This window comes from Tachypleus tridentatus, chromosome 2 (assembly GCF_004210375.1).
Source record: "Tachypleus tridentatus isolate NWPU-2018 chromosome 2, ASM421037v1, whole genome shotgun sequence".
In the NCBI taxonomy this organism is placed as follows: domain Eukaryota; kingdom Metazoa; phylum Arthropoda; class Merostomata; order Xiphosura; family Limulidae; genus Tachypleus; species Tachypleus tridentatus.
Window position 1 is genome coordinate 17,862,090 of NC_134826.1, and position 432,331 is coordinate 18,294,420.

General features: G+C 33.1%; 2 protein-coding genes and 7 long non-coding RNA genes across 30 annotated transcripts; 3 read left to right on the plus strand and 6 right to left on the minus strand.

Moving 5' to 3' along the window:
* Positions 1-48,793: 48,793 nt before the first annotated feature.
* Positions 48,794-98,214, minus strand: LOC143238988 (uncharacterized). 2 transcript variants are annotated; one of them, XR_013020899.1, is made up of 4 exons: positions 97,765-98,214; positions 54,464-54,625; positions 52,178-52,553; positions 48,794-49,385 (listed from the first exon to the last, which is right to left on the minus strand). It is a non-coding gene; the product is annotated as an uncharacterized LOC143238988 (long non-coding RNA). The 2 variants fall into 2 exon arrangements; XR_013020897.1 differs by having other exon boundaries at positions 52,178-54,625.
* Positions 98,215-100,912: 2,698 nt separating this feature from the next.
* LOC143238982 (uncharacterized) lies at positions 100,913-123,571 on the minus strand. 3 transcript variants are annotated; one of them, XR_013020879.1, is made up of 3 exons: positions 123,241-123,571; positions 104,181-104,263; positions 100,913-101,092 (listed from the first exon to the last, which is right to left on the minus strand). It is a non-coding gene; the product is annotated as an uncharacterized LOC143238982 (long non-coding RNA). The 3 variants fall into 3 exon arrangements; XR_013020878.1 differs by lacking the exon at positions 123,241-123,571 and adding an exon at positions 104,911-104,991; XR_013020877.1 differs by lacking the exon at positions 123,241-123,571 and adding an exon at positions 104,477-104,671.
* Positions 123,572-126,624: 3,053 nt separating this feature from the next.
* Positions 126,625-159,307, minus strand: LOC143238997 (uncharacterized). 2 transcript variants are annotated; one of them, XR_013020900.1, is made up of 3 exons: positions 159,193-159,307; positions 127,834-127,932; positions 126,625-126,775 (listed from the first exon to the last, which is right to left on the minus strand). It is a non-coding gene; the product is annotated as an uncharacterized LOC143238997 (long non-coding RNA). The 2 variants fall into 2 exon arrangements; XR_013020902.1 differs by lacking the exon at positions 159,193-159,307 and adding an exon at positions 136,253-136,373.
* A 7,080-nt stretch (positions 159,308-166,387) lies between these two features.
* LOC143238957 (uncharacterized) lies at positions 166,388-212,014 on the minus strand. Of its 3 annotated transcripts, none has more exons than XR_013020865.1 (3): positions 211,814-212,014; positions 180,627-180,779; positions 166,388-166,885 (listed from the first exon to the last, which is right to left on the minus strand). It is a non-coding gene; the product is annotated as an uncharacterized LOC143238957 (long non-coding RNA). The 3 variants fall into 3 exon arrangements; XR_013020861.1 differs by lacking the exon at positions 211,814-212,014 and adding an exon at positions 188,511-189,357; XR_013020859.1 differs by lacking the exons at positions 180,627-180,779; positions 211,814-212,014 and adding an exon at positions 188,511-189,376.
* On the plus strand, positions 197,041-217,689 carry LOC143238876 (uncharacterized). Of its 2 annotated transcripts, XM_076479486.1 has the most exons (3): positions 197,041-198,226; positions 211,958-212,023; positions 215,279-217,689. In XM_076479486.1, exons 1-3 carry the CDS (start codon positions 197,767-197,769, stop codon positions 215,716-215,718), a joined length of 966 nt encoding a protein of 321 aa, XP_076335601.1. In that variant the 5' UTR covers positions 197,041-197,766; the 3' UTR covers positions 215,719-217,689. The 2 variants fall into 2 exon arrangements, with proteins under 2 accessions (XP_076335601.1, XP_076335612.1); XM_076479497.1 differs by lacking the exon at positions 211,958-212,023 and having other exon boundaries at positions 197,535-198,226.
* A 353-nt stretch (positions 217,690-218,042) lies between these two features.
* Positions 218,043-385,352, minus strand: LOC143238941 (uncharacterized). Of its 5 annotated transcripts, XR_013020856.1 has the most exons (12): positions 385,184-385,352; positions 308,746-308,884; positions 306,061-306,201; positions 296,175-296,310; positions 294,756-294,869; positions 294,258-294,392; positions 293,107-293,721; positions 237,097-237,179; positions 235,900-236,007; positions 233,358-233,484; positions 225,324-225,428; positions 218,043-218,413 (listed from the first exon to the last, which is right to left on the minus strand). It is a non-coding gene; the product is annotated as an uncharacterized LOC143238941 (long non-coding RNA). The 5 variants fall into 5 exon arrangements; XR_013020858.1 differs by lacking the exon at positions 225,324-225,428 and having other exon boundaries at positions 385,184-385,351; XR_013020855.1 differs by lacking the exons at positions 225,324-225,428; positions 233,358-233,484 and having other exon boundaries at positions 294,258-294,317; positions 385,184-385,349.
* On the plus strand, positions 293,613-352,634 carry LOC143238908 (uncharacterized). 9 transcript variants are annotated; one of them, XR_013020835.1, is made up of 6 exons: positions 293,613-293,752; positions 308,754-308,897; positions 318,718-318,799; positions 335,407-335,454; positions 341,950-342,079; positions 352,374-352,634. It is a non-coding gene; the product is annotated as an uncharacterized LOC143238908 (long non-coding RNA). The 9 variants fall into 9 exon arrangements; XR_013020841.1 differs by lacking the exon at positions 341,950-342,079; XR_013020834.1 differs by lacking the exon at positions 352,374-352,634 and having other exon boundaries at positions 341,950-342,359.
* LOC143238896 (homeotic protein ultrabithorax-like) lies at positions 368,314-393,060 on the plus strand. Of its 2 annotated transcripts, XM_076479529.1 has the most exons (3): positions 368,314-369,230; positions 389,669-389,728; positions 391,373-393,060. In XM_076479529.1, the coding sequence occupies exons 1-3, from the start codon at positions 368,771-368,773 to the stop codon at positions 391,699-391,701; spliced, it is 849 nt and encodes a 282-aa protein (XP_076335644.1). In that variant the 5' UTR covers positions 368,314-368,770; the 3' UTR covers positions 391,702-393,060. The 2 variants fall into 2 exon arrangements, with proteins under 2 accessions (XP_076335644.1, XP_076335651.1); XM_076479536.1 differs by lacking the exon at positions 389,669-389,728.
* Positions 386,160-432,029, minus strand: LOC143239002 (uncharacterized). 2 transcript variants are annotated; one of them, XR_013020904.1, is made up of 4 exons: positions 430,886-432,029; positions 403,801-403,939; positions 389,982-390,095; positions 386,160-386,257 (listed from the first exon to the last, which is right to left on the minus strand). It is a non-coding gene; the product is annotated as an uncharacterized LOC143239002 (long non-coding RNA). The 2 variants fall into 2 exon arrangements; XR_013020903.1 differs by having other exon boundaries at positions 430,604-432,029.
* Positions 432,030-432,331: the final 302 nt, after the last annotated feature.

Sequence of the window (432,331 nt, forward strand, 5' to 3'; positions counted from 1 at the left end):
GAGATTCGTATAAAGTAGAGACGTTACATTCCATATTCTAAACAGACACTTCTTTTCCAAAGGAAAAAATATCTTGAGAAATTATGAGATGTTCTTTAAAAATAATAAACGCGTTTACATTAAAAGGCTTAATCCTTAATATATTGTTGTTAAATTAACTGAACTGTTAAATAATAAATACACAAAATTTTCTAGGGAAATGAAAAGATTAACAAAACAAACATTTCTTCGTACTGAAGCACAAAGATATGCACGGGTATCGAAACTCGGTTTTTAGCATTGTAAATCCACAGAAATACCGCATTTATAACCGAAATAATTTTTTTATAGTTTTTATAATTTATATCACATACATTTTCTATTATTTATCAATTTAGGGATGATATGTTAATCTACTTATTATTTCGCGAAATGAGATATAATTATTTAAAGTAAATTCTTCGAATAACTTAAAGTTATCGATTTGTATACATTTAACATCCACGCTACAGCCATTCATACATATAATAACAAGGATTTGGTTGTTTTGAATACTTGTGCAATGGTTGTTTTGAATATTTGTGCAATGGTTGCTTTGAACACTTGTGCAATGGTTGTTTTGGATACTTGTGCAATGGTTGTTTTGAATACTTGTGTAAAACTACACAAGAGTTATTACGCTAACCGTCCTTTTTTTTAACTGACTATAGCAATATCCACCACTAATACTTAGAATATTCCAATCGAATAGTGTGATATCACACCTGCTCTTATAATGCAACCTTAAAAGCTGGATAATATAAAAAGCAACCTACGGAGCCTTGAATCCACAACGAACTTGCTAAACTCTTGTCCAAGCCAACCAGCCTAGTAACAAACAATCTATTTCTTATAGTAGATTGCGGAAACATAAGTATATTTGCACACAAACATATATATGCAATAAGTGCAAATTCGGTGCTAAAACAAAATTACAGACATTATTCATTACCGGTTGCACATCTGTACCATATTTAACAACACTACACACATCATTCATCATCAGTTGCACATCTGTACCATATTTAACAATAACATTACACACATCATTCACCATCAATAACACATCTGTACCATATTTAACAATAAAACTAAACACATCATTCACCATCAAATACATATCTGTAACATATTTAACAATAAAACTAAACACATCATTCACCATCAAATACATATCTGTAACATATTTAACAATAAAACTAAACACATCATTCACCATCAAATACATATCTGTACCATATTTAACAATAAAACTAAACACATCATTCACCATCAAATACATATCTGTAACATATTTAACAATAAAACTAAACACATCATTCACCATCAAATACATATCTGTACCATATTTAACAATAAAACTAAACACATCATTCACCATCAAATACATATCTGTAACATATTTAACAATAAAACTAAACACATCATTCACCATCAAATACATATCTGTAAACATATTTAACAATAAAACTAAACACATCATTCACCATCAAATACATATCTGTAACATATTTAACAATAAAACTAAACACATCATTCACCATCAAATACATATCTGTACCATATTTAACAATAAAACTAAACACATCATTCACCATCAAATACATATCTGTACCATATTTAACAATAAAACTAAACACATCATTCACCATCAAATACATATCTGTAACATATTTAACAATAAAACTAAACACATCATTCACCATCAAATACATATCTGTACCATATTTAACAATAAAACTAAACACATCATTCACCATCAAATACATATCTGTAACATATTTAACAATAAAACTAAACACATCATTCACCATCAAATACATATCTGTACCATATTTAACAATAAAACTAAACACATCATTCACCATCAAATACATATCTGTACCATATTTAACAATAAAACTAAACACATCATTCACCATCAAATACATATCTGTAAACATATTTAACAATAAAACTAAACACATCATTCACCATCAAATACATATATCTGTAACATATTTAACAATAAAACTAAACACATCATTCACCATCAAATACATATCTGTAACATATTTAACAATAAAACTAAACACATCATTCACCATCAAATACATATCTGTAACATATTTAACAATAAAACTAAACACATCATTCACCATCAAATACATATCTGTACCATATTTAACAATAAAACTAAACACATCATTCACCATCAAATACATATCTGTAACATATTTAACAATAAAACTAAACACATCATTCACCATCAAATACATATCTGTACCATATTTAACAATAAAACTAAACACATCATTCACCATCAAATACATATCTGTACCATATTTAACAATAAAACTAAACACATCATTCACCATCAAATACATATCTGTAACATATTTAACAATAAAACTAAACACATCATTCACCATCAATAACACATCTGTACCATATTTAACAATAAAACTAAACACATCATTCACCATCAAATACATATCTGTAACATATTTAACAATAAAACTGCATACATCATTCTTCATCAATTGCAAAGCCGTATCATATTTAACAATAAAACTACATGCATACATTCACCAAGAAAGTAGCTTGCAAGTCGAAAGTATCCACCAATAATTCCTGGGCCACTTTGCTAGAATACCCCCCTGTGTGGCAGCGCTAAAATCAGGGGTTCGATTCCCCTTGGTGGTCACATCAAACAGTCCAACGTGGTTTTGCTATAAATCACACAGCGCCACACTACTATAATAACAGGATTCGACCGTCTCTCTTATAACGCTTCCACAGCCTTACAGTCTATTTTAGCGGAAACAGGACTCAAATCACGAACTCTTAGATTCATAGCCTGGCACACTTACAACTATTATACACCCGGTTACTTTTAACCACATAAGAACACAAATAGTAAGACATTATAATAAATAAATTACACTAAGCCTTTTTAAAAATGGTCGTTAACACTAAAACAATTATACTTAAAAACATAATGTTATATTCACATCTTCAGATATATTTAGACCAATTACGAAATTTCAGGAAAGGAAGTTCGAAATAATATTAGTTTTATAGCATAGAGTCCTTTGAGTTTCGCATTTTGTACGGCGGTAAAACTATAAAAACAAAATAATAGTTGTGGACTATGAGTTTTTTTCTCCCAGCTTTCGAAGGACACCAGTTAATAAACTATTGTATTTCCTGGGTTCCTTCATCTTATTAGTTGTTGTGTGCAATTAATAACAAATACAAGTTGTGGCATTATACAACATTTGATTTTATATCACAGTTAGAATACAGTATTGTAATATCTCCTCTTTGCTTGGATTGCCCATCATTATATCTTATTCAACATAATGCTTATAGGACACTACTTAGGCCCCGCATGGCCAGGTGGTTAAGGCACTCGACCCGTAATCTGAGGGTCGCGGGTTCGAATCTCCGTCAAACCAAACATGCACACCCTTTCAAGCGTAGGGACATTATAAAGTGACGGTCAATCCTACTATTCGTTGGTAAAAGAGTAGCTCAAGAGTTGGCGGTGGGTGGTGATGACTAGCTGAGTTCCCTCTAGTTTTACACTGCTAAATTAAGAACGGCTAGCGCACACAGTCCTCGTGTAGCTTTGCGCGAAATTCAAAACAAAGAGAACACTACTTAGTGATTTCGATTTTGTTTCTTTTGTTTGTTTACAACAACAGGCTACCTGCTGTGTTGAACCACTAATTTTAGGGTTGTAGATGTACTACTGACCCACCAAGGTTTTGAAACTCGAGTGAATTAACAGACAAATTTCACTCTCATAAAAAACATTTCAAGTCAAATCCAATGTGATATTCATATACGTATGAGTAGAGAGGTGCTACTTTACCCTTTGAAAGTCAATGTTTGTATACATATAAAGAACCCGTAACGAACCGTACACGAGTTTTAAAAATCAACTAACTGTCTCTCTGTCCTTCCACCCATCTATCATTGAATATATCTGGGTTTTGTGAGCCTCTAAAGATGATATCAGTTTGGAAAGAACACATTTGTGCAGAAAATATTTTTGTGTAATTGAGTTCATAAGGTTATTTAAGTATCAGATGATGTCACATTATCAGATGATATCACATTATCAGATGATGTGTTTTGTGCGGGAATAAAACTTATATTCCTGTTTTAATTTCCCTAAAGAATCGCCCGACATAAATAATAACAGAATATTCTGTAAGTTAAAAAGACTTTATACGCGTTAACCTGTTGCAAGGATTTGCTGTACAAATCCTTATAATTTTAGAATCTCTGCTTCAAGGATTATCCGCTGTTACGTCGCAGATCTGACAACTTTACTGAATACATTGTTTTATGAACGAACGTAGATTCATATAAACATATATATAAAGTTATTTTATATTTTTCAATATGGAACAGTTCTACTCTAGGTGCAGCGTACAACATTGAACAACGTACAATAGTAATTAATTCTACAAAAGCAACTGTGCGTGACCTAATGACCCGCTTGCTAGAGAGACGATAAAGACAGCTGGCAGATTAAAACGAAAAGCAGAAATCAAAATTATTTCATAAAAAGACTTCCTGGGCAAATTATATATTAAAATATAGTTTAATAATTCTATGAATTACAAGAATTGAAGCTGGTGGAGATAATAAAGCATAATTGAACGAAATAATTTTGTGGCAATTGAAAAGATTTTCGAAAAATGTTGGAAGTGGTCTGATAGACTTGTTCTTTGTTTGTTTATTTGTTTGTTTGTTTAATTCTATAATCATAATTTATCCAATATTTGTGTTCACTTGTGTGAGAAGGAAACATGGGACTTCAAAAGCTTCGACATCGTAAATCTAACAAAACGTTAATGTTACTCATTTTGTTGCAAATTAAATGGATTTGTTTTTAATTTCGTGCTAAACTACACGAGGACCGTCAGCACGAGCCATCCCTAAGTTAACAGTGTTAAATTAGAGAGAAAGTCAGCTAGTCAACACCATTCACTCCCGTATTTTGAACTAACTCTTTTACCAACGATAAGTTACGATGTCTCAAAGCGAAAGGGACTCAAACCCGCGACCCTACGATTAAGAGTGGAGCGTCTCAACCACCAGGCAGCGCCAGGCTTTGAATGATATATATCTAAACGTATAAGATGATGTATATACACATTTTAACAAGAATATACCATGAAAAATATTCTGTGAGAAAAGCACAAAATAAGGTACCGTAAATTATAAAGTCACCATGTTTATTTGTTTAGATTTGTCTCTAAGACTAATGAAAATTCTATTGCAACTCTTTCAAAACATGAAAACTGTATTTAACAAAACTGATTAAAGTTTGTAGAGTTATCATTCTTTAGAGGTGAGTCGGATGTAAGCTGAACATTTATATATAATTGTATGATAATATATGGAACATTTATATGTAACTCTATGGTGATCGATTGAACATTTATACAGGGTGTTCGGAAAATCACTGTGCACTTATATATTTATTAACAGACATGTTTCAATATAGAATACAGGAGGTAAATATGAATGACAATTATAAACAATGTTGAAAGTAACCCCCGTCGGCATCAATACAGGCCTGGATTCTTCTTATTTTGTTTCTAAATTATATTGGGATCAAAATCTGAAATATAATAACATATGATTACAAAACTACACAGTGACTTTCCGAACACCCTGTGTATAACTGTGTGATGATGAATGGAACTTTTATACATAACTATATGATGATATATGGAACATTTATATACAACTATATGATAATATATGGAACATTTATATATACGTGTTTGATGATATATAGAACATTTATATCTGTGTGATGATACATGGAACATTTATATATAACTGTATGATGATATTAAGATCATTTATATATAACTGTATGATGATATTAAGATCATTTATATATAATTATAGGATGCTATATGAAAGTAGAGAACAAGGAAGTGTATTTTAGCAGAAAGTGTGCAATATATCGCTATTTTGTATTAAGTTTTATTGAGTTAGTTTTTATTGTTACTTCTAATTTTCTCTTTATTTCGGTCTTGCAATCGAATTTCACGAGACACCGTTTCTCGACACTCGAATGTGTGCACGTGCTTGAGCCCATACCATTGTGATATAAAACAGATATGAAACATATGCTAAGAAATAACTCGTTATTGAAATTGGTTCACTGAGAGAGTGAGTGACATTACGCCGTTCTAAAGCATTGTTAACTGTTGATATATGCTCTTGTATATGGGTCGGATATATCGTAACTATGGTAACATATTTGTATACTCTGTTTTCAAAAAGAAACCAAAAAAACTGCTACATTGTATATCACACATCATCCATTTTCCCGCTTTTTCATTACATCCGGAGAAGTTTGCCGCGGAAAAAGCCCAAGCGACTAAGTAGGGTTTGAATCCGGTTTAAACAACATTTAGACGTCAGAGAGAGTATCTGGGCCACGATGGAGTAATGGAATTCTGCTTGATGTTCACCCACGATGATGAAGCAAGGTCGACCATTACTTCTAATCTTTCAAGAAGAACGCGGCCGTGCGTGAGGTTTGTGACTCGAGTACTTTTCTTTCAAAGTCGCATTATATGTACTTGTCATCGGTTGAACCCGCTTTGTTATGGGCACGTCACAAATCCTTATATGCTGCTATTACACCGATTCACACAGACATGTATAGTATTTGATAAATATTACACGGGAGCGCATATAGCAGTGAGTGAACTTGAAGTTCACCATAAAAATAGACAGTTGTTACCATTAAAAATTGTGTACTGTACGCGCTATATGTGTTATTATTTGTGTTTAAACATTGTAGTAAACACTGCATGCATGTATCGGTATGATTTCAAATATTACGTAACAAACGTGTGAGAGGCTTTAAAGATAACGGAAAAACACATTTAAAAGACACGTTGTTTCATAGTACAACAGCAGACAAATAAGATTCTTTCCAAATGTCTCCAAAGTCAGTCAAAGATTATATTTTTATTATATTAAAAATTGATAAATGTTTGTTATTTTATAAGGTTATAATAACCATGTAAGTTAATTTTCTCATGAATTGAAAAGCTATTAAGTCTGGGACAAAGAAACATCTGCCTTAATAAATTAAGAATGGTAAATAGAAAACAGTAATTACACTATGTAACACAACTGCTGTTACTGGATAGTATGTGTTATAACACTATGTAACACAACTGTTGTTACTGGATAGTATGTGTTATAACACTATGTAACACAACTGTTGTTAAGGGATAGTATGTGTTATTTCTTAATTGCTTATGTTGTAAAAGTACAGAAAATGGCCATTATTCCCTTCAAACTTTGCTTTTGTAACCTGGATAATGAAATTTAGAAATTAATATATTTTCTTTGTAAAAACGGGCAAATTTGCACATTTTCATTTACATAAGGTCTGAATGAAACAACATATGAATCAAGATTTACATGTATTTTTACTAAAGTTATACAAAATTGTTTAGAAGTGAGTAGTTTTTCGAGATTTGCGACTGTAATGTAAATCACTTTCACGTATCAGCCCCCAAATATAGTCTCCCATCATGTTTTCGTTATACTCTCCCAGGTCACAAAAGCAAAGTTTGAAGAGAAAAATAGATCTTTTTCCATTTACTTTAGGCGTAAGCAATTGGGAAACAACACTTTCTGTCCAGGAACAAGTGAAAGTAGAAAGTTACATAGTGTTATACTTTCCCAGAACGTCGTTTTCACTCTACAACTACTAGTTGGATTTTTACGCATCTTCATAATGTTTAAAATGTGGAAATATATTTTTTTATATCTGCAACAATTAAACTTCATTCATAAAACCTTTTCTGTTTCTGTGTCAAGAAATAGATAAATAGAAAATATTGAATATATTTGTATGTTGTTAATCGCAAAACTACACAATGAACTATGTGTGTAGCCCCCACGACACACTTCTAAACCCGATTTTTAGCTTCGAATTTGAGGTTCAAAATAACACCAATAAACCACTGCATTTTTACTATTTTAAATAGTAGCTTAAATATTAAACTACGAGTCCAGCCACAGATATATTTAAAGTTTTGTCACGTGGGGAGGGTTTTCTCTCGACAGATTTGTTTGTTTGAATTTTCTCGCAAAGCTACACAAAGGTTATCTGCGCTAGCCGTTACTAATTAGAAGTATAAGACTAGAGGGAAGACAACTAGTCATCACTACCCACCGTCAACTCTTGGGCTACTCTTTTACCAATGAATAATGAGATTGAACGTAACATTATAACGCCTTCACTGGCAAGCATGTTTGATAGGACAAGAATTCGAACCCGGGCCCCTCAGGTTACAAGTCGAGCGTCTCTAACCATTTGGCCATGTCGAACCTCCCTCTACAAATGCTAGGTAGACAAATTTAAGATTGTTTGTAGTGCTTATGTGTAATAATATGTCAAGAAAATATCATAAAAAGACATTAAATAAGCATGTTGCATACGTTCTACTTGTTGTTTTTAATGTCAGCCATGTTACTGTTTGGCATTGGTGGAATTTGTCATCTGCCTTGACGTATATAATAATGTCCATTCCTCCAATGATGTTATTCGATTTATACGTTAGTTTCTGTACAGATCTTATCACATTCACGCAAGAGTTACCCGTATGCTACATCAAAGACATGTCTTTAAACGTCGACTAAAATGACCCCTGGCGACTTCGCAGTAAGTTAAGTTTGAATGCTTATAATGGTAGAATTTATGGCTAGATTCTGCACGCTAGATAGTTATTGTACTGTGTGTAGTTTTGGTGCTAAAACAAACTAAAACATTGATGATAATTTCACATTTTTTTGTTTCATAATTTTATCGACCTTTCCTTTACAAATTAATGAAATGTTACCTGATGTGTCCGCTATAATAACACAGAGTGCTAAAAGAGAAAAAAAAAACTGTTCGAAAGTACAAAAGGATGTTAACAAACTAAGACATTGTGTAAGTTTGGGACGAAAGTACAAAAGGATGTTAACAAACTAAAACGTTGTGTAAGTTTTGGGACGAAAGTACAAAAAGATATTAACAAACTAAGACATTGTGTAAATTTTGGAACGAAAGTACAAAATGATATTAACAAACTAAGACGTTGTGTAAGTTTTGGGACGAAAGTACAAAAGGATATTAACAAACTAAGACGTTGTGTAAGTTTTGGGATTCCACAGCTTAAAATAAGTAAGAGAAGAAATCGTAAAATAGACCTAAGGAAGTTTTGATCAATATGTACTGTTTTATTTTATCTGAAAGGAATGTTTTTCATAATACACATAAACGAAAATGAACTCACAAAATAGCATTAGTTAACGTTATTGTATGTATAACACAAATAGCTTTGATTTCGTTTCTCATGTTAATGATATACGTAGCATTGGTTGGTTTTCTTGTGTATATGACACAAATAACACTGGCTGTTTTCATTTTTTATATTATACATATATATATTTATATATACTGTAATTATAACACACCTAGTTTTACTAAACGGTAATAAAGTCACTTAACTTCAATTACAACACAAACCTTACTACTTTCTAAATTACATTATTGTTTCAACTTCACACGTTATGAAGCTATCAGATAAATCTGGACTTTAGTGGAACTGCTATCCAAATTTTGTACTGTTATCTATGATAGACTATCTCACTGTTTACAAAATAATAGTTCTATATCTTTCTAGAACCCTCAAAGACAATATGGAAATAATTGGATAAAAGTTGAGGAATAAGGTCGTATTATGCTGAGATTCAGAGTAAACAAACATAGGTAACAATTCAAAACAATGTTCTGCTTAAACATAATTCACAGACGTTCCTGACTAATAAAACATGAGAAGTGAAGCATGGTATTCTTGCAGTAAAATTTGAAGAATGATAAGTTACAAAATGTTTTGTTATTATCAAATTAAGAACAAATATTCATTAAAATGGCATACAAAAGTTTTGGTTAGCCATAACTATGAATAAAATTGAGGTTTAAAATTATGAGATACATCAGAAATGGTAATTTATTTTCACACACTCTCTAAAAGAACTGGTTTTTCGTGAAAAATAAAACTTTATCAACACGAAATTCTGATGAGTTAACTTGATGTGATATTTTGTTTCCTTCAGTGTAGTTTAATTTCTGGAAATCATTTCTTTCTACAACTCCCGACCTGACATTTAACACTTCATTTTCCAAACCTCTTCTTAGGTCCACATTATATAATTATATACAATTAATTTAAAATTTACATTGTTGGTATATTCATTTTGAATGTTATAATCTTGAAATACGGATTGTTAAAGCTATAATTGCAGATACATTTCTATTTCATTCAGTATTATTAGAAACAACAACTATTGAAGACACTTTCTTATTCTTGGTATTGCTAATAGGCTATCACTGGAGATATAGTTTTATTTCACTATTATTAAAAAACAACCATTGAAGACACTTTCATATTCTTGGTATTGCTAACAAACTTCTATTGAAGACATATTTTTATTTCACTCAGTATTATTAAAAAACAACACTAAAGACACTTTCTTATTTTTCGTATTGCTGACAAACTATCATTCGAGATACATTGTTATTTCACTCAGTATTATTTTTAAAAAATGAGGACATTTATTCTCAGTATTGCTAACAAACTATCATTGGAGATACATTGTTATTTTATTCAGTATTATCAAAGAAAAAACCATTGAAGACACTTTCTTACTTTCCGTATTGCTAACAAACTATCATTCGAGATACATTGTTATAATCCGTGTTGTTAATAATACACCAATATATTCTTAATTTACTTACTATTATTAATAAGCCATCATTGAAAATGCGTTCTTATATCACAATGTATTATTAACAAACTAACATTAAAGTTACATTGTCATACTCCATATTGTTAATAACCCAAAAACATAACAGCGTAAACAAAGGGAGATCAACCATGGAAACACTAAGCATTCAACCGGAACAAAAATATCAATAAAACTCAAGAACAGTCAACCTCGTATAGAAATACATCATTCTAGGACAAAATTCGCGAACTGTTTTTTTGTTTGTTGTTAAACACAAAACTACAACATAAGCTAACTGTGCCCACCTTGGGTATAGAAACCCGGTTTTTAGCGTTATAAAACCTTCAGACGTTTCTCCAAGCCACTGGGAGACTCTTACGATTTATCTTCATTTTACCAATTTTAAGAACATTGTTGAAAATTCTCGTCATAAGATCTAAAATATGACGTGTAATTTTCACGTTGTAAAGGAAAACAAATTACACTTCCCTGAGCAGGTCAGGTAAAGACGCGTGTGTTTGTTGTCTTGTTTTTTTTTCACATAAAGACGAGTTATTTAGTTGATTGTTAAAGGATATTATGACAAAGAACTTAGAACCAGTTTGTTTTAGTATAATCATTAAATTGCTCGCTACCTGTTCCAATAAAATACAGTTTAAAAAATAAATCGGTTGTTATGAAGGTTTGGGTATAGGATGTGGTTTCTGTAAAAACCACATTATGATGTTAGATCGAGACAGGAATGTAACGTTATCAAAACATTAATATTGTCTGTAAATCTCCAGAACAATGAACAATGTTTACATCTCCTCGTTTAGAAATAAAACGTTTATATGTGATACGATACGTATATCTTTCATATCTGAATCCGCATTTGCCATGAAAAAAAAAGGTTTTTCAGCTTCTGATTAGGCCCGGCATGGCAAGGTGGGTTAAAGCGTTCGATTCGTAATCCGGAGGTCGCGGGTTCGAATCCCCGTCGCACCAAACATGCTCGTCCTTTCAACTGTGGGGGCGATATAATGTGACGATCAATCCCACTATTCGTAGATAAAAGAGTAGCCCAAGAGTTGGCTGGTGATGACTAGCTGCCCTCCCTCTAGTCTTACACTGCTAAATTAGGGACAGCTAGCACAGATAGCCCTCGTGTAACTTTGCGCAAAATTAAAAAACAAACAAGTTTCTGATAATTCAACCCCAGAGATTACGGCTGACTAATGTTCAACGTTTATCAAGCGGAATTTTGGTAAATCTTAACAACCATTTACTAGGCAACATTATTAAAATAAATATACCCCTATTATCAGCATAACGTATTTATTTTGATAAAGTATAATAAGTTTTTATAAATTGAAATTCCATGCAAAATTTGAGCTCTGTTCGATATTAATCCAAATTTGATGGCTTTCAAGCGAGACCCAGGACCCTAGCGTTTTCAAATAGTTCACAATTCTTTTTCAGGAGAGCAAAGCGCTCGAATTTCGGGTCTCGATTGAAAACCATTACAACTTTTGAATGTGATCCTGCGTACTAACTTTTTCATCAAAATCGAAACTTAAATAATTGCTTAATTTGTTTGTCTGTTAAGAATTTCGCGCAAGACTACGTCAGGGCTATCTGTGCTAACTGTCCCTAATTTAGTAATGTAAGACTAGAAGGAAGACAGCTAGTCATCACCACCCATCTCCAACTTTTGGGCTACTCTTTTATCAACAAATAGTGGGATTGATCTAACTTTATAACGCCCTTACGGCTGAAAAAGCGAGAATGTTTGGTGTGACGGAGATTCGAACCCGCGACCATCAGATTAAGAGGGGAGCGTCCTAATCACCTGGCCATGTCGGGCCACTTGCTTATTAATAATAATATGATAACCTTAAGCCTTCTTACTGCTTTATCTTTACTAACTAGTTAAATATTTCTAGGTATTTTACAATTATATACAAGTTGGTCATTTGTTTTTTTATAAATTGACCTAAACCACCAATATTTTACTGTTTGCTTTTTAAGAGGTACACACATAACTTATGAAAGATACGAAGTTCTGAGACAACTATTCGTGGGATAATAAACTTACTTCTGCATAACGTGAGCAGTGATACATGATCGTGCACAACATTTAAAGGTTAGACGTGATCATGTCTCCTCTAAGAGACGACACGTTGTACAGACATAAATCTATTATCTCACATCCATAATGTCAGATGAATACTCAAGTTCATAAAGTCTTGCCTCCCTCCATCCTGTCCTTCGCTGAGACAGTGGTAAGTCTACGGATGTACAACGCTAAAATCAGAGGTTCGACTCCCCTCGTTGAGCACACCCGAGAGCTCGATGTAGCTTTACTATAAGAAAAGATACACACAACTCTCCAGTGACACAGCGGATTGTCTCTAGACTTATAATGCTAAAAAGCGGGTTTCAATACACGTGGTTGGCAAATAGCCCATTGTGTTGCTTTGTACTTAACTTCAAATAAACAAACAATAAGTTGTAAAGCAAAACGATGAATATCCTGCAACACGAACGCTTTCGAAAAGTTCTTCTTCAGGGGTAAAGTGGAAAAGAAAGGTCCAAGGTTTACAGTCTCTGGGTTGTAGGTTATTTATCACAAATAGTTGTCTCAAAACTACATATTATTATTTTACATTCTGTCACGTTCATTTATTTATTACTTTCGATGGAATCTAAGAAATGCATACACGGAGAAAAGAAGTTCATATGAAATTTCTGTGTAAATAACATGTTATTCTAGCAATAAGATTTCATGCTGGCGCATTGTTCCTGAGTTATTCAGTACATTAACAGTGATGTACTAATAGTAACAGTACAAACCGAATTGCAATGTCCAACCCACATCATTTAGTCCTAGCTCCTATCAGTCGCCATGTTTAACTTTCTTCATACAATCACGTCTTCGCGTATAACACGGTCTTTAATTTTGTGCAACGTTTTATAAAAACAAATTATACGCAGTGGATGCTATACGACTAAATGATTGGCATCTAGCTGTCAGAAGCTTTGAACTAATGACGGGTATAGTTTTATAGAATAACTGAGTTGGTATTACTTATGGTATTATTATTGGCACATTATTATTCTCGTCTTTATTGTGCGTCTTATTAATTTCACGACGTTTCGACCAGTGCTCTCGTCAGGTGTTATATCAGACATTTCTTGTGTGTATCGTAACCAGAAATCTTTTTTTCTTGAAATTACGAGGATTCGAACCCACGAACTTATGATCTCGAATACGGACAATTCAACTATTTGGCTAACTAGAGAACACTTTTTATTTTTATCTGTTTTGGAAGTGTCTCTAAGAGATAAAAAATAGAGATGCTTCCAAAACCTCTCCAAAGTGTCTAAGAGAATAAAAAAATAGACGTATTTCCAAAACGTTTGAAAAATGTTCTTCTGATAGCCAAGTGGTTAGAGTATCCGTATCCGAAGTAATAAATTTGAAGGCTCGAATTTTAGTACTTACGTACACACACACACGAAAGAGTTCTGGTTCTGACACATAAATAATATCTGACAAGAAGCGTGGTCGAAACTTTGTAAAAATAATATTACACATCATCATCATGTGCCACTTGATTAATATTACACATCATCATCATGTGCCACTTGATTAATATTACACATCATCATCATGTGCCACTTGATTAATATTACACATCATCATCATGTGCCACTTGATTAATATTACACATCATCATCATGTGCCACTTGATTAATATTACACATCATCATCATATGCCACTTGATTAATATTACACATCATCATCATGTGCCACTTGATTAATATTACACATCATCATCATGTGCCACTTGATTAATATTACACATCATCATCATATGCCACTTGATTAATATTACACATCATCATCATGTGCCACTTGATTAATATTACACATCATCATCATGTGCCACTTGATTAATATTACACATCATCATCATATGCCACTTGATTAATATTACACATCATCATCATATGCCACTTGATTAATATTACACATCATCATCATGTGCCACTTGATTAATATTAGACATCATCAGCATGTGCCACTTGATTAATATTACACATCATCATCATGTGCCACTTGATTAATATTACACATCATCATCATATGCCACTTGATTAATATTACACATCATCATCATATGCCACTTGATTAATATTACACATCATCATCATGTGCCACTTGATTAATATTAGACATCATCAGCATGTGCCACTTGATTAATATTACACATTATCATCATGTGCCACTTGATTAATATTACACATCATCATCATGTGCCACTTGATTCCGTAAGAAACATGGGGCCGCAGTCACTGCGGTTTCTGTAACAAGCTGGTTTTTAAGTGAGTAGGTTGTTAGCCTACTGCACAACCCCCAACCTGGAAGACCTTTTCTCAGCCCACCGAGGGGAATCGAACCCCTGATTTTAGCGCTGTAAATCCGGAGACATACCGCTGTACTAGCGGGGGGCAATAATACACATAATAGATCATAATAACAGCCATAATAGTCAGTCATACTCGTCCGAAGAATTCTATTATTAGTAATAGGGACAAGTATGAGTTACCCTTGGGTTCTTGATGTGGTCGTTCAACTCTTGTATCTTATAAGATGAAAATTCCTAATAACAACTGGTGTGTAAACATCACTTAGCGTAGCAGTTGATGTAAAAGTACGGTATACATCTGTAATATTATAAACATCATGAAGCAGTTGATGTAAAAGTACGGTATACATCTGTAATATTATAGAAATCATGTTGATGTAAAAGTACGGTATACATCTGTAATATTATAGAAATCATGTTGATGTAAAAGTACGGTATACATCTGTAATATTATAGAAATCATGTTGATGTAAAAGTACGGTATACATCTGTAATATTATAGAAATCATGTTGATGTAAAAGTACGGTATACATCTGTAATATTATAGAAATCATGTTGATGTAAAAGTACGGTATACATCTGTAATATTATAGAAATCATGTTGATGTAAAAGTACGGTATACATCTGTAATATTATAGAAATCATGTTGATGTAAAAGTACGGTATACATCTGTAATATTATAGAAATCATGTTGATGTAAAAGTACGGTATACATCTGTAATATTATAGAAATCATGTTGATGTAAAAGTACGGTATACATCTGTAATATTATAGAAATCATGTTGATGTAAAAGTACGGTATACATCTGTAATATTATAGAAATCATGTTGATGTAAAAGTACGGTATACATCTGTAATATTATAGAAATCATGTTGATGTAAAAGTACGGTATACATCTGTAATATTATAGACATCATGTTGATGTAAAAGTACGGTATACATCTGTAATATTATAGACATCATGTTGATGTAAAAGTACGGTATACATCTGTAATATTATAGACATCATGTTGATGTAAAAGTACGGTATACATCTGTAATATTATAGAAATCATGTTGATGTAAAAGTACGGTATACATCTGTAATATTATAGAAATCATGTTGATGTAAAAGTACGGTATACATCTGTAATATTATAGAAATCATGTTGATGTAAAAGTACGGTATACATCTGTAATATTATAGACATCATGTTGATGTAAAAGTACGGTATACATCTGTAATATTATAGAAATCATGTTGATGTAAAAGTACGGTATACATCTGTAATATTATAGAAATCATGTTGATGTAAAAGTACGGTATACATCTGTAATATTATAGACATCATGTTGATGTAAAAGTACGGTATACATCTGTAATATTATAGAAATCATGTTGATGTAAAAGTACGGTATACATCCTGTAATATTATAGAAATCATGTTGATGTAAAAGTACGGTATACATCTGTAATATTATAGAAATCATGTTGATGTAAAAGTACGGTATACATCTGTAATATTATAGAAATCATGTTGATGTAAAAGTACGGTATACATCTGTAATATTATAGAAATCATGTTGATGTAAAAGTACGGTATACATCTGTAATAAAATACGGTATACATCTGTAATATTATAGACATCATGTTGATGTAAAAGTACGGTATACATCTGTAATATTATAGAAATCATGTTGATGTAAAAGTACGGTATACATCCTGTAATATTATAGAAATCATGTTGATGTAAAAGTACGGTATACATCTGTAATATTATAGACATCATGATTGATGTTTGACCATTCCTTATCTTTCCCTATTCATTCACGTGCATGTGCATTAGTCGAACCTTTCCAGATTTGTGGAAATATTAGTTGCTTCGCGTAAACTTTTGGAAAACATTGAAAAAACTTAAGAAGTTTTCTGGTAGAGGGATGTGAGGATTTCTAAAACCGTTCAGTTTGGTATCACAATCTTGTTTTTACACAAGGATGAATTTCATCTTTGAAGACGAGAAAAACCCACTTGTAGAGAAAAAATATATGTAAAAACAGCTGGTATGGGTGGAGAAAGAACTAGGTAGACCAGTGAACGTCTACAAACTGTAGAAAACATACACACACACCTAGACAGAAAGCAAAATCAACTAACAAAAGTAACTATATCCCACGAATTACAAAATCACGAAACCATATACTGCTGCATACCATGTGTTCCCGACATCAGCAGAAAAATAACCAACATTTGGCAAAAACTAGTAACAAAATATGGCATTCCAGTTAATACCAAATTTAATCAAAAACCAGGAACAAAACTAAGGTCTGTACTATGTAAAAACTACACTGACAAACACCACACCAACATTATTTATAATATACAATGTGATAACTGTCACGACTTCTATATTGGAGAAACATAAAAAGTCACCTTCACACGGTTTCGAACACTGCAAACCAAATAAACACAACATAACCATAAAAACACCCAATTATTAAATAAAGAAACAAACAAAAACAAACACAAAATTAAAAAAGCCTTACTTATACAACAACTCAAACCCAAAATAAACCAATACAAGGGAACACCTTTATACCTATATTAATAAATTTCATCCAACATCTAAGCACGCCCTCTACATTCCTACACTCAATTACACAAGTATCTTCAAACATGTGGTCAGCTATCGGTCAGCTACCTCTTTCTTTCTTTGTGAACCTGAAGATGACCGAAGAAGGTCAAAACGTTCACTCGTCTGCATAGTTCTTTCTCTACCCACACCAGTCGTTTTCACATATATGAATTTCATCTTTGGTTAGTTTGGTTGTGTAAACACTTCGGAGTTTTTTTTAAATATTTTGACACGTTTTTCTATCGCTTTTGGACATATAGTTTCTATTAATTTAGAACGATTCTTTCCACAATAAAAGTATTTATTCTAAGCTTTTATGTTTTCCAACACTTGAATCATTTTCAATAAAAAGCAAGCAGGCCTAACACTAGAATCATTTTCAATAAAAAGCAAGCAGGCCTAAAGCTCATGTTTATCGTTTACCTAAAAATAAAGTTTAACTGTTTACATTACACTGAGAAAAATCAATTTGAACTTCAATATAACCATCTAAGAAAATGGGGTCATTAATCAATCCCTATAGATTTTTATTATTGTAATTTTACAATCTGGTAAACTAAACTCCTTCTATAAGGTCCCAAACTTTTGTCTCCAACTTTGAGAGGTATTGGTGACGTCCATTATTCCCTTTTTGGTATTTTCTACCATTTGGAAGCATCGTTTTCACCATGAAAATAACAATGAAAAAGTCAAAAGGATTTATGATTCATTTGCTCTGCTTTCCTGTAAATTTTAAATAGGCTTTATGCCTGGTGTTCCAGTTTCTGACTTCCACCCTGTCAGTGGACGAGCGCTGGGCTTTTATGACTGGATGATCAAAACCACGATCATTAAACTGAAGCTCCGTCGTGACTCACCAAGTGCTTCTAGCCACAGGATTGGTTGGAAGTTTCTGGAAAGGCTTTAAAACATGGTTATAATTGGATTTTATTGGTTCCAATCGACGATCTAAGTGTATTTAATGCAAAGCATGGCTTTCAGCGTAGCTTCAACCAAACCCACTGTTTACTGCATAGAAAATTGAAGAACCTCTGTAATCTTGCGTGATGGCTTTTATGAAAGAATTTCATCGGGATTCAGAGCACATCAAATAGTCTGTGGGCGGTTCTTTTTCCCTTGCACTTCAAGAAGTCCAAATGAATTGGATTTGTGGTACCGGATCTGAACTCGAGTTAAGACAAAAGGGTTGTATTATGTATTTATAGCTGGTTTTATATCTAAAACGACTTGATGTGGTAAGAGATTGTACAAAGCGTCATTGTCCGATTTCAGCAAACAATTTCACGTTTAAAAATAATTGTATGTAAAAGAGTGTTCTATGATAAAAAAAATTATTAGTTATAATACGTTTTATTTTCATTTGAATGCAAAACAAAAAAATTAAATAAAAGATAATACAACGAAATAGTTACAAATGTTCAATATATAAATACAGTAGTATAACAAACGTGCGATGAAATTCCAATCCATGAATATGACGAAGAAAAGACGGAAACACATTTTTATTACATCTCTATCTTACTAAGCAGGTTTCTAAGTTCCAACCGCTTGAAGTATTCGTTGAACGTCAATATATCCAAACTTTACTGAAAACAATACGTAATTTTCAACCAGTCTAGGTGTAATATTGATTTCTTAGGACAAAGATACTTTAAGATATAATAATTTTAAAGATAAAGGTACCACTAGCCGCTATTTCATTTTTTATTACATTTCAAAACAATTAGCATGCTCAAATATAAAACTTAAACCATTTATATTTCTTCATATCTTACACTGAAACAAAAATAAATTGTGTTTTCATACATAAATCTAAAGATTAATCAGATAACCACAGTTTTCATTTTTATTCTCCTACTTGATAAAGCTAGTTAACAGATAAATGTGGTGTTAATTATCTCTGATACATTTCCAGTTCTTTGTGACAAGAGAAAAATAATGTGAAACACTTTACTTTTCAGCTGACATATATACACACAATACACCAAACTGGTTATAGAAATGTGTTAGTAGTGTTGATCAACTGGATAGTAAAATATATACACACAATACACCAAACTGGTCATAGAAATGTGTTAGAATGTTGATCAACTGGATAGTAAAATATATACACACAATACACCAAACTGGTTATAGAAATGTGTTACTAATGTGGATCAACTGGATAGTAAAATATATACACACAATACACCAAACTGGTTATAGAAATGTGTTAGTAATGTGGATCAACTGGATAATAAAATATATACACACAATACACCAAACTGGTCATAGAAATGTGTTAGTAATGTTGATCAACTGGATAGTAAAATATATACACACAATACACCAAACTGGTCATAGAAATGTGTTAGAATGTTGATCAACTGGATAGTAAAATATATACACACAATACACCAAACTGGTTATAGAAATGTGTTAGTAATGTTGATCAACTGGATAGTAAAATATATACACACAATACACCAAACTGGTTGTAGAAATGTGTTAGTAATGTTGATCAACTGGATAGTAAAATATATACACACAATACACCAAACTGGTTATAGAAATGTGTTAGTAATGTTGATCAACTGGATAGTAAAATATATACACAGCATACACCAAACTGGTCATAGAAATGTGTTAGTAATGTTGATCAACTGGATAGTAAAATATATACACACAATACACCAAACGGGTCATAGAAATGTGTTAGTAATGTTGATTAACTGGATAATAAAATATATACACACAATACACCAAACGGGTCATAGAAATGTGTTAGTAATGTTGATCAACTGGATAGTAAAATATATACACACAATACACCAAACTGGTCATAGAAATGTGTTAGTAATGTTGATCAACTGGATAGTAAAATATATACACACAATACACCAAACTGGTCATAGAAATGTGTTAGTAATGTTGATCAACTGGATAGTAAAATATATACACACAATACACCAAACTGGTCATAGAAATGTGTTAGTAATGTTGATCAACTGGATAGTAAAATATATACACACAATACACCAAACTGGTCATAGAAATGTGTTAGAATGTTGATCAACTGGATAGTAAAATATATACACACAATACACCAAACTGGTTATAGAAATGTGTTAGTAATGTTGATCAACTGGATAGTAAAATATATACACAGCATACACCAAACCGGTTATAGAAATGTGTTACTAATGTGGATCAACTGGATAGTAAAATATATACACACAATACACCAAACTGGTCATAGAAATGTGTTAGTAATGTTGATCAACTGGATAGTAAAATATATACACACAATACACCAAACTGGTTATAGAAATGTGTTAGTAATGTTGATCAACTGGATAGTAAAATATATGCACACAATACACCAAACTGGTCATAGAAATGTGTTAGTAATGTTGATCAACTGGATAGTAAAATATATACACACAATACACCAAACTGGTTATAGAAATGTGTTAGAATGTTGATCAACTGGATAGTAAAATATATACACACAATACACCAAACTGGTTATAGAAATGTGTTAGTAATGTTGATCAACTGGATAGTAAAATATATACACACAATACACCAAACTGGTTATAGAAATGTGTTAGTAATGTTGATCAACTGGATAGTAAAATATATACACACAATACACCAAACTGGCTATAGAAATGTGTTAGTAATGTGGATCAACTGGATAATAAAATATATACACACAATACACCAAACTGGTTATAGAAATGTGTTAGTAATGTTGATCAATTGGATAGTAAAATATATATACACAATACACCAAACTGGTTATAGAAATGTGTTAGTAATGTGGATCAACTGGATAATAAAATATATACACACAATACACCAAACTGGTTACAGAAATGTGTTAGTAATGTGGATCAACTGGATAATAAAATATATACACACAATACACCAAACTGGTTATAGAAATGTGTTAGTAATGCTGATCAACTTGATTGTAAAATATATACACAGCATATACCAAACTGGTTATAGAAATGTTCTAGTAATGCAGATCAACTAGATAGTAAAATATATACACACAATACACCAAACGGGTCATAGAAATGTGTCAGTAATGTAGATCAACTGGATAGTAAAATATATACACACAATACACCAAACGGGTCATAGAAATGTGTCAGTAATGTAGATCAACTGGATAGTAGAATATATACACACAATACACCAAACTGGTCATAGAAATGTGTCAGTAACGTAGATCAACTGGATAGTAAAATATATACACAGCATACACCAAACTGGTTATAGAAATGTGTCAGTAATGTTGATCAACTGGATAATAAAATATATACACACAATACACCAAACCGGATTCTTGAGGCTTGGTTTGAATTTCGCGCAAAGCTACAGAAAGGCTATCTGCTCTATCACCACCCACCGCCAACTTTTGGGCTACTTTTTTACCAATGAATAGTGGGATTGACCGTCACATTATAACGACCACACAGCTGAAACAACAAGCACGTTTGGTGCGACGTGGATTCGAACTCGCGACTCTCCGATTACGAGTCGAGCGCTCTTAACCACCTGGCGAGTGGAGGGCGAACTTATAACTTCCTCATCAAATAGTACTTTAATATGTTACCTTTAGTTCTAAGCTTTCAACTCAGGCATTTAGTACCTAAAAGTCAAAACTTTTTTACTCGTATTTTAACACCAAAAATTAAAAGTTAAAACATTTGGAAAAAAAATCACAAATTTCTCATAGGTTTCAGGCCCATGAAATTTAAATACAATTACTTACAGATTAGCTCTTTTTTATCGCTTGGTATAAATATAAGCCATAATAGAATCCTTCAACATTTTTTCTTATATTCAATACATTGAGGGTTTTTAAACAAAATAAAATGTTATTCTACAGTTGATATAATTCAACGGCTATAAGCCATATTAGAACCTTTCATTATTTCATGTTATAAACAAGACGTTAAAAGTTTTTAAATAAAGAGCATAGTTGTAGAACTTTATTGCTAATTTTAGTCCTAGAAAGCTTTGTGTGCGTGCATTTTAAAACAAGTGTTTTTGATTCTTTGTTCACTACAGAATTCTTAACAGCATGTGTGTTTGTGTGTTTTCTTGTAGCAAAGCCACATCGGGCTAGTTGCTGAGCCCACCGAGGGGAATCAAACCCCTGATTTTAGCGTTGTAAATCCGAAGACATACCGCTGTACTAGTGGGAAGCACTTAACAGCCTATAATAAGTACATGAGTCGAAAATCATAAGTACAATAGATTTTCTCAATACGTTCTATCACGACATATTTGTATGACAATGTATTTCATTCTCGAAATAAGTTATGGAGTTAATCTTCACTCTATCTTTTAACCCAATAAAGTACATTTTTCTCTCGTTTGACATCAAAAATAAATTGTCTTAACGTATGGCTTTTTCCTTTCTACTTAACTTTTATATACTTCGCTACGTACTTTATAATTCTAATTTTAGAAATATGATACCCTTCTGAAACTGTTTTCTTTCTAAGTATTTGTCTTATATAACTGATACTTAAAATTGTTGTTGCGAGGTGAAACTCCATAATTAGAAATTCGAAGTAAAAACACGAAGACAGTTGTAACGTTTCACGAACATTTCAGCTATGCATGGCCATGGTTTCGCCAGCACCCGATGATGTCTTTATGTTTCTTTGAAATCAGGCGCAAAGCTGTTCTCTGTCCACCACAGGTATCGAATCTCGGTTTCTAGGGATGTGAGTCCCCAGACTTACCGCTGTGCCACACGCAAGCGATGGTGATGTATTTATCGGCGAAACGATGGTCGTGAGTGAATGATTTTTTTGTGACGTTTCACAATTTTCTTCGTCTTTTCTTCAATTATGTATGTTTGCTTATGAAGCCTGTACTTACGTCTTGCGGCTACCTTCACAGTAAAACGTTTCTGTTAAATCGCTAATTATTTATTCAAAACGTTCGCCACGGTTCCCATTTAGCAAATAAATGTTTTATTACTCGTGTAATAATCTATTTCACTAAACATGCCACTATAATTCAGTTAAAGCGTACAAATAATTCTTCCTGAAGTTTATTTCAAGTTAAAAAGCCTTAATGGCCATTTTGAATATTAATGACTTTCTTCTCTGATGTCGTGAATTGAATTTCAAATTGTTCGAATTTATTTTCACAGTGACATTCCATAACATGCTGTAAAACATGTGACCTATTAAAGATTGATGTATGCTATTCTGTTACTATTTGCCAGAGACATATGGTAGCGGATCCAGTTTTGCCTTTCTACCAGAAAGGATGTTAATATTTGCAGACAATAAGGGATTGTTTTATTATATTAATTTTGTTCTTTAATAGGAGAGGAGTTGCCTAGTAGAAATAAATTCTTATATCCACATCTAAGGTGTATTTTGAGAATAGCTCTTGTTAAATTATTTCACAATTTTAGACTTGAATAACAAGGATTTAATACCTGTAAGAGACAATAATACTTGTCGAAATGTCCACCGGTGGGACAGCGATAAGTCTTCGGATCTATAATGCTGAAGTCAGGGATTCGATTCCCCTCGGTGGACACAAAAGAGAAATGGATGTGACTTTGTTATAACGAAACAAACGAACACTTGATGAAATTTTGTAGAGTGGACGGCAACTGCCTGTTGTGGAGACACGAGTGTAGAAGACGTTTCGAAACGTCGTCCTCTACACGTGTGTCTCCACAACAGACAGTTGCCGTCCATTCTGTAAAGTTTCATCATGATTACGCTGCCTAAACAATCTGTCAAAGAAAACGAACACTTAGTGATACCCTATCAATTGTATCATCTGTGAAGTATCGATGAAGTTATTTAGTTTTCTTTGTAATTATTTAATGTTTTCCACAATAACTGTAATAAGAAAAAAAAAACTTTATTTTCAAAAATACGAATAATGTTTGAAAACTCATGTTAAAAGTAAGTTATTACAAATGTTATACGTTTGAGTCACCAAACCCTGGATAAGGTTATGTTTCATATACCGATACAGATAGAACTTTCATAGTTATAACAAGGAATTATGTACGTCTGTTTGTGAAAGTGACTAGCACTAAAACTTCAAGCTTCAAAACGAATTACATCATATCTGATAAAAAGAGTTTGAAATTATTCTCAAATTCAACAGAAAACCTGATGTTCGGATGATATTGGTTTAAACATGTTAAAAATAAATAGCCTTATACATTGATGCTAGTTTAAACATGTTAAAAATAAATAGCATTATGCATTGATGCTAGTTTAAAGATGTTAAAAATAAATAGCCTTATACATTGATGCTAGTTTAAGCATGTTAAAAATAAATAACCTGATGCATTGATACTAGTTTAAACATGTTAAAATTAAATAGCCTTATACGTTGATTCTAGTTTAAACATGTTAAAAATAAATAGCCTTATGCATTGATACTAGTTTAAACATGTTAAAATTAAATAGCCTTATACGTTGATTCTAGTTTAAACATGTTAAATATAAATAGCCTTATACGTTGATTCTAGTTTAAACATGTTAAAAATAAATAGCCTTATCCTTTTTGTGACATGAAACAAAAGTGGTGTCAACATAGCTTGTTTACAAAGTTTCGATTAATTTGCTCAATTGACCAATCATTGTCTTTCACTGTGAGAAGGGGACAATCTAGTTGTGTTGAAGCAAGGCAGGAGTCCATGGCTATATTGTCATATGTTTATTTATTAAAATAATGTAAGAATCCTGTTTACCGAATTCTAGTAATTAAAAAAAAAACTCTTTTTAGGATACTATCGAAAAGACTGTGATTTATATATATATATAAAGTTTGTTGCTAGTTCAGTTCGTTCCTCTGGTGCAAGTGGAATATTAGTAGGTAAGAATTCAGCATCAAAGCTAGCCATGAAATTAGGGTTAATAAATCTGGTTTATTTAACTTGTTTAGAAAAGCTACAACTGACATGTTTGTTGTCTGACTTGTGAAGAGAAGAAATAGCTTGAAGAAGAGTTTATATAATAATTCAGTAGATGTTTAAAAGTACCAGTAATGGTTCTCATGGTATATATACAGTACCAGTAATGGTTCTCATGGTATATCTATAGTACCAGTAATGGTTCTCATGGTATATATACAGTACCAGTGATGGTTCTCATGATATATATACCAGTAATGGTTCTCATGGTATATATACAGTACCAGTAATGGTTCTCATGGTATATCTATAGTACCAGTAATGGTTCTCATGGTATATATACAGTACCAGTAATGGTTCTCATGGTATATCTATAGTACCAGTAATGGTTCTCATGGTATATATACAGTACCAGTGATGGTTCTCATGATATATATACAGCACCAGTAATGGTTCTCATGGTATATATACAGTACCAGTAATGGTTCTCATGGTATATCTATAGTACCAGTAATGGTTCTCATGGTATATATACAGTACCAGTGATGGTTCTCATGATATATATACAGCACCAGTAATGGTTCTCATGGTATATCTACAGTACCAGTAATGGTTCTCATGGTATATCTATAGTACCAGTAATAGTTCTCATGGTATATATACAGTACCAGTAATGGTTCTCATGATATATATACAGCACCAGTAATGGTTCTCATGGTATATCTACAGTACCAGTAATGGTTCTCATGGTATATCTACAGTACCAGTAATGGTTCTCATGGGTATATCTATAGTACCATAAACAATCCAAGATGAGAGCCCATAGGAAGTAAGTCTTTATTAATAGATCCAAGAATAATGTAATCAATCTTCAACTTTAACAACTTTCCAGCTTGCTTCTCCAGTGGAAGTGTAGTGTTTATTAAATTTCTGGTATTTAGAGGGATCATTAAGAATTTATCCCGTTATATAGTTACCCTACCACATAGTACAAATTAACAACTTTCCTATCAAGTGGAATTGTGGTCTTTATTAAATTTCTTGTATTTAAAAGGATCATTAATAATTTATCCTGTTATATAGTTAACCCTATGATATAGTACAAGTTAACAACTTTCCTATCAAGTGGAATTGTGGTCTTTATTAAGTTTCTGGTATTTAGAGGAATCATTAAAAATTTATCCTGTTATATAGTTAACCCTATGATATAGTACAAGTTAACAACTTTCCTATCAAGTGGAATTATGGTCTTTATTTTTTATCATTTTCTATCTTTATCTTTGTTTTCATTATTATTATTATAAAAATAACGTCGTAACATTAGCTTATTAAAAGTATTTAGAATTAACCTAAACTACGAAATTTAACTGACAGAAAGGGTATTGAAATGACAAAATAGTGAATTATATCTTTTATAAGAAATAACACAAGAGTGGTATATTAAATTAACTACACTCATTACTGGGTCGGCTTTTATTTAGTTTGGGCCTACAAAGGTAGCCTGCTTTTATCAGAGGTTAATACTGACAAAGTTAAAAGTGAATTTATATGCATAACTGTGTAGCAAAATACATAATTTATTTAATTTGGAACGATTAATCCAAATGTTATTCAAAGAGAACAAGGAAGAAGTAACTAAGATATATATGAAATTATCCATAAAATGTAAATTTTATTAATACTAAAGACGTATTAAAATGTCCTTATAGATTGCATACTACTTGAAAGTATTCCATCAGTCGGTTTATAACAGTAATAAAATAAACCAATCCTACGTTAACGTCTAATTTCCATTTTGGATATTTGATAAAGGTGAGCTGCATACGTAGGTTTGGACGAGGAATGAAATCGGCCATTTTGTACCAATTGTGTATGCACTTGAAATCTATTGGATGACACACACGAGACGATTGCCATCTTCCGCGTCTGGTTATGTTCCAATTGCGAATGACCAGGCACACATGTTAAGTACTCTTTACTACCGTTCTTGCCCTATTCAACCATGATTCGTAGCAAACAGAAAAGGGTATAATAATAGAAGCCCTTGTCAACTTTTATGGTTTTATGAGGGCTGAAGGCAGCCACTCACAAGAGTACCTAACTTTCATAGGCTACTGCTCTGATGGTCAAAGAACCATTGTTTTACCCTCATTTTTTTTATTATTGGCTTGGGGCACAATGTGTCTACACAATAAACTACTTTGGAATTCTGCATAATAGGGTCAATAAGTGCCTCAAGGTAAAGAACTCGTACTAATAGCTCTGCAAACTAAGGCTTCTTCAATCCTTTGTTTGGATAAAAATTTTGTACTACTCTCTACGTTTATAGCATAATCAGGAGATCATATATGAATTCCTAAATGATTACGTGGAGTGCACAGTTTCTAATTTACTGTAATAACATGTATTTCAATGTTATTTTTATTGGTACCGAAATTTCTTTATCATTGGCTCTTTTTGCGAATAAATTACAATCATATTTCAAAGTTTAAATATATCACACAAAACTAATTTGTTTTTTGGTTAGGTTTTGTGGAATTAATCACAAAGCTACACAATCTGTGCTCTGTCCACGACGGGTATCGAAACCCGATTTCTAGCGGTGTAAGTCGGCAGACGTACCGTTATGCCACTGTGGAACAAAATAGTTTTCCCCCCTCCCCTTTATATGGAGATGTTGACTGTTAAACTATATTTATATAATTTTTCGAAGTTTGATTTAGTTTGAATTTCGCGCATAGCTGCTCGAAAGCCATCTATGTTAGCTGTCCCTAATTTAACATTTAGCAGTACAGACAGCTAGTAAGAATCACCCACAACCAACTCTTGAGTTATTCTTTTACCAACGAACAGTGGGATTTACTGCGATTATTGTGAGTCGAGCACCCTTAATGCCATGTTTTCACATGAACTAATTATTTCCTACGTTTCGACCGCTGGTGTAAAATTTCGATGCTGTCAGTTCTGTACAAGATTCAGTTCTATTCTTCAGAGTAATCTATTGTAACGAATAATATAAACTGTAACAGTATTGTACATACACTTCACAAGGAAAATACGATTTTAGATGGATTTATGATAAAAGTTAATATTTTAGGGCTTAACAAAGGAAATGACATTTCTATAAATCTAAAGTTGGGAATTTTCATGTATATTTGGTTTGTTTTGAATTTCGCGGAAAACTACTCGAGGGCTATCTGCGCTAGCCGTCTTTAATTTAGCAGTGTAAGACAGCCAGTCATCACCACCCACCGCCAACTCTTAGGCTACTGTTTTACCAAAGAATAGTAGAATTGATTAGTGATGTCGAGAAACCCACTTGTTGAGAAATTTGTATGCAAAAACGGCTCGTTTGGGTTGAGAAAATATTTTACATAGAAGAGCGAACAACGTTTTGACCTTCTTCGGTCATCGTCAGGTTCACAAAGAAAGAGGTAACTGACCGGAAGCTGACCACATGTTTGAAAGGGGTTGTGTAACTGAGTGTCGGAATGTAGAGGGCGGTATTAGATGTTTGAATATATAATTTTATTTATTTTATTATATTAATATAGGTATAAAAAAATAGAATTGATTGTAATATTATAACGCCCCCACTGCTGAGAGTTTGCTGTGACGGAGATTCGAACCCGCGACCCTCATATTACGTACGAGTCGAGTGCCTTAACCACCTGATCACACTGGCCTTTCATTTATATATACATATTCCAATTAGTCAAAATGTGACATTTATTTTAAAATGTGTTATTTTTAGCATAGTTTAAGCTTAGATAAAATAAAAAATTCCCAGACATTTAAAGTAATTATTATAATTATGCAGATTGAAATCACACTCTAGATATTTTGACATATTTGATTCGTAAAAATTCTGATGTTGTTTAGTAAGAGAACTTCAAATTTCTACATTAATATTTTTAAATATGACTGATTCAGTAAATTTGTTTGTTTCAAATATTTGCGTAAAAGCTATATACAAGCTAACTGCTCTAGTCATAACTAATTAATAGGTTACGAGTAGAGTGCCCCTAATTTTATTTGTTTAGTTTTTTTGTATTTCGCGCAAAGCTATGCGAGGGCTATCTGTTCTATCCGTCCTTAATTTAGTAGTGTTAGTCTAGAGGGAAACGCAGATAGTCATCACCACCCACAGCCATCTTACGGGCTACTCTTTTAACAACGAATAAAGGAATTCATCGAATATCATAACATCCCAAGGCTGAAAGGGCAAGCATGTCAGGTGGAACGGAGATTCGAACCCGCGACCCGCAGATTGCGAGTCGAGCGCCTCTGTTCGCCTGTCCATGCCAGGCTCAGTTTGGTGTCATAATCTTTTGATTTCGTCATGTAAAGCTTGGAACGGAATATCGAGGAAAACTGAAACTTTAAATGTGGACCAAAACCAAACCGGAAAAATTCACAAACCGACTTGTTCCATTCGCGGTTTGTCCAGTAAATTCCTTTCAGCGATACGTTAAAGTGATTTCTGCTGGCTTTGAAGAAAGTTCATGACAACTTATCAATAATCCGGTAAAAGTGTACAACAAAATTAAACGTCTCTGGAGTTTTTCGCTTGAGTTTACACTTTAATTTTATTTAGTGTTTAAAAATGTAAGTGTGATAGGTAAGTGAAACACAAAGACATAACGAATTTTGTTTTTTTAAAAAATCATAATAGATTCCCTCGTAAAACATATATATTTTTTATATATAGTACTAAAATAGCTTATAGTACTAAAATCCTAGTTTCGATACCCGTGGTGAGCAGAGTACTGGTATCCTTTGTGTAGCTTTGCGCCTCATAATAAACTTCACTTTATCTGTTAACGTAGCACATGAGGTACTAGTAAGGTATTGTTTACTGTTAACTGTTAACGTAGCACATGAGGTACTAGTAAGGTATTGTTTACTGTTAACTGTTAACGTAGCACATGAGGTACTAGTAAAGTATTGTTTACTGTTAACTGTTAACGTAGCACATGAGGTACTAGCAAAGTATTGTTTACTGTTAACTGTTAACGTAGCACATGAGGTACTAGTAAGGTATTGTTGACTGTTAACGTACCACATGAGGTACTAATAAGGTATTGTTTACTGTTAACGTACCACATGAGGTACTAGTAAGGTATTGTTTACTTCTTGTCAATGATTACTACTCGCCATTATTCTTATGTCTCTTTCAGGGGTCGATCATGTATTGAATCATTGATCTCAATTGATTCTTAAATGGTTTTCATTTTGAGATAACCTAGGCTCTCTATATAAGGATATAACAATATTATCTGTTGTATATACAAATACAATAGTACTGTCTGTTGTCTATATAAATAGAATAGTACCGTTTGTTTTCTATATAAATAGAATAGTACTGTCTGTTGTCAATATAAATAGAATAGTACCGTTTGTTGTCTATATAAATAGAATAGTACTGTCTGTTGTCTATATAAATAGAATAGTACTGTCTGTTGTCTATATAAATAGAATAGTACTGTCTGTTGTCTATATAAATAGAATAATAGTACTGTCTGTTGTCTATATAAATAGAATAGTACTGTCTGATGTCTATATAAATAGAATAGTACTGTCTGTTGTCTATATAAATAGAATAGTACTGTCTGTTGTCTATATAAATATAATAGTACTGACTGTTGTCTATATAAATAGAATAGTACTGTCTGATGTCTATATAAATAGAATAGTACTGTCTGTTGTCTATATAAATAGAATAGTACCGTTTGTTTTCTATATAAATAGAATAGTACTGTCTGTTGTCTATATAAATAGAATAGTACTGTCTGTTCTCTATATAAATATAATAGTACCGTTTGTTTTCTATATAAATAGAATAGTACTGTCTGTTGTCTATATAAATAGAATAGTACCGTTTGTTTTCTATATAAATATAATAGTACTGTCTGTTGTCTATATAAATATAATAGTACTGTCTGTTGTCTATATAAATAGAATAGTACTGTCTGTTGTCTATATAAATATAATAGTACTGTCTGTTGTCAATATAAATAGAATAGTACTGTCTGATGTTTATATAAATAGAATAGTACTGTCTGTTGTCTATATAAATATAATAGTACTGTCTGTTGTCTATATAAATAGAATAGTACTGTCTGATGTCTATATAAATAGAATAGTACTGTCTGATGTCTATATAAATAGAATAGTACTGTCTGTTGTCTATATAAATAGAATAGTACTGTATGTTGTCTATATAAATAGAATAGTACTGTCTGATGTCTATATAAATAGAATAGTACTGTCTGTTGTCTATATAAATAGAATAGTACTGTCTGTTGTCTATATAAATATAATAGTACTGACTGTTGTCTATATAAATAGAATAGTACTGTCTGATGTCTATATAAATAGAATAGTACTGTCTGTTGTCTATATAAATAGAATAGTACCGTTTGTTTTCTATATAAATAGAATAGTACTGTCTGTTGTCTATAGAAATAGAATAGTACTGTCTGTTCTCTATATAAATATAATAGTACCGTTTGTTTTCTATATAAATAGAATAGTACTGTCTGTTGTCTATATAAATAGAATAGTACCGTTTGTTTTCTATATAAATATAATAGTACTGTCTGTTGTCTATATAAATATAATAGTACTGTCTGTTGTCTATATAAATAGAATAGTACTGTCTGTTGTCTATATAAATAGAATAGTACTGTCTGTTGTCTATATAAATATAATAGTACTGTCTGTTGTCAATATAAATAGAATAGTACTGTCTGATGTTTATATAAATAGAATAGTACTGTCTGTTGTCTATATAAATATAATAGTACTGTCTGTTGTCTATATAAATAGAATAGTACTGTCTGATGTCTATATAAATAGAATAGTACTGTCTGTTGTCTATATAAATAGAATAGTACTGTCTGTTGTCTATATAAATAGAATAGTACTGTCTGTTGTCAATATAAATAGAATAGTACTGTCTGATGTCTATATAAATAGAATAGTACTGTCTGTTGTCTATATAAATAGAATAGTACCGTTTGTTTTCTATATAAATATAATAGTACTATCTGTTGTCTATATAAATATAATAGTACTGTCTGTTGTCTATATAAATAGAATAGTACTGTCTGTTGTCTATATAAATATAATAGTACTGTCTGTTGTCTATATAAATATAATAGTACTGTCTGTTGTCTATATAAATAGAATGGTACTGTCTGTTGTCTATATAAATATAATAGTACTGTCTGTTGTCTACATAAATATAATAGTACTATATGTTGTATGTCCATGTAACTATTTCACAAGATGTGAATAGATCTTCACTAAAGTTAGGTTCATGAGGGGGTTTCATACAGATTTTCAGTTTTACGTTTTTATGGGCATTTTCGCATTTGTTTACCACTACCTCACCTTCTAAAGATGAATATTCACAAACTTATATGGAGGTTTATTTGATCCATGGGAAGATAAATACCACTTTTCAGTTTCGCATTTTGAGAGTTTAGGGGCCTTTTTTGAGTTTTTTACTATTACTTTATCAGCTTTTGACGGATGTCTACCAAATTTGGCATGGAAGTACATTAGATCGATGTAAAGATAAACTGAAACTTTAAATTTTGCATTTTACGTTTTGCGTTTTTTATAAACATTCTATTTTTTACAATTATACTTAAGGTAAGCAACTTCTCATGTTCTAAGATAATCTTTTTTAAATCATGAATTTAGATAATTTCCGTCCAGGTAACGGCTACTCCAGCCTACATATGTACGTATGTGTGTGATTCGACTTAAATCCAGTGAATTATGAACTCGTGAAAATAAAAAAAAAAATCTTTGTAAATTACGGATTTTGCGTCACTAGCATAATTATTGTCAAGAATTCTAGATTTGAAAGTAATCCTATGATGTACATTTATTAACAATATTTAGAGTCATCGCGAGAGCAACAAGTGTGGATATGCTCGGTTATCGTAAGGAATTATGATGAAAAGTCTCTTGACATACTGTTACGTGAGAGAATTTTTAACTGATTATTTCTATGATTACATACCTGGACAGGAATTTAAATTACCTTTTCGTATTGTCTTCCTTTGTAAGCATCTAATGTGTTTCACATGAGAAACTGGTTTGTAATTGTCAGTTCTCTCGCGCATTAGTATGTCGTAATTATTCTTTCGCTACGTCACCTAATTCTTTTCTTTCAAATTAAGCATTTAATTTTTTTAAATATTCCATATTAATAATATATTATTAATAATTTTAGATGAATTATTATTTAGCTTCATTATTTGTTGGTCATCAGCTCAAAGTTATCTTTGAAATGTTTAAATCAGTTATCTTTCACTGTACATTATTCAACTCGTTAAAATATAGATACAAGGGAGACATTCAGTAATTAAATAAACTCCATTTTATGAATGATAAATACAAGTTTGCTTTTTGTGTTACAGCTTGATAAATTATGAAAAAAAGAACATTTTTAGAGATGAAAATTTACAGTTTGTTAAGTATTGAAGAAACCGATGAAAATAGATGTAATGTACTGATGATGTTGTAAAACCATTCGATACATTTACTTGAATTGTGTTTGTTTATTCTGTGTAAGTTTCTGAAATAAGAACTTTCTACAGTTTTCTTCTCTTTTTATACATAATGAACGACAAAGGAATTCTAAAAATTACATTGTGAAGTTACCATTACTGTAAATACATTTGGCGTATTAGGAAAACATTTATATTTTTCTTTTTAAGTTTGATAAACTGTTAATACGACTATACAAAACAACTTACATATATGTATATATTTCTCTAGTGTAAGTTCGATTGCATCTTTTTTCCAGAAAGTTTTTAAATTCTTATAAGAAGTGGTACGTATTCATCAGAATGTTCTTATAAATGTTTCAAAACGGCATATTTATTTTATAAAATATATATATTATTTATTTATAACAGTCTCTATTCATTAAGGGATACAAAGTGTTATATATATGTATTATTTCACAACAGTCTTTATTCAATACGGAATAAGAAGTATTGTACATATGTATTATTTCATAACAGTCTTTATTCAATAAGAAATACGAAGTATTGTATATATGAATTATGTTGTAACAGTCTTTATTCAATAACAGATACAAAGTGTTGTGTATATGTATCATTTTGTAATATCCTTTATTAAACAACGGATATGAAGTGTTGCATATATTTATTATTTTATAACAATCATTATATATATATATAGTTTTCACATTCTTCCATGTAGGATAAACTGCGAAATATTAGACATTTTTGTAATAGTTTATCCATATTGTTGACGTAATTCCTGACCGATAAACTCATGTTACAGTTTGCGTCAGTTGTATTAATCAATCATACACAGTTAATCAAAAATATTTAATTTTTCCTGATGCATTTTAAAACGTATCCAAATTATGCTTGTGTAAATATGTTTCAATGAACTAAGGCTTACAAAGTTGACTTTACAAGTAGGTTAGGTTTGATCGCTAGGCTACTTTAATCAAAGCTATATTCCTCTATGTATCAGCACTCATTTAACAATATAACCCTTGTTGACGGTAAAAAATAAATTATTTGTTTCAAAAACTGTTTACGATGTTTGCAGTTGTTGTCCCTACGCGTTTGGTAAGTTTAGTATTATTTTTAAATGTATTTACAGTTGATATAATGTCTAAAAAAAATCCTATAAAGCCAAGTGAATTTAATATTTAAAAATAATATTTTTTATTATACTTAGATAATTTTAAACACTTTCAACCATCTTAAAAATTAACTCATAAACTACATTACTTCTAAATACTGCATTACTTCTAAATTTTGACTGAATAACTAAAAATCTCTGAGCAATTCTTAACCACATGTTGACTCTACTTACTACGACTCAATACATTACATTTAAACTATAATATTTATTTGTTTGTTTCATAACAAATCCACATCGGTCTATCAGGTGTGTTCGCCGCAGGGAGTCGAACTTCGGATTTTAGAAAGGAAAAATAAAAAAAAATAACAAGTAGTGATGGAGTTATTGTTGTTGTTTTGAATTAAGCACAAAGCTACACAATGGGCTATCTGTGCTCTGCCCACCACGGGTATCGAAAACCCGGTTTTTAGCTTTGTAAGTCCGCAGACATACCGCTAAGCCACTGGGGGACAATATAACAAAGCTACATTGGACTATTTAGCGATACAATGCGGGTAATTGAATCCTCTATTTTAGCGTTACGACTAAACTTAACGCTATTCAACCGAGTGGTGAACAATATTCTCTTATATTTTCAACTATTGGTGTTTGTACGTATTTTTCATAAAGTCAAAAGTGGGTGAAATAGGTAACTTGATATTATTATCTTGTCATTAGTTTTGTGTTGGTATATTTAAGTTAACATACGAACTGATTTGAAAAAAGAATGCGTCTTAGGCGAATAAATTAGGGTGCGTATTTTTTAAGATAAAAACTTTGAGATACATAAATGTTTCTCCGACAGGTGAATAGATTGTTACTAAAGTTGTCATTGAAACCATACTCTTGTTACTCCATATAAAACATAATAAGTTCACATAATTTAGTATATATATCTGATTGTTGTTAAGGCCTTAAAAACTTAAAACGTTTCCTTTTACCTATTACCACTTACTTTCAATCTTCGAGCGTCGGGTCGAGCGATAACAGCACTTAATGTATCAAACCTTGGAGATGAAATTACGTACTTGCGTCTCGATACCGTCATGAGAAAAAAACAGCACCCCGAACGTTGAGACCGAAACAACGAGTTCGCGAAAATAGTCCCACAATTGACGGTGGATGTTGTTGACTGGTTGCTTTCCTGCTGGTCTATATGGTCAAAATTAAGCATGACTAGCGCAGTTAACACTCGTACAGCTTTGTGTAATAATCAGTAAAAGAACCCACGATCGTCATTAGGTTTAACCAATTTATCTAAGTAAATCACGTGATGTCTCTGGGACTAAACTTGAAGATGTTTAATATTACATAATAATTCATCTCTGCAAGTCTATAAAACGGAACATGATACAATTGAAGTTAATTTCCGATCGTATCAAACTAAAAAAAAAAAAGTTCAACTTGAACATCAGTACTGCTATTTAAGTATGTTTCATCGTGTAAAGATCATAAGGCATTGTTTCGCTGAGTACCCTTGCCATAATCCCAATAATACCCCACGAGGTTGGGCCAGCTTAGGAAATTTAGGCTTAACCCTTGTCGATACTGTCTAAAAAATATTCTAAACTCATTTTCAAGAAATTATATATACTGTTGTACCTGGGTTTGTACCTTGGCTGTTCCTCAAGTTATTAACAACTACTTCAACTTTTGAGCTGGAGAACTGGAAATATTCATTCAAAAATCTTGACAGAACAAGAAATATTTATTAATTAATTTTGATTTAATATTATAAATCAATAGTAATTGCAGGTATTTCAGATTATTAATGATGTCTGATCAGAACTCAGATGATTTAATGATGTATTGGCATCAAAAATGGAATAAAGATATTTAATGTTACAGGCAAACACCCATCAACTGGTCGACTTTAGTGTTAGATTTGTTTTTGGAAAATAAAACTGAATTCAAGAGAGAAAGTGCTATTTCCTCAAACAAGGGTAACCTTTTCGCACATTATTTTGAAATACTAATATATCTAACATTAGAAGTTGTATACAGAAACGTGTAATATAATATATAGTAACGTTTTAATTTATTGTTATCGGTGAGTACTTCATTCAAGTAGACATGCAATATCTAAAGAGCAAAAGTGTTCATACGTTGTCATACAACATACCACTGATTTTTTAATATTTATTACTTACGCTTTTTGACTATTTTGTTTATAAAACTGTGACCGAATACACTGAGGACATAAATTAGTTGTTTGTTCTTTTATTTCGCGCAAGATACACGAGGGCTATCTGCGTTAGCCGTCCCTAATTTAGTAGTGCAAGACTAGAGGGAAGGCAGCTAGTCACCACCACCCACCGTCAACTCTTGGGCTACTCTTTTACCAACGAATAGTGGGAACGACTGTCATATTATAACGCTCCCACAGCTGAAAGGTAGAGAATGTTTGGTGTGACGGGGATTCGTACCCACGACCCTCGGACTACGAGTCGTTTGCCTTAACTACCTGGCCATGCCAGGCGAAATTGTCTAAACAAACAAAGGTTAATGTACTTCAGTGACGATAATAAATAACTGTTAGATCAGCACAGAATAACACAAAATTTGTATTTCATATAATATTAAATTATACACGTTTTTATTTTGAACGATCTTTCTATATACAGAACCATCGAACGTATAAACTCAAAATATTATTACATTTAATCATCAGAGATTTCTGAGAGTGTCTAGGATATGTTGACAATTGCTTATTGTTTAATGTTGCATAACCATAATAAATTAACAAATACTTTATTATAAGTATAATAAAAATGTTAGGTTTAGGGTTTAACATTTCTGCCGTAATATGAGGGTCGCGGGTTTGAATTCCCGTCACACCAAACGTGCTCGCTCTTTCAGGTGTGAGGGCGTTAAAAGTGGTAATGAATCCCATTATTCGTTGGTAAAAGAGTAGCCCAAGAGTTGGCGGCGGGTGGTGATAACTAGCTAGCTTCCCTCTAGTTTTACACTTCTATATTAGCGACGACTAGCGCAGATAACCCTCGCGTAGCTTTGCGCGAAATTCAAAAACAGTCACAAGTGCTTCGTCATTACGTGACTCGTGCAATGACAACGCTTCTTTTAGGAAAATTTATCCAATTATCTTCACCTATTAACATACTTTGTTACATTTTATATATTACAACTATTGTAACAAGCACCTCGTTATTATGTGGTACATAAGTGAAAGAATAAGGTGTTGAAACCACTTGGTAAAACAGCTGCTGCGAATGTAACATAATCTACAACTGATACGTTTTGCACACGGTCCTTCTTGCGAACAGAAGATACGTAGTGTTCACAAACGATTTCTTTTACGTTTATTTCAGATTTTAGCATATTCTGAATAGATAATTTCTATCACATGCCACATGAAAACATAACTGCTCTATACACACCGGGAGATAACTTCGTAACGTTTCGAAAGTAAGAGCTATCTATTCTGTTACTATAGAATCCATTTGCCGTGCTTCCTATAAATGTTATGTTTGATAAAAAAAAAAACAAGAAAGCGTGTTAGCCCATAAGATGTGCTTACACTAAACACATCTGCAGCAAAAAAATTGAAAAGTGAAATTTTTTTGAGATAAGTGAGAGAATGAACACAAGATGTTTTATAGCGCGAACGACTCTTTACCTGAGACGACATCTTTGTTCGTGTATACAAGAATAGTTATCAAGGACATATTTTCTCCATTTCATTAACTATTGTACTCGTAAAGAAGTTAAAATGTTAACGTTGCAATCATGCTAGTGACGTGTCTAACACGTGGAGAAGGTTAAATTACTCAAACTTTCCATATGTTCAGTTTTTATTACTAAGGCATGGTTAAGGTTGTTAAGGTAATATAAGGGTCGCGGGTTTGATTCCTCGTCACACCAGACATGATCGTCTTTCAGCCATGGGGCATTATAATGTTATGGCCAATAGCATTCTTCGTTGGTGATAGAGTAGTCCAAGAGTTGGCGGTGGGTGCTAGTAACTAGCCGCCTTCTCTCTAGCCTTACGCTGCAAAATTATGGACGGCTAGCGCAGATAGCCCTCGTGTAGCTTTGCGCCAAAGTCAAACCAAACAAACCAAACGAATTATTACGACTTGTGTATGTTAGAGTTTTGATCAAATCATGTTACTCATCATGATGTTTTAACTCTAACGTTTATATCAGTTCATGGAAAGGCCTATATATATGTGTGTGTGGGTGTGTTACAAAAATAAGCCGTCCTGGAAAGGCCCATATATATATGTGTTACAAAAGCAAGCCGTCCTGGTAAGGCCCATATATATATGTATTACAAAAACGAACCCTTTCAGAAAGGCACATATATATGTGTGTTACAAAAACAAGCCAAATTGGAAAGGCCCATGTATATATGTATTACAAAAATAAGTCGTCCTGAAAAATATATTTAGTGAGCTTATATATAACTAAATTACATTAATGCCACATAAAATGGTAACAAAGGCCTGAAAATAAATATTATGAGTGGATATATATTAATTTAATTTAATCTCAAAATTAAAGTAGAGGCTAAAAACTGTTACCAAACAAACGCTTATATCTATTACACTAAACTTAGATAAAGTCTCAGCTTCTTACCAAATATAATCTAATTTTTCATCGTTATGGTTACAGTTCAGCTGTGCTATTTGTTTTGGGGCGAGTTTCGTATATATACATCAACTGTTATATTAGAACGCTGGTTTAAAAAGGTTTGTTTCTTTGCAACTGGTGTCGAAACCCTGATTCTAGCATTTTAAGTCTGGGGGTGGGTGAATGAACTTAATAAATTTAGAAACATTATTCAATAGAACCAGTCCTTTACCAGTCCTAAAATCTAGGGATCTATTCTCCATGGTGGATAGAACTAAAAATAAACCGCTGTTTGGCTTTGCGATAAAACAGAAACAAAAAATCCACAACGTCACCAAGAAACAGAACCATCCTGCCATTTAGAAGCAGTTGGCTCTTTTCGTGTATGCTATACTAGAAACAATTGTGATACAAAGACATACTAGAAGCAGTGTGTGGCCGGCATGGCCAGGTGGTTAAGGCACTAGACTCGTAATCTGAGGGTCGTAGGTTCGAATCCCTGTCACACCAAACATACTCGTCCTTTCAGCCGTGTGGGCGTTATAATGTGACAGTAATTCCCATTATTCGTTGGTAAAAGAGTAGCCCAAGAGTTGGCGGTGGGTGATGATGACTAGCTACCTCCATGTAAAATTAGGGACGGCTAGCGCAGATAGCCCTCGTGTAGCTTTGTGCGAAATTCAAAACAAACCAAACCAAGAAGCAGTGGGCTCTTTTCCTGTGTGATATACTAGAAACGGTTGTGTTACAAGGACATGCCAGAAAGTAAATAAATAATAAAACAGAAAGTAATGCCACTAAGTCGAAAATAAGAAAATAGTAAACAGGATTTTAAAAGCAAAAAATATTAGTGCTAAGTCCCAAGCCTAACAGCACATTGTTCGCAATTATAGAATTTGACTCTATTCGTTTGAAGGCGTCATGTATGTGATCAAGAGGTTTGTTTGGTTTTGATTTTGTTATGAATTTCGCACAAAGCTACACGAGGGCTATCTTCGCTAGCCATCCCTAGATTAGCAGTGAAAGACTAGAGGAAAGACCGCTAGTCATCACCACTCACAGCTAACCCTTGGACCACTCTTTTACCAATGAATAGTATGACTAATCGTCATATAATAACCCCGCCACGAGATCAAGGATGTTTATTGAGACAGAGGCTCGAACTCGCGACCCTCAGGTTGCGAGTGAAATACCCCAACTACCTGGCTTTGCCGGACCAATCAATTGGTTCACAAGTTAACAGGCTCGTGCTTTTATATATACAAATACGGAAATGTTGTAAATAAATACCGAAATTGATAATACGTTCAGAGATAGTATGGAATTCTTTCCAGTGATACACAGATATAACAAAGGTCTGCTTCACCGCACAGCTTTACCCCTGTAAACATTTTCGCTACTATAGTATAAACAATATTTCTCTGACTATTTATAATTGGAACGTAATTCACAAGATGTAATTAGAACATTATAGATGTCGCTTTGGCTTGAAAACAAGCCTGTTGAAGGAACAAGTGTATGATATGACATATTTCTCCTTGTACGTATAATATATGAATTTTCAAATTAAGGCTCTTTTAACATTTACATGTCTTTGGTTCTATTACATGCTATTTCCTGTTGTTTTCGAAAGACAATAATAACTACTTGAGAATTGTAGGAAGTACCAAAAATAAACCGACGAGAAAAATAAGGAACATATAAGACTCGGTTGCTTAAATCAATCGATCAAAATTTCCAAAATATTAGAACTGATTTGCCCATAGCAAGAACTTAGTTAAAATATTCATTAAGTTTCTATCGCAAATGCTTGATGAAAATATGATCCGTTTTCACAGTAAGAGAGTATTGATGCAAATGTCACAAATATCTAAGACTTTTCTTTAAAGTGTGACCAATCGTTTGAGTAAAGCCGCGTTTGCGTAGTTGCTTCTTTGATTAAAACGTGATGAATATTTACAGTAACAATGTTGTTATTATTGTTATTTCAGTATTAACGCAGTACAAACAGCGCCATGACATTTCTGCTTGATAAACGACTAAAACGTGTTTCCTGATATATATGCTTACATGACTTAAAGTGTGATTATTGTGTTATGTTTAATCACTAGAAACACGAAACTAGACAAATAACGAGGTAGTGTCAACTGTCTGGAAGAAGCACTGTTTCCACATCGTACGTGAATTTTCCATGCTAATGGTGTTTGTGTTTTTTTCTTATAACAAAGTCACATCGGGCTATCTGCTGTGCCCACCGAGGGAAATCGAACCCCTAATTTTAGCGTTGTAAATCCATAGACTTACCGCTGTACTAGCGGGGGGCTGCTCATGCTAATGAAACATACACATTTTGCAGTCTTAATCGAAGAAGGATAAATCTCAGCTAACGAGATTAAAACATGTATACATTGTCTACAAGAAAAACTTAAGTTTCACGTAATTAGGAAGTGAATTATAATCAAATAAAATTCCAGTTTTCAACATAAAATTCGTTCCACCAGAATAACACTCACCTTAAAGAAATAGTCCCAGTGTTCCGAGAATGAAAACAAAACGAAAGAAGAATAAAATGGCGTCACTTGATAAATTAGGTCTGTTACCGATAGACATGACAACGGTCAGTGACAAAATGGTTGACACAGACAGAGGGAGGAGGAATCTCAGTATTAAATGGCATTATTCACGACATAAATAACATTAAAATATTGCATAATGTCACTCATTCTTTGAAATTCATTCTAGATGAAAGTGAACGCTCCCGCATATTAATGTCAGTTCTTATGTTCATGTATCGTTAATCTCAAAGTATTAGTTCATCTTCTGTCTTAAAGCGCTTAGAACTGACAGGCGTTCGTATAAGAATATGAAACTTCCTGTTTCGAGAGGCTTAGGGATAAATATATTCAGACATTTGCATGAGATTCAATTGGACTTGAATATATTTCGTCACAGAAGAAGAAACGAATGAGAGACAGGTTGTATTTTATTACTCTGTTTTTATGTCTCTACAACTGCAAGAAACACTGATACACGTGCATTGAACGCTCGAGTTATTGTTTAATTTGTAATGGGGTAGAAAACACGAGATGATAACAAGTAAACAATTTTTCGTAAAAGTGACATCACTGCATGCTCCAACGCACGTGTATTGTAGAATATTAATGAAGCGAATGCGCAGAATTTACTAAACGTTTATAATACTGGTAAAAATGTTTTTTTTTATATTATGTATGACGTTGTTCGAAATAAGATAAACAGACATAATAAGTCTTATGTGTATAGACGTAACGAGCGGATCAGCTACAAGCCGAAAGTTTTATTTCTTTAAACCATCAGAAATACAACAACCATTAACCAGTTCGAAATCTAAACCGACACGCATTTCAACGGGTGAAAATCAAGTATAACGTTTCATGTTATCTTTATGTAACTTTACGTTAAAATATTAAAATACTGACCTAAAATTATAAGATACTCATTGTGTTCCTTACTGACTTACATAGACACGTAATCCTTAGTGTGTTCTCTTTCACTGACTTACATAAACACATACCACTCAGTGTGTTCTCTTTCACTGACTTACACAGACACATACCACTCAGTGTGTTCTCTTTCACTGACTTACACAGACACATACCACTCAGTGTGTTCTCTTTCACTGACTTACACAGACACATACCACTCAGTGTGTTCTCTTTCACTGACTTACATAGACACATACCACTCAGTGTGTTCTCTTTCACTGACTTACATAGACACATACCACTCAGTGTGTTCTCTTTCACTGACTTACATAGACACATACCACTCAGTGTGTTCTCTTTCACTGACTTACATAGACACATACCACTCAGTGTGTTCTCTTTCACTGACTTACACAGACACATACCACTCAGTGTGTTCTCTTTCACTGACTTACACAGACACATACCACTCAGTGTGTTATCTTTCACTGACTTACATAGACACATACCACTCAGTGTGTTCTCTTTCACTGACTTACACAGACAAATACCACTCAGTGTGTTATCTTTCACTGACTTACACAGACACATACCACTCAGTGTGTTATCTTTCACTGACTTACATAGACACATACCACTCAGTGTGTTATCTTTCACTGACTTACATAGACACATACCACTCAGTGTGTTCTCTTTCACTGACTTACACAGACACATACCACTCAGTGTGTTCTCTTTCACTGACTTACACAGACACATACCACTCAGTGTGTTCTCTTTCACTGACTTACACAGACACATACCACTCAGTGTGTTATCTTTCACTGACTTACATAGACACATACCACTCAGTGTGTTATCTTTCACTGACTTACATAGACACATACCACTCAGTGTGTTCTCTTTCACTGACTTACACAGACACATACCACTCAGTGTGTTCTCTTTCACTGACTTACACAGACACATACCACTCAGTGTGTTATCTTTCACTGACTTACACAGACACATACCACTCAGTGTGTTATCTTTCACTGACTTACATAGACACATACCACTCAGTGTGTTATCTTTCACTGACTTACATAGACACATACCACTCAGTGTGTTCTCTTTCACTGACTTACACAGACACATACCACTCAGTGTGTTATCTTTCACTGACTTACACAGACACATACCACTCAGTGTGTTCTCTTTCACTGACTTACACAGACACATACCACTCAGTGTGTTCTCTTTCACTGACTTACACAGACACATACCACTCAGTGTGTTCTCTTTCACTGACTTACACAGACACATACCACTCAGTGTGTTCTCTTTCACTGACTTACACAGACACATACCACTCAGTGTGTTATCTTTCACTGACTTACATAGACACATACCACTCAGTGTGTTCTCTTTCACTGACTTACACAGACACATACCACTCAGTGTGTTCTCTTTCACTGACTTACACAGACACATACCACTCAGTGTGTTCTCTTTCACTGACTTACACAGACACATACCACTCAGTATGTTCTCTTTACTGATGGTGCTTACTGAAACCTGCGTGTATTGTTCTCAAAATCTCATTTCCACAATAAAACATTGATTGTCTAATTGTAATATAAATAAACTCTATATAACATCGAATATTTTTTTATTTTTCAGAACTGGACTATTTTAAAAACTTATAATATCATGAGTTTTTTGTATATCACTATTAGGTTACAAATATTTTGCTATGTTTTCAAATTCCTAACTGTTTACAGACTGCTATAAGTATTTTGTTTAGGTAACAACATGAGAAAGGTGATTATATGTTTTCAAATTCCTAACTGTTTACAGACTGCTATAAGTATTTTGTTTAGGTAACAACATGAGAAAGGTGATTATTAGGTAACAACATGAGAAAGGTGATTATATTCTATAAGTATTTTGTTTAGGTAACAACATGAGAAAGGTGATTATTAGGTAACAACATGAGAAAGGTGATTATTAGGTAACAACATGAGAAAGGTGATTATTAGGTAACAACATGAGAAAGGTGATTATATTCTATAAGTATTTTGTTTAGGTAACAACATGAGAAAGGTGATTATATTCTATAAGTATTTTGTTTAGGTAACAACATGAGAAAGGTGATTAATAGGTAACAACATGAGAAAGGTGATTATTAGGTAACAACATGAGAAAGGTGATTATTAGGTAACAACATGAGAAAGGTGATTATTAGGTAACAACATGAGAAAGGTGATTATTAGGTAACAACATGATTATATTTGAGTCAAATACAAACACATCTCGCCGTAACATTTCTCAAATTATCTATTTTTATTTACTTAGGCTTCATGAGGTACTAACATAACAATAACTGGAATGTTATTCTAACATAACAATAACTAGAATGTTATTCTAACGTAACAATAACTAGAATGTTATTCTAACATATCTTCCATAACAATAACTAGAATGTTATTCTAACATAACAATAACTAGAATGTTATTCTAACATATCTTCCATAACAATAACTAGAATGTTATTCTAGCATAACAATAACTAGAATGTTATTCTAACATAACAATAACTAGAATGTTATTCTAACATAACAATAACTAGAATGTTATTCTAACTCATTATTAAACATTTTCAGATAAATCAACAAACAAGAACGTATGTGACTGTAATTGCTAAATGCGAATCTGCCTCACTAGGCTTAACTCAGCGAGGTTTAGGTACCGTTGAAAATTTAAAAAAAACGACAGAAAGACTGCTTAAAGACTGCTTACGAATTAATCTTACTGAAGTAAATAATACGTTAAGTGTACCAAATCAATACGTTTACGTGGCTTATATTGATACACATAACCTACATACTATTATTAATTGTATTCATATTATAAGAAAGTAAAAGAAAAATGGCGCTATAATCTATTTTCTCTATGTCACTCGAAAAGCATTTCTGTTTAACACAGTTTCTGTTATTTACTTTTAAACTAGTCGGGTGTTTTTTCAATCTAAGAATTAGAAATTAAACACTGTTGTAAAAAAACCCATGAATAAGTGTTTGAGACCCGTAATTCTATATAAAAAATATAGTCTCGATGGACCCATTTAATATTAATGATGCTAAAATAGCAAAGGAATAAACTGATACATTATTAGTTTAATTAATTAGCAATGTGAAATAGAAGCAAGGTATTTTATAAACAGATACGTTTTAAGCAGCGTTTGTTTGCTAGTGGAATAGAAAACAATGTTTCAAAATAACATAGATGAAGAAATTCGAAACTAAAGTGAAAAATGATAACTTAAAAAAGCTTCTTTAGCCCTAATCACAAAACAGACAAATAATATTTATATACATTATTTATCAAGTCACATGAAATACGAGATTTTAAAGGATTTCTTTCTACACGTTACTTTGTAGAGATTTTGAGAAGTAAAACAATAGGTCTTCACGAGCATGTTTTCCTTTATAAGAAACAAAAGTTACTAGAGTTTTACTCTATAAACTTACAAAATATCGCTGTTTAATGTCTGAAAAAAATTCTGGAAGCCCAACGAGATTCCCATGAACAGATAGTTTTATCTTCAACAATATTCTTTAAATTAATCTTGGTTTAAAATATCTGTTTACAGTTTAAAAATTGTTTGTACCGCTAATATTTATAACAAACGGAGTAATTACTGTGTGTTCTAAGTTATTAAACATACGTGCTTAAAATCTAAGAATATACTGTATTCAGAGCAAAGCGTGCACATATCAAATGAAAAAATACTATTAAATTCTCAGCTATTTGTGGATTTATAAAATTACGCTTAGATCACAGAGAATTTATATTTAATTGGAAAAATGTCTATGTTATGAAATGGGGCTAAAAAAATAAAATGAGCGTATAATTACAATGTCTTTTGCCAGAGGTAATAATATTTTCCCAAAGTATACGTTATAATTTAATATTGTGAAGCTTAGTGAAATTTAGATATTGACCTTTAACCTCTCACTATCCTGAAGACGATGGGCGGAAGACTTTCGAAACGTCATCCTCTACACTTATGTCTCAACAACAGGCAGTTGTTGGCAATTCTACAAAGTTTCCTCAACTTTAATTCATTTGATATTTCTTTAGTACGAAACATAAGCTCAAATATTTTATGGCGAACACTGTTCATTAATCGTCATGCAAAGACGCTTATACAAAAGCGTTGTGATACAAAATTTCGTATTTTTATTTGACTTAATTGTATTATCACATCAAGTACAGGGTGTTCGGAAAGTCACTGTGCAATCATATATTTATTAACAAACAAAACTGCACAGTGACTTTCCGAACACCCTGTATATCATGCGTTTTAATTTGGTATGTCTATATCTGAGAATGTTCTCACCGAACGTAGGGAAATTCATCGTTCATTTTAGACAACCAAGTCAACTGACCACAAATAAAATTTGTGTAATCTTTGTTGTGTGAATTAATAAATATAAACTTAAATTAACGCACGTCGACGTATTCATATGCGTACATATATTTATGGTCATTGTAAACACATAATGTTCTACTAGCTAAATAAACATAGGACGTCCTCGACGAAGATTGTATTCGTTATACAATTACGTAAATATGGAGGATTCAATTGTCTAAAAAATTAAGCACTTCTGTTTATTTGATGATAAATAAGTTAAGTAATCCGTTATTATTCAAAGTTTCAGTTTGTTTGGTTAAAAAGTTAATAGAATTAATAGGTGGGTTATCTGGATTTAGAATGATTAGTATGTTCTAGAGCTCATTAAAACCCGAGCACGACATGTGAACTGGGTTTTTAAATTAATAACAGCAATAGTTATCTTATTCAGTTAGGAATAGCCGGATGGTTAAGGCATTCGACTCGTAATCTGAGGGTCGTGGGTTCGAATCCCCGTCATACCAAACATGCCCCCCTTTCAGCCGGTGGGTCGTTATAATGTGACGGTCAATCCTATAATTCGTTGATAAAAGAATAGCCCAAGAGTTGGCGGTAGGTGGTGAACACTAGTTACCTTTCTCTAGTTTTACACTGCTAGATAACGGACGGCTAGCGCATATAACCCTCGTGTAGCTTTGCGCGAAATTCAGAAATAAACAAACAAAATAAATTGTATCGAAGTTAGCTTAAGTTTCATTTAAACGAACACGAAGAATTAGAAACACGTTTTTCTTGAAATTCTTTCATCGTATCAATATTATACAGTATTTTTTATATACAGTATTTTTTATTAAACAACAAATTATTCACGTGCCAGTCCTATAGTTACTTTATGTTTTGTAACAACTTAACACTACACTAAGAACTACATTAATTCAGCGTCAACCTGCGCTGTGTTTACGTTTCTCACCTAAGCATTCATTATATTTATTATTCATGATAGTGGTGAAGTACTGGGATGCTTTGCTTCAAACTGTTTGTGGTTCTAGTCCGCCAGTTAGCACGAGCTTATTTCGCTGTATTTTCGCTATGTCGTGCGGTGTTATGGAGTGACAGAGCTTGATCCATTCAGTCACGTTAAAACCTACCAACAAGACCATAAGTCTGATTTTTAATTATAATCGTAAATTATCGACAACTTCTCTCAGTAGACATTATTTACTCTTGTTCCCCGAGAGAGATTTGTCACTTTGTTAGACGTCATCAGAAACAAAACAAAAGTCAAATACACCTTATAACATTCAGGAACCAGCCAGTACCACTCTAAGAAACCTTATGACAAACCTGTAGCAGAGAAACGACATGATCGTGTGCATGTTCTAATAAATCTGATTTCCTGGTTTTGGTTCCATATCTTCTCCTTTAAGAAACCTTTACCTTATTATGTGGCACGAAGAATGAGCGAAACCTGATAACAAATATATAAGAAAACTTTACCTAATTATAGGATACGAAAAATAATCGAAACCTAATAAAAACAATATAAGAAAAGTTTACTTTAAAATGTGGTACGAAAAATATGCAAAACATAGTAATGTTCTATATAAAAAAATTTAATTATATGACAATGAAAATATGCGAAACATAATAAAAATAATATAGAATGTTCTATATAAGAAAAGTTTACTTTAAAATGTGGTACGAAAAATATGCAAAACATAATAATGTTCTATATAAAAAAGTTTAATTATATGACACGGAAAATATGCGAAACATAATAAAAATAATATAGAATGTTCTATATAAGAAAAGTTTACTTAATTATTTGATACGAAGAACATGCAAAACTTAATAAAGAGACTCAGATAGCCCAGTTGCATTGCGCCATAAAACGCCAAACCAACCAACCAACCAATCTAATAAAGAAAAACAACGCAATAATGTTCTATATAAGAAAGTTTTAGTCGTACATATGACACGAAAAATAAGTGAAACTTAATTAAGAAATTCAGTTGTAATTCAAAGATTGTGCTTCAGTTTATAGACTCGAGCAAACTGTTAGTTCACAGACACGCACACATGGAATTATCACACTACTGTATTTTGGCTTAACTACTTATATTTGTCTCAATATTTGGAATTTCTGCGGATAAAGAAATCAGATAAATTTACTTTTGTTTTCTCAGATTCAATAATTTCAGTGGTGATATGATTTTTTTGTTGTAATGTTTTTTATGTATAATTATTGATGTTTATATTTGAAGGTATTACATTACGACTTCACGTCGCCAGATGTGCTATACATTTTGAAGTGCGCTAATAATATTATATTGTCAGAAATTCATAATTAGTCTCGTAGGTTCGTAATAATACGTTGTCATGTGCGCAAAATATCATATCAGGTTTCATAACATGATATCAGTGGTTCATAATACGTTGACCGGTGTTCGTAATGTGAGGAAGGTATTTCAGTACATTAAGACTTTAAAGAACTCCAAACACCTAAAACCTTGAATGCAATCAAATTCACTATTAACTTAAGTTGAATGTGAGGTTTAGGTGACGCTTCGGTCACCTGAAATAATACATGAAGGGACACACTGGTCAATCAATGAAGAAAATATAAAAATTAGGCGCGTTCGTCTTTCAGAAAATAAACCACATTTTCTCAGTGGAAAAAAAGACCAGTTATTAGAGAAAACATAAAGCAATAACATATCGTAACATCAAAATAAATAAATTCAACAAGTAACTCGTGAATATTACATCAACAAGTTGAAGTGAAACTGAACGTACCGAAACGTTAAGACATGTCAGATACAAGAAATAATTCGCTTTAACACTTTGATTATTTAAAGAAAAGGTATCGAATAATAATAATAATATAGAATGCGATATGACGAATAAAAAAAAGTAGTTGAACTTTGTAACGTTAATAAATTAAAGGAAAATACTGAGATAGAATACAACTAGAACGTGTTAGATAAATATGTGATTTTTAATCTGAGGCTCACACATACATATATTCAAGTAACCCAATACTTTTAAATACATTCGAAGTATGTCGTTAGTGTCTTATTTCTTCACTACTGTAATATATTCTTCATGTTTACCTTACTGTAATATGTTCTTCATGTTTACCTTACTGTAATATATTCTTCATGTTTACCTTTGGTTTCCTTCTTCCTTATTTTTTATATAATCATAATGTCTATCACCATTTTCCCCCTAATTCTTTAATATACTCTTAATGTTTGTAACTGGTATTCTTTTTTCCCTAATACTTTAATATACTCTTAATGTTTGTCACTGGTATTCTTTACCCCTATTATTTTAATATACTCTTAATGTCTATCACTAGTACTCTTAATGTCTATCACTAATATCCTTTTTCCCTAATACTTTAATATACTCTTAATGTTTGTCACTGGTATCCTTTACCCCTAATATTTTAATATACTCTTAATGTCTATCACTAGTATCCTTTTTCCCTATTATTTTAATATACTCTTAATGTCTATCACTGGTATCCTTTTTCCCTATTATTTTAATATACTCTTAATGTCTATCACTAGTATCCTTTTTCTCTATTATTTTAATATACTTTTAATGTCTATCACTAGTATCCTTTTTCCCTATTATTTTAATATACTCTTAATGTCTATCACTAGTATCTTTTTTCTCTATTATTTTAATATACTCTTAATTTCTATCACTAGTATCCTTTTTCTCTATTATTTTAATATACTCTTAATGTTTGTCACTGGTATCCTTTACCCCTATTATTTTAATATACTCTTAAAGTCTATCACTAGTATCCTTTTCCCTATTATTTTAATATACTTTTAATGTCTATCACTGGTATCCTTTTTCCCTATTATTTTAATATACTCTTAATGTCTATCACTAGTATCCTTTTTCCCTATTATTTTAATATACTTTTAATGTCTATCACAAGTATCCTTTTTCCCTATTATTTTAATATACTTTTAATGTCTATCACTAGTATCTTTTTTCCCTATTATTTTAATATACTCTTAATGTCTATCACTAGTATCCTTTTTCTCTATTATTTTAATATACTTTTAATGTCTATCACTAGTATCTTTTTTCTCTATTATTTTAATATACTCTTAATTTCTATCACTAGTATCCTTTTTCTCTATTATTTTAATATACTCTTAATGTCTATCACTAGTATCCTTTTTTTTTAATTCTAAAGTTAATGTACAAAACTGGAGAATGAACAGATGTTATTACTTCAATGATACGACAGAGGAACAAATTGAACACAAGTCACCCTTAAGGCTTAAGGGAACGTAATCTCACACGAACCACTGACAACAGTCACTTCTTCGCCAAACAGTTCGCCTTCGCATCGTGACGTTTTCTAATAGAACTGTGGCGAAGCCATCTTGGATGTGATGTTCGAAGAATGCTGATTGGCTGGTTCTCATTCTTCTACATCAAAGAACATGCCTTCCTTTAGGGGAGTTAAGAACTTATCTGTTTCTGCTTGCACATCTGTCCTTTCTGCACTGTGCAAACAAACTTCTGTTCTAAATCAGCACTGGTGCTCTTTGTCCTTCACTATCTCTTCACACTTACAAGTACAATATTAAGTATTATGATGAATCTGTTAAAAAAATTCAAATAATAGATTATGCGTGTTACTTGTTATAAGGATATTTCATAGAAATGGTAAAGTTCCGAACTTATTTAACGTATTAACATATTTTGAAATGTTAACTCAACGAACAATCAAAATTCCTGAACGAACAATAAGTTCTAATGAAATACAATCTTTATAAGCAACACGGGCTATTGTTACAATTTGAGCAAAATGTTGGCAGATTATTGTTCTAACTTGAACAAAACCAATAACAACAAAGAACTAGCAAACTTTTGACAGATAATTGTTAGAATTTGAGCAACAAACACGAAGTTTTGAATCTTAACTAATAATAATATTAAATGAACAGATTTTAAGCAAAAAGGTTCATTATACACTCGAAGTAAAGGAGAAACCAAGATGGCGGATGAAATCAATTTATTATGATCCACGATATGTTTGTAGACTTACAACTCTAAGAACTGGGTTTTGTTTTCTGTGGTAGGCATATTAGAGATAGCTCACTGAATAGCTTTGTGACGAATTAAGAACCAAGAAATAAACAATGATCCACGATATACAATAAAACATGTTTGCGTTAGTTTGTAAAAAATCAAATAAATACGTTAAAAACGTTCCTTGAAGTCTACAAATCATAATAAATATAACCAAGACAGTCTTGGTTATGGTTAGGGATTCTACTATGCTAGTAATAGTTATTATATTTAAATATCACAATATATATATGTATATAACTCAGAGTAAACTAGCAAAAAAACGAACGACATTTCCATAGTAAAGTCAAAGGATTAACAAACTAACCACATCTTTAAACTACGCCTACAAGACACTTCCAGCGTGGTAGTAAAGTCAAAGGACCAACAAACTAACCACATCTTTAAACTACGCCTAAAAGACACTTCCAGCGTGGTAGTAAAGTCAAAGGACCAACAAACTAACCACATCTTTAAACTACGCCTAAAAGACACTTCCAGCGTGGTAGTAAAGTCAAAGGACCAACAAACTAACCACATCTTTAAACTACGCCTACAAGACACTTCCAGCGTGGTAGTAAAGTCAAAGGACCAACAAACTAACCACATCTTCAAACTACGCCTACAAGACACTTCCAGCGTGGTAGTAAAGTCAAAGGACCAACAAACTAACCACATCTTTAAACTACGCCTACAAGACACTTCCAGCGTGGTAGTAAAGTCAAAGGACCAACAAACTAACCACATCTTCAAACTACGCCTACAAGACACTTCCAGCGTGGTAGTAAAGTCAGAGGACCAACAAACTAACCACATCTTTAAACTACGCCTACAAGACACATCCAGCGTGGTAGAAATGTTTAAACATATATATGTAAAAACAGCTGGTTTGGGTTGAGAAAATATTTTATGTAGAGGAGCGAACAACGTACGGACCTTCATCGTTGTTCATTCCTCTACATAAAAAATTTTCTCAACCCAAACCAGCCGATTTTACATATATATTTTTATCCACAAGTGGGTTTCTCGTCATCACGGATGTTTAAACATAATAACTTTGGAAAAATCCATCCATAGATAACTATACCAAAACCTCATATATCAATTTTTATTAATTACCTCTTGTAGTAGAACATTAGTGTCAGTCACGCTGTAGTAACGTATAGTTTTTTAGGGTTATCTTAACTTCATCTTTAGTTTGTTTTTTTCTGCACCGGTATCAAGGAAAATTAAGTTATATTAAAGTGTGATTATAATTAAACTGGATATACAGAGATATAGGCTAAAGTGAACTTGGTTCTAGTTTAAATTATGAGCAAGGTTACTAAAGGTGATGTGAAGTTAAAATCACAACTCAGAGAACTCTATTGTAATGACCTTCTTGTATGTGTTTATCATACAGGATTATTATTTAACACAACAAATATAAATCACTACAACCCGAGCGTTTACGAAAGGTGAACCTATCTCCATCAGAGGCAAACTGGAAATATTCGGATTTTATTTTGGTTTTGTTTTCCTTTGGAGTTCGGAGCGGCGAAGACGATGTAGGCCTGGGTTTTTCTTACGGGCAGCTCCTCTTTCCGTTCCTGATCTGGTTCTCTAGAAAAAAACGAAGTTAATTATCAGAAAATATAGATTGTTTCTATAAATCTTTCCTCTCGAAATTATATATATATACATTGGCGAATAGTTTACTTGCATATATATATCCATCAACAGCATATTTTCATATATATATATTTATGAGCAACATGTTTGCATATATATTGATACATGAACATATTATTTGAATATCTTTATATCCACCGACAACTTAGTTGAATATGTATACATACATATATTAATTGAAATATTATTTTCGTCACGTCAGACAAAGCTAAAAACTAGTGTTGTTACAATGAATGTTATTTTCTGTTTTTATTTAATCTAAGTTAATTATTGTTACCCGTCGTTCTAGACGCCTGACCATAATAACTATTTTAATCTACGTTCATTGGTTTCAAAGATACAAAAGTAATAACTGGCTGGTGATAGCATAAAAAACAATTTTATCATATTCGAAACTAAAGTTGCCCCAAAAATGAAACGTGGTTAAAAGTACATAAACAATAAATTAACTAGAAAACTTTTACTTAATACATATATGTACGTATTCTTAAGCGTGCGCTTCGCGTATGTGTTGTAGGCCTTTCCGTATGTATCTACAAATATACCCCAATTCTAGAACGGATGCATAGGTGACCCTTCATTTTGAGTAAGTCCAGAAATACATGCTAAAACTCCATTGCTATAGTGATATTCAGCTATGATTTCATCGTGTCGGGTAAACCCTAACACATTAACTGTGTGAAACACAGTATTTTTGTTTGCTTCATCCATGTTTATTTTTGCTTCGACTTTCCGTGTTAACTGTTTATTGATTGCAAATTCTTGATACATCACACAAACTTAACCTGTATTTCTACACTTTACTCGTGTATTCATCACACAAACTTAACCTGTATTTCTAGACTTTACTCGTGTATTCATCACACAAACTTAACCTGTATTTCTACACTTTACTCGTGTATTCATCACACAAACTTAACCTGTATTTCTACACTTTACTCGTGTATTTATCACACAAACTTAACCTGTATTTCTACACTTTACTCGTGTATTCATCACACAAACTTAACCTATATTTCTACACTTTACTCGTGTATTCATCACACAAACTTAACCTGTATTTCTACACTTTACTCGTGTATTCATCACACAAACTTAACCTGTATTTCTACACTTTACTCGTGTATTCATCACACAAACTTAACCTGTATTTCTACACTTTACTCGTGTATTTATCACACAAACTTAACCTGTATTTCTACACTTTACTCGTGTATTCATCACACAAACTTAACCTGTATTTCTACACTTTACTCGTGTATTCATCACACAAACTTAACCTTTATTTCTACACTTTACTCGTGTATTCATCACACAAAGTTAACTTGTATTTCTACACTTTACTCGTGTATTCATCACACAAACTTAACCTTTATTTCTACACTTTACTCGTGTATTCATCACACAAACTTAACCTGTATTTCTACACTTTACTCGTGTATTCATCACACAAACTTAACCTGCATTTCTACACTTTACTCGTGTATTCATCACACAAACTTAACCTGTATTTCTACACTTTACTCGTGTATTCATCACACAAACTTAACCTGTATTTCTACACTTTACTCGTGTATTCATCACACAAACCTAACCTGTATTTCTGCTCTTTACTCGAATATTCATCGCAAACTTCACGTTTTCTCTGGTAGAACGAAACCTGAATGTCAGTCAAAAACTTGCGTTTTGTCTGGTAGAGTGAAGCCTGTATGTCAGTCAGAAACTCACGTTTTGTCTGGTGGAGTGAAGCCTGTATGTCAGTCAGAAACTTACGTTTTGTCTGGTGGAGTGAAGCCTGTATGTCAGTCAGAAACTTACGTTTTGTCTGGTGGAGTGAAGCTTGCATATCCATAACAAACTTTACGTTATCTCTAGTAGAGTGAAACTCATATGTCAACCACAAACTTTATGTTCACTTTGTTAGAGTGAAACTCATATGTCAATCACTAGCTTTATGTTTACTCGATTGAAATGAAACTAGTGTGGTTAACATAAATTTATCACAGTTCTTAAAAGCTGGGTTCGTTTTATTTCATTGTGATTTGCCAGCTCGCGGACTTTAAATGGTTGATTACGTCTGATATACGTAATGAGGGAGCTAAAATATTAAGCCTTACTCACAAATGATCAGAGTTAATGATATATTGATACAAAATATAATTATTTTTCTTGTGAATTTGATTTTTGTAAAAGATGAAAGTTATATAGGAAAGGTCTTATAATTATAATTAGTGAGATTTCCTACTTATGTTTTGTACTACGTTTTAAATTATTTGTAATTTCGATTTATATAAATATTCAGAAACTAAGGTAAAAATAAAGATATTATATTATTATATTAAAAACTTATAGTTAACTATTATTTTGGACAAAAGCTAGAAAATGCACTGTACTTTTTGTCGCCTCTGCACTTGTATTCTAATGTGGTTCCTAACGTTCTGTGTTATTTTATATCAAATATAATACGTCTCATTATGGAATCTTTACTTATTTCCTAAGAAAAAAAACGTCTAATAATCGATGTTCTCTTTTTTTATGAGTTCATATAATGTTTTAAAACTTTAACCATGACATCTGTTTGTTTGTTTGTTTGTTTGTTTGAAGTTAAACACAAAGCTACACAATGGGCTATCTGTGCTCTGCCCAACACAGATACCTAAACCAGATTTACATCATTGTAAACCCGCAAACTTAACATCTGAAAGTTTTTTTTTACGAAACTGTTGTACTTATTGTTTTGTTTTCAATAGTTTCCAGGGGAAACAGCGATAGGTATAAATTTTGTATCTCTAAAATCCTGGGTTTTATCCCTCAAAGTGGACACAGCAAATAGTCCAGTAAAGCTGTGCTATAAAGAAAATAAACAGCTTTTTCAAAAACAAATTTACAATCCCCGAAGATCATCTAAGCTCCCATTTCTGTTAAAGTGAAACCTTATACCATAGAAAGTGAGGCCCGGCATGGCCAGGTGGGTTAAGGTGTTCGACTCGTAATCTGAGTGTCGCGGGTTTGAATCCCCCTCGCACCAAACATGCTCGCCCTTATAGCCGTGAGGGCGTTATAATATGATAGTCAATCCCACTATTCGTTGGTAAACGAGTAGCCCAAGAGTTGACGGTGGGTGATGATAAATAGCTGCCTTCCCTCTAGTCTTACACTACTAAATGAAGGACGGATATCGCAGATAGCCCTTGAGTAGCTTTGCGCGAAATTCAAAACAAACAAACAAACCATAAAAAACGAATATTAAAAATACTGGACTGAGATTATAAACAATAATTGTAATTTTGAAACTAATTCCATTAGTTAATTAGGCCAAGTACAAAACTAATAGATATAGTTTTCATCGTGGAAAACCTCTGCTCAATTAGACCAAATTTGAACTTCAGAGAAATTTCTCCTATGTTATTTGAATAATGGTTGTTATTTGCTGTTAAACACATAGCTACACATAGTGCTATCTGTGCTCTGCCCAAAATTGGTATAAAAACCCGGTTTCTAGAGGTATAAGTCCGCAATTCATACCACTATGCCACTGGGAAGAGCTTAGAGAAATTGACCATTTTTCCTTCTGGTATTTTTTACTTCGAGTTATTTTGGTTTTCCTGGCTAACTAACGTCTGTTATTTACACCTGACGCTTTCGTAAGCACGATATTCTGAAAGGAAAAATCTGAAACCATGTAATCTTTGCCAGATGTACAGACTTAAATACTGTATGTATTCAACCTGAAATGTCGAAGTATCGACCTAAAAACGTAAATTTTCTTCATCCTAGCAGTAAGTCATAAAGAATAAATCAGTAAAGCAAGTTTGTTTTTTTAACAGTTTTCCATTTTGACATCGTATGTCAAATTGATACTGGAGTTCGACTCTTTTTGTTGTTTAACAGATGATTACTGCATTATTTCTTCACTGTATATACACCACGTAACAAAAGTAAGACCATCCAACTCTTCCTTGTTGTTTAACATTTGATTACTGCATTATTTCTTCACTGTATATACACCACGTAACAAAAGTTAGATCGTCCAACTCTTCCTTGTTGTTTAACAGATGATTACTGCATTATTTCTTCACTGTATATACAACACGCAACAAAAGTTAGACCGTCCAACTCTTCCTTGTTGTTTAACAGATGAATACTGCATTATTTCTTCACTGTATATACACCACGTAACGAAAGTTAGACCGTCCGATTCTTCCTTGTTGTTTAACAGATGATCACTGCATTGTTTTTTCACTGTATATACAACACGCAACAAAAGTTAGACCGTCCAACTCTTCCTTGTTGTTTAACAGATGATGACTGCATTATTTCTTCACTGTATATACACCACGTAACAAAAGTTAGACCATCCGATTCTTCCTTGTTGTTTAACAGATGATTACTGCATTATTTCTTCACTGTATATACACCACGTAACAAAAGTTAAACCGTCCAACTCTTCCTTGTTGTTTAACAGATGATGACTGCATTATTTCTTCACTGTATATACACCACGTAACAAAAGTTAAACCGTCCAACTCTTCCTTGTTGTTTAACAGATAATTACTGCATTATTTCTTCACTGTATATACACCACGTAACAAAAGTTAGACCGTCCAACTTCTCCTTGTTGTTTAACAGATGATTACTGCATTATTTCTTCACTGTATATACACCACGTAACAAAGTTAGACCGTCCAACTTCTCCTTGTTGTTTAACAGATGATTACTGCATTATTTCTTCACTGTATATACACCACCTAACAAAAGTTAGACCGTCCAACTTCTCCTTGTTGTTTAACAGATGATTACTGCATTATTTCTTCACTGTATATACACCACGTAACAAAAGTTAGACCGTCCAACTTCTCCTTGTTGTTTAACAGATGATTACTGCATTATTTCTTCACTGTATATACACCACCTAACAAAAGTTAGACCGTCCAACTCTTCCTTGTTGTTTAACAGATGATTACTGCATTATTTCTTCACTGTATATACACCACCTAACAAAAGTTAGACCGTCCAACTCTTCCTTGTTGTTTAACAGATGATTACTGCATTATTTCTTCACTGTATATACACCACGTAACAAAAGTTAGACCGTCCAACTTCTCCTTGTTGTTTAACAGATGATTACTGCATTATTTCTTCACTGTATATACACCACCTAACAAAAGTTAGACCGTACAACTCTTCCCTGTTGTTTAACAGATGATTACTGCATTATTTCTTCACTGTATATACACCACCTAACAAAAGTTAGACCGTCCAACTCTTCCTTGTTGTTTAACAGATGATTACTGCATTATTTCTTCACTGTATATACACCACCTAACAAAAGTTAGACCGTCCAACTCTTCCTTGTTGTTTAACAGATGATCACTGCATTATTTCTTCACTGTATATACACGACGTAACAAAAGTTAGACCGTCCAACTCTTCCCTGTTGTTTAACAGATGATTACTGCATTATTTCTTCACTGTATATACACCACGTAACAAAAGTTAGACCGTCCAACTCTTCCTTGTTGTTTAACATTTGATTACTGCATTGTTTTTTCACTGTATATACAACACGTAACAAAAGTTAGACCGTCCAACTCTTCCCTGTTGTTTAACAGATGATCACTGCATTGTTTTTTCACTGTATATACAACACGTAACAAAAGTTAGACCGTCCAACTCTTCCCTGTTGTTTAACAGATGATTACTGCATTATTTCTTCACTGTATATACAACACGTAACAAAAGTTAGACCGTCCAACTTTACCTTGTTGTTTAACAGATGATCACTGCATTGTTTTTTTCACTGTATATACAACACGCAACAAAAATTAGACCGTCCAACTCTTCCTTGTTGTTTAACAGATGATCACTGCATTGTTTTTTCACTGTATATACACCACGTAACAAAAGTTAGACCATCCAACTGTTTTAAAATAGAATGACAAGACTATTACGGCTGTCGGACTTATTTATAACCGTTCGATAGGCCATTTCATAATAGAAAACCAAAATACAATTTGTCAAGTCTTGTCATCTGATATTACAACAACCAGGATTATAAACTTTATAACTTATATTTAACTTTGTAATCCACGTTTCTATTGTAACCATATCTGATAACTTTATTAATCGGATTTAAATTTGTAACCTACATTCCTATTGTAACCGTATCGGTAAACATTATGAATTATATTTAACATATCTATAAATTATTTTTCAAACGTTTGGAAGATTTTTTATGAAAGGTTATACAAGTTTAAACATCAGGTACTGTACACTGAATCGCAAAGTATCATAACATTAAGTAAGTTAGAATAAGCATATGGCGATGTCTAAGCAGAAGTGTACATACAACAAAAGTTATCGTATCAATTAGCCTGATTACAAATGGCACATATCTTTTGTTAGACATTCAACTGCATAAGAGTTAGGCTTACGTCTCTACAATTTCTACTTTAAAATATATCTAACACACAGATACCAGGAAATTACGAATATCGTCCGAATTTACAACCTAATAAATATAATAAACAAATATGGTGCTCTAGAACACAGCAGCCCACTCTTATTCCTCTTACGACAATTATTTAGTGCTGTGGGTATAAATTTAAAGCACAGTGCATAGTGTGTGGTAACCTTTAAAATATACATTTTATTCTTACTTCATATTAATACACTGACTTAATGTTATGTACATGTATTCAGAACAAAGAACATAGGAGCTTACTCTTACTTGTTATATGTATATATTCAAAGCACAGTGCACAGTGTGTTGTAACCTTTAAAATATACATTTCGTTCTTACTTCGTATTAACACACTGACTTAATGTTATGTATATGTATACAGAACATAGAACATAGCAGCTTACTCTTACTTGTTTTATTACACTGATTTAGTGTTATATGTATATATTCAAAGCATAGTGCACAGTGTGTTGTAACCTTTAAAATATACATTTCATTCCTGGTTATAGTATCGCACTAATTTAGTGTTATATGTATATCCAGAACATAGTGTGTTGTAACCTCTAGGACATAGCAGTTCACTTTTACTTACCTTATCAACTGATTTATTCTTATCCATATGGTGAACATAAACACACGTGCATTTTAAACACGGTCATGTGACTATTTGATTGTAAAAATAAATAAAAACCTTAACTATATAGAGATCTATAGCGTTAAAATATTAAAATAATCTCGATCTATCATTAACACATTTTTGATAACTTTATAGTTTCTTCAATTATCCGAAAGTATTTATTGAAATAAGCACAGCCAATGTATTTTTGTTTGCTTGTTGAATTTCGCCAAAACCTACTCGGGAATTATCTGTGCTAACCGTACCGTATGTCTAAAGTGACAGACGAGAGAGAAGGCAGCTAGTTAACATCACCCCCGCCAACTCTTAGGATGTTATTTTACCAACTAATAGTGAAATTGATCTTGATGTCATAATGACCTCAGGATTAAAATAACGGGCATGAATCGACGAAGAGATTCAAACCGGAGACCCACAGACTGTGACTCGAGGTCCCCAATTATCAAACCACGCTAGGTATAAAATGTTTTTAAACAGAGATCTAAATATACTGAAAGGCCGCACGTGACTTTAACGTAAGTTGTTCAGGCGATATAAATAACCAAACCAAATAATTCTTGTGTATAGACTTTATGAAAGGCAGCTGCTTGATATGTAATTTCTAAAACTCTGTTTTTGATAGTTTATAACTCACACAATAAAGCACGTGAAGCTATTTGGGCACAGCTTCAGTTCCTCCAATACGGAACGTGAGGATTATGTTACAGATATTAATAATTGTTATTTCTTTCAGATTATACAAATTGAACTTTACTGAAAATAAAAAGCACCACTTGAACACTGATACTTCGAAATACAGACAGTTCAGGAAATACAATATTTATGCGATGTCTTGTTTAGTTAAATCAATTTCCTTTTTCTTGTAGGTAATGAATATTTCGTTTCAAACAGACATATAATGAATGCTGAGTACTTTCAAAGAACGTAGATACGAAACAATTCTTTGCTTGTATCACGCGTTGAAGAATCTGACTCGATGTTTTGTATCTCAGCCGTTCTGAGATACATTTTTACTTCAAGTGGGTTTCTCGTCATAAAAAAGTAACTCGATATATTTTGTACTTGTTTGTGAATATTTGTGAACGTCCCAGGTAATATTAAGTATTAGTGCATAACAGATGAGTTTCCGGTATTATAAAGTAACATAATCTTAAAAAATATATACAGTCAGCAACAAGTTACTCTTCGAGTCTCTGGATCTAAGTTAGGTTAATAAATACCGTTATTTTCCTTCCTGTACCACAAACACTCATTGAACATACAGCACACATATTTTAAAAACAGCCAAAACGTGAGCTTCACATCGCTACTCGAAGTAATTTAGTTGAGTGAGTTTGAACATTAAAATAACCTGCTTTTAACCCGTAGAATGATTATTCAGTTGCTCCCATATCACGTAACATTTCACAGGCCCCATTGTTTCAATAAGTACTTAATTTTTAACCTCACGTAAAGTTTATGAAACTGAAAAACCACTGAAAAAAATTTTGGACTATTTTTTTTCTTCATCGGGCGTAACGTTTTTCGTAAAACTTAGTGTACCTTAGAAAATTTTAAATTTTACGTCACTTACTAATAAACAACTGTATACGAAGAGTATAGATGTATCGTGAATAAACAAAGTGACTTTTAAACAAAAGCATGACGTAGTGATAACATTAACAAATAATATGAACTAGGAATTTAAATTGTTCTAAAGGCACCGATATTACAATTATACAACGCCCGTGCAACTTAAAAGTGGTAATGTATAATATTTTCATGACAACCATAAAAACTTTAATCTGTAAAAAGATAGTCATATACCGTGTATCTTTGATAATTCCACTTGTAATTTAGCAATATGTCTCATGATTAACGTTTCCGTTTCTTATCTAAAGGTTTTTTTTTGCTATCCTTTCGAAGTTATCTCTGCTTTTGTGAGTAGCTTTACTTGTGATGCTGGTCATCGTTCCACAAATATCGTCTGAAGTCCGAACTGGACATCCAGATGATCGCCTTTTCCATTAAGCCTTATCTTTTGTCGCCATGTGCTTCGGCTGAAAATGTGGTATGTAACAAGACTATCGTATCTTTAAGCGTCAAATCATGTATCCGAGACTTTAATTTTCGACCTTGCTGTAACGCATACGTGTACGAAACGATTTAATCAGGCGCTGAATACTGGAACTCAACTCTGTCGTGTATGCGTTTGTGTGTTTCTTTATCTTCCCACGCCACCACTAAAGGCTGGCACACTTTATAATATTTTAACCAATAAGAAAATAGAACGACTAAGTTTTATTGTGACCGTAATTCTACATCCGACGGAATAGCTCCGCCTCTTCAAGGTCGTAAAACCAGAAACTCCGGCACAGCCTTTTATCGTCTGTACGGCAATTCATATTCATCATGGCTCACTTTATACAAGCCTAACGCCGACTTGCAGATAAAGTCAAAGGTTAAATGCCAAACATAGAATATTTTATGTCTTCGAACAGTAGCACGTATCTTAATCTTATAACACTGATGTTTGAAGTGATATAACTGTCTCAGTTTCTGACTACACTCATAACTTAAGAAATACTGTTATCTGTCACGCATTTTACTGGAAGTACTGCAAATTGTTTCAAAAATCTAATTTCACGAAAACTGTTGTTTCGGGGGAGGGAGGGAAAGCCTTCACGAAATTTCTAGATTTGTATCTGAGGTATACCATAATTTCGACTCTCTGATTTCAGAGTGAGGTGTTCATTTTCCTCTATTTCTAAAGAATGTTACTTATTGAGATTTTCGGTTTCGTAAGGGACAATAGCATTATACATTTGGAAAACAGTAAACATTAACTTAAGTAAAATATACAAATATTCATACAGTTTCCAATTTTAAAGAAACATTCGATGAAGTATTCTGGAAACAAATCATGTATCGAAAATAAGTTTTATGTTTGACTGACTCACGGTATATCTGGGGGTGAGGGGTGGAGGATGCCTTTTTGATTGGTCAAGCAATTAATTATAGTGTGAAAAGTTTGATTCTGTTTGTTTTTAATTTCGCGCAAAGCTACATGAGGGTTGGCTGCACAAGACGTCCCTAATTTTGTACTGTAAGACTAGAGGGAAGGCAGCTAGTCATCATCACTTACCGCCAACTCTTGGGCTACTCATTTACCAACGAATAGTGGGATTGACAGTCACATTATAACGCTCCCACGGCTGAAAGGGCGAGCATGTTTGACGTGACGGGGATTCGAACAGATTACGAGTCGAATGCCTTAATCATCTGGCCATGCCTGGCCAGTGTGAAAAGAACCCTTTGGAATGCAAATTACAACAGTGCTTGAGAGGTTCTTGAGAAATAGGTCCTATAATATTAAATTTTCAGCTAATTTTACTGTAATTTATTTAAAGTGTTAATTATTTGTAAGCACGTATTTATGATTCACGGTAAGAGGTGCTCACTGGCACTTATACTATAAACAAGCACGAGTTTGTACACGTGTGGATTACACGTGTGATTTATCATACGTCATTATAATGATTCATACATACTAATGTAAGTGTATGTATTTACCTGGAAACAAGTTGTGACGTGTACGTTACAGTTTAAAAACATGCAGTTACTGTAACAAAATGTTGATCCGGCTACTACCCAGTCCGCCGGACTTACTCCGGTGCACAATTATATTTAAGCCTAATAGTTGATCCGGCTACTACCCAGTTTGCCGGACTTACTCCGGTGCACAATTATATTTAAGCCTAATAGTTGATAATCATTGACAAAAACACAAAAATTCGTTAAGTGTGTTTATTAAATATATAACCAAGTTCATGACAGGTGTTTTATGAATTGTACAAAATCAAATCTGCTTTTAAGTAATATATGTATATATACATACTAGATTGTAATGCTTTTACTATTAAATGGACATCACCGTTTGAAATAAAATTCTACTGCTCTGATTACATGTTATTTTAATTATCAAATACCGCAAGTATAGATTCACGTGATCAGCGATTATTTAAGAAAAATAGACGTTATGAATTGAATTATTTATTTCTCATTGTAACTCTTTGTTATAGTATACAGATAAAGTAGACCTATAAATCTATACACTTGTTTAAGTATACATAAAGATAGATCTTGTTTAAATATAGAAGTAAGACAGACCTGAAAATATGTACTCTTGTTTAAGTATAGAAGTGAGACAGACCTGAAAATGTGTACCCTTGTTTCGGTATACAGATAAGGCAAACTAGAAATATGTATCATTGTTTAAGTATGTACAGAGCTGAAAATGTGTGTCCTTGTTTCGGTATACAGATAAGGCAAACTAGAAATATGTATCATTGTTTAAGTATGTACAGAGCTGAAAATGTGTGTCCTTGTTTAAATATAGAGGTAAGACAGACCTGAAAATATGTACTCTTGTTTAAGTATAGAAGTAAGACAGACCTGGAAATGTGTACCCTTGTTTCGGTATACAGATAAGGCAAACTAGAAATATGTATCAATGCTTCAGTATACATATAAGAAAGACCTGGAAATATATGCATTTACTAGCTTTTTTTTTCAGTATTATATTTAATAAGACGTGATTAATAGTGTTTTTAACAGTAAAATTAGTTATATCAAGTTATAAATGTTTAGAAAGATTGATCCAGGTATATGTAGAAAGGATAATCCAGGTATATGTCTATGGCCTGTTACATTTGCATAGTTTCTTTCCAGTTCTAATGGCCGAGGAACGAATACGAAGCACTACATTTTTATGACCTGAGTTTACAGGCAATTCGCAGAGAATTCTGTACCGTTGGGTCTGCATTAAACGAGGACTTCGATATAGCTAGCTACGTATAATGGAGGAGCTTCGATAACGCCGTCTATATGTAGGTAAGTTAGGCTCTGGTAGATAGATGCTCAGAACGTTCGCTACAAGTAATGTTAAACTTCAGGAAAAGTCGTGGAAAACAAAAGGTGAGTGATTTCTTCTTAATGAGGAACAAGGGGGATTAATTATTCCAATTACCTTTTTATGTGGACTGCAGATAATGTATTTAATAACTGTATTTAAGATGGAATTAATCATCTTGTTGGATAAATCAGAAATATGAGAATATCTTTTCCGCCATTGTACCAGATAATTCATATAATACAAACCTTTCCTCATGAATAGAAAAGTGAATAATGTTTGATCTATTTTATTTTTATATGAATACTAAACAGCTAGAAATATTATTACCAATAGCTGTTCATTAATCATAGAAATAACGAAGGTTTGTTGTTGTTGTGCGACAAAAGACCCTAGCTAGTATTAATGTTTTACCGCAATACAGCACTAAACATTCACTAATGTTACAGTTTCTTACTGTCCAGCACTAAACTGTCGCTAATGTTATTAGTTTCTTACAGTCCAGCACTACACATTCACTAATGTTATTAGTTTCTTACAGTTCAGCACTAAACATTCACTAATGTTATTAGTTTCTTACAGTTCAGCACTAAACATTCACTAATGTTATTAGTTTATTATAGTCCAGCACTAAACATTTACTAATGTTATTAGTTTCTTACAGTCCAGCACTAAACTGTCGCTAATGTTATTAGTTTCTTACAGTCCAGTACTAAACATTCACTAATGTTATTAGTTTCTTACAGTTCAGCACTAAACATTCACTAATGTTATTAGTTTCTTACAGTTCAGCACTAAACATTCACTAATGTTATTAGTTTCTTACAGTCCAGCACTAAACATTCACTAATGTTATTAGTTTCTTACAGTCCAGCACTAAACATTCACTAATGTTATTAGTTTCTTACAGTCCAGCACTGAACATTCACTAATGTTATTAGTTTCTTACAGTCCAGCACTGAACATTCACTAATGTTATTAGTTTCTTACAGTTCAGCACTAAACAGTTTTATCACAGATCAAACACTAATTACTCAGTTTTTTAACGTTTTCTTAGGGGTCAATTTATTTCACTTATTCTACTATTAATAAAAATGAAGAAGGCTTGAGTACTGTAGAAGAAACGTGGTCTTGTTTTAGTAACAGGCATACGAAATAAAGTCAAATTTTCTATACTCTGCCCATAATACCCTTAAAATAATCAATAAGGTTAAACTTAAAGTAAAACAACAGTAATATTACACATCCCTACATCCTGTATACTAAACAATTAATATTATTCCATTTCATTACAGCCCACACCAAACAACAGTAACATTACACATCCTGTATACTAAACAATTAATATTATTCCATTTCATTACAGCCCACACCAAACAACAGTAACATTACACATCCTGTATACTAAACAATTAACATTATTCATTTCATTACAGTCCACACCAAACAACAGTAACATTACACATCCTGTATACTAAACAATTAACATTATTACATTTTCTTACAACCCGTATATTACAATCACAAACAATACATTTCCTTACAGCCCATATACTACAATCAGTAACCTACATTTCCTTATAGCCCGTATACTACAATCAGTAACACTACATTTCCTTAAGACCTGTATGCTACAATCAGTAACACTACATTTCCTTACATTCCGTATACTACAATCAGTAACATTACATTTCCTTAAAACCCATATACTACAATCAGTAACACTACATTTCCTTACATCCCGTATACTACAATCAGTAACATTACATTTCCTTAAAACCCATATACTACAATCAGTAACACTACATTTCCTTACAACCCGTATACTACAATCAGTAACACTACATTTCCTTACAACCCGTATACTACAATCAGTAACACTACATTTCCTTACAACCCGTATACTACAATCAGTAACACTACATTTCCTTACAACCCGTATACTACAATCAGTAACACTACATTTCCTTACAACCCGTATACTACAATCAGTAACACTACATTTCCTTACAACCCGTATACTACAATCAGTAACACTACATTTCCTTACAACCCGTATACTACAATCAGTAACACTACATTTCCTTACAACCCGTATACTACAATTAGTAACACTACATTTCCTTACAACCCGTATACTACAATCACAAACACTACATTTCCTTACAACCCGTATACTACAATCACAAACAACACATTTCCTAACAACCCGTATACTACAATCAGTAACACTACATTTCCTTACAACCCGTATACTACAATCAGTAACATTATATTTCCTTACAACCCGTATACTACAATCACAAACAATACATTTCCTTACAACCCGTATACTACAATCACAAACACTACATTTCCTTACAACCCGTATACTACAATGAGTAACACTACATTTCCTTACAACCCGTATACTACAATCAGTAACACTACATTTCCTTACAACCTGTATACTACAATCAGTAACACTACATTTCCTTACAACCCGTATACTACAATTAGTAACACTACATTTTTTTACAACCCGTATACTACAATCACAAACACTACATTTCCTTACAACCCGTATACTACAATCACAAACAACACATTTCCTTACAACCCGTATACTACAATCACAAACACTACATTTTTTTACAACCCGTATACTACAATCACAAACACTACATTTCCTTACAACCCGTATACTACAATCACAAACAACACATTTCCTAACAACCCGTATACTACAATCAGTAACATTATATTTCCTTAAAACCCGTATGCTACAATCACAAACAATACATTTCCTTACAGCCCGTATACTACAATCAGTAACACTACATTTCCTTACAACCCGTATACTACAATTAGTAACACTACATTTTTTTACAACCCGTATACTACAATCACAAACACTACATTTCCTTACAACTCGTATACTACAATCACAAACAATACATTTCCTTACAACCCGTATACTACAATCAGTAACACTAAATTTCCTTTCATCCCGTATACTACAATCAGTAACATTACATTTCCTTAAAACCCATATACTACAATCAGTAACACTACATTTCCTTACAACCCGTATACTACAATCAGTAACACTACATTTCCTTACAACCCGTATACTACAATCACGAACAATACATTTCCTTACAACCCGTATACTACAATCACAAACAATACATTTCCTAACAACCCGTATACTACAATCAGTAACACCACATTTCCTTACAACCCGTATACTACAATCAGTAACACCACATTTCCTTACAACCCGTATACTACAATCAGTAACATTATATTTCCTTAAAACCCGTATGCTACAATCAGTAACACTACATTTCCTTACAACCCGTATACTACAATCAGTAACACTACATTTCCTTACAACCCGTATACTACAATCAGTAACACTACATTTCCTTACAACCCGTATGCTACAATCAGTAACACTACATTTCCTTAAAACCCGTATACTACAATCAGTAACACTACATTTCCTTACAACCCGTATGCTACAATCAGTAACACTACATTTCCTTACAACCCGTATGCTACAATCAGTAACACTACGTTTCCTTAAAACCCGTATGCTACAATCAGTAACACTACATTTCCTTACAGCCCGTATATTACGTTCAATAACATTACACTTCCTTACATCCTGTATCGTACATTCACTAACATTACATTTCCTTACATCCTGTATCGTACATTCACTAACATTACATTTCCTTACATCCTGTATTGTACATTCACTAACATTACACTTCCTTACATCCTGTATTGTACATTCACTAACATTACATTTCCTTACATCCCGTATACTACAATCAGTAACACTACATTTCCTTACAGCCCGTATATTACGTTCAATAACATTAAACTTCCTTACATCCTGTATCGTACATTCACTAACATTACACTTCCTTACATCCTGTATTGTACATTCACTACACTTCCTTACATCCTGTATCGTACATTCACTAACATTACCCTTCCTTACATCCTGTATTGTACATTCACTACCATTACACTTCCTTACATCCTGTATCGTACATTCACTAACATTACCCTTCCTTACATCCTGTATCGTACATTCACTAAGTTTTTTTGTGTCCTTTCATTCGTTAGTGAAATATTTACCACAGCTTTTAGATATGGAAGCCACGTGCGTTAATCACGCGCCTTGGGTTGTACAGAATTTTCAAGCAAATTAACGACAGCCCTGCTATTTAACAATCGGACAAACACAATACAATCTACGGTATTTATGTGATTAATGAGCATGGGTATGTTAACTAAAACTGACGATTTAAAGAGAAACAAAATGGTTGTGATAAACGTTTATCGTTTATTAAAAGTGACTGGATGAAAATATCACGTATCATATTCGTATAACTTAACGCAATAAACATTTTAAAATTAATTCGTTAGTGAGAAAAAATGAACGTGTAGAAACCGTGGTTGGTTTACTTAGTTCAGTACGCGAGACAGTTCGTGGTGTTGAAATTAATTACGTCGGTTCAGTATAACTTTCGTTATAAATTCATAAGTAATTAAAAAATAACCCAACTTCAAACAGAAAATGCCCGGCATGGCCAAGCGTGATAAGGCGTGCGACTCTTAATCTGAGGGTCGCGGGTTTGCATCCCCATCGCGCCAAACATGCTCGCCCTTTCATCCGTGGGGGCGTTATAATCTGACGGCCAAATTCACTATTCATTGGTAAAAGAATAGCCCAAGAGTTGGCGGTGGGTGGTGATGACTAGCTGCCTTCCCTTTAGTCTTACACTGCTAAATTAGGGACGGCTAGCACAGATAGCTCTCGAGTAGCTTTGTGCAAAATTCAAAAGCAAACAATCAAACAGAAAACATAATTTTTAGTAATTTCAATGTAAAAGATAAATAAACAATTTTTCAACTCTGTACCTGGAAAAAATGGAAACACAATTTGGAAGAAAATATGTCGTTAGAGATGAAAATAACAATTTTGATACGAATATTAATAGGAGATTTCAAATATTACATATTTAAGCAAAAGTCATCAACTGAGAAAAACAGATTTCATAATGTTTCGTTTATTTTTAAGCGCAACGTTAAACATCTGCTTGTAATTTCTTCAGAAGTTCCAAAGTCGTCATTGGACATTAGAAATGTTAACTTCGTTTTGGAAAGTACATTTTCATTGTTTTTTGTTTTTTTTCTCTTCTTGGAATGTTCAGTAATTTGGACGGCACAACGATCTCTCATATGTCGGTGTTATATAATTAGGTGGTAAAATTATGAAATACTTAATGTTAGAGTTAATGTGTTCACATCAACGGCTTATCATTAATTCATTAATTAATTATATAAACATTTATAGAAAAAGGATAATAAGTTATATGTATATATAGATACAACATTCTGCTAACGTAACTTTATACCATCCATATTGATTTGGGATTCATGTTGAAGAACAAATATTAACCATGAAAAGTAGTGCTGAAAGATAGACTTTAAGGTAAATGTATTGAAATATTCTAATGTATCCTTGCTAAAACAATCTGAGTGACGTCGGTGAACATGAAACAAAATGATATAAAAGACATTAGCACGTTCTCAAGGTCTTTAACATTTTATTTAACTGGGGTCAATTTTCTTTGGAAATAAATATACCACTATAGCTGAGTTATTTAATGCTGTTTTTAAGTGGTAACTATTGTCTTTGATACTTCATATATATATATATATACTGTTATCAGTGATTTATTTAATACTATCTTTAAGTAGAATCTATTTTCTTTGATATCTATGTATGTATATATATATACTGTTATGAGTGAGTTATTTATTACTGTCTTTAAGTGGTATCTATTGTTTTTGATATATATATATATATATATATCTACTGTTAACAGTGAGTTATTTAATACTGTCTTTAATTGGAATCTATTTTCTTGTACTAAGTCTTTGAGAATTTATCCTTATAGACTAAACCTATCCCCAAGTAAAAATTCATTATTCAAAGTTAAACCTGTATATACTAAAGCTATACCCAAGTAAAAGTCCATTATTTGAAGTTAAATCTATGTACATTATAAAGCTATCCCCAAGTAAAAGTCCATTATTTGAAGTTAAATCTATGTACATTATAAAGCTATCCCCAAGTAAAAATTTATTATTCGTAGTTAACGAAAATAAGTTTTACGAGACCGTATTTGAGAACGGTTGGTATGGGTATTAACACTTTTACTCTTAAAGCAGAGAACGTTGCGACCTTCTTAGGTTAACTTAAAGGTGACCTAGGAAGGTCGACAACCTTCCATTTCGACCATTGTGCGTGTGTGTGTGTATATATATATATATATATATATACACACTTTGTTTGTTTTGGAATTTCGCACAAAGCTACACGAGAGCTATCTGTGCTAGCTGTCCCTAATTTTGCAGTGTAAGACTAAAGGGAAGGCAACTAGTCATCACCAGCCACCGTCAGCTCTTGGGTTATTCTTTTACCAACGAATGGTGGGATTGACTGTAACATTGTAACGTCCATACGGCTGAAAGGACGAGCATTTTTGGTATGACGGGGATTCGAACCCGCGATCTTCAGATTATGAGTCGAGTGCCTTAGCCACTTGCCCATGCCGTGCTTCATAGTTAAGAAAAGATGAGAAAGCATGCAGATATAATCACAGCAAAGATAAACAAATAGAAGGCTTGAACAACAATTTATATAAGGTTGAATTTTATTCGAAGAAACTGAACTTACACGAAGGAAGAAAGGCTACAAACCGACTTAATGTTTTAGTTTTGTTTTCTTTCCTTAGCTGGATAAGATCAACTGTTTGTGCTTTTCTTGAAAACTGATAAACATGATACAAACAGAATGACTAAAAACAGACTTGTGAACAATACAGAACCAACTACCTTAGTAGAATAAATTACAACACGTATACCCAACAGAACCAACTATGTTAGTAGAATAAATTACAACACGTATACCCAACAAAACCAACTATGTTAGTAGAATAAATTACAACACGTATACCCTACAGAACCAACTACCTTAGTAGAATAAATTGCAACACGTATATCCTACAGAACCAACTATCTTAGTAGAATAAATTACAACACGTATATCCTACAGAACCAACTACCTTAGTAGAATAAATTACAACACGTATATTCTACAGAACCAACTATCTTAGTAGAATAAATTACAACACGTATACCCAACAGAACCAACTATGTTAGTAGAATAAATTACAACACGTATATCTTACAGAACCAACTACCTTAGTAGAATAAATTACAACACGTATATCCTACAGAACCAACTATCTTAGTAGAATAAATTACAACACGTATATCCTACAGAACCAACTACCTTAGTAGAATAAATTACAACACGTATATCCTACAGAACCAACTATCTTAGTAGAATAAATTACAACACGTATATCCTACAGAACCAACTACCTCAACAGAATAAATTACAACACGTATACCCAACAGAACCAACTATGTTAGTAGAATAAATTACAACACGTAGACCCTACAGAACCAACTACCTTAGCAAAATAAATTACAGCATGTAGACACTACAGAGCCAACTACCTTAACAGAACAACATAGAATACGTTAAACCTTGAGTATATATGTTGTGTGAAAACCTAAGAAAATGATAATTAGAACATTTGGAATCTTCTACAGACATAAAAACTCAACAAGACAGAATGGCCTCAGAATGATGATTTAACCGAATCCACTATTTTAAATAAATTCGAAGGAATTATAGCTATCAGTTCAAGCTTTCGTTGAAAACAATTAAAAACTTTGTGTCATATGATGTCAGTAACAAAGTAAAACGATTAAAATATTTACTGTTAAAACTGGCGTAAGAAATAACTCGTTTACACGGAGAGCGGGTCTTATGTTTCATCGAGTTTCCTGCTACTGTTGTAGCTGTCTTTTAACAATGTTAAAGTCGTTACAGATATGTCACTTAGGAGTTCAACGTGGAGACATATACAGGTTTCGTGGAAGATTGTTGTTGTCTTTTAACAATGTTAAAGTCGTTACAGATATGTCATTTAGGAGTTTAACGTAGAGACTTATACGGGTTTCGTGAAAGATTGTTCTTGTCTTTCAACAGTGTTAAAGTCGTAACAGATATGTCATTTAGGAGTTTAGAGACATATACGGGTTTCGTGCAAGATTACATTAAAGATACTTCATGTGATGCGGTTATGAAAGAGGCATGGATTAGAGTGTTCGAATCTTTCCTACAAACAAAGTAGGAACACCGACAGCTGCAGAGCGAAGCTCTGTCGTACAAAGCCATTCTCGCTCAGATTTCACTTTTCCATCTGGCCTATTGTACTCTTTATAAAGTAAAAGTCAAAATGAATTTCAAATGAGTAACTTAGGCCTAAAGTGTATTCACTTCTTATTGCACTGCTTTTGTTGTCTTCTGTTCAACATCCATGCAATCCTTACTGTGTACTATATTCCTTGAAATACGTTTCAAGTAATTAAGTCCATAGATTCTCACTGTTTATTGTACATTCGACCAATTATTATAAGTTTCAACTAATTTTATGTGTATATGTGAGTTTCGGGACTTGCAGTGTTAAGATCCGTCAATTAATTAATTATGACGAACTGATCACAGATAAACCTTTATGTAGTTTTGTTATAACAAATAAACAAAAATTATATTTAGTAGACTAGAATTCAAAATGTTTTACCTTCGAGTTGAACTGCTTAAAAGAGTCAAGTTTTAACACAGCCTAGCATTCTATTGTAGTATCTCTTATTTTAAATGCATGAATTCTGTAAGTCAGATACAAATTAGTAAACAAAAAAAAGAGTTTTTTATAGATTATAAACCGTCTCTGATAAATATAAAAATACTGATGTTATAATCATTGCTCAGCACATATACTAGTCTTGAGATGGAAAGAACAGAACGTTTTAGGGTACCAACTTAGATCGTGCTTTGAAACTCTTACCAGAACATGTTATGAAAACTGAAGTGAATTACTGTGTCTACATCTTACGCCTGCGTTTCAAGATAATGGTGTTGCATGTGTTTAAGCAGGAGTGATTTGCACTCCCAACACACATAACAGTAAATTGAAATGAATGCTCGCATGTAGCAAGAATGGCTAAGAAACGAGTGCATCATAGACTGTGTAATCTATGGAGTTACACAATGGTTAAAACAGACGTGTGTGGGGTTTGAAATGCGGCAAACGTTTCGGTCAAACAATCCAAACACTATATATATATATATATATATGTGTGTACATCTATAGTGAAAATTAATATTATGGTAGTTTACACGACACACACATACCGGACCAAGTGTTAAACACTCATGAAATGAAAACGAAAATTGGCTTTCATAAAACTTTAAGAGTTGTTTCAGTACAGACGTGTTATGCATGCTAATAGAATTATGTATTTCGGTTAGAATTAGTATAATAAAAAAATGTATTCATATTGTGACCGCCTTATATGACGTTATAATTGGTTTAAGATTTATTTGTTTATCACATAGCTCTTGAAACGTAATCATCACACAACAATAAGCACAGAGATATGAAAGATATTTCGATTGACAGTGGGTCACTGTCTTTAGCTTTTCGAAGATTGTAAACCTTTCTTCATTAGCAGAAAAGATATTCCAATAACAATTTATTGTCTCATAATTAAGTGTGAATTTGCTTTTTGAAATTTGTGCGAAAAATTTTATTTCAGAGCGAATTTAAGCCACGCAATGAGAATTGGAACTCAGACAACTAAGAAACGTTTCACGATTCTTGTATTTGTTACTATTTTTCAGTCGTTGTTTTTTAAAGAGTCTCTTATTTCAGTATGACTTCTCTATTTCTTTATTGTCACGAGAAACGAATAAAAACCCTACAACCCCAGCCCCTTCGAAAGATGGTGATGCTGACGTTTCTTCTTCAGGGTAAAAAATTGGCTCTGAAGAAGAAAGGTCCACCTTTTGAAGGGGCCAAGGTGGTTAAGGCGCTCGACTCGTAATCTGAGGGACGCGGGTTCGTATCCCCGTCGCACCTCTCAGCCGAGGGTTATTATAATGTGACGGTCAATCCCACTGTTCGTTGGTAAAAGAGTAGCCCAAGAGTTGACGGCAGCTGATGATGACTAGCTGCCTTCCTTCTAGTCTTACACTGCTAAATTAGTAACTGCTAGCGTAAATAGCCCTCGTGTAGCTTTGTGCGAAATTTAAAACAATCCAAAACATTTGAAGGCGCTCGGGTTATAGAGTTTTTACTCATTTCTGTCAAGACTTCTTGAATCTCAGTGTTTTTTTAACGTCATGAATATTTATTGTTTCTGTAACTGACATTCTTATTGTGCTAAGTGTTATGGTAAACGCAAATATTTTTACGCCTAATATAACTTGAACGCTTATAAGCGCATCATTGGACGAGTTATCGATGTTATCTGTGCTCTGCCCATCGCATGTATCGAATCTCGGTTTCTAGCGGTGTGAGTCCGTAGACATGCCGTGTGCCACTCGGGGACCAGTTACCGATATACTGCCGAGATATACTGTTTAGCACGCTCAGAACTTTTGGTTACCGGGCTTTGTAATGGCGACCGTTTAAGAGCAGCTGTAAATATGGCGAGTATTGTTGACTGATTAATTTTCCGGGGGTAAACTATTCAAAATAAGAATTTCGCTTAATTTTTGCGCTAGCCGTGCCTAATTTAGTAATAATAAACTAGAGAAAGGCAGCTAGTTAACAATACTCACCATCAGCTCTTGGGCTACTCTTTTACCAACAAATAGTGGGGTTGGTCCTCCCATTACAACACTACAACAGCTGAAAGGGTGAGCATGTTCAGTGTGACGGGGATTCGAATCTTCGACCCGCAGATTATGTGTCGAGCAACAAAATCACCAGGCCGTGTCCGGACCTTCAAAATAATGGTCGACTATACCCGAGTATTGAAGTTTCTGATATATTTGTTTTACCCAAATATCACATAAGGTTCTGGTTGAATACACCAAGTATCTTTCTGCAATTTCTCTCGGTATCTACGAAAGACAAAATACGTATGTTTATTGGTCAAACGTTTCAACAACTGTTTGTTTGTTTTTGGAATTTCGCGCAAAGCTACTCGAGGGCTATTTGTGCTAGCCGTCCCTAATTTAGCAGTGTAAGACTAGAGGGAAGGCAGCTAGTCATCACCACCCACCGCCAACTCTTGGGCTACTCTTGTACCAACGAATAGTGGAATTGACCGTAATATTATAACGCCCCCACGGCTGGGAGGGCGAGCATGTTTAGCGCGACGCGCGCGCGACCCTGGGATTACGAGTCGCACGCCTTACGCGCTCAGCCATGCCAGGCCGTTTCAACAACTGGAAAACCTAGCTGTTGTCAAGCCAATGATGCTTTCTTTGTCTAATGAAACGCTGGCTGATGGTTGCTTGAAAAATCTGGTTTCCATGCAAATAGGAGCGATTTATTTTTATGAATAGATTAAGATAGTCCATAACCGAATCTTCTTTTTTCTGATTAAGATAGTCCACAACCGAATCTTTTTTTTCTGATTAAGATAGTCCACAACCGAATCTTCTTTTTTCTAACTGCTGAATTTAAAGTTGAATTAAATTGTAGTCTCAGACTAATATACTTTAATCTGTCCTTCGTTGTACGTTTTTTAAGCTGTGGTATTACAAAACTTAACACATTTTCAACTCTGGAAGAGTTCCCCCTAGTGGCACAGCGGAGCATTTGCGTACTCACACCGCTAGAAATCGGGTTTCGAAACTCGTGTTGGGCAAAGCACAGATAGCTCATTGTGTAGCTTTGTGTTTAATTCTAAACAAACAAAAAACTATGGAAGACTGGAATTATTAGAGCTTAGAATATGCGTCAGTAACCAAATTATTCTGAGTGAGTTAGAACTGAGACTTTCAAATAATCGACATTGTTAACATAAAATGTTTTAAACATAAATCCTTGTTTTTATTGCTTTCTCAAACTGTAAATAAAAATTTCTATTTATTTTAGAATAGGTTTTCGAAACAAAACTATTCAGCGCCCTCTCTAATCAATCTTACAACATTAAACGGAAAACTACTGTAGCAAAGAGACAAAAAAGATTTATAAAGATAGAAATCACGTTAGAATGTGTAAACAGAAGTGTTTATTTGTTTTTAAGTTTCTGTTAATCAGGTCATTGAGAATTACAATAGAATATGTAAGAAAATAACACTTCAGATTTATTGATTGTAAGGAGATCCTACGAGCTGAACATAATACATCAAAAACTATACCTAAAATGTTCTTTTGTGTGTCTGTAGGCTTAACGAGTTGAACTTAATACATCAAAAACTGTGTCTAAAATGTTCTTTTGTGTACAATACTAACTACTCACTTCTCAATTAACGTCTTCATTTTTAGGTTTTTCAGTAATTACTATTTGTTCTCTGGATATTCATATAAGTACGTTTGACAGTCTTATTGTAACGTATGTCGTCCAGGTCACCAGTGATAACACTGCACAACAATTTTTTTAAAAGTTTTGCTTCCTGAAAAGTTTTTGCTGATTGTGACAGGTACCTGGTGGGTATGCACAAATATAGTTTTGGTTTTGTTTCATCACGTAAGAACTCTGAGAAATAGACAGTTAACTGTTTACCGGCAATAACGTATTTAATTGCGTTTATGTTTCTAATACGCTATTAAATTCAACATAATTAAAAGTGTTTTGCTCCTGATTTTCGATTGCATTCAATGTCCGGTGCATCACGTTGCAGTGTCCAACAGTAGTCAGCAAGCATTGACGGATTCCAGTTGCCCTGATATCGTTTTTCCATTATAGCAATGTCCTGGTGAAACCTTTTACTGTGTTTCTCACTGACAGCACCGAGATTTGCTGGGAAGAAGTCCAAGTGTGAGTGGAGGAAATGAGTCTTGAGTGACATGTTGCACTTCATTGTTTTGTATGCTTTGAGAAGATTGTCTACCAGCTTAATGCAATGTGGGGCTCTGTAATTGCCAAGGAAATTGTCAACAACGTCTTTGAAGGCTTTTCAGGCAATTTTTTCTGGCACAACTAACAGATCTTCGAACCGCTTGTCACTCATAACATGTCTGATCTGAGGGCCAACAAGAATGCTCTCTTTGATCTTGGCCTAAGTTATTATTGAAAAAATCTGTCTTAAATGACGAAAACCTTCGCCTTTTTTGTTCATTGCTTTCACGAAATTCTTCATAAGTCCCAATTTTATGTAAAGAGGAGGTAAAAAAATCTTTACCGAGCCGCAAGCGGTTCGTGCGCCACATTTTTCTGTTCTTGAGCTAACATTTTACGGAGTGGCCAGCTCTGTCTAGAATAATGTGACTCTTTGGTACGACTGTCCCCATTCACAGAGGAAACAATAGTACTTTGTATTGCCGAGCTGCTGTTCCAGTAACAGAGCAAGACTGTCAGATCTCAACAGATATTCCAGTTGTACTTGCTGTACTGGATGTGTTTCAGCAACATTTCCATGTTCTCGTAGGTTTCATTCATGTGTGCTGCATAGTCAACAGGTATTGAAGGGTGAACGTTGTCATTGTGTAATAGAACAGCTTTGAGGTTTAACATTGATGAATCAATAAAGAGAAGCCACTCTTGCGGGTCGTGGTCACAACCCAAAGCAGAGAACAATCCTTCGATGTCAACACAGAAACAGAGACTGTCAACTTGTACAAAGAATTTGGTTATATCATCTTTGCGGCTTCGAAAAATAGAAATTTTCGTACCTGGTGACAGCAAACACCATCCCTGCAGTCTCGAACCTAGAAATTTGGCTTTTGCTTTTGACAGACCTAAATCTCTGACCAAATCGTTGAATTCTGACTGTGTTATGAGATGTGGATCGCCTGAGGAGCACGGTTCAAAATCCAGATCAATGTCACTGCCAGTTTCCTGCATTGCAGTTTCTTCATCTGTAGAATTGGAAGACTGTAGTCATGTGGCACGGGTCTCATTGCATAGGGCAGATTAGGGTATTCATTTGAATACCCTTCTTGTTTTTGGCAGAGAAATCAGACATATTAGTCACGCAGAAGTAACAGTCCGTCACATGGTCTTTCTGTTCTCGCCATATTATCGGGAGAGCAAACGGCATTGTCTTTCGAGTGCCTCTGAACCAAGCTCTCAGACAGACAGCACATGTCGCACAACAAATGTAAGGCGCCCATTCTTGGTCTTGATCACAAATTTTACAGCCGAAGTACAGATGATATGCTTTCTTCAGAAGAGTAGTCATTGAGTGTCTCTGATGAACAAGCGTATACTCGCCACAAATATAGTAGAATGTATCGCGGCTGTTACGACAATGACGAGACATATTGACTGACACCAATCGTCCTGTAAAACGTCTATAACATCTAACTTACTTGTTACAGTGCTACTGAGGCAATGCTATATTCTGAAACAATACGTACACACTATAAGGTCTATATTAATCCAATGAGCAGCATCTGTATATGCAAGCCACTTTTATAGCCTGCTGAGACAGTGTCAAACTGGCTCCAGCCTGCCCGGGCTGCATACTTCCACAGAACAGCCTGGCTTGATTTCATGCCTGGACATGCCCAGACTGCACAAAGCATTGTTCAAAGGTCTCTTAGAGAAACGAAAATTTTTGGACACAAATATGAGAAAATAACATGGTAAACTGAAGATTTCGATGAAACGGTACGCGATAGGCAAATTTGGATGTGATTTTCGTGATCAGCAGCCAAAATCTATAAGTAACACCCAACAGTGTTCAAGAAGCAAACACTTTGTTGTGCAATGTTATCAGTCTTATTGTAATATAAACAAAACAGCAATCAATTAAACATTTTTTTCGTTTATGAAACTGGTAGATCAACAACTATAGATTGTCGTTTCGGTAGACATAGTTTCTTATTTCTTTCGTATAAACCACAACAAACTTTTTTTCAAGATGTATACTTATAGATATCTAGATTTATTTTTCATTTACGATACCAAATGAACAAAAGTTTTAAATTCAGTTTTTTCTAGTTCAAGCGATAAGTCTCTGAATAAGTGGAAGCTGTTTTCCATGCCCAGGACTTAGAGCTCTGTCGGGCCCGGCATGGCCAGGTGGGTTAAGGCGTGTGACTTGTAATCCAAGGAATGTGGGTTCGCATCCCCGTCGCGCCAAACATGTTAGCTCTTTTAGCCGTGGGGACGTTATAATGTGACAGCCTATCCCACTATTCGTTGGTAAAAGAGTAGTCCAAAAGTTGGCGGTGGGTGGTGATGACTAGCTGCCTTCCCTCTAGTCTTACACTGCTAAATTAGGGACGGCTAGTGCAGATAGCCCTCGAGTAGCTTTGCGCGAAATTCAAAACAAAGAAACAAACAATGAGTTGTATCGACATTACACGTTACTTTTTAATATTTTAATTTCTCGAAACATGTAGCCCTTTTGGTTCCGTTACTCGCAGTAACTTTGTAAATAATTGTAAGATATTTTCTGTAATAAAAGAATAAAATGTCAGTTTTATTCTCTTTTTCAGAAGTTTGTACTTCATAAATGTCTGATTTTTTGTTTCAAAGAAACCTGGATTTGAGAGTATAAAATACTGTTCGTTATGTTTACAGTGTATTTTATCAGTAAATAAATGTTGACTTTCTTGTCTAAGGTTTTAGTCTTTCCATTACAGTGGCTGTCTCTATACGCGCACAGTTTTTGTTTTGAACTCTGCCCAAATTTAGCAAAAAAAAAAATCAGAGTGGAGGCAGCTAGTTATCACCATTCACAGTTGAAATGGCAGATAAGTTTGCTAAAACGGGGATTTGAACCTGCGACCTGCATGATGCGAGTTGAGCTCCCTTACCACCTTGCATTGCCAGGCCTTGTGATTTTGGTTTTGAAAAGCAAAATAATTTCAGATACAAATTAAGGAGTTGAGGATAAACATAATTTGGCGTTTAATAATTATAGATTCTATTAAATTTCAGCTAAAATTTGTGTATTATAATTCAACCAGCTTGTTGAGTTATGGTGTTTTGGAAAGGCCTCGTCGGCAACGACGTATAGACAAATAAATGTATTATAAATGATCTCAGACATTTTTCTCAGTGGAAACCCACAAAGGGCTGTCTACTAAAATGACGTCATTAAAATTATTAGTAATGATACCACATATTATCTCAAGTATCATCAGCTTAAATAAAAGCATTAGAAATAATCGTTTTCTTGCATCACCAGGTGTCCGGTGTAGAGATTTGTTAGCAACTACGTTTTTTAATGATATATGTAGATTTTCTTCAACATAAATTGCGTTTCTTGTAATGGATTATGTAATTATTTGTTACCTATGTATTTTCTTACCTATGTAGAAAATAGGGTTACCATTCTACACCAGAAATTTCCTTATCATCACCTAGACCTGCCGTTTAGGAAATCCTGGTGTGATATAGAGCTAGGACTATTTGTAACTACACTCTGTTTTCTCTGGTTGATCTTGTCGATTCTATGGATTTGTGACGAAAACATAATACGGTATGATTCTCTTTAATGTTTAGGTCTGTTGGTGAATTCAGAAAGCATCTTGTATTCAACAGTATATTCGTGCTCCGCATACAGACTTATGATTGTTTATTAAACAGGTCTGTTAGCAAACAGGGAATGTTTATTGTAGTTAGAAAAACCCGTGTTTCAGTCATTTTAAGAATTTATTTTGTGGAGAAAACAACAACTTTTCTACTGCGATCTGTTTTATTTTTTCTTTTACATTTACTCTTGCAACGTGCTTTGTGTTACGAACAAGTTTGTTGTTATTTGTCAGTAACTAGAAGGAACTTCCTGTCTAACATACTGATATAACCATAGAACACTTTCATTGTCAGTAGTCACTGGAGCTAGTTCGTATTTCATTTACTACTTGATCTGTTGTATAGAAAGCATTTTCTGTGTAATATGCCAGTCTATATACAAATTTTCCAGTTCTCATAGACTGTTTCCTTTATGTAGACGCATAGACATTTTCGGCAATTTGGATGGCTATGTACGCTCTATATTTCAATACGAAATGAATCTAAGATGTATTATGAATAGAATGCACCGAAGCCAAATAATACCGTAACACAAGGTTTTAATGTTTCAGTACAATTATGACACTTGGTAAATATTCCAAGTTAACTTAAATAAAATAAATATATTTAAATAAACCGATACTAAGAATCATTTTAAATATAATAATACAAAAATATCGGTGACCTCATTTTTAAACATATGGAACTTATAGTTACTTATAAAAGATACAAAGATCTTAATGTCTTTAATAAACAGTGATGCAGGCCAGATATGGCCAGGTGGTTAAGGCACTCGACTCGAGGGTCGCGAGTTCGAATCCCCGTCGCACCAAACATACTCGCCCCTTCAGCCGTGGGGACGTTATAAAGTGACGGTTAATCCCACTATTCGTTGGTAAAAGAGTAGTCAAAGAGTTGATGATGGATGGTGGCGACTAGCTACTTCCCTCCAGTTTTACACTGCTAAATGAGGGACGGATGGCGCAGATAGCCCTCGTGTAACTTTGAGCGAAATTTAAACCAAACCAAACGAAATACTGATGGAATGTACGTGTGCTCTTCTGTTAAGTCCCAAGAGGTTAAATGAATACTAATTATGTGCACATATTTATATGTTTTTGTGTAATATATGTGTGTCTACGTGTGTTTTCACGCGCACACTTTATGATTTCATAGAAATATTAAATAATAAACACCCCGGATGTTTTACTTTCATTCCAATTTGTTCAATGTCTTGTTATATTGCCCCCAGTGGCTCAGCAGCATGTCTGCGGACTTACAACGCAAAAACCGGGTTTCGATACTCGTGGTGGGCAGAGCACAGATAGCCCATTGAGTAGCATTGTGCTTAATTTGAAACAACAACTTGTTATATTTGTTACAATAAATAATATTCTAAAAGTATTGTTTCTCAGTGTCAGGGAAAGTGAGAACTTCAGTTTAGAATTAACTGAGAATTATCTTCCAAGGAAAACAAGAACCCAGGTCATACCACACAGTGGCAAACAACAGTCATAATTCAGCTGAACTGGTACGACATCACTGAAAGCTTGGGGAGTTAAAGTGTTAATTATCGCTGTGCACGCAATAAACAAGCGGCAAGACTATTCGTTAATTACCAACAATAAATGTTTGAAACACGATACCTTATTCCAAATATCTCCATATAAATATATACGATGACTTGTAGTGCATATCTAAAAAGCTTCATTATGCTACACGGTCTTTCGGTGCGATTATCCGGACGTCGCATCGTTAAGTGTGATATTTCATAATAATACGAGAATAACTTTCAGATAAACGTTCACTCACACTAAGGCACTTTAACTGATGTTACCGACAAAGGTTCCCAAATTAACTTGCATAATGTTTTCGACTGAAAAGACATCATATTTATGTCTTTCATACGTACCTATATTTATAGATTATTAATATACAGTGTAGTTTAAAGATCATTTATTGGCTGTTTGTATTCTGGACTCCTTTGTTTAATTCGGATTCGAAACCATATGAAACACTAACTACTTCATACGAGAAGGAAAGTAACAACTCTTCACATAAGATTAATATATGACTAAAGATGACAATAATAACATTGTTTTATTCATAAACAATGATGTAAGATGTAACACTCGGTTGATTGCTACGTTTGAATGGTTGACGAAATCGTTGCAAATTGTAGCAACAGGTATTAAGTAGATTACAATGAGTTTTATTAAGATAAATTTTGATATTAAAATGGATAGGTAGTAGACATAAGCATCAGTGAAAAGTGACTAAAGATGGCGTCTCACGTGAAGAATAACGTCTACATCACATCTCTGTATATTTGGTGACAAATAGTTTAGTTATAAAACCATCTCCATTAACTCGTACTTTGAATATGTTGCTAATATTCCTATAGTTCTGTTTTCGGGTTTCTTAACTGTCATATGTTGTAATTTGTTGTAATATCAACCAAATAGCATAGGTAAAATAAGGCGAGATGGACGTTAAGTGGAACTATATTTCATGATTCCATTGTAGATTTAGAATGTAAATTTATACAACCCTACTTAAAGCGCTCAAAACTCTCTGCAACGTTTGGAAAATATATGGGCTTTTAGGCTTAGTAAAAATCATTTTAAAATATTCGATTCAAAGTTGCTTATGAAGAAGCAATACACACTTGAGCAGAAGTCCTCTGCTTATGTAATTTTTACTTTCTGTTAAGGAACACGCCTCTTCATGAAGATGCATTGGGTCTCCTTTAAAGTTGAAACCACACACATGAAACAGTGGGATATACAAACGGGTGTTCCCTGTGTTTAGCTATGAATTATTTTACCACGTGACGTTTCTTTAGCCTTTTCTTATGTCCTTTCTAATGTAGAGAGCAATAAAACCCAAATAACAGACACTAAGTTACAACACCCTTATCACTTGGAGAAGCCGTCTGAACATTGCAACACAACGTAACGTCAAAATGAAAGTAAAACGTGAGAAAATCTAGTTCGTAAATAGCTGTCTTTTATAATAACACACACTGATAATGACGATATATGTGTGTGTGCGCTCGCTTGCGCCCAATAATTCTCACTGTTCACTCTAAAACAAAAGTTTGGTCTCCGGTGAATTTGACCTCTCAACCTTTATAGGTATTTTTAATAGTATTAACAGTGCTAGATTTTTACAAGGAACATCTTAACTTCTTTGTATTATAGGTTATTTTGAGTGGTATTAACAGTGATAGATTCTCACAGGAACATTTTAACCTCTCTGTATTATTGGTTATTTTTTAATAATATTAACAGGACTAACTTCTCAAAAGGAACATTTTCTGGTTTTGCGCCGCACACAAATGTAAAGATGATACAAATTTTTAGGGATCTTTCAAACTCTTGCGATAAGTTAAAACCCGAATCAGTTTTTGCGATAAAGGTGCACCGCAGCTGAGTTATTATTCTGCTCTTCAACTGCAAATTACGAGCCAACAAAACAAATATTAGACTCATGGCCACGCACTTATTTCGTCAGAGACGTACACTTCCTTTACGGTTATCCACCACGGGTGTTATTAGAAATCATTAGCGTACTTTAAAGTACAAACGTGGTCAGAAGTTAGTTATTTATTATAGGCTACTGTCAGATGGGCTACAAAACCGAAGTGGACACACCTTTAAGGAAGGATAGTGATAAAAGAGGAAAATGAAAAGACAGTGATAGCGTAACACTGGACTACTCCAAACAGTGACGTCAGATTTATGGTCCTAAAATGGTGGCAGAGGGCGAAGGAAAAATAATCGACCCTGGTTTTAGGATTTTATGTTTTACCATCCAATAGAAAAAGTGCACAGCCTGAGATGGCCGACATTCTGACCCAAGTGAGAGGAGAATAATAAGAAGGCAGAGCCGTCCAACATCCCGACTGGTTAAAATCGCGGGTTATTAAAATTCGAAGGCGGGAATATCCAAATCCAACTTCTACTCTCGAAAATGATGTCATTTTTAGGGTTAGGGTTTCTACTTGTCTCCGTAAGAACATGTTTATTAAACTGAAAACAGACACTAGTATGGTATAAAGTACGTAAGCCTGTTATTAGCAGAGAGAAACATGCGTATAGCAAATGAATAAATAAACGTTGTTGGAAATCGGACACAATTAGGTTACTAATTTTGTTAGGCCCCGGCATGGCCAAGTGGTTAGGGCGCTCGACTAGTAAACTAAGAGTCACGGGTTCGAATCCCCGTCACACCAAACATGCTTGCTCTCTCAGCCGTGAGGGAGTTATTATGTGATGATCAATCCCACCATTCGTTGTTAAAGAGTTGCCCAAGAGTTGGCGGTGGGTGGTGATGACTAGCTGTTTTCCCTCTAGTCTTACACTGCTAAATTAGGGATGGCTAGCGAAGATAGCCCTGGTGTAGTTTTGCGCGATATTGAGACCAAATCAAAACAAACTAGTTTTGTTTTTTGTAAGCAAGAACCTTATCAGAACAAGTACAGGGTAGTTTAAACAGGGTATAATATACTGGAAAAGTTTGAGTTTTTTTTTCGTAAGAGTCAGTAAAAAAATAAATAAATTCGTTTTAGAGAAGGTAAAAATGAAACGATTATGAAACATTGAAAGGGGCATATCTTGATGAAATACATAATATGCTAGAACTGCTCTTCATTGACCTGGACAGTTATTAACTGTGCAACTTGATGTCCGTTATTGATTCAAATTATTAAGCTGAATTTCCACTAAGTCTGCGGATATATTTATAAGCTTGAAGTATGTTTCAACAAAAGTAACTTATAATTATCTGCTCATATACGTTCTTTACCTCCAACTGATATTTTAGGAAGAAGGCAGTTCGTCAGCATCAGCTTAGGTGAACTCTAGTCTGACCGAATAATGGGATTCGGTGGTCATACTTGAGAGTTTCCACGGCCAGAATATGTGGCCAGAGACAAAGAATACGAACCAACGGTTTCACTCTTCAAGCACGCTAATCAATAGTTCACGTTCGAATCTGAGCTTAAAGTGTAATTATAGTTGCTTGCTAGGATGCAACGAAAACATACAAGTAATTTTATCGTAAGTGCAAAATAACTAGGAAAGACTTATTGATGTTATTTTATAAGAAGAAACTAATCGATTGGTTAAGCTTATTGATTTATATTACTGTTAGATATATTACACAGTTGTATTATTATAATAAAGTTTACAACGTAAATGAAGAATTTAAACGAAATTAAGGATTAGCATGAGATTCGACAATATTCTAACAATGTTAAGAATGTGTACGTGTATCTGTGTGAAATTGTATACGTGTGCCTGTGTGAAATTGTACCAGTTCTTACAGAGCTTAACAACTGCAAAAACTAAACGAATTTTACAAGAAAATTTTCAGTAACTAATGTAAGTTTTTATATGATGTTGTTTGTTGCTGTGTTTTTCGAAAAGTAAAATTAGTTTACTTGTGTTTTAAGATCTGTCAAAATTATTTTAAACAAATTGTAAACGACTAAGATGATGTTATAATGATTTAATATTAACAGTGCTAGATTTTCACAAGGAATATTTTAACATCTCTGTATTATAGTTTATTTTAATAGTATTAATAGTTCTAGATTTTCACAAGAAACATTTTAACATCTGTATGTTATAGGTTATTTTTTAACAGTATAACAGTGTTATATTATCACAAAGAACATTTTAACTTTTGCATTCAGAGAAAATTTCAAAGATAAAAAACAGCTATTCTTAAAGAGAAATAACACGTTAAAATTTAGGGGATCAGATTTTCCGTGATAAAAGTATTACAGAAATTATCTGGAAAACAAATTATGCGAGAAATAAGATATACATTACAGGATAAAAATCGTGTTTATGGTTTTATTTCTATCTATAAACAAGTAAAAACCATTCTGAAAGTAATGCTGACAAAACCTAGAAACTTTTACTGAAAGTTTAATGAAGCATTAAGTGTAAACCTTTATAGTTTTTAGATTGGTTTGGCTTGTTTTTTTAATTTCGCGCAAAGCTACTCGAGAGCTATCTGCGCTAGCCGGCCCTAATTTAGTGGTATAAGGCTAGAGGGAAGGCAACTCTCGGACTACTCTTTTACCAACGAATAGTCGGATTGACCGTCACATTATAACGCCCCGACGGATGAGAGGGCGAGAATGTTTGGTGTGACGGGGATTCGAACCCGCGATCCTCAGATTACGAGTCGAGTGCCTTAACCACCTGGCCATGCCGGGCCGCCTTTATAGTTAATGTATCCGTTGTGACGTAAGTTAAATAGATCATGCCCATAAACAAACATCCATTTCTTTATTAGTATATACGTATTTAAATAAATATATTTATATAGCTTACGTTAACACTTACACGTCCTGTCGTGAGTTTATTTCTCTGCTGTTTTAAAAGATTTTTAAGTTTGATCATTTAATTTGTTTCACGGACCACATAGTGATAATAAACATATGAGGATAATACACGAACTATGTTTCCTGAAGATTACATAAATCGTCAGTTGAGCTGACGATAGAATCTGATAAAAGTCTCAAAGAACAGAAGAAAATATTTAATAATTCAAACTAAATCATAAGTATCCTATTTAATGTATTGTAATATATATTGTTGTGTTTACTAGGTTGGGGCTTTAACGTTAAAAATCAAGTCCAATACCAAATCAACATTTATGTTTTCAGCCTCCTAGCGGAATACTATTTATTAAACATCTGAATTGACAGTAATAAGTCTGAGCACTACGAATTATTATAATACAGTCCAAACAAAGCAGTATGACCTAGGGCAACCGTTTTTCACGCAAGTAGAAAGTACTGTTTGTAAATTGAGGAGCGTATTTATACTTGTGTATCACGAACGTTCTTATGCACCTTGGAACGTTCTGCACGTTTCATACCAGGTCATGATTTAGAATGCTCACTTAAGACAAGTTTCTACAAGTATTATATATCGTTTGTTATATCCTAATCGTTAAGTTATCTTCAATTACAGTAATAACTTATAAGTATAAAATGATCATATGAATGGTATTACATTATTTCTCGGATATTTTATTGGGCTTCTGAAGCTACATAACTTTTTCAACTGCACGTGTATATATATATATGCCTTCTCATCTCATCTTTAAATATATATTAATATCAGTACTAGATGATTGTAGTCCTTTTGCTGCATTAAAGACAAATATATTACCTTTAGAATATTAAGGAAATAAAAAACTACGTATGGTATAATTGAATCTCTTTTACATCAATTTTATTCTATGTTTATAGTTCGTTCAACGTAAACTATCGTCACAGCTCCAGTAAACGTTAGCACCGCACACATTTTTCAGTATTTTCTATGAAGCTCTATTTAACTATATGACCATTGCACAGTCACTAAGTTGTGTAAAAATATTTATTTAGTGCATTTTGCAGCTCCAGAATTCAGTTCTCTGCTGTTACCAACGGCACTAATTTCTAATGTGATACAGCCACACAGCCGGCGATGTTAGTCATGTATCATCTATTGTTTCGTACATATGGCTAGATATAATGTATTAACAGTGTACACGCCTGTTACTACAACAGATATCAGGCTTTTGTTGTTGGAATACCGTTATTTCTCCGCTTGTTAGTTCGAAATTGTTTATCAAAATATTCATCGTGTCTTTAAAAAAAGAAAGGTTTTGTTACTATGTATACAATGTCCGAAAAGTCTGGAACCAGAAGGATTAAAACGAGTGTTATAGAAGGCGTTCTACTGCTGTTCTTCTAATTCAGAACAAATTTGGATTAACAGCACGATTAACTCGATCTTCTCATGTTTTGACAGCACCGGAAACAGTTACGTATCTGAAATTAAATTCATGTTTTGACAGCACCGTAAACAGTCACGTATCTGAAATTAAATTCATGTTTTGACAACACCGTAAACTGTCACGTATCTGAAATTGAATAAAGCTACAAGTCACCTATGGTAACAGACCTTTTTGACACCCTGCATATATATATATAAAATAAAAACATTGGAATATTTTTAACATGTTTTCAAGAAAGACATCTTAACGTTTATGCCTTAAAAAAAAAACAACACCAAATAAACTTTCCATATAAAAATTTATGAGGCTCGGTGTTTAATATTATGAATGTACACAATCTTTTCTTCAGCCCAATATGGTTGTTGTCATGTTCAGTCGAAACTTAAAGTGGCCTTTAGGAATAGTAATTTGAGTATGTTAGTAACATAGGAGTTGGAAAAATTATTTGATTAAACTTTCCAAGGTCCACTAATATAGATTCCATTACCACTAGAACGATCTTGAAGGATGTAAGGTTGTCACGTGAACAAAAATGGGACAGAATGTTGACTCGAGGGTTCCGTATTGATCGCTGAGCTCTACGCATGAAGATGACTTCGTCTCTTATTTCTCTTAAGTGACAAAGACTTGGCGGCTGTGAATTATCCGAGATGGTTAATAAATACTCCACTGCACTTCAGAAGGTAAGTTTCTTTAGATCTGAAGATGTTTTATTCTCTAATTTCTACTCTGTGACAAAGACTTGAGGTCTCAAGTCATCAAATAGATGATTACAAAAATACTAAGGAAGGTAAGTGACAGTTTGTAACACTTATCAATGGAGACCAACTTGAGTTAGGTTAAGTATTTGTTAACAGTGTTATTTCCAGTCTTTACGAAAATTCATCCATGAACTACTTTTACAGGATTAACTTCCGATAAATTTGTAGTTTAAACTACATAGTATTCTTCCATTTTTCCTACAGGAAAGTATTCTGTTAACGGTTTTTAAAAAATTCTAGTTATTATTATCAGAAGAACATCCATAGAGTTTTATTTGCAAGATTAGAGATTCGATAACAAGCGTGGACATTAATTCATGAAAAGAACGTCTTGACATCCGGAAACACTCGTATTATCAGTTTTCTAATTTCGTACATGGTTTTATTAAAGCTCGTTCCATTTTCAAGTTGTATTTTTGGTTTTTTTTTAATTTCGCGCAAAGCTACACGAAGGCTATCACTACTACTTTAGTAGTGTAAGACCAGAGGGAAGGCAGCTAGTCATCACCACTTACTGCCAACTCTTGGGCTACTCTTTTACCAACGAATAGTGAGATTGACTATCACATTATGACGCCCCCACGGCTGAAAGGGCGAGCACGTTTGGTGCGACGGGAATTGGAACCCGCGACCCTCAGATTACGAGTCGAACGCCTTGGCCCACCTGGCTATGCCGGGCCCATTCTGGTAGAATACGATCGTGAAATTTTCTATACGCAAATGGTAGGTAGCGTTTGACAGAACTATGTATAAAACAACCAAAAACAAGAATTTATTTCTATTAAAAATCAAAAATAGTTGTTGTTTTTTATTCTAATACGCAGCATAGGTTTTAAAAATGGTCGAATTAATTAATGTATGTGCTACGCAGCATAGACTTTCAAAATGGTCGTATCGTTCGACGTGTTGAAACAACAAGAACGTCTAGACGGAGGTTTGTTTAACGATATATATTTATAATGTAAACACAGGTAGCTGTAACGCGTTAGAAAGTCAAGGTCTGTGACACATTTTGTTGATATAATTCGTACTTGTCAAGTCGACATTCATTTAACATACGCCATTGGAATACGACAGAACCAACAATTAGAAATCTGGTTGACTGTGCATAAGTAGGCACTTAGGAATGTGACACACATTTAAAGAAAAAATGGATTTCGAGTGCGTTAGGTTTTGAAGACATTGCTTTACCAACATCTAGAGAAGACGAGGCATGGCCAGGTGGTTAAGGCACTCGACTCTTAATTTCAGAGTCGCGGGTTCGAATCCGCGTCACACCAAACATGTTCGCCCTTTCAGCCGTGAGGACATTATAAAGTTACGGTCAATCTCACTATTCGTTGGTAAAAGAGTAGCCCAAGAGTTGGCGGTGGGTGATGATGACTAGCTGTCTTTCCTCTAGTCTTACACTGCTAAATTATGGACGTCTAACGCAGATAGCCCTCGTGTAGCTTTGCGCTAAGTTCAAAACACCTAGAAATATACTTATCACTCGTCAAAATTGATAGACCAACTCCGTGTACAGGAAGCAGCCGTTCTTCATAGGATATCTGTGTTACTGCTGCTCAGTTTTATTATAGTAAAGAGCACAGGTTGTAGTCGTGTAATTTTGAGCTTAACAGCAAAAAATAAACAAAGGAAAAAAACATTAAGCTGCTTATTTCCGTATTTCAATTCATTTCCTTCGTCACGGCTTCGGTTACAAAATATCTTCAGAATGGTTACGTTTTCGTAGGACCTTGACAACAAGCGTTTGTCAAGGTACGACTATTTGTCTATTCCCAAACTCCACGTGTTTTGTTTTTGCATGATACTAGAAATAAATCTAAAAATAGGTTTTCAAATCTGCATAATAACAGATCAAACCCTACTTTGTAGACCTTTCTTCCTATATCTATATACAAGCTAGAAACCGTCGGAAAAACACCTGTTTCATCCACTTAAGTCTGTAAGTAATAATTCGTAGTTAGTTTTCTAACGTACACGTGTCACTGTGATTAGTTAAGTGACTTCGATTATAATTTATAAATTATCCACGTGTGAAAATTTATATACAACCATCAATGTAATTTAACCTAAATTTTAGTGTTTCGGCAGTTTCTCATCAAGGTTACTAGCGTAGCATGTTAGTATTATAACTTTCTTAGCCCTAAGATAATTTTTTAATATAGATAGTTTGAGGGCTTATAAAAGTAGAGTTTCGATACCTGTATTGAACAGAGAATAGGTAGCCCATTGTGTAAGTTTTTAACTAACAACGAACGAACGGAGTGTAGTCTTGCACGATTTCACACAATTTTTAAGAAATATATAACAACAATATCTTGCTGGTTGAATACTGTCATTAATTAGAAATTGCAGCAAAAGTTATTTATTTCGTAATTCGTTTTATTTATCAAACTTCAATGAAATAATACATTCTACTGTGTTTTTACTTGTGTATTTAAAGAAGTGAAAAAACTTCGGCTGACAGAAAAATATCTTTTTTGCCGTTTGTTGCTAACTTAATAAAAGACATTTAATGAAGAAGAACAAATATATGAAAAGTTAAAAATAATTGTGTAAAGTTAGATACAAAAATAATAATATATGAAGCGTGAGAGTCATATAACTTTTAATAAAGTTCGTGAGAAACGAACAAGCGTCGCGTAAATTATTAATTATTTACCAACAGATTTCTTTACTGGGTAATAAACTTGCTTTTGAGATAACGATTTAAAACATGAGAAACAGATTATATACATAATGTAGAAACACCAGATTATTTCTATACATCTCTCAGATTATCAGAATCCAAAGGAAAGACCTACATTATGTCTTTGAATTGCTAATGTAACTTCTGCAAGCCCGCAACTCAAGTATAAGGAATTTTGCATAATACAGCTAGTTGACATGAAAATTATTAATATATTTCACAAAATATAACAAATTAGCGATCTCAGTTTGGGGTTTTGTTGCCAGGAAACATTTGGAAAGATAGTTAAGTGTGTTTTTCTTATGGAATCAAGAACCTTTCTAATGCATTTGTTGTAAAAAATGAAACATACGAAGTCCAGCTGTCGCCCTCAGAGGACTTCATAAAATTTAAGAAATTATGAATTGGTCTATGCAATGTGAAGAATCGGTAACTGATTGCTAAAGAATCGGTAACTGATTGCTAAAGAATCGGTAACTGATTGCTAACTGCTTGAGTGCTTAAAGTGAGAAGGATTTACACACAACTTTCAGTTATGTTCGTGACAAACAGTTAATTATGTCAGTAATATATAATATCAGATCTTTATTTACGGTACTATTAACTTATTCATCGTTACACTGTATTAAATTCCTAAACTAAAACTATGTATTGTCTTGTTTTCATAATACATGGTTCATACCGTTCAGAGTCTAAAATGTCTAATTTTATGACAAAGTTGTTTGTATAGAAATAGATTACCAATCTAATTTAAACGAAAACTTATATCATGTCGTTTTTCTTCCATATCATACTCTGTTTTTATTTAAGCATAGAAATATAATTATCTGCACTCTGCCTACTACAGGTATAAAACCCTGATTTTGGTTTTGTATAAACCCTCATGATTAAAATTAACTTACATCAACCGTGGGTGGGATAAGATATGAATCGACTATATTGTAAGTGTAACAGTAGTATGCGTAAACATTCCTAAGATCAGATAATCACTTGCAATTAGGGTTTTAATTTTGTTCAGATTAGTACGGCTATACTCCCAAGGGTCTTGTTTCAAAGCTGTCTCTTTACATAATACAAACATTTACAATGAAACGTTTGGACTCTATCTAAATTAGATTAGTTATAGCACTCGTACGCAGTTTTGATTTTGTTTAAATTAGGATAGTTATAGCACCAGTACACAGTTTTGACTTTGTTTAAATTAGGATAGTTATAGCACCAGTACACAGTTTTGACTTTGTTTAAATTAGGATAGTTATAGCACCAGTACACAGTTTTGAGTCTGTTTAAATTAGAATAGTTATAGCACCAGTACACAGTTTTGACTCTGTTTAAATTAGGATAGTTATAGCACCAGTACACAGTTTTGAGTCTGTTTAAATTAGAATAGTTATAGCACCAGTACACAGTTTTGAGTCTGTTTAAATTAGAATAGTTATAGCACCAGTACACAGTTTTAACTCTGTTTAAATTATAATAGTTATAGCACCAGTAAACAGTTTTGACTCTGTTTAAATTAGAATAGTTATAGCAACAACGCAAAGGCTGGATATTTTAAGGCTGTATTTTTTTGCGTGATAAAATAGAAGCGTTGTATAGGCCTATAACGTTAAGCCTGGAGTATGTATTAAAGTTGAAAACAAGTGCCTTACATTTGTTCCATTTTGTGGTAACTTGCGAACAAGTTGATTCCTTTATTTTTGTGTTACTTATTACAAATTTATATTGCGAATCGAAATGAAACTTTAAGTAATTATTAAACAATATCTGATGAAACCTGAGGAAAACCAAAATCACAACGCTTGTTGTTGACTGTCACAAACGTAACAACGTTTCTTGACGACTGACATTCACATGGGAACGTTTTTACTAGAAGTAATTTAAATACAAACAACACATCCTACCGAAAATGACGTATGGCAAAGTATCATACGATTATGAGATACCTAACAATACATCTTACTCAGTGGTTTTTAGAATTAAAACATATATTCAGCTCTTTTCTGAGGCAGAAAAACTATTAATTATTCTATAAAAGGTAAATTTATAACATTCGACAAACATAATTCTATCTAAGAAGCCACTTTTATAAATATTCAGGTTTTAACACATTAACAATAATCTATTTGATGATACATTATCTGTGTTTGAAAGCATTATTTAAAAAAAAACATTTTCTCGCATACCACATGCGAAATATAAATTTTATAATACAAATATACTAAAAGCATTGTTAAACTTATTACTATTCATTCATTTTCGTCACACCTGCGATACACCTCACGTGCAATGAGAATATAAAATCGCTTAATGATATTCTTTCAATAAACATTATTTACAACCTAAAATTTCGAAAATACTGCCTATATTAAATACGAATAAATTCAAAACTGACAAAATTTTCAGAATTTATCACTTAATCAACAAGGTTCACTGTATATATAATTTCGAACATTGGCGCTACGTAAAAATTAAATAGACTTCATTCTAAACAGAATATGCAAGAATACAACAAATACTGAGATAAAGTTTAGAAGTTAAGATATTTAAGTGATAATGATATTGTATTAAAAGACTAGCGTTTAGTGAACCAATAACATAAAGTTCCATCGGCGATTGCTGACCTAAAACAGATCAAACTATATCACACAAAATAATTAAGTACGCAATATTACGTAAAGTGATTTATGTCAAAGTTTAAATCCATGTGAACAAAGGAACGCCACACTTAAAAATGGAAACTTCTTTCGAAAACTTACACGTCATACTAGAGAGAACAAATAAAAAGAGTCGAAATTTTAATTTTCGACTTTAAATTTTCCATTGTTGGCTTAAACTAAATCGTACAATTGTTTGTCATTTTTACATTGACCAGCACTTGTTTATTACAGAGTAATTTCTACGTCGGTCTATTCTTACCATTGATTTTGCTTCAGACATTTTCAGCAGTGGACATACATATAAATATATTTAATCTTAATGAGAAAAAGAAGTGATTGTTTTTAAGCACTTCGTCCAGTCAAGAAAAGTCGCCTTATTTAACATCAGTTTTACAAACAACAAATCTTTGTGAGGTTTCCAACTGAAATACCCGAAATGTCGCTATTAAATGAAACTTTTTTTTTTCCTTCCTAAACGTGTGTTAAAGAAAACAGACTTCTTTCTTGTAGAAGTGAGGTCACATCCTGTAATATAGTATCTGTTTTATAAGTATTTTTAATCTTAGAAGTTAGTTTATCTCAACCTACCTGCTTCGATGTTCTTTTTGTAATGTGCTGTTTGATGTTTCACGTATTGGCCAGTTACCGGATTTCCACGTTTCCTTCGTCTAACTGAATTCCACAGTAGTTGTGGTTCACACTGTGATATTGTTTTACCAAACGACCGTTGTTACAAACATCCTATTCTATTATGTATCGTTGTGTGTTTGGTGCGATATGATTTGATCTGTTTGTTAATACTCCAGAACTTTAAGGTAACTTGGAAATGCTCGAGTGTTAAACAGATATCGTCTACACCGCGTCTAAATACGAATGACTTTTTAAAATGTCGAGGTTTGTTTATATTATTGTACTTATTACTAGATTACATTCTTATTGTATTAATGAGTTGAAAAACCGGTTGCCTGGACACCTATGTACGTTACCAGGTTACATAACCTGATACTGATTAAGCCATCAGTAGGAAGTGAAGTTATAGTTTCTCATGGGAGTGGCCATAAATGTTCCACGTTCTTTGTCCGAATTGATGACGTCACGTCACGCTTTTGACTAACTAGGTTTGATAAACAGAAATGTTTTCGTTAAGATGTCAAAGTTCAAAACACCAGATAATTTCCATGTAACTTAATTTTACAGAAACATTAATTATCAGGAAAAACATTTTTACGCTAAACCGTTAAAATATATTTTTTGGAACAACAAAAACACATAGTTATACTTAATGTTGTTTCTTGTATCACCTGTGTTACAAATTCAGTTAAAAAACCAAAGTTTTTTTTTTACTTGACTGACTAAGTGAATTGCTGTTATATTCTATATTTGATTATCATGTTAAATTACTTAAAAAGCAGAAAAAAGTCAGTGGCCGCCATCTTTGCCCTTCGACATGGACGACGAGAGGAAAAGACGGCAACTGTATCATATATATAAATACATAGATAGATAGATATAAATTTCAGAGTCAATCTAACACTTTTCAATCACGAATAGCTGATATAATTAATGCAAAAATCGCATTTTCAGTATTAATCTACAAGTTTTTTAAAGAACATATTGTATTCATAAAATATAAATAAACCTAAAGTTTTATTTGCTGCGTATTAAACTCACCGTTAAATATTTATTTTACGAACTGAAATACGCATTACTTTCCGCATAGCAGAAGTTTTGTCACATCTATGTTCAATAAACAGCACACTCGATGAATGTTACGATATACCAGTCTTATCTGCTTACTAAAAACAAAAGTTATATAGCTCTGAAGTTATTCGTATTACCATTGTTTTTATTTAAATGGAATAAATCAATAGTTATTTTAAATACTTAGAAAGTAAATGTGCTTTGAGACATCACTTTAACCTAAATTATTAATAGTCGTTGTTGTTTTTTTCGAAATATATCTAAATATGTACTCGTTTAAGCGACCACGATACTTTTACTTATATCTTAAGAGGTTAACTCAGGGGTATCCAAATGTAGTTGTAACTTTGCGAATAACACAGATAAGCATAGGAAGCGATAATCGATTTATCCTTTAATTAAAATAAAGTACAGAATAACGTGTTGATCTCTCTAGATCATCTTCAGGTTAAGAAAGAGAGAGTTGTTAGTTAACCTGAAGATGACCTAAGAAGGTCAACACGTTGTTCTGTACTTTATTCTAATTAAAGTTTTAATACCCATACCAGTCGTCTTGGGAATACACTTTTTCATTCAAGCGGATTTCTTGTCCTCACGATTTTCCCTTTATGCAAATTCATATCTTGTAACTTCATGTTGAAAGTGGCATTACGCTAAATAACTAGTTTACCTCTGTAACAAACACGCATAAAGTTTAGTAGAAAAATATTTTATTTACGACGATAAATGCAGTATAGTAAAAAACACATAATTTCTGTTTGTTTGATACCATATAACCAAGAAAGTGTCTTCACTCGGCCCTCTCTTCACAGCATACTTACAATAACAATACATATGTGTATAATAATTTTTTCTTCACAATGTTGATTTAAAATCTGTAATAATGCAACATTCCTTACGTAAATAAAGAGGTAAACAGAATTTGCAACATATTATATAATTTCTTTCATTTTGACCAGTTAGCTATAAAACGTTAGCCAGTTTAATTCTATTAGTAATATTATTGTATTTTTATTCGTTTAATTCCTTGTACTTTGTTGTACTGTTTACTTCGATTAACTCGCATTAAAAGTTTAGCTAGGTTATTTATGTTAACAATGTAGTTTTATTGTTTGTTTCAATCAATTCGTATTCAAACTTCAGCTAATTTAATTCATAAAAATAACTAATTTTTGTTCAAATCGTGATGAAACACAACTGTACTAGGTAAATAAATATAAGACATTATAGTGTTTAAAATTCGCGATGTTCCATGTTAATTTTTCTTTACGTATTTTAGCCTAAGAATTATAAATAAGTATTTGTCACTGTGTAAGGAAACAGGTTTAGACTTCACCTGCAACATGCTAGTTGAGTTTCCATACAACTTGCTTCACTTAAATAGTTGTCAAAAGTGAGCATCTATTTAAGTGTTTAGTTGAAAAACAAGGAGCTCACATTTTCAGTGAAGATAAGTAATTAATTAAATTAATTAAATCCGATAAAATGTTATTTCCCAATTTAAATAACCAAATGTAAATATTAACTTTGTTAAATAAGGCTAAATAAGGTACTTACCATATTTGTTGAATTGTTTTTTTTAAATTAGAATAATTCTACAATCATTATTACTAAGATAATGCGAGCCTGTACGGTTTTGCATAATATTTAATACAATACAAATTTTGTTCTCCATAAAGATAACAATAAATTGCTTCACTTCACGGTATTGTTAAGCTGTTAACGTCGTAAACGTGAAGCTAAGACGGTGAAATTAGAACAATGAAACCGTTGCACTAATGAAATGTGCCTTTTGCTTATCGAAATAATATTCTGTATTGTTGCTTTTCGTACGTCTGTTTAATCTGTTGTATCCTGTGCAGAAATGATGCCAGAGACAATCAACAAATAGCAAGGTTAAAATGAATTAAGTAAGGGAGACTAAAACATTTAATAGAAATAATTTTGCAAATTTGTGAACATGCTGAAATGTTTTCCAGTAGAACGTTTACGCTCTATATACATTAAATAATTTAACCGTAGTCATAGGTTTTTAAATATAATGTTTTATTATTCCGTTTAAATCAGTTCGCTTTTAATACATTTCGTACAGAAGCTTACATCGATCTGAAACCTTAAATTTGTTTTGTACAGACCAAAAAGAGTCTACGAATCACCTGGTTTTTCATGCCTCGTTGACGTGGATCTCTTTTCAACTTTGACATCAGATTCCAAACTGTAAATAAGAAATAGATACAGACTAGCAATCAGTCAAGTGGGAAAATAATAATTTTAATAACACAGTGAGAAAAGTATTTCTTCTGAATATAGTTCAATAATATACTGAGAAATGTCTTCCTATACTTAAAATAATTCAATAATATACTGAGAAATAGCTTCCTATACTTAAAATAATTTAACAATACACCAACAAATATCTTCGTGTACTGAAAACAGTTCAACAATATACCGACAAATATCTTCCTATACTTAAAACAGTTCAATAATACATTGAGAAATGTCTTTCTATATTTAAAATGGTTCAACAGTGTACGAACAAATATCTTCCTATACTGAATATAGTTCAATAATATACCGACAAATGACTTCCTATACTTAAAATAGTTCAATAATATACTGAGAAATGTCTTCCTATACTGAAAATAGTTCAACAATATCCCGACAAATATCTTCCTATACTTAAAATAGTCTAATAATATACTGAGAAATATTTTCCTATACTTAAAATAGTTCAACATTATATCAACAAATGTCTTCCTGTACTGAAAATAGTTCAAAAACATACTCGACAAATGACTTCCTCCTGAATAAAATATTTACTTTCAGATAGAAACTTATCATTGTTATAATCCTAATAAATTATTTTTTCCTCCAACATAATTGCATTAGTTAACTTTTTCTGTACACGGTAAAATTAGAACCGGTTACAGAAACTACAACAACTTAAAGACAGGCTAAACTTACAGAAAAATGTCGCTTGAGAAATTTGGAGAAAATATATATATATATATATTATCGTTACAATTAAAGTAAAGAAAATGAAGAATGAGATATAAACATTTATTTTATTGTAGGACAAAAATAAAGTCCTCAATAGCGTAAAACATACAGATGAACAAAACTAGGAAATAAGGTAATTTGATTTGGTTTCGGCCAGAGAATTACATTTGAAAAGATATTTAATGTGGAAAATAATAAACAATGTATAACTGGGCACTTTAGTCTGTTATCTTTATGTTTGACAAAACAGAAAAACAAAATTAAAATCATAATATAGTTAATCAGATATCACTAGCAGGGATAACAGATTTTGTAAGATAAAGAAGTCTGATTTATATCAAAGTGTATTTTAACTTTAGCAAACAATAATTATCCAAATATTATTACCACGGATAACATACTTTTAGGATAAAGAAGTCTGCTTACAAAAAAGGGTTCTTTACCTTTAGCAAACAATAGTTATCCAAATATTACTACCAGGGATAACACCTTTGTTGGATAAAGAAGTCTGCTTTGGAACAAGGTTTGTTGTTTTTCTTTAACTTTAGCAAACAATAATTATCCAATTATTACTATCAAATTAAATACATTATTCAAATTTTTTTCATCTTTTGATGTTCCTTTATTTACGTTTTAGTTTTAGTAAACATTTCACAATTTATTTTTGACAAACGATGGCGAATGAATAAATTTGTTCAATAAGCACCTGAAACGGATACGGTGAGTGTGTAGCAAGTGCCACGATATCAAATGATATATCATATCATGAATACACAAACTGGCCACGATATCAAATGATATATCATATCATGAATACAGAAACTGGCCACGAATATCAAGTGCCACGACATCAAATGATATATCATATTATGAATACAGAAACTGGCCACGAATATCAAGTGCCACGATATCAAATGATATATCATATTATTGATACACAAACTGGCCACGAATATCAAGTGGCACGAGACATCGGTATTTTACTGCATAAACACAATGCGCAGTTGATCTTCGTCTCAAACAGGAATTTCCTTGGTCGGTAAAATAAAGGAACATTTCCATCAAAAGCTCAAATCACAAGAGCATCATATTTTTTTGCGCCGGATTCGCAGAAACGCTAGTGTAATTTTCAGACTTAATGCATTCAGACATAAACGCTAAACGAGGAACAGGTGTATTGAAGATTGCGACATGAGAGAGAATACCTCCCTTGTAAATAATAATTATATTCTTTTAGTCATACATAATAAGGAAGTTTCGTTGTACTTAATAGACGTAATCATTAGTTTTAGACATACATCATGTACCTTCTCTTAAACATCGTGAACGAATTGAAATTATGCGCCTCGCAATCGCAAATAACATAAAACTTATTTCCAGTAAAAACTAGTTTACTTTTTTTTAAAATATTACATCGATTTAAGTGTTTGTTTAATAATATACCATTGTGCAGGTTTTTATTACTATACTGTTTAAGTGTTTGTTTAATAATATATCATTGTGCAGGTTTTTATTACTGTACTGTTTTTTTCTATTGGTTTTTTTCGAAAATAGCCTAAGGGCTTTATTATTAATATTCAAAGACTGCATTTTTTTCCGTATTTGCATAAACAGTTCAGGGCCAACTGAATTAATTATTGGTGTACGTAAGGAGTCACCCTCGATCTAACGTGTAAATAGAATGAAGAAACAACAGTTTACAAGATTCTGAAAATGTTAGGCTCTAGAACATGTTTAATGTTCTTTACATGCGAATAAGTTACATAAAATAGCATATAATAACTGTTTGTTTGTTTCTGAATGTCGCGCAAAGCTACTCGAGGGCTATCTGCGCTAGCTGTCCCTAATTTAGCAGTAGATGAAAGGCAGCTAGTCATCACCACCCACCGCCAACTCTTGGGCTACTCTTTTACCAACGAATAGTGAAATTTACCGTAACATTATAACGCCCCCACGGCTGAAAGGGCGAGCATGTTTGATGCGAAGGGGATTCGAACTCGCGACCGTCAGATTACGAGTCGAACGCCTTAATCCACCTGGCCATATAATAATTAGCCTCGTAATATAAACTTGCTTGCTTTTGAAACGGATAAAATTTAAAATAAAACTAAAATAAAAGCAAAAATTACCGTAACTTGATACATTACCCCCCGGAAAAAAACAAACCAACAAATGCTGTGCGTCTATCGAAACAAGTAACTAATCAAGTATTTGGTTTTAAAAAACTGGTAACTTTATTTCGTCAAATTAAATGTTCTTAATTAAAACACCACTGGTTGTATTTATTATTTGATTGAACTTACCCTCAAACAAGATATTCTGTCATTTGCGTTTCCAAACACCGCAGTTTATTCTGTTTGTCTTCTTACGTTTAGAGTAGCGACACCTGAAAATAATATTGAAATTTAAGAGTTACGTAATAATCGCTAATGTTAAATGTTTTAGATTTTATTAAACATTTAAGCGAAACTACTGAATGATATTCGTCCACAAACTTAATAAACATACGTTTAAAGCTGTGAATAAAATTTTTCACAATGTTTAACAGGCACTGAATTAAAACTGTTCAAGTGTGTCACAGAACTTATTGGCAGCTTACCTGGAAATTTTCATAACGTTTACATAAAAGCGTTATAAGCATTGAACTGAACTTAGCAAATATTTAACCGAGAGCTTTTCATAATATTCTGCAACAAAACATGATTCACATTTAGTTAAAACATTTCATAACACTCTGACGTAACACAATACACATTCAGTTAAAACATTTCATAACACTCTGACGTAACACAATACACATTCAGTTAAAACATTTCATAACACTCTGACGTAACACAATACACATTTAGTTAAAACATTTCATAACACTCTGACGTAACACAATACACATTCAGTTGAAACATTTCATAACACTCTGACGTAACACAATACACATTCAGGTAAAATGTTCCATATTATTCATACGTAACACAATACAGATTCGGATAAAACTGTTAATAATACTCCGACACTCATACTGTCACGAAGGCTTACAATAGAATAATGCTTCTAACCCTTGGACTTCGGTTACCCTCGGTGGGCTCAGCAGATAACCCGATGTGGCTTTGCTGTAAGAAAACACACACACACGCTATAATCCTTAATATTTACATATCGATGTTACGACATCATAAAGTAAGTTTTTAAAATTGGCAGGATTATTTTTATAAGCGTTAATTATTATTTTAAAAGGTTTGTTCGTTTGTTGCGAATTTCGCGCAAAGCTACTCGAGGGCTATCTGCGCTAGCCGTCCCTAATTTAGCAGTGTAAGATTAGAGGGAAGGCAGCTCGTTATCACCACCCACCGCCAACTCTTGGACTACTCTTTTACCAACGAACAGTGAGATTGACCGTAACATTATAACGCCGCCACGGCTGAAAGGGCGAGCATCTTTGGTGCAACCGGGATTCGAACCCGTGACCGTCGGATTACGAGTCGAACGCCTTAAATTTTATAAGGAAAACGTTTGTCTTACTAATTAGAAGTCATATAAATAAATCAAATTATAATTTTAGAATCAGGTTATTGAGATATTTCTAAAAACAAACAAACCAAAGCATAAGGAATAACTTAATTAGTTGTACACAATAAGCGACGCTAGTTCCTTGAAGGTTTGCGTAAATGTTTAAAATAAAGATCATAATGTATAGCTTAATCAGATGTTCATCATAATTTAACCATATGAAATGATCAGTCTGCGATCTGGAAAATAACGTAATAGCCTACCAAATTTAGACATGATACATATTAGTTTAAAAATTCAGCCTTATGAAGCAAACTAGTGATTTTTCTCAATGTTTAAGATAAAAACGTGACGTGATTTACCCTAAACGTGTTCAGTGTGTCACATGTGATTCCACAGGACGGAATCTTAAACCGTTTGAACATCACACGTGATACGTTGCTTCCTTTATTCGACGTGCAACTGATACTCGTAAACTTGGATATATAAACTAATTGTTTTGGTTTAACATGTATGATATTAAAAGAGAGCTTTACGTAAGCACCACTTGTCACGCTCAAAACACGTGAGAATGAGTGTAGGTTTACTTACTTTCACTCAAAAAGAAACCTAAACCTCGGATTTTTGGTTGTTAAAACTTTCCGCTGCACTGTCTTTCAATGACACTAGAAGAATACGCTTCACTCATACCTACTTGGGTAAGTAGTAAAATAGGCGTATTCGTAGAAACCATTAAGCCTAAAAAAGGTAAAGAAAAAAGCAGTATTTTTTTTTATTCCTGAAAAGACAAAACGTGACAAAGAAAAGAAATATGTTACTTTGGTTTTGAACGTTTAAACACTGAAATCACTTGGATTATAACCGTATAACCTGATGAAGTCAGACAATAAACTCCCCACTGTAGGATAACATATTTTATTCCAATCTTTGATAATATAACCTGAAGAAGAGAATTGCGCTATTTTCAATTGTAACCATATAAATTTATTATGTAACTTCACTGTTTCATCAGTTACATATGGCTCTGTGTGAATGATTGTGCTGTTACTAGCATCACACAGCTAGTCCTTAATAGGCTGTTTACTGGTTCTGTATAAATTGCGATTGCGTTCTTACAAGCACTATGTAGCTAATTCTTAATAAATTGTTTACTGGTTCTGTATAAACGATTGCGTTCTTATTAGCACTATGTAGCTAATTCTTAATAAATTGTTTACTGGTTCTGTATAAACGATTGCGTTCTTATTAGCACTATGTAGCTAATTCTTAATAAATTGTTTACTGGTTCTGTATAAACGATTGCGTTCTTACAAGCACTATGTAGCTAATTCTTAATAAATTGTTTACTGGTTCTGTATAAACGATTGCGTTCTTATTAGCACTACGTAGCTAATTCTTAATAAATTGTTTACTGGTTCTGTATAAACGATTGCGTTCTTACTAGCACTACGCAGCTAATTATTAATAAGTTGTTTCCACGTAGACCAAGGCCATTGTTAATAAGGCAACCTTATTTAAAAATAGTTGGACATGATGCACATGATATACGAGGCTCAAAAGGATTTTAAGTTTCAGCTATAACGCATGTGTGATATATTGCCTTTACCTTTGTATCACAATGTTTACCCTCTTCTGATGTATAGTTTCTATGTTTTGGTTTATACAAATACAGAATTATCTGAGATTTCAAAGAAGTTTTTTTTCAAAATTTGTTAGAGTTTTGCTTTTATTACAGCTGTGAGACAAATTGAAATACGTGAGTTTAATACTGCTATATTAACTTAATATGAAGGCATGAAACACGTAGAGAAAGAAACTAGGAACCCAATTTTAAATCAGTTTTATCATCACAATATTTATTAATAAGTTCATTTAAACTGGATCATAAAGTTTTTTTCTCTAAAAACTAAATAAGACAAGATTGCTAGTTTTAGGCTCCAGTTCAAATCTAAATAATAGTTCAATATGATAAAAATATTTTACGGTTATAATGTACAGTAAATAATATAAGAATTACTTTCCCTTCGCTTTAGAACAGTTTGTGATTTATTTTCTAGCGTTTATGTTTACCCCTAAGTATCAAAAGAAATTGTATATACGTTATGATATTATAACACTGAATAGAAGTTTATGTTTACTCCTAAGTATCAAAAAAAATTGTATATACGTTATGATATTATAACACTGAATAGAAGTTTATGTTTACCCCTAAGTATCAAAAGAAATTGTATATACGTTATGATATTATAACACTGAATAGAAGTTTATGTTTACCCCTAAGTATCAAAAGAAATTGTATATACGTTATGATATTATAACCCTGAATAGAAGTTTATGTTTACTCCTAAGTATCAAAAGAAATTGTATATACGTTATGATATTATAACACTGAATAAAAGTTCATGTTTACTCCTAAGTATCAAAAGAAATTGTATATACGTTATGATATTATAACCCTGAATAGAAGTTTATGTTTACTCCTAAGTATCAAAAGAAATTGTATATACGTTATGATATTATAACACTGAATAGAAGTTTATGTTTACCCCTAAGTATCAAAAGAAATTGTATATACGTTATGATATTATAACACTGAATAGAAGTTTATGTTTACCCCTAAGTATCAAAAGAAATTGTATATACGTTATGATATTATAACCCTGAATAGAAGTTTATGTTTACTCCTAAGTATCAAAAGAAATTGTATATACGTTATGATATTATAACACTGAATAAAAGTTTATGTTTACTCCTAAGTATCAAAAGAAATTGTATATACGTTATGATATTATAACCCTGAATAGAAGTTTATGTTTACTCCTAAGTATCAAAAGAAATTGTATATACGTTATGATATTATAACACTGAATAGAAGTTTATAAATAAAGTTAGAAAAAATATCTTACGTATGTAATTCATAAGTTCTGGATGTAACTGATAAGTTCTGGATGCAACTGACAAGTTCTTGATGTAACTGATAACTTCTAGATGTAACTGATAAGTTCTGAATGTAACTGATAAAATTCTGAATGTAACTGACAAGTTCTGGATGTAACTGATAAGTTCTGGATGTAACTGATAAGTTCTGGATGTAACTGATAAGTTTTGGATGTAACTGATAAGTTCTAGATGTAACTGATAAGTTCTGAATGTAACTGATAAAATTCTGAATGTAACTGATAAGTTCTGGAAGTAACTGATAAGTTCTGAATGTAACTGATAAGTTCTTGATGTAACTGATAAGTTTTGGATGTAACTGATAAGTTCTAGATGTAACTGATAAGTTCTGAATGTAACTGATAAGTTCTAGATGTAACTGATAAGTTCTAAATGTAACTGATAAGTTCTGAATGTAACTGATAAGTTTTGGATGTAACTGATAAGTTCTGGATGTAACTGATAAGTTCTAGATGTAACTGATAAGTTTTGGATGTAACTGATAAGTTATATATGTAACTGATAAGTTCTGGATGTAACTGATAAGTTCTAGATGTAACTGATAAGTTCTGGATGTAACTGATAAGTTCTAGATGTAACTGATAAGTTTTGGATGTAACTGATAAGTTCTAGATGTAACTGATAAGTTTTGGATGTAACTGATAAGTTCTGGATGTAACTCATAAGTTCTTGATGTAACTGATAAGTTTTGAATGTAACTGATAAGTTCTAGATGTAACTGATAAGTCCTGAATGTAACTGATAAGTTCTAGATGTAACTGATAAGTTCTAAATGTAACTGATAAGTTCTGAATGTAACTGATAAGTTTTGGATGTAACTGATAAGTTCTAGATGTAACTGATAAGTTCTATATCTAACTGATAAGTTCATTCATTTTCATCTTTTTCCAACACCAAAAACTAACACCAGCTTCATTGTAACATACAACCATAAATCAATCTGTTTCAAAACATATCTGGACCGTTTGTCACAATCAACTGGTAAGACATAGGTGTTGGAAGGAACCGACTATATTAAACAGAAGATAGAAAAGGAAAACAAAATAATTTCAAAGAAAATACTTTACTACTTTTTTTTATATAAATCCAACTTTAAGAAAGTAATAATAACTGGGAAGTCAGTGGTTGAGTTAAGAAATATTTTCGTTATTCTGTACTGGAAAAGTCTTGAAACTACAGAGCTATTCAGATCTTCTGAGAAGGTAATAAGAGAGAGTTTTTATCATATCTCAGACACATGACAAATATATATATGAATAATAATATAAATTGAGTGTCACGATTTCACTGTATAAACCATTTTAGAACAAACTTACGACGATTAGAGATTATATCCAAATTAAGTTTTGTGTTGTTTCAAAATTAAACCACTACCCTAACGTTGTTCAAAATTCAATTGGCTCAACAGTACTTCCGAGGGCTTATAACCCTAAACATATCTTGTTTCGATACAGCACAGACAACCAACCCATTGAAAATGGGATATTGGCATCATGCTAGTTTACTTGTATTTTTATTAAGTCCAACGAAACGTTATTTATTGTTTCTGTAACACTCGGTGTATGATTATGTGTACGTATTTTGAAGTACACAATTATCACTAGCCCTTAGATTGCATTTAAATGTAACGATAGTAGAATGATAGGAGAATGTTGTTTTTTTTTAATGTACGTTCAAATATATCGGCTTTGACAGAGCTTGTAATTCTACTGTGGACACAAATTTTAATATATGTCTCTCGAGGAATGGAGGGATTTTCGGATTTGCATTTTCACTATAAATCTTTTCAGTTAATCTCACGTGCAGAAAGGAATCGTCTTTCAGTGTTGACGTTATAATGTGCGAAAGGAAATCGAATGCTAGGCACGGTTGATGGTGAAAGGATACCAAACACTGCGCCTGCACTGATTAACGACGATTTCCAGAACTTTCGGAAGTTTTATCCTCTTGTTGTGCTAGGCCAAACAGAGCTTGCAACCCGTAGAAATGCAGCGTTAGAGCAGAACAAAAAAAAATAACGTCTGCTTCTGATTGGTTGAGAGACCATTTCGCTCGGAAGGCAATGCATACCAATCTAACTGGTTACTTCATCGTCTTATCTGACTTCAAACTCACTGGAAGTTAGTGTGATTTCTTCGACAGATTTATGCTTAACGCTGCGGCAACTCGTTCATTGGCTGAAAAGTGACGCGTGTAGGCGTGGTCTCAATTCGGTAGGCCGCACTGCGGGATTTTTTTTTACGTTGAAGTAATTCAGAAAAGCAAAAAAAAGAAAAGAAAAATGAACTAAGCCACGAACGACTGCATACTGCCTTAAACGTAGCTTTAACATTCAATAATTGTTTATTATATTTCTTAACAAATGCTAACATCCGTGAATTGTAAAGGCCGATCGTACCTTTTATCTACGCTTCACGATTTGGTGGCACCTTTACCAATATCTCTCAAGCTACCCCTTCGTTTATTGCCATTAGAACAGTTATAGTCTGAGTCATGCAATTTCATTGGTGTTCATCTTGCTTAGGTACAAATAAAGGAAAGTTTCTATATTGAAAACGTAGGGGAGAGCCATCATTTTGTTTTCGACCGTTGACCTGACAGTACCAATATTCTTAATGTTCGGTTTTGCACGCAAAGTTGCTAAATGCATGCTAACGTCTTCGAAATAAGAAACTAAGCTACCATTTTAAAGAACAAGTTCCTTCGCCTATGACAGGGTAATTTTCCAGGTAAGAAACGCGCCTACGGTTGTCAGTTAGTCTACGCTGCGCAAAAGTTACGCAGGGGGCGATAAATATTAAGCAAAATATTGGACGTAACGTTAATTAATTTTCGTAACTTCTATTGATCGAACTTTACAGATTCCGGAGAAACGGATCTCTATGTTTTACTTGATGTATTTCAGTTATTTACGAAATAATGCAGTTTGCATCAATCTAACCACGCCGTATTCAAAAGGTTTGAAGAGATATTGATAACATAATTTCTTTTAGATATGTTAAGACGAGGACTGGAGCAAACTTTGAACACATCAGCTCAATGCCATGTTGTAATTTACTCGGTCATTTTCCGTCGTATTTTATAAGATAACCTAAAGAAAGTGTGTTTATTACTGAAAAAGGAATGAATGTATTCGTTAATTATATTAGACTTATCAACAGCGACTCAAGAGAATAATACAATGTTTATTTTGTGAAGAACGCACTATATGTTTCAATGTGTCTGATTTCTTCAAGTATAATATACTGCCACGTATTCAGAATCTACGATATCACTTCTGAAAAAAATCATTCTGCTTTTTAATCTCAACTAGAACATAACATAAGTTGAGCGAGTACACATCATATTGTAAACAGACACGTTTTATTTTTCAGTTTCGGTTTTCTTTTCTTATTTGTTCAAAGCACAAATGTGCTCAGTTATTTTCTGAACTGTCACGTTAAAGAGGCTTAGCTCTAAAAAGGTATATTTTAAAACAACAATAACAATACAAAAAGTAACATTAGCAACAACTGTTTATGCATCTATAACAAAACAAATAATAGAATTAGCAACAAATGTTTATGTATCAAGAATAATACAGAGTAAAATTAACAACAAATGTTTATGCATCAATAGTACAAAGAGTAAAATTAACAACAAATGTTTATGCATCAATAGTACAAAGAGTAAAGTTAACAACAAATGTTTATGCATTTATAACAATACAGAGTAAAATTAACAACAAATGTTTATGCGTCAATAATACAAAGAGTAAAATTAACAACAAATGTTTGCGCATCTATAACAATACAAAGAGTAAAATTAACAACAAATGTATATACTTTTATAACAGTATTAAGAGTAGAATTAACAACAAATGTTTATGTATCTATAACAATACAAAGAGTAAAATTAACAACAAATGTTTGCGCATCTATAACAATACAAAGAGTAAAATTAACAACAAATGTATATACTTTTATAACAGTATTAAGAGTAGAATTAACAATAAATGTTTATGTATCTATAACAATACAAAGAGTAAAATTAACAACAAATGTATATACTTTTATAACAGTATTAAGAGTAGAATTAACAATAAATGTTTATTCATCTATAACAATACAGAGTAAAATTGACAACAAATGTTTATGTATCTATAGCAATACAGAGTAAAATTAACAACAAATGTTTATGTATCTATAGCAATACAGAGTAAAATTAACAACAAATGTTTATGTATCTATAACGATACAGAGTAAAATTAACAACAAATGTTTATGTATCTATAACAATACAGAGTAAAATTAACAACAAATGTTTATGTATCTATAACAATACAGAGTAAAATTAACAACAAATGTTTATGTATTTATAACGATACAACGAGTAGAATCAACAAAGAAACTCAACTACAGTAAAGGAACAAAAAGATTTAATCTCCAAGTAATAATAGGTGTTCAGATACCAAACATTGGTTTTGAATGTTTAAGCGGATTCCTAAACCACGTAAGTCAAAAAATGTACAAAATTATTTACTGAATTAGTTGCTCAGAAAATTATGTGAGGTTACCATAAACCATTGATTAGAAATAAATATACTTTAAACGAGTTTCGTCGTCAAATAATATTTTAACCACTTAGGACAGAATATATTTTTTTAATTTTATAACTTTAATTATATAAAATATATGGGAAAGTGATGCACTTATGAAAGGAAATTTAACAATTTCTATGTGAGTTAAAACGTTTATAAGTAGAACTTAAGTGTCTTAAAGTTACCTATGACTAGTTCCAACATTTAGTTTAATGTCGACCTACTGCAATTATGTTATTGCCATTATCATAAAATAAAACATAAGCATTCGTTTTATCACACGTAGCTTAGTTTGCAGTGTCTAAGTATTTTAACACTAGACGTAAATAACTCTATAGCTTTCATGTGTTACACAGACGCCCTTTAAAACAAACAGCACAGTTTATAGTAATTACTTCATATTCAGTAAAGCAGAGAACCTAGCGGTGAGAAAACACATTAAACCTACATGACAGAAACACTGTCGAAATCCAACAATAAGTGGTGAAGTGATTATCGCTGTTTAATGTTCTACATCTGTGTTTTCTGTGGTTAGCAGGTTATATGTATGTATTCAACGTTTCACACATGTACCTGTGTTTTCTATGTGTGTGTGTAATTATTTCTGTGGTTAGCAGGTTATATGTATGTACTCAACATTGCACACACATACCTCTGTTTTCTATATGTGTAATTATTTCAGTAATTTCCATGTTATATGTATAAATCCAACGTTTTACACATACACCTGTGTTTTTTATGTGTATGCAGTTCTTTCTGTTGTTAGCAGCAGTGTTTATACAATCGTTTTCTGACACTCTTTATTCTTATTCTGAAAGAATCTGTCGAGTAAATTCTGCGAGATACTCGGAAGGTGAACATTAAATTCTTTATTTTGTGTTAAGCCTCTCTTTCATTTTATTTCACATTCATATCAACAGGTGATTTTGCACATTTACACATGCTTCGACAGTTCACTGTTTTCATTGAAGACCAGATCTTTTTCTATAGTTTGTCCATGAAAAACATACCGATAATATCTTTCACAAATTTAGCGTCCAATGATCAAGAATCTTATATAGAAAACACTGTATGGAAAATAGAAAAAAACTTACCGCTGCCATATAAAAACCGTGTGAGCTTAAAAATATAGAATGTGTTAATAAGGAACTGATTCTATGGTAGAAAATAGAAACAAACTTACCGCTGCCTTATAAAATCCGTGTGAGCTTAAAAATATAGAATGTGTTAATAAGGAACTGATTCTATGGTGGAAAATAGAAACAAACTTACCGCTGCCTTATAAAAACCGTGTGAGCTTAAAAATATAGAATGTGTTAATAAGGAACTGATTCTATGGTGGAAAATAGAAACAAACTTACCGCTGCCTTATAAAAACCGTGTGAGCTTAAAATATAGAATGTGTTAATAAGAAACTGATTCTATGGTAGAAAATAGAAACAAACTTACCGCTGCCATATAAAACCGTGTGAGCTTAAAATATAGAATGTGTTAATAAGGAACTGATTCTATGGTGGAAAATAGAAACAAACTTACCGCTGCCTTATAAAACCGTGTGAGCTTAAAAATATAGAATGTGTTAATAAGGAACTGATTCTATGGTGGAAAATAGAAACAAACTTACCGCTGCCTTATAAAAACCGTGTGAGCTTAAAAATATAGAATGTGTTAATAAGGAACTGATTCTATGGTAGAAAATAGAAACAAACTTACCGCTGCCATATAAAAACCGTGTGAGCTTAAAAATATAGAATGTGTTAATAAGGAACTGATTCTATGGTGGAAAATAGAAACAAACTTACCGCTGCCTTATAAAAACCGTGTGAGCTTAAAAATATAGAATGTGTTAATAAGGAACTGATTCTATGGTGGAAAATAGAAACAAACTTACCGCTGCCTTATAAAACCGTGTGAGCTTAAAAATATAGAATGTGTTAATAAGAAACTGATTCTATGGTAGAAAATAGAAACAAACTTACCGCTGCCATATAAAAAACCGTGTGAGCTTAAAAATATAGAATGTGTTAATAAGGAACTGATTCTATGGTAGAAAATAGAAACAAACTTACCGCTGCCATATAAAAACCGTGTGAGCTTAAAAATATAGAATGTGTTAATAAGGAACTGATTCTATGGTGGAAAATAGAAACAAACTTACCGCTGCCTTATAAAAACCGTGTGAGCTTAAAAATATAGAATGTGTTAATAAGGAACTGATTCTATGGTGGAAAATAGAAACAAACTTACCGCTGCCTTATAAAAACCGTGTGAGCTTAAAAATATAGAATGTGTTAATAAGGAACTGATTCTATGGTAGAAAATAGAAACAAACTTACCGCTGCCATATAAAAACCGTGTGAGCTTAAAAATATAGAATGTGTTAATAAGGAACTGATTCTATGGTGGAAAATAGAAACAAACTTACCGCTGCCTTATAAAAACCGTGTGAGCTTAAAAATATAGAATGTGTTAATAAGGAACTGATTCTATGGTGGAAAATAGAAACAAACTTACCGCTGCCTTATAAAAACCGTGTGAGCTTAAAAATATAGAATGTGTTAATAAGGAACTGATTCTATGGTAGAAAATAGAAACAAACTTACCGCTGCCTTATAAAAACCGTGTGAGCTTAAAAATATAGAATGTGTTAATAAGGAACTGATTCTATGGTAGACCATGACGTTACGTATTTAACGCGTGTTTTGTTTTGTTTGATTTTGAATTTCGTGCAAAGCTACACTAGGACTATTCGCGCCTGCCGCCCTTAATTTAGCAATGTAAGACTAGAGGGAAAGCAGCTAGTCATCACCACCCTCCGCAAACTCTTGGGCTACTCCTTTTACTAACATATAACAACCCCACGGCTGAAAGGGTGAGCATGTTTGGTGTGACGGGGGTTCGAACCCGCGACCCTCAAATTGCGAGTCGAACGCCCCCTAACCGTCTGGCCATTCAGGCCCATTTGACGCGTGAAGTGAAGAAGTAACCACTAAGACGTTTACAGTTTCTGTAAAGGTGCATACAGAACCGTATTAAAAAAAATTGGATTTTATATTAATTTGATAAAATAACCTACAGTGCTTGAAGTCATAAAATGTTTTACGATTAACCTAACGACTCCATATCGTAACAATTTAACTGGTCATGTTATCATGAAGAATAGACTTTGGTACTTTAAAATACTTTGTTCTGTCATCTGTTTTTTGTTCAGTAAATAATCCATGAAGCACACTTCACAATTAAAACTAAATTAAAGGATACTGTGGTATCCCTGAATTTGAACTTCTTATAAAGGTCAAGTTCAAAACAAGTGCACACTTCATAAACAAGACAAGAAGTCATTATTTAAACATTGAATAACTCTGTTGGTTTCGTATTATACCGTTCAGTTAATACACTCGCTCAACAAGTTGGTTACATATATTGAACTTGTCAACTATATTTAATACATAGGCCTGACACGGCCAGATTGTTAGGGAACTCGACTCGCAATCTGAGGGTTGCGGGTTCGTATCCCCGTCACACCAAACATGCTCGCCCTTTCAGGCATGGGGATGCCCAAGAGTTGGCGGTAGATGGTATTGACTAGCTGCTAAATTAGGGACGGCTAGCGCAAATAGCCCTTGTGTAGCTTTGCGCAAAAATCCAGAACAAACACAAACAGTTTAATACGTAACTTTTGTAGTGCGAACGTATGAACACACCAGACAATATTTTTAAAGCACCAGAACTGCATTAGTGTATCTTACAAAAAAGAACATGAGTTTCATTCGAAGATTTATTTATTTATTTATTAATATATAACATGTGTAACACTGATTAATAAGGGTAATATATAACATGTGTAACACTGATTAATAAGGGTAATATATAACATGTGTAACACTGATTAATAAGGAAAGTGAGAAAAAATGGCATAATTTAAAAAAAACACATTTAAATAAAGAAAGATATAAATAAGTTTTAATCATTTTTAGGCTTACTGGTACTTATGGACCGGCGTTGGTTGGTTTGTCGGGTCTGCGCAGATTCGTCACCCATTGCTACAAAAATGCATTTTGTATTTTGTTTGAATCCATGGGTGCGTTAAATAGTAAGTGTAAAATGCAAGAACCAATTCTAGTTGCCGTTAACAAACGCATGAGTAAAATATATTAAGCACAAAACACAGCGTAGTTTTCATACTTCCAAAGTGTAGTTTAATCTAAATGACGTATACATCAAACAAGTCGACGCAACCCACTACTCAATTAAGAACTCTTATGATTATGAGACACAAATTCAGCCCCATGACGTGACTGGCTTACAACCGTAAATAAGTTTTAAACCACTATCTGTATATATTTTCACCATAAAGTATGTCTCAATGCAGCACTAAACTGTCCCTCATTATCTCCTCAAGAAACGAAAAACAAACGAAAGCGTCACCTACCGAAGGACGCTAAGCAGCTTAAATAACCCTACCTGTCAGTAAACGTCAAGGGTGAACCTCCCCAGAAGCCCCAGTAGGAAGCAGGTGTATCTGATAAAACACTTTATTTAAACTAAGGTTACTGTTCTCTGGAAGTTTCTCTGAGAATAAACATTTATCTTTAGAAACCCCCAGAGGGGTAACGAGATGCGAACCATAAGTCTTCGGATTCATAGACAGGTATATAAAAGTGTTAATCCACGCCGTGTGCGTGATCCAATGGTTGACATTGGTATTAAACAGTTTGTTATTTTCGGTTCATTTACACGACAAAGAAAGCATCAAAACAACCACATGTATCAGTACTTGCAGCGAGTGAAGCAAAAGTTAATGAAACTTCCAGATCCTTATACACATCTCATGACGTTTCGCATAGCCGGGTGTTGCCTGATGGTGTAGTTGCTCGAGTCGTGAATCCAAATGTTCATGGTAGGTACTCCGCACTTTGAGACCATGGATACGCTAATAGAATGACTGTCAATCCCTCTATTCTGCCTGATAAAGGTTGTCGGCTGGTGCTGTTGAATAGCTGCACATAACTGTTCCTAAGTTTCGGAATAGTTTTGTGCTCTTAGCTTTTCTGTAACATTGGGTAGAAGACAATAAAACAAGACATTTTTAACGCGTTGACCACATACAGCCAATAGAATAACGTTCGGTTCTACAAGCATTAAATTTCGCGTTTTATTTCTTATGATCGTATGGCAACCATCATCATAAAAACTCAGAAGCAAATTTTTAGTTTCCCAGACTTTCTCATTTGAAGATGTTATGAAAATATTACAGTTTTGTAAACCCCCCAAAAAAATTACATAAAGGCCGATCACTTGTTCAAAAACTGTATTTTGTTCAAAAACATTTTAGTTATAATTTTGAGGTAACCCAATTATGAGAACTATCGGTCAAAGCATATGTAATATTATTAATGTAATATACAGCAGAGGAATGTCAGATGTAAACATTTTCCCGTTGATGAAGGCTTAGAGGTAAATATTTGTTTGTTACACTAGATATTTCTCCCTAAACTTTACAAGGGTCACCTACTCACAGTTGGCGCGAATTTTGGATTCAGAGGTTAAGGAAAAGGCAGCTATGGTGACAGCACCAAACGTCCATTTGTTTGGCTGGTTCTGAATTTCGCGCTCGCTGTCCCTAATTTAGTAGTTTAAGACTAGATGGAAGGCACCAGTCATCACCACCCACCACCAACTCTTGGGCTACTCTTATACCAACGAAAAGTGGGATAGAGTTGCCCAAGAATTAACGGTGGGTGGTGATGACTAGCTGCCTTCCATCTAGTCTTACACTACTAAATTAGGGACGGTTAGCACAGATAGCCTTCGTGTAGCTTTGCGCAAAATTCAAAAACAAACAGACAACTCGTTCTAGTCGGCCTGACATGGCCAGGTGATTAAGGCACTTGACTCGTAAGCCGAGGGTCGCTGGTTCGAATCCCCGTCACACCAAACATGCTCGTCCTTTCATTCGGGGGGACATTTAATGTGACGGCCAATCCCCCTATCGTTGGTGAAAGAGCAGCCCAAGAGCTGGCGGTGGATGGTAATAACTTGCTACCTTCCCTCTAGTCTTACATTGCTAAATTAGGGACAGTTAGCATAGATATCACGCATGTAGCTTTGCGCTAAATTCAGAAACAAACCTTCCTCTCCAAAATATTTTTAAATTACCAATTGGCGTTAAGCTTAAAAAAGAAAAAATGATGAAAAACCTTAAATAAACCTTAAAATAAACCTTAAATAAACCTTAAAATAAACTTTAAAATAAACCTTAAAATAAACCTTAAATAAACCTTAAAATAAACCTTAAATAACCCTTAAAATAAGCCTTAAATAAACCTTAAAATAAGCCTTAAATAAACCTTAAAATAAACCTTAAATAAAACATCTGCAGTTAGATTGCGGTTGAACAAAAATCTTGAAATAATTAAATTTGAAGTGAAACAAGTGAAATTGTATTTGAATTGAAAATAACTGAGTTTTATGGTAAGGCTACTTGGTTTGATAATGTATTTCAACACAGGAGTAACGTATTATAGGTGGGGCAGCAGATGGACAAATGACACCACAGTTCATTATTCCTCCACGAAATTGCTATTAATCTTAAATAACTTGATAAAGAGCGAGTTATGGCAGACCAGCATTAGTGCTAAGCACCATTAGCGTTTGTGAGCTCTGTGTACATTCAAACAAGAAAAAAAGCCGGTCAATTTCAAGTCGACCATGTGGTTGCGATAAAATTTCACAAATTAAGTATTAAATGAAAGTATTTAATAGTATTAAGTAACACGCGCAGTCATAAACGTTTTACTCCAGAAACATCACTTGATAATAAAATTAACACCAATGAAACTGCAAATTTCACACACACACACACAATAAGGTAATTACACGGACTTCCACCAGGTGTAAACGAGTTTTGTTGTTTTTGGAATTTCACACAAAGCTACATGAGGGCTAACTATGCTAGCCGTCCCTAATTTAGCAGTGTAAGACTAGAGGGAAGGCAGCTAGTCATCACCACCCACCGCCAACTCTTGGGCTACTCTTTTACCAACGACTAGTGGGATTGACCGTCACATTATACGCCCCCACTGCTGGGAGGGCGAGCATGTTTAGCGCGACGCGGGCGCGAACCCTCGGATTACGAGTCGCACGCCTTACGCGCTTGGCCATGCCAGGCCACAGGTGTAAACGATTAAGTCAAATGTGTTTTACATTTCCTAATTTTTAATTAAAGTATTCACAAGAATACGTTAATCATGTATTAAAATTTTCACAAGAATGTAGGAGGCATACATCAAAATGTGAGGGTGAAGTGACACGTTTGAACATTTTAAAGGATAATAGAAGTGTCGTGTTTTTCTTTTAATTCTCAAACAAACAACAACAAACAGTTTTATACTAACCGAAATGTATTAATCCACTGAGATTTTTGTTTCTTTTTTACATTCATTATTGGCCCAGCATGGCCAGGTGGCTAAGGTACTCGACTCGTAATCCCGAGGGCCGAGGGTTTGAATCTCCATCACACCAAATATGCTCGCCCTTTCAGCTGTGGGGACGTTATAATTGACGATTCAGCCCAAGAGTTGGCGGTGGGTGGTGATGACTAGCTGTCTTTTAGTCTTACACTGCTAAATTAGGGACGGTTAGCGCAGATAGCCCTCGAGTAGCTTTGCGCGAAATTCAAAACAAATCCAATATTTATTATTCTATAGATTTTGTCGTTACGATATGTTAACGATTGAGGATGAGTTATTGATCTGTTTCAACGAGTAATATTCATATTTTACAGCAGTCTCATATCGAACATTTTAACCGTGTTTTTTTGTAACTGAAGTATAAATATTTTGAACATTCACAACGACAAGGAAAGAAAATCTCCAACTTCTATCTATTGCTAAAAAATTAATTTAATTTGAAACATGGTTTCAGCAAATTGCGTTTCTAAAAATTAAAAAAATATGAATGAAAATATTACTGTAAGAAACATTTGGTGAATTAATTATTTTTCAAAACGTTGTATAGTTGTTAATATTACACTCCATGTAATTTTGGGTTATTTCACACGAGTGAGTTAAGTTGCTGTTGTTTTTAAACGGCGTGTGCATTTTTTTAAATTTATCACAATAAACAAAACTATTTTGTTTGAGTTTATTTATTGGTGGTAATTGGTTTGCAACGTTTCGGATTCTACAATATTTTCAGTTGAATGTTGATTATTCACCAAGATAAGACATTTCAATTGTTGCTGCGATAATTCTCAAAAACATATGTTAAAAACGTTTTTAAATTTAAAGAAAACAATATGAAACTGAATAAACAGTAAATTGTAGTTAGCTATTCGATAGTGGTTGCTACGTATGGTAACGCTCTCTTTAATAAAACGGTGCTTATTTTTGTTCATGTGTTAAGGGACGAGGGAAGGTGATTTCTTGGTTTGTTTTCATTTGTTTTGCACGTTGTGAGTTGATAACGTCCTCAATACGATATTCAGGTATCGTATGTTAATATTTTTTTATTTGATAGCGATTACATTGTATGGTAACGTTCTCTTTACGAAAACTGTTTGTTTTACTTCATATGTTTAGGGACGAGGGAAGGTGATTTTTGGTATTAATTCCATAGCGATTACATTGTATGGTAACGTTCTCTTTACGAACACTGTTTGTTTTACTTCATATGTTTAGGGACGAGGGAAGGTGATTTTTGGTATTAATTCCATAGCGATTACATTGTATGGTAACGTTCTCTTTACAAACACTGTTTGTTTTACTTCATATGTTTAGGGACGAGGGAAGGTGATTTTTGGTATTAATTCCATAGCGATTACATTGTATGGTAACGTTCTCTTTACAAACACTGTTTGTTTTACTTCATATGTTTAGGGACGAGGGAAGGTGATTTTTGGTATTAATTCCATAGCGATTTCATTGTATGGTAACGTTCTCTTTACAAACACTGTTTGTTTTATTTCATATGTTTAGGGACGAGGGAAGGTGATTTTTGGTATTAATTCCATAGCGATTACATTGTATGGTAACGTTCTCTTTACAAACACTGTTTGTTTTACTTCATATGTTTAGGGACGAGGGAAGGTGATTTTTGGTATTAATTCCATAGCGATTACATTGTATGGTAACGTTCTCTTTACAAACACTGTTTGTTTTACTTCATATGTTTAGGGACGAGGGAAGGTGATTTTTGGTATTAATTCCATAACTATTACATTGTATGGTGACGTTCTCTTTACAAACATTGTTTGTTTTACTTCATATGTTTAGGGACGAGGGAAGGTGATTTTTGGTATTAATTCCATAACTATTACATTGTATGGTGACGTTCTCTTCACAAAAAGTGTTTGTTTTACTTTATATGTCTAGGGACGAGGGAATGTGATTTTTTGTGTGTTAATTTAACCTAGCGATCAAATTACGTCCAGTTACACCTATGTTAAAAGTTGGGCAGTTGATTCATTGTATTGTTTCTCATTAATAAGATGTTCTTGTTTTTCAATCAAGATAAAAAACTTGCAATCCACGCAAATTGATATACCCAAGTTATAACTATCGAATTTCTAATTGAAACATTGCTCGGTCAATGAATCAGAACAAACTGTTGAGTTGTAATAAATCAGTTGTGGAAGAAATGTTATAAAAACCACCTCGTACCATCTTCAACTTTAAGTTAAATGTTTACCATTTCAGCTTTGTGTCCTTTTATGAGTTTTTCTTTTTTAGAGTCTTGATTTCTTTAAATTCAAGCGGATTTTTCGAATAGAAAAAATTTCAAAATATTAAACTGTAAGCCCCCAATGTTTTCACTCACATGTCTTTATAACAATATTTTAAAATTTCCCTTGAATATTAATCACTGTACAATTATCATTCGTGAAATGTATTCACCAGTAAGCGCCTTGTTCTTAAATAATTAGGGTTAATATTTATTTTAATCACAACTGACGAAACGTTTTGATAGCCCTTTCTTTTTAACGCTCTGTTAATTAAACAATAATCGTTTAATCAATTGACATTTTTGTGAAACGTTTCAGACGTCGCTGTAATCATTTTTACGAACTGTATTGTGGGATTGAGTCATCGTATGTTTCTCTAACTATCAAGTAATTAATTCGAAAATAAACCACTTCGTACATAATTAATACAGTCTCAGTAAAATATGAATTATGTGAGGCAAGAACCAGCGTGGAGTAAGTGAACGTTTTACATATAGGAAGAAGTAACCTCAAGGCGTCTGTTTGTTTTAAGCCTCATTAGACAAACTTTACGTCGGTGGTAACCAAAACACATAAAGAAGTAGTAAAGTTCACTTACCTTAGGTTTAGGCTTAAGAAAGAACTTAATGTCAATCAGTTGTTTCATGTATTTCGCAATAATTTTCGTTGCCTTCCATTATTAGCACTTAAAGGTGACTTGAGTATTGAATATAAATGCTCTTGCATCAGAATGATGATTTATATACGTTCTATTAAACCCAATTTATAAAGTCAACTCAGCAGTCACAAGCAGTACTAGCGAAACTTAGTGACTTTAGGATCTGTTCGTTTCTTCAACAGAATCGGCCTGAAGCACTCTGCCTACATGTCTGTTGTGACTTTGATAGGTTAGTCCTAGCCGGAGCCCGAACAGCGCCAACTTGAGTCACTCGTTGGACGATTGTTTGAAGAAATGGTAAAAGCAAGGCCTAATGATTATACAACTAGAAATACTGAACAATCAAAGCAAGTTAAGATTCAGAGCCAGAACGTCTTTCTGCATGAGGATAACTGGATAATGATAAAGGTAATCCAGGTAAGATTACACTAGTGACAGGCAAGATTGGCAGTACAGTGAATTCACAGATATTTTATGTCTCGTTCATATTAAAGAATTATTTTTGTAGGTTACTACTGAACATTTTATTTCAGATATTCGACGTGTATCTTTTGCGTAAATTGACAACAATTCTGATCTCGTTAACGCTTTACATTAGCAATAATAAAATTTAACGCATTTTGTTATTAACATGTTAAAAGTCTACTTCAAACTTATTCATGTTTGTTAAACGAATCACGTAAAGAAACGAGAGCTTTCACCAGATAATGTAGTGTTTATCTTTGATGTGGATCTGAAATTCTGAAACGTGTTGAGAAAAGGCAATTGAAAGTGAAATAATTATTCATTTTTCACAGTTACGTTAACGTCGAATATTTAAACTTTTTTCTACGCGATTAATTTATCACAAGGAAATAAAAAAATAAATCACATTTTTTTGTCGTAACACCACATACACTTGGTTAACAATAAATCGAGCATAGTTCAAAATAAGTAAATTTTTGAATCTATATTTTTAGAAAACAACTAGATATGAGTTTGTTAAACGTTACAGTGACGAACAGTTTCTAACAAATATATAAACAATATCACAGTAAGGGACTGTAGTGGTCAGAGAAACATGAATAAACCTGTACGTTTCAGAAAACTTTATTCTGGACATAAATTTCTACAATGTTTTTTTTAATCTTCCTGCTATAAATCTCATTGTACTAAATCGCTGACTTTTCAGAGATTAGTTTTACAGAACTTTACATCATGTCCTTCGTGTCCTTCGTAAATCCCTTCGTGTCCCTCCGAGTATATTTAACTAATTTTGAAAACAACAAGCGGGAAAAATATTTGTATTCTTAACTTTCATAAACCAATTTTCACAGTATTTTATTTTTTGTGATTCACAATGCGACGTGTATTTGTGTATTAAAATAACCGTTTATGAGCAAACGTTAACCTTCTCCGACGCGAAATCTTGTTTATCTAAGCTTTAGCGTATTAGCGATAATTAGCGTTTTACACCTTGACCAAAATTTTTTCCGTTTCATAAGTAATAACGTAACCAATTCTGATGGACGTTTAATGTATCTTCTGCACAAATAACTCATTCAACCTTCCTAATAAGCTGTTAATTACAGAAATAATAGCTTGCTATGTTTGTAATTCTATGTGCTTTAGTACTAAATTATAAACGTTTTAGTCTATGTTGATTAAAAGTTGTTTTTACATTAAACAGGAACAGATTAAGAAAGATTTTGACTTTAACTAAGACCCCAAGTCCCGCTGAGCTGGTAACAAGCATAATCTCCACTACTTAATATATTTTGTATGTGTCTTTATTATATAAACTGTTAGGCATTTATACTTAAACATTTACAAAACACAAGATGAAAGACAAAACGTGTTTTTTAACTTCAAAAACATTCCTGAAACTTCAATATTTTTGTTCTAATTCAAAGTAAAAATTAATTGAGGTTTCAAAGTTATTGTCGTGACGTACATACGTCCTTAAACTGCCAAAACTGATACTTTTAATACAATGACGAAAATTTTCACTTGACAAGTTTCTTAGAAAATAAAACGTTGCTCAGTTGTCCAAACCTTATAAGACCTATCAAGCAACTAGTGAGACATGTATTCATAAGACTAATATTATACTTTAAGTTCATTGTCAGTAAATTTCTTGAAGTGTATTTAAGATGGAAAATAACGATGTGAAAATAAATATATATTTTTTAAAATAAAAGACTGAAGTTAAAAACATAATCCTTCTATTGAAGTTAAAAACATAATCCTTCTATTGAAGTTAAAAACATAATCCCTCTATTAGAGGTCAAAAACATAATCCCTCTATTAGAGGTTAAAACATAATCCTTCTATTGAAGTTAAAAACATAATCCCTCTGTATAATAATTTCTTTTCTCTCATTGCTAACTTTGATGTGGACTTGCGTACACAAAATAGTCGCTATCAATCACATTTATAGAATTAGCCACAATATATTAATAACACCATGTAACACAAATTTTGTTTCTGAATAATATATGTTATTTCTCAATTGCTTATGTTGTAAAAGTACAGAAAATGGTCATTATTTCCTTCAAACTTTGCTTTTGTGACCTGGATAATGAAATTTAGAAATTAACCTATTTTATATGTAGAAACGGGCAAACTTGCACATTTTCATTTACATAAGGTCTAAATAAAACAACGTATGAATCAAGATTTACATGTATTTATACTAAAGTTATACAAAAATGTTTCGTAGTGAGTAGTTTTTCCAGATTTACGACTTTAATGTAAATCACTTTTACGTATCAGCCTCCAAATATAGTCTCTCATCATGTTTTCGTTACACTTTCCCAGGTCACAAAAGCAAAGTTTGAAGAGATAAATAGGTCTTTTCCATTTACTTTAGGCATAAGACATTGGGAAATAACACTTTCTGTCCAGGAACAAGAAAAAGTAAAAATTTTGTTACACAATGTTGTTGTTACTCTGTTTTGTCTCACACTCGATTTATTCACGTACGCGTATATATATATATATATATATATGAACACTTAGTTCGTTTAACTCGATTGTATTCCTTAAATATAGTATAAAATAGTTTACCTAAACGTTTTAGGTTGATTTGGTTTATATGAACATTCTAAGTGTAGCATTGAATGAACCATTCTGATAGGTAGTGAAAATCCGTACATGGATGTTACATATTTCTACTGATGCACACGGTAATGAACGTTTCTTCGAAAGACGATATATACAGTACTGTGTTTATAATCTCAATTCGAATGTAGTATAAATTCGAACGTAATGCTACATTGTTAGTTACGTTGAGATATCAAGCATCCTACACACCAAATACACACATAGATATTGAACATCGCTTTCCAATATTTATTAACACAACTCACATAACAAATATATACAAGAAGGGTTAAACTGTACACTCAGTTTTGCCATCGAGACCAGCCATATGTATCGTTTCTTGTTGATCCAGAGAAATGTTCCAACTTGGTCACTTTGGTTTGACAATTCCCTAAAAATAGGTATAAATAGGTTAAATAGGTATATTTTCTGTAGGGAAACTTGACTATAAATTTATTTTCTATGTGTCGTATTCTATTATAAAGATATTCAACAACGTTTGCTTTTTCAGTTAAACTGTTTTACTAATACTTATATAAAGAATGACTAAAAGAAAACCTAGAAAGTGAAACAGTTCTGATAGGATATCGTAGACATAAGTTGATCAAAAAAGTAAACTTAATATTTAACACTTGTACCCTGCTCAAGGATCAACTTGTCCAATCTTTCCTTTATTACATACTTAAATTGATATTCCATTTTTCCAATAACTCTAATCTTGAATCAATTGTATCTTAACACCAATCAACCAGTTGCTTTTGGAAAACTTACAGTTAGCATGCTTAAGAATACGGACGTTTAGCAAATGTTTTATTTTAACAAAATGAATACGGACGTTTAGTAAATGTTTTATTTTAACAAAATGAATACGGACGTTTAGTAAATGTTTTATTTTAACAAAATGAATATGGACGTTTAGTAAATGTTGTATTTTAACAAAATGAATACGGACGTTTAGTAAATGTTTAATTTTAACAAAATGAATACGGACGTTTAGTAAATGTTTAATTTTAACAAAATGAATACGGACGTTTAGTAAATGTTTTATTTTAACAAAATGAATACGGACGTTTAGTAAATGTTTTATTTTAACAAAATGAATACGGACGTTTAGTAAATGTTTTATTTTAACAAAATGAATACGGACGTTTAGTAAATGTTTTATTTTAACAAAATGAATACAGATGTTTAGTAAATGTTTTATTTTAACAAACTGAATACAGATGTTTAGTAAATGTTTTATTTTAACAAAACGAATAGCCTGAATTTAAGTGTTGTTAAAGTTGACTTTTTTTGCCTTGTTTTCAAGTAACTGTGGAAACAGATTTTTCTCGAATAATAAAATAGCTAGACAACAGTGCTTTAATACTTTTTAACGGAAATAATTGTATGCCAAAGAAATCCGTTAAAATTTTCTAAAGGCTTTCTGTTCCTAACAACTTGACTTACGTAGTTGTATCGACGACTGTTCAGACTCCACAGTGTTGTTTTTGCATATTCTCCTGTTCTGGACTCAAGAACGTTCCTAAAACACTTCTTCACGTTTGACTGGAACATTCAAATGAAACCAGGTTTGAGGTTATGTTTATTAAAGTTTAGGTATATTACCATGAAATATAAAAAAATTAAAAAATAACCAAGTGCCAACATGATCTTATAAATAGAAGATTAGGAGATCTATACACTTGCTTGTCTATTTTTAACTGAACAGAAATCGTAAAAATAGAAATATGTTCTGTTTTATGTGGTTCCGTTACAATTAAGTTAACATTTTAGTTTATATAGAATTACACTGTCGTACAAGCACGAACAAATTAACAGAAGCTGAAACAAAGTAGTTAATGACAAATAGAAACAGAGCTATAATCTTTGTAGGATGCAGTTTGTTAAAGAAATATTTGTTTTAAAATGATTTTAAAAAGTACGATAATGCCAATACTTGATGTATTGAGCGTAAAGATACACAATGTAATGTAATTTATGACATTAATAAGGCATGATGAATACTGCGAAGCTGAATTTGTGTGTAATGTGAGACTGTAAAATGTAAGTCTAATGTCCTGCTTAAAGGTAAGTCTGTTAAATATAAGTCTAAAACTAATGTAAGAAACCATAGAGATATGTTAAGGCTGTTAAATATAAGTCTAAAACTAATGTAAGAAACCATACAGATATGTTAAGGCTGTTAAATATAAGTCTAAAACAATTGACAGAAATCATAAAGACATGCCAAGTCTGTTAAATATAAGTCTAAAACTAATGTAATAAACCATAGAGATATGTTAAGGCTGTTAAATATAAGTCAAAAACTAATGTAAGAAACCAAAAAGATATGTTAAGGCTGTTAAATATAAGTCTAAAACTAATGTAAGAAACCATAGAGATATGTTAAGGCTGTTAAATATAAGTCTAAAACTAATGTAAGAAACCATAGAGATATGTTAAGGCTGTTAAATATAAGTCTAAAACTAATGTAAGAAACCATAGAGATATGTTAAGGCTGTTAAATATAAGTCTAAAATAATTGTAAAAAACCACAACGATATGTTAACTCTGTTAAATATAAGTCTTTGACATATTAGCAACCATAGAGACGTGTCAAAGATGTTAAATATAAGTCTATGACAGAAGTAAGAAATCATGTAACTGTCGTAAGTGCTGAAGTTATGTGGTTTCTTATTGTCATCTTTACTTGGTTCTTTGAAGCTCTGTTTTTCCTAACATCATGAAACGTATATTTGATATTCCATACAGTAGTATGGCAAATCCGTTACGTATAAGTGTAGTTTACTACATCCAGAGTTTTCAAGTTATTTAGTTATAAATATGATATAATACACACACAAATGTAGTTCACTATACAACGGTATGTTGAACCTATTAATTACAAACATAATACCTGCACCATATTGTGTTAAGTACAATTGTAGTATACTTTGCCATATTGTGTTAAGTACAATTATAGTACACTTTGCCATATTGTGTTAAGTACAATTAATACAACTATAATACATCTTACAGCGTTAATTCTGTTACGTACAATTTTGTACATTCTAACATGTTGTGTTAAACCTGTAAAATACACTTACAGTACATTTCCCTAAGGTGTGTTAATTAGAAGTGCATTACATTTCGCTATGATGTGTTAAGCCTATTAGAAGGTCTGCGTATTATAAATACACAAGTAGCATGAATATTTGATAGATAATATACGACAACAATACCCAAACTTCCCTATCATGTTTATTATCTAACTAATACAATTAATACACAATTGTGCTGATTTCAAACTTCATTGCCTAATTGTGAAAATCTGAAACTTTGATTTATATATTATTTATTTAGCAGTTGTAAAAGAAGTTCGATTTTGTGAGTATGACGTCACGTTCTAGACGAATGATAAGTTTTTAAAGAGATTATTTTTTAAATCGAGGAATGTTTCTATTTTGTGGTTTGTTATAACCTTGCTTCAGTTTTCAGGTACATATGTATGGTTATGACAAAACCGTTGTCTGTTATTAAGCACAAGGCACATATGTATGGTTATGACAAAACCGTTGTCTGTTGTTAAACACAAGGTACATATGTATGATTATGACAAAACCGTTGTCTGTTATTAAGCACAAGGCACATATGTATGATTATGGCAAAACCGTTGTCTGTTATTAAGCTCAAGGCACATATGTATGGTTATGACAAAACCGTTGTCTGTTATTAACCACAAAGTATATATGTATGGTTATGACAAAACCGTTGTCTGTTATTAACCACAAGGTATATATGTATGGTTATGACAAAACCGTTGTCTGTTATTAAACGCAAGGCCACGCAACGGGCTATTCATGCGCTGCCCACCACGACTATTGAAATCCATTTCCTAGCGGTATAGCTAAACTGTATCTCACTTTCATATGCAGCACAATGTTGCACGGTATGTGTTAATAAAAGGAAGACAACAAACAAATAAAATCACCAGTTTCTATTGTTCAATTGTTACTTAGTATACACAATTATAAATACAGTTAATAACAGAAAGTAAGCTTTACACGTTTGATATGTGGTGTGTGCTTATTTAACACATTAAGTTGGACAATGGAACTCCTTGGTTTAATGTCTGAAACTGTTCTATTCGTATTGAATTACGTTAAGAATTTTTAATTATTTGAAATTTTATATTTTTCACCGGGAATAACAATTTCATTTTTAATTAACGATTCCAGCAACTTAACTAGGATCCGGCCCGACATGGCTAGGTGAATTAAGACGTTCGACTCGTAATCTGAGGTTCAAAGGTTCGAATACCGGTCGCAACAAACATGCTCGCCCTTTCAGCCGTGGGGCGTTATAATGTAACGGTCAATCCCACTATCCCTTGGTAAAAGAGTAGCCCAAGAGTTGGCGGTGGGTGGTGATGACTATCTGCCTTCCCTTTAGTCTTACACTGCGAAAGTAGGGACGGCTAGCACAGATAGCCCTCGAGTAGCTTTGTGCGAAATTCAAAAACAAACAAACAAACTAGGATTCTCACTAATCCTAAATATTATTAGCAATGCCAAATATTAAAACTGTATCGTAAGATGATGTCTCAGGGTCTTTATTTTCAAAAAAATATGTACGTGTACGTGTTTGTGTGCGTCTATACGCGTGTACTATATATATAGGAATTCATATCAGTTAAGCCTAAGCAAGTATAGAATATTATCATATGTTGATGCAGTTTATTTGGTTATTAACTATTCCTTTCAATAGAATACTAATACAATCTATTATAGGATACGCTCTTCCATTCATTATACATACATACATACAGTCGCGCATGTAATTTTTATTTTATTTAGATTCGTTCTTTAAAAAAAATGCGCCGATATTAATGGCCGAAGTTTACAATAGTTGCTGCATAAGATGTAGTTAGTAAGTGTCCATTAGGCTTTTCGGAGAACTGGCTGTTACTGGCATACGTTTCCCTGCCATAGTTGTTAATGTATGGTACATTTTGATGTTTTATAATCTTCGTATTACCAACACAAATACTGGTGCATTGTGTCTTGATCTGTCTACAAATTAAACTTGATTAATTAAGACGTACACGTCAGCCAAATACAACTTCTATAAGAAATGCCAATGCATTAAACTCCTGAGGGGCTATTTCTTAAATTAAACTTAATGACTATAAAAGGTGCTTCCCTATGACACAATCTATTGTTTTAAATTCAAGTTTAAACCTTCACCGTACTTTTATAAACTAGTTTTTTGTTGTTTTCTAATACTCAGGTTGAAAACACATGACTCATTATTTAGGTGTAAACGTTCACTTGAAGAAATAACGTGACACGTTACTCACGTTTAACCGTTCATTCAAAGAAACACATGACACCACAATTGTTTAAACCACTTTCGAAAATCTAAAGCCAACAATTAGTGACTGTGATCATTGTCTCTTGTGATTAATAATGGTGTATTTTGTAGCTCCAACGTAAAGCTAAGAAAAACAGCTATGTATATCTGTTTCTTGAGTAAAATTATGTAAGGTGTAAATTTGATTCGTAATTAGTAAGTGGGAAACGAAATAAATGTAAGACAAATAAAAAGGTATGACATGATGATGAGAATCTCCCTTGGAATAAGTTATGATATGATGACGAGAATCCCCCTTGGAATAAGGTATGACATGATGACGGGAATCCCCCTTGGAATAAGGTATGACATGATGACGAGAAACCCCCTTGGAATAATATATGATATGATGACGGGATACCCCCTTGAAATAAGGTATGACATGATGACGAGAATCCCCCTTGGAATAAGGTATGACATGATGACGGGAAACCCCCTTGGAATAAGGTATGACATGATGACGGGAAACTCCCTTGGAATAAGGTATGACATGATGACGAGAAACCCCCTTGAAATAAGGTATGACATGATGACGAGAATCCCCCTTGGAATAAGGTATGACATGATGACGGGAAACCCCCTTGGAATAAGGTATGACATGATGACGAGAATCCCCCTTGGAATAAGGTATGACATGATGACGGGAAACCCCCTTGGAATAAGGTATGACATGATGACGGGAAACCCCCTTGGAATAAGGTATGACATGATGACGGGAAACCCCCTTGGAATAAGGTATGACATGATGACGGGAAACCCCCTTGGAATAAGGTATGACATGATGATGAGAAACCCTCTGGGAATAAAAGTGTATTCTATAGACGGCTGATATGGGTACAAGCACTTTTATTAAAATAAAGTACAGAACAACGTTTTGACCTTCTTAGGTTAACTTGAAGATGACCTAAGAAGGTCGTAACATTTTACTGTACTTTATCTCAATAAAACTGCTAATACTCATACCAGCCGTCTTGAGAATACAAATAAAAGGTATTTCTATCTTTGAAAAACTTTCTTCTAACAAAAGGTTCAAAACGTTCAAAGTTAAATTACGTGTTATAGTGTACACACAGCGCTTATAGCTTTAAATCCCTCACAAGTGCTTATGTCGAGTCTAGATTTACAAACCAGAGATATAGGTGTTGTTACTTAATAAAAGTCTGGTGAATTTTTTTAAATATTTCACAAATCAAAGCGAGGTATATTTCCTGAAAGCTTCTGCAACGTATACAACAACACCTGAGGTGAGTTTCCTTTGCACACCAATGGTACGTGTTAACAACACATAATTGTCCTATTAAAATAATTTGCATTTATTTAACATTCAAAAAGACGATAATGGAAACCTATCGCACTTTTGTTTTTACTAAATGCATTTGATAATCGCTTTAAAACATTACTAACACTAGTGTGGTTTATGAACTTACAGTGCTGCAGTTATAACACCCACGGTGGTAAAGGCACCGATATTCCATTATATAACTTTGGATTAACAGAACTTACACTATTATTGAGCTTAGTTGAAACACGAGAGTTAATTTGAAGTCAAATGGATTTCAAGAGCCGTTTCTAAAAGTGAAGGAGAAATGTTGATTTGTGACTGTGTCAGCTGAAACGTTTCGATTTAGATTGAAATGATCTTGGAAAAGTAACACTAGCATGGTGTAATGTCCTATTTTGACATGTGCGTCACAAAGTTAAGCCTTCTTATTATGTGTTTCCTTTCTCGTTTCCATGATTAAGTGTCAAGGAATTTCACTACATGTAAACTGCTTTAAGTACATAACATGAACACATATGTGCTGGTTAATACATGTATTTTAGAATACGCGTCGAAGAGTGTTGCATTTTACTGATAATTCTACAATATACGACTCAAAATACGTAACTACAATCTCGACATTATGTGTTGTTGTTTTTCCTTTTAGAATTATGTGCAAAGCTACACAATGAACTATCTGCGCTTTGCCCACCACGGGTATCGAAACCGAGTTTTTAACGAAGCGAGTTCGCAGACATGCCGCTGTGCCACTGGTGTGCCAACTTTATGTGACGATTGCGTTATTTACCCGTTAATTGCTAAAATGGATATTCCAAAAAGAACTGTTTTACCTATTCTCTTACACCAAACTATTATGGAAAGAACAAATACGTAAAATTATGTCCACGTCGGATCATACCCAAGAGCTACAAGCTAATGAAGGTGTACCTCAAGTTTATATAAATTTCGTGGACAACGATCCATTGTGAATGAACTCTTTTATTCACAGGGCTTGATTCTATTTACTTATTTTGAATTTCGCGCCAAGCTACACGAGGGTTATCTCCGCTAACCTTCCCTAATTAGCAGTGTAAGACTAGAGGGAAGGCAGCTAGTCATCACCACCCACCGCCAACTCTTGGGCTGCTCTCTTACCAACGAATACGAAGATTGTTCTGACATTATAACGCCCCCACGGCTGATAGGGCGAACATGTTTGTTGTGACGGGGATTCAAATCCCCGACCCCAAATTGCGAATCAAGCTCCCAAACCACCTGGCAATGTCAGGCGTTATATACAGGGACATTTTTTTAAAGTTGTCGAACACCTAAGAAATTCACTAAAATATTAGCTGTTCACGTCTGTTAATAGGAATAGTTTCCTTAAGTTTAAAACAAAAGCTACTCAGTTTCTGGTAGTTTTGTCCATATAATTATCTATTTTTGTTTCGGAAACTTAAAGGAGTTTTTATATTACCCGTAGTGTTTCTTAAAACTAATCACGAAACGTCACATTTATTTGAGTGACGTTAGCACTGTTAAATCTTTACTGTTGTGTACGATTACAGTTGATTCTGTTTTATAATTAATATCAAGAAACAAAAAATTATGAATTCGTTTTTACACTCTTTATACTTTTAAATATTTATAACTTAGATCGTTTATACCTCAGAATGTCTTTCGTGATCAAACCTGAATTCACAAAAATAAAAACAACGACCATGCGCGATTTATCCAACTTCCAAAGATCAACTTGAAATCCGTATAACAGAAATGAAGTTTAACGTAGTCATAAAACAGAAATATGGTGCACTCGTCGTGAATATTTATGGAGGCGCTTTCTCTCGTTGACATGCACTTGTATTGTATTGAAGGTCGGATATGAACCGTTTGTTGTTCTAAACTAACTGATTGACAGGAGAAGCAACTCTAACTACCTGACGTCATCAGTCAAGGTAAGACAATGCTAGCTGCTTTATGCACAGAATCAAACAAAGTCATGTCTTTATAAAGATAATTATATGAAACATCTACTAAGTTTCCACCCCTGTTCAGTTACCATATGTTCAGCACAGTTAGGACAGCATGAAGGACATACTTTCGGGGAATTTCTATGAAGAAACAAAAGGGAAGTATTTAAACAATATAACTATGGTTCTAAGTCTCTCATTGAAAGAATTCATTTATCAGAATTGTTTTTAAAACATATAATTTGTATACATATTTCAAACAGTATAGAGTCAATAACGCAGCACTAACTCTTCTGGATATGTTGGATGGTATTAATTAAATTTTATGAATCAATTTTATGTTGTAATTATCAGTTATTTACTATAATACCTAGTCATATAATTGTTTAAAAGGAAATAGGTGCGCATATGCAGTACAGTGAGTAACAAGAACGATTCGAAAACACGAAAATGGAAATAAACGAACGACGTCAATGATGTCTTTTTCTATACCCTCACAGAGGTTATTGGTAAACATACACTTCTATATCTGTAACTCTTGTCCATACTTATTGTATTGCAAATGTTAGAACACGACCAATTGCGGTCCAATTTCGCCTAATATTAAAGTTTTAATTAATAAAAAAAAACTGCACTCTTTGTTAACATATTTTAAAATGTAAAAAAGAACATTCGATTTATTTATATAATTGTTTGTTTATCTTATTAGAGTTAGAATTAAATATCACGTCTTTATATTAAAACTTTAATCAATATTATTCTTGTTTTTAATTGTAATCCACTACAATAGTTTGTACAATGGAAGTAATAGGAAACATCTTTTCACGAAGTTCATTTTACTGGAACTTTGACTGCACTTCAGTTTTTATACTGAGTACTTCAAACGAACATACCCCCTCTATATTTTGTACGTTTTTTTTTTTTTTTTTACTTGCATTGATTGATTGTTGAGATTAAAGCACAAAGTTGCGTAATGGGCTTCTGCCAGACACGGGTATCGAAACCCGATTTCTAGTGGTCTTTGAGTCCACAGACATACCGCTGCACTGCCGAAGGGACTTTTATTTCTAACCTATAACTTTTAATTAGATAAACAAGGTATAATATTTAGTTCTGAAACCCATCATTTCGAAGATCTGTAACTAAGTTTTAGACCAATCTGCCGTATAAACAATTGAAAAACAAATTATACCTAAAACAAACTAGCACTAAATACATATACATATACTAGAATTATAGATACCTCCAGTGGCACAGCGCCATGTCTGCAGACTCACACTGCTAAAAACGGGGTTTCGATACCCGTAGTGGGCAGAGCACAGACAGCCCATCGTTTAGTCCATCGATTCTAATGACTACTAAAACTGATCAGAAACATAAACAGAATGTTGTTTGTAGAATAATACCTAGTCATGTGATGGTTTCAATAGCTGCGTACAGGCAATACAATACGTAAGGAGAACGTTTCGGAAGCACCGAAATGGAGACGAATAAACGATGTTTGAGATATGTTTTCTATACCCGCACAGAAACTGCAAGTAAACACACTTCTGTAAGAATGATACATACGCTTTAGTGTTGTTTGAATAATAATAAAAATTCAAATTAACGTTGTGATTTTTAGGGGTTAATGGCTTGGAAACACATTAAGGAATTTGTTTTGTTTTGAATTTCGCGCAAAGCTACTCGAGGGCTATATGCGCTAGCCGTCCCTAATTTAGCAGTGTAAGACTAGAGGGAAGGCAGCTAGTCATCACCACCCACCGCCAACTCTTGGGCTGCTCTTTTACTAACGAATAGTGGGATTGACCGCCACGGCTGAAAGGGCGAGCATGTTTGGTGCGACGGGGATTCGAACCCACGACCCTCGGATTACGAGTCGAACGCCTTAACACGCTTGGTCATGCCGGGCCAACACACTAAGGAAAAACGTTTGTAGAGACTCCTCGTTACATCAGCAGTGAGAACTAATCGTGAGTATTGTTGTTTCATACGACAAATTATCAACAAACTTTCACATTCTTTACCTTAAGTTGTGTGACGACAAATTATCAACAAACTTTCACATTCTTTGCCTTAAGTTGTGTGACCACTCAAGTATATGGTGTATTTTCTGTCTTAAAAATCTAGAACAGTGGATAAGTATATATAAAAATAAGCGCTCTTATTGTATCGTATTTACATAATTAAATGTTTTTTAACCACAGAAGTAAAAACGTGCTCCCAGTAGACGTCATTGCTGGATAAAAATTGACAAACTTTATTTTTGTTACTGCTAGAGTTATATGTATCAGAATTATTCGATTTGTTTCTAGATTTTCTGCTTACGTTATTTAAAGTAAGTTACTTTCCTTTAAGTGAGAGATTACTGTTGAAGTATTCCCACTATTCATAAAAGTGTATACTTTCTTTAATATATTTTTTATTAGTAATCTATAAATTTAATGTTCGTATAAGCGTGTGCAATGCAGAAAAAGGTTAACTTAAAACTATCTTAAGTGTTCAACAGTATTTGTTCTTAAGCAACAGGACGTTTCTCCTACTATATGTAACAAGCTGTATAACGAAAAGCCTCCTAAATCAAACGTTTTTGCAACTAGATACCACAGAGACTCGAAGCTCGGATCATTGCACTATAAGTCTGTAAAATTACCGTTGGCCCATAAGGAGGAGTCAGTATTCTTTTTAATGACTTTTGACCTGTGATCCATAATACCAACACGTGACAGTTTGATCATTCTTCTCTGAGAACCGATACGACAGTGATCATTTCGATGTTTCAGAGTGAAAGATCAAAACGTCTCCCCAACGAGAGTGGTTCAGGAAAAGCAGACATCTTGATGGATTATAATACACATTTTTAGTGAAAAACAAATGTGTGTATATTACGTATTCACATTAGTGTAGCTTCCTGAGAAGAGTGATAAATACGCTACTCTACCGAGGAATACGTGGTTTAGTCTATCAGGGAGTTCGATACAGAGAGTCCAAACCTCCACCTTGTTCGTGAAGCTTCAGTAACGATTCGAAAAATGTGCTAGCGAAGACGGTCAATATATTGTTGCAGAGAAAATGAGACCAACCGTGTTTCTCCGATAATAAGACCTACCCATAAAATAAGACCTAGTGTGATTTTTGGGGATAGTTTTAATATAAGCCCTAGTTAAGAGTGGCAGGAAGAGGAAAGAAATAAAAAAAATTAATTTATTAATTAGTTTAATAGTTAGTTAATTAGTTTGTTTAAGTATTAATCAGTTAGTTTAATAGTTTAATAATAGTTTATTTTAAATGGTTAGTTTAATAGTTTTACTTTGTAACTTCATTTTTTTAATATATCAAAATAAGACATCCCCCGAAAATAAGCCCTAGTGTCATATTTTGGAGTGAAAATTAATATAAGCCCTGTCTTATTTTCGAAGAAACACGGTATGAGACTTGATTATGGTTAAGAAAGACAGAGGACAATTCAGTGGTCGTTTCTAATATGCAAACTGGTAGATAGCTAAGATAAAAAATCAATAGGTGATATCTATGTATGTTTATGAATGTTGAAAAGTATTAATACGTTCCGTATAACAGAATGCCCGGTGAAAATTAGTAGAATATACTATAAACTTTTGCTAGATCCTTCTAGTAAGGCAGTTTCAGTAAACATTGTTGTTGAATTACAAGTTTGATGAGTTCTTCCTTCTGTTGAAGTTTTAATGGAAGTTACTACACCTGCCACATGTGATGAATTTAACAGAACTTAGTAACACTTCATTACTCAGGAAGTCTGAGAATTTAAAGTTCGTGAAAGTTATTTTGTTTTCAATAACGAATTTCCTGTTGTTCACTGATTTTGAAAATAATATTCTTTTTTTTTTTTACAAATTGGGAATAATAATAAGTAATAATAATAAAAGCTCTTACTTAGACCAAGTTATTATTTCATTTACCAAAGTGAACATATTTTATTATGTTTGGCCTATAGAACGATGGATAAAGCTCTCACGTCGCAATTAGTCCAGAGAAATCTATAGCAGACGGTTGTCAACATTTTACGCATCACGAATTGCGACCTGATTTTAATGAAGATTATTTATTTATGTAAAACTAGATATGACTTTTTGTGAAAAGTCTGTACGTGCTGGAGAAAAATGGATATCATTTTCGGATTCAGCGTACAGGACTTAGTGTAGAGCACGTAAACATTTTAAGACAATAAAACCAACAACGGCCTGGGTTATTAGTTGAATGCTTAGGAAATGTTTTGTCGAGACTTAAAATGAAGACATTTACTAGATTTATTCTATGTGATGTATTTAGTGGAACTCACGCCAGGAAGGCTAATTAGGTCTTTCTGCGTTAAAGCATTATTGAGGATCAATAGATGGTGCTAATGAAGAATCTTATTTTGTTTATCCTATTGGGAGGATTTAGTTTCATACATTTATAAAAATAATATACAACACAAACCTGATGCTCTTTAATATGTGATGCTGTGTATTCTTATTTCACTACGCTTCATATATTTATAAAAATAATATACAACACAAACATGGTACTCTTTAATACGTGATGTTGTGTATTCTTATTTCAGTACGTTTCATACATTTATAAAAATAATATACAACACAAACCTCATGCTCTTTTATACGTGATGCTGTGTATTCTTATTTCAGTACGTTTCATACATTTATAAAAATAATATACAACACAAACCTGATGCTCTTTAATACGTGATGCTGTGTATTCTTATTTCAGTACGTTTCATACATTTATAAAAATAATATACAACACAAACCTGATGCTCTTTAATACGTGATGTTGTGTATTCTTATTTCAGTACGCTTCATACATTTATAAAAATAATATACAACACAAACATGATGCTCTTTTATACGTGATGTTGTGTATTCTTATTTCAGTACGTTTCATACATTTATAAAAATAATATACAACACAAACCTGATGCTCTTTGATACGTGATGTTGTGTATTCTTATTTCAGTACGCTTCATATATTTATAAAAATAATATACAACACAAACATGATGCTCTTTAATACGTGATGTTGTGTATTCTTATTTCAGTACGTTTCATACATTTATAAAAATAATATACAACACAAACCTGATGCTCTTTAATACGTGATGCTGTGTATTCTTATTTCAGTACGTTTCATGCATTTATAAAAATAATATACAACACAAACCTGATGCTCTTTAATACGTGATGTTGTGTATTCTTATTTCAGTACGCTTCATACATTTATAAAAATAATATACAACACAAACATGATGCTCTTTTATACGTGATGTTGTGTATTCTTATTTCAGTACGTTTCATACATTTATAAAAATAATATACAACACAAACCTGATGCTCTTTGATACGTGATGTTGTGTATTCTTATTTCAGTACGCTTCATATATTTATAAAAATAATATACAACACAAACATGATGCTCTTTAATACGTGATGTTGTGTATTCTTATTTCAGTACGTTTCATACATTTATAAAAATAATATACAACACAAACATGATGCTCTTTTATACGTGATGTTGTGTATTCTTATTTCAGTACGCTTCATACATTTATAAAAATAATATACAACACAAACCTGATGCTCTTTGATACGTGATGTTGTGTATTCTTATTTCAGTACGTTTCATACATTTATAAAAATAATATACAACACAAACCTGATGCTCTTTGATACGTGATGTTGTGTATTCTTATTTCAGTACGCTTCATATATTTATAAAAATAATATACAACACAAACATGATGCTCTTTAATACGTGATGTTGTGTATTCTTATTTCAGTACGTTTCATACATTTATAAAAATAATATACAACACAAACATGATGCTCTTTTATACGTGATGTTGTGTATTCTTATTTCAGTACGCTTCATACATTTATAAAAATAATATACAACACAAACCTGATGTTCTTTGATACGTGATGTTGTGTATTCTTATTTCAGTACGCTTCATACATTTATAAAAATAATATACAACACAAACATGATGCTCTTTTATACGTGATGTTGTGTATTCTTATTTCAGTACGCTTCATACATTTATAAAAATAATATACAACACAAACCTGATGTTCTTTGATACGTGATGTTGTGTATTCTTACTATGTTTTTAATGTTAAAGTAATAACTATTTCTTTCCAACACCTCATTCCAACAGATTAGTGAAAACAAAATGAGTATTTGAAGTAGAAACTTCACTCACAAAATGATTTTTATCAGTTTTACTGTTTCTTTGTTGACGGAAGTTTTATTTTTATAACTTAATCAAAGCTAAAACAGCATAATATTTCCATTAAGAAGAAATCTATTTCGCGTTGCTAAGATAAGACTGCCTGAATTTGAATACATTTAGCTACATTACTTTAGCTATTTCACAAACAACTTATCAACTGCATTGTTATGTTAACAATGGTAGCGAGGAATGATGCAAATGATCTGTTAGGTTAAAAACGGTAGTAACGTCTGATGCAAATGTGCTGTTCGACTAAAAACGATAGTAACGTCTGATGCAAATGTGCTGTTAAGCTGAAGACAGTAGCAACACCTGATGCAAATGTGCTGTTAGACTAAAAACGATAGCAACGCCTGATGCAAATGTGCTGTTAGGCTGAAGACAGTAGCAACACCTGATGCAAATGTGCTGTTAGACTGAAATCTAAAAATGGTTCAAATTAGGCATCTAGAGTGTTGGTTAAAACACAGGAAGTAACAGACTGTTCTTTACTCAAGTATTCAAGAGATCGTACAACTGAAGAAGAAATGCGAGAAGATATCTTATTATTAATCGACTGTCAAAACTGTAATAACTAATGAGCCCTATTTACATTGTGAATATATTTCAACAAGTGTCACTAGACGTCGTTATCTGAGTCTTACAATAATATTTATTACTCAAACACGTTCAGTCTATTTGGTGATATTCTAGCTTTCAGAAATATAATATTTTTTGCGTAAAACTTTATTTTTTAAAATATTGTTTTCAACGCTGGCATATAAACAGCCAAAAAAAATATTACTGTAGTTGTAGTTGCATTTAATTCAATGAAATTATATATATGCATAAATAATAAATGGAATATACTTTACACAATAGCACCTGCTGTCTTTAACGAAAATATCCAATCAAAATCATACTGCGATTATAATTATATTTAGCCGAAAGAGTTACATACGATAGATATATAATACCTATAATATATAAAATTAGAATTTATATTTGAACAACCAAGAGTTGGGTATTTATATTCTTACCAAATAACATAATCAATAACCAGCTATGCTTTCCTCAACTATTGCACAATATTTTAAAATATTACAACTACGGCAGAACATTGAATAACCAGTTAATTTTTTCAGCAGTTTTCTTTACCGTAGGTGATTCTCTTGCATTTAAACACAAAACGGCACAATAAGTTTCTTCGCGCAGTATCCATAATAAAAATCAAACACTGCATTTTCAAACATAAGCTTAACAGTGAGCCACTAGGGGGCGTAATGGTGTTAATAAGAAAGAAGAGTGAAGATGTATCATGAAACTGTCACTATGTTGTCACAAGTGAGTAACTTAAAAATAGAAATGAGTACGACAAAAACAACGCTATTTAATTATGAAGTAACATTAAGGAAACACTGTAGCAAGGAAAAATAAATCTATATAGTGATTTATCTGGATGATAGTATCATAAAAATACATTCCATAGAAATGTATATATTTTGTAGCAGTATAAGAAGTAACTAAGATAGGCTGTACAAAACTTATCCTTAAAATTGTATCAAATGGTTATCCTGTAATTATAATGTGTGACTAAATATTTTAGTTACACAGTTCCTAATAAAGCGGTTTATCTGGATAACACTACATAGAAGCTTACGATAAAACGATATTACACAGTAGATTATGCTTATATATGTTCATTTAAGAACATAACCACATTGGGTTATCTGATATGAAATTGAACCCCGGGGTTTAGAGTTTTAAGCCCGTAAACGTACCACTGTTCCACCTGAGAATGGTACATTAGATTATATAATTAATTAGTTATGGGTGTTATTTAATTATCTACGTATCGTGATAACAAAAAACAAATAAAACAAATTAATATTTTCATTCAATGTATATATATATATATATATTTTTTTTTACTATTTTATCATATGATATTAGTAGTAATAAAATTATTCAAGTAGAACTAACTGACTTCAACGGATTTTACCGCTACTTTGGTCGAATACGTCAGTATTAGCGTCCTCAATAAGGTCGTCTGAGCAAGACTACTCTGATTGGTGTTAATTTTTTTCTATAAGAACCAAAAGCTCCGCCTTTTATTCTTGAATGGCATTCGGAACCGCCTTCTTTTTCTTATCAGTAGTACATATCTAAAGCCTCAGGTCAATGAGGTGAGGCACAGACAGATTTATAGGGCCCCAGCATGCCTAAAACCAATTACTATGCACCGCGCTTCCAGATGTTACAGGCACCGCCTCTCAGCATCGCCGCTCTGTAAAGTTGTGTTACTTACCTCGAAAAAATGTACCAGAAACATTATCAAGTTTTCGTGTGTGTATAAAACAGTTTCATCACAAGCAACTCATCTTTTTTTATATATACATCAAAAGCGTATACAGAATTATCAATAGTTGTTAAATAAAATGTTAAGTAGTCTGTGCAAAAAAAAAAGACAATTTTTTTTTACCATGCACTTAATACCAAGTATTGCGTGAAACTACCGCACTTATTAAACACGTGTAAAATTGTTTATATGGTGTTCTATACTCAATACCAGTTATGAATATGGACGTTGTTGAATCATACAAAGGAAATGGAGCCAATTTCTAACAAATTCTCGGAAAGCAGCATCCCCCTTACTGCCATCTGGCAGCAGTTAAGGGAACCACTTCATCACTGCTCTTCCGGTGACGTCTATTGGCCTTCCCCCTCTTCGTGTGACAGCAGTTAGGCCCACTCGAGTCAGTTTGACGCTTGGGTTGAAGTTCCCACTGCAGTGTTCACCATGTTTGATGTTCTTTCTTTGTGACAGCGCACAGTGCATGCTTTAAAGTTTCACTGAATAGAAGTGGTAAAAGGAGACACTCCCAGGAGGAAATCTCACTCTGCAGCCGTCCAGCACTAAGGACATCCACCCTGCGGGCGTCTCTTCAACCAAGAATTGCTCTTCATATAGCTCGACTTCGAACGAGCAGATTGGCGCGTAGTCTTTCTCTCGGTCGGAGTGAAGTTTTCACACTCAAACAGGTTAGTCTGAAATAGCAGATACTTTCTTTTGGTATCAGATAACTGTAATTATAGAACATACTAATTTTCTTGTCTTTGTCTCGAAACACGTTAAACTCGCAAAGATTTTTTTTTCTTCTAATCCCGTCTTTTTGTTCTGTTCCTTCGTCCAGATCTCTAACGACCAACGTAAAACGGATCGTTCAGAATTCGCTGATTTTGATAGAGGGAGACGACAAAAGAAAGGTGCAGTTTGTCAACATACGACTCTCTGCTGTCGCAGTCTTTAACAGAGTCGGCGTTTGAATTCTTTGGACGAAACCTAGAGTCGCCTGCTACGTATACTGAAGGTATACCGGAAAGCAGATCCAACTCAGGATACAATCAGTATACGAGCAGGAGTCTCTACCGTACTCCTCTCTACGTTGCGGCTAATACAGAATGCAGAGTTGCAGCTTAAACCTTGGCGGTTGGACAAAGATTTCTAAGTGCAAAGGTACGCACTGAAAAGGACCAGCACAGTTAGTGACTGCTGCTCGTTCCACCAGCACGGTAACCACTGCGGCTGTACACCAGGGAACCCGCAACTAGTCTTGTGGCGGGCCACCACGTAATATCTGGACGCCAACGGGAACCCGGATGTACATGTTTATATCAAGTCTACCAGCTTTATTCCGTTAGAGGAGGGCTGTTGCTCGTAACGGGCCGAATGGAGTCAAGCAGCGAGAAATGGCGGAGTGTGTTTGTTAGCGCAAGAAAATTCATTATGTCCTTAAATTTACAGCAATAAAAAAAAATTGAAGTTTTTATGGATGTGCATACCAATGGCTGAACTGTAAAAATAAATTACTTTTAACAGTATGACGTAATATTCCTACACATGAAAGCTAACATTTCAAGCCACTATACAACAAACACGTGTTAAGTGGTCGAATTAGATTATCTATTAATAAATTTCGATGAATGATATTACACGTTTTACAGAGCTTACTGTCGGCCCGGCATGGCCGGGTGAAAAAGTATGTTTTCTATCAGTAACAATAACACACGTGTTTAAGTAAATAAAAGTTTGCAAACAACATGTGCATTAATAAACAGCAAAAAGACAATGAATTACCTATTTATAAAGTCGATGAATTATAAAGTACGTAATCTTACGCATGAATACACAGTAATATAAAAACGAAACCGTTTCTTAAACATACATATGGAATAAACTTATATACTAATGCTAATGCATAGCAATATAAATATGAGAACTTGTATCGTAGTAAAAATATAAAATAAGGTTAGATATAACAGTGCATCGTTGAAAGCGTCTCTGTAAACGGATACACAGTTTATGCTTATATGTAAAGTGTAAATTAGAAAACAATAAACTCATGTTTTCGTTCCTTTCGTAAGTCAATTATAAAGGAAGGAAACCGGCTGACGATAATACGGTGACAACAAATTTGTACAGACGTATGCTGCTACGTGTAGTTAGCCTCACTTAACTTTTTGTCACTACTTACATTTCTCTTTTGTCTTCAACAGTATACTGTAATACATACAACATAACTAATTACAAACAAAGTTGCAGAGTTGTATGCATACACTCAGTTCACATGAAGCTGACATATAAAGTATATAAAAGTCTGTGAATCTTACATAGCTAGGATACATTATTTTATATGGGACGTTAGGTCTGTTTCAAGTGTATGAGGACCAGAAAAATAAATGTCTTTATATGACAGTATAGAAAGTCCTCTTTGGGATATATAAGAATTATGTAACAGTCTGGACAACTCTTTTGAATTATGAAAAGGCGAGAATAGCACACAGCTCTGTCTAACAGCATAAAATGTCCTCTGATTTATATGAGGACTGTAGCTTTAAGTGAGAACTTAGATCGATAGGTCTGATTTGAGTTATATGAGGACTACAGCTTTATGTTAGAGTCCAGACAGATATGTTTGAATCGTAAAGACTAATATAATACAGGTCTTTATCTGACAGTATAGAAAGTCCTGTTTGAGAACTAGTCATAGCTTTATATTGGGTATACAAGGTCCTTTTTGGGTAATATTAGAACCATGCATATCTTTATGTGGGGGTCCAGAAAGGTCTGTTTGGGTTGCATCAACACATAAGTATGTATTTATGCACCAAAAAGTGCATGCTTGGACACACAGATCTGTATGGAAGTTTAAAAAGGTGTATTTTCAATAGATAGAGACGACGTATATAAATAAATATAGTTGTGTGTAGGAATCTATAACAGCTTATTAAAGCTATGTAAAGTCTATAAAGAAATATTCATAATTTCATATGAAAATATAAAATGACTTGTACAGACTGTATATTCAGTAAAGACTGAATGGGCTATATAAGGACGATACATACAACAAGAAGACTGCTTTCTAAGGATTACTTGTACCATTTTATAGAGTCTCAAATCTCTGGTTAGGGTTAAACCTAACTGCTAAACAATAGCTTAGCTGGGAAATGTGCGCGAGGAAATTAGCCAGAAAAGTTAACCACTCTCTGATAATAAGTTTCACACCTGAAATAAATACGTAACTTAACATAAAAATAAGCTTGATTATATTCTCGTCAGTCATGTTACAACCTAAACCAACGTATCTTACGATTTATCTAATGTTAACAATAAACATGTGATATTAACGTGTAAATTGAGGTACCTGGTGTTTTAATTATAATTAACTGTCTAGACCATTATTGAACTTACCCACCTGAGAAGTAACAAAAATGTTCCAAGAAATGTAATGGGCATCATTACAAGACGATGAAATGTTGTATAATAAAAATTGGCGTTTCGTTCTTTTGTTTCTATAATTGAATAGAATGTTATAGTTATTCTGAGTTTCTTTAATAAAGGAATAAAAAAATGCCAAAGAGACAACTTTGCCGCGTAATCCCATGCGAGATAAAGCAACTAAACTACTTTATATCAGCAAGATGGAAACCTTAAAATTGTGATTGGAACAATGAACATTACTTTTCAAATAAAACAGTTGTACAAATGTATTAAAGCCATCGTTTAATATCATACAAAAAATATTCAAAGTGAGAATTTCTCCGATTTCAAAAATAACAAATAACAATACTTAGTATCAGCGCAAATATAAACAGTGTGCTAATCTCCTCAGACGGAACAATAATTATGCACTTTTATTAATCAGTTACAAAGAAGATATTAAGAAATTCATATATTCCATTATAAACAAGGCTTAGTTGTGTTTTCATACACTGAACCTCGCGTGTAAGCGACATGAAGTCCTCAGTATCTGATAATAGGACGTAATTAATGTGTAAATGTTCATCATGTTCTATTGTTGTTTACCATGTTCCATTACTGTTATTAATTGTGTTACTAATTCTGTTACAATTAGTCATGTTACGTTACGGTTAACCGTAGATTGTATTACTATTTGCTATGCTTCATTACTATTGTTCATTTCCGTCACTGTTCACTATGTTCTGTTACTATTTACCATGTTGTGTTACTATTTGTCATGTTCTGTAACTGTTTACCATGGTCTGTTACTATATGCCATGTTTTGTTATTATTTACTGTGTTCTGTTGCTATTTGTCATGTTATGTTATTATTTACTGTGTTCTGTTACTATTTACCATGTTTTGTTATTATTTACTGTGTTTTGTTACTATTTACCATGTTTTGTTATTAGTTACTGTGTTCTGTTACTATTTACCATGTTCTGTTGCTGTTTGACATGTTCAGCCATTATTCGTTACGGATTTGTTTTTAAAACTTTCTGGATTACTGGATCAACAACAATAACCTACTTTAAAATACAGTGTATTGGTTTTACGTTCTTTATTATAATTTCAAAATATGTTAAAGGTTTCCAATGATATCATCGAACTTGTTAAAGTTACGGAGAGAAATCCTGAGCACTCATCTTATTGGTTTTCATGGCTAAAAACATTTATAGCCTAAAACATGATTAGTCGCCATACATACCGTTACCATAATGTTCCGTTATATACCTCATAGATTGGTAGCTGGTGGCGAAAACAATGGAATTCACTCTATTGTATTATCATTCCACGAGTTTTTCACAGGGGCAAATCTGTGCTCCGCCTACCACGGGTATCGAAACCCGGTTTCTAGCGTTTTAAGTCTACAGACGTACAGCTGTGCCACTGGAGAGGGCGTTTTGGGTAAAATCAGTTCTTATTATAAATCACTTACAGTGTATTATTCCTTTACAATATTTCTATTATCTCTTACTGACCCAGAAACGTTACTAACCAACTATATTAATATCTTTAATTTTACGTCTTCCATACGTAAAAATAGTCTTATCATTACGTGAATAAATAGGTACCATATGTTATAAAACGTTCATACGTGAATAAATAGGTACCAAAATATCCAGAATGTTATAAAACGTTCACTGCATTTCATACGATATCTTATGCATAGAGATCTAAGTTGCCTGATTATTCAATGTACTGTAAATTTTAACATGTTTTAATTGTTTGTGTTGTTATTTATCGTACTAAGATATCCCAATCATTAACTTGTTTCTTTATTTTTAACTCCAGTCTTAAGAATTAGATAATTTTATCATAAATTCCAAACAACTGTATCCCTTGCTACAGTATGTTCCAACGAAGTAGATCAGGTTTTGATAATTTATGTTTACCGCTGTCAACAGCTGTTTACGATTTATTCACTGAACGATGAAAACTTTAGAAGAAAACAAACACAACAAGAACAAAATATTATTTATTGGATTCATTTCAGTGAAAAATGGGGCAAAAGTAAAAAAAAAAGAATTAGCCCTGTTTTTCCCTGAAAATAGTTCTTTCAGCTTGTACGTAATCTGAGAATCTGTTTACCTGAATAATAGATAGTGAGTTTGTCGTTAATTTTACGCAAATAAACTTAAGATCGTAGAATACATTAAAGGTCACGAGACGGTGTTTAATCATGTTCTGTGACACGACAGTCTGTCTAGACATCATTATCCACCTGTTATCAATACTTAATATCAAACTATGAGATTACGCAGAGAAAACCGTGTTTTCTGATGAACGAAGTTCTGCGAATAATTTTGGAATGAAAGTCTTAAATACCAGTATCTTTAATTTAGAAGACGTCTACAAATCAGGTTTCGATACCTGTAGTAGACAGAGCAGAGACAGTCCTTTGTATAGTTTTTGCTTAATTACATAATTGTATAGCAAAGATAATTGGATATTTAATTAAATGTTTTGATAAGTAAGAATATGTAAGAAGATTTGCCATTCGTAATTATTCTGAGCGTATATGTTTTTTTCCGCAGTTCAGTTGCTTCATGAGATATTTAAAACTTACCTTTTATTTCTACTTTATTAGACATATCATATATTAATTTGAATAAATGAGTTACACATACTAAAAGTTACGGCTACTAAGGTCGCGATTCATAAAGCTTATTATAGAGTTAGTTTAATGAACTGGCGTACGTGATCTGGCTTCATCATGCACACATTAATATTTCTTATAATCGGAACTCCATCAAGCACAATTTCGTCGTAAAAAAAATTATTTTATTAAAAACTGCATTCAGCAAATTTCTGTAAATTACAAGAGTTTCTGATATCAATTGTGTTTGTTTTCATATTGAACTCAGGGTTAATCAAATTCATGGAAACTATTAAATGATACAAATATTGCTCAGACGTATTTTGTAATCTGGTTACAGAATTATTAGTTTTCATCAAATATGGCGTAGTTAGGAACACCTTTTCCTTTGATAAAGTGATGCTAATAGAACCAGTTTACATCCAGAATGGCGTGATTAAGAACTGTCAGATGTAACATGTGAGAGTAATCAGTTGTTTGTAGTTAATTAATTAGGCTGCACAATTGACTGGTTAGCTGTGCTGAGAGTTGGTGATGCAAATAACCCAAACTGAAGATTAAAAAATCACATATATGTATGTATTTTATCCAAAGACAAGATACGCAGATATAAATATATATTGTGTATTTTGTATTTGCCTTTATTTGGATTACATTTTAAGATACTGTATTTTTACTCTATCTCACATACGATGTTAAACTCTAATTTTATATGTTCATTATTAATGCCCATATATGTTTACCCTTCCTTAGTCCTCAATGTTCCGTTAATACAATATAAAACAAGTCTTACTTGTACAAATTAATTAAATTATTTGTAAAACATACCTTACGTGATAGAAATAGTTTACTTTGTCGTTAAAACGCCAGTGTATAGCTTGCCTTAACAAGGCTGCGATCCATTGGCCCGTATCTTTAATAATGGCCGAAGATAAAGAAACAAACACGTGGTGTTCAAAAGAAAACACGTGGTATTATCAACAGACGCTTTTCTGTTTGTTTGTTTTTTTAGGTGGTCGTGATGTAACTGACCATTTACTATTTAATTCATTGACAACAATCGTCGTGGCTTTACCACACATATTCAAAAGTTCTGTAAATGGAACTAAAGGGGAACATCGGACATGAATGTAATTCTCCTGAGTTTTTAAACAACCCTATTAAACCACTGAGCTAATGTTACAACACAGTAATGTTTTTTTATAGTGCGAAACAGCGTTTTAATTGATGTTGAATAAATTCGAGCAAACTTCAAACTATGTATTATTGAGAAATTAAAATAAAAATTCGATTATATTTTATAACACGTGTGTAACAAATAGCAATCGACGTAGTGTAATAATAAACCTGCATAACATTAAAACGAATTTATAAAACTTTCGTGTTAGAACGTTGTCTAAAATCCTGGAGTGTGCCATTAAAACAATAGATTATTTTCGATCTATTTTATACTGAACAACCAATAATTTAAACAAGTTCTACATTAGCTGACAATACAATAGGTTGGATATTTAATGTGTGTGTTATTACGGATACGGTATCCGTTAAATTTCAATAATATCTTTTGATGAGACAGGAATCTACAATGAGTTTTATTTTCTCAAGATGTTTGGGCTCAAGTTCTTTTTCGTGAATTTATAAAGCAACAAACACAGAGGAAGGTGATATTGTAGTTTATGTTTAATTGTTGCTGACAAAATAAAATAAACAATTTTGGTTATAATACTATCTACGAAACGAACCAAACATTAGCTTTCTGTTATTGTTTTTTTACATTATTAGTGAAATTTTATTATTTCAAACGGCCCGGCATGGCTAGACGGTTAAATCACTCGACTCGTAATCTCAGAGTCGCGGGTTCGAATCCCTCTCACACCAAACATGCTCGCTCTTTCAACTGTGGAGGCATAATAATGTTACGATCAATTCTACTATTCGTTGGTAAAAGAGTAGCCCAAGATTTGAACTCTTAAATTAGGGACGACTAGTGCAGATAGCCCTCGTGTAACTGTGCGCGAAATACAAAATAAACCAAATAAACAAAACCATTTCAAACATGACTAGTTCCAGGCTGTTCTATTTCGGATGATTGAGGCGAGTTGTTTCATGACTAAACCTTGACACACTGAATACCTTCTAATATAAATACGTTAACTGACTCTTGTTACTGTCTGGAAATTATCAACTTACCTAGGTAAGCAGTTATAATCAACGCTCTTCCTAAATCATTACCTTAATACTGTGATTTAGTCGGAACGTATAAAATGCTAAACAGTTTGTAAAGATAATTAGACAGTTAAATGACATAGGTTTTGTCCTATTTATCTCGCAGTTTGTAAGGCCTGGTAACTTCAACTTTATTGATTGTACTCCACCTGTCTGTACGATCTTAGTTATGTAAATTTTACGACATTTATACGGCTAAGTAAATTATCTTATTTCTCCAAATCCAGATAGGTAAATAAACCGAAGAATAATTGTCTGTACTCCTATGGTTTCAATCTTCATCAAACAGTTCCTTCGTATTACGCGCTTTCATTTTGTTACTTTCTCCTACTGTGTGATACGGGTTGGTTTACAACTACATCCTCAGAGGTTTCTAGACAGTTATAGAAACGCATAGACTTAAGCGTGTGAGGCCTGCAAGTGAAGTAACTTGTGCTACTAGGTGTATAGGTTTCAATTAACAAATACTTAGGTATAAAACGATTTTTCTTCCACGTAAACGAAGATCCCTATGAACGATCGGATAAAAGTAAATTATTGCTGAAAAATTACATTTTAATACTATTTCAAAAAAAAATTACGAAATCAAATTACGGAAAAATATTAAGTTTGATTAAAGGGACTATACATCTACACTTTAAGTGCTCTACAATAACGCATAACGTGTTCTTTTGATAAAATATGATTAAATTGTATAGCGAAATCACTAGCATTCATAAGATTAAGTCTACGTATTACAATAACGTTACATTTTGTTGGTGGAGTTACTGCAAAGCACTGTTATATTATCTTTTATTAACATGAATAACATGGTAGTTTGTTGTTGTATTTGTAAAGTATTACTGTAACTTATTTTATTAACATGAATAACATGGTAGTTTGTTGTTGTATTTGTAAAGTATTACTGTAACTTATTTTACTGACATGAATAACATGGTAGTTTGTTGTTGTGTCTGTAGCGTATTACTGTAACGTATTTTACTGACATGAATAACATAGTAGTTTGTTGCTATATCTTTAGAGTATTACTGTAACTATTTTACTGACATGAATAACATAGTAGTTTGTTGTTGTATTTGTAAAGTATTACTGTAACTTAGTTTATTAACATGAATAACATGGTAGTTTGTTGCTATATCTTTAGAGTATTACTGTAACTTATTTTACTGACATGAATAACATGGTAGTTTGTTGTTGTATTTGTAAAGTATTACTGTAACTTAGTTTATTAACATGAATAACATGGTAGTTTGTTGCTATATCTTTAGAGTATTACTGTAACGTATTTTACTGACATGAATAACATGGTAGTTTGTTGCTATATCTGTAGAGTATTACTGTAACTTATTTTACTGACATGAATAACATGGTAGTTTGTTGTTGTAACTTTAGAGTATTACTGTAACTATTTTACTGACATGAATAACATGATAGTTTGTTGTTGTGTCTGTAGAGTATTACTGTAACTATTTTACTGACATGAATAACATGGTAGTTTGTTGTTGTAACTTTAGAGTATTACTGTAACGTATTTTACTGATATAAAAAAGCGTGGTAGTTTATTGTTGGTGTTTCTGTAAAGTGTTACTGTAACGTATTTTACTAATAATAATAACATGGTAGTTTGTTACTGGTTTTTCTACAGTTTATTATTGTAACTGCTTTTAGTAATGTGAAAGGAAAAGTTGCACAAGAAATTAGGAAAAAATAATTTAATCTTATGGAGATTATCATTCAATAGAAATAAATCTTTCTTATGGATAAAACTAACAAGTACAATATACATGACATACAAATTAAAGAGTAGCTTTCTGAAATCATACTATTTTTACAACTCGTTCTACTACAAATCTTTATTAATTATTTTACTTGAAAACGTATCTAAAAATCTGAGTTAAAGAAACATTGTGGAGAAACCTAAGATACTGTTCCGCACTGTAGAATTAAAATAAATATACAAATGACATTATAATGACTCTAGTATGATAGATACTATCTGGCCGCATCAGGATATTAATACACCTACATATTAAAACGCCCATGTCTACCGTTTTTATTTATATATATATATATATGAAAGAATACCAGTTGGAATTAGTTGAGGTTTAGTTTAGGTCTTTAGAACAGCATGCTACACTTATACTATGATGTGAATACCACTGTCTCTCAATAGGACATTTTTTAAATCTATGAATACATCAAACACCTAAGCATTACTGTTCAATACATGCGTGCTCAAGTCTCAGTAAAGTACTATTATAACGTCATTTACTAATATCAAAAGCTTGGTAGTTTGTTGTTGGTATTACTGTAGAGTATTATTATAACGTCATTTAGTAATATCAATAGCTTGGTAGTTTGTTGTTGGTATTACTGTAGAGTATTATTATAACGTCATTTAGTAATATCAATAGCTTGGTAGTTTGTTGTTGGTATTACTGTAGAGTATTATTATAACGTCATTTACTAATATCAATAGCTTGGTATATTGTTGTTGGTATTACTGTAGAGTATTATTATAACGTCAATTAGTAACATCAATAGCTTGGTAGTTTGTTGTTGGTATTACTGTAGAGTATTATTATAACGTCATTTACTAATATCAATAACTTGGTAGTTTGTTGTTGGTATTACTGTAGAGTATTATTATAACGTCATTTACTAATATCAATAGCTTGGTAGATTGTTGTTGGTATTACTGTAGAGTATTATTATAACGTCATTTAGTAATACCAATAGCTTGGTAGATTGTTGTTGGTATTACTGTAGAGTATTATTATAACGTCATTTACTAATATCAATAGCTTGGTAGTTTGTTGTTGGTATTACTGTAGAGTATTATTATAACGTCATTTAGTAATATCAATAGCTTGGTAGTTTGTTGTTGGTATTACTGTAGAGTATTATTGTAACGTCAATTAGTAATATCAATAGCTTGGTAGTTTGTTGTTGGTATTACTGTAGAGTATTATTGTAACGTCATTTAGTAATATCAATAGCTTGGTAGTTTGTTGTTGGTATTACTGTAGAGTATTATTATAACGTCATTTAGTAATATCAATAGCTTGTTAGTTTGTTGTTGGTATTACTGTAGAGTATTATTGTAACGTCATTTACTAATATCAATAACTTGGTAGTTTGTTGTTGGTATTACTGTAGAGTACTATTATAACGTCATTTACTAATATCAATAGCTTGGTAGTTTGTTGTTGGTATTACTGTAGAGTATTATTGTAATGTCATATACTAATATCAATAGCTTGGTAGTTTGTTGTTGGTATCACTGCAGAGTATTATTGTAAAGTCATTTACGTTTCTGTTTGTGGAAAAAATGAATAACGTAAATATTTGCTGTTTATTTATTATCAGTTAGATTTGTTTACTCATTAATAATACTGATTTTTTAAAAATACGCTGTGTATACTCAGGAATATCAAATAGTTCAGCTTTATATACATATATATATATACGTATACGGTCTAGAATTATTATAATCTTACGTTTCTGTTGCTATACCTTAGTACACTGTATAATCTATATTTTAAGTTTATAATACGGTAATATACATATGTAATAATATATAATAATATACATGTATATACTGAAAATAAACAGAGCCGTATGTTATTGTGAATCTAAATAGAATAAAGTCCAATAAATATCTCCTGTAATATGTTGAATTAGTTCATGAGCTGCTGCAGCTAATAAGATTAGATAAATTCGTATCTCTTTCATCAAAATATGAAACAGAAATCGTTTTGAACCTGAACTCTTTGTGAAAAGTGTAAAAATAAAATATTATCCCGATGAATTCAGATTAAAAAATATGTGTGCACAGCGAAGCAGGTCTAGTTTATCAGTTTTCTTGTGACTTCACGTGTTGTGATTTATTTAAATATTTTAGTAAGCGACTAATAAGAATACAATGACAACTGTGTGCGTTTTTAGACTGATGAACTTCTATAAGAGTTTGAATATTACATTTCTCCAGTAAAGCCACGTAATCTACAGTAAAGCGTATTAACCAGTCGAATAAAGCACTTTAAAATGCATTACTTGCAAGACTACAAGAGACAGTAGTAACATACACCTGTTCTATATTAGTTCTGGTATTCATGTGTGTAAGACAAATCTCCAAGTTTAAAGTCGCGCGAATGCGATTTATTCTCAACTTCAAATCTGATTGGATTATTCATAAAAAAAATGGTGTGTTTTGAATTTCGCGCAATGCTACACGAAGGCTATCTGCGCTAGCCGTCCCTAATTCAACAGTGTAAGACTAGAGGAGAGGCAGGTAGTCATCACCACCCACCGCCAACTATTGGGCTACTCTTTTACTAACAAATAATGGGATTGACCGACACATTATAACGCTTCCACGGCTGAAAGAGCGAGCATATTTGGTGTGACGGGGATTCAAACCCGTGACTCTCGGATTACGAGCCGAGTTCCTCAACCACCTGGCCATGCAGAACCATGTAAAAAGGAGAGTGGAACATAGTACGATGAACTCCAATCTACATATTCCTTAAAACTTGTAATATTTATTACTTATACTATCAAATGAATTATTCTATTCGCAAATATATAAGTTAGTGGACCTTCAGCCAGTCTTGTCACACATGTGCTTTAGGTTCCTTAACCGAATTCTGTCTTTTCAAGCAACATGCAGAAGAAGTTTTCCCTTCAATGTATTGATAATTAATTCTATCTCTTCCAGATTTATGTTGTAGTCTCTGACAATCGTTCATAATCTGTATATATCGAGAATGTTCACAACGAAATATTTAGGTGACTTCTATAAATTACAGTTTCGTACGACTGAATTTCAATACGTATTCTGCGTGAAACCGAAAGTCAACTGAAATGTAAAAAAAAAAAAAAGTCCAGTCATTATTAGACGGTTAAAGTCCATGAACGATCAGATATAGTTTTCAGATTTACTCAATTTCTATCCGAAATTTGTAACCACTGGAACTAGTGTTAGAATATTTCTTTATGACGGAGGCCTAAAGATAAAAAAAAAAAAAATTAGATGTGAAGTGAGCTTCGAGGAACACATTGCTTTTGAAAACAAATCCGTTTTATTTTTCGTTGTTACGAAGAAAGATACAATTTCTATTCCGAATTCGCATGTGCACATAAAGTTGTCATGGTTTGGATGTTTAGTTTCTGTGATATTGCTAAGCATAAAAAATACAGTAAATTAATCTCAAACCGTCATAAATAAACAGATCCTTTTATAGATATGAGGGTTTATAGGTAATTAAATACAACTTATTATTCTGTGTTATGCTGAAAACTCAAGTAATTTATTACACATGAAAATGAAATAGATTCCAGCTGAAAACGTAAACTGTCGATTTAAGTATGATTCTTGTGGAAGCTACGAATCACGAAAGTTATTGGTTTGAGGCTGTTTTTGGAGAGTTGAACATTTCTAATGTTCTTGTATGTGCAAAATAATATAGTGTTTCAAAATCATATACGCTAACTTCATTACTACTAACGTAAGCTCCACAAAAGACAAGACACGCCCTAGTCCTGAGCAGGAAATAATATAACTGTGCAAACCTGTTTAAGGTCGGTTATATTACATCTGATAAGGTGTCATTGATGTGTCGAAAGAAACTTTTTATAAAGTAAGGTTTTCAACTTCCTACTCTGTGTATAAAACAAGAAACGCCACGTAAGGTAGGTTTCCAACGACTGCGACAAACAGTCAGTCCTAAGACGAGGAAGCTAAGTTTGTTGAATCGTCCGAGGAGAGATCACCTGCCTGGGTAAATAACACATCCAGTAAAGTTCAAACTACTTAACTTGTGTTTTATTATGTAAAAGGTAAACTCTGTTCATTCGATGTGATCAAACTTATAAGAATAAGTTAAGTTAGAAACTACTAGGAGTGAGAGTCTTAAGAAAAATCGACGAATACAGTCTATAAGACAAAATGGTACCAGAAGCACTTAGTTTGACACTGGTCTAGGTTCAACTTAATAGAATTAATTAGATTGGGATAACGTTCAATAGTTAGGCTTGATTTTTCACCTGAAAGCTATCACTAGACGTATACTATCACTAGAATTTATAGAGCACATGATACTGTAAATGTATACTTTCCATATCATTGCATATTTCTTAGAATGCCTTTTCAAAGTGTGGTATAAATTTATCGTTTATATTATTAATAACGTGTGGCTTGTCTTTAGGTTTGCGATACATCTATGTTCCTTGAATTGAGTGGTTTGTTTTCAATAGCAAGTGTTATTAACGTTCAATCTTGGCTTGATTAATATAGAATACGATACTTTCTACCTAGAACAGTCGAAACCAATGTTTCATAGTGATTTAAAAACGAAACGGTAACACGAAGTCCAGCGTTTAAAGTTGTTGTTTTTTAACAATATTTTAACTGTATTATTTAGGTTTACGTATATATTATACCATTGTTGCATACCAAGGTTTACGTCACATATGTGTATATTAATAACAATCAAACTTTTAGTTGAGAGAAACTTCGCTTATTTCATATGAGATGACAAATACTTAGAAACGTTTTGTTGAAGATACTTTAAGGTTTGTAATGAATATAAAACTTACTCGAATTTAACGCTAGGAGGACTTGAAAGAAAATTAAACAAGGAAATCAAAAGTTTTGACATTAATATCACTGACGTATCCTTCCCAAAAGCTTGGGTAGTGTTTGATGTTCATTTCAGACAAATGTCAGCAAACATTTGAAGCACATGAACTTTACCTAATCGCTCAAGAACTTTTTACGTACGATTCGCATGCTTTATGAACGCATCAGTTTTGTAAGCCTTTATTTAAACCATTCGTTGGTGTTGTTAGATATTAGATAACTTATCTGATAATTTCAAAATGGTATCTTTTGATTCTTATTGGTTGATTTTATTAGCTGAAATTAGTAACGACGAATAACATTCGCTCCTTCATGGAGTAAAAACAACAAAGTACTTCTAGCTCCCAGAATCTAATCTTGTATAAACCGCAGTCTGGAAACTTCATCATATCTCGAACTGCTGATCTGTAGTACAAAGGCAGCTGGCAGAAGCACAATATATATTGACAGAGACAAGTCGATACAATAATAACATTACAGTCATATCGAAATGTGACTTCATTCTCTGTTACACAAGAACAATGACAAAGAAGACGAGGGCTAAAATATCTTTCTGGTGTTGATTATACAAATGAAGTTTCAAGTTACGCGCTCTGTGATACGAAGTTAGGACTTATTACATATTCTTCTAAAAACCTTATGATTAATATATATAAATTACTTCTTACCTGTACTGCTTCCTAGTAAGATCCATCGTAAGTAAGTACAGCCACATCCCGCAAAGAAGAAGCTTTGTTCCCACAAAGATTTTGCCAACTTTCCTGTCCATGACCGTGTGATGATTATGAAGCCAGTGACGTCACTGGAATGGTTCGCTGTCACTATTGTCTGTATGGTTTTACCAAGAAATATTCAGTTGTTCTATTGGTTTCTCGCTCTGCTATAGTTGAATTGTTTTGTTTGTAAATGTATTTTCTTAAGCTGTGTAATTAACTTGTGTTTCGATCAAATTGAAAATCGGATAGAATTTAAGAATCGGATAAAAATATAGAGAGAAACGGAAGTGGTTTTGTAACAAAAGCTAAGTTTACACATTTTCATTATTTTATAGTTACGTTTTCTTTAAGTTCATGTGTTTAACATTCATAAGGAAGGTAACGCTTTAGAAAAATAGATATTTCGATTGTTGTTCTTCTCAGTAATGGAATGTCACGTACAACTACTGATACATGTTCTTCTCAGTAATAGAATGTCAGATAAAACTACTGATACATGTTCTTCTCAGTAATAGAATGTTACACACAACAACTGATACATGTTCTTCTCAGTAATAGAATGTCACGTACAACTACTGATACATGTTCTTCTCAGTAATAGAATGTCACATACAACTACTGATACATGTTCTTCTCAGTAATAGAATGTCAGATAAAACTACTGATACATGTTCTTCTCAGTAATAGAATGTTACACACAACAACTGATACATGTTCTTCTCAGTAATAGAATGTCACGTACAACATTTGATACATGTTCTTCTCAGTAATGGAATGTCACGTACAACTACTAACACATGTTCTTCTCAGTAATGGAATGTCACGTACAACTACTAACACATGTTCTTCTCAGTAATGGAATGTCACGTACAACTACTAACACATGTTCTTCTCAGTAATGGAATGTCACGTACAACTACTAACACATGTTCTTCTCAGTAATGGAATGTCACGTACAACTACTGATACATGTTTTTCTCAGTAATCGAATGTCACGTACAACAACTGATACATGTTCTTCTCAGTAATGGAATGTCACGTACAACTACTAACACATGTTCTTCTCAGTAATGGAATGTCACGTACAACTACTAACACATGTTCTTCTCAGTAATAGAATGTTACACACAACAACTGATACATGTTCTTCTCAGTAATAGAATGTCACGTACAACTACTAACACATGTTCTTCTCAGTAATGGAATGTCACGTACAACTACTAACACATGTTCTTCTCAGTAATGGAATGTCACGTACAACTACTAACCCATGTTCTTCACAGTAATAGAATGCTGCCTGGAACTAATGATACACCAGACAATGTCCATAAGTGAATGTTGCTAATATTTATAAAAATATTTTATAGAAAAAAGTAATGTTTTCACAACCAATTAGCTTTAACTTATTTCTATTGATCTTGCATTCAGTATATTTAATCTGTTGTTTTTATAGAGTTTAAACATTTACAGCTTGCTTTGTAGATGAGATAGGAAAAGTCCTGTGTGAAAGTATGTAATATAGTTTAACATTTTCTTGAAGCGATAAAGCTTTCAAAAAGACGTAAACACAGACTTCAGTTCACTTGACTGGCAACTGATGGACAGTGTATAAGTAACAATGATACGCCATAATAAGTTGCATCCATAACACATTATTTTATATTTATGTTTTTGTAAGCATATCCAAGAAGCATAACGAGCTAGAGAAAACGTGAAACTTGATGTGTTCGTATAATAAACATACTCTTAATATCAAAGACACCTCTCCGACGAAACAATGCATTTTAACCTCTATAATTAAAAAAAATATATATAAAAATAGTGTGTTTAACTAGCTGTACTGAGAGTTTAATTCTTTTAAGCTTCGATCTAATTACGTAAATTCCTTTGATAGAAAGTTGTTGTTAATAAAAAGTGAATAATTTAAAACACTTGGAAAATCGTACAATTAAATATCCTACAATTCGAATTATAACTATAAAAGAACAGGCATTAGCCATAGCAACTACATCTTTTTTACAAAAAAAAATCTTCTAAATAACAACAGCTTTTCATTAATGTTTAATAATAGCGACTTATTGACATGTATGAAATAAGTGAAAATCGCTGTTAATGAAATAATTAATTGTGTGTTAATGGACGTTTCCATGCTCTTTCATATTTTGTAATTATCTGTGTATCCTTTACTGCTTTGTGCTGGAAATTGTTAGAAAATTAAGTCCCAACTTTTCACATAAATTTCGTGTACGTGAAGGTCCAGTGTTATGGCAGTTGAGTATTTAGAATTCTCTGGTTGGCAGGTTTTGGTAATGGATACGTAAGCGGCACAACGTGTAGTTGAATGGTTTATTATTATTATTTGTGTCTCGTATCTCGTTGGGCTGGTATGGTCATAGGCCGCTAATAAACCTTTGAAGATATATACAGAGGCCGCTTTGAAACAGTAATATATTCTGAATTTTAATATCACATTTTGAAGATTCTAATACAACGAAATTCACTGATGTCTCCAGTTATTTAACGAATAATTTATTAGTTCAAAGAAGCTATGGCTTCAAGCTGCTAGCCAAGTCAACAAGAGTAAACTATAAGTTAATTCTAAATACTGTTTAAAACTAATAATAATATCAAAGTTTGATATCCATCTAGCTAGATGATATATATAGATATAGTGGAAGCGAATAGATTGAAAGACCAAATATTTTAAACCTGCAAGGTCCAATATTTTGTTTTATCAGAAAATACAACCAGAAAATGGAAAACCATTTCAAGATACTTAAATAAGGAAACACATTATAGGTAGGAAAATAAGGAAAATATTATTGATGGTGAAATAAGTTTCGACAGATGATTGATCTGTTTCCTTTATCAGATCTCAAGAAGACAAACTGATGTTCTATGGAAACGTGTAGTACGTTTCGTCATCACTAACCTTTCATTAGACTAATAACTTATTGTTTGCCTATCTATTACTATGTTAGCATACTGTACTTACCCAAAATTGTTATATTAGCATGATATGTCTCGTTAACCAAAATCGTTGTTTACCTACCTATTGTTATATTACATAACATGTTTCGTTAACCAAAATCGTTGTTTACCTACCTATTGTTATATTAGCATAACATGTTTCGTTAACCAAAATCGTTGTTTACCTACCTATTGTTATATTAGCATAACATGTTTCGTTAACCAAAATCGTTGTTTACCTACCTATTGTTATATTAGCATAACATGTTTCGTTAACCAAAATCGTTGTTTACCTAACTATTGTTATATTAGCATAACATGTTTCGTTAACCAAAATCGTTGTTTACCTACCTATTGTTATATTAGCATAACATGTTTCGTTAACCAAAATCGTTGTTTACCTAACTATTGTTATATTAGCATAACATGTTTCGTTAACCAAAATCGTTGTTTACCTACCTATTGTTATATTGGCATAACATGTTTCGTTAACCAAAATCGTTTGTTACCTACCTATTGTTATATTAGCGTGATATGTTTCGTCAACCAAAATCGTTGTTTACCTACCTATTGTTATATTAGCATAACATGTTTCGTTAACCAAAATTGTTGTTTACCTACCTATTGTTATATTAGCATAACATGTTTCGTTAACCAAAATCGTTGTTTACCTACCTATTGTTATATTAGCATAACATGTTTCGTTAACCAAAATCATTGTTTGTCCACATATTATTACCGTTTCAGGAAACTGTAATATTTTTTTTAGGTTTCGACTCAGAAAAACCAGCACAGACCCTGCTAATATTTGTTTAACGTAGTCGTATGTTAAAAAAAAATAATATTAAGAAAAGCCCAAAGTCTTGGTTACGTGCGCTACGAAGCTACTGAATAATTTATCATAGATTTTTAGACGTTCTTTGTCTTCCAAGATCAAATTATGTTACTTGTTTCCGGTGATTGGTAAGAACCTGTAATTGTTTCTTCTTCAAAACGAAACTCGGTTCAGCACAGAACCTCATTAAACAGACCTCCTTTTGTTTCTACCTAATTATTTTTTTTTTTTAACGATTTTGTTTGTAAGTTAAGCACAAAACTACACTGTGGGCTATCCGTGTTCTGCCCACCAGACGTATCGAAGCCTGGTTTCTAGCACTGTAAGTCCGTTATATCAATGGAAACACCCTTTTCAATGAAATATGGACGTAAAACATTTTAATAAATAAAGAACATAAAACATAATCGCATGAAGTGAATTTTGTTTTCATCTGAAGGATGCAAAGCAAAAGGGGGAAGAAAACAGCATCTTTCTCTGGTTTACACATGTGGAGTTTATGAACGTGAAAACAGGGGGAAAGTCTGTAAAGTGTGTTAAAATGTAACAAAATAAAGGGTAATGTACCTGTGATGAATGAAATCACTTTGTTTATGTGGACATTTCGAATTAGAAATGTGTGCACTGTTATTGTTCATTTAACACACGTACATCCAAAAACTGAAAGATAGTATAAAGCAATGAATTGTGTGTATATGCGTTATTAGACGAATAATTATAATACATTACTGTTACATATACCTCGGATAATACACCATTATTTTCATATTCAGAGTGGGTGCTACACCATTACTGTTACATATATTTGATGGTACGCCACTATTGTTTAATATCTCAGATACCACACTACCATTGTTAAATACAATAGATGCTACGTCAACATTATTCGAGCAAAACGTAAGTCCCAGTAATTCTAATGAACCTCTGAATATTGTGTTTTTATTCAATAATACGGTGTAAGCTTAAGTTACTTTAGACATAATAAAGTGTGAACATGTTACAGTCACGAAATTGTCCATCTTTTATCATGTTTAGGTTTATTTCTGATTGGCAGTAATGTTCAAGTATCTGGAACTATCAGAGTGTATGGTATTTAAACCACCGGGGATATTTTTTAACAACTGAACATTTTTGTATGTCTACATTTTAAGTCCCTGGCTAATACAACGGTAGGTCTACGGATTTACAGCGCTAAAATCAGGTGTCCGATTCCTCTCGGCAGACTCAGCAGATAGCACGATACGGCTTTGCTATTAGGAAACACCCCCCTCCACGCACACTATATTTTAAATTATATTTCTGATATATTGTTCTAAGATGTAGACAACGTTTCTATCTTATTGTTATAAACGCTATAAAAATACGTTGTTTATCAACACCTTTTAGTTAGTGACGTAGAAAGTATCAAATACAGCAGTTTTATTAATATAAATACAGAAGTCCTATTAATATGATAATATAAATACAGCAGTCATATTAACACAATAATAAAACTATATCAGTCTTATTGATATAATAATATAAATACAGCAGTAATATTAATATAATAATATAACTACAGCAGTCTTATCAATATAATAATATAAAAACAGCAGTCTTATTGATATAATAATATAAATACAGCAGTCATATCAATATAATAATATAAAAACAGCAGTCTTATTGATATAATAATATAAATACAGCAGTCATATTAATATAATATAAATACAGCAGTCTTATTAATATAATAATATAAATACAGCAGTCTTATTAATATAATAATATAAATACAGCAGTCTTATTAATATAATAATATAAATACAGCAGTAATATTAATATAATAATATAAAAACAGCAGTCTTATTGATATAATAATATAAATACAGCAGTCATATCAATATAATAATATAAAACAGCAGTAATATTAATATAATAATATAACTACAGCAGTCTTATCAATATAATAATATAAAAACAGCAGTCATATTAATATAATAATATAAAAACAGCAGTCTTATTGATATAATAATATAAATACAGCAGTCTTATCAATATAATAATATAAAAAACAGCAGTCTTATTGATATAATAATATAAATACAGCAGTCATATCAATATAATAATATAAAACAGCAGTCTTATTGATATAATAATATAAATACAGCAGTCATATCAATATAATAATATAAAAACAGCAGTCTTATTGATATAATAATATAAATACAGCAGTCTTATTGATATAATAATATAAATACAGCAGTCATATCAATATAATAATATAAAACAGCAGTCATATTAATATAATATTATAAAAAACAGCAGTCTTATTGATATAATAATATAAATACAGCAGTCATATCAATATAATAATATAAAAACAGCAGTCTTATTGATATAATAATATAAATACAGCAGTCATATCAATATAATAATATAAAAACAGCAGTAATATTAATATAATAATATAACTACAGCAGTCTTATCAATATAATAATATAAAAAACAGCAGTCATATTAATATAATAATATATAAAACAGCAGTCTTATTGATATAATAATATATAAATACAGCAGTCTTATCAATATAATAATATAAAAAACAGCAGTCTTATTGATATAATAATATAAATACAGCAGTCTTATCAATATAATAATATAAAACAGCAGTCTTATTGATATAATAATATAAATACAGCAGTCATATCAATATAATAATATAAAAACAGCAGTCTTATTGATATAATAATATAAATACAGCAGTCTTATCAATATAATAATATAAAAACAGCAGTCTTATTGATATAATAATATAAATACAGCAGTCTTATCAATATAATAATATAAAAACAGCAGTCTTATTGATATGATAATATAACTACAGCAGTCATATCAATATAATAATATAAAAACAGCAGTCATATTAATATAATAATATAACTACAGCAGTCATATTAATATAATAATATAAACACAGCAGTCATATTAATATAATAATATAAACACAGCAGTCATATTAATATAGTAATATAACTACAGCAGTCATATTAATATAATAATATAAAAACAGCAGTCTTATTTGCTAGGATAAATTATTAAATTATCTCCATTTAAGTTCAAATTTAATATTCGAGTGTCTTCGTCTAGCTTGTGTGCTTGTGACTTGCTGTTTATTGTTACCGAAACTGGCTTTAAGTAGAGGTTCTGATAATCATGAGAAGTTGGAATATAAATAAGTAATTTAAAATACGCTAAATACGTTTTGGAAACTACAACAAGTAAAATCAAACAGAAACCACTGGAATGAATAAAAAGTGCTCTCAAGTAAAAAAAAAAAAACACGAAACATTCTCAGTATTTTGGTATCAAATACTTCACGTCTTTTATTTACAAACAAATTTATTTCTGGCTACAAAAATCCATTTTCTTTGTAAACACACTTCTTACGTTTTAATCGATAAACAATTAGAAACGTGTACTTTAAATAAAATAACCTATACAACTCTGTACACCAACCTGTCTTTACTAATCATAAGTCTAAGATACTAAACATATACCTGGTTCAAGTTACCATGTAGGCTTTTCTCAGAACTAACATATTGTCAGTCTGCTGTTACCAATTCGCAAAATTCTTTGTTTTACCTGTTTCGAGTATATATATATATATATACAAAAATACTGTTTTAGAATCGCAAGGGTTGTTACTTTGTGTTATAGGTGTTTGAGGGTACTATTCAAACTCAGTTTCCTGACCGTCACCAGTTTCCAGTTTGTTCTTCAAGTATTCTTGTACATTCTTCTGTTTTAACTTGACTTTTAACATCCTTGGACTGCATGGTATAAAGTACAAATTTACCTGATCTGAAATAAAGAAAAGAAAAATAAGATATAAATAAAACGTGTTGAGCTGTATATTCAGCCGCAAATACATAATTCTAATCTTCATTACGAAGAAAGAGTTATATTATGGCCGCAAAAACGTCGTTAATTATATGATATCGAAAACAACTTCAAAACGTTTAATTCTAATAATCTTATTTGACAGTTATAGGATTAGTTGTTAGTGTAATAATTCTAATTTTTCATTGTTTACATTTGAGATATAAAAATGGACAATGTACTAGATCGTATCTAGGATATAAATTTATCCTCGTGACTCCAAGAAAATTAACTCAGAATAGATTACACAGTTCGACCTATATATCTATATAACAAAGCATTCATTTTTTATAAAATTCTTGCAACGTAAAACCATTTTAAAAAAATGCTAGTTTTATTTTTCGCCATCTTATTGAAGATTATGAGTGTCTGTCTGTGTGCCTAACACGTATTCTGTAGAAATCATTTCATATCGAATCACTGATTTCGTCTGTCAAAATATTTCACTTTCTTACCACTTTGGAACCATTAAAATATGCGGTTTTAGATTGTTTGAAGTTAAGTAGAAAGCAGCATCATGGGTTATCCGTGTTCTGCCCACTACGGGAATCGAAACCTGTATTCTAGCGTTGTAAGTTCCAAAGATACCGCTGTACCACTAGGGCGCGGTTTCAGATATCAGATCATTCAGTGTTTCAATGACAGAATGACTATTTTAACATCTTCTGTTCACTTACATTATATCTTGTCTTACCACGACCATTCATAACATGTCTGCTTTCTATATACAGATGTTATTGTGATTCCGGATTTTGTATAAATGTTTCCTCAAGGGGCTAAAATGCTAAAACTACTGTCGAAGGCAAACATGCGTGAATAAAGATGTCATTAACTAATTTCAGATGACAACTCAATAATATATCATTTCCGACATTTGCAGTGAGTTCGATGTAATTTTACTAACGAACTCAAAGCAAAATTGTACTTTACAGAAAACCCGAGATAGTTTAACGGATCAAACTTGACGGAAAGACCTTAACTAATCTTCTTAAAGTTCAAGTAAGCAAGCTATTACTTTAGAAAAGAATTATTAGTTCCGTTCTCAGAAGAGTTGATTGTATAAACTTGTAATAACTGATGTCGTTGTTTCGCTAGAAGTACCGCTGTGAAGAAAACAGTTATCCATACAATGTTACCAGATACTAACATATTTATATCCTCTTGACATTTATGACATATTACAAGCCACGTGTTATTCTACATATAACAAGCCACGTGTTATTCTACATATAACAAGCCACCTGTTACTCTACATATAACAAGCCACGTGTTATTCTACACATTACAAGCCACGTGTTATTCTACATATTACAAGCCACGTGTTATTCTACATATAACAAGCCACGTGTTATTCTACATATAACAAGCCACGTGTTACTCTACATATAACAAGCCACGTGTTACTCTACATATAACAAGCCACGTGTTATTCTACACATTGCAAGCCACGTGTTATTCTACACATTACAAGCCACGTGTTATTCTACATATAACAAGCCACGTGTTACTCTACATATAACAAGCCACGTGTTACTCTACATATAACAAGCCACGTGTTAGTCTCTCCCTCATTAAGCAAGAAGACGAACTTATTGTCTTATCGAGTTACTCTGTCGTGTTTAGTCAGTTACTCTGTCGTGTTTAGTCAGTCATCTATTTAAGTCTTAGCCACAAAAGATTTAGTTTACTTCACAAGTTTTGTGTTTTCATATCGGTGTCGTTAGATTACATTAACAGTTAGTGATATAAACTTCTTCACTAACAGGCAAACAAGAGATTATATGAACAGCATTAGTTTCACTAGTCCAAGAAGGATTCTTGAACTTAAACTACTTAAACTTTACTATATATTGTTGTACTTATGTTGTGTGGCACAATAATTAACTAGTCTTGTTATAATGTTGTTTCTTTCCAACAATATCACCTTAAACACAAGATAAACAAATAAATATTTCATATAGAGATATTGTTTAGTAGTCTCACGTAGGGTGAGTTAAACACCAGTTATTTATTTATATTGGCTCTCTTAAATAAATATACAAATATAATTCTATTTTGTCCAATAAGTAATTGCATATGTTTAATGATGTTTATGACATTTTGATTTAAAATACAATGTTTAGTATTTAGAAACTATTTATCGGGAATAAAAGGCAATTTTCATATTTTATCCAATGTGATTGTGTATATGAAATTCTAATTGTGATGGCTAGGCCTAAAGAAGTAAAATTTCCCTAATCATCCCTTACGAACATCTTAGAGTAATGTTTTTTATTGTGTGTTTTTTTAAATAGGCTGTTTGTTTGTTTTTGAATTTCGCGCAAAGCTACACGAGGGCTATCTGCGCTAGCCGTCCCTAATTTTGCAGTGTAAGACTAGAGGGAAGGCAGTTAGTCATCACCACCCACCGCCAACTCTTGGGCTACTCTTTTACCAACGAATAGTGGGATTGACCATCATATTATAACGTCCCCACGGCTGAAAGGGGCGAGCATGTTTCGTGCGACATGAATTCGAACCCGCAACCCTCAGATTACGAGTCGGGCGCCTTAACCATCTGGCCACGCTGTGCCTAAATTGGCTTAGACAGTAGTTTCATCATATGCTATTACTGTTAATTTTATTCTTTTTTTTTATATAAACTAGTTTACGGTCCCCTTAAATTTTGTTGTTTCTTTGCAGCCAAACACAAAAGTACACAATGGATAAAGAAACGCAGTTTTTAGTTGGCTTTCTTAATACGTCATTTTTCCTTATGTAGTCTGATTTATCTTCCTGTAGAATAATGATAAAATTTCAATTTCCCCGCGGTGAACACAGCAGATAGCCCAATGTTCTGAAAAAATAAAACAAAGAAATAACCTGATTTAGAAATTTAAATTTTATGTCTTCGAAAATAGAATAATGTTAGAATAAGAAAAATATATCAAATGTTTTTTTCATATTAAGTGTTTTTAATTAAAACCCTTTTAATTTGATGATTTAAAAACAATTCGTTGTTTGAAAGTGAAATTATTTATACGATTCGATATAGATTTTTTTTAATTTCGTGCAAAGCTACTCGAGGGCTATCTGCGCTAGCCCTCCGTAGCGAGCATGTTTAGCGCGACGGGGATGTGAACCCGCGACCCTCAGATTATGAGTCGCACGCCTTAACACGCTAGGCCATGCCATAACTTTAATAATCGAACTTCTCTTAACAATGACTGGTTAAAATATATAGATGAGTATAACCCAACAAGGTTCGTCTTTCTTATAACAGTCAATACATGCAGTATGAATTATTTCGAATATACATTAATTTATCTTCTAACAATAAACTTGGTATTTGACTATTCAATTTCTTAAGATTCCATTATTACTGGTAAAACGTATAACACAACTTATTTTCTTTAATTAAAACATACTAGACGTATAACACAACTTATTTTCTTTAATTAAAACATTTTTTAATTGAAACATACCAGACTTATAACACAAGTTATTTTCTTTACGTCTGCGACTTCACTTTTACATTTGTATGTTCTTCGTGTTTGGTTTAATTATTTCACATCTTTTCTCATAACAGCTTCATAAAACTTGAAAATTATATTTATTTAAAAATCTTTTTAAAAACGTAAGTTAAGTGTACTAATTCATTTCGATATCTGCTATTCCATTAATATATGTTAATATATTTTGTTGTGTTTGATTTACACACACAACGTTCGTATAATAATATAAATATATCTTTAACAAAAGAAATATATTATCAAAATAAAAACATTATAATTAATTTATTATTTAATTCAGCTTAAGGCGGTAATATTACTTCAATTCCCAAATTGTTGAAGCGAGTACTAAAAATAATATTATTATTATATAAATAATTTAATAAACGAGTATAATATTATTAATAGAAATAAGAATAAATCTTTTAAACTTATGGTAAAAAGTTAATATATCAAAGCTACATCAGCTATGTTAAATGAATGTTCTTCAGTCAATGCAAAATAACTGTTTGAAAAACGCGACTTTTCACCATGAGAAAATATTTTGACCTTCAAGATAATCATAGGATAACATAATAGAAAAGAAAGGGAAACATAACTTTTAATACTTTGTCTTGCACACCCTACAGTTCGATCAAAAGGTTGTTAGTCGATTTGTGGCAAAATTGTGTTTCTATAAAACAAATAGTTTTTCATGAAGCAAAGAGTGACATTTAATGAATTAGTGTAAACCTGTTATTTTAATTCATTCAGTTTATCCTTAGTATTAAGCAGATTAAAAAGTACAAAAAACAAACGTTTCTTTAAAATAACTCACACTTATGTTGAGCAAAAATAAATGTTAAAAACAACACACTTTGAGAGAAGTAAGCCATTTTGTTAACTAGAAATAAAACCCAAAATATATTTGAAAAAAAAAAACATTTACTGACACTGGGAGAAAACCCTCCAGCCCAAATTTCGATTACACAAATAAAAGTTTATAAATATATCAACATAGGATGTCCCAAATCGAAAGATAATACATATATATGTACAGGGGTGTTCGGAAAGTCACTGTGCACTTATGTATTTATTAACAAACAAAACTGCACAGCGACTTTCCGAACACCCTGTATTAGTAAGTTTTGTATATATATTCATTTTATTGACTTATCATAATTCTATACGAAAACTATTTCAGGTAAAATTACAAAAATGTTCGTGTGTAATATACATACATGAAGACATGTGTTGAAAATTTAATGTGTATATATATATATAGCTGAATTAGCTAAGTTATTTTGGCTAGAAGTATTGTACGAAAATTATCCTAGCTGCATTCTTCTGAAAATTTGTAGCTAAATAAATGTCAAAAAAGCAAAAAAAAAACACACGTGTTTTGTGTGTTTACTGGTAATTTCACCTAAAATTTATCTCGCTAATAAAGAAAGGCAAAATTGTGCTACGTAATTATCACTATTATTAAAGCATGCAGTAATTTTGGAGTAACTTAGATTAAGAATGCAGATACGGATGACGGCGGAACTTGGATCCCATATTATATTGAAAGCGGGCTCTATTATTCCATTAAAAGCATAATTTCTTTCAAGCATATCAGATACAATGCCAGGTTTTCTATATGGCATCCCCATTTGTATCAATTACTGTACATAGCTAAGGGAAGATATGTTAATCGACTGATCGAAACTCATCACGGCAAGAGTATTTCTGTTGTATGGCATCTAGCAGACAACCCACAACGCGTTACAGTGCGAGGCGATATATAGCATTCGGGTTGCATAAACCACTAACCCCTTTCACAAAACACATTATCCAACGATTATTCTCTGCTGTGCTCAGGATGTTTATTTTATAGTAAAGGACTCAGAAGAGGAGAAGTCCTTCGTAATGTTGAGGTTCTATAAAATCACACCCTAATAATTCCCCTACTATTCACAAAAATATTGTATCATGACATATTGGAAGTAACTTAGAAAACATTTTGTGAGCTAACTGGTAATTAAGTTTACGACTACAGGTCAGAAAAAAAAATTAAAACCAACGTTTTAAATTCAGCTTTTCGAAAACTAATCATAATTTTCCTCAACAAAGTTACAAGCGTCATGACTTGTACTCACCCCAAAACTTGTTTGTTTGTTGAAAACAAAAAAAAGCTACAAAATGAGATATCTATGCTTTGCCTATCGCTGGTATCGAATCTCGACTTTAGCCTTATAAGCTCTCAAACTACCGTGGAATGTAGGAGTGTGGAGAGAACACGCGCTTTGGAAGATGTATCGTCATATTGAGGAAACTATTATCTTATGTGTATCTTTGTCTTTTGGGAAAATTATGTAATATTAAACAAGTTTGTAAAAAATTTCGCAGTTTTTCTTGCGTTTTTATTTGTAATGCAAATCGCTTATTTAATACGTTATGATTCGTGGCTGAAGGAATAGACACGATTGAATGAACGACATAACGGAAGAGACAGCCTTTCATATACAACTCACCTTCAAAACAGAAAAACGGTTTACAAAATAGTGACATGCGCGACACTGATTTTTTTTCGCAAAACCGATCGCATAACAAGAATATATAATAACCTACAATATAAATATTTTGTCTAAACCCACTACATTACAAGAATGTGTAATAAACAACAATATAAATATTTTGTCTGAACCCACTACATAACAAGAATGTGTAATAAACAATATAAATATTTTGTCTGAACCCACTACATTACAAGAATGTGTAATAAACAACAATATAAATATTTTGTCTGAACCCACTACATAACAAGAATGTGTAATAAACAATATAAATATTTTGTCTGAACCCACTACATAACAAGAATGTATAATAAACAACAATATAAATATTTTGTCTAAACCCACTACATAACAAGAATGTATAATAAACAACAATATAAATATTTTGTCTAAACCCACTACATAACAAGAATGTATAATAAACAACAATATAAATATTTTGTCTGAACCCACTACATAACAAGAATGTGTAATAAACAACAATATAAATATTTTGTCTGAACCCACTACATAACAAGAATGTGTAATAAACAACAATATAAATATTTTGTCTGAACCCACTACATAACAAGAATGTGTAATAAACAACAATATAAATATTTTGTCTGAACCCACTACATAACAAGAATGTGTAATAAACAACAATGTAAATATTTTGTCTGAACCCACTACATAACAAGAATATATAATAACCTACAATATAAATATTTTGTCTAAACCCACTACATAACAAGAATATATAATAACCTACAATATAAATATTTTGTCTAATCCCACTACACAACAAGAATATATAATAAACAACAACATAAATATTTTGTCTAAACCCACTACATAACAAGAATGTATAATAACCTACAATATAAATATTTTGTCTAAACCCACTACATTACAAGAATGTGTAATAAACAACAATATAAATATTTTGTCTAAACCCACTACATTACAAGATTGTGTAAAAAACAACAATATAAATATTTTGTCTAAACCCACTACACAACAAGAATATATAATAACCTACAATATAAATATTTTGTCTAAACCCACTACATAACAAGAATGTATAATAACCTACAATATAAATATTTTGTCTAAACCCACTACACAACAAGAATGTGTAATAAACAACAATATAAATATTTTGTCTGAACCCACTACATAACAAGAATGTGTAATAAACAACAATATAAATATTTTGTCTGAACCCACTACATAACAAGAATGTGTAATAAACAACAATATAAATATTTTTGTCTGAACCCACTACATAACAAGAATGTGTAATAAACAACAATATAAATATTTTGTCTGAACCCACTACATAACAAGAATGTGTAATAAACAACAATATAAATATTTTGTCTGAACCCACTACATAACAAGAATGTGTAATAAACAACAATATAAATATTTTGTCTAAACCCACTACATAACAAGAATGTGTAATAAACAACAATATAAATATTTTGTCTGAACCCACTACATAACAAGAATGTGTAATAAACAACAATATAAATATTTTGTCTAAACCCACTACATAACAAGAATGTATAATAAACAACAATATAAATATTTTGTCTAAACCCACTACATAACAAGAATGTATAATTAACAACAATATAAATATTTTGTCTAAACCTACTACATAACAAGAATGTGTAATAAACAACAATATAAATATTTTGTCTAAACCCACTATATAACAAGAATGTATAATAACCTACAATATAAATATTTTGTCTAAACCTACTACATTACAAGAATGTGTAATAAACAACAATATAAATATTTTGTCTGAACCCACTACATAACAAGAATGTGTAATAAACAACAATATAAATATTTTGTCTGAACCCACTACATAACAAGAATGTATAATAAACAACAATATAAATATTTTGTCTGAACCCACTACATAACAAGAATGTGTAATAAACAACAATATAAATATTTTGTCTAAACCCACTACATAACAAGAATATATAAAACCTACAATATAAATATTTTTGTCTAAACCCACTACATAACAAGAATATATAATAACCTACAATATAAATATTTTGTCTAAACCCACTACATAACAAGAATATATAATAACCTACAATATAAATATTTTTGTCTAAACCCACTACATAACAAGAATATATAATAACCTACAATATAAATATTTTGTCTAATCCCACTACACAACAAGAATATATAATAAACAACAACATAAATATTTTGTCTAAACCCACTACATAACAAGAATGTATAATAACCTACAATATAAATATTTTGTCTAAACCCACTACATTACAAGAATGTGTAATAAACAACAATATAAATATTTTGTCTAAACCCACTACATTACAAGATTGTGTAAAAAACAACAATATAAATATTTTGTCTAAACCCACTACATAACAAGAATGTATAATAACCTACAATATAAATATCTTATCTAAACCCACTACATAACAAGAATGTATAATAACCTACAATATAAATATTTTGTCTAAACCCACTACATAACAAGAATGTATAATAAACAACAATATAAATATTTTGTCTAAACCCACTACATAACAAGAATATATAATAACCTACAATATAAATATTTTGTCTAAACCCACTACATAACAAGAATGTATAATAACCTACAATATAAATATTTTGTCTAAACCCACTACATTACAAGAATGTGTAATAAACAACAATATAAATATTTTGTCTAAACCCACTACATTACAAGATTGTGTAAAAAACAACAATATAAATATTTTGTCTAAACCCACTACACAACAAGAATATATAATAACCTACAATATAAATATTTTGTCTAAACCCACTACATAACAAGAATGTATAATAACCTACAATATAAATATTTTGTCTAAACCCACTACACAACAAGAATGTGTAATAAACAACAATATAAATATTTTGTCTGAACCCACTACATAACAAGAATGTGTAATAAACAACAATATAAATATTTTGTCTGAACCCACTACATAACAAGAATGTGTAATAAACAACAATATAAATATTTTGTCTGAACCCACTACATAACAAGAATGTGTAATAAACAACAATATAAATATTTTGTCTGAACCCACTACATAACAAGAATGTGTAATAAACAACAATATAAATATTTTGTCTGAACCCACTACATAACAAGAATGTGTAATAAACAACAATATAAATATTTTGTCTAAACCCACTACATAACAAGAATGTGTAATAAACAACAATATAAATATTTTGTCTGAACCCACTACATAACAAGAATGTGTAATAAACAACAATATAAATATTTTGTCTAAACCCACTACATAACAAGAATGTATAATAAACAACAATATAAATATTTTGTCTAAAACCCACTACATAACAAGAATGTATAATTAACAACAATATAAATATTTTGTCTAAACCTACTACATAACAAGAATGTGTAATAAACAACAATATAAATATTTTGTCTAAACCCACTATATAACAAGAATGTATAATAACCTACAATATAAATATTTTGTCTAAACCTACTACATTACAAGAATGTGTAATAAACAACAATATAAATATTTTGTCTGAACCCACTACATAACAAGAATGTGTAATAAACAACAATATAAATATTTTGTCTGAACCCACTACATAACAAGAATGTATAATAAACAACAATATAAATATTTTGTCTGAACCCACTACATAACAAGAATGTGTAATAAACAACAATATAAATATTTTGTCTAAACCCACTACATAACAAGAATATATAAAAACCTACAATATAAATATTTTGTCTAAACCCACTACATAACAAGAATATATAATAACCTACAATATAAATATTTTGTCTAAACCCACTACATAACAAGAATATATAATAACCTACAATATAAATGTTTTGTCTAATCCCACTACACAACAAGAATATATAATAAACAACAACATAAATATTTTGTCTAAACCCACTACATAACATGAATGTATAATAACCTACAATATAAATATTTTGTCTAAACCCACTACATTACAAGAATGTGTAATAAACAACAATATAAATATTTTGTCTAAACCCACTACATTACAAGATTGTGTAAAAAACAACAATATAAATATTTTGTCTAAACCCACTACATAACAAGAATGTATAATAACCTACAATATAAATATCTTATCTAAACCCACTACATAACAAGAATGTATAATAACCTACAATATAAATATCTTATCTAAACCCACTACATAACAAGAATGTATAATAAACAACAATATAAATATTTTGTCTAAACCCACTACATAACAAGAATATATAATAACCTACAATATAAATATTTTGTCTAAACCCACTACATAACAAGAATGTATAATTAACAACAATATAAATATTTTGTCTAAACCTACTACATAACAAGAATGTGTAATAAACAACAATATAAATATTTTGTCTAAACCCACTATATAACAAGAATGTATAATAACCTACAATATAAATATTTTGTCTAAACCTACTACATTACAAGAATGTGTAATAAACAACAATATAAATATTTTGTCTGAACCCACTACATAACAAGAATGTGTAATAAACAACAATATAAATATTTTGTCTGAACCCACTACATAACAAGAATGTATAATAAACAACAATATAAATATTTTGTCTGAACCCACTACATAACAAGAATGTATAATAAACAACAATATAAATATTTTGTCTAAACCCACTACATAACAAGAATATATAAAAACCTACAATATAAATATTTTGTCTAAACCCACTACATAACAAGAATATATAATAACCTACAATATAAATATTTTGTCTAAACCCACTACATAACAAGAATATATAATAACCTACAATATAAATATTTTGTCTAAACCCACTACATAACAAGAATATATAATAACCTACAATATAAATATTTTGTCTAATCCCACTACACAACAAGAATATATAATAAACAACAACATAAATATTTTGTCTAAACCCACTGCATAACAATAATGTATAATAACCTACAATATAAATATTTTGTCTAAACCCACTACATTACAAGAATGTGTAATAAACAACAATATAAATATTTTGTCTAAACCCACTACATTACAAGATTGTGTAAAAAACAACAATATAAATATTTTGTCTAAACCCACTACATAACAAGAATGTATAATAACCTACAATATAAATATCTTATCTAAACCCACTACATAACAAGAATGTATAATAACCTACAATATAAATATTTTGTCTAAACCCACTACATAACAAGAATGTATAATAAACAACAATATAAATATTTTGTCTAAACCCACTACATAACAAGAATATATAATAACCTACAATATAAATATTTTGTCTAAACCCACTACATAACAAGAATATATAATAACCTACAATATAAATATTTTGTCTAAACCCACTACATAACAAGAATGTATAATAAACAACAATATAAATATTTTGTCTAAACCCACTACATAACAAGAATATATAATAACCTACAATATAAATATTTTGTCTAAACCCACTACATAACAAGAATATATAATAACCTACAATATAAATATTTTGTCTAAACCCACTACATAACAAGAATATATAATAACCTACAATATAAATATTTTGTCTAATCCCACTACACAACAAGAATATATAATAAACAACAATATAAATATTTTGTCTAAACCCACTACACAACAAGAATATATAATAACCTACAATATAAATATTTTGTCTAAACCCACTACATAACAAGATTGTATAATAACCTACAATATAAATATTTTGTCTAAACCCACTACACAACAAGAATGTGTAATAAACAACAATATAAATATTTTGTCTAAACCCACTACATAACAAGAATATATAATAACCTACAATATAAATATTTTGTCTAAACCCACTACATAACAAGAATATATAATAACCTACAATATAAATATTTTGTCTAAACCCACTACATAACAAGAATATATAATAACCTACAATATAAATATTTTGTCTAATCCCACTACACAACAAGAATATATAATAAACAACAATATAAATATTTTGTCTAAACCCACTACACAACAAGAATATATAATAACCTACAATATAAATATTTTGTCTAAACCCACTACATAACAAGAATGTATAATAACCTACAATATAAATATTTTGTCTAAACCCACTACACAACAAGAATGGGTAATAAACAACAATATAAATATTTTGTCTAAACCCACTACATAACAAGAATATATAATAACCTACAATATAAATATTTTGTCTAAAACCCACTACATAACAAGAATATATAATAAACAACAATATAAATATTTTGTCTAAACCCACTACACAACAAGAATGTGTAATAAACAACAATATAAATATTTTGTCTAAAACCCACTACACAACAAGAATATATAATAAACAACAATATAAATATTTTGTCTAAACCCACTACATAACAAGAATATATAATAACCTACAATATAAATATTTTGTCTAAACCCACTACATTACAAGAATATATAATAACCAACAATATAAATATTTTGTCTAAACCCACTACATTAAAAGAATACTTAATAACCAATAATATAAATATTTTGTCTACACCCACTACATAACAAAATATATATAATAACCAACAATATAAATATTTTGTCGAAACCCATAACATAACAAGAATATATAATAACCAAAAATGTAGATATATTAGCAAAACCGACTACGTAACAAGAATATATAATAACCAAAAATATAACATTTTAGCAAAACCAACTGCATAACGCTAAAATCAAGGGATCGGTTCCCCTCGGTGGACTCAGCAGATGCCCAGTCTGGCTTTGCTGTAAGAAAACATGCACTCACACACGACTACTTAACAAGAATATATAATAACCAAAAATATAGATATTCTAGCAAAAGCGAATATATAAATAGCCAAAAATATAGATTTTCTTTGTAACGAAACTTATTTTGTTAGTATGGTAAGTAACAACTAGTTTCACTGAATGTTTTAAAAATTTGATATACAATATACATACAAAGATGGGCGTGGCAGTTTATCATTGATTTCAAGCTATGACGTTACTTTGACATTCTTGGTTACAATGTTTTGTAGGCTAATTTGAATGGATACTTAAACTAGCAACCAACCGATACCATTGCTTCTACGATACAAAAGTAACAAACGTTTCCAAGGCCAGACACGCTTATTACCTTTTGTAAAACCTGGTAATACTGCTATAAAATACAAGAATAGAAGAGAAATTTGTTTAATAAAGCAATTTTTTTTTGTATTTTTTTCACTGGAGCCTTTATTTTGTTACATCTTTATTTTGTTATATCTCTGTAAAATTTCTAATTTATAAAAAAAATATTGCTGTTAATGAACTTATAACTTTTTGGAGGGGGGAACTGCTTGAATAACAGCTTCATAGAGACTAAAGGCAAAATGTTATTCATATTTCTCTAGGAATATCTCTATGTATACACTTAAGCATGCATGCGTGTATCTACAATAGGATACTTTGTACGCAGGTACTCCCTACACTGATAAGAAGTAAGTCTATTCCATGTTATATTGAATATCTATATTACATCAGACTTTAGAAATACGCAGAATGATGCAAACTTACTTTCTTACTTTCGTCTTCAACATTTATTTAATTAAGAACCCCTCGTCTCTCTCTGGTGGGTCAGCTGTAAGTTTAGGGACTTACAGTTCTAAAATCCGGTATTCGATTCTCCGAGATTGAAATAGCACAGGCAACTTATTGTGTAGCTTTGTTCTAAAACAAACAATAAACAAAGAACCTTTCGTATAATTTTTATATTTATGATAAAAAAGAAAGAAAAATATACCAGCACACTAAATGTTACCTAACACTTATAGCTGATACATCTGTACTTGTAATAAGTACGTAGGCTGACATCAGTGACGTCATACATCTTCTGTTAAAGGTGTTGAACATATACAATACGTTAACATGATCCTATGTAAATACCTGATAATTTCAGAGAGGGAAAAAATCCTTCAAACAAATTTGTCTTTTTCATATTAGGTAATAAAACTACAGATTTAATTATTTAATGAAGAATTAAATATTATACTGGACAATAACGTATTTTATTTGTTGTATAAAGTTCATAGATGCCCTTGATCATGTTAATGCAATACATAATCATAAATGTTTCGTGTTAATACTCTACCTAATTATAAATGTTTCACGTTAATACCATACTTAATCATAAATGTTTCGTGTTAATACAATACGTAATTATAAATGTTTCACGTTAATACCATACTAAATCATAAATGTTTCGTGTTAATACAATATGTAATAATAAATATTTCACGTTAATACAATACCTAATGATAAATATTTCATGTTAATACAATACCTAATGATAAATATTTCATGTTAATACAATACCTAATGATAAATATTTCATGTTAATACAATACCTTATGATAAATATTTCATGTTGGTACGGTACATAATAATAAATATTTCATGTTAATACAATACCTTATGATAAATATTTCATGCTAATAAAGTACATAATGATAAATATTTCATGTTGGTACGGTATATAATGATAAATATTTCATGTTGGTACGGTACATAATGATAAATGTTTATTGTTAATACAATATCTAATTATAAATATTTATTGTTAATACAATATATAATTATAAATTTTTTATGTTAATACAGTACCTAATGACGTGTATTCCATGTTAATACAGTACCTAGTGACATGTATTCCATGTTAATACAATGCATAATGATGTTTAATGCTAATACATTATCTAATGATAAATATTTCATGTTAATACAGTACCTGATGATAAACATTTCATGATAATGCAATACTTAATAATAAATATTAACGATTATTTGTTACGAGAACAGCAAATGTTAATAGATTACGAAGAAGAAAATAATAGAATAATACAATTTGTTCATATATTTTATCTAAAAAATTGACAGTTTTATTAATAAAACTCTCTTCTATATCGTTATCACAACTGAACATAGTTGTTCAAAGCTTTATTTACACTTCAACAGATAGTATATCTATTAATACATCATGCAGGAAGTTTTTAAAATTAAGTAACGCAATGTTGAACAGTTTCTGAACATATTATTTCTATAAAGCGTTATCAGTTAGCATATGAAATAAGCACTCACGTAGGAAGTTTTTTAAAACTACATAATACATTGTTGTGCAGTTTCTGAACATATTTCTTTAAAGCGTTATCAGTTAGCATATGAAATAAGCACTCATGCAGGAAGTTTCTAAAACTACATAATACATTGTTGTGCAGTTTCTGAACATATTATTTCTACAAAGCGTTATCAGTTAGCATATGAAATAAGCACTCATGCAGGAATTTTTTAAAATTACATAACACAATGTTGTGCAGTTCCTGAACATATTTCTTTAAAGCGTTATCAGTTAGCATATGAAATAAGCATTCATGCAGGAAGTTTTTTAAAATTACAAAATGCATTGTTGTGTAGTTCCTGAACATATAATTTCTGTAAAGCGTTGTCAGTTTGCATATGAAATAAGCAGGAAGCCTCATTAAAAAAAGTGCACGCTCGAATAAAGGTTTCCGTGAACATCTTTTTCAAGTTTTACACTAAGCCAGTAGTTGGCACCACTTGACAGTCTGCTGTACTCGTCAAAGCAGTAATGGCGGACATAAACAGACAAGATTTTTTTCTTTTTAAATGCGTCGCCATTTTCTTGTTATCACGAGCTTCGGCGCGCGCGGTCGGTCGCTTTTGACTCAAACAGCAAAGTCAGATGTTAATCGATTATATTTGTCTGGGAGGAGTTGCAGCACGAGATCCAAGTTATCCTGGCTTGTGAAGATAAGTCTTAACTTGTTTAATTTCAAATTGGACATCGCTTACTTGGAAGTAATTATTTCATGGTAAAGAGAGACACCTATGTTCTTCGACTAAGACGAATATAAAAATTTCGAATATTATTTTTTTTCTTTTTTTACAAATACAATTTGGCTGCAGTTTTATGGTGAACTTCATTGTCTGTGAATTCCTTTCAAATGTGCACATCAAATCTTTTGTTTACACTCGGTTGACAATATTATCTGAACACTACATCGCTTTTAACTGGAAGCGTGCAAATCGTGCTTTTTAATAGTTTTTTAAAATGCTTTTAGTTGAACACAAAGATAGGAAAAACAACAGTGTACTTGAACTTGTAAAAAAACAAAACGTTTTTAACTTATGCAGAACTGTTAAAAACACTTGTTGGACCTTTGATGGATAGGCGGTAAGTATACAAACTCAATATCGCAAAAGTCCAGAATTTGATTTCTGCTATGGTGTGTTTTGAATTTCGCGCAAAGCAACTCGAGGGCCATCTGCGCCAGCCATCCATAATTTAGCACTGTAAGACTAGAGGGAAGGCAGCTAGCTATCATCGCTTACCGCCAACTCTTGGGCTACTCTTTTACCAATGAATAGTGGGATTTGGCTGTGACATTATAACGTCTTCACGGCTGAAAAAGCGGGAATGTTTAGTATAACGGGGATTCCAACCCGCAACCCTCATATTACGAGTCGAGTGCGTTAACCACCTGGCCATGCCGGGGCCTTCTGCTATGGATTCAACAACGTTGCTTTGCTTTCTAACACACATACACATTTCTTCAAATTAGCAGCGAACATTGGTCTCTTTCCTAATAACTTAACTTAAGGGAAAAGGAGATAAACAAAGAAAAACCCACAAAATGAGATATACAATAATGGGTTTTGGTATGAACATATTTTATACAGAAAATAATATAACAATTCACGCTTTCCTGATGTTGGCAAAATGCTTTTCAATGTTCCCAGTTTCTCAAGTCATATCTAGATTATTATTTTATAAGTCTACACAGTAATCCAAGCACATAGGTTGCTAATTTTAGTGTTAGATATGTTGTGCACTTTGCGCGGTATAGATACATATATCGTAAGTTATTATTTTAAGAACCGAGAGAAAAAACACAATAAACCAATGTCTTCTCTAAGGATTAAGAATTTTGTGTTCAGGCTTACGAAGGAAACGCGCGTGTTTGAGACCTTAATTATAGAAGAGTTAAAAATATGAGCCGATATATGAACTGGTGTATGAACCGATATATGAACTGATGTATGAACCGATATATGCGTTTAACAATAAGAACCAAAGAACGATTATTTAAGTTGTGAGCATTTTCTCTAATACAATATTATCAGATTGTCTTTTCTCTATCTTTGACTTCACTCATTTCTGCCTTGAAAACAAACGAAGAGCAACAACTAGTCTAATGTTTAGCTACTCGTAACAAAACATAAGTTCGAACCTATTTCTCTTTTCTTGTGCTTATCATGGATTTTTGTTTTCTTAAACGTTGTTTGTTATTAAGCACAAAGCCCTTAGACATATCATTGTGCCACTAGAGGGCGTTGGAGAAAGAAATAGATAAATGCAATGCTAGTTTGTGGGAAGATTAATTTAGTTACAACGCCTCATATATGTACAAATATACAACATCAACGGGTTACTAAATAAAGTTTCTGCTTCACTCTGGAGGCAGAGGGGCTTGTTAAAACGAATCGTGCACAAGGTCAGAACAAGGGCCAGTAAAAATAATATAAATTCTAACTAAAAATGTGTACAGATAATTATTTGTTTGTTTTTAGAATTTCGCGCAAAGCTACTCGAGGGCTATCTGCGCTAGCCGACCTTAATTCAGCAGTGTAAGACTAGGGGGAAGGCAGTTAGTCATCACCACCCACCACCAACTCTTGGGCTACTCTTTTGCCAACGAATAGTGGGATTGACTGTAACATTATAACGTCCCTACGGCTAAAAGGGGCGAACATGTTTGTTGCGACCGGGATTCGAACCCATGCCCCTCAGATTACGAGTCGAATGCATTAACCCACCTGGCCATGCTGGGCCTGTACAGAAATTTTTAATAAAAAAAAGTTTGTAGCTAAAAATTCGTTACAGAAATTAACAGATAACTTCTGTTTCTGCTTTCTATCGATTTTCGTGCAAGGATCGTCCGTACTAGCCGTCCTTAATTAGAAAGTAATAAAGAAGAAAGAAGGCATCTAGTTAGCACGGCCCGCCGCCAACTCGTGAACTACTCTAATCGATTAATCGGATTTGGTTTCCGTTCCCAAATTGAGGAGAGCGTGTTTTTGTTTTCTGTTGTTCTGTGTTTTTGTGATAGCAGGGTATCAACTAGTACTAAACATCGGATTCGTAGTGCGTCACACTAGTCAGTGGGTCATGCTTTTCCTATTTTCTAGTTCGCATCGATCTTTATTCCCTCGGTGGGTTTATGGAATTCCAACTTTATGATCTTGGGTTTGAATCTACGTGGTGAGCAGAGATGAGGTAGCCTGTTGTGTGGCTTTTAGTTAAAAAGAATCACACATACACACACACACACCCAGCAAGGCCAGGTGGTTGGAGCACTCGTCTCGCTACCTGCAGGTCACGGGTTCGAATCCCCGTCACTCCAAACATTCTCATTCTTTCAGCCTTGGGAGCGTTATAATGAGACGCTCAATCTCCCTATTCATTGGTAAAAGAGTAGCCAAAGAGTTGGCGGTGGGTGATAATGACTAGCTACATTCCCTCTTAAACTGTAAATTAGAGACGGTTAGCACAGATAGTCCTCGTCTATCTATGCGTGAAATTCAAAAACAAACAAACACATACGCTAGACGTTTAAATAGCTTATGAGGGATGTTCTATATATACATTTATAAGAGCAAGACGAACTTTGCTTCAGATAATCAAATATTTGTTCACAGTTTATTGAACAAAATAGTTTCTTATCCTCTGTAAATTTTGGTTTATCGTGGGTTTATGAAGTATTTTTACAGATTATTAACCATACTTTCCTAGTCTTTAATATCTAAATCACATTAGCTTTAAACTATATGCTACTGCTACTATTTTAGGGCTAGCAAAGTCGAAAGATTTGAGGTTTGATCACCGATATGGTTATAAACTCTCCTTTAATTTTAACTGCGACATTTAGTAATTTTAATCTGTTAACAATAACTGTGTGGTTTAGCATGGCTAAGTGGGTTAAGGCGTTCGACTCGTAATCCGAGGGTCGCGGGTTCGAATTCCTGTCGCATCAAACACGCTCGCACTTTCAGCCGTGGAGGCGTCATAATGTACGACCAATCCCACTATTCGTTGGTAAGAGAGTAGCCCAAGAGTTGACAGTGGGTGATGATGACTAGCTGCCTTCCCTCTAGTCTTACACTACTAAATTAGGGACGGCTAGCGCACATAGCCCTCGAGTAGCCTTGCGCGAAATTCAACAAACAAAACAAACAAGAATAGCTGTGAAGGCTATGAATATTTTTGACTAATTGCAGGTCCCAAACTAAAGATGGCTCTGCCTGATTCTCATGCACTTTCTTTTTTGTCTAAGTGTCGCATAAAGTGACATTCAGATTGGAAGTGCCCAAGGTACTACTTATTTTAAAAGAGGTACATGAACACAACAGTCACCCTGGTGTCGTGAAAAGCATTTACCAAAATCTTGTCAGTTTCTGAAATACAACTGTCCATATATGGTTCGCCGGCGGGTCAGAAGTATGTTTGCGGACACTAACTACGTTTCAACAAAGTTCCTCTTTGTTAACCTAAAGATGACCAAGGAAGGTCGAAACGTTGTTCTCTGCTTATCAGTAAGTGTTAATACCCATATTAGCCGTTCTGAGATACATAACTATGTTTCAATTTCCTGCTGTGGGCAACAGTAAAGAATCTTTGTGATAACACTACACAAGTGTCCGATGTTGGGTACCTTCATTTAGAAGATATTTATTGTAAGGTAACCTTAGAAACATTCTTTAGGATATAAGACAACTGTTCTTTGTAATACGAATCATTATATATAAATTCTATAAATATATAATAGCCATATGTTCCATTTTTATATACATGAGATTCGAAAGGTTTGATATCTGCTATACAACTTTGTGGTTTATAATGAACGAACACATATATACGCATTAAGTGTAAAAACATCTTAGAAATGTTATTTCTATCTATTTAGGTGTGTATTAAGGTTAAAAAGGAAACGCTAGAAAAATAAATCTAACGTATAGTTATAGTTTTAGTTTTATAACAAAAGAAGGTGTTAAATTTGCGGATTCGCATCGCTAAAAATTTGGATTAGATACTTGGGATGAGCACAGCTCGGATAACCGTTTGTGTAGCTTTGCACTTAACAACAAACAAACAAATACTGGAAGTCACATATCAGAATAATTCGTTTCCTTTATATAAGACTTATAAGTGTCTTAAATGAGGTTTTCTACACTAAAAACATGTCTGTAATAATTAGATATTTAACTGATAGGTTAAATGTCTAAACACATTGTAATCATAATATAAAATGAATAATAAATATAATATTTAGATCGAGGGGTTTATCTTATTTAACTTATATATGACATGTCTTAAGCCTAATATTTGTAATTTGAAATATTAATTAATTTGTAGTTCTAAGCTAAATCTTTGATTTATTTTACTTGGAAAAATTGTAATAACGTACTATAAAAAAATCCAAATTTGTAAAAGTAAACGTTACTGAATTAACCACTAAGCTTACGTAGGTGGCTAAAAATAAACGCCATGTTGTCTAAAAATTCATGTGGCTAAAGTTACACTACACGGCATTTATCGCTGCTCCATTCTGCCAGTTCAGTGCTGTATCTAAGATAATACATTCAGAAAAGCACTGTAAGTAATATTATAGTCATTTAATAACAAAAGATAAACTAGTCGTAGTAGTTTGAGAGTGTATTTTAAATTTTAATGGTTACATTGTTTGTACATGATGATGATAAAGTGTTTTGGTTATTCTTTCTCTAAATAACCTCGCGTGGTGGTTGTTGGGGTAAATACGTAAAAATGATTTAGATTAAAATTTAGAAAAATCACACTTTTTTTAAAACCTGTAAATAACCGTAATTTTTCCTACTTAAGTGTGAACTTTGGGATTTAAGAAGTTCGTAGAAAGAATAATAACTTTGTAGAGAATTAGAGAAATATTGGAGTATTGATACGTGCATACCAAGTGTTGGTTTGTAAGTTCAACAAAAAAAATTCATACGTTAAGCCAATACTCTAGCAGTTTTTTACACTTAGATGAATATATCTTATTCAATATATATTAATATATGATGACATGTCTTAAGCCTAATAGTGGAAATTTAAATTCGAAACATACCTCCCTTTCAAACTTTGCCGTATAAGGACGACTTATCAGTTGTTGTTTTTATACGGATCTGTTGATTCCTCGGGTTTGTTATAAAGTGAAATCATTTGAAGTGAATAGGTATATTATACATTTCACTGAGATGCTTTTACAAACGTTTTTGGATAGAAATACACATTGGTCATAGGTTTAAATGTAGTATAAATCATAGTATTGAAAATGTGCATATTATTACACTTGTATTGTACAATACCTGAGATTCTTGACAATCTTGAATGCTGTTTCATTCTTGCAACAATATTTCTTCGTTCAGTTAACATTAAAATGAGTCTTTCAGAAAGAAACTTCACAGTTATTAAAATGTTATTGCACTTGGTTTGCACAGCATCCAACGTACAGTCTCTTCTCGACAACTTCTACGAACTAGCGACAGTACTTTGAAGCGTCCGGAAAACCTAAGCCTAAATGCAACGCCTACAAGCTTGGGTTACTTCATCAGCAGTTGACATGTGTGACTTTTCCATCGTTGGTTGCTCAGTCTAAATATTTCCTTCTTTATCTTACGGATCAACAGCCGTTACGTTTCTATTGGAGGTTACAGGTTTTACATAATATTTTATGAAAACACACTTTACTTTTACTGTTGTTGTGGTTGCAAACACTTTCAAACCTTTCAGTCCCTCTTAACTACGTTCCATAAGAATGTAGTTATAAACGTCCTCACGAAAGTTACTCAATTCTCTATATTTCTAGTTCGTTTTAAAGAGTATATATATATATGTGTGTGTGTGTGTTTTCAAGACTGTTCAATTTTCCGTTCATATATTTCCATTCTTATGTCCACCAATAATTGTTGCATTTTACATGTTAGTACAGTTTTCTTATTATAAAAAATTGCTGTTTCTAAGCTAATCGTTGTGTAACTACGAATTACGTGCGTTTTTCTCAACGTACAAATGTTCATAATTCTGTATTTCTGAGTCGCATACTTTTGTCTGGTTATTATAAATTAACATACATCTATTTGTGTTCCATTCTCGTTCTCTTCCTTTTAGGTTCACTAAACCTAGTAGAATTGACCGCAAAGTTACATCTGTCCGCTGTATAAGAACAAACATCCTAATATAACATATTATTTTTATTGGGTATCGTTACCAGTATAATTCTACCTATTTTTCCAATGTACGCCCACGATTCCTCTTTTATTGGCCACTAACGCTGGAACGCTCAGTCATGTTCCTCTGAAATATGGAAATATGCAGGATTTTGCGTTTTCTGCCATCCCTTGTTATCATTATATTGTGCAAAGTTAAAGTTTTCAATTGTTATGATTATATTGTGCAAAATAAAATAGTTTTCCATTTTTTGTCATCATGTTATGTAAAGTAAAATAGTTTTTCCATTGTTACCACTTTAATGTGTAAAGTAAAATAATTTTACCATTGTTATCATATTAACGCATAAGTAACAATAATTTTACCATTGTTATCTAATATAAAGTGTCAAGGAAAATAATTTCACCATTGTTATCAATATAAAGTGTCAAGGAAAATAATTTTACCATTGTTATCAATATAAAGTGTCACGGAAAATAATTTTACAATTGTTATCAATATAAAGTGTCAAGGAAAATAATTTTACCATTGTTATCAATATAAAGTGTCAAGGAAAATAATTTTACCATTGTTATCAATATAAAGTGTCAAGGAAAATAATTTTACATTTTTCTGATATCCTTGGCCTCAAATACTATTTACTTTTTTTTTATAGAAAACTAAGGATCAACTATGTTTTACAATAAGAATAGACATGCAACATTCTATTGTTGAATAAATTAAAATTTATAGCCTACTTATATTATTGAAGGTTTCTGTTACAGGAGGAAATCATAAAATTCTTTATTTCAATGTTTTTAGTAAGAACTTATTTCATAAGCTCTGTTTTATTGAATGCTAGTTTAATAAAACTAGATTTTACTACCAGATCTTCGAGTTTAGCGTGCAGCTACGTACTAAAGTTTCACGATGTTATACAAAGTAATGGGCATTTTTACAAGGTATTATCTAAAGGGTGTAAACATACTAAATACATTATTGAAATTTAAAAGGTTTACACGTGATTGTATAAGGTAAGAAACTAGAAATTTATTATTATTATTTATTATTTATTTGCGCGTATTTGAAGTTTGACAGCTTCCTGCCTTACATTCTTGAAGTTTAAAAGGTTTACAAGTTTTGAAGTTCGTACAGTTTCATCTATCATAGGAATATAAGAACTTACCTTTCTATGTTGCTAAGCATAAATTTACACAATGGGCTTTCTTTGCACTGCCCACCTTGGATATAGAAACCCGAATTTTAGCGTTATAAGCCTTTAGACTTATCGCTGAGGGGCTTAAAAATAGGTAGACTTGTGAATTTTCAACCTTGTAGTTTGTAAATATGAAATATTTTTAAAACCAAGTAAATCTTACAAATGTTTATCTAAGTTCTAGTTTGATATTTATAAATATAGCTAAAGCTCAAACAATTTACTTTTTATTGGTATGTTGTACAATGTAAATATTTTAAAAGCAGTTAATTCATTATCAGTGATGTCGAGAAAACCCACTTGTAGAGAAATATATATTTAAAAACAGCTCGTTTTTACATATATAGTTAATTCATTAGTCTACAGAACTGTATTTACAGTTTAAAGTCCTTTAGTAAACATTCAAGAATAGGCAGTTTCTTACAACTGTTCACATTTATATATATTCGAAACTATTAGCGGTTTAAAAAGGTTTTATTAAAGACTTGTAAAAAACCTCTCTCTGCAGCTTCTAATATATAAATTGTAACTTATAAAGTAACGGATTTATATTTAAATATTTATTATACATGAAACTCTCACACTGAAAAACAGTATCTGTAATAAAGCCCTGTTAAAAAAACAAAACGCAAACTGTTTTTCAATTTATACAGTAGTATGTAAATAACGACCATACAAACATCTAAATTCAAATATATCCACAGATATGATAGAGTGAAAACTACACGAATGAGGATTTGAGAAGCATCTAACTGTTGTTATGGTGACGGGGCAACCGTAACTAGGCAGCGTAAAAACTCGCATAAAATCTCCAGCTTCAACTATAAGCTGACCTTAGCACCCGCACCCTGGACGGAAGTTATGTAAATTTATGATTAATAATAGATTATTTTAGGACATGAAAAGTTCTCTTATGTGTAATTGTAAAAAACGCAAAAACTGCAAATCACAAAATGTGAAACCTTAAATCTGTATATATCTTCCAGCACACCTAACAAAACTTCATGCCAAATTTGGAGAAGATCCGTCCACAGGGGTGAAGTAGTGGTAAACCTTGAAAGATGCAGAATAAAAATATGCGTATATCCTCGCACTGTCCTAATAAACCTCCATATCAATTTTGGTGAAGATCCGTTTGCACCCTGCGAAGCATTTACAATAGGCAACACAGTGATATCTGTATAAGTACAACCTTATAACATACTATAAACCAAAGGAGTGAAAACATCTGTAAATAATTTCACTTAAATAGAAATACTAAAGCTTTGCAATTTAACTTTTTAAGAACAAAGGCTTACTAATATATCTATAGCTTTAAACTTACTAATACATCTCTAGCTGTGAACTTACTAATATATCTCTAGCTTTGAACTTACTAATGTATCTCTAGCTTTGAACTTACTAATATATCTCTAGCTTTAAACTTACTAATATATCTCTAGCTTTGAACTTACTAATATATCTCTAGCTTTGAACTTACTAATATATCTCTAGCTTTGAACTTGAGCAGGTATTTCACACTCTAACTCATAGGCTGTAGAAGTAACTTTAAAATGGTCTATTATCCTTTAAATATTTAAAACCTAAACGTTTATACTGAGAGCCAGAAAAGTCTTAGATGTTATAGTCATTCCAAAGTTGTTGTTGTTGTTTTCTTGATCTAAGCAGTGATATAAGTGATGATAGGATTTAAAAACCTCACGGAAATATTAGCTTAAATTACATCATAATTAGTTACTTACGATTTCAGTACATTTAATGGCACAAATTTGATACAATAATAACAAGCTCCAGTAAGCTCTAATTGCTATGATGGTGTAACATATATTTCACTTCCGTTACACGATAGTTATGTCTAAAAATTAAAATTATAACTGTTAAATAATTCATTGCTAAAGTTTTACTTTTTTCTCTTTTGTTCAAAATGGTTTTAAACTGCTTACATAACCGGTCCTTGTAAAATCGAACAAGGTAAATCTATTTTAAGAGAATCTTCTCTCGGAATGGTAGCTACGTAAACACGTGTTTTATATCACGTTTTGTTTTTTTCAAAATGGCCAGGTGGAATCCAATCATAATAATTAAGGCTTAGTATAACGGTTGAGTCTAAAATATGATAGCTTAAACTGCTTAAAATGACTGCTTTATTAAGGAGGTGACGTAAATATATTTCACACCAGCAAACTCGTGGTGTTTTCCTAAGGATACAATAGCTCCTACTAGAGCCAACCGAAGTAGGAGACACGTGCACTCATACTCAGCGTTGACGTCATTAATTTAGCTTGAATTTCAATAGTGGTAAAACACTTGAGCACTTCATACCCGTAGCTGCAAATATCCGAATCATATACGACGAGCTTGTCATGAACAGGTAATAAATGATATATAAATTCTTTAAAAGTCATGGTTAATTACTCATATCTGTGGCAAGTGTGTTTTGTGTAACATTACCTTCGTTTCGATGTAGAAATGTGTTGAAGGTATTTCGCATTTTACCTTGTCAATTTAAAAAATAAATGAAGTCCTTATTTAAATTTGCTGCATACTTGTGAGGGTTTTTTTTATATCCTACTATGAAACCCTAAGTTTTAATATAAAAAACCAAAATCTTTAACCCAGTTTAGATACAATATTTTTTTGTTCTGCCGGGAATTGTTGTCACAGCGGTTTATACAATTTAAAAGGTCTTAAAATAACCGTAAAGAACGCAATCTACTGCTTGCATCAAAATACATGACATATAATCTTTTATTACGTGTTTATTGCATTATCAATTTGTTTTATGGTTAGTTAAGTAGTGTCGCATACTCGAACAAGACTTGCGCAGTAAGTCTTGTTGGTTTTCTGTCGTAAAATAGTCCGTGTCAAAGATGGCGGTCGTCATTATAATGGGTTTTTTTTTTCCAACCCTCTTGTCAATCTAAAGTCGCAGCACGCTTTGCTTAATCACTACAGTAATTCATTAGCCAATCAAAAGTTGTTTTTTCATGTGTCAAAAAGCAATTAGTTACGGTTAATTATTACAATATAATTTTGAACAGTATTAGTAACGTTTAAATACTTCATGGATTTGGAAGAGGTGTTGGAAACGTGTCTCAACTGTGAATCTATATGTTCGTAACTCTCTTCTTCTTGATGTAAAAAACGAAAACGCGTTCCGCACTTTGGGGTTACGCTATAAGAAGAATAATTGTTCGGTCTAGCAAAAGCAACTCAAGATTTGTCTCAAACGACTCTAAACTTACTGCCTTCTTTTTGATGTATTAGTTCAAAGCTGGGTATTGGTTCTGCCTATATAATCCTTGTGCGGTATAAGGCACTTACATAGAATAGAAAAAAGATATTCAGTCAAAATTAAAACAGCCAAACTTCGGGTTTTAGACACAAATAATCAAATCAGTTTATAAATACAGCTTTCTTTAAAAATAAAGCCATAATTACTATTGTATAATTATATAAAATTTATCAATGGATAACATGTTGTTAACTATTAAGCATCAAACAATACCCTAATAGGATGGCTCTAAGTCCTATTAGGTTAATGTTTAACACCTTATTTTTACGGAAACTGTAATGGTATAAAATAATGTATATATCAGATAATTATGGGGGAGGGGTGTGCCAGATTCTGCGCTAGAGAAGACTTCTTCATCACCGAGACTAAAACTTTCGTCCAGTCTAAACAAATAGGGCGAACAAAATATTAAACTTTAATACAATGCACGTCTCTTATGACGTTTTCATAATGGCTTAAAACATTCACAATATAAGATTCATGCACTGCGTCTGTGTTTCTTTCAAATATCGTATAAGTTAACATTGTCATTAATAAGACATCCGATATCTTATTACCAATGTTTCTTCATTAAATGATTTATCATATGTAAGCAAATCTTCGATTCTGTGTTTACTTTTTTTTTTTTTGACACAAAATAACTCTTAGTAATATTAGATAATTCTCAGCACAAGGAACTTTATGTAGTTAACTCTCACTGAATATCTCTTTATAGGAATATTTGTTTTAGTTTTGTTTGTTTGAATTTCGTGCAAAGCTACACGAGGGCTCTCTGCGCTAGCCGCCCATAATTTAGCAGCGTAAGACTAGAGGGAAGGCAGCTAGCCATCACCACCCACCGCCAACTCTTGGGCTACCCTTTCACCAACGAATAGTGGTGATTGACCGTAACATTATAACGCCCCCACGGCTGAAAGGGCGAGCTTGTTTGGTGCGACGGGGATTCAAACCCGCGACCCTCAGAGTACGAGTCAAATACCTTAACCCACCTGGCCATGCCGGACCTTGTAGGAATATACGAAGTGTGTGTGTTTTCTTACAGCAAAGCTTTAGGAATATACGAAGTGTGTGTGTTTTCTTACAGCAAAGCTTTAGGAATATAAGAAGTGTGTGTGTTTTCTTACAGCAAAGCTTTAGGAATATAAGAAGTGTGTGTGTTTTCTTACAGCAAAGCTTTAGGAATATAAGAAGTGTGTGTGTTTTTTTACAGCAAAGCTTTAGGAATAGAAGTGTGTGTGTTTTTACAGCAAAGCTTTAGGAATATAAGAAGTGTGTGTGTGTTTTTTTTACAGCAAAGCTTTAGGAATATAAGAAGTGTGTGTGTGTTTTTACAGCAAAGCTTTAGGAATATAAGAAGTGTGTGTGTTTTTTACAGCAAAGTTTTAGGAATATAAGAAGTGTGTGTGTTTTTTTACAGCAAAGCTTTAGGAATATAAGAAGTGTGTGTGTTTTTTACAGCAAAGTTTTAGGAATATAAGAAGTGTGTGTGTGTTTTTTTACAGCAAAGCTTTAGGAATATAAGAAGTGTGTGTGTGTTTTCTTACAGCAAAGCTTTAGGAATATAAGAAGTGTGTGTGTTTTCTTACAGCAAAGCTTTAGGAATATAAGAAGTGTGTGTGTTTTCTTACAGCAAAGCTTTAGGAATATAAGTGTGTGTGTTTTCTTACAGCAAAGCTTTAGGAATATAAGAAGTGTGTGTGTTTTCTTACAGCAAAGCTTTAGGAATATAAGTGTGTGTGTTTTTCTTACAGCAAAGCCACATTAGGCTATCTGTCGAGCCCGTCGAGGGGAATTGAACCCCTGATTTTAGCGTTGTAAATCCGTAGACCTACCGCTGTACTAACGGGGGGCAATATAAGAAGTAATTATATGTTTAGTGAATAATATTATTGTAAGAAATAATGTTTTTCGTAATAAGTATTTTTATTTTTATTAATAATCATTTTTGTGCGAAATTAATTGTTAGGAAGCATTGTCTTACACAAAGATGATACTTACATTTATGTTGTTCTAGTTTTTTGTAAGAAAAAGATGTTTTTTTATGATTGGGAATATTTATACTTTCCATTTTTTAAATCTGTTTTTAGATTTCGTAAAATATTTATCTCTTGCATTAATTAAACAATGCTTTGTATGAATTGTCGTTAAATAAATAGAAAATATTTTCTTCCCTAGTGCTTTGAATTATTTTCTTTTTAAATAATCCAAATAATTTATGAAGATAAACTTATTATTTATTAATTATATTTTACGAAAACCTAACTCATCTGTAGGTTTAGAGTTAGCTCTTTTTAGTTGTGTTCGGTAGTTCAAAAAACATAGTTTTAGTTAGTTTTGCCTTGTACTAATAAAAATAGAAACGTTTTACAGGTTATTACTGTCAATAGTAAAACGAGTTTTGTTTGGCCCACAGTAAGACTTCAACAAATATTCCACTATCCATAATATTAAATGTTAAAATAAACATTAAAATAAGAGTAAGATATGTTGTCTTATACGTTTTATATATATGTATGTGCTTTATCAAAGTAGATATTATTACACTAGAATATTATCGGTCTTGCTTCACAAGTTCCTACTGAAGTCGTTATTTTACAATTGTTATTATATAATTATTTAAATTAAATTACACATTCCTGTGTATTTATGAGAGTAAAGTTTGACTTAAGGTTACATGGGAAACTCCTTGCAGTGTTTTAAATTAAATTACACATTCCTGTGTATTTATGAGAGTAAAGTTTGACTTAAGGTTACATGGGAAACTTCTTGCAGTGTTTTAAAATCACTGAAGTTGTTGTATTTTCTCTACGAAACAACACTCCTTTGCAACTTTTCAGCTGCGCGTGGTTGTTGGTCTTTGTAGAACGAATAGTTCACCAGATGTCGCTTCAGCATGGCTGTGCGTGTTGGTGAAAATGTTTTCTTTTGCATCCGTCGATCTGAAGCGCAAGTAGGGCTGGTGTAGTTGTAAATCAGATTTCGTTAAAACATGCCTCAATTACTTTGGTAGTTGAATGTTAAAGATGGCGAGAAAAAAAAAAGTGGCCTTGTTCATGTGATGTGTGACACGCATTATGTGATAAGCTACAGTTTACTGATGGAAATCAGAATTTACATGAACACGTTATGTACACAGCCGGTAGAGCGTAACGCAGCGTTTGCTAGGAGAGAAATCACTAATTTAAGCTCTGTTTATTAAGGATTACACGGTTTACTTGCACGTACGTGTCCTTCTTTGACAAACAAAAACGCAAACAGTCTTTTATTAAAGCAACATTCTTTGTGTTTGTGCGTGTTTTCTTGTAGCAAAACCACAGCAGGCTATCCGCTGTGTTAACCGATGGGAATCGAACCCCCGATTTTAGCATTGTAAATCTGTAAACTTAACGTTCTCCCAGTGGGGTACAGTATCACTCTATCACTGGAAATATATTTAGATGTCATATATTGGTTGTTGTATTTTAAAATTATTTTGTTAGACTGTGTATTAATCGGATTATTTACGAGTACAGACCAGGTAGCGTCATTTATTCGTGAAACCTGGGTTTCTGGGACATACTGTTCAGTATTCACAAAATTTGAGCGCATAATTGTTGACACCCCTAGCGAATCTTTCTTTGTGTTAAAACAAAACAAAATAGTTACGACAAAAAAGGTATTTACTTCATTAAAAAAAAAAAACCGAAGTTGTCTTTTACAGAAAGAAAAAAAAAATCCTCCAGCGATGATAATCTATTCTGAGCGGAAGCGACGAGTCATTGGCTGACGAAGGCCCTGGGGCCTGCGATTGGCGTGCCATGTTTACGCGGTTCCAGAAGCTGGTGTGCAGTGGTCATTACGAGGAGAAGCCATATACGAGGTGTAAAGCTAGTCTTTTGAAGTTTTGTTAGAAATATGATATAAAATGAGTTCAAATTTTATGGACAGCGTCCTTGGGGGCAAGTACTCAGCTGATACCGGGGTAGCAGGGTCGTCAGCTTTGGCCAGCTATGGCCACACACAACACAGAATGTACCCTTACGTTTCCCTGTCCCCACAGTCCTCGGTGCCAGTAAATGGAAATTTATATTACACATCCAATGCTGATATTGCTAAATCATGTCGTTATTCGAACGCCCAGAACAATCCCATGGATACAGCCGTTGCAGGTTACCCCTTCAACTTACAAAACTGTGCGGCTGCAGCCGCAGCTGTGGCTGTTTCAGGGGGGGCCGCAGCGGCTTCAACAATGATGGCTCCGACTCAGTTCTTCCCGCACCCCGCAAACCATAACCTCGCCTCACCCTTATCATCGTGTTCTCAACTCGGTATGCGACCCGATCCGATTCCAGATATCCATCGCTATCCTTGGATGTCGCTAGCTGGTAAGCATACCTTTTCAGTACTTCTTGAAACGCATAGAAAATGTATTCACTATACATTTCTGCTCTATTCCAACAATCAACTCGACATTTTGTCTAATATCTTAGACAAAATGGCTTCCATTAGGCTTAGCCGTTTTCTGTGATTTCACGTGTAATATAAAAACGCATTAGGTGAGTGTGTGTGTGGCTATTAACTTTTGAAGAAATTCTCTAATTTCTGGAATTAAGTAAACACGATTTTGTATGTTAGTTAAAAATATATAATTTCCACCATTTTTAAGCGTACTCACGTTTAATCGAATAAAACCATAAAACAGTGGTTATAATTCTGTATAGTTAATAAGAGTTCAGTTTTATATAAAGTAGAAAATTAATTTTCGTAAATATTTGAGTTTTAGTTGCTGGTAAGTCTAGCAAACGTTATAATAATCCAGTATTTAATTTGTTGCTTCTGTTTTACTCAAATTAAATATGCGATACGAAGTGCTTTTTTCTCTCCAGTTATCGAAATACAATATAACCATTAACAGTTAGGCTACTAATAACTTGTCGTACACTGCCTACTTACCTTACATCACAACTAATACTACTGTAGCCTACATCATAACTAATTCTTAACTTTCGTATTTCTGAGGAGTAAATTTGAACTAATTTTAACCGTCTGAAATACTTCGCATTCAGATAACGTAAATATTGTGCACGATTTTAAAACAATGCTCTGGAAAAACAGAGTTTTGATTCGTAACTCACTGGAAGCACTATTTTCAACTTTTTGTTGTTGTTGTTAATCAGCTAGCACGAAAATACTATCTTAGAGACACGCAGTACTATTTTAACTACGAAGGGGTTCAACTTTTGAATGTGCCTTACCGTGAATTGGGTTATAAATATATATATAAACTCGTGGCATGCTCTTACTAAATAACGCAGCACATATCTACCTGGCACTCATCCGAAAGTTTACTGGTTAAAAACGATAATTTTGTTATATTAAGACTGAAATGTTAACACTAATGCATTTGCACATTTTATATCACAAAAAGTTCTGGTACAAAAAAGTTAAGAAACGCATTTCATCATTGCAAAACGTGATTTCTTTAAAAAGTTGGAACATGTTTTAGTATTTTATAGAATAGTAAATTACATATCTTCAAACTAAGTTTTATAAAAAATATGACTCTATATGTTTCATTACAGAAAGTAATAAAATATTTTTATGGAACTATAGAACACAATTTTACACACCGTATTTATGAATGTGATATGAAAGTCAGCGGCTACGAAAATCCTTGGATGGCGTTATGTTACAAAAGATTATGGAACGAAAATTATGACCGAATATTATAGAATATTATATTATATTATATTATAGAATATGATGAATATGCTTTACCACGAAAAGTTGAAAGAAACGTAATTTATTATAAGCATAATAAAGTATAATTTATTGTAGAATATGATTTGACATTGAGCATTATGCATATTTTACGACACAACTTTCAATTAAAGGCATAATACATAAAGGGGTAGTTACACAATAAAGTTAATTAGTAACAAAAGAATTGTGATATTTCAATGGATTATATCTACAATTACCAAAACGTATACTAGTGTATATCATACGTATCATACTGTATATATATCATTTCTGAATTTAATCTATTTTCCCTATGATATATCCGCATAAAATGTGTAATAAAACAAGTATGACAGAATAAAACAGTAAACGTTTTACTATTGAAAGACTCAAACCAATAAATGTGAGATCGACCTTATAATAATTAAATCAAAGGTATGGAAATGGGAAATTGGAAATCATAAGTTCATTCTGTAATTTCCTATGACTACAAAAATATAGATACTGTTATATAGAAGCTGACAAACTACTTAGTTAGAAAAAGTTATTTGTTATTGAAGTTAATTATGAGAAATATATATATACATAAGTTTGCAGAGTAAATTTAATAATTCCAGTTTATTTCTCACAGTATAATTAATTGTGTTATACTGACGAAAATGTCAAGGAAATTATTTTAAAAAAAAGTCGTGTGTTCATGTTTTAAACGAAGATTAACCTCGTTTGACTTTCGTCGTACCTGGATTATATTATGGTAAAAATATAGAGAATAGGCTTGCTGTTATTTGATCTATTCGTGAAATGAACAGTTTTAGATTTCTTATTTTACTTACAGTAAATACAAGTTTCCTTTATCTAAGTGATAACACAAAAACCCTTTTCGTGACATTTCTGCATATATATATATATTGATTCACAATTATATACTGAGTTTTATATAATATAAATACAGTCATATTTCTATTTAGTCACAAAAATATTTTCGCCCAATATGCATAAACACCAGAACATATGAGTGCTTTAATATGTTTTTGCGTACAGTTTATTACGAATCACAAAACACTAATTTCTGTATTTAAGACTCCCACAAGCAATATGCTGGGAAACATGATTAAAAAAAGAAACATTTGGTTTTTTCTACATGAAAAAATAAATAAATGCCTATGATTTCATTTTTTAATAGCGAAGGAAGATAGAAGAAGCCACTGTACTGACACCAACAAGGAAGAGAGATTTATATGAGCTACTTGGATAGTTTCATAATGTAATTTCCAATGTGATACATCTCACAAGAGATATTTCAAAATCTCAGTTAAAAGGGATAAGCAATCGTGGAACGTCGTTTTATATGGATCTGTATTTCTTTTGTTTACACTGTTTATTTTCCTAAGTATTGATATTCTTTTTCATTAGATTTAACAATATATTCCACCATCTAGAGTGCGCTTCTTTCACTGAGACAAACATTATGAATTTCGCAGATATTGAAGTTAAAGTGGTGACTTATGTTTCAGTTGGTTAATCGCGAACTGTTTGAGTGAAATTAATGAAACTTAACATGCGTAAACATGTTCCAGAAATCTATATTCATATTTATTGTTAGGATAGCTTCAGTAGGAATGTTCAATGTAACGGTCTTTCTCGTTAACAATGCAATACATACTTGTTTGTTTGTTTGTAATTTCGCACAAAGCTACTCGAGGACTATCTGTGCTAGCCGTTTCTAATTTAGCAGTGTAAGACTAGAGGGAAGGCAGCTAATAATAACCACCCACCGTCAACTTTTGAACTACTCTTTTACCAATGAATAGTGGGATTGACCGTCACATTATAATGCCCCCACGGCTAAAAGGGCGAGCATGTTTGGTGCGATCGGGATTCGAACCCGCGACCCTCGGATTACAAACGCCTTAAACAACCTAGCCATGCCGGGCCGACAATATACACTTAATAGATTGTTTGTTGTTGTTTGTTTAAATAACAATATAATATAACTTTATATAACACAGCACATAAGAAAATACGTTTTTGTTCATATATAGGAAAACGTTTCGCTTGAATCTCCCGGCTGCTTTAATAAGATATATTGTTTTGCCTTTAGGACTGTGGAAATGTTTACAACGAAAAATAGTGTTTTCTTCTTGTTGGATGTGGGAAATAGACAAACTAATGTAACTACATGTTACTCATAGAACACATTGTTAAATTATTATTACCTTACATTACACAACCATGTATTCCCTTACTGAACTATTGTAAGAATAACTTACGTACACGACCATCACCAGCTAATGGTGATTCACCATCCATTCTTGGCAATCAGATATTATTTATATAATATACATCTAATTAATGCACCTGTTTATTTCACATACAGCAGCTGTTGATCATGAGTATGTTATATCAATTCTACAGTTCTATTTTACTGCAATATAAAAAACGCTGATCCAACAAACAAGCCCCCTAGTGGCAGAGGACAAGTCATAGGCTAAAAGTCGTATTTCGATACCCAAGGTGTGAGAAACGTAGTGACGGTCCACTGTATAGCTTTGTACTTTAGGAAAAGCTAACTACACACACACACTATGTATTTTTGACGATATTAACAATAAATTGGTTATTCCTTTTAATAAGTTATTTCACATTAATGAATGATAGTTTAACTCTCAACTGAAATACGTATACATGTCAAACACACTTTTAACATTACTTTATCAAAAATTCTATAACATCGACAGGCAGATACGTTCACAAGACTCATGTGACAAACCTTTTTGGCAAGTAGTTCTTCGGTTTGTTTGTTTTCCAATTTCTCGCAAAGCTACTCGAGGGCTATCTGCGCTAGCCGTCCCTAATTTAGCAGTGTAAGACTAGATGAAAGGAAGCTAGTCATCACTCCCCACAGCCAACTCTTGGGCTACTCGTTTACCAACGAATAGTCGGATTGATCACAACATTACAACGCCCATGTGAAAGACCGAGTTTGTTTGGTGTGACAGTGATTCGAACCCGCGAATTACGAGTCGAGCACCCTAACCCCCTGGCCATGCCGGTCCTTGTTCTTAGCCTAATATCAGTTAGTCTTTTCTTGTTTTTCTTTACAAAGTAACACGTGTTGTACCAAACTTATGAGCTTGGACACATTTCAATTACAGTTATTGTCCCAAGTTATACCGGTAAGAAATACTTTAGAGGTTTTCTCACTGTAGAATGCCTGAAATAAATAACCATTATGTAGCAAATATATCCGTTTTTTTTATCTTCCAGTACTCTTAGATCTCGGAGCACTTCAGAGTAATTTATGAAATACATTTCTCCTTCTTCTATTAAAAGTTGTTTTTTTTCTCAGGGCGAGAATCGTGCTGAGTCAACCATGTTACAAAATATTGATTTTCCTTCTTTGCACCAAGGATATAAGAATTTCACTGTGTGCAGCTAAGGTAATACGGGAAGTTATTTGTAATTAAAGTTTACTACCACGAGTAATGATTGTATCACATTAATTCACTCAAAGCAGAACGTTTCATATTGTTGAATAGACAAAACTTATTGCTAGTTTGAAGCTTAAGCCACACGAATAGGAATTTCATATAAACACCTGAATTAAAGTTTCAAAGATCATTCCTGTTAGGATGTTAACATGACAACTTGTAATTCAGTACTGTTAGGATGTTAACATGACAACTTCTGATTCAATATTGTTAAAATATGAACATGACAACTCCTAATTCAGTAATGTTAGAATGTGAGCATGAAAACTTCTGATTCAGTATTGTTAGAATGTTAACATGAGAACTTGTAATTCAGTACTGTTAGGATGTTAACATGACAACTTCTGATTCAATATTGTTAAAATATGAACATGACAACTCCTAATTCAGTAATGTTAGAATGTGAGCATGAAAACTTCTGATTCAGTATTGTTAGAATGTTAACATCACAACTTGTAATTCAGTACTGTTAAGATGTTAACATGACAACTTCTGATTCAATATTGTTAAAATATGAACATGACAACACCTAATTCAGTACTGTTAGAGTGTTAGTATGACAACTTCTGATTCAGTATTGTTAGTGTTGCAAGTAACAACTACTGTCGTAAATGTTTCAAGATTTGAGCATGTATTTGAACTCAGAGCTCAAACTAACCAGTCTGTTTTAGTGGAACTTGTCTCAGCATTGTTTAAATTTGTCTCATGAGGACACACACTGAAGTGTCACCAATGTTTTAGTATATCTATTGAGTGCACATATGGAATTTTCACCATTGTTTTAGTTTTTCTTTTGAGGGTATATATGGAAGATCCAGTCGACTCTAACAGTGGAATTCCAAAACATGGGCGAGTAAACGGCCTCGGGAACTTTAAAGCATTACTGGGACATGGGTGAGCAAAGGGGCCTCTGTATTTCAAGGTATTTCATTGGGAGCACACCATGAATGCGAACTACGACGTTATTTATGTAAAGGTGGCCTCATGAAATGTTGCCTCTTTTGCACTCATTCTGACGTAGACACGACCTTGAAATGTAGTGAACACGGGAATTGTGCGAGATTTTTCTTGGCTCGTGAGGGTCTTGCGAACGAACAATGGAGGCATAAATAAACATTAGCGAAAAAAGTAAACCGGATTACTAATCATTTCTATCCATAGTCCATTATTATCTTCAAATATGAACCGGATTACTAACTATTTCTATCCATAATCCATTATTATCTTCAAATATGAACCGGATTACTAACTATTTTTATCCATAGTCCATTATTATCTTCAAATATGAACCGGATTACTAACCATTTTTATCCATAATCCATTATTATCTTCAAATGTGAACCGGATTACTAACTATTTCTATCCATAATCCATTATTATCTTCAAATATGAACCGGATTACTAACCATTTTTATCCATAGTCCATTATTATCTTCAAATATGAACCGGATTACTAACAATTTTTATCCATAATCCACTATTATCTTCAAATGTGAACCGGATTACTAACAATTTTTATCCATAATCCACTATTGTCTTCAAATGTGACCCGGATTACTAATCATTTCTATCCATAATCCACTATTATCTTCAAATGTAAATTAGATTACTAGTAATTTCTATCCATAATCCATTATTATCTTCAAATGTAAACCGGATTAATAATAATTTCTATCCATACTCCATTATTATCTTCAAAAGTAAACCGAATTACTAATCATTTTTATCCATAATTCATTATTATCTTCAAATGTGAACCGGATTACTAATCATTTCTATCCATACTCCATTATTATTTTCAAATGTAAACCGAATTACTAATCATTTTTATCCATAATTCATTATTATCTTCAAATGTGAACCGGATTACTAATCATTTCTATCCATACTCCATTATTATTTTCAAATGTATACCGGATTACTAATAGTTATTATCTCATACTCTAATACCATCTTCAAATGTAAACCGGATTATATGTGTCAAATTTTGGTTGTGATGTGTCAAATATTTCATACCAGAGCAGGATCGCCCATTCTTAAATGACGCGCGAAACACCGAAAGAAAGAAACAGTTGTTATTTGATTGGATATAGAAATTAAACAATCCTGTATTTATAAACATTATCACATTTGTCCAGAATGCTCCAGTTATCATTGCAAAAGGTACAAACCGAGGGGATAAAAAGAAATATGCTTTTGGCAGCGAACTTACTTTAATAATCTGAAGGTCGTGAGTTCGAATCGCGACTCTCAGACCAAATATACTCGCTCTTTCAGCCGTGGGAGCGTTATATAGTACGGTCAATCCAATTATTCGTTGGCAAAAGAGTAGCTCAGAAGTTCGTGGTGGATGGTGATGACTAGCTGCCTTCCTTTTTGTCTTACACTGCAATATTAGAGACAAATAGCCCTCATGTAGCTTTGCGCGAAATTCAAAACACAAACAAACTTACTTTAAAATCCAATTGATGAATTTAAACTGTGCTGAAGAAATATTGGGTTAAATCGTAAAAGTTAGGAGTTGGTTTGTTTTGAATTTCGCGCAAAGCTACTCGAGGGCTATCTAGCTCTCCCTAATTTAGCAGTGTAAGGCTGGAGGGAAGACAGCTAGTCATCACCGCCCACCGCCAACTCTTCGGCGACTCTTTTGCCAACGAATAGAGGTATTGACTGTCACATTATAACAACCCCACGGCTGAAAGGGCGAGCATGTTTGATGTGACGGGGATTCGAACCCGCGACCCTCACATTGCGGGCCGAACGCCATAACCACCCAGCCATGCTGGGCCGTTAGGAGTCTAAAGTATTTAAATCCTACAATCGCAATCGGCTATGGTAAGAAGGAAGTATTGTAAACTGAAAGGGTTGTCGGTCTATCTGTAAAATGGTAAAGTAGGTAATTATATTTAATAATGCAGGTGTCTCTAGAGTACTAAAGAAACAAGTCGCACGCGAATTTAACAGTCACTTCCAGCGCTACGAAAAACAGCAGTTTAAATCACTACTGAAAATTTAATTATATTAACCTTTGTTTAGCGAAATATTTCACGTTTTACCTTTATAAAGGTAACTCTGACGTTATAAGATAAAAACTGAAAAGGAAAGAAGACTTAGAACAAGCCGCGAACTGATATATTTCCTTATTTTGTTTTAGGACATACCGTTTCTAACAAAACTCTTTCTTACTTCCATTTATAATAGCTTGTTTTTCTTTTACTGGCAATGTTTGTTTTTTGTTTTTTTGAAATTTCGCGCAAAGCTACACAAGGGCTATCTGCGCTAGCCGTCCCTAATTTAGCAGTGTAAGATTAGAGGGAAAGCAGCGAGTCATCACCACCCACCGCCAACTCGTGAGCTGCTCTTTTACCACCGAATAGTAGGATTGACCGACACATTATAACGCCCCTACGACTGAAAGGGCGAGCATGTTTGATGCGACGGGGATTCGAACCCGTGATCCTCGTATTACGATTCGAGTTCCTAAACCCACCTGGTCATGCTGGGCCACAATATTCAGTGAATAAATACAATATATATATATATATTTGTGAGTCTCACTAGTGAGAACGTGATATGAGTGAAAACGATAGAACAAATAAAAAAAAACGAAACGAGCTCTAAAGACCCAACTAGATCATGAAAGATTAGTTGGAAATTCAGTTAATCTTTATTTCCTACAGGAGTTTGCAAGCACAAAAAATAAATAATACATAAAGCGCAAAAGATTCAACCATTTGATCAGCTAAAGCTCAGTGTAATCGTATTTCCAGAACTCGAACTTTCTTCAATGTGAGGAACATCGCTTGACAACTGGCAAATAAAATCTTCTAAAAGGCCTAGCGCTAGCAATGAAATAAATTGATTTCAACGTAACTTAATTTTTTTCTTTTTTCTCCGGCCTAGCGTGTCCTGGCGGCTGGGGCCTTCGACTCGCAATCAGCGGGTCGCCGCTTCGAGTCCCCGTCACACCGAGGATGTTCAACCTTTCAGACGTGGAGGCGTTATTATATAACGGTCAATTCCACAAATGAGTAACGCAAGCGTTGGCGATGGGAGGTGTTGACTTACTGCCTTGCCTTTAGTATATCTTCTAGATTAGAAACTATTAGCGCTGATAACCGTTGTGTAGCTTCACGTGTAATTCAATACGAACCGCTATTAGTGCATTAGTATTTCTGTAAGATAGAACTGTTGGTTTCAGGTCTAGTCCTTCCGTAAGTAAAATCTATAGTTTAAGTTTCAGTCCTTCCGTAAGTAAAAACTATAGCTTAAGGTTTAGTCCGCCAGTGATAAAAAACCTTGGTTTTAGGTTCAGCCCTTCCTTGAGAAATAACTTTCGTTTGAAATTTTTATTGACCGCAGAAGCTCGTGAACTAGACGTATGCTATAGTTGAAATCTTTTGCGCATGTGGGTTTGCGCGATATTCAAAATAAACCAATTGTCTTCCTTGCAAGTAAGACCTGTCTTTATCTTAACAGCGAATTACATTTAACTTAATAAAATCGTATAATAAATGGCCAATTAAATCAAGTGGTAAATTATTGTATTTAATCAGCACTTCACTCTTTACAGCCATTAAAGATATGAAATGGCATTTTTTTAAGCCTGTTCTATGGCCAACCAGCCAAGATGGTCAGTTTCGTTGTATTCAACGAATAGTTTGATGCGAAATAATTACGAAACAAAAAAGAGACGAGATAACTGAATAGTAAATTCCAAATTAAAATATCTTAAGTTCAGTTTGATAAACCATTAAAAACGCTTTATTTATTAATTAGATCTAGATTAATTAGCATATGTCTGTGTTTCGTGGCCCGGCCAAGCGTGTTAAAGCGTTCCACTCGTAATCCGAGGGTCGCGGGTTCGACGGTCAATCCCACTATTCGTTGGTAAAAGAGTAGCCCAAGAGTTGGCGGTGGGTGGTGATTACTAGCTACCTTCCTTCTAGTCTTACACTGCTAAATTATGGATGGCTAGCGCAGACAGCCATCGTGTAGCTTTGCGAGATATTCAAAACAAACAAACTGTGTTTCGTTCTAGCGCAAAAATAAATAATGGGGAATCACTGTGTTGTAAACCCCTAAACTTACAGCCGAACCCCTTGGGGGGACATTAAGGTGAGAGGATGCATAATGTAGCTAACATAAAAAAAACAAAAACAATTAGCGTACGTCTTGTGTGTGTTGCTACTTTTACGATTTATTTGTTGGTTGAATTTCGCGCAAAGCTATTCGAGAGCCATCTGTTTTTTGGAAACAATGGCATGCATTTTGTTATAAAATTTTATTATTTTTAACATTTACGAGAAGTGTTTTCTGAACAGTAACCATTATCTAAAGATATTTCTCTGCTTTAGCAAAGCAGTTTGAGTCATTGAGGTTGTAATAATGGCTTTTAAGATGGAGTTTACTTCCAACCAGGCTAACACATTTATCACACAAAAACAAACAGATCTTCATTGATTCTAAAGTTATAACCGCTGGAGAAGATAAATCGCAACCAGCAAAAACACTATATAACATGCTAAGCCTTAGGTAAGTTTTACTTCCACATCACCGTTGATTAGACCTACGCAGGAATTTTGGACAACGTTATTTCCTCTTAATGCACAACAATTCGATGTAGTAATCACGACTGGGGGTAGGAAAGTTTGTGAATAATTACAGTACAAACAACATGTACGTGTACTGAGTTTGCTTAAATGAGGTTAAGGCTTGAACACTACATATTCAAGTAGTTGATTTAGTGTTAACGTTCTCAGCACAAGGAAATTTCAGGGGTGTCAGTACACAGAAACTAGATAACACATATAACGGTGGTTATTGCAGCGTCTCATGGTTGTGGTTGTTTTGTCACGAAAGAGTAATTAGATATTAGTTTGTTAAGGTATAATATTTCACGTGAGGATAATTCCATATCCTCTTTTTATTTTGATTAAGCAAACGTCTAAGACTGACGATGAAAATAAACATGATGTTAGAAAAACACGTCGGTTCAAAAACAGTATAACCCGAGCGCCTTCGAAAGGTGCAAATGAAAATAAACTCACGTTTACCAATGTATCAGTTTCATCGAGTACGCACTATTTTCGGTCGAGAAAAATCACTTAAAAACTCAGCAAGTTTGAAAATAAAATAAAAAGAAACAAGGAAATAATAGTGCCATAAAAACGATTCTTTATTGTTTGTTTCTATTGGCAAAAGCGAGGTCAGAGGTTGTAAAATAAAAATACGTGTATCGAAAGTATATTAGATATTCTAAGCGTTTTCCTATTGAATTACTTATAGTAAATAAATTTGCTGAAAGCTGATCCGAGTGTAGAGTTCCCACGATCGTTCTGTTTCTATGGAAACTGTTGGGACTCTCGAACATGAACATTCTTCTCATGGTCTTATCGATTTAGACTCTCGAACATGAACATTCTTCTCATGGTCTTATCGATTCAGACTCTCGAACATGAACATTCTTCTCATGGTCTTATCGATTCAAACTCTCGAACATGAACATTCTTCTCATGGTCTTATCGATTCAGACTCTCGAACATGAACATTCTACTCATAGTCTTATCGATTTAGACTCTCGAACATGAACATTCTTCTCATGGTCTTATCGATTCAGACTCTCGAACATGAACATTCTTCTCATGGTCTTATCGATTCAGACTCTCGAACATGAACATTCTTCTCATGATCTTATCGATTCAAACTCTCGAACATGAACATTCTTCTCATGGTCTTATCGATTCAGACTCTCGAACATGAACATTCTTCTCATGGTCTTATCGATTCAGACTCTCGAACATGAACATTCTTCTCATGGTCTTATCGATTCAGACTCTCGAACATGAACATTCTTCTCATGGTCTTATCGATTCAGACTCTCGAACATGAACATTCTTCTCATGGTCTTATCGATTCAGTTGCATTTTCCGATCTCAAATTTTTTTATCATCCCAATAAAATTTGATTCATTTTACTAAACGCTGATGTATTATAAATACCCAAAAAAATTGGATTTGATAATGGAAGAACTTCTCAGTTTTGTATTGAAAAAACACAATTAGATCTGTATGTGTGTTTACCTAATTCTGTCTCTTTCTCTCTCTTTATATATATATATATGAGCCTTTAAATTATACAGAAGGACATATTGGAAAAGATGGCGCCAACATTTACAGCCACTAGTTAATAGCATCTGGTTTATCCTTGTATCTTGATTGTAAACTGTAACTTACATCTCAGTTCCACTAATAACGAGTAAAGTTGTTAAACAAGTAGTGCTGAACATACTGACTGCTGGCTAAACTCTGAATCTCTGGAACCCTGCATGACCAGGTGGTTAGGGCGCTCGACTCGCAACCTGAGGGTCGCATGTTCGAGCCTCTGTCACACCAAACATCCTCGCCCTTTCAGACATGGGATCATTATAATGTGACGGTAAATCTCACTGTTCGTTAGTAAATGAGTAGCCCAAGAGTTGTGGCAGTGGGTGGTGTTGACTAGTTGCCTTCTCTCTAGTTTTACACTGTTAACCGAAGGACGGCTAGTGCAGATAGCTCTCGTGTAACTTTGCGTGAAATTAAAAGAACCAAACAAAATAAAGCTTCTTATACCTTGTACGTACAAGCTATGACCTGAAACTAGTCATGTAAAAATTCTAACGTGCTTAATCTGGTGGCATGGCGGTTAGGTTACTGAACTGGCAAGTCATGGGGTACATATAATGTGACGACCAGTCCCACTATTCGTTGGTAAAAGAGTAGTTCAAGAATCGGCGGTGGGTGGTATTCACAACCCTACTTTTCTCTAGTCAAGCCCTTCAGAATTAGGGACGGGTGGCAGTAATTTTTATGCAAGATTCAACAAACATTTTGTTTCTAAATCTTCTTCAATGGAATGGAAAGTCTTATTGTTCGACAACATTGTTTATAGCGTCACAGTGGTACAAAGAGCAGTAGATGTATATTTGGTAGATATATAGATAAAAAAAGAAAGACATAAATATGTTTCACGATTTGTACATCTGGGTCGAAAAATATTCAAGTGAAAAGTCAACGAGTCCGTACTGCAAAGGTGTTCGTTGGTGTGTAAATAATTTATGTAAAACGTCCAGCTGATACAAAACACCTTGAAATATCCCGCCCTGTTACATGCAGAGGAGGTTATGATGTACACATATTATTTATAGGTGTACGTATCTGTGATACGTCAACCTGCACCAGAAAGTACACCTGTATATGAAGACAAATTTGCTTTAATGGTATCAGAGCTGTACAGACTTTAATATACATAAATACTTACAAGCTAAGTGGAAACACGATCTTAAGAGTAGCTACTTTTAAAGTAACCTTGTTGTCAAAATGCATCTGTGTTAGCCATCGCAAAAGTTGCTTGATTACTTAACAAGTAAGCTGTTTAATTTGTATGTGAACGTATACATGTAGTAAGTGAACGTGGTTTACCTATCTTGAACATACTTCCAACCAGTAAAGCTTTAAGCAGTACTTTAATATAGTAACATATTATACTAAAAATAATATATATACATATATACACAAAATTATTTTTATTGTTTTATATAAGTTGCTTTTTGTGTTCATAGGGACTACAAAACGAAATAAACACGACGCACAATATTTGAAAACAAAAAAAAAACAAAAACAAAACCAATTCACCTATATTTACAAATATTAAAGTGACTAAGTATAATAATAGTATGAAAAGAGAACTAGTCCATACCTTTAAAGATAGCAGTTTGTCATCCTGCTTTCTCCTCGATGTAGGATCATTCACTCACTTAAGAAAAACTGTTGAATTGTCTTCTTATTATTATATGTAAACAAATTAATCTCTCTTCGTTTGTTTGTTTGTTTTTTTGTATAGGTTATTTTCCGATCAACCTTCTAACACAGAATCAAATACCATTACAAGAACAAGACGATGAGCAAGGTCAGCTTTCCTAGAAAATATCCATTGTCATTTAAAAGTGTCATGTGACCTGACTTGTCCAACCACAATCTAGCAGAGAGCATTTTACAACCGCTATTAAAAGATCCTTAAATTATCTGCTTTTGCAACACTCTGTGTTAGTTAGAGTATAAATTGCATCAGAATGTCAAATGAGTGTGAACCTTTTTTTCTTCCTGGCCTTTGATGCTTGCACATCTTTCTAAATCAGTCACAGAGTCACAGGTTGCGTAGGTGATGGAATTTAACGTTGTAGCTTTAAAATTAGGAAGTTTCTGTTTAACAGAGAGCCTACACTGCGAGCTAAATCTAGAAAATTATTTTACTACCTTACAAGAAAAAAAACAACAACAACAAAACGTAGGCTTAGCTAATGCGTCACTGAAAATCAGACAGACGCAATTTCTCTAAGTTTTGATTCCTGGCCTTTGATGCCTGCGCATCTTTCTAAATCAGTCACAGAGTCACAGGTTGCGTAGGTGATGGAATTTAACGTTGTAGCTTTGAAATTAGGAAGTTTCTGTTTAACAGAGAGCCTACACTGCGAGCTAAATCTAGAAAATTATTTTACTACCTTACAAGAAAAAAAACAACAACAACAAAACGTAGGCTTAGCTAATGCGTCACTGAAAATCAGACAGACGCAATTTCTCTAAGTTTTGATTCCTGGCCTTTGATGCCTGCACATCTTTCTAAATCAGTCACAGAGTCACAGGTTGCGTAGGTGATGGAATTTAACGTTGTAGCTTTAAAATTAGGATGTTTCTGTTTAACAAAGAGCCTCCACTGCGAGCTAAATCTAGAAAATTATTTTACTACGTTACAAGAAAAAACAAAACAAAAAAGTAGGCTTAGCTAATGCGTTACTGAAAATCAGACAGACGCAATTTCTCTAAGTTTTGAGCCAGGTGTATTTAGGTTATAGGATCAAAGATAATATCAAGAGAGTCGGTAGGTGTGAACGTGTGGTCACAAAAATAGTCATTCGACTCAAAAATAAAGCTTCGTCAAACTCAGACTTTAAGAGTTAAAAATACCACGTGAGGTTTACCCTCCAATAACAGCGTTACCTAACTAAGACGGAAAATCTTATACAGAGTGACGATGCAAACCGTTGATGACAATTAATTTCTTAATTAAGATAGGAAAACGTTATACACTTTAAATATTCAATAAGGTTATGGTATTCTGTACTCACAACTATAAAATGTGTTTATATTTCAAAGTATTTTCAATCATGGTTTGTGTCATTATGACAAGGTATACTTTGTAATCCTGGTGTGAAAATGTTTCAGTGGTTTCAAATTCACACGCTCGTTTATTCTAGAGATGTCGTTGAATTTACAGAGAGAGAAAATGGCCGATGTGTCTCATCTCTGAACAAAAAATTTTTTTCTTATTGAAAGTGTAAAATTAAACAGGTCTTAATTGTGTTTTGTCCACACTAAGCTTTCAAATAAAATCTCGTAACAACCCTTTAAATAAATATTTATTAATTAAATACAAATTTTATTTGTGTCTATCTAAACTTAATTTACTGTTTTAATAAAATTAGGCGTTGTTGTTTTTCGAGTTCGATCAGTTTCTTATCGATGTTGTCCAGGAACACCGCAGCACACCTACGGAATTACAACGCTACAAACCGGGTTTCGATATTGTGATGGACAGAGCACAGATGGCCCATTGTGTAGCTTTGTGCTCAACTAGAACTAACCAACAAATCCTATCGGTATAGCTACTATAGAAAGCCTGATTTCTCTAGAAAATGACACTTTTAAAACAAAACATCGTAACACGTTCAGTTTTTAGCCTTCTTTCTTTAAGTTTCTCTTATTACGCGAGGAATTAGTTACTCTATTACAGAATTAGTTACTTTATTACAGAATTAGTTACTTTATTACAGTATATTTCGCAGATGTGTTGAAACAAGCATTTTATGAAGACAAAAATTTTAACGTTTGTTTGAAAAATATACAGAGTTACATTAGGAAAAAAAAGAGACATTAATTAAACATTAACAAATGTAGCAAGTTGTGAAAGTGGGATATTATAAAGTTCGAGATGAAAACATGTTTTTAGAAACGGCAAAGTAGCTAATAGGCTGTCGTTTCTCATAAGTCAAGTGAAATCATATGTTACATTAGTGAGAATGTATCATTGTGCCAAAGTCGTTTATTTTATTATAATATGGAATGAAAGACAAGCCAAGAATCTCCGGGCTTGACTTCCTTGAGTAACGTCCCATTGCAGAAAACGTTTTGAATAAAATATATTTGTCAGTAATATCATGACAGTAAGATGTCAGTTGGAATTAATTAATTAATTTTGAGGTGTCTCATCTCGTATACAACGAACAGCAAATCGTTTGTATTTAACAGAAGTCAACGGGTTTATCAGAGAAGTTAAACGTTAATAAAGTGAGAGAACAGGTCATCTATTCGCGACCCAACAAGGATTATTCAATCATACGATACGCTCTTAAAGACTCCTTCTTACCGACATCAAGGTCGGTCTGTTATGGATATTAAAATACAGAACTCGACGTCAGTCGGTTTGATAGCTTACTCACAGTAGCTTGACGGTCGCGACTTGTCATGCAACACGCTAAGATCTCGACAGCCTAAAGAAAGGTGGTTTGCCAGAACAGTTTTATAAAAAACAACAACAAAAGTTGGCGACGCAATTGGTGTTGACGTTTATTTCTCCCATCTGAACTCTTGATGGGTAATTCGATGTTTTTAATATGCCATTAAACACTTAATCTGTTTACAGGCCTGTCGAGCTTTGATAAAAGTGTGGGACGAACATGTGTCTACCAGATTCTGTTAGATGTATTCGCAGCGATAAAGGTCACTTCATAATGCCTGCTTGTCTTCCACAGAAAGTTTCTATCTTGATAGCCTTACCAGTAAACACTTGAATCTTTGTATATGCGTCAGTGCGTGCTCACGAATGACGAATGTGAGATAGTTTTTGCTTCAACGGGTCCTAAGTTTTCGTGGCATGTTTAGCAGCAGCGAAACTACATCGGTGTCTGACTTGATCAAATTTAGGAAAAGTTAGAACGGTATGAATGGTTCTTTTAAAAAAAAATTATTACTTAAACCAGAAATGTTTTACGATTTCAATTCAATCTATTTTCAGGTGTACCATCTTATACCATGTAACTGTAATGTTCTCTGTTCATTTTAACACATAATGACTTTTATTGTTGTTGGGTTTTTTATTTTCACTTAGGTCCAAACGGATGTCCACGTCGTAGAGGCCGTCAGACCTATACCCGCTTTCAGACTCTAGAACTTGAGAAGGAGTTCCATTTCAACCACTACCTGACAAGGCGAAGAAGAATAGAAATCGCACACGCCCTCTGTCTTACGGAACGGCAAATCAAGATCTGGTTCCAGAACCGGAGGATGAAGTTGAAGAAGGAAATTCGGGCTGTCAAGGAAATCAACGAGCAGGCGAGACTGGAGGGAAAATTAAAACAGCGAGACGATGCCCAGAAATCCGAAGACGAGCAGCCACAGAAGAAAAACGAAGACGTGGATAAGAAAGAAGCTAACAAGTCAGATGCATTTCCCCCAACCCAGAGCACCGCCAGACAGAAGTCGGGTACAAATGCCACAAGCTCTTCCCTCGTAAATGGGGATTCGGACTCAGAATTCCCGAGTCCATAGTGCTGTACATTCTACCCAGATCTGAGGGGAAGTGAAAGATTAAAATTCTTTAGATATTCTTGTAAATGCCATATGTTCAATTGTATATTTTTGTTATTAGAAACGCCACAATGATTCTGTGCAAAGGTATTTCCAACAATTGTACAACTCAGTTTCCTGTTTTCGTTTTCTTATCCCCCGTACAAGGGTTTTTTTTGTTTGTTTTTTGTTTTGGTGCAAGCTATCGTATTGTTATCGCAATATTTATCATTAGATTATACGGGAAAAGGAAAGAAACTTGAATCTACACGTCGTTAATTGGGTATGTGTGTGCGTGAGTGTGTGTGCATGTGTGCAAGAGAGAGAGAGGTGGCGCTGTTGCATATGTAAGGGGTGGTTGATGAACAAAATACGTAACTTATGGGGAAAAATATTATTTCAACTAGAAATTTGTTTGAAAGTATCTGATCGTCAGGTACGTGATACACATAATGATATTCTTAGAGTTTTATGGGTTTGTTTTGTTTTTAACCACAAGTGTGTTTGTTTTTAAATAATCCTGTCTGCAGTTAATCGACTGAGACTGGCGTGACGCCATGCTTAAAATCATGAAAATTGAATGTTCTGATGTCGTGTTTTAAATGACCGAAACACGAGAAGAAAAGAAAATTGATTAATGCACACTTATGATCCGAGTTCAGTTTAAAGACGTTTCTGATCAGTATAGCTTCACTTAAGAGATACTTTTGGAAGTAAAAACGTGGCAATAACCTTTCCTAAATTTGAACAGTTGCTTGTTGCTCCGAGAAGAAATCGTATCCGTGGATTATGTTCTTAAGATGTCTGTCTATTGTGTTGTGACAGTCCCTTCGTATAACCTACAGTGTCGTAGATTAGAATAACAATGTCGTGAGTAAATTGTCTGACAAGATATAGAATAATTCTTTCGTATTTTGGAGTTGAATCGTCTGAGATCTCGTATTTCGTAATATCTTTGTGTTTGTAGAATTAGACGCTGAAATTGTCATTGTGTGAAGCAAACCAGATCAGTGTGTAAGTTAAGTAACAACTGATGGGACAAGGTACAGCTGCTTAATTCACTGAAATTGCGTATGAATTATTCCTAAACCCATTATTTTATAAAATGCAGTTGTTAATTGTTAGAAGCAAATGTAATACGTTTGCTCAGACATAGGATACGAATGTTTATCTCGTTTTAAAGGAATCACAAGTGCAAAAAAAAAATCAACCTTTTATTTAATATTTAGGGTTAACTATTTCATTTAATATTGTACATACAAAGCATTATTAACTATTCTATACGAATTGACACACATTCTAAAACTAAGTATCTCTTTTGTTTTTGAAATAACCAGAAACACATAACAATAAATTACGGTTATTACTCATCTTTAGTAATTACTTCTTTGAAAGTTTGTTATTCTAGACTATAATTATATTTAAAGAATTACCTGACTTGTTGTGTTTTCTGGGTCTACAAGTGTCTGTGGTGGTAATTCTGATGTTAATTCTCGTAAGAATTATTAAAAAGAAACTGTTAATCGTCTCTTAGTTTCGTTAGTTTTTGTTTTTTTTTATGAAGTTCAAAGTTTTATCGGATCAAATTAATTTGTCTAATGATTTGTTTGACAAAAGATATTGCCTGAATATCGGTATCCCAACGTTTTCACCGTTCATGCTAAAATGAAGACGTTGGAGATAATTTTCCGATGTTGTTTGTATTAGAACTGTTGCTTTACAGAACTCTAGCAAATTACACTTATTCTAAAATGTTGAGAAAATTATATTTTTTAAAACATCACTCGATTTAATTACCAGTACAGAGGCAGCTAAACTTTGTGACTTTGTTGGTTTTTTTTTGTGTGTGTGTGAACTGTTTATCGTGTTAGAGCTCCTGGAAATCAAAGTCCAGTCAATAAGTTCATGAAATTGGAGGTATTTGGTGTTAATAAAATCCTTGGAGGTAAGAAATGTACTTTTTGTCATTTATTTCGCATCCTTTGCAGTAAGTACACCAATCAGTGGTTTCAGTTTTAATTCGCTAATATGTTTAATCTTACAAGTTGTTGTTTGTTTGTTTTTTCAAAAGCTTATAGCAATACGCCTATAAACAATTTTAAATTTACTTGGAAGAATAGACTTTCCTGAATAAATCAAAGTGTTAGTTTATAACAATTGTGTAACAATAAACCAGAAAGTAAAGTAAATGTCCGACGAAAAATAATATTGGTAAGACATGTTGTTGGAACGAAAACTGTCAAAATGTATTTTATAAATGAAGTGTTAACACTAAAGAACAACAGGTTTGAGATCTAAACTCGATAAAATATGAAATATATATATTTTTATTTGTCTACTTCTGACAAACATTTAAAACAGTGAACACATCGCTCATAAATAAATGAACATGTCCCTCAGTTAATTGTATAAAATTCATATTTTAGGCACTTATTGTTCTGGAATTTAAGAACATTTCGTTAAAAATAATGATTAACTGAATTAACTTAATTAACTGACATTTTCAAAAATCAAGAAAACAACTTTAAATATATTTATAAACTGTTAAAAAAAATTCTATGGCATTATGTATGTAATCATTTGTCGCATACGTCTAGGATTTACTAATGAACGTCTCACTTGTTCAGTATATCAACTGGATCAGCCCATCGATTCTTCACCTTGAAACATTATAGAACTGTTAAAAAGAGTTAATATCTATTAATATCGACAATTAATTATAAATAATAATTATAATGAACCAATACATTAATAGTACAAAAAACTAGTTATTGTTCGAACTATAACTTCAATTTCAAAATTGCGTCACAAACAATAAGAACAAACGTCAAACTAAAGACATTCGTCCAAAATTACGTTTCAACAATGAAAAAATACATATCCAACTTCTGAATTTTGAAAGTCGATCGAAGTTCGCGTGGTTTAAACTTTTGATTGCACACACGGTAAAGAAATTTTAATCTCCGAACAAAAATATCTTTGATGTTTGAAACAGTTACTTAAAATAAAAAATATATATAAATTAACAGCATATATAATTTAAAACCAAAGGAATAATACTGTAAAAGTTACAAAAAATCTATTTGTATCGCACGTGCATATTTTTAGTTATTTTCTACATTCATTTGATACATTTCTGAAATGTCAAAGTGATATAACACGTGTTTCAGCTTCTGATGTAACTTGTAACAAAACATCTGTACATCGTAACGTATTTTAAAATTGAGTTATTTTTCTTTGCTTAACATGGCCACGTGGGTTAAGGCGTTGAACTCGTAATTTGAGGGTCACGGGTTCGAATCCCCATCGCACCAAACATGCTCGCCATTTCAGCCGTGGGGACGTTATAATGTGACGGTAAATCCCACTATTCGTAGATAAAAGAGTAGCCTAGGAGTTGGCGGTGGGTGGTGATGACTAGCTGACTTCCTTCTAATCTTACACTGCTAAATTAAGGACGGCTAGCGCAGATAGCCCTCGTGTAGCTTTGCGCGAAATTCCAAAACAAACAAAAAACTCTACTTAAATATATACGTCCTAATCTACGTAATTTGTGTCTAAGTCGTCGTCTTACGGATACAATGTATTGTAATACATTACAATACCCTATTTTTATCACCGTCCACTGTTCTAACATTAAACATTTTACTGCTTATATACATGTGTTTATTTTTTCGTTTTTAAACACAAAGCCTCGCATTACGAATCTACAATACGGATTTCACTGGTGGTGGGCAGAGTACATTGTATTTCTTTGTGTTAACTTCAAACAAAACACAAAAATGAGCTGTCTCTCTTCTATCCATCCACTCGGGGTATTAACACCCAATTTTTAGCATTATAATTCTCGAACTTGGCGCTGAGTTAGCGGGAAAAGGCGCATGCACTTGAAGATTAACAACAATATAAAGTTATACACAAACATGAATTATAACAAATTACAGCTTTGCAACAGACTATCTCTGTCTATACTTCACAGAGGTTCTTAATATTATATGCCGGAAAACTTTCCGCCTATTCACCGAGAGAGGGAGATAATTTTAGACACAGTATTTTACAATTTATAATTTTGTTTTAATTTCACACAAAGCTACTCGAGGGCTATCTGCGCTAGCCGTCCCTAATTTAGTGGTGTAAAACTAGAAAGAAGGCAGCTAGTCATCACCACCCACCGTCAACTCTTGGGCCACTCTTTTACCAACGAATAGTGAGATTGGCCGTCACATTATAACGCCCCCAAGGCTTAAAGGGCGAGCATGTTTGGTGCAACGGGGATTCAAACCCGCGACCTTCAGATTGCGAGTCGAACGCCTTAACCCACCTGGCCATGCCGGGCCTAATTTACAAATATAAAATAATTTATGAATCGAATGCTTTTTAACTTCCAAACCGACACAACAAACAATAAATATTAGATTACGAAAATGTAGGCGTAAAACGAGTTTTAAGAAATTGAGACACATTATAGTTTCCTTAAATATAATTTCTTTTCAGACGCGGTGTGCTACCATATTAATAGTAAAAAGAATATAAAAACGATATTTTATACCATTAGTTACAACCAATTAATTTTAGTGAAACAGTTACTATCACCATTACATTGGTGACGGTGTAACCGATACTAATCGGCTGTAACTAATACTAAAGATTTTATGTTTCGCTGTAATAACAAAACATTGTTTTTTACGGTTGTTTTTTTTCTCAGTTTAGTTCACTTTTTGAACAACTCCATAAATACAAAAAATTAGAAAATATGTCAGAACAAAACTCGGAAGTGTTCATGTCTGTCAATGAAATCTTTGAGGATTATTTTAATCAAACGAAAACGATTACGCTGGTTATATTACAAATTTGTATTTTCTGTTACAAAAACAATGTGTATCACTTACTGTCATTACCACAGTATATATAATTTACAGTATATACAATTGACAGTGTATATAATTTACTGTCATTAATACAGTTCATACAATTTACAGTATATATAATTTACTGTCATTAACACAAGCTATTATGTTACTGAGACAGTGTATATTATTGACTGTCATTAGTACAGTTCATACAATTTACAGTATATATAATTTACAGTGTATATAATTTACTGTCATTTATACAGTTCATACAATTTACAGTATATATAATTTACTGTCATTAATACAAGCTATTATGTTACTGAAACAGTGTATATTATTGACTGCCATTAATACAAGCTGTTATGTTACTAAGACAGTGTATATTATTGACTGTCATTAATACAAGCTATTATGTTACTGAAACAGTGTATATTATTGACTGCCATTAATACAAGCTGTTATGTTACTAAGACAATGTATGTAATTAACTTTTATTAGTACGAGCTGTTATGTTACTGAAACATGTATGTAATTGACTGTCATTAATACGAGCTGTTATGTTACTGAAACAATGTCTGTAATTGACTGTCATTAATACGAGCTGTTATGTTACTGAAACAATGTATGTAATTGACTGTCATTAATACAAGCTATTATGTTACTGAAACAGTGTATGTTATTGACTGCCATTAATACAAGCTATTATGTTACTAAAACAGTGTATATTATTGACTGCCATTAATACAAGCTGTTATGTTACTAAGACAATGTATGTAATTAACTTTTATTAGTACGAGCTGTTATGTTACTGAAACATGTATGTAATTGACTGTCATTAATACGAGCTGTTATGTTACTGAAACAATGTATGTAATTGACTGTCATTAATACAAGCTATTATGTTACTGAAACATTGTATGTAATTGACTGTCATTAATACGAACTGTTATGTTACTAAAACAATGTATGTAATTAACTTTTATTAATACGAACTGTTATGCTACTGAAACAATGTATGTAATTGACTGTCATTAATACGAACTGTTATGTTACTGAAACAATGTATGTAATTGACTGTCATTAATACGAACTGTTATGTTACTGAAACAATGTATGTAATTGACTGTCATTAATACGAACTGTTATGTTACTGAAACAATGTATGTAATTGACTGTCGTTAATACAAGCTGTTATGTTACTGAAACAATGTATGTAATTGACTGTCATTAATACGAACTGTTATGTTACTAAAACAATGTATGTAATTGACTGTCATTAATACGAACTGTTATGTTACTGAAACAATGTATGTAATTGACTGTCGTTAATACGAACTGTTATGTTACTGAAACAATGTATGTAATTGACTGTCATTAATACGAACTGTTATGTTACTGAAACAATGTATGTAATTGACTGTCATTAATACGAACTGTTATGTTACTGAAACAATGTATGTAATTGACTGTCATTAATACGAACTGTTATGTTACTGAAACAATGTATGTAATTGACTGTCGTTAATACGAACTGTTATGTTACTGAAACAATGTATGTAATTGACTGTCATTAATACGAACTGTTATGTTACTGAAACAATGTATGTAATTGACTGTCATTAATACGAACTGTTATGTTACTGAAACAATGTATGTAATTGACTGTCATTAATACGAACTGTTATGTTACTGAAACAATGTATGTAATTGACTGTCGTTAATACGAACTGTTATGTTACTGAAACAATGTATGTAATTGACTGTCATTAATACGAACTGTTATGTTACTGAAACAATGTATGTAATTGACTGTCGTTAATACGAACTGTTATGTTACTGAAACAATGTATGTAATTGACTGTCATTAATACGAACTGTTATGTTACTGAAACAATGTATGTAATTGACTGTCATTAGTACGAACTGTTATGTTACTGAAACAATGTATGTAATTGACTGTCGTTAATACAAGCTTTTGTTAATTCGTTTACCAGCATAAAGGTAAACCTCAAGGTAAAAAGTAGAATAATTTAACAGAGGTAGAGAAACTGGAAACTCTATGATATAATGTATTTCAGTCATTAACTTGTATATAATATATATATAGTGATTCAAACCTTACACATTAAGTTGAAACTCGTGAATTAATGTGCGACAAACAACTACATAAAACACATATAAGGTTCAATACTTATAGATACATTATTGTATATAGTTCTAAAACCCTAGATCTCTATTACTTCAAAGACGAGAAAAGAAACAGATCGGATCTTGTGCTTGGTCTCTTTTTGAAAACAAGACACTCTGGGCCATTTGCTGTGACCGCTGCTGGGAATCGAACCCTGAATTTTAGCGTTATAAGTCGTAAACTTACCACTATCGCACCGGAAGTTTTTATTCTCGGCCTTAGCATCTTTTATGCAACAAATAAATTACTGTCGTGCGTTAGGGTTCCTAAATTTATCTATGATTTTATTTTTAATCTTACATATTTACACATGAAGCAAAATCGACATAAATAATGTAAGAAGAAGTCATTAAAGACAAGTTTCTTAGCAACCGCAGACATCTTCAAGTGACCTTTGAACTCTGGAATCACGTGACCGTTGGATAACTTAATTACAAATTGAAACTTAAAAGGTTACAGTATCGCTAGTAGCGATTAGCGTTTCTAGTCAAAATTCTGCTTGTACCACAGATTTTACGTGAGCAAAACGTATTACGCTAACATGGGGATCTTTAAGCAGCGTGATAACTGATTGTGTTCTCCTGTGAATCTTCAAACTTGAGCAGCAGAGGAAAAAGTTTCATAAACATATCCTACCCAAATAAGACAACATTTCTTCAAATTTCTGGCATTTTATCGTTATAATAAAAATAATTAATTGGTAATTCAAGATCCAGTAATCCTACAACTTTCACCGTAATAACTAACATATCTGTAATTTTTAGATAGTAATAGCTTTATTGGGGTCCCCGCTGCAAACAAACAGTACCCCTCAAAATAAACAAATACAGTGAATTTGCTTTCAATTTTAAACCTAAATCTACTCTATATTAACTTTTATATTGTGCTTAAAATCACGTTTAAATCATTTCCCATAAAGATCTGTCCCCTTTACGGACTTACAATATTTAGTGCTCTAAGAAAAATAATAAAAAAATGCTCCAAGTACTATTGTTGTTCTTAACTTGTTCTTAACTACAATGGCTACATAATGGGCTATCTGCTATGTGCCCATCACGGATGTTGAATATTTTTAAGAGTCATATAACACAAAACCTTCGAACTTAGAAATAAGCTGATGGATGGGATGTACTTAGAAACGACAAGATAATTAAAGGTACTTTCTGTTCACAAAGGGCATACAGTAGTTTTGGACCAATATTTCGAAAAGTAAACCTTCTGACAAATATTAATTCAGTAATATTAACCCTTAGTTCAGTAATATTAACCCTTAGTATGTTATAATTATCTCTTCAGTAGTTTTTATAAAGTAAAAATAAAATACAGCTCTTACGACTAGCTAAGAATATTAGAACTGTTTTCGGTTACTTTCGGTTAAAATATCGTGTGTTTTAGGCTTACGTACTAATTCAAAATATGGGTAAGTATTTTTATCTTAGATGGGTTACTGAACGGGCTTCAGCGGTAAACATTACATATGTAAACGTTAATGAACTACTACTGATTTTGATTACTTCTTAGGTTGTTTCGTATTTCTACGCTTCAGTTCATCATTGTGACAACTCTAAACATTCATCTCTGTTTATTGCATGCCTTGTGCCACATTTGACTTGTTGTTATTATGACGTACTTATATTATTATTATTATGTACTTACGTTATTATTATTATATAATTATAACTTTGGCTTGTTATTATTAGTATTGTCCCCCAGAGGCATAACGATATGTCCACGGACTTAATTAACAACACTAGAAACCTGGTTTCGATTCCCGTAGTGGGTAGATAACAGATGGCCCATTGTGCAGCTTTGTGTTTAACTTAAAACAAACAAGTTATTATTACTTTACTGCCAAACAAAGCGTTCTTGGTGAAAATATATCCTTTCATAAACATAAATAATGCATTAATTCACAAAACACACACACGTGTTACACTTAAGTTATGAAGTAATTTAAGCTCAACTTCTGCTTTGAAGGTACGGACTTGCGAAAACACGGACGAAATAATGCGTTAACCCGAATGATACAAAATATTATTTGTATTCTTGAGATATAAAACATTCATAAGGTTTTTTTGTTTTCTTTAATACGCATTTCACAAACTCGACCTATTACTTTAGGCCAAGAAATTGATTACTGGTCAACATTTGTCGATGGCTGGATAACGAATTGTTGTCTACCAATAGTGCTGGTGAAAACATAAGACCTAATCATGACTGCTTTATCTACAGATAAGTTCGATCGTTGCTAACCGGGTCCAGTGTTACAAATTCATTTTGTTCAATAACGCGTAGAAGAAAGACGAAGATGAAATAAAAAAAAAATAAAGATATGAAACATTGTTTAATCAGAAACGAAAAGGAAAACTTAAAAAAAACAACAGACTCGTTGCTTCTAAGCGCAAAGTAAAACGTGAGAAACCGGCTATTTTGTTCAGGTGTTCAAACCACTTACGGCACTGGAACCTTGCCAGTGTGCGTGTGGTCGATAAAGGGGGCAGGACAAGAGTTGAAGGCCGCATGCGCTCTTATTGGCTAAGACACACCCCGACGTGATACACGTTGCCTGGGATACGGCAGGTCGATATAGTGTTTTGTTCTTCCCCATCCTTTTGGATATCTAATCTTCTCGATTCTGAAAAGGTTCCGACCTAAAAGGAAAAATATCGATCATCGTTAAGTCCATGAAAGTTAAACCGAATAAATAAATAAATAAAATCTTCTATAAACGTATTCAAATTACTTTGAGAAAAGAAATTGAACTTTCGCTGGAATTTCGAATGATATCATATAACTAAGCACATTGAAATACGGCAAACTGTATTCTACTAGAAATGCCCTAATCTACGTCTATTCTTCTGAATTATTACTAGCGTTTCAAAGTTTGAGTAACAGCATTATAACATATATAGTATTTTCTATATATATATATATATCCTAAAGATATATTAATTCAAAACGCATGTAAACTTTACTTTGAACTGTTGAACAATATATATATATATATACAAATGTTGTTCGATTAGATTACGTCATTATTCTAGCTCAGTGACTTGACTTGTAATCTTCGAATCACGGTATCGAAAATGCTCGCCTTTCCAGCCGTGTGGATGTTATAATGTTATAATCAATCCCATTATCCAGTGGTAAAAGAATATCCCACCGTTAGCAATAGGTGACGTTTGTTGGGATATATTCCTTCTAGTCTATCACAACTACCTTAGGGGCGGCAAACGTTGAACGAAATTTAACAAATAATCAAAAATTATTATTTATAAGATTCTTTGTTCACTTACTAAAATATCTCTCGATGTAAACACGCAGTTCATGGTGATTTGTTCTTGGTTATTATGTTTGTCTTCTTCTTGTAAAGTCTCTCGCTGGTACAGCGGTAAATCTACGGATTTACAACGCTAAAAAATCAAGGGTTCGAGTCACCTCGATGGACTCAGCAGATAGCCCAGTGTGACTTTGCTATAAGAAACACACACATTTATACAGTAACCCACCGTTGTGAACAAAATTAACTAATCATGTGCCAGATTCGTGTTTTCAAATATCACACCTTCAACTTGCACATCACGCCCAAATTTCACAATCAAACACTGAAGCGTTGTGAAAGCACAGTTTGGATGTTAATAGAGTAAAATGCGCCTTTTAAATACCACACTTCCAACACGTATATCACACTTAAAGTCCTTAAGACTTTAAGACTTAAGGTTTTAATAGAAAACACATCATAAGATGCAAGGGTCTGAGAAGACCTTATATAGTATGCTACGGTCATGAATAGAAAAGGTAAAATCTGTTAGTGGAAACACATATTGGTTGACTGTATGAAATGGTGTGAAATACACATATTTAATATTCTCTTATTTTACAACACATCTCTCGTCGCCAATTACATTGGATTTGGAAACTTTTTTATCGAAAATATGACGGATAGATATGAATTAGAAACCACTTCATATTTCGTACAGATATTTATATTCTCTAGGCGGTAAAGTTGTGAAACGGGTTTCCCTCGCTTTATTTTGTTGTCTTCATGACATCAGATCGTTTCTAACGTATTGTTATTTGGGTGTGCGTGTTTTTTTGTTGTGTTGTTTTTGTACAGACAAATAGAATTCTTATCGGATCCTAAGTCATGGCTCTCGGGTCTTGGTAGGTTCGTAAATTACTTTAACCAAAAGAAAATGCTATTGAGTATAATGAACATTATACAATCTACAGATGTGCACAGATAGATGAATAACTAGAGATACAGAAAGATAGATAGTTGTTCGAGTGTATTTGGATTGTTCGAAGCACCTTTTTACGCCTAATTAAATCACAGGTTTGTGCATTTGTTTGTAACCAAAGAATAGTGGGACTAACCATCATATTATAACATCCCATGGATGAATCAAAGGGCACGTTCAGTGACGGGATCAGAACCTATGACCTACAGAATGCAGGTTGAGTCCCCTAAGCAGCCAGGCCATAAAAGGCCTATTAAATCACAGGATTAATGCATTCAGTTGTGACATTAATGTTCATTACAAAGAAACAACAGAAATTTAAATCAGCTGTAGTAAACGTGAACAGTTTTTGGTTTGTTTGTTTTTTTTACGTGTAGTGTTATATTTTGTGAATTTAAGTGCATACGATATGCGTTTGTTATATACAGTCAACTTTAAATATTTACCGGAGTATAACTACTGTTACATTCCTGTGTGCTGTGTACAAAGATAAAATAACTGGTGTAACTTGCATGAAAGACTTTATGATTTTCATAGTAATATATTATAAAGTGTCTCCGATCATACAGGCGATGCTATAGTGTTTATATTGCTCTCTTACGGTATTGCAAAATATTACTTATAAGAGTAAAACGAATAGTAGAATTGATTTTTATGCATTATGTCTTTATGCAGTTATACTGCAATACATGTATACTGTGACAGTGAGACAGAACCTCAGTAGAAAAAATAAATATATTTTAAGACACGATTTATTTTGAAAGTAAATGTAAGATAACGTGTGATACATGGACATGGATAGAGAGATAAATATAAAACGTCCAAAAATTATAATTTCATTTCCTTGAGCGAAAAGATTACACGTGCTTAGGACGTAGTCACATGTTCGTGTATTTTTGGATACCAGTTGTTAGCAACTGTGTGTTAAGGTAATATATATGTAAAACGGCTCGTTTGGGTTGAGAAAATTTTTTTACGTAGAGGAGTGAACAACGTTTCGACCTTCTTCGGTCATCGTCAGGTTCACGAGAAGTGTAAGTCTTTGTGTTTTTTGTACTTACCTGTTACCATTATGTCTGAACTAGCATACCTTACAACACTATATGTGAACCTGACGATGACCGAAGAAGGTCGAAACGTTGTTCACTCCTCTACGTAAAAAAAAATTTCTCATCCCAAACGAGCCGTTTTTAAATATATATTTCTCTACAAGTGGGTTTTCTCGACATCACTGATTATGTGTTAAGGTCTCGTTGTTGCTAGTTTTTCGCTCGAAGTGACATCGCTTTCCAAATTAAAACACTGTCTGAGCAATATATCACTGCAGGCCGAAAGCTGGTGTAATTCCAAAACAAAATATCTACACCAAGTGTTCCATTACTTTTGCAACGCATACCTTCTATGCCTCACAGAGCTCTTGTCACCTGTGCAGGTTCACACGAAACTGTAATATTGGATTAGGTATGGAAGGTCCAATCAACACAGGTGTCGATTGGGATTGTACTGGGAATGACCCTGTTCTATAGAATGTAGAATTTTTATTCCAAGATCTCCAAGGCTACACGTATATATCATTTTACACTTCTAAATCAGGATCGCTAAGTATTATATTGCAATGTGGGTATGTGTACCTGCAACATTACTCAGGTACTACGACCTCTGGTTTACTGTTTAGACCAACACCCAAGTATCTAAATACTATAATCCATATTTTACTATCTATAGCGTTTCTTAGGTACCTTGAGGTACTAGGTATCTAAATACTATAATCCATATTTTACTATTTATATCGTTTCTTAGGTACCCTGAGGTACCAGGTACCTAAATACTATAATCAATATTTTACTATCTATATCGTTTCTTAGGTACTCTGAGGTACTAGGTATCTAAATACTATAATCAATATTTTACTATCTATATCATTTTTAGGTACCCTGAGGTACTAGGTATCTAAATACTATAATCAATATTTTACTATCTATATCGTTTCTTAGGTACCTTGAGGTACTAGGTATCTAAATACTATAATCCATATTTTACTATTTATATCGTTTCTTAGGTACCCTGAGGTACCAGGTACCTAAATACTATAATCAATATTTTACTATCTATATCGTTTTAGGTACCCTGAGGTACTAGGTATCTAAATACTATAATCAATATTTTACTATCTATATCGTTTCCTAGGTACTCTGAGGTACTAGGTATCTAAATACTATAATCAATATTTTACTATCTATATCGTTTCCTAGGTACCCTGAGGTACTAGGTATCTAAATACTATAATCAATATTTTACTATCTATATCGTTTCTTAGGTACCTTGAGGTACTAGGTATCTAAATACTATAATCCATATTTTACTATTTATATCGTTTCTTAGGTACCCTGAGGTACCAGGTACCTAAATACTATAATCAATATTTTACTATCTATATCGTTTTTAGGTACCCTGAGGTACTAGGTATCTAAATACTATAATCAATATTTTACTATCTATATCGTTTCCTAGGTACTCTGAGGTACTAGGTATCTAAATACTATAATCAATATTTTACTATCTATATCGTTTCCTAGGTACTATGATACATACTTTACTACCTAGACCGTTACCTGGGTACTATAAATTGTAACTTACCATCAAGACCGTTTCCCAGGAACTATAACCCATTGTTTATTGCATATGTTTTTTACTGATACAGTGGTTGTTATTTTAATACCATTATCCAAACACGTGTTTGAAACCGTTTTACAGACACAACAGTGTGTATTCTTCAAAGAAAACGCTTGTCCCGATTGTACAGTTCAAACATTAACGTACAAATTTTCTGACTTAGCAACTAAACTATTTATATACAATTCTGCTCACACACGAAATAAAAGTCGATCAAACAACAGAGAGCCACGTCTTCCATGCCATGTATTATATATTCTTGTATTAGTTCCGTTTAAAGATAGGCTTTGGTTATGTTGTTATTTCGAATTTCGCGCAAAGCTATTCGAGGGCTATCTGTGCTAGCCGTTCCTAATTTAGCAGTGTAAGACTAGAGGGAAGGCAGCTAATCATCAACACCCACCGCCAACTCTTAAGCTACTCTTTTACCAACGAATATTGGGATTGACCATTACATTATAACGCCCCCACGGCTTAAAGGGCGAACATGTTTGGTGCGACGGGGATTCGAACCTGCGACCCTCAGATTACAAGTCGAACGCCTTAACACACTTGGCCATGTCGGGCCCACTTCTGTTTCAAAGGAGAAAAGCATTTTCTGTTGTGGCGTTTATTAAAGTACACAAGTGTATTCTCAATATTTCAAACGTCTTGAGCATAAGTAATTGTTACACTATAAATATCAGTTATTATTAAAGTACACAGTTGTCTTCTCCACGTCAAACGCCTTTAACATAACCAATTGTTACAATCCAGGTAACATTTATTATTATTATTCAAACACTAATTCGTTATTCGTATATTTCAAGCGTCTTCCCGTTGATTACCCAAACCAATCCTTTTCGATATATACTTGAATTCCAAAGTTTATAGTTATTTGAAAGTGTGGTTCATCTCGTACCCTCCTAAATTAAAATAGTTATTTGAAAGTGCAGTTCATCTCGTACCCTCCTAAATTAAAATAGTTATTTGAAAGTGTAGTTCATCTCGTACCCTCCTAAATTAAAATAGTTATTTGAAAGTGTAGTTCATCTCGTATCCTCCTAAATTAAAATAGTTATTTGAAAGTGTAGTTCATCTCGTACCCTCCTAAATTAAAATAGTTATTTGAAAGTGTAGTTCATCTCTAAATTAAAATAGTGAAAGTGTACCCTCCTAAATTAAAATAGTTATTTGAAAGTGCAGTTCATCTCGTACCCTCCTAAATTAAAACAGTTATTTGAAAGTGTAGTTCATCTTGTATCCTCCTAAATTAAAATAGTTAGTTGAAAGTGTAGTTCATCTCGTACCCTCCTAAATTAAAATAGTTATTTGAAAATGCAGTTCATCTCGTACCCTCCTAAATTAAAACAATTTTGGTATAGAAATTATTTTTCTATATTTAATCAACGTAGTTCAACATATTGGTTTACGGTTAACTAATCAACAAGCTTATGTCTTAAAACTTATTTCATGTGTATAGAAAATTTCAGAAATACGTTTAACTATTAAAGTTAGTTATTCCAACTGAGAAAATAAATTATTGTTTCCGTTAAGGAACTGAACGAAAGCTATTCTATTATTATGTTGTATATACGTTAGTATAAAGACCAATCCGACAGAAACGTAACCAGGACATCAACCCGATTAAAAAGGCATTCTTTTGTCTAGCTAGGAACTTTCCAACCACAAGAACATCTCCGACTTCAGATGTAAATATTCAAATACAAGCCTTACATTTTATAGCAGTATTATTGTTTTAAAATGCGACCCAGCATGCCGCCGAGTTACGATGAGGCTAAGAGCAGAATTTTGTTTTTCTTAACCAGGGGAACACTAACCTCCTAGTTGAGCAATGTCAGCATATAAAGATATCAGGGAATCTTATGTCAGTTATCAACTTTCGGAACTAAGAGTTACATGAGGTATGAGCGTAAAGGTTTAGTTGTTTTATATCCCATGGTACATATGATGTCCTGTTAGCGACTTGAGGTCTTGTAATCAAACACGTAACAAGGTTATAAACCACTTCACGTAAAGTCCTTAACATGAGGAATTTTTTACCAGTCATAATTTGTAATCTAAACATTTCTAAGATATATATATATTTATATATGGGTTTCTCTCATCGTTTAATACGTATATTACACTTCCTCAAGAGCCACCCAGTGGCTCAGCGCTAAGTTTTGTGTTGTTTTTTTCAGTACATATTATACACGGAAATCTCCATTTTGACTCACTCACTCGCTATTTCTGAACTGTCATCATGCTAAGTGTGTCAAATCAACCTTATGAAACGCGCCAGGATAAATGCTGAGAACCAACATAATTGTTAGAAATGTCTCCTGGTCTAACCAGATCTCTAAAACATGTTGTTTAGAACTCAGAAGAAAGGTTGTTTATTCTTAATACGAAGCATGCTTTATTTAACAACTGTTTACAAATCGGGTCCACTGATTATTAAGACATATGCGTTCCCAGATGGTTCAGAGGCAAATCTAATGGCTTATAACACTAAAAATCGGAACTTGCTACTTACAGTAAGCACAACATAGATAGCCTATTACGCAATTTTGCGCCTAACAAACGTACAATCGAGACATAATATGGGTCTTTCGTGGTCATGTAGTGTAAGTAACAATGCACGTTATTTGTTATTCCGTATTATTGTAATACGTAAAATGGTGACGACTACAGATGTCTCATTATTACACATTAAATATGATTTTAGTTCATCTTTATTATGGCAAAATAATCTTGAAAGTACGGTTCTTATTTTAAGTAATACCACAAACAATTTACTAGATAGTATTAAGAAACGTAGAAAGAAGGTAATGTTGTTGTTGTTATTTTTGTACGTACGCAGATCTGACAGAACTAACCGTCCTAAATGTTCAAGTGACTGACTAGTTAGCCTCTAGCAATTAAAGAATTGAACCGTTTTCATGATATCTCAAACGTCTCGAATATAACTAATTATTACACTACAAATAGCAGTTGTTATTAAAATAGTCAACTGTCTTCCCTGCATTGCAAACGCCTTAAGCATAACCTATTAACTAAGGAACACTCTGGCGCCAACTGTTTCCTGATAGAATAGTAAAATTTGACAGTGACCCTCATAACGCAACCCAAAGTGCGAATTGTAGCTGTTTTTTGTTTGTATCTTTGTTGGTTTAGTTGTTGTTGTTTTTATGTGGTAAAAGGACTCGAGCTCAAAACCCAAAGATCTATAGCACAACACGTTAACCTATTGTTCATCATTGGTTGCAATGTTCCGGATCTGCTGTGTTTTGCTGGACTACTGTATTATTTAAAATAGTTTTTCTATTCCCAGTGTGTTATTCTGATAAAAAATATACCACATGAGAAGTAGAGCGACCGAAATATTTATAGTTTCCCTTTTGAGAAAAAAACTGCGATTTTGTATCTCAAAAACCATCACTGCTCTACTAATATCAAAAATGGTGTTACAGAACTTGCGTATGAGTGAATTCACATCTTCGGCTTTTATAATCTAAAAATGTGATATCAAGTAACACATGTGTGTATTTAATGTGCAGAAAAAAGATATGAGAAAAGTGACTGTAACAACTTTTTGTTGTGGTTGTTGAACAAACAACTTGATATTTCGGTTAGGAAAACTACTGACATAAAAGGGTTTTTATGAATTATACAATAACTTACTTTCAGCATTCTATTGAAGCTAGTGGTATCCCCGTAGGTGGCGCTACGTCAATTAATTATATTCTAAAATAATACGAAGTCTTTATCGTTCAATACGAGAGTTTTGGACGGTTGCAGGTAGGACATTCTACAAAATCATTGAAAGAAAAATCTCATGAAATAAGCAAAATACGCGAGAAAACATATTGAAAAAAGTCCAGACTTCTTGAGTAGAATATTTAATGTTTGTCACAACCGTTGTTATCGAAGGAATCGCGTTTTTATACACAATATCAATAGACAACCAAAAGTTTTTTTTTTTTTTTTAAATCAGTCTTTATCGATGCTTGTTGTAGTATATTTAACAGAAAGAAAAACTGGATAATTAGATTGTTATTACTGCAGTTACTGAAATAAAGTTATCTGATATTATATAGCCTGTCAAAATAATTATCTGATATTATTTGACCTGCCAAAATATAGTCCGTTTTGCTGTGAAAAACTTAAACTTGCAAATTTATCTAAATTTTCGTGACCTTAACCCATAAAAAACACACTCAAATATAGATAAATTTGCAAGTTTAAGTTTTTGTTGTTAAATAAATACATGAGCTAAAACACCCTACTAAATAACATATACGTAGTTTAATATATATAGGAAAAGACAAAAGGAATATTTTTTAAGTTCCAGTGGAATTGTTTGTCTGTTTTCACCAATATACCTCTTCTCTTTGTTTGATATTTAGAATTGGGTGACTGTACAATCAGAAGAATTTTGTATAAATATTTAGAGGTGTGTTTACGGTACCCTACCTTACCTCCCTGCGAATTTTATGTTCGTGTAGAATTCTTTTATTATTTTTTTTAGAATTCCGTGATTAGAAAATTTGTGCATTTTTACATTTTCGGATACAATTATCTTTTTTTTTTTTTTCTAAATATATATATGAGGGGAGACGTTGAAAGAAAGAAAATTAGTTAGGGTTAGTAAATCTCCAGTTTGAAATAAAGAAAATTAGTTAGGGTTAGCAAATGTCCAATTCGTAACAAATAAAATTAGTTCGGGTTAGCAAATGTCCAGTTTGAAAGAAATAAAATTAGTTAGGAAGTCTCCAGTTCGTCAAAGTCAAGTCTCTGCACTTACAGAGCTAAAATCCTCCAAGGTGTACAGACAATACGCGGATGGTCCACTGTGTGGCTTGGCGTTAAAAACAACTTTATTCCAACATTAAAGGGTACTTATGGGCAATTAGATTCATTTTTGGCTATAGGAGACTTTTATGTCAATGAGAAGTTAAAATTATTTTGATGGAGAGTTTAAGAAACTCATTCGTTGATTAATAAGGTGCCACATATTGTTTTAAGAAGCACTGGTTTACGCTTCACGAAAGTAGCTTCTGTTCGAAAACTGTATTCAGTTTCCGCAATAGTAGCACAGTTAACTTACCGACTTACTGACTTACTGACCGTGTCCACCATTCTTTATCTGCCAGTTTAGAAGTTCCAACATGTATTCTCAGTCGACCTGAGCTTACTTCTAAAATATTAACAAAAAATCTATAATTCAAGAACGTAGAGTAAAATAAATACTACAAGCTGAAGAGTGTCTGATGTTTGCGTTGTCGAATTATCTAAATGGAGAAAATAAAATGTAAATACGTTATATTTGTGCACTGAATCGCCTCCAACAAACTAAACTAATCTAACGTGCAAATAATTGTTTCTTTTTTTGCTGGAAGAGCGTATGTGCTTTCAAGTGCTTTATACAGCCAACGTGTTAACGTATAGATAAACAAAACTTTAATGTGATATATATATATATATACGTATACAAAATAAGCGATCAAGGATCACGTCGGTTGATATACGAAGTGTGTTCAAACACTCTCCATTGAATTTCTGTTTTGAAGACTGAACATTAAATAATGGCAGACGATGAATTTATATGTCCAAACTAACTCTATACATATCATATCACAGCCACAAGTTTTATGCCTCATATTTCAACAGGATATAAACATTGAGTGGTTGACGTCATTTACAGTTTTAAATTATGCTGGATAATTATAAACCTATTGAAATTCTGTACTTGTAACACTGGTTTACAAAGAAGGTAGGCTTCGCTGGCTTCTTTGACGTATTGAAAATGGGTAGCACACCTATAGTCCAAGACTGTATCGATATAACCTTCTTTTATGTTTATTTATGTTCCCATTTATTGTGTGACTGAAGCTTCAGTGCTCCTTTAGAACCATTTCTCCAGGGTAGCAACATATATTTATTTGGTTTTGATTTTTTTATAGACTCCACGCTAATGATACAAGCGATTTTGGTTCTTGAATGGTAATGAATATATTGGATATGATTATTTTGAAACAATATATAACTACTTACGAAAGCGTCTGTTTAAGTCAGTACTTTTGAAGGCAAGCAGTAAATTAGGTTAATAACATATATTTTCAGCACTTAGCTTTTAAATGTTGAATGTATATATAGTGCCTAATTTTCTCTCATGTAATGTTAACTCCTTCACATATGTTTATCAGTATCTTATTGTACTTACTTGGGACTTTATTTCAAGTTAGTTCAGTTCTTAGAAGAATCTGTAATAGGCGTTTCCCATTTGCTCACATTAGGGTTACGAATCACCATACCTTATATGTATTGTTTTCTGGAAAAAACGAAATACAGTTATAACAATCAAAGTAAAACTAATAATACACTTTCATATAAAAATACAGGTAAGACAATAGGTATGATATTGAAACGTTAGTTTATAAAGTGAAGATGAAACTTAAATATTAGGTTAAAATCGAGCGTGCCTTAAGATTACGTTTACAAAGCAGTCAATTAATAAGATTGATTAATAGATTAGTTATTAATCTCGATTAACACTATTGCTGTTTCGTCAACATTTAGACAGCGAATAGCTTGACATAATTCTTAAATAAAAGAAACATTTGAATGTTAATTAACATATTGATATTAAATTCGATAATTGAAAAGCATCTCAATTTACATTGACAGTTTTATTCTAGTTTCTGTATAAGGCGGATTAAGCTCATTTAACATTTCCTCGTTTGGGTTTTTCTTATAGCAAAGCCATATTGGGCTATCTGCTGAGTCTACTGAGGGGAATCTCACTCCCAATTCTAACCTTGTAAATCCGTAGACTTACCGTTAAACCAGCGGGGGACAAAATGTCCTCGATAAAAAAAATTATTTAACTAGTAAAGTTGAATTTAAAATAATTAAACAAATTTAACCAAAAGTTACATGTACAACAAGTGAACAAGTGGTTTACGTTTATGACATGACCCGTCTATAAAATTAAAATGCGTTCCACCTGACACTTGTTGTTTTGTTTCTTTCCTTTAGAAAAGGCATAAATGTACAGGACAGTGGTTTAGTGGAAACATAACCTTGATTTTATGAGCAAGTAAATAAAAATAATTTGTCAGAGCGGTTTTACGAGCATTTGCTAAGACTCATAAACGAAGAGATATCCAGGCGGTGTGACGAGTGAAAAGGGTATACCGATAGAGGTCTGTATTCAGAATAAGAGAGTAAATATGTGTTGATGGCAGAGTCTTATCATCATGAGCCTGAACTGCTTTTTCAAGCTTCGAGGCCACGTTTGAAAATAAGAAATGACGTATTTTATGAAAGTAAAAACGTGTGGTACTTATAACGGGTAAGTGACTGGATGGTATAATATACCAATAGCATTCTTCACTTCATGGGATTTGCTTATCATTACCTCTGTTTCTTCACTGGATGACTCCACGATTCTTTAGTTACACGTTTCCCAATGTTGGAGAGGCATTCAGATGAATGTTGTCACTAGTGGTGTAAGAGACAGAAAATGTTCTGTTTAATAACGTGTCTTATCACTGATTGATTTATGAAACGTTAATAAGGTGCAGTGGAGAAGACGATAAACAATAGAAGTCAAACTGCAAAGGTAGGCTTAGAAACTTTCATAATATCCTATTTCTTAATAATTTGTGTAATAAGTATTATAGTACAAGAATAAACAGGCATAAGTTTAAATACTAAAATACGTACAAGGTATAACATGCCCAAATACGATATAAGCGAGACATATAGAAATAGTTGTTTGCTTCGTGAGTTGTAAGTTACATGTTGATATTAGTTAAGCCTGATCTGTAAACAATAAGAATATGTAACTAGGGAGTTATTTACGTGTACGTCAGAAAAGTAAACATTTACAAACTGAAGTTGTCTCAGTTAAGACAAAATCACAATCGACTGTTTGGTTTGTTTTGAAATTCGCTCAAAGCTATTCGAGGGCTATTTGCACAAGTCGTACCTAAGTTAGAAATGATAGACTAAAAGGAAGGAAGCAATTGAATACTACCAGCCGCCAATTCTTAGGATACTATTTTACCAACGAATAATGGGATTGACCATAACATTATAACGTCCCCATGGCTGAAGAAGCGAATATATTAGAGGAAGGGATCCGAACCCACGATCCGCAAATTTCGAGTCGATCACCCTTACCACCAGGCCTATTACACTCGACAGAACTTTCATGACAAACACACACACATCTGTTTAAAATTAACAATAAAACGTTCAAACCAATGACAATATAATTAAACAAACTGTATTGTTTTACACGATTAATTTGCTATTTATTTTAAACGTGCCGTCCAACGGGTGATGCAAATATAGAGGCAACACACCAACATGTACATTAGTCTTTTAAAATCACACTAAGGAAAAGAAACCGAAACAGAAAACTCAAGTTAAAAACCTTTAAAATCAGTTATCAAACCTTGTTTTTTTGGCATTCGTTTTCGACAACGTACTTCGCAACATTTAAATGTTGTTATATTTATAGATAGAACGTATATTTTGTTTGTTTGTTGTTAAACGCAAAGTTAAACAGTGAGCTGGTTTTACTGCGTCCATCACGGATATAAAAACCCAGACTTACCGCTGATCATTGGGAGAGCTGTAAAAATATTGACGAACGTCATTAAATACGTTTGAATATATATATACATACACTACAAAATACAGTAAACTTAACCAGCCTAATCGAACAATATAGTAGTAAAAAGCTGAAATGAAAAACATCTAGTTTTGCAAAGTTAAAACCATGACATGAGGATATCAGGTCTTAAGAACTGAACAGTGGTTTCATTATGATATTCATAATATTCCTTTCTAAACAAACCGAAAATTGTTAATCTATATTAAAATAACACTGACAAACTTCCTCAGTCATAAAGCGAAACGAAAAAATAAATTCGGTAAGTTTTTGTTTGTACTTTCAGTACTGCATTGCTAACGCTTGACAAACCTGTGTATTACTGCTATGGCACTTTCTGGTTTTAAAATGCTTGGAAACTGCACGTGAGTACAGTTGGAAATTGCTTTCAACAACTGGAGATTTTGTAGAATATCATGGTGTTTAATTTTAACACTTCTTTGAACATTGCATGTAACTTTACGGAGTAACAACGTAAAAATCCAAAGATCGATTCCCCGCTGTGGATAGAGTGCAGATGGCTGCTTCTATAGCTAGTTTGTATATACACTATTTGAAATCTTGAAATTTTATGTAACAGGCATTCGTGAAGTGAAATGACGCGTTTGAAATTTTTTGTTTTGAATTTTCGCGCAAACCAACACGAGGTCTGTCTGCGCTAGCTGTCCCTAATTTAGCAGTGTTGGACTAGAAGGAAGGCAGCTAGTCATCACCACCCACCACCAACTCTTGGGATACTCTTTTACTAACGATTAGTGGGATTGACCGTCACATTATAAAGGGCAAGCATGTTTGGTGTGATAAGGATTCGAACCCGCGACTCTCGGATTACGAGCCGAGTGCCTTAACCACCTGGCCATGTCGGACCCGTAATCGAAATATGCAAATTTATCATTCTGGCACCTGAACATTTGACTGAAATGGCGAATGTTCGGGTTAAGAAATGCGCGCACTTAAAAGAGTTGCATGATGCAGGATGTTTTGATTTATGATTAGCAAAACGCAAAATATTTTTTGTTGATAGTATAGATCAGATCTATATTTGAGATGTAATGTCTTGAATATAAATGAGCCTTTTTATTTAACTACAATAATTTCAAGACAACGATATAAAAGTAGCTGAGAAAAACGTATCAAACTTAAGTCGCAAAATTCGTGGTTTAAATCATTGAACTGCCTATCTTAACTAAACATTTAAGTTTGTTTTTTCTTAATACAAAACGGCTATTTAAACATTAATGCTGTTTTAAAACAACTTATGACTGTTGACTGTATCGTTGTGAGGCCTTTTAAAAAAAGATTCGAACATTTTTTACCCTGAGATCAGATTTTGCAATTTACATATACCTCAATTTGAAGTCTAATTATCGATATTGTGAAGATTAAATACGAACCTTCTGTGTGTTAATGTCGGATATTGTAATACTTAAATATAAATGTTTTGTGTTATGGTGTCAGAAATTGTAACTCTTAGACCCGAACGTTTTCCGTTAAACACAATCAAATGTAATGTCTTGTAGATATCAGTGTTTTGCTTGCTGGTCTAAAACACTGATACAGTTAGATAGAGGCATTTTGTGTTCACTGTCAATCTTATAAAGATTAGACATGAAGTGTAGTGTTGTAAGGTGGTGTCAGGTTTTGAATTTTTAGATGAAGCCTGTCTTATACTTGTGTTATGTACGTCTAATATTTAAATAAGAATTTTTACACGTTAGTTTGGTTTGAATTTCACGTAAAGCTACACGAGAACAATCTGCGCTCGCCGTCCCTAATTTAGCAGTGTAAGGCAAGAGGGAAGGAAGCTAGTCATCACCATCTAACGCCACTTTTGGGCTACTCTTTCACCAACGAATAGTGGGATTGATCGTTACATTATAATCCCCCATGGCTAAAAGGATGAACATCTTTGGTGTGACGGGGATTTGAACCTGCGACCCTCACATTACGAATCAAGTGCCTTAACCACCTGGTCATGCCGGACCTTGAAGGCTAGTGCTATAGATTTGTACATTTTAGGATAGTTTGCCTGCTGGTGTTAAATTTTGCGGTGTTTGGGTAATATTTTATGTCCTGTTGTCAAATGTTGGTGTGTTTAGATAAGAGCGATTTGTGAGCTGGTAACAAATATTGGTGTGTTTAGATCAGCATGGTTTGTAAACTGGTGCCAAATTTTGGTGTGTTAGATCAGCATGGTTTGTAAACTGGTGCCAAATTTTGGTGTGTTTAGATTAAAATGGTTTGTAAAGTGGTGTCAAATTTTGGTGTGTTTAGATTAAAGTGGTTCGTAAACTGGTATGAACTTTTGTTGTGTTTAGATCAGAATAGTTTGTAAACTGGTATGAACTTTTGTTGTGTTTAGATCAGAATAGTTTGTAAACTGGTGTGAACTTTTGATGTGTTTAGATAAGAATGGTTTGTAAACTGGTGTGAACTTTGATGTGTTTAGATAAGAATGGTTTGTACGCTGGTGTGAACTTTTGTTGTGTTTAGATAAGAATGGTTTGTACGCTGGTGTGAACTTTTGTTGTGTTTAGATAAGAATGGTTTGTAAAATGGTGTGAACTTTTGTTGTGTTTAGATCAGAATAGTTTGTAAACTGGTATGAACTTTTGATGTGTTTAGATAAGAATGGTTTGTAAACTGGTGTGAACGTTTGATGTGTTTAGATAAGAATGGTTTGTACGCTGGTGTGAACTTTTGTTGTGTTTAGATAAGAATGGTTTGTACGCTGGTGTGAACTTTTGTTGTGTTTAGATAAGAATGGTTTGTAAACTGGTGTGAACTTTTGATGTGTTTAGATAAGAATGGTTTGTAAACTGGTGTGAACGTTTGATGTGTTTAGATAAGAATGGTTTGTACGCTGGTGTGAACTTTTGTTGTGTTTAGATAAGAATGGTTTGTACGCTGGTGTGAACTTTTGTTGTGTTTAGATCAGAATAGTTTGTAAACTGGTATGAACTTTTGTTGTGTTTAGATCAGAATAGTTTGTAAACTGGTATGAACTTTTGTTGTGTTTAGATAAGAATGGTTTGTACGCTGGTGTGAACTTTTGTTGTGTTTAGATCAGAATAGTTTGTAAACTGGTATGAACTTTTGTTGTGTTTAGATAAGAATGGTTTGTACGCTGGTGTGAACTTTTGTTGTGTTTAGATCAGAATAGTTTGTAAACTGGTATGAACTTTTGTTGTGTTTAGATCAGAATAGTTTGTAAACTGGTATGAACTTTTGATGTGTTTAGATAAGAATGGTTTGTAAACTGGTGTGAACGTTTGATGTGTTTAGATAAGAATGGTTTGTACGCTGGTGTGAACTTTTGATGTGTTTAGATAAGAATGGTTTGTAAACTGGTGTGAACGTTTGATGTGTTTAGATAAGAATGGTTTGTACGCTGGTGTGAACTTTTGATGTGTTTAGATAAGAATGGTTTGTACGCTGGTGTGAACGTTTGATGTGTTTAGATAAGAATGGTTTGTAAACTGGTATGAACTTTTGATGTGTTTAGATAAGAATGGTTTGTAAACTGGTGTGAACTTTTGATGTGTTTAGATAAGAATGGTTTGTACGCTGGTGTGAACTTTTGTTGTGTTTAGATAAGAATGGTTTGTACGCTGGTGTGAACTTTTGTTGTGTTTAGATAAGAATGGTTTGTAAACTGGTGTGAACTTTTGATGTGTTTAGATAAGAATGGTTTGTACGCTGGTGTGAACTTTTGGTGTGTTTAGATAAGAATGGTTTGTAAACTGGTGTGAACGTTTGATGTGTTTAGATAAGAATGGTTTGTACGCTGGTGTGAACTTTTGATGTGTTTAGATAAGAATGGTTTGTACGCTGGTGTGAACTTTTGATGTGTTTAGATAAGAATGGTTTGTACGCTGGTGTGAACTTTGTTGTGTTTAGATAAGAATGGTTTGTACGCTGGTGTGAACTTTTGATGTGTTTAGATAAGAATGGTTTGTAAACTGGTGTGAACGTTTGATGTGTTTAGATAAGAATGGTTTGTACGCTGGTGTGAACTTTTGATGTGTTTAGATAAGAATGGTTTGTACGCTGGTGTGAACGTTTGATGTGTTTAGATAAGAATGGTTTGTACGCTGGTGTGAACTTTTGATGTGTTTAGATAAGAATGGTTTGTAAACTGGTGTGAACGTTTGATGTGTTTAGATAAGAATGGTTTGTACGCTGGTGTGAATTTTTGTTGTGTTTAGATAAGAATGGTTTGTACGCTGGTGTCACATTTTGTAACATTCAGATAAGAACATTTTGTATTTGGTTTTCATAATTTGTAATGCTTAGATTAGTTTTTCTCGAACTATTGTTAGATTTTATAGTTTTTATATATGAAGGTTTGTGTGTTTATACTCGTATCAGGTTTCAATGCTTAAATGCTATGCTTTCCAGTGTTCAAGTTAAGTTTTGTATTTTGTTTATGTAAGAGTGACTTGTGGGTTATTATTATATTTTTGTGGTGTTTAAAATGTTAAAATACAAGGTGCTAGTGCCACATTTTAATTTTTTTATAAAATAACTTTTTGTGAGTTGTTAATATATTTTTGTAATGTTTAAATGTGAAGATATAATGTGCTGGTGTCGTGTTCTGTCACAATGTCAGATTTTGCTTTTGTTAACATAAAACTGCACAATGGTATCTAATCTGTGACAACTGCGAGTATCAAAACCCAATTTTTAACGTTATAAGCCCGCATTCATACCGCTTTGTTATGACGTGCTGGTTATGGCGCTCAACTCACAATCTACAAATTTAGAGACTGTTAGTGCAAATAGCTCTCGAGTAGTTTGGCGCAAAATATAAGGCAAACAAGATCAAACATACCACCGAACTACGAATAAAAGGATATCAGATATTGTAATGTTTAAGTGTGAGGATTTAGTATGCTGGTGTTATGTTTGTAATATTTCAACAGGAAACATTAGCTACGTTTTACTCTGATGAAACATCAGCCATTGTTCTTCCTTGGTTCCTTACCTACCGCCCTCTATTGTAACATCAAATGCGAAGCCCATTGTAGAGTATTTATCCATTGGTTTTGACGCAGAAACAATGCGTTAAATGCAGACTGGAACTTTTATGTAACTTTTCGCTAAAGATTGGCATTAATAGATATATATTTCCAAAAATATTACAAAAGTGAACATTTACTACTTTGTTCAGAAATAATTTGCCCTTTTCCTTCCGATGTCACACGTTTGTTTTTGGGTTTTTTTTGTACACTGTACTGATTTCTAACTCTGTTATGGTGAAACTATAATCTAAGCGTTTGTCTGTTTGATGTTTCTTTCGGGGCAAAGATACTAGAGGGGTATCTGCATGAGCCATCCCTAATTCTGAAGTGATAGTCAACACCATAAAGTCTTTTGTTATTATTTATCAACGCCCATCAGAAGGTGAGAATATGCGATGGCGGGGTTCGAACCAACAATCCCTAGGTTAAGTGTCAAGCTCCTTGACTACCAAACCGTGGCAGCTCATAAAGAAACGACAAAACAATCGTTTTTCTTATACGTATTACTATACAAAATTCGTGGATACACTATCCTAAGGTAACGTTGTGTTTCGGTACGTAAATACAATTATTATAATTTGTGAGAATCATACGTTTGTGTTTCACTTACGAAGTTTGATTCATATTTTTGTTCAAGTTTTAATGTTAACAGTGCAATAGTTTTTAATAATTATTAAAACTATAGTCATACAACGCAAACTTCAGCCACGAAATGCACTTTGTGAAACTTGTCATTTGTAACACATACAACCGTGTAACATGTATGTATGTGTGTGCGCGCCTCTACAAAAGTATACCATTAAGAAATATACGTCTTAAGAAACTTTGCTTCCGTTCAAATAACCCCATAGGTAATCCAAATGCCATTCGTTTGTGCTGAAAGAGTGAAAGAGAGAAACAGCCCGACCATGTAATTATGCAAATTAGTTCTCCAACTTCTCAGTTTCTAATCTGCGAGCGACACCAAATTCGCCGTTTACGCCCCTGCGTGATATCTGGCATTCCATCAGTATTCCAGTTCACTTTAACTTTCATTTGTGAAAGGAAGCAGACAATTTGTAGAAGTGCAACACTTGCATATTCTAACCGGAGAATCAACATTCCTTCAGTTGTTTTGAACAAATCAAGATTGTTAGTTTTCTAAATCACGACTTCATGAAGTTTTAAGGGAGCAGGTTGAAAACATTAACTCCTTCCAGAGCAGTGACGATAAACCTGACGACCTTAAATGAAGAACAGAAGAACATAGACAAATTCTTTGATTGAAGTTGGGTGAACGACGTTTTACACTATGCCTAGCTCTCTTTACTTTCAATAGAAGTTAAAATTTAATATTAAAACACAGATCATGCACGAACAAGATTGCTGAAATATACGCGCAAGGAAATAAACGACTGACACTAGTTCATTTAAAAAATGTGGTTCGCGTGATACATCGTCAGTCAGTTATATGAGTTTTGGGAATACTCTGGTCCCCATATTATCGTGTTAACTTTTCATAATCCAAAACAGCTTATTAGTAGTTGTTATTTCTTGCAGAGCAGAATAAATATGTCACTATTATACGCAGATGTTTTTAATGTTCTCAACTGAAGTGAGCATTTCGTATCTTTGCTCGAACTCTGTATGCAAGATATTCTCAATGACGTTAATACCACACAACTATAATAAAAATCTTTATGTCAGTTGTGCACAACTTATAAAGGAATAGACAACACTTTTTTTTTTCGTATAAAATGCACCTAACAACAAAATGTTCGCCAAAACTGGTACTTAAAAATAGAACAACGTGATTTCCAGATCCAAAGATGTGACTGAACAACTCCAAATTTTGACTGTTTTTGTCATTGTTTTAATTTTATGATCCATACCTTAGATATTTCTGAGAACTAAGTACCAGTGAGACTAGTGAACATTAATCTGATATAATTTTAAGAAATGGCCCGGTAACATAAAGCTATTTTCAAATATCATTCGAGCACGAGCACCTTTAGGAATTGTAAACAAGGACTTCTAAAACAGATTCTTCTTAGAACTGAACTAACTTAAAATAAAGTCCCGAGTAAGTACAATAAGATACTGATAAACATATGTGAAGGAGTTAACATTACACAAGAGAAAATTAGGCACTATATATACATTCAACATTTAAAAGCTAAGTGCTGAAAATATATGTTATTAACCTAATTTACTGCTTGCCTTCAAACGTACTGACTTAAACAGACGTTTTCGTAAGTAGTTATATATTGTTTCAAAATAATCATATCCAATATATTCGTTACTATTCAAGAACCAAAATCGCTTGTATCATTAGCGTGGAGTCTATAAAAAAATCAAAACCAAATAAATATATGTTGCTACCCTGGAGAAATGGTTCTGAAGGAGCACTGAAACTTCAGTCACACAATAAATGGGAACATAAATAAACATAAAAGAAGGTTATATCGATACAGTCTTGGACTATAGGTGTAAAGTTATTCACAATAAAGTTGAACACCACGCTGATGGAACAATACTAAATTTATATGGATACTATTTTCGACAAGTTCTCTCAAGTCCATCGTTGGACTGAAAAAGACATGTAAAATGTCAAAACTAGTATCCATAGACATTTGGCATTGTTCCATTAGTGTCAATTTCAATTTTATGGACATCTAAAAGCTAGATTTTAAGGTTAATGTGCAGGAATAAGTGGTTAAAGCACTTTCGTGTCACGGAAGCAAAATATTAAATATGTGTTATGTGACCAAAACATGGATAACCATTCTTATTTGTTATCGATTCTCTCCAGTACGCTAAGGTCTTGTGAAATTGTCATTCATTTTGTCTTTGTTTACTCACCTAAAAAAAAACCGATATTCTATTGTACTTCGTTTCAATAAATGTATACTTTTTAAAGCAAGTATCTTTGGAACAAAGCCGTATTATTGCTTTAATAGAATTTCACGTTTAGGTCACGCTGTTTTAATACGCCTGACGAAGTCTCAGTCCTTGCGTTAAAACGAAGACTTTAAAATAAAGGATGAGATATTAACCCTAACAACATTTTCATCGTAGATATAAAATTGCAACGCTCTTTTTAACACGTTAGTGATACAAGGTGTTAATATAGTAACAAAAATAAGCCTCGTATTTAAAATTACGTCTTAATAACTACTTGCGGTATAGGAACTGAATATTACCATAAGCACACTTGGAATTATAAACTTTATTTAGTAGAGCGTTGACGTGGTGTGTATATATATATATATACATAAAAGACGTTGTGCCTACATTTATCTTCCCATAAGGTAACATTACATGTCACTGTCTATTTCTCAACCAACCTCCAGTGGCACAGCGGTGTGTCTGCAAGCTTACAACGCTAGAAATCGGGTTTCGATACACGTTGTATAGTTTTGTGCTTAGTTTCAAACAAACTTTTGTTAACAATACGAGGTTAGTGATTCAAATGAAATCCGCTTCAGCGTTTAAAATAATGCGAGGTTTAGTGAACACTGTCCAAAACAAATTATTCTTGTATTAGTTCCGTTTAAAGATAGGCTTTGGTTATGTTATTTTGAATTTCGCGCAAAGCTACTCAAGGGCTATCTGCGCTAGCCGTCCCTAATTTAGCAGTGTAAGACTAGAGGGAATGCAGCTAGTCATCACCACCCACCGCCAACTCTTGGGCTACTCTTTTACCAACGAATAGTGGGATTGACGGTCACATTATAATGCCCCCACGGCTGAAAGGAGGAGCATGTTTGACGTGGCAGGGTTTCGAACCCACGACTCTCGGATTAAGAGTCGAGTGCCTTAACCCACGTGGCCATGCCGGGCCAATAGGCTTTGGATATTCATAAAAAATCATTGATGGAAAATAGAACATCTTCTGTTACAAACTGTGTAACAGTTACGTCGGGTAGGTTTTAAGGTACGATCATTTTAAACGTTCTTCGTAACAGCATCGTTGAAACTATTTCAAAAATATGAAGTCTGTACACATAGATTACGGATGTATATGATAAATTAGATTGGAAATTATCATTCCGTAGTTCACTCAGATGGGTTATTGATGTATGTAATTAGTTACATTGCTCTTTCACACAGATGGGTTACTGATGTGTGTAATCAGTTACATTGCTCTTTCACACAGATGGGTTACTGATGTGTGTAATCAGTTACATCGCTCTTTCACACAGATGGGTTACTGATGTGTGTAATCAGTTACATTGCTCTTTCACACAGATTGGTTACGGATGTATGTAATCAGTTACATCGCTCTTTCACACAGATGGGTTACTGATGTATGTAATCAGTTACATTGCTCTTTCACACAGATGGGTTACTGATGTGTGTAATCAGTTACATTGCTCTTTCACACAGATTGGTTACGGATGTATGTAATCAGTTACATTGCTCTTTCACACAGATTGGTTACGGATGTATGTAATCAGTTACATTGCTCTTTCACACAGATGGGTTACTGATGTATGTAATCAGTTACATTGCTCTTTCACACAGATGGGTTACTGATGTATGTAATCAGTTACATTGCTCTTTCACACAGATGGGTTACTGATGTATGTAATCAGTTACATTGCTCTTTCACACAGATTGGTTACGGATGTATGTAATCAGTTACATCGCTCTTTCACACAGATGGGTTACTGATGTATGTAATCAGTTACATTGCTCTTTCACACAGATGGGTTACTGATGTATGTAATCAGTTACATTGCTCTTTCACACAGATGGGTTACTGATGTATGTAATCAGTTACATTGCTCTTTCACACAGATGGGTTACTGATGTATGTAATCAGTTACATTGCTCTTTCACACAGATTGGTTACGGATGTATGCAATCAGTTACATCGCTCTTTCACACAGATGGGTTACGGATGTATGTAATCAGTTACATCGCTCTTTCACACAGATGGGTTACGGATGTATGTAATCAGTTACATTGCTCTTTCACACAGATGGGTTACTGATGTGTGTAATCAGTTACATCACTCTTTCACACAGATGGGTTACGGATGTCTATAATGAATTACGTTTGTAATAATCTATTCAGTAGCATTCAGATGTTGTTCTTTGACAGTGTCAGCTCAGCAGTAGTTTTAAGTATCCCAAACAACAACATGTTGTTTACACACAACTACTTCTTGTACTGCTGTTGTATAATATTAATAAGCCTCAGTCACTCCATCAGCTTTGGCTCTGTGTATAGCATTCAGATTGATGTGAAAAAATGTTTCTTGCTGTATTTTATACACAGATAAACAAAACATTCAACTGGCTTTCTGTCAGGTTGTCTCTCACTTGTGGGCCCGGCATGGCCAGTTGGGTTAAGGCTTTCGACTCGTAATCTGAGGGTCGCGGGTTCGAATCCCGGTCGCACCCTTTCAGCCGTGGGGGCGTTATAATGTGACGATTAATCCCACTATTCGTTGGTAAAAGAGTAGTCCAAGAGTTGGCGGTGGGTGGTGATGATTAGCTGCCTTTCCTCTAGTCTTACACTGCAAAATTCGGGACGGTTAGCGCAGATAGCCTTTGAGTAGCTTTGCACAAAATTCAAAAAACAAACTCTCACTTGTGACGGCGATGTAATATGTTTTGTACCTCTACTTTACCTAATGGGTCTTTCAGAGTGCAAGTGGCTGATGAGACAGATTCCTGATGCACATTCAGCCAACGTCCAATTTAAAGTACTAAATTAAATACAAAGTTTAATCGATTACTCGATTTGCCATTAGCCATTGAGTCACAGCAGTTAACATGGAGTTCCACTCCCACCCTCTGTTAATAATTCTGAACAAGAGCAATTGGAGAACACAAGAGTAGGTTTCTCATAGTGGTAAACTTTGTGTTTTATGTAGTGTTATATGTGGTTGTATTTTATGCTCGGTGGGGAACTTATGTTTATATCCAATATAAGTTTGCTATAGTAAGTAAATAATAATAAAACACTACATATAACGTTCTGTTTGTCGTCAAAACGCCATATAAAACATTTTACACTGAGAATTTATCCTATGGCATCTGATAATTATAAATGTTTACATTTTCAGAATATTCCGTGTTAATATATATAAAAACTAAGCTATTATTAAAAGTTCAAAATTTGTATTCAGTTTCCTGTGTTACGACCGCCTAGGAACGTAACGTTATTTTTACATGGTAAAGATTTGTGTTTTACAGGAATATTAACACTTTATTACGAACCTGTAGTGATGTAGTTAATAAAACCGCCTATTCTGCACAGAATATAACTTCATAAATTCAGAAATATGTAGGCTTTAAAAGTACAAGCACGCTTATTTATAATCGTAACTATCTGTCTGTCTTTAGGTTTTTCTGTGAATGATATTTTTATTGTTAAAAAAAAAACGGTCATCACGATACGTAGCTATTAATCCAAATATCCACTATAATGTTAGTGGTTAAACAACAGCATACACCACTCTTACCACAATCATTGGCTCTTGTTTTCCGAGGTATTGAATAGAGATAAGGCCAGTGCTTTGATAACGAACGACTCAAAGCTTTCAGTTCTTAAAACATCCTCCTTTACTGAGTGTGCTGTTAGAAATAGGCACAATAGCTCTCCCTATTTCATAAAGATAACTATCCTATAATGTAATATAATAAATAATCATGCCAATGGTTTGGTTTCTCTTTTTTTTGTACATTATTATTTTTAAGAACGAACGCCATGTATCATTGTGATTAGATGTGTTTTACGTTAGCCATTAAAAAAAAAAGTCCGTCTGAAACATAAGTTGGGGAACAAAATAAATAACCTATTTTTTAAAACGTCCCTCGTCTGAATAAAAACTCCGTAATAAGCACGAAAATACTGGTCATAAATATTATATGAATTGGAAAAGAGAAAACCAAGCATCATAGCAAGATAGCATTACAAGACATGAAGCGGATAATTATGGAGTTGTTGTTTTTTCAATTCCATTAGTTTTTCACCTTTGAACTTTCTTAGCTTTTATTTAAGAATCACCTTTGTGGCGCCACCAACTAGGATTTTTGTTTTGTTTTGTTTTGTTTTGTTGAATTTCGCACAAAGCTGCACGAGAGATATCTGCGCTAGCCGTCCCTAATTTAGCAGTGTAAGACTAGAGGCATGGCAGCTAGCTATCACCATCCACCGCCAACTCTTGGGCTACTATTTGAACAACGAATAGTGGGATTGGCCTAAACATTATAACGCTCCCACGGTTGAAAGGGCGAGCATGTTTGGTGTGACCGAAGATTTAAATTCGCGACTCTCAGATTTCGAGCCAAGCACCCTAACCATCTAGCCATGCAGGGCCATCAGCTACGAGTACTCCATTGGTAAAATGTGATGAACCCGAATGTGAAGATTTCAGAGCGTAAAAGTAATGTTGTGATGTGTATTTCACATTTACATGGAAACAGTTGCCATGAGAAACTAGTTAGACGTCTTTTGTGACCACAACATTGCTCATTTATTTGATATCAACAATTAATCATAATTACAGAATATCTGAAAAAAAATATGGCTTTTAAACATAAAAGAGTAAAAAAAACGAGTATATTATATTTATATATTATATATTATATTATATTTCTATATATTATGAAAACTGTGCAATTATAAGATTTCCACACCTCTTGGTAATAGTTTCATAAGGTTAGGTTTTAAAGTGGTGTTGTTATCGTATTTATACAGTGTTATACACGTATTAACTACTACAGTGGTCCATGTTTTGATTATACATAGCTTAAAAAAAATTGATACGTAACGGTGTTTAAGTATGTATGAAACACTTCCTTCGTAATGTTTTTTATCTGTCTATTCAGACGACGCTATTAAAACTACAAAGATTTCTGATTCTTTCCCAGCTCTTTTGCTTTCAGATAAAGCCATAACAAACAACGGATCTCTCATTTCCTTGCTGTTAAAACACCATCAGGACCACGTTTGATATTTACCCTTTTATTTTATCCTTTAAACAATAAAGACAAACATTTCTCGTACTTTCCTTATTTCTGTTTTCTTCTAGAAACAAACGTTAGGGCCACCTAGTAGTGAGATTTGACATAATTCAGGTTTCTACTGTCAATATAAAACTCAGTTACAATTCATTTTCAGTAGGAGTCATAAAGTATTTAACTTCTAGAAGTAAGAACAACTGTCAGTAGGTTAGTAAGACAATAACTTCATTACTGTAACTAAAATACAACTACACACTTTTAAAATGCGTCAGTGAGTGTGTCATGTTAATAATTATTAGCATATTAATAGACTCGGATTAACATAAACTGAACAGCACAGCAAGCCAAAATATTACATTATATACTTTGTTGGTTTTTAATTAAGAGAAAACTTGTTTTAAACCAATACCAACGTGTTTAACAGTACCGAGCACGTGCATTTTCGTAACTAATGTCGTCGAGGTTTGCTACAACATTGTGCAAAATGACATGCATTTATTTAAATAAACGCTTCGTAGCCCTCTATATAAGTCTTCTTTCGAATTCTCGTCTCTTTGTTTGGTAAGCAGTTTAGTTGGAAACCGTCCAAAACTTAATTCGGAAACTAACTCCCCGACTAACCCGTGAGGGATAACAAATGTAATTAACGTAAAGTTGCTCAAGTGAAAGCCGTGGATCTGTTATGTAGTAACGTAGTAGTTTGCCATGATGCATTTACAAACAAAACGCTACACAATTCTTTGGTCGGACATGTGTTTTATTAAATATTAGTTAATATTCGGATGTGGTATCGTATTGCGATAAGCTTTGCACTTGCATATGTCAATGTCGTTTCTTTTCACTCGACAACTGCGCTTTATTCCACTTTATATTCCTGTGCGGTATAAAACAGCGATTTAATTACCCATACCTTCATGACCCTTGATGCGTTTTTACAGTTATTAATGGAACTTAGACACAGCAAATCTGCAATTAAAGTTGTCGCATGATAAAATATTCTGTAGGACTTGTCATGTAAATATGTTGGGTTCCCCCCCCCCAAAAAAAAAAACAAAATAATACGAGTTGTTAAACTAAAAGCAATATTCGATAATTGGACATTGTTACAGCACCAACGTACAACTCTTAACAAATGTAACATGAGTTAGACAGCCTTCGAAATAAGTATTGGAAACTGAGAATCCCAAATTTTTTTATCTATGAATCTTTGCTTCCGTCCATTCAGCTAAACATGACGTTCTCCAATACAGTGGTTCTTTAAGTAGGAATCTTGTCGTGTTGAAAGATTATAGTGGTCTGGTACAAACAGAGGTTCTGAATCGTTTGGTTTCAGTTGCGATTCATCGTTTGCCAAGTTTAGCTTACCGAAATAACATGACAAATAGGTAACAAGTGTGGAATAAAAAGTGTTAGTGATTCATGTAAATGATATCTTACTTTTCAAACGTGTTTATCAAAGCTACATATTTTGTCTATAGGCTGTAAGATGATCTAAGAAACATGTGGTCGTTGTTCGTAGCTATTTGTAACTATTTACTGTTATTACACACTGACCAATCATATTTTAGGTGTAGGTTTATGGTAGATATGTAATCACAACTTTCTGATTATGCTGCTAACAGAACGGGGCACTTTATAGCACTTCCACCACCTTTAGAGGACACTTATTATTGAATCATTAAAGGACATCACGAAGTGCAACGCTCGAAACGTTGGACTTGGTTTAGAAGACAGTTAGAAGTCGTGTTAAAATGAGAACAGTCTACGGTCTTAATGTAGAATATCCTCTCCCCCACCCCTCGGGCCTGGTACTGGGAGCAGTCGGCTTGCAACCTGATGGTCGCGGGTTCAAATACCCGTCACCGAACATTCTCTTACTTTCAGCCGTAGGGTGTTAAAATATGGTAGTCAATACTGCTATCTGTTGATAAAAAGAGTAGCCCAAGAGTCGGATAATGTTAACTATGTGTCTTCTTTCTAGTCGATGACTTCAAAATTGTTTGTTTGTTTTTAAATTTCGCGGAAAGCAAAACTAGAACTGTCAGCGGTAACCGTCCCTAATTTACCCGTGTAAGACTAGAGGGAAGGCAGCTAGTTATCACCACCCACCGCCAACTCTTGGGATTGACCGTCACGTTATAACGCCCCCACGGCTGAAAGGGCGAGCATATTTGGTGTTGCGGGGATTCGAACCCGCGACCCTAGGATTACGAGTCGAGTACCTTAACCACCTGGCCATACCGGGCCGACTTCAAAATTAGGAACGACAAGCGCAGATAGCCCAAAGAGTTGAATTTCGCGAAATTCAACAAACGAACGAACGTCGCCTTTTCGTTAAATTTTCTTAGAATTTCAGCTTACACAAAATCTGCAATGAAGACTTCCTTTTTTTATCATTTTTTAAATCGTTACCCACTATACACAAGATTTAAAAAAACTTCAAGTCTCTATCCTTTAAGGGCCAGGCATGGCCAAGCGTGTTAAGGCGTGCAAGTCGTAATCTGAAGGTCGCGGGTTCGCATCCCCGTCACGTCAAACATGCTCGCCCTCTCAGCCGTGGGGGCGTTATAATGTAACGGTCAATCCCACTATTCGTTGGTAAAAGAGTAGCCCAAGAGTTGGCGGTGGGTGGTGGTGACTAGCTGCCTTCCCTCTAGTCTTACACTGCTAAATTAGGGACGGCTAGCACAGATAGTTCTCGAGTAGCTTTGTGCGAAATTCAAAACAAACAAATCGTCCCCCCGTGTGTTGTGTACATTTCTAACTTTGACTCATCCCCCACTCAGTGGTACAGTGTACAAATATCTCTTTATGTAGGTTTGGTGCTTGATAATAAAGAAATTCTAACTTGGGAAACGCGCACGTTATAAAAAGCTGTTTCTCAGGGATTATAAACGGCGTATCTTTTTCTAAACCTGCACAATCCACACTTCTCAGCTCAAAATGAAACAAATTACTAAAGTGAAACGTTTCACGCATAACACATTTTACGTTTTGGTAGAACTTAAGAAGTCTGTTTGCATTTTTTACAAGCCATCAGTCCGTTAACCTTTCTGTTACGGCAGAGAATTGTATGAATTACTGAGACGACTAGTTCCTATACTACATCTAACACTAAACTCACAGGTGTTACTTATGGTCGTAAAGACTGCATGTTACGGTATAAGCGCGAATTCTGTAAACATGAACTGGATTGCGAGGAAATCAAGTTCTTCAATGCCCAACAAAATCTTTCGTTTCACAGGAATAACATGATAATAACATGTCAATATTTTCTCTCTGAAGCTTGTTTCCTTTCACTGAAATCCAACAAGCCTAAGCCTAATATAGGAACTGCCTTAAAAGTTTGTTTCAGTTCTAGTTCCATTTTTATGACTTTTGTTTTTTTTTATTCATACATTAGTAAACTATAATCATGATTAATATGGCATGTATTCGTATTAATCGAACACCTTTTCGTGATGTGGCGTGGATATATGAACACAGCTATTATTACTATTACAGTAAATATCGAAACATTATCCCATTCTATGACTATGAAAAAGACCAGCTGGTCCACGCTGCAGCTGAGGTTTAGGTTTTGGTTTTTATCATGCAACAACACATTATTCGTGAAGACGTGTACCAGCGTTAAAGAAAACAGAATACGACTGCAATGATAAAAGAAGGATAAGAGAATATCCTATCTTGTTGTTTTCAAAATTTGAAATTTCGTTTTGTTTTGAATTTCGTTCTTAATTTAATAATGAGTGTTCTTTTCCCTTGGCATTTAAGTGTAAAGTTACATAATGAGCTATCGGTTCTCTGCCCACCAAGGTTATCGAAACCCGGTGTGCAATGTATTTTAGAAGTTGGCCCGGCATGGCCCAAGCGTGTTAAGGCGTGCGACTCGTAATCTAAGGGTCGTGGGTTTGCATCCCCGTCGCGCCAAACATGCTCGCCCTCCCAGCCGTGGGGGCGTTATAATGTACCGTCAATCTCACTATCAGTTGGTAAAAGAGTAGCCCAAGAGTTGACGGTGGGTGGTGATGACTAGCTGCCTTCCCTCTAGTCTTACACTGCTAAATTAGGGACGGCTGGCACAGATAGCCCTCCAGTAGTTTTGTGCGAAATTCAAAAACAAACAAACAAATCTTTCATCCCGACCTCATAATCTAAAGCTCATAGTTTGTCTCCCTTTCCTTCATCCCTATCTCATAATCTAATGTTCATAGTTTGTCTCCCTTTCCTTCATCCCTATCTCATAATCTAAAGCTCATAGTTTGTCTACCTTTCCTTCATCCCTACCTCATAATCTAAAGCTCATAGTCTGTCTCCCTTTCCTTCATCCCTATCTCATAATCTAAAGCTCATAGTTTGTCTCCCTTTCCTTCTTCCCTACCTCAAAATCTAAAGCTCATAGTTTGTCTCCCTTTCCTTCATCCCGACCTCATAATCTAAAGCTCATAGTCTGTCTCCCTTTCCTTCATCCCTATCTCATAATCTAAAGCTCATAGTTTGTCTCCCTTTCCTTCTTCCCTACCTCAAAATCTAAAGCTCATAGTTTGTCTCCCTTTCCTTCTTCCCTACCTCAAAATCTAAAGCTCATAGTTTGTCTCCCTTTCCTTCATCCGTATCTCATAATCTAAAGCTCATAGTTTGTCTCCCTTTCCTTCATCCCGACCTCATAATCTAAAGCTCATAGTTTGTCTCCCTTTCCTTCATCCCGACCTCAAAATCTAAAGCTCATATAGTTGCGTGCGTCTCTTCCTTACAGACATTTGTCAAACGGTTTATTTTATTATCCACATCTTGAGACCTCAAGCTTATGGTTTATATCTCTCTGTCTTTTAAAATAATATTAAGATTTGAGACTCAAAGTTCGTGTCTTCCTTATAGCACAATCCTATTATAATGATGAAAGCACTACAAAAACTGTATAGGATTGTCTTCATACACTCAGTTTCTGATGACTCTGTATTCCCAAATAAAAATTCACCAAAGAGGCTCATCTTTTTTATATTTCAATGTTTTTATTACATAATATTAAAATTACTGGTACATACTGATGGATGTTTTATCATTATTTTTTATGTTGATACATATACGTGTGTGTGTTTTTATGTATATATTGCAAGAAACAGCTTCCACACAAACCACAGCAGGCAGTGTGAAACATAGAACAGTAATTCGTATTTTAATATGGTGGTTTACATGTAATGTTAGGGTAATTGGACAAGGGCCTGGTGTGGTTAGGGCGCTTGACTCCTAATCTGAGAATCACGAGTTCGAATCCTCGTCACACCAAACTTGCTCACTCTCCCAGCTGTGGGGGCTTTATAATGTTTCGGTCAATCCCACTGCTAGTTGGTAAAGATAACCCTCGTGTAACTTTGCGACAAAAACAAACTACCTAACTAACTGGACAATGTTTAGTAAATACAGGCAGTTCTATGAAGGTTTCCTGTACAGGTTTTGTTAGGTATATGCACACCTTAATGTTATACGGCTGAATAATACATATCACATATCTGAAATTGAAAGAACTTTTACTACCAGTTATTGTTTTCTCCCTGTAAAAACACTATTATCGCCACGTTTAATATTTACACGTTTGTTCGTATTGTTTTCTTACTTGTACAATACGCAAACAATGAGAATAGATCAGGCCTGTGAAAGCGGTACTGAGATGCTAATCTCAGGCACTAGGACTGAAAGCGATAGCAAGTTTGGGTTATTTTGAAAATACAATAAATTCAACTGAAAGGGTATCATTTTTAAAAGAATGTTCATTATTAGCAGTTTACCAGTGGGTCTGTGGTAAATTTTCGAACATCGTACAACTTTGTTCTATATAACATAACAATACAGTAAGTAAATATATAATTATTTAAGTACACTTATTGTTATAATATTGATTGAACATTGTCTAAAGAAAATGTTGAACGTGTAAGTTAATTAAAAGAAAGAGAAAAACGTCTGTTCGAGTGTCATTTAAAGTTTATTCCCGAAAATAAAATTAATAAGATGATCAAAGTCACTAGAGGGCGACACCAAACATAGTGACAGATAAAAGTGTATTAAAGTGAGTAACAACATACATTTGAAAAACCTAACGTTTCTTGCTGGGACTAATACAATTAATTGCGTATGGAAGTAGCTTCGATTAATATGCAAGGTAACATTTTATCAAGTTCGTATTTAAAAGTCATAGTGTTTCTCATTTGTCATTGAAATTAGTTGACATGTTGATTGATAACAGCTGTTATCAATATCAGAGTCTGTTCCCTCAATTATTTAATGACCAACTAACGTCTGATGGAACTATCACACACTGAAATAAAGTTCACTCTTATCAACCGAGGGTAATGACAACAGGTCTATAGAGAAAACATGAAGAACAATATATTCAAATTTCTGGACTCGTCAACGAAGCAAATCCGAAATTCCACTTTCTACACAATTAAAATAATCATTTCGTGTTCCTTTTACGTGAAAAATAAACTACATTTATTCCGTAAACCTAAAAACGGTGCTGAAAAATATACCACAATATTACCAACTCGAAAATATTGTCTCTTAATTGCGATGTTGATTTGTTTATTTCGTGTTTTGTTTCAGAATAACAACAAGGACTTTTACGATTACTTGTCAACTGTCACGAGGTCTTGTTAAACAATAAGCACAAATATTAACAACAATAAAATCTGTCACTTGTAATTATAGTTTGACGTAGATCTTAACAATCAAATATATTGATTATAATCTAACGTATATCTTGATAACAACCTAACCTTTTTAGTTATAACCTAGTGTAAGTCTTGACAACAATCGAATATATTACTTTATAATCAACAACTTTGTTTGTTTGTTTGAAGTTGAGAACAAAGTTACAAATGGGCTAAGTGTGCTCTTCCCACCACAGGTATCGAAACCCGGTTTCTAGCATTTTAAGTCCACAGACATACCACTGTCCACATGGGTGGAGCGCTTTTCTTATCTTAGTGATTAAAAGTAATGTAATTAATAATTAAAAACAGATCCTGATGTAATTCTAAATAAGCAAATTTAACGAGTAAAACAGTATTAGAAATAATGCTGTTTTTCGTGGATATTGTTCAGAATTTCGAAAATAATATATCAAAATTCAATTTTGTATCGTAAACCTTTTTTATTTATTATGACGATGAAATCTGTTACATAAGCATAATAACATTTTTACAGCGTTTTATAAATATATTTGTGCTTACTTAAACGCATGGCTTCGAACTTGTGTACTCGTATGACGTAAATAATAATTATGAAATAAATTAAAAATAAAATAGAAGATGATAAATGCTGTTCAAATTAACGCCACCAACATTTTGTTCTTGTTGTTTCCGTAAATAAACTATTATTTTTAATTCAATTAATCAAATGTTGAATAATTTATGGTGCTAAATATCCAAACCTCCTAACTAATTATTTTAAAGTATCATATCTAATAACGTTGACCAGATGATGCTGAATTTCGGTGATAGTCTCTGATTTTAGAGCAACGTCTACAGAATAAAAATGTCCCTGAAAGTGTCCCTGATCAAAGAAATTTGAATGCGAGCCCTGAATTTTAGAGTTATAAATTTGTAAACTTACCGCTGTCTGATCAGAGTGTTTGTTTGTTCAGAATTAAGCACAAAGCTACACGGTTGGTTATATGTGCTCTGCCCACCGCGGGTATCCGCAGATATACCGCTATGCCACTGGGGGGGGAGGGGGGTATCAGAGGGACGTCAATAGGCATTTCCTGATAAACGACTATCACAAGATTAATCTAAGTTATCATAACTTCCATAATTTCACCTTTAACCATTATTTAGTTATTTACGGTTGTTCATTCTATATACACGACCCTCAAGTGGCTTAATGATATGTCCGAGGATTTACGACGCTAAAAATAGGGGTTTGATACTCGTGGTTGTTATAACGTAGAACAAACGCTCAAACAAACACAAACACAAATAACTGTCTCATAACACATTAAGGTAAACGTTTAACATAGTGTGACGTCGTTAATATAATTTTCCAATATGAGGAACTTTAAAATCAAAACAACAACTCCTTCCGGATATATTATCATGTAACTTGTTGTTTTATTGTAAAACCGCCTCTAAGTGAGAATCATGAATTTTCTTACGTCTGGCATAATATACTGAGACCGGTGAAAGGAAATACAATATGCTAACTAACGTAAACCAATTGGAAGAAGTAATGTTATTTTAAAAGGTAAAACGAATTGTAATTCAAAATTTTAAAAATGTATATTATCGTCTTTTGGAGAAAACGTTGTAGTTTCTTACTTAGCATTAATAATATATTTAAACCTGCCGCTCGTCATTTCTGCGTATATTTTATACAATAACAATAAAACTAGTAAACATCCTCAAACTTTGATCAAAAGTCTCATAAAGGTGTTACTTTTTAAAAGAGTAACCGTAAAATAATTCTGTTCGCGATACTCACAACATTCAGACGATCACAGTAGGGTTAAGAATCAACAAATATGGTGGCTAAAGATTCAAGCGCCACCTTATTATTTCGAAAATTATGAAAAAATAATGCGCTAAGTATTGTTGAAGAGAAATTCAAAACTGACTTAACCTGATAAATTATTGATGTTCGATAAAATTGAAATAAAAGGTATTTGACTACAACTGTTATAAGAGATAAGTTTAGATATAATTAATGGAATATTTTTTAGATTTAAATAAATACCGATTTCAGCCAAATTATTTTAAAGTATTTCGTTATAATAGTCTTCAGTGTCAAATTTATTTCTGAGTAAGTTAAAATACAAAAATTCCACATATTGATAAATTCACAATTGATGTAAAAATGGTTGTTGAATTACAATCGACCATTTATATTGTTATGCGACAGTTACGTAGTTCGTATTGTTATTGTGAAAAATAACATTAACAATCAAGCATCTTTAAAAATATAACTTATTTATGTCAATGCTAAACGTACTGTACTCCCATGTGGCTTGAGCCATTGTAACACTTGACACTTTTCTAAAGCAGATTAGTTTTCTCACTAGAGGGCTGCTTGTAATGAATGAAATAGACAATTTTAAAGGCTGTTATTCAAGACGTTTTACGACTGCATAAAACCTTCAACGGCCTCAAGCTAAATTTTTACCTGATTGTTATTTTGATATAAAAGTTTAGTACCTTTTAAACTATTCATTTTCGCTGTCCATAGCCTGCCACTAAAAATCAAGAGCTCTGTAGATGTTTTTCAATAGCTTTGTATTATTATAAACATTATCTTAACGAAACTCTTTACAAAGAAATGATTAAACCTAGTTTCAAACTAACCTGTTCATTTAGAAAAAATTTTAGTAAACTAATGTAATTCGCACAAATCGAACTGAATTTAGAAGACATATTGTGACTGTTTCATTTCTTGGTGAACGTAACCATTTATTAAAATAACTAATATAACAAAACTCTATGAAATATTTCAACTTGATTATCCCGTGTGAGTTAGCTCTCCAGAAAACCTAAAATTGTGTATATTTTCTCCAATACAGAAAATTAATGTTTATATGTAAGTTTAAACCATGTGCGAAATTAGAATAACCATTTTAAGAAAATAAAACGAAATACCATAAATCGATGTTTTTATAAAATTGAATGTTTCGAATACAATCAAGATTCGATTTAATACTTAAGATTTGAGTACAATCAAGATTCGATTTAATACTTGAGATTTCAGTACAATCAAGATTTGATTTAATACTTAAGATTTGAGTACAATCAAGATTCGATTTAATACTTAAGATTTGAGTACAATCAAGATTCGATTTAATACTTAAGATTTGAGTACAATCAAGATTCGATTTAATGCTTAAGATTTGAGTACAATCAAGATTTGATTTAATACTTGAGATTTGAGTACAATCAAGATTCGATTAATACTTAAGATTTGAGTACAATCAAGATTCGATTTAATACTTAAGATTTGAGTACAATCAAGATTCGATTTAATACTTGAGATTTGAGTACAATCAAGATTCGATTTAAAAATTAAGATTTGAGTGTTGCTTCATGTGGAGAGTTTGTGACTAATATTTATAGTTAGGACTTTAATATTTAAAGACAAATTCTTGGCATGGCATGGCCAGGTGGTTAAGGTACTCGCGGGTTCGAATCCCTGTTACATCAAACATACACGTCCTTTCAATCGTGGGGGCGTTATAAAGTTACGATCAATCCCGCTATTCGTTGGTAAAAGAGTAGCCCAAGAGTTGGCGGTGGGTGGTTACGAGTAGCTGCCTTCCCTCTAGCCTTACACTGTTAAATTATGGACGGTTACCGCAGATAGCTCTCGTGTAACAGTGCACGAAATTCAAACCAAACTACGATAAATTCTTAATGCTAACCTCAAAACATAAGGAGTGAACTGCTCGAGTTAACTAAGCCTAAAACCATGTTTAAGAACCACAAATTGCATTGATACTTTATCCCATCAGTTTATCTCCGAAATTACTTTTTTTTCCATTTAGTAAGGTCAAGCGCTGTAGCAACTTTTACTAATTATGTAGAATGTAACATAATATTTATTCGTGACGACTAAGACTAGCTTAGTTTTCAGATGCGTTTTCTTGAAACTTTCAATGAACATCATAACGTATAATGTACCTATGAATGTAGCTCAACTGACATCAAAGGCCGAATTCTGGAAGATCTAAAGTTTCATTCTCTTTCCTTATTAAACAATTACATCTGGTTACTGTCTTATAACAACTTATAACTCGGCAGTGATTCAACAACAGAAAACACTTCAGGTGTAATACTTTTCAATTCTTTGACGACAATAAGTTGCTTTTGTGGGATGACCAATGATAAAACATTTCAACAACTAAAGAAGTTTTTCCTACCGGTTCAAACATTTAACAGAAAGCTCCTGGTACTAACAATATTGGATCTTCCCACAGCCAAATGTTTAAAGAGGAAATCATAACTGTGTAGAATGTCATTCATAAGCCTTGCTCTTGTGTGTAATGTCAACAAATGTCATTCTACAGGCATAAGTTAAAAAGATAAAATTAAAATGTTGCAACCATTTTGGATATTTTTCTTTTTCTTATAATGAATGTCCAATCATGCACCTACTAAAACATGGAAAGTTCGGCTTTTCAATACTGTACAAAACAACACAACGGTATTCGCAACGCTATCGCTGAGGTTCACAAGGAAAAACTGTTTTCGTTGTGCTCTTTTATTCAAAATCTAAAGACCATTGTTCCTTTTCTGTCGCAAAGTCTAAATTTTTTGCCCAGAAATACAATAAAGCTTGATGAATTCATGACCTTTACCAAAGCAACGAACCTGGAAATTAACGTACATCAGTGACCTTATGCAATGGCCTAGACATAATGTTAAAACTACCCTGTTGAGACAAGGGAACCAGTGTACAATAAGAGCCACAGAAGTAAACAACATTACAGTATAGTCACATGACGTTTGTAGCGCAACGGTTATACTTTCAAATCGTGTTGAATAGTCATTGCCATTTCGGTTTGTTCCTAAGTTTCGCTGTTAAGTATTAAACTATTGTTAATTTTACCAAGCTCCTACACATGTTGAAATTTCTTCAACAATGGCTGACAGTAATGATATTATGTATACATACGCTATGCCTTTACTTGTTTTTTGTTGTTCGTTTTTTTTAAATAACTTTCTGTTAGTTGTTCATTTTTCCTCTATATCTTTGCATATGAATTATTATTTTAAATTGTACACGAAAGAGAGAAGTTAACTCTTTGATAAGGACTTATATCCAAAATCACAACAATAGAGCCCTCTAGTGTGTCAGTGGTAAGTTTCGATACCCATTGTGTAATTGTGTGCTTAACAATAAACAAATAAACAGAGCAATAACGTTGAATATTTCTTCTTTCCACGAACATTCCTTGGTTTATAACGGCTCCTACCTAGCGTCAGCTGTTTCGAATTGCATGTTCGATGTTTGAGCTCACTGACACCGGAATATGGCCGCCGATAACAGGAACTACGCTCACGTCTTACGGCAAGTCACTTCACAGCTACACAACACAATCTCGACTGACTTTAACGTGTATGGATTAATGTTGTTGTTTTTTTTTCAAAAAATCTGTCAGACACAGTTTCAACATTTACCAGGGTTTCCTTAATATCTCTGATTTTACCTTCACGTCCAGATTGTCATACTATTTTGACCTGTCATGCCACACAAAATGTTGGTATTTTTTCTCTCTTGTGTTGTGTTTAAAAGCCCATAAATTATGTATTTTTTTTATATTTGCTTTATTATAATTTTTGGTTCGTAGAATAGTTGTAACATAATCATCTGTTAGCGTGTGCAAAATCTACTTGGTGAAACTTTCTTTCTTACTAAGAAAGATTATAGATTCACGGAGTTTTAGGATAAGTTGCAATGAATGTTTTAATTTATGGTGAACCCGCCAGGTAGGTTAAGGCGTTCGACTCGTAATCTGAAGACCGCGGGTTCGAATACTCATCGCACCAAACATGTTCGCTCTTTCAGCCGTGGGGGCGTTATAATGTGAGGTTAATCCCACTATTCGTTGGTAAAAGAGTAGCCCAAGAGTTGGCGGTGGGTGGTGATGACTAGCTGCCTTCCCTCTAGTCTTACACTGCTAAATTAGGGACGACTAGCGCAGATAGCCCTTGAGTAACTTTGCGCGAAATTCAAAACAAACAAACAAACAAATTTATGATGAAGTACGAACATCCTAAACTGAAAATATTCGTTTATTGAAGAAACGATTCTCTCTTTGGTAATCTCACATCTCGCTCGCTTCAGCATCTTTATTTATTTTAATTCTTGAGTTTAATATATTTTGAAAGAATGAGAATATGGAAATAACAACTACAGTGACGGGATTTTTTTTTCTTAGTAACCTAACTTGAGGGATGGGGGGAGGAACTGCCACATGTTCTTTTGGTAATGGAAACTAAAATATACGTGGAGTGTATTGAGTTGTTGTTTGGAAGCCAGTTTCAACCCGTGGAATCTTGGGAGAAACAGTTCGTTAAGGCCCGCGGGCCAACTCCAGAGATGATTGCAGCCATCTTGGTGAGAGCTGATACAGGCATGAAGGAAAGCGCGTGCTTCTCTAATCCACGGTGTGGGAAGCAAACCTTCAGTCTTTCTGTCATTTACGTCATCGTAAAGAACATAAACAACCCCGCGCCTGATTGCTTCTTCGTTGCCTTTGGCAACGGAAAATAAGATAGCAAGACCTCTTTCAGTGAGTCTGCGCAAATCCTGCGCAAATGTTTCGAGGGTTGAAAAGATTTCCTCTGCAACCTGACGCAGTGCGGGTTTGTCTGCTCGGTACAGCCTTCGTGGTCAGTAAGCGAGCACCGTGATCGGAACCACCCAGCTTTCCACGTGAGTCGCAAACTTTCGAACCAGGGGCGTTACCACAAAGGAGACTTTTGTGACTCCTAGTTAACGTGAGTCGATCAAGGTAAAGCAGAGACTTAATTCAGGAGCAGTGCTCGCTTACCTTTATTGTAGGGGCTAATACCTTGTCTAGACGGCCATGAAAAAAAAAAAAAACTTTATTCGGTTCCGCCTTCTAATTTCTGAGCATGTAAATGAAAAACATTTAGTTTCCGAACAGGTGTCCAGTGGTACCTTGGCTAATCTTGGCGCCTGTCTGTGAACTGACGACCTAAATATGACCTTAGCTTAACGAAGGTTGAACCAAACAAACTTACTATTGGCAGATTCAAACAACGAACTGTGTAATTTGAAATCCAGAACCGACTCTTTTTATATCCACTGCAAGTGATAAATGCGTATAAATATGAAATGCCGAGAGGATATAATAATAGTGTAGGGTTATAGAAATAATATTTCTGATACTGTACACATTCAGCCAATCTTCATATGAATATTTATTTGCATTTTTCTGAACACTTAGTCACGCTACTCTCAAGCCATATAGTAAATCATTGTATGAGATAAACAGGTTTGTGAAACAATAAACACATGGTAGGTCTTAACGCAAAATATGATAAAAAAAACAAATCTTTACGACACAATTCTTGTTACACGTGAAAGTACAAGCCAGAAGTGTCCTGAACAATATACAATATTACGCAGTATAAAAAATAATCATATATTGTTTTCTAACCGTCGTAATTATTTATTAGTTTCTGTAGAAACCGTAACGCATAGACGCATTGTTGAAACTAAGCTTATTTCGTTGAATATTCTTCAAATAAGGTTGTCAAAGAACACGTGTATAACAATTAGTGATTTTGGTATTTATTCCTCGAAGTATGCGTGTGTTTTTTAAAGCGTATTTTCTATTCGTTTTCTGCGTAGACATTTTCAACAATTGGTACTTTGTTCATATTGTTCTGCGGGAGTGTGTGCGTGCGTGTTTTTCTTATAGCAAAGCCACGTCGAGCTATCTCCTGAGCCCACCGAGGGTAATCGAACTCCTGATTTTAACGTTGTAAATCCGTAGAGTTACCGCTGTACTAGCGGGGAGGCTGTCCTATAGTAAAACTCCATATATTAATAAAAACGAAACTTAGCCTATAATAAAAGAACCCATAATTCTCTATCTCAAGACGTCTGGTACGTGTATTAAAAGTTTTATTAAAATAAAGTAAGGAAGGTCGAAACGTTGTTCCCTACTTTATTTTAAATAAAGTTTTAACACCCATACCAGCCGTCTACAGATACATACGAAACGTTGTTCTCTAGTTTATTTTAACTAAAGTTTTAACACCCATACCAGCCGTCTACAGATAAATATTTACTTCAAGTTGGTTTCCAAGTTGGTTTCTCGTCATCACGAACCAATACTTCTGCTTCACTTCAAATTGTGTCAATTAAAAGTCATAATCAAAGTATTTTTGGATACAAGTTTTAGAAGTAGGATTAGCAATTGTTGTCATTGACGATAATACCTATATCAATGATAGATAGTTGAATATGACAGTTATTTTTAAATATAACTCGTAGCTCGGGAGATTATAACGGTTCTCTTCTGAAAAATACATTCAAGGTAAAGGGATCTTAAAAGTTATTTTGTGAAACATACGTTATAGGTAGAGAAATTCTAAAGGTTCTTCCGTGAAACGTACATTATAGGAAAAGAGAATAGATCGGTTCTTTTCTCGTGTATGCCTTATAGTAATAGGAATTACAACGGTTCTTTTCTCACGTATGCCTTGTAGTAATAGGAATTACAACGGTTCTTTTCTCACGTATGCCTTGTAGTAATAGGGATTAAGACTGTTCTTTTCTCATGTATGTCTTGTAGGGAGAAATGTTATAAGTTATTTTTTGTAATATATAGATACAGATTTTTTCTTTTCCAGATATGTAAACTTGCAAATTGATGGGTTTTGTACAATGTTGTGGATAATTGAAAATTACGTTATTGACGCTTCAAACTTTTACGTACAGTTTTAAAATGCTGCCACTAGGTTTAAACCCTGATAGTCGACTCCTCAGTGGCTCCTGGCCGTTGAAGGTGACCGATATAGCTGTAATATGATGACGCTAGTCCCCCGTATTCGTGTGATTTGTGTTTCAATGAGTACGGTATGCTCATGGAATATACATATAATACATATATTTTGTCGCAGTTCTACTACATACTAAACATTAATAATGGTCTTATTTAATCATACATAATTTGCTACAACCAATATGCTCGCACACCTTTAATGTGCGTCGTAGAGTTGTGATATCTATATGTGCGGGCGTGTGTTTTGTATAATTTGTGTAACATACGGTTGTAATAATAATTTTTATTTTTGTTTGAATAACACTATAATACATTCTGCTTAATAAAACATATACATTATCAGTTTGACACCTATAACTATTTTAATGTAGACATAACACCATTTATTTTAAGTTGGAATAGTGGGCCTTTGTTATTTAATCACATTGACTCTCTGTAGAATACGGAAGTTATCCAATACACGGTTTATAAGTTGGAAACTATAATATTACTCTCGTGGTTTGTGTATAGAATTACAGTTATTTGATTGATTTACTAATACATCTTGTGGCAGTTGTTTAATAAAAATGATATACCCGGTACACTACATGCGACTCAAACAACTGTGTTCGAAACATGTTAAGCTCCGTCTGCGTGTTTTATACATAAACAGTTTTCCAGATTTCACTAAACAGATCTTTATTTCTGTATATTCATCTGCGAAATTTCGCATCTCTTTTTTATTTCTTAATTTGATTGTAATTTGTCTCATCCATATCATGATAAGGACACTATGAACCAATCTTTCCTGGTTTCTGTGGACACTGTGAACCAATCTTTCCTGGTTTCTGGATATTGTCCTTCATTACGTATCGGCCCGGCACGGCCAAGCGTGTTAAGGCGTGTGACTCGTAATCTGAGGGTCGCGGGTTCGCATCCCCGTCGCGCCAAACATGCTCGCCCTTTCAGCCGTGGGGGCGTTATAATGTGACGGTCAATCCCACTATTCGTTTGTAAAAGAGTGGCCCAAGAGTTGGTGGTGGGTGGTGATGACTAGCTGCCTTCCCTCTAGTCTTACACTGTTAAATTAGGGACGGCTAGCACAGACAGCACTCGAGTGGCTTTGTGCGAAATTCAAAACAAACAAATAAACAATCATTTCGTATCGCACTTAATAGTACGGAACGTGATGTAGCGGGTCTGAAGTTGCAGATAAAGGAAACTAATTCACCATTTCTTCTCTTCACATCATGATGTTGGAACTTTCTTCCACTCTGCCACATCCTAATGGTTTACACAGCATTAGTCCCTTTAACTTTCATTAAAAGAACCACTTAGTCTGTCAAGATTGTTTATATACATACATTTGGTGCTATAGTGCTGTCCCCAGTGGCTCAGCGGTATGTCTGCGGACTTACAACGCTAAAAACCGGGTTTCGATACCCGTGGTGGGCAGAGCACAAATAGCCCATTGTGTAGCTTTGTGCTTAATTCAAAACAACAACAGCTATAGTGCTTATTTTAGCGTATTTCAAAGTCGCATGTACGTACCTGTACCTTGCAGTGTCGGATATTTAAATTAACATATAATTTTTAACTAGTGTGGTCTGTGAAAGTACAACTAAATGGGTTTTCTTGTTGCAAAGCCACATCGAGCTATCTGCTTAGCCCACCGAGGGGAATCGAGCCCCCGACTTTAGCGTTTAAATACGTAAACGTGTCGCTGTGCTAGCGGAGGGCACAATTAAATATATGTCAGTCATTTAATTGTCACAATCATATCATTTTAAGTGTCGTCAATATTTCTAAGCTGCTCACTAGTTTCAGGGTCTTTAACATGTTTCGTATAAAGTGCGATATCTTTCCCTTTTATTGAGCATCTATGAACCACACAAATATCTTCGTATTGGAAACGAGGCCGTAAAGATGAGAAAAAAATATTGGGTGACGCTGTAGTTCAAATATTCCTTCATTCAGTAGTTGTTGTTGTTGTCTCTCTATTTTTAGTTTCTCTACCTCACAACCATAGAGGTGCATGATACTCGGTGCTGACAGAGGCAAAATTGTCACCGATAAATTAGAATTGATTTCATGTTCTTTCTGAGTGCTCGCATGAAAAGACGCAAGATCCCTGGAAGGATATTAGAGAAGCCATAATTTCTAGAAAGAAAGGTACTTTAGTTGAAATATGATTGTTCCACCACCAGTACTGGTGAAATACCAGACATACGGCAATGAGTGATTCAGCCTCTTGCTGGTTGGTTTAGGGCGGTTATTGCATTACCACGACAAGCCTCGGTCGTGATGGTTGGCGGAGTGAAAGGAACTCATTTGCCCTTAACGGAAACTCCGTAGAACCCGTAGCAAGACGGACTTTCTTTAATTTTACTTGCAGTATTCAAAAGTTTGCATCACGAGGACGATTCCTGGAGTTTCACAAAATGCTGTTTGATTTTAAAATGATGTAAAACAAATTATCTCACTACTTAACTTCTGTAGTCATGTTGACGTACAGAAGGCGTATTGATACTAGAAGTGCCTTTCAACACCAAATTCTCTTTAACTGAACATTCAACGTTTTTGTTTCTGGCAGCATATTCGTCAAAGTTTCACTAAAACACCACCCCTAACCGTAAGATTTATTTCTAGTACGAAAATCATAATCATATTATACAAAACACTTGATCTTAATATACCGTTGTTTCGTACTGAACAATACACTTGATCTTAATATACCGTTGTTTCGTACTGAACAAAACACTTGATCTTAATATATCGTTGTTTCGTACTGAACAATACACTTGATTTTAATATATCGTTGTTTCGTACTGAACAATACACTTGATCTTAATATACCGTTGTTTCGTACTGAACAAAACACTTGATTTTAATATACCGTTGTTTCGTACTGAACAATACACTTGATCTTAATATACCGTTGTTTCGTACTGAACAATACACTTGATTTTAATATACCGTTGTTTCGTACTGAACAATACACTTGATCTTAATATACCGTTGTTTCGTACTGAACAAAACACTTGATCTTAATATACCGTTGTTTCGTACTGAACAAAACACTTGATCTTAATATACCGTTGTTTCGTACTGAACAAAACACTTGATCTTAATATACCGTTGTTTCGTACTGAACAAAACACTTGATCTTAATATACCGTTGTTTCGTACTGAACAATACACTTGATCTTAATATACCGTTGTTTCGTACTGAACAATACACTTGATCTTAATATATCGTTGTTTCGTACTGAACAATACACTTGATTTTAATATACCGTTGTTTCGTACTGAACAATACACTTGATCTTAATATACCGTTGTTTCGTACTGAACAATACACTTGATCTTAATATACCGTTGTTTCGTACTGAACAATACACTTGATCTTAATATACCGTTGTTTCGTACTGAACAATACACTTGATCTCAACGTAGAGTTGATTGTTTGCAGGACAGTTCTACTGAATTTTAGTTCAAAAATACAATAACAGCAATTTTAACGGTAAACGTGCTTTGATTACAATAGTTACAATAGTTCTAGGTCACTACCGAGAAAGAGTTCCATTCAAAACACGTTTATTATTCCTTATTAATGCTCATTAATTATAATTATATTAGCCGACATTAACTGCTTTTAAAACATGGTAAACAACTATATGTATAGAGTCTATCAGTTTGTAAATGGAATTTACATAGTATGCATAACCCGATAAATAAATATAAAAATGGGAAGGTGGTAAAATAGACATATTAGAGTTTCTAAACTAAAGAACCTTAATAAAACTATGACTTTACCTTATTTCCTTGGCGACGTTTCAAACAAACGCTCCATTTTCATACGCGAAACGTCGCCAAGGAAATAGAATCCGATCATAATTTTTTTATTTCCAAAAGTCTATTTTTTATTTTTTTTTTCTTGCATGAGCATGGTGGCATAAATAAACTTGTATTAACATCTCTCGATCTTAATAAAAAAAACTAAAATAACCATCAAACAAATATCTACTACCTAAAAATGCAGAAAGTTTAGTTAAAAAAATCTTTGTTGTTAATGTGTAAATAAAACTTGTGGCCACACGCACAGAATGAACCTGAGAATGATCTTATACGTTCACATTATCCGTACACAGATAAGAAAATAAATATCTCTCAACGAAATACATCAGAATACGTAAACACACACATTTGTGTATCCAGCTCACTCTCTCTTTACATACATATACATTTAATTTGTTGTCAAATGCAAAACTACAAGTTGCGCTATCTGTGTCCTGCCCGCTCTGAGTATCGAAGCCCAATTTTTAGCGTTATAAGCCCTCAGACGTACTTCTGAGTTACTGGGAATCTGCTTGTATGCACAGAGTGCGTATGTACTTTCTTATAGCAAAGCCATATGGGGCTATCTTCCGTGTCCAGCGGAAGAGTTAAATATAGATTAAGTCGTGTTTGTACAACGTTTAGCGAATGCGATTTCATAAATTTACGAATCATTCTATTAATCCCCGGTTCTTGAATTAAGGATTATTTATTATTAACACTGTGTGATTGAAATAGCGAAACTGTGTATAATATAGATTTTTTGGTTGTGGTCTTAACATATAAGTCCACCTAGGAGATTTCTTTGCGGACTTTTATTTGTTCTTACATTCAGACCCTTGGCTTGGCTTTGGTAGTTATATCCTTGGACCTATTACGAATAAATCACAGCATGGTCTTGCTTCTTTTCTGCTCGGTTATTGTCTGCACTTTCTAACCCAGTCGACGAGAAAGTTCTATTCCTTTAAAGAGGGACTTTCTCGTTGAATTCTAAGAGCTGTGCCAAACATAACGCACCCGCTAACTAATGCAGGACCGGAGACAGCAGTTGTGATTTGTGAAGCGTGAGAGGAGCTATCTCAGCTTTCTAGAATTCTCTGTACAACCGGTCTGTTGTGATGGCGTGTTCAAAGTTTAGTTAGGTTTTTTTTTTTCCCTTCTTTTTTATTCATTTATAGAGGAACGGAAACTTTCTGTTCTCAAAGATCTGATATATGTTGTAACTTAAAAACATGAACAAACAAGAATTTCGTAGAATCACTGTTTAAATGAACATTAAACATTCAAAAGAATAGCTGTGAACATGAATAATCATGCCTACGTTTTTGCACTATAAAGTAGCACGCAAAATCATACAGTTGATAACACAATTTTCATACCCAATAACTTATAAAAGCTATCGTCACTATAAAGCTGCCCTAAGAAACAGTATTTTGAAATAATGTGCTCAACAAATCTCTAAAAACAAAATACAGCATAGTAAAGCTACAGGAATGGTGGTGCCCTCTAGTGAGTAAAACAGTTTTTATCCAGTATGAGGTAGTGATCGCATCACGTGACATCTTTTAATTCTTGATAAAATAAAGGCGTTCTTTAGATTTTTTTTTTAAAAAAGTCAATCAGATATTATATTTTTTATATTTATAAAATATTAAAATTTATTTAGGTTTATAAAATATTTATAAGTTATTCATGGTTTGAATATGAAATATGAAACAACGAGAATAGTTTAAATAATCGACGATTTTAAAAAATATTTTAATTTGACGCCCAAAGAAGCAGCTCATATAACCTGAGCTTGTGCGTAAACTATATAACAAAACATTTTTATATACAGATTTTTAAATCAATACACAACAAAACAACAAATAGCCAACATTACTAGTTTTATAAAAAAGGTACACGATTATTATTATTATAGATATTATGAGGACTTATCTTACGATGAAAAAGTTTCGCGAATTTGACTGCGCCACATGAAACGTAGCTATAAACCAAAGTTTTTTTTAAAGGACTTGTGTTGTGAAAACATAAAATATTAGTTGTTTTTTCGACACTGTAGACGCCGTATAAGTGTTTCGTCATCACAGTTTATAGAGTGTTGTGTTTGATGTACTTCAGACATTAAGAGCAGTAAATCATACGAGATTGTCAAAGTGATTCGTTTTTCTTTTCTTTTTTTTTTACTTCAAAGTTATAACCTCGACCAACAAACACCTCGAACTAACAACAAGAATATATAACAGCATTAATTTCTATAAGGCCCGACATGGCCTGGTGGTTAAGGCACTCGACTCGTAATCCAAGGGTCGTGAGTTCGAATCCCCATCACATCAAACATGCTCACCCTTTCAGCCGTGGAGGCATATAATGTCACGGTCAATCCCACTATTCGTTGGTAAAAGAGTAGCCCGAGATTTGGCGGTGGGTGGTGATGACTAGTTGCCTTCTCTCTAGTCTTACGCTGCTAGATTAGGGACTGATAGTGCAGATAGCCCTCGTGTAGCTTTGCGCGAAATTCCAAACACACTTGTTCTTTCAAAATTCTTCCAACAAAGGGTATGCATGCGTATTTTAACGTATAAAAGCATAACATTATATACAAGTGACTATCGCTTTCCATGGTTGTCTTGGATGTTATATATATACATGATTTGTTAGGGAAGCATGCCGAGTCGAAGATTTTTTTGGTATCTGGTTTATTTAGATTCAGTTAGTCCATCTCTCGTACTTACGTCCAAAAGCATCATCAAACTCGAGATTACTGATTTGGTACAGACGTAAAAAGTGTTTCGTTCTAATTAAGCTCACAAACTTAAAGTTATTACTTCCATGGAATGGATCTGTAAGGATAAGACAGGAAGTTCATTCATCTTTCGAAGTGAAACTATAAGAACGACATATCAATTTTTTTTATATATATATAAGTAAACCTATAAGAATGGGTGGAAAAATCATTCTTCTTCAACAAGAAATCTTAGTAAAGTGAAATTTATCTGTTATATTTTAGAAAATCCGCGACTTTAACATACAGTAAAACAGTTTTCGCTAATTATTTTACCAACTTAATATATAGTTTTGTAAATATAAAAGAAACATAAAAGTTGTTTTTATGGACATTTTGTGAAAGAGCTTTTAACATGCACCACGTGAACATTGTTACTTCAATTATTTTATTTCTAGTTCATCATCTAATTTATCCAGAAAACCGTTGTTTTATTAACATTGCTTACAATATCCAACAACACGTTTTTACTAGCCCAATTGTGTTATTACAATAGCCATGCAGTGTGTTAATAATTTGTTGATAATCTAACAATGAAACAATACCAGTGAACAAGAAAGGGTGACTCCTTTAAAAGAGTGACACATTATGTTCACTGTTTTGCACACATTTATTAAATGTCTTTGTTCAAGCGTTTCAGGCACTGTTGTTTGTAGTTTGTTGACATAATATCAACAACCAGCGCCCGTTTTCCTTGTCTTTATCTCTACATTCGTGCGACATGAGTTTTTGGAGGTGAAGCGTCTCTCAGCCTTTTATTTCTGTGAAGCACAGAAAAGCTTTCGTTCGTGATTGCGAACAGAAAGAGGCGGAGCTTCGTCGGCCATATTGACAACGGTTTGACTGGCGGTGGAGCATGAATGAGGTAAGTATGGCGGCTGTGTTTGTCTGTGTTCTACTTTCACCTTTGTACAACTACATATCACAGTTTCCAGTCCCTCTGGGTAAATTTTTCTCTTGTTTTTGTTTTTTTTTTTTTACTGTACTTTTGCTGAAACAAATAACCTTCGTCACGATGACCGGAAACTGTATCTTGACGATGCTTCCATAATTGTTCGTCCAGTGGCGTCTGTTCTCCTGGACGAACTCCCCATGTGTGCCTTCATGGGGACAAACGTAATTTACTGCAATAAATTCTCAGAGATGTCCCAAAAGCTAGACCGAGACTTATCAGTCTTGCACCGTAGGGATCGATACTCGATACTGCTAGGGTGCTGTAATGTCTTCTCATTACTAGTTTAGCAATTTCCCGCCAAACGAAATCTATGCTGCTTTCTGTGATCGAACGTTATTTCTGGATTTTATGGTATCGCAATAACTTAGGTAATCCGTAGAACTATAAACATTTTCTGTTCTAACGCATCTTTTATAAACACATACAAAACTATGTAGTAATTGAGTGAGATTATGAGTTTAAAAGTTAGTGTTAATGGTTTAAATAGCACAAATAAAGGTCGTTAAGAAAATCACACGTTACATGAACTTGCATTATGATATTCTTAAGTTTATCTCCTGACACGATTAGGTTTATTACACTATAAACCACGAATGACACAAAAGCACTTATACTATATATGATTTCACGTAAAGAACCGTATTCATCTTTCTTACTACGAACGTTGGTAGTAAATACATTGTACAAAAATGTGTGACAGAGAGACATTTAAAACTATGTAACTATGTACATGTTATAATGTGTAAGAATATATTTACACTTGATAATACAGGCATACGTACTTATTACATTGCAAGAAAAAATTGATATAAAGGCACTTAAAACGATACATGATTTGTTTACATGTCACAATACAAGCAAGAGTACTTAATAAAGACAAACGCGAATGTCCTCTTCGGTGCTGAGTAAAGCAGATATACCGTGGTTTACTGTGATGTTTGCTTTCACGCATACATTTTTATAATTATATGCAGGTTTTTGAAGACGTTCATTTTATATCTGTGTTATGCGTGCAGTGTTCGAGGTGTATAAGGTGACGAACGCTCGGCTGAGCAGAACGCACAGAATTCTCAGACACGACCTATACCTGCATATCTCCGGTAAAACGGCTGTCCTGTTTACGTGAACATCTTCGTTAAACTGAGCTTATTTGCTATTGTTTCATAAACGTGAAAAGTTACTTCTAACGTGAGGTTTCTCTTTCACTCTTTTCGTTACTTCTAACGTGAGGTTTCTCTTTCACTCTTTTCGTTACTTCTAACGTGAGGTTTCTCTTTCACTCTTTTTGTTACTTCTAACGTGAGGTTTCTCTTTCACTCTTTTCGTTCTTGCAAAAACAAAATATGGATTCAAGGATATTTTATAACAAACGATATCCACCCTACTGTAACATTAAGGATATTTTATAACAAACGATATCTACCCTACTGTAACATTAAGGATATTTTATAACAAACGATAAGTGTATCTACCCTACTGTAACATTAAGGATATTTTATAACAAACGATATCTACCCTACTGTAACATTAAGGATATTTTATAACAAACGATATCTACCCTACTGTAACATTAAGGATAGTTTATAACAAACGATAAGTGTATCTACTCTACTGTAACATTAAGGATATTTTATAACAAACGATAAGTGTATCTACCCTACTGTAACATTAAGGATATTTTATAACAAACGATATCTACCCTACTGTAACATTAAGGATATTTTATAACAAACGATATCTACCCTACTGTAACATTAAGGATATTTTATAACAAACGATAAGTGTATCTACCCTACTGTAACATTAAGGATATTTTATAACAAACGATATCTACCCTACTGTAACATTAAAGATATTTTATAACAAACGATAAGTGTATCTACTCTACTGTAACATTAAGGATATTTTATAACAAACGATATCTACCCTACTGTAACATTAAGGATATTTTATAACAAACGATATCTACCCTACTGTAACATTAAGGATAGTTTATAACAAACGATAAGTGTATCTACCCTACTGTAACATTAAGGATATTTTATAACAAACGATATCTACCCTACTGTAACATTAAGGATATTTTATAACAAACGATAAGTGTATCTACCCTACTGTAACACTCGATGAGAATTATCACATTACTTCGCCTTACGTTTTACTTTTTTGGTTGTTGTTGTTTTAGTTCTCATAAAACTAAACCTACATCACATCATATTCAGTTTATTAAATTCCTACACTGACAAAAACTATAATAGAAAGTAGGTATTTTACACGCTGTATATATTCGCACGTATACACTTGGTACTTAACATAATGTACTTACATATACACAAAGTGTTGTACACATGTCATAACATAGAAACACTTCCTGTTAATCGCATTTTACTCTACGCTAACAGAAAGCTATATTAGGTTAATATATTATAGAACTGAAACTTGTGTGCAAATTGTCCTATTTGTTACGTCAAACAGAGAAATTACAAATAAGTCATGCGAATAGATAAGCTAATGATATCATATGTGCCGTGTATCATGTCCTTATGTAAGATATTCTGAAAAAAAATATATAACTATTTACTAGCGACAAACATAAAACGTTCCATATTTATTACACACACTATACTCATCAAGTCTATAAAACCTTATTGGTTTAAATGTAAAAGTTAATTTACTAAACAAGCCTATAAAATCTTATAGACACTTTTAAGCTCAAATCCAAAGGAATATTTACTCACTATCGTTGTTACATCTTATAGGTTCATATTTAAAGAATTATTCACTCACCTAACCTATAAAACCTGATTTGTTCATGTGTAAATAAGTATTTGCTTACCAGACATATGATGAGTTTTATTTACAAACTTAAATGGATATTTATTTATCAATATAATAAAAGTTCGTCTGTTAATCAAATAGAATCTGATATAAAAACAGGAAACTTAGGACGGACATATATATATAAACGGTTATTAAAGATACAATACTTTGTAGAGTCATGTAAATAAACGGGATAAACTCATCAAAAAACTTATAGCTTCTATTATTGATACACGTAACTGGGTAATTATTCACCAAGGTAATGAGCTTTCATACGTTAAGGGAAAAGAAAAAAGTAACACAAAACATAAAGTGGAGAGTGCGCATGAGCTATCTGTGAATCACAGTCTCAGTGTGCATGAGCTATCTGTGAATCACAGGCTTAGCGCGCATGAGCTATCTGTGAATCACAGGCTTAGTGTGCATGAGCTATCTGTGAATCACAGGCTCAGTGTGCATGAGCTATCTGTGAATCACAGGCTTAGCGCGCATGAGCTATCTGTGAATCACAGGCTTAGTGTGCATGAGCTATCTGTGAATCACAGGCTTAGTGTGCATGAGCTATCTGTGAATCACAGGCTTAGTGTGCATGAGCTATCTGTGAATCACAGGCTTAGTGTGCATGAGCTATCTGTGAATCACAGGCTTAGTGTACATGAGCTATCTGTGAATCACAGGCTTTGTGTGCATGAGCTATCTGTGAATCACAGGCTCAGTGTGCATGAGCTATCTGTGAATCATAAGCTTTGAACAGGAAAAGTTCGGACAGCCTGTTTCATTAAGTACAGGGGTGTTAAACATGTCTCTCGTCATTTTCAATCAGCATATTAAGCCTAGCCCTAACTTGAGCTATATTGTGAGCATCATATGTTCTGGATAGTTTCTGTTTTTTTTTTATAATTTCAGCATTCTGTTCGCTGTCATGCATTACATTAAAATGATCCATCTCGCAAACAGCAAAGGAAGTTTTCATCAACTGAACTGTGGCTATATTTTATTAAATAAAACTTGTAATACGTTTCTTTATAATCAGCATGTATATAAAGGGGAAGGGATATACAAATCTCAATGGTTGCATGAGCTGGTGGCTGATTTCCAAAGGAATATTATTTCGACACAAACATTTACACTTTCATAAAAGTGAAAGGATATTATTTCGACACAAACATTTACACTTTCATAAAAGTGAAAGGATATTATTTCGACACAAACATTTACACTTTCATAAAAGTGAAAGGATATTATTTGGACACAAACATTTGCACTTTCATAAAAGTGAAAGGATATTATTTCGACACAAACATTTACACTTTCATAAAAGTGAAAGGATATTATTTCGACACAAAGATTTGCACTTTCATAAAAGTGAAAGGATATTATTTCGACACAAAGATTTGCACTTTCATAAAAGTGAAAGGATATTATTTGGACACAAACATTTGCACTTTCATAAAAGTGAAAGGATATTATTTGGACACAAACATTTGCACTTTCATAAAAGTGAAAGGATATTATTTGGACACAAACATTTGCACTTTCATAAAAGTGAAAGGATATTATTTCGACACAAAGATTTGCACTTTCATAAAAGTGAAAGGATATTATTTCGACACAAAGATTTGCACTTTCATAAAAGTGAAAGGATATTATTTCGACACAAACATTTACACTTTCATAAAAGTGAAAGGATATTATTTGGACACAAACATTTGCACTTTCATAAAAGTGAAAGGATATTATTTGGACACAAAGATTTGCACTTTCATAAAAGTGAAAGGATATTATTTCGACACAAAGATTTGCACTTTCATAAAAGTGAAAGGATATTATTTCGACACAAACATTTACACTTTCATAAAAGTGAAAGGATATTATTTGGACACAAACATTTGCACTTTCATAAAAGTGAAAGGATATTATTTCGACACAAACATTTACACTTTCATAAAAGTGAAAGGATATTATTTGGACACAAACATTTGCACTTTCATAAAAGTGAAAGGATATTATTTCGACACAAACATTTACACTTTCATAAAAGTGAAAGGATATTATTTGGACACAAACATTTGCACTTTCATAAAAGTGAAAGGATATTATTTCGACACAAAGATTTGCACTTTCATAAAAGTGAAAGGATATTATTTCGACACAAACATTTGCACTTTCATAAAAGTGAAAGGATATTATTTCGACACAAACATTTACACTTTCATAAAAGTGAAAGGATATTATTTCGACACAAACATTTACACTTTCATAAAAGTGAAAGGATATTACTTCGTCAAGGATACAAAAGTTTATTTACTCATACAACTAAAGCAAAATTAACTCAATAAGAAACTTAAAACTGTAGACGTTCATATAATTAAAGATATATTAACTCACGAATAATTTAACATGTTCCTATATACAAAGGAATATTGTCTCACCAAGGACACAACATGCTCATATAGGTAATGGAATATTAACTCAATAAGAAACTTAAAACTGTAGATGTTCATATAAATAAAGATATATTAACTCACGAATAATTTAACATGTTCCTATATACAAAGGGATATTGTCTCACCAAGGACACAACATGCTCATATAGGTAAGGGAAATATTAACTCAATAAGAAACTTAAAACTTTTCGCGTTCATACAGCTAAAGAAACTTTAACTTAACAAGGATACAAAAAAAGGTTTTACATGTTTATATAAGCAAAGGGATGCTTGCTTACCAAGGACGTAAATCTTTATCTAATTAAACAAGTCAAACAGTATTAACTTACCAACGACACAACGCTTTAGATACTCACACAAGGAAACTAAATCAACCAAAACATAAATTTGTGAAGTCAGATAATTCCGAATAGAGAATTATGTTGCGTAATTAATTAATTTTACTGGCGCTTTATTTTTAAGGTTTTCAGTCACATTGCTGACATGTTTAATATTTGTAGAATTTATCCGAAGAATACAATTAAACCACATAGTAAACGCTATATATCAATATGGCACCTTTCTTACCGGAGGTAGCATTTTGTAGTTTACTAAATATATTGTTTCCACAAGTAATACAATATATTTTCACAGATCAGCCTCTATGAATTAAACACAATGCATGAACATGGTATATTTATAATAATAAATGCAAGATAATGTATGTGGGTTATCGTAAATGAATTATTAGTGTAATTTGTATGGGAATAACTTTAACACTGTGATGAAAGAATGGAATTTTGATGTAATAATTGACCAGCTTCTAAAGCCATCCAAGCAGAGAAGTATGCTTTTGCTAGTGGTAGGGTATATACAGAAATATTGAATACAAGCCAAAAGAGGTTATAATCTCACTGTATAAGTCACTGGTTAAGCTACATTTGGAGTATTGTATTCAGTCTTAAGATCTTTAATTTAGGAAAGGCATAGAACTGTTGGAAAGGGTTCAGAGGAAAGTCAGTAATATGGCGCTTAGGGTGAAAGGGTTGTCGTGCGAGGAGAGGCTGAAATCTCAGAAACTGTTTTTTCTTGACTAAAAAAGAGCAAAAGGAGATCTGATTGAAGTGTTTAAGATTGTAAAGAGAACTGATTAAGACTGTAAAGAGAACTGATTAAGATTGTAAAGAGAACTGATTAAAATTATAAAGAGAACTGATTAAAAATGTAAAGGGAACTGATTAAAATTGTAAAGGAAACTGATAATACTGGTGGATCATCTCTTTCACACTTAAAAGTGAGAATATAAATTCTACCAGAGAAGGAGACAACTTCAGCTAAAACTATTTCAATTTTCTAACAGAGAGGTTCCCTTTTGGAACGGGTCTCCTTCACATGTTCTAGAGGCGATATATTTAAACAAATTATAAGAAGAACTTGATAAGTTTATATATTATATGAATTAGATTTAAAGTTGTTGTTTTTCAAGTTAATTTAGTTTAGAGTGTGGAACAGCCGAAATGAACCAGTAGGTCCATGTTGTCCCGAAACGTTAAGTTACATTTTGTGGTTTACTGGATGTATTGATTCTACAAGTAATGTTATATATTTACACTTATCTTCTTTTATTTACATCAACTAAACACTATACATGAACATGGTGTATCCCTTACATATCGTGGTTTACTCAATGTATTGATTCTACATGTACATTTACGCTTACAGACCCTTCCTAACGCGTTATACCATCGTAATGAATTTACTCAGCAGTTAGAAACTTGTAAGTATAAAAGAGGGCCCGTAATAAGAATAGAACTACACGTATAACAAACTCTGTCCACAAACCTGTATATTATTATCCACACGTATAACAAGTTTTGTCCATGAACTTGTATATTATTATCCACACGTATAACAAACTCTGTCCATGAACCTGTATATTATTATCCACACGTATAACAAACTCTGTCCATGAACCTGTATATTATTATTCACACGTATAACAAGTTCTGTCCATGAACCTGTATATTATTATCCACACGTATAACAAGCTCTGTCCATGAACCTGTATATTATTATCCACACGTATAACAAACTCTGTCCATGAACCTGTATATTATTATCCACACGTATAACAAGCTCTGTCCATAAACCTGTATATTATTATCCACACGTATAACAAGCTCTGTCCATAAACCTGTATATTATTCTCCATAAATGCTTCTGTTTTTTTTTATGGGAGTTTAGCTATTTACTCTAACGCTATAAACGCATTATGTAAACACATAATGTAAACATAGAAAGCCTCTCTCTCACTTACTTTAGTATTTAACCAGAACGTATTCGAATAACGTATCGAAATAATTTCTTAGCATCTCTTTAAAATAAATATAATGATATGATTGGTTTGAATTTCGCGCAAAGCTTCACGAGGGTTATCTGCGTATAATGAAGACATGAAAAATGTTTCTATAAATTTACTAAGTCCAGTCTAAAAACTTCGCGCTACATGTTTGTTTTTGAATTTCGCGCAAAGCTACTCAAGGGCTATCTGCGCTAGCCGTCCCTAATTTAGCAGTGCAAGACTAGAGGGAAGGCAGCTAGTCATCATCACCTACCACCAACTCTTGGGCTACGAATACTGAAATTGACCATCATATTATATCGCCCCCACGGCTGAAAGGGCGAGCACGTTTAGTGCGACGTGAATTCGAACCCGCGACCCTCAGATTACGAGTCGAATGTCTTAACCCTCCTGGACATGCCGGGCCCTTCGCGCTACATAGTATTGTACGCATCTTACCCTTTTGTTTTAAACCTAAACTTTGCCCTGTGAAAAAAGACAGTAGTCGAAATTCATGTTAATTTCTAAACATATTCTTACAAGAAAGTTTGATTTCCTACTTTATTGACGATACTTTAAATGTGCTGCTTCAGTATGTAGTTTGTGAAAACACAATGATACGTTTTGAAAATCTAGTACCCTAGTGAACTAGCGAAGAGTTTAATGCATATAACGTTAGAATTCAAAGTTTGATCCCCGAAATAGCTCCTTTGTAGGTTTGTACTAAAACAAACTTATAATTAAAGAAATTGAACTCTTTCTCTGGGTCCTGTCACTTGAATATAACACATATACGCCCCCTGCTAGTACAACTGTAAATTACGGATTTACACGCTAAAATCAGGGGGTTCGATTTCCCTTGGTAGGCTCAGCAGATAGTCCGATGTGGCTTTGCTGTAAGAAAACACACACACGCTTCCATATATCCCTATAGAGATGTTTGTGCCCTCTCTAAGAATATAATGCGTTCCAGTGGAATAGCTTAGTTTTGTAATGATTATATTATTTATTATATTAATCATACGATAAAGTCACGTGACTGCCACAAATCCTTTGCATAAAAAACGTGCTTTCAAAGAGGTCTTGTGATAAATTCTGGAACTTTCTGACACGCTATGATTTTCTTCTGTCACTATATAGTGCTGTTTAGTCATGAAAAAAAAATTCAATTATGCTTCCATTTGAACGAGAGGTTCTTCTCCGTTTCATTTCATCTCCCCAAAAAGAGAATCAAAAGCAGTGAAGGTCGGGGGAGCTCCAAGATTTATTTCATATGTGTTTGAATACTCGATGACTGTACAACGTGTATACTGCATATGCACGTACATCAAGACTCGTAAGCTACATAACTGCCAATACAAGAACTGAAAATACTTTGAAAAGAAAGGATTCAACCATGATATTGCCGGTAGTTTGTTTAGTGGATTAAAATTAAATATATGTTAGGCTTAAGTAACCAAGATCACACACACACACACTTATATAAATATTGATTACAAAAAAAAACACATAAGCCTGACAGGGCCAGATGGTAAGGGGCGGGGTTCGAATTCGCGTCACAATAAACATCAACGCCCTTTCAACCCTCGTGTAGTTTTGCGCGAAATTAAAAAAACAAACACACAAACAAAACAGCTAAAAACTAAATAACCTTCTTAATTAAAAAAAATTCAATTTCTGTTTGAAATAATATTTAAAGTCTAGTTGCGCTGGGTGTCCTTAATTTTGAGATAATCGATAATACTAATAGCCAGCTCTTGGGTTTCTCTTATCCAGTGATAATAATCTTAGAAATTTTGTTTAGTCCGTCAAACGACAGAATTCGGAAATATTAAATTACTTTAATCTTTGGCTTTACATACACCCGCAATAATTAATTAATTAATAATTAACTCTTAAAGTTCTCGTTGATTGATGGAAACAATAAGCGATATATCTTAATAGTATTGGTCTCCATTAATGTGTCTAATTCAAAATATGTCTGTTTCTGATTTAGTCAGTATCTTGCAGCCAAAAGTTTTATATTTTAAAACAAATTTGTTAGTTTTTATTTGAGTTTAACCAACTAACGGCGTTACATGTTATTTGGCCCGGCATGGCCAGGTGGGTTAAGGCGTTCGACTCGTAATCTGAGGGTCGCGGGTTCGAATTTCTATCACACCAAACATGCTCGCCCTTTCAGCCGTGGGGGCGTTATAATGTGACGGTCAATCCCATTATTCGTTGGTAAAAGAGTAACCCAAGAGTTGGCGGTGGGTGGTGATGACTAGCTGCCTTCTCTTTAGTCTTACATTGCTAAATTAGGGATGACTAGCGCAGATAGCCCTCGTGTAGCTTTGCGCGAAATTCAAACCAAAAATGTATATTTTTAAAATATTACCAAGTAGTCAGTTATGGTTAATCAGCTGTAGTTCTAGGATTTGAATATAAGAAATAAAATATTTATAAGTATAAATTAATTTAGTGTAATTTAAATTTCAACTGTAGCACAGTGTGATACATAATCATAAATCGTAAACTAGTATAAAGCTTTGCCAAGGCTAGAACTTAGAAATCCTTAATAAAAGACGTATCAAATCAATGTGGAAAATACTGCATAAACCTGGCATAGTTGAAGTGTACGTTTATAGAAGCACTTCATGGATGACAACCAAACACCAGATGTCTAACACCACGATCTTAAGGTCTGTAAGAAACTCTAGTTTTACCGTAAACGTCTCTATAAACACCACATGTTTCTTACAACATATTGTGAATGTTTATAAACAAATATAAGAGAGTTTCTAATATTATAAGCTTAGTTTTACGTGCCACAACGTTAGCTAGAAAAATGATTCTAGTTTATATATATAGTTCATATATAGTTCCTTCGAAAGCCAGTATCGCTCTGATTTAAAATAAGGTTCCAGTCCTATATTTTTATTTCTTTTCATTGATATAAATTATTTCTTGTTGTTTGGAGGAGGTGACGTAAGTGAAACAAAATGTTTAACTCACGATTTCTTAATTTAGTTTTTTTTAAAATGAATGTGAAACAAGTACTCGGAGAAGAAACGATTATGTGCAGAATTACCCATATTTTGCATAACCATTAAAACACAAAAATGAACGAGCCAGACTTTTAAACTTAAACCAAAACTTTTGGGTTTCAAACTTCCCGATCGAAACTCAACCAAAATAGTCACTCGGGAAGTTTTAAACCCAAAACTCATATATTTAATAATAAAAAAAATGCACCCACAATTACGACGATACCAACCAGTCGCCTATATGTTTGAAAGTAATATGTAATACAAATTGTCCCCCATTCCACAGTGACACAGCGGTACATCTGCGGACTTACACTGCTAGAAACCGGGTTTCGATACTCGTGATGAGCAGAGTACAAATATCTCATTGTGTAGCTCTGTGCTTAATTACAAACATACAACACAACTTACGTCGCCAGTTTCAAAGTTACTTGAATCTAGCGTTGTAAGAACTGTTAGATTTTATGTTGAAGATTATTGTGCCTTAAAGAACACCTACTGTTTAATTTTATATAGAATATTATTGTTTCGTATAGAACACCTACTGTTGAATTTTATATAGAAGATTATTGTTCCATATAGAACACCTACTGTTGAATTTTATATAGAAGGTTATTGTTTCCTATAGAACACCTACTGTTGAATTTTATATAGAAGATTATTGTTCCGTAAAGAACACCAACTGTTGAATTTTATATAGAAGATTATTGTTCCTTATAGAACACCTACTGTTGAATTTTATATAGAAGATTATTGTTCCGTATAGAACAACTTTATATATCTGTCTGAATTTCCTTTTCGTTATTGATTTCCAAATACCGAAATTCTGATTGACTGATTTTTACACTGATTTTCATTATGACGTGTTATTTCAGAGCTGACATGACTTCTCTTACTTAAAACATAGTAAGTAGAGTATGTTTATTTATAGTAAAGCACAAAGCTACACAACTGTGTTCTTCTCACCACTGGTATCGAAACCCGATATATAGTGGTGTAAATCCGCAGGCATGCCGCTTAGTCACTAAGAGGGGTCAAATAAAGAAAGTATGTAACTCAATGTTTCACACATAACTGTGTGTAAACGTGGCCAATACTTTGAAAGAATAACATAAACTGGCTCGTTTGGATTGAGAAAATATTTTACATAGAAGGTCGAAACGTTGTTCGCTCTTCTATGTAAAATATTTTCTCAACCCAAACGAGCTGTTTTTACATATATATTTCTCTACAAGTTGGGTTTTCTCGACATCACTGAATAACATAAACCGTTTGTACAGCAGTAGATGTCTTGTTTTCATCTATCTCCACTTAAGAAAAAAATAAAATGTAGATTATATAACTGTTAACAAATTGATTTTTCAACTTGCTTAAGAAAATATACACCCATCTATTTTATTTCTCTCAAAATCTCTTGTTACGAAAAATTTGCATGTGTTTTTTTTTAATTCAGATTGTATATTTAACATTTAAATAACTTGGTTGTTTAACAGTTTGGCTACGGAGACACAAACGCCATCTTTTTAGAATCGCGCTTAACAGTCAATGTTCTTAAAAATTACAAACGAAAGCAATGGTCACTTCTAGCAGAATTAGAGGCTTCACAAGATAACCAATGAACGTTAACTTTACTTTCAAAACGAATATAGAGATTTAATAAAAGACATGTTTGTTTGTCTGTTTGTTTTGAATTTCGCGTAAAGCTACACGAGAACTATCTGCGATAGCCGTCCCTAATTTAGCAGTGTTTTGTTTGTTTATTTTCTGAATTTCACGCATAACTACACGAGAACTATCTGCGCTAGCCGTCCCTGGTTTAGTCGTGTAAGACTAGAGGAAAGGCAGCTAGTCATCACCACCTACCGACAACTCATGGGCTACTCTATTACCAACAAATTGTTGGATTAACCGTCAAATTATAACGCTCAAATGGCTGAAAGGACGAGCGTGTTTGGTGTGAGGGGGATTCGAAACAGCGATCCCCAGGTTGCGAGCCGAACGCCCTAATCACCTGTCCATGTCAGGTCTGATAAAGACAGGATATATAGAATTAACTCGTCACAATTATATTTCTGCTGACATCATTTGTTATCATTTAGTCCTTAATTAGGCCTTATAAAGGTGCACACTTAAGTCATCTTATGTTATGTAGTGCTTTCTTGATTTTCTCAACATCATGTAAATGTGCACTTGTTGTTTAAGTACTTTCATTATAGCCTCTCAAGATCTGAAATCCAAGTAACATTCTACGCCGTTAATATTCTGCAACATTTTTTTCTCTATTTGGTTTTGACAGAATTATTTTATGTCAGATGTTATGTTTCATAGAATATCAAAAATTGCGAAATTTCCATCTATGGATTTCTACTTGATTATCTAACATCTATATAAGATACTTATACAGGGTGTTCGGAAAGTCACTGTGCAGTTTTGTAATCATATGTCTATTCAGTCTATTTTAATCCAGCAACTGATAGCGGTGTTTAGAAACAAAATAAGAAGGATCCAGGCCTGTATTGATGCCAACGGGGGTCACTTTTAACATTGTTTATAATTGTCATTCATATTTACCTCATGTATTCTATATTGAAACATGTCTGTTAATAAAGTGCACAGTGACTTTCCGAACACCCTGTATATTTAGTATTCCACCAGAGCTAATATTTAACCTGTTATAGTTTAACAGGTTTATTACTCAGGTCCACTTTATTTTGCTGATACAAAGTCAGAGCTCTAGAAATATTTCTGTTTCCTCCCTCCCCCAGTGTCACAACAATATGCCTGTGAATCTACACCCTGAAAACTGGGTTTCAATACTCGTGGTTGACAGAGCACAGAACACATAGCTCATTTTTTAGATTTATGCTTAATTCCAAACGAACAAATACTTCTTATAAGCCCAGTATTTATATTTACAGGCCCAGCATGGCCAGGAGGTTAGGGCGCTCGACTCGTAATCTGAGGGTCCTTGGTTCAAATTCCTGTCACACCAAACTGCTTGCCCTTTGATCCGTGGGTACGTTATGACGTGACGGCTACTCTCACAATTCGTTGGTAAAAAAGTGTATCAAGAGTTGGCGGTGGGTGGTGATGACTAGCTTCCTTCCCTCTGATTAGTCTTATACTGCCAAATTAGAGACTGCTAGCGCAAGTAGTTCTCGTGTAGCTTTACGCGAAATTCAAAAAAACAAACAAACATACATATCGTTTTCTGTGTAAATACTCAGTAGTCATGCGTGCTGTTTCCATGAGAAATACACCGTAGCTACGCATATTTCTCATCGAAATATACGTGTTAGTTTCGCATATCATGCCCTTAAGAAATACTCAACAGTCACACACGATCTCTTGAGAAATAGTTCTTAGTCATGCATATAATCAACTGAACAATGCTCAGAAGTCACTCATGAAGCGCACCCAGTGGCACAGCGGCATATCTGCGGGCTTACAACGCTAGAAACCAGATTTCGATACCCGTGGTTGGCACAAACAGTCCATTGTGTGCTTAATTCCAAATACAAACGGATAAAGTTTTCTAGTATTGCAAACTATTTACTCTCAGTTATACGTTCCTTCCACGCAAAATAAATACATAAACGTCTTGTTATTGTTACTCAAACTAATTCAATCAAATACAATACTGTTAGTTTAATATTATTGTATTTCTACTTTTTCTATGCCTGAATAGTTAGCAACGTTTAACAAGTAACATTGTTCTACCCTGTAACGTCGAGAGTTTCTCTAACCAAGCCAATCATAACAGTTAAAGAGAGCTTCATTGTTTAAACCTTAACAATGTGTTTAGTTATCAAAGAACAAAAAGATGTCTGTCTTCTATCCGGTTTTGCTTTTAAAACAACAAAACTGTTATTATTCAAAGCCACTATAAACGCATAAAATTTGATAGGCGAACAATTTATTTAGTTTGAGAATGCTTTGGTTCTTAGCTTTAAATCGCGTATTTTGATATATTTATTATCCCTAAAAAAAAGAAAGTAATATGACAGTTGAATAGAAATTGTGGAAATAGCCGTTGGTACTAAAATCGTATATAGAAATGCTCTAAATCAAAGTTTTGTAGAAGAACGTGTGCTTACAACACTAAAATATAATTTATATTTATGATTACGAAAATATGTCGTTGTTAAAAGCACATTTAAGTAAAGAAATGTGGATTTTTTAAACAAAATGTTAACATAACTAAAGAAATCGTTCACGGAACATCCAATATGGGTTTTGACTAAACTAAATTAAAAATATAAAGACATGTCTGACATTGAAATCATTAAAATTGACTCACTTTTGAGGTATAGTTTCAATAATATCTTCGTTTTCTGGTTCACACGCCTACTGACATCACACGTCAGTTTAGTTCTTTCTGTGTTCTTACTTCTGCCTCGATTTCGTAACCTGCTAATTGGTTTCACTCGTCGTTAATATTACGATAACGAATTCAGGTTGTGTGGAAAGAAATATGTCCATATTTTAACGCATGTTCGGTATAAATTTTTCTTTCTGCTTTCCTTCTGAGGAAAAAAACAAAACAAAGTAGGCCTACACCACCGTAAAAGGTTTGGCTCCTTCGAAATAGGAGTACTTGGTCCACGCCCTATACACGTCTATTAAAACGTTTCGTTTTCAGCTTTGAAAAATATTGCTGTTCGATATATGTTTGGTGTATATGATTATTTCAGTCCGTTTCATTTCCCATCCAATCAATTGTTGTTATATTTAAGCATATTAGTATGTCATCTAAGATCGTTTCGCTTTATATTCAAGGAATTTATCGCGAATAAATAAATATATGAGCCCAAATACTAAGATATTGTATAACAGTCTATAGAAGTATAATAATATTTGGATGGTAAACACCGAAACAAGTAAGAAATATAACATGACAACTATTATAACCATCTTGAAGGGTAGGGACAAAACTGAATACCTCTGCAACGGTATAACTGATGTTGTTGTGATGTTTCGTTGAGATGGATGGCGTTTCGTATACAACTACAACTCCAAGAATAGTTGTGCAAATAAATACAATGGTAAAGCACAGCTCACACAATCCTGTTGTACTTTTCGAAACATAAAGACACAAGTAGATTCTTAAACACGTGTTTCCTTCACGTGTCTGGACTTATTAAACATCCGTATCTCATCAATTTCCAAAGATTCTTTACATCTACTACGTTTATTATTGGTGTTACGTGAGAATATATCAGTTCATACGAAATGTCAAATATCTCTTTAGTGAGCGACATTTGGTATTGGATGATAATCTCGTCTTTTTAGAGGAAACAAAAATATACTGGACTGCACAAGTCGATTTTACTTTCATAAAATGTATATGTAAATAATTCCAGATCTAAGAACAGAAATACGACTAGTAGAAAAGTATTAATAACAAAACAATTCTAAACAGAGAGTCAATATATATGTAGATAACTCAAGATCCAACAACAGCTACATGTCTTGCAAGGTAATTCTCTCAAAGTCACATTGTACATTACAGAAAAACCTCTTTTTTTTTTTTTTTACAAACCCTTACTACAAATGAGAATTTGGGTAATTTTCTTTAGGAGTATTATAATGTTTACATTTTTTATAAATTTCATCTGCAGTGCAAAATGGTTAGGGAAGGCCTAACCTACAGTAGTTTCTTTCTGACAATAACGTGGAATAGTTATTACAGTGATGAGTTTGAATACAATATTATTTACAGATTGGCAAGTCTGAACTCCCGAAGTAACGCTAGAAAACATCAGGGTTCAAGAGAGATCTCTGAAACTCAACAAACAAGCTCTGAGTATTGTTATTTTCAGACAAGCGTGCACTCTTTTATACTTATGTTTTAGAACCATTCATAAATAAATGTTAATTAATTTGCAACATAATTTCCCAACACTTTACACACATAAACCTATTTAATCTGTTTCAAGATTCTCTTATATCATGTATAGAAGACAAGCAAGGCATTGAGTATTTTGCCCGCAAATTTAGTGTGAAAAGTTGTGCACAATGCAAAGTGTGAAATCTCCTAAGTTACATATTTAATCTATTTCAAGATTTTCTTATACCAAGCGTAAACCGCAAATTCAGTGTAAAAACTTATGCAAACGCAAAGTGTGAAAACTTCTAGGTTACATATTTAATCTCGTTCAAGATTCTCTAGAAGTCAAGCAAAGCAATGAATCCTTTTGCCCGCAAATTTAGTGTGAAAAGTTGTGCACAATGCAAAGTGTGAAATCTCCTAAGTTACATATTTAATCTATTTCAAGATTTTCTTATACCAAGCGTAAACCGCAAATTCAGTGTAAAAACTTATGCAAACGCAAAGTGTGAAAACTTCTAGGTTACATATTTAATCTCGTTCAAGATTCTCTAGAAGTCAAGCAAAGCAATGAGTCCTTTTTCCCGCAAATTCAGTGTACAAACTTACGCACAACGCAAAGTGTGAAAACTTCTAGGTTACATATTTAATCTCGTTCAAGATTCTCTAGAAGTCAAGCAAAGCAATGAGTCCTTTTTCCCGCAAATTTAGTGTAGAAACTTACGCACAACGCAAAGTGTGAAAACTCTGAACTCTGGAAATAATGACAATATTATAAACGCAAAATTTGCTTAAACAAGTGTAGAAATAAGTGAATATTTTTATTGGTTATATACGTATAACTAATAAACTAAAACTTACAAGTAAACTTAAGTACCATAAAGTACAAGCGATACACTTTAACTGAATGTTGTTTTAACGGTGGTGAATTGTTAACGTAAAGCTGCAATATGCTATATCTGTCCATCGTGGGAAACTGAACTCTGGATTCTTTAGTTAAATGTTTGTATATACGGTTTAAAACGATTCATTAGAATTAAAAGAAGGAAGTATTGAAATAAAGTACACACTTTAACTGAGTAACAAATTGAATCCTTAGGACTAAAGCTCCGCAAGTCCACTAAAACTCGGCCGCAACTAGGTAAATCTCTTAAAAATTGGTCTTAATTACTTATGGCAATATGAAGACACATTATGGAGCAAAATCTAGTGACGTCATTAAATACTACAAAATTTCTGGTTTTTAGCCTAAAGTTTACGATATTCTATGTCCGTTTGTACTTTTTCTTCCAACCAGTGTATCTGTGGCGAGCAAGTTTTTGATAATTAGAAATGTCGGTAAACAAATTAACGCATTTAATGAAAAAGAAAACGTAGAGAAATTATACGATTTTGGAGAGAGCTTTAGACATTTTTCTTTGTGTAAGTTCTTCTTTTGTCTTTGAAACTATCGAGTTTGAAAAAAGTTGAAGGAAGTCAAAATGCAAACCATTAAATTATTGAAACAACGCTAGCGAAGTTTAACGTCGCAAATGACTAGGAATACACCTATGGTAGTTTCAAAGTGTATTTCGTATTCATAACGAAAAATGAACGCAATATGCATTACGGGGAATGACATTATATGCCAGTTTCACAAGTCACCTAAGAACTCAATGCTATTAGAATGTTTTTAACGGACGCAGATTGCTCAAAATTTGAATTTCATTCTCTTTCTGTCACTACTAAACTACTACCAACTGTAGTTAAACAGGGCTGATTTCACTAACTTGAGTTTTTGTCGAAGCGCTTGCATTGCGAAAGTGATTTTGGCGCTGATGAAATCGTAATTTTTGTCTAGATTACACACAATAAACAACCAATTCTGAATTGACTGGCTTTGATATCAGAACCTTTAAATGAGTTATTTAACACGGCAGAAAGAATCTGTGTTTTTTGTCAGGATTACGTGGAATAATCACGCGGTTTCTTAAGTGTTAGGCTGGCTGTTAAATTGGAAATTTTAATCGGTTTACTCAAATAATTTCAACCTTGTACAAGAGGATAAGTGCCTACGTTGTAAGTATAAAAATAATATGCATTTTTTCCTTCTACAAACTAATCACGCAACACAGAAACGCAACTCCAAGATGCAACAACTGAACCACTAAAACTAAAGTGACGTAAACACACACCAAAGTACATGGTTATTATACATTCATGTTAATTAAGGTCTCAGATTCAAATAAATTCGTTACCTTCTTGGTAGGAAAGATACTTTTGCAAATCAAACTGCATTCGATGGCGAGGGGTGTTACTCGAAATTACTACGTCACAAAGTGGCTGCAGTGTTAAGGAAAACAAGATGGCGGATTAAGTTGAACGTTGTCTTTCAACAAAGGGCATGAGATTGTTTATGTCGGAAACACGTTATTTGTCACAACATACAATAAAATATCAGGATTTTTTTAATCGCATTTTTACTAATTAGAGACATTAATCTTTGGTGGAAAAAACTTATAGGATGGACGAGAATTTAAATTTTCATGTTGAAGTTAAGATCATCATTAAAACGAAAGAACAAGGTAGCCATCCCAGTCTGAGAAAACTACCAATGTGGTTGGTGGCGCTGCTATTACCGCGGCTACTTTAAATGTGAGTGATGGCAAAATATCCAATGCGAATAGAGGGTGGTTCCACAAGTATAAACAACAACTTTATCATCAAATAAGCGAAGTGGACGAAGTTTTCACTTGATGAAATGTTGCGTAAACTATTCAATGATCTTCTTTCAAGGATCTAGAAGTTAGTTCTTTCTCTTTCATCAGGATCACCTCCGAAGAAGACAACCTCACGTTTTTAGCAAAGAAGTCCTGAAAAAAAAAATGAGTCCTTTAATTACAGGTGAGTAGCATTCGTTTTCGGAATAGAGTACACGCTTCAACTGCGTAATAAATTTAATCTCTAGGACTAAAGTTACGAAAATCCACGAAATCTCTGATGCCATTAGGTAAATCACTTAAAAATTGGTCCCAGGTTAAAACTTCGTTTCAAGTCTTCCAGAGTAGATCCAATTATAGTTAATATTAGCAACAGCATGACTGAAATAGATGTTGTTGTTTTTAATTTAACAGAAATTGGCCGAAATCAAAGTTGTCCGAGTCAGTCGTGTTCTTGATGTAGTAAAATTATCCCTTACATTTTCAGTTTCTGTTTTTTTCCAGTTTGTTCGTCTTTGGAATGAATGATTTGTGTTTGGAATTATAAGTTGGGTTTTTTGCTTGGAATATATATCTTCTTATGATAACTATAAAAGTGGATACAAGCGACCCGAAATAATGTAAAATTAACCGTGATGAAATGTTAAATGTAACATTTGTGTTGCGTTTTGAATTAAGAATTGCTATACCTGGATCCCTGATGATCTAAATCTGGACACGCAACCGATGGGGGGGACAGCAACATGAAACTAGAGGCAATAAATGAAAAGAGTAACATAATTTTCATAAAGCGCTTCTTGCTTCTTATGTTTCACAGAGAAAACCTGTAGAAATAAACATAGTGGTATTTACTCAGAAATGTTATTATTATCGAAGAATACACATACATCAACAAAATGTTTGATACACATTTTCATAATATTCATTCTTCACTAAATAATTAGCCATTCTATAGGGGGAAAACATTCACACTATTATTATCTTATGTTTACTTTAAGCTAAATACTAATTTACACTTAGGCCTAGCCACAAATGTGCAAAATACAAGAACTTGTTGTCACGAAACAAACAAATGAAAAGCAAACCCTAACGACTTAACTTATATTCAGTTAAGGGTTTATTTCACAAACACACAAAATAGATTATGAATGAACTAAAGGTAATAAAATAAGTGTTAAATGTGTTACCTCAGAAACGGAATTTTAACACATTTTCGTACACGTGTCGGCTTCTCTGGGACGATCTTGTAAGGGAAAAATTTTTCATACAATATTAAAGTGGCTCCTAACCTCCACTGGGAACTATAGAAAAATAAATATAATTATCAAACTAATTCTATCACTGGATTATGTAAACAACTTTTTTAAATGTATTCGTTTTAAAAGCCATAAATTCAAAAGTTTTTGGGTATGTTTTTATGGAGTATCTAAATAGTATTGTTTCCCTGCATCAAGCTGTAAGATTGTTATTAAGGTATGCGATGTTATAGTGAAATAAACACCAAATGTGAGCCATGAATAAAACATATTTATTAAGTGAGTGTAATATAGCTGCTATTTCAGGTATAGCCACGAGCTGCACCAATATTTTTAATTATTTATCAATTACTAAGTGATATTGCGTTTTCATTTAACTAAAATTTCGCTTGACGAAATGTCAAGTTTCGACCACAGAAACTAAATCAACTAATTGTAAAGTCTACGATATACACTTTCCAAGGTGGAATATTCCATTGTTCAAAAGATACATATAATTGTCATAAGACAACAGACATAATAAACCAGTTCATCACTATAATTCACGAAACAGCGCATATGTTGTTTATATATTGAATTCTTTTGAAGATTTTTGTATCTCGACAATGCTCCAAACAGTTTCAGCAAATATTATACGACTCATTTTGTAAAACTAAAAATAAATAAATAAACACTTGATACTACTTAGAAAACTTCTAAGTGTACAAGTATAAATCAAAAAGCCTTAACACATCTGAGTAACACATAAACACTTTTTTGCTCACCCAAACACGCTACCTAAAACGAAACTCAACACCACAATCTTAGTTTTCATTCCACACAAAATACACTTAACTGTACGCTTTTATCAAGTCCTCTTCTTAGTGGGCCCGACATGACCAGCGGCTTAAGGTGCTCGACTCGTAAATTCGAGGGTTGCGGGTTCGAATCACCTTCACACCAAACATGCTCGCCCTTTAAGCCGTGGGGGCGTTATGATGTGATGGTCATTCCCATTATTCTTTGGTAAAAGAGTAGCCCAAAAGTTGGCGGTGGGTGGTGATCACTAGCTGTTTTCCCTCTAGTGTTGCACTGCAAAATTAGGGACGGCTAGGGCAGATAGTCCTCGTGTAGCTTTGAGCGAAATTCAAACCAAATCTCTCCTTAAATTAAAAACAATCCTTTTTTTTTCTCAAATCCGTTTTAAAGTAGAAATTCGTAATTATGTAGTAATTCTACTAAATTACATTTTAGAAGCAGCAGCTTTCTAATCATGATAACGGTATTAATCTGTTTTCATAAGTTATATATACTTAAGTACTTATGAAAAACATCTTCCAGTCGCTCAAACTAACACAGCTAACAACTTACAAGTCGACATAAAAAGTACGTCCAAGCAACAGTCCGTCTGATCTTGAAGTCAAACCAGTAATTATTTTCTTTTTTGCCCCAAAAAAACATTTCCTGAATGCTGAGAAGGAATATTTGACGTATTGGTTCTCCAACTCTGAAATTAAACAAACATAGGAGTTATTATATGATCTTACTGCGGTTTCAGGAACATTCTTCGTTTATATGAAATTATACTTTGAATGTATGAATGTTTATTGGAAAGTATGCTTTGAACTTATGAATGTTCCGTGTTTATATGAAAGTGTGCTTTGAATTTATGAACTTTCCGTGTTTATATGAAAGAATGCTTTGACTTTATGAACGTTTCGTGTATGAAAGAATGCTTTGGCTCTATGAACGTTTCGTGTTTATATGAAAGTATGCTTTGAATTTGTGAACTTTCCGTATTTATATGAGAGTATGCTTTGAATTTGTGAACTTTCCGTATTTATATGAAAGTATGCTTTGAATTTGTGAACTTTCCGTATGCTTTGGTTTTAGAAATGTTCTTTTGTTTATGTGAAAAAATATTAAATTCCAGGAAAGTTTAATGATTATAGAAAAGTGAACTTTGGCTTCACGAATGTTTTTTGATTGTATGAAAATATATTTTAGTTTCAGGAATGTTCTATGCTTACATGAAAGTGTGGCTTGGTTCCAGGAATGTTCTGTGACTATATGAAAGTATACTTTGGATTCTCGAATGTTCTTTGAGTATACGAAAATGTGATTTGGTTTCATAAATGTTTCGTTGGTTATATGAATTTCTACTTCGGTTTCAGAAATGGTCTTTGATAACATGACCAGTGGATGTTGTCTCACTACCTGTCACTTTTACTGGAGCCTGTGATGTGTTAATTCATATCAGAATTCATAAAGTAATGTGTTTATTTCCAAAGTTAAACCACAGAAGAGCCGCTTACTGCGTTGGTTCTAAAATTTAGGTGTGTGGTGACAAAATAAACAAGTACGTTTAGGTTTTCAATCTCTAAGCTACTAGCGTAGTGTAAAGAAAAATGGTACCAAAAAATCGAGTGATTTCGAATAATTCACTATTTTTATTCCCGTGAAGAAGAATAGAAAACTATTAAAAACATCACTTGAGTTTTGGTTTTGTTTTTTTCTTTTAGATTTATTGCACATTTTATGTGTAATCTTGTGTACTAGTTCTTTCATCAGAATCTGAGCTGATGGTGTTAATAATAGCAGATCAGGAGAAATATAAGTAAGTTTAAACTTGTCGAGTACACTTTGGAAGTTATGCCTCACGTGAGATGCGAGAGGAAGCTCCTGATTAGAATCCAAAGATTAAATGGGACAATATTGATGAGTTATTTAGATCAAACGTGAATATGGTTAGGCATATGATGGATGAATGACGGCCATGACAGCTTAACTCTCCTTCAATAATTATATACTCAAATGATGTTGTAACTGCACGTATATGTGTGAATCCAAACATAAAGCTAATATGACAGCAGATTCATAATACATAAACCGTACGTTTAAAACTAATATGACAGCAGATTCATGCTACAGAAACCGTAAGTTCAGAGCTAACATGAAAGAAGATTCGTGCTACAGAAACTGTAAGTTTAAATCTTATATGACAACAGATTCATGATACAGAAACCATGAGCTTAAAGCTACTATGACAACAGATTCATTCTACAGAAACCTCAAGTTTAAAGCTAATATGACAGCAGATTTATTCTACAAAAACCGCAAGTTCAAAGTTAATTTGATAGCAGATTAGTGCTACATAAACCGTAAGTTTAAAGATAACATGAAAGCATATCCATGCTGCAGAAACCTTAATCTTAAAGTTAATATGAAACAGAATCATGCTACAGAAACCGTAAGTTTAAAGATAACATGAAAGCATATCCATGCTGCAGAAACCTTAATCTTAAAGTTAATATGAAACAGATTCATGCTACAGAAACTGTAAGTTTAAAGCTAATATGACAATAGATTAATGCTACAGAAAATTTAAGCTTAAAGCTAATATGACAGCAGAGTCGTGCTACAGAAACTGTAAGCTTAAAGCTAATATGACAGCAGGTTCATGATACAGAAGATGTAAGTTTAAATATTACGGTTTATTATTATTCTCTGTGATACATACAGTTACGACAGAAAGTGTTTGTACACCTGCGTCGTGAGTAGTGTTTTCCTTATAACTTAAAAAATTTTCATAATTAGGATAATGAACGTAGAGTATATTATAAATATTATACTAGCACACATCTATATAAATTTTTATGCAAATTAAACGATAAATAAACTGTTTATAAACAAATAACCAAACACAAAAGGGACAGAAAGTGTTCATGCGCCTACTTTAATGGTCAGTTGTGTAGCCTTTCAGGTGAATTACTTGGCTCAATCTCTCCTCATAGCCCTCCATGATCGTTTGACAGTACTCGACTGGTATTTCCTTCCATTCTTCTTTACAGAAGGCCTCCAACTCTTGCAAGTTTTTCGGATGACGCTGATGGACCCTGGTCTTCAACTCATGCCAAACGTTTTCAATTGGGCTGAGATAGGGTGACTGCGATGGCCACTTCAGAATGCTTATATGGTTCCTCTGCAACCAGGATTGCACATATTTCGATGTGTGCTTAGGGTCATTGTCATGCTGGAAGATCCAACGACGCCCAAGCCTCAAGTTCCGAGCATCATTCTTGATATGAGTGCCTAATATATCAACGTACTCTTCTTTTTTCATGATTCCGTTGACACGGTGAAGGCTGCCTACACCAGAAGAGCTGAAGGAACCCCATAGCATGATCAAGCCACCTCCGTGTTTAACTGTAGAGACGGTGTTCTTTGGAAGATTTCGTTACCCCTTCTTACGGAAAATGTAGCGAACATCATTGTGGCCGAAAAGCTCGATTTTAGTCTCGTCTGACCAAATAATACTCTTCTAATAGGTAAAGGGTTTATCTACATGCTTTTTTGCATACCTCAACCGTGCTTCTAAATGAACAGGCTTTAAATATGGAGTTCTACGAGGACGGCATGCTTTGAACTCAGAAGAGCGTAACATGTTCGTAACTGTAGAGGTGCTTACTTCAACCCCAGTTTCCCTTACCAGTTTCTGTATGTCATTACGTGTTAAACGAGGGTTTCTACTAACTTCTCTGAGAACCTTCCTCTTGGTTCTCTTTGGAATTTTGGTGGGACGTCCGGAACGAGGGAGGTCAGCAGTTGATCCTGAGGCTTGTATTTTACAATAATTTGTTTTTTTAAATCACTGGACAATTGTTTCCTGTTCGCCATGGTGACCAAGCAGATAATGACGGAGACGACGCTAAATTGCCGGAAGTAGATTTTTCTGGCCAAATTCCAATAATTATGAACCCAGTGTCTAGTTCTGGAATGGTATAATGTAGTTTATTCGCCGAACTAAACAAAATGTTTATGGGAATATCACATGTTCTGAACTGTGCGAACACTTTCAGCTCCTCCTATTTTTAGTTATTTTTTTAATTAACAGTTTATTTGTCGTTTAATTTACATGAAAAAATTATATAGATGTGTGTTAGTATAATATATCTACGTCTATTAGCCCTATCGTGATATTTTGTAAGTTATGAGCAAAAAAGTACTCGGGACTCAATGGGTACGAACACTTTCTGTCGTAATTATATATGACAGCAGATTCATGATACAGAAACTGTAAGCTTAAAGCTAATATGACAGCACATTCCTGCTACAGAAACCTTAAACTTAAAGCTAATGTGAAACAAATTCATGATAGATAAACCGTAAGCTTAAAGCTGATATGACAGCAGATTCATTCGTCATCAGCCACTGAGGTTTTGATCCTTTTCATTCTGAAAGATATTCGACTCTTTTTGAATAATCATTAATTTTTATACTACTTTTCAAGTTTACAAAGATAATAGAAGTAAAAAAAAATTGCCAAGTTACGTATTATCATTACAGAAAAAATTAAAAAAAACAATCTTAAGTTTGTAAGTGAAATATAAATGTGGTTTCCAAAGAATATTGTGTTGCGTACATATTAATCAAACTAAGCTTTAGTTTGTAGTTTGTTGATAAAATATTAAGAGTTAATTTGATAAGTAGTAAATTCAAAAACATTTGCGAGAAAAAAAACAACAAACAAACAATGTCCATGATGTTTTCATTGATCAAAAATAATTAATTAATCTTCTCATGAAGTTTTCAGTGTGTGAAGACTAAGATAAACATTGTGCAATAGAAAACGGTTACTACAATTCAAAATGGTTAAATCGGCACCAGTGAGCTTTGTATTGTTAACACTGACGGATATTACAATTCAAAATATTCAAATCCGTTACACTAAGCGTTATATTGTTGACGTTGAGAAATATTACCATTCAGAAATTTCAAGTCTGTGCCACTAAGTGTTATATTGTTAACATTGACGGATATTACAATTCAAAATATTCAAATCCGTTTCACTAAGCGTTATATTGTTGACGTTGAGAAATATTACCATTCAGAAATTTCAAGTCTGTGCCACTAAGTGTCATATTGTCAACATTGACGGATATTACAATTCAAAATATTCAAATCCGTTACACTAAGCGTTATATTGTTGACATTGACAAATATTACCATTCAGAAATTTCAAGTCTTTGCCACTAAGTGTTATATTGTTAACATTGACGGATATTACAATTCAAAATATTCAAATCCGTTTCACTAAGCGTTATATTGTTGACATTGACAAATATTACCATTCAGAAATTTCAAGTCTGTGCCACTAAGTGTTATATTGTTAACATTGACGGATATTACAATTCAAAATATTCAAATCTGTTACACTAAGCGTTATATTGTTGACGTTGACAAATATTACCATTCAGAAATTTCACGTCTGTGCCACTAAGTGTTATATTGTTAACATTGACGGATATTATAATTTAAAATTATCAAATCTGTGCCACTAAGTGCTATATTGTCACTGACGGATATTACAATTCAGAATTTTTAAATGTCTGCCACTGAACGTTATATTGTTAAAACTGGAGGGTATTATAATTGATGGTTAAATAGCTGGAGTATGTTTTAGTGTTTTTAATGTGTGAGTAACAATAGAGAATAGCAAGGCATGGCGTGTGAGGTATGTTTCAAATAAACTTTTCTTATAGTTTTTAGTGGAATAGGGTTAGCACGCAACCCTAGCATTCCTGTTCCACAAGCGTGAATGCTCCAAGTAACCTAAACGAAACTGTTATATTTTGCAATGTTAAGCTTGCTTATACTTACTAGAAGGTCAGACCTTTAGATTAAACATTTTATTTATTCTAAAGGTTAAAAATATTAAGGTTTAAAGGTCAAGTGACCTTTTATTTTCGTCGATATAGTATGTATGTAATGATTAACGACCATGTATTGTCAAGGAAAAAACATTAAGTACAGTGTCGGCTTAGTTCAAAGACTGAATTAGCATTTCAGAAAATATATTAAGGCTATAATTAATGCACCCGAAACGTTTTTTCGGGTTTCTTTATTTTTACTTATTCATTTACTTAATGTCCAATCATTTTCCGAAATTCAAATAAAACTAATAATTAAATATCAGTCCTTTCAAAAATGAGTTCGTAAAGTTAGAAAATGTGTGACCGAATTAAAATTGCTTTCATGTATACAAAAAAGGCGCCAAACCAATTTGAAACGTCATGCACACATAAACGATAATAGCAAACACATTAAAACATAAGTTAATAGGAATGTAACGTATATTTACTGAGTGTTATCGGCATCATGTATAACAGCTGAACACAATTCATATCTGTATATAACAGTTCACACGCTAGAGATTTGAAGTAAAAGTAAACGTTGCCTGCAATTGTAAACTTCAAAATTACAACGGTAAAATTCAGGGCTTCATACTGGAAGCCAATTGTAGAGTTTGGGGCTAAAATAATAATCAGATAAGCAGTTTAAAAATATCCACCTAAGAGTGTTTATATATTCCAACAACATACATATGTATTATTTCTAATGTAAAGCCTTATTTAATAAGCGTGTTTGTCGGTAATAAGTCATTACAAAGCTGTTAATGAGATAAACATATATATCGTAAGCAAATATATTGATTTAAATGGAATAATACTGAACGGGCTTACAATTGCGTACAATAATAGAGCTTAACCGTAGCTCCTGTGTTCATGTTCAGTTACAAATAATATTAGTGTGTGATATTACATCAATATAAGCACTTTAATGATTTATTTTCCATTAACCGTGACGGCCCGATCTGCCCTGACATCGTGAGTAATAAGCACACAGTCGAAATAAGAAAGTACATATTAGCTGTTTGTTCTTCTTTGGATAATATTTCTATACGATGTCTCTACATATAGTAGGAAACAGTTGTACTTTTCAAGAAGTAATGTAAGGCATACAGGAAGCAAGTTTATATAAGAGGAATTATAGATGGCAGTAAAACATGATAACGGCCTCCTTCTTACCAAAAGCGGCGTTCAGAAAATGGATGTGTGCCAAAGTTCTTTGGCTCGTGATGACTGTCCACTTTTGGCTGTCCTCTCACGCAAATCCATTTGAATTCGCTGGCAGGCTGGTTTACTTTTTTTTTTTTTAGAATAGTGATAGAAAATGTTCAATGTCACTGTGGAAGTTAGGACCAAGCAAAAGTTTCAAAGATAAGCGCTGTTTAAGATCCCTGATGGGCTTGTACATATATGATAAAAAGATCACTCTTGCCTGATGGCCTTATATATGTATAAGATAAGACGATCAATATTGCCAGATAGGCTTATATATACATGATAAGAAGGTCAGCGTTCCACCTCTTACTTCGAACAAGTATTTAACGAGTTATAACAAAACTAAACCCCATGAATCAATACTTTAGTCAGCCATAGATACCAGGATACGTTGATACGAAGTTAAGATAACTAAGCAGCTATGATTTATATGTAATCAGAAAACGATTTATCCTCAGCGTCATGATACTTTGTGTTAATACACACATGATAATATGTGTGTATTTACAGAGAGGTATTTGTTTATTTACGGATACATAATTTTTACAGAGTCTTGAAACCTACTTCTAAAACTGTTAGTCAAACAACTGTTTTATTCATGTGATTCAAGCAACCTGCTGTGCCTATAAACGCACTGTTAATTCATTTATGACGTTAGCTCACCCAATGATAGGGTTGTGATAGGTGTGGCATAATAATGACATAATTTAAATGCCCTAATGGGAACACGTAACACTTAGACGACTTTAACAATGAAAAACTGTTTCGATAAGAACATATATCAATGTACTATGACGAACCATGATACTAACGATACAGAATATTTTGACTTAACACTTCATGGGCAAATTAAGAATTTTAGTTTGGGGTCAAGCTCTAATCGTCATCGTAAGAAGTCATGTAAGTAGCATAATAACGAACTTAAACGTAATTATAAACATTATCATCTCTTATACAGAATATTATATAATATAATCCAATTTTTATTCACTGATTCTCCTGGCCCGGCATGGCCAGGTGGTTAGGGTGTTCGACCCGTAACCTGCAGGTTGCAGATTCGAATTTCCGTCTCACCAAACATGGTCAACTTTTCAGCCGCAGGAGCGTTATACTGTAACGGTCAATCTAACTATTCGTTGGTAAAAGAGTAACCCAAGATTTTGCGGCAGGCGGTGGTGACTAGGTGTTTTCCCTCTAGTCTATCGCTGCTAAATTAGGGATGGCTCGCGCAGGTAGCGCTCGTGTAGCTTTGCTCGAAACTTAAAAAAAACAAAATCTTTCTCCAAGTTGTAAAAAGACGAAACAAGAATGAATCGATTTTTGCCAGACCTTATACCCTATGCCATAAGAAGCTGATTTTATTTTGTTTTATCTATTGAGATGCTGATGAGAATTTATTTTAAACAGATTTACAGCGATAAAACCCTTAGTTGTAGTTGCGCTTACGTCACTAAGGGTATAATTTGTATAACGTTCGTTTCACTCAGGTGATAGAAGAATGGGAAACAAAACCACCCTCCAACAAATTGCGCAAGTATTGTTCTAACAAGCCAATAAGAGCAGTGGTACCGCTTTTCAAAATAGTTCTTTGTTTTTTGTTGTGTCAAATTTTTACATTTAGCATGAGTTGCGCAGTGGAGTGTCTGTACTGGGGCCACTAAGAATATCGAACCAGGTATTTTACAGTTTTAAGCCCTAAAGTTTTGTCCACCACTAGTGCAGCGGTAAGTCTACGGATTTACAACGCTAAAATCAAGGACCAGCTGATAACCCGATGTGGCTTTGCTCTAAGAAAACACACACACATCGACTAAAGTTTTATAAGTTATATCTCACGTTCTTTATCAAAGATAATATTTAGAGATAAGAAATTCAAGTTATCAAAGGATGATACAACCAATGATGGTTTCGTTTGTTATGAATTTCACGCATAACTACACGAGTGTTATTTGGACTAGCCGTCCCTAATTTTGCAGGGTAAAACAAGATGGAAGGCAGCTAGTCATCACCACCCACCGCCAACACTTGGGATACTCTTTTACTAACGAATAGTGGGATTGACTGTCATATTATAATGCTCCCACGGCTGAAATGGCGAGCATATTCGGTGTGACGGGGAACAGAACCCTCGACTAGAAGGAAGCCAGCTAGTCAACACCACCCACCTCGAACTATTGAGCTACAAATGAGTAGTTGGATTGACTGTAACATTATAATGCCCCCACGGCTGAAAAGGCGAGTATGTTTGGTGAGACAAGGATTCAATCCGCGACCTGTAGATTGCAAGACGAGAGCCCTAACTACACGGGCACGCCATGCCCAATCGATCCGCGACCTGTAGATTGCGAGACGAGAGCCCTAACCACACGGCCATGCCATGCCCAACAAATGTTGATCGTCGATGTAATGTAAACTACATTTCTAAATTTGTTTGTTATCTATTTAAAAAAATACATAAAATAAGAATAAACTAAAAATATTCAAATAAGTAAACATACGTTATTCTGGCATTATGTTATTTTATATCTTACCCTACTAAATTAGGGACGGCTAGCGCGGATAGCTCTCGTGTAGCTTTGCGCGAAATTCAAAAAACAAACTGTCAACTTATACATTAAAATGGCTTAATTATATTCATCACATATTCCCCTAATTCTGTAAATTTATTATTCCACAAACATTGGTGTAAATGTATTGTTTCACAGATACACACACATTGGGCAGCACAGTCGGGATCGTCAGTGGTAAGCCCCACACAATTTCACATCCAAAATGTGTTTTACGGTGCCTAGAATTTATTTTAATATCTTACATAAACAATAATATATTGAATAGTCATTATGTTTTCATTCTTTCCACTACTTGCTTCTTCTATATTTTAAAAGGGGCAGTCGTTGGTGTGGCGAAGCTCCTGAGTGAATTTACGACTTTTAATTGCGTTAATATGTTGTTTCACTCTCGTTTTTTTGGTTGTGTGAATATGCTCTTTCGCTAGTTCTTGGTAGTGAAATTTTACCTTTTTGCACATAAACGTACCCTAAATTGTGTGAATGTGTTATTTCACACGTCCTTTGTGTTGTGTAATTATATCCTTTTCACACAATCTTTGGGTTGTACAAAATTATATTAATTCACACTTTCACACTCACGGTGTTAAATACATCCACTTGCAACCTTTCTTTATACTGTTGTGTTGATGAAATTGATAAGATGTTTTGTTAACTTATAATAAAGTCTTCTCGAAACTTATATGACTGAAGTAAAACTATTTCTCAATTTTATTAAAACAGTTGGCCACACTTTCAAAACGTATTAGGTCAGTTTTTATTTATGAAATTTGTTGGAAAACTTACAGGCCTTTTTTTTTTTTTTCCTTTCTTCAACTACGTCTTGAGGGGGTGAGATCCTCTGATAAATCAGTCTTCTTTGTTAGTCCTACTTGAGTAATTCCCAGAATTCTGGAAAGGATTTCTTTGCAAAGAACTCAAGGTGATCTTAGTAACAAATTTACAGTGTAATTAAAATAAGAAAATAACACAATCACAATAACATAATAACAAAATAACACAATCTAAACGCAATGTAATCACACAGCTCTTTCGAAATAATGTGTACGATTACAATTTTTTCGAAACTTTGTTGCGTTGGCTGTAAGAAAACTAAACCAAACACCAAACTATAATAACTTGTAGTTACATAACTGAAATAGCTGAAGGCAGTCTCCTAGTTGAGTTTTCAATGATTCAGATATATATATATACATAAATACATATACACATTAATTTTGCTAGCCCTCTCCAATATACTAGTGATAGAGTTGAGAGACTGGCGCATTTCATTTGCACTCGCCACCAATTCTTGGGTCGCTCGTTTGCCAAAAAGTGGGATTAACCATCATATTATAACGCTCTTACTTTTGAATGGACGAGTATGTACAATAAATGAATTTAAACTTGCTTATAAAGAGACAGGTTAAATAGAACAAGCCTAAATTACCCACTGCGTTTTCTCTAAATTATTGGATTTTTGTTTTAACTTTGTGCTATGTTAAAGGTGCATTGATGTGGCTTTATTACAACATCTATGCTACTTAAGGATGATATAAGAAACTTCTTTTCTTAATGGCTTACTATTAAATTATTGTAACTACGCGGTTACAAACACGTACTCGCTAAATCAACTGAGGCTGGTAAAGTGGGTAACCAAGGCTGGTAAAGTGGGTAACTAAGGCTGGTAAAGTGGGTATTTTTCTCTTCTATCTTAAAGTACTCTAAGTTGCTTTAAAACATTTTTTTTATTTACGTTTTAGTTCTTTTAAGAATGACGCGAAAATTTTCTTATGAATATCACTAGCAGTCGATAGCTGCTTCTGTAAAGTACAGTAAAAATCCAAACAAAAAGAAACGTAAATTTACGAAAGAAAAACGGTGGTCGCATATTTTGAGGAATATTTTACAAAAAAAAATACCGTATTTTAAAGGATAATGTTTTAAATAATTTCAATTAAAATAATTGATAACTTTAGGAAATGGAAGTTTGTAAAAAATTCATGAGAATTTGATGTTCACACATTTTTCGTAATTTCACGAACCTCCTTTCTACAGTGTTGCTTCCTCTCAGAAAAACTGTTTATCACAAGTTAGGGAAGTATAGAGTGAGGGGGTTAAAAGCACGGAGTAATGGAATGAAAAGTGCATTGTAATGGAGTGATTAATACAGAGACATGGAGTGATAAGTACAGAGAAATGGGGTGAGAGATTCAGAGCTGGGGTGAGAAGTACAGAGTAATGGGGTGAGAGGTTCAGAGCTGGGGTGAGAAGTACAGAGAAATGGGGTGAGAGGTTGAGAGGTAAGGGGTGAAAAGTTTAGGGTAGTGGAGTGATAAGTGCAGAAAAATGGAGTGAGTAGGTCAGAGTAAGGGGGTGAGAAGTACAGAGTAAGGGGGTTAAAGTTACAGATTAGGGGGAGATAAGTACAAAGTAAGGAGGTGAGGGGTTCAGAGTTAGGGGTGAGAAGTACAGAGTAAGGGGGTTAAAGTTACAGATTAGGGGGAGATAAGTACAAAGTAAGGGGGTGAGGGGTTCAGAGTTAGGGGTGAGAAGTACAGAGTAAGGGGTTAAAGTTGCAGATTAGGGGGAGATAAGTACAAAGTAAGGGGGTGAGGGGTTCAGAGTTAGGGGTGAGAAGTATTGTTAAAACAACAGTAAAAGCTTCATCTTTATTAATTAAACGAAGAATAAAAATAACACGATAGACTAGCTTCTAAATATCCTTTTAATCAACTTACTTCATTCATTCAACAATTCCCATATCATTTCATCGAACCATAACAAATAAACATATATTACGAAAATTATACATCCATCATAAACTGACAATGTATTTGTTTTATTTTAATAAACACAACATTGCGTCATATGCAGTGTCTTTGGCTTACATTTTTCTAAAGTGTGCCAAACCAAGGATTATTCAATTATTCAATAGGAAGCTTCAGGTCTTGTAAGGTTAAAATTCCAGGTTTCATCCCAGTGACGGACACAACATAGCTTAGCCAATTGTGTAACTCTGTGCTAAACCAACCAACCAATCATCAGTTTTGTATACTATTTTAGTTGATTTTTTTTTGCACGTCATGATTACGTAAAAAACATTTTTACTATAAAATTTCTATAGTGTTATACGGTGTACTGATATGACAATTTGATGAGGTTTTCTTTGTTTCGTTTTTTACGAAGCGTATCGAAATTTCGTCTTCTCCAACGAAAATATATAATTAGTTTATTCATAACAAAGTTTGTTTATGGTAAATATTATTTCCTTCTATTGTTTTTCTTTAAATAATCATTGACAAAGTTATTAAACAATATGTTAATTTACAAGAACCTGTTTTAATTTGTTTCAGACAATTAGTGTAAAATTAGTTGGAAGGAACTTTGTGGTGCCACCTAGTAGGGGTATTAACTTAGCAAGTTTTATTAAGCATATAAAAAACATTTGTGCCAACATAAACCAGAAAAGAAATAAGAATTATGTGTTACCGTTACAGTATCTTCTCGACGAAAGTGCGCACGTGTTGCATCTCCTATAGAACGTGAGATGACGTCGACGTCTGCCAAGAATGTTCAATTACACGATTCACTTTCAGTTGTGAGTTTTGTCAGAGCTATTGAATATTTTCTACAAGAAAAATGTAAGTTTATTTTTTAATGTCACTCTGTTATTCCATTATTATTATATGCACTGACTAGAACTTAGCGCTTTTAAACTATAAAATCTATATTTCCATATAATAATTTTCATGATACAGGAAATTGAAGATTGCAGTACATCAGTTCTATTATAAAGGGAGTAATACTAATTTGTTAAGGTTTGAATATCATTATTGTTATCTAATAATAATAACACACTAAACTACGTAAATACTGACGAAGAAAAATGTATTTTCGATTATGTATATATAATTATCATTCCTGGTATTAACACTTATGTTAAAAAAAAACAATTTAAGATAAAAATATAAACTCCTATAATCAGAACGCTTTCGAAGGGTAGACTTTTCTGTGTAAGTCGTTATTAAGCTGAGAAAGCTGTTTCTACAAACTTAACATCTTGTTATTCCGACGATTATTTACTCCATAAGAAACAAAAATCCACGTATAGGTTTTTTTTCTACTTAATTTATGTTTTCTACAACGGTAGAAGTAACATCTAAGCACTGGTTTGAAAAATATTTGAATTGTATACATCTACATGGAGTGTCTACCGAAATAGTGTTCTCTGTGTAACAGAAACACAAGCTCGCAACCGAATCGCTTCAGTTCGATAAATGTTTCCCAAAGGTTTTCGTGCGCTCTTGGCTCAAGATGTGCTTGCACTATTTAGTTACAGCCTTGACAGTTCCCACAGCCGAAGACCAAAGCTAATGGAACATAGTGATTATCGACCTACGTAGGTACTGTTGTAATAAGCACGATCTGGAAGCCGTTTCGGGAATATCGACATTACAAATACACGTAAAACAACATTAGCAAGAGGCGCAAGGAGGTAGAAACTTGTGCTAATGAACCAACAAAAGTCGTAAGAAAATAAAGGGCAGATTTCTAGAACGACAAATACGGACATGAAGCATCCTATAACTTTAAGAAACAAAGCTTAGAGAGTAGTTCCTAAAGTGTGCCTAAAAAAACCATAACACGTATTCGATAAATTTACAGCTTTTAACATGTTATGCGTGTGCAAAACTGTTCTATCCAAACATCTCACAATTTCTTTATAGAAGGAAATCAGCGTTAATACGCTATTAGGCTTAGTCACAGTAGTATGAAACAGAAGCGCGCAACGAACGGTAGAGAAAATGATTGTTTTAGATAGTTTGTTTGTTTTTAATTTCGCGCAAAGATACACGAGGGCTGTCTGTGCTAGCCGTCCTTAAATTAACAGTGTAAGACAAGAAGGAAGGCGGCTAGTCACCACCACCCACCGCCAACTCTTGGGCTACTCTTTCACCAACGAATAGTGGGATTGACTGTAACATTGTAACGAACCCGCGACCCTCGGATTACGAGTCGAACGCCTTAGCCCACCAGGCCATGCCGGGCCTGGAGAGAAATTTAAACTAGAAATTAATTTATCCTAATTTAGTCATATACGTACCGAAAAAAAAAAAAGTTGCTTTGCAAATTCTAAATGATTACCACCAAAGAAACATTGGAAACCGAAGTTAATAATATTGCTTAATTAAATTATATAAAAAGAGAAGTGTGCAATATATACATTTTAGCTAGAAAGAAAATATCGGACAATTGGTTCTGTAGGTTGTAACGACTTTAAAACGAATCTAGTTAATGTTCGTTTGTTTGATATTTCGCGCAAAGCTGTGTGAGGGCTATCTGCGCTAGCTGTCCCTAATTTAGCAGTGTAAAACTAGAAGGAAGATAGCTAATCATCACCACCTACTGCTAACTTTAAAGCTACTCTTTTAACAATGAATAGGGGGATTCACCGTCACGTCCCCACAGATGAAAAAATGAGCATGTTTAACATGACGGAGGATTCAAACCCGTGACCCTCATATTACGAGTCGAGCGCCCCTAACCACCTGGCCAATCTCGTTAGAGAACCTCATCTTTAAGTTATATCAACTCTCGTTAGTCTTGGTGGACCTACGATAGGGACCTCATCTTTAAGTTATATCATCTCTCGTTAGTCTTGGTGGACCTACGATAGGGACCTCATCTTTAAGTTATATCAACTCTCGTTAGTCTTGGTGGACCAACGATAGGGACCTCATCTTTAAGTTATATCAACTCTCGATAGTCTTGGTGGACCTACGATAGGGACCTCATCTTTAAGTTATATCATCTCTCGTTAGTCTTGGTGGACCAACGATAGAGACCTCATCTTTAAGTTATATCATCTCTCGTTAGTCTTGGTGGACCTACGATAGGGACCTCATCTTTAAGTTATATCAACTCTCGTTAGTCTTGGTGGACCTACGATAGGGACCTCATCTTTAAGTTATATCAACTCTCGTTAGTCTTGGTGGACCTACGATAGGGACCTCATCTTTAAGTTATATCATCTCTCGTTAGTCTTGGTGGACCAACGATAGGGACCTCATCTTTAAGTTATATCATCTCTCGTTAGTCTTGGTGGACCAACGATAGGGACCTCATCTTTAAGTTATATCAACTCTCGTTAGTCTTGGTGGACCTACGATAGGGACCTCATCTTTAGGTTATATCAACTCTCGTTAGTCTTGGTGGACCTACGATAGGGACCTCATCTTTAAGTTATATCATCTCTCGTTAGTCTTGGTGGACCTACAATAGGGACCTCATATTTAAGTTATATCAACTCTCGTTAGTCTTGGTGGACCTACGATAGAGACCTCATCTTTAAGTTATATCAACTCTCGTTAGTCTTGGTGGACCTACGATAGGGACCTCATCTTTAAGTTATATCAACTCTCGTTAGTCTTGGTGGATCAACGACAGGGAATGGGTCTTTATGTGACTATAGATACACGACTTATCTGCTCTGATTTTTGTTTATATACCAAATCTGATTATTCAGATTTTCTTCGCCTTGATTCGTTACTTACCCTTAACATCCTACTGTAATATTATTACACCAAAGTGATTGCAGAAACAAAACCTAAACCAAAGTTTTCCAGTCACCTTTTCCACTATATTGTTAACATTTTCTTTGGTAACATAGAAAACATGCATATTTTAAATACAGTACAATATTTTTAGGGTGTAGAGTATTTTTCCAATAGTAATATAACACTTCTAATAGTTAATTATGAACTCAATAATATTTGGAGAGTTGTTAAAGTCCGCTACATTTCGAATGCATAATGGCCTTATAATTATAACAGTGAATATTCACAAATTACTAAGTATGTTTTGTGATAATTAATGTCAGGTTTCTGATAACTCAATCAGTAATTTCAAGTTATAAGGCCTGGCATGGCCAAGTGTGTTAAGGCGTGCGACTCGTAATCCGAGGGTCACGGGTTCGCATCCCCGTCGCGCCAAAAACGCTCGCCCTTTCATCCGTGGGGGCGTTATAATGTTACGGTCAATCCCACTATTCGTTGGTAAAAGAGTAGCCCAAGAGTTGGCGGTAGGTGGTGATGGCTAGCTGCCTTTCCTCTAGTCTTACACTGCTAAATTAGGGACGGCTAGCACAGATAGCCCTCGAGTAGCTTTATGCGAAATTCAAAACAAACCAAGTTATAAATTATTGTGAATGTCGAAAATCTGCCAATAGTTTTTTGTTTATATTGATGGCGTTGTTTAACTTGGGGTTAAGAGAAAATGTCAAGAGAAAATGCATAATATTGTTAAAGTTTTCAGACTCTATAGATTCATGTAGTAGGGGCTTCAGTCTTGTATTGAAAAGGTTTGACAGCCCCTCGTCTAATTAACAAAACGATAATCTAAGAGCGCAATTTTAACAATTGCTTGGTAACACACATGCACACGAATATTTCGGCTTTATCAGCCTCGAACATCTTTGATCTCTGTATCAAGGATTAATAGGGGGAAAAAAAAAGCTTTTTAAGTAAACAGCGTGATCTAAAAGCGTTTTTGTTAGGCATTCGAAAGAAACGGCTTTTTTTAAAAAAAACAAAAACGAATATTCACATTGCTTGTAAAGAGAACACCACAGCTATAATGACACATTCTCACACATGTTTCCATCGTCCGTTTCATAGCAACAACATAAAGCTATCCTCCTGTAACAAAGCAGTACATTTCGAAATATCACCGACGACACTCAGCGGTGGATTTTTATAGACAAACTGTGCATCTAAAATGCGCTGCTAAAACATCACTATATTTCCATCTGAGTTGTTATATACCACTACACACAAGAAGTAAGTTTCATCTCATCTTTTATTTACCATCATGCATCACTTCGAGAAGTCATTACGAATACATTTTCCCTAACATAAATCGGATTTATCTTTCTTCACTCGAAAGATATTTGTTCTTTGTGAAACAACTACACGTAAAGCGACAATCTACTGCTACAGTGATAACGAGAGTTGAGGAACTCAAATGTCGTTGTAAAGTAAATGAACAATAATAATAACAACGTTGTAAAGTAAATAAACAATAATAATAATAACGTTGTAAAGTAAATAAACAATAATAATAATAACGTTGTAAAGTAAATGAACAATAATAATAATAACGTTGTAAAGTAAATAAACAATAATAATAATAACGTTGTAAAGTAAATAAACAGTAATAATAATAACGTTGTAAAGTAAGTAAACAATAATAATAATAACGTTGTAAAGTAAATAAAAAGTAATAATAATAACGTTGTAAAGTAAGTAAACAATAATAATAATAACGTTGTAAAGTAAATAAACAGTAATAATAATAACGTTGTAAAGTAAGTAAACAATAATAATAATGTCGTTGTAAAGTAAATGAACAATAATAATAACAACGTTGTAAAGTAAGTAAACAATAATAATAATAACGTTGTAAAGTAAATAAACAATAATAATAATAACGTTGTTAAGTAAGTAAACAATAATAATAACAACGTTGTAAAGTAAGTAAACAATAATAATAATAACGTTGTAAAGTAAATAAACAATAATAATAATAACGTTGTTAAGTAAGTAAACAATAATAATAATAACGTTGTACAGTAAATGAACAATAATAATAACAACGTTGTAAAGTAAGTAAACAATAATAATAATAACGTTGTAAAGTAAATAAACAATAATAATAATAACGTTGTAAGTAAGTAAGTAAACAATAATAATAATAACGTTGTAATAACGTTGTAAGTAAACAATAATAATAATAACGTTGTAAAGTAAGTAAACAATAATAATAATAACGTTGTAAAGTAAGTAAACAATAATAATAATAACGTTGTAAAGTAAGCAAACAATAATAATAATAACGTTGTAAAGTAAGTAAACAATATGAATAATAACGTTGTAAAGTAAATAAACAATAATAATAATAACGTTGTGAAGTAACTAAACAGTAATAATAATAACGTTGTAAAGTAAGTAAACAATAATAATAATAACGTTGTAAAGTAACTAAACAATAATAATAATAACGTTGTAAAGTAAGTAAACAATAATAATAATAACGTTGTAAAGTAAGTAAACAATAATAATAATAACGTTGTAAAGTAAGTAAACAATAATAATAATAACGTTGTAAAGTAAGTAAACAATAATAATAATAACGTTGTAAAGTTAAACAATAATAATAATAACGTTGTAAAAAAACAATAATAATAATAACGTTGTAAAGTAACTAAACAATAATAATAATAACGTTGTAAAGTAACTAAACAATAATAATAATAACGTTGTAAAGTAAGTAAACAATAATAATAATAACGTTGTAAAGTAAATAAACAATAATAATAATAACGTTGTAAAATAAGTAAACAATAATAATAATAACGTTGTAAAGTAAGTAAACAATAATAATAATAACGTTGTAAAGTAAATAAACAATACTAATAATAACGTTGTAAAGTAAATAAACAATAATAATAATAACGTTGTAAAGTAAGTAAACAATACTAATAATAACGTTGTAAAGTTTCTGTCCATAAAAAAAAATTTTAACGCATTTATACTTTAATCAAATCTCTGAATAACGAACGTAGATGTGTTTTTGTTGTTTACTTGATAACCACGTGATATTAAGATTCTATGCAAGTTTCAAACAACATCAGGACTGTGCGTACAAAGTCGCACTCGTATCTTTATACAATAGTGAAAATGGAGGCATAATGACAAGCGTATGTTGTTGTTTTTTATCGCGTTAATGGTACATTCACTTGAAACCGGATTTCGCATAAAAGTAACTTCGTCTTTCTAAACGCGTACGTGACTTCTCTGTAAGCGAAAATATAGTGGTCCAAAAATATTTACTTTCCATAAACTCTAAGTGGAGATTTTTTTTTCGTTTCTCTGAAATATGTTACGCAGCCATTGTTTCCAATGCGTATGAGTTATGGCAATTCGCTCATGTCTCACCTGTCCCAGTGATGTGAGGGGATACGTTACCTCCCAAAGCGCTTTACTCATCAAAATCTATAGCTGTACCATAAAATACTGTCATTCATACCGGTTATTTGAAATGTCAGACGCGTGTTACTATGTCTCGAGGTTAAACGTGTTTCAAATTGTCAATTATTATAAGGAGAGAACGGACATGCTTTATCACCATATATATATATATATATATATATATATATGGATTCTTTTTTTGTTGATAATTATCACATTTGAATGATAAACTGGATACGGTCGAGTGCCCCAAACACCTGGCCAGACCGAACCACAATTAGAAGAGTTATATTTAGTGGTTGGTTGTTTAAAGTTAAGCGCAAAGCAACACAATGGGTTATCTGTGATCTGCCCCCCACGGGTATCGAAATCCAGTTTATAGCGTGGTAATTTAGGAGACTGTGCCACTAGGGGGCTAAAGACAACGTTTTGACAACCTTGTTGCTATAGAAGTATATATATCGAGTCAAAATTGAGTAATAAATGCGTTATTCACGTTTTACTAAGATACATTCATGTTATTCGTATCACGTACATCTTGCTTTTACATCTTTCGGTAACATACACGTTTGTAACTCCTTAGAATACCGAATTTCGTTGTGTCAACACGTTATGAATAAACAACAAAAAACAAGTTCTCAATTTAAATAAAAGATTGTAAGTGCCTCGTGTACACAAGGTAAATTACATCCATTTAATTTTTTAATTGTATTAGAAAAATTGTGATATTAATTTAATAAACATAACTGAAAAGATAAAATCCTTCAAGCACAAAGACGTTGGTAAAAAGAGTAGCCCAAGAGTTGGCGGTGGGTGGTGATGACTAGCTGCCTTCCCTTTAGTCTCTCACTGCTTATTAGGGACGACTAGCGAAATTAGTACTCGTGTAGCTTTGCGCGAAACTCAAACCAAATATTTTTTTTCCTACCTTATAAACTGTACCACTAGGTGTACAGTTACGCTTGTTATTTCTTACCACCAGGTGTACAGTTACACTTGTTATTTCTTTAAAGAACTCAGTGTTTGGACTCAGACTTTTTAAATTTAAGTGTGTTTTTCTCTAAAATATGTTCAGTAGATCATGCGAAAGAAAAAAAAATTAGATAAACAGGAACTGACTTTTAATGTATTAACATGTCAGAAAATGGTACATAAAATGTACATAACTGTACAGATACATCATTCATTCATTTGTATACAGGTATTTTCCCGACATTCTTAACATTAAGAGATGTAACGTAAACTATAAAAACTATTAAAATCAAATTAATGAGACAATTTGTAAGTTTTAATCAAGCATCTTAAAAAGTAATAGTTTTATACCTACACGTACACGACTTATAGCAGTCAATCTACACATTACCAACACTCGTAAAAATTCCCGTGATTTTACGCATTTGTTTCACATCGTCATTGTAGACGTTTGCGTGAATGATACACAAAGATACCCTCGTCAGTAAGTACGGCGAACGTAACATTCTTTTTTATCACGCCCCATGTGGAATACATTGATATCTACGTTTTCGAGCAAAGTGATCTCAGTGACGTAATAAATCAAATAATATGTATACCAAACATTTGTGAAGATTTCTTTAAATAACTACAAAAATTTAATAGTTTTTTACACATAGCGTGACATAATAAACGAGTATTCTGATAAAGAAAAGCGAAACGGTATACGAGTAACGCAGTAAGTACCTGTATTCTGGTATGGTTAACCTGGTAGCACAGTAAGTACCTGTATTCTGGTATGGTTAACCTGGTAGCACAGTAAGTACCTTTATTCTGGTATGGTTAACCTGGTAGCACAGTAAGTACCTGTATTTTCGTATGGTTAACCTGGTAACACAGTAATTACCTTTATTCTGGTATGGTTAACCTGGTAACACCATAATTACCTGTATTCTGGTATGGTTAACCTGGTAACACAGTAAGTACCTGTATTCTGGTATGGTTAACCTGGTAACACCATAATTACCTGTATTCTGGTATGGTTAACCTGGTAACACAGTAAGTACCTGTATTCTGGTATGGTTAACCTGGTAACACCATAATTACCTGTATTCTGGTATGGTTAACCTGGTAACACAGTAAGTACCTGTATTCTGGTATGGTTAACCTGGTAACACAATAGTACCTGTATTCTGGTATGGTTAGCTTGAAGAAAACCTAAAAATATCGAAACGTTGTTCTTTACTTTATTTTAATTAAAGTTTTAATACCTATACCATCCGTCTTGAGAATACATTTTTACTTCAAGAATGTTTCTCATCATCACGAACAATAAATACCTCTTAACTATTAAGCTGTCTAATGGTGTCATCCATGAATTACTCTAACGTGGAGCGTCTTCGAAGTTATCAGCTGACGTATGGCATAAAAGTCCGTTTAAATTGTCACATGAAACAAGGATTAGTTAGTGTGAACCCATTTTTAACAGAATAAATTTTAGTAACTTAAACAAGTAAGATTATTGGCACGGTTACCATGGTTACATGATCATTACGACATCACCTCCCGCTATACTTTAAGGGCAAACCATTGAAGATTTCTTTAGTGCTTGTCAAGTATCATTACTTCTTTGTTATTGAGCATAAACCTGCGCAGTGAATTCTGCCCGCTGCTGGTATCGAAACCCTATTTTCAGTGCTATCAGCCGTCAGACTTACAGCTGGGCCATGGGTGGAGGCCATTAATTCTAAGGTTCCAAAGACAGTACAAATGTAGATAATGTTTTACTCTTTCGACAGTATTTGGTTAATCTTTAAAAAAACAAAAACTTCTTAGCTCCTAATACCGTTTCTAACTGCTAACGGTTGTAGCTGTAATACCTTATTGTCTATGTGCTTATACGGCTGTAAGCGTAGTGTATAATATTTTTATGTGATAATGGTTACGGTACATCTTTCTATGTACTTATATGATGGGAACTGTAGTGTAAGTTACTTTTTACGTGCCGAAAATTAAAGTTATTGTTTATTATAATTACTTAAGTGCGTGTGAAGCATCACTCCTTCACAAAGCTGCCATATTGAAACATGGGACTCAGATAAAATGGCTTCTGACAATTTTATTTTCTTTATTACGAGTTTTATAACATCTTTTATAGTCTGCAAACTTAAACTGATTATGATATTTCTGAGTAAGACAGTTTAAAAAAAATGCACTGACTATCTTTCAGTAAGAGCACCGTAGGCCTAAAGAACACTGGTTTCAAAACATTTTATTAGAATTTTAAAAACATAACAACTTATTTCTGTATCTTGTGAAAAAAACATAACCTGAGTTTTTTGTTAAGATATTAATTAAAAGGGTTTAAAAGTATGTATTACGTGACGTATTTTACTGAGAATCTCAAAATTTAACACCTTTTAAAATTCGACTTTTAATTAAATAGTTCATGTTTTGTGTATTGGTTCTTCTTTTGTCCCAGGTCCTCCGTCCTCGTACAAAAACCAGAGAAAGAAACCAGCGTTAGCTATGTACAAGAATGAAACTACTGACACATAATATAGGTAAGAAATCAAGTTTCAAACCTGACGCATGTTTGTTCTTTATATTTGGAAAGAAAACTTCGATATTTAAAGACATTGTACCTTGTAAACTATTTGTTTTAGAGGAATTCAGTTTTACCAGATTCAAGTTATGAATTACATCATTCAAGAAAGTATAGATAGTACAGGGAGTGTTTTCACAGAATAAGACGCATAAGTCTTATCATCAGATTTGTTCTGAGCAATTTTCATTGAATTTTACAACAATGAACATTGTATTCAAATCACGACCTTTTGTCGTAGCAAGAATGATGAGAAAACATAAAAATAAAGACAATACTAAAAATTGAGAAGGCAGTTTGAATACCCGTTAAAGTATGACAGTTTGAATACCCGTTAAAGTGTGACAGTTTGAATACCCATTAAAGTATGACAGTTTGAATACCATTAAAGTATGACAGTTTGAATACCCGTTAAAGTATGACAGTTTGAATACCCGTTAAAGTGTGACAGTTTGAATACCCATTAAAGTATGACAGTTTGAATACCCATTAAAGTATGACAGTTTGAATACCCGTTAAAGTGTGACAGTTTGAATACCCGTTAAAGTATGACAGTTTGAATACCCGTTAAAATGTGACAGTTTGAATACCCATTAAAGTGTGACAGTTTGAATACCCGTTAAAGCGTGACAGTTTGAATACCAATTAAAGTATGACAGTTTGAATACCCATTAAAGTATGACAGTTTGAATACCATTAAAGTATGACAGTTTGAATACCCATTAAAGTATGACAGTTTGAATACCCATTAAAGTATGACAGTTTGAATACCCATTAAAGTATGACAGTTTGAATACCCATTAAAGTATGACAGTTTGAATACCATTAAAGTATGACAGTTTGAATACCCGTTAAAGTGTGACAGTTTGAATACCCGTTAAAGTATGACAGTTTGAATACCCGTTAAAGTGTGACAGTTTGAATACCCATTAAAGTATGACAGTTTGAATACCATTAAAGTATGACAGTTTGAATACCCGTTAAAGTATGACAGTTTGAATACCCGTTAAAGTATGACAGTTTGAATACCCGTTAAAATGTGACAGTTTGAATACCCATTAAAGTATGACAGTTTGAATACCCGTTAAAGCGTGACAGTTTGAATACCCATTAAAGTATGACAGTTTGAATACCCATTAAAGTATGACAGTTTGAATACCCGTTAAAGTATGACAGTTTGAATACCCGTTAAAGTGTGACAGTTTGAATACCCATTAAAGTATGACAGTTTGAATACCCATTAAAGTATGACAGTTTGAATACCCATTAAAGTATGACAGTTTGAATACCCATTAAAGTATGACAGTTTGAATACCCGTTAAAGTATGACAGTTTGAATACCCATTAAAGTATGACAGTTTGAATACCCATTAAAGTATGACAGTTTGAATACCCATTAAAGTATGACAGTTTGAATACCCATTAAAGTATGACAGTTTGAATACCCATTAAAGTATGACAGTTTGAATACCCATTAAAGTATGACAGTTTGAATACCCATTAAAGTATGACAGTTTGAATACCCGTTAAAGTGTGACAGTTTGAATACCCGTTAAAGTGTGACAGTTTGAATACCCATTAAAGTATGACAGTTTGAATACCCGTTAAAGTATGACAGTTTGAATACCCGTTAAAGTATGACAGTTTGAATACCCGTTAAAGTGTGACAGTTTGAATACCCGTTAAAGTGTGACAGTTTGAATACCCATTAAAGTATGACAGTTTGAATACCATTAAAGTATGACAGTTTGAATACCCGTTAAAGTATGACAGTTTGAATACCCATTAAAGTGCAACAGTTTGAATACCCATTAAAGTATGACAGTTTGAATACCCGTTAAAGTGTAACAGTTTGAATACCCGTTAAAGTGTGACAGTTTGAATACCCATTAAAGTATGACAGTTTGAATACCATTAAAGTATGACAGTTTGAATACCCGTTAAAGTATGACAGTTTGAATACCCGTTAAAGTATGATTTCAATACGTCTCATACTTTTCTACACTTTCTTGAATAAAAAATAATAATTTTATATCTGTCTTTGTTGAAATGTTTATACCAAAGAACAAGTGAGTTTTAAGATGTAACTTCGGAGATTCTTTAAATCATACAGTAATATTTATTTGTTATACAAGTATAAAAGTAACCTAAATAGGCCTGGCATGGCCAGGTGGTTAAGGCGCTCGGCTCGTAATCTGAGGGTCGCAGGTTAGAATCCCGGTCGCATCAAACATGCTCGCTCTTTCAGTCGTAGGGGCGTTATAATGTAACGATCAATCTCACTGTTCGTTAGTAAAAGAGTAGCCTAAGAGTTGTAGGTGTGTGGTGATGACTAGCTACCTTCCCTCTAGTCTTACACTGCTAAATTAGGGACGGCTAGCGCAGATAGCCCTCGAGTAGCTTTGCGCGAAATTCAAAAGCAAACAAACAATAAACGTAACCATATCTTACTTACATTAATTTCCTTGTTGTGAAATATGTTTTTTTCAATAATATAATATCCGTTGGATTGGTCTAACTGTTAGCTTATCAGAGATTTAATTATAAAAGGTTCGTTCGTTTTAGTCTTTTGTAGATTAATACAGATAATTTTCTAAATTATGAATTTCTAAATGATAGTTTAAAACCATCAGTACCTGAGTCACAAGTATGTAGGCTTACAGCGCTAAAATTTGAAGTTCAACACTCTTGGTGGGCAGAACATAGGTGGCCAATTGGGTAGCTTCGCGCTTAGCAACGACCAATCTAAAGCGAGTGGTAGTTCAAGTTTTCAATATTCATAACTGAAACTTGATGTCAGTGGAGCCTCCTACAGGGAAATTATTCGCAGAATATTATTTGAAACAAATGTATTCAAGTCGAAGTTATAAGAATGGGGCAAAAATAAACAGTGTATTTACAATAATAGTTAGGTACAGTTTGGGTTCAATTTCGAGCAAAGCTACGCGAGACCTATCTGAGGTAGCTGCCCCTAATTTAGCAGCGACAAACTAGAGGGAAGTCAGCTATTCAGCACCCCCAATCACGAACTTTTAAGTTACCTTTTTTACCAAAGGATAGTTGAAGTGACTGTTTCATTATAACACCCCAACAATTGAAAGGACGACCATATTCGCAGATTGCGAGTCGAATGCTCTAAACACCAGGTTACAACAATAGAGTTGAAATCGCACATACGGAAGATAATTGGCGAGCCAGCGGTAAGTGTACGGACTTAGAATAATAAAATCCGGGATTCGATTCTCCGCGGTCGACGCAGCGGATAGCTCAATGTGGCTTTGCGTTAGGACAAACAAACGGGAGACACCGTTACAGTTTTGTATTATCTGTGACAGTACTTACTGTTACAAACGAGAAATCAAACGTTGATAAAAAAAAAAGATTTCTTTTGAAAGGACAACGATAAATAGTATGTTACATATATGTCCATTGAAATTTAATAAAAAAATCGACGTTTTTGACTGAGTTTTAGAGCAAAAATAGTGTGAAAAACCAATCCCAATATTAACAGGTGAGGATTTTGTTATTTTCGAGTCCTTGCTGGGATCGTGAGCCTCCGAAAGTTAAAAACAACAACAACATTAAAGCTGGGTTATAGTCTAAACGTATGCCAACTTTCGTCTAAATGTATTCAGCCATTTTAGAGAGATTTTGTTAACAAACACACACATGCACGAGAGTGAAACGTAATTTCAGTCAACGTTTCGTGGCGAAATTAATCAGTGACTAATACCTGAAGCATTAACTAGTTAAATAGGTGTCGATTTTTAAGTCCTTTCTGATTCGTCCAATTAACTGTCAATTTTTAAGTCCTTTCTGATTCGTCCAATTAACTGTCGATTTTTAAGTCCTTTTTGGTTTGTCCAATTAACTGTCGAGTTTTAAGTCCTTTCTGGTTTGTCCAATTAACTGTCGATTTTTAAGTCCTGTCTGATTCGTCCAATAGTAAGCTAAGTCACTTCATGTAATATAATGGTATTCTACCTAGCTTCTTATCGGACCAATGGACCATCTGTTTCATGATTCTTATATATATGTGTGTGTGTATCTATATGTATTTAACAGTTTTCTCTTGTTGTTTTTTTATCAAAGGTAAAATTCAAAAGTCATCCGTGAGTACTAGTGTATTTTTAGACTGGCCGTACTTTCTGCTCTGAGTAGCAGTTTCGCATGTTCAAGGTTCATCAACACTAGGTCAGCGAAACAAAGAAACGCCATTAGGCCTATTATAATAGTGACGTGTACGTGACATTTGTTGGGTATGAGTCCCTTGTAACACACTGTGGTGTAACCTAAATTAATTTAGGTTGGTAAGTAATATATTCATTTAGGTCACTATATGGTGAGTTCAAGGAACATAAAACTCCATAAATATATACACCTCACCATTACAAAATACCTTTGTTTTGCTGACCCAAACTGGGTTGGCGAGCCTTAAATAGGTAAAACTTCAATTTACAGCAGAATCTACCGCCAGTTAGGCCTGTACGTCATATACTATATTTTAAATTTCACCTTTGACCAAAGAAGAAAAAAAGCTGTGACATGATAAGTTATTGGACATTATTACGTTTATTACCAGATCACTAAAACTTGACTCTGAGTACATACAAATGTCTATAAGACAGAAGTAGTCAAAACTGATGATATAGTTTGGTGTACAAAATAAAAAGTCTGTAGTTTTATCTGATAATAAAAGGAGACATAATAGTTTTAGTTTCATATCAAATCACCAATTTGGGTCAAACATATTCGTTTGCTTAGTGCCATGAATGAATGTTTGGGTTTGGAACTTTTTTAACGTAGATAACCCAATAACCCCCTGTGTGTTCAGCCGTTGCACGACCTGACTGAGGGTAAGACCGTCGCTGTAATTATACTGTAAAATGGAAACTAGACCAAAGCTATGTAGAACGTGACTTGTTTAGCTACAACTAAAACGTTTCTTAGCACGAGGTTCTCAAGTGAGAACGAGGTAAACATTATAGAAAAAAGGTTTCTTTGTTCGTACCATCAATTATCCGTCCGTCAACCAGAGCATTTTATCAAATCAGTGTTCGCATTTCTTATAACAACACCTAAAAGCATCTTCATGTATTAGATAGGGCTTTCAAAGGTTTTTGTCACCTCGAACAAAAATGTCTGAAAGCGTACTGCAGTTATTGTGAAAAAACTTGAATAATCCACGCGTAGCAATGTGTGTAAATTATGCTTAAAACAACATGCGATATTGAGTATAAATCGCAGACTGACAACGCTCGAATGTTTCTTATTTACCACGTGTTTATCTAATCGCAACATGCGGCTGTTTCGCGACTTACGTGTTTATATGTTCGCTGGTCAAGCAAAGTTGATTGTCTTCCAGCGTTCAAATTGGATGAATACATTTACTACTTTTAAATTATTAAACAATTAAAGTCTACTCGAAATTAAATTTCAGGTATAAAACTTTTCAATATATCTAGACCGCACGAGGCCTAAATGATAACGTCCTGAGGCGCTAATTTTAAAGTTCAAGGTTCGAGACTCGATACACCGCTGAACGCGCTGTAAATTTTTAGTTGTGAGAGCGTTATAACACTTAGAGTCAATGTGCTTAAGGTAACTGGATGCTTCTGACTGGCAGCACTCCCTCTGGTGAACATTTCTATATTAGGGATGTCTACGCCTAAAGCTGTGTTTTCTGACCTAGTCCATTAGACTATATATGTCGTCGTGCGAGATGTCGTTCAGGATAGAAATATTAAACGCCCTTTTATTATAAAATGTATGCGAGTGACTAAATAAATTTCTTGTTTTTCATAAATGATTCTAGAAAACGAAGATAAAAAACCCAGTTACTGGGTTTTCATATTTAACTGATCATATTTAAACAAACAATATAAAGTTAGATTGGTTTCGGTTTGTTTCGAACTTCGCGCGAAACTATTCGAGGGCTATATGCGGTAGCCGTCCCTAATTTAGCACTGAAAGACTAGGAGGGAAGGCAGCTGGTCATCACCACCAACCACTAACTCTTGGGCTGCTCTTCTGTCAACGAATAGTGGGTTTGATCGTAAAATTATAACGCCACCATAGCTTTAACCAGGGAGGTATTTTGAAACGAGCATCACAAAAATTTTAAATTTAAAAAGACTAGCTGAATAACATACCCACGTGAAGGGTCATCATGTATCATTCATATGCCCGACAATGGGACAGCTGCAAGTTTATGGACTTACAACGCTAAACTTTGGGGCTCGATTCCCCGCCGTGTACATACCGCAGATAGGATATTGTACAACCTAACACTATGAAGAAAACAACAACTCGCATAATATTTCGCTCTTTAATCACTTCCTTTGGTATTCTTTTTTAATTCGTGTAACTGATTTTTGTTGGGTTTTTTTTTCGTAAAGTAGCAGCATTGGTGAAAAAATGAAAAGTCTCACCCCAAGTCTTACGTGAAAGATTGTTTGATCATAGTCGTATAACGGGAACACTTACGAAGATATCTATCTTACGGTGAGTTATAAAAATCAGATATGTGTAAATGAAGCAGATAATGTCACGCTTTAAACTAACTTTCATTTAATACGCGAAACTTATAGTACGAAACAACGTTTTCAAACGATCTATAACATTTGTTCTTAACATTAACGTTATGCCTAGGTGTTAACCTTCTTACGTATTCTGCACGCGAAACTAGAGTACGAAACGTCACTTTCAAACAATCTCTACTATTTATTTTTAAACATAAATGTTAGGTCTAGATGTTAACCTTCATCTGTATGCTGTACGTGAAACGTAGGGTTACGAAAGAACCTTTCAAACAATCCTTAGTATTTGTCTTTCAACATAAATATTAGACGTGTGTGTTAACCTGCGTATGTATGTATTCTATACCGACTATACGTTTTGAATGTTCTATTATGAATTAATAAAGTAATTCTCAGCGTACCACCTGTCAAAAACAAAAATCTAAGAGTTTTAATGGAGCTAGTGAAAAAGTTACACGTTTATCTCTTCAATAAAAATAGATTTTTACAGAAATTTTCAGTATTCTTCAGTTGTTTTTTTTTACTATTTCAGTGCTAATTACTCTCGAAATACCTCCTTTATCCTGATTATTTAAACCTCTAAGAATCAGGTTACGTACTAATGGGGAACACAGCACGAATTGTCCATTATATAGCTTTGCACTTAACATAGACAATCTATAACACTAATCTGTCTATCCATCTTGATAGCAGAAACTAAAATCTCGTGCGTTAAACGTTCTTTCAAAACTCACGCTGTGCTGTAGGTGCGCATTTCTGACAATTTCAGAACCACCTGTTAAAAATTCCGTGTTTCTCGAAATGTTTACGAGAGTTCTGTAACACAGAAGTATTGTTAAAACGGTTGAAAATTACACGTTCAACTGGTGCTTTGCATGCCACAGTGTTTTCACATTAATGAACAGTAATATATACATATCTATGAGATTTTTCTGTCGTATAATCTACACATATTATATCTGCCTTCATGGCGAATAAAGGAGTGTGGGTTAGGGGTGGTAAGCTGTTTGGTAAATTACAAGCAAAATAACGGTCGCGACTCTTGGTTCACAGAATTTAATATAATCACATTGAAAAGTTAAATATTCTTGCACTGGTATGTGTGCTCGTTTTAGCACACACGCAATCTGCGTTCACTTCACATGGGGCCAAACGTATCACGTATTATGCAGGTGTCTATGCCCGTCAGTGTAATGCATGTAAAAGATTTGTATGCATGACTCTTTCGTTTATTACGGATTGAAACGTATTTCGATCTTCGTAATTTTTTTTTTTTTTTAGCTACGTAAAATACAGTTACTACCTTATACAATTAATTAATTACACACACATTTAGCTACAAGTCAGTTTGTAATAAGAATTAGCTTTCTTTCCTTCCGTTTTTGTAAAAGCGAAACACTTAGCTTCGTGTGTAATAATACTATGAAAAAAGCATAGTATAAATTAGATTAAATCGTGGGTTTAATGTACTGTTTCCTATATCTTTTGTGAATTATAGCAGATTGAGTACATCGTACCTGGAACTTAACACTCAGTTACTTAAACTATCACATTTTCGTATCGAAAATTGTAAATATCACATCGCTCATTTAGCATGTTAAAACCATATAAAATGTATTAAACCAGGTTGTTTTAACTGAGCATTTGTTCTTTGTTGTTACAATACGAGTTGAATATAACTATCAATGTAGTTCTTAAAATGTAGTAAATCTATCCCCTCCTCAGAAAATAAGTATTTTGTTTTTTTTAATTTCGCGCAAAGCTACACGAGGGCTATCTGCGCTAGCCGTCCCTAATTTTATTTTGCAATGTAAGACTAGAGGAAGGCAGCTAGCCATCACTCCCCCCCATCGCCAACTCTTGGGCTACTCTTTTACCAACGAATATTGGGATTGATCGACACACTATAACGTCCTTACGGCTGTAAAGGCGAGCATGTTTGGTGTGACGGGGACTCGAACCCGTGACCCTCGGATTGCGAGCTGAGTGCCTTGACCCACCTGGTGATAGAACGAGTTAAGATGTGTTACTAAATTGTGTTAAAATATTTTAAACGTACATCCTGAAGAATATCCAGAAATGTTGTTAAATTTTCCTATTTGCGTTTCAGAAACGCTTCTGAAACAATAGCTGCACGTTTTGGGTCCATTAACAGTTTCAGACAATCGGAAATGCATATTACTACAAAAGTATTGAGAACATAAACAAGGACTAAACAAGGACTCTACAGGACATTGTGGACTAAACAGAAGTACTGGAGTACTTTATAAACATGTATTCTAAAGACGGCTGGTATTAAAACTTGAATAAAATTAACATACAGGAAAACGTTTCGAACTTCCTAGGAAGTTAATTTCAAATATTTAACTTCTAAAATGTCACTTTGTTCTGTATTTTTCAAAATCAAGAAGGTCAAAACGTTGTTCTGTACTTCATTCTAATTGAAGTTTTAATACCCATACCAGCCGTCTTGAGAATACATTTTCATTTCAAGTGGGTTTCTCATCATCACGAGTTTATAAACACGTTTGTATGTTTAGAGGTCGAATTTTAGAACGTCTGAGATTTCTATATAACTAAATCTAAGACTAATTCAGAGTGGTCTTACGAATATGCTCCAGTTCATGGAACTCTGATGAGCCGGATTTAAAACATACGTGATAATACTGATACATTAGATGGAATATATTACAAGTTGCATAACTACATTCAGAACTGGATTACATATTTTGTGAACTGGATTGCATTTGTTATCGGAATGTTCCTTTATTTCCGAAACATAGCATCTTCCATACGACAATAGCAATTAAAAATATCTGCTTCTACTGAGTATGAGTTTGAATTTCCAACTAAAGGATTTAATACTTACCAGTTTGCACACCAGGGGGCGCTGCTTTCCTTTTTGGCGATTGGCAGTTCATTCTTATCTCATGCAGGAACGTGACAGAATTGTCAAGAAGGCGTGGACCAATCATGTATTCAGAATAAGATCAGCGACTAAGTCGTATGTGGAAAAGGACTGCGTTCGTATGAGATAAGTTATTAGATGACTACAGAAATTTCAGCGAGTGACATTAGTAAGGGTTTGTTTCTCAAAGAGATGGCCAAGTTATGGTGTAGTCAAGGCTCTTTCAGTGACGTGCGGCCTTCTCGAACCATTTGATTTTGATATAAACTCGTTATTATGACTGACTTTATAATAAAACAGTAAAACTAGTGTATATGAATTTAAAATATGACTCAATTTTACTTTGCATTGTGTTCAACCCTGGGTAATAAAGTAGTAGCATTGCAGAGAACTCGCAGTGAGCAATGTAGAAAATATAAAACATGTAATATCCAACCCAATGCTGACTTAAATACCGTGTCTGTGCACTTCGCGACTCCTGATTATGCGTGTACTTCTTTATTATTATTATTATTAACATACAATTTGTCAAATGTAAGTTTATTTGAGAGAGAAATAATAAAATATCGGTAGTGCATTGTTAGACGCTGTTTACCATCTATGGTATCAGAAACGTCGGTGAACAAATGCATATAACCTTTAGAGTTATATTACTAACAGAACCACAGGGTCATATTAAACAGAACACGAGGAATCATAAATACTGAAACATGTGAAACTAATGTGTATTTATAGCACATTTGGCTTGAAGCATCGAAACTTACGCGTTTCATTCATTTACTGTTAAGAATATATGTATATAAAGTAAATGTGTTTCGATTTTAAAGAGTCGTTGTTGTCGTACAGACTAATATATTTACTATAGACAGTATTTATTCATTGGTTTCATACCATTATGTATTGCGTATAAACTATGAACAATCCCAGTAATATATCTCGACTTTCGGTCGCCAGGAGTCGCCTTCTCTTCTAAGGCACTGGATGTTAGAGCTGGCGATCCAAGTTTGAATTCTTGTTTGGTTTGGCTTGTTTTGCAATTTGCGCAAAGCTACACGAGGACTGTCTGCGCTAGCCGTCCCTACTTTAGCAGTGTAAAACTGGAGGGAAGGCAGCTAGTTATCGCTACCCACCGCCAACTCTTGGGCTATTCTTTTATTAACGAATAGTGAGATTGACCGTCACATTATAACACCTCCGCGGCTGAAAGGGCGAGCATGTTGGATGCGACCGGGATTCTAACCCGCGACCCTCAGATTACGAGTCAAGTACCTTAACCACCTGGCCATATCGAGCCTTGAATTTTTGTGATACACTAAAATATTTCTCGCAAGATAAGCTGTAGAGGCGTTATAAAAGTGGCGGTCAAACCTTTTTTTGTGGATATTTGGTAATAGATAGTCTTATTAGTTTCGCCGTAAACACAAAATATAAATATTTAATGTTGTTAATGAAGCTAACTTTTCAAGAAAGAATGGAATGTAAGTTTAAGAAATTAAATATTGTGATGTAATCTTTATTAAGTTTACTACATTATTTATTCAATACAAGGGACAATATGCACTGTCAAACCACAAGAAAACAACAAATTATTTTCATTTTGTATTTGATTCTAAAAATGTAGTTTTCTACGTGTAAATGTTTAGTTTATTACGAAAATAAAAATACGTAATTATGCTAAAGAAACAATACATATAAAAGACCCTATCCAAAACGTGAATTACTTTGATGTAATACATTGTTGCTAGATTAATATACGTATAAATTCATGCATTTTTATATATAAGATAGATGATATGTATATATCAAAATATACGTGACATTTTCGATCGATATCTTCTTTATTTGTGATTTATTTCCAGTAAGAAAAAAATTGAAACTAATGTTAAATGTTAACACTTAACTTCGTAAAATGTCACTTTGTAACATTCTTTATTTTTTAAAATCAAATCCATTTGACGTTGTGAGCATAATTATAGCTTGTAATACACTTATTCATGTATCACGTTTCTTTAAAAGTATTTTTATTGTTGTGAACTTTGCTAAAACAAATTACTTAATATACGTTGTAAGGAATTACGGATATAATTATATAAGCGAAATAATAAATATATTCTACTGTGATCATCTATACATGGGCCCGGCATGGCCAAGTGTGTTAAGGCGTTCGACTCGTAATCCGAGGGTCGCGGGTTCGATTACCCGTCGCACCAAACATGCTCGCCCTTTCAGCCGTGAGGGTGTTATATATGATGGTCAATCCCACTACTCGTTGGCAAAAGAGTAGCCCAAGAGTTAGCGGTGGGTGGTGATGACTAGCTGCCTTCCCTCTAGTCTTACACTGCTAAATTAGAAACGGCTAGCGCAGATAGCCCTTCAGTAGCTTTGCGCGAAATTCTAAAAACAACAAAAAACAACATCGTCTGTACAATGAATGTATTCACGTTACGAAATTGACGCAAAAGTGTGCATTACTTTGTTCTTTCATATAGACTTTATTAAATGTATAGTAATAAAGCTGTTTGCGAGCCGTTACTGTAAAACCTAGTAAGTATCATATAAACACCCATATTACTTTGAAAACCCTTTTCGTAAAGTATTCACGAAACCTTTCTAAACAGCCTTATTTTTCATTTAATTAAAGTTCAAGCATGAGCGATTCATCAAAAAATATTCATAAAGTGAGATCACAGTTAATTACACGTTTATGAAAGTACGACCAAAAGATTTACTACATTCAAAAACGGAGAAATCCGCTTGTGACGGTAATAAATCAGAATCAGTAATAACGTACGAGTTTGAATAATTATACCGATAGAGCTCGTCTACGATTTCCATAAGCCGAAGACGTTCTACACGGACTGGGGGTGAGGGGGAAGGGGAGGGTATAAGACCAATCGATAGTCACAGTTTTCCTATATCTATCCTCCCGTGTGTGTTGCTATGGAAACTTATGGAACATCACAAGTTACTCTATAAATTATGAAAATTGGAACGAAAACCTAACCCCTCATGATTCTATCCCTCGTGTCAGGAAAACTTCTCAGTAGCTGGCGATAACTATAGCGCCATTCATAACACTTTTCTACACGTAATAACACGAAAGTAAAGTTGTTTCTCCATGACAATTGTTATAACACTCAAGTTGGTTGTAGATGGTATAGCAGCAACAAAGTCATCTCTTTCAACCAGCTGTCTAGCATTTCCAGTTTCTAAGACAAAATCAATTGCAACCTATACTGAAACTTTTTTGTTATTTCAATTAAGACATCTAGAAAACATTGGTTTAAGTCACGTTCATTTGAAAAAACGAAAATTGTAACGTTTTCAAAATGCCACTCCAAACATAACATCTTTAATTTCAGACAATATTTGTAAGTATCTTTGTTTTTAAATCTTACCACGAGTATCACTTTGTAAAAATTAATACAAACAGTTTACTGTAAAGTATCAATTGTGTAAAAAGTTAATACAAACAGTTTACTATAAAGTATCACTCGTGTAAAAAGTTAATACAAACAGTTGACTGTAAAGTATCACTCGTGTAAAAAGTTAATACAAACAGTTTACTGTAAAGTATCAATTGTGTAAAAAGTTAATACAAACAGTTTACTATAAAGTATCAATTGAGTAAAAAGTTAATACAAACAGTTTACTGTAAAGTATCAATTGTGTAAAAAGTTAATACAAACAGTTTACTATAAAGTATCAATTGTGTAAAAAGTTAATACAAACAGTTTACTATAAAGTATCAATTGTGTAAAAAGTTAATACAAACAGTTTACTGTAAAGTATCAATTGTGTAAAAAGTTGATACAAACAGTTTACTATAAAGTATCAATTTGTAAAAAGTTAATACAAACAGTTTACTGTAAAGTATCAATTGTGTAAAAAGTTAATACAAACAGTTTACTGTAAAGTATCAATTGTGTAAAAAGTTAATTCAAACAGTTTACTGTAAAGTATCAATTGTGTAAAAAGTTAATACAAACAGTTTACTATAAAGTATCACTCGTGTAGAAGGGTAATTCAAACAGTTTACTATAAAGTATCACTCGTGTAGAAGGGTAATTCAAACAGTTTACTGTAAAGTATCAATTGTGTAAAAAGTTAATACAAACAGTTTACTGTAAAGTATCACTCGTGTAGAAGGGTAATTCAAACAGTTTACTATAAAGTATCAATTGAGTAAAAAGTTAATACAAACAGTTTACTGTAAAGTATCAATTGTGTAAAAAGTTAATACAAACAGTTTACTGTAAAGTATCAATTGTGTAAAAAGTTGATACAAACAGTTTACTATAAAGTATCAATTTGTAAAAAGTTAATACAAACAGTTTACTGTAAAGTATCAATTGTGTAAAAAGTTAATACAAACAGTTTACTGTAAAGTATCAATTGTGTAAAAAGTTAATTCAAACAGTTTACTGTAAAGTATCAATTGTGTAAAAAGTTAATACAAACAGTTTACTATAAAGTATCACTCGTGTAGAAGGGTAATTCAAACAGTTTACTATAAAGTATCACTCGTGTAGAAGGGTAATTCAAACAGTTTACTGTAAAGTATCAATTGTGTAAAAAGTTAATACAAACAGTTTACTGTAAAGTATCACTCGTGTAGAAGGGTAATTCAAACAGTTTACTGTAAAGTATCAATTGTGTAAAAAGTTAATACAAACAGTTTACTATAAAGTATCACTCGTGTAGAAGGGTAATTCAAACAGTTTACTATAAAGTATCACTCGTGTAGAAGGGTAATTCAAACAGCTTATACACAGATTATGTCAAAATAAATAAGCCGAAACATAAATAATACTTCTCTGACTGAAAGATAGTGTAATACTAACATCTGCATAACAACTCAGACTGTGAAGTGACCAGCTGCGACGCTGTTTTAACATCAATAAACGTTATTAACTTACTGAGAGTGTACGTACATAATTCTGAACACGCAATATAAAATACAAGCTAAAGACAGAAAATAAACTGAGTGTTTCTGACATAAAATTAATGTAATACGTACATCCACACAAGAAAATCGTTCACAGAAATGATTAGATTACCAATCGATTTAACAACAAAATTAAATATAACTTATAAGCAACTATGACGCTCCGAACACTAAATGAAACGGAACTACATGAGGAAATAAATAAATCAATCAATCAATCAAAAAATGCATATCTTACATAACGATTTATTCATATTCAGTTAAGAAAAAAGCAAAATTACTCAGTATTGAATTATTTCTGGAGGTAATTAATAATCCGATGAACGGTAACAATAACAAAGGACACATAATCTATTGACTATAAAATAATGCATCCATTACTGTATGTCCGTCGCACAAATAAATAAATGAACTTTTTTTTTAGACACACGCACTTTAGAAGACAGCGCTTTCCTTACGGCAAAGCCACATCGGGCTACCGGCCGAGTTCACCGAGGGGAATCGAAGCCCTGGTTTTAGCGGGGGACCACTTTGGAAGAAAAAGCATAAATGTTTGTGGTTAATGAATAGCCCTATAAACACATAGACTTAGACAGAAACATATCTGTAACGAACCAAGAAGTTACCTGTGTTTTACTCACTTTCTGAAGGACTTTGAAATGTGTTATATAGGTTTCTGAGTTGTGTTTATTTAAAAAAAAAAATGCATCGTATAGATACCTACAAATTAAGAACAATTCTTTCAAAGTTTGACTAAATACCAACATCAGACAACTGATGTTTCAGTCAATTTCTAAGCCTTTTTTAATGTATAGCTATCCTTCAATAATATACGTAATTGATGGCCATTATTGCAAAAATAAATTCTGTAAACAATATTTGTAGATTTAGATGACAGACACCTGTTAATCAGTGTTATTCATTAACATTTTAATTTACTAAAATTCTTAACCGTGACAGATAAAAATGGGGAATTGCGCAAACACATATTCCACGTGACTTTTACCAGAAACTACCTTATTAATATATTTATTTTGAATAGCGTAAAATATGACACAGAGATAATTATACCTATTTTAGGGCTGATATGTTATCGTTACTGCGTTCAATGTAAACTTTTCAGTGGATTTCTAAACATTTTTGCCTCTACTTATTTCTCGTAGTTGTGTCGCAGGATATTGTTTATTACTAAAATACTAATAACATATCAGAAAGATGTTTTATTACTTATGAGATGTGTATGTGAGAGTATGAGATTCTAACAAATCTCTCAAGACATGTAAATGTCTGTAAAAGTCTATCAAATAACAATAAAAGAAATAATGTACTTCAATTTTATTTATGAAAATAGGCTTACATCAAACTTTGTTTTTAAGATGGCGCATAAAAAATCTTGTTTCTATTGTTAATCTGATTGGTTGGTGGCAAAGCTTTGAGGGGCGGAGGGGGGAAATGTGCTTCCCAGTGGGATTGTGAACCTAAAGCAGCTAGCTCCGCATTCGGGGCGGTACTTGTTTGTTCCTCACCCATGATTTTTAATAACTCTTTTATTTACAAAAATACTATTTAAAAATAGTAGGGTGTCTTATTAAGTATTTTATTATTTTTTGTGTGTGTTTTTAACACAATAAACAACTTCATTGGGTATAAAAACTTAATTTTTACAAAATTTTAGGTTTAACACATGCAACACTAATCTTCATAAAATATTTAAAGTTTCTAGCTGTTTTGTCTAGATGGCGCTTCAGCGAGCATACTTAATTGTGCCGTGCTTCGTGAGGACAAATTCTTTGTGACCTTCCAAAAACTATTGAACGTCTTGTTGATAAAATAACCCAAAATATTTATGGTAGATTCATATTTTTTATTTACAGAAATAAACAAAATCGTAAGCAAAAAATTCAATACACAGAGGAAAAAATGTAATAAATATTTTGCTTCTTACTTAACTGCGAAGTTTAATTTCTTACAAAATTATTTGTGTTTTTTCGATTTCTTGTGTCACTGACCACAGATAAGAAAAACAGTAAGTACAAACAAAGAAAAGCAATCGTGACAGTCAGTTTTTCGAACATTTCTTTGTATTTGTAAACAAGAACTAAATTTATTTTTATTACTTCACATTCTGACGTCTTAACATTTATTTTGTAATTTTTCGTATTTTCTTTCAGAATATTTTGAAGTTCTTTAGAGGGCGCTTCTGAAAAATATAAAAAAAGGTAAATATTTCAACTCCATTTCGTCCTGCGTCCTAATTTCATTCCTCCTTATGGTAAAAGCAACCGTAGTGTGTAATTCTGAAAACACTGTACAAGCCCTCTAACAATTATCTATAAATATTTTTATCATATGTGAATAATTTGTCTTTTACTTTAAAATATTTACTCGTCAGTTATTGTTTTATTATCAACTAAATGTTTAAACGACTGGATGTACCTAAGTACTGGTTATTTTAGAATTACGTATGATATTTACATCAAACTGTCGATAAATAATATTAATAAGAGAAGTTATCAAATAGTATTCGTTTGAATGCATGTCACTTTGTTACCCGCTAGACCAACGGTAAGCCAATGCGCTTGTAACGCTAGAAATCATGGGTAGAGAGAGTCTGTGTGGAGCTTTGTAATTCACAGGAGAGAAAACAAACATATCACGTCAGCCATCACTTCTAGCAGTTATCTAAAATTAACTGTCCATTTCTATGTTTGTTTTACGCTATAGCTCTTACTGACAGAGAGTCTTTAACATTTTTACATGACTTTATGTCCGTATTATAACATTTTTACATGACTTTATGTCCATATTATAACATTTAACATTTTTACATGACTTTATGTCCGTATTATAACATTTTTACATAACTTTATATCCATATTATAACATTTTTACATGACCACATTTAAACATTTTTACATGACATTATGTCCATATTATAACATTTTTACATGACTTTATGTCCATATTATAACATTTTTACATGACTTTATGTCCATATTATAACATTTTTACATAACTTTATATCCATATTATATCATTTAACATTTTTACATGACTTTATGTCCATATTATAACATTTTTACATAACTTTATATCCATATTATATCATTTAACATTTTTACATGACTTTATGTCCATATTATAATATTTTTACATGACCACATTATAACATTTTTGCATGACATTATGTCCATATTATAACATTTTTACATGACTTTATGTCCGTATTATAACATTTTTACATGACTTTATGTCCGTATTATAACATTTTTACATGACTTTATGTCCGTATTATAACATTTTTACATGACTTTATGTCCATATTATAACATTTTTACATGACCACATTATAACATTTTTACATGACATTATGTCCATATTATAACATTTTTACATGACTTTATGTCCATATTATAACATTTTTACATGACTTTATGTCCATATTATAAGATTTTTACATAACTTTATATCCATATTATATCATTTAACATTTTTACATGACTTTATGTCCATATTATAACATTTTTACATGACTTTATGTCCATATTATAACATTTTTACATAACTTTATATCCATATTATATCATTTAACATTTTTACATGACTTTATGTCCATTTTATAATATTTTTACATGACCACATTATAACATTTTTGCATGACATTATGTCCATATTATAACATTTTTACATGACTTTATGTCCGTATTATAACATTTTTACATGACTTTATGTCCGTATTATAACATTTTTACATGACTTTATGTCCGTATTATAACATTTTTACATGACTTTATGTCCATATTATAACATTTTTACATGACTTTATGTCCGTATTATAACATTTTTACATGACTTTATGTCCGTATTATAACATTTTTACATTACTTTATGTCCATATTATAACATTTTTACATGACTTTATGTCCATATTATAACAACTCTATTTTGTAGAATTTCTACCCTTTTTTACGTCTTATGTCCTTCCTTAGGCATGTAATCTCTAAACCTGTTATATAACCTTAGACACATATTATACTAATTCTATACTGGTAGACAATTTCTAGATTTTTCTACTCATTTTCATAAGCACCTTACTGTAAACCTATACGTGAAGACATTCTTCGAAAATTCACCCATTTTGTAAATGTTTTTTCCAGCTCTTATCTTGAAGGAAATATGTAAACTTATAATCATATTTTGTACAGGCTTTACAGAGTTCAACACAGAACCTTACTAGCAGAGAATCCCCATAATTTTTCTGCCAATCATGGTTATGAATAGTGAGAAAAACAACAACAAAAAACACATAAAATAGACCGTACACGTACTTCATTAGTGGAAGCCTTCGACACGAAAAATAGGTCTAAATGTTCACATCGTTATCCTTACGACAAACAGTGTACCAATCAAACGATATAGCAGCATGTAATTTAGTCATTTCTTTAACGTAATTAATATATTTGCTCTTTTTGGTAATAAGTAAATAATCTTCGACTTATAAGCAAATGTAAAGAAACGTCGCGTTTCAAAACACAAGCTCAGGAAACAAATTCCAGTTAGAAACTATACACCATTAGACATTTAAATAAAATCAGTTATTGTTTTTTTCTCTTTAATTCTTATGAACTGTTATATGACGTAATTCAAACTCGCACCCCACAAATTGCAGATTGTCGTCTGATATCACATCTAGAAGTGGGGAAAGAAGATGACATGACGTCATAACCTGGAAAACTTTCCTTTTAAAAATCTTACAATTGTATTTCTTCTTACTCGGTTGACGAAAATAAAAGCGTATTATTAAGACTTGTTTTGTTTTTGAATTTCGCACAAAGCTACTCGAGGGTTATCTGTGCTAGCCGTCCCTAATTAAGCAGTGTATGACTAGAGGGAAGGCAGCTAGTCATCACTACCCACCGCCAACTCTTGGGCTACTCTTTTACCAACGAATAGTGGGATTGACTGTAACATTATAACGCCCCCACGGCTGGGAGGGCGAGCATGTTTGGCGCGACCCTCAGATTACGAAGCGCACGCCTTTACGCGCTAGGCCATGCCAGACCATTATTAAGACACATAAGTAGTGTCATCTTAAGAAATCCATAGAGATGCTAGGAGAAATGAACGTATTAACTAAAGTTTCCTTGTCCAACGTATGTGTGAGAGCGTGTGTTGGTTTCATGTACCTCGAAATAAAGAGAAGCTGAGGCTTTTCTTGTGGTTAACGATATTAACATGTTAAAATTTTGATACGTTAAAATATTCTCTTCAGCTAAATTTCAAAGTAATTTATTTTATTTAAAACAAAAACATTTTTGTTTTTCTTCTTGAAAACCCGGTTTTTAAAATTACAAACTTTCAAACTTACTGCTGCGCCACTGAGGAGTCACATGTTATCTAACCGTACGCACCAAAAAAACAAATATTTGCACCTCGTTAATATACAACATTTTGACACGTAACAAAGTCACTGCGGTTTTTGTTTTACTGCTGAAATAGCGCAAATAGCCCTAGTGTAGCATTGCGCAAAATTTAAGAAAAACAAACAAACAAAACACACAGAGTGAACGTGGACCACAATTTTTTACTTCCGATCCACTAATTCTGTTTGAAACGCTGACACGATAAATAAACTAAAAGTGGAGCAAAAACAGACAGTTTACTTTCGTTTTGTGATTTGTGGGGCTAAATTATAATCGTTTTGCATGAAAAAAAAAATCTGATTTATGCAAGTTCTCAAACGTATGTCGTTAAATTCGCGTTTACTTCAAGTGCGTCAGAAACGTGTTTTACTCTTTGTGTATTATCTTCACGCACGTGAAACGAAAACGGTTAAAAATAAAAAGGAACAAAACAAAACTCGTAATTTAATGTCGAAATACAAATATAAAAAAAACAACTTAACGCTGATCGAAATAACATCTTTAAATAATGGTTTACCAGGAACGACAACATAAATCTGAAAAGATTAAAAGCACGAGATATAATCTGAAAGCGAAACACAAAACTGGCGACTGTTGGAGAAACCGTAAAAAAATATGGAACTACGGTTGAATGAAATATTCTTGTAAAAATAATGACATCAAAATACTTACTTACTTAAAACTGATATTTGTGTGTGTTTGTTTTTGCACGATATGGAGGATGCTCTATAATATACAAACTTTAACGCTTAGTAAACGAAACATGATTGTATTTTACAAATTAACAATAATTGTTAGTATTTGAGCAAAGTTGTGTTAATGTGTGAAAGTTTAGAATAACTGTAGGTAGTTAACGTAACCTAAATTTATATTTAGTGTTTATTTCTGTAGTAGTTACTTTAAGAAATAAATACAGCGTCTCCAAATCAACTTAACAACTTTGAAGCCCCAACATGATTCTATAATTTAGAGAATCAAAAAACATTTTAGTTGTTATTTCTTTAGCAAATTAAGCTAACAAATTCAATTTTATCTCTTTGTCTAATAAAACTTAATATGTCCATCAATTGTCTGGTAATAGATTAAACGTATAATCTGTCAAATTCAAATTCGTGCCAGATAACACTCATTGGGCAATTCAGTTGTTAAGGCACCAATGAGCTTAGAGAACGGACTACCGAGTGAAACGTTTAAGCAGAAAAGTTTGTATAGAGGTCGCTCTCAAATAGGACGCATCCAATCAGAACTGATATTAATGACGACATAATATCTTTTATAAACAAGTTAATGGAACAAGCATTCACTTGAATTATTAACTTCTATCACTAATTTTTCATCTATAAATATCGGAGTTTATTTATATTGTACTGTAACTCATTTAATATCGATCGATATTTTATTGTATTAACATAAGCAATAAATCTCGTTCAATGTGATTTAAACAAGTACGTCATCTATACTCATTGAACTGCTATCAGAAAATAGAAAATTATTATATCTAAAATTGTTACCCCATGGTGCATCATATTTGTATGGAAAACTCTGAGATAAGTGAAATTAAGAAAATATATTATGGTTAATATATTATTTAACTGAAAAACTTATATCAAATAATGCTTCGCACACAGATCAGTCAGACGTTTCCTGTTAGATTTATCTTTCACACGCAACACAATGTCATGATTTTTACATCCATAACTATCATTGTTATACCCAGAAAAAACATAGTAACATTTTTACACACACAGATTCCTCCCCATGACACCAAAACGTGTTCAACAGTATTATAAATCTAACATATACGTTGCTGCTGAGAGTGTATTGTTCACCATATTCTATAGGACTGTTAATATTTTTATTAACTTTCAGTTACTCCCTATTTTATTTAATTTTATTTTTGTGGGAAGAGTAAAACCCGGTTTCTAACTTACATTATTTTTCATTATCAACTGTGGTCAAAACTAACCTTAAGTAACTTTTTACGACCATTTCCACACTAAGAAAGATATAAATTTCATCACTCGTTGAGAGACGAACTGGAAATACAAGGTAATAACCAGCACATGAATGGTCAGGTTATGTCTTTTTGTGTGAAAAAAAGGCCTAAAAGGATATTGCAGATATTATACAATTTAAATTACTTAATATTTATATTTTATAAATGAAAATGGTAAAAGAGAATATGAACATTTTTGTATTTTTTTGTTTTCGATATCAGACTAACCAAAAGAGTAAACTTATATTTAGTGACATGTGTATCGTGTATATATATATGTATATTGTAATACTCTTATAATACATTAAACTAATGATCAATGTGGCGTTAGGTAGAAGTGAACTTTCATACGTGTAATTTTAAAATATGTTATTTATGTGTGGGGGTGTCAGTATTTCTTCTGATTTTTTGCAGTCTGTGTGCGAAAGAATTTTTTTTTCATATGCACCAATGGTAAAGCAATTTGCGAGGGTGCGCTACCAGTTTTTTTTTATTTTTTGAGAATGGTTATTTTTAGACCATTAACCTTACTGAATTACTAGGTCACTTTGCAATACTACCTCTTGGTTGTTTTGGGTTTTAGGCCTATCAACTGCCAGGGTCATTAAGGCCGTCAACGCCTTGAGACTACTCGCCATTACCGAGGATATGTGGGGATGGAATACTAAAGTGCGCGACACTTGATTGGTTATCGTGTGGCCTCACAGTCACGCAGATTAGTGGGAACACTGGGAAGAGGGGGTCTGAAGCTAACATTTTAACAAAAAATATATAAGTCATTGTCAAAATTGTAATTCCTTCTGTATTTTCTGTCTTAGCCTAATAAGCTCTTCAAGAAACTTACAATATTTGTTCTACCTTGGGCGAAATCCAATAAAATCGATTAATGGTTGTTTTTCTTTTGATAGAGGTTTGTTGATATATATATATATTTATATTTAATTTTGGAAAACTAATGTAAATTCGAAGTAATGATTTTTTTTATAAAGATATCTATTGTCTCTTTTCAAGTTCTTTTAATAAATAGCGCGTTTCATCTGAAATCAATGCAATTTGGGAAACAGATGAGCTATAAGTTTTTATATATATTAACCAATCTTAAGCATCATGTCTGAGACCTTCGATAATTCTTTACCTAAATGGTGATCTTTAAACTTTTCAAGCGAAGACTTATCACTTCAAATATTTGAGGATAAGGTTGCATTCATTACTTTGAAGATAAGAAAACTTTTGTAGGCTTTTAGTGGCCTTGTTTCTCGAGACGGTTATTCATTGGATCGTTCCTTAACCAATAGGCATTCAGCTAGGAAGAAAAAAAAAAAAGAATAGAAAAAGAAATAAATGAGACTTGGAAAACACCCGAAAGCAAATGACCTTCTTAAATCACGGCCAACCACCATTCTAGATTGAAATCTACCACAAAAAGTAAGTTGATACATTCTAGTAGAAAGGGCGATGTATCAGCTTTAGGTGTTTCATGTGTTCTGTCCAGTCAAATCAGGTCAATGTTTCTCACGTGCATCCTTGTTAGTTTGTGAGAAGAAGAAAACAAAGAGCAGTGAATTTAAAATAATTTTACTTAAAGTAATGGATTAATTGTTAAATCTTAAGTGAGTTATAAGCATGTACAACACTGCCTTCCATAATATTTCACTTATTTTGTATTGCTTTGGTTCTATTAAACCTTAGTTTTCAACTTTCTGAACACTACGCCAGAAATATTGTTATATGTTCGATTTGCTTGCATATTTTCAATGAAAGCATAAGGTTATCTCAACTTAGGATTTCTTAGAGGGCTCCCTAATTTCCAAATTTGCCCACCGCTAGTTCAACGGTAAGGTTACGGATTTACAACGCTAAAATCAGGGATTCGATTCCCCTCGGTGTGCTCAGCAGAGAGCCCGATGTGGCTTTGCTCTAAGAAAAACACACAGTTTTCAAATTTAATTTTAGGTGGCAAAACAAAACGTGTAGGGTTAATTTGACGCGGTTAATAAATCATAATCCAATTAGATTCATTTTATGCACTCAGAATCTAACAAAACAAAACTGAATCGGCCAAAGGCAATTAGTTATACTAAAACTTTTGCAAAATAAGTTTATATACGCAATGAATAGGTTAAATGACATTTTTAAGGGAGGGAAGGCTTCTTTGACCAATCTCGATCAGTTTACGACACCTGTAAATGTTGGATTTAACATTCTATGGTGTAAATATATATTATATCTAACTGTACTACACTCGTTCTGATCAAATTACGATAAATTCAGGACCTAATATAAGTTGGCTGCTTGTGTACTTTACTTAAAGATCTTAGAACACTGAAATTAATTCTTCACATGAAATTAAAACACATTTGACTTTTATAGTAAGCAGAATAAGTTCATATGTTTTTCATGTAATTACACAAAACTTGTTTTTACACATTTTATAAACAATATAATAAGTTAATGTTTTTCATGTACACTACACAAAACTTGTTTTTACACATTTTATAAACAATATAATAAGTTAATGTTTTTCATGTACACTACACAAAACTTGTTTTTACACATTTTATAAACAATATATAAGTTCATATGTTTTTCATGTACACTATACAAAACATTTTTACACATTTTATAAACAATATATAAGTTCATAAGTTTTTCACGTACACTACACAAAACTTGTTTTTACACATTTTATGAACAATATAATAAGTTAATGTTTTTCATGTACACTACACAAAACATTTTTACACATTTTAAAAACAATATATAAGTTCATATGTTTTTCACTACACTACACATTACACATTTTATAAACAATATATAAATTCATATGTTGTTCATGTAACTACACAAAACGGTTTTTTACACATTTTATAAACAATATATAAGTTCATATGTTTTTCACTACACTACACAAAACTTGTTTTTACACATTTTAAAAACAATATATGAGTTCATATGTTGTTCATGTAACTACACAAAACGGTTTTTACACATTTTATGAACAATATATAAGTTCATTTGTTTTTTGTAACTACATAAAACTTGTTTTTGCATATTTTATGAGCAATATATAAGCTCATATGTTTTTCATGTACACTACATAAAACGTTTTTTTACGCATTTTATAAACAGTAATACATAAAACCACGTGATAACCATATTAAGCTTCATATTAGTAGCCACATATTTTACGATGTTTTATAAAAGACTTTCCTGAAAATATATGCGCACCATATTGAGGTTTTACAAATAAACTAGAAAGAATTTTTCACATGATATTTGTGGGAAATAACGTAAGGAAATGCTAGCTATAAAATTATTCTCTGTAATATATACAGTTACGACAGAAAGTGTTCGTACCCCAGAGTCGTGAGTAGTTTTTCCTTATAACTTAAAAAGTACCACGACTAGGGAAACGAAAGTATAGTATATTATAAATATTATACTAACACACATCTACATAATTTTTTATGTAAATTAAACAATAAATAAACTGTTATTAACAAATAACCAAACACAGGAGGGGCAGAAAGTGTTCGTGCGTTTACTTTAATGGTCAGTTGTGTAGCCTTTCAGGTGAATTACTTGGCGCAATCTCTCCTCATAGCCCTCCATGATTGTTTGACAGTACTCGACTGGTATTTCCTTCCATTCTTCTTTACAGAAGGCCTCCAACTCTTGCAAGTTTTTCGGATGACGCTGATGGACCCTGGTCTTCAACTCATGCCAAACGTTTTCAATTGGGTTGAGATCGGGTGACTGCGATGGCCACTCCAGAACGCTTATATGGTTCCTTTGCAACCAGGATTGCACATATTTCGATGTGTGCTTAGGGTCATTGTCGTGCTGGAAGATCCAACGACGCCCAAGCCGCAAATTCCGACTGTAAATTAACTGTAAAGACGGTGTTCTTTGAAAGATTTTGTTTCCCCTTCTTATGGAAAATATTGTGAACATCATTGTGGCCGAAAAGCTCGATTTTAGTCTCGTCTGACCAAAGAATACTCTTCCAATAAGTAAAGGGTTTATCTACATGCTTTCTTGCATACCTCAATCGTATTTCTAAATGAACAGGCTTTAAATACGGAGTTCTAGGAGGACGGCACGCTTTGAACCCAGAAGAGCGTAACATGTTCGTAATTGTAGAGGTGCTTACTTCTACCCCAGTTTCCCTTACCAGTTTCTCTATGCCATTACATGTTAAACGAGGGTTCCTACTTACTTCTCTGAGAACTTTCCTCTTCGTTCTCTCTGGAATTTTGGTGGGGCGCCCGGAACGAGGGAGGTTAGCAGTTGATCCTGTAAGCTTAAACTTGGCAATTATGCTTTGAACAGTAGCTTTCGGCACATTAAGTTGTGTAGCAATACTGGAAAGAGACACACGAGGCATGTATTTTACAATAATTTGTTTTTTTTTAAATCACTGGACAGTTGTTTCCTGTTCGCCATGATGACCAAGCAGATAATGACGGAAACGGCGCTAAATTGCCGGAAGTACATTTTTTGCTGGCTAAATTCCAATAACTATGAACCCATTGTCAAGTTTTGGAATGGTATAATGTAGTTTATTCACCAAACTAAACAAAATTTTTATGGGAATATCAGTTTTTTCACACGTTCTGAACTGTACGAACACTTTCTGCTCCTCCTATTTTTGGTTATTTCTTTATAAACAGTTTATTTGTCGTTTAATTTGCATAACAATTTATCTAGATATGTGTTAGTATAATATGTATAATATATCGTACGTCTATTAGCCTAATCGTGATACATTTTAAGTAATGAGCAAAAAACTACTCGGGACACAGGGGTACGAACACTTTCTGTCATAACTGTATATTATTGCAAAAATTAAAAAAAATACAGTTTAAATAAGAATAACCATTTCTTCAGTATTCACGAATTACAAACGTGATTCTCTGAGAAGGATAAATCTGATAATAATCTATACAACATGAATAATATGTACGTCGTTAAAATACTGCATAATTTATCTTTTTTATTTTAAAGTTATCTAATGCATAATGATTTTATATACAAAAACGTATTTTAATGATCTGGTTTAAGACCTGTTATCAATTAATTAAATCTATGATCTCAAAGTTGTCAACCTAATTTATAAATCTATTAATTTCGCAATTAACCACAGACACTTAGTACCACACACGAGTAAGATGGAGTATACTTGCTTGATATGCGTCTGTGTTGCTTTAAATGTTTCAGAAATATAAATCTTACACCATCAAGATTAAACAACGCGTTATCATTGGGTTCTTAGAACAATATAACGATAAACATCTCCGTTGAAGATCGTTTGTTTCAATGTTATCCATTTTTATTATATCTTGCAAGTTTTTATCCTTACCGTTGAGAATATAAGAAACTAAGTTTCATAAAATTTGCGAAGTAATTTCTATAAATACTTACGTTAAAACTGCACAAAACGTTTTTACACATTTTATTAATACGAATATACATAAAAACACATGATAAGAATGTGACGTTTGGTGATATAAGCCATACGTTTTATCATATTGAAAATAAACGTTCTTGAAAATGTGTAGGCATAATACTGAGATCACACAGATTTCGTATAATTTACGCTACTAGTTCCTTTACTGTATCATTGTTGTTTGTGTGTGTTTTTTTTTCTTATAGCCTAGCCACATCAGGCTATTTGCTGAGCCCACCAAGTAGGATCGAACCCCTTATTTTAGGCTTGTAAATCCGTAGACTTACCACTATACCAGTGGGGGCGTTGTTGTGTGTTCCTAGTGTTGTGTATATTTGTTGAACCACATTCCCAGTAAAACATATTATTGAACCACATTTTTTTCCGCTCAGTAATAACGAAAAAAAAAAACATTAACTATAAACCACCTTTCCCACCCCCACCCACGACAGGGAAAAAGAAAATATTCATAAATTATTTTTTTATAAGAATAGTTTTAAGCGGTTGAGAAATATTATTGACTTAATTGGAATCTACTCAAAGTTTCACTGTGTTATACGATCTTTACTTTGCGCTGTTGTTGGTGTTTATATTTAAGACCAACCGATTTGTTTGATATTCATTTTTTAGGTATAACTTATGTTTTTTTTTACTACCCAGCTATTTATTCATTGGCAATCTGTTTGCATAATTATCTCAGCTCTCTATTGGTTGAAAAAACACGTGAATGAAACGCGTTAAATTGAGCTCGTGTTAGTATGAGAAGGATTCGCTGTTCAAGCTCATTATTATATTTTATGAGCAGAAACAACCATTTAAAGTACCTTTAAATAACAATAAATGTTGTATGAATGAAGGAGTGACATAATTATTTAGGAAGAAAACAAATCGCTGGTTACAGTTAAATATACAGATTTGACCTTGAAGAAAATAACATATAATTATTTAAATAATAAATAAAATATATGGTAATGTTATATTTATTCTTGAATAGGTGTACAACTGGAATGAGTTATATAGGGTGCGACTGAGTATTCATCCACCTAGTCCACCCCTCTCTTCTGGGTGGGTATTCAGTGGCTGACGCGAACTTTATAAGATTAACTCTACATCAGGTCCTAAAACTTTCTCGGCATGTAGGATTGTTTGTTTTAACATTTCGAGGCTGTAAATTAACCGCTGACCCATCGGGGGACAGCCATGTCAAATCTACAAGAATTCAAACCAATTAGGGGAGCAGTTTCTTTTAAACTTAGTGCAAAAACTTTTCGTCGTATGGGATTGGAGAAAATGCTTACAAACAAAGAACTTTTTCCCCCCACAATATCTGTGGAATTGTTATTATTTGGTGTTTGTGTATTTTTAGTTTTGATAACATCTAACGTTCGTTTATGTTGAGCAGACATGTTAGTTTAATCGTATTCTAAAACATATATTGCGCTAGCTTTAAAAGGCATACGATGAACAATATATATTTGTAAATATGTAAATGATTCGATCTCACGCCGTGTGAACCAAGAAAAACAATAACATCTTTTGAATGTACGCAGACACGTGATATGAGTTCTAACTGAAGACAAAAAAATATATATATATATATATAGTTTAATTTATGTTCCGATGATTTTGAATATTGTAATAATTCTATACATCACAAAACCTGTAGTCCCTAAATACACATATACGCATATGAGAAAGAAGCCACAAAACAGTAAAATGTTTACGTTCATAGAATAAATTTCTTAAGATATTTTGTTTTTACTTTTTACGTTGAAAATAACAGGTAAGAAACTGATCTTATGTAAAAGGAAATATAACATAATAAGATAGTTTGCTGTTGGAGTTTTAAGAGACAATAATACAATAATATACAACAATAATACAACACGTCAGTGAGAAATGTCAACTGAACGAACTTATACATCTGAATAAACACATTAACTCCAACTACTCTTCCATGCATCATTCAGTAAAATTCATATACGGTTTTCCTCCTTTGTTACTATTAATAAATAATAACCAAAATCCAAGCAGATGATAAAAATAGTCGGTATAATAAAGTAGTAACGAAGTACAATGAACTACACAGCTTACATGAAGCACGCATGTGAATGATACATAGTGTTGCCTACATTCGTTATATCAATTAATTTCTTATTTTTGGTAGGTTCCCTTCCCATCTTATTATTCTGTGCACGTCGCGACCCGACGGACAATCACGATATTGTGAGTTTCTGAGCTAACTTACCAACCGGAGATATACAGTAATCTAGCTTACTAAATTATCAGATGGTGTTTTTTTCTTCGCAGTGAAGAAAAAAACCTGTAGTGCGAGATACAAGTAGTTCAATTTTAAAACAAATATGAAAGTAAAATAGGACCCGGCATGGCCAGGTGGGTTAAGGCACTCGAGACGTCATCCGAGGGTCACTGGTTCGAATCCCCGTCAAACTTTTAGACGTGGGGGCGTTATAATGTGACGGTCAATCCCACTATTCGTTGGTAAAAGAGTAGCCCAAGAGTTGGCGATGGGTGGTGATGACTAGCTGCCTTCCGTCTAGTCTTACACTGCTAAATTAGGGACGGCTAGCGCAGATAACCCTCGTGTAGCTTTGCGCGAAATTCAAACAACAAACAACAAAATAAAATAGACGTGAAGTTTAATTTTGTTATTAGGTTTTTCTAATATAGTTTTAGATATGCTATCTATTTCATATGTAATGCATTCTCTCCGAAAGTAGTTTAATTTATCCTCAAATGTAAATATATTTATTTATCAATCAGAAAGGTTGAGTCGATACAGTCGAAACTATTTCAAATTTTTAGAACTTTTTTTCGTTGGCGATAATAGTTAACTGAGTGTACAGCAGCGGTTTGTAAGAGTTGTAAATGTTTGTCACGCCCTGGTGATTTGGGCACTAACTCACACCGAATATGCTTCCTCTTTAAACCGTGGGGACGCTCCAAGTCTCACTCAATTCCACTATTCGTTGGTAAAGTGTAGCCTAAGACTTGGCTGTGGGCGGTGTTGGCTAGCTGACTTCCCCTAGTGCATCATTTCCAAATTAGGGACAGCTGTCGCAGATTTACTTTCGAGTAAGTATTCGCGAAATTCGACAAACAAAGCGAGCTTTACTGTATAACTTTTCTATTTCGTTGATCGCGTGGCAACTCAAACTACACTACTGTTAATATTCTGAGAAAGATAAAAGTCCATAGCTGATTTAAATGTTAGGAAGTATAAATATCTTCAACCGAATTTTATAATACAGTCTAAAATGTAACCTATTTTAAGTTGCTAAATTACGTCGTACTCGATAAAAGCTTCTAGCACCGACCAAAGCGCAGACTCACTCCCTCCACATGTTGATTTCCTACCGCAGCACTTTCTCCCAGTTCTCGGTCTAGGTAGCATATCGCTAACCCTAATTCCAAACCACCGACCCGAGGAAGGCAGCTAGCCGACACAAATCACTTTCACCTCTCGCATTACATAATTATCATTATTAAGTCTTACGTATCGTTTCTTTGTACTTTAACACCAAGTTCACGGCGTAAATAAGAATAATTATTATTCTAATATAGTAAGTTCAAGTAGAGTAATATTCTATAAGACGTTTGATAATGGTAAAACATTTTAACACTCACTTCGACTAATCTTTACGTCACAGGATCCACTGTAACAATATCTTGTTTTACGGATTTATATTACGAAGAATTACAGTTACGGCATTCAAACAACGAATTAGTTTTCCGGCAAATTAGTCACTGCGCGAGGAACAGTTAAAAAAAAGCCATTGTTTTGAGAAACGGATCACGTATATTTCATAAAGTCTAACTACCCATTCGTGAAATCATGCAAGAACAATTCACGTTATTGTATATATACGACTACCTCAGGTTCCCTGGGCATACTCAATAAATCACGAGTAACTGTCTAGAAAGTTAAAATTACTTTCACAATTCAACTTATTGCTAAGTCGTAATTATAATTAATTATATTTTATATTTTATAATTAATTAATTATAATTAATGAATCACAGCCAAGAGGAATGAAATAGTACCGAACTCATTTACCAAAGTTACTAGAAATCACCAGAAAGTGTGGAGTGAATATGGTATTTGTATTTGTATATACTACAAAACGGTTGTATCTGTACACGTGTGTTGTAAAACCAATTGGCAATAAACTTCAAGCTATCAACGTTTTGTTTCGGATATCCGATAACTCTTCAATGAGTTGTAATATAACCTCGTGTTGATATATACCCTTTGTGTTGTTATATACCGTTGTAAAGTTCTATACCCTTTGTGTGGTTTTATATTATTGTGCTATTATATACCTACATGTACTTAAATATCGGGATGCAATTATATACTCTTTTTGTTGTTATGTATTATTGTGTAGTTATATAACCTTTGTGTTGCGATACATTTTTGCATAGTTATATAACCTTTGTGTAGTTGTGTAATATTTGTGTGTTTATATACCTTTGTGTAGTTATACAAGCTTTGTGTGTTTATATATTCATGCGTAGTTATATAGTCCTTGTATTGTTACATATCCTTGCGTAGTTATATACCATTGTGTAGTTATTTGCCCTTTGTGTAGTAATATACCGTTGTGTTGTCACATACACTTGTGTATTTATATACCTTTTGTTTAGTTACATACCAGTGTACACACTGGAGATAAACAAAAATGACAAAACAGACTAGTGAATACGATACAAACACTGATGACGTTTAGTGAAACAAGCGTCTAAAAATCCGGAAACTGCCCTATGTCGGCCTATAAAAGAAAACCGTACACACGGTAGATACGTATTTTGGTTTGTTTGAAGTTTCGTGCAAAGCTACACAAGGGCTGTCTGCACTAGCCGTACCTGATTTAACAGTATAAGACTAGAGGGAAGGTAGTAGTTATTACCACTCACCGCCAACTCTTTGGCTACGAATAGTGGGATTCACCGTAAAATTATAACGCCCCCAAGGCTGAAAGGGCGAGCATGTTTGGTGTAACGGCCATTCGAACCCGCGACCCTCATATTACGAGTCGAGTGTCTTAACCACCTGGCCATGTTGGGCTAGCTCATAAGTAGGCAAATCCATTTTGTTAAACTGTAACAACACCTTCTATTATAATTTCTTTTTAAATTCGTCAACTCGGTTAATCATAAAATAAAACTTAAATCCACAATAACGTAATAGCAGCAAAGTTACACAGTAGATTCAATGCTTTCAACGTTGGTCTGAGGAGGACACAAGAAGTGGTCGAAACTATTATCCATATAAATTTAGTGTTGTTACGTCACTGTGGACCTAATTATTTTGGATTACATTACACATATTGTACGTTTACAAATCATTAGTTAACTGTCTTAAATAAACAGTATAATATAATAAACAGCTACTAAGGTCGTTTAGTTCTTTAAAGACTTAAGAAACGTTATGGCTGTGTTCTACAGAACATTTATAACTTATTGTTTTAAAAAGTATGGGCGTTTCTTAACGGACATTCCAACGGTCTTCCCAATAGACTATAAGTTCTTCCTTGGGAGGCTGTCTCTGTTACCTCCCCAATTTAAGGTGGTTTCCCTCAGGAGATGTTCCAGTGGCTCCCCAAAAGCAAAGAGGTTATCCTTCAGAAGGTACTCTAATATTTCCCCAGAAGAGGGCGTGTTTTTTTAAGGGGGATTGTTTTAAAAGGATGATCTAATTAGAGACCAAAACAACACTTTGAAAAATATATATATAACAGCCTCCATTTTTTCTTCATAATAAATAAACTAATATTAAAATATTACTCAAGTCCATGTGTATATTTTCAAAAGACATTGAACTGTTCCAATTGCTAATAGTCCAAGGCAAATCTTTAGAAGTTCAATGACGTAATATGCTAAAAATATCGTGTTTACGCAATATGAACAATGGACTTATGATCATGACGTCTCATTAGACAATACTTCGCAGATGGAATAAACTATTATCAGGTACATTTTGTGTTTATTTTTGTATATTCACATATGATAATACCTAGCATATCTTCACCATACAGTATACGTATTATTCAACAGTTATAGAGTTAAGCCGCAACGACGAAACTAAGCGAAACAAATACTGAAATAGTTGAACGAAATAAGAAAACCAAAAAAAAAAGAATGGGGGAGGGAACTGCCTATCCCGACCCGAAAAAGAAAACAGGGAAAGATAGAGGGTATATAAGCAGGCACTTAAAAAAAATATATGCTTATATTTTTATCTTTCAGAGTCAGGACTGACTGGAACTTTTAGAATGGTGTTAACCGGTCCTTCAGTAGAGTGAAAGGTGATTTATTTTTGTTCTTGTGTATATCAGTGCAGAGGGTGGAAAGCGAAAGAGTGGGCAAAAGTGTTAAAAGTATCTCCCACGATAAAACGTTCGAAAACATAAACAAGGAAACGAAAATATATATTTTTTAAATCGCTATGTTTACACATATAAGCTTTTCCATCTGATACATCTAAAAAATAAACGTTTTCTTATTGTAGGTATGGGACTAAGTGATTATGTCTGTGATAATGATTTATATTTGTTATCGGTATTTTTTACATAAATTTATAGCTACTGGAAATTCAATTGCGTATGCTCCATTCTTTTCACGAATGTGGTCCATACTTATGTGTGTCTAATATTTTCTATTCAAAGTTTTACAAAAAAAAAAACGCTTTTGGTGCGAATGTATCGAACCTACAGGAGTTTGAAATATTACAATTATTAACATAATAAATATATAAATTATTTTCTTTTTAATGTCCTTAACTTAGCATTACTTCTATGTCGTCTCGGTTGTTTCAAAGACAATTTAATAGTTATTTGGTTTAACTTAGTTTTTGGGCAAGATGAACTAAATTATCTAAAGTGAATTTTAACTAGCAAAGTTTCTGACATCGTACGTGTGTGTATTTGTAAGTTAGATTGGCTAAATGTCCTTAATGTATTTCGAACTCTCAGGGCAAAAAAAAACAATATTTTAGACTTATAACGACATTAACAAAAAATGAAAAAAAATGATGGAATTCTTTCTAACTAGCTGGAGTTTAATCTAACATGAGTCAAAGCTGTCACCAGAGAAGAAACGTCAACAGCTAGGCAATTGACATTCACAGTATTAGATTGAAACACTAGGTGGAGTACCCGTCGTTTGGATGGTAGTTATGTAAATTCATGATAAATGAAAGGTTATCTTAAACATGAAAAGCTGTATCCTTTGTACGTAATTATATCGAAACGCTAAAAACGCTCATAAAAATAGCAAAACACAACATGTGAAACTGCAAATTTGCATGTATCTCCCCATGGATAAAGACAAAAAAAAAACTTTATGCCAAGTTTGGAAAAGATTCATCTACAGAAGGTTAGGTAGAGTTAAAAACGCGCATGAAAACTGCAAAACGAGAAACACAAAACTCAAAATTTGTATGTAGCCCAGCATGAACCTAATGAACTTTCACACCAGATTGGGTGAAGACACATTTATCCACACTCTGCGAAGTAGTTACATGAACACTCAACAGACAGCAGCATTATTACATTTATAGAGATTATGTTAATCGGATAATGTGTTAAATTCTCTTTATCGATTTCGTTACAAAACATTTATTATTAAATTACTTTCCCGGAAAAGGCTTCGAAGAAGTCATATTTACATCGGCATTATTTAAGAGATAAACAAGCTTTTTATATGGCAACATGACCACATGCGAAGTTTGTTTGCTTTTGAATTTCGCGCAAAGCTACTGAAGGGCTATCTGTGCTAGCCGTCCCTAATTTAGCAGTGTAAGACTAGAGGGAAGGCAGCTAGTCATCACCACCCACCGCAAACTCTTGGGCTACTCTTTTACCAACGAATAGTGGGATTATTATAACGTCACATTATAACGCCCCCACGGCTGAAAGGGCGAGCATGTTTGGTGCGACCGGGATTCGAACTCGCGACCCCATGCGAAGTTAATAATTAGTTTACCACACTATATCTAATACGATTAATAATGTCTTAAATTGCTGCTTTATCTTCTTTAATTATTTTCGTTTTCGTTTATTCAGATCAATTATCGCCGTTTTCCAGATCTCTCGTGTTTCCACTTTTCATTAACTCTAATCTCTAGAAACTAACATGTTCTAGTTCTATCAACAGTTAGCTTAATTTTCTAACGAGCCCAATTCGTTTTTTGCATAGAGATAAAAAAAAGTGATTCGAATTAGTTCAAAAGTCTTTAAATTTAAAGTTTAAATATATGAACTAGAAATTTCACATAACAAGTTTGTTTGTTTTCGGCTCTCTGCAAATTATAAACTGGCAGACTAGGAAGGAAAAGCAGCTAGTCAGCAGTACCAATCCGCCAACTCTTGAGCTACTTTTATTAGACCGAATGGTAGAATTTGACTGTCACTCTTATTTTGCACGCACGGCCCTATGGTCCGGAGTGAGAATTGTTTGTCGGTAGTGTGGTGTGATTGATAGAAACAATGAGTCAACCTGTAGACTGTGCTTGGCTTTCGAGTAAGAGAACATTTAAGAATTTTGTTTTCGCTTTATTTCAGAGCAGAGGAACGTGTGTGTTTTTCTTATAGAAAAACCACATCAGGCAACCTGCTTTGTCCACCGAGGGGAAGCGAGCCCCTGATTTTAGCGTTGTAAATCCTTACCGTTGTCCCAATGGGAGACATTTTATAAAACGAGTTTTATTGATTTTATTAAAACATTAAAGAAAATATTTTCAGATTATGCCGGAGAATATTTACTTTTCCATATTTCTGAAAATTTAGCAATTATTTTGCAATTTTATTACGTGACTATTTTTCTGATAAAAAAGTCTTTTGTTGAGTTACAAAATCATCACCCTGAGAGCATGTGAAATATTTGGATTGTTTGTTTGTTTGTTTTTGGAATTTCGCGCAAAGCTACACGAGGATTATCTGCACTCGCCGTTCCTAATTTAGCAGTATAAGACTAAAAAGGCAGCTAGTCATTACCACCCACCGCCAACTCTTGGGTTACTCTTTTACCAACGATTAATGGGATTGACCGTAACATTATAACGCCCACACGGCTGAAAGAACGAGCTTGTTTGGTGTAACAGGTATTTGAACCCGCAACCCTCGGATTACAAGTCAAGCACCTCAACCACCTGATCAAGTCAGGGTCTGAAATATTTATATAAGGTTTTTTCGACAACGATTTTTTTATTTGGCATTGGTTAAAAAATATAAAAACACATAAAATTCCTTATTTTCATTCATCTATCTTGCTGAAAAGCTGCCCCCTGTTAATGGAAACTATCATTAAACTATAAATATATGTACATTTCCTTCTCTATTTCCAAATAACTATTTGGTATTAATAGTAATGAAGTTGTTGGGATAAATTACCACATCGTATCATTCTTACACCTATTTTACCATTACGTTTAGAGTTTAAGTCCGCCATGACCAGATGGTTAAAGCACTCGTAATCTGAGGGTCGCGGCTTTGAATCCCCGTCACACCAAACATGCTCGCCCTTTCATTCGTGGGGGCATTATAATGTGACGGTTATTCCTACTATTCGTTGGTAAAAGAATAGCCCAAGAGTTGGCGGTGGGTGTTAATGACTAGCTGCCTACCCTCTAGTCTTACACTGCTAAATTAGGGACGGTTAGCGCAGATAGCCCTCGTGTATTTTTGTGCGAATTTAAAAAAAAATATATATATAGTCTATTTTTCATTGGCTTATTTGTTTCTAGTGGAAAGCTAGACAACTAACTATTGGCCAGGTGGTTAGGGCAGTCGACTCATAATTCTGGGTGCGTTGTAATGCCATTGTCACTCTTACTATTCGTTGGTAAAAGAGTAGCCCAAGAGCTGGCGGTGGGTGGAGATAATTAGCTGCCTTCCCTCTAGCCTTACATTGTCAAATAAGGAACGTCTAGAACTGATAGTTCTCGTGTACGTTCGCTCAAAGATCAAAATAAACAATGAATAATTTGAATAATTACTATTGGCATTGTATGTCTTTAGGTTTATCAGGGACTTTAATTTTCATAGCCCTTACTCTGGAATTCATACGACATAAAATCATAAAGTTTAAGGATCATTTATTTGATAACGAAATGTTTTTATTATATGCTAATTTCTTTGAAGCAAGTTGAAACTTGTGATTAAAACGAATGATGCTAGACAATCATTTTTACAAAACCACCGACCTCACTCATTAAGAAATGTTACTAATAAAATAAATTTTCTTGCAAATAAAAGGTTACCAATACACTACTTGAAAAAAACCCACAAATATTCATTATGTTTTTGTATATTCGAAGAATTCGCTATTATAACGTTACAAATTTGCTGCGTGATCTTATAATGATATTGAGTTTGGTTTTACGGGAAAAAAATCACTTGTACTGGAATATTTCTTGTTTTACGAGTGCATTATGGGTAACTAATGACTTGTCAGAACAAAATCACTTGCCAATTTATTTCCAGTTTTTTCCAGGACAGTTTTGCTCCAGACATGTGCGATTTTATCAATTAGTAACTGTTTCTTTAATGAGCAGATTTCCTAGCCTAGCTCCAGTGTCGTCAAATATTTTACGTCTTTAATTTAGCCATTTTTACTATGTTATCTGTTATCGTTGTCTTCAATACTGACAGGTAAAATAATGACCCATAAACTCTTTCAATATATATTAAATTTCTTCTTATTAGTGCGACTAGTAACTGAATTAATTATGATAAAAATTGGGTTTCGATACCTGTGGTGGACAAAGGCCAAATCGCCAGTTAGGTTTGCCCTAAAAAACAAAAATATATTTTTATTAGAAGATGTCTGTTACTTGATGACGAGAAACCAACTTGAAGTAAAAATGTATCTGAAGACGGCTGGTATGGGTATATCTGAAGATGGCTGGTATGGGTATATCTCAAGACGGCTGGTATGGGTATATCTCAAGATGGCTGGTATGGGTATATCTCAAGACGGCTGGTATGGGTATGTCTGAAGACGGCTGATATGGGTATATCTCAAGATGGCTGGTATGGGTATATCTCAAGATGGCTGGTATGGGTATATCTCAAGATGGCTGGTATGGGTATATCTCAAGACGGCTGATATGGGTTTTAAAACTTTAATTAAAATAAAGTACAGAACAACGTTTCGACCTTATTAGGTCATCTTTTGGTTAACAAAAAGAGTTTGCAACTGACCGTTGTTGGGCACATGTCTTAGGAACAAGAGTATAAACAATTATGTTAAAGTTTTAAAACCTATATCTGAGAGTAAGTTTCTGTTCTTACTGCTATACTCAGACGACATACTTTCAGCTGCTGTGTTTTAAAAGTTAATAATTATCACAATATAATGTTTAATATTTAATATTTTTTTTACTCACGCTCTCTTAGTAGATTCCCTTCGCATAAAATAAAACCAGTAATATGTTATTTATTACCCATAAATCATGTTTAGTATTTTTTACCTAATTGCTTTGTTTTTTATAATGGAATAAATTTCGATTTCGCATAAAATTTACATTATATTATCCATCAGTGAGTGGATCGCAGGTGAGCCTGAAGGGTTATAGCACTAAAATCTGGGTTTCGATATCCATAATGGGCACATTACAGATATATAGATTTGTATAGATTTGTGCTTGGCAATAAATACACTCATCACCTTACTAGATTGTAAGTTTCATACTTATGTATGTAGTTAAACCATTAAATCATGGTAGGAAATGAAATTTAATATTTATAGCCCTCCAGTGGTATGTTTGGGAACTTATACCGCTAGAAACCGGGTTTCGATACCCGTGGTGACAAAAGCATAAATAGCCCATTGTGTAGCTTTTTGCTCAATTCAAAACAAACAAACAGATTTAAGATTTATAACTAAGTTGTTGTTACTGTTGCGATTTGAATTACGTAATGAAGTATTTGTGCTCGGCCCGGCATGGCCAGGTGGGTTAAGCCGTTCGACTCGTAATCGGAGGATCTCGGATTCGAATTCCCGTCGCACCAAACATGTTTGCCTTTTTAGCCCTTGGGGCGTTATAATATTACGGTCAATCCCACTGTTCGTTGGTAAAAGAGTAGCTTAAGAGTTGGCGGTTGGTGGTGATGACTAGCTGCCCTCCCTCTAGTCTTACACTGCTAAATTAGAGACGGCTAGCGCAGATAGCTCTCAAGTAGCTTTGCGCGAAATTCAAAGAAACAATCAAACAAACAGCTATCTGTGCTCTGTCCACCACGGAGAATCGAACCCCGGATTTTAGTGTTGTATATCAGTAAACTGAGGGACGACCCGTAATGAAGCCAACAGAAGACGTACGTTACTTTACATTAAAATGTAAGAAGTTAAGAAGTTGTTTCGACTACATCCTACATATTTAATGAATATTGTAATATAAATTTCTAAAATCTCTGTAACATTACGAAACATACGTAAAGCTTCATCAGAATTTTAACGAAAGAAAACAAACCAATAAAACTATATATTATATTATAGACCATATTATGCTATAGACTATAAATACTTTGTAATCAGAGAGAAAAGATATTTACAGAATGTAACGAAAAACGTAAAATGAAAATTATATATTTCTCCGATTTTAACACTTTCTCATGCAGGATAACAGGAAATCCCAGTGTTCTATAATACAACACCACGTGTTTTTTATTATTATTTTGAATTAAGATTTGACGAAAACGAAACGAGGCTAAACTGTATTGCGTCCATTGCATCGTTTTATTATGTTTTCTAATCCAGTGACTGCTACTTATCACGTGTGATTTTTAACGTGGCATTAATTTTGTAATACAAGTGTTTCGCATAGTATTACATAGAACGTTCCGGTTTTGTCAAGCAATATACAGACTGAGAGAAACAGAATACCATTGTTGTGATGGAACAAAAAAATAGCAGTTTACCCCTTTTTCAACACCTGGAATTGTTGCCTTACAATGGTACAATCTTTTACAGAATAACTCTTGTTTTCCTTGTAAAAATACAAATTGTCTATTTTAAATAAATTTAGAACAATTCATTATTTTGTTTTATTATAAATCTTTGGTTTGCCAGTCTGGCTAATAGTGGTTATATTAGAATTTAAAAAGTGGTAAATAATCCTATTTTCTTTATTGGTTTGTCAGTCTGGTTAATAGTGGTTATAATAGAATTTAAAAAGTGGTAAATAATCCTATTTTCTTTATTGGTTTGTCAGTCTGGTTAATAGTGGTTATAATAGAATTTAAAAAGTGGTAAATAATCCTATTTTCTTTATTGGTTTGTCAGTCTGGTTAATAGTGGTTATATTAGAATTTAAAAAGTGGTAAATAATCCTATTTTCTTTATTGGTTTGTCAGTCTGGTTAATAGTGGTTATAATAGAATTTAAAAAGTGGTAAATAATCCTATTTTCTTTATTGGTTTGTCAGTCCGGTTAATAGTGGTTATAATAGAATTTAAAAAGTGGTAAATAATCCTATTTTCTTTATTGATTTGCCAGTCTGGTTAATAGTGGTTATATTAGAATTTAAAAAGTGGTAAATAATTCTATTTTCTTTATTGGTTTGTCAGTCTGGTTAATAGTGGTTATAATAGAATTTAAAAAGTGGTAAATAATCCTATTTTCTTTATTGGTTTGTCAGTCTGGTTAATAGTGGTTATATTAGAATTTAAAAAGTGGTAAATAATCCTATTTTCTTTATTGGTTTGTCAGTCTGGCTAATAGTGGTTATAATAGAATTTAAAAAGTGGTAAATAATTCTATTTTCTTTATTGGTTTGTCAGTCTGGTTAATAGTGGTTATAATAGAATTTAAAAAGTGGTAAATAATCCTATTTTCTTTATTGGTTTGTCAGTCTGGTTAATAGTGGTTATAATAGAATTTAAAAAGTGGTAAATAATCCTATTTTCTTTATTGGTTTGTCAGTCTGGTTAATAGTGGTTATAATAGAATTTAAAAAGTGGTAAATAATCCTATTTTCTTTATGTCCTTACAGAAATACTTCACAAAGTTGTACAATTTGTTCTTAATTCGCTTAGCATACAAGATAATAGATTTATCTTCATGATATTACTAGTGATATTCAATTTTAATTAATTAAAACTCTTAATTGCTCATTCTGTTTATAACTGTTGTAAGATAATAAGGTTCCGGAAGAGGATGTCCGTTAAAAGATATTTTTTTATTGTTTAATAAAGAATATAAAATGTCAAATTTTGAAATGGGAAAGGCAGCTTCACTGCATAATGCGTGTTTTATTTTTATTTTGCTGAAAATTCTATGACATATCATAATCAGGCGAGCTTTTATTTGGACACGTTAGAGACAGATGAACTACTGGACGTATACACACAGTATAATATTTCTTACAGATTATTATAAGTAATAATTTACTTATGAAATGCCTTCTCTTAATCTTTCCAATCCTTGAAACAGCCTTCTTTTACAAACAAAATTTAAATAGTTTTTAAGTTATGATATAACAACAGCAACTCAAGACTTGTCTTATTAAAATAATTTAGTAGAAAGATTAATTTGTGAAAGCTCTAATTCTTCTAACATTAAATCATGAAATTTAATCTGGATAACTTCTGTACTAAAATTTACAAAGGATATAACAGTTTTTGTCGACTATTCTATATCAACCCCCAAAATGAATTTCTCAGCCCATGCCTTTCCCTTGACTTTTGAAACATTTACGTGTTAACTATTGATGTGTTAGTGTTTTAGAGCAACTGTTTAACTCTTAGAAAATAAACTTAACACTGATAATACTGTTGCATTTACAAATGTATAGATTACGAGTATCTGAAAATCAAAGAGGCGAGGAACAAAAATAAAAGAATTATTCTGTTTTTTATTACTGTACACCAATGAGAAGTTAAAATTTCCCACAAAAGACAGTGATACGACGTTTATTGGTTATTTCACTTTAATTTTACACCAATAAAGGATTTATTTCTCTAATCACCCATCCTCCTGTGAAACAGAGGTAAGTCTGTTGAAAATCCGATGTTCGATTCCTCGCGGAGAACACAACAGGTAGCCAATAAACAACAACAACAATTATTGCTACAAATGAATCTGTGAACATATAAATAAACTGACTTGTCGTAAAGCGCTCCATTTGCATTATTCAGATATAAGAAATTAAAGGAAAGTGCATACAATGCTCTACATAGAACCTTTTTTGTTATCGTTTATGTGTGAAATAGTACCTATTTTATGTTTAATACAAATAGTTTATGCGCACAGTGTACAAAAAGCCACGCCTTAAACAGCTAGAGTCGACGTCCATTCTGTATGTTCTATAGCCTTTCAGCCGCCTAACAGAGACGACACGAACACTACGTGCTCTAGGCTATAACAATGGAAATCAGTTCAACATGATGGATAATTCTTAAAGATAGTAATTTGAATGACATTTCTAAATGATTTACAGAGCAAAGAGAGAAATAGTGGGTAGAAACACTGGCGCGGAGCCAATAATGCTTTAGGCCTGTAAATATTTTCCCCACTTCGTTAACATAATTGGTTTTTCTTGATTTATTCTTTATCAACCAAAATAAAACAAAATAACGAATATATCACATTACTGTATAATTAGAACAAGTAAAAATAAATACAAATGTTGCATACTTTTCTTTGTGAGCTGTTTTTTTTAGAATTTTCCCAACAAATGTAAATTTGAAAGAATAACAAAATGACTTCCTGCGTTTCCTTCTGTTATACCAAAGATGTTTAGAAAGGCAATGAAAAGTTACAATGTGTTCTTGAATATTTATTTTTGAGATAAAAATACATAATTTCTGTTTGTATCTATGTCTTCCGTTTTCTTTTTTTACTCTTATCAGTAGATAATTACTTAATAAACTAATTTATTCGAACTACTTAAACACACTGGGGAAAACTGTTATCGCGTTATTTAATTTACTGTCATCAAGCTGGTTTTGTCTTTATTTTTGTCAGGCCCAGCATAACCAGAGGGTTAGGATGCTCGACTCGTAATCCGAGGGTCGTGGGTTCGAATCCCGGTCACATCAAACATGCTCGCCCTTTCAGCCGTGCGGGCGTTATGAAGTGATGGTCAATCCCACTATTTGTTGGTAAAAAAGTAGCCCAAGAGTTGGCGGTGGGTGGTGATGAGTAGCTGCCTTCCCTCTAGTCTTATACTGCAAAATTAGGGACGGTTAGCGCTGATAGCCCTGGTGTAACTTTGCGCGACATTTAGAAAAAAAAGGTTATTTTTGTCCCCCAATGAGCCACTGGTACGTATGCAAACTTACAACGCTGAAAACTGTGTTTCGATACTCGTAGTGGGCAAAGCACAGATAACCAATGGTGTAGCAATAGGCTTAACTACAAACAAACATATCTTTATCTTCATTACATATCTTTATCTTCATTCAATTGTCAAACTCACTCCTATTGTATCGTTTTGATCTGTATAAAAACAAGCTGTTATAATATTACTATACATCTACTTCCACAAGTAAAAAAAAATCACAGAAAAAAGTAACATTTCAAAACGTGCACAAGCGAAGTTGTTTTGGAATTTTTTAAATTAATAAATGTTTATTTTATTAAAACTGTGTATAATATTTGTTTATAAGGTTGATTTTAAGCTACACAATAGTCTCTTTGAACTCTGCTAATCAAGGAGGGTATCGAACCTCGGATTTTAGCATCGTAAAACTGCAGACTTATAGCTGAGCTACATACAGCAAATACAGTTTTGAAACACGTGAAATTCGGAAGTATATTCCACAGATAAGAAACGTTTAAAACTGTGTAACCTTAGAAGTTTTGTTTGATTTTGATACCACGTCATCAACGGTGGATGATGACGTTTGCTTTGATAAATAAATTAATTTTTAAAACAAGCAGTTATTATTTCTTACTAATACATATATGATGAGTGAGATGGAAAATGTTCATATGAAGAACCTCTTTAGTTCCTGCAATATGATTCGCTGAGCTGTATGATTTAGAAAGGGGTGGACGTTTTCGATTGGTTAAAGTACAAACGTGAGGATTCGTGTTCCTGAAAAAAAAAATCGCGTGTCCTAGTTTAGGGTCGTGGGATCACATTAGAGTACCCCAAGACAAGGCGGAGAGTGCTATTAATAGCTGCCTTCCCTCTAGCCTATTAGTTCAAAATGAAGAACTGCTAACATAGACTGTCTTCGTCTAGATTTACACATGTGGATGTATATATTGTTGCGCGTATGCACCTACATAAATATAGATTTGCTGTATGTTCACCTAACTACTTTCCAGGGTTTCAATGAATCTTCATAAAATCTAGCATGAAGGTTTATCGGGTCTATTTAGAGATACACTCAGACTTTCAGTTTCACATTTTGTGTTTCGCAGATTTTATGAGCGTTTTTTTTTTTGTAAGTACATATGAAAGAAGCACCTTTTCACGTCCTGGAATAATTTTTACTCTAACTAGTTATTAATAGATGAATAAGTTGATATATAACTTAACTTCTGTTGTAAAACACACATTTTCTTAAATTGCTTAAAATATATTTTCTTATAAATTGTTTGGTTTGGTTTGTTTGGAATTTCACGTGAAGCTACTCTGGGGCTATATGCGCTAGCCGTCCCTCATTTAGCATTGTGAGACTAGAGGGAAGTCCACTAATTATCACCACCCACCGCCAACTCTTGGGCTACTCTTTTACCAACGAATAGTGGGATTGACCGTCACATGATAACGCCCCCACGGCTGAAAGGGAGAGCATGTTTGGTGTGACAGGGATTCGAGCCCGCGACCTTCGGATTACGAGTTTAGCGCCTTAACCACCTGGCCATGCCGGGCTTATAAATTGTTTGAAACCTGTGTTGTTATTTTTTGTTATCATATCAAACTAAATGTACCCCGCTAGAACAGCGGTAAGTCTACGGATTTACAACGCTAAAATCAGGGGTTTGATTCCTCTCGGTGGACTCAGCAGATAGTCCGATGTGGCTTTACTAAATTAAACCAAATATTTTCCAATACGTTTCTATGTTTGTTCGAACATTAAAAGAACGTGTTACTAAAATCCAAGTTTTCCTGAAAAAAAAAATCACATAAAACGCAAATTTATTTTTACTTGATATGTTCAATTTTTATTAATTTATTCATTTTGTATTCCAGCTCAGAGGAAGAGAAAATAATTTCATATTTATCTTTTGTGTCTCACGAGAGATGCAGCACGGGATGGTCAGGTGGTTAAGGCACTCGATCGTAATCTGAAGGTCGTGGGTTCGAATCCATGTCCCACCAAACATGCTCGCCCTTTCAGCCGTGGGGGCATAAAAATGTGACGGTCAATTCCATTATTCATTGGTAAAAGAGTAGCTCAAGAGTTGGCTGTGGGTGGTGATGACTAGCTGTCTTCCCTCTAATCTTACACTGCAAAATTAGGGACGACTAGCGCAGATAGCCCTCGTGAAGCTTTAAAACAAACCACAAAATGTGCTTTTCTTTGTAATACCACAGATAAGCTCATTGGTTTCTAATACTTCACCAAGGTTTCGGGATTAAAACCACAATTTTCTATAATCCATGTTCTATTCTTTCATCGTCAAGTCGAGTTCTGGTGTTGTCCGAAAAGCCTTTTAGGACAGCATTCGGACTTCAAACCGCAACGTTTTGTTTTAGTGTTCTTACTTAAGCATTGAAGTAGATGCGAACTGCGCATTATAAACCTATTCCCTGCTATGGCACAAGACATTTGATATACAGCATACCAGAGTATTATTTGAGCTCAGACAACAACGGAACACAGTATTTGAGTTCATGGTAATTTCAACTTATGAATGAAAGCCAATTAACGAGAATATTGCCAATAGTATAACAATCATTTTACGATTTTAACCACGACTTAACTGTTTGACGCATTACGTCATCAGTATCTTCTTTAACACTATTAAACGAGAACGTTACGTCCGCTTGTCAAAAAATCAAAAATTGTTCTAAATTGTATTCAAATACCCGTATTAACCAAACAGTGTTGTTGGTTTTTTTTCAACTTGAACAATGATAATGAAATTAAAGTAATGAAGCTAGTAGATAATTACTCTGAATAACCCGTAATTCTCAGAATCAATTTTGTATAAACATGCGAAAGCAAAAAATAAAATTACTTATACTGTAATATCAGATATGGAGAAAAGCCAGAGGAGAAAGGTAGGTAAATAAGATAGTGATATGCATTTGGTCGAGACTTTTATCCTTGTAATGAAAACGATTGTGATTGGACAAATTCACCAAAAATCGTCCTATAAACTGGAGTTTTTCTCTCTGCTCTGTTTTGTACAGAAATGCTCACCCCCAGTGTAATTGATTAAACCCACCAGTTTGGAAGGAAATACAATGTTCACTATCTATCAGCCCTAGCTGCCATGCTCCACGAAGCACGTTTAGATGCTTAAAGCAGCGGGCTACGCTGGACTTGACAGGTAATACAGCAAAGCTTATTATAGTTCGTCACTTACAAAATGGCGGCTTTTGTGAAAGGTTTACAGAGCGTTGCGGTTTAAATTACTTTAAGTAAAGGAAAAGTCTTGTGAGGGGTTAGGTCTTGGTGATTATTTTCTAGGCGGCATGACTGAAAGGCGACGTTGTCTGTAGTGTATTAAAACTCGCCAAAAAATAAATAGCCCCAACCTTCTGACACATTAATTCCAAATACATGTATTTAATAATGCGATTTGTAATTTTACATGGAGACTTTGGAGGGGGGGGGGAGATCTCGCGGCAGTGATAAGCAAGTAACACGTGTTACGTGCTGTAAACATTTAAAGTTAATTTAATTAGTAAAATATAACAATTGTTTAACTGTGTTCAGCACCAGCAAATTTAATAACATAGAATATATTAACGATTTTTTTGTAATTGTTTTAATGGTTTTGAAATAACATTTTTAATATATTATTTTTATTTGCTATACGATATCATGAGTAACTGAATGTACAAGCCATTGTACAATTTCTTCTGAATTTTTTTTGAGTTTATCTGATCTGTCCATGTCAAAACATACCTTTGATTTTAGAGTTTAACGTGATAATGTATTATTATGTTTTATAACTCCTTTTAATGACAGGCGAAAATATTATTAAAGTCTTTCTGTATTATTTACTCTAAGTTTATCAAAAAAAAATAGTTATGTTTGTTTCAAGCCGCACTCAGATATTATGTAGAAATATCCAATTTATTTTACAATTTACTACAATATTTTGTGAAAAGAAAATTTAGTTGTTAATAACACTTGTTTTGTTAATGACACTTGTTTTGTTAATAACGCTTGTTTCTATGGCTACGTATAAGACATTCGTTTTTCATTATCATAAAGAATTCGTGGTGATGAACGTACCTTGTAGCTGAAAGCTAGGTTTTCAACTGCACTGGGTGTTTTATAAAAGACTACATACGGGAATATATTTTTATCATTCTTACTTGATACACAAATACTGTTTTGATAATATTATGTGTTCGTATTAAAACCGTATCTGAATAAATACCACAGCACTTAGCTTAACATTTTGAGTATGAGCTATCAATAAACGTAATACAATAATTTTGAAAATACTCAGCATTATGTTGAGCTCTGAACAGACTGCAGTGCCCCCAGTGGCTCATTATTAAATCTGAAAGCTTATGATACATATGATACATATTAGCTGACGAGAAAACGCATATTTTACCAGTGGCCTTCTTTGCTTTCACGTTCTTTGAACGCAGCAACTTTTATTTATTTCAAACTTGACAAACGTGTATTATTTATTCAGTATAATTCGTATACGTAACACATTTTTTTTTATAGATTATGAAGGATACAAAATTAATGATGTGTTAGCTTTCTCTATAGACTGTTTATATAGAATGTAATTTGTTTCTAACTGAATGGTTCTCCAGTAGAATGCATCATAAAGAAATTTAGGAGCAATATTAATTGAATACAAACAGCAGATAAAAGTGCTGAAAGTTAAACGAATTCATAAAACAGATAAACATTGTGTTATTACACTTAAAATTGTTTTGCACATGTAAGTAAAGTCTGTCAGCATTAGAAGTTGTTTACAGTGTGTATCTCTGTAACGAAAACACCAGATATTCACATGATGAGCTAATCTAAGGAATGTATTCCTTGCATATATAAAGAGGAATCAATTCGAAACGTTAGAAACCAACGACATTAAAATTACGTGCCCCCCCACCAACAAAAAATATCCAACAAGAAAACAAGACTGGATTGTAGAAAATAAAATTTAAAAATAAAAATGTGTTAAAGAATCGTGTATAAGTTTCCTAGAAGGTAGACATATTAAAAATACATCAGTTAGTAAGTGTAAATACTAAAAAAAATATTGGAGCCAGCAGACTTTTCGTGTGACTAATAATAATAAAACATATTACCCATAATAATGGTCAACTTGTGTGTATAATTATCTGATTTCTGCCGATAAGAAAAGCGAGACAAAATGTAACTTTTTCCCTTCCCTCTTGCTAAACCGTTCTTTATAGAGTTTGTATTACAAACGCCATTTACATAGAAGAAAAGATATAACACTACCACATAAGAGCGTTGCATACCCCAGAATCTGTGTACGTGGGCCATGTCGGTGCGGGCCAGCTAAACGTAACTGTTATCGTAAAATTACGACCAAATAAATCCTAGTCAATTTGTTTCAAATCACCTAACGGTTTCTGTGCTTTTTAGTATGACTCATTATAGGACTTTAAGACCTCGTAAGTTTCGTTCAAACACTCAAAATAAGTCAGTCAGCTCAACGAACGAAAACTTTTTATTTGACTACATAAACTTTATTTGACTAGAATAAGTTTAAAGAGTTGTGAAACTAACAACGGAATATCTCTATCGCGATTTGTTAAACTTGACCTCCGTGCCTTATGTTAGCGCGGGGTTCTAAAAAGAAACGGCATTTTAGTGCCCGTAATGACTGAACGTTTCGAATCCTTTTACGTTCAAATCATGAATTCTCAAAGGGAATAATCTAATATTCATTCCACTAGATGCAAAAAAACAAAAAAAGAAACCCATGTTGAGAAAGTATGCCTGTTTTATTTTAAGATACATTCTTCTCAGGCCTTAGTTTAAATATAACTACTCGGAGCAAGTAACAGTGATATTGTGCAATTGCCAGAGATGCACATGGCAAGATACCTTTTCGGATCTATTCGGATTCTACAGATCAAACCCTTATCTACAGTAGAGAAGAGTGCGTTTTTCATTTGTTTCTTTCGTGGTTTTCTTTTTTTTTTTTGTATAGCACTTATGGATCGAGAATGTCTGTACCTCGTGCAACAGAATTAGTGTCCGCCACCTATAATTTATAAAAGTGACAAGTTTGTGAAAAAATAAGAACTATAATAGCTGTCTTAATGTCAGGGAGAAAATTCAGACGGAATCGTTTGGTGGTGACTCCAAAGGCGGTAGGATACATGCACGAGAAAAGAGTTCGCCGCCGCACATGAAGAACTCTGATTGGTCAATTGTTCCCTTCCGGGAAGTCCTTGCGATGTGTATACATAGCAGCCATGGCCAAATTTAATCCAACACTTTTACTTGAGTAAAAAATAGAAATTCAAAATCTGATGTCGAAAGGAGCGAGGGTGGTGGTCAGACATGATGAACTCTTACTTTGATCAGTCTGGTTTTTACAATAGTCAGGGTGCAGCGGAACAACCATACCGTTTCCCGCAAGGACTTCTTGTTCCGCCGTATCCGCAACCTAGCGCCGCCGCCCGTGCAGCGCACGATCCTGGCTTCGGCGACACCACAGGGACATCAGCATCCTCCTGTAAACTATACACCGCAGTAAGCCCAGACCCAACCGTAGCTTTCAAACCCGAGTGTTTGGTGAAGGAGCAGAACGGGTTCAATATGGCTGTAAAAGACATGTCCACCTGGCCGCCAGGAGCACTGACCGGTGTCCGAGCTGCAGCAATGAGCAACGATGCCGTGCGGCCTTTCCCTGGAGATAGCGGGGCTTCTCCGCGTGTGTCAGACGCATGGACAGCTTGCTACCAAAACACCAGTGCCATGTCTCAGGCCAATGCTTTTTATCCTTGGATGGCAATGGCAGGTTGGTAATTTTTTATAATATATTTTAAATATCATAGCGAAAGAAAAAAATTGTCTTCAACTCGCTTTCGAACTGTAGAGGGTTTTCACTCACAAAATAGCTAACCTGTGTTTCATTGATAGAGGGTTTTCACTCACAAAATAACTAACCTGTGTTTCATTGATTATTATTTATAATTCTCGAAATATGATTTTCTCATATTATTAAAAAACAAATCTGACCTCAGGTTCTCATCACGTTTCTTGAAATAAAACACGGATTTGTCTACAAAAAAAATACTTAAAGTGTGTTCGAACGAATATAAACAGAACTTCCAAAGACACGTGGCAAAATAGTAGATTCGTAATATCCCGCGTCTCATTACATAACACTACAGGTCTTCAGTCAAATGTCCCATTACAGTTAAGCGTTACAGGAAAACTTACTTCTGGCTAACCTAACCGCCCTACTGACGACCACAGAAAGTAAGATTGCTTAGTTTACACGAATTTCAAGAATGGTTGTTAACTAAACAGCTTTTCTTTTGTTAAACATCAAATGTAATGTTACAAAGAATAAACTAGCAGAGTATTGGATCAATATTTTAAATCGGGTGATTTTTTTAACACTGTGTTTATGGGGTAGTTATTACTTGTAACACGGTATTCGATAGTGAGTAATTCTTTGTCTATACCTTTTAAATCTGAGAGGGGCCAGACACATATTGTGACAGATATTATATTGGTAAATCGATCTGATTGTCCTTAACGCTCATCAATTGGAACTAGTGATAAATTTTCCAAATTACCTGCTATCTGAGAAATCAACGATTAAAATCTCATGCAGTTCGTGGGTACGAAGCTGACGAACCACCTTCACTTAGTATGTTTGCCTCGTTCGGACTGGCCATTGTAAAGCCAAGAGTTTCAAAACGTCGTTAGAGCTGTTTAAGTTCGTGAAGGTAAGAAGTTCCACGTGGAAGAAACCAATTACACTTTAAAAACTTGATATTGGTGATAAAAAATACAGAAAACGATAAGGTGTGAGTGTTTATGACATAAGAAAGTTAATTTTTTTTCTTAAAAAAAGGTTTTAAACATTGAAATACATAAAAAAATAACTTTGTTATATCTTGCCTAACCAACCAAAGAGTAAAAGTAGGCGTGGAGAAAAATGCGGGAGTGAATCAAGATAGAATGTTCATCACATATTCAAGATAGAATGTTCATCACATATTCAAGATAGAACGTTCATCAGATATTCGAATAGTTTAAGTTCATTGTAATATCATTCTTAAAATTCCACTAAAATTGAAACATCACGAAATGACAATAAAAAGCTGAAATCTACACATTTGTGTACCTAATAAATTTGGGCCAACAAAATTTGAGGAATATGAAGTAATCAATTTGTTTGTGTGTGTGTGTTTTGTTTTGTTTTCACTAGACAACAGCTAATTGTTCACACTTAGTGAAATTATGGTTCATTAATAAATACAATAGCTGGAAAGCTATCTTCTCTGAAGAGACTATTGAACAGTATTTATATAGTCGCGTATATGAGCAATACAATTGTTAATCAGCTGTTTAGAATATCTGATTACATTTTGTATCAGTATAGAGGTAACCGCGATTTTCGAACGATTCAAGTCGCATGTTTTAAACAACACTTTATATAGTTTCTATATGACGGTTTTTATGCCATTGAAAATGTTTTCACCCTTTGCTTATTGTATTTTATTGGCTATTTGGTTTATGAGGACGTTTGTGAGATATTTATGAGTCGTCGTTTCTAAACGTCTTAGCAAACCCTATGAGCACGGGAAGCAAGCCAGCTGGCATACCCGGACACTCTAAATTGATTGAATAAAAATAGATGAAAGAGAATGAATTTTTATTCAAGTGCTGAAAAAAATTAGCTTATCAAGAAATAAAACCTAGTTTCAAACGAGTTGTGGTTTTGATATTACAGTCATGGTTAACTTAAATCCACCTACATGGTAATATTATGAATAGTTTAGCATATAGTTGAAAAATGTTCTAAAATCAGCTTGTCTTTGATAGTTTTCAGGAGTGAGGGGTTTCAGAGGATTAAAAACACCCCCTTCTTATTTTATGACTGGTTTTTATACATAAAAAAAAAACATGTTTTTAATAATTCAGATATTCATATGGTGTTATTAACTTGTAAATATGTTTGATTAATAATGGCGTGTTAGATGGAATATAAAATACATAATTTCCGAAACGAAAATATTAATATAGACTGTTTCTTTAAAATATCGTGAGTACCAACAACTTAAACATAGTTATTTCGAATTTCTTGCGTATTTGTTACATTGAGATCTACATGAGTTTGCTCGGCATGGCCAGGTGATCAAGGCACTCGACTCGTAATCCGGGGGTCGCGAGTTCGAATCCTTGTCACACCAAACATGCTCGCCCATTCAACCGTGGGACGCTATAATGTGACGGTCAATCCCACTATTCGTTGGTAAAAGAGTAGCCCAAGAGTTGGCGGTGGGTGATGATGACTATCTGCCTTCCCTCTAGTTTTACACTGCTAAATTATGGACGGCTAGCGCAGATAGCCCTCGTGTAGCTTTGCGCGAAATGTAAAACAAACAGACAAACAAACCTGTCTTTATTAAAGCACTATTCGTTTTGAAAGTAAAGTTAACGTTCATTGGTTATCTTGTGAAGCCTCTAATTCTGCTAGAAGTGACCATTGTTGACCTTGCTTTCGATTTTAATTTTTAAGAACCAAATACTTCAGTATTCTCAACTTTTCCCAACGTTTCAATTGCCACCGACAGCTGTCACCATCTTGCAAAGAAGAAGTACTCCGTTAGGGCTCACTTGACCAACTTTGGAGCAGCGGGAGGCTTGGGGAGGGAAGCGGAAGGGGGCAGGGAGACAAGAAAGAAATTCCAGACAACTTGTGGTATTGGTTTTTTTTTAAGAGTTCTGTGACAGTTGCTTCTCAGTTTTGACATAATAGCATGAACTGCAGGGAAATCTTAGATTCTAAGGACTACCAACTAGTATTTACTCTTGTGTACGGCATTTTCTATAGTTGAATATCGTAAACGAACAAAATACGTATTTAATTTTTTTGGTGCTTAGAAACTAACATATGAATAATTCTTGAAGACGAGAAAGCCACTTGAAGTTAAAACGTATCTCATCTCAGAACGGCTGGTACGGGTATTAACACTTTTACTAATAAAGCAGAGAACAACGTTTCGTCATTCTTAAGTCAGCTTGAGATCGAAACGTTGTTTTCTGCTTTATTAGTTTGTTTTTTGAATTTCGCGAAAAGCTACACGAGGGCTGTCTGCGTTAGTCGTCCCTAATTTAGCGGTGTAAAACTAGATGGAAGGCAGCTAGTCATCACCACCCACCGCCAACTCTTGGGCTACTCTTTTACCAACGAATAGTGGGATTGAGCGTAACATTGTAAAGCTCCCACGGCTGAAATGGCGAGCATATTTGGTGCGACTGGGATTCGAACCCGTGACCCTCGGATTACGAGAAAGGCAGCTAGTCATCACTACCCACTGCCAACTCTGGTGCTACTCTTTTACCAACGAATAGTGGGATTGAGCGTCACATTATAATGCTCCCACAGCTGAAATTGCGAGCATATTGGGTGCGACTGGGATTCGAACCCGTGACCCTCGGATTAGGAGGAAGGCAGCTAGTCATCACTACCGACCGCCAACTCTGGTGCTACTCTTTTACCAACGAATAGTGGGATTGAGCGTCACATTGTAATGCTCTCACGGCTGAAATTGCGAGCATATTGGGTGCGACTGGGATTCGAACCCGTGACCCTCGGATTACGAGTCGAACGCCTCAACCCACCTGGCCATGCCGCACCTGCTTTATTAGTAAAAGTGCTAATACCCATTTCAGCCATTGTGAGACACATTTTTAACATATGAATATATTAAAAACTAACGGGTTTTTTACAACATTTGTGACTGACATACCTTTGTGACTTTTTATTGATTCTCAAATAGGTAAGAAACTTACCTATATATCATATGTATATCTTATATCAAAAATCATTGAATCAATCTTACCAATCACAAAATATGATTTTTAGGCTGAAGATGTCTTTGTCCTTTTAACACTTTTTAGCTCTTGCGCAACGAAAATTTTATTTTACAAATATATTTTTTTGCCATTGTTGATAGAGGGGTGCTTTTGTCTTTTTAGTGGTTGATTATATTTCATGTGAAATAAAAAACAACAAAAAACATAGTCACTATTTTTTCAACTAATTCCAGGTTACTTTATAGTTTCAATTCACAATATTCAGTCTGCAAGCGTTCGAAAGCAGTTGGCCAGGTGGTTAGGGCTCTCGACTTCCAATCTAAGGTTCGAATCTCCCACCCACATAATATGCTTGCCTTTTCACGCATAGGAGTGTTGTTATGTTACTGTAGATTACACTCTTGGTTGTTGAAAGATTAGCCCAACAGGTGGCGGTGGATGGTGATGAGTAGCTTCCTTCCCTCTAATTTTACATTGCTAAATTAATGACGGGGCGTGTTAAAGCGTGCCACTCGTAATCTGAGGGTCGCGGGTTCGCATCCCCGTCGCGCCAAACATGCTCGCCCTTTAAGCCGTGGGGGCTTTATAATGTGACGGTCAATCCCACTATTCGTTGGTAAAAGAGTAGCCCAAGAGTTGGCGGTGGGTGGTGATGACTAGCTGCCTTCCCTCTAGTCTTACACTACTAAATTAGGGACGGCTGGCACAGATAGCCCTCGAGTAGCTTTGTGCGAAATTCAAAAACAAACAAACAATTAATGACGGCTAACGTAGGTAGCCCTCATGTAGTTTCGTGCCAAATTCACACCAAACTAAAGCATGAAAACAGTAAGCATCATGGGGAAACATTACACGTTAAAGACAAATTTGGTATCTTGTTTGAGCAGAAAACTTTGTGCTATTGATATGGAAGTAGGAATTAACTACACTAGGAGATTATGTCAAGTTTTCCCTGGAGAATAAAATGTTTTTATCCATAAAAGGAAACGTTTTTAGCCTTAAAGCTTTTGAATGGGTTCAAAACACCATAATTTTTAAATGGAGGAAAGACGTCATAACAATTTATATGTGAAAATAAAATACTTTTACCTGAGTCGCTTCACAGTGAAAGGCAGTTATTACAGTTATTGTTTTGAGCTTTTGTGCTAACAAAAACGAATTTTTGATATATCATTCTTTCAAAATATCATATGATAAATTAAAATATATTGTAATTTCTTAAACTGATATACTTTTCGCGAAAGATGGACATCCAAATAATTTTTTTTTCACTGGCTAAAAATAATGACATACTATTTATGACGTTCAAGGTGGCTATTAATGTGCCCTCTAGCGGTGAAAGTTAAAATGTCTTTTTCTTTTTTTTGTTTTTTCAGATCGTACCTCTTTGGTATCTGACACGAAATATTTAGAAAAACATTAAAATAACTACAAACAATGAAAATTCAGCTATCAACAATTCTAATCGATGTCTTTATTGGTTAAAAAATAGTATGTTTGAAACTATAAAGAAATGTTAATGCAATCTTCTGGTAAGCATAAATAAAAGTTTATCTGATAAAATGCTATAGTATCAAAAATTATCATTAAGACTAAAAGCGGGGTAATTCTTAAAAATTATTAATATTATGTCTAGTTCTGTGTAATAGGAAGTTAACGCATGAAATTAGATTCTCAAGTCTTTGCCAACCATGGTATCTTGTTTTCTATTTATGATGTGATGGGTGACTATAGCTCGATGAATTACCTGCGATTCATTTAATACGCACTGTTGTGACAACCTGTTCTAAGTCACACAAGCGCAATTAGAGGGAGATACGTTAATTTAGTTTGTCACATAAATTAGAAGGAAAATTGACAGTAGCTTTACAAAATATTATAAAAACTACTCCGTTAATTAGAATATTAAAGTTTTAGATATAAGAAACATTTTTTTGTTAATTAACTGTATAATTAGAACATCTAAGTAAGAAATACAAGTTAACTTTAGTAGTGCTAAGCCTACATGGTATAAAGGTTTCAGCAACTTCCTATTTTCTGCGTATATATATTATGTATATATTTCTTGATTTCATTTCTATATAAACTCCAAAATATCAACCTTATAAAATGGTTGCTCAAATCGTTTAAACTTTCAATTATGATAATAATGGCTCTCATCGTCAATTATTTAATAAATGAGGCCCTGTGATTAAAACTAGCTAATTACTGGGCCATACGTATGGTCATTGGTTAAGATTCTGTATAACATCAGTTTTAAAGCAAATTTCACTTTATAGCCCGCAATCTAGTTAAGAAGTCTCCTACTGCTAAACGTGATGTTGCAGCTAAGCTACTGACTGTTGGATATTAAGTCTTCTACTTATCACAGTTGCTGTACACGTCATAACAGCATTTTAATACAACAAGAAACCATTAAATAGTGTTGAAAATATGCCTCTTTATTATACAGTGCTGAAATATAATTGAAGGTTCCTTGCTGGGGATTAATATTCTATGGCGTAGAATTCCTCGTCAGAATGGTTCTAGTCATCCTCTATATTACGCTACATTTCTTATAAAATTAATAGAATGTCAACAGACTGCAAACAAATTCCCCTAAAAGCTTCGCAGTTGTAATTCATATTTAAAGTTTTCACCACCAGCAGAGTGGAGACCTAACAGTGTTAAAATAAAGGTTTAGTTGTTGTTTCGTTGCACTTCCAGAACTGGATCGAGTAATATGAGAAAAAATACTTACGTGAATGTTCACAGTTTACATTTATAAGAGGATGTTGTTATTATATTATCGAGTGCATCTTCAATGACCACTGGGTTTAAAACGATTGTTTTATTTGTTCTCTTACAATAATTGATAAAAACAAAACAGATCATGTTATATAAGTAATAATAAAATATACATAGTTCACAAGTACAAAGATATGACCACTATTTTGTGTTTGTTTGTCAGATTGTTCTATATCATTTGGATATCATTGCTTTACGGCCACTTCACATGATCAGTTTTCTTAATTTAAAATGTCATAACATGATATTATTTTTTTCCATGTAATAAAAAGCCTGCAGACGTGACATATCTAACACTTTAAACATTAAATTAGCCATTTGTTATTCCGTTAATATAAAATGTGGTTCCTATGACAGTAATGTTCTTTATATGTGTTACCAAGTGTTATCATATCATAATACATCCAAAATATTCCCAACACGAGATCAGTTGGATTTTTATGTTGTATCGAACATCACTTTAACACAATACCTGGCTATTTTGATGTTGTATTTTATTTGTTAAATAATTAACCTAACTTTTCAATCCATGGCTTGATTTGTAACATTAGACCTTATTATTTTGACACCTACTTTTTATTTGTTTGATACTAAACCTTGTTCTTGCATCCGTCGTCTGTTTATATGATATAAAATCTTTTTATTTCAACATTCATCACGTTTATACTGAATTAAATCTCGTTTCTTTACATGAGAATTCATTATATCTTTACACCTTGTATTTAACATCTATCTCCTGTTCACATCATAACATACTCTGTCAGTTTAACATCCATCTCCTCTTCATATGATAATACACGTTGTGATCCGTCTCCTTTTTATATGATAATATACGCTGTTATTTTAACATCCATCAGATGTTCATGTAATAGTACATTCTGTTATTTTAACATCCATCAGATATTCATGTAATAGTACATTCTGTTATTTTAACACCCATCAGATATTCATATAATAATCATTCTGTTATTTTAACACCCATCTGATTTTTATATAATACAGGGTGTTCGGAAAGTCACTGTACAGTTTAGTAATCATATGTTATAACAGCATTCATTCAGTCTACTTCAAGCCAGCAACTGATAGCGATGTTTAGAAACAAAATAAGAAGGATCCAGGCCTGTATTGATGCCAACGGGGGTCACTTTCAACATTGTTTATAATTGTCATTCATATTTACCTCCTGTTTTCTATATTGAAACATGTCTGTGCACAGTGACTTTCCGAACACCCTGTATACCGTCTGTTATTTTAACACCCATCAGATATTCATGTAATAGTACACTCTGTTATTTTAACATCCATCACCAGTTTATATGACACCAGTGCTTATCATAACACGTCTGTTCCTTGTTCATTCAATAACAAAACCTGTAAAACACAAAATGGATATCTCTTTTATAACATAACGATGCTAGGACTTTTTTTCTTTCTACTGGTCAAAGATCATGCTGTAATAATATAATGTTTTCAACGGTCTTGGACTCGATAATTTTATAATTGTAGTAACTATCATTACGTTTACGTCATGTCCATTTCTGTTCCATGATTTGACTTTTTTCCTAAATAGGCTGAACATGTGATAGGTAAAACCTTATCTTTATGAATGATGCAAACTGTTGAAAATTAGCAAAGCACAAAATGCATAATAACTGTAGTTTTCAAGAAACACAACGAGCTTAGCGTGACAAAAGTGGTGTTTATGATATACATGTGTGGACGAAGACACCGTCTTAATCTTGTGCGTGTGTAATATGATACGTTCGACTCGACTACACTGAGCTAATCATTACAGCAAACAAAAAAAAAGCTAATAAAAAGTGTTAGAATCATGTTGGCGTCTGCTGCGAGAGACGACCGTGGTAGTAGTTTCTTTGCTCACTTTTAAATTTCGCTTGGTTAAAGCCAACATTAACTGGATAATACGTATCTGTGCTATGGATCTGAGCTATTATTCGTTTACAACACATGTTTATGAATTATCTTATTTATTAACTTGTAGGTAATGCAACAATTGGTAAAAGGAAACAGAAAACCTTATTTCGTGCACAAAGATTTTCAACAAGTGACCGTACAACATTTTTCACAGAATCAATATCCGTATTTGTTAACACCGTGATCTCAGACCATGAAAGTACAAGTCACAATAGATATGTAGGACCTACGAAAGGTTAGTAAAAAATATACTACGTAATATTATAAAGTTAGTAAATGTGAAAACGTAAAGCTCACTAGCATCACAGAGAAATGGTTTTGTATTTCCTTGAAACTGAAGACACATCGAGAAATAAATACGACTATTGCGTCCATTTCAATATTACTTTTGAAATATATATACGAGGATAATAGTGAACATATGACATAAAGGTTTTATATAGTGAACATATGAGATAAAGGTACTATATATAAAATCACTTAAGTACCTTAAAGTTGTAAAATAGAATTAATTTGATTTCATCACAGTGACTAAGTTAATTTCAATAAAAACAAAACGTCACGTGCTCCAAGATGACAAAGAGGAAGCTAACGTCAACGATGGAACCATCTTCTTGGATAGCTTCCTCTCTTTGAAGTTTCAGGTGAGTGTCTAGAACTAAGCTTTAAGGAAACACGTGTATGTGTTTTTCTGCTTTACATATTAAAAAGAAAAATGTATATTTCAGAACAAACAATTTTGAAAACATTAATGTATATATTTCTTACTGCTACACAATTTCGCAAAAACGGACTTTTTTCTTCCATTCTAGACAACACCTGCTAGAAAGGTACGACACTTTTGTCGGAAATGTGTTATTTGAACATGCATAATTTTTCGATATGAACATTAAAAATGACTAGTATATTAGAATGTTAGACACGAAGATAGTTTAAAAGATTTATGTTAACTTTCCATAGGTTCGTTTAGGTTCTTGTTTTTAGTTATGTAATGGGCAGTCGAGACGAGCCAGTTAAACAATATATCTATATCTGTTTAACCAATTTCTTATTTCATACTCAATGCCACAAATGTGATACGAACCTTATAAACAACTGTTAAACCACGATTCCTACTTCGGATGTTATTTAAAAGCTAATTCTAGACTCAAATCGTAACATTTACAACAACCTTATTGATCTATTTTAACAGTTTTACCAACTTAAATCTAGTTTCACATGATGAAACTTAATGTGTTAGTTCGCATACACGACTTGCTAACCAGTTTCATGATTTCATCCATGTGCTTCTGACGGACATATCATTTTGACAATATCACTGACTATGTATTTACAATACATGCACATATCTAAACGTATATAGTTACTGCCTTTCACATCTATTGCTTAAATATCTTATTCAGTTACAAAAGAGAGATACATAGTAAGTATATATAAATATGTATTATTGCTAATAGCATTCAGTTCCCAAGTATAACTTCTGACAAACTAATGTCTTGTATTCTTATCATTGTTAAAACTATAACTAATTACTGAAAAGTATTCCTATCTATTCATGATACTGTTAAACCTGAAACATTATTATTGCTGGCAAACGTATCTAGTTATTGACGAAATATTAAAATTTCAAACTTTATTATTATTGATTGGCTTCTTTACTTAATAATACTGTATATAGTGTATTGAGGGAACGCTAATGCTGGTAATCATACTTAGTTCTTGAAGATATTGTTACGTTTTAAACGTTATTATTACCGATTAGCTTACTTAGTTCTTGAAGATATTGTTAAGTTTCAAACGTTATTATTACTGGTTAGCTTGTTTAGTTCTTGAAGATATTGTTAAGTTTTAAACATTATTATTACCGATTAGCTTACTTAGTTCTTGAAGATATTGTTACGTTTTAAACGTTATTATTACTGGTTAGCTTGTTTAGTTCTTGAAGATATTGTTAAGTTTTAAACATTATTATTACCGATTAGCTTACTTAGTTCTTGAAGATATTGTTACGTTTTAAACGTTATTATTACTGGTTAGCTTGTTTAGTTCTTGAAGATATTGTTAAGTTTTAAACATTATTATTACCGATTAGCTTACTTAGTTCTTGAAGATATTGTTACGTTTTAAACGTTATTATTACTGGTTAGCTTGTTTAGTTCTTGAAGATATTGTTAAGTTTTAAACATTATTATTACCGATTAGCTTACTTAGTTCTTGAAGATATTGTTAAGTTTCAAACGTTATTATTACTGGTTAGCTTGTTTAGTTCTTGAAGATATTGTCAAGTTTTAAACATTATTATTACCGATTAGCTTACTTAGTTCTTGAAGATATTGTTAAGTTTCAAACATTATTATTACCGATTAGCTTACTTAGTTCTTGAAGATATTGTTAAGTTTCAAACATTATTATTACTGGTTAGCTAACTAAGTTCTTGAACATATTGTTAAGCTTTAAACATTATTGTTACCGATTAGCTTACTTAGTTCTTGAAGATATTGTTAAGTTTTAAACATTATTATTACTGATTAGCTTGTTTAGTTCTTGAAGATAATGTCAAGTTTTAAACATTATTATTACCGATTAGCTTACTTAGTTCTTGAACATATTGTTAAGTTTTAAACATTATTATTACCGATTAGCTTACTTAGTTCTTGAAGATATTGTTAAGTTTCAAACATTATTATTACTGGTTAGCTAACTAAGTTCTTGAACATATTGTTAAGCTTTAAACATTATTGTTACCGATTAGCTTACTTAGTTCTTGAAGATATTGTTAAGTTTTAAACATTATTATTACTGATTAGCTTGTTTAGTTCTTGAAGATATTGTTAAGTTTTAAACATTATTGTTACTGGTTAGCTTGTTTAGTTCTTGAAGATATTGTTAAGTTTTAAACATTATTATTACTGATTAGCTTGTTTAGTTCTTGAAGATATTGTTAAGTTTTAAACATTATTGTTACTGGTTAGCTTGTTTAGTTCTTGAAGATATTGTTACGTTTTAAACATTATTATTACTGATTCGCTTGTTTAGTTCTTGAAGATAATGTCAAGTTTTAAACATTATTATTACCGATTAGCTTACTTAGTTCTTGAACATATTGTTAAGTTTTAAACATTATTGTTACCGATTAGCTTACTTAGTTCTTGAAGATATTGTTAAGTTTCAAACATTATTATTACTGGTTAGCTAACTAAGTTCTTGATCATATTGTTAAGCTTTAAACATTATTGTTACCGATTAGCTTACTTAAATCTTAAAGATATTGTTAAGTTTTAAACATTATTATTACTGATTAGCTTGTTTAGTTCTTGAAGATATTGTTAAGTTTTAAACATTATTGTTACTGGTTAGCTTGTTTAGTTCTTGAAGATATTGTTAAGTTTTAAACATTATTATTACTGATTAGCTTGTTTAGTTCTTGAAGATATTGTTAAGTTTTAAACATTATTGTTACTGGTTAGCTTGTTTAGTTCTTGAAGATATTGTTACGTTTTAAACATTATTATTACTGATTCGCTTGTTTAGTTCTTGAAGATAATGTCAAGTTTTAAACATTATTATTACCGATTAGCTTACTTAGTTCTTGAAGATATTGTTATCTTGAAGATAAGTTTTAAACATTATTATTACTGATTAGCTTGTTTAATTCTTAAAGATATCGTTAGATTTTAAACATTGTTGTTATTTATTAGCATACCTAGTTTTGAAGATATTATGAAACCGAAAACACTACCTAATTCGAGTTTGAAAAATCATAATTTCTGTCAGTCATCTCTAGTTATTGATAATAATGTTTTTATGTTTAAATTAACACGAAATATGATCAACTATTGATAAATTCATCCACAGAAGAAAGACGGACAATATGTACATAAAATTAGAGTTTCAAATTCAATTCAATTAGAAATTCAAATACTTAGGAAATTATAACCAAGAGAAAAACAAATAATAAAAAGTAAACTGTTAAAAACTTATTAAGAATGGCACGCCATCTAAATATTCAGAATCATCTAGGCGATGTCATGTTAGAATATCCAATGTTTTTTTCATTACCTATGAAATAAAATAATTAAACACACTTACGCCGAAACAGAGTCGGTACATATGATATGATATGAACGCAAACAGGTTTTCCATTAATTGTATTACTCAAGAGCAAAAAGAAACGTGAATTTTGTATGCTCTCTCTTTTCTAATAGCCTTTTTTAAATAAATATATACTCATAATATTATAATTGGGTGGAATTTTGAGGGAACATATGCTTACAGTTGCGTTTGCAAGGATAGTCAAGATAATTCTACCTAAATAATTTAAAAATTTCTTATGTGGAAGAAAATAATGTATTAATTATAACATTTCCAAATGCAGTAGAAATAAATATTTCACGGAATAGTAAGTTATCACAAGTCTTCACCCAACATTAATTCATAATAACCGACTACGACTATAAAAATAATTCCTTGTAACTATCTCATGAAGTCAGAAGTTGCATGACTGAAAGAGTACTGTAATTTGCGGGCCAGTTGAAATACCAGGACTATCTCTGAGAAGCTATTCGTTGTATTTTTTCAGTATAACTTTAAAAAAATATTTTGTTTTGTAAACGGTGAAGTGTTTCTAATGTGCCCAGATATACATGAGGGTTCGGTGTTCTCGAATTAAGCAATCGAAATTTGATGAAAATAAGATTTAAAAAAACCAAAACTCCTTTTGAATATTCAACAACTACATGTTACCCAAGATAAATGTGACTAAACAAATATTGTTTGTCCCTAGATAAATAAACATAGTTTGTCCTGAGTAAATAAACATTGTTTATACCTGATTAGATAAATATTGTTTATTTCTTAATCGTGACTCAAGGTGGCTTCCAGATAATTTCTTTACCGTCACGTTTTTTCAGCAATATTGCGTTTTTGCAGTGTGATTAAGCAACTTCAATTTTAACATTAAAAAGGGTGTTACATTCCAGCCTACGGATGCTAATAATAACTTGAAAATATATACATAGGACTCACAACGTGCTAAAGTTCTTAATACTCTAGAAGGTGATAATTTTGTGCTTGCATTTTAATATAAGCGTTATAACACCTTCAAACAAATATATTAAATGCTATTATGACAGACAAATATTTTCCTCTCTAAAAAAACGTGGTTACAATTGATTACATATTTGCGTATATTGCTAAACTGAAACACTGTAAACCTCAGTATATTTTGAACAATTTGATGCTCAGTAGCTATTGCGAATTTGGTCCTTCGAATTTCAAGCTCTAAATAAACGTGCGTTTGATTTTGAATGCATATATACAACCTAACGTTAATCTTAAAGGAACAAATGCAATGAACTTACCTGTATATATATATATATTCATAAAGATACGGTTTTACGATTTCTTTCTCTTTGAGATTTGTTTTAGTGACGAACCAAGCGTGTCGTAGATAAAAGAATACACAAATTATGGGTTCATGAATGTATATAATCAAACACAAGAGGTGTAGCGATATACGCATCTTAACACGTGTATGTAATCAAACACAAGCAGTGTAACAATATACGCATCTTAACACATTTATATTATCAAACACAAGCGGTGTAACAATATACGCATCTTAACACATTTATATTATCAAACACAAGCGGTGTAACAATATACGCATCTTAACACATTTATATAATCAAACACAAGCGGTGTAACAATATACACATCTTAACACATTTATATAATCAAACACAAGCGGTGTAACAATATACGCATCTTAAAACATTTATATAATCAAACACAAGCAGTGTAACAATATACGCATCTTAACACATTTATATAATCAAACACAAGCGGTGTAACAATATACGCATCTTAACACATTTATATAATCAAACTCAAACGACGTAGCAGTGTATAACATGTAATATTATTATACAAGAAATCAAAATGTTTGTTTAAAGAAGGAACGCACATAACAACGCTGATAACTGTTTACCAACTACAATACCAATATCCTAGCAAAATGTTGACAATTTACAGTTTTTTGTTTCTTACAAGTTGGATCCGATGGTTAATCAACTGACTCCGAACAGGTGTACTAAGCAAACAAGTACACAGTCAACATGCACAAACAGCCACTGTCAATATGCATCACTCTTCATGATGTACTTTAACAAGTCACACTAACCATCGTGAAAACAAGTAAAACTAAAAGTTTTAATTCTCATAAATCGAAATCAATTTTGAATAAAAACGTGAGGCAGTCAAACTCGGAAAAGTATTTTATTAGAAAAACCATAAAGATAGCTGACTGAAAGCTTTGTTCCGATTGTTTCTTGTGCGTGGATTTCAGCCTGCTCTTGAGTTTTAAAACAATCTTTACACATTGATAACGTGGAGTGAAACGAAAACCTTGTATAGTATATACAATGTGTGTTGCTAGATCAAATTATGTGTTATTAACGTGATCTCAATAAGGTAACAATGAATGTTTCGATTACAAGTATATATAAAACTGAGTGATTCTGTTTAAAGCAGTTGTCAGTAACAAGAAAAACAGCTTTGAATACGACTAGAGTTATTTAATTTTGTATAAAATAATTTAGATTAAAACAAGATAGTTTAATTTTAGTTGAGAACATAGAAATTAAAAGATAGTGATTAACTAAAATTTCGCTTTGTGGAAGCGAAGACAGTAGATTCTGTAATGTATAATTTATGTACTTCAACTGACACAGGTAGTTTTGTCACACTCGTAATTCTGGCCAAAAACCACGAAGAAAACATTGCTTAAAACTAATAGATAGTACCACGTATGATTGAATGATTAAAATCAGTTCTTAAAACGCAATGCTTTAAAGTAGACTTAACTAAGTGAGATTTTAGATGACGTCATTATTAACGTTTGAATTGTGAGAATCATTAGTGTAGTTAATAAATATAAAACTATGTGAGTAAAACGGTTTAAGCTTATACAGTCTTGGAAAATATTTAATCGTGAAAATAAGAGGGATCCTAACAGGTCAGCCGCCATTTTGCTATCTTTCCTCTAGCCGGACATCCTACAGGGAGAAGGCGGGCCATCTCCACCTCTATATTTAAATAACTTTTTTTTTACCATATTATTAGAATCGTAAGATGAAGTAATCTAATTTACCTATGCAAATTGAAACACCAAAAATGTGATTAAAAACTTACCATTCGTGTTTGTCATGCAACAGGGTAACAAAAAAACTTCCTTTGCAACCTTCATAAGACCAGACGACACCGTTCGTTTCGAAATATGATAATCACAGTCATGGCGTCCGGTGACGTCACAGATCGTTTGGACAGTGCAAATGGGAGATGCCCCAATAATCTGCGCTCCTTACACTAAAAGACACATTTATAGTACCTAAGCCTATAAGCTTTCTGACCGAAGCTATTTTTAAAGATTCTTGGCCTCATCTTTTCCTAAGAAACTTTAGATTCAAGCTTTGTTCTTCTTTGGATAGGTATTAACTGTTGTGGGGATTGTGGGAGGTAGTTTGATATCTACGGTGCGGCCATATTGAAGACTGTAGCCCAAGATTTTCCTATTCATTGCCATAAAGACTTCACTAGTATTAGGTCTGGTGATGAGAGTACAACTAAACTAACTTCGTTATGGTATCGTGGCAACCTTATAACATGTCTTTTAGTTTTGGAGATATCCAACGGTTTGAAGACAGCACTTACCGAAGTTTTTATGACCTTCCTTCTTTTAATTCAGGTTTGATTTCAAATTCTCTATGTGTATTTGCTTAACATATGTTTAAAAGCTAACACTACAGTGCCCCGTGGATTTGAAATTCCGTCTTGTAATTCAGGTTCTATTTCGAATTCTGAGTGTACGTGTGTATATTTTTAAACATGTGTTAAAAGTTAATATTACAATGTTCTTAGGATTTGAAATGTCAAATTGAAAGGAAACATTCGTGAGCCATCTCCTCATCAAAAGTGTATATGCAACGCAAAAATTGTTGATATTCAAAACCGTGAAAACATGTGTTGCTATGAATCGTGTTTAGACTCTGTAGAATTGAAGATTTTGTGGTCTTCTAACATTAATGAGACTTTGAAGTAAATGGAAAGTGTTTTCGTCTTATTTATTTTTTGGCGCATGAATCGAGCACTTCACAATTATAGAGTAATGGTTTATTTCAAAACAAATGTTTACAAAACTTACGTTGAACTTATGCTGTGAGTATATAGCTTCATTATCCCAGACGATAACTTCTTTTATTTTACACCCTGTAAAAATAAAACACAAGTCATGAGGCATCACAAGATAAATTCACATAAGTATAGCAGCTTTTAAACTAATTTAGTTTAAAATAATTACTGATCTACAAATATAACTGAAGAACAAAATATTTTACAATAATTTACGATAAAAATGTACAATGTAAGAACAACGACGCATGAACATCTCTAAAATTTGATATAATTTATACATAAGTGACACCTGCAGAAAATCATTTTCACTAAAATCTAGTATGAAAATGATGTTACTAGCAAATGCTACAGCGTATGAAAACTTGTAATATAATTTAGATTAAAGTTTAATTTCAATAGTACACAAGTATAAATACAAATGTTTTATGAAAATAAAACAGTTAATAACTAATACGCAAACGCAAGAAAACCGTTAAATCCTTCTGATTGTCATAAAAGCAAAACTGCGCAAGAAAATTTTTATACAGATTTAATATAGAAATGGTGTTGTTAGCACAGGTAACAGCGCAAAAAAAGCTTTCATATAAGCTTGCTATCAAAACTTGTCTTACTGATTGGCAACTTAAACATATGACTTACCTTTACATATATGTATATATTGGTTGAAATACCCTAAATATGAAAAGGAATTTCGTTGAGAGATGTATTTTCAAACGTCTTGATTTTTATCTTCGTTAAGATTATTGTTCGTACACAGTTAAGTCAAAATGACGTTTTATTTACAAATTTTTATTTAAGAGATGTTGCAGCTCACTAGATTAATTCACAATCTGAGTCACACGTGTATTAAAAAATGGCACATTTGTCATTAATGTCATTCTTTATGCGTAGCTCAGACAACTCATATCTAACTCAACAATAAAGTCACAATTAACATGTGTTAAATTTTCAGCGTGAAGAGAATAGGCATAAGATTTCTCATTTTTTCACTTTTGAAGTCGTTGAAAAAAATGTAGATTTGAAGTCGAGACATTTGAAGCAAAGATTTCTTCGCGTAACGAATTCCCTTCGTTTATTTTTCCTTTTTGTTCACTACGGAAAGTAGAAATACGTTATTATTTTTAAATATATCAACTCACCAAACTTCTGTGACTGAAGTATTTAGTTTTAACCGTGTGTGTTTGTGTGTGTTTTTCTTATAGCAAAGCCACATCGGGCTATCTGCGCAGCCCACCGAGGGGAATCGAACCCCTGATTTTAGCGTTGTAAATCCGGAGACATACCGCTGTACTAGTTTTAACCATTTGTGACTTCAATAAAATAAATTAAAAACAACGATTATATCTGTCTCAAGAGAGATACGTCTTTACCTAATAATATGAAATAATGAAGCAACTAATATGAAACAAAAAACAACTGGTATGAATCAATGAAACAACTGATGTGAAACACTGAAACAACTGATGTGAAATAGTGAAATAACTGGTATGAATCAATGAAACAACTGATGTAAAACTGAAATAACTGATATGAAACACTAAAACAACTAATATGAAACAACTGATGTGAAACACTGAAACAATTTATATGAAATAATGAAACAACTGATGTGAAACACTAAAACAATTTATATGAAATAATGAAACAACTGATGTGAAACACTGAAACAAGTTATATGAAATAATGAAACAACTGATGTGAAACACTGAAACAATTTATATGAAATAATGAAACAACTGATGTGAAACACTAAAACAATTTATATGAAATAATGAAACAACTCATTAAACAATGAAAGAACTGATATGAAAAAACGAATTAGCTGGCATGATATATACTTATTAAAATCAGGGTTAGATTTCTGTAACACCAAGGATCAAAGTTGACGTATTAATGAATGTATTATGCTCACACTCTGTTCAGTTGTTCTAAGTTTACACCACGACTCTATATAATAAAAAAACAATTTATATTGTGTGAAAACAGTTAATTACTTATACTTTAAACACAAATCACATGACTCAAAAAGTTTAATGGAACCACATCTCCTTGGTAAGTAAAGTGTTTCAAAAGTTATTGTTGAATTATTAGATGATACTTGAGTATAGTTTTTGTTTTAGATAACGTGAAATAAAACAGGTCGTGCGACAATTGGCTTCTGTTATCATCAACCATCAACTGAATCTTCAGCAAGCGAAAAACAACCTGAACATAAACATTTTAAATTCACAGCGATGTTTGTTTCAATATTTAGGACATTAGAGGATGTAATTCACACTAAATATTGTTATGCTAGTCCCATATGGAATAAACTTATATCAACCATAACTTAATACATATATGCTGAAGAGTAATAATATAACTTTAGAGCACAAAGGTAAGAGGTCATGAAGGTTTTTTTTTAAATTATGCATTCAAGGGAGTTCGCTAGGGATACGAAAGTGCACCCGTGCCTAAAGTTGAAAATTCAGAGCAAGACTTTTGTTTGATGTGGCATTTTAGTCTGACTGTTTTCTCAACAAAAAGTAATTTAAATGTCAGTGATAAATCGTTACAATACTTTATGTCGTCGTATGGTTAATTATTTTTTATATATTATTATTCATTAAAAAAAGTTACAAGAACGCGTCATATCAGGTTTAAATTTTAAACTTTCTCGCGGGATTCTCCCCATTGGGCAAAAGGAAAGTTCTCTCCTGTACCTTTCTTCTGTGCTTAGCTAAAATTACACCTAAATACGTCCCCGTATTTCACTAAAAGGCTAAAACCCTAAGATAACGTCAGTAGTTTAAGATCTCAATGTTTCACTACGAAAAACAAACATGAATTGTCGAAATTGAATTATTAATAAGAGCCTATCTACTTAAAATAAAATGCATCTATTTTCGTTTTATCAATCGAATTTCTTCTTCGCCTTTTTTTCTGTAGCTACTTGTGATTAAAATCATGTTTCAGTGTAGGAACAGTTTGTAACTTAACATCTATGGTTTTAATGACTCCTTGGGCAACATGAAAAAACTGAACGCCAGATTCGACATCTTTCTACAGAAGTCGGTCTTCTCTGACCGTAACACTATTAATGTGTAATTAATGTGAATTATATGCCTCTATAAACTATCGTCGGTGTACCTTAATTTTGACTGCATTGAACAAAACGGTTCACCACCGAAAGCTTTTATGATGTTCTTTTATGGTTGTGAATACCAGTTGCTGAGGTTGGTCTGTGATTATTGTCTTGTGTAATGAAACTGGCTTTGTATTGCTGTAGTACTAGTACTTTCATTGATATGTTTTATTTTTCTCGTTATGAAAAATTAAATAAATTAACGAATAACATTCGGAATGCCAAAGTTGTATTAAAAACAAATGTTTTTTTTAATTTTTTTAGATGATTATTTATTCTCGCGAAAAAAAAAATCGCGTTTACGAAACCAGCTTGATCAATTCACAATACACAAAAGTGTTTTTATTAATTTTTTCTTAAAGGCCACCCAATGACAGAGAGCGTTACAAACTTTCGGGAAATATACCAGAGACTATTTGAAGGTAGGTTTCTAAACAAGAGAATTCCGTCCATGTCTACTGTGTTTTTAGTAGACAATATTCCTGTGACGTAGGAAAAGCGGTTCATGTGAAGGTTCTCATATGGAAAATACATTTTTCACAAAATTCCCATAACAATTACTTTAACATAATGATCAATTGTTGTTGAGAAACGTTTGTAAAAAAGGGTCTGTTAAATTATGTGTATTTCTAACACCAAAGAATCGCAAAAATATTGTTGTACAACAAAACATACCTCAAACGCTTTCCTCATTTCCAAAGACACAGTAGATATCAGACAAGCTGCTTCATTGAGAGCATGTAAAATAGTCAAACAGTTTCAACATCCAGTCCAGGAATGTCATACAACCTGTACGAAATTTATACAAAAATATGAATTTTAAAGTATTTTATTTATTGGGTAATTGTAAATACATGCGTGTTATTATTTACTTACATTATAATTTTCTAAAAAAAAACAACAACAGAATAAACGGTTCTATTTAGCAGATTAACTGAAACAATGAGATGTAAGTAACATAATGCCACATTACTCGTATAGTTTCAAGTTCTGTGTACAGTTTTAACGTTTAATGAAAGGCTGTTTATCTGATTAAGGGTTTGTTGTCGCTCTGTGTAAGCAATCGAATTCAAAAAAATTAGATGTAATGCGGAATAAGATCAAAGACCCTTCACGTAATTAAAGTTCAATAGGTGCTTACACTGAATAAACTCATACTAAAGGTCAAGGAATTCAACAATGCGAAAATATTATTTAAGTATGAAAAGTACTTGTAAGAACATTTACAGGTAAGTTCGTAAAGTAATGCAGTAAAGTGTTAATAGGGATTTTGTTGCAAACTGAATTGTTCCGTATGTGACCCCTTTCCATGCTCCGTCCTAACATACGTTTCACGGGAACTTGTAAATGTTAAAATCTATTACAATAAATGTTAAAATCTGTTACAATAAATGTTAAAATCTGTTACAATAAATGTAATATTCCAAAATGATTATATTTAATATAACAATTAAAAAATATTCCAAGCTGTTTTTCCTCTATGAATTAAAACAAAATACTTAAGAAAAAAATCGTTCCCGCTAAAAAATAATGCCAACAGAGCTTTATATAATAAAAATTTTGTGTTAATAAATAGTTTTGATGTTTCCGTTATATATTGTTATCTAAAGTAAGTAAATCTGTTATACGTTTCTCCAGTTTTTAGTCTAATTCAGCTGCGTCTAAATTTAAACAAAAAAGTCTAGATTTAACATCACCATTGATGATCAGCTCGATAGCCCCTGAAGATAGATTACAAATAATTAAGATTGACTTCCTCACTTTCTTAAGTAACCCTATTGGAATAGCAAGGCAAGAGTGTATCCTATAAATATAACGAAACCAAGAATACACAAGAGGAACTGAGAAATAACTTTTTCAGTTTTTAGTTGAAATTCTATCTTTGTCTCTCCATCTTTATTGTCAAGTCTAATTTCTGTTTTTATTTTTTAACTTGACGTTTTTGTGATTGCAGGTTTTTCTCTCAAGGTAAGTTAAAAGAAACTTTCGTGAAAACAAACAAACAAAAACTGCATATTTTTTTTTCAAACGTTTTTCACTGGAGACAATATCTATCCCTCTGTTAGGTGCAAATGGACTTCGTCGTAGAGGTCGGCAAACGTACACCCGTTACCAAACTTTGGAGTTAGAAAAAGAGTTCCATACTAACCACTATCTTACTCGGCGTCGAAGGATTGAAATGGCCCACGCCCTGTGTCTCACGGAGCGACAGATAAAGATCTGGTTCCAGAATAGAAGGATGAAACTGAAGAAAGAGATCCAAGCAATAAAAGAGTTGAATGAGCAAGAACGTCAAACACAGATAAGTAAGAACCAATCACAGCAGACCCAACAACCGTCAAGTTCATCTCCCTCAGAGGCAACAGGGTGCAGCTCCTCACCAGGAAAAACGTAAGATTTTTCCAATTCTGTTGATTCCTCGTGCATGAGGCTCTTCGGGCGGATACGTGGAAATTCCATGTTTGGTCTTACTTAAATTCATTACTTTAAGGTGCACGATATTGACGAAACCAGAATTAAAACCAGTTAGATTAACAATTTCGAGAAAAATCGTGAAACCTACATTTAAAAAACAACAACAACAACATTAATTTCGTTTGAGGATCACAAGCAAGTTGTTTCAGTTGAACTAGTTTTTTCAGATCCCTGATAAAAAAAAAGCATTAAAATTACTATCGTTTTATTTGTAAGAAACTGACGTAAAACGTGTAAAATACACGTGCTGGAACGCTTGAACTTTGCCCACGAGGAGTGACTGATATCACTGATTTTCAGCTAAAAGTATACGTACCTAAGGCGGGTTCTATAATATTTACTGTTCTGTTGTAGAAAGCATTTTTATTTTTTCCCCATCTGTTCAAAACGTGTTGTAAACATTGCTGTGAATGTATTTGTTAGGGTTAGCTGTTATATGTTTTTTATTCATGGTTTATGACGATGTATTTCTCATCATTAGTGTAAGAAAGAGTTGACATTTTTTGGTGGTAGAACAGATTGTTTCAACAAGGTTACGGACTGAGTAGGCGGTCAGTAATTTCACCTCAGCTACTTTTTCTTCTCAGCTGATTTGTTTGAAAAGACGATTTGTTCCTGTTAGTATTTATAAGTATTAACTCTCAAAGTCATTTGCTTTCTTAATACTAGAAAATGGACGAGCCTTAGGCATCTTTGATATACGTAAACAAAATTGTATCCAAAACGGGAAGTCAAGAAAAATTTCAATAGACCGTCTTCCTGTTAAGCCTAAATAGAGAAAATGCTCTCTCTAACGTATTACGAAGTATCCTTTTAATATATATATGAATTTTATAAGGTAGCTTGTACAATAGCGCACCATTTTCGGTTTCACGTCAAAAGCTGTCAGTGACCATTCCATAGGAAAATGAGCATAGATTTCTCTTAGAACCATTTTTATTTTAGTTGTCTGCCAACCCAACAAGTAATCATTTTACTAAATATATAAGATTTCAAACAAAATAGATTCGAATGAAGAAAAAAGTAGCGTTAATTAGAATGTTGTATTTTCTCAAGTGATAACAACAACCAAATTGGTTATGTGTCACACGTAAGAAAAACAAAATCAATTATTTTCTGTATTTCTCGTATTCTACCTTTAGAAGTAGACGTCTACTACCTGATATATCTTACTTTACGACAGCGGTTATTTCTCTAGCCCTCGTTGTAATTGTTGCTGTTTATGTAAGTATATGTTGTGATATGTGATGGGAAAATATAGAAAACATCTTTGTCTTCAGGAGGCCTCTTTGTTCTTTTTTTATTAACACTTCTTAATACTTTAATAATGTAAAAAAGCACCAGAGCTCTTCTTGTTTTATCTGAGTTTATCTTTCTTCATGAACCACTAGGGTAAAAACATAAACCGTTAAAAATAGTCTTACCATTGAATTCATTGGAAATGAAAAAATATATATATATCATGCCTTGAAAGTCTTTGTTGAATGGAACTTTAATCTGCTGTCCTAAAATAACTTAGAGAAAACGATAAATGTGTAATATTCTACATCTCAGAATCGCCCCACTTTGTCAGAAAAAGGAAAGAAACGATCTCTACTCATATTTTTGTTTATAATTCTTCTAACGTTGATACAAAGTCGTAAAAGTAGCACAAATATATTTGAAAAAAAAATCCTTTCTACATGTATATCCAAGTGGGAGTTATTTATTGATATAACATAACGATTATCCTCATTCGGCCTTTTATGCTACATTGAAAACCTCTGCGTCCAATTCGAGATACAACATAGATACCGCGTTTTTAAGTATAGAACCATACTCGTGGACGCTTAGAGTTTATGACTAAAACTATCTGCAAGACAAGGTTTTCTGGCTTTTGTTTTCACGTCTTCGTTCATAATTTCCAAAGCCAGTTAATCCCAACTTCACATCGAAAAATAATCTTCTTTCATTCTTTTTTATTCTCAACATATTCTAATATTTACCTCACCAGGAGTTCAATAATGAGAAAAGACATGGCAAAAACTGAAGCGTCCATTACAATAAGAGCTAGTGAGCTGACTGAATAGTTTTTCATTATTATTCTGTTTAGTATGTTAAATCGAAATTTGAAGAAAAACGTAATTGTCACTTACTCCATAACAAAGGGACAACTTCATTTTCTCATGTCTGTACGTTAATACTTTTATCCAATTATTGTTTTATTTTAGCTCATTGACAATTAAGAATTATTTCAAACACGCATTCTTATTTCGTCAATCATAAAACCGGCTAATGGCTAATAGAAACAGCAGTCAAACTTCGTAAATCAGTATAGAAGGATATCCCTTCTCTGTCGTAAGAGAAAATCGCAAATAATTTTGTAGGTCCTGGTAAACATCAGTTTTTCTCTAATTTAAAACGAATTTAGTTACCTTACAAGCTAGAGTTTGACTAACAAAATACTCTTTTGAAATCATAGAGTGATCACTCAAAAGAAGTGTCTTAAACGCAGAAAACACACATACACACATCTCCACCAAAGTTTCTGTTTTTCAATTTTGCCCAACACCATTATAAATGGGTAAGAATATGTACAACTGATAAAAGTCCATTGTCGTGTGTACAGTTTTAACAAAAATATTTTTGTTGTTGTTTTTAAAATCAAACGAATGCTAATAATTCATAATTTCGGTTTCAAAACGTCATCAACTCGTCTTAATGTTCTGTAATTAATAAAACACACCGACAGCCGATGAAATATCGTAGAAATTATATGAAGTCGATTGTTATTACTCACGTGCTGATAAAATTCGACTATATAAAGTAAAACTACCGTAATACTTGTACTTTTATGGCAACAATGGTAATACATTTACGTTACCGAATGAAATATCAGATATCATGATAGACAGTTTGGTAAAAAAGTTTAACCGAAACGACATTCACATTCCAGGTAAATATATTCGTTATTTCAACCAACTTTTCGCCGTTGCGACTTCCTCGTGATTAATTTACACGACGTATAAATGTGTACATCTGTCCAGTTTGCACAACTGAAAGACACTATAACAAACACTTATGTAGAATAATCAAAGTGTTACAGATAAAAAGATATTTTTTAAAAATAAATACATTCTAGTTGATCATAAGTCAAACAATGTAAAAATAAAGTGTATAATATTTTTTTCCGTTTTGTTATCCAAAAACCCTTTAAAACAGCGTTGTTGGACGTATATCTGCTACAGGATATTTCTTTATTAGGGCAACATTATGTAACATTAATAAACAACCTTTATTTGTGATCTAATTGCTTTCTTTTCAGTTACCACTTTGTTATTTGTTGTTGTTTTTTGTATGGGTATATCATGTTTAACACCCTTTCTTTTACATTTAACAACTACAACATATAACACGTTGATTCAGACGTTTGAGAACCGCGTTAGAAACATTAATATCTTATGATGCCCTAAATAATATAAGTATTTTATTCTTTATTTAAAAGTGTGTCTTAAAATCCCCTCAGTGGCATAACGGTTTACCTTGAGATTTATATACTGCAAAAATCCGCGTTTCGATACCCGTGGTGGAAAGAACACAGACAGCACTTTGTGCAGCTTTGAGCTTAATAACAAACAACAGCGCCTTTAAATATATATATATATATATAACTGAGCGTGCGTTTCAAGCTTACATGGTAATTTAAAATTATAACAAGGTCAACAAGGGTCACTTAACTGGTACTTAAATTTTATATAAAATATTGTATGTTTTTTCTGTCGAATTTCAAATTGTTTAGTCGATTTTTGCTTATTTGTAGAATGTTAAAATTAACCCATTATGATAAGTAAAACGGAACAGAAACAAGTATGTTATTATTTACCAAATAGAAAGTCGTCTACACTCACTTAAGCATATATTACTTTAGAAAAATTATGAATTGTTGTAGGTTAAAACTGAACTTACACTGTAATAATATTCTATACATTTATTACTTTTAATTTGTACTATTTGTACAGAAACGTAACATTAGTCAGTTAAAAAAAAAAACTTTCTAAAGAAATCGTAAAATTCTCCCAAATAAAGGTGGAACTGTTACAATAGTTTAAAATAACAAATTATCCCAAACAAAGGTGGTACTGTTAGAACAGTTTAAAATAACAGTTTCATTGCGCTAACTGGGTTACTGAATTTCCTTCCTATCAAGCAAACAGACTCGTTATAATTTCCTTTTGAGACTTTATGCTTATATTCTAAGATTATAATCTGTCATTAGTTTATAAATACTGATTTTTAACTGTTAAAGCATGTGTGAAAACATGACTGGCGACGTTAATAAAGGGGGCGCTAAATGAAAATCTAACAAACTGTTAACGCACGTTATTCTCTAAGTTGAAATCCGAAAACATTTAATTTAAATCTAGAATACTATGCATTTGTAAAGGTACCTTGGATTAAGAAATAGTTTTCTTAAAAACTACTTTTCACAGGGGGTTTGTCCCCCAGTGTCCGAAATAGCTCAACGTGTAGCTTTGCGCTCAGCTATAAGCGAACCCAACATGGGAGAAAGAAACTTCGACAGTGTCACAATGAGACAAGTTTTATTCGGGAAAGTATGGATGTGTTATAGAATGTTTCAAACATCTTCATAAGAAGATGTACGACGCGCTTTTCGTCATTCTTAAGCCAACGCTAGTCTCAGGATTTACAACGCTAAAATCAGGGGTTCGATTCCCCTCGGTGGGCTCAGCAGATAGCCCGATGTGGCTTTGTTATAAGAAAACACACAAACACACTCGTCATTCTTAATCAACGTTTATAGCTACTGCAAACGCCTGGGCCCGGCATGGCACGTAAGGCGTGCGACTCGTAATCCGAGGGTCGCGGGTTCGCGCCCGCGTCGCGCCAAACATGCTCGCCCTCCCAGCCGTGGGGGCGTTATAATGTGACGGTCAATTCCACTATTCGTTGGTAAAAGAGTAGCCCAAGAGTTGGCGGTGGGTTGTGATGACTAGCTGCCTTCCCTCTAGTCTTACACTGTTAAATTAGGGACGGCTAGCACAGATAGCCCCCGAGTAGCTTTGTGCGAAATTCCAAAACAACAGCAAACGCCGTCTGTTATGGACATCAGTCATTTGTTCTCGCAATATCGTATACGTGCACTGAACGCGTATTTTATTTAGCTCACCCATCTCGTACTGGTGAAAGAGAGAGAAAAAAAACAACGCTTTAATTTGCGAATAATAAAAAGGCTACTTAAAGATGAAGTATACTGTGGCTTGGAAATACACTGCACCATTCATGTCCTCAAAATTTTCTGAATAGAATCTATGGTTTGCAATGTACTTGTGTAGAATTTAGTTTCTCTGACACAATTATTTTAAACACGTAATAAAGTATGTATGTATTTTTGTTGTTGCTGTTTTTGAATAATCGCCCTCTATGTATAGAATTTTGTCTTTAGTTCGAAATTTTCCTGTGTCTGTTCGTCCGACTTCATCATACAACACTAATGCCAATTCCTTCTGTACGCACAAAGGAAATACGAATAGCTCATGCAATAAACATTTTAATAGAGAAATTTATTGTAATAATTAAATAATTAACTCCGCGTAAAGGTCGTTAGGGGCGCTCAATTCGCAATCTGAGGGTCGAAGGTTCGAATCCCCGTCCAGCTAAACATTTTCTCCTTCTCAGCAGTGGGGTGTTATACAGTTATAGCTAATCTCACTGTTTGTTGGTAAAAAGAGTAGCTCAAGAGTTGGCGGTGGGTGGTGATGATTAAGCTACCTTCCCTTTAATTTTACACTGGTAGATTCGGGACGGTTAATACAAACAGTCCTCGTGTAGTTTTGCGCGAAGTTCAAACAACTCAGCTCAGTAAACAGTATTATTTTAATACATTTTTCCGTATTACATTTTTTGTTCATACTATGTTCATTTCATTCGTTGTTCCTCGCGTTACCCGTAAATTTATCTGTGGTGACGAATCTCGTCGTAATGAAGGTATTAATAGAAAGAAGAAGAAAAAACAAAAAAGAAGTGAACGTCAGATATCGCTAGTCCTGGTATGTGGGTTTAAACTTAGATAATATAAAATACTTAATTAAAACTAATAAAATAAGCTACAACTGGTGTCAAAAAATAGTTATTTAAAGCTCTTTCTGTGGTAGGGCATAGTAATAAGTCTATTCATCGATCGATCGGTCTTCCTGTTATATTTATATATGTCTTTCTGTTTATCTATCTATATGAGAAATTGCATATAATGGTAGGAAGAGAGTTTATGTGTTGGAGCAGTATTTCATTCTAGTAACATTATAACGCGCGAAATCCTGTGAGTAAACTACGCTTTTATAACGTGATACATGATTGAGATTTGCACTTAAATTACATCATCATAAAGTCATGAAAATGCATATCATATCCTCTTCGAGGCTAAACTTTCATCCTCAACTTGCAAATATACCATTTCTGTCAACTTTTCCTGAATGAGTAAATTCTCTCTTCGTTTTATATAGATCTTTTTATCGAAGGAAAGCGAGATGGAAAGGAAAAGTGAGGGCACATCTGAGGCAAAGGCTTGTATATTTTCCGTATAATGACGCATTTCCACTTGTTATTTTCGTTTAACTTCCATTAGCAGTAGTGATTAAAAATGTATTTTAAAAAAAACTCAAAGTCATTTAACCCTAATAACTTTTTCTTGTAAAAATAATAATAAATTAATAAATTTGAGATACGCTCTGCACGTTTTTTACGACTCTGGGATTGCTATTAATGTATACTTTCGGAACATCAATTTCACTGGATACGCAATACAACAAGTGTATTTGTGTGTGTATTTGTGCTGTATTTTGCTACGATTATGTTATCTAAAGCATGATTAGAAAAAAAAAACGAAGTAAAATCCAATAGCTCTGAAATTATTCCACTTTATAACTTTAGTATTATGATAATTATATCTCTAGTGCTCTTTTTTTGTTGTTTTTGAAATTCGCGCAAAGCTACACGAAGGCTATCTGCGCTAGCCGTCCCTAATTTATCAGTGTAAGACTAGAGGGAAGGCAACTAGTCATCACCACCCACTGCCAACTGTTGGGCTATTTTTTTTAACAAAGAATAGTGGGACTGACTGTCACATTATAACGCCCCCACGGCTGAAAGGGCAAGCATGTTTGGTGCGACCGGGATTCAAACCCGCGACCCTTAGATTACGAGTCGAGCGCCTTAACCACCCAGCCATACCGAGCCTACTTGTTAACTAACGAGTTATCTTTTTTTTTTTTGGAAAGGACAATATCTTCGAACCCGCGACCCTCGGATTACGAGTCGAGTACCTTAACCACCGGGCCATGCCGGGCCCTTCATCGCTGATATCACAACATTCGTGATTTGATTTGTAAGTGAGACGAAATGATTTTATTAACATTTGTTACATGTAAACATGCTTCATTTTTATGTTTCTAAGCATCATCGGCTGTTTTGAAACTTAGTACCCAAAAGATAGGACCCGGCATGGCCAGGTGGTTAAGACTCTCCACTCGTAATACGAGGGTTGAGGGTTCGAATCCCCCATCACATCAACCATGATCACCATTTCAGCCGTGGGGGCGTTATAATGTGACGGTCAATCTCACTATTTGTTGGTAAAAGAGTAGCCCAAGATTTTGGCGGTGGGTTGTAATGACTAGCTGTCTCTCTTCTAGTCTTACAGTGCTCAATTAGTAACGGCAAGCGCAGATAGCCCTGGTGTAGCTTTGCGCGAAATTAAAAAAACAACAACAAGCAAACAAGTCAAAAGATAAGGTGATTTTGCCGATTACATTCATCATGTTTAAGATATTTCGCTTACTTTTATGATAAACTCACCGTAGCTTAACGTTTTAATACAACAGTTAATTAAATGTATGTCGTTTTTGTATCTAAAGTAATGATATGAGGGTACTTTTTGAAGCGGTTGCACTGTACTTGGTTATTTACAACAACACCAAGGAGCTGAATGCGCCGATACGGTTTTAGTTTGTATTCTGTGCTGTTGGATGAGGTTATATAAGCGGTATTATAAGAAACGTCCATATTTCAAGTCCGTAATGTGTCTCGCCACATTTCCCATGCATGTGAAAAAAAAGGTATATTGTAATAATTACTTTTAAATTGATAAAATAGCTCATTATTTTATGTGCTATGTTCAAATCAAAACAATATTCATTGTGTTCAAAACTTCGTTACGTGAATATATAATAAAGTGCATTTTTAAATACCCCGAATATTTTGTCTTTTTTTGACCAAAACTGGCGACCGTTGTTTCCATTAACAGCAAAAAAATTGGATTTCTTTTCCGATTTATATTAATAAATATAAGATACTATAAAGCATTATAATACTTTTCCTCTAGCCTCCGGACTAGACCAGTTTCTTAATACATAAAAAACACGCCGGGTTTTATTATTTTCTCGAGAGATATATGTCTTCTAGGTCCAAACGATTTTTCATAGCAGCTCAATATACGAAGAGTACGTAAAAAAAAATTCTTATCGCAGCGCTCCCACGCGAGCACAAGTGTCAGCTTGTTGGCGACTAAATGATTTGTTACAAACAGGCGAGTTCCACTAGCTGTGCATTTCTTTCCCTTTTTGCTGAAGGTTTACCGTTATATCTGAACGTCTACATATATTAAATCGTCCAAAAAAAACAACTTTATTTTTGCGTTTTATAAGTTTCCCAATTAGAACTTAAGTTTTCGGTTTTATTCAGCTTTTTAATTATTTATTGTAAATATGTCAAAGTCCAACGTATCGCTGACATAACAACAAAATATAATAAAAAACTTTATTGACAAAATTTATAAGTACACAGAATGCATACAATCTACGATAAACAATAACTCACAAATCACTCCAAAGACGGCGTTGTTTGAGTCTGAATTTATACATCAATATATTTTTTTTTTATTTTGGCACAGACGGTACGTGATATTGGTCATGATTCATGAGGCGTCTGTTTTTATGAAATATCCCAGTTTATTCTGATTTTTTTTCTTATGCAAGTAAACCATATTAGGTTTTATTTCTGAGATACTAGACTTTAAGTCACATATTTTAATATGATTTTAAAATATATATACGTGTCTTAATTTTCGAAACACTGACAGTATGTGGTATATATACAAAAAATGGAAAACATATTAAACCAGCCAATTCTCAAAACCCAAATTTGGTTGTAGCTTTGGTAACTACTACTTGAAGGTGAATCATGGATCAACCGAACATTACATTGGAGTGACTGATTGTTACGGCAAACAAAATGGAGATACCCATAGTTAGGAACAAAGAATGAAATAATTTGTCTCATATAATCTTATACATGTTTCTATGATAGTGACAGATCTCCCAGCCTTATGAATAGGTAAAGTGCGAGTCGTAATATGAAAGTGATAAATGTGGAGTTACATGTATTAATATTTCTATAGGCTTATGTGTCAGTCTTCCAAGCTCTATTATATCTCCAACGGAGTGTAACAGTATGAAACATGTTCATTTGCTGTAAACTGAATTGAATATATATATTATTTTTAATGTAAATACTGATATTTCTTTGTTCTAGCAAAGCCATACAAGAACTATCTGAGGTAGCAGTCCCTAACTGTGAGCTACGAAACTAAATAGAAAGCATTTAGCCAACACCACAAACTGCCATCTTTTCGGCTGTGCATCTAAAATCGAAAGGCGGGGTTTGAACATCACACTTATAACGCATTAAAGGCTACAAAGCAAGGAACACCAATTTTTTTTTTTTTTTTAAGTAACGGGACGCGAACGAACGAACTTCAGATCCATAATCTGGCAAGTGAATATTGAATTGTCCCCATCCATAAATACTGATATTATTTTTCAGTGTGCAGAAAATATTAGCAATAAGCTGCAAATGTTTTGTAGAAAAACTGATTAAACTGGAACAGTTTACAGCAGTTACGAGATCAATGAAACGAACGTGTAAGTTTTGAAACCATTAGGGAAAATAAGGATCGTTAGAAACACGGTTAAAAAATATCTAAATTATCTATGTAGTTCTGAAGACGTCAGCGTGAATATACAGTATGTTTTTCATTACCCTAGCATGAACATACACACTCTTCTTTGTAGGGCTACCAGTAATAGCCAGTACGTAACATATAGACAAGCGTTACATGTCTGTTTAATATATAACATTTCAATTTAAACAAGTAATTCAATAGCGCTATTCATGTCAGCGTGAAAACAAAATTCGTCTAACAAGAAGCAGTCTTGGTGAACTGAGTTTGTATTAATTACTCAGTACTCCAGTTGTAACATAAAAGTAAAGATTTTGCAAGATGTTAAACACTTCCACGTTCTGTATTTATTATTTAATGCGCAGTAAAAATACAAAATGTATACGCGTATTGAAGAAATAACAGAAGGAACTGAGAACGAAAACACCTGTTAGTGGACTTAATCCACTGTAGCACCATATACCTGTTAGTGGACTTAATCCACTGCAGCATCAAACACCTGTTAGTGGATGTAATCCACTGTAGCACCAAACACCTGTTAGTGGATTTAATCCACTGTAGCACCAAACACCTGTTAGTGGATTTAATCCACTGTAGCACCAAACACCTGTTAGTGGACTTAATTTACTGTAGCACCAAACACCTGTTAGTGGACTTAATCCACTGTAGCACCAAACACCTGTTAGTGGACTTAATCCACTGTAGCACCAAACACCTGTTAGTGGACTTAATCCACTGTAGCACCAAACATCTGTTAGTGGACTTAATCTACTGTAGCACCAATGTTGTCTCATTCAAGTTTCACATTAACCATGTCTTGAGATTTATAATCCATTCGAGAAGCATCTCAAACTTTATATTAATAGTACCTAAAGATTATGACCCATTTTGATGAAGTTTTAAACTATGTATTAACAATTACCTTAAGATTATAATTTATTTTGGTAACGTTTCAAACTTTATATTAACAATATATTAAGATCATGACCCATTTTGATGAAGTTTTAAACTATGTATTAACAATTACCTTAAGATTATGACTTATTTTGGTAACGTTTCAAACTTTATATTAACAATATATTAAGATCATGACCCATTTTGATGAAGTTTTAAACTATGTATTAATAATTACCTTAAGATTATGACTTATTTTGGTAACGTTTCAAACTTTATATTAACAATATATTAAGATCATGACCCATTTTAATGAAGTTTTAAACTATGTATTAATAATTACCTTAAGATTATGACTTATTTTGGTAACGTTTCAAACTTTATATTAACAATATATTAAGATCATGACCCATTTTGATGAAGTTTTAAACTATGTATTAATAATTACCTTAAGATTATGACTTATTTTGGTAACGTTTAAACCTTTATAATACCGTGTTTCTCCGAAAATAAGACCTAGTGTGATTTTTGGGGATAGTTTTAATATAAGCCCTACCCTTAAAATAAGCCCTAGTTAAGAGTGGCAGGAAGAGGAAAGAAATAAAAAAAATAATTTATTAATTAGTTTAATAGTTAGTTAATTAGTTTGTTTAAGTATTAATCAGTTAGTTTAATAGTTTAATAATAGTTTATTTTAAATGGTTAGTTTAATAGTTTTACTTTGTAACTTCATTTTTTTAATATATCAAAATAAGACATCCCCCGAAAATAAGCCCTAGTGTCATATTTTGGAGTGAAAATTAATATAAGCCCTGTCTTATTTTCGGAGAAACACGGTAACAATACCTTAAGATTATGACCCATTTTGGTAATGTTTCAAACTTTATATTAACAATATATTAAGATCATGACCCAATTTGATGAAGTGTTAAACTATGTATTAATAATTACCTTAAGATTGTGATTTATTTTGGTAACGTTTAAACCTTTATAATAACAATACCTTAAGATTATGACCCATTTTGGTAACGTTTCAAACTTTATATTAACAATACTTTAAGATTATAATCCGTTTCGATAACGTTTCATACTTTACAAGAATAACAACTTTACCTATAAATGACCAAATCATTTAAGTGTTTTTTTGCTCGTGATGATCCCTCGTGTTTCGATCGTTGTTAACTATATCTGAGTCGGTGGTCGTCGTTGAGATCCGGTTTGGTTTGACTGGTAGTAATTCCTTCAACTGTAGCTAAAATAAATTTGCATTTGTTACAAAGACACTTATTTTGTACAGCAATCATTATTCAATTCAAAAACGTATCTTTTTTCCTCTTACGTAGAGCTAAGTCATTTTATCTTAAAATACCTGACAAACATAAATAAATATTTGTGACCTCAGAGTATAATTAATTTTAAAACATAATCAAGCGAGAATGAGTTAACAAAATTTCTTGTTCTAAGTTACTAATTATACTGGGCCCGACATGATCAGGTGGTTAAGGCATTCGACTCGTAATTTGAGGGTCGCGGATTCGAATCCCCGTCACATCAAACATGCTGGCCCTTTCAGCCGTGGGGGTGTTATAATGTTACGGTCAATTCTACTATTCGTTGGGAAAAGAGTAGCCCAAGAGTTGGCGGTGGGTGGTGATGACCAGCTGCCTTCCCATTGGTCTAACACTGCTAAATTAGGGACGGCTAGCGCAGATAGTCCTCATGTAGCTTTGCGCGAAATTTAAAACAAATTAATTATATTGAAGTTACGATAAACCTGTATAAATGTCAGTGACACACAAAGGGCCTGAGTGAAGTGTAACTGATTTCAGCTTAGGTCAGCAGATAAAAAGAAATACTTTTTAGTCCAGAAAAACGCCCGTCAGCAGTAGATCACAAAAGCAGGTTGACCCACAGTCCTTCATGGGTCCAGCTTTCGTCCAGTCGAAAGATGAGAGAGAAACTCTCTAACTTGTCATTAACTTATCCACTTCTAAAACTCCTTCAAGTTATAAGTACTAAGTTATATATTAATTTTCACGTATATTATACATATATTTTCTCGAAGAATTTGGTTTTATTTAGTAGACAGAATAGCTCAGATGGTCTTTAATATTATGTTATGGTTATCCATCTTGCGTGCTTAGTATCTTGGAGGGATATTTAATTTAATGAAGAGACGACCAAAAAGTTGCAGAGAAATAATGTAAACATGACGGAAACGAATGAAACTTACGATATTGTTAAACGACACTGTATTCTATAAATGCATCACGAAATTAAATGGCATATCCTGCTTGAGTGACACATGAAAAGAATCAATGTTATTTACCTAATTTTAGGTGTTCTCCTTTTGTGTCCAATGATCGTTCGTATCACACATTTTCTTCAGCTACATTGAAAAAAATTACTTTTTTTTAGTAACTGAGATTTCGGTTTAACACATAATAATTTTAGGTCAGAACTTCCATAGAATAGATTCTTCTCTTTATTTGTCTTCTGAACGTACGACTTTCCAGTGGCATAACGGTATGTCAATGAATTTACAACGCTAGAAACCGAGTTTCGATACCCGTTGTGAGCAGAGCACAAATAGCCCAATATTTAGTTTTATGTTTAAACTCCAACTGAACGTAGAGTATGAATCTAAATAAATATAATAGTACTGTCCATTGTATATCTACAAATAGTACAATATAATAAATAAATATAATAGTACTGTCTATTGTATATCTACAAATAGTACAATATAATAAATAAATATAATAGTGCTGTCTATTGTATATCTACAAATAGTACAATATAATAAATAAATATAATAGTACTGTCTATTGTATATCTACAAATATTATAATATAATAAATAAATATAATAGTACTGTCCATTGTATATCTACAAATAGTACAATATAATAAATAAATATAATAGTACTGTCTATTGTATATCTACAAATAATATAATATAATAAATAAATATAATAGTACTGTCTATTGTATATCTACAAATTGCTTCGCTAGTTTTGGATCTTCGCCAAATTTGGTGTTAAAGTTCATTAGGCCCATGCAAAGGTAAACACAGGATTTTAGTTTTTTATTTTGGGGTTTTTATGGAGGTGTTTGCGTTTTTTAGTTCTCATCCCGAAAATGGATCTTCACCAAAGTTGATTTGAAGGTTCATTGAGTGTTGTGTTTTTTTAATTGTTATAGACGTTGGTTTTTTTACGTTTACGTATAACAGAAACAACTTTTCATGTCTTAAGATAACTTTTCACTTATTATCAATTGTTTTTTTTTATTTCGCACAAAGCTACTCGAGGGCTATCTGTGCTAGCCGTCCCTAATTTAGCAGTGTAAGACTAGAGGGAAGGCAGCTAGTCATCACCACCCACCGCCAACTCTTGGGCTACTCTTTCACCAACGAATAGTGGGATTGACCGTCACTTTATAACGCCCCCCACGGCTGAAAGGGCAAGCATGTTTGGCGTGAAGGGGATGCGAACCAGCAACCCTCAGATTACGAGTCGCACGCCTCAACACGCTTGACCATGTCGGGCCTCTTATTATCAATTTACATAACTTCTATCCAGGTGACGGATACGCCAGTTAGTAAATCATATTATATTAAGAACTTCCTTCCTTATGTTTTACTCAAAACTGTTGTTGTTAAAACAACAGATCTCTTCTAACAATCATTATCACATACAACAAATAATAAAAATGGTGTAAATAGGTTCTCATTATGTTTACTTTTTTATTAAATTGTAAATGCAACAATATCCACCACCTTTCGATTTATCTGACAGCTAGTTTTGTGTATAAAATAATTAGGATTTTTTTTTACATTTATTTGTCATCCGATGTGGTTTTAACTGTAACAATGTTTAAGATTTATCATTTAAGATGTTACCATAAGACAGTTTTATACGCAACAATATCTTGGCTGTCACACTTTAACTATTATTATTTTCATAGGAAACAATATTCTGATCTCGTAGTTTGACAAATTAACTATTATTATTTTCACACAAAACAATATTTTGATTGTCTTACTTTGACATGCTAACAATTATTATTTTCACACATAACAATATTTTGATTGCCTTACTTCAACATCAAAACTGCAGTTTTTTTTGTTTAACAAAGTTTTAGTTATGTCGTTTTTGTCATGACAGTTAGGCATAGATTTAAAAGAAATAACTTTAGTTAGTGAAATGTGTAGCAATGTTTTGGTGTGCGTTATTTCTTGCAGGATTTCATTTGGTAGTTTTATGTATAACAGTAGGTTCAAAGTGTTTCATTTTAGTCTCGCAATCTTCTTTTGTGTAATGTATTATGATGTGTAAATATTTTCCCATTCGCATAATAGCTACAATTATCACTATATGTAATATAATAGCTACAATTATTACTATATGTAACACAATAGCTACAATTATTACTATATGTAATATAATAGCTACAATTATTACTATATGTAACACAATAGCTACAATTATTACTATATGTAACATAATAGCTACAATTATTACTATATGTAACATAATAGCTACAATTATCACTATATGTAATATAATAGCTACAATTATCACTATATGTAATATAATAGCTACAATTATTACTATATGTAACACAATAGCTACAATTATTACTATATGTAACACAATAGCTACAATTATCACTATATGTAATATAATAGCTACAATTATTACTATATGTAACACAATAGCTACAATTATTACTATATGTAATATAATAGCTACAATTATTACTATATGTAACACAATAGCTACAATTATTACTATATGTAACATAATAGCTACAATTATTACTATATGTTACATAATAGCTACAATTATCACTATATGTAATATAATAGCTACAATTATTACTATATGTAACACAATAGCTACAATTATTACTATATGTAACATAATAGCTACAATTATTACTATATGTAACACAATAGCTACAATTATTACTATATGTAACATAATAGCGACAATTATTACTATATGTAACACAATAGCTACAATTATCACTATATGTAATATAATAGCTACAATTATTACTATATGTAACACAATAGCTACAATTATTACTATATATAAGATAATAGCTACAATTATTAATACATGTAACATAATAGCTACAATGATTACTATATGTAACATAATAGCTACAATTATTACTATATGTAACACAATAGCTACAATTATTAATATAGGTAACATCTCTCCTGATGTTTCGATAATCTAAACAGTGTTGTGAATACAATTTTTCTTTAAAAATTGCTTTAATCGGTGTTACGTGTAACAATAAATGGAATACTTTCAAATTTTAAAATTTGCTGTGCGAAGTCAGTATATGTAGAGTCCTTTTCCTTGCTGTATTAACTACAGTTCGCATAGCTATGCAACAAGGCATATTAGATTTTAACACTGTAAATATAAGTAGTATCACGTTTAATAAATTATAATGTTAATCTCTTTAACATGATAACTTTAGACTGCATTTGCCTCAATCTTTGTTTCAATATAAAACCGTTAATAACATATACAATGTGCGAGTTTCTTACAATACAATATGCTAGGAAGGTCGAAACGTTGTCCTCTCCTTATCAGTAAAAGTGTTAATACCCATATCAGCCGTTCTGAGATATATTTTTATTTCAAGCGGGTTTCTCGTCATCAAGAAGGACAGTTAGATATCTGTGCTTTGCTCGGGTATCGAAATCCGCTTTCTAGCGTTGTAAGTCCATAGACTGTGAAACTGGAAGGGGATTATGTATAGACAATTTGCCTGTTATGAACAATTCGTTTTATTCTTCTAAAAATAGTCTATATATATATATACACACACACAGAGAGAGAGAGAGACGCATACACATATATACAGAGAAAATACGTGTCTGTATATGTATACCCGTACAATACGCGCACACACACTTGTATATATGCATACTTTTCCGTAAAAGACTCATGCTTCCTGTTACGTCTTAGCTAAGCAATGCTAGGATTTACGAATAATTAAAGCGAAGGGTTGTGACGCACGCTAACGCTAAGGACAAATGGGTTCGCGATCCGAGCATGCATTGTATCCTACATTGTTCAGGAGAACCACTGACGAAGAACGAAAGGCAGTGAGGAAAGCATCGTCCGTGTTTGTCCACTTTTATGTTGTTGTTTTTGGACAACTTTCTTTAAACACATGCACACGTTTGTGAGCAACAGTATTGCCTATCTTATAATGTTTTAACATATCCAGTAAAAGGAAAGAAGTCAAATTACCAACGAACATGAAGGTGTAGATTGACATAGTTAAGTACATATATTTAATTTTTATATCACCGGAACTTGCTTACTTTATGCGGTGAAACACTGAGGTCTCACGAAGTCAAGGAAATAAAAGGAATTGCTAAGTCTATAAGATAGTGTGTGTGATTTCATGGGTGCGTGCCATTTGTTCTAGGCTTAACGTCTGATAATGATAGGTATTTTGGTTGGACTGCTGACGCCACAATGCCTGTTTAAATATGCAGAGAAACAACATGCTTATTACAAATGTTGTAAATCAGAACGCATGGTTTTTGTTCGAACTGTTCGTGACAGAAAGCACAGTTTTATACGTCTCGGGTTTATACTTTTCTTTCAAATTCTTTGAAGGTGGCGCAGGCGTATAATTGCAAAGCAAACCTGCATTTCAAAAGTTAGACCACCCTAGACAGTTGTCTCAGCAGCGTCGGTTCTCCGACTCGCCTCATATCGTTGAGTTTCTCTTTTAGATATTCAAGAACAAACAAACAAAAACCACCAGGAGTCCGTATGTTATACTGGCATTTAGGATGCACCATACCACGCATGATCATGTTTCACAATAAATAGAACTTTAAATCCATCTTATGAGCATTCTATAGAAATTATAAATGTCAAATGTTTCTAATTTGCGAAGTTAAAAGCATTACCTTCGTTTGACCAAGAGACTTTTTCTAAAACAAATCATTTGAAATGGACCTGTGAAAGCTACAATGTGGAAAACAAAGATATTCCCTTAGAAATACTTATAAGAGTGTAATTAATTAATTACACTTAAGGTGATTACTTTGCATTGTAGTTTAGTATATATATTTTGAACTAACTTTAAAGGAGTGTGTTTTTTGTGTGTGTTTTTCTTATAGCAAAGCCACATCGGGCTATCTGCTCAGCCCACCGAGGGGAATCGAACCCCTGATTTTAGCGTTGTAAATCCGGAGACATACCGCTGCACTAGCGGAGGGTCAACTTTAAAGGGCCCGGCGTGGCCAGGTGATTAAGACACTCGACTCGTATTCCGAAGTTGTCATCACTCATCGCCAGCTCTTGGGCTACTCTTTTACCAAACAATAGTGGGATTGATCTTCACATTATAACGCCCCACGGCTGAAGGGGGGGAGAATATTTGATGAGAACGGGATTGGAAACGGCGGCCCTCAGATTGCGAGTCATATGTCTCAAATACTTCGCCATGACATGGCCAGTTTGATAACTTATTGTCATTTTGTAATACAGAGCTGGCTTTATTGACTACTGTCGCAAACAATAACATCACTTTCAATACGCCCCGGCATGGCCATATGGTTAGGGCACTCAACTTGTAACCTGAGGATTACAGGTTCGAATCCCCGTCACACCAAAAATGCTCGCCGTGGGGTCGTTATAAGTGATGGTCGATCCCACTATACGTTGGTAAAAGAGTAGCCCAAGAGTTGGCGGGGGTTGGTGATGACTAACTACCTTCCCTCGAGTCTTATACATCCAAGTTAAGGATGGCTAGTGCAGATACTCCTTGTGTAGCTTTGCGCAATAGTTCAAAACAAACAAACAAACAAAACACTTTTGATCAGAAATTGTAAATAATATGAAAGAATCTTGGTCAGTATAAAAGAGAACAACAAAAGGGGGGGCGAGAAAGAGGTGCGAGATGGTTAAAATTAAATAAGTATAAAGATTATTCTGCCGTTTGTTTATTTAACATCGAAATAACCGATATTACTTTGGAAGAGGAAAATCTTTTATATTTCAAGTATCTGGAACACCGAAGGAAAAATTCATATAAATTTTTAATCCGAATCTGAAGAAGTTGTTTATGGTTGTTTGTCCGTGTTCAGTTGGTCCAATTCTAAACAAGTTGTTAATGGTTGTTTGTCCGTGTTTAGTTGGTCCAAATTTGAAGAATTTGTTTATGCTTTTTTGTCCGTGTTTAGTTGGTCCGAATCTAAACAAATTATTTATGGTTTTTTGTCTGTGTTCAGTTGGTCCGAATTTGAAAAAAATGTTTATGGTTTTATGTCCGTGTTCAGTTGGTTCGAATCTAAACAAGTTGTTTATGGTTGTTTGTCCGTGTTCAGTTGGTCACTTTTTTTTTCTTCTCAGCACTTAGACGTTAGAGTTTCTTCTCGTGACAAAAAAAGCCTTTACTGTAAACCCTCTGCAGTTCCAATTTGTTATGGACTTATGGAGATAGTTGTCTCTTCTATGTATGCTTCTTTGGTAAGGATAGTGTGGCGGATAAGATTTATAATACCATTACTAAAGCACTGTTTTGCTCTTTCGTTCAGCAGACCGTATCTTATCTTATAGTGTTCAATACTTTAGTTCGTGCGTTTCTATATCTGAATGGAAGAATGCTAATTTAATATGCGTTTACAATGTCGAACATGAGGAAAAAGAAAACGGTTCAGTGAAGAAAGAAAAAAACAAATTAACAGGGGCGCTCTATTTCAATACATGAAGCACAAATAGTAGAATGTTAACCCTTTGTTCTCACAATGTTTTCTCTTTTAAAATTGTAAATTTGGTAAAATAAAACACATAATGGTGTTGCGTTTTTGTAACAAAGCCATATCGGGCTAACTGCTGAGCCTACCGGGGGGAAAATCGAACCCCTGATTTTAGCGTTGTAAATTGGTAGACTTACCACTGTACTAGCGAGGGCACATTATAGTACTGAAAGCTGATTAAACCGTAAGAAATTACACATACCAAATCTTGGTACAAGTCTTTTAGAATAAACACACAGAAAATAGCTCAGTACAGTAATTTATCGACTAATACTTGAATAATTTGTGAGAATTTTTTCAGAGTTCATGTGTGTAAATAATAATAGTTAATTTGTCAAACTACGAGATCAGAATATTGTTCCCTATAAAAATAATAATAGTTAAAGTGTGACAGTCAAGATATTGTTACGTATAAAACTGTCTTATGGTAACATCTTAAATGATAAACCTCAAACATTGTTACAGTTAAAACTACATCGGATGACATATAAAAGTAAAGAAAAAAATCCTAATTATTTTATACACAAAACTAGCTATCAGGTAAATCGAAAGGTGGTGGATATTGTTGCATTTACAACTTGAACTTTGTCGAAATACATTGTTTTCGTATAGGACTCGTCCTCGGAAGATTTTACTTTATAAATAGAGATTTTTAAAAGCTATGTTCAATAAATCACTCAGTAATGAGTGTATTAGGAACAAATTCTCCTGTTTTAAAATAGCTCCTTGTTTACTGTAAGGCTATTCTGTTTATATGGTCATACTATAGTAGAAATAGATTAACAAACGTAACTTTGGATATTAATGAATAAAAATTCCGTTACAAATAAAATTAGTAAATTACTTTTTGTAAATAAAACGTCATATCATTGTTCTTCATTGTTCTTTATTACAATGAAATCACTTTCATTTTTTTTATTCGAAACTATAAACGAAATGTTGGCATAGTACAAAACGTGTTCACTTTATATGATTTAGTAAGAGACGACTCTACTTAAAAATTTTTTATTAAAGTTATGTGTCGCCTTACTTATGATAAAAATCGTGTGCTGTCTAAGTTATGATAATGGACTGCGAAATATGTGTTCAGAATAATTAACTCACCGAGCATGTCTATCATCACACACTTAACAAATGGTCAAAGAAAACCGTGTCAGTGCGATTACAATCCTTCAAATCTCGAATTCATTTGTTTTATATAATATTAAAATGCACATAAACAACTCTTTTAAACAAATCCCCTCACAACAGAACCTGCGGGGAGTCGGCAACAACAGGTAATTTTTAACTTTTAAATGAAATCGGAGATAATTAATTCAAAAAAAGGGTTTTTAGGTTTTTACTTCGTTTCATAGGTGAACTTATCACTGTTTCTACGTATACCAGTATTGTAATTAGTTTCTGTCCGTTTCCCAGCGTTCACGATTTGTCATCGTCGGCAGACATCGGGAGTCGACATCTACTCGAACATAATATATTTGTACTTAAGTCTTCGAATGGTTCTATTACGACTCGTCAGTTGAGTGGAAACTTTTGCTCGTTTATTTTGTTTTAAGTCGGTGATGTGTTTAACACCCCGTGAAAACAGTTTCTCCCCACTTGAATAGATATTAAACTATCAGGCTGTGGCTGTTAAGGACACATTTATTGTCTTGTTACTATTCTATAACTGTTAGAGAACTTTTCAAGTTATCCTACCTACAAGGTTAGGGTTTTGTTTTGGATACTTGTCCACGGTGTCATAAATCTAAAGACGACCTGAGCTAACCCAACTAATATTAGCATTCTTCTATAAAACATGTAAAAAATTAAGCCTCTAGAAATGTAATAAAAATAAGCAAATGCCTGCATAGTGTTCCACTGAAAATAAATTACTGAGTGAAGTTACTTTAAACCATCATTAACGTGACTTAGCCTTCCAGTGTTACAGTGGTACGTCTGCGATCTTACAAAACTAGAAACTGGGTTTCGATACCCGTGGTGGGCAGAACAGAGACAGCCCACTATGTACTTATCTCAAAAAACAATTTGAAGTTTCTATATGTGTTTCCTGTTTTTTATTTCTCGTAACTTGAAAACTTTGGGACAGCTGTAAGTCTTCGGATTTACAATGCTAAAATCAGGGGTTCGATTCCCCACGGTGAACACAGCAGATAGCCAGACGTGGCTTTGATATAAGAAAACACACACATACTCAATAAATTTAGAAAACTCAGTTATTCAATATCTTTTCGGGCTCCGGCATGGCCAAGTAGTTAATGCACTCGACTCATAATCTGAGGGTCGCGGGTTCAATTCCCCATAACTTCAAACAAACACGCTCGCCCTTTCAGGCGTGGGAACATTATAATGTTTCAGTCAATCTCGTTATTCGTTGGTAAAAGAGCATCCCAAAAGTTGGCGATGGGTGGTGATGACTAGTTGCCTTCCTTTTAGTCTTACACTGCTAAATTTGCGCGAAAATCAAAACAAACCAAACCCTAATAAATACCTCTTCGAAAATAATCTGACCTTCCTTGGGAAATAAAACATCAATACCCACACAAGAGCGAACCTTTTCCTAAAGTTAGCAGTTGGAACATAAACTAAAAAGACGTGTTTATTTGTTGTTGTTTTTAAGTATTTGTTCAGCCAGTTGATTTCAGTTATATTTAAGTATTTTATAAATAATTTAGCATTGTTGATAGAGAGCATTTTGAAAACGATTTGCAAATTTCACTGTCTTAAACAATTACCATGTAAGATTTAAAATTTCGGGAACAGAGTATTAAATGTATAATTTATATTAATTTATGTTCAATTTGGCATTGAACAAAAAACAACTTTGATTTCTAATTAATTTATGTTATTTTCTTTATTAATGTCTGCAGATTTATAACGCTAAAATCAGGGGGTTCGATTCCCTCGGTGGACTCATCAGATAGCTCGATGTGGCTTTGTTATAAGAAAACACACACACACACGTTATTAATGTAGATTTTGTGACACCCCAATCCCAATGGATCTTCACTAGTTTCTTAACAGAAGCGTATTTTCCCAAAAAACTAACTACAGCATACACCCAACAAATTAAACTGGATTTAAATAATATAACTGTCAGTGTATTCTTGATGTTAACAAAGGTGAACTATAAGTATATTCTCTAACTTTTTTGCAATAATAACCTTTGTTTAAACTGTATTATTTATGCTTTGCCAATTATTTGTTCTAAAATACAGAGTATAAGTTAAACAAAAGCATCACTTGAAAACACTAGAGTTGTTTTTCCATATCTGTAAATAATAACTTATAAAAACCCAACCATAACAAGTCTTTCAAGTTTTTTTTTAACTGACATAAAGAATGAATGTTTCAGAATATTTTATTCTAATAATTTCAGTTTAGTAGAATATTATTAGAATGACCAAGAAAATAGACTCCCCTTACTTGCCTGTATATCCGGTCATTTCTTTATTTTTTAAAAAGTTACGTCTTTTTTACAGGTCCCACCCCCATTTTCTTTCTCTCTATCCATCTCTTATAGTTTTAAGCTTCTTTCCATGTAATACGGATTATGAAAATTAGAGATAACGTTTGAAATAATAACCCTTTGTACACGTTTATTAAGTCATAATTCGTTTTATCTTTCGGTGCATATGTGTTTCTTTTTAAAAACTATAAATTGTATACTAACTGTTTATCATGTCTTAGAAAATAAAAATAAATCATTTCCCATAAAGCAACAGTGCTTGAACACTTAATATTGTTGTTTCAAGTATCTCGCAGCAGGTTATTAATATTTAATATTGTTGTTTTAAGTATCTCGCAGCAGGTTATTAATATTTAATATTGTTGTTTTAATTATCTCGCAGCAGGTTATTAATATTTGTAGCAGATCGTTAGTATTTAATATTATTGTTTCAAGTATCTCGCAGCAGGTTATTAATATTTAATATTGTTGTTTTAAGTATCTCGCAGCAGGTTATTAATATTTAATATTGTTGTTTTAATTATCTCGCAGCAGGTTATTAATATTTAATATTGTTGTTTCAAGTATCTCGCAGCAGGTTATTAATATTTAATATTGTTGTTTTAAGTATCTCGCAGCAGGTTATTAATATTTAATATTGTTGTTTTAATTATCTCGCAGCAGGTTATTAATATTTAATATTGTTGTTTCAAATATCTCGCAGCAGGTTATTAATATTTAATATTGTTGTTTCTAGCATCTCGTAGCAGATCGTTAGTATTTAATATTATTGTTTCAAGTATCTCGCAGCAGGTTATTAATATTTAATATTGTTGTTCTAGCATCTCGTAGCAGATCGTTAATATTTAATATTGTTGTTTCAAGTCTCTCGCAGCAGGTTATTAATATTTAATATTGTTTTTCTAGCATCTCGTAGCAGATCGTTAATATTTAATACAACAGAGCGTAAACAATGATCATTGTTGCTTCAACGGCGATGATGTCGCTTTATTTCAATTAGACCAATGACATGGATGATAATAAAATAGGTCCAGCATGGCTAGGTGGTTAAGGCGCTCGAATTGTAATCTGAGAGTCGCGAGTTCGAACCCCGTCACACCAAACATGCTCGCCCTTTAGGCCGTGAAAGAATTGTAATGTAACGGTCAATCCCACTATTCGTTGGTAAACGAGAAGCCCAACAGTTGGCGGTGAGTAGTGATGACTAGCTGCCTCCCGTCTTGTCTTACACTGCTAAATTAGGGACGGCTAGTGCAGATAGCCTAGCGTAGCTTTGCTCGAAATCCAAAAACAAACAAACCAAGAATCGTTCGAATTATTAATTTTCCATGCTATAATACCAACCTTGAAACTCTTACATCCATAGAACCATTCCAACTCAATGGAACAGGTTAAACAAATCTTTTCTAATTACGACTCTTATTTTATTTTTTTAAAGCATGCACGATGGTCAAGCATTTTTTTGTGGCAGTAGGAAATAAACTAAGACAATTTATTCGAAATTCGGCCAAACAGTAAGTAATGCAACCAAAAAACAACCAAACAAAAAAAAACATTACTTTTACTATCTGACTTAAATTTTATTAAAACACTTTCGATTCTTGGATTATATTTTTGATGAGGAATTATTGTGTTGAAAGTAAAGTAAGATAAATTAGTAAAACAATAACTTGGACAATTTATAACTGAATTAGCATCTCAGTTGCTTTGAAACTCCCTCTCTCAACCTCCAAGGTTCAGCGGTAGATTTCAAAACACTGAAAACTGGTTTCGATACCCGTGTTTAGTACTGAACTTATAACCCATTGTATAGCTTTGTGCATAACAAGAAGCCCCCTAGTGGCACAGCGGCATGTCTGCGGGCTTACAATGCTAGAATCTAGGTTTCGATACCCGGTAAGCACATAAAGCTCATTGTGTTGTTCTGTGCTTATTTCCAAATTTCAAACAACCATAAAAACAAAGAAAACCTTGGGGAACAACTCATTCTAACTATAAGTGGAAGAAAATATATGTCACTACCAGGCAGGGTGCCTCTTATGTTAACAATAATGAAATGAAAGCCGATATGTCTATTGTTTTTATATCTTGTTTTTACTTACAGAATGGATATATTGTGATATATATTGTAATACTTCGATACAAATAAGCTTGTACTAGTGTTGTGATAACGACTGGTTTGACTCATACGTATAACATAAACACAACTTGGCTGAAATTATTTTCATATTCCACGGTAATTCATAAATACTGATATAATTAAAACTCGTTTTTTTGTTTTTGATATATATATATAAAGTCACGGACTAAACAATCTCAGTGAAAATTCTAAATCTTTTCTTTTCCAAATCTTTGATTTGGAAAAGAAAAGATTTAGTTGAGAATTTGTACGTACATAACTGAACCATTTTGACAGCAACAAATATATACCAAGAATATGATGTAACAGCCAGATGTAAACGAAATCTCACGCGACTAATGCCTTTCGTTCCTTTGTTGTCATTGGTTGGTTCTGGTTTTGTTTTTTTTGCTACTGATATCATTTATAAAATTCACAATATTTCGTGACGCAGCAGTTTTTTTGAGCCAACGAATTTGAATCTCAGTACTTAATGTTTCACGATTTTCTTCCTGTATTTAGCTATGACATCATTTTCAGTTTAGTTCATCGAGTTTAAATCAAGGTCTTTTGAGTCGAAACCAAATCCAAGATTTAATTCTGGTTAGGCTTTGTCTTCTACAGAAACCGAATCCAAGATTTAATTCTGGTTAGGCTTTGTCTTCTACAGAAACCGAATCCAAGATTTAATTCTGGTTAGGCTTTGTCTTCTACAGAAACCGAATCCAAGATTTAATTCTGGTTAGGCTTTGTCTTCTACAGAAACCGAATCCAAGATTTAATTCTGGTTAGGCTTTGTCTTCTACAGAAACCGAATCCAAGATTTAATTCTGGTTAGGCTTTGTCTTCTACAGAAACCGAATCCAAGATTTAATTCTGGTTAGGCTTTGTCTTCTACAGAAACCGAATCCAAGATTTAATTCTGGTTAGGCTTTGCCTTCTACAGAAACCGAATCCCAAACGTTTACCTATAATTATCTCAGCACGTCCAGGTGGTCAAGGCACTCGACTCGTATTTCGAATGTCGCGGGTTCGAATCCCCGTCACACCAACATGTTTGCTCTTTCAGCCGTGGGGGTGTTATAATGTGGCGGTCAATCCCACTATTCATTGGTAAAAGAGTAGCCCATAAGTTGGCGGTGGGTGGTGATGACTAGCTGCTTTCCCTCTAGTCTTACACCGTTAAATTAGAGACGGCTAGCACAGATAGCCCTCGTTCAGCTTTTCGCAAAATTCAAACCAAACTTGTAATTATGTTTTATGACTTTTAAATTTCCAGCACATACTCGAACTTAAAACCTGCAACAAACTCGTTATGTATAACTGAAATAGTGTAATCGTCTTATACCATTCGAGTATTTTTTGTATTTAGTCTGAGACACTCAGACGTTTCGGTTTGAAGACGTTGGTTTGTTCTGACATAAGATTACTTCAGTTGACATCAATATCTGCTTTTATTTCATTTAACCAGCTCATTGCAACAGTAAATAAAGCAATATTTTTACAGTTCTTGTTTAGAAATACATTTGAATGGGCTTAACCTCAGCACTTTCAGTAAAGAGTGGGCAAAATTCACAAAAACACTGAAGCCTAACAGGGCGAAGTTATAAATAACTTTCAAATTATCAGTATAAATTAATCTATAATTAATTATAAGAATTTCTAGTTATACATCATTTACGTCAATAGTAATTAATAATTTTGTACTTGAAAACAACATTCGCGTAGTAAATGACTTTATCTTTTTTATAATTTCGAACGGTTTGTTGAGAAATAAAACGATCACCTACATCTTCAACAACAACAACAAACTGTTGTTTTCGAATGTATTAGGCAGATTTTGCCATCTTTTCTATTTTGAGACTTTGCTTTTTTTATTTTAAAAAACGGAACTGCAAAAATACTTTTATTTTACTGTTGCAATGAGCTGGCGAAATGAAATAAAGGCATACAATGATGGCTACTAAAGTAATAGCATATCAGAACAAACCAACATCTTCAAACCGAAACGTCTGAGTGTCTCAGACTTAATACAAAAAAATAATATATATATATATATATATATACATATAATTCTTATAACTGACAAATAATTTTATTTCATAACTTATTTCATATTTCAGACTTTTTATGCATTTTATTTTTGCCCTCCCAATTAAGGGGGACACTGGGACACTCCCCCCTTACCCCCCACTCATCCAGAGGCTACAGCCCATCGTATTTAATAATACTTTCTTATCAACGGGCTCGTTCGTGTTCTCTTTTACGTTTCGAGAAACTATTTGAGTATCTAGTTAGTACGCATACAATGGCGTGTAAAAACAAAAGAAAAGAATGTGACACGTAAAAAGATCCATCTGATTGTAATCTTCCCCTAAAATATCTTATTGTAATACGCTCTAATCTTCCCCTAAAATATCTGATTGTTCAATAGTGTGATATCTTGATAAGATGCGTTCTCTTAATTAATTGATTTTCGAACTTGAATTATCTTGTAGTTCATGACATATTGCCTACCAAGGGGTGACGTGCGCTAAGCATTGTGGGAAGATGGTGACTGCGCTCGAGCCACTCTACCACACATATTGGTTAAGCAGGCGTACACCAGTTTTATTGCTCGACAAATCATGTTTATCACTTGTACCTCACGGTTGATGCTCTAAATACCTTTTCACATGATAAAATGTAATGTGTAGTGAATGGAAGCGTGCATGTTGTAATCCAGTTTGACACAGAGAAATCTTTGTCACAATATCCTTCACAGCCATAGGACTTAACGGCCAGTGAATATGTGTTTAGTGGCCATTTCTGTCTGTAAGCACGTTCTCCTGCATGCATACATTTTGTGTGGTTAATATTTACAATGGACCACAGTTAGGCATAACACTAGTGTTAAAAGATCACCACGACTGTTTTATTTAAAGTGAGTTATACTTCATATGCAATAAACTAGAGTATATGCTATTTCATTCCAAGCTCCAAACTCAACCTATTGACATTACAATTCCTCTCAAAAAAAGGAGAGAAATGCTTCCTTCACTCATCAGGTTGAGCTTACAAACAAAACGTTAAAATTACAGCAAAATAAAATTTACTTGTAAAACAGGACAACATGCTTATTTGCTGGAGATATTCTACTTCACAATGACCCATGAACTTGTTGACGTAATTAAAAGAGCAGAACCTCGTTGACCAAACAAGGACGCTTTCCGAGCATCGTAAGGATGGACTTTGTTTTTTGTCCTGACACAATGGCCTCATAAATATGTTTACGATATAAAACTAAACAGTGAATTATTGCGTATTTACATTTAATAGCATATCACAATTGTTTTACTGTAACAAATAAAATCGAATTATTATTTTGCTGGAAAGAACTACAACAATCTGTGTACCATTCATTCGAAGGTTGAATTTTTTGTAACTCGCAGTAAACGAGGTCTGGAATCAGGCGTGCTTTTATATAGTTGTGGACAGTTTTGTTTGTTAGAGATAAAACAGGGTACTTTCGGGGTACAAGATGAGAATTTCAGGGACTTGAGCCCACCCAGCCACCGCCCCCTTCACGTCACCGTAAAGATGCTAAATCCAAGTCTCGTGAGAACATCATAACAAAAATAACATTATTCCCAATGACGATTATTAGCTAATATCTATCTATCTTCAAATACTTTATATTTCATGTATTCGAATATTCTTTCGCAAGTCCACGACCTGAGGCTACTAAACCAAATCAATACGTGCGAGCTGTGTGTGGGTCGTCACTACAACCTACGCGCCGGCAGCCGTTGGTTGGAAGCAGACATGATGGCGTCTATAGGCCACGAGGGAAGTACTAACAAGAAGTCCAGCAACCCTCACCCCGCCCTGAACACTTCCCACTCCTCCTATTCTTCCCTGACTGGGACTCACAAAACGAGTTTTAATATTTTTGCCTCAGAGCTCGAGTTTTTGAAATATTTCTTTATTTACTTAAAATAAACTAAAACTCAGCGAATGGCAAAGATACATATGGCCTGACTACAACATACGAGTGACACGTAAATAGTTTAAGAAGTCATAAAAGTGTTAAGAAAATCTGTTCGCGTATGCATGAGAGCTTGTGCATCATGAATTTACGCGTGCTTGCGCGTGCATATGTATGATGATATACAACATTAATCGTGCCATTACATTATTTGTACACATACGTACAGATATTTCACCATCTAGAAAAGAATAACATAAGAAAAGCAAGCGAAGTTACGTATGTAATGCCCATATGCTGCGTAGCACGAGTCCCTGCATATTTTCGTGTTTGGTTATTATGTGTTTCTGTCTCTTTTTTTTTCTATATATAACCAGCGTCGCACATGTGTGAAGCTCACTTTCTCTTCGAAGTACCCTATTCTGTGGCGGGTTTAAACAGTGCATTATAACTCAAATCATTACCTTCGTGGAAGCGTTACGGTAACTGTGTAATTAGGGAAACTAGATTTAGTTCGTATATCATTCTTGTAATAGATACTGGCGGCCATAGAGTCAAGCCGTTAAAGATGGAGAAAATTGTAGAGTAGCAGATGTGGATATATTGGAGGTGCTCTCTGGAATTTTCCTTGATTGCATTACTTGTAGAAGGAGATACAATTTCCCAAATAATTCTCTCGGAATGTCCTTTATGTAAATGAGTTAGCGGTGTCTAGGCCAACTAATGGCATGGAGATCTAACTTCGGAAATAACTTGGTTCTCCTGTAACATATCTTCAATAGGGAACTGCCTGATTCATAAGTGACCACGTACATTTATCGAATCTTCCTTTGAAACACGTGATATTGTTATTTACATAACAAAGCTCGCCAGCATCTCCCCTGCGTCTATCAGGTTTCAAACCTCTCAGAGACAGAGGACCAAACTAAAGTTTCATCATCGGTTCCTTTTATTTAGACAACGATTTTCCATTAAGGAAAGAGCAGCTAATGTCAAATTATTGGAATGATTACGAACTTTCTTGCTAAATGAAACTCACTGATGAGGACCCGCAGGAAAAGATGAGAATATTTTAGTTGTTACAACATCTGTGTTGCATGAGTTTGTATGTATACATGTGTGTGTATATATAATTATGTTCTGTTTGCTTGTTTACATGCTGCTCATATGAATAAACCAGAACCAGAACAGTTGAAAATAAATCCCAAAGAAGTGAGACGGTATTATTAAACGAACCCACGAGGATGATAACATCAGGCACAGACAATAGAATATTAACACGCGCTTAGTTTTCAAACATTGTTTTTTTTATCTCATATCCTGTTCAATGCCAGTAAAGGCTAAGGTCACTGAGTACTCGCTTAAAAAACAAAACAAAACAGTTCTACCTGTGATGAATTACAAAAAAAACAACAACAAATAAACATGTCTGCACATCGGGTGGGTCCTATCATTTTAAACCTGTCCAATAGAAACTCCAGCTGGAAGATCGGACGTCCTCTGTAGAGAAATAAATTTAAAATTTCAAATTAGATGACACATATATAAATTCAAGAAACTGAAAATAAAGGGGATTGTCTAAGTCGCCCAACCACTCCCCAGCCAGTAGGAACCTCCATCTTTGTTGTACCACCCAACCAACTCTCTAAACTTGTAAGTGGCTGTAAAGTTTTGAATTAATTTCAGTACAGGTCGACAGGTCAACACTGTCGCCGCCATTTTGTTTACATGGGTATTGCTCAGAAGCCAACAATTTGTACTGTTGTGCAATGGAATCAGAAAAAAACAAAAAACTCCATTGTACTGAATTAAGTACACGTTTCTTTGTGGTAATTATTTGTGGTATAATCACGACATTAATGTGATCCGCATTTAATATACGTATCACCTGCTTTTAAGCAATCCTATGTATTTATCACCTGGTGTTGAGTCAGTCAGTTCGCTTGCTCTGTTAGATCTACCATAACTTTGTTGTTGAAAAGGCACGTTGTCTGCACTGTTGATATTGGGGTAACTGAGTCGTGCTTACGGTTACCTCTGTGCGTAAGGTTGCCGTTGAGCTGACCAAGTCTCGTTGACGGTTACTTAGGTTTGTAAGGCCGGTGTTGAGACGAGGAAATCGTGTTCACGACTACACCTGCACTTCTTCTATAAGAATATTGTTGACTTGACAAAGCGCTGTTCGTGTTCTTGTTGCTAGGAAACAGACAAAAAGCAACAGAAAGATAAAAAGTGTTTGTTTATTAATTTCCAACTGTTACTGTAAAACCTAGAAACTCGTGTCATATATTTTTATTCGTCATCCAATTAATGTTATCTTTAAATGCGTGTGAATTCTTCGTCAGTTAAGTTCAACTTTCATTCTGTCGTGTCTCAGATTTTGCTGGTCAGAGTAGAATGGGATTAATAGCTCGGAGTTACTTCTCTGAGTGAATATCACAAATCTGTAACACCGACCACAGCTATGTATTTTTTATTTTAAAAAAGTCAGATTTCCCACCGTGAGTCAGAGATTTATACACTGATCACAATTGTTTATGAATCAAAATTGAATTTAAGTAAAGTGAAGTGTAATAAATGTTTCGTACAAATCAGCAAAAGAAACAACGTTTTATTAAATATAAATTTCATATGAAAAGTGCAGTTTTGCTCAGAATCGGTTTGGTTTGAATTTCGCGCAAAGCAACACGAGGGCTATCTGCACTAGTCGTCCCTAATTTAGCAGTGTAAGACTAGAGGGAAAGCAGCTAGTCATTATCACCCACCGCCAACTCTTGGGCTACTCTTTTACCAACGAATAGTGGGATTGACAGTGACATATTATAACGTCCCCACACCTGAAAGGGCGAGCATGTTTGGTGTGACAGGGATTCGAACCCTCGACCCTAAGATTTCGAGTCGAGTGCCTTAACCGCCTGACCATTGCACAGAATCATCAAATGAAATAAACTGAATCTAGGTGTACCACAGCTGCTCTAAATATCCAAATTCATGTTCAGCCAAAACCTAGTACATATCCCCTCCTCTTTCGTTATATGTATTTATATGTGTCACTTTCAAAAACCTTCTTTTCTCCCACAAAAAAAAAAAAACAACAACATATTTTTTAATCTACGGTCCCTTTCTTTGAGAGTAGTCATCTTTTTGTTTTTTTCTCGACTCACGTAAAGACGTTCAAGGTTTACTGGATTTAGCACGTAAAACAGTGTATATTCATTTTATAAAGGCATAATGGTTGCTTAACAGGAATGCGGGGAAGAACATTGGCCACCGGAAGGGTATACAGTGACACATTTTCTTTGGTACTGCAGTACGCCTGTGATTCAATTTCTGAAAGCTTACACTTTCCGTAATTTACGGTTATTGTACGAGCACGAGATAATACGCCCTCGCGCTCGACATGTCGCTGCTGTTTTGCGCCTAATGGCGACTCTGAAGAGAGAGCAGTTGCACACTATAATCTATGTGTTTTGTCTAAATCCCTCTAGCCAATGTATGCGCAGGATAATATTCTACTGGGTGAGTATAATACAGTGAAATGTTGCACGTCAATTTACGATATGCCTCAGAGATCTCCTCTGATAATAAATCATATTAGGAAATTTAAAATGGGGAAATTCTACTCAGTATTCACACTGAGAATATATTTAAAGGTTCTCGCAGTGTCTTACCTATGCTTAATACTCGTCTATAGACTTAGACTTGGGTTTCTAAATTGGACTTATTTCTAACCATTCGACTTATCAACGTGTTAGATGTTGTTGTTATTAAACGACACATTTTCCATAGAAATCATATAAAGAAACTTATCTATATAACCGAATTTCCTTCTTGGGTTTTTCTAAAGTAATTACAGTTGGAATATCAAGACGTGTATTAACATGTTATTTAAAACCAGAAACAGCAATTAAAATAGAACATTGTGAAGGAATAAATACACACGAAAACCAGAACGGTGTATATCTAGATACATTCAGGCGTTTCTCTAAGTGTGCACCACATTTTTACTGATTTAAAATAATTATAGAAATAAACGAAACATTCACTGAGCGTCTTTTTTATGTATTATAATTAGACTTAATTCAGATTAATAGTTAAACAAATTGTATATAAGTTACGATACAAACTATTTATAATTCTGGGTGTTTATTTATTTATAATACACTTCTGGTTGTTTCTTAGCACTTGCTCTGAAAGCGTTATGGTTAAAGGTTTCGCGTGTTTTAACGTAAAACAATGTAAAATAATAAATACCTTCCTTCAGTTTCAACAGCACATTTGCAATATTTTATTAATAAACACAAAAAACTAACTTGCCAATTTGCACCTTTTTCCCATATGGTTCCACACATCTTTGTTCTATCCTAAAGCAGAAGACAATATTTTATATCTCGATATACGTAGGTATCTTCTTCAAGCAGTGTTATAGATTATAAACAGTGTTTCTTAAGTACCATAAGCTTGTAACTAAGCACTGTATGTGACTGAGATAATCTCACGATTGTTTATTCTATAGATTTGTAATATTAAAATAAATGTAGATGTTATGCCTGTATACGACTAAGATAATCTCACGGATTGTTTACACTATAGATTTGTAATATTAAAAAAAACGTTATGGATGTTATACCTGTGTACGACTAAGATAATCTGATGGATTGTTTACACTATAGATTTGTAATATATATATAGATTTGTAATATTAAAAAAAACGTTATGGATGTTATACCTGTGTACGACTAAGATAATCTGATGGATTGTTTACACTATAGATTTGTAATATTAGAAGAAACGTTATGGATGTTATACCTGTGTACGACTAGGATAATCTGATGGATTGTTTATACTATAGATTTGTAATATTAGAAGAAACGTTATGGATGTTATACCTGTGTACGACTAGGATAATCTGATGGATTGTTTATACTATAGATTTGTAATATTAAAAGAAACGTTATGGATGTTATACCTGTGTACGACTAGGATAATCTGATGGATTGTTTACACTATAGATTTGTAATATTAGAAGAAACGTTATGGATGTTATGGCTGTATACGACTAAGATAATCTGATGGATTGTTTACACTATAGATTTGTAATATTAGAAGAAACGTTATGGATGTTATGCCTGTATACGACTAAGATAATCTGATGGATTGTTTACACTATAGATTTGTAATATTAAAAAAAACGTTATGGATGTTATACCTGTGTACGACTAAGATAATCTGATGGATTGTTTACACTATAGATTTGTAATATTAGAAGAAACGTTATGGATGTTATACCTGTGTACGACTAAGATAATCTGATGGATTGTTTACACTATAGATTTGTAATATTAGAAGAAACGTTATGGATGTTATACCTGTGTACGACTAGGATAATCTGATGGATTGTTTATACTATAGATTTGTAATATTAGAAGAAACGTTATGGATGTTATACCTGTGTACGACTAGGATAATCTGATGGATTGTTTATACTATAGATTTGTAATATTAAAAAAAACGTTATGGATGTTATAGAAACGTTATGGATGTTATACCTGTTATGGATGTTATACCTGTGTACGACTAAGATAATCTGATGGATTGTTTACACTATAGATTTGTAATATTAGAAGAAACGTTATGGATGTTATGGCTGTATACGACTAAGATAATCTGATGGATTGTTTACACTATAGATTTGTAATATTAGAAGAAACGTTATGGATGTTATGCCTGTATACGACTAAGATAATCTGATGGATTGTTTACACTATAGATTTGTAATATTAAAAAAAACGTTATGGATGTTATACCTGTGTACGACTAAGATAATCTGATGGATTGTTTACACTATAGATTTGTAATATTAGAAGAAACGTTATGGATGTTATACCTGTGTACGACTAGGATAATCTGATGGATTGTTTATACTATAGATTTGTAATATTAGAAGAAACGTTATGGATGTTATGGCTGTATACGACTAAGATAATCTGATGGATTGTTTACACTATAGATTTGTAATATTAGAAGAAACGTTATGGATGTTATGCCTGTATACGACTAAGATAATCTGATGGATTGTTTACACTATAGATTTGTAATATTAAAAAAAACGTTATGGATGTTATACCTGTGTACGACTAAGATAATCTGATGGATTGTTTACACTATAGATTTGTAATATTAGAAGAAACGTTATGGATGTTATGGCTGTATACGACTAAGATAATCTGATGGATTGTTTACACTATAGATTTGTAATATTAGAAGAAACGTTATGGATGTTATGCCTGTATACGACTAAGATAATCTGATGGATTGTTTACACTATAGATTTGTAATATTAAAAAAAACGTTATGGATGTTATACCTGTGTACGACTAAGATAATCTGATGGATTGTTTACACTATAGATTTGTAATATTAAAAAAAACGTTATGGATGTTATACCTGTGTACGACTAAGATAATCTGATGGATTGTTTACACTATAGGTTTGTAATATTAGAAGAAACGTTATGGATGTTATACCTGTATACGACTAAGATAATCTGATGGATTGTTTACACTATAGATTTGTAATATTAAAAAAAACGTTATGGATGTTATACCTGTGTACGACTAAGATAATCTGATGGATTGTTTATACTATAGATTTGTAATATTAGAAGAAACGTTATGGATGTTATGCCTGTATACGACTAAGATAATCTGATGGATTGTTTACACTATAGATTTGTAATATTAAAAAAAACGTTATGGATGTTATACCTGTGTACGACTAGGATAATCTGATGGATTGTTTATACTATAGATTTGTAATATTAAAAGAAACGTTATGGATGTTATACCTGTGTACGACTAGGATAATTTGATGGATTGTTTACACTATAGATTTGTAATATTAGAAGAAACGTTATGGATGTTATACCTGTATACGACTAAGATAATCTGATGGATTGTTTACACTATAGATTTGTAATATTAAAAAAAACGTTATGGATGTTATACCTGTGTACGACTAGGATAATCTGATGGATTGTTTATACTATAGATTTGTAATATTAAAAAAACGTTCTGGATGTTATACCTGTGTACGACTAAGATAATCTGATGGATTGTTTACACTATAGATTTGTAATATTAGAAGAAACGTTATGGATGTTATACCTGTGTACGACTAAGATAATCTGATGGATTGTTTATACTGTAGATTTGTAATATTAGAAGAAACGTTATGGATGTTATGCCTGTGTACGACTAAGATAATCTGATGGATTGTTTACACTATAGATTTGTAATATTAAAAGAAACGTTATGGAAAATAGTCAATCAAATATCCCTTAAATACATATTAATATATTAATATATGTTTTGCTCGAAATATAAATGGGTAGTTATAACATTTGCATAGTGGTATAGTACCAGAAACGGATAATGCATATATACTACCACGATTCTATAATATTCTGTTTCTAAATTCTCGGGTAATAACGTGTTTTTTGTGTAGTGTAACAAAACCAAAACCATAATTTATATTCACTGCTAAGTTTCTTTAATGGAATATGCGAACTGTGGAAATATATGAATGATAATACAGGTATACAGGTAGGACTAGATGGCAGATAAACAAATAAACAGTTTCCTATAAACAGGTAATCAAGTAAAGGTAAAGATATTTTGTAACGTTAAAGTGAGTCTTAAACGACGATCTTCTGAGTCGTATGTGATATATCAGTGCACCAAACTAAAATAAGATTTCACGCTGTTCTATAGATATTTGAAAAGCTAGGGAAAAAAACGAACTTATTAATTTAATATAGAAAAGATAGGCCCCGGCATGGCCAGGTGGGTTAAGGCGTCGACTAGTAATCTGAGGGTCGCGGGTTCGAATCCACGTCCCATCAAAAATGCTCGCCCTTTCAGCCGCGGGGACGTTATAATATGATGGTCAATCCCACTGTTCGTTGGTAAAAGAGTAGCCCAAGAGTTGGCGGTGGGTGGTGATGACTAGCTGCCTTCCCTCTAGTCTTACACTGCTAAATTAGGGACGGCTAGCGCAGATAACCCTCGTGTAGCTTTCCGCGAAATTCAAAACAAAAACATGGAAAAGATAAATGAAGTCTTACAACGTCTGCGAAACTGTCTCGCTACCTAACGTATGCTCCTTATATTATGCTGGAAAAGAATACACAAAATACACGAGTTTATAAGAAGCAAAGTAAACATGTTGCTCAAAGGAAGATCGAAACGTTGTTCTCTGCTTATTGATAAAAGTGTTAATACCCATACCAGCCGTTCTGAGATACATTATACCTTAAAGTTTGTTGACGGTGGTAGCGTTGTTTGTACCGGATTACTAAACTTACGAAGTTTAAAGTGAATTAGTTCGTTTGTTTGTTTTGTTGTTTTTTAGTTACGATTAATAGTAAGAAATATCATATACCTCGTCCCTAAAATTTGTTTGTCCAGATTGTGTATGACATACTTGCTATGCGAGTTCTGTGTTAAGCCTTTGGATTTTACTATTTTACAAGTAGCAAAGTATCGTTGGTCAACATATGTATGGATAGACAGACAAGTGTTAATTTATAAGTATTCCTGTTTTATATTTGACTTTTCCACAGTGATAGACATGCATTTTTCGTTTTGTACTGACCATGTATGCTTTGTTGTTTAAGGTTTGGAGGTACTTTGCTAGCTTTTGTTTTCTGCAAAGCTGTCGAGATGGCATTACATTAATTCATCACGGTCATTAAGCCAAAGAAATAAATCGCCTAACTTTTAGACAGCAAATAATGATATGAGGCAGGGCGTTATGTCGCCTTTTAGGATCGATTGAGGTAAAATTTATTTTCCCATGATTTCGTTTTTGTTTCATGTTACATAAATTTGTAAAGTTATCGTTTCCCCAACAGGCCCAAAGCGTGCTCGAACCTCAATGATTCAGAATGACAACGATAAAAATAATAGCCTACACAAGAGCGCGAAAAAAAGCCATAAGATATCCATATGATGTGATTTAAGGTTATTCAAGACGTTGACGTGGGAAGCGAAACGTGAGCGCTGATCTTTGCATCTTCTATAAGTCAACCCGCCATATCGGAAAACCTTCTCGTCTTTGTCTGCGTTACACGAAAGCGAAACGCATCTGTTATTGTAGCTGCCGATGAAATTATTTGACTTTCTCACAGTTATCTAAATTAGGATCATATTTACAGTTATTCAAATTAGGATCAGATTTACAGTTATTCAAATCAGGATTAGATTTACAGTTATTCAAATCAGGATCAGATTTACAGTTATTCAAATCAGGATCAAATTTACAGTTATTCAAATCAGGATCAGATTTACAGTTTCATACTTTCTGTTGTTGTCGTTTGTACGTGTTACCGAGTTCTATTTTTAAATAATCGTTAAAGCGTAATTCCAGCTTAAGTAATTAACAACCTGTTTGCCTCTTTACTTTAGAGTAAAGCCACAATGAGCTATCTGCTGTATCCACCGCGGGGAATCTAACTCTGGATTTTAGCATCGTAATTCCATAAACTTACCGCTGTCCCGTCGGTAGACAGTTTCCGACGAAATACTGGGCGATCGGATACACTGAGTTTTTTACTGCTTTTTTTCCGTATTTCATTGGGATCTCCATCTTGAATTACCGTACACAGTAAATAATTGTAACCGAAACGATGACTCCCTACTCTCCTCGTCTTATGATATATTTTTTTCTGTGTTAATAAATTATTTACAATAATTTAGGATACAATATTTCGGATGCAAAAATAAAAGGTGAATTACTTATGAAGTACATCAACTACAATTTTGTAGCCCACCTCTTCTGGATCCATATTCTTCATTTAGGATTCTGCTAGAAAGATGAAACGTCTTCTCAATAATTCGGCGACTCAAATGAGTTGTGAAAGTAAAAAGAAATGACCGTTGACTTCCTTTGGAAATGTAGCGGTTAGGGTTATGGCACAGGCATAAAGATTCGGTTGATGTACAGTGACCTCTACCATAAATAAACAAAAATATTTCAACCTGCCACTGTTTCCAGCAGATAGAGTGATGTCTTCTCTGAGACACAAGGGAACTTATTGTTGTATTATTTCTTTTCGAATTTTTAGCACAAAGAAAGAAACTGATGTCCACTTTCTGTGACAAATGTAGCTCAAAGTTAGCTTTGTCTTTTGCACGCTTCCCTAGTGGCTATTAATCACACATAAGTTTATTTAACGACAGTCCATTTTATTAGTAGATCTAACATTTTATAATTTCTACCTTTTTCCATCTAATCTTCACAGAAACCCTGTTTTAGATGGTACATAAACAAGTGTTAACAATGGAATGTGTACCACTTACTGCGATGATGAAGTTAGTCCTTCGAAGTTTTTAAGATTTTATAACACACGAACCACGACAGATGAACTGAGGTACAAGCTGCTCACTTGAAGTTAATAACTTTTAAAACACACGAACCACGACAGATGAACTGAGGTACAAGCTACTCCCTTGAAGTTTATAACTTTTAATAACACACGAACCACGACAGATGAACTGAGGTACAAGCTGCTCACTTGAAGTTAATAACTTTTAAAAACACACGAACCACGACAGATGAACTGAGGTACAAGCTACTCCCTTGAAGTTTATAACTTTTAATAACACACGAACCACGACAGATGAACTGAGGTACAAGCTGCTCACTTGAAGTTAATAACTTTTAAAAACACACGAACTACGACTGATGAACTGAGGTACAAGCTGCTCCCTTGAAGTTAATAACTTTTGATAACACACGAACTACGACTGATTAACTGAGGTACAAACTACTCCTTTAAAGTTTATAGCTTTTGATAAGACACGAACTACATGAACTGAGCTAGATAGTTTTTAACAGATTAGAATATTTTTCTTAGCTAATACTTGTATGAATGAGCCAGCGTCTCATTATGCAAGCAACAGTCACAGGAGATAGAGACGTAGAGCCCGGATATGACACCCAATAATCCCGGGGGGTGGGGTGGAACATTAGCGCTTCCGCCGCTCAGTAAGAGGCTAATTCTACGACCTTACGACACAGGAACTATTCTCGATTTCCTAGGCATAGGTATACTTTAGAAATAGCTTGTCATTCAGAATGTTCAGAAACTCAAATGTCCAGTCGTCCATTTGACCTCCCTCCATGTAAAGAATACGTTAACTCAAAAACTTCAGCTTAGTTTTAGTAGGACCGTGAGTGTTCACTTCTTATACACGTGAAGACGTCTCACCATTCA

Bases quoted from the DNA above. Each gene is read 5' to 3' on its own strand.
- LOC143238876 (XM_076479486.1), top strand. From the start codon at position 197,767: ATGAGTTCAAATTTTATGGACAGCGTCCTTGGGGGCAAGTACTCAGCT. The intron at 198,227-211,957 runs GTAAGCATACCT...TTTTTTGTATAG, and splicing joins TCCTTGGATGTCGCTAGCTG to GTTATTTTCCGATCAACCTT. The intron at 212,024-215,278 runs GTCAGCTTTCCT...ATTTTCACTTAG, and splicing joins AGAACAAGACGATGAGCAAG to GTCCAAACGGATGTCCACGT.
- LOC143238896 (XM_076479529.1), top strand. From the start codon at position 368,771: ATGATGAACTCTTACTTTGATCAGTCTGGTTTTTACAATAGTCAGGGT. The intron at 369,231-389,668 runs GTTGGTAATTTT...TTTTTCTTAAAG, and splicing joins TCCTTGGATGGCAATGGCAG to GCCACCCAATGACAGAGAGC. The intron at 389,729-391,372 runs GTAGGTTTCTAA...TCCCTCTGTTAG, and splicing joins ATACCAGAGACTATTTGAAG to GTGCAAATGGACTTCGTCGT.